Source organism: Achroia grisella, unplaced genomic scaffold (genome assembly GCF_030625045.1).
Source record: "Achroia grisella isolate CSIRO2021 unplaced genomic scaffold, CSIRO_AGI_Agris_v1 utg516, whole genome shotgun sequence".
Taxonomy (NCBI): domain Eukaryota; kingdom Metazoa; phylum Arthropoda; class Insecta; order Lepidoptera; family Pyralidae; genus Achroia; species Achroia grisella.
The window spans coordinates 2,190,503-2,767,218 of NW_026712909.1; the positions used below are offsets into that span (position 1 = coordinate 2,190,503).

General features: G+C 31.4%; 39 protein-coding genes and 1 long non-coding RNA gene across 54 annotated transcripts; 21 read left to right on the forward strand and 19 right to left on the reverse strand.

The window, feature by feature from the left end:
• Positions 1 to 3,326: 3,326 nt before the first annotated feature.
• Positions 3,327 to 4,379, forward strand: LOC131847116 (histone-lysine N-methyltransferase SETMAR-like). Its single transcript, XM_059196581.1, has one exon. It carries the CDS (start codon positions 3,327 to 3,329, stop codon positions 4,377 to 4,379), a length of 1,053 nt encoding a protein of 350 aa, XP_059052564.1.
• Positions 4,380 to 13,696: 9,317 nt separating this feature from the next.
• LOC131847117 (uncharacterized protein K02A2.6-like) lies at positions 13,697 to 14,612 on the reverse strand. Its single transcript, XM_059196583.1, has 2 exons — positions 14,106 to 14,612; positions 13,697 to 14,044 (listed from the first exon to the last, which is right to left on the reverse strand). Exons 1-2 carry the CDS (start codon positions 14,610 to 14,612, stop codon positions 13,697 to 13,699), a joined length of 855 nt encoding a protein of 284 aa, XP_059052566.1.
• A 4,020-nt stretch (positions 14,613 to 18,632) lies between these two features.
• LOC131847178 (cytochrome c) lies at positions 18,633 to 21,865 on the forward strand. The gene is made up of 4 exons (XM_059196659.1): positions 18,633 to 18,743; positions 19,454 to 19,531; positions 20,499 to 20,607; positions 21,453 to 21,865. Exons 2-4 carry the CDS (start codon positions 19,460 to 19,462, stop codon positions 21,596 to 21,598), a joined length of 327 nt encoding a protein of 108 aa, XP_059052642.1. The 5' UTR covers positions 18,633 to 18,743; positions 19,454 to 19,459; the 3' UTR covers positions 21,599 to 21,865.
• A 2,775-nt stretch (positions 21,866 to 24,640) lies between these two features.
• Positions 24,641 to 26,975, forward strand: LOC131847252 (sentrin-specific protease 8). The gene is made up of 3 exons (XM_059196775.1): positions 24,641 to 24,999; positions 25,110 to 25,584; positions 26,320 to 26,975. Exons 2-3 carry the CDS (start codon positions 25,155 to 25,157, stop codon positions 26,526 to 26,528), a joined length of 639 nt encoding a protein of 212 aa, XP_059052758.1. The 5' UTR covers positions 24,641 to 24,999; positions 25,110 to 25,154; the 3' UTR covers positions 26,529 to 26,975.
• Positions 26,976 to 27,376: 401 nt separating this feature from the next.
• LOC131847250 (fatty-acid amide hydrolase 2-like) lies at positions 27,377 to 34,840 on the reverse strand. Its single transcript, XM_059196774.1, has 6 exons — positions 34,502 to 34,840; positions 31,703 to 31,922; positions 30,377 to 30,509; positions 29,079 to 29,203; positions 28,345 to 28,479; positions 27,377 to 28,257 (listed from the first exon to the last, which is right to left on the reverse strand). The coding sequence occupies exons 1-6, from the start codon at positions 34,700 to 34,702 to the stop codon at positions 27,482 to 27,484; spliced, it is 1,590 nt and encodes a 529-aa protein (XP_059052757.1). The 5' UTR covers positions 34,703 to 34,840; the 3' UTR covers positions 27,377 to 27,481.
• A 102-nt stretch (positions 34,841 to 34,942) lies between these two features.
• On the forward strand, positions 34,943 to 91,374 carry LOC131847249 (cytochrome b5 reductase 4). Of its 4 annotated transcripts, none has more exons than XM_059196770.1 (10): positions 34,943 to 35,003; positions 37,825 to 38,176; positions 83,881 to 84,027; positions 85,179 to 85,247; positions 85,634 to 86,262; positions 86,686 to 86,902; positions 87,405 to 87,598; positions 88,161 to 88,261; positions 88,354 to 88,443; positions 89,155 to 91,374. In XM_059196770.1, the coding sequence occupies exons 1-10, from the start codon at positions 35,001 to 35,003 to the stop codon at positions 89,384 to 89,386; spliced, it is 2,034 nt and encodes a 677-aa protein (XP_059052753.1). In that variant the 5' UTR covers positions 34,943 to 35,000; the 3' UTR covers positions 89,387 to 91,374. The 4 variants fall into 4 exon arrangements, with proteins under 4 accessions (XP_059052753.1, XP_059052755.1, XP_059052754.1 ...); XM_059196771.1 differs by having other exon boundaries at positions 34,985 to 35,146; XM_059196772.1 differs by lacking the exon at positions 85,179 to 85,247.
• Positions 91,375 to 93,285: 1,911 nt separating this feature from the next.
• LOC131847155 (FAS-associated factor 2) lies at positions 93,286 to 99,770 on the reverse strand. The gene is made up of 7 exons (XM_059196630.1): positions 99,444 to 99,770; positions 99,059 to 99,308; positions 97,845 to 98,028; positions 97,262 to 97,531; positions 96,576 to 96,750; positions 95,503 to 95,640; positions 93,286 to 94,766 (listed from the first exon to the last, which is right to left on the reverse strand). The coding sequence occupies exons 1-7, from the start codon at positions 99,576 to 99,578 to the stop codon at positions 94,608 to 94,610; spliced, it is 1,311 nt and encodes a 436-aa protein (XP_059052613.1). The 5' UTR covers positions 99,579 to 99,770; the 3' UTR covers positions 93,286 to 94,607.
• An 855-nt stretch (positions 99,771 to 100,625) lies between these two features.
• LOC131847228 (calmodulin-like) lies at positions 100,626 to 102,047 on the reverse strand. Of its 6 annotated transcripts, none has more exons than XM_059196721.1 (4): positions 101,778 to 102,046; positions 101,527 to 101,695; positions 101,257 to 101,454; positions 100,626 to 100,851 (listed from the first exon to the last, which is right to left on the reverse strand). In XM_059196721.1, exons 1-4 carry the CDS (start codon positions 101,957 to 101,959, stop codon positions 100,708 to 100,710), a joined length of 693 nt encoding a protein of 230 aa, XP_059052704.1. In that variant the 5' UTR covers positions 101,960 to 102,046; the 3' UTR covers positions 100,626 to 100,707. The 6 variants fall into 6 exon arrangements, with proteins under 6 accessions (XP_059052704.1, XP_059052709.1, XP_059052710.1 ...); XM_059196726.1 differs by having other exon boundaries at positions 101,926 to 102,029; XM_059196727.1 differs by having other exon boundaries at positions 101,849 to 101,938.
• A 493-nt stretch (positions 102,048 to 102,540) lies between these two features.
• On the forward strand, positions 102,541 to 105,172 carry LOC131847218 (homologous recombination OB-fold protein-like). Of its 2 annotated transcripts, none has more exons than XM_059196709.1 (5): positions 102,541 to 102,690; positions 102,805 to 103,152; positions 103,442 to 103,679; positions 104,239 to 104,517; positions 105,015 to 105,172. In XM_059196709.1, the coding sequence occupies exons 1-5, from the start codon at positions 102,664 to 102,666 to the stop codon at positions 105,101 to 105,103; spliced, it is 981 nt and encodes a 326-aa protein (XP_059052692.1). In that variant the 5' UTR covers positions 102,541 to 102,663; the 3' UTR covers positions 105,104 to 105,172. The 2 variants fall into 2 exon arrangements, with proteins under 2 accessions (XP_059052692.1, XP_059052693.1); XM_059196710.1 differs by having other exon boundaries at positions 105,018 to 105,172.
• A 292-nt stretch (positions 105,173 to 105,464) lies between these two features.
• LOC131847191 (uncharacterized) lies at positions 105,465 to 111,963 on the reverse strand. The gene is made up of 15 exons (XM_059196675.1): positions 111,624 to 111,963; positions 111,345 to 111,491; positions 110,797 to 110,885; positions 110,254 to 110,355; positions 109,862 to 109,985; positions 109,721 to 109,778; positions 109,153 to 109,295; positions 108,672 to 108,884; positions 108,199 to 108,369; positions 107,744 to 107,922; positions 107,326 to 107,464; positions 106,977 to 107,114; positions 106,678 to 106,784; positions 106,172 to 106,291; positions 105,465 to 105,722 (listed from the first exon to the last, which is right to left on the reverse strand). Exons 1-15 carry the CDS (start codon positions 111,724 to 111,726, stop codon positions 105,519 to 105,521), a joined length of 2,037 nt encoding a protein of 678 aa, XP_059052658.1. The 5' UTR covers positions 111,727 to 111,963; the 3' UTR covers positions 105,465 to 105,518.
• Positions 111,964 to 111,984: 21 nt separating this feature from the next.
• Positions 111,985 to 113,247, reverse strand: LOC131847118 (enoyl-[acyl-carrier-protein] reductase, mitochondrial-like). The gene is made up of 2 exons (XM_059196584.1): positions 113,187 to 113,247; positions 111,985 to 112,832 (listed from the first exon to the last, which is right to left on the reverse strand). Exons 1-2 carry the CDS (start codon positions 113,245 to 113,247, stop codon positions 111,985 to 111,987), a joined length of 909 nt encoding a protein of 302 aa, XP_059052567.1.
• A 198-nt stretch (positions 113,248 to 113,445) lies between these two features.
• On the reverse strand, positions 113,446 to 114,862 carry LOC131847190 (enoyl-[acyl-carrier-protein] reductase, mitochondrial-like). Its single transcript, XM_059196674.1, has 2 exons — positions 114,516 to 114,862; positions 113,446 to 114,349 (listed from the first exon to the last, which is right to left on the reverse strand). The coding sequence occupies exons 1-2, from the start codon at positions 114,757 to 114,759 to the stop codon at positions 113,490 to 113,492; spliced, it is 1,104 nt and encodes a 367-aa protein (XP_059052657.1). The 5' UTR covers positions 114,760 to 114,862; the 3' UTR covers positions 113,446 to 113,489.
• A 60-nt stretch (positions 114,863 to 114,922) lies between these two features.
• LOC131847193 (uncharacterized) lies at positions 114,923 to 116,420 on the forward strand. The gene is made up of 3 exons (XR_009357700.1): positions 114,923 to 115,124; positions 115,542 to 115,659; positions 116,255 to 116,420. It is a non-coding gene; the product is annotated as an uncharacterized LOC131847193 (long non-coding RNA).
• On the reverse strand, positions 115,476 to 123,399 carry LOC131847192 (uncharacterized). Its single transcript, XM_059196676.1, has 8 exons — positions 123,166 to 123,399; positions 120,874 to 120,954; positions 118,457 to 118,654; positions 117,790 to 117,909; positions 117,004 to 117,175; positions 116,593 to 116,737; positions 116,440 to 116,518; positions 115,476 to 115,749 (listed from the first exon to the last, which is right to left on the reverse strand). Exons 1-8 carry the CDS (start codon positions 123,168 to 123,170, stop codon positions 115,524 to 115,526), a joined length of 1,026 nt encoding a protein of 341 aa, XP_059052659.1. The 5' UTR covers positions 123,171 to 123,399; the 3' UTR covers positions 115,476 to 115,523.
• A 4,465-nt stretch (positions 123,400 to 127,864) lies between these two features.
• On the forward strand, positions 127,865 to 257,716 carry LOC131847241 (uncharacterized). Of its 2 annotated transcripts, XM_059196757.1 has the most exons (12): positions 127,865 to 128,087; positions 128,177 to 128,592; positions 174,756 to 175,083; positions 176,481 to 177,742; positions 250,740 to 250,904; positions 251,448 to 251,806; positions 252,365 to 252,461; positions 253,045 to 253,275; positions 253,743 to 253,864; positions 254,103 to 254,307; positions 255,047 to 255,197; positions 255,316 to 257,716. In XM_059196757.1, exons 2-12 carry the CDS (start codon positions 128,314 to 128,316, stop codon positions 257,424 to 257,426), a joined length of 5,310 nt encoding a protein of 1,769 aa, XP_059052740.1. In that variant the 5' UTR covers positions 127,865 to 128,087; positions 128,177 to 128,313; the 3' UTR covers positions 257,427 to 257,716. The 2 variants fall into 2 exon arrangements, with proteins under 2 accessions (XP_059052740.1, XP_059052739.1); XM_059196756.1 differs by having other exon boundaries at positions 127,865 to 128,592.
• Positions 257,717 to 258,471: 755 nt separating this feature from the next.
• On the reverse strand, positions 258,472 to 277,720 carry LOC131847163 (sialin-like). The gene is made up of 9 exons (XM_059196639.1): positions 277,569 to 277,720; positions 267,650 to 267,776; positions 265,571 to 265,661; positions 264,723 to 264,965; positions 262,391 to 262,562; positions 261,183 to 261,328; positions 260,390 to 260,610; positions 259,912 to 260,212; positions 258,472 to 259,486 (listed from the first exon to the last, which is right to left on the reverse strand). The coding sequence occupies exons 1-9, from the start codon at positions 277,591 to 277,593 to the stop codon at positions 259,295 to 259,297; spliced, it is 1,518 nt and encodes a 505-aa protein (XP_059052622.1). The 5' UTR covers positions 277,594 to 277,720; the 3' UTR covers positions 258,472 to 259,294.
• A 6,917-nt stretch (positions 277,721 to 284,637) lies between these two features.
• LOC131847168 (arginyl-tRNA--protein transferase 1) lies at positions 284,638 to 294,476 on the reverse strand. The gene is made up of 8 exons (XM_059196647.1): positions 294,317 to 294,476; positions 293,145 to 293,271; positions 292,287 to 292,564; positions 290,479 to 290,547; positions 289,900 to 290,087; positions 289,106 to 289,267; positions 285,706 to 285,887; positions 284,638 to 285,150 (listed from the first exon to the last, which is right to left on the reverse strand). Exons 1-8 carry the CDS (start codon positions 294,399 to 294,401, stop codon positions 284,727 to 284,729), a joined length of 1,515 nt encoding a protein of 504 aa, XP_059052630.1. The 5' UTR covers positions 294,402 to 294,476; the 3' UTR covers positions 284,638 to 284,726.
• Positions 294,477 to 295,352: 876 nt separating this feature from the next.
• On the reverse strand, positions 295,353 to 302,004 carry LOC131847204 (sialin-like). Its single transcript, XM_059196691.1, has 13 exons — positions 301,925 to 302,004; positions 301,700 to 301,855; positions 301,228 to 301,337; positions 300,568 to 300,697; positions 299,874 to 299,958; positions 299,153 to 299,370; positions 298,755 to 298,910; positions 298,167 to 298,302; positions 296,981 to 297,108; positions 296,789 to 296,899; positions 296,297 to 296,418; positions 295,658 to 295,738; positions 295,353 to 295,551 (listed from the first exon to the last, which is right to left on the reverse strand). Exons 1-13 carry the CDS (start codon positions 301,949 to 301,951, stop codon positions 295,491 to 295,493), a joined length of 1,521 nt encoding a protein of 506 aa, XP_059052674.1. The 5' UTR covers positions 301,952 to 302,004; the 3' UTR covers positions 295,353 to 295,490.
• Positions 302,005 to 303,093: 1,089 nt separating this feature from the next.
• On the reverse strand, positions 303,094 to 327,299 carry LOC131847144 (sialin-like). Of its 2 annotated transcripts, none has more exons than XM_059196614.1 (7): positions 327,084 to 327,299; positions 309,032 to 309,158; positions 308,424 to 308,514; positions 306,320 to 306,562; positions 305,147 to 305,452; positions 304,303 to 304,824; positions 303,094 to 304,109 (listed from the first exon to the last, which is right to left on the reverse strand). In XM_059196614.1, exons 1-7 carry the CDS (start codon positions 327,109 to 327,111, stop codon positions 303,870 to 303,872), a joined length of 1,557 nt encoding a protein of 518 aa, XP_059052597.1. In that variant the 5' UTR covers positions 327,112 to 327,299; the 3' UTR covers positions 303,094 to 303,869. The 2 variants fall into 2 exon arrangements, with proteins under 2 accessions (XP_059052597.1, XP_059052596.1); XM_059196613.1 differs by lacking the exon at positions 327,084 to 327,299 and adding an exon at positions 310,727 to 310,974.
• Positions 327,300 to 329,621: 2,322 nt separating this feature from the next.
• LOC131847205 (2-hydroxyacyl-CoA lyase 1) lies at positions 329,622 to 342,695 on the forward strand. 2 transcript variants are annotated; one of them, XM_059196694.1, is made up of 12 exons: positions 329,622 to 329,713; positions 329,940 to 330,049; positions 332,192 to 332,333; positions 332,808 to 332,965; positions 337,700 to 337,846; positions 338,249 to 338,471; positions 338,889 to 339,049; positions 339,826 to 340,014; positions 340,641 to 340,826; positions 341,061 to 341,163; positions 341,529 to 341,661; positions 342,041 to 342,695. In XM_059196694.1, exons 2-12 carry the CDS (start codon positions 330,002 to 330,004, stop codon positions 342,258 to 342,260), a joined length of 1,710 nt encoding a protein of 569 aa, XP_059052677.1. In that variant the 5' UTR covers positions 329,622 to 329,713; positions 329,940 to 330,001; the 3' UTR covers positions 342,261 to 342,695. The 2 variants fall into 2 exon arrangements, with proteins under 2 accessions (XP_059052677.1, XP_059052675.1); XM_059196692.1 differs by lacking the exon at positions 329,622 to 329,713 and having other exon boundaries at positions 329,742 to 330,049.
• Positions 342,696 to 343,347: 652 nt separating this feature from the next.
• Positions 343,348 to 345,768, reverse strand: LOC131847206 (DNA-binding protein RFXANK-like). The gene is made up of 5 exons (XM_059196695.1): positions 345,471 to 345,768; positions 345,162 to 345,354; positions 344,330 to 344,459; positions 344,034 to 344,181; positions 343,348 to 343,880 (listed from the first exon to the last, which is right to left on the reverse strand). The coding sequence occupies exons 1-5, from the start codon at positions 345,700 to 345,702 to the stop codon at positions 343,831 to 343,833; spliced, it is 753 nt and encodes a 250-aa protein (XP_059052678.1). The 5' UTR covers positions 345,703 to 345,768; the 3' UTR covers positions 343,348 to 343,830.
• Positions 345,769 to 346,594: 826 nt separating this feature from the next.
• LOC131847158 (uncharacterized) lies at positions 346,595 to 348,845 on the forward strand. Its single transcript, XM_059196634.1, has 3 exons — positions 346,595 to 346,708; positions 347,454 to 347,523; positions 347,615 to 348,845. Exons 1-3 carry the CDS (start codon positions 346,623 to 346,625, stop codon positions 347,777 to 347,779), a joined length of 321 nt encoding a protein of 106 aa, XP_059052617.1. The 5' UTR covers positions 346,595 to 346,622; the 3' UTR covers positions 347,780 to 348,845.
• A 16-nt stretch (positions 348,846 to 348,861) lies between these two features.
• Positions 348,862 to 363,190, reverse strand: LOC131847159 (EF-hand domain-containing protein D2 homolog). The gene is made up of 3 exons (XM_059196635.1): positions 362,845 to 363,190; positions 349,712 to 349,876; positions 348,862 to 349,199 (listed from the first exon to the last, which is right to left on the reverse strand). Exons 1-3 carry the CDS (start codon positions 363,012 to 363,014, stop codon positions 348,950 to 348,952), a joined length of 585 nt encoding a protein of 194 aa, XP_059052618.1. The 5' UTR covers positions 363,015 to 363,190; the 3' UTR covers positions 348,862 to 348,949.
• An 8,246-nt stretch (positions 363,191 to 371,436) lies between these two features.
• Positions 371,437 to 377,554, forward strand: LOC131847215 (pickpocket protein 28-like; the record flags this gene model as incomplete). The annotated part of the gene is made up of 13 exons (XM_059196706.1): positions 371,437 to 371,609; positions 371,931 to 372,060; positions 372,475 to 372,596; positions 373,304 to 373,409; positions 373,690 to 373,844; positions 374,137 to 374,248; positions 374,484 to 374,576; positions 374,657 to 374,796; positions 375,442 to 375,572; positions 375,659 to 375,718; positions 376,483 to 376,693; positions 376,962 to 377,135; positions 377,326 to 377,554. Coding segments are annotated over 13 exons (1,716 nt in total), but the record flags the coding sequence as incomplete, so codon positions are not given.
• A 782-nt stretch (positions 377,555 to 378,336) lies between these two features.
• Positions 378,337 to 388,943, forward strand: LOC131847172 (pickpocket protein 28-like). The gene is made up of 14 exons (XM_059196652.1): positions 378,337 to 378,384; positions 378,467 to 378,658; positions 378,773 to 378,902; positions 381,504 to 381,625; positions 384,039 to 384,144; positions 384,527 to 384,681; positions 384,867 to 384,978; positions 385,109 to 385,201; positions 385,267 to 385,406; positions 385,761 to 385,891; positions 386,050 to 386,109; positions 387,066 to 387,279; positions 387,696 to 387,869; positions 388,380 to 388,943. Exons 1-14 carry the CDS (start codon positions 378,368 to 378,370, stop codon positions 388,498 to 388,500), a joined length of 1,767 nt encoding a protein of 588 aa, XP_059052635.1. The 5' UTR covers positions 378,337 to 378,367; the 3' UTR covers positions 388,501 to 388,943.
• Positions 388,944 to 391,522: 2,579 nt separating this feature from the next.
• Positions 391,523 to 396,723, forward strand: LOC131847150 (inhibitor of growth protein 3). Its single transcript, XM_059196624.1, has 11 exons — positions 391,523 to 391,752; positions 391,967 to 392,038; positions 392,423 to 392,620; positions 392,926 to 393,067; positions 393,519 to 393,621; positions 393,788 to 393,877; positions 394,411 to 394,528; positions 394,865 to 394,976; positions 395,321 to 395,410; positions 395,758 to 395,890; positions 396,392 to 396,723. The coding sequence occupies exons 1-11, from the start codon at positions 391,725 to 391,727 to the stop codon at positions 396,506 to 396,508; spliced, it is 1,203 nt and encodes a 400-aa protein (XP_059052607.1). The 5' UTR covers positions 391,523 to 391,724; the 3' UTR covers positions 396,509 to 396,723.
• A 4,612-nt stretch (positions 396,724 to 401,335) lies between these two features.
• Positions 401,336 to 405,668, forward strand: LOC131847177 (calcyclin-binding protein). The gene is made up of 5 exons (XM_059196657.1): positions 401,336 to 401,571; positions 401,657 to 401,870; positions 402,127 to 402,333; positions 404,596 to 404,758; positions 405,012 to 405,668. The coding sequence occupies exons 1-5, from the start codon at positions 401,548 to 401,550 to the stop codon at positions 405,103 to 405,105; spliced, it is 702 nt and encodes a 233-aa protein (XP_059052640.1). The 5' UTR covers positions 401,336 to 401,547; the 3' UTR covers positions 405,106 to 405,668.
• Positions 405,669 to 406,328: 660 nt separating this feature from the next.
• On the reverse strand, positions 406,329 to 409,068 carry LOC131847198 (uncharacterized). Its single transcript, XM_059196686.1, has 2 exons — positions 406,920 to 409,068; positions 406,329 to 406,535 (listed from the first exon to the last, which is right to left on the reverse strand). The coding sequence occupies exons 1-2, from the start codon at positions 408,968 to 408,970 to the stop codon at positions 406,490 to 406,492; spliced, it is 2,097 nt and encodes a 698-aa protein (XP_059052669.1). The 5' UTR covers positions 408,971 to 409,068; the 3' UTR covers positions 406,329 to 406,489.
• A 1,231-nt stretch (positions 409,069 to 410,299) lies between these two features.
• On the forward strand, positions 410,300 to 411,343 carry LOC131847119 (uncharacterized). The gene is made up of 2 exons (XM_059196585.1): positions 410,300 to 410,307; positions 410,411 to 411,343. The coding sequence occupies exons 1-2, from the start codon at positions 410,300 to 410,302 to the stop codon at positions 411,156 to 411,158; spliced, it is 756 nt and encodes a 251-aa protein (XP_059052568.1). The 3' UTR covers positions 411,159 to 411,343.
• Positions 411,344 to 418,628: 7,285 nt separating this feature from the next.
• On the reverse strand, positions 418,629 to 421,967 carry LOC131847148 (large ribosomal subunit protein uL13). The gene is made up of 6 exons (XM_059196622.1): positions 421,858 to 421,967; positions 421,371 to 421,501; positions 420,979 to 421,088; positions 420,356 to 420,501; positions 419,307 to 419,429; positions 418,629 to 418,755 (listed from the first exon to the last, which is right to left on the reverse strand). The coding sequence occupies exons 1-6, from the start codon at positions 421,876 to 421,878 to the stop codon at positions 418,672 to 418,674; spliced, it is 615 nt and encodes a 204-aa protein (XP_059052605.1). The 5' UTR covers positions 421,879 to 421,967; the 3' UTR covers positions 418,629 to 418,671.
• A 93-nt stretch (positions 421,968 to 422,060) lies between these two features.
• LOC131847147 (group XIIA secretory phospholipase A2) lies at positions 422,061 to 424,021 on the forward strand. Its single transcript, XM_059196621.1, has 3 exons — positions 422,061 to 422,509; positions 422,902 to 423,147; positions 423,327 to 424,021. Exons 1-3 carry the CDS (start codon positions 422,278 to 422,280, stop codon positions 423,467 to 423,469), a joined length of 621 nt encoding a protein of 206 aa, XP_059052604.1. The 5' UTR covers positions 422,061 to 422,277; the 3' UTR covers positions 423,470 to 424,021.
• A 155-nt stretch (positions 424,022 to 424,176) lies between these two features.
• Positions 424,177 to 425,808, reverse strand: LOC131847149 (myotrophin-like). Its single transcript, XM_059196623.1, has 4 exons — positions 425,632 to 425,808; positions 425,215 to 425,325; positions 424,738 to 424,821; positions 424,177 to 424,653 (listed from the first exon to the last, which is right to left on the reverse strand). Exons 1-4 carry the CDS (start codon positions 425,698 to 425,700, stop codon positions 424,567 to 424,569), a joined length of 351 nt encoding a protein of 116 aa, XP_059052606.1. The 5' UTR covers positions 425,701 to 425,808; the 3' UTR covers positions 424,177 to 424,566.
• A 422-nt stretch (positions 425,809 to 426,230) lies between these two features.
• On the forward strand, positions 426,231 to 427,682 carry LOC131847120 (uncharacterized). Its single transcript, XM_059196586.1, has one exon. The coding sequence runs from the start codon at positions 426,231 to 426,233 to the stop codon at positions 427,680 to 427,682; it is 1,452 nt and encodes a 483-aa protein (XP_059052569.1).
• Positions 427,683 to 432,632: 4,950 nt separating this feature from the next.
• On the forward strand, positions 432,633 to 442,362 carry LOC131847210 (serendipity locus protein alpha). The gene is made up of 9 exons (XM_059196699.1): positions 432,633 to 432,800; positions 433,025 to 433,222; positions 433,460 to 433,702; positions 434,079 to 434,198; positions 434,675 to 435,065; positions 439,450 to 439,631; positions 440,169 to 440,361; positions 440,584 to 441,258; positions 441,526 to 442,362. Exons 1-9 carry the CDS (start codon positions 432,729 to 432,731, stop codon positions 441,864 to 441,866), a joined length of 2,415 nt encoding a protein of 804 aa, XP_059052682.1. The 5' UTR covers positions 432,633 to 432,728; the 3' UTR covers positions 441,867 to 442,362.
• Positions 442,363 to 444,035: 1,673 nt separating this feature from the next.
• Positions 444,036 to 445,223, forward strand: LOC131847240 (uncharacterized). Of its 2 annotated transcripts, none has more exons than XM_059196755.1 (2): positions 444,036 to 444,256; positions 444,941 to 445,223. In XM_059196755.1, the coding sequence occupies exons 1-2, from the start codon at positions 444,173 to 444,175 to the stop codon at positions 445,169 to 445,171; spliced, it is 315 nt and encodes a 104-aa protein (XP_059052738.1). In that variant the 5' UTR covers positions 444,036 to 444,172; the 3' UTR covers positions 445,172 to 445,223. The 2 variants fall into 2 exon arrangements, 1 of the variants encoding a protein (XP_059052738.1); XR_009357703.1 differs by lacking the exon at positions 444,036 to 444,256 and adding an exon at positions 444,434 to 444,597.
• A 4,983-nt stretch (positions 445,224 to 450,206) lies between these two features.
• On the forward strand, positions 450,207 to 458,938 carry LOC131847183 (neuropeptide-like precursor 1). Of its 2 annotated transcripts, XM_059196666.1 has the most exons (6): positions 450,207 to 450,302; positions 454,824 to 454,919; positions 455,016 to 455,790; positions 455,867 to 456,017; positions 456,595 to 456,627; positions 457,673 to 458,938. In XM_059196666.1, exons 2-6 carry the CDS (start codon positions 454,824 to 454,826, stop codon positions 458,043 to 458,045), a joined length of 1,428 nt encoding a protein of 475 aa, XP_059052649.1. In that variant the 5' UTR covers positions 450,207 to 450,302; the 3' UTR covers positions 458,046 to 458,938. The 2 variants fall into 2 exon arrangements, with proteins under 2 accessions (XP_059052649.1, XP_059052648.1); XM_059196665.1 differs by lacking the exon at positions 455,867 to 456,017 and having other exon boundaries at positions 457,673 to 457,879.
• Positions 458,939 to 461,025: 2,087 nt separating this feature from the next.
• On the reverse strand, positions 461,026 to 461,893 carry LOC131847231 (uncharacterized). Its single transcript, XM_059196732.1, has 2 exons — positions 461,822 to 461,893; positions 461,026 to 461,495 (listed from the first exon to the last, which is right to left on the reverse strand). The coding sequence occupies exons 1-2, from the start codon at positions 461,855 to 461,857 to the stop codon at positions 461,163 to 461,165; spliced, it is 369 nt and encodes a 122-aa protein (XP_059052715.1). The 5' UTR covers positions 461,858 to 461,893; the 3' UTR covers positions 461,026 to 461,162.
• Positions 461,894 to 467,702: 5,809 nt separating this feature from the next.
• LOC131847121 (serine-rich adhesin for platelets-like) lies at positions 467,703 to 472,421 on the forward strand. The gene is made up of 2 exons (XM_059196587.1): positions 467,703 to 467,729; positions 468,909 to 472,421. The coding sequence occupies exons 1-2, from the start codon at positions 467,703 to 467,705 to the stop codon at positions 472,419 to 472,421; spliced, it is 3,540 nt and encodes a 1,179-aa protein (XP_059052570.1).
• A 321-nt stretch (positions 472,422 to 472,742) lies between these two features.
• LOC131847180 (protein gooseberry-neuro) lies at positions 472,743 to 494,192 on the reverse strand. The gene is made up of 6 exons (XM_059196661.1): positions 493,715 to 494,192; positions 492,653 to 492,825; positions 488,676 to 488,816; positions 487,165 to 487,273; positions 474,748 to 474,944; positions 472,743 to 473,652 (listed from the first exon to the last, which is right to left on the reverse strand). The coding sequence occupies exons 1-6, from the start codon at positions 493,749 to 493,751 to the stop codon at positions 472,930 to 472,932; spliced, it is 1,380 nt and encodes a 459-aa protein (XP_059052644.1). The 5' UTR covers positions 493,752 to 494,192; the 3' UTR covers positions 472,743 to 472,929.
• A 26,015-nt stretch (positions 494,193 to 520,207) lies between these two features.
• LOC131847154 (protein gooseberry) lies at positions 520,208 to 543,298 on the forward strand. Its single transcript, XM_059196629.1, has 6 exons — positions 520,208 to 520,446; positions 534,246 to 534,418; positions 534,521 to 534,779; positions 536,338 to 536,537; positions 537,279 to 537,892; positions 542,889 to 543,298. Exons 1-6 carry the CDS (start codon positions 520,392 to 520,394, stop codon positions 543,007 to 543,009), a joined length of 1,422 nt encoding a protein of 473 aa, XP_059052612.1. The 5' UTR covers positions 520,208 to 520,391; the 3' UTR covers positions 543,010 to 543,298.
• Positions 543,299 to 576,716: the final 33,418 nt, after the last annotated feature.

A 576,716-nucleotide genomic window follows, 5' to 3' on the forward strand; every position in this document is an offset into this window, starting at 1 on the left:
CAAAATATACTAAATGAAGTACATAAACAAGAATGGCTCCCTACTTATAAAACACAGATAATCAAACCTCTTTTGCTAAGCAACCAAAATAGTTTCACCGGTAAAAAGAATTTAATTTATCAATCATTAAAGGGTGAAGACTCAGCTAAAGATGATAATGATGTATTATTAGAAGGTAATTCCGAACGTGATACAGATACAAGAGATAATTTAAAGCAGCGGAATATGAAAATGAAATTTCCATTACCAACAGTCAATGAAGATTCTAACTTCCGCAGATCAAACAGTTATGATCAAAATGACCATAATAAGAATAAAAAAGATACATTTTCAGTTCATATAAATGTTCCCGATTCAATGGTACAAACTAATAAATCTAATGAAAATAATGTTGAACAAATAAAATGTGTCAATACAGATAGTGCAAAATCTCAAAACAACCCTAATGAAATCCCGCACATTATTGAAGAAAAAAGTATTTCCAGATTAAATTCGGGTATCAAATTTGATCAAAATTCACAATTTAATGATGACAATAAGAATATTACAGACTATTCGGAAAACAAAATAGTACGATACTTAGTAGATAAAAATAATATTTTTATTCCAAATAGAGGTAATGGTATTGAGTTGGACAGAGTCTTAATAGACAATAGATACAATTTAGGTGAACGAAATGGATTTATCAAAGAGAGCATTGATCAGAAGTTTCAATCGCAAACGAGAAAATTAAATAATGAACAAATTAGTACTAATGACGAGGTGAAAAGGTACAATGAAATAAATCCAGTAGAACAGAGTATTAGTCAGCCTGAAATCTCCCGAGAATATAAAAATGAGGAACAACCTGATGAATATATTGAACCGACGAAAGGCCGTGGCATTGCGCGTATATCCGAATCAAAAATTATGTTGTTAGAAAACAATAGAATTTGTTACGCTTGTAGCAGTGCCAATAACCCAACTTGTTTTGCTCCTGATAGAAGAACTACAGTGAAGTATTGTCATAAAGGTCATAATGCCTGTATCACTAAAACGTTTCAAAGTCAGAGTAAGTACTAATACATATACTAATACATATGGGTATGTAACATGTAACACAAGGGGAGATATAATATTCTTCTGTATTTTATTATCTCATACTAATCGGCTGGACTGATTTGAATGAATTTTATATGTATATATATCAATAGTTTCTGAGTGGTTCGAAAGTACAATAAGGTACCGTATAGGTTGACGCTTTGCCGGGCAGTGTTTATTTTTAATAATATCATCACATACTTATTATTGCATATTTATGTGTTATGTGCTATATTAACTTATACTTACTCATACTTATTGTATGACCGTAAAATATAAAAAAAACTGAACCTAAAAGCGTCAGGAGGATTGTCGGTGTAACGGAAGAAATTTTTAATAAAATGCCCTAGAGAACCTGCTCGGAATCCTGATTAGGTCTGGTCATATCCGTAGGTAATAACAAAATAATTATGACGATTCAATGAAGGTGACCTATTTTGTCATTTTTATAACTTACAACTTGTTAAAATTGACAGGACCATAAAGCATAGAATTAACGCAGGATGGATGAAGTGGCGGCAGGTTACGGTAACGACGTGTGACTCGCGTGTTCCCCTTAAGCTTAAGGGGAAAATTTACAAGACCATGATCCGGCCTGCTGTCTTGTATGGATCAGAGTGCTGGTCCGTAAAGGCGACGGATGAAAGACGACTGCATGCAACTGAAATGAGAATGTTGAGGTGGATGTGTGGTGTGACAAGAATGGATAAGATAAAGAATGAATACATTAGAGGAAGTATGAAAGTGGCACCGGTGTCAGAGAGGTTGAAGAGTCTATCATGGTATGGACATGTAATGCGTAGGAACGAGGATAATATTTAAAAAAGATGTTACAAATGAATGTGGATGGTTATAAGGGCAGAGGAAGGCCGAAAAAGAGATGGATGGACTGTGTGAAAGATGATATGGTAAGAAAGGAAGTAAATAACGCGATGACTGCGAACAGGGATGAATGGAAGAGAAAAACATATTACGCCGACCCCAAATAAATGGGATAAGGAAGAAGCAGATGATGACAACTTATTAAAATTGCTTACACATTAGGTACATGAATTCTTCACATTTAAAAAATTTCGAATATACTACAAGTTATATCCATTTATAAATATTATCACCACTACATACTTAATTAGTTTCATGGACCGAATATTTTTTATTTGACACTGCAGATTTCGATCTATCTCACTCCAAACTCATAAATGCAGATAGCAGACTCGTCCATTTGTTTCTACAGTTTGTGACATCATAGCTTCCATGAATATAGACTCATTTTAATGTCTTATTTATATATTTGAAATATAACGTGATAAAAACCATTACAAAGAATCATTATTATGATTTCCTGAATTTCTGCCTGTATAATTTATGAAAATAATATATTTAGGTGTCTGAAGACTATCAACACATTTTCAAGATGGTGAAAGAATTTTTCAATTTTTTGTATAGTTTTTTTCTTAATTGTACTTGTATACTGAGTAATTATATTTTCTTACAGATTCCACAATCTTAGTACGCGATTGTGCCAGTACCTGTGACGACTCTACCCTTTCTGGATTCGAACCAAAATATAAATCGTGCTCAATTTGCCAATCTGATCTCTGTAACGAAACGAATAGAGCTTTCACCATTTATAATCACAGCACGATTATAAGTCTATTAGTAATATTTTTTATAAAAAGTACAATATGAGGCCACTTCAAAAACCAATTCAGAAATTTATATTACATTATTGGCATTAAATAAAAATAAAATATATCTGTCTATCTATAATTTATAAGATGTTAAATTGGGTTCGGTTTGAGTTTTTTATTGACCCGACCTTACTCAGTGCAAACGACAAGGGAAACATAGCTTTTATACACATTTTTAGTTCCTATTTCCTGGGCACAATAGCTCCGAGCCGGAAACGAAGACACTTCTTTACTTTGTAGTTTGATTCGCTTCGTATTTTCAATAAAAAGTGATATCAAAGAAAGGTTTCCCACTAAATATTTACCTTATTTTCTCGAAGAAACTGAAATGATACTGTTGTAGTTTGACATGTAGATTGTAAGAAAGATTGGTTACCTAGGCTGCCTTTTAAGTCTTGTCGTTTGCCAACCTCCCGCGTTTATTAAAAAAAAAAAAAAAAGCATATGGCATTTACATCTTTTTGAATTTAGAATTCGAAAACAAAAGAATGTTTTCAGATTGGTCGAATAGTTTTATTGTATCGTCTATTCAAAGGTGACAAGTCAGTTGTAAAAATGGAAATCACTAAGGAAAATTTGCGTGCGATAATTTTTTACAACTATCAAAGGGGATTATCGCGACTTCAGTGCTTTGAGGAAATCACTTCTGTGTTTGCTGATGTAGCACCATGTCGTAGGACTATAGAACGATGGTATATAGAATTTCAACGTGGGCACTCTAGCCTCAGTGACAAGCCACGTGAAGGTCGTCCAAAAACCGCCATGACGCAAGAGAATATTGAAGCCGTGCGGCAACTAATCCTCGTAGATCGTCATGTGACATACCGTGAGATAGAGGCATCCGTGGACATTTCAGGGACCACTGTCCAAAAAATCCTGCATGGAGAACTTGGCGTAAGAAAGTTGATCTCTCGTTGGATACCACATTTGCTTAGCGACGACCAAAAAATAGCCCGTGTTAGTTGGTGTCGCAAAACTCTGCAGCGATTCAACCGAGGAGAGTCAAAGCATGTTTATGATATGGTTAGTGGTGACGAGTCTTGGATATATGCTTACGATCCAAATTCTAAGCAGCAGTCAACTGTTTGGGTCTTCCAGGATGAGCCAAAGCCGACCAAAATCATTCGCTCACGGAGCAATAAAAAAAAAATGGTTGCCTCGTTTGTGGCAAAGGGTGGTCATGTCGCCACTACTGTACTTGAAGATTGCAAGACGGTTACCGCTGACTGGTATACCACTGTTTGTTTGCCACAAGTTATCACCGAATTTCGAAAAAACAATTCAAGACGTCGTATGATACTGCACCATGACAATGCAAGTTCGCACACCGCCCGTCAAACAAAGATGTATTTGAGCACCCAAAATGTCGAAATTTTGGATCATCCGCTTTACAGCCCTGACTTAAGCCCTAACGATTTTTTTACGTTCCCCAAAATTAAGAAAAGTCTTCGTGGTCAACGTTTCAGCTCACCCGAAGAAGCTGTTGACGCGTACAAATCGGCCATTTTGACTACCCCAACTTCGGAGTGGAATAAATGTTTTAAAAACTGGTTTGAACGTATGCAAAAGTGTATTAAATGTCGCGGAGAATATTTTGAAAAACAATAAATGGTAGTAATCTATTAGATTCTCTATACTTCTTTCAAACGACACAATTTAAAAGGCAGCCTATTATAATATATAATGTGGTTGTATAAACCATTTGTGGTATGTGATAAGCGATATTATTTGATATTGTCTAATAAACTATTATACTATATATTAAAAGGGTTATAGTATAATAATAAACTATTATACTATAACCCTTTTAATATAAAGCAGGATTAATATTACATATTCATCGGCTTATATTCATTTATTATTAGTTCGAATTGAAAATTACACATAAAACACAGTATAATTACATTTTTTTTTTAATTATTATGGCACATTACGGTACTTACATATATCTATGAAGGTCTTTATGGGACAAGTTAGGGAACGGCACGGTTAAGTTAATATATAAACAAAATAAATTGGCTTAAGATTTAAGTGTGTATGAAAGTGTTTCTACAATCTGTTACGTGGACTTTAATCTATTGTTGCCATAACTCAACCCGAGCTCCGCCGCTATTCCTCTCTCGTTAAGGCTTTCGCATGTTTGGATTAGGACAGCAACAAGCGAGACAATATACGTACCTCGATAGATCGTCATAACGCATGCTAGGGTCTGAGGTAGACTTGTAAAAAATTTGCTACGTTCGAACGTCTGCCTTACCGGGGGGAAAGGAATTTTAGGTTATGTGAACTAATAGCTAATGATGCCCCGTGGTTGCCCTGGAAACCACTGTGATAAATTCACTGTGAATTTATCACAATGGGCTAAATGACCCGACCTCATCTTATCATCCTCTACTGGTCCCCCGAAAACGTGAACTGTTAGCGCAGGCGGATGCACCATTGCATTATCATCCATAAGAAAAACATCATAATCCTCCAAAACAGCAACGCACAAATGGACATGTGTATGGAAAAAACACATGGATGGAAAAAACACACTTACCATTAAGTGGAACGACAACTTGTTTGCCATTTTATTGACATACAAAATCGCCTCTCATTCTCTTTTTTTTTAATAAATTTAGACAACGATAAACTAAAAAGTAACATCACTAGTGTTTTGTATTTATGTGCTGAGAGATAAAAATCAGTTAGAAGTTTTTTTTTTCTCCAATAGCATTTAAAATTACATTCTGTCCCTCGTTACTATCTACAAAGCCTTATGAGAATATATTTTGAAGACAAATGTTGACTGAGGACACTGTACAATTTCGCGTAGTAACAAACATGTTTCTTATAATATTTGCAAAGATTCGATTACAAAAATAGTGATCTGTTCTACTGTATTTTTGTAAACTTCAGTAATAAATAAAAATTGAACTGAGAAGTTTCTTATTTTGGTAGTTAGTTTACAATAAGTTCACCCACTACTACATTTATTTAAAAGTAAATTTCAAACAGCGGAAACGGCGTTGCTTACGAGGCAACTCAGGGATTGATATTGTTTATTCATGAGCACGGAAAACATTGCCAAGCACTCCAATCGCTGGTTCATTGCAAAATCATGTCTCTAGAGCCGTCAATAGGTTTTTTTTATAATGACATGTTTGCATTAAGTGAAGAAAAGTACGTAACAGAATTTCATGTTCAAAGAAAAATACTAGGGGAAAAGTTTAGGAAGGTTATTATAAAGTTATAATGCACAGATATATTTTTTATTTAGATATACATATTCGTATATATTTATGACGGCGGCGGCTGTGAAGGCAGTAAATAAATTATTGAGACGATTTACCTACAGTTTTCTTAGGGATTAATTTGGTCAGCTGTCAAAGTATCTGTCACTAGAAAGGTAAGGTAAGGTAAATAAGAAACATAAAATGACACCCAAAATTTTATTGGTTTGGCCATATTTCAACTCACGATTTATGTCTAAGTTTGGTCCAAGTCTGAGTTTTAATGTAGCCTTGACTCTCTCTGTGAAAATAATTACTGTCGAGTTTTTTTAAATACATTAACAATTGTTAAGAAAAGACCAAACAGTGCCAATAATATTCAGTACAATAGTATTAGAATAAAAAAATCATTATTACAATAAACTTAAATCTAAGCAGTTTGAATAGTTCTCACTATTACACCTCAATTGAATATACCTATGTCTCGTCAAATTGTAAATAAAGTACAAGAAATAGGGACAAGAAACTTTGGTGTCTCTCTTTTAAATAATTGTTGTAACTTTACATTTTTGAGTTAAAATGTATGAATACAATTGTAGTATCCTGTCACTTTAAACGTTGTTACTGTACAATAAAGTATATAATAACTATACGATAGACCTCCACGCGGTCCACTATGGAAATCGTCGTGATTAATTTCTGCTGAAGTCGCCAGGATAGGCTAACTGACCTGAGTTCATGCTCATCTTATCATACTCTACTAGCAATAAGTCAGTATTTATACCGTTAATGTAGGCACCGCCTAGCATTTAAAATTCATCAATAAAAAAAGTATCGAATATAGGGACTTAGATGTAAGGTACTAGAATACAAACAGAAACATTAACAATAAGTAGATGACATATATATGAGGTTAGGTAACAGAAACGAAAACACAGAAAACCTACATTCTTCAATTTAGGTAAAACGAATATTCAGAATCAATGAAAGAAAGTAGAGGAATTGTCGAGATTAAACGGATAGCGAAAGTGAATTTACAGGCAACCATTATCAGGAGATCCAGATCGTAAACCCCAAGTTAAAACCTCTTAATAGCTGCGTCGGCAACAATTTATTCAAATTCTTTCTCCGTTGATAAAGTATTCCAGAGGAAAAATGCTAGCCGCTTAATTGTCTAATTAAAATTTGTTGTTTACTAAAATATTTTAGGGAGTACTAAGTCCAAATATTTTTTATATTCTTACAAATGATAGAGATATATTTAGTAAGAAATATTCTGAACAGACATAAAAAGAACATAATACGTTAATATTACATACTTTTTTTATGGTTAGGTAGGCATCAACCTTAATGCAGTAGAAGTAATAAGATTATTGCAAAATATTTAATAAGTTGTTACTTACACAGTACGGTAGCTCCCAATAAGTATTTATAGCCCATTATATTATTAGAGCTATTAAGGAAAACAATAAATTTTATTAATCCGGACCATAGCCATGTATATTTAATTTAATGGAGGAAACGACAAACAAATTAGAAATTATAGCGTAAAGAAATCCTTAATAAATAAATGAGGCTATATATTAATGTACCTTTTAAATCAACTAAACAGTTTAATAAAATGAAGATTAACAAATATTAGAAATCAATAAACACTGCTTGAACACACTACATTATCAAATTTTTTAACTACTATTTTTTTAAACTTTGTGTACTGTTAGGTACTAAAAATACTTTACCATTAGAAAGATACATTATTCTAGATAATTCTTACGTATATAAATATTATTATTATATATATATATATATATATATATATAGACTAACATACATAAGGACCACGTAATATATATATATTTAAAGAAAACAAAACGCTTTTTCTAAATTCAATGACCACATCTTAACAATAACAATTAGCAGCAATATAAATAAAATGGGAGTGTCTGTTTGTAATATTGAAATAACAGTTTTTTACTACATGCATATGAATATATACGGTCCATATACCAAAATAACATTTTTAATAATTTTTGTCTGTCTGTCTGTCGGTCTGTTTATTCCGGCTAAACTCTGAAATGACTGGACCGATTTTTTGGCAGGTAGCTGATGTAATAAGGAGTATTAGTTATTTTAGAAAAATAAAGTTAATTTCCACGCGGACGAAGTCGCGGGAACAGCTAGTATGTAATAAATATAAGTACTATCTGAAAAAAATATATTCATGCTTAGAATTATGTTCTATACGCTTAAATAAATAATAGTGGGTTTACTGGTTTAACGGAACTCATAAGAGAAATAGTATATTAGAGTTCAATTCTCTGCTGTTATCAATTACAGTCATTAGGATTTGTATCATCCTAAATCAGTTTTTATATAATTTAGTATTGAGTAATTATACACAGATCGTATATACTCTAATTTTAGTACAGTATATATATATGTAATTATTTGCTACCTATCTACTTATTTTAATAATTTTTGTGCATTTGTTATATGTATTTTGTCTCTCGGTTTTTATCGGCTACATCAAAACACCTGTTCGGTCAGAGGATCTAAAAATATCACTCGCGCGCTTCTCGGCTCGCAATTGTTTGGTCGCTACGGTGAGTTGTGTGTGTGTTAGTACGTATTTATTTAAAATCCATTACTATCTATATACTTTTTTTGCATTCATATATCGTACATAATTGGATAAACAAATGGTTGATACAAATAAACTAGGGACAGTAATTTAAATACATTAAACATTAACATGATTGATATATTAATTATTGGCGAACAGGTACATCAATCATTTAAACGTAATATTTAAATACTTAAAAAACCGAATGAAATGTTAATTATATTCTTTTACAGAAAAATGCCAAACAAAAAAATATATCTTTTTATGTCATTAGTGGAAACTAGTTGCAAACAGATTGATTATGGGAAGTGTAGTTAAAAGAAATAAAATTTGGAAATTATCACTTTGGATAGTGTCAGTTAAGTGATTTTTTTTTCTGAATTAGATTAAATAATTTAAAACAGAAACAGATTAGGTACGTAATTTGTTAAAATTTCAAAGAGTATTAAAGTAGACCAAGGTTTGTTCTCATTATTTAAAATCTAAACTAATTAATGTTATAAATACTTTATTATCTTTATACTATAGATACAATTTACAAATGAACCATTTTAAAACTACAGTCTTTGAACAACAACTGCTTAGGGAGTTCTCATTATTTAAAATCTAAACTAATTAATGTTATAAAACTTTATTAGTAATCTAAAGACTTTGACAACACAGAACTGGTATTATATATATCAAAAGTACATTATATATTATACTTTTGATATACCTAACTGGTATAACGGATAAACTGAGGACCCACCTGATGGTAAAGCGTATTATTACACGTAAGAATGTAAACACCCACAACTTTATTAAAACAACATATTGGTAGCATGTACATATATAGCATAGTTAGTATAAAATGGTATTCCCTATTTCATGCATCCATAACCGTGCGTCCAGGTGCTCGGTACATTCCATTACAGGAAAGCATGTTTCATCTGGTTTTATAGCCCAATACAATTTTGCAATGATCCGGGTGTCAGATTGAACTGTGTCTAGTCTAAATAAAAGTGCAATGTGTTTTTGTTGAATGTCCTCTAGCCGCAGATGGGCAAAAGTGTTTATCCTCAATAATGAGTAGGCAAGTACTTTTTATATCTTAACTACCTACCCGCCTCGGCTTATATGTGCACATATGTGCAAATATTATACCTATAAACCTTTCTCTTAAATGACTCTATCCATTGCTAAAAACTGGATTAAAATCTGTTGCTTAGTTTAAAAGATCAAAGTGAATAGACAGCGGAAGCGACTTCATTCTATGTAAAGATTTAAATATGGATTTTATAATAACAATAATTAATTTGGTCCAATGACTGCTTCTTTTGATGGATGATCATGGTAAATTGAAAATCTCATAATATTTTGTATCGAAGATCGCTAGTCATTTTAATCAACGGAATACCCATTATCATGGGTTTTATGGCATCTAAACAACTTTATCGAAAACATATATAAAGGCTTTTTGTGATAAGCCTGGAACTTTTGTTATGACAAAAAGTTTCATAATCCGATTTGAATCGAAAGTATAAACAAAGCTATCCCTTCATTAATGCTCAGATGGTTTCGAGATTACTTTTACCCTATAATTAATCAGTGGTTATGTATGTAGCTTGCTAAATGAAAATTATTTACTTTAATACTATTATAGGTGTATCGCAACTTATTTTATTGAATAGTTAAAAAAATCATTTTCGAAGCTAGGTTGAAGCTCATACTTATTTGTTTGTTTGCCAGGCTGATTTGTTCATTATTATAGGTAGGTATACCATCGCCACCACGCCATGTTTTACATCAGACATAAATGAATTAATGTGAATATATATTTTACTAAAACTAAACACAGAAAATAATATATTGTTCAGAAATATTTTACCCATATTATATAAATAGAATGAGGCAGCATAATTGCTGAAAATTATCTTTTCAAGATTTCATGACGAAGGCAAAACGTATTTCTCGAGTTACTTATTAATATGACTTATATACCTGAATTGTATGTATATTTTGAATACTGTAATCATAATGTTAAAATAAGGTCAATATCTGTAATAATGTATATCTACTTCAATTCGGAATCCTATAAACATCGTATTCACTAGCGCTATTAATAAATTACCTACGAATGTCAAAAAATCCATTGGTTTCGTCTGTATAGGACCTCAATTCATAGTAGATAAATCTGTGGTACTCCTTAGCTATACACATATAATACGATTTATATATTGTCACAAAATCACAGTAATAACTGCGATTTTATAAACTATAACGTATTATATTACCTGGCAACATAACACAATTGCGCTTCTTGATATATAACATGGCAGTAAACATATGTACGTCATAATAATAGAAAAAAAAATTAAATCAATTTCAGAACGATCGAATAATAAAATGAGAGAAAAAACAAACAAAATGAACTACTTATTCGTATTACAATTTAAAGGAAAGTGTCTTCCAATAAAATAAGTAGATATAAGCGAAAGAAATACTGCCTGGGGAAATCAAAATACCTATTTAAGAAGCTTGGGGGAACCACTTCTTACCAGACGCTTCTTAAATGTGACAGTGGAATCTGTTTTCTGTTCCTCCTTAACTAGTTTCTATTATATAATATTATCTTATCTGTGACTAGTACCAACTTCTTTTTTTCTAAACAGAAGGACAAAATTCTAATTCAAAGTAAGTAGATATGAGTTGGATCTCGATCGACTGTTCCTAACAAATGTATTGTAAACAGGGTATTTACTTATTTTTAGCTTAAAAGGAAACTTCGAAAGTAGTTATTAATTTTATGTGTGTAATTTAATAGTACATAAAATATAGGATAACTTTTATTGGCTAATTTTCACTATTAAGTCCCAGCACCTTGTAGCTGTATTTGATACTGACTATTATCTTCACTTTATTATTATTAATCAATATTATAAATGCGAAAGTTTGTGAGGATGGTTGAATGTTTGTTACTATTTCACGCAATAACTACTGAACGGATTCTGATGAAACTTTACAGTAATATAGCTTATACATCAGAATAACATAGGCTATTAATTTCATGCAGGTGAAACCGCCGGCACAGCTAGTATAATATAAAAATAAAGATAGATAGGACAGGTCTCCAGTCCGCTATCTCAGGACCATACAACACAATGCCTATATTAGTAATATTGAATTAATATAGAGATACCGAATACTTTACATAAAATGTAATAAGTAAACGTAAACTTCAAAATTGGCACCATTTCCAGAAACCATATCCCTGTTTCGCTTTCAGAAACTAAGTACTTCGAAACTATGTAACACGATCCGAGTTTTAGCAGTTGTACGTAAATTATAAGGGATTTGATCGTTAGTTGTAGTTTTGATTAGGCGTTTTAGGGAATCCTTACTAGTAACACAGATAATATAATATTACACAGTAATGAAACATGCTAGATATCTTTAGAAGTTAGGATGGCAAATATGTAATTAAATTCTTAGACTGTAAACTTCGAGAAATGCCCATTTTTTCAATAGAAAATAATTTTATAATTTACTAGCTGTGCCCGCGGTTTCATCTGATTAAATTTCAATAAAAAATATAGCCTAAGTGTTATTCGTCAAAATCCGTTCAGTACTTTTTGCGTGAAAAAGTAACTAACATTCAAACTTTCGCGATTATAATATTATTAAGATACATATGTATAAGGATCGGGAGGCCACGTGACATTGTATGACCAGGGGAAGGAAATGCTATAGATAAGTTTCGTGACGTCACTTTTAAAATGTGAAATTTATTTATTAATATATTAAATGAAAATTAAAATTGTTATTTGTTTGTTAATATAAATATTTACAATATGTGATGTCACACTAGGGATGGGAAAATGTTACGGAGAAGTGTGACTAACTGTGACAAGGACGAGGGGGATTATGAAATTCGCATGAAGTAATTTATGAGTGGGACCCTTACCATAGTAAAAAATTAAATTTAAAAAAATTTGTCTGTTTGCCTTTAGTAATCTGTGTAAAGGCTGGAATGATTTTAATAGGACTTTCACTCACAGGTAGCTAATATTATAAAGAGTAACTTAGGCTACTTTTATTTATTTTGATAAAAAAAGTTAAACTCCATGCGGATGAAGTCACGTGTAACAGCTAGTCTTCGACAAAATAGTGTATCTTCAATAGGGAAGCTCAATATACCTACATAAATAAAATGGCGCTGCTGGCGATAAGTGACAAATTTTACAAGATTTCCTTTTATAGCACGTATTGTATTGTATAACACTATCACGAAATAGTCATGTGTCAATGATAATCTTGTATATAATATAATTATTTTATCGTCAAACGATGTTGATTGGTTTGTTTAAGTCCCTTAGACGGTACAAATTTAATAAAACTAGCGATCCATCTCGGATTCGCACGGCTGACTTGGTTTTATTAATTAATAAATAATCTTCAGTCGTGTATTATAATAATGGCTAATACTAGTAGGTATAAATATAAACATTTTAGAGGATATTTTCAAAATGATAATGAAACCATTTCAAAACCTGTTGCTTATACCATGTGCGCTGTAACATGGTGCGGGTGATAGTTTTAATACCATATCGTTTCACGCTTGAAATTTGCCGCAATTTACAAATTATAACTAAGTATTTCAGCTTTACCACATTCGTAATATATTAAATCATTCGTAATATATTATTCTATATAATTATAGTTAATATATTATCGTAATTATTTACTTTAAAGTACAACTGAGTATAAGTTGAAATAGTAGACTATTTCAACATATACAAAACAGATACTTATATAAATGAAGATATCTTGTTTGCACAATCGAATCCCTAACGAACAGTTTTGTACAATTACGAGCTACTCGCCCCAGCTTCGCATAGGTGTACATGTATTATATCTACATATAAACTTATACTTATAATAAATTTATAAATTAAAATAAGGATTTATAGTTAGTAGTAACAGTTTATTGAATTCATAGATGACAATCTACGTCAAAAAAACACATCATATATTTTATTAATACTAAAGAGTTTATAACATTCCTCCATCTCTAAAAAAGACTCTCGTTACCATGCGAGTCCATCAAATTATGACAGTTCTGTAATAAGACGTCTTGGTGGCTTGACTTCACGCTTACTACGACGTAACCCCTCAACTGCTGGTGTTCGAATATGTCTACCCACGTCATTTGAATTGTGTGCTAATACACTTGAATGTTTCGGTGTTTCATTATTACACGCAGTACCCAATGTCTCGAATTGGTTTCTAAACTCCAAAGGAGCAGTCTCTAATGATATTTCCCTGTCTCTTTGAGGAGTCACTGGTGTATTGTGTTGCATTTTCTGGACATCTTGGGTATGGGCATTACAGGACTGACCTACCGGTACATCCTCTCTTTCAATTACACGTTTTCTTATTTGATCCGCATGGTATTTCTTCACCCCAATAGGTGTATTAATTACATAAATACGAATAACGATGTGTACGACGGACTACTGTGGCAGGCTTCCATGATTTATTATCTCGAGAGCGTACAAAAACAGTTTCTCCTGGATTGAAATATATTTCCTTGTCATGTTCAATGTTAGCTTGAAATTGTTTGAAGCGGAGGGACATTCTAGGATTTGGTTTAATATTGTCTAAGAGACAACGTAGTTGTCGTCCTAAAAGTATTTCTGCTGGTGATTTACCAGCATCGGTTCGAGGGGTAATACGGTAAGTAAACAGAAAGTTTTCCAAACGTTCTTTTAAACTTAATCCGTCACTTATACTAGCAGACATTCTGGTTTTGAAAGTACGAACTAGCCGTTCAGCCAACCTGTTCGTTCTTGGATGGTAAGGTGAAGACTTAACGTGTCTGATAGCATTGTATCTGCAGTATTCATGAAATTCTTGAGATGTGAATTGAGGACCATTGTCCGAAACTATAATTTGTGGAAGTCCAAGTGAAGTAAAAATAGTATCTAGTTCACTGCAGAGCCTGCTTGTTGTGATTGTAGACATTGGTTTAATTTCGATACATTTTTAAAGTGCGTCACATAGCACCAACCAATATTTGCCCTCAAAAGAACCCGCAAAATCCACGTGAACTCTCTCCCATGGCTCATCAGGCACAGACCACGAGGCCCTAATGTGGCGGAGCTGCCGGGGTAGGCAGCACCGCCACATTAGGGCGATTTTCTTAGCACTTAGAATATCTCTTTACCCACATGTCAAGGTCATCATCGATTGACGGCCACCACACATAAAAGCGGCCCAGTGCTTTCATGGCAGATATCCCCGGATATCCATTGTGAAGGAATTTCATTATGGATCTTCTTAGAGAATGTGGAACTACGATTCGACCTTGCCACATCGGGATTTTATCTTCTAATGATAATTCACAACGTTTTCGTGAATATGGCCGTAGGTCTTCCGACAAACTATCTAAACGCCATCCAGTCTTTAGGAATTCATTGACTTTTTTGAAAATAGGATCTTTTTTTACTTTGCCTCTGAGAGTTTCTTCGGATATACATAGGTAAATCATGCAATTTGTCTGATTGGTGGCGTGTCACTATTTTGCGAACTATTTCTTCAGCAGTCAATGGTTTTTCATATGGATTAGGCATTTGTGAGAGATAGTCAGCCATGGCATTCAGTTTGCCTTTTGTATATGTGATATTATAGTTGTAACTACCGATTAAAAGGGCCCAACGGACTAGTCGGTTGTTGCATAACTTAGGTAAGTTACGCCGAGTCCCTAGTAAATGTATTAAAGGTTTTTTAATTCCAAAGAAGATCGCAAGTACCTCTCGATCAATAACTGAATACTTAACTTCTGCCTGTTTAAGTTTTCGTGATGCAAAAGCAATTGGTTATACAGTATCGTTGGTTTTAAGATACAAAACAGCACCAACACCTTTCTCAACTGCATCACAAGCTAAAAACAGTGGCAAATTTTCATTAAAAGCAGCAAGAGGTTTAGTAAGCAAGTAGTAGAGTTCTTTTTCTGTCTACTGCCATTTGCGGTGATTTCCAGTTAGGGTATGTAGATCTGCGCATATGCTATGTAAATGTGGTATGAAACGTTCGTAAAAATTAACTAATCCTAAGAAAGATCTAAGTTCTTGTGGGTTATACGGAGGCGGTGTTTTCAAAATAGTTTCTAATTTTGATTTCGTAGGACGTATACCACATTTGTCTATAGTGTGTCCAAGGTATTCAATTTCTTTTTGAAAGAAAGTACATTTTTTAAATTTACTTTAAGACCAGCTTGTTCCAGCTTTCCAAGTACTACTGATAGTGTTCTAAGGTGATCCAAATAATTTTTACCGGTTAAGGCGATATCATCAAAATATACTGCAACATTTGGAATATTATCAAGTAGTTTGTCAAGGAAATGTTGAAAAATAGATGGAGCCGTCGAGATTCCAAACGGCATTCTATTATATTGGAAATATCCTTTATGAGTTGTAATGGTAAGGTATTTTTTTGAGTCAGGTGCAATTGGAAACTGTAAACTGTCTTTTAAATCTATTTTGGTAAATTTCTCACCATCTGCTAATTTTTGTCGTAATTGATCAAACAGTGGTATTGGATGTGCACGTGTTATAAGAAAATTAATAGTGCTTCTATAATCACCACATATTCGAACTTGTCCATTTGTCTTTACAACATTAACTGTGGGTGTTGTCCATTCGACGGGTGTTATATTAGGATCGACTTCAGTTACTATTCCAGTGTCTACCAGTCGTTTCCGTTCAGATTCGATATTTCTTTCATAGAGAATTTATTTTTAACCCCGTTGTTTATGTTGTCGTCTAATATTTCGAATTTTATTTCAAAGTAATCAAGGAAATTTTCAACCGTAGTCGTTGACGGGTTAAATTTTTCACATTTGAAATTATTCAATATTGATAATTTGTGAGTACCTGATGTGCTAGAAACAGGTGTGCAGGGCGTATCCTGGCTGTTCGAGGCCACCACAGGCGTCTCCGTGGGGCAATGTGCTTGTTGCGTAGTTGTTGTAGTTAGAAGTTTTATTACTTCAGTTCATTGATCATGTTGTGTGCGCTGTAATTGCAGGAACTATTCAAATTATCCTTTATCCGTTTTATGTCCTCGTCGCCAACATTTTATAAATTAAAATAAGGATTTATAGTTAGTAGCAATAAAATAACAGTTTATTGTACATACCTATATATTCATAGATGACAATCTACGTCAAAAAAACACATCATATATTTTATTAATACCAAAGAGTTTATAACAAAACCTTCAACTCCAGAATCATTCTATCTATTAAAAAAAACCGCTTCGAAGTCCGTTGCGTAATTTTAAAGATTTAAACTACATAGAGACAGACAATGATAGTCAGACTATGGATTAAACCCTCATCATGATCTGCGAGTATATATTGCATGGTATCAAACTTAATTTGGGATACAATTAAGGACCTATCTCTGTGATACATTAGTTGTATTTTACATACATACCTGATGTTTTGACAGTGGGGATTAATGAAAATGGGAAATGGATGGGACAAGTGACGCCTTATGCTATTTGCAATTTATCCTGTCAGGTTAATCAATTCAAAAATAATTTATTGCTGTAGGACATTACGAACATCAAATTTTTGGTATTCATATTTTTGCCTTGCTGTCCAGTTCAGTATACAGATTCAATTGAGAAGAACTGAAAAGAACTCAACTGAATTTCCTTTTTTTTACATGGTCGCCAAGCGCCGGTCTTGGAAAATATTCTGATTGATTCAGGTTGAATTCCATGGAATAAGTGACCTGAATTCAACGTCATCCATTCGAAGATAGTCGTACCACTCCAGGCTATACCGTTAGGGACGAGAAAGAGACCATTCTCACATCGCAATTAAAAATCACTTAGTTCAAGCTATACGTTATACTGAAAACAGAGGACGTAAGTACATTCATATACACATATAGGTACCTATATGATTGTTTAGGTATGTACCTATAATTTAAATATTTAAGCATTCATACTAATATATTATGTTATCTGTGCTAATATTATATATGTGTCTCTGTCCATATTTGATATATTTCATTTAAAGATATGGGAAATATTTTTTCTCAGACTGATAATACTAATTAAGAATGTAGGTATAGGTAATAAACTAGCCGATAATAAAACAAAACAGTTCTTATCTGTTTCAGTTCTCTTATTCAGATTGTTATTTTTAACAATTAGACGATTAAACAAATCTTAATGAAACTTGATATGAAGATAGATTGTATCACCAATACAACGAGGACGACGGAAATAGCCTATCATTAATCTAAAAAAATAAGGAGGTGAAATTTAATTAAATGTTGTACAATCGAAGTCGTAGGTAACAGCTGGTTTAATATAAACGGGCAATAACATTTTTTATGTAATTTATATGCCAAACAAGATGATGGCCCATAAGTGGTAACCGTCAGCTATATGAACAGAACCACGGTTATTATGTCATCATGTGACACCCGTGATCATGATCATTACCTTTCCGGAGGACTAATGTTACGCCTCTATATTCTGTAATTTCACTGTCATTTATATATACCAATCTGACTTTTCAACCAAAACCACAAACTTTCAAAGTAATCTGATCGATAGTGGAAACAGGTGAGGCGAAATATCCATGCATTTAACTTTTTCAAGTCCACGCATAGAGTAAAGTAAATATACCAGAGGAGTCTACCTATCCATCATATTTGCATCAGTAGCAGTCTATTATAATATTTATGTATTAAAATAATTAGTCCAATGAAGATTTTAAAATACCACTAGAGCCATCTAGACAGTTATTAGTGTACTAGTATCTACCAGTAATTTTATATATTGGTAACACCTAAACGATACAATTAAATATATTTTTAGTATATTTTACGGGATTTCAATAATGATTACTTATTAATAAGATATATATCAATAAATAAATTAAAATATTGTGAAAAACAAAAAAAATATGTATCAATAATTCATTCGTCTGACCTCGTGCTGCCCTCGTTTTCAGTCGTGTGATTAAAGCGCTTCGCTCTTCACTACACTACATAGTGTCATTAGTTGGCTGGGCAAAAATCGAATCGCTCCATATATTGGTCCTTAAAATTTTAATTTCTTCGAACTCAAAAAGTGAGTATATATTTAATTTGAACTATGAATATCTTAACATAATAATAAATTTTCTTGTAATATAAAAGCTGTTCTAATTTAATCTAATGATTTCATAGGAGTACATGTAACCTCTAAAAACGTAATAATCATTTTTTTCTGTAATATTGTAAACTTATAGTAGATCATGAAAGAGTTCTTTTGAACTGAAACACTTTTCTATAATAATATTTTGAAATTTCTTAATAATTTCCAATATTCTATATCACTTACGTAATGATCTCAACTCGTTACCTTGTGTCTCGGAATTCCAATGACATTGATCCTGATGTGTCAGTGAGATCTTGGAACAAATTCCATTGTGTAATCAACAGTTCCAAGTTCATTTCTATTAGATAACACGGTATGTCTGACATAGAAAGGCGTTAAATACCATGTAAGATGTCCATCAACTTTTTATAGAATAGAGTACTTCTGTGACATTGATCTTGACACTTCACTGTTGCTGCATTGTATAATCGGTAATACCATTTTCAATTTGAACATATGGCGGCAATAATTTAATTAAAATCCAGAAATTGTATTTAAAATTATGTAATTACTTTTAATCAATGTTATCTAATTTTAATGTAGTTGTCATAAGTCATTTTTCATAGCCCAGAGAATATAAAAGTTTTAATGTTATTTTATTTTTTTATTACAGTTACAATAAAAATAATATTATTTTCCAGAACAACATGGGTGTGCCAGCTGGAAACGCTGAAAATGGAAAGAAAATCTTCGTCCAGAGGTGTGCACAGTGCCACACCGTAAGTATTCATTTTGAATACTAAATCTAGATACTTATTAGAGATATTATCATCCTCAAGATTCTCATTAATTACACAGATAAAAATATTTTTAAATAGGATGTATGTATATATCATATACTTATATATTAAATTATGTAAGGAATAAGATTATGGTTATATTTCTTATACTTAGGTAAGTACATGGAAATATTTCTAATTTGTTGTTAATCTCCTATAAATCAATGTTTACAGTGACATTTTACAGCATTTTAATCTTTCCTGTAACATTAGGAATTGATACTGTTGCCCGTAAAAACTAAGAAAATAGAATTTTATTTGGATTTAATTAATTTATAAACGATTATCTTTTGATTTAATTAAAAAATAATAAAATCTGCAAGTAACAATATCTTAAATAATGTTAGGCATATTATGTAGTTTCATAATTTTAACAATTATGAAACTACATAATATGCCTAACATTATTATAACAATATAATGTTATACTGGCAATTTATTACATTTTGAAGTATAACATAAAATTATGTCATTGGTTCAATGAACATTTTATAATGTTTTGTTTTTTGCAATTTTAATACTTTGATCATTTCACCTATAATGACAGCTATAATAAATCAATAAAAAGGAAAATAGATTTAAAGGTTAGCAAATGAGGTATAACAAAATATGAAACATTTTAATATAAAATTTAAAATCTCAATTAAAACAATCCAGTGATTATGTATCAATTAGATTATTCATTTTATGATTGATTATGTGATGTTTTATGATTTAAATATTTGAAAAAGTTCATGTGATCTCTTCAATTCATTGCACACTATATTACCTCAGTATTTATTACATCATTGTAATATTATGTCATACATTGTAATTGAATTAGTAAATTCCATATTGTATTTTTAGTGAAACAAAAATCAAAGATGGTCCTTTAGAAAAGCATTAATAACAATTTTTATTATTACAGGTTGAATCTGGTGGCAAACACAAAGTAGGCCCCAACCTTAATGGTTTCTTTGGTCGTAAGACTGGTCAGGCAGCTGGATTCTCATATTCAGATGCCAACAAGGCTAAAGGTAAATTATTTACTTATACTGAATTATGATACTAATTTTATGATAAAGTTTACACAACTTCCTATTTATTGATCAAAGTCCAACAGAACAATAATCTACATTGTATGTATTATCAATTTATTTATTAATTACCATTCACTAATAAGATTCTGTCAGAGTTATAAGTGCTTTCAAACAGGAATTAAGGTACTATAGATTATGAATTTTTTGTGGCTTTGAGAATTTGGTAATCTATGTATAAATTTGACTTATAACTTGTACACATACAAATTTTGCCATGGTAGAAATGGACTCTTTCTCTACAAACCATTGAATATATCTCCCATAAAGTATATTTAAAAATAATAGGTACTCATAGCTTTACTACACAATTTGTCACTTTCCGACTATGACGGGACAACAGACATACATTATCATACATCAATCATTGATAAAATTTTGTGGGTTATCAAATTATATCTAGGTACTTATAGTTGATAAGCCATAATTAGTGCATGTAGAGGTTTGAGGAACAAGAGATATACTATATTGGTGGTTGGTTGAATTGTACATCCGGGAATTTGTGACGCATTTTCGCTCATATATACCTACAAATCCATGTTTTAAATTTGCGCGATGTAGTATTCACTTTCTAATACATAATTTATAAATGAATAATAGTTATTTATTTTCAATTTTAAAAATATTATTACGTAATTTAGTTTCTCTGTAAGAGATTGTGTATATATGATAAGACCACCTTTTGTTTTTACTTTTCTGCATATTATTTTTCTTGTTATATTTCTTCTGCACCATAAAGAGTTTTATTATTCTGATACTGCTAATACTATTCCTATTGATTATAGGTATCACCTGGAATGACGACACCCTGTTCGAATACCTTGAGAACCCCAAGAAGTACATCCCCGGTACCAAAATGGTGTTCGCGGGCTTAAAGAAAGCCAATGAACGTGCAGACCTTATTGCTTACTTAAAACAGGCCACCAAGTAAATAAAGTTCAATTTAGATAAAAATAAGGTAGGAGGTATTTTCCATTATATTTCTGGAAACTACTTTCTATTTTTAGCCCAATCAGTATCATCAAAAATGTATTTTGCAATGTTAAAATTGCATTACACATTTAGTAAATAATATTACCATGTCAAGTTTAATTAGACTATGTTCATTGAATACAAGACATTGTGTGGAGAATCGATTACTCATAGCTTAACAATGTTGTGAATGGTTATAATGTTATTAAATTATTAATAGATGTCATACTTAGTTTTTTTTAAATACTTGTATGAATTAAATTTCAGTTTCCTTCAAGGAAACATACAGTTACCAAGGAAATAGTTAAACTATTTAAATTATGATAATTTTAATAAAAGAAATCTTAAGTTTTTTATTTTGTACTCCTATTTCAATCCTGAATAAAACATTTTTATTTTTGTGATCGAACTAGACAAGGATATTAAGCTGTCATTAATTAAAAGTAAATTTACATTGCGTATGAATGAATAAACCTCATATTTATTTATAATGTTTATATATATTATTTTAACATTAATTTAAATTATAATATAAAAACAAAGTAGTTCTAGGGCCGTCTTAAATATATAAATTGTATCGCGATTTTAGATGTACCATTTGAAAGTTGTAGGCACACATGATCTGAACATTTTATCAAAATTGTAATATAATCTGTTTGAAATGAGAATAGTCATAGCGCTGCATAATTGAGCACTTCAAAACTTTATCATACGCCATACTAGTATGGCGTATACATAGTAGATAGGTGGTGATCAGGATCTAGATCCTGATCACCACCTATCTATGTTACAATTTCTTAGTACTGATGGCTGACTATGCGATCCCCTTGGAAACTATCGTGGTTAAATCCTGGTGAATTTATCCTCAAGTGCATCATCATCTTATACCGTTTTTTACTTTTATCTGTATGTAATAGAATGGTGCACCTGCTTGCGCTAACGGTATACGCTGGCAGAGCACCAGTAGAGGATTATAAGATGAGCATGAGGTCAGGTCCGTTAGCCCATCGTTGCAAAATTACTAGTAATTTATCAGGACGGTTTCCAGAGGGAACCGCGTGGAGGTCAATCTGACAGTACATTACCAGCAATAGGGTTATTAATCCACATTACTAACAATCCCATGCTCGCCCAACATATATTGTTAGCACAGGTGAATGTGGTGGCATGCCCTTTTCCCCACCGAGCACGAACCAGAGCCCCGCAACGGATTGGGGCTCCCTAGTCTAGTCTAGTCCGAATAAAAAACAATAACCGATAACTACTTTGAGGGGAAGGGGGTTGTTAGTAATGTGGATTGATAACCTCATTGCTAGCAATGTACCATGTCAGGTCGACCTCCACGCGGTTCGCCCTGGAAACCATCGTGTTAAATTCCAGACGAATTTGCACGATTGGCTAACTGACCTGACCCCATGCTCATCTTATCATCCTCCACTGGTGCCCCGCTAGCGTAAACCGTTAGCGCAGGCGGGTGCACCATTCCATTATCAACCCAAAAAAAAACAAACCGATAGCTACTCCACTCCCGCCTGACATCAGTCTTAACAAATGCTTACCGACTATTGTCAGTTTATTCGTTTTTGTTAATTTTTTATAAATGTCTAGCAAAAACTTAATCCCATCATCACATAATGACTTTTTAAAATTATTTTTGCCTGTTTTGTTTTGAAAGTAGGGCATCCCCATATACATCTCTAAAGAGTCAGAGTGAAAGACGGCTCTGTGCTGTGGTGACATCAGTCTTAACAAATGCTTACCGACTATTGTCAGTTTATTCGTATTTGTTAATTTTTTTATAAATGTCTAGCAAGAACTTAAACCCATCATCACATAAACTCTTGCCCATGAAACTTTACACACAAGAATTACATTTAAGGTAATAAATATCAATAATGATTTCAAGAATTTCTTTTTTTCAAGTGGCTCCACTGACAATCTGCGCTGCAGTGACAGGCTGTTGCACCAACAGAGTGAAAGCCCTTTGAGCTCATAGCGATATATTAGCTTTTTGGCTTTCTATATTTTTACTTAGTATAATCACAGATAATATAATGTATAATGAAGCTGTGCTAAAGAAATTATTGTTATTATTAATTAGTAGGTACTATTACTGATGTAAATTGTGGAGAACGGAATCGTTAATAATAGGGGTTAGGACCCCAGTGCCAGCAGTGTACGATATTAGGTCGCCAGCTCACAGTCCTGCTGGTGGAAACCATCATGACTAATTAAATTTGTCACAATAGGTATTCGTTTGCACACCATCATTTTCCAATGGTCCTCTATGTTCCAGTAGCGTTCGCTACTAGGATATTAAGTAGTGTTCTATGATAGAGACGTGTACCATTTACCATACCACTATCATCTATCTAAAAAAGAAATTTAGAGTTGACACCGTTTCTCAAAAGTACCACTGAGCAAGTAATCACTATGTTTGTGATGTATGTTCTTTGAGAATGATTGTAAGAATCATTCTACTAGTAGGAGCAGAGAAATACTCTAAATGGGGGGACTGTGTGAAAGATGATATGGCTAGAAAGGGAGTAAGTATAATGAGTTGACTACGAACGATGAACGAAATGAATGGAGGATTATATACATATTATCTCGACCGCAAATAAATAAGGTAAGGACTTCTATCTTTTCCCAATCATTTGCAAAGAATCTGGGTACCCACAGATTCTTTACCTGAGTCTCAACATTGACTTATTTTAACTCGGTAAACCGGTACATTTAAACTCGGTAAAACAGTTAAAAATATTAAATAACACTATTTAATATTTTTAACTGTTTTACCGAGAGAAACTATATAATGGTATGAAGGATACTATGCCTAATATAGTGCCAATAGTTATGCATACATTCGATGTCAAATATTTTATAAAAACCAGTTTTTATCGATTAATACCTATATGTAACCACATTTATGTGACTCATAGAGTCACAGAGTACTAGAAATGTTTCTGAATGAAGTGTAAACTGTATGTGACTGTGTTACTTTTACTTACTGGCACTGTAACAACTGCATCTCAAATATCAAAATATTAATCGAATTAATCCATTTTTTTATAAAAATAAAAATTTAGTTTTTGATCTCAATGACTGTGATTCTGTGATGTAATAGTTGATTTGATTTAGACGGCTAATACTATTTCTAGTACTTCTTAACCTTATTGTGCTATAAATTATAGCCATTCGTTATTTCAGTTTTAATACTTAGTTTACAAAATATCACAATTATTGTGTCTATAATTTTGTTGGAATATCGATGTAATAAATATATTATTCTGTTCAAATACAAGTGGACAATTTGTTACTTTGTGAAAAAGCACTGATATTATGGATTGAGACTAACAGGTAAGTTTAATTTTAAACATTGTTTCCCTACTATATAAAAAGGCATAAAATGTAAACATTTGATTCATTTTTTACTTGATTGCTACATTTTTTTTTATTATTCTTATCAGATCCTAAGGACGCAATATATAAAAGAACCAAGACGTTTTGTTATAATGGCAAAGGCAACAGTCGTGTTAAGTTTTCATGAAATACTCCTTCATCAATCGGATATTGACCTTCTTGATGGGCCATATTGGCTAAACGATACTATTATATCATTTTATTTTGAATATCTCGAACGAGCGTTATTTAGTACTGCAAGTGAATTTTTGTTTGTATCACCAGAAGTTACACAATGTATTAAAATGGTACAAACAGAGGACATAAAAATATTTTTAGATCCACTTCATATAAATGAAAAGAAGTTTGTATTTTTTGCACTCAATGATAATAACTCACCTGACAGAGCAGGTGGATCACATTGGAGTCTGCTAGTATATTCTAGGCCAGAATGTTGTTTCTTCCACCTTGACTCTTCGTCAGGGAGCAACCATAATGTGGCTTGGGAGTTTGCTAGTCACTTAATTACATATTTATCAAATGGTAAGTTTATTTTTATTCAAACATTTGTTGAATGATTTGAACATATTTTCAATATTCTCTCTCTCTACTGAAGTCTATAAATCATCCCAAATTATGTTTTAGTTATAAAATTGCAACATAATTACCTTTTACTTTATCTTAATAGATAATAAAGACTATTCTTCTTTGAGTCTAAAAGTCTTACTGTAATGTGATTAGTAAATTACTTTTCTTCAGATATATCTACAAATGCCAACAGTGTCCTAAATACTCTTTTAAAAAGTTGTATATATATATTTTTATACTTCCAACTCTTGATACACCCAAACAACTTTGTAAACAAATAAAATTACGAGATTAAAAGAACTTGTGGATTAGATGGACCACTAGTCATAAATGCAATTACAAAATTGATTCAATTAGTTTGGCATTTGTTAAATAGTAGCTTATAAAAGAAAAAATAGTGTAGTTTGTAGATTCTTCATTCAAGCAACCAATTAAAAAAGAAAGTGTAGATTCTTCCTAAGCCCTTTGCTTAGATAGGCAGTGAGAGCAGTCTTTATTAAATTGCCATTGTTACTACTATTTATTCTACTTCTACATAGTTTATTATGAATTTAATTCATTATTTTTTGTATATATATATATTAATTACTATAATATAATAAGTAATAATTTGTTTATGTCTGTATTTAATGTTTTTTGTGTTGTTTCTGTAAGTTTTTAAATAAAAATTTTGTTTAATTTGGGTTTCAGGATCCATCAACTTTGTTGACAAAGAATGTGTTCAACAAAGTAATGGGTATGATTGTGGAGTTCATGTAATCAGCAACACAGAGAGTCTTGCTGAGTATGCTCATAAACATGGACAAATACGCTCATGTGAAGTGCTAGTCAAAGTTAGTCCTATTGTAAAAAGAAGACATATACTGTCTGTGATAAAATCACTTGCAAATACTAAATGAAATCAGAATCATACTATAGCATAATGATTTACATTTGTTTGTTATACTACTAATTTAATTAATCCTTTTACAACAATGTATAGATACTAAACACTTGTTAATACATTTGCACTATTTACTATAAGACCCTTGCAAATTTAATGATTGCTTTATGTTCACCTATATCTATATACAGAATAAAAAGATAGCTTCACATACATACTTGATTATTGATCAGAAAGTTTTACTGTGCGGACTTGGATCATGGTCAGGCTGAAGTCATGTTACAGAACAAGCTTTTAAATTAGGTCATGTAGTAAAAGGTGTTTGTCACAAACAAACATTTCAGATTACAGTATCATAATTTGTAGATATTTTTATGGTTTATAGAAATTATGTTCTTTTTATTTGTATGTTAAGGGTATCTAACATATGTACATACCATTACATATTTACTCTAGTCAATATATTTTCTCACTTTAAAATATATATTATGTAATTATATAATATATTTTTATTAATTACATAAATCCACTTTACTTAATTTATTTTTTTTGACAGTTATTTTTCAAACTATATGTGAATATGTTTCAAATAGTGGTATGTGGTTTGAAACCAACAATCTTAACTCTACATCAATTTATGTGTAGTGTGAGGAATAAATGCACACACAGACACATTTTATTAAAATGTGTCCAAGATTTTCAACAAAAAATAAAGATGCATGAAACAATTAAACACCAACTATATATGTCCTACTACAATATACTACCTACTGTTTTACAGTCTATTAATATATTATAATTCAATTACTTAAGTTTTAGTCAAACAACTATTAAAAAGAATATTATGTTTATTCCATAAGTAAATGGTGCAGCCTATAAAAATAATTGCTTAAATAATAATTTGTGATTAAATGTAATTATATTATAAGTAAACACCCATTCAGACTCGTATTTTCTGTCCTAAGACATCTAAGATTTTTGTGGTTCTACCCATCCTCCAAATGCTTTGTCAAGCTCTTCAGCGATTGCAAGACATAACCTGTCATTATTATGATTAGCTACTACTTGAATACCAATTGGTAATCCATCTCGACTTAAACCTAAAGGTATGGCAGTTGCCGGTAATCCTAGACAGTTAATAATAGCAGTGTATCCAAAATTGAAAGGTTTTAGTAACGGCTCGTTATGGAATGGTGCAGGTGTAGGATGTACAGGGTATAAGAAAACGCCATCATCACCCAACATATCTGTGAAGATTTTCTCTAAATTTTCACGTAGTTTTATATAGTGGAGATGTCTCTCGCTTCCAACTTCTATACCAGAATGATCGCTCAAAGCGGTAAATAAACATATCAAGGTATTGCCAGAACACCCGATAAAATTTTTCCCGATTTCTTTTAGTATGGCACCTACACCTTCATTCTTCATTATAAGGGTCTCAAACTTTTGTTTAGTTTTCATTGTAGCCATCCATATAGGTAAAGATTTGCGGAGCAGATCAATTTTCTTTTCTTCAGCATCTAATTTGTGTTGTACACTTAGGAATTCAACGACTTTTTTCATTGCTATTATTATGTCTGGATCAACAGCATCAACCAAAGGAGCCCCACTACTAAATTGGTAGTACACTTTTATTTTATTGATATTAACGGGTTCGTTTAATTTTAGTTTGTTTTTATTATCTCCTGCCATAATATCTAAGAGTGGTTTCAAATCTGTAGCGTGTCTTGTCATAGGACCTACACCTAAAACAATAGAAATCATAATTTATAAAAGAATTTCAAGAATTGGGTAATAAACTATATAAAAAAGTCCTTAAAAGACAAATTTACCTAGAAAAGAATCAATAAGTGCTGACTCCGGTGTGGGAAATTGTCCAGTATTTGAAACTATACCACGGGATGGTTTGTGGCCAAAAATTCCGTTAAAGAATGCAGGCATTCGAATTGAACCTCCAATGTCAGAACCTGAAATTTAATTTCATTAAAAATCAAAATGGCTTTTTTATAATTGGAATGGCAAACAAGCTGACGGCCCATCTGATAGTAAACAGTAACTGTCGCATACATAAACATGTTACATCCGCGATAGCATTCAAACATTACTATTCTAGAGGACTAAGATGTCGTGCAAGAGGCATGTAATTTCACTGTCGAATTTGTATCCTATAACCAAAACACAACTTACAAAGCAAGCTTTATTTGGCTGTATAAGAAAATAGACACTCACAGGGTTGAGCAAACCCCGGGAAGGGATCGTATATTCGAAGTAAACTCAGTGAATAATGTCTGCTCTAATACCTTAAATATGTAGTAAAATGCGAATATATCGCAAGCCTAATAACAAACTGGATTAACAGAATAATTAAATATTGAAATCTATCAATAATTTATAATGATTAAGTTATCATTAATAATATTATATAATATTTGAGTTATTGTTATTATTAATTAATTTGTAATTAATGCGACACAAAAGAGAAAGATAATTTTAAATTTATGATAATCATGACAAAAAAATTAAATATAGGATAAGTTGTCATGACCAAAAATTACACATTACATACCGACTCCAAAAATACTGCCTCCTACAGCTTGTATGCAGCCTTCACCTCCAGATGACCCTCCAACTATCCTTGTGGTATTATATGGATTGTTGGTCCTTCCATATATGTGATTGTGAGTCTCCCACCTATTGAAACAGTGATACTTTATGTCGTATACTTCATTTTCGACGACATAAACAACTTTTACATTAATGTAATGTAATTGTAAATGACTCAAGTAATTCAGACTAGTTTAAACTTAATTCAGTAACGATAAATGGGAGCATTTAAAATTTACCACATTAGTATATAAAATTGAGAGAGTCTTGGCCAAAAAAAATAATATTTGGGGTTCAAGTAAACAACAATGTTTACTTGAACCCAAATATTTTTTTGTCTAGTTTTTAAATGTACTAAATAACAACTGATATGAACTTTAAAGTAGTAGTCGTACGTAAGGTCTATTATTATAAAAAAGGTTGCAACGGCAACTGATTTTCACTAGGCTTTAGAATACAGCTATCTTAACCATTTTGAAGTTTTCGGCTGAGAGGAAATGATTGACGAAATTAGGCCCTGGCTTGGGGACTATTAGTGTGGTAGTACTTGCTGCGTAGTACACCCCAAATGATATAATTGTATTGTTCAATTTCAACAAAGTTATTATTTAGGACAAGTATTTGTACCAATAAGTAACCTATCGGTTCGATCCTTAGATCAGTTTGGTATAAGAACAGTGAAAAGAAATGTTTTTTTCTTATGATTACTAGGTACTATTTGTACTTCATACAATTTCATTTCATTGTAGTTCGTACAAAGGACAAAATATATTTATAGAAATAATATAATAATAATATCCCTGGGCGTTGACATTGTCTGAAATGTCACACAACGTAACCTAGTCCCAAGGTAAGCAGAGTTCTTGTGCATTACACACTACTTGCATTAATTGTGCTACTAGAGAATTGATATAAATACTTGACATATTTTTTCCTAAGTACATATAATATCGAAAGCACCCAGACCGATATAAACAATCGTTCACGTATACAAATGTTTGTACCGTGCGCGAACCATCGGAAGTAAAGCGGTGTGCTAACCCGCTAGACCACCCACCGAGGTCGTCAAACTATAGTAGAAATAACTTAAATATTCAATTATGATATAATAAAATAGCAGCTATTTTTATGATATCATAAAGGTGACGCTGAATATTCTGTATCATAGAAAATAGAAGTATACCTGTCTCGAAATGGGCAAGTCATTCACATAACAACGTAAATAAATATACAATAGCACAATTATAACAGCTATGTTACCACATGCAAAGTTCTGGCACGTTCGTGATGCCTATAATTATAGCGCCTTTGTCTCGCAATTGCCGGATGGCACCAGCATCTTCATCTGAAATGAAGTCCTTACGCAATACAATTCCAGACGTAAAGCGTAAACCTGAAATAGATAAGAATATTTCTTATAGCCCAATGATTTAGTAACAGGTGACCTGATTTCATCCTCATTCTTTAATTTGTCACTAATCCCTAGTTTGCTTTTGAATACTGCCGACCCAGTTGAGGGTATCATTTCATTAGGATCCTTCAGATTCATTTCATTACAGGACAAAGGAGGCCAAAGAATAATCCGGAAATTAATCCGAACATTTTGAACGTGCTCAAAAAAAAGTAAAAAGTCTATACTGTATGGACTTTTTACTGTTTTTTCTATTGACTTCTACAGTTTACACATACATAATAATTATTATCAGTCTTAGTGAAGTTATCGCTCATATCTTTAAATAAAGTAGAATTCCACAAATATTCACTATCTTTCTTATTTTGTTTCAATAGATTTAATATGAATTATAATTGGGAATACCTACCTACTTACCCCCCTTAATTGATTGAATGATTATACCTACTTACAGAAATAGTATATACCTAAATCTCTTCAAATGAATTATTATTGATCGAAATTTAAAAATGTATTGTAATAATACATAAACAACTTCAAATCAAATTAGTCGTAGAACATACAAAATACAAAATTGAAAAACCTATTATGCATTAAGGCAAGAAAATAATTTATGTAAATTATTACATAAATATTTTACCATAAAAATATGTCTTTGAGTATGGAATGCATTCCATTTCAAAACATGTTGTCTAGTTGACAAACCCATATTATGGAAAGCGGTAACTTAACTACTTTAATCATCTTTCAGCAAAGTTTGTTGGTTCCTTCAAGAAGCGATTAAAATAATATACCTATCTGCCATTGAATGTCATCATTATTTATTAGTATATATATATTTATGTATAATATATTACTTACTTAGATTTTTGCATATTTTATATAGTACAAATTTTTATTTAGTAGTTATTGACTTTGTATATTGTTTTTGTACTAAATATTAACCACTACCCACCTAATACCCACTCATTACCACCTATGCCACTATTTTGGATTGAATGAAAGAGATGGGATAAGTCCATTTGCTCATATTGACTCTTAAATTATTTCAATTTCTCAGTGCAACATGGAATATATATTTAAAATTCCTGCACTGGCGACAAAATTTTGTACATAATAGTAAATCAAAAGTAAATGTTTAAAACCAGTCGATATAGTCAACCTTTTAAACGTACCTTTAACAGCAAAGCAATCTTTTGTAGTGAAGGGAACACCTAAGAGAGGTTTCTCTTTTTCTAACTGTTGTATGGATAACGTGCCGCTACGAATGAGTTCGTCCGCCTCGCGAGCTTCTTTTAGAGCAAGTTCGAAACGATCTTCTACAAAGAAATTGAGTGCTGAGTTCACATCTTTTATACGCCTGATGCATACTTCTGTCACTTCTACACTCGATATCTGTAAGACAAAATATGTAATTTTTAAAATTATACGTTCTGATAGTATTATTAAATAAAATATTATAGACCCTCTTATAAAAAAAAACAGAAAGTAACCCAAAGTAGTGATGAGTTTAAAGTAGTATGGCCTACGATAAAAAAATACTTAGTTCACAAGTGAGAAACATAATTCTGTGATGTACGTTAAAAATACATTGGAAAAAAGAGATTACACTAACAGATATTGCGTAACGTGTAATTGACTATCATTAATTTGCTAATAAATTAATTGCTAATTGTTTGCCACCATAGCAGTATAAAAAAAATAGAATCATTATTAAACACGCCTCTACATTACTACTAATGGAATAGAATAGAAAAGAAAAGATCTTTTACACTCTTAAGAGCTTTAGTTAGTATTTTTATGGTTAAAGTCGGATTGTTGCCTGCCGAGAGAGAAATATTAAATAATTGAATCATTCATTTATACCTTCATCAATATTTTGGTTTCATCTACTTAACAACATGCTTATAGTGTTATCTTTTATTAATTAAAAATAGATATCCATGACTATACCTTTCTTACTTATCTTACTCTACCACTCTATTAAGTACGAAATTTTAGAAAATATTCCACTACATGTTCAATAAATACTTCTTAACTACGCTCGCTCGTATTGTATGCAATCTGGTTAGTAATCATCACGCTTATTATAGCCTAGAATAGCATTGTTTCAGCGTTATTCAAGGCATATCATATCATAATTACTGTTTATATGAATCAATGTGCTATTAATTATATGTATGTGAGCATACAAAATGTCACCCACAGGGATGTAACTATTGTATATACTTTCCATTTTGAATATTAATTCGTTCGCTCTCGATTTGGGCGAAATTATACACTCAGTATAAAGTATATCAGTCTATAATGTGACGTTTAAATGAGATAAGAAAACAAACAGGACTAGGTGTAGTGTACGTGAGATTAGCCGGTACATAAACGGAAATTCAATTTTGCGTCTATAATATATGTATACTTATAATATGCAATTATGTATAATATAATATTTGACGATATATTCTGGATGTACCACACGCAGGAGATTAAACGGCTTAGAGCAACTAATAGATAAAACGTATACTTGACAGGTTAGGTATTACAACCTTTATTATCATTTTAGTTAATTCGTATTTTAGTCTAAGCCACAGCATTGTTAGTTTGGGACATCTGTAAAACGTTGCTATCAATCTAATCAGGAATTGCAAGTTATTATTATTATTTCTAAAGACAATATTTTTCATATTGCTCTGCGGTTTATTTGGTTTTTCATATTTTCTTACAATTTAGATCTACTTACATAATACCTATACAGTATTAGACTTGTACTTATTTTTATTGCCGGTAATTTCAATTAAAACTAAATAATCATCTATATAATTGATTCCTAATAATGTTAATCATTACATTACTCTGCGTTAGGACATTAATAAATGATAAAATATGCGGACATAGGGTTATACAATATACATGTAGGCAGCTACTCAGGTGCCTTATCTTTGAGTAAGTTGAATAATATTTATGGTAATATGTCTTATATTAACATAATATTACTTATAACAACAGTACATTCATAAGTACCGATTAGTTGAATTCTAATTATTCCCGTCCAATGATATTCTGTCAAGGCTCAGAAGATCAAGTGCACGTAATTAAAAGTGGCTACGTAATAACTACTTATATACTACGTAATAAGTATAGAATCTGAATAATGTAATAATTAGTATGTATGCTTTGTTGAATATTACATTAAGTGGCAAGCTAATATTAGTTATCGATCTCTGTTTCAGTGTATGTGTAAAAGTTGTACTTATTTGAAACCAGTTTGTAGTTATTCAGAATTAGTTTTAATAGCTTTAACGTTTATAACAACACAGAAAAAGCTTTGAATTTATCTGTTTATAAAATCTCATTTTAAAATTAATACCATTTTTTTGTGAATACCATATTTGACGTGTATCCTAAATCATTAAATATTTTTACTGTACATTAAAAATAATAATATGACAAAATATGATTAATATCTGGTGCATAGTTGTGAAAAATAACTTTCATCAAACAACTATGTATAACTTATCAGGTCTCTATATCACTTGTTGATCAATACCTATTGAATCGAATTATAATACGAAACACCTTTCAGTTGTTTAAATATGCAGTTTGTAAATTTATTTTTAAATAGCCTGAAGTTAAAATCCCGCTACAATCTGTGTATTGTTAGAACTGAAGTTTTTAAAAATATATAGTTACGTTACAGAAACAGGAGTGTGCTATGAATTGAATATGTAACGTGTTAATATATTTTGTGATGTCAGTGGTGCTGTTTACCATACGACTTCCCGCTTTGTAGTAAGTGGGCCGTAAGCTAAAAAATATGTAAAAACAATTCAATCCAGCAGTACTAAATTCGACATCTCTTGGGTACAATGATTCCGGTTACGCCATTGATGCTATAAGTTACGAATCCTTATTTGTTTTTTTTAATAAACGTAAATAAAAGTTTCTGAAATTACAATAGAATTATATTGTTGACTTACCTCCTTCTGTCTTATTTTCCTAGCGACTTCAATAGTTGACTCTTTCAAAATTTCGTCGGTAATAGTCGGAATCTTTTGACCTTCATTTCCGTAATACAAACTATAAAAAAGTCTTCCGATTGCAGCTATTACGATTCTCACAACATGTAACACTTTCAGCTTCAGATCTATGGGTGCCTTCAGTATTTCCGTTATACCCATGTTTATATCTTCCAATAAACTTACATATATTTTAAAACAGGCACATGGAGAAGTTCGATGTATATTATCAAATAACAACTAAATTAAAACAGCAGAGAACTTTGAAGCAGCGCCTGTGCTATCAAATATTGTACCGTATACTAAATGAATGAGAGGCCGATAGTGTAGACTGGGAGTGGTTGAATTATCGACGTCTCGCTCTTTCGCTGTAGTTGGTCGGCGGTCGGAGTGAAGTGAAGCAGGCAGGGGGCTCCAAACTGGACGTCTGTTTATGACGTGACGCAAGACTTTGCTCCCTATGGTGACTAAACTAGGCCTACATTATTATTACTAAGGAAGGACGCTATGTTGTTTTTCAATGTCAACGTTTAATCACAATATCATACCACAATATAATGATTCAAGGATATTATGGTCATTATTTCATAGGTCACGCATTCTTGGGTTAGTGAATTTTCCGGTTTTGCATACTTCTGTGTTATACCTATTTATTAGTTTTTATTTATACAATCTGCTCTATGGCCACGGCGCTGTTGCCTACTGTTGTTATGGTTTTAAGGTTTTGTTTGGTTTTAACATATGTGGTTTTTTTATTCTGTGAGATCATAATGTCTATTCTAGTGCATCATCTAATGGGATATGAAATTATCCTTAATAATTATTACTGCTAGGCTAAATCAAAATATTTTTGTATCTGCAACCTGCGATTCCTGTGTAGTAATAGAAACATGAATATAAAAATATAAATCATTAATAATAAAGCGATTCTCTTGTTTTTTAAGCTAAATTGTTTTTATGATTTCCTATGTTTAGTGTTTAATAGGAGAAGGAAAATCAACAAGCAGGTGTATGCAAGATGCATACATACATGTATATTCAACGCTATGTTATACCTATATATTTATTTTAAGTACCATTATCATGTTTTATATTCTTACTTTAAATATTTATTTTAAAGTAATAACTAAGTAGATAATGTATAGTGAATAAATATAATAAAAGGCAATTACCCTTATATTATAAATGAGCGGTTGGTCTTTCCCAACTTTGTTATAATTTTCTTATATTATATTGTACGCCACGCGACCGTCCATACCATAATCAGTAGGTTGATTATTGTTTGTTCTTTTTTTATAAAACTACCTATAAAGTTTTTGTGTTCTATAATTTTGTTTTATTTTCAAATACATGACTATACTAATATCTACTATATCAATATAATTTTAATTAAATTGTGCGACAGTGACTTGACATTTTTTTCAGACATTATTTACTCGGATTGTTATCTGTATAATTACAGGCCACAAAAATTATTTTTGTATAATACCTACCGAACAATAGATAGAGGAGACCAACCAGTTGAGATATTTTGCTGATAACCGTATATTCTAGCATGTTACAATGTAGTGTACTCTAAAAAGTAATTGTAATAATGTTTTACAAGTCTCTCAGCATTTTAGGTAAATCGTCGACTTTACAAAAAAAAACTCTCTTAGATAACTGAAAAAATTGTATTATTGTACTAAACAAATTAATTAACTCATTAATGTACTACTTATTATTAAGTATATCAGTATTATATGTGTATAAGAAAATAGAACGCTTGAACTTTTCAAATGTGTATCTTACTTCAGTAAAATCCTTAGGTTCCTTAATAGGTTCTCCGTATAGGAGAGAATAGGAAGTAATCTTCCTATTCTCTCCTATACGGTGTTTGTACACAAACATATTAAATAGTGTATTCCATTATGGTAACACATTTCAAGGTATTGGGCATCGATCTCTCTGGAAACATCGTCAGAGCTTTGAATTTGTGATCTAGGAATCATTCATAGACAATTTTCATTTATGGATTAATAAACAAAGTAGAAACACAAATACCCAATAATATTTAGAATGTTGACCTTAAATATGATCAATCGAGAAACGAAATACAGTCGTATCTATGGGTAGGTAACCTAATTTTATTACTAAATTAGATAACATCGGCTATCTAAATCTTAGGATTTAACTAACCTAAATACCTATTTCCAACAACAGCCAACATATCGATTGATTCATATCTGATATATAATATTTACGCGGACGCGGGCGCTTTTTTATATTAAATGATGATTCTGCTATCGACTTAAACGATGACTCCAAATATAAATAATCATCAAAATTTTACTGTGTAATTACAAAATTTTAATGATGTATTTACACTTTTATGATGTTATCGAAATCTTAATGTTTTAATAGTCTATGTATAGAAATGTATGTTTCATTCAATTAATATTAACTAATCAGCCCCTATTAAAAATAGGGGCTGATTAGTTGTAGGATTAAATTTAGCGTTATATGTATTTTTTAATGTCGCACCATAAAAACTATAAAATACAATAAATAAAGAATTTTTTTCTCTTAAGGTATAAAAATAAATAATAACCTGTTCTCAAACCTACAGAGTACACATATAAAATTAAGCATCAAAGTCGGTTCAGTAGTTTCCATTGCGATAAACAACGTGACACGAAATTTATATTTATTTAAATAACATAATCGTGACGACCCAAAAATTGTATATCTGTTTGTGTGTTTTATGAAAAAACTGCTGGAAAAATGAAACTGTCACATAATATGAACTTAATCATGGATCAACTATATACATAGGTACACACATAAAGAAAACTAGAAAAAAATATCCTGAAGAGATTAAATAATTATTTTGATAAGCCATCTACTATTTTAATAATATAAAATTTTCTATTTCGTAATAGTGGGTATAACTAGTTTTTATATGAGAATACAAATTCGTGATATTCATTTATTTCCTTATCTAATAAAGTACTTTAAATTATATATCCTTAAGTGTTCTGAATAAGCCAATTATTATTATCCTGCAATGTTAACTATGTACGTTCTTGTATATGTCTTAAAGTATACATACCTATATATATAATAGAATAAGTGACAGGAGCCTGCTCACGGCGCGCCTGGAAACTGTCTAGACACTTAATGCAATGTCTAGGCTGGTCAATACTTACACGACATTAGTAATCCCATATCGCTAACCCTCCTGTATTCTTGTGTTATATTCTGGTTACTATTGACTCGAAATAAGATCTCTTTCTTCTTTTCAGATTAATATGGATCCGCCAGAGAGTGAGCAGGCAGCGTCATCAAGAAATAGCTCACTTAAAATAACATTACCCACAGTACTTTGTACTCCTGAACCTGAGAATGATATTTCCTTAAAAACCAATTCCTTCGTGTCTTCTGAATCAAAATTATCTCTTCCATCAAATTTAGGTACCCCTACTTCACCATATAAGCTTTCTTCTCCATTATCTTTGCCTGCCTCGCCCACTCCTTTCAATAAAACTGCCCCACAGACAATTTCAAACAAGAATTCCATAAATTCAAAACAGACAAACAATACACTTATACAACACGATGTCACAAAGAAGCCTCTTGAAACTGGATCCGCTACAGGTAAGTACAGTTTATTTTTGTTTCGTTAGAACTCACACATTCGGTAGGTTGTAATATTGATTGTGATATCTGACATTCTTAGTTCTCGTTTTTTGTATATCTTAGCAGTCTGTTCTATACATTATAGTAGACAATATTATATACTTACATTCCCATTTGTTATTTTACAAAACTATTTAGGGGCTATTCCTAATATAAAAAATATATAAATATATAAATATACCCAGGGAATATTAACTTATTAAACATAGTTGTACTGAAGCAAGAGAGTTTTATTGGTACCTCTTAACAGAGTACCTTGAATTAACTATAAATCAATACATCTTATATCAGTTTTAATAAATTAACTTTTTAAAAGTAATTTCTGAAATGGAAATCGATTCGAAGCAATTACAGATAGTCTGGTTAATTCCTCGATTTCGTACCCGTATAACTTTATACCTACTAAGTATAACTTTTTTATTTGTTAATCAATTATAAAACAAACATTAAATTTTAAGTGAATCTATATATACCACAATTCATTTACATCAAAACCACGCTCAAGGTAAAATTATTGCGATAAACGCACAGACAAACAGGCAAATTTGCCAATAATTGTTAGAGTATATTCTAACAATTATTGTTTTGAGTTCTATTACGTTGATAAAGTCGTTCAATAATAGTTATTCTCATAATTTTCTATTCACACACATTTTAGGTTCTTGAGTGCTGAAGCAAACGCAGTGTAGGATGTCCACCGCTACATGAAGCGACTATCTCAAATCAATTTAAAATACAGAGTTACTGAATATCGTTGTTTTAGCGGTGCTAATGAGATCACTTTTATGAGAAACTACCAATGCACGTTCTGCACTAAACCTGAACTGAATGTTTCTTGCTCATTTTTCTTGTGAAGAGATAGCTTTCTGAATAATTAAAAAAAAACTACAGCTATTCAAAAGTTTTATTCTATTTTATTTCTATTAAATGACTAATAGCTTCTGTCATATTATGTCAGAATAAGAGTGATTTAGGACATTATTATCTTCGGTATTGTGTGTATAATATGAATGAGTGTACCTTCCTTTCCTTTGTCTATTCTGCAGATAGTATATCTGATTATGTTCTCATTACGGCAGTATTCTATATATCACAAGGACCCAACGTTATAGTATCTATTATTAATCAAGTCATACATATTAATTTAGCATTTGCGTATACTACGATGATAAATTATAAATACTCAAATAACGTAAGTATATATTTTCATTGTATTACATACGTTTATGTATTAGCTGTTTTTCTAACTGTGAATATAATGAATATTTACCACTTAATTAACATATTATCATTTGCAACTCATTTAAGAGACATATTTTGTGTTGTTAAATTTGTAACCGACAGAACAAAAATAAACTTATATACTTGCAAGACTTTACAATTTTTCTTTAGCAGTATTTTCTCTATGCAGATTTTTAATTTTAGTCCTTTTCAAGTCGTGCTGCTTGTGATATTTGTATAGTTTGTAATATTTGGAAATATTTTAACAATAAATATGTATGAGTAATATGTCTTTTGCTTAAACTTTACTATTAGAATATACGTCTTTTTTTCTATAGACCACCCCTTACATAATTTATATTGCTCGGCAAAATATAGGCATGTGTCCATCATTGCCAACCTTCAGAAGATCTTATGGCCTTATTATCTGTATTCATTCATGAATTCGCGTAACTAAAGATTGTATGGAATACCATACAACAGTCAATAGACTGTTACCATGTTTTCCCTTAAGTAGGTTCACTGCTTAAAGTTTAGTATTGTTATGTCTGCTATCTAATGTCGTTTCTATTAAAAAAGAAAAATATTTGATGGATTATCGCGGAAACTTGAAGTCTTTTATACCTATATTGAAAAATTATATATTTTCATATTATCATAATCTTAATTGTGACAGTATTTTCATAGACGTCTTTTATCTGTCAATTGTTTTTTAAAAACATATATACCTACATTATAATGTGACATATAAAACCACTTTTTACATACAAACGTGTAAAAATGTGAAAAGCGTGCCAAAAAGCTAAAATATGTAGACATAAAGAAATTGTCATGTCCTATGGGTATAAGTGGCATTACCTATATATGTGGCTATAGTCACGGGTATCTACTGTACCTATAAATTAAAAATTCCGCGATTTTACATGTTATCCGTCTAGCTGGAGTGCTAGTTAGTGAAGCTTCAAAAGATACCTACTTAGAAATGCGATGAAATAGATCCCATTGAAAGAAACGCTGATATCGTTGTTGCCTTAGTCACAATGCTTAATCTGCTTTGATTAATTTCTTGTCTTTTTTTCTCAACTTTTGTTTGATGTACTAGAAAGAATAAATGAAACCGAATAATTTTCTTCGTGTCGCCCCGGCTCGGCTGAATAGATCTTAATCAAATTTGACGTGAATATAGATTATATGACGTAGATTGAATATATCATATTTTTTATTGTAAAAATCATATGAAAGCATGAGATACAGTGAGTCTTGGAACAAAAACTATTATACTAAATACATATGTACATACATACATACATAGTACATAAGTTACATTATTTTATTAAAGAACTCCTATGGATACCTACCAGCACTATCAAAAACCTTAACATTGTCATATTTTCTTACGATTTAAGTGAAAATTTCTGCATGAGCGGAAGAGAAAATTTGCTTGCAAAATGGATTACAAATGAACTGGAAAAATGGCTGACGGATGGAAAAAGTAAAACACAGGCATAATGTATAAAGAAGTGACATAAAAGCTTGTAAAAATTATGTACAGTAAATAACCTGAAACTGGAAGAAATATTATTTACGATGTCGTAAAATGTATTCTTGATAAGTTTGACTGTCTGTAGCAGGACGTATTCTATTTTATTCGATGATATTTAATAGTTAGTACTTTTGGAAATTGTTAGAATCTGGTTATTACAATTGATTATCTAATATTGATAAAAAGACTGTTTCGGCTGAAGTTAAAACTTCAAATCTGTTTCTGTTGACTAAAATACATAATTGTTTAAAAAACGGAGCTGGCGAAGTTGTCGATTTTATCTAGCCTCAATTATAATAACTCAGCCTAGAGTCTGTATTATTAATTGAAGCTTAGCATAGTTCGTAGCGCCATATATTATTAAGAACTTAGTTTAAAATACCAATTTAGGTATTCATGATTTAATTTGTGTGAAACACAGTACCGGTGTTAACATTATTAATTCAGTTAGAAAAGAATTTCGACATTAAAAATACATACAAACAAACTACTATTATGTTTCGATTGTATAGCTTTTTGTTTAGTTTCAATATTCTAGGGTCTAGACTTGACAGTGCGACGCGGTAGCTGCCGTACCAGTAAGATCAATAGCTCTGTCTGAACCATAAGTAAGAAATCCTATGAAACTAAGACATATTTTAGTACATACTATGTTTGATTTCAGTACTTAATATTGGGCCCTGAAAACCGAAAACCACCATCGCCATTGTTCGTGCCTAACTAAAAAGCTTTTGCTCTAGCTCTACACAGTCGGGCGCTGAGTGCGACCGGGGGCGGTCGGGTCCCGGAAAGTCCGCGTCACGATGCCGGGAAAACGTTCCGCTTGCGTAAACTGAAGTGGCACTCTCATGAATTTTCTTACCACACGCGTTAGTACAGGGAAAAGTTCGTTGAACGTAATACCTTTCGAAAACAAAGTTCTACGTATTTTCGGCTCAAACCTATTGTTCAACTTTCCGAGGATTTTCTTTTATCTCATATGAAAGAACTTGAAATACTTGGAGACATCATTGGAGATATGACGATCGTATTTGTGATTACTTTGTTGTACTATGTTATATGTTATGATTAGAATGTCGGTGGGAATTAGTTTTGGAAATTGAAGAATCTTGCCGAGATGCCGTGCTGTGGTTGTTGGTGGAATGGTAGACAAAGACATCGACCGCCCGACCCCGACACCACTGGTAAATATTGTAGTTACCGTTTGCTAAGATCCTTACCACTGGTTATGTTCTTACTATTATTACTTTTTATAATTGATCTATCAACGTGCATCGTATATAACTGTCTTTGATACATGGAAAGAGGTTCCTTATGTCATTTAAGCAAGGCAAATTACCGTGCCTAGATAACAAGCGGATATTAATACATATATAGTTAAAAAGGCACGTAATAGTGTATTATTATGGTACACTAGCTGGAATTATACATTCTCATTGAAATACATAGAGTGGATATTGGGAGATTAATAAATAGAAGTATCTTATTATTATAAGTTATTGCAACTTGCATATAACATGATATCCCCAATGAGTATGTAATAGATGAAATACAATCAAATAAATTTTTAGGATTCTAAGTCTCAAAAGACCTGAATGTAAACTTTGTCATCGTATGATAGTTTCATAGGATGACGTATTCTTTGTTATCTTTGTTTATTATCTCTGTTTAGGTAAGTTAACTAGGTAAAAAAGAAATACTATAATCATTAAAGTCATGTCAAAGAGCTTTTCCAAATAAAGAGAAAACTTAAAATAGGTACACTATAAATTCCTTGTGCATTACCACTCTTGAAGTGCGATAAGTTATATTTTTTCTATTAATTTGAAGTTCTTTAGACGGACTGTCTTTATGATAAACTAACTCGCGCTTGTATATCTATGCATTTACGATAGATATCTTCTCTGAGCATTTACCTCGTGTAAGTTGGACAGTTTTTAAAAACAATATTTGTTATAGATAATTACTGAAAGATCTAACGTCGCACCGACAATCAAGCGTGTAGATAAGCAAATATCGTAACTTCCTACTGACGATACAAAACGAATTCTAGCTACTTTTTAAAGACCTCATACAATATGTTTTGCCGAAGCTTTCTTAGCTTTAGTTTTTTTTTATGGGTGATAATGGAATGGTGCTCCCGGTTTCCAGGGGGATCTGCGTGGAGTTCAACCTGATATGGTTATTGCTAGTAATGGGGTCATGAGTCCACATTACTAACAATCCCCTCCCCCTTCTTAGCTTTAGTTTGCGTTAGGTTCAAAATTCCTCCAAACAATAAGTCGGTTTAAGTACTAGCTGTATTTCTAACAGCTTTTCCGTGTAAATATTTTATACTACAACGTAATGAAAAAATTTGAAAATTCTTTAAAATTTACTAATCTACATGCATAAATGGAGATGCCACTATAACATTTTCTCCGAGAAGGTAATTCAATTTTTTAATATTCATGAAAATGTTGTAACTTAGATGACTTTGTCTGAATGTACGCCTCAGCTAACTTTCTGTTTCTCGGTTAGTAAAGTACGAATTTCTACGTTTAGAAAACACGAATAAAGTATAAGTACCTATGGTAGGTCGTAAAATTTTAGTACCCAAGCATAACGTTTTATTTTTCTGTTCCTGCTGACGCGAGGGTCGTATCACTTGGTACCTAGTCTTGTTTTATTGCAGAGAGTATATTCATTGCTAATTAATTATTTATACTAATATACAAATGTGTAAGTCTGCAAAATGACTTGATTATATTGTTAGTCACGCAGAGCTGTACAAATTTGAATGAACGTTGGTATTTAAACAAGATCATAAGTACCATAAATTAACACATAAGTTGATTATATATGGTATATATATTATGACAAAATGAAATAGTCATAATACCTAATAATAATTATAATATCCATGGACAATTCTCACAACGCTATATATCATAACACAAGCTCTGATTAGCTTGGTACTAGACCAAGCTAATCAGAGCTTGTGTTATGGGTACTAAACAGCTGATAATCAGACTAAGATATATTTTTTTAAATATGTACTTAATATACATAGTACACAAAATTCCCAAAACAATACACACAATCATACTCACAAAAAATACAAATGTTTGTACAGTATGTGTGTAGCAAGGAGTCGAACCCGCGATTGGGAGTATAGCTGTGTACTACACTGATAGTCCTCCGATACAATAATATGACGATATTTTATGTAATTATTTGTCATCAAAATATTAGTGTATTGTATCAAATCAAATCAAAATGTTTTATATTTATGTACGTCTACAGACTTTTATGATATGTTAAATCTAACGCCACATTGGAGTGCTTTTGAACTGACAAAAAATTCAGCTCTTATTCTATATAGCTTGTACAAGATTACAAAAATACAGATTCATTTTAAATTCTATTCCATTTTTGTTCATAACCATCACACGAGTTCACGATTATGACGGATAAGCCAGCTATCATTGCACGCAACTATATAAGAGGGAGCACATTGACTCGACCACCACGCCGCCACCAGTTTTCACGTTATAGCTATCATGTCTGTTTTAAGTTACTCCTCTACGTCATTTACAATTGTAGTATAGGGTGTGTCGATAACAGTATTCACCCATTACAAATATAATGTACAGTATTTAAACTACAATATATTATTAATCGATTTATAACTAGTAACTCTATCTATTATAACATAATATTATACATTAATAACTATTTTAATAGGAAAATTACATTTCCTATTTGACTGTGTTTTGATATATATGTATGGTGCGTGATTTCTGCAACCATTTTTGTGATTATTTTTCTAATCCATACTGGTCCCATATATCAATAGTAATCCAGTGTTTCATCACTAGTCAATAGCAGTCCCATGATTCTCCATTGGCACATTTATCTCAATTGCAATCTAGCTTATAGCTGAAACTTATAAAAATACAATCTTCCTAATAGACGAAAACTTTACACAAACAAACATTTAGGAAATGTTGTTTGTTGAAATTTAATTTCTTATTACATTATGACGAGTATTTTGGTCATGCGAAGTTTTAGAAGCTTTTACTTTGAAATATAATAAAATCCTATAACGTAACAAAACACAATATATTTACGTTCATAATACATTTACTTATAAGAAAAGATAACAATTAACCAAAATATTATATTTTACAACCCATTTAAATTACAATGCATATAAAAATAACAACATCTTTACATAGTATAAAATGTAGTCGCTGCCATTGTCTGTTCTCTTAGATCTTTTAAAATACGCTACGGATTTATATGTATAATACATGTACTCACGTGCGAATCAGAAGCGGGTAGCTAGTATGTAATAAAATCAAGGCCTATACTTTTAAACATTAGCTGTCTGTTTTTTTTTATATATATTATATTTAAAAAAAACCTTATATACCCTATATACTCGTGATAGCTGTTTAATCGTGGAATGGTAACCACTAGACCGATACTCTTTAGGATTTATCATATCGGTATGGATATAATATATTATTTTATTCGAAACTTGGTTATTATAAAATAGGAGCATAATCAGCCTAGACATTATTTTCTTAAATCGATCTCAAAGTTAACTTTAATGTTCTAAACTACAAACTCATTTGTAGTTGAAGATAACTGAGTAACTAAATAATTGGCTTTCGAAGAACACAGCCACATTTTGTCTACCACGAAGCTTTTCCAATAAACTGAGAGATTAGAGCTATTACATTTTGTTATATGCTTAAACATACTGTTTTGAGTCGGTTAAAATAGTGCAAATAATAACTTTAAGAAATGTCAAAAACTAACCATAAGTACCTAATTAAAAATTCCTCCTAGACAGAAGTAGATAAAACTTTTCATCAAATAAAACGTCACTATGCACCATGTTCATTTCTTTTTCGTGTAGAAAACAACCAAAACCCCGCCAGAGGGGCGAGGGAAGTGTGTGGGATTCTTACCCACTAAAAAACTACAGCATGTCCCTATGAGTTCCATGGCAGGATTTACGAGGTCACGTTTGCGTTCAGGCGACTTTGGGCCGCCCTGTGAATGGTGTAGGGCAGACCCCATCTCGTAGTTAGTGCGACCTATTTCGTCCTACGCTGTTGTAGAAGCGTGTGTGATGCCGTTTGATTAAGGCGCTGGTTATCTTAAGGCGAGCACCCCAGCGGTAGTGGGGGATAAAGATGAGGCGAAATTGGGCACGCCCATTCCTCTAGGCTGGATTTTTCTGCAGCGAATTAGTGGGGCGAAAGCAACTCCCGCTCCCGCTCCGCCGCATCTTTTCGTCAAATAACTTCTTCACAGAAGGAGCTTACCGCCAACTACCTTATTGCTGCTCACCATACTCCGTACTACATTCAGGCATTGAGAGATGGACCCCCACTGCACATTTGAGGTCACGGCGCTCACCCTCCAACGCCGGACAATCTTCCAGCACTTGTTCCGACGTATTCTCATCAGCTCCGCAATCGTGGCAGACTGTTGTCTGTTTTTTCTTTACCATACATATAAGCCTATCAATTATCACATTGGAAGTTAATAATGTTGTAAACTCTTCAAAGAAATTTAAATGTAGGGACTCATATTGGGTAAAATTGGTATAAATTGTAATACGAAATAGTTTTGAATTTTGAAGATGTAGTATTAGTATCACTTATTCATGACTATTTTAACAAGGAAATTATTTTACCTACTGTATTCCTTGGTAACTCACAGTATCATGAACAAACTCACAGTAGTTAAATGTTAACACGGCAATTGTTAAACTTCAACAAGAGTAGATATCTAATTTGCTAAAAGCTGTGCAAAAGTATAACTATTATATTATAAGGCTTTACTATAATTAGGTCGCCTTCGTCGGTGGTCTGCCGCGGTAGGTATTATGTATTCTTATTTCAATTTACCAATAAGCTATAGGAATACCTTATTGTATAGCACACTGATATAATTTAAATCCATGTTCATAAATGTCTGTATACTTATAGTTATTTTTAAACTTTCGTGTTTAATATATACTTATATTCGGCACTTTGACAAGTGAGATAGTAGATATTTTACATATTTTCCAGAACGTTTTATATATACTATTATTTTCATACATATCAAAATCAAACGTTCTACACATAACGAAAGGCTATAAATATAATCGAATTTTAAATAACATGCATTCGAACTAGCTGGTATGTATTTATTTCAAGAAATATTATTAGGACTAAACAATGTTATCTATTTAATTAATGCATTATAAGTTATCTCTGATGGAAAGATTATTTATATAAATATATTCCGTAAAACCATGAATGGAACATACATCCATTAATGCTAATAGAGTTTTGAAACAATTATAATTAAAATATATTTAACAGTTTCTACATTATATATAATGGTATCGCTTTAATTTATCAATAGCACAATTTTCATAAGAAACATTGATTACCTATATGGTACTGTACATACAAGTCTGTTGTCTGTATGTCTCGTCGTGCATTATAATGAATAGACTATTGTTGGACCAGATTTGGTCAGTTGCATGGTGGATATCGCCACAGTACCTAGAGTGATATAAAATTTAAACTATATATTCAGGGTACAATATGTTTTGTTGTGTATTTACAAGCAAAAAATCAAGCGATACCTGTAAGTATTAATTTTTGTTAAATTATTTTTCTGTAATCCATTTTTGTTCCATAAATAACAGCTTCCAATCGGCACAAATTTAATAGGTATGGAACCAATACATGAGTACTTATCGGAACCGCTTTGATTGCTGAAATAATTAATCAAAATTAGTTCAGGATTAATTTGAATTCAATGATTGATTACGAATACTCTAATATCATACCTACCTATATATGTATTGACTACGGAAAATAAAATATTGTAGAATTAGCCTTGTTATCAATTTTACTCCGTGTACGTAGTCTCTGTAATATTACTTTCACACTTATGCTCGTCCTATAATACATATATATATATTTGACGACCTCGGTGGTCTAGCGGTCTACCACACCGCTTTACGTCCGGTGGTCGCGGGTTCGATTCCTCGCACGGTACAAACATTTTGTATTCATGAGTATGATTGTTTGTATCGGTCTGGGTGTTTTCTATGTATAACATGTGCATATATATTTACGAAAAAATTATGTTGTAATCTTATATATAAAATTCTCGTGTCACAGTTTTCGTTCCCATTCTCCTCCGAAACAGCTTGACCGATTCTCATGAAATTTTGTGAGCGTATTGAGTAGGTCTGAGAATCGGCGAACATCTATTTTTCATCCCCCTAAATGTTAGGGCTAGTCCACCCCTAATTCTTTTTTTTTATTTTTTAGACAAAATTTGTAGTTTCTATTTTTTTATGATACAACATACAAAAATACATACAATCCTAAATTTTGCACCCTTCTATCATCAACCCCTATTTTTTTATAGCGTTATTAATTTATATGGCAAAACAACGTGTGCCGGGACAACTAGTATGCTATAAAAGTATGATGATATATATGATAATATTTTCTATATTGCGACTATTTACTTGAATAGAGGTAATAATACTATTACTATATATTTATCTATTAACGACAAATTCCGTTATATTGGGTAGGTATATATGTAGAGTCTTGGATGGATGATATTCGACTGTGAAAGCAGATACTTATGGGATATGTGACTTGATAAGTCGGTCGAGGGCGCCCTCATCATAAGTAGCTATATCGACCAAAATAGACATATTCTGAAAGCGAACAAATATAAATAAGGCAAATATAGAGAACAAAATATATATCAGAACACCAAAATGCATTTTGTAGCTACTCTTATGTCAATATGCTTAGACAGAGTTCGATATTTGAGATTCAATGACTAATAAATATAAGCATATCTTAATGTATTTTCATTCATAGTTTAAGATATAAGAATTCAAATAATACTTTTGTATTCTATTTATATTTGTTCATGGTAATATGCTTAGGCGAAGATAAAAATTAGAGCTTCATTGGATTACAGGCATGTCCTCAATAATTGTATTAATAATTTAGGATGTTGGCAATTATATATTACATAAAATTTTTATTACGTAATAGTCACATTTTAAATCTGTACCAAAGTTATAACTATGTGAAATATAACTATTTCATTGAATAGCAATGCCAAAAACATAACAAAACTATATTTAATCTTACATAATACAATATGTAGCGAAAAATCTACTCTAATTACACAATCAGATAATAAAGAAGGGCCCTGCGGCACAAGTGTAACCAAAGTGTAATAATATCCAGCTTACGACATCGAAGCGATATTGTTAGTGACTATACATAATACTTTTCCAATAAATGGTATCCCTATGTGTGATATTAGCTTTAGGCGTTTCCATGACAGCCCACACTTGATGTCATTGGTATTCGTAATATAAACGGATCGCGTATACCTACACTGATACCTTTTTTGGTTGAATATGGAATGGTGCAGGTATTCCGTTACCGCATGGGGTATGCGGCTATACCTGGCTGAGCAAAAGTGAAGATTAGCAACAATCATAGATAAAACATTTGATTAATTAAAAACAATCGTAATTTGTAATTAATATAATTATAATATAAATCAAATTATAATTACAATATATCGAAAGCAATCTTTATAATCTTTGACCAATTATATAAACTTCTTAATATATAGTAGTATAGTGTATCATAATCACTACAAATTATCAACGGATTTATAAAATAATTCAAATCATTTCATGTTTAATATAGAATAGAAAATTACATACTTGTTTATAAATAAATATAGAAGGAGTGTGCTATGATAGGGATGAAATCAGTCGGGAAACATTCACTACGATGTGGCGGTAAACCTGACATGTTAGCTGACAAGTCCACTGGTTTGGTTACTAACAATTCTTACCCCATACTGATGCTTTGAGCGTATATAAAAATCACGGGGCATGAAAGCATGGCCTTCATGAATGACAACGAATGAGTGTGCATCACAGACACTTAATCAGAAGCCTATATACATGAACAGCGCGACTTTTACAGTCGTTTATGGTAGATAAGCTACGGTTTTAGTCAGTTGGACCGTCTGTGTTTTTGTCATTCTACTTAAATTGAATTAAGTAATGAAAGTCCAGGGCTTCTTATAGCGCATTACCGAAATAACCTTAAATACCATGTAAGTGATTGAAAAATTATCTGGCAATTTCTAAGCTAAAGCTATAACATAATAGCTAATGGTATTGGCTACGCTATCACGAGGGTGCAAAACTCGTTTTCAATCACAGAAATTGTATTGTTACCTTTTTTTTTATTACGTAATATAAATTTCGATAAATGGATTGGGTAAGATATTTGATTAGTTTATGAGCATATTCTATAATATCCTCAGAGACAAAAACAACCACATTTTGCTCACGAGTGGAAAATATGAATTAATAGTTTGGTTTTCTAACTATTACCTAACAAGAATAAATTATAATAATTATTGAATAAATTCTAATTTTCTCAATTTTTTTATGTGTTCGAAATATCTTGTCACCGATACATGAATACATGAAAATGAGTTGAAGTGAAAAATACAGACCCCGGGGAGACATTGAATAATGTAATTTGATTAGATAGTGTACTAATCTCATGGAGAAGTTTAGAGTTCATTCGAAATTACATAAAGTTGTATGTAAATGATAATATAATAATAATTTTAAAATTGTTGGAAAGCTGCTACCTCAAGTTAAATTGTATTTATTGCAGCTTTGCTGCAGCTCAGTCGGAGAAATTGCTCGTTAGCACCCTATCCGGATTGGCTTAAAAACTTTGTGCGCAATTTTATTTGAATCTCTTATTTTTGTTTGTAAATACTATTAATGTCGTTTGCTAGTTATACTTAGTATAGTTTTGAAACGTATTATAAAATGTTTATATCTTAACTAACTAAATAAATAATACGAAACATATATGGATAAATTATTCGTTTGTGTTTGTGAAAGATATACTTTCTTCTATTCTTCCAGCATTGTTTGGAAAATTATTAATACCAAAAAAAGGTATCATATACAGTTCAAAGTGCTTATTTCATTGCTTTGTTATAACGGGCAATTTATGCTAGCGTCTAACAATAGTTGTTAGAAACTCAGAAATTTGTATCTCCTTTTCCCTTTCTATTTATACAGAAATCCTTTCAATGAACCTTGACAAACAACATTGTGCCTAAAAAGCTTGCTAAGTTAAATACCGCAGGGATAAAGGAATATAAGATTCGACGTAATTTTATTTAATTTCGTAGAGTATTTTTATAAATAAAATTAAAATGACAAGTAAGTACTGAAAGTGGGTCATTCTTAGTAAACAAATTTTCTTGATAAACAACCGGGCGCCAAGTTTCCCCGAGCCAAGATAAACATGTTGCAATAAGTATCTTTTTGGAGATCATCCTCGCTTACTAGGCCTGTCCAATTTATCCATATTTTGAGAAATTATATTAGCTCTTTTGGAATAATTATTATAAATCAGCCTTTATTTTTTTTGCAATGGGCAGAGACTATGTATAGTATTATATAATTCATCTTTAAGATTACATATTTGTTTTCTTTGGCTTATATGTCTTGCTCTAGAAGTAAATAAGATAATGTCTTCCGTACCATGTCACTAGTTTGATCTCGGCATCGAAATAGTTTTACTAATATTACATTTTTCTGTTATAATTTTTCATTAGGTGTCCTGCCATATTGTTTTTTATCTATGCTATTTTTCCATAGACTATGCGACACTGCATAAAAGAAAATGCTGTACACTGAAATTTATTTTAATGAAATTGAGTTATGACGGCAAGAGTCATTTAAATTATTTACATTTTTCCTAAAACTAGTGTTATCCAAACAAAGAAGTAAATAATTTTAACGTCACTGTCGGTATTAAAATGAGAAAAGCAAGTGCTTATAATTTGAACATCCAATTATTTTCGTACAATTCAATTACTTCATCAAACTTAGGCATTAATTACTAACAGACAAAATTGCATATACGTATATGTTGTGCTTCCACGTTAATTCAAAATATGATTACGTTTATTGTTATAAATAAGTACATTAAATAATGAAAATAGATCATCATTCACATAATTAAGTCAGTTAAGTACATAAAAAAGAATATCTTGCACCCGATGAAAATATTTTATTCATTTATTAACTTTTACATATTATAAATAAGTAGGTAGTGTATAAGTAATCAACCTCTTGTGTCTTCTTGTGTGCCGGTTCCTACTGTAGGTTGGCAATCATCGTGGCGATCTTAACTTTGTCCACCACTGTTCTGAACAGTGATGGTTGCTAATCCTGAACCACCGTCTTAAGTTCTTTAGCCATGACGTGCGGCGCCAGCTCAGTCTCGAATCAACCTCTATAAATTACAATATCCAGATTTATAAAATAATCTGGATATTGTAAATAAATTCACACATAAACCAGACATTTTCTTAGATACCTACCAATAAATTGAGGCAGCTAACGTAACTATCGGTACACAAGATGAAATTACGATAATATGAGTATCCTTTAATAAATCTGATCATCTCGAATTACCCCTAAATATTTACGATACGTAACTTCGTTATTACGCTGTGCCAACAGTTATAATACTAAATTCGATTTTCCTATAAAGTACATTTTATAGAACCCGCCTGTAAAATAGATTTGGGTCAATATGTACTCCTATAAATATGGGGCTTTTGACTTTATGGGCCGATCGCCAATAATGAACTCTTACTTGACTATTATGACGTTGTTATACCTTTTTTGCTACCTTTGTTTAATTAACAAAAAGTTTCGACTCAGCCATTGTTTTATTTATCCCGAATTCGGGATAAATAAAACAATCGGCGATATAAAATAAAACCTATAAACCGATTTTTTATGCCTTGTAATAACCGTGTAGATAATAACTAAACAAAAAAGTTTGTGATCAATTGCTATTAAATTATACAAAGTTATATAACAGTTAAGTATATTCGATAATCTCTTTATTAAGACCCAAAACTTATAAATTTTTTAACAACTTATACTCAAGTTGCTTATAAATTTAAATATTTTACATGACTACACATGTTTTTCACTAACTTTGAAGGTGCCAAAACTATTTAATATTTTATCGCCATACAAGCTTTCACCGCCCTTTTTACATATTTTGGAACAAACATAAAATAAAGCTTTCTTAGTGAATGTTGAACCATAAATTAAATTTATTTGCAAATGTTATAGTTTATAAGTTGCGTCGGAAGCGCTCGGTATGGTTTTGGCTCGACTACGTACGTTGAATGAGTCAGGATATTATTATGTTCTTTTAAATATAGAAGATTTATGTTTCTGCTGCATATACAAAAAACAAAAGCTTCTCGTCTATGGGTACAAATTGTTTGAAAATGTGATGAACATTGTATTTTTCTATTTATAAATAAAGATATTGATAGATGAGTATAAATTAAATTGATTTATTTGGCACTTCCTTATTTAAAATTGATAGGGTATATACTAAATATGACGGATGAATTGAATTAGAATTTACAAGTCTGTAACAATTAAATACTTATTCTTACTTTTTATTCTTCTCATAATTTTACGTTCATCAAATAAATCAAATATAGTTGGACATTATTATTTGAGACAATTTTACCCTATCTGTATGTACTTATTTTAGATATTTGTGGACTAGCACTGTTGTAATATTGTATTATATGAGTGCTATAAAATACCAAAAATATAGTATAATCTATTTACTTAAACACTACTGTTACATTACTGTGAGGTATATTACATATATAGGTATGTAAAAATACATGAGCTTTAAAATATCTCATACTAAAATAAAAATATTATTTCTTTACTTAACGTCAAGTTTTGATGGTAAGTAACAGTGAATAATAAATAAAATAAAATAGCAAAGATGCGAGTCAATCTGAAAATAGCGAATGAAAATTGCGATTCATTCAAAAGTGTTATATTATCTGTGATTTAGCGTGCAAACAAATCAAAGAAGGAATAGTTTATTGATAAAAAAATCACGTTGTATCAATGTACTTTGAAAATATATCTAGAAAATCCGCCCAGAATCTAACTACCTGATATTTACTGAATTGTCATTTCTTAATTCAGTTGGAGCTGTGTCCAAGAAAAACCTGTAAATCAGGTGCCACTTTTCAATAGACTCTGGGCCCACGGCCCCCAATCAATCTAATCCCTAGTTCCAATTCCTTCGGCCTTGTTAATAAAATAGTCTTTCATCTAAGATAGAGCTCCATGTCTTAAAATAGTCTGGATCTCTTATTTATTATTTTAAAAAATAACGAAAACTGAACGAACGTTGCATTCTAACTAATTAGTTAAATTCCAAGAGGATAATGATAAAATTTCAATAAAACATTAACTTAATCCAAGAGAAAAGTTTTAATACAAAATATCTAATTTAATAAACATTGCTTTGGATGCAATATGCAAAGGCGAATGCAACAGCAGTTTATAACATATAAAATTTATAATATGATAATAGCGTAAGGAATTATATGTAGTACTAGCTGTTCCCGCGACTTCGTCTGCGTGGAGTTTTTTTTTATTTTTCTAAAATAAAAGTAGCCTAAGTTACTCCTTATTACATCGTCTACCTGCCAAAAAAAAGTCCTACCCATCAAAATCGGTCCAGCCAGTTCAGAGATTAGACGGAACAAACAGATCGCCAGATATACAGACAAAAATGGTAAAACATGTTATTATGGTGTTTGTACCGTATTTATATTCATATGCTTGTAGTAAAAAACGGTTATTTCAATATTACAAACAAATACTCCAATTTTATTTATATGTATAGATGTATGGATAATACGTAGTAGAATTCAAATTGCTTACTTTGTGTATAGATGATACGGACTGAAGTACAGTAATAATAACCTTCCTGATAGAAAGTGATAACTATCTCCTAAAGACATCACCGTAAACATCACAAAACATATTATGTTGTTGTAAACAAAATCTTTGCCGATATATGTGTATATGCTGAAAAGATATTATAAAGATTCAAAGTTCTAAGCATTGTTGATGCTCAGAAATTACAAAATAAAACTCGGCTGTAGACGTAGGTACCTTAAGTGACTTGAAGATGAAATAACTGCTCCTAAATATAGTAAATACAAGACTATAGTTATTTCAAATTATCGATTCTGTGTTACAAAATAATTTAACGTGTCTACTAGATTGCAGAATCTTGTTAACTCATAATTTCATCACTTACGAAACTACCACCACTACTTCGTATAACAATGTCTCAGCTTAGGCTGTAAATTAAACCTTACTAAATTAAGTCTGCCTTTGAGTACTTTGAGAGTCATATCATTATATTTAATCTAATACTTAATAAATTTATCATTGGGGTCATGGCCTTGTCTTTAAATTTAAAGTTCTGTTTCCATTTTTAGAAAGAATTTTACGGCATCCGGGTTACAAGCCCATATACCGTATGGCTGACATATCCGTATATCTAGGACATCCCTTTACGTTTAGGCGTATTATCTTTTACACAGTACATTATTTTTTCTTTAACATACTCTCGGCCGTTATATAAACATGGCTTAATCAATGGCTTTAAAACAAGACTTTATTATTATATTACTTAGCAAATGGACTCCCGAACAAATAGTTCTTTTGTAACTACACATAGAGAAAATATCTTAGTTTTTCAGGTCATCGTGTATCAATTAAATAGCGTAGTATACTGTTTAATGACAAAGTTAAAAAAATCCTTTTAGTCTTTTCGAAAATATAGTCGCAAATAGGTTTAATAATTTAGGTATCTTTTCAGTCGGCACAATCCCGCCCCTGATTTTCATACTTTGACTTTATGTAACCAGTATTTACAGTAGCAAACACTGAAAATAATGAGCAGTGAATCCTATCATATTTCGTTGATGATTTTGCTCGTTTTGAATAAAAGCTATGTCTTTGAAGTAATTGTATTTAAAAAAATAATTTATTAGTTACTTAAATGAGAACTACTATAAAGGAGATGTACGTAACAGTTCTTTTCGCTTTATGTATATAATATTTTAATTAACAAGCTAGCAGCAACAAACAATATATAGTAAATGTAAAATATAAGATAATCAAGTATATATGATGTTTTACTAGGTAAGTAACAATTTTATTTAATATTTTACATTATACTTAAACGAACGTACCAAATATTGACTATAAAGGCTTAGTTCCCCTAAAAGTTCGGCCTCAAAAGAAAGTAATAAAAATTTAAATTTTGTCTACAAGCAATTTGCCAACGGCGCCGACATCAAAGCCGGCAACCACTTTGACAATTCACGTTTCATGAATAAAGCGACTTCTGTAGAGGGAAAATCAAGAAAATTGTTTGATGGTTTTTTGTTCCTTTTAGCTCAAAGTTATAGATAATATAGTGCTTTTGAAGCTATTTTAAATAGTTATACCTTTAAAGCTTTGGCTATTATTAATAAACAGTCTGTAATCTAAACTGGTCTGCTAAATCTACAAATGAAATTTTGATTGACATTAACAGGAATATAAAATATCCTGTGCTCTTCCACCTTAAATCGTATTATAATATGCTAATTTCTTGATTATTATTGAAATCATAAGAAACACATTTTCGCATTTATGAAATTAACGTAACAGCTTGTGTTCATTTGAAACGGGTCATTTTATCGCCGGTAATGCCACAAAAATAAATTAATAAAAACAAGTCACCAATACATTTTATATGTAAGATAATATCTGGAAATAAAATTGTTCATACCGTACTTTCAAAATATTGAATATGTTTTACATATACTGTAAATATTATATTAAGCAATTAAACAAAATAGATTAATTATATACCAGCTGAGTTCTCTGTCAAATTCTTCTCAAGTGAAGCAGTCTAAATCGGTATTCATAAGTGTCTATGAATGTTCTATGTGAATAAGCTTTTAACTTTGAATTATACAAAGATATCCATCTGTAAAATTCTAATAATCGATAATATTTGTGACTACATGATATACCTACATACATGATACACATACTGTTTATACAACCTTTCATGACATTGACATTTTCAGTAATTATGTAACATTTTAAGTCCAATATATTCTGAACTAACGAACCGAATAATAAATGTTCTGGTTTCATCGACACCTGTAATGAATTAACTTTCCGCTTTTAACGTTTAATCTATTTTATTATCCACTGTTAATTTTAGAAAAGATTAACATAGATTATGTTAGTCTTTTCTAATACCAACTTGAATAATAGAAATAAAAAGAGTAATAATTCGATTCGCATTTTACCAAAATCTACCTCGGGCAATTCGACAATTTTATTAAATTTTATTTTATTTAAATTTTATTTAATTTTATTTTTCTGTCTTTTCACATGAAGTCAACAAAGTCTGCCATTTCACAACAGAAATAGCAGTAGACGGAGATCACTAAACCAACAACATACACTCAGATACACCAAACTCGAGGTTCGTTGGCTCTTGTCTAGATTTAGATGTTTTGATTCGATTTATTAATATCGACTTCTCATATTTTGACTGTCACGTAATCTTTGATATAATTATCTCAATGTTACCTATTCGGTTGACTATATGGTAGATTTACCACTAATCTTTAAATTCTAACAATTTCATAAAACCATAGACTAAGAAATTTATTAAAACTCTTTAGTTGTAAACTAATGATCATCATCTTTAAATATAATAGCTTACAGTTTTACCGTATAACTCTAGATTACATTCATGTAGAAAATCTGTGAAATTAGGATCGAGAAAAATGCTTGTTTTACAGAAATATTATGGTTTGTTTTGACAGTCGTTTGATGTTTGATAAATAGTCTTGTAGAAAAGGTATACAAACAAATCCTTCGCTGAAAATAAAACGCCTACTTATCTTGTTTAGGTAAAATAAAGGGAGACGGAAATAAGATGAAGTTAATGCTATTTTTAATCATGGATGAATGTAATATAAATCTATAACGTAAATTTGATTAATTTATCTAATTATATAATTCGCCTAACCAGATTCGCGAACTGTTACCTGAGCCGTATCATCAAATTGTACCGTTCCCTTCCTGTCGACTTGTTTCCCCCTTCGTATAATCTCGAGGGTTTTAAGTGAAGCCATCAAAAGACGTAATATGCAAGCAGTCAAAATGCCATTCGCCAGTATTGTATTGAATGTCGCGATGGTTATTTTTATATTTGGATCACTGTTCGCTAACCATAAGGCAGAAAATGGTTACTTTGAAACGTACAAATAAGAATTCAGACTACATATTTATTATTACTGTTAATTATTTTATCTATACTTAATAGAATGTACATATACTATACTATACATATAGTACAACGTCTTATATATGTATATAGACCGTAAATAATAGGTCCTAAAGAAAATATAAGGTTTTTAGTCTTGTATAGTAGTGCCAGCTGGTACATTTGTTTCCATTTTCGGAAACTTACCGTTAATAATTATAGTAACTCTAGGTATGGCTTATTTTATATATATATACGAGCATGTACAGGTATATAATTGGTTAACGATTAGTGTAACATACTAATCGATAACCAATTATGTATATATACCTGTACATCTTCGTAAAGAAAATAACAATGTTAAATGTTGCCCAGTTATTGTTATTTTCTAAGATGTATATGGCTGGCATAAATAGTATTTTTAAAATAAAGCAAATATTTATTTTCCTATAAATACCTATTTTTGTTGAATGTGATTTCAGCTAATATAACAGAGTTGCTATTTCATAAAAATATTTCACATATGATCCACTATAATCAACAAATATAGAATACAAAAACTTTAACTGCGCCAAACATAATACACGCGTCTGTTTTTATTGATTTATTTCGATCTAAATACAAACCGCAATCGCAATTTTCATAAAGCACTCCAGCAGATATTTTTATTACATAGAACTGCTAAGTGTTTTACGGTACGTATTTACTATAGTTGATATGAAAATATGAACATTTTCACGATACGAAGCCTCCATAAAAACCCAAGATCGGCATCGCCTGCTGTATGAATCACCTACTTTATCGATTACCTGTTTGGTGTCTCGCAAAATGGGTCATCGCATCACTAGTTCTTTACAAATGAATAATAGATTACTGTATTTTCAGGTTGTAGATTTAGATATTGTTAAAATCAGATCAACATTAATCAATTTAATATTCATGTCAATCGATTTGATTGTTAAAGACAATAAGCGATTGACATTAATATTGATTACCAGATTGATATCTATTGTTATACATAATGGCTTTCATTGGAACCCACTGATTGGTTGACCCAAATTAAACATTCATTTAAATGAAACTGGAAACTACCGTGCCTTTACTATAATATTTAGGTACTTATTCATACGTCATAGAGACACACGTACGTACTAAACTAAAAAAATATACCATCTACCTAAATATTCAATTGTATTATTTTTATATTTTACGAAATACATAATATAAATATATAATACTTTTACGATTTTTATAATTGTATTTTAGGTATAATAAGATTGTTTTATGGAAAGATTTTATAATAATCATGACGTAGTAAATTAAATATTTCATACATACAATTCACTTACCTAATAATATACTCATTAAATGGACTTTGCAATGCTCTCACAAGATTAAAAAACATTTAATTTTCTAAGAGCATTCGACGTAACATTACCAAAATCGATGTTTCTTCCTTCCATGACATAGATATATGGGTTTGTTGCGGCCTAGTTGACCTTTGTCGTCCTCCTGAATATATTTCGTAAAAATATACGGCTAATCTTAAATTTCTGGGTTTTTGTTCCTACCACAAGATAAAAACGAAGCCGAGTTTTATTTTATATCGTATTGTTATAGAAATCTAAACGATACACTTAATGTGATTTATTGTTATTTGAGGATCAAATGTCACATGCGATTATAAAAGTTAACATATATAAATATGTTACATTATCTGATGACCATGACATTGTCTGGATAGAATTAATCATATTATCATAATATAGAATACTTTATATTATGATAACTTTTAAGTACCTTCCTTAAGAAAATATTCATTACAAACTATTATCTCCAGTTTCACCAAGTTTATGTTTTCGTGATTAAAAAAGGCAAAGTTATATTTTTACATCATAATTGGACACAGATAGACGGATTTACTTCATAGTTACGTTACGCGATTATAATATTAATACTATATATGTAGTATATAAGCTGTCAAGAGTTTGGATTACCATCATCGCGGAAGATTTAACGAATCGTTATTACTTCGTAATTCCTCAGGGCGCGCTTCAGCATTGTAAATCGTAGCCATAAAAAGGTTAAGTATCTGATAAATACACTAAACGTGGCAGCGAAGTATCTCTCAAATGTATCCTTGCAGAATAAAATATAATAGTGCACTGTTCACTCGTATCAAATCAACTAGAATACTACAACTGATTTTAGATCCTAATTCTAGTACAGTATTTCTTAGCGACAGCAATTTAGCATCCGTTATGTATTTATTCTTAAGAAATTTATTTCTTATGTATGTATAGAGAATGTTCTTCAGGTATCAATTCAATATTTTAATAGAAAACAGGTATTATCTATAGATACGTCCTTACAAACAACTAAAACTATAGATACAGTGAGGCATACTAATTTACAAAGTAATCGCCGTCTTGTAAAGGATCTAATGGACTGATTCGGATGAATGCCCAGCGTAATGATGTTTGAATTTACCCGACCATTTCTTAGTAGGAAATTGGATATCACCTGGCTCATACTTGAGTTCGAGATTCGTTTGAATAGAACCATTATAATACGATAAGTTTCAATTAATTCGTACAAATAGGTATACAAATATTTCATTCATTTGTACTGATAGTTATAGAGGGTTATAGAATAATTTATATAAAGATATTATAGTAAGTATCGGAGTTTAAGAACTCTTGTACCAATTTTCCAGTCTTTTGTAACTTAATTTCATACTTCTTTACACACTGTGTTATAATATAGTATAACAAACCTAGGGAATAGCAGGACTGTAAGCTGATTATACAGTCTCAGCGTTTCTCGAGTTTCGGGAAAGAAGGTCGCCTGAAACCCCAGTATCGTTACACCAGTTAAGTTCAATGATAGCATCACTCTACTTAAGTGGTATAATTCTGTATAATCAAATATTTGTCATTAATGTTAGATACATATAATAGATAGAGATAGACTGCATAACAATGAAGAGAAAAGACCGTCCTAAAAACTTTGAGGCGACACGGGCGTTTCAGTGTATTCTATGATATTCGTTTACTGGTCATAGCTACTCTGGTTTTCATTCTGCATATGAATGGTCCATAACATTTGGCATATACTAATATACTACTTTAAATACAACATTATTATAATTATCATCACATGTTGTACATCTATTATTAAATAATGTTCTATCAAACTTGAAATAATTACGAGTAATACCTGAATGTTTACAAATGTACAATGTGCACGTCCTTATCTATACAATTATTTACCTTTGGCATTATCTTGTGGTTGTGTATGTTTAAAGAACGTTGTATGTGTGCTAATTCCGTGCAAACTTCATTTTATGATTCAACGAGTTACCTATAATTTTATACATATATGCTTGGTACCATTGTTCTGTGTCACTATCTGCTATAATTGAGGTATATAATAATTTCGCAAATGGGGTATCTGTGTCCCTAATAGTAGTAGTAGATGTTGCATGTAAAAGTAACAATCATCCAATCTCATATCTTTATTTTTTATGATAATAGGATAACTATCTGTACTACGTCTATACCATATATTATATTTGTATTAATATTATATATACTTTAAATATTCGGTTACATATATGTATATATAAAGTCAAAATTTCTTTTTTTATTGATATATAAACAATGTGATTGATAAGTAATTATTTTATCGAAATTATTCTATCGAATATACCTAAGTATATTGCAGTTGCTTGAACATTATTATTTTACTGAGGGGTGCATATTTTTACATATTCCATGAAACCAACTTGATAATATTCGTACATGAAATCTATATAAATTTATGTTCAATGTCCTGAAACATCGTATTTTTAGTATCATGTAACATAATAGGATTTCATAATTATAAGGCTCTATCTGGAGTGCAACTACCTATTCCTCTCTTCATCTTGGAGATTAGAACATTAATTGGATCACGCGAGCACATTTCAGATTTAATAACGTACATTTTGTTTAACGTGTCTATATAATCTTACGAAGTTTCTAAATACGGGTAATATCTAGTATTACAATAAGGCATTCTCTCCGTAAACAAAATGTTATCAAGTATCTATCGTTGAGATAGGAAACCGGAACGTGCCGTCGGCGTCGCGTCGGCGCGGCGCGTCGGACGCTCAGCTGGCTCCGTCATAAGATATAACAGGAAATGAAGATATTATGTATTATGATATTTTGGACATGGATCATTAATTAAGGTCTTGTCACGTATTACAGAACAATTTAAAAAGCAACAGTGTTAAAAAGATAATTTAGTTCTAAATTCGACTCTTTTGTGTATCGAATATACAATTCTGTGTTAATTCTGAGCCGATTTTAATGATAATTTTTTATTTGAAGTTCAAGTTTCTATAAGTTAATATTTGTAAAATCTAACAGTAACGAAATCAGACAATATCCTAGATGGCGTAGTATCTCAATATTTACAATTATATTTATTGTTAAACATGGTAATAATTGTAACAATATTAATGTGGACACAATCGACAAAGCCATCACTGTCATAGAAATGGGAAGACAAATTGTTATGATGATAAATAAATTACGATGTGTATAAACCGTACCTCGTTACTAATGTCTTAAATATTAGTTATGTCTAGTATGTGTTATACAGTAAAATTTTATACATATACGAACCTTGCTTTCATATTTTCCGTAAGACCGTAGACCGAACAGTACATCGGTGAAAACTGCATTCATTTCTATGGAGAAGTTTTCACATGATGCATGTACAAACATATATAAAAAGAGAAAAAATCTTACAGCTATCAATTTTGCTTCTGATGCTCTAATAAGGATAAGATATCTCTAAGAATAAGATAAGATATCTGTGTATAGTATATATATTTTATGTCTATCTCTGTATATATATTTAATATCTATAAATAATGTACAGTCGTGTTTTATTATTTGGTATAGAAGATATAGTATCTGACCCGGCTTAACTTATTATGTATAACTTATATATCTAATATACTATAGTGTATTAGTGCTACTTACAGTGTTATAACTGCAGTATTTCGCATTGATGCGCACAGTAATATGGAAATATGAATAAAACAGAACAATAAAACAAAACTAGAACAAAGCTCGTTTATTGTTTAATAGAGAAATATTCCTAGACAAATATATAAGTATACTAATACTTTATCTTTTTTTCATAATATATCGGTACTCAGTTAACTTGTACTTATTCCTGACTTTGTCTGCACTTTTAAAGGTAAAAGATATAAAACTAATAATAAACTATATTCATTGTCTGTTCAGTTGTTTATGCGTAAAAAAGTAACAAACAGGCAGATAGAAATACTATAGTCATTATAATATAAAAAACGATATATTACATATATATTATAACTGAATTAAAAAAAATCACTAAGGTCACAAACCTTACCGTTTGTTGGAGGAATGGCATTGAGTAACGTTATATATTACGTTTCTTATATTAAAAAAAACTTAAATCAGGCAGCTTAATACTTGAGGAAGGAACGTTCTATTTTGGTATAATAAATTACTTCGGGCAAACAATTAGTAAGTAGGTTCAAATGTCTATTGAAGCCATCACCATCCTAAATGAAAAGACTCATCAAAATTTGATGAATCGTTCAAGTCATATGTTTTCTCTTTTCATTATACCTTGCGCCTACCAATTTGCATACAAATGGGAGGCTGTCATTGTTTTGTTTAATGAAGTAATTTACGATCCGAAGTCCTCGAGAGCCAATCAAACTTTTAGCTTTTGATTTACTCTTGCGGTCTTCATTGAATATTAATAGACGCGAAAATAGCCTAAGTTATTAACTTAGGCTATTTTCGCGTCTATTAATATTACTATCTAGTATTCTCCAACTACATGAAACTAATAATTTCTATTAAATATAAACAAAATAAAGCCATCAAATTGTCATTGTCGCTCATTAGTAGATTTTCTTTGTGTCGTCAATTGAAAAACCGGATCCGTTTTCCCCTCGTGGTCACAAAAAAGCAATTTGCTACGTCAATCAATCTTTTTGAACCTTTCGAGCGGTGTGAGAAATACTAATAGCATTTGCTTAATAATCCTAGTTTTATCTATTTCTCGTTTAAAATGGCAATCCTATAAGAGTAAATATTAATAGATGTTATAAGCTTAATGAGTTTACACTAATTATCGTCAAATTTCCCGCCGTACACATGATGTGTAGGTACTCGTATTATGCATGCATAGTCCTATTACAAAGACTTCAGTGTTTATTTTATTTAACCATTAGAAAGTATAAATATATAAAGTAGAAGCACATATACATATAAAGTATAATAATAAGTCACACTAATTTTTATAAACAATTTCTAGAGAATCAATTACTGTATAGTTGTGGAGCTCCTAACATAATCGTTTCTGCGAGATTCAAAATGTTTGTACACCTATTGAAGCAAGTGAAGTAGGATTCATCATGTTTACGCTTGTGTAAGCATATTAAAAATAACAATAGCTCCGTATACTCAATAGGGCGAGGAGTGTGATAACCACTCAACTAGCTTACCTAAGCTTTGCTCTTTTTACGTTTCCGAACAAAATAGTAAAAATGGAGCCCTTATGGTGCTTTGTTCATCAGCCTGTTCGTGATACCAGGCATGTTATATTTTAGAAACTATTAATACCTAACTGGGATACGTAACTATTGGTGTAATCTTATTGGAAAATATATTTTTACATCTCAAGACTACATAGAATATTTTTTATACTGCGTATTGAATAATAAAGTTGGGTTTGGGGTTTATTACCTGTTAGGTAATAAAACTAACTTCATCTAAGGTTATCACTTTCTAAATGTATAAAATCATTTATACTATATTTATAACTTAAGGACTAGAACTAATTAGAAAAGAACTTCATAAAATAGTATAATTTGTGCCCAAAATGTTGGCATTTCTTTCCAAAGCTTTTATTTAATTTACATTTTTACTTTGTCTTAGCTTTTAAAAGGAATCTTAAAAAACTTATTTAGAATTTTTGAGGATGTGAAGAGATCCATCAACATTTCTTATTAGTTTTCTAGACACAAAATAAATTGTTTATGCTCCAGCAGAATTTATGTAGGTACAGTGACGAGGGTTGCTAAATTATTTTGTTCAGCACGCTACTTATATTTAATTTAGTGTTTGCATTGAATTAATTTTGCTCCATAGGATGGGTTCCTATTACATAACTTCAGCCTTAATAATAGTATATTTTTTTTAGATAACGAAGAAGAATAAAACTCCTTTATGGATAATGCCATAATTGTGTAAATACAGAAATTTTGTTCACGTTTTTGGTTAGTAACTAGTACGTCCAGATTTTTGTCCGCGATCCTATACGACCCAACCTTCACGGTTGAATAAGCTCTCGGAACATCTGACGCTGCCTAATCCTACAGATTAATGTAAGTCACTCATGTTATATGCCCTAAATTGTAATGGTTATTATATTCTCTATAATATTTTAAATAAACTAACTCGGATACGTACTGTTGCGGCTTATTTGTTCTAATTTTGAGGTCAATAAAAACTAAGCTGTTTTGGTGGTGACCAAATTTGACACAATCAGCCAAATTTAATAAAAAAATACTCAGCTTTCACTCCTGACAGTTACTGTGATAATAAAAAAAATACTGTGATGCGAGATTTTTATATACATAAGACAGTATATAAGTATTTCTGTAAAACGATTTCATATATTATATCAGTATAAGCCACTTCGTTAGCCACACGGGTTTAATCTGATAATTATGCCTAAAAAGATTGTTTGATTATTTATTAATAAAAAGACAAAATATAAATTATGAAGATTAATTAAAGGCATCTATAGATATTTTACGAAAAATATACATATACTACATAAAATGTAGTCTTAGACATTTCGCTACGGAATATCTGAAAATCTGTGTCAAAGCCACGGGTACAGGGATGTTGTCTAGATATCCTTTATACAAAAGAAGAGTGAAGGATAAAAGACACACGAGGAAAGGTGATGATAACAATACAGTACATTACCTACGGTATATTGAAATTGTGCCATAATTGTCATTAGTAGACATAGACCTACTTCTACTAAACCAACATATAACAACAACGATTGTATATTGTTGTTCTATATAATAAATTTTATTAAATGTATTATAGAAGAACTTGGACTTGTAAAAACGTCTTCGATAATGACAAATTTTATTAGTCATCAGTAGTTGTTGAGAAAGTCTTTTAATATTTAAATTTTATATTCTATTCTCTAATCAAAAATATGAAACAATATAAATATATCACCTTACTGTCCATTATTACTGTGACTATTGAAATATTTATCTAAAAAATAAATTGTTTTACAACATAATTATATCTGCAACATAATTAAGTCTACAATTGCGCCCATTTTGCCCAAAATGGAATTTTATATTTAGATACCGACATATATTTATTTATTTATTAATAGTGTTTATTTATCCTTTAATTTATGTGAAAAATTAAGCAATTTAAGATAAATAAGAGACGAAACGAAAATTATTCGTAATTATAATATCAAATATTTACGCCCATATGTACATGTTATTGCATGTTCACCATTAATTTAAAATTGTACTGCATAATTACATCCATACATTAAATTACAATATATATTGTACACGAAGCTGGAAAACGAGGAAAAGTAAGGGTTTAGTATTGCTGCTGTATTGATCTAATACAAATGCACTGGAAAAAGCAACTCTATAAATAAATATTCTAGTGGAGCAAAGCTTTTACGCTATTTGGATTCAAGATATTTATATTTTATAAAAAAAAATATATAGGTAAATAAATTTATTGCTTTTTTGTTGTTCTATCGAAATGAAAAATTACAAATACCATCTACGAATAGGTACAAGAGAATAACCAGATAATTCGTTTTAAAATGGCTGCGCCAATCATCCCTCCCATATTGATTTTCTGTTATTCCTGTTAAATCAGCCGCCTTCATAACGGATAAATTGCGTTTGTGTGTGATTTGTTAGTATCAGAGTTTTAACTCTTTTTCTTATATGCATGTATATCAAATTAATAGATACTTGACTTGAAATTACAATTTAATTTCAAGTCAAGTATCTATTACGCCAATACGTAACTTGACTTGAGTTCTAAGGTATATTTTTAAATTCAAAGTTAGTATAACAATACAGTTGATATAATTTTGGAAAGATAAGGTATGAATACTACATTTAATAATTGAATAATTTATCGTCAATGTAACTGAACTCTGCTCTCCCTTAAATTAAAAACAAGAGAAAAGTATTTTAATGTCGGGCATTATACGAATTCCTGCATAATTGATATCACATTAAGACAATTAAAAAACGATTGATTAAGAAAATAATTTACCTAATTATTAGCGTTGTAAATTTTACTATTAGCTCATGTTACTAGCGACGTATTAATTTTATTGTTTATTTCTTATTTTTGCAACGGTATGCAAAAATGGTTTCTCCCTTCAAATCCGACCATGAATTACTTCGAGTTTTTCTTCTCTTATATTGGTGGAGTGTGGTGATATTCTTCCTATATCAGTACTCAAAGAAACACGTCTATAACCTAGTTTTTAAAATACGTCGTCCACAGTCGAAGTATAATCAACGTTAAATGAAACTTAATGGATTGGCTGATTGGCGTGAAAGCCATGTGGCAAAGTTTTAACGCTGCTTTCGAACCTCCATTACTCATAGCCATCAAAAAAGGACAAATACGAGCAATTCTTCTATATTGACTTTGCATTAGTTGAATGACTATATTGTGCTTGATCAATTTTGTGACAACTTCCATCCTTTTAACAAATTTATTGATACGAAAATACATAGATATGCTCAGTTAAGATCTATTATCTTCTAACAAAGGATTTCCCCTAAGCTTCATTCGAGGGTGACAAAAGATGTTACTATGTAATCGCTTAAGACATACAGTGTGAATACTGTAATATTTTACTGGAACTCAAAGTATATATTATTTTTTACATAATGAAAAATCGAAGTTTACCTTATGAAAAGGATTAACTGATATAGATTCGTTTATATTAGTACTTAAAGAAAATTCGCATACACGTAGTATAGTGGAATTAGGACTGAGAAGAAGGTAGGTTATTATCTATTCAGGTTCATATTGCATTTACCGATATGCGACATTTCATAATAATGTATATACATACTTTTAAATGAAAGTAGTAACTGGTTGAGGATGTGTTTTAAACACATCCTCACTTAATTAAGTACTTGCATAACACTCATATAATATTTATCCAAAAGAATTCGTAAATTGATTTATATAACCAGTTCAGCGCGGGATAAACCATTTTCGCAACGGCTGCCTTTTGATACTATTTGATTCAATTAAATTCCTGAATGAACTCCCACTTTCAATTCTTAGTCAGTTAAAATTATAGAAGAATTATGAATCAGCTCGTAGCTAGGTATTCTGGGTTATGCTCTCGGTTGTTTTGATGTCTATTTTCTCAAACATCGTAGTATATATATATATTCCAAACAATATCTATAAACATCGGGATATGATTATTAAATTAAAAATCATAAAATTTCACTGTGTGACATAACCTTAACTTCATATTTTCCATGTAAGTACGAGTTCAGTCCGATATATTTGCCGTTGTACCTAAATCAGATACCGAACGGTCGGCTTTCACATTTGCAACTTCATCTTTTATTCACTGCTGCACGGTCCGCTCGTCTGGGTCAGCCAGAATAATACAATTTATCATGTTACCAGCGCTAAATAAAGAAGACCCCGATATAATATAAAATCCTACGCATACATACCAACAATTAACTTCATAATCCTTGAAATTTAATATTGGTTTTGTACTGTTTTTAGTTGTATTGCTATTCTCTCTTCAAATTTGTTTTTACGAAACCATACAATGCAGACACAACTATTTAAACTAGTGTATTTAATAAGCAATACCAATAACTTATTTAGTTGGGGAATTCATTCTTTTAATGAATAGTAAAAAAATAGAAATAAGCCATTGTTTCAGGCAGCTTTAATTGATTATTATTATAATAATGGCATGATTTGCGGTTTATCAATTTGTATTTTACTATGCTATATGGCAATAAATAGGTAATGCCACCGAGTAATAAATGTCTAGACTCTGTCTAGACTTGTTTTTTGGCGTATTGCCTTGCGTATTAAATGCATTAAATATGTAAATATTTTTTTAAATAATAGTAAGTACTAAATTGAAGTGAAAATCCTAATATTATACGGTGAAAATCGGGTTACGTTATTTATAAATGGCTCCCATCAACCAATTATATTGTATACCAACTATAAAATAAAATACAACGAAATGTATTGTCATCATAAACGATTAGAATAAATTGTCTCCATTGAATTCGAGATTTTGGAATAAGGATCCATAGTGGCTGACTAAGCACATTTTTTCATGTGCGACAACCGCAAGTGATCCATAAGTCCTCACATAGTAAGAATTCATCTGAATATTCATAGATTCTTTATATAAAATTTACCCGTTAATTGCAATAGCAAAATACTGAAAAATTTTAATTGGATACGTTAGCAAAAATGTTACATTTTCATTACTCAAGATATTTTGTTCTTTGTATTTGGTAACCCGTGTTTAACTAATCCAATTGTAATATTAACACAGACAAAAAAATATAAATAAAAGTTATTCTGTTCTGAAAATATAAAAATATTATAAGAGTCCAATAAAATTTAATTAAGCGGCACCACTCGACCCACGAAAATATGACTTTTGTAATGTCTAAAAAATCTGTCATTTTAATTATTTCTTTATTCTAGTTGAGAAATCTTGTTTTAACAAGTCTTATCTGGGGATAAAGAAAATGTTTATAGAATTAAATAAGCATCTTTATAGATCCGGATTTTATATCTCCAAATTCTTCGTTTATGTTTATATTTTTCTTTAAAAAATGTAATGTTGTAAGCTTCGATAACTTTTTGGGTAATATGAAAATTAAATTATTTCTTAAAACGGTTTTCATTATTAAACAGCTCTTGAACAAAATATCATCGAACCCTAATAAAGAGACCCTTTGTATTCTGTATACATTTTCATTCCTCGATAAAAGGTTTCGTTTTATTAGCCAGGCTAGAGGACTCGTTCACACTTGACTGTTGTAAGCGAACAGGGCATTCTCTTCGTATACGTTGGATTTTCATTGTCCATTTTTTGTTATTTATGAACTTAATCCTGGAAAACCACCGGCAATATACATTAGTATTATTCACAAATATATAATATGTCTTGTACATTTTACAAACAGTATCTACTCTATTTTGTTTCTTCTTTCTTCGTAGTAAAAAAATTTTATGTATATTATATTATTTATTAGTAGTAACAACAATAATCTTTCGTGTTGATATTACAAATTTTATAGTATGTTTCGTTTCTCTGGCCATCTTAACGAATATCTTGGTATTTTGCACAGGGTTACATATTTGGCAATACGAGTAATTAAGATGGATAAGGGTAGATTACTTTCTATTCTTTCGTCAGTTAATATATTCTGATCACGCGAACGAAGTCTTAGACACGGTAAATAAATATTTAATTATAGCAACTATTCATTACTATAGGTATATGTATATATAATGAAATCGTGACGAGGCAAAAATATCTTTTTGTGTGTTATGCTTTCATGTAAATATGGCAGGAGGCACGATGAAATGTACACAGAATATTGTATAAAAAATACGTCAAAATATAAGCTAAAAGTTGAGATAATTTTATAATTATTTTTTTAAATCTATATGATATGCCAGCAACAATTTTATTATAATGAATGCTTTACTCAATTAATAATATGACCTAAAATTTTCATTTATTGCCATTGATCGATGGCGGTTTACAAAGGTACACGCGAAAGAAGGCGCAGGCTCGACTATTATTACCTATGATATTTGATTACATCGTAATCGAGACTAATAACAGTAGAAGCATATTCTATTTCAAACACGACGGATTAGTTCTCAAGCGTTGCGACTGGTATTATGACAAACAAGACAGATTAGGTTAAGTACAATTTCTATTGCTTCGCTGTTCTCACTTAGCACGTAGCACGTAAGCAGGTAAATATTAGTTTACTCCTGTATATATTTATATATATTACTTATGTATATATACACATACACGACACACTATTTACAGCCTTTGATAATAGAGTGATTGTTTCTTAAATGAACATATAGTAACTTGATGAATATGGAGATCACGATGATGATATTAAACTTTTGACCAGATTAAAATTAAGTATTCAGCCTATTTTATAAAGGAGAAACTTTTACGAAACCTCACTTATTTCTCTATGTCCTGCAGTAGATATTGTAATTCCTAGGAATAATAAACATTATTTTAAATATCTGTTACTCATAAAGAAACAAATATATCACGTGAAATAAAACTGACTTAATTGAATCGTGTGTTACCAACTGTGGTTCTAAAATAAGATTTCTCAAAATAGGTTAGCAAATATTGCGGCTAGGCGCCCACTAAGTCGCAAACCCTCGTCCCCGTACACAACCTCATTTCTGTATAACCACTATTAACGCGCAATTTCTTCTTTTATTTTCCAGCGAAATTCTACACAATTCACAGGGTTAACCTACTTTTGTTTTATGTAGAAATAAGATGTATGGAAAATTTACTTCCGCATTAATACACAATAAATATATTCAAGTATGAGATGGCATTTATTCTAGATTAAGATTACCATTTCACATAATAACGTACATCGAGGGAAAGGAAGTAAACATTTTCCAATAAACTTTAAAGAGTGTGTTTTATGGAATAAAGAATAAATATTCATAAAAGTAAAATTGGTGCTAATAAAAATTTAACAAAGGTACAGTACTAGGAACAGTCAAGTGTTGTTTTTCCGTGCACATTTTATTCATCAATTTTAATTAAAAATACATATTTCTCTTATAATAAATATTATTTAATAGTAATTCAAACTGAAGCAAAATTTGTTATCATCAATTTGAAGTCAACAATAACAATGAGCTCTTCGCTAACGAAATTTCCCCACCCGAGAATAGAGATAAATTATATTAATATCAAAATAAATTATAACATCGTTTATTAAATAAATCATTCGTAGAAGGGTAGAAATTAGTTTTCCACAGATTTGGACAGTATATTTCCAGTTAGACTGCATATTTATAAGCGATGTCTTTATTTACTATAAAATAACTTATATAGTAATAATAATATCTCAGCACAATTCACACACACCGTCTAGTCGAAGTTAATCAGAGTTTCTTTTATATGGGTTTTATAATAACTCATATAAATTCATAGATACATTTGTTTTCTTTTTATAAATATATGCTGAACGTACAATACCTTTTTGGTATTGTTTAAAGGGGAAAAATACCGGTCTATAGTGTCACGTCTATATTATTTTTTTAACGGCTGTAGTCTTATTGGTTTCTTTCTCTAAAACAAAATATTACAGTAATGCATAATAAATATTTGTTCAGAAACTCTTTTTATATTATTATATATATTTTAAGTTATTTTTTTATGTTTTCTGTAATTAAAAGTATGTAACAAATTATCTATATGTCAGTGAGGTCACTGTCTCTGCAACTACCAATAATACATTAGTCCCATTATAAATTGTTTTACAACATATTTCTACAACAATATTCCTTTATCAACTCCTCTGAAATTCTACGGGCTATAAACAAAATGCATAATTAGGTATGTGAAACTGTACTACCTTAGAAGTTTAAATACCAAAATGAATTGAAAGTAATTTATTCAGCATATAAAGTACCCAATTTTCTCAACATGCTTTTATGGTTCCCACGTGACAGATAGCGTGATTATCTTACCCTCCAGAGATATTTTATGTACTCACTCCTTTTATGTTGCAAAGAAGTTTTTCTCCAACAAAAATGATAAAACGACCATTAACAATATTAATATCCGTTAATGTTCGATACGAGGTTCTCGACCTAGTGATTTGTTGCCCCCGACATTAAAGATTATGGGTTCTAATCTTGCAGACACCAGAAAACTTTGTTGCAGTTTAAATATCTGACTTAGTCTTTGGTTATGAGTTACAAGCGTTGGGGATTATATAAATTACATAATTGATGTGTTATCTATATAATATATTTTCTCTGTGTGTATGTATTTTGTACAATTACTCATTTTATTCCATTTCAATTTATGTTTTAATTAACTGTAGATAAAATTAATATTAGAGGTGAGTTACTTCTCTTTGAAAAAAAGTTATAACACATAGATATCGGTAAATTATGCCAAATAATGTATACCTCTTATTAGATGGTAAAACATACTTTAATACATCAAACATGTTAGCGTATGGAAAGTTAATAGATGAGTTTATAATTATAGGCATGTTATTTTAGGAGCATTTGTTTTGTTTTGGGTATTGCTTGTTGGCTTGGGGCCTTCATTGCCACCTCTTTGCAAATATAAATTAATCAATTTTGACTAATCTCCATTACTTTAGCTCTCTCATGCTACATAACTGAATGTAAAATCGAAATTAACATATAGAAAGCACTTAATGACTTGTTTATAATATAAAGTCTATACTAATATTATAGAGCTAAAGAGTTTGTTGTTTGGTTGAACGCGCTAATCTCAATAACTACAAGTTGTAATTGAAAAAATATTTTAGTATCTAGCTCATTTTTAGGGGACGGCCAGAATATAGGGTAATGCAACATTCTCAAACCCCTCTGACTTTCCTTATGTGATGCAGACACAGTTCCGCGAGTCAGTTTGTAACATATTATTATTATATTTAATGAGAGGCATTCCAGTCTTGTGGTACCATAAAAGTATCTTACATACTGAATTATCAGAATTTAAATTTTCATACCTAAGACTTTTATCATTTACTGGTAAGTGTGCGTTTCGAACTATATTCCACATCATTCTATCTAGCTATCTATAAACACATTTATATACTAAACGCTAGATAGATAGATTACATAACTTTAATTAAATACTTTCTTACTCTAGGTAAACTGGCGATACATATAAGTGCTAAAAATTAAAACCAGTCTTATATGTTGTTCTTTAGAATTGAAGTTGCAATGAAAAAGTGAAGTCAAATAAAAGAGGTCAAGTGTCACCCACCTTTCAGTCTTGCTGTTTCACCTGATACTTACTTGGATTCAGCTTTAGAATTTCTAATGAAAGAGAATATCTTTGTGTATAAGTTAAGGCACTAGTTTTATCTACTAAGTTAACACTAATAACTTTAACATCTATAATATATTACATTGGAATAGTTCATTGTTATTTGTTTGTTTATAATAATAATAATCTAATTATTATATAAAAAAATTGAATATACTATTACTTATACTACTTTGTTCTACTAAGTCAATTGGACTAACCTGGTCGGCTATTTTACGTTACTGCCGAACACAATTTTATAACTAAATCCTTTAAAGATTATAATTTTGTTCTAAAGAAATTGTGAAATAAATATTACACAACTGTTCATAATTTTCTTTCATAAGAAATTATGTTAATTCTGTTAGTTATTGTAAAGTTACATAAATATCCTGAAGGATGCAACGACACACAGCTAGAACTTATAATTTTTAATATACAGTGTTCATATCCGTACCTTATAAATATGTTAACAACTAGCAACTAACAGGTTTTTTTTTAATCCCACGGGAATGGGGAAGAAAGAATTGTGTTAAAATTAGGGGTTTTACTCATATTACAAATATATATATATATATATATATATATATATATATGTTGCGCTATCGCATTGCACTATTTTCATATTCTAGTTACTAAATTTCTCCTATAATAATAAACTGAACTCAGGTAATGCACAATACATTACATTACTTTGTACCTTTTACAAAACAATGGTCTAGTATTATTCTACCTATCATACCAGATATGCTGTTAAATTAATAAAGGTCCTATGTAAATATATGATTTAATTTTCACTTTGAATATTTTGTTTAATACTTCGTATGCGTAGAAGTAATAATTCGAAACAATTATTTATATTTTTATATGCCTTTCTTACAAAAAGACAAATAAACAAAACTACAAATTTACATACCAATTTCATCCATTTTTTTAGTAGAAAAATAAACGTAGGCTACTATGATACGTCCTCATGATAAAATCTGTCTTCACATCAAAATGTATTAAGATCCTACTTTCTATTACATTCATAAGTAATATATTTATTTGTTTAAAAATTTTGTGACGTCATAAAACATAGTACAATAAGCAAACTTATTGGTAAGAGCTTGCACTGTCAGACAACAGTTGGAATAAGAATTTATTTATGAATCTGGTACTTAAAAAATAAAATTAATAGTAGTATGATAGTGATTACATTTTTCATTTCGTTAGAAATTCTTGTGGTAATGGAGGCCTTTCTTGAACAATATTCTATATTACCCATCACTGTCGTATTTAGTAACCCTTTAGGTAAGCAATACATACGTTCCGTCGGTCACCGCCTATACCCACAGACTCAATTTAATCATACCTATATCGATATTACCTTGCCTTTCAATTTCCAGCGCTAATGGACCGCTGGACTGGAATGTTTCTCCTATCAAATTTACCAATTAGCTCTTCTAAAGGGTATGTTATACTATGGAATATTCAGTATGTACAAACGTATCGATATCACTGCATTACCTACGTTATTAACAGAACTGATGTGTTGTATATATGCAAAAATTATGGCCACGAAAAGTTATTTTATATAAGAATGTCGAGATTTTTCACTTTTATGGCATATAGCGTCTCTATCAATGCATATTTACATATTTGAGGGTTTTCCCGTTAAATTTTCGTGAATTATAAGTTACGTATCGACTGTTTCATGTGAGTTGATCTCATGATTATCATGCTATGTACCCTACTAATATATCATAAAAGAATAGAGCGAAAGTTGTCAGTTATCCGCCTCAGTACTAATTATTGTGGCAGGTCACAATTGATATTCAATTGAACAATATATGTAGAGTTAAATGGAGAGTATCCAAGAAGGTAGTACACCAAAAACTAGTTGAATAAGAAAAGCGAAAAAGTGTCCTATCCTGAGTGATCGAAGTACAAAATTCGTATTACATACATTCGTTCAGACGATTGTTTTTAATAATCAAGTTGAAGCAGAATAATATAAAATCATTTCACTACAAGTTTATTAACAAAAAGCAACATTAGTAGCATTTTCGTAAAAATAAGATATGTAAACAAACAGCATTAAAAACTTCGTCATTGCAGATAGTTATTAGTAGGTGTTTAATGTGTACTAAAAAGCTACTCTTGATTTTTTTTGGAAATTGACTTTTAGTATATTTATTAGTGCATTTCACTATTAGTAGTGTAATATATCTCAGACTTGTTTATAAAAGTATTCATAGCTGATGTACATATCAGAATAGAATATTCAGTATAGTTGTAATCTGCGTGGTATCTACATAATGTATAAACAAACATCTCAAGAAGCAAAATATATTATATAATCGTAATCTTAATATATTATAGCAATAAGAAAATGATTATCTAAAGTTTTGTCCCATCTAAATTTCAAATTTTCTTTTACTACAAAGTTCTTTCCCTAAAATAAACCAAGAGTTATAAACGCTTAAAATAATACTGAACATTCTTATAGTCCGAGAGTCTGAGACTGTTAATCTCCCGTCATAAAAATAGTTTACTACTTTTGCTATTAAAATATATAGCCTCTAGCCTCTGTTATGATTCGAAGTATTGATTAATATATCCAACTCATTTATAAAGTTTATACAGTTTAATAAGAAACTGAATTAATTAATGCCGTGATGATCCAATCAAATTTCTCAAGAGTTTGTTGGAATTATTTAGCTCTAAACAGAACAAGTATTTAAAATATCTTGCGAAAATATATAGGCAGTATTATACAGTAATTTTCCGGAGCAGTGTCTGTTTTAATCTGTTTGAATATTTTGTGTCTAATTAAAAAATGCTAAATCATTCGTTACCTTAAACATATTTTTTGCATTGAATTAATCTGCATTTTTGTAATTATGCACAAGCTTATTTGAAAAGAATAAGAGTCAGTTCTTAGCTCGGCACTACGACCTGTCTGTAGATTTCATAAGGTGATGTAACATAGGTATAACAATAGTCTGTAATTGACCTTCATGAACAAAGATATTTTCTTGGGTTTAAATTTTTAACTCAATCTATATACGAACAATATTTATTCGAATCACAGTAATATTATGTCCTATCCCAAAATTCTTGCAGAATTGTTTTTATAATTATGTACTATTAAATTTTTATTATCGAAATATTTATATCCGAATTAAAGTTGTATAATTATGTAGTTATTTACCGGATTTATGTGAAATTTGTCGAAGATCGTCAAATAAGAAGTATCCAGATTATATTTCAAACTAGCTGTTCCCGCGACTTCGTCTGCGTGGAGTTTTATTTTATTTTTCTAAAATAAAAGTAGCCTAAGTTACTCCTTATTACATCAGCTACCTGCCAAAAAAAGTCTCATCAAAATCGGTCCAGTCATTTCAGAGATTAACCGGAACGTAGTAAAAAACGGTTATGTCAAATATTGACATAACCGTTTTTTACTACATGCATATGAATATAAATATGGTACATACACCAAAATAACATTTTTTACAATTTTTGTCTGTCTGTCTGTTTGTTCCGGCTAATCTCTGAAATGGCTGCAGGCATGCAGACACTCCAATTTTATTTATATGTAGGTATAGATGTATAGATTTAAAAATGTCTGTTACTAAATCTTATTTATACATAATTTAATATTAAATTCACGATTTTACAAGCATAATTTCATGTATAACGACTTGTACTGTTGTATATCGTTTCGTGTTTTTATAACATAAGCTTCATTACGCTAAAAGGGGATTAGATGTAGAAAATTAATTAACGCTGCTTCGATAGTCTGAGTGCCCATTGGCTTGACACTGATGTGGAAAACTTCCAAGGACTTGGTAAACTTCAGTGAGCTTTGATTTATTGATCTGTCCCTACGGGGATACTTTATTTTGCTTTTCTTTGTTTTACCTGTTTGTTGTTTGTACTGTATTGTTCGCTCGTGAGTTGACGCATTAAGTGCTATAGTATGTAGACAAACAATTACCTATGTGGATGTACGTCGTTAGTGGAATTAAAAAAATACACACATTTCTGCAAATAAAGCCTAGTTAATCCCAGAAAGTAGAGTTATTTTGTCAACTATTAAGATTATCATGGAAATACCTAGTTTATGATATTTTAGAGATATGTTGACCAATAATTAACAACATATTCTATGAAACTTTTATCTTTATTTCTTCTGCTATTTTTACGTGAAAATTTGACACACAAACAGACAGTTTTCCCTTATCACTATTTTATGATATTTAAGGAAGATTAAGATAATAAAGATAAAGATGAGCCAGTACAAAGGATTTTTACGTGACACTTATCTCTGTTGCGCTATTTGTATGTATACAAAGTTGTATATGTAGAAGCACTGACAGAAAATAAATTATATATAACATTTAATGTTACTTACTTGCTTGGTGTTATGTCTTGTTATAATAAGTAATATTTGCGTATAATTAACTTATTCATTAATGTATATTTGAATGGTGACTATAAAATTATGTGTTTAATTATAGAAGTCATTGGTAGACTTATAAATAAATAATACAAATCGTGTTATGCATAATCTTTCAAAGGTATCAATTCTGTAAGTTTTCTGTTTCGCTCTTTATGATCTATGTGTATTACCTATAGTATGTATAATATGCTATGAATATATTTGATAGACATATATGTACATACAAGTTTTAAAATAACAAGTTACATACGTTAAAAAACAGAAGTTTCTGTATGGATATATATGGTTATTTCATCCTGTATGTGTTCGGATAAGTAAGAGCTTTTGTTTCAATTTGATCTACGTAATCAGAATAAACGGAGTATTGTCTCGACTAAGTCTTGGAAGCTTTAGTGACTTTACATTTTGTTTCTTATAAACCTCTAGAGAAAAGCGATTAGAGAAGTCTCATAAAATATCTGGTTATGTTCATATCTTTTTGGATTAATATTGAAATTAAGGACTGCTTTCTATATAACATAGTAATTACATATATATAGGTAATTCACAGTTTTGGTTACTTCAATTTATAGATACATTTTACAATTCTATTACGAATAACTGTTGTTAAGATACAAATTGGTTTTATCGTAACATAAACTAGTAATTGTTACCAGTTTTAATGTAACTACTAAAGATTAATATGTTGTGGTTTTTGTGTCAAAAATTGTATTTGGTCTGTAATTTTTATAGATCCAACATGCGCTATTACTCTTTAGTGAAACCAGCATTTAATATAAATAGAATATCCAACTGTACGTAAGTAGATACCGACTTTGCGAGTCAATATTAGTCCTGAATTAGGACCGTAACGTCTAATTTACTCGATAAATTCGAATATATTAAATAAAATTTTCTTGTAAAAAAAATTAGAGAATTTCAAAGCTTTCGTATATTATAAATTGCTATAGCCATATATATATATATATATATATATATATATATATATATATATATATATCTATAGCTGTGGGTACTACCAGTATGCCAGGTTTATGTTTTCACTCCACTTTATATAAGAAAATATTCATAGGATTATGGAAATACACATATATTGAAGTCCTTTGTGGGTCAAAATATATTTGTACATTTCCATAATCTTATAAATATTTTGCCAATAATAGAGGGTTTACACTACCAATTCTAAAATAAAATGTTTATGAGTATTGAAGTAAACATTATCAATTGCAAACAGAATTACCGATGTGGTTTTCACGTGACATAAGTATCCATAAAAACATCATTATAAAAGAACCTCTTTCATTTGGAAGTGGCTTGAAAAGTTTAAATTATTTAACTACAAAGAAATTACCTACCTACGTTAAAAGCTTCAAGCTTAAAGCACGTACTTTAATTACATTATAAGACGTGAATAAATGTTTATTGCACTACATTATTTATACAAAAATGTGCCGACTTTAAAATTTATCTTATGTACAGAAACTGTGTATTTACGATTTAGTTCGTACAGCTATGTAATAAGTAAATATTTCTATAATTAATCATATTTACCAACATGTAATAGCAAGACCAGCTAGACAAGATTTTATAAACGGATTTATCCACTAAACAAAATGTGATACATAATATATAAAAAGGATTTTTTCGATGCTCAAACCTTACTTATATTTTAAATCTATATCTCCCTTGAGCGGGCATACATAAGCCAGTATAGGCGTTTACACAAAAAGACATTCTTCTGTGCTCACAAACGGAACGCGGAAAATGAAAAGCAAAGGACTTACAAAAACGATAGGTTTTGTACCTACAGCTGGTGTAGAAATGTATTTCTGACTATAACTAATTTATTTATACTACACACCAGAAGTAATGCATATAAATATTAATAATTATTTAATTCAATAAAAAATCAAACTGCAGCTCGTTAAATTGAAGTTTTAATTTAACTAAATATCTTGATATATATGGAGTATCTTTATAGTCTCTGTATGTCTGGTCGTATGTATGAGCACGAGTTAAGAATGTGGATCAAGCACGAGATAAACTTTGGCAGTCATGTCTCCTCCTCTAATTACTCCGTGCTACTCAACGTGAGATACACATAAATAGAAATTGTATGTTTTTTATTCTGTTGTGCCACTATAACAAATTATAAACCACATGTATATTCTAACATGAACATCTACCTGTGTCTATTGATGTTTATCCGTTTTTAGACTTCCTTTACTTATGTACAAAACGTTCTACTTATCCCATCCATTACGTTATACATACGTTAATATTCTATGTCTTTATGATCACTGAGTTATGAAATGCGATACCTAAATATACGGCGACAGATTTCTACACAACAAATTATTTGGGAGTTTTCCTATCTAAAAAGTACTTTTCACATACGGCATACGTGTTGAGAGTGGTGCTTAATTTACGAAGTTGGAAGGGTGGTAGGAGGATCACAGTATAATGCGTCAGCCGTAATCTACCCCTAAAGTTAAACATAAACATGTCGCAAAATAAAGTACCTAGCGATACAGTACACCGTGACTCCCAACCTTGTTTTTATTTGTCATATTCTAACTTTTGCGTGCGATACAGCCTACCGTGTTTTTAATTAATTCCACGTAGCGAAGCATATTCATGTATTAAATGAAAAACTAAAGTTTTTCCATCATTGCTTCTCTTTTTCTGTTTTTCAAGTATCATCTATACTGAAGAACATTATTATATTAAAATCCTGCAATTGCTGTGGCAGTGGGTACTTATTTTCACAAGTCAATCATTTTGCTACTTTTGATGCGTAGGTGTTTTAAGTGAACATTATAAACTTCCAAAAATGTTTTCTGAAGTAGATATTGTTTAATAAATCAATTAGACCAATCTTTTTGGAATAGATAAAATTATCTTTGATAATTGTTATATTATTTTAGTGTTAAATTATTAGAAGTTGTGGAATGTCTGGAAATGTGGAGCTGGAGATGATTGCTTCGGAAACCTATGCCTGAATAGTGATCAAACATCTACTATTACTATTAATCTCGTCTCTCGTCTGGTAATTTACTACTACGACTACATAGTCAGTTAATTGAAAGATAGCTAAAAAATTTGAATGTAATTTATATTTCCCACTAGTTCTCCCATCTTTGTAAAGACCTGTAACAAACTTAATTAAGATGTAGCGCTAAGGCGCTACATCTTAATACTTACCCCTGCCTGTGCTCCGTAAATGTATCTGTTAGCATAAGTTTGAACAGTAACAATTAATTTCTAACTTTAAATTGATGTTTCGTGAATATAACAATATATGAAACATTAGGTGATTGTGTACGGAATTAGACTAGTTACTAGGTAAATGTTGTTACAAGTTATAATTGAAAACCATACCTACCTTCTAAATTTGAATCAACGTTAAGTCTTTATTAAAGTTAGTGTGTTCCAATGTCATATATATTGAATTTCAAATCCTAACAACTTGATTGTTACCAAAACTGATACACTAAAGCTATAGTTTCAAAGAAATAATACCAAAACCAGTGCAGAATTGAGGAAGATGAAACTACTAAACACAATACGATACGTCGAGATACATACATTGGTAAAACACGATACAAGTGCAAATTTTTTTCTTCAAATCGATTGTAACTAACAGCACATTTAAAATAATACTTGAAGTACTAAAATGGAAACGTAAGGTAAAATGTAGACTTTTCAATATATCTTGCTTGAAAATTCGTCTCACAATGTAAAGTTACAAAATTAGATAGAACTTCGTTATCTACATTGTTTAGAAGTCCATACGAAATTGGATGTGTAGTACCAAATTAGATTTGAAAGAAACTTTTTGTATTTGTTTCACGAACAAATTGACAGTGTCTACGTGTACGTGCTTCATAGGATTGGTGGAGACTGTCCGTATCTTTCTTTTTCCTTATTGTACCTACCTATATTTAGAAGTTATGTAAGCAGAGTTGATACTTAATACCGAGCTATTAAGGAAAGCCTCGGCTCTGTGCGTTGTACGCACGGTCCAAATGGTAGCGTGCAAAATAGAGTCCAATATAAATTGTATTTTGTACACCGACTGTGACATGCTCAAACCTTTCTTTTCTACTGTGACGGATATGATATGATAACAAATTATTTTATCAAGTTGTGTTAATTTGTTATTTAAATACTGTTATCTATTTCTTTCATAAACCTCTATTTTACATAGGGTTATTTTATCTTGCGGAAGTATCGCAATGACTACATTTTCTATATATGAATTATATAGGTCTGAATTTTTAAAAACATGACGCAAAATTCTTTTTTATCAATGATTACTTAAAATGACCTTGTAATAAACATTAAATATAGAACTTTTTATGTATAAAATTTCCACTCGAAATCCTATTTTTCACAGTTTAATGATAATCTTATAACATTATTCTTGTTCCCATAATTTGAATAACTTTTCTAAAAGTGTGTTGTTTTGACAGATAACTCAAACCAAATTTTAATTAAACTAAATAAAAGAAAATTTGAAGTTCCGAACATATTCACATCAAAAGTTTTATGACTACTTATTATATTGAAAAGTTTCGATGCGGAATTTCGCATCCTGGTTTCCTCGCAATATAAATATATAATATTACAGTATGAGAAAAATGTTTTCATAAATATGAGTTTTTTATGTAACTGTATTAACAATTGTTGGGCAGTAGCAACCGTCGCCTATATACCTACATGAATAGGAAATCATGATATCGCTTAATATCCATGATACAAATGTAAAATGTCATATTTTAAATTATGTCTCGGTAGACTTAATAATTAATGTATGTAAGTAATTGCAACCTCTATCTTCATTTATATCTGTGAAATCCTCTACTGCAGTAAATACTTATTTGTTCTATCATTTCTTCCATTACAGGCAATCCCCGTAACAAATGTGCCCTCCAGCCCGGCCACAGTCTTATGGACTGGATCCGACTTGGCAACTCAGGCAAAGACCTCACTGGCGTCGGCGGACGTGTACGGCCCGTTTCACTGGCAGAACTCGCCACCCACAATACACAAAGTTAGTAGTTCATATTACAACTGAAACGTTTTTTTATATCAATTAAATTAGAACCAAGCTGTCACAAACATCACAACCGTAATACCACTCCAGAAGACTATGATGTCATGCAACTTAACCTAACTGGTTGTATCTATGTAGGTACCTGTATTACAACTAAATTTCACATTAAGAGCTTATATATGCTTTGATGATGATTCAGTAGCATCATAATATTTTTACTTTTGGCACTATATAAATAAATATATTTTGCTTTACGAGAAAACCTGCATTAAATGGAGATAAATTAATACATCGCATATAGAAATATAATCAAATATAGACAGAAAGCAGCAGAGCTAATCATGAAAATATATTCAGAATTGCTGATATTATCGCGTAACATAGTCACAAAAAAAACAATTAATAATAAATTTCTTCGAAGTTGGTTCAAATCAGAAGCCAACACTTTAATACGAGTATATTCATATATTCACTATGTACACTTGTATTGTATCTTGTTAGAATTTAATTATAATTGATTATAATATTAAATTTTATATCAAATACAGTTAACTATAGGTTCACTGTCTTGTTTGTTACATTTTACAAATGTATTGAACATTTAGGTATATAAGAAATCTGACATACATCGCCTATGATTGATGTTATATGTTATTGATATTATATTAGGCTGTGTTAATTGCATTAATATTATATAGGTACACATACTAAATTTATTTTTCACATACATCACGTTAGGTATATATTTTTTTTACTGAAACACACTTATGCTAAGTCATTTTTATAAAATATATGCTTCAAAAAAATACTGCAAACTAAAATGTTGCGAAATATTGTTTTACTATATCCCTATTATAGATAATCCCTAATATATAGGACAGTTTATATAATGGAAAAATTTACATTTTAATTTCTTAATAACTGTTCAATAATGTTTATCATATTTCAGTTTGTACAAACATTTCACGACGGTATTAAATACTGCGAATCAAACTATTACCCTACTAAGCTAATGTTGTTATTTCTAAAAAAAGGTAAATATGTTGTTTACTATGACAAAGTAAAGAACTTCAAATATAGTCGTTCTATATCTGGGTGCACGTCCTATCAATATTTTATGTCTAATATATTAATTATCTTATTTTCAGATGATGCATGGTTAGCTATACGAGGGCGCGTTTATAACATTACACATTACCTACCTTACCATCCTGGAGGTAATGACCATCAGTTTTTACTCCTATATAATTTAAATCTTCTTATTCCACTTTTAAATCTTGTTATTCCACTCCACATATGTACGGCACAATCTGTTAAACTTTAATAAAAGATTATTTTGTTTATTCATAAAATGTATGTTATATTCATGATGAATCAATGCAAGCAATGGCCAATCCAATCCAATAATCGGTTTTACACCTGAGCGACATGTGACCACAAGATATACAGCATACTGCTAACAAATGTCATAATATAACGACGAAAATGTATGAAATAATATACCTATCATAATATGTAGATGAAATTAAAGCACTAATTAAAAAATTGCAAAACACAGATTCTTTAGTAGATTTTTTCAATATACTGATTGTTTGACTTGCAGGACCAGAGGAACTGATGCGCGGTGCTGGAATAGATGCTACTCAACTCTTCGACAAAGTTCATCCATGGGTGAATTACGAGTCTTTGCTGGCGAAGTGCCTTGTAGGACCACTTAAGTTCGATCTTCCGAGTGCTGAAGAGCTATTCGAAAATTCTAGTTCTTCGCCAAAATCCGACCGTCTTCGAGAACCTTCTAAAGCACAAGAACTAGTGAGAAAATCAATGGAAAATCTAGCAAATTGTATTACACCGGTAAGAAAGAAAATAACATCTAAAAGCGAGGAAAATGTAAAGGGAAGTCCGCCGAGTAAAATTATGCAAAGCTTAATCCAGTCGAGTGATTTGCCTGTTTCGATAAGCCGGAGAGCTGCGTCCAGTCCGATTAAAACGACGGATAAGCCTGAAGTGCCGGTCCTTCGCTATGATTGGATTCAAACGTCGACTAAATTAACGATATCGGTGTACACCGGGCCATTAGCCAACCCCGGGGGATGTGCGAGCATAAATGAAGGGGTTTTATTAGTTGAAGTAGCTAATAATGGTTGGCTCAGGACACTGAAATTAATACCCGAAGCCAAACTACAAGAATCACTGCAGTTAAAAGTATACGCCGAAAGTGGAAAAATAGAGGTATATATATATATGTACTACAAATAACAACAAATTTATATTTATTAATTTACGTATTTTATGAAAAAGTATTTTAGTGATGTATCTACTATTTTTACGTTTGTTATTCTGCCTCTATTATTATCTATATATATATATATATATATATATATATATATTTCTATGCTATTCATGCGTCACCTACCATTTTTGTTGTTTTTCTCTCTACCTAAAGGTCGTCTGGAAGAGATTGCTTGCTTGCAATAAGACCGCTTTTTGTACATCTATATCTTTTGTCTGTATAATTTTTGTATAAAATGTTTGGTGCAATATAGAGTTTATAAATATAAATAAATAAATATTTCCACATTTACATTTACAATAAATCTGGAACTTGCTTATTAAATATCTTCGTATATACTAAATAACTATTTTTATTAATAGATTATTGTACAAAAAGTGGAGACATGCGTATGGAAAAGCTGCGGTGAAATAAGTGTCAGCTCGGCCACGCGAGTGTCGTCACCACGGACGTTGGAGTGTAGCGTTGTACACGTGGGACGAGTGTCCCACGATACCAAGCTGCTGGCGCTGCAACCACGCACCGGATCTGTGGTGGTGCCGCTGGGTCACCACATTCGAGTTCACAAACAAATATCTGGTGAGTTGTAATATATTCTGCTACACTAATCACATTTTGTAATAGAAATAATCTTTATTCAGATAAACTTAATTTTTGAATTTTTTTATTCTACCACTCATTTGAAACACATCACAAGAATGAGCATGAAACTTCCATGTTGCTCTTTTAGATAAATATTGTTAAATAAAAACACATTAACAAGGATTAGGCATGCGACAATCAACATAGAAACCGCTACGCACTCACTCTTTATGCAATCCTATAATATTGTATTGTATTGTATAGTGTAGAAGTAATAATTTTTAGGATTTATTTTTCCATTCTTCTTGATTACTCATGACTCTTATTCAATGGTTGTGACATCTAACACAGGTCATCCACTATGTCATAACTACAGCAAATTTTATATTCTGTTTAACTGATATTTATAAAACAACAATGGAGACTTTTCTATATTAATATTAGATGACCTCAGTTTACCACATTTTTGGTAAAACAATTGCTAATAAAAATATTCCAGGTACAGAGTGTGTACGTTCATACACACCCGTCGGCGAAGGTTGGGGTTCACAGAACTGTTGTGAGACAGTCGCGCCTCTCAAGCTTGCTGTCAAAAAGTATGAGGACGGCACTCTCTCTCCGTATCTAACGTCACTGAAAGTCGGTGATTCGGTCATACTGTCTGGACCTTATGGCAATTTCCAATTACAAAAAGTAAGTTTCATGACATATTTAAATTTTGTTTAAAATAGATTTTTATACGTTACTGTAACGTCCGCCAACTTCCTTCATTCTTCACTCATGGTACCCCTCGTGCCTTTTTTATGGATTGGAATGGCAATCAAGCAGAACCACCACTGGTAAGCGGTAACATGAACAGCACTATGACATCACGTCATTATCCGACACTCGTGGTACCTTTGCCATTTTAAATGGGTAATATATCATGCTTCTAATCCTGTAACTTCATTGCCTAATCTAGACCCTACGAACGGAAACACAACTAATTTTTAGTTTTCCTCTAGCAACCATTCTGCTACCTTTGGTTGCAATTTCTGCAAAGGTGCAATTCCTTTGTGCCTTGTAAATGTTCTTTTAATTTTCTTTAACTACTAAGAGTCGCGATTCGTAACTCGAATACTTACGTATACGTATAGCTAAATTCGGAAGGTATATTGTAATATATTCGGAAGGGATATTTATATATATATATATATATATATTACAATATACCTTCCGAATTTAGCTAACACCTTATGTGGTCATTTCATTTCAGGTGAAGTTCGTAAAAATTGTTTACCTAATAGCAGCCGGTACGGGAGTCACTCCTATGCTGGGATTACTCAAATTTATGCTTTCAAAATCGAATCCCAGATGGTAAGTGTTTTAATTACCATTCAATTAAATTTTTCATATTCATAATATCGTAAATACTTATATAACATCATATTCTACCATTACCTTTACAGCGACAGAGTCCACTTGTTATTCTTCAATAAAACTGAAAATGACGTCTTATTTAAAGAAAATTTTGATGGTATATCCAAAGAAGACAAAAGGTAAGATATGTGATATCTTAATATGTATTTAGTACTACATATATTATGCTGGTATACTTTATTTTTTTTGTCTAGAATAATATCTTATATTAATAAACCTATACATATGACATAACATGAACTACCAAAGGCATACTATGTGCGAAGTAGTCTACATGCGTATATTTGTCACGTCATCACGCATCAGTTAACCGCAAAGCAGCTTTACAAAGAAGTAAACGATTTCAATTGGACGACAATATATGGCAGTGGAAATATAAAGCTTGGAGCCATAATACCTTAGAACTTCAACTGGGAATGCATGCAGGGTACTTCATGTATATGGGTGATATACCACAAATGTGTAATTAGATTGTTTGCCATTGTATTTAGTTATTTATATTAAAAAATGTAGTCACAATCTAAGCAGAGCTTCTATTTATAAATAATGATATCTTTCGTGTGATAATATAAGTAGACAAAACTGATAAAATAATAGATTTATTAAGAGTGTGTAGTAAATAACTAATTAGAATATGGCCTCTGTGGCGCGGAAGTGATAAATTTAATTACATAGTATTCTTATACAATCCCACTACATATATACAATTAAGTAGTACTGATATTCAATAAATAGTGTAAATTTTAAGAAAGCTGTATAAAAGATTACAAATACACATCATTATCTTTTTTTTAAGCTCCATCTCTGAAATTTTCTTACTGTTATTTCAGATTAACTGTTGAACATATTCTATCTGAGAGCACTTCGTCGTGGGCTGGCCGCAAAGGTCGTATAAGCAGCCAACTACTTACAGAATTACTACCAAAAGATATACCAGTATGTGAGACACAGTGCTCTCATTTTGCTTGTATATGTGGACCCACAGAATTCACTCACGCCGGCCTACAAATATTGAAGAATCTAGGCATGAAAGAAGATTGTATACATGCTTTTATAGGATAGAATTTCTTAAAAAATTATATTCCATGTTTTTTAATACAATATTCCGTGTTTTTTAATACAAGAAAAATAATTCTCGATACAAGTGTAGTTACATAAGTATACCTTTTTTAATATACAACCAAGTAGTATAAATCAGTCAAAATGAATGCATAGTAATAAAATAATTTTATACTAATACTTACGGGTGTTTTTGAAATAATAATATAAGTAGTTAATGTGTCTATGATAATGTCCATAAAAATAATGACACCCGACATTTATGTCGCATAGCTTGGTTCTTTTGTAAAATGCTGCATTTACCTACAACATATCTCCTGTCCCATAACAATGGGGATAAAAATTACAGTGTACCGAGGTTGAACCCCTAGGGTGCCATCCGTCAGGCAGAAATTGTCCTTCATTCGCTCCATTAGTCCTTCCAAGGGTTTAAGAGTGCCTTATAACACTCTAGCCCCCATTTTCATCCCATGAACAGTGCCAATAGCATTGAAGTAGTAGAAGCTACAACTATAACTAACATAACCCAAATGTTCGAATTCGAACTTTTCGCTCGCTACCTTCTATTACAAATGTACTTAAATAAGGTCACTAGTTACGGCTACCCTATTATAATTGAATATTGAACCATGTTATAATTTCTTTTGCAAAAACCAGCCACTGAAACAGTCAACATACTGCAATAAATATTTCAATATTCAATAGAATACCAGGGGGTATAATACCCCCATATATAATTTGATATCACTAAGCTTACTCCTAACTGTGAACATGCTCTGGTAAGAGCAAGGTTTTCTTCAATATAATAGGTAGTATTCTCCTAGCTGTTAGTGAAATCATCATTGTACGTAATAATTAATGTTAATAGAATATCGTAACAACTCTTGACATAAAAATGTATATGTTGAGTTGAGTGTAGCTAATATGTCGATTCGAAAATTCCTGTTAAATTAGTTTATAGTATCTGTATTGATGTCCCAAGAGTGAGATAATTATTTACGCTGTATTAGGTGTATATTTACTAGTATTACTAAGATGTAGGTACCTATTAAAAATATTTCTTACATAGGTATTATAAGAATTTGGCCAAACATTATAAGCACCAATAAGACAAAGTAAGAAATTAAATTTCTATAATTATTGTATGTACTAATTTCAATTAGATTTAAATAAAAGTGTGATAAAATATTTTTTATGAATAGATTATTGTAAAATAATATTTTTATGATTGTGATTCGAAATCATAATAAAGACATAATTATTGATCAAATTACTTTTAATGTTCTGACGTTTTGAATACAAAAAGATAGGAAGTTAATTCCACCCATATGTGTAAATAAATGCATAACCATCTTGTATTAACTTTATTGAGCCCCATATACGAATTATTTTAAATATATAATTTTGTTTCAGATTAGTAATAATAATATAAAAACAATGGAAAATTTCCTACTTATTTTTTTTATAATTCTTTCATGTGTCTGTAAGTGAGGCTTTTTGTTAGTCATGTATTATTTAAAATGTAACGTGTTTGTTTTATTTGTTGTTTTCGATGTCAAACAAACACAGGTACGTTTGCTTATAAATAAATTTGATTAAGCCACGTACTATTATATTGATTGTTTTTTCAAGAGTCATTTTAAATAATACGGAATAATGATGTATTTTGGTACAATGCCATTTCTTTATATGTATGTATATTCAATTTCTGTATTAAATTACCGGACGGCACGGTTATATAACATATCAAATTAATTATTTTTCAATATGTTATTAAGATAATTTCTGATTTTAGTTTAATAGAAATTTAGTACAGATTTTTACAATTTAGTTTAAGGATATTGTAATTAAATATCCGTTAAAGTCCAACTAAATTAATTGATAATGAATATGACACCATACACTTAAATATAATTTTACATTTTGTTTATTGATTTTGTTAATATATTGTAAATGATATTTAATAAAAAGTGCCTACATTCCAGGTGAAGTTTTGTTATAGCTTTTTGGTGTTGTTGTTTTATGAATTTTAAATAAATTACTAAATATTATATTTTATTTTATTATAACTAGAGCCAATGCGTATTAACTATTTATTATTGACAGCCTAGGTGGTGTAGAAGTTCAGCACACCGCCTTACTTTCAATAGTCGCCGATTCAATTCCTTGCATGGTACAAGCATTTATGAATTATGAATACAATTGTATCGGTCTGGATGTTTTCTATACATAAGATACATTTTATTGTAAATATTTTATAATATAATAAAATATTTTCAAAAAAATCTATCTTATGTATCTTATGTATTTATATCAGTTGTCTAGTACTCATAACACAAGCTCTGCTTAGTTTAGTACTAGATGGAGCTGTGTGATTTGTCTAGAGATATTATTATTATTATTCATTATTATAATCGTCAAAAAATTGTTCAATTCTAATCATATCGTCCCTGAGGAGCGCTAGATGGCTTGGGAGCGCTATCGGGCTCCTAGGCACTCTTAACTGTTAATATCCAGTTAATGGGAATTCTACTGTCATAAAAACAAAGGTAAACAGAAAAAAAAAACAAAAAATAAAGAAGGAACGTTATTATTATACAACAAAACATAATATACATTTCAAACGACTCCGGAGTATAAATGCTTGATCTATCCACGCATGTACTCATTTATATCTAATGTATACAAAAATACGATTTGACCACATGAGGAAATATTTATACTTAATATGGTTTTTTAGTCAATAGTTTATAATTATGTTATAGATTAATTCTGCCAAAATATTTTACACGAACACTTCCGATAAATGATTAAAACGTATTTTTAAATATACATTCTTCCATTTTACATCTGTGAATTTACCAACTCCAATTATAAGCAAACAAACCTAAACTATATCAAATAATATTATGTCAACAATAGAGGTTGATTCCGATCTGTCTCCATTGCATAACAGTTCAGAATTCACCAAATATTTTGATTCATTTATACAATGCTTAAACTTATCGATCACAACTTACTAAGTAATAATAAGTATAGTATGGAAAATATAGCTAAACCATACTTGTCTTTCTTCTTGCAACAGTTTAGGCCGCTGATGTACAGTTTAGGCCAGTCATTAGATTAGATGATTTGGTGAGATTTTGATTTGGCCCTTCGGAGATGCGCCAACTGAGTTTATCGGAACGTTAAACGCATTGACGTAACCTAAGGACTGAACGACTGTGTATCAGCGGACTTTTCCTATATCACGGGTGTTACACCAATATTCATCGTGAAAAGAGGATGGGAATAAAGAAACTTCCATATCTTTTATATATATGCATCTATAGTACTCAGAACCCAATTGTAAGTGTAATTACATATATCTATATCAATACACAATTTTGTAATATCAAGAACTAAATTCTTAACAAAATTATTTACTGTAGTATGCAAACTTGTACATTCTTAATAAAATAATTTTAGTTATTAATACTCAACTACCGAAAGCAGATGAAATGGTGCTACTAAAAATTTTTGTCGGCCTTTTTGTAGAATACGTGTATTTTCTTTCTATTTTTGCCACTACCATAATAATACCATTCTCCTCTCCACTATACCAAGTCTATTTCACTTTTCTTGAACTTGAAAATGTAAGTTTAATAAAACCATCTGATTACAATTTGAGCAAATTCTAGACAACTGTGTATGACGTATCTGTATTCGCTTAATTATCGAGTAATTTAATTGTAGGTGGTTTTAAAAATCTATGTGTCAAAAATTATAAAAATGAAACTAAATCTCCTTGTACGTCAAAAACAACAAAGAGTAATCAATTATAAATTGTTATTTATGAAATAAAGGCCAATAGAAAAAACAATATATTGTTTATACAATATATAACAATATATATAACAATATATTGTCTTTTCTAAATCAATATAACAGAGGTTTTAAGGCAAAAAACATAAGGCAAGCCAGCAAAAACAGTTGAATATTTCTATTACATTTAGTTTGCACACATTATTTTTTGCCTTTATATTGAAAACTTTATTTTCATCAATTCAAAAAATATAGAAGATATACTCTAACGCGCCGTTCTGTTATTATGTCGCAGATTATATTTCTATTACAATTATTAATTACATAGTACAACCACACATACCTATTTGATTATTATATTGTCACCTGTTTTTCTGTGAAATATAAACTTGAGTTTTCCCTACTCTCAGTATTTATTATAATATTATTCAAAATGTGTATGTAATATATAGGACTATTTAGGACTGAGGACATGCAGCTCTAACTTAATTAACGCATTAATGGCGTCAATCACTTGAACGAAAATATGTCGTCTAGAAAATGGAGCAAACTTTCATTATATTATCATATATTTTCGAATTCTTTTAATTTTCAATGGAGGCCGACAGAGTGTCAGTGAAAAGTGAATAGATCTAATTCATTAATATCAATAAACTTGTTTGAAAAGAGCAAAGGATGAACTAAATTGCCATGTGCTTATACATGGTCTAAAATGACTGATTTAGATTAAATGTTGATTTTACACTACGTCATAATTGCGTAATTAATGAATAATAAAAAACAGCTTTTAAAGAGTGCTCATTATGCCCCGCGACAGATTTAGTGCTTTTCACTGTCATTCTATCAGTTTAACCCGACCCAAAACATTTATTATTGTTGTCACTTGTCAATCTTTAACGAAAATATATAGACCCAATTTAATTACAAAATTATATTATTAAACTTTCCGCCATATAATAGAAAACAGAACTGAGAAAGATTTGAGGAATATATGCATCTGTACAATTTCATATAACTCCAGTGCTGTATCATATAACTATATGACCAATCTTATATATCGTAAAGTAATATTAATTTTTAGAACAAAATATACTGCTGCTATACTGTATAAAATGCATAAATTTCTTGGGTTTAAAATAAAATAGCAATATCCTTAAGAGACATCCGCGGCCCAGATAATTTGTATTTGGTTACAGCAGTTCTTAAATTGAAAATTTAGAATGTATATTACAAAAAATATATGTAATTCATTTTAGTTAGTATATAGATATTTAATTCAACAGCACAATTGAGAGCCGTATATTTTCATTACTATCTCAGGGTTCACTTACACGTTCACTCAATCACGGTTTGTCAATCTCCACCCAATCATTTCACATAATATCTTGTCCACATTAAACTATCAATGTTAAGGGAAGATTTATGCGTTCACATCGTTGACGAAGAGAACATCGCGATCCTTGAGTCCAGCGTCAACTAGGTTAGCATCACCGCATTCCAGCACGCGTTTTGGAAAATTTGTCGTTATCTCAAACTCCTCGGGAGATTGTGGATGACTGAACACGAAGTCGTACAGATCCTAAAAAATATGTTTCATATGAATATTAAATTTATAGATACACAATTAAAACTACTACAGGGGTGTCTGTATGTGTGACGCTGTTTCTCATATTTCGAAAACTTGTGTTGGAAGTTTTGTTCTGGTTTGAAAATTGTGATATAATTAAAATAACCCAGGACAATTTACACAGCGTCATCTGCTCCCAATCTAAGCAGAACTTGTGCTATATACAAGTTACGACGAATTGATAAAAGTGCATTAATTTTTGTAAGTACATACATAATATATGTAGTAACAACACCCAAACTAGTACAAATAATCCTACACATAAATACAAACATTTGTACTGTGCGAGGTATCCAACCCGCGACCATCCGAAGTAAGGCGGTATGTGAACCGCTGACCACTGAAGTCGTCAAATATATTTTATATGGTGGAGAAATTAGACGTTAATGTGGACATTGGACATAAAAAGTATAGCAGCCTATATGTGTCACGTAGGAATGAAGAATGAAGATAATATTATACGGAAGTGTTACACATGAATGTGGATTGTTAAAAGGGCTGAGTGAGCCAAAAGAGACGTATGGCTGCGTGAAAGATGATATGGCAAAAAAAAGGAATAAATGACTGCGAACAGGAATTAATGGAAGAGAAAAATTATTACGTCCGTATTACCGTAAATGAATGTGAGAAGAGGATGAGTGTCACAGTTGTGTGATGGTGTAGTTTGAGGGCGGCGAGGGAGCGTTACCTGGGTGGTGTGTGCGAGCGTGAACCGCCTGGTGAGCCGCTCGCCGCCGGGCAGCCGGATGAGCAACACCACCGTCCCCGCGCCGGCGGCCGGCTCCGCGGGCAGCCGCGCCGCCATCGCAGCCCGCGCTTCGATCATCTATCCACGCCATTCATCATGTGCAAGAATAGAAATTAATGAAATAAACTAAGTATTTAACTTTTGAATAGATATAATTTTTTTTTATTCTACCCCTCATACGGAACGCAGGTCCTTAACAAGAATCAGCAAGTATTGCTCTTTTAAATAAATGTTGATCTAAGTAAATACACATTAACAAAGATTAGATATGCGACAATTAAATAGAAAACGCTACACACTCACTGTTTACATTTATACAATATTATTTGTCTATACTATTACTGAATGTCAAATTAATTATGGTTCAGGCACAAAAAGATCATTATTCCAGTATTTGTTTTCGGAATATTTACAGCTATTATCGTTATAAGCCGATTACAAATGGTCACTGATACAAAATATTTATTATTAAAAATAAAAATTATTTTTACAAGATACCTACGCTAGTTTCGTGATCATTAACATAAGTTCCTGATCTAACTTACAATGTCAAAGTCAATATAAAATGTATAAAGTCAATTAAAAATATATTTCTCAAGGTACGCGAATTTCTAGTTTTCCCAAAAAAACATGTCATAAAACATATAATTGCAAAATGACTACAACATATAGGGACATATTGCTGGAACATGCATTGTTTTAAACTTCTTTCAGGATTGTTTACTATTGTACACATGATGTATACGGGATAAATTGCTATAAGGAATCGATATTATAACTGGGACATAAGTTGAAATATAATTAAGATATTCAGTGGATATACAGTCAGAAGTAAGACATAACTGTTACATAACAACAACAATTTAAATGTCCTTTTTATTCCACAACCAATATGCCTAACAATATTACACGAGATCAATAATAATATAATTTCGGTGAAATAACACATACACGTAATTAGAACAAGTCATTTAAAACATTCAGCATACCAAAGAAACAAACAAAGCACATACCTCCTCCCTGCGGCGCTCCTCCCACAATCTGCGGCGCAGGTCCTCGTTCTCGCGCTCGACGCGCGCGGCACGGTCGGCGGCTCGGCGGCGCTCCTTCTCCTGGTCGGCCGCCAGCGACTCCGCGTAGGCCTCGTCCTGCGCCGCGCGCAGCTGCGCGGTCACTTCCCGCTCCACACTGGAAATTCATTACTCCGTAAGCACCAGTCATTTTGTTACTCGATCAAATATATCTGAACATATATTGTAAAGAAAAAATATTACAACTCTGTATTCTCATTTGCCTGATTATCATTGCCCTTTAATATTTTGCTATGGTGATGAGGATCACACTAAGCGGTAATATCACAAACTTGGAGATAAAAACAAATATTAAAGTCCTGAACTCCTTTAAAATGGAGTTAGGAGCACAGGACATATTTTAACATATAAAATGTACAGATGGAGCACACAAGTGAAGTGTGCTAAAGAACTCTATGGTAGGTAATATGACATCCACCTAACCCTAGAGACACTGTAATAGACCTGCAGAAGATAAAGCACAATGGTGGAGGATGCAATAGAATAAAAAAAATTTAATTTGCATAAAGTGATTTTTATAAATCTGTTCCTTATAATTAATGCAGCACATTAAAAGTAAATAAAGGCAGTCCTGAAAGTTTAAAGAACACTAGAAATTATATATTCACCGATCAGCTCTAGCAGCTGCAAGGTGTGGCTCATTGTCATTGACAACATGACGCAATCGCTGTAATAGCTGCGCTGAAGAACATGAACCTTCATTTCTCGCAACAACTGTCATTCGATGCTCACGAACACACACCACACACAGCAAAGGGTATCGGCGCCCGCCTACTGACTGTGCCACCCGCCAACCCTCTGCAGTGTCTACTGAACACCCCCAAAACAGGGCATGGGTGTTTATGTACTGAATGACTTCTGGATCTGCTAAAGTTGATCTGTAAATGTAAATTACATACATTTCATTATACAATCTTCTCATAATCATAGCAAGCTAGAAACCAATAAGACCCTTTGAAAATGTGACTAATTTCCTCCAAAAATAATGAGGTATTACCTTTTCAATATGATTATGAATTTTATAATCAAGAAGTTTTTACTTTAATTCACTTTTACCCCATACAAGATTTAGCTTAGTAAGTACCATCTTAACTTTACATTTTCATGAATAAGTCTACTTAAGTGTATGGATGGATATAAGTGATGTAAATTAATTGTATTCCCTGTAAGCTACTTCCAATCGGAACCAACCTGCAGAAATTTTGTGTTTCTGTGGCAGAGTCTGAATGAAGATATACAATGAGGAATCTCAACTCATTCTTGGCATCATTGAGAGCTTGTGCATATGTGCCCTGGTAGAACACTGGATGGGGGTTGTAGCGGGATGTGTAGCTACTGATAAAACCCATCACATCTCCTAATGGATCTGTCACTACTGTAAATTATAAAATACTTTGTTATAATGAAAATGGAAAGACATAAATTCCTTTGTATTGAACAATTGCACTATCAGTTCCTTTGTAAGATATTATGTTATAGGCAACTGTAAATTCAAATGTCTTAGACTTTTAGTTCTATCAGTTATACTTCTACATTGGTTATAAGTCAGTAAAGATTTCTAGGACAGAATTATTGTTAAATATATATAACAACAGTTTTACACTAAAAAGAAAATTCAGAGATCTGGGATATTCAAAATTTGTATAACAAGACAAATAATATTAGTTTGTTTGGAAAGTAATTTAGTTTTTTCCTGGCAGAGGATTTAATTGCATTTTTTGCACCCAGTTCACACTATCGCATCTTTATCAGATTCAACTGGGCTTCCCGAGCATGGTGAATCTTGAACATTGATATACTGTTAACACACTTTCACCATACACATCGGTCAATTTATTTCTGACTTGAACAGCATTTTTGCTCTTTCTGTAGTAAAACAGTAAGATATGTGGAAAATACTGCTTATCACTCTCCATATTTAAAAGGGCACCAACCAAAAACTACTGCATAGAATTAATTTGAATTTTTCTCACACAAGCCTTTCTATATGAGCTCTCAAACCATATAAAAATTATACGGCTTAAGTGTTAGGTAAGGTGCAAAAATACAATTAAATCCTCTGTCATGAAAAAATGGAATTACTTTCCGAACAACCTAATATATTGTACATTAATATTGCGCTCTTAGTACAACATATCCATTAAACTTCATGTTATATGAAGTATATCATATATATGTGGGTTAAGCCTCCATGCATATAACACATATAAATAACAAACTACTAATAGTCTCATGAGATGTTTTGTTTGTTCAATCTAGAGAAAAAATCATGATTTCAACATATAACTTTAAGGACAACATATGTGTTATGAGCAGAGAATGCAGTCAATTTATATTTTAAATTTTAAAGTAATAAATGTAATAATATTAAGTGGTCCTCCATAAATAATGAAACATAAACTTACATCTTCTATCATCATTTCTAACAAAACTTAAAAGCAGATTTAATACAGATGATATTGTATTGTAGCACATTGATACAACTAAATTGACAACATAACGCAATAGTCCACGCATGCCGCCAGGTCCCTCTGGGGGTTCATCTGTAAAAATCTGCTGGGCTATATGATCATGAACCACAGGAGGAGCCCTGGCTTCTGTAGCAAACACTGATGGCCGTCCCTCCCTAATATTTAATTGCTCCTGTATCGCAACCTATAAAGTAATGTTAACATTTAAGGACAATATAAATATTTTTGCTCAATCACTGCAATGTATGGAAAGGTATCATTATCAATGCCTTCAAGTGTACTTATGTATAGAGCATCTTATGAATATTAAAACACTTACTTCTAGATCCCACTGATGTCTTTGTAATACATCTCTACATATCGACATGTCTTCTATACCAGTTAAATCTTGAAATTGCAGAATTTTATCTGTTTGTTCTTGGGTTAAGCCCAATGCATTATCTTCAAGATCCATTATTCGATAGATTCTATTATACTACAAATAAACGAGAAAACCCGCTATGAAAAATTGCGTAATTTAAATAAACCTACATTAATAATAATATATCAACATATTAAACAAAACAGTAATGCTAAACAACAGCAAAAATTAAAATATTTTGCTCGGATATCTAATCACGAAAAGTATGACATGACATGTTGAAGCTCTATGCCATAGACTAAAAGAAAGTAATTATAGAGGAAAAGGACATGTCATCCGGTTCGGATTAGAGCGTTAGGTTACTAGATGGCGCAATTTCATTACTATGTATAGAAAACCAAACTAAAATTAACTATTACTGGCGTCTTCGTCGGTTTTTTAGGTAACAAACAAATTTCAAGACCATCAAGACAAATTTCGCTGTAATTGCGGCGAATTTACTAACTTCACGGCAATAACGTTGCTTCGTTACGACGCGACGCGAACATGAAAAACAGCAGCCTTGTTATACTTTTCACCTACATGTCTATAATATATATACATAGTGTATATAAATAGCTACAACAGATTTCATCTTTTCACCTCCCTTCACCTGCCGCTGCCAGTACGCTAAGGTCTATTATTTGAAGAAAAAAAAACAACTCGTTTTTCAACCCACCGTCAGAACCGAAGCTGCCATTTACTAGACTTTATAATAAATTCAACTTTCTTAATAATCTTAGAAATTTATGACTGGGAGTAATTCATTACGAAAGAAGCCTCTGCTTATATCTGTATTCTTGTACATAGTTTCTAGAGTTCAGATATTAGCAATTTTGTGTAAGGAGTGGAGTGTGTTAGGAGTATGAGTTGCAGATATACGACATAATCGTCCGTGTATCGATGACGATGTCGTTGCTTAGCATCTTGTTGATTGCAATATCTTTTTATTCTGCTTATTATACATATTCAATAATTAATATTGCTTTTTGTTCTCAACTTTATTAGTAATTAAGTCATCAAGGTAATTAGACATAATTATAATTAGATGTTTATGTTCATAATTTATAAATAAAACTTTTAAATTATACTTAGGTTTAGGAATATATATTTTTTTAATTATTACTATTATCGTAATATCACTAATCAAAACTACTTCTGTTTATTATTTTGTATATCTTTCTTATTCGATGATGTTGATATTGATGGAGCCGACGGGAGCCAAAGGTTGTGTAAATTGCTTTTCTTTAGGTGAAGTTTCTATTTCTATGACCGGGTCAGGTGGCACCGATGGGTCTTCATCAGGATTCTCGTATAAGAAGTCCACCTGTAAAAATACAAATATAATACTGTTTTACAAATTTATATATATATTAATTACTATAGAGTGCACATTTGGTACCACCAAAGTGCGGATTGTAATGTCCATGAAGACGGCGATGATGGTCATGTCTCATGGGAAAAGGTGAGCATTTCTATCACACGGGTTGTCCTCATTGCTTGCCCTTTCACAATTATTAAAAGTCTCTTTACATTATCCAAATAGTACATTGGACCTAAAAAACGAGTTGTACAGGGGAGTCCCAAACTTCATGTAAAATACTATCAAATCTAGGTACTCTAAGATCTAAGACGATCACGTAATTTCACATTTTAATTTTAATATTAAAACACGAAATTACAGCTATTAAAATGTGTAACTACATAGATAATATACAAGATACTTACTTACCGTTATATCATTGAGTTCGGGAGCCACGTTAAACAGACTTTCTACGAAATTTTCGTAAAAAATATTTCCATCACCTTGAACATTCGCATCACGAAGTAACTCTAAAGTTTCAGCTTTATTGAACATATCACCATAATTGGTAACAATAAAACTAAGTTCATCAATTTCGAGAAACTTTCGTTTCTCTGTGTCGAATATCTAGAAGAAAGTGTAAAATTTGAATATTTTATATTGTAACCTGCAAGTTCTTATATATATAAGGTTAAATACTTTAAAAGCAAGCAGTAATTCATGTTTTAAGTTGGCTTTTACGATCCATTTATCTAATATGTATATGAATTGTTCTTTTGTTAACATTCTTGTTACGCCAGCCTTTAGTTTCTCTGCTTCATTCATTATTTCAGCATAGCTTGGGTAATGGAACATTCGTCTATGAAATCTGCAAAATAAAGATTTATTTGCATAAGAAGTGAAAACTTTAAATATCTACTAAACTGAGTAATTATGAAATAATACCCTACTTTTTTAATTTTAAAAAATCTATTAATTTCTCAATAGTTATTACATGTAAAGGATCACCATCATTAATCACCAGCAAAGGTTTAGAATGGACATCAAACCATGCAATTATTTCATTAATTTTCTCCTCAGTAAATCTTGGTGTAATACCTTGAAATGGATTGAAAACATCAAATAATGCCATATATGTAATTAATAAAAAATTTACACTGTCACGAAATGCGTACTCAATCTACTAGAATTTATAAAAATGTGAACCTTTAGGTATTCTTTTTTTAAGTCTTAAAAGTTTTTTCTCTAAAAAGGTATAAAAGCAAATTCAATTCCACGAGTACCTACTTCTTCTTTTAAATATTACTATTATAAGTAAAAATTATACGAATGGATTTATATTATTTCGGTTAATTAGCGTGTGTGACATCAAAAATTCTCTGGCTACTCTAATATTTCTATTTATCTACCTCCTACGTAGACTGCCATAAATCAATGTATTTTTTTACAGTAATTAATTTAGATTTTATTTAGACTTCTTAGGGTTTGTGACGGATTTATTTTCAAAATAAAATAACATGAACTGTATGCTTTTGCTATTTGCTAAAGCCGAAACATCAAGTTTTTTATTATGTCAAATTATCGAAACACAGATCAGAGATCACAGAATTCCAAAGACTCCAAAGAGTAAACCGGAGATAGATAAACTGTCAAACGTGTTTATTTTTGTATATTTTGTAAAGTAAAATTTGTTCTATTAATGTGTGGATATTACAAAAAATATTTTAATAACCAAATGAAACCTTATTAATTGAATACAAATACGGTGTCGTTTATCTATTGAATAAAATGTTTTTATAGTTTTATAAAGAAATTAAGATTTTTGCAGCATAGAATATGTTTGAGTCTGATGACTTTGATCAGGTTTGTGTTTGAAAACTTTAGCTTTAATTGCTCCGATAAATATAATATCATTGAAATTAAATTATAAATTGAATGAGTACATTCTGTGTTATTAAAAAATATATTTTGTTACAGATATTATCTCAATTTGATTTTAACGAAGTCCAAAGTGACGGCTCTGTAATAAAGACGGAGTCAGTAAAAAATATATTATGTGGTGTGCAAGCTCATATTCCCAGTCATAGTCCCAAAAAAGTTGCAAAAAGTTGTTTAGAAAAACATAAAAACAAGATTGATTTCGTTTCAAATAAAAATATACTAGAAATTGATAAAGTGTCACCCAAACACTTAAAACGGAATATTATTAATTCTCATTTTGATTACAATACAAAAAGAAAATTCCCTGGTCCAGCTGGGTTGCTACTGGGTAGTCTTCAAGAAAACAAAGACGAATCTGTGTCTAATATAGAGCTTCTGTCACAGGTTGGTTTAAGCCATATAGTACAGATTGTATACATATACAATCTGTACACATGTATATGTATATATTATTGTAATTTTAAGTAGCTTTATTATAGGTATTTTATAAGTATCAATTTAATGTAAATATGCAATGTAAATATTTTATTCATCTATAGTTATGTATTTTTAACTAGTAATATACAGTGAAAAATAAAAGGTTTTTACTCTGTATATTGGGTAAAAACTTATATTTTCCTATGTACATCAGTTAATCTTGTCATATGTTAAAGGTATACTACTATTGTTATAGGATATAGATTTCTCACAGCACAATATAAAGAAACAGGCATTTGAATCACCACTCTGGCATAGATTAGAAGAGCATGTAAAAAAATGGAAGTTGGTTGATGTTGACTCAATAATAAGTATAAAACAGCAGGCAGTTACTGGTGATCTCAGACAGAGAAAAGCACAAACTGTCACTGCATTTGTGGAGTGTGTTGATAGATCTGTGATTGATCCACTTATAGTATTAAGAGATACAACAGGTAAGATAAATTATTAACTAATATAACATTAATAAATATCTGTTTAATCTAAAAGGTGACTGGTAAAAAGCATTGCATTTCATTGTGCTTTTGTACTCTATTTTCTGCTATTGTAATCTATTATCATTTCATTCATAAAGTCTGTTTAAACACAGTCCTGCTGATCCTGTGCTTGTGTACTATTTTTAGGTGTTTTTTTTACTTTTATGCCATTATTTAATTTATAATTAAAGCTCATAAAGTACTTACTTTTAATTAATTTACATAGACCACATTAGGAAATTTTGTACATGTATGGAACAGACTGAGATTCCTGTCTTTACCACATAATTGCAAAAATATGGATTCATTGCAGCTCATACATACACATTAAACTGTTACTGTTATATGTATATAAACCTACTGGTATTAGCTTTATTTTGTCTGTCAGTCATTAATAAAGGTTGATTGCATGAAAGTAGGGTGACACTGTAAATACATATTAATGCAAATAAACCAGTATTCTTCTAACCAAAATATATACATAGAATAGGCATTAAATATTTTTTTATATTTACAGGTAATATTAAATGCACTCTTCACAGAGATGCATGGTCCACCTTTTCTTCTTATATTGTCTCAGAATATTGTGCTCTAGTCTTATGGAAACCAACAGTGCTAACAACAGGAAGTGCTTTTAAAAAGCATTATCTCAATATCACATTGAATAATATTTTCGCCATATTTAGCTCAGCAATTTTACCAAATAATGATGAGAAGGCATTGCCTAATGGATTTATAAAAGTCTATGAAGAACTATTTACAATTATTAAAATTGATAAAGCTCCTCAATGTTTAGGTAAGTACTTAACTGTTATATTTAATTCATAATTATTTACTTCTTACCAAGGAGTTGTTGTACCATGAAGAAATGTGTATCATGGTTGGTAAATGTGTTCTGTGATATCTATGGTTCATCAAGATAATAGGCAATGATTGCCACTTATTTTAAATGAACCATATCATGAGTGGAAAACTATTAGAATAACTGTAGCAATATTTATTTTCGAAAGTCATTTTACTACATTGAAGTACAAGTTACAATTTTGATGGAGTGATGCCTAGAAGGAAGGAAAGAATCAGACTTTTCTGTATCTAAGGAGTACAGTAATGACTAATCAGATAGAGATGTAGTCTATGCTCAGTAGACAGTGAATAATTTAATCTAATAAGTAAATAATCTTATAATAAAAAACATTACAAAGTGATAATGAAATCATTATAACTTTAATTAATTGATAAGTACCCCTATTGTTAGTTACTAGACATTTTTCAAATGTGGTTTCTTTGTTTCAGAAGCAAATTTAAATTCTAATTCTAGTGCCGCCACTGATGATGATATATTTGATGGCTTAGATAATGTCTTTTTCGAAGAAATATTTTGAACTAAATTTTATATGATATTGTCATTGAACAGTAAGATGCTAATTGAAGAAATAAGTAAATTATATGATTTCAAGTATTATGTGATTTTATTTGTCTAACAGAGGAAATGAAAGAATATGTTAATTGCTGACAATATTATTATGTTGGGTTGTGTGAATTTTCCTTCAGAAAAAATTCACACAGCCCCATCTAGTTACTAAATTGTAGTACCAAGCTAAGCAGAGCTTGTGCTATTGGTACTATACAACTGATATAAATTCTATAATAGTGTACACAAACTCTGTAGACACAATGGAAATGGTATAAATTAATGATAAAATTAATTAAAGTTATAAACATTTAAAATTAAAAAGGCAAAGCTGAATTAAATACTTTATTGTATATTGTATAAAAGAAATAAAATATTAATTTCATTTATATAACTTGTATATGCCTTGTAACTATGTGTTTAGATAATGTAGATGAATGAAAATATGTGCATGGGCACATATTGCACTTGTAAATACCATTTTTTGTCTGATTTTCTGATCCATTTTCTTCATTGCTTTCACTTTGCATTGGATTCTTTGGGTGTGCCTTGATATGATTTTTGCAGAAACTCAGCCTCTTGAATCGAGCCTGTAGTTATAATGTTATCAAGAATATAATTCAACTATAAGTAGAAAATGTCATGGCTTAGTCATTACATGAATGAAGAATGGCAGATAAGAAAGGATGTGTAAATTTATATTTATGATACTCTGGCGAAGAAAACACTATCAGTGTTTCCTTCTAATACGGTTCAAAATATACAGAGCGAAACCTGAGAATGTCAAGTCAGCCTCAGAGGCAGCCTATTATCAGAGATCATAGACGTGACGTATGTTCGTTTTGTTTTTATAATATAATTTTAGGAGTGTGGGCCTGCATCTATTTATTTCCTCCAAGTTCTCTTTCAGTGGTCTGCATCAGTATTACATTTACAGTATACATTTGTTCTCAACTAGTAGTGATTAAATAGATTTTTAGTAGTGATTATGCTAACAATAATAATAACAATTATTATGCTACAATAAAAATATACTTACATTACACTGCATGCAACAGTAAATCTTTTCTTTGCCATTCTCTATGTAATAGGCTTCGTTTGACTTAGTGTTTCCTGGTTTTTTAGAATCAGGTTCTACACCAACATTGGTGCAATGAATCTAAAATTAAATGAATTATATTTGCCAATAAAATATACTAAGCAATACCTAAGTATATTTTAATATACTAATCAGTGATAAGAGCTAGCAATAATAATACCTATATACACACAACCTTAATATTTTTATTTCTGTGGACACATTCTTACTCCATATAAGTAACATTACATTTTATATTGTTTGATAGTACTTGGAAAAAGAGTTCATTTACATTTATAATCATGATATAGCGGACCAGATAGATCAAATCACTGTTAGACATTTTAAAGTTGGATATTTTTACATATATCAAATAATGGCCAGTGTACTACCTATATAGGTAAGACACTGGCCTTATGCATATGCTTATGTAAAATATAATGAAATATAGGATTCATAATACCAACCTTTTGGTGGTCCATCAGTTCTTCTTCAGTGTTGTATAAAGCTGCACATGCAGCACAAGCATAAACTTTCTTTGTTTTATAGTTTTTTTCATTCAAATATGGTAAGTCTGAAATGATCACCAGTGAAATAATATTAATTCTTATATAATTTTGAGTAACTCAATAAAACAATTTGAAATTTTGTAAAATATGTGCTAGCTTATTAGTTCCTAAATAGCACATGCATTACTATTATTGTGACTGACTTACTGAGAGTGAATGACCTAATTCATAATTCTCTAACCGTAATTTACACTTACTTCTTTTGATAACTGAAACGGCGGTCTTTACCACGTTGGATTCTCCGTGTTTCTGTTCAGTTTCTAGAACATGTATGTGTAGTACACTATGGCTACCTATTGCATTTCCAGTCTCTCTACTGACGAAACCATATTCTCCTAAAACATAAGAAAGCATTTTTGGTCTTTTAATTTTTATTATTTTTGGGTACACAGTTGACCTCGTTATACCGATGGAGAAAGAAATGTCTACTATTATACTAGTCTTATTTAAAAAAAATTAAAATACGGTCCTTAAGTGCTCATTAATTAACTTCTATTTCCATTTCAGACTCACTAGAAAATTAACAAAGTACAATAAATTATTTACCTCCGTGAGTAAGTTTGAGCACCATGTCAGGAATGTGAATAAACCTCCATTGGTTGTTAATTAATCTTACTTGACCAGTAACTAAAGTTGGTTTAGATCTGCTAATCACATTCCCATGTACATCTTCTGTTCGTTTTTCCTTTGTAAAAAAATAGGATTACAGAATGCATAATATGAAAAAATAATTACTATTAGCTATTTCAATTACATAAAAATCGAGGAGTATTTTAATTCAACAGAATTTTATTTTGTGTGTACATTACAGGATATTTCGATACTTATTTTGCATTCTATAATATTTTTTCTTGATTTGATATTAATGTTATAAATATTGTGAAGTTCAATAAAAAATTTTAATTTCACAAAATTAGTGAAATTAAATTTTTTTATTATCTTCAGTGTAAAATATAAAAGTTACCTTAGTGATACATAAATTGTAACATAAAATAGAAGTTTTAAATGAAGGTATTTTAATAAGCTGCATAATTAATATTTCTGTTGCTTCGAAGTCTTTAGCACTTATTTTTCTGCCATTACTTCCCTGTAGTGACTCCTCTAAAATTTCAGTGAATTCCGATATATCTAGGCCAATAGTATCTGCAACATTATAGTTAAATTTAGTCTGTCAATTATATACTTAATAAATATTTGTAGATACACACTTTTTTCCTCTATCTTTCAAACGTAATCTAAACCTTTTTTGAATCTAAAGTTTTTCATATAAAATATAAGGAACCCCTACTTATAAAATATAACTTTGAAACCCCTAACCACGTAGCACGGATCTATGTATTAATAAATATACAATACATAGGATATATTTTGTTTAATATATAAATAATTTGTCTATATATAAGAGAGTTACTATATTACCTGTATGTTTTGATACAACATTAGATGTGTCTTTTGAATGATTAGGTAAAACCTCTATATGATTTCCATTATGATAATTAAGATCATTAGAGCAAGTTTCTTTTTTCTTCACTTTTGCAACCAATTTTTTACCATTGATTGTCTTCCCCAAAACTATTTTATCAGGAAAATCTGAAATATGTAGTAATAAAATTTGTACATTTTTTACCTTTACCTTTCTTTCCGTTTTAATAGTTAAGCATGAATGTAATATATATTTATCATTACGACAGGATTCAGCATGATAATGATTAATGATAGTTTGGGTGTATATATACAAATTAAAATTAAATTATCATTAATCATATATATAATATCTATATATATATAATCATATCATATTATACAGCTGAGATGGTGTATTAACACTAAAATTAATAAAATTAAGTGCTAGTAATATAGGTAATCACAAACAAAATGGTTTTAGGAATCACCTTTGAAAGTTAATTTCGTTTTAATCCTTAACACATTGCTATCTTGTTTTCTTGAATCACTTGTTTCATTGTCAATTACAAATATTTTTACATCTACAGTGTCCTCTTCATTGTTTTCCACATCCCTCGTTTCTTTGTTTTCCAGTGTTATGAGATCTGAGGTTTTAGGTACTGTCTGGTGCTCATTAGGAATCTGTTCTGATGTGGTGCACTCTGTATGATGAATTTTGTGTATTATGTTACAATTATGTTAATATTATTAATAGATGTTTTGATAGTGTTGTGGTTCAACCATAAAAACCAAATTTAGTGTGTCAATTTAAATTTTAGACAGGCTCTCCTATGATGGCAACACTGATAATAAACCAAACTAATCCGATATACAGCGGTAGGACGTTCGACGATGGATGCACTTCATTCATGTTATAAAAGGAAAAATATGAAATGTCAAATAATCAATACCATATCTGAGTTTATTTACCTTCTCTATCAGTAATTACGAAAGATAAGTTCTGTACATTGTCATCAATCTGTACATTATCGTCACTTTTGATCACAAATTCTTGTTGGGTAGAAGTATGGGCAGTGTTGTCATATCTACTTGTATTATTGACGCTCATAGATCTGAAATCCAATTTTTATATTAGGAATAATAAGTATCTATTTTCTGTTAACACACTTGGGGCGTACCATTCTAACATGACCCATTACTACAAAGATAAAATATGAGGAATTAAAAAATAATTTATGTTAGCTATTTTAAAATTTAATTAGGGTTAGTGCAGTTGCTAGCATATTTTGAGCATTTTGGCTTACATTGCATTTGATACTATTGCTAAATATTGTCTTACTTGGAATATTAACGTCAATCATATTTTTAAGTACTACAGAATGGGTAATAATTAAATTATAGCTTGCCCTTTTTTAATTTAATTTCGCCACTACTTTATTTTCTCTCTATCCATCCATTACGAATTAGTAGAAGATAGATATTATTGACACAGATTAGAGTTAAGGTTGACTTATTTAATTTCGATTTCAATACATACCCTGATTTATTCCTTATATTATCATTTTGGTTAACAGCTTTCAATTTTTCAATTAATTCTGTAAAAATATTTAAGTTTAAGCATTTTTTTATGTAAATTATGCCATCAACAAGAAATATGCAGGATGAAAAAAATAAATACTTTCATCAGTTGTTATGTCACGAAGTCCACCCAATGTATCAAGTATAAATACTTTCTCATTAATTTCCAGCATAATCCAGCCCTTATCTTCTAACTGTGAATATTGTTCATCATGAAGTGTTATCTGCAGAATAGACATTTTAGATACTTTAGATTACAATAATTTATAGTCCATACTATTCTGTTGTGTGTCTAATACATGGTTTGTGTAATATTTTTTTATTGGTGTAATGTTATTTATTATGGAAATAAAAAAAATGGTGGTGTACTACTTTTCTATATTAACTATAAGTGTGCAAAATTGCATACACCTCCAGCTATGCAACTTTCATAAAAAGTGATACAACATTTGTTCTCCACATGTAATGATAATAATTAAATTAAAAAATTACCTCAGTGTAATTATTAGTATTCTTATTAATATTGGTATCTATATCTACATCCATTTGAGTATCATTTGGTTTGAACTCATCATTTGTGATATCTTGATCGATCTGCAAATAAAATTTGTTTATATAGGACCTAACTTCAACCTATTATTATACTTTCAATAGAGCCAGTTTATATTAGCTAAGTTCTACCATGCAGAGCCTATATTTTGCACTAATATAATGTTCACACATTCTAAAATGTCTAAAAACAAAACTATAATTACTAATTAGTAAAAATTATGAATAAAATAAAAGTATTGGTATACTATAGCCTATACCAGTCTCAGGGTTTGTTATAATAATAAATCTGAGTTTATACAGAAGTTTAAGGGTTGTAGTATTGAAGTTTTCATATACTAATGAAACTTCTGGTTCTTCTCTTCAAAGAGTTGTAGAAAACCCTTCTAAATTTTGCATAAGTTGGTAATATGGAAATAAATGCACAATGTTCTATTCCAAATATAGTTATAAGTTTAAGATAATATGTAAATGTTAAACTAATACCTCTTGATTAGTTGTATCAATAGAAGATCCTGGGAGTAGATAACTGTTAGCATACAAATTGTTTGTTCGCTGAGGTATTGAAAACTGATCTGAAATATTTTTTTACCACTAATGTTATTAATGAATTTAATTATTGTTCTCAATAATATATTAGGGAAGTCATATAATAATCAAAATATATTATTTATGAACAAAATAAATTATAATATATAATTATAAAATTGAAATGATAATTATTTTATGCAAATGTTACTGTAGTATCATTTTGTTATACAGTTGTAAAGTGTAAAGTATACAGTAGTAGTGTGTTCAAACAATTTCCAAGTAGAAAAGTGTTTTGAGTTTTCAGAAAAGCCAGCTCTTCTTGAGCTCATGACCTTAATAAACAGTGAGCACTGTTGTGGAGTGTAGGTACATGTTGACCTGCCTGGTTCACATCATGTGATATATAGTAGCCATATATACATATATAGTAGCCGTCAGTCAGTAGCAGGTAACATCCTAAGTTCTCAGAAGTCGAGAATTAATAAAACTTCATTTTAACTTACCAGACACAGATATAAGTTCAGAGGACACATTTTCAACATTGACATAAAACTGTTGTGGGGTGACATCATACACTATGGGGGTTTCCACATTGTCAAGCATTTCCTTTCCATCTGCCACTTCAGTTATGTATTGGATTGGTCTATTAACTATAAAAAAACTCACATATTATTCTATAATTATTACAGTACACAAATATATTACAATAAAGGGGGAGAGGATTGTAAGTAATAGGGAATGGTAGACCTTATTGATAATAATTTATGAATATGTGAACTTACGTAGATACGTCCCATCTTCGTGAACGACAAAAAATTGATTCGATTCTTCGTTGACATTGTCGGTAGATAAATATTCATAAGTACCATAAGTATTTTTTTCCATTTATATTAACATTAATAACACATTTATCAATTTGGTTAACAAAAGTTTTATATTTTTCTAATATATTTCTTTCCGATAATTCTTCGTTTCTTTTATCTTGAAATTGTAACTTTAGTAACAAAATATACAATGGAAACTTTGTTTACTAATGTCATTTGTCAAGATCAACTGTTGTTCTGTCAATTATGACAATCTAATGAACATGGCAGGTAGGAGACTTTTTCGCCTTAAAGTGCGTTCAATTTTAAATAATAGTATTTACGGTAAAGTGAAATCAAAAACGTAACTTACTGTAGCAAAAGCTTCACAGTGTACAGTATTTCTAAAAGCGAAAACATAGTTTTTCAATTCCACTGGTTCATATAGAGGTGCTTTAAACTCTCCAATGACCATCAACTGTACAATTTCATTAATCATAAGATCTTTTTCCACGCAAGTTGCTTTAGCATCCCAGTCATTTAAATGAAATCTGCCAAATGTTGCATCGTACCGTAAAAATTGTTTAACTAAGGGTAAATTAAATGCGCAACCATAGTAAACTATAGTTCCGTTACGCTCAAGTAGTTTCAGCATTACATTTTCATATCTGCTACCTAAACAATTTAACGCTAAAAGGGGTCTCGTCAAAGATGTGTTGAACTCTGTTAATTCTTCAGCTTCTTCGAGCGTGCATACGTAAGTCGCTCCTAAATTTAATAGATGCTCCTTAACTGATTCATATCCGCAGTGATTTGCAACTATGTTTATTGTATTTATACCCCATATTTTGCATAATTGTATTATGCATTGTCCACATGGGCTATTAGCAGCGTTTTGTATTACTGTGTCTCCTGGTTTTAATGTTTGGAAATCTTTTAACATTCTATAAGCTGTACAAGGAGCTATAGTCAGCATGGCAGCTTCAGGTACTGGTAGATTGGGCGAAACAATGTGAACATCTCTTTCATGGTAAATTCCGTAATAACGCCAGGTGCCAAGTAATCTCGAAGTTAATACTACTCTTTCGCCAGATTTTACTGTACATACATGATTACCAATCTCTACTATTTCTCCAACACCTTCGTCGCCCCCAATCGATGGTAGGCAAGGTAAGATTATATTATTTCCTGGAATAAAAAAGTATTTATATTACTTAAATAGTAATTTAAACTATCAAGTCGTGATTGATTAAGACGACCAAGCTTTACTGGCACAGTCTCTACTGGTCAGTTTGCACCTTCAGGAATCGAACCCGCGACAATCCGACGTGTTATAGACCACCGAGGCGGTCAAATTAATGTAGAGAATTTTGTAATATATCCGACGATTTTTGTAAAAAATTGGAGAATGACATGTACCATAACATGGTATATACGTTCCATAACATGAAGTAGAAGGTATTATAGTCAAAGTAGATATACAATCAATAAACGATTTCGATGTTGCTCTGAAAATATAAAAAAGGACCCTTCATATATTACGTGCGCACAGGGCGATTACATTATCATGTGCAGTCCGGATGCCCTGTGCCGACGACACCATTTGAAGAATGCATTTCCAAAGGTCATAGGCGACGTGATAGGCGTCGTCGGCACAGGTAGTTTGATAAGTATCTGAAATGTTTGGGGACACTAAATAGAATATATGTAAAATTAATTTTAAATCATATATGAGATTTTATTATCAAGGCAATATTTTTACATGCATGTAAAGAAAACACAGTTACATATTTCATATTATATTACTACAACATAAAGAAATACAATTGCAAAAAATATTGGGAATTATGTAGTAAAATCTAGAACATATTTACATCCTGTGAATCCTGTGGAAGTAAGAGCATTTTCTAAGGCCTCTTTATAATTATCAAACTTTACCATTTTATGGACAGGACCCTTTAACTTATTATCACACATTAATGACACAACATCAGTCATCATTTTTTCTTTATCTGTAGGATTTGCTTGTTCATTCCAGTGTGTCATCCAAAATCCATAAAAAGAAAGATCTTTAAATATAAATGCAGACGTAGGAATGCTAACCGGTTCTCGAGACATCCCACCATAGGTGACCATCTTTCCAGAATGTTGTAAATGTCTCATCATTTCTAAAGAACTTTTGCCACCTACACAGTTTAAAGCTAAGGATGGCTTATCAATTTTTTTTTCTTTAAATATATTTGTTGATCGTAACTCATCTTCAGTCAGTACATAAGTTGCTCCCAAGCATTCTAAATATTGTTTGAGATCTGCAATGTCAGGTCTATTACGCACAATGTTAATATTTTTTATACCCCATGCTTTACAGATTTGTATAACATTTTGACCGCAGGCACCATTTGCTCCATTTTGTATAACAACTTTGTTGTTATTTTTTACAGAAACAAAGTCTACTAACATTCTATAAGCTGTACAAGGATTAACAGTAAGGGTAGCAGCTTCCACAACTCCTAAATCATCTGGAACAACTCGTACAACATTTTTAGTAAAAGTAGCAATAGTTCTCCATGTGCCTTGAACGGGTTTTGTAACAATAACTTTGTTTCCGGGACTGATGCCTTCAATATCTTTACCAATGTCTTCAACAATACCTACACCCTCATTTCCAGCAACAGTCGGCAAATCCACTTTAACAGGATATTTACCTATAACAATTTAAAATACAGTTAATGCAGAAATGTAGTCTTATTATCAATAAAAATAAATAAAAATAAATACCTTTCTCATCTTGAGTCAGAATTTAATTGATTAGATAACCCAAGAGTTATAATATTTATCTGCAAGATAAATTTGGTAGAAGTTACTTTGTACCTTGTATGGTATTAATGTCAGCAGGGTTGACTGGTGCGGCTAGCATTCTCACGAGTACCTCCTGGCTGCCGAGGGGTGGTACCGAACATTCTCTAAATTTTACAACTTGCAGTGGATCTCCAAATTCGTTGTATACTAGTTGCTTTGACATCAGACTTCTCACACTGACTTTTAGGTTACAGTATTTGTTCATATAACATTTTGTTGTTGAATATAATATTTTTGTGCGGGAGAAAAGAGCCATGATTATTGTTAAGGTGCCTATGAATGCAAATGATTAAGAATATTAAATAAATAACTGCGTAATTTCTAATTCAATTTTTGGTGACCATTTGTTTGTTTTGACAGCCTGATTTGACATTGCAAATTTTGTGTTTGACATATTGGATTTGACACATTTTATTTTCTCAAGTACCTTACATACCCAGTTTAAAAACAATACGAAACAGCCACATGTTTGTATTAATTTTCTACTATTAAATCATACATAGTATAAATTACTAAGAACTATATACTTTTATACCATGTCCTTATAACTGTCGGTCATCAAGTCGATCAACATGGTCTACCCTAGAAATAGTCAACTTTTTAATGAAATTACTTTGATGGGTTTTCAGACTTCGTTTTCTATCAACTATCATGTTTTTACATTTTTATATTTCTTCCAGTTTTCGCTGGTTCGTCGTCAAAAATAAGGCGGGAGTAAATAATTAATGCATTAAAAAAACTATATTTATGTCATCGTCATTATAGTAACATTATATTATAGTTACACTTTTGTTTTTCCGCGGGCATAATAATCGTCAATCGACCATGGGACACCAGTGTGTCGTGACACACTTTGTAGAACATTGCCTTGCAGAGTCAACACAGAACTTTTGCCAAGTTAACTTCTACATATTTATTTTAATTAAAATTTATGTCGGCATTGGTAATAGTTTATTTTAATGGTTAATTAATAATAATGTTAGTTGTAGAGTAGTAAAAATAGAGTTTAATATGCAAGTTTCAAGTTTCATTTTTAAGGAACCGGACCACTCGGTTGTCTAAATCCTTTTGTGCCACTGGAGCTGCTGCCAGGGGCGGTGCAATGGCCTCTGGTGCCATGACTTGAAGTTTTGGAGGACGAAATCTGCGAGCACGCGTTAGTTGCCACGATGCATTTGTGTTTCGTAATCCACCAAGAATTCGACCTGCATCTTCATCTACGGCGGTCAAGGCAGGACGTGGAATACTAAAGTAATTAAATAAAAAGGTTAGGTATATTGAAAAGGATCTTCATACAAAACAAGTTTATATATTTAAAACACTACCCGTAACAGTTTTAATCATAAAATGTATACAGACGTGCGAAAACATGGTGTTTGAAAAATGCAGATACAGAAACAAACAGTTTATGAATTGAAATAATAAGTAACGAACTTTACTTTATTATAATATTGATGGTGGCAAACAAGCATAAGGCCCATCTGGTGGTAAATAGTTACCGTAGCCTATTGATGCCAGAAACACCAGGGGTTGTACGTGTGTGTTGCTGACCCATAAGAAACCCTAATATGCCATTCTTGAAAACCCCAATGCTGTTGCAGGTAGTTCATTCCACAATCTAAGCGTACGATGGAGGGAGCTCCTGATTCTATGTTATAATTATTTATATTGGCTTTACTGGGGAATTGAAAACAATAAATATCATGCTATTCATGTCTCACTATTCAGACTTACATTGTGGGTAATTTCAGGTACTGGGCATTGCAAGAAGTTTTCAGGTGAGCAATGTAACCATGACATCATAGTGTCCATATACAAGGCTCTATCAAGTTTCATACTATATGAATTGGATAGACTCCAAAAGATAGAGTTTGGACGACTAAATTCCAAGTTTAGTGAAGCCGATCTATAACTAAAATAAAGACATTTTTATTACTATTCCATAGTGATGGATGCTCGCAACCGTGCAGGCGCTATTACTGTTGGAAGTTCTGATGACGAATTTCTCTTCAGACCTGGTACACATAATTATTTTTATAGAGATATTTATACAACAAACTAAACTAGTATTTAGCATTAGTATACCCACCAGAATTCTTAACATTAATTATAGAGCTACGATCTTTCCACTTTTCTGAACAAACTGGACAGACCGACCGGCGAATAGACCACCGAGGTATTTCTTCCTTCTGCGGAGGATTCATTTTGCTAAAGGCAGGTATTTCGAGCTGCGCCTTTTAAAATTTAAAGAGTATTACAATTTATGCTTTCATATATAAATGCCATATAGGTACGTAAATTAATGATTAGTATATGAGTACAAAAATCTCTGATTATTAAAATTCAATAAACATAAGGGGTGTAGCAACATACATTCTACACGTGCCATGGGATACACGTGGAGGTCATCCTTACACGGTACATTGCTAGCAATGGGGTGACTAATTCCCATTACTAACAATCTCCTACCCCCACTGTATTGTCATTGCAGTGGAAAAACATAGTTGATACATAGGTATGTAATAGAGTTTACCGGAGGAGGTTCAGTGGTGGCAGTAAATGCTAGGATCGAGGGTATATCCATGTCCCGTCGAGTTGATATACGGGAGACACGGGAACGAGAGATGCTACGCTCCGTCATCCGCATACTAAGCCCATGTACACAGGCTGCACTTGATTGGTAAAAAAATGCAAATGTACTAAAAATGCAAATAAAATTAAAACCCTTCGCTACAACTCTCGTTGTCTTCAGACAATTTAAAAATAATATTTTATCGAGCCACTGTTGCAAACTATATATATATATTTAGTTGTGTTACGATTAAAATATTATACACTAGTCATCTGTCTATGCACTCTACCGCTACTGAAGAAAACTGTGAGAAAGTTGTAGGTAATAGACGTAATTGAATCGAGAGTGAAAGTTAAGTGGGAACATGAGTATTTTTTGCTAATGCCTCTTTGTCATCTTGATACTAACTTATTATCTAATACTGTAATTGGCATATTTAAGTAGGTACATATGTAATACTTAACGAAAATATATTGTTCTTACTTTTATAGCCAGGTATTATTTATTTGTAAAATTACTTTTAAGTTATGATCAAATAAAAAAAATGTTATTAAGTTATTACCTATACATCTACTCAACTAAAAGTCGTTTAAATATGTGGTGGTAGTAGGTATATATGTAGTTACTACCACTAACAGATAATTATGTACGAACCGCTAAGCTTTAGTTGTCCTAAATGTTTACTGTACCTATGTAAAATTTTACGTAACTTACTCATCAGAGATATCATCACGAGGCAATTCCAGGGTTTGGTCTTGAGCTTCTTGTAACTCCTGACTGCGTGCTCGTACCATATCCAGCAACACTGTTTCGTTACCCCCCAAAACATCTAGTCTATAAGATGTAAAGTAAATGGTTTATTCGTTAGTCTATATATATGCGCACATAGATACACAAATATAAAGTTGTAAGTCATTAGTGTAAACGAAATAGCAGTACATATAATACATATGCCTACCTACAGGGCTATCGGCCCCCGATTAATTATCTATTTATGTACAACGATTTATTATAAACAAATTACAAAACATTGAAACATATCGTTACCGGTTAATTTCTCAACAAGTAATTAATTCATATCACTTACATATATGTATGTACCCAAAATCTATTGCAAATAAATTTATTATTATTATTATTACTTTAAATGGTTTTGTGGGAAGGCATCCTCTATAACAACACACTTTTTCTACATATAATGCAGTTTCTATTTAAAGACAGTCTTGTTTAATACTTATGTAGCATTAATTCTCACACTAAGTTTCTTTAGGATTGAAAGAAACAGAACGTGGATAATAATTTGCTTCATTTATTGAACCCGCCTTTTGCGCGCTTGCGTGATATAAGAAGACATGTAAAGAAAAACAAATCTACTACTAACTGCATAGATTCTCTGTCGCTACAGCTGTTGTATGTCTCACTCCTTTGGGAAAGCAAAGAAGTAAGATATCTAGGGCTAGGTGCTTCAGAACTGCATGGAGATTCCTGTCGGTTTGCCCACATTCTTATTAGCTGGGATGTATGTGGTGAAGAATCGTTACTCAAAAACGATATGCGGCGTGGCTCTTCCTCATTGGACCTTGAAATAAGGAATAGAATGTAGATTTAGAAATGTTGTTATAACTTCAGTTTTTGTCTTTTTCAATTATAATATCTCCAACGAAAACGATAGCGTCTCTGACATTGTTGTAATGTGCAGCAGTAACTTTTTTCTGTTATAGGTACAAGTAATTACCTATACCTCTCGGTATCGCTATTTCATACGATTGACATGGATACTTGTGGAAGAATTTGTTAATATTATCGCTCAAATATCAATTAATAAAAAAGCTACTTATAGCTTTACTTTACTTACGAGCTTTTTTACCTTAGTTAGAGCTGCATAGCTCCAATCTCCAACGGGCTGCGGATTCGAGGCAGTCACTTATTCATGTCTGTTATTTTTATATCTAATAAAAGTCAAGGTAATAGTCTATGTACAAAATATTTCATATAAAATATAGTCCACAGTGGGTTTATAATAGTAACTAACTGGTTGCAACTCCGCATCGATTAATGGATCAATAATACTGGTGTTTAATAGGTTGTATCAAATCAATTAGTGGTTTCAAAAGATTTACAAAATATTAAATATTTTTTTTGGTATGAGACAATGATATGTTACTTTGATATATAGGTACTGTAATATTTTTTCTCGTGTAATCAACCTATGGAAAGTAGGGGTCGGATATTCATTCATATACAAACAAACAACCATACAAATGTAGGGTTCATAAAGGATATACAATATACATTAATTTAAAATGCAATTTTTATATACAATTTTATTATATTATCGGTTAAAAAATTTTAAAGCAAGCAATAACTTTTTCGTAGTTTCTCGAGGAACAACGAGAGTTTTCGTGAGTTGTGGTTACTGCTACACTGGATCGACTCTCGATTTTTTAGACCTTCTGTGACTCACGGTACAGATGACTCATTATACTTAATAAGCAACCTCGGTTTGAATTGCATTTTGTCGATATAAGTTCAGTAGAGTTGTTACATTGTAAAGACTATGGCACGGTTTATAATTTTTTAACTCATAGTCACAATACTTATACAAACGGTCATCGCTATTTGACTGACATTTTAATGGACGATAATGTAGTCTACCGTACCGTATATGTATATGCTGGCGGGGTACCAGTAGAAGATGACAGGAGCACAAAATTGAACATGAAACGAAACTAAACCAGCCCCTAGGAATCAACCGCTACGGTCCAGGAAGGTGAATCTGACAACTTTGCTGGCAATGGCGCCGTTAGTCTCCTAGAGAAATTCACCTAACTATTACTAATACTAACAAAAAGGGTCAATTGGAATTAATGGAAGAGCTACAAATGGATATTACTGTAAATGTATACATACCTACCTATACAAAGTTATATTTTTTGTACGTTATCCTATGTTGATGAATCTTTTTGTCATTAATTACATTAGGGTACATTAGGTAGGTTATCACAGGTTTGTCGTTTACAGTTATGATAAACACTGTATATAATACTGATAAGATTTTGCACACAAAAGAACCTCATTTGTATCTACAGGCCCTATGGAGTATGATTCATATCCGCTTACTTTCTTATTATCAGTGAAAAAATGTTGGTAATAGCCTGTAGTTACGAATAATTAACCCTTATCGACAGTTTAGCATATCATGTCAATGTTAATTGTACCAAATTGGCAATATCTACCCAAATGTACGAATTAACGAAGTTCTGAATTTTTAACTAATAACAACAAGCAATTCGTTACGTTATTTATATATATAACATTTATTTTTTTATGTATACACTTATATTAAAAATAATAATTTGTGATTCTGATTGCATCATTAGAGATTTGCTATGTTTGAGACGCAATGCCTTTGACATTTCGCGACAAAAATATTATATATAGAAACAATATAGACATATTTATCGAAAAATATTGGATATTATGATTTGCAAAAATCATCATCATAATATTCGTGGACACATACATTATATTTTTGTAATACTATACTTTTTGATTATTATTGGGGGGTTTGGACTATTGTCAGGTGCTAAGACCTGTAACACTGATATTCTTAGGAGCGATGGCTTTAATCTCCTCAGGATAATAGTGTACTTTCCAAAGGAGATATTATGTTTATGCATGAAGGGGCTAGAACCACATAGGATGTGTAGTAGAGTTTCCTTTTCTGCTTGGCAAAATCTGAAGATTGATGTTAAGCTAAAGATTAATTTCGCCGATCTTAATTAATACTATACTTACGTAGAAATACGCCGAGAGGAATATAATTTGGAATAACGGCCTTTCCAATCGCCATTTTTTCGCCAACTCGATTGAATATTCCTGAAACAAACGAATTTATATTTATTAACATTAGTTTTTTAATGTAGAGTAAAAACATGCAAAACTTAAAGACATGTAGGTAGATAGGTGCAATATACACAACTTACCAAATATATACATGTAGTTGTTATCAATGTGTGAAATAACGATATAAAATGTGATTGGTTAACAGGTTTGGCAATAAGTCACATGTAATAACTATGGTGAGAATTTGTTATCTCCAGCTGATTGCAAGGGTTTGTTAATTGATAAAACATACAAACATACATACAATCTAAATTTATGCCATTAGCTGTAGTTGTAGCTGTAGCTGTAGCTGCAAATAAATAATACAATATAAAACACCTTCATTATCCCTAGATTTTTTTGGTAGAAAGAGTACTAGGATATTAATTTTAACTAGATTACATTCCACAAAATAAGTTAGAATTTTTTTAATGCCTAATCAAACTACTGCCATACTACAGAGGTATAAATATGTATATTACCATTATTATTTTTAAAATTCTGTCTAACAAATCAATAATACATATTATAGAGTAAATGGTCTGGAAAAATATCTAGTTTCATAAAATAATTATGTACCTTTGTGTATTATGAGCTCAAAAAATTACTTAACAAATCAGTATCTAATAAAATGTAACACTAAGATTTTCACGAAAATAGCTAATATTATTTATCCTATTTTATACTACTGTTTTGGTATTTTACTTTGTATCTACGTCTGTAATTCTTCAGATATCAAAGAGTAGGTAAAATGAAATAAGTAGGTACACCTAAGTCAAAGATCCCGAGTTCTGTGCGAAGAGCTAACCATAAAATCATACGACTGTACGAACACGTCATGAATAAATCGTAACATAAATTTCAACCATTTTGTAAGCTATTATGAGCAAAGTTTAATAACCGAATAGTATATTGGAACATTCACATTCAAAAGTAGTTTATTCCTTATGGGATATATTTATGTACCTATAGTTCGATTTTGTTATAGACAGGCGTATGTTTAGGGTTCTAGTTTTATATTTTTTGTCGAGCTTGTATATTATTATGATAAATATAATTTATAAACTTCTCGTCACATTAATTACAGTAAGTTTTTATACTTTTATGCTATTCATAACTTCTTCTTCTTCTTATTCTTATTCTGCCATTGAATATACAATAAGAACAAGAATAATAACGAAATTTCGGTGCATGGATAGTTGAATTTTCTCTACAATTTCACGTAATAATTACTGACGAATTCGAATGAAAATTAGCACACAGATTGATATCTAATAGCCTAGATTACTTCTTATCCAAATTCAACGCGTTTAGCATTACAGGATATGGTTAATATTTACATTCTTAAATTTTCGTTGAAGTACTATCCAAATTGATGTAAATAAAACATTCACTTTTTGTCATCAAACGTTGAAGGCTACGGGGCTGCTGACTGTGGCATGGTTTTAGATGAATCACTTTCACTATAGTTTTTCGTATGCTATTGTTGACATTAGTCTCCGGTCATTTACATGGAGCATTGTAGAGATCAGAAGACGTTTTAACTCAAAGCGCTTTGTACCTGCGTCCATTTGGAGTTTACCTGATGTGGTACTTATACACATAAATACCTTTTTACACATTAATTATTTATATTTCTTAGTGAATGAAATTTGATAACTCAAGAAGTTCAAATTTGCGAATTTTATATTTTTTCTCTATGTCTACGACGATTTTTGGTTCTGGTATGGAGAATCTAAAATTTTACAGTTAAAATACTGAAAACCACTTGGTGCATTTCTCACGATGGGCAAAAAGACTTGACTTCATGAGCACCTTATCATCTTCCACTGGTTCCCTAACAGGATATATCTTTAACACAGGTGGGAACACAATTCTCTTTCATTAGATAATTAATAAATCTAGTTACAATAGGTAATTTGTTACTCTGAGTTTTAGCTAGGTATATCATGTTTTGACTGTAAGCAAATTCTTTAGGTACGTGTGGAATCATTAAAATACTGACAAAAAATGTTATTAGCTTTTGCTTTAATTTATTACTTTTATCATAGTAGAAAAAATGCTACTACTCTTTACTACTTACGTAACTATAATACTCAACAGCAAAACCAATTTCCTTAATAAGAACTATATGAGATTTATTCAATAATTTATTGGAAAAGGTTTACAAAATACAAGAAAATTGTTATTTTTGGAAACACTAACTGCATTTTAAACTTTGATAATTGTCAATTTATCAATGTATACAAGAGTTACAAAACGTATATAATTTTAATTTTCTTGAAATTACATTACTTATTACGATGTACCACTATTTTATGTAGTGTCAAATTTATTGGTTTTATGCTGAAAACCATAGTTTGTTGTTCTGAGGTTTTATTTATGTGAATGTAAAAGACTGTATTATTTAATTTTGTTGGAATGTGCCATATACGTGACATTTCGTTTTTCTTATGATAAAGTAAATAGTTATTGTTCATAGTTATTAGGCGTCTACTGAGTAGATAATCACTACGTTTTATAGTCTACCATAGATAAATGTATATCGGTGCCGTATTTATTTTAAATATTTGGTATTATTAAGCCTGAATTCATCTGATACGCCTCCTGCCAATTCACATGTAGTCAGCGAAATATGCGCATGTCAAGTGTTGCGTTTACTACGACGTTGATAATTGACGATGCCTCTGACTACCCCGTCTGGGATAACAGTAGTAATGTCATGTTTATGTAGTAATATTTTTATATAGTGGTAAAGTACGCTCTGTGGGCTGAGTTGTGCTTCACGATGAAGGTAATCATATCTAAATTCCTCATAGACTTACTGTGAGCTTATTATAAACCAATGACTAATAGGATATTTAGTAAATGTTCTTTTGGCATTATTAAACACCAAAAAGTACCATTTAAATTATAGTATATTGTGTTATTAATTTATTGTACATGGTAATGTTGTGGAATGGCAATGGGACTAATGGCTACGGTGCACAGTACTTTGTGTTAATTAATGCTGTCATTTCTCAGGACTAAAGTGATACGTCTCCATATCTATTATAGTATTCTCATGGTTTTATTATAATTTAGATTTAGATATCTGTTTGGTATCTACTAAACATACAATATCCATAAATTTAAATATATCTACGTATAATATTATCAATAGGCATTCACTATATGGGCAGTAGCGACATACTACTTCCTGTTCCACAAGTCAATTTGGTTTACTAATTCTATAAAATAATTTCTTAGCTTTCTTCGTTTAGTAGAACGATCTTTGGAGGTGTAACCTTGGTGGTAAGTCTACATTTTACATTTGATACATTATTATTATTATTAAATTATAAATTAGGATCGTGTATGTAACGAATGTGTTAATCGTAAAAGACATATGAAACCGAAAGCTAGAGACAGTATATAGAACTGTACTACTTAACAAAAAAAAAAAGCTAAAATGGAAAACTGTAAATATTTTTTTATTATGTTCGTGGTGGTGGGAAAAGTTCTAAATTTATTTTGCAATTTCCACTTTAATTCTTGGCACAGTATAGTAAGTATTTTATCTGCTTGGTTTAGCCTGTACTACTTACTGCCTAGCCCTAGTATGGTACTTACTCACCCCCGTATATTAGCCTGAATTTGATGAGTCTGTACTCTATGTTGAAAACCAAATTTCTAAAGTAAATTATATTTTTTATCTGTTTAGGAGAAGATCGACTCCAACGTTCACCTAACACAGCCTGGATTAAAAATAACCATTGATAATATCGTATTATATATTATAGATTTCCTTAATGATCCATTACACTAATGTATTATAATGATACACTATAATTCCTGAATTAAGAATTAGTATTTCACTTAGAAATACTATTAGAAATATTTTACATATCAATGAGTTGAAGCATTATTGATTGCTTATAAATAAACCCATAATTTATTTCTTCGCAGAACAAATAAACAAAATTATAATGTACCTATCGTTTGACTGTATCAATTTCTAATTAAAGCGTTTTCTAAAGTGATATCTTGTGAGATATTGAGAATGTTTCTTATTAACCCAGTAAAAGTTGACCTCACGCCATGTTGTGAAATTACTTTAGGAAACTATCTGTTTATCGTATGACATACATTTTATGTTAGTTAGTATAGTGCACTAATATGTATTTACAATATACACAATGAAGTAATCATAGAGATAAATCAGTAATTCCTTGTTCATTCAAGTTAAATCATCGACCTCTAGATTATTTGTCTCAATATGATAGACAAATAGAAAATAATATTGCCGAGATTTATCTTTGCCGAGAAGATTAATATTTAACTACTATATTAAACTGAATGAATTTAAAGGAAATAATCTCGATCAACACACGTTTTAATACAATAATTGCACAATATCAGGTGTCATCCGTACTATCTTACACACTACGTAGTATTCGTACTACATATAATATCTATATCAGGAATGTTTGGGAGCTCCGTAACCGTAACCGAAACTATCGGATATCCGATATAAAAAAATATTGCGGGCGGAGCCTAATTGAGACACGTTATGTAACCATTTTATTAGCTATTTGTATTTTACTTTTGAAATTCCTTAAACAATTAATATCCGTAACCGAAATTATCCGAAACTAACTGATGGTCCGAAATAATTTAATATGCGTATCCGTATCCGGTATAATAATCATTCCTGTATCCGAAACCTATCCGTATCCGAAATTTTATATCCACAACATCCCTGATCTACATATTTAATTAATAAACGTACGAATTTGTAAAATAACTATCACAAAAATACATTTTTGATATCGAAACCTTCTTTTTTTTCACAATTGTTTAAATGCAGACTGGAAACTTTAAAACAATTGTGATTGTGCATTAGGAACGTATTAAGTAGGTACCTACACTATATTGTTTTAGCAGTAATAAGTCAACGACGTGAGACTTATTTAGTAACGTGATCACCTTGGAATCTATTGACCTGTGACGAGACAGGTTTGTGTGTATTTTAATATTAGTACTTTAGTTATACTCCTTTGTATATTTAAATTTACTGGCTATCTCTAATTATTGTCTATAAATATTGCTCTTCTCTGCAAGATTAAAAATATAAGAGGTAGACTTCTTTTATATATTTTTTATAAATATACTAAATTGTTATAACAGTTTCCGAAAAATACATACGTATAAGTATTATTTTATTTCAAGTTTTACGTTAAACCAATGTTCCTTTTTTTATGACTCAGATTTTGTATCCTGGTTGGTGCCCATATATTATTATTGTATTGGTTTATTCCTCATTCGGTACCTACATTACTTTAAAATTATGTTTTTGTTAAACTGCTATCATAGACAAAATGTGATTTCTGATATTAATATGCCGAAATAGTTACACTAGTAGTCACTTACCATCAGGTCAACCGCATCCTCTGCCTCCTGGATATGGGATAAGAAACTTTGATCATATTTTTAAAGGCGATTGACCCTTTATTTTTCTCAATAAAAACCATAATTATCTCCATCCATTATCCGGTTGTGATTCAATGTCAATTTTTCGATGTGGCTAAGGCTTTCGATAAAGTCTGGCACAACGGCTTGATTTACAAGCTTCATCAGTTAGGTGTCCCCGACAGGCTAGTACTCATTGTACGAGATTTCCTGTCGAACTTATCGCTACCGTATTTATGCACCCCATACGAGCCGGCGTCCTCAGGGCGCCGTCCTCTCTCCGATGCTCTACTCGTTGTACACCAACGACATATTATTAAAAGTCGAAATATCGCTGTTTGCCGATGACACGGCTCTCTTTACATCCGCCAAGTCCCGTGCGACAATAGCCAGACGTCTTCAGAAAGCCGTAACGATACTGGGCGAATGGTTCCGTCGGTGGCGCATAGAAGTCAATCCCGATAAAAATGCAGCAGTGTAGTTTATCAGGAAATTCGACTCTATGAATCACCCGATCGAACTATTCGGCCAAAACATTGGGTTAATATCTCGGCGTCACCCTAGATCATAACGTTTCGTCCTCACATCAAATGTGACCGAGCCGCCTTTATTCTAGGGCGATATCCTTTTATTAACAAGCACAGTAAAATGTCGCTTCGCAACAAGCTGACATTATACAAGGCTTGCATCCGTCCCATCATGACCTACGCTAGTCCCGTATTCGCCCACATACCCTACTGCTTAATCAACAGACTGCAGGTCATTCAGAATAGGTTTCTGCGTCGAGCCACCGGTGCGCCGTGGTTCGTTCGCAGCGTAGATCTCCACCGCGATCTTAATCTGCCCTCCATCAAGCAGTTTATGAAGGAAGCGTCTCGACGCTACTTCGACTCTGCCCAATCCCACCCCAATCCGCTTATAGTCAGTGCGGTCGACTACGCACCGAGAAGTAATATCCGACATACGCGACAACGTACGTTCTCATTGACCCCGACGACCCCATAACGGCAGGTAACCTCCCCACGGGCCCACCCGTTCCACCCCGACCACACTTTTACCTTTTTCTCGATCGATCCCCCGTAAAAACAAACATGAATTATCTCTAAAGTCGTATCCGTCCATTATCTTCAGCCGCTTAAGTCCTTCCGCGGGTTTGGAGTGCCATCTGCACTCTCCCCATAACGTCCGGTGAATGCCAGCTACGGCCAACAGCATTTCGTCTCGTGGGAGTGCTTCTCTCTCAATTCAATAATTGCGTTCATTCATTGTCAAACATTTTATTTCATGTTGTAGGCTCGCTTGTGATTAGTTACTTAGGACAATACGATTCGATAAGTAATTTGATTTTGTTTTGTTGTTGTGCTGCCATGCGGCGGGGGCGGTAAGCCTGTCGCCGCCGGTTCTGCGGCCCGTCTCTCTGGCGTTCCTTGGTTCGAGACTAGTCGTTCCGAACGCGATCACTCGCGCGCACGTCGCGCAGTTCCATGCAGTACGCTAGACGATAACGCGCCCCATTTAAACGCAACACTCACTTTACTTACACAATCGGCTCATTCACACTTACGATACTACGGCACAGGCCATTATTGAATTAAGACGTCGATCGTCCCAAATTGCAGGATTGGCGGGAGTGATCCCCGAACCGGCTTTTGGACCATATGATCTGCATTGTAATCGTCCGTATTGCATGGCCCTGATCTCCGATATCGGTTCGCAGCCACGATGTGGATCAAAAGTTGAAAAGTGCATTTGTCTCTTTGTCTAGACATCCGTGTTAAGATGACTCAGTGACGATACTTTCTCGTAGTGTACAACCATATTTCTGTTTTGTGAAACGATTATGTTGGAGATGTGAATGTTGACGTTGGTGTATTCATTAGTGATAAATAATAGGGTAGTGAAATGGCTGGAGCTAGTGGAGAAGGCGGTGTTGTGGAGGAGGTATCATCAGGAAATGCAGTGGAAGGACGAAAGCGTGGTCTGAGCGGGTCTATGTCCCTCCGGACGCGGAAGTTGGGCCGGCGACTGTCACGGAGCATGTCTATAGTGGCTATGAAGTTGCCAGAAAAGGCACACAGCATTACAAAAACCTCGTCTAAATTGATGAGGACAGCCAGTCGTGATAAGAAGAATCGGTCCTTTGAGCTCTCGATAATACTTCCAGACAAAACTCAAAAACAGGTACGTATCGAAATTGACATTATTGAAAATTAATAATGTAATTACCAGCTCTTAATTGAAAACTGATAGATAAGTAGTGAAGTTAGGAAAAAGTTAAGTTTTTCAATTATAACACTGATATAGTACTTAAAACGTAATATTTAAAATAAATTATGGCAAATTAATTAAAACAAAAGCGTTAAAAAATCGCGTTGTGAATGTTTTGTATTGGATGTTAACTCATGTAAACGATCACCTAAATTATACAATCAGTGCGTTCGGCTCTATTATGGGCTCTAACCACTTATCATTATACGACTACCATTGTATTCCAAAGGGAGAACTACCTACTAAGTTGTGCTTACATTAAGTATCGGCACATGTCATTCGTATGGGTTATGCATTTAAATGTGTTTGGCTCATTGCAATTTTGTGGGTAGTTTGTTTCGCCACGCTACACGATGACGCGTGTCGCCTACACTCTGGATTTCTCCATTGATTTAATAATGAGTTGCAGACAGCGTTTGCCTACACATCACCAGCATTGCTTAGGTTGCCATTGAACTGCGAAATTCTTCAATATAATTTATTGAGTAGTCACTTTTTTCTGTTGAAAGACACCAGGGGATAAAACCAAGGGATTTAATATTTTAAATATTTGGGTTTAGTTTACCTAAAAAGTATCTTTTTATACTATATACATGTATAACTATGTACCTGCGGGTTTGCCCGTATGATATAGATATAGATATAGTATGGTGTAGGCCCCCAGCAAAGAATATTGGTGTCTGATTTTTCTTTACAGAAACAGGTACAGAAAATATTATGATTTAACTTGTAGTTGTTAGCAACGAAAGAACAGAATAATGATGTTAAAGATCAAGATCACGGATTTTAATTTATTTTTTGTTAACGCTGGAGTACTTCCGTGACAAAATAGATGTTAAATCTGTTCCGTTTTATTTAATTGCTAGGTAATTATTGTTAACATTGAAAACTACTGGTTTGGAGACATTATTTAGTTTTACCGTTCCTACGTCGAACGTAAACAAACAAAATTTTATTTCTTTTAAATATTTTCATAAGCGGCCGTTCTCATGTTCCTCTCATATTACATAGCAAATATAGTTTATGTGTAAGCAATAATCACTTAGAAAATTGTTCTTAGTATTCAACGTGTAATTATAGACAGCATATTTATATATTTACCTTCATCTATAATAAAACCCTCACGTCTTTGAATTTTTTATAGGCATTTGGATTAACTGTAAACACTTTTTAGAGAATTTGTAATGAGAACGACAGTTAACCGTGTTTATTTTAATAATGTCACAAAGGATGCTGAGCCTTTGTTAACATTATCCACATAACATTACCTAGATCATTATGGGAAACAATACGTCAATTGACATAACGGTATAACATGCTTATACTAATAACTTATAATAATAAGTTGGTTTTCTGGGAAGCTATAAAATATAAAATCAAATCCAAAGAAGCGGCTGTTACACGATATAAAAATAGACCAGCAAATTTGAGAAAATATTAAAAAAAACTTGTTATGCTAAGACAGTACGTTTGTTTTTTAGCTACATTTCCACAGTTAAATTATTAGACTGGTTTTAGATAATTTAGCAAAACTATAGCCAAATTAGGAACATAAGTAAGTAAATTTAGTAAAGCAAATAAACACGGTTCGTTAGCATTATTTTATATTCCCTATTTCTGTATAAAAAGATTATTCATTATTCCTAAAAGAAAACTTTTCTAAAGTTTAAGTACCTCCCGTGTATTTTGCAAATACAGAAATGTTAGTATCTTTGCAGAAAAAGGTAAAGCGCATTTATCTAATTGTATCAATAAAGTTAATATGGCGAATGGGGACATTCCGTTTAACGACAATGAGGAAGGCTTCCCACGTGTTGCATCGGTAGGATTGATGCACTAGGGCTGCTGGTTAATTTTATGTATCATGTAGAAATATGCATCTTGCATCCAATTCATGTTATTATATTTATATGTACATAGATTTGTTGAAATTTCTTTTTAATCTACTCCAGTGATCAGTTATCTAATCCTGTACGAATATTAATACGTTTTTTATTATATATATAACTAGTAGTGACAGCAACTTCGTACGCGTTTATATGTATTTGTAAATCGCAATCTATTGATGATAATCTAACAACAACAATAAATAAAGCATTTATACAGAGCCATACAATACTTTATTAATAAATAAATTAATACATTTGTAGGTGGCATTTTAAAAAATACACAACGTTATTTCTCCTTGTGTGCTATTTGACAAAAATATTTTGTGGATATTACATCTTAATTCCTCCCATATGGGCCAATATTATTAATTGACATTGTTAACCTTTGAAGTCAGAATAATAACCTACACTACCCAAATCACGATGTAAGGAAAGTTTTCATATTTATTAATAGGTATTTCGTATTTTTTTATATGATATTGTTACCACCTCTATTTACTAGTTTATTATGAAACTTTTAATACCTCAAAAATAGCGTTGGTGATTTAATTATTAAAATACATAACAAGAGATGTAGTTATTCGTAGTTCAATATGGTAACGAAGTAGGAGAAAGTTTTATCGCAATGAAATACACGTTAAGTAGCATGTGCATATGTTGAGCTATGATGACGCACAATAAATGAAACTACAGAAATGAGTCGATTAATTAGATGTCATAATGCTACTGTGCGTTCAGAGACATTGTTACACCACCTAATGACTGTTAATCTCAGTTATTTTATATTTTGTAATTAGTTATAATAATGGTTCCATTATAGCAAGCTGCACTAATGAAATCTCTGTTTCATAAAGTTACTATCGACCCGTTCTGGTTTCACATAGATGCATTACAAATTATTGATTTTATCAGCTTGTTCTATAACACGCATGTATTATACATATAAATCTTCCTCTTGAATCACTATATCTATTGCTAAAACTGCATTAGCATTCACTGCGACCACCTGAATTTTCTTTCCAACCTATATCTTTCTAATGTTATCATACGTATTGGGCATTCAATTTTATATAGCACGTAATCAGAATTTACAATATGGAATATTGAATGAAGGAATTAATCATCTATTATGTAAGGATTATAGTAACTGTGCTTCCGACATACATATCTCTAACACCCTGTCGTATTATTATGAAGTCTGCTGTTGTTTTAATATGTTAGTTACCTATTCACGTTTCTGTAATTATTATCTGAGTTAGAATTTCATTAATTTATATTTAATAACAAGAGTGCACTGGCAATGTGTTACAATTCAGTTGGTCACGTTTTGATCAGAGATCAATTCGTATCGTTATTACATATCGTTTATTGGCGCGAAGATGAAATACTAAAAATGTGTCACGAATATTCTATTTTACATTACGTTGTCACAATAAAAAAAATCATAAATCATATGCTATCGCTATTAATCGAATTGTATGTAGTTTTTTTTTATGACAGGTAGGGTAGGGTGAACTATACGTGTGTACAATTATGTTTAAAGGCATTGTTAATTATTTTATTGCACACAATTTTTAATCTGCAATTCTATCTACACGATACTAGGACTAGTAAAGTTTGAGTAAATTTTGGTGACTTCATATTATTTACGCCATTTGATTTCACCAAACAGATTCGGAAATTCCCAATTCCAGATTACAAATCAAAACTTACAAATATTGTGTATTTTAAAACGGCAAACAAAGAATAGTGAATTTTCAATGATTAAGTTTTTTTAATATTCATATTATGTACATAAGAAAGTTTGATTATTGCCATGACATTTTACCTACAAGTGCAAAATTATCATAAAGTTGAGGTTAATACAAAGTTTACTCGTTCCACTGTGCAGACAGTAAAATTACATACAAATGTATAGTTAACGACGTTTGTACAGAAAGTAACGAATATAATATTCAAGCAGAACTAACTATATTATATATACAAAAAGTTTTGATCAATGTTTAATTGTCTTCCATGTTATTTCATCCGTAAATTTAGTTATTACAAAAATTGCGGATGAAACAACACGGTACTTTGAATGTGTATCAAGTGTATATAAAATAACTTTTTTATTCGTTACAAGACATTGCCGATTTTTTTTATTCTGTTTGCTAAAGAATATGTTTTGCAATTATCTCCAGCCATCTTTATAGTATTAGGCGTTCATTGTCACTTTTTGCGATACACGAGCCTTAGGCGAGAGCGAACCTGTATCATGCCAGTAAATTGTGTCGGTTTATTTTTAATTTTATTTAATTTTTACTATATCATATAAATGAGACGGATATATCTTACATATTTCTCTATCTGTCAATTGCTATGCGTGTAGGTACGTGAACAAGTGAAGATAATATACATATTGTGTATATTATAGTTCATAGCATAATAAAGTTATATAGTCGAGGACATCAAAAGGGGGAATCCTACGAATGTAAAACTGATTATTAAGTAGATTTCCTAAAGCACAAGTCTTATATTTTATTCTTTTTGGTGATGATACAATCAAAGATTACAGAAGATGTATTTTTACATTTTGTTTTGAATATTTGTAAACAAAATTGTTGTTGGTGCTATTGTATGACAACAATTATAAATGTTATTATTATGTATGTGTATTATTGATAGGTACATCATCTGATATAATGGATTAGATCAGACTGTAGCATTACATATAAAGTATTTATGTCTATCAATACACATCATGTGTTAAGAATTATGTAACGAAGAGTTACTTAGTGAACGCGTTGAAGATTATATATATTTATTACTAATAAATATTGTAAGGTTCTACATCAGTGTCATCAATAGAATTCACAATTTTGAATATCTTTTGTGATTCTTATATTGCTTATATTTATATCCGAAGTAGAAGAAATAGTCAAGTACAGTCTGTATACTCAATTTATTTTATATGGTTAGTTTGATCCTTTTCTACAATTTGTTTTATTAAATATCCTTTTCTTAATATAAGTTATAATTATTTAAATAAAAAATATATTTAAATATTCTTTATTGCACTTACTTACATAATAAAATAAAATACAACATAATTATAAACAAATATTTAGTAGTTAAGTACTAGAATAAAGTTTATTATAAAAAATAAATAAAATCCTTTTCGCGCCTTTCTAAATTTTAACCTTATAGCGTAGTTAGTGCAGATAAGTTAAAACTTTTGAATCTGCACCGATGACCATTTTCTATATTCCTGTGGCAAACCGGTTGACGGTCCTGTCTGGGACTGGACGGTGTACTATAATGCTAAAACTTCCCGCAATGCCTATTGCATTCCCTGCGATCTCTTCGTAAAGATATAATCACGTGTCACGTCAACATCATGGATCTAGTTGTTTTCTTTTACAAATTCACACGAATTTTAGCATGTGTATTTCTGCTTACATTATACTGGTGTATTTTTATCTGTACGATTATAGTCGATACATATTAATATAATAACTATCATAATCTGATCCTTTGATGTAGTTATGCACTTACATGAATGGTAATATATATCTATGGTTTTTTGAAGACAGCTCCTATACAAATAAATGCAAGTATTAAAATTCATTATTAAATTATTTAATTATTAATAGTAGTAGTACTAATTTATTGAATAATGTGTGTTTATTTGGAATAATGCACCTACATTCAATGGTTAAAGAATTTGTTATATGCAATTCTGTTATATTCTGTAGTAACAATATAATTTAGGCAATAGCAGCTATCTAGATATTTCACTTACGATTGTCTAAATATTAAAGGGTTTTATTGTGTATTATTATAAAATAGGTTAAACGTTTATCTAATGCATTAACAAGGAAGCGATTTAAAAGCAAACTGATTTATAACGATAAAGATTAAAGTAGTTCATATTTCGATTATTTGAGTTTATTATTAGGTTTGTAACTTTGAATAATTTTTATTTAGTAATACATATTTTGTTAAGCATTAACTAATTTTAGTTAATGCTTATCAAGCTCAATTATGTACGAGTATTAAGAAGTCATTGGAAATAACTTTACAATTTATTAACACTTATCTGTTTTGTATGTAGGTACCACAACCTTAATTTAGATCAAAATATTTTCAATATCTAAATTACCAAAATATATATTTTTAGTGTATATTGCCATATTTTTTTATAATTTTCTTTGTGATGATTAAAGTTGAGTAGAAATTTTTAACCTTTGTAAATATTGAAATATTACAGAAACTGGGGTATAAACAGATGTTTTGTCCCAGTTAGGTTTTGTCTATTAATAATGCTTTCTGTTACATCGCAGATGAGCTGTTGGTTAACTTCTAATTTTAGAACATCCATACACTGATCTGTGGTATTATATCCATAACTCCGTACACCTTGCACTGCTACAAACGCTGTTAATGTTTTTTAAAAGTTGGCATTTTACCAAATGTTTTAGTACGTACTATAAAATTCAATAAGTCCTCGGACTATGTTATTAAATAACCAATAACAGTTATGAATTATACAACATTATAACAAATAGGACCAATAAAAAGCATATTACTAAAATGAGCATCTAAATTTGTTTACGTGTCGACTCGGCAAATACAAACGGAAAGACACAATTGTATATTGTGCCGAAAAAAAAACAGAAGTAAATGTCACAAAAATATATAACCTCAATGTAGAAATAAACGTTGTGCAAACTTTGCATGCTGATTGCACCTAGTCAAGAAACTAATAGACAATTTTTGATTATCTGAAAATGTCGCACTTGATTCAATAATCCAGGAAAGCATTTAAATTTTATTTATGCCTTTTGATACATGCCACTTTACATGCTATTTAAAAGCCACTTCAAGATTCGAGCCATCATTCTATGTTACAAAGAAATATTGAATATTCTAATTACGAAATTACATTTAATTACAATTAAATTAAATTAGGTGCTTACATTATGAAATTATAATTTTTCGGTTTTATTCAATAGAATAGAATAGAATAGAATAGAATAGAAAATCATTTATTCAAATAAACTTAATTTAAGCACTTTTGAATAGTCATAACAATTTGTTTTTATCTACCACTCGTTCGGAAAACTGTCTCATCACAAGAAGAACGAGCAAGAAACTTGTGTGTTGCTCTTTTAAATAATCCTTGTAAGTTTACATTTACAAGTCGAAACGTGTGAATACAAACTACCAACAAGCACTAATTTTTGGGTCAAATATAAATATGCAATAAGATTACATCAGTCGTAGTGATAAGAGCAGACCAGTCCCTACAAGCAGCACTCGTTCACGAGTATGACGGATGAGCCAGCCATCACTGCGCTCGACCATATTTTAGGGAGCCCATTAACCCGGCCCACCACGCCGCCACATGTCTGGACATTTTAGTGAGCATGACTACTCATTCCACACGACCACGTCACAGCTACAAAAATTACTATATGGTAGTTACAGTATTCGCACTTTACATAAGGATGCATGCGGCAATCAATACAAAAGCCGCTACGCTATCATATATCAAGAAAGCAGTATGAAAATTAAAATTGCTTACAGAACTCCAAAAAACAGAGAGTACGCACTCTACATGTGATATGTTGACAACATATTACATGTAGAGTACGTACTCTCTGTTTTATGACAGTCAGTCATGGGGGCAATTTATTTATTTCATTGCTTTTTACTTTCATTAACAGTGATGGACTGCAAACGAGTTCTAGGGAGGTTATGAATCTATGCGTAAGTTATTAATTACATTGAATTGCGTATTTTTTTTTAAATATAATATGTACGTATTACATATATATATACTTGAAAAATTATCGCATAAATACTTTATCATATCAGATTTATTTCTGTGCATTTTACCTTCTATAAAAGGAGAATTCTATAAAAGAATAATATACATTTTTTTTAAAGTTTACGTACGTGCGTTTTTTTAAACTTACTCGTATATATCTACTAGATTTTAATAAGTTTTTGTTTTGTGTAGAAGAACTATGTGAAGAATCGGACTATATGACAATTATTTGTCATATAGTCCGATTCTATTTCCTACTATATTTTTTACTTAAGATTATCTACTCTTATAACATTTTAATATACTAGTATACATATAATAAACTGTACCTATGTATATATAATTTGCCTATAACCAAGAAAACAAAAAGTACATTATCTTTATAATAATAGAACGGGGACAGCAAGTATGCGTGTTAAAATGCGAGATAAAATATGCCATAAAATTTGCAAACAAAATGACGTGGTGATTTGTTGAATTGTTTTGTGGACAATGATTTTGTACTTTGAATATGCCCAATTGTCATCGGAGTATGAAGCTTTGAACGTTAAACGGTAAGTCCCTTTGTGCGTGAGATGATGACACGATGTTGACTGCAAGATACAGATACAAGTACATATACATACTTACGTATAAACTGACTTTCTTGGTGGACATACTGCCAGGGTTGAAATTATCGCTTCAGAGAATATTTTTGACTGACTTCTCAAAGATTCAGTATTCAAATGAAGTGTATTTATAAATTTTACAATATATTATGTATTATGAAGTGTTTGACACAGCTTAAATTCAGATAATATCTACCTACCTTTTGATAGTTATTTTATATATTAAATAATACCTGATTATTTTACTTGAGAGGGTTTGATTCTTTCTTGGCTTCTTGATTTGAAAAACTTATGCCAGGTTACATTTATTCTGTATATTATACTATTTTCTTTTGTTATAATTTTTAGTCTTTTACTGTAATTTAGCCGTTAATTGTAGAAAACATTACATATCTTCCTTAATTATTTTTAGTAAATTACCAAAAATTTTAAATAAATATTTAAATAGTAAAAATAGCTATCTATGGTTCGTTCGTTTAATATCAAGACATGTAAAGCTCTACATTTATTTTTTAGTAATGAGACGACATACAAACTAACAGCGTTCCCATAATGTTATTGATGATCTGCGTACGTATATAATGTACTGTATGGATATATGTACATATAATTTGTGAATATAGTCTGAAATACCTATATAAGTACCTATCAGGTAGGCAGACTATGTTCATTTAGTCGTGTTTAATTGTGCCCAATCATCCATAATGAAAAGTGTAGGCGGACCTGAAATCTGTAGGTACAGAATACATGTATATGAAAATTTATGACGCAATATTATGTTTAAAATACCGCTTTGGATTTATCGTTCAGTAAAGTAATCGAGAGGAAACTCTTTGAAGTGTAATGAAGCATATAATTGTGCTTGTCAACGATTCGTTGGTTTTCAGGGGCGTTACCTACCTGCGCTTAATATCTACCATTGTATAGGCATCTGTTCTTATAAATTAAGTTTTGGTACTTGGGGTTATGAGAGCATTCTAGATTAGTGGTTCATCACTTTAACCCAGTTACAGGATCGATTATTGAATATTACAAATGTTTACATGGTTAATACTTTAGTGGTACAGTGTCTTTTTTTACCTGTATCCATATATTAATATTATAAAACGAAAATGTGTATCGGTCGGCGATTAAACAGTTAAACAGATTTTAATAAAATTTTAACGATGATAAATTGTATCGCGCGGACGAATAGAAGCTCCTTATTTGTCTCATAAAATAATCAAGAAATTGCGATACTTAGTAGTAGTTTAGGAAATAGAATGGTTTTTTTAATACTATATAGGCCATGTCTCTCCTAATCATATTACTAAACTATTTGCTACTAGAACTGATTAGTAGTGTAAACAATGCCGCATCAAATCGCGGCTGAAGTCGGCATTTAAATAATAAACAATGCAAGTGTGTATAAAAATAGCAGAAAAACCATTAAAATATATATTAGGTATCTAAAGCACCTAAGTATTTATCATATTTAATGGGATTTAAGAACATAAACAACTTGAAAAACGTAACTTGAATATTTTATTACATCGTTAACTATTTAGGTACCTACATTTTGTATTGTCAAAATAAACGAGAAGCAAAAATAACTTAAATTGCAGAATATATTCCCACGTAAAATTTTGAAAACTCTGTGACGTCATAGCGGCCATTAAAGATAGGAACAAACAATGGCGAATCCAGCCATGATCCACTGTACACCGGGGCGATTAAAAAATTATGTCGCCCGTAAATAGAACGGGAGAAAGTTGACACGTGCGTCGGTTACTCTCGTTTTGACATGATGAAAACACGCCGCGGCAGTTTTGGGTCAGTCTCGTAATAGTCCCGAATACCACACAATATATCACGATTTTAAATCATGAAATATGCACGTAAAATATTCTCTTGGACATGTCATAAAGATGCTACATATCATTATATTTATTATCATCCGAAAAGTTGACATGGTACTTGAATTTTGAATTTATTTTAACAAAAAGTATCGTGCCTACCTATTATTTAGAGATTTTAATCATTATAATTTACAAACACAAGTGTACAGCCATATCAAGAATCTCGTAAAGTAATCGTAAGGTTTACATTTTTTCAGGTTTTATTCTTAAAATAATAGTGTAATTTTTAACAACCTTTATTTAAAATTACACTGATATGTCGTGGGATATGAGTAATTTCTAGTCGACACCAAATTAAGAAATTCTGAGTTGATTTATATTTCTTACTGACTCTCCGGTGAAGAAAACACATAACAAACCAAAACTAATCCGAGAGACAGGTGAGGGGTTCATCATTTATTACGGTGAATCATTATATTTTGAGTAAAATGTGTATATCATGTCGAGTGTTTGGATAATAGTTCACAATATTATAATGCCACTGACTAATGCTTTTTGTTAAGATAACAATTGAGTTGGCGTACTGCTAGAATGCTGTTAGCCCTACCCAAATTTAATAATTTGAATCTAGGTATTAAATTATTGAAAACACTTTATTTTTATTAAATTTCACCATAAAAAACTGTTCAAACGTAAAACGACGTATACAAACACAATATACAAGTACAAAAAAATATCAAATTGAAATTTCATGATTTTCATAATTTTTGTGTATGTTTGAAATATTACGTGGTGTCAATGAGAACATACTCGTATACCGTAAAGATTGGTAGTACAGTTATGCAATTAGTAAAGAGAACGGCGTATATACAGTAGTGTCCTTCTCGGCCAATGGATCTGTGTGTTACTTACTCTAGAATTAGCATAAGCATTGAATTTAACGAATAAACGGAAGAAGGCTGCGAACACGAGGAATTCGGCCAGGGGTAACACATTAATATACAATTCTATATAGTAACACATCCTACCATAACATTTATCGAATTACGGTTTACGGATAAAACGGCAAACGGTACATATGATACATGGATAGATGTTCGGTTAAACAGTTACAAATGGTTGTGAGAACCCTTAAAATATGTACCTAATAGAAATTTATATTATTTTCTATTACATATTTTATGAGAAATATTGTTATTCGGTTGTGCTTAATGTAGTATTGAAATTAATATTATTGTAAAGAGAGTGTAAGGGAAATATTTTAGAATTATCGGAATTTTTTTTCCGATCATATAATAATAATGATAAATACATATACCTAATAATTATTGAATACACAGTGTTTATTGATGAACTAAATACCTACTTATATAAGATGTGATTTTAAAGAAGATTAATATATAACCATAGCTACTTCCGCAAGTGTATCTTACATTTCGACTTATTATATATACCGAGATTTATAGTAAAAAGAGACTGTAATCATTAGCCGTCAGAAAACGGTGGTCTATAATAGAAGGAAAGTGAAATGCGAAGCTGAGATCGTTCCCAGGGTTATTAGTACAACCGTAACTATAGACTGCACTGAAAACAATTAGTGCGGAAGGCAGTTCTGATATACCACGGTGTTTTTCTCTTGTAACCATATTGGTTTGTTTATTTTTAATTCTTTATTATACAGATGTTTTATATATATTTCTATAACTCAGAAAATAAATTGATATAATGGCAGACTTATTCCAAAACAGGGATTTCTTCCAGTTAAATGGCTCTTGTAATACAAAATAATTTCTTTTTTGTTATAATATATATTACGACGGGTAAAAGTGAGTTATGTAAGGGTTAAGTAATTCTAACATTAATATTGCAATTCAAATTTACGAAGCATTTTAAAATCTCAGGACAATTCACATAGCGCCATCTAGTCCCAAACTAAGCAGAGCTTGTGTTATGGGTACTAGACTACTAATATAAAATGCATTGTTAATATACATAGAAAACACCCAGACCAATACAAACAATCATACTCGTGAATACAAATGTTTGTACCGTGCGAGGAATCGAACCCACAACCATCGGATAGTAAAGCGGTGTGCTAAACCACTAGACCATCGAGGCATTCAAATTTACTAAAATATGTCATGAACTCATGATATATTTTAGACAAAAACAAAGTAATTAAGAATCTTTTCTTTTTGAAATTGGTCGATAAGTTGTATCATTGCCGGTTATATTTATATCGACAACATTTTAAGGTATACAATTGACTATTAGATAAGAGATAATAATTCCAAACTTAAAAAACTCCTTTTATTTTCCTAGATTTTAAATGACAACTATTGATATAAGTATTTATTAAAAACTTATATAATCTGTGTACCTATTATCCAATTCCATCAATATTTCATTCATGCCATGATATCCATTGTGAGTCGTAAGTAATGTTGGTAAAAGGCGCGTGCGCATTGTAAATAGGAGTTTATCTCTATATAACGGAAACGGGCGAGTCGTTCTGATAATGTTCTATTAAAGTCCTACAGTATCTATAATTATTTTAAACTATATCGAAGTGACCAGTGTATACATATATACAAAACAGATTACATAAAGCTTGTAAGTGGTCTACTATCGCACGTAGATTACGTGAGGTAAGGTTACATGTAATTGATTTGTACAATCTGTAAAAACGTGCTAGTTTATTCATTATCAGTGTGTTGATTTATACGTAGACACCGTATAGCAGATATTTAGTTAACAATTCATAATGTATGAGTATTGAATTGTATTGATTGAGACTGGACAATAAACACGCTATAATTAATATTACAAGTAGTAAATGTTTACACGACCTCAAGTATACGAAGAAACATACACCTGACATGTTTATCACTTTCCTTGAATTTATAAGAATTGCATATTTATTTGGTCATGCACAGATAAGATAACTGTATTTTAATACCTATACCGTATTACCCCTTATGAAAGCCATCGATGACGTCAGTTTTATATGTGGGTAAATTTATCAATGTATACAAAATGCATTTTGCCAGTGCAGTCATTAAATAAATTTTCTCGCCGAGTTGAATACGTAGTGTTAATGATTTATTGTAGGAACGAAAATATTTAATTGCGCCAATTTTGTTCAAGTTGACTTCATCTTAGCTAGTGTTCCTTCCAGCGAATTATGAAACAAGATTTCTGTATCATGACTTTCAAAATTCGTTTCCTAGTGTAACTATAGTCACGAACTATGTTATACATACGAGTCTATTGTTGGACAATATTTGAAGGTAAACGTTAAAATGTAGCCAATACAAGCGTGTTTCAAGTACTTTGGTAGAATTATCAATAGAGTCTATTTTTTTATCAGTACCTGTACATATATGTCCACAATAGTAGTTCTACATACTTCTGAGTAGAATGTAGGGTATGATTTAACGAGTTTTAACATTCAGGATACTAGCTGTTTTTGTGGCATAACCCACGTGGTATATAATATCCCATATTAGTTACGACATAAGTAGTTACACATGTATAGATTAGAAAATTATAAAAACTTTACCTCTGTATAATATTATAAGACTTTATATCCAATATAAGTTGATTAGGACCGACATTCATAGTAGGTAAAAAATGCAATAGTAAAATATAACCCTGGACAATTTACCCAGTATAATCGAGTCCCAAGCTAAACAGAGTTTGTGTTATATATATTAAATAACTGATAGAAGTATTTAAATACATTTATTTTTGTAAATACAAACATAATGTACACCCGGACCAATATAAATGAATCATGGTCATGAATACAAATGTTTGCATCTTGTGAGGAATCGAACCCAAGACTATCGGAAGTAAAGAGGTGTGCTAAATCATAGACCATCGTGGCAGACAATTTATTTAAACGTCTAACTAACGGTGTCAATCTAGTTTATGGCCCCATCTGATGGTAACCAGTTACCGTAGTCTATGGACAAATAGGTATTAGTACATTCTACATTTGATTCATGCTCAGTTGGGTGTAATATAATCTGGAGGTCATCACGTCATAATTTATTAGAATTATCGGTGCGCCACCACAGTTATTGTTACCTACGGTCACATGCGGTGACCGTCTCCCTGTAGGTATTTATTTCTGAGTCATACCGTTCACATTTCGCACTAATAAGTCACAATTATAAATATTGATCATAATTTATTAATTGACAAAGATTATTAACGCTATTAAATTATAACATTCAGGCATTGACGTCTGACTATTTCTAATGAGGTATATACATATTAATTATTGTTATGAATTAATAATAAAAAATATATCAAATCTTTTTTGTAATATTGATATATTAAAAGAAAGTATTGACAACATTTTTACGTCTATTATCAGAAAAATGTATGTGATCATACATATGTATATCATTGCTATTGCTAAAGAGCATTATTGGAGCCAATATGATTTGTATGATCTAAGAAGAGTTTGTGTTATATAAATTATTTAATATTACCCGGGGGGAAAGGGGATTGTTAGTAATGTGGATTGATAACCCCATTTTGATGTTATATACCATAGTGTTAAATTTTGAATTTTCGCCACGACCAACTGACCAGACTTCAAACATTGTAGTAATGTATAACTAAAAACAATTTCTAACTTTATATGAAAAAAACCTAATAGGACAGGTAATAATGATAAAGATATAATTGCAGTATTTGCTGGATTGGGTACCTACCTACATACTTTTGTTTTTTGCGGTAGTACGGGTTCCAGTCAATTAATGCCAAGTCATGCGTTATTCAAAATACTTGTACATACTCTAAATTTATACTATGCCAGAAATATTGCATTTTTAAGTGTAAATTTAAGTTCGCGTGTTAAAAAAACGTAACTGTTACATTGGTCTATTCTTTTATATAATATTAGCTGTGCTCGCGGTTTTACCCGGGTGAAATTTATAAATTTGTTATTCTGATGTATAAGCTATGTTACTGTAACGTTTTATTAACATCCTCACAAACTTTTGCATTTAATATTAATAAGATAGTTAAAAAGTATCTAACATATTAATTTACTATGGTGTATATCAAATTTACTTAAAATCTTTTGACATCAAAATACACAAACTAACACAATATAAATTAAACACAATTAATAAGAATACATTGGCATTAATACAATATAATAATTATGTTATGAAACCATATTATATGATGCATAATATGAGCTTATTACTAATTATTATATCCGGAACATAAGTGGTAATCATGGCAATCCCTTTACAAAGTTGGCTTTGGCATTACAAACAATGGTGTCTCGCACATAAACATTAATAGTTAAGAAATGTTATGCATCTTCTCTCACGGAAGAGAATAGATATTCCGTTTTTTTATGCCCAAAATTCTAGTTTCATTTACTTTGTGATATCATCAAGTGTAATTGCATGTTTTGCCAGATGTCCTGACCAAAAAAATGCGAATGATAGGTTAACAAAAAGCGGTATCCGGACACTGCCAGCACGTTGAACCGCGATATAAACAAAATTGAACTATTGTTGTTACTTTATATCACAGACTACCATTACATATTCGCATTAGTATATTTAGGTATGTAGCTGACGATAAACAGTATTTCAAATTACATATACATATTTAGTATCGATCTCATTATTAATGTAGGCATACATATATATATATATATATAAAAGACTGCAATTTAATAATTGTAACTTGCGACTTAGAGGGAAATGTTTTTTTTTTATTCAAATAAATATAAATTACCTTAAATAAAAGCCTGAGTAACACCTTATAACATTAGCAATCTACGAGTGAAAGTTTCGTAAAATCGGTACAGACGATACGGTTCCTCAGAGATTAGGAAGAACAACCAGACAGACCGACTAATAGTTTTTTTTTATGTGTTTTTATGTGAGTACTGTATATATACTGTATAAATGCATTTACTGAAAACTGTTCATTTGAAATTATAAATACACAATTAAATTTTATTTATTTGCATAGGCAAGATAGTCCTCTTTGTAGCATCGTAACTCCTAAACTAATTTTTGAGCGGTTTTTTTATTTGAAATATGATCCGATGGTTTTATGCCAAAATATGTAAAAATCTGAGCCGCTGTTTAATGATCTTTTTTCTTTCTTTTTATATATTTTTTGGGTTTATATTGAGTAATAGAATTAAAAATAATATGTATGTACGTATATGTATGTATGTACCTTTCATACAATTTTTAATGTTTAACTAAAGTTTTATTCCATACGATACGAGTATTTTTATAACTACAACTTCTGTTGTCATAATTGTTATGTTATATCGTATTGTTTAGTTCAAGAGTTAACATAATTAACATAGTATCATAACAAAGCCGTCAACATTTTACACAGTTCTCATACATTTACTTCCACTTTCGATTCTTTACCATGAGACCTGTCTGTATGAAGTACTTTAATTCAATATGTTGTTAAACTTGCTAGGATAGCATTAAAATGAGTACCTAATAACGTTATGGAACAAAAATGGTAAATGGAAATAATTATATTTTTCATGCATCTCAGTAAAATAGATTTAATTTCCATTAAAAATATTTCAGTATGCATTGAAAATAATGTATAACTATAAAATATGAATATTCCTGTTGATTGACAAATTTTGATATAAAAGTAACGATAACGTTTAATAGCTCAATACTTTTCTAAAAGTTTATTAAGCGATAAGATAATTATACATATATATACAATACATATATAGATATCTTATGATATCATAACAAATTTAAGTAACGCTAAAGATTATTCGTATTATCTATTCATTAATCTTATATAGTCCTTCATATCACACAGTGAATAAATATGTAAATGTGTGTTCGTATACATAATAAGCAGCATCTACAAGGATTGTGTTGGTGTGTATAACATGTACAATTGTACATATAATACAGTATAACGTAAAAATATACTATAACATTTCAAATACTACCTGTCATGAAACTGTACATATGTAGTAATAAACCGCGTTCAGAATAAAAACTCTTTCAGAAATTCACTGCTGTTGCCATTTTCCATCATCATTAAATTTAATGGAATTTTAATTATACTTTTTATACTCACCTCGTGCACAAATATTTTATATGGCATATATTTTAGCCACATCTGTTTATATCAATATTCTTGTGACGCAAAATTAACTATAGTAATAGGCTCTACCGATTGTGTCGTTCATAGACTACTGTAACATTGTCCTTGTAATATTTTTAATTAAACCAGATACTTGGTTCATGTTTGCCATAGTCAGATTATGCAAACTCTTAGATAAAAATAAGACAATCACGTACTGCCTTCTGTCGAAGTCATTGACTGTCTCAATCATGATCAATTAAATTAGTCATGACTTTATGCTGCATAGCTTTTTATATGAACTACTAGGTGACCTGATATTTTTTATTCAAATTATGTTGAATTTACCTTGATGCATGTGAGAATGTAGGTAACAGCTGCTGCTAAACCTTATATAAATAAATACAAGCATTGTGGTTTCTGTATTTAGTAGTTCATTGGTTTCTACAATGCGAAGTGTTTGCACATATGTTTGGATTACATTACTTAATCACATCCATAAGCTTTTGAATAGAATCTGGTAGAGACTGAACTAGATCAGAACTCCCAAACATATTTTACCTCGCAGCCGTTACCATGTTTTAGGTTTTTAGTATCAGAGCATATTTGAGGTTTGCCTTCACATGATGAGTTTCAAGGTCTGCTATTTATATCATGGATACGTTTTGTTATTCATTAACATGGACTCCGTAATAGTTCTCACAATATTGTTTTTAATATTTTTATCCTAATTTATACAGAAATGACAAGAGTCATAGGTACCAGATAAAGATAGATATAGTTAGGTATGTATATACCTTCTTCGTAGTTTGTGTTGATGCCTGTAACCTTATGGTATGGATAATCGGGAATAAATTGTATATATCGACAACTTAGTTACTACGAACGACTCTGAAGGTCTCATTTATACTTTATCTTTATATTAAAAATACTAAATTCTCAGCTGTTACTCGCCCTTACTACACGTTAGTAAAACAAATAAGTAATGCCGTCTTTGCTTAAAATTTTGAATGGTTCCGCACAACGCCAGTTTCCTAAGCACAATCTCTATTGTCCCTTATTTCTCACAAGCACGCGTCATCTTACAACAATATAGGAAAATTGCTACATTGTTTTCTTTTTTACAAAGTCGTGTGTCAGCCACAATGATATGGTACGTTACATGCTCGCCCAATGTGAACAATAGTGCCAGTGGTGGCAACCGCCAGTTGGATTGTGATAAAGTAACTTTCCACGACGCCCAGTGTACGAAATTTAGATAAACAATGTGTTCATGAACATAATAAAATATTTTTTTCATCAATATCAACAAACAGTAAATAAATAAATAAATTAAATAATCTCAGACAATTCACACAGCGCCATCTAGACCCAAGTTAAGCTAGCTAAAGCTTGTGTTATGGGTATTAGATAACTGATACATATACATAGATATTTTTTTTTTGTAAATACATACATATTATACATAGAAAATACCCAGACCGATACAAACAATCATACTTGTGAATACAAATGTTTGTGCCGTGCGAGGAATCGAACCCGCGACCATCGGTCGTAAAGCGGTGTACTAGACCGCTAGACCACCGAGGTCGTCAGTAAACCTGACAGTAAGTTTAGCACACAGTCTTTATTCCGATTATCACTAGTTCGATTCTCGCACAGACAGACAAACATTTATGCAGTATTGATAAATGATCTGCGTGTTAATTATGCATATATTTATAAAAAATGTACCTATTTAAGTATTTCTATCAGTTATAGTATAATATAGTACAAATTTGCATAGTTTCGGCCTAAATTATAGTTTTATTAGACTAAATTATATGTCCTGTGCATCCCTTAAAACATATTGTCATGATTAGTAATTTGGTTATTTATGGGAACAAAAATATACTCAATCTCAAATATAACATGCATTGTTGCTTCTAACTGAAGTAGAGATAGGAATGTAGTATCTCACCAAATAATCGTGGGGACTATTGTGTTATCTGTGGTAATACTGTATTAATAGTTTTATTTAACTTAGAATTCTCGATATTCGCCATGTAGGTATATATATGTATTTTACAAAAGAAATTAATTTTAATTGGGACAAAACTAATTATTTATTTTATGAATAATAGAATATGTCATAGCTATTCATATTTAACATTGATTTTTATATCATAATATCTTTCTAATATGGTTGTGCTCGAAGAAATATTTTACGGCGATATAAAGTAAACTTTATAGTACATCTAAAGTAATTTTTAGACCAATATTTCAAATGCAGTATGTATGACATAGAGATGGATAATAATATTACGAGTAGACTCTATGCATTTATCTAGTTTATCAAATGTTCCGGTCTTATAACTATATCCATTTTCAGCCTGAAAAACTAATTAAATATCTACTAAATTTCATTGGATTACTACGATGTATAGATTGTATTGATATATGTACTACAGGTGCAATATTAATATATGTATGTATATGAAAGGTTGATAGGTATTTGTGAGACTTATCTTTAGAGTTATCTTTAGGTATATAAAAGTAACCTACCTACCTATTACCCATTACCTACTTTGATCCTCTAATAATAAATTGGAGACGCTGTATAATATAATAAACAGATATTTGGCTTGTTTAAAAATAGTTGTTACGAGTACAAAGAAAATTAAATATTTATAGATGCATGTAATGGTAATTCGATAGAACGTAAGGAAACAGATGTCGGAAATTAGTGGTTTTGTGTTTTGTGTCTAAGGTTACTTTATTTTCATTTTAAGACTTTAGTAGATGAGAATAAATCTTGGAAATGCAAAATTCACAAGATATATTGCAATTTATTGATGTTTACAAATTATAATATTAAAATATTGTACCTACTTGTTTTTACTATAATTGTTTTATTACTTTAAATTAAAAGTGAAATAACTAATTGTATAACTAATATAACTAATTGCAATTTAATGTATTATTATTTTTAGCTATATTTACTTTTGTAGTTAGAGATTTCAATCTAAAATTAATAAGAGGTCTCTCCAGGTCTCTCATCTAATCACAAAAAAAAATATTTACTTTTATGCTGAAGATCAGCATTTTAAATTTACTGACTTTGTATACCTGTACTGTAGACGAACGTTATAGTAAGTCTTGTAGTTAGTTTATTTAGTCCCTAATTTATCAACTCTGAAAATATGGTATTATTACTTCTAAATAAAAACCGAATGGTTTCTGATAAATCAAATCGCGTGGATTCTGTGCTATGGACGTAATTTCCATCATTATCTTGCAAGGTCGAGCTCGGCGATGATTGTCTGTTGGTATGGTTAATATGAGCGTTATTGCTATCTAGTTGATGTTGGTGGACATTACATAAATTTGAAAAATAATGTTTTACTTTGATGATACTGGATATATTAAGCAATGAGACCATTAGGAAAAATATATAGCTAACCTGGAAATAAGGCAAGGTATTGAGATCATATGAATTTTAAATTATAATCAAACCGTCTAACATTCATAACAAGTAAAAAAACTTTTCTCGTCTAATCTGTCCAGAAGGTGTTTTAATTAATAAACAGAAACTAGAATATTCGCATAGTAAACGTGAATATATTTCATGGTGAAGGTCGTTTAACGTGTTTTTATACCCGCTGAATATTTTATTTATGAAATCAATATAGATTTCAATAAAACATTTACATATTTAAATGCATGCAGTATCAAAGAAGAGGATTTTTTAGTATCAGACTAATATTTTACTATAATTATTATTGTTTGAAATCAAAAACATTGTTCTAATCAAAAGGTTGATAAAAAAATTATCACAGCTGATTAGTGGTTTCTGGATATAGGTTAATGAATATTAAAAGGCATATATAAAAAGGCTAATTCGACATTGGAACTGATTAAGGATGAACTTTATGAATATAATTATTGTGGTATTTACAGATATTTTATAAATGTTATCAAAACTTTCTAAGGCACAATTATTTTACTTAAGTATTACAATACAATAAATATATATTTTTGCAATTGAGGACGCATGATTCTGCAAAACGTCTCTCCTCATTCCTTAGCCATAATTTAATATCAATGAGCGTAGAATTTGCAGATAGAATAATATAAAATAGAATAAAACACTCATTTTTATACATCAAATGTATGACTAGAGGAAAGTCATCATAAGTATTGATACAGTTACTAACACTGATATCTAACAACACTGACCTACTGCGTAGTATAGGAGTCAGTTAGTATGATAAATAAACGTCTATGTATCGACAAATTTAAATTACTGTTGTATACAATAAGATCCGTAATAGGTAACAATGAAGTAGATATTACTCGTTCCATCCACTTTTGTTTTGTATTACTCTTATTATAATTAGTAATCTGAACAAATGTGTTATCACTACGACAGCATTATAAAATTGTATTAATTGAAGAAAGTTGCTTTTTGCTTATGAATAACATGAAAACCTGCTCTAGGTTTTCTGTACAATTTTAATTTTTAGTGACTGACAATAGATATAATGGGCACAATATGAATATTTATTCATTATTCTAAGGGATTGAAAGAGTCATTGCAATTAAAGTATTTTTAAAAGTATCTTCGTTACTTAATATAAAGTTAATTAACTAATTTATTTTTTATCTCGCAAACTGGAGTATAGATATAAATTACATACATAGTCCGCAATTTTTTTGTAGGCAATAATTGGGTTATGGTCAAGGCAAGTTTGGTAATTATTTGTAGCCACCGAAATGGCTATTTGAATTTTTAACAGGAGTAACGTCACACTGATTTCTCTCTTCATATACTTTCACTTTATTTATTCATTAGGTCAATATTTCATTACTAATTCTTTCGTCACAGTTCGATACATTTGGTCTTACAAGCTTTATTTTTGTTCTCTATGTTGTATAATAAAAAATAATATTTTTTCTTATAAAATACTTTGAATTAACACTTTGTATTCACTATATTAGCGTCGTCTAGCGCGACACCTTGTTTCTAGGGGTGTAACATTCTGTGTAAACAAATGATTATCGATTAGATAGAAATCGAATTTTATTGAATAATAATAAACTTTCCAGAATCGATTATTCATTCATCAACCTAATTTTACAGAAGCTTGGTCTGTTGTTCTTGTAGTTTCTTTGGGTCAAGACTTGGTCTTCTTTATTTGATCACTTGCATGAAAATCAGATAAAAATTTGATTTTGAAAAGAAATCTTATTTATTAAATGAATTTTGGAATGATGATATCTATTATAAATATCTTCTATTTATTAACAATAATTATTTTTTTCCTATAATCTATAATTTTTCTCATCCTTACATGTCACCTACCTCTCGAACATGGTGCCGTCAACAACTTTCACGCAAGTGCAAATAGCAACTGTACATGCGTAATATACAAATTATATTTCAACAATGCGCCTTACGAACGTACAGAATACTAATAGAAATATATTGATTTTTATATGAATATCACCATTATATAAAAATCAACTATTCAGTTTTTACATTTTTTTGGCTTTTCACGTTTCATAATGTTCGAATTGGCTACTTGACAATTTACTGAAATATATTTTATAATTTTTGTAGACTTATTTAAAATAATACCTACAATAATATAATTTTCAAAATAAGCTTTATTTGATAGAGAAAACATGCATTTTATTTCTCTTGGTTTGAAATTCGCGCTAAAACACGATGTCACGTGACATTTCCGAGCTATGACGTCATATTCCAACAAACGAAATAAGGCTAATTCGGCGCCTTAACTGTTTGGTTTGGTGTGAATTTCTACAAAACGTAAGCGGTGCTTATGTGTCAAATGACAATTAAATGTTTTTCTCTATAATATCTTAAACGATGTCTGCGATATTCTGTGAAGATCACTTGGATGTAAGTATTTAGCAATATGTTTGATTTTTTGCATTAATCTAATGACACTTTGTTTTTCTCTATAATATCTTAAACGAATCTATTCTGGGCAGATTTGCATTATCTGTTTTAATATAGCCTAACTCAATTTCGTGAAACTTTAGACAACACAAATTGAAATGTATTTGAGCAATTTTTCTGAACAAACTATAGAAGAAATGAGAATTGAATAGAATGAGATTACTTAACAACGTTTTATTTATTGAATTATGACGTCATATGATGATCACTCATGGCCGCTCCATGTCAACCACAGATAAAAAAACTCAGATTTCTTTTCCAGAAATAAAATAATAATAATGTTTTTTAATGCAAAAAACATTTTGTATGATTACTATTTACTAAGAAGCTACCATAAAAAATAGTTTTCATATTTTATTTCTACAAGTGTCAAATAGCCAATTAATACAAACAATCTTAAACGGGATAGCACCCTTGTGAAATCGGGATATTATATTATATAACGCAATGTTTACAAGTATAGTGTATTTCACCTGGAATATTTCCTATTATAAATTTGTTGGATCTGTATTCATTCTCGTCATGCTCCAAATTGAACAATTGGGGTCAATACCGACTTTCGTTAATATGCACATAATTATTTGTAGTCTGTATCATCAGTAGGTTTAAATCCTGACCGAAAAACCATAGTAGATGAACAGTAAGGTAGTTCGCCAGAAGTAGACTATGAAACTCGACTGCATAGTTAGTTACATCAGTCTCACCCATTTCAGAGCAAAGCAAGTTGTACTTTGTATGCTGTGTTTCGGTTGTAGGGTTAGATTAGGACGTAAACTATAGAATATGAGACATGACATCTTAGTCTTCCAGTAATGTCTAACATGCGACTGTTAGTTCTTACCATCAGGAGCGCTATCAGATTATTTGCCAATAACATTGAATAAAAATAAGAATACCTAGATAATATGGGCTGTTGGTTGGGAAATAAAATATTGAGGTTTAGGTGCGAACGAACTTACGTACGTTACGAGCGGTTATCTCATACCGCTAACATGCCTGTATTGGTGAGTTTGTGATGACAGCGAAATTATCGTCACGTATCGATATAAAAATAAAATACTACTATAGCCTGAGGAGGCACTTCTTTCTTGTATGTATCGGATATTTCTAATACTGAAATAAAATATTAATCTTACAAGAGCTTCGTGGTTAACACACTAAATAATTGTGATACCTTTGTTGATATGCTAAGTTATATCTAATCAGAGAAGGAAGGGATTATTAGTAATGGGAACTATTAATGCCATTGCCAACAATTCACTTGCAATAGGTTGACTTGTAAACGGATCTCCTAAAAACTATCGTGGTAATTGTTACTAATTTGTCACGATCGGCTAACTGGCGTGATTTCATTCTCATTTTACTTATCAGAGTACAGTGTTAATAAAGGTAGTGATTTTACTATCAAACGGTAAACACATCTTAGCATGTCATTAAACTTTGTTGTTTGACTTTGTCACCTTTAAATAAATTCAAGAGTACCAACAGTTAGAACTATCTAGACTATAGGACAAGGTAGGTTTCGACTAAAAAACACACGTATAAAACAGTATGCAAATGTGAGCAAGAAAATAAATGCATTTATAGAAATCTCGTATCTAGTAGTAGTTGAAGAACTAGTATTTGGCATTATATTTACTTGTTAGGTACTGTACATGAACTTGTACAGCTACTTACACTAACATGTGAATATTAACACTTCGTAATATTGAAAGTATTGACTTTTCTCAAATTATTATACCTATTGGATAATACACTGACATTAGAATACTTAAGTATATTAGTAAGTACATAATAATAATGTATCTATTCGATTTAAAAATCATAAAGCATTATACAAAATGGCAATGGCCTACTTTTCAAGAAAGGAAAACTAAATTACAAAGCAGACCGTAACAAACTAAATAACAAAACATATTTTTTTTTACTGTTATAATTGTTTACAGCAGTAATGTTCACTCTGTCTTATATGAGTGTATACTTACAGACATTAAACTCTATGTTGAACAAAATAGATGAAAGTGAGGCTTTGTCTGATATTTTTATTTGCATTACCTAAAGCTCTATTTATGGAAGAAGAATATTGATAAGATAATGAATAAGAGAAGATAAATGTACCAATTTTAACAAGTCAAAACCAAGTAGTTTTTTACCAGTATTTACTTTTGAGTTTAGTTGATAACTTCAATGGCTTGTAAAGATTTTTTTGTTTCGTATACTAAATTAGTTAAGTCATCGATTAAATTAATTCTATTATTTTATTTTAATCTATTAAAATTAGTGTAAGTGGGACTTTTAATTACTCAATTAACAGCAAAGTAAATGAGTTTTCTATGATTTGTAGAATTCTTACAATTTTTTAGAGTACTGTTGGCCGCGGCAGGCCTTTACAGTTTCACCGAACGATATGGGGCGAGTGTAGATGTCACTCCAAATTCGTGGAAGGACTTATTGAACGGCTGAAGGCCAAGTTCTGTCTGGCAAATATTTCTTTAGTCCGCATGGCATTCGAATTTCGGTTCAAAGCGTCGTTAATTTCAATTAACGTTTGTAATGCAAGGGGTTTAATTGGAGAGGATTCTTACTATGTTGTAGGTATTCATATTGTAGATATAAAAGTAGGTAAGATTATTTCTATGTTCTCGGCGTCTTAATAAAAACATATTAAAACCCATTAATGCCCACCATATTTTAGCGAAACAGAAATGCATGTACCGGCGCCGACCTGCATTGAGCTCCTACGCAAGTCCTTTCATGTTGACCAAATGTTAGTGTCCTCTGCCATAAACGGCCAGTGAGGAAAGTGGAGCGATTTTTAATGTGTCGTGTAGGTGTGTATGCACGCGGTCTTGAATAAGGTAATTGGCATTTTAAACGACGTGGGCCACAGGCTTTAATTGGACACCAACACACAACTACCTAACAGTAATTAATTGTATTTGAAACAATAGTGTTTAGTCAATGACAATTATGAACACAGTAATTGTAGATATAGTATAATATCGTATTAATAATATCAATGATGATATTTACAACAGTTTAGTATCCAAAATATGCTATCTCTTTGGTATAAATAACACAACTGTCTTAGAAAAAGTAAAAATAAACACTATATGTATATATTTGTTTTAATTTGTTATTTTATTAAGTTTCAAAGATATATCCGTATTACTTATACTGTATTAATTTATGTATGTTTGTATATATTTGTGTTTATACCTATTATATTGTGTAGTGACAATACGCGTCACAATTATTAATGTCACTCAGAGGTTGGAAAAAAATCCTTCTTTTGGGACAAATCTGCAATTGTATGCATTTAATTATAAAATTTGTAATTTATTGTAAAATAAAATATTACAAACAAACAAACAAACACTTTTATACATAATACCAAATATTTGGTTATATTTTTCGGAATAATTTGTGCCGAGTACAGTTTACTTGTGAAGATTATTATCTAACCAGTTTTTTTAACGAATTAACTGAATCCACAAGATACATAAGTGTTTACATAACGATTACACATGATAGTAAATACTTATCTACATTTAATATAATATAGAAATACGAGTAATGCAAAATAAAATAAACATAGCAGACACAAATCAAAATGTACATGTACATTTTGATTTGTGTCTGCTATATTTATTTTAGCATTTATATATAAAAAGATAATTCCTATTTCTCTTGCTCGCTCCATAATTTGAGAACGACATAATCTATTTCATTCATTCATATATATATATATATTGCCTTCTAAAACTTTATAGAAAGAAATATTAAGAGAATTTCGAATTAATAAAATATTTCAGAAAACTACAATATAAACAGGTCAGCTGATATAAAAAAACATTTAAGTTTAGTTTAAAATTTCTTACCTTAAAATTTAGGTTATCTTATTACATGACTACCTATACAGTTTGCTATTAAATCAGTTTAGTTAGCTGTACTCTAATTTGGTTTATTTACCATATTTTGCATTGCTGGAATAGGTCAATTAAAAATATTTGCATTATTGCTGGTGAGATCATTGTCCGCGTATGACAGACGAATGTAAATCAATTACGCGAATCATCATTGTTAGTAGGTACCTACTTATTCGTTCTACCCACGTATCTCGCTTACCGTTGTTTTATACGGAACCGATGATTTTTCTATGATTTATTCGGCCTATCCGTAAGTTGAAATAAACTCTGTTGACTGAAATGCATGTGATCTGATGTCAAAGAGGTCATGCTATCTGGCCAAATCCTAAAAATAAATTTGAACTACATTTGTTTGTAAATTATACAAAGTAAAACGTAATATGCTTGGTAGATCACATAATATTTACTGGAATATATATCTAAGTATTGATTACTGTAGACTGTCTTTTTTTCAATATTGCTTTTTTATTTTATTTAGGGCAAACCAGTCTATATTCTATTAATTTTCCTGTAGGACCACACTGCCCAAACGTTGGGCAAGGGTAGGTATTCTCAACTGGGATATTTCTATTTTGCTTTTACACCAAACTAGATTTTAATACACACTACAAGAATTTTATTAGAAACTATTTAAATCCTTGGCTTAAATGAATAAACTCAATAGGTATCGACTTTCAATGTATATAGATACATTACACAGAAAGAATTTGTATCTAGCTAGACATTACCTTGAATTGTGTATTGCGCATTGGCGTGACGGACCGTACAATATAGAATTATACTAATAATAATAATACTAACTGTAGAGTATCTAATTAAATTTATGTCAGAGACACGAGTCCACCCTGAGTGGTACTTCCACCATATGTTAGAACAAAGAATTTATGAGAAGATTTAATTTATGTTACTTTTTATGCAAAAAATACTTACTACCAGTTATAAGATGAATAGAAGTTAAAAAAATATCGAATTTGTTGGGATAAATAATGATAAAAATATAAATATGAACTGTCTATGGTTAACTGAACCTCATGGAGTTAAGGTCGCCAAATGTAGATACTATTATTATTTGTACTGTTTGCATTAAAGTTAAATACTATAAATAAATAAATCAACAATCATATTGATTGTTTTAACATATATTCTAATATCTACTTAATCTATACATATAAAACGATATCATGTTCGCAAAAATCCACAAGTAGTCGATGTGCATTATATTATATAATTATCAACCTTTGAACAATTTTTGAACCTTTCATACTAAGGTGATCATGTAACCGTGCAGTTATTATGGATAAGTTTTTGTGCCTTCCTTGGAGAAAGTCGTTCAGATTTTTTAATATCAGGATCTCGAACGAGTATATTATACATACATTGTGCCTTATAAGAATTCAATCCAGTTTAGTTACAAAATACACTTTTACTGAAATAATTCTCGTTTCTTGTTATTTATTCACTAAAAAATGAGGAATAGTGCCCCATTGCTAATACGTAAGGCCGACTCCCCCTTGAAACCATCGTGTCACGATCCACTAACTGTCTATCAACGCTCAGCCAAAACGTCTAGGTTTAGAAAACAAAAATGTATATAAATTTTCAATCTTTCCAAGGAACCATTACTAAAGAAGTTTTGAAAAATCTGGTTAGGATAATAATTATTGTCACCCAGATAAAGAAGTAGAAAACAGCTAGTTATTAGGTACATTTTCCAAAGTTTTACTAATAAAATCCTTTTTTTTTCATTGCCTTTCTTGACTGTCGTTGTCATAGTATTTGTTAATATATTTTTATAATATACCTTTACGACTGGTATTTAATATGGGGTAGACAGAGACATTATTATTTGTCGACGTCATTGTGAACACAATATTTGATATGTCCGTATTTCGCTGAATATATTATATTGATTATACATATTATAAATCATAATCATCTAATATGGATAAGGAATATCCTTATACATTGCATATGGGGTGGTATATTACTATGTACTCATCTGCTACATTGTGCAACACGGAAATCAGTGTAAATGCGATTTTTATTTAACATTCACGTTATGTCTAGAAGTTTTGGTATTAATTTGAAGCACGCAATATGCATCAAATTACCGTAACACCTAACTGTTACAAGAGATATCGGATCGCATCACGCAACTTTTAATAAGAAACAACCTCATTAATACGCCTTATTTCACATAAGCAAATTCTATTAGACTATTGTAGTTAATTTAGAAAAAATACTATCCTTCCGTTTGTGAGTTTAGTTCTGGAATTGCAATAAACTGAAGTACTTGTTCGAATAGGAAAACCACAGTATAATTTAGTAATAGACAGTTTAACAACAATCACAACACCAGTAAATTGAACGGAAGTATATTTTTATAAACAATTAAAATTTCAGTTTACTGGTGTTGTGATTGTTGTTAAGCTGTCTGTTACTAAATTAAACTGTGATTTTCCTATTCGAATAAGTATTTATATATTTACATAAAATTTGTAAAATATATAATACGTCCAGAATGTAACTAGCAATATATATTATAGATATTCTGCCAGGCATATAATTATTATTATAATATTAAATAGTGATATTAATTTGTTATAGTGCATCTTATATATTAAAGCATTTCTTAAATAAGTAAATTGATTTATTATAAGTACCTAATACTATGTTTAAAATTAATTTATTATTATTTTTAATTCTTTATTTCTTTTGGCAAGGAAATATATAATTTTATAGAAAAAAAACTGCTTGGTCGATACTTACTACATATCTCGCAATCTGTTTATGTTACTGTATTTTTAATGTTGACCATGTAGAGGGGATCTGTGTTTGTTTATTACATAAGCTATTGTTGTGATATATGAGTATGTCATCACTGCATGATTTATTTGGTCCTTAAAACAATGGAAATCAATTTCACTTTTTATGCTTTGAAATCAGACAATGAATGCTTTAAATATAAAGTTCAAATTCGTTGTAAATAACCTTACTATTATGTATAACGATTGTATTTTTATTGTGCATTGATATCATTTTCTCAGAATAATATTAAGTTCTTACCTTCTTTTAATTTTATTAAATGTATTTGTCGAGTACACATCCAACCAATAAATATAAAGTTCAAATAATTATAAGGAATTAACATTCAATTAAAAACGCCACAAAATAATCTAAAATTGTGTATGTATTTCGTTGAAGGAAAAAAAACATTTCAAAAGCCTTTATACGATGATATTTTAAATGTTAAAATAACTGTATGAGTGGTATAAATATGTAAATGAATATATTTAACAAATTAATTTCATTCAATATGTATGGGTAAAATTAATAATGTAATTCGGCGTTACAGTCTCCGTAACTCAAAGCGTTATCAATCATCAATTGAATAAATTTAACTTTTTATAGGTCAACATTACAAAATGATAGCCATTATGATTACTATACATATAGACTCGTTTGAATTGGTTTCGATTGAGACCACATCTTGTTATAAGTAGATGATACATCTAACCGGTAGATATTTTGAAATCAGTAACTGAAATGATAGGTGTATTGCTATGGTATAAGTATAAATTTAATTATTTATGTATATATTATAAATATTAACTATATTAATAATATATACATATTATAAATTATTAAATTTACACACACATCAAATTTATTATTTTTAAATACTCTTACGGGGGTAATTAGGTACGTACAAAGTATAATTGTTGTGAAAAAGAGACTGTAATAAAGCAAATTAATATTTACATAGGTATATTACTATTATTATGTTTATGAGCTACTGAATATGATAGAGATAATACTAGATTTATTTTTTAATTTACTTCTTACGTCTTAGTACCTAGTCTATCTGCTTAATCAGGAGTCGAGTTTGACATAAACTATTTATATCCTAATCTATACATTTTGCTTGCATTTGATAAAGATGTATTGAATAATTATGTCTAATTTTAAAATATCTAATCCAAGATGAAACTTGATAGACGAATTAAATAAACGTAGGTGAAATTACATTTAATTTCTAAAAAGGTAATAATAACTAATTAAATACTGCATATCCTAGCATAGGAATATTATCGTTGTATTCGAGTTCAACGCGCAAGCAGTAGGTACTTTGAATATTAATAACTGCCTAGTAATTTTTCGAATGAATAAATATATAATCCACTCAGATTATATATATTTTTTTAAAATATGTAAGAATAACAACAATTTTGTCTAGATAAGTACGGAAATTATCTTGGATAAGGTTCTAATTGTTGGTTGTAGAAAGATATGGTAAAATATACACTAAACATAGAACTTCCTCCTTTGACAGACAGTAATGTGAACTTGTTTTTCTTTAAAATAATTTTATCAGGAAATATTTCCCAAAGTTTAAGTTAACAACTTCTAAAATTATATATTTTATGTTATGTTATGCGATGTATTTTTCAATCAACTAGGAATTTATATAGTTCTCGTAGGTACTAAATTGTTATCCAATACAAGCACGGGATTTTCTATAGTCTTTAAATAAGTGAAACAAAATAAGCGAATAATAAGATCATCCTGAATCCTTCATAAGAAATCTTTGAAGTAGAATAGTGAGTGAGGACAATGATGTACTTAGTTACGCATTGGAGACTAAATACAACAAGTCTGAATAAGGTAATTAGGTCGCCATTGTTGATTGCATTACGTATGGAATAGGCAACATAAAAGTATTATTACTTAATGTAAATTTTCTTTTTTATACAAATGCAATAATAATTGTATGTAGCACGTTTGTTTGTAAAATAAAAAGACATGTCTATTTATTCTAACGTCAAGCGTCGTTAACTACTCATGCCTCAATAGTACAGCGATCGTGACATTGCATAATGATACAATTTCATGAGATCACGGGTCTATTTTGGTTAGGACATTTACTGTTCTAAAATAGGTTATGTTGAGAAACTCTTCTGATAGCAATATATTTAAAGTTTACTTTTCTATTCTCTAATCAAAATATAAAACCAAAATACTTTATTGACTTGATATATAAAGTATTTTGGTTTTATATTTTGATTAGAGAATATAAAAGTACGTCTACGATTCTTTTCTACATTACCGTTAAAATATTTATCCAACAAATAAAGTTTCTCAACATATTTCTATAACATATTGTGGATGTTTTCTATTCAATATATAACCCCAAATTCTTATATTTAAAACTGCTACTTTAAATTGTTTTCAGTTTACGCCTAAAATAGATTTTTACGTCTTTCTTTCTAATAATAAAATAATAAATGTAGACAGAAAGAACATTGAGATGAAAAACAGTACGTAGTTAACTGTGCTAATATCACGCAATTCTGTATAAGAATTAGATGAGCACTATTTGCATAATAGAGAGTTCTTTCCTTTCGTTATTTTTCTTTACATGATAACACATGATTAATATTAAAAAATATATTGAAAATTAGTAGAAATTAGAAGTTAAAGTAGAAATAGTGCTTATTTAGATTAATCAATATTACTAAATTTTGGTCTATTTTATTCCTTGTTGGTAACATTAGTCTGAACTTATAGAATGAGTTATTTAAGAATAATAATAGCTATACCTTGAACGTAATGGAAACCCGTAAACAGGTTTACGAAATAATAACACATCACGCTTGAGATTAGGTCGCTGCTTGTAAAATATTATATCAGATATATCTATTAAAACTTTATCAATGGTCCTTGTTTTCGTGCCACAAACAATTATCCATGATGCAGAAAATTTGACTATTAACTATAAATAATACTTGTAGCACTGTGATGAAGGAGATAGACCTAAGGAAATTTCTTAAAAAAACTATATATTTAAAAAAAAAGTATGCAAATGATTTTATAGAATATTTTTACTTATGTTGATAACCTCAAACAACGTCTTTTAGACTTCAGTTTAATTTCTCTCGCTGTAACTCTAAGGAAGTGAAGATACACCGTAGAGTATTGAATTAAAAAAACTAACATAAACACATTCGTGTAAAAACGCTAAGTGCAATATTATATAAACACTTTATTACCTTGTCACAGTGACTACCTATTTAAAAGATTAATCTAAAGGAGTTTTTGTATACTCTTATATACATTCTTGTGATCGTGAATCATGACAAGATAGATACAAAAGACATTACCGAATACCCCTAATTATATTTAATACTGTATGTCGCCATTATGACATAAGTTTAATGTGCAGTAGTTATATTTTACATGGTCATAATTATATAATCAACACTCAGTTATACAAATTACATTTTATATAACTTTTTATCCATTAATATAATTAAACATGATTCTTCATATAAAAACGCCTGTTAATATTATTTTAATTAAAATACTAAAGTAATGAACACGCTTTTATTTATTTTGGCCGCGGTTTCACCCGCATGACATTTATACCTTCTGTCTTATTCTGATGTGTAAGCTATTCCACTGTAAAGTTTAAAATCCGTTCCGACGGAACGGATTAAAAAGGTAGGATTAAAGTAGGATTAAAAAGGTAAAGTTTCATTAAAATCCGTTTTTTGCTCGAAAGAGTAACAAACATCCATCTATCCATCCATACTCACAAATTTTCGCGTTTATAATAGAAACAGTTTATTAGTCATCGACCAGCTTCCTGCTCTATGATAATATAGAGATAGATAATATCAATCACATCATGATTTCAAGTATGGATTACACATAGTTATTTTTTTGGAATTTATGATTGTTACAATTTAGAACTTGCAGTTATAGTCTCTGGTAATTATAATGTCGCACTGGACTAAAATTATTTTTAAGTTTAGTCTTTATATGTAGGCATAAAAGTTTAATTAAAATTTAACTGTTCACTACATATATATGTATATAGATTTATATCTTTATAATTGTGCGGTACCACGGCGAAATTTGATAATGCCTCTATCTGAAGTAACTGTCGTTAATGTATATTATTATTTTATTCGCATCAGTGCACCGGTGCGGAGCCAGGGCTAGGAGCTAATTTTTCGATGGCTACATTAATTAAAGGCAGCCTCGGATAGCTAATATTCGAAAATTGGTCACATTTACAACTTCACAATAGAGATGGGGCAACCATGCACGCCTCGCTCCGGATGAGTGAGTCAGCGTTAACCGGCTTTGGCTTTGGTTTCCTAGTATTCATTGATGATATACCTGCCTATATGTACAACTAGTTAGTTTTGCAATAATTAATTATAATGTATTTCGTAAACATGATTTTTCATCATTTGATTTAGGTTGTTGGTTGGCCTTTGCTTTGATGATACAATATTATATTATCTGTGATGATACCTACATGACTTCTTAGATTTTTACATCTTTGAGAATATATGTAATTTTAAACAATAATTCTGTATAGTAGTTATAAATAAATGTACCTATATTACATTTATATAGTACATATATTACATTGGAGGCCAATTATCACCTTTGTTAAGAACAAAGGTGATAATTGGTCTTTGTCAGTTATAAATAAATCTGCTTAGTTATGTGCTGTTCTGTTTGCAAAACTTCTTTTGTCCATCTTTATGCCTAGTCAGAGATATACATAAACATACGATATACATGTTTTAGTCAGTTAGGACTTCACAAGATTCTTGATCGATGTAAGGTAGTAAACCACTGGCCCACCATTAAAACCACTTTTTTAATAGATATTTTAGGAAAATCCTGACAAATACAGTATAATAGGTAAAGTCTCTGGAAATCTACTATTGCACATGGAGCAGGTTAGAGATTTACGAACATGATTGACCAACTCTGTTCTTCTATATAATATCAAGTAGAAGTTGTTGACATGCATGCTGATGAAGAGATTATTACTTTTATTAGAAATGTGCCCCATAAGGTCATACTCCACGGGAACCATCTTGTTATTCTAATGAATTCGCGACGTGGTACTAAATGAAATAATTATCATCTTCCAATAGTTCTTTTTGAGTATATATAGGTTTAAATATATAGTATAATAGTTACTGTTGCTGACCCTTTCCCATCATTCTTTTTATTCTTGTTGTATAGTGTATTGTGAATCTTTTTGGAATTATTATAATAAGATGCATATATATTCCTGTTTTTTTGTATAATAGTATATACTATATATTCATCCCACTTCAGTTATACCTACAATAGAAAACGGATACACCATTTCATAATCGTTCATATAAACAACATATTGTGCACCCGTATAGAGATATTGATGCTAATGCCGCTTGGTTATATTATCTATACATCTATACATATAAATACAATTGTAGTGTCTGTTTGTAATATTGAAATAACCGTTTTTTTCTGCATGCATATGAATATAAATACGGTAAATACACGAAAAAACAACTTTTTAAAATTTTTGTCTGTCTGTCTGTTTGTTCCGGCTAATCTCTGAAATGGCTGGGCTGATTTTGACGGGATTTTTAGTGATAATATATATTCATACTGTGTCTAATGTTATTGCATATCTATAAAGAAAAACTGAAAGCGAATGTCTTTCCGTGCCATGCAGGCGACAGATTTGACTAGAAAGTGACCCATATTGACAAAGGTCGGAAGTAATTTCCCAGTGGTTACGTGTAACGACCCTTGACGGTGCATTCATCGAAACAAGACGAATTTGCAATGAACGATTTCTAATTCACTTTGTTTCCGACGTTTTCAAAACTTTTTAGGTACAGTAAATAGGTATTAGGTTGAGTGAAATTACTTACTATATTACTGTACATAGTGAATAATTAATCGTAGAGGTATAAGTAGGTTGAGTAATTAAAATAAATACTTAAAATAGTTACATAACTCCATATAACATTATTTATAATGAAATAGAATTGCCAAATGAAAGATAAATTGTAGGTGTCAAATTGTATGCATTTATTAAATATAAGAAAACTATTTATGCCAGATGTTGATTATTAATAAATAATAATTAAAAAAAAAAATGAGTATTTGTCGTGTAATTTAGATTTTTGAAAATTAATTACCTACTTATTTTTAGGGAGTTTGTTTAAAAATATTAATTATTGGTAACTGCACGTTACTGGTAATCTTAAAATCCTTTACATTATTATTATATCAACGGATACACTTCGACACAAATTCATTCTAACTTGTATGATTTTATGCCAATAATTAGATTAGCGATATTTCCAAACTGAAATACAACAACGTGTTATAATTCAAAACCGGAAACAGTGTGAATATATAGGTATTTTCCATAAAAACTATGTCACAACGGCTAAAAAGTGAAAACATATGTAAATATCGAATGTGTTTGAAAATCGGTTTTCATATAGGAGGCAACCGGCAACCATATGTTCTCGTATTGATAAAATTTAATTATAACAACACCGCACGCCTGAAAGTATGTCAGTCGGCAATTCGGCGACTGTCAACTATAAATGTGTCCACTTTCTTGAACGATACGTGAAATGCTCATCCGAATGTGTTAAACTGTTAATGTGTTATCGCAAATAAAATACAAACTCTTTACTATTATATGGTAAAGTAAAATGAGGGCAGGATTATTTACCGATCGTTATCTCTGTATCACTACAGAGCTTATACATTCACATGTATAAGCGTATTGTCCGTAGATTTTCAAAAATAGAGAATATTTAAATTAAGTGGTTGTAGCTGTGATAAATGTTATCTGTGATAATAGGTATTTCGTAATACCAATGTATTAAAAAGATTTTAACAATTCTTTTTTTAATCCATACATTTATTTACTCGGGTTTTAATTTTATAAAAAATAATGTTTTCTATGCTTTTTAGGTTAGTTGTGCTGTGTGAATTGTCCTGGGTTGTTATTATTTTATTCTATATATATTACGTTATTATTCTGGACTGATCATGTTACACTTTAGATGAAGCTATTAGTTATTCTTACAAAAAATAAAAAAGTCCATGCCCCTTCTAACTAAGGAGGTAACTTTATTCCTAATTCAGATATTTCGTAACTCCCTTATCTTATGATCGACTAATTGTTTGTTTACTTTTTGTTTTGCGTGAACGTATCGGTGCCTATCGGTATTGTGGTTTTGGCGAAAATAATGTGTTACGAGTTTGCAATTCTGTGAACACTGTTGTATTAGTGAGGGACATGAAAATCGGCCATTCACCCGCTTATTGCTCCAGTTTACGTGCCATGTAATGACTGAAGATTTTTTTTGTTGAAAATATATTTCTTGTATATTTCTTATATATCTTGTATCTTTTAAATTAGCGCGTTAGTTCGATATTACGTATACGTATTTACATGTAGTTTTTATAGTAGCTATACACTCATACAAGGCATATAGCTTCTTATCATGAAAGAATACAGAAGAATTTATAGTACTAATCTTCTTACTATAGTACTGTAGTACTAAACAGGTTTTCTCCCTGTTGAAGTTACTTGATAAAGATTAAGTATTTTATTGTCTTCAAAGAGCAACCTTTCAAGACATTTTGAATAGTTGAGCTGTAGAGTTACAAATGACTAAAAGGCAACTCTATTTAGCCATGTTCGTAAGTCATATAAGATAAATTACGTTTAATTTCGATTACTGCTCCAATTGGAATATAATATATTTTCAAACGACTAACGAGAAAGTTAACCGTCCTAAAAAGATAAAATGCATTTTTAAACATAGTATATATTGTAACTATTAGGAAATTAATAGATATACATTCTTATGAAATTATATTATTTATGGAAATTAATATATGTATTATCTGTAGTATAGTAGGAGGTTTTTACCCAATGTGGGCTTGTACATAAATAATGATTTGTATAAATTTTACTGCGTAAGGTAACAATATGTCTATATTATTTATGTAGAATTAGTGTAAGTATATAATAAAATTTCTATATATAGAAAATGAATGCTTTCTTATTTTTTTTATATTGCTTTTATCATTTGTAATTATATCATCACTTCATTTAAAAACGCAAATTAAATTAAATCGTTATATTTTCACATTTATTAATATACACATATGTTTAGATATTGTATAAAAGTTCAAGGTTATTGAGGTATATCACTAGGTATACATTTTACACAGTGTAGCAATATATCACTGTGGTCATTGAAGAGTGTCGAACCCAGCCATCGGATCGTGACAGACGGACATACACTGTATTATTGCAGGCAACAGCAACAATGGTAACAAACGGAAAGGAAAAGTACCGTGTTTTCACTGACACAATTCTTAGAGAAATTCGAGGTCCTGGGCTGCTTTTTGTTGCAAAATTGCTGTACCTATTTGTAGAAATATGTGTGTGGTAGGTACATATAAATACATAGAAGCATATTATTATAAATATGAATATTACATACACATCAGTTGGTTTAATTATTAGTACGTAATATTATATTATTTGCGATTATTAGATATACCTACATACTATCTTCCTTCATTACCTAACTATATTAATAGATACTCAAATATTATTTTTTTCGATGACTATCGATTATAATATCGATAAACATATTATGTAAATCTATGCACTTAAAGAAAATCCATTAAAATTTTGTGAAGTAGAAATGAGTATAGTACTAAAATATACCTACCTAATACGAATGTTTATAAAGCACCTGTAATAAAAGCCAATATTTTACGACATTTGTTTAATATACTTATTATTTCGCAATGTTAAAATACTAAACATATGAAATTAAAACAAATAAAAATCCTTTTTCAACTCTACTGTCGAGTTTGGGTGGCAGTTTCGTGGTTTTTTCAGTGTTTACTGCAAAAAGTGTACTAAAATATTTATATGAAATATATAAGGTATTTATATGTGTTTTATATTCGAAAATATTTTATATTCGAATACTTTTGACGAATAAAATAAACACGCCATAGCACAACTTTCGAAAAAAGTTTCGTCCTTCTAGCTTCAAAAATGACAAATTTCTATACAAACTTTAATCTCTTATTTTATTTTAGCCCTTAAGTAAAATTAATAGAAATTTTAAATGTCAATTTATAAGTCTATTATAATCAACAGTCTAAAAAATAAGTTTCATGCATATAGCTTTAAAAAGATGACACTTCAGAAAGGACATACTTTTTCAGGGTCTAGACTATCTGTGTACCAAATATCATTTAAATCGGTTCAATTTGCCGTGAAAGCGCGATACATATGGACAAATAGACTGAGTTACTTAAGCATTTATAATATTAGTAAGGAATAGGTAAAGATAATATTTTTAATCAAGTAGGTATATACTTGACATCTACGTATCCAATATACCTACTATATTTATTAAGAAATAAAAGTTGTTGATAATTTAATAGAAGGCCGTAGATCTATAATAATTTGTTTGTAGCCCACTCATGCCTGAACATTGCCATCACATATATATCATCTTCGAAAAAAAACCTATTCTAAATATTATAGGTAAATCATTTCGCTCCTATAAACATTACAGAACTTCTATCCCTGACAGGAATTAATAGCTAACGATAGACCTTCGCTATCACAATAGATTATTGAAGGTTGGAGCTATAATAACTCAATAAATATAGATTATACATCTTCTTTGCATCCATACTAAATATTCATAATCTTTATCTTTACATAGTGTAAAATTACGTCGCTTTCGCTGTCTGTTCTCTTAGATCTATTAAACTACGCTACGGATTTTAATGTAATTTTTAGGAATAGATAGAGTGATTTAACGCGTAGGTTTAGGTCATATACGTACATCCGTGCGAAGCAGATACAATTAACTAGTTATATATAAATATACAATTTTACTATACGTCTGTTTTCATCTTTTCACAACTAAACACTCAATCAAAAATAAGAGAAATGGCATAGGTTACTTATATTTTATCTAAAAAAACAGATATAATCGACGAAACAGCTATTTGTAAATATATTAAACGGATGAGTGTTAGTTTGAACATACGGATCTCTACAGCTACTAAACAATAAAAAAAAATTGAAATGTCAGTTCTTAAAGAATTTTATGAACATCGTGTTATGCGATTTGGAAGCAAGAAAAGTCATAATCTAGATGAACTAGAGGTATTAACAGCACTGTCTGATTAAGCGTTGCTATGCAGTTTGGGGATGATTCCCAATTTTTATAACTTAAATGATGAGTAAAAGCGTATGTTACAGCAGTAATTAGTAGTCACTATAACATTTAAAAAAACTTGGGATAATTTAGACTCTATGTTGTCCTTATGTAGAAATGACCAATCCAAACTAAATGTTAGCTCGATTAACTCGACATCAACAAATCCTGATCTGAAGGTCATCTACTTTCAAATGAAGCAGATTAAAATTTACAATTCAGTACAGATCGATACAGTATACAAATAATTAGACAGAGCAACGTTTCCTGTTTAGTTTTACATTATGTTATCTGTGGGATTACAAATATATCATGGGGTTTGTTATTATTATTCATTTGTTTGAAAACGTCTTATACCGATTCTAGATATAAATCTATACCTACATATAAATAAAATTTGAGTGTCTGTTTGTAATATTGAAATAACCGAAAAAAAAACGACGCATCCATAGAGTGACTTGCCATACAGGGTAGAGTTGATACTAGACCCCGTGGACGATCACCCATGCGATGGACCGAGCAAATCAAAGCACCAATAGGCGGTCCACTCCCTGAGTCGAGAGTCACTCCCCGAGTGTACCAGAATGGCAGACAGTAGAGACAAATGGCGAGATGTCGTGCGGCGGATGACATCAGCCTCACATCCCACGACCGTTCTGACAAGAACGAAGCAAATGAGAAGAAGAAGTCTGTTTGTTCCGGCTAATCTCTGAAATGGCTGGATCGATTTTGACGAGACTTTTTTTGGCCGGAAACTGATGCAATAAGGAGTAACTTAAGCTACTTTTATTTTAGAAAAATAAAGTCGAATTCCACGCGGACGAAGTCGCATGTACAGCTAATACTAAATAAAAACAAAACGTAGAAGCATTTTGTATTGTCCGGACAAGACGGAATAAAAGCATGGAAATATATTTAATATTAATTATAGTGGTTGATTATTGCTGATAATTGAATTTAAATAGTGAAAATAAAATAAATAACTTATTTTTACCTACGACAAATCGAACAGGACATATATTGTAGATTGACCGATATGACAAATAACATTCTTATCTGTAGTAGGTATATAAACTATATGTAATAAAGATAAATAGGTAAAAATGTAGCTACTTACCTAAAGAAAGTACCTATTATGTTGTACGAATATAGTTATTTTATATAATTTGGCCAGCAAGTTAATTAACGGCACAGAATGCAGTGATCACACTAATTGTTTGTTCCTAGAATTAATTTATGGTAAAGACTAATGCTATGAATAACTAGATACCTATAAATTGAAATCTGAGAATATTATTAGGTTATAATAATAATTGTAATATAAATTATTCATTATTTCGAGGGAATTGGGAGGGGGGGGCAGGTGTCTGTCACTAATAAGAATAATATTATGCCCATTGCTAGCAATTTCCATAAATATTAGGTAGACACTTCTAAGCGGTCTCCCTTGGAAACTATTGTGGTTAATTTCTGGTAAATTTCACACGACCGGCTAACAGATTGATTTCATTCAATTAGATGTTCTTCATTTTCAGCGTATACTATGAGCTCAGGCAGGTGATACCATACCGTTGTCAGTCAACAAATATTTATTGCGCACTGAGAAAAAACAATAGTTAGAAAGTGCAATAAAAAATTGGTATGCAGTCTCTTACAGATAATCTAGTGTATCAAGGTGTTACCTTAATAGTATAATGCAGACAGTTCAAATCCGGACCAATCTGAAAATTGGCATCAAAAATAAACTGCATTTAGAAAAAAAATCAAAGCAAAATGTTAAAGCTATATAAATTCTAACATCTTTCTTTAAATTAACAGTGTTTTAAGTAACAAACTTCAAAAGTATTGCATTTGGATACAATTGTTTAAAAAATGTCACACGTAGGTACAACGTACATTAATGATATATTATCTCAATATAATATTATTATGTTTATTCTTATATATTTTACATTGTACTAAACGCTCTAAATTAATTCAATTTAATTCCCTTTTATTATTATTATTTTCTTCAAATTATTTTCATTATAGAGTTCTGGAAAAGCGCCATCTAGTTTATGACACTTATATTACTATATTTACCGTGTCTGCTAACCACCGGTCACGGTGTTGTGCTTAAAAAAACTACTACTACTGCGAATAGATGGCGCTGTGAGTGTTTCCATCGATAAAAGATAGATGGCGTTAGCAATACATATTATGTATAGTTATTTCTCTCATTTGAATTTTTATTCCTAAAATAATTTACGAAATATAGATATTGCAAATTATTGTCAGGGAATTCGGTCTATCGCGCGTCGTAATTCGTATTCAATCGATATTGCACTTCGATATTTTTGTAATATTTATAGCACTACTAATAAGCCTTCCAATATTTTAATGATTAAGATCAATGTTTTCGAGTATCTAATATTACACATGGAAATGAGTGTAACTCATTTTTTAACCTAATTGATCTGTTGACCTGGCATAAAGACGGATAGAGGTTTCTATGGTAGGAACAGGTCCCACAGAATTGAGGGCAGTGGAGTGGTCAGTGGAGTACGCAGATCACTCCAACTGTCGTTGATCTAAGTGAGATAACTGTAGTGGAACATCGATACCACCAGTAACTCCTAAAGATATTTTTTACTGATGTATGCAAAGATTAAAACCATTAATTATAGAATATGTACATAATTCATTTAGGTAAGTAGGGATATTAAATTATAAGCTTTGAATATTAAGTGTGATAGTGTGTTATATAAGTTAGCTAGATTAATTTGAGTAGGTTGGTACTTTTTATTAAGACAATAATTTATTTAATACTATTATTTATAGCACGCACGCACGCATAGTTACAACTGTTGCCTCTGGTAGTTATTAGAAACATGTTTTAGTTTAGAATTTAGTGGGTGTTTTCAAAAGGTACATAAATAAGATAACATTACATAACGTGACTAAGAATCCACTATATACATATACAAAAAATTGAGTTAAATTACTTAATTAAATTTTTGCTATATTAGTAATAATCAAATCTATATAGCATTATAACGGTGAAAGGAAAGAGTTTTTGAAATCAGTCCCGAACTTTTTGAGTTTCTTCATTATAAATATACAAAAATAGTAATGTTTCTTATTGACTAAATATTAGTACATTTGCGCATGATACGAATGACGCGATTTTTTCACAGGTCTGGGCATAAACTGTAGCATTAGTATTTTTTTAACGCTCTACCCTATATAAAGTTCATCCAATTTATATACACCTTTATTTAATGTGCATTAACAGGCGATCCTTACTACGACCATTTATTTGAATACCTACTCGTGGTAAAAAAGCCGTTAATTAGGTAGGTATGCATAATTAATACATTATATATTATAATTTTGGATAATAATCTAGATTCGTAGATTAGTAATAGGTATATTTCTAGATGAGACCTATTTATTTATATTTTATTGACAATTTTTTGTAAAGACAAATTAGTGAATATAAAAGGTATTCGTATTTATCCTTAATTCATCCAAAGTCTAAAAAAAACCAGTCACCGAAATATACATTACACTAATAGACTAATAATAAATGATAACGCATATTTTCTGTTACCTCTTTTGTCTCAAATATACACAGATTATTAACACTAGATATGTTTTTATAATTGTTGGCACCGCTCTTATGAAAATTGAACTAAAATTGAATCTATGGATTATCTAGGATTAAGTATCCTGTTTTAAAAAGTGAAAATTTGCACAGTCACACAAATAATGTTTTATATTAATTAAGACAGGCTTGCATGTACAAAACCTTTAAAATGAATACACAACCAAAAATAAGAATACAAATATCAAAATAAACAAATTACAAATTCACGCAAAAAATATTTTGTGCTTAGTAACAAGCACAATCTTTAATAAGTAGAGATATGCGGGCACGTCTCTCTTTGTTTTTGTTTTAAACTGTTTGTGCAATAACCAACCCGATAATGTATATTTGCCTAAAATACAAACTAAACAAATGAGGTTTTCCTTCGTAGGTACTATGCCCTTACCTATCTGGCGACTTAATAAATATTTTGTAAATTTAACACTTTTATCTAGAAACGTAAATATCATTAATAAATAACTATTATTATTTATTTATATTATTACTTAATTATTAATTATACATTCCCCATTGTATGCTAGATCTGGTTTCTTTAATTTCTTTTTCCTCAATGTCTTCCCGCCAGTAAGCAGTACAGACAAAATAGGATCCTAGTTAAAATAATAATTAACGATCCGATGTCAAAACTGGTCGCGGTTTTAAATATCATCAAATAAGCATATTGACTTGTTAGCTATTTTATTGTCAAGGTTGTTATTTCTCCTGTTAGAAATAGAAAATGAGGTAATTCAAAACAGGTTTCATATTGCCTGTGACTGCTTTGTTAGCTCTATTTGATACTGTTCCATAGTGTTGGATATATAAAATAAGGATACATATAATGGCGAGAAAATCGCGCAAGAAATAATTTAAACATTGTTTATACATACCAATAACCAATTATTCTGGTTTTGTAAAATTCAAAAGCGTTGGCCGTGTAAAATCGACTGGCTTATTCTTGTCCGTTGCATCTTGTTTATTTTTTTCCTCGTTGAAGATGTATCAGACGCATTATCCTGGAGGAGGGTACGTTTTGGGCGCGGTTAGAGGCAAGCGGGGAGGGGCCGGACGATGTGCCCGCGCATAACTCGGGAGTGACGTCACGTGGACCCAGTAAAAAACGCCATGAACTCACGCAGTCAAGGTCTTTGAGACCCCTGCATTTACATCTTATTATATCTACATATTAGCGCACTGCTCACATTTGTTATACTGCTCGAAGCGCATAGTTATGTTGCAGGCTTTATGACATTCATTTTCATTCCTGGATCTATTTTAAATGTAAATAATAAGAATTCGCTCAGAGACTGGAAATAATTTAATATCCACACTACTATAATTTTATAACAGCAATTGAGTGTTGAGTTTTAAACAGAAGTCGTAAATCGTTCTACGTTGTCTTAGTTAATCATAGTACTAACCATAAGTAAATCATTTTACATAGTGTTAAATGATATAAAGACGACATAAATACATTTTAACGGTAATTTTGTAAGAAAGACAGCAGTCTCCGTTGGAATATCAAGAACCTTGTACCACAGTTAGAAGACCTATATAGATATGATCATTAAAATAATAGAATTCATAATTTTCGCTTCCTCTTTTTGCATTTTACCTGTTCCATATTTAAATTCGTTTCTGTAAAACCTTGGTTGCCTTGAAAAGATTGCTTTCAGCAATAAATCCATCTTAAAGTGTCTTTTCTTCATTGTATGCTACAAATAAAGTATTATACCAAAAATATATATATATATATAAATAAAATATTATATCCAGTTATCTAATTGAGTATATTATGATTCCTTCGCAATGAAAGCAATAGTAGCATGAACAGTAGCTGTAGTTACTGAACAATGATTGTGAATTCCCAAAATATCTACTTTTATATAATACAAATTAACACAAAATTGAGCAGGATCATAAAATGATACTATATTCTATATCAGACTCACGACATAAAATGTTAATAAAATGCATTGTTATGGTGATATGTCATATTTAATGTTATCTCAGTTTTATTTTTGTGGAATTGAATTGAAAATACTAGATAAATATTTATAGCGCTATAGTCCATGTATATAGGCGATAGATCTCAGTTTGATGGCTAAACTTGCTCTCTCATGTCATATAAAACTTAGTTTATTTAAATGTTCTTTGAGTTTAATGATCAAACTGTTATTTTCAGGTGACGGTGTGGGGCAACAACACAGTTGCTGAAATAGTTTGTGAACCGCTTCGAGAAGTTGGTATGGTAGTAGCTGGTCTTCCCACTGGCCCGCTGTGCGCACCTCAAGCAGTTCCCCTCGCGGGTCCCTTGCCACTACCTACAGCGTTCAGCGACACGCCGCCTGCTCCACCTGCAGCACTGTTATTTCTTGGTGGCTCCAAAGCTCCTGTGGAACCAAGAGCATCTGCGACTTCATTGGAAGGCGAAGTTCTAGTAGTCGAATATCAACCTCCGCACTGGGACGGCAAAGACTTGGAGATATTCATAGCTTGGGAGAAAATTTATGGTCAGTAAATATCATATGACAGTTTTATTATAATTATTGAATATTTTAGTAGATTTCTGTTATAGATTTAAAATTAATAATAATATTAATAACATACATCCACATCCACACACACTAGCTGAATATATTTACTTGGTTTTTATTTCAATAAAGGCAAACGAAATTAAGAGTAAAATTTTGTAAAGAATATAAATACATGTTTTATATATATAAGAAGAATATGACTGCACGACAGAAAAGTCGGTAATTTAATTTAAATTATGAAGTTAACTCCCTATCTATGTTATCTAAAGTGTTTTGTTCTACTAATAAAATATATTTTTACTTTCCAATTAGTTAGAATGTTCGTTAAACGTTCTTGTACCCAGTGTCGGTTCAAATGAGGAAATTTACTTCAACATAATTTTACTATGTGCAATTATTTACGTCGCAGCTCGCAACTGAGACTACCACACTTTGTTAATCGTGTAGTATGTTGCTCTACGTCATACGTCTAAGCCAGTATAGAACGTCATCACTAAGCTTAACTACCCAAATATCCAATAGACATATTGAATATTCCGCATGTAGACATAGCATGTTTGTAGAAAGCGGTTTGGCAATAAATGAGACGCGTGTATGCACGCCATTGTCCGATAATCTTTCGCAGAAGTATATTGTATGTATTAGGTTTGCATCAATCGTGACCATCATACTGATACTACAATTTCATACTCAAACTAGTTGTCTATATATTGTAACAATCAATCGACTTCCACAAGAATGTTCGTTCAACGAGAGATTTTTTACATTTGAAACCTACCATACAAAAAACATTAAATAGAAGTTGAGAACTTGAATATATGTAGGTATATATTAAATAGTTTAATTATATATATTAGTATTAATTAAGTTAATTATGAAATGAATAAATTGTAATAATTTTTAAACCTACTTATTGACAGCTATTTTAGAGAGTCAATCTTGATCAGTTCAAGGAGTTGCAAAGGTCTGGGTCACATACAATTGATGAACTTTAATGCAAGGTGAATAATTCAATTGATGTGTAATCTGACCTTTAGATCTCCTAAATAATTTATGAAATAGTACTAGATTATAAATATTTATTTATACTAAATGAGTAGCGTCTTCTACTGACGTAGACTTTCTAAAAGTCGTCTGCGTGTGTATCTCAGTCTCACCTGCTTCAGTCTCCAAGCAGCTTGCTTTGTACAGGATACATAACATGACATCTTACTCCTCAGGAATGGTAATCCTGCGTCACATGATCACTTGATGTCCGTAGCTCTGTTCATGTATATAGCTTGTTTGCCATTCCAATTTAGTAAAAAGGTATCATACATTGCGACAACATTGTACACAATACATGACTAATGAATACTTTATCTCTATTACAGCTGCAACTTTGTATTCAGCTGTGGAATTATTTGGAAAACCATTACTACGTGCAGCAGTTATCACTAAGGAAGAATATCACTTACTTTTCTATTATCTTGAATCTGTGTCTGAAGCCAGTGAAGCATTAACTGAGAGAATGAGAAAATACATAGATTCTGGTCTTTTGGTAAACGATGGTAATACAGAAGATGATGATGCACACTCTATAATTTCAAAGAAGTCTATTATAGTTGATGAGGAAGAAAAAAGTATACTTACGGAGCTAATTCAAGAAGGAATCCTCTCCCAACAGGATGTTGATGGTTCTTCAGTAATTACTAATTCTGAATATAATGAGTCAATAGATAACCATAGAATTGAAGATGACAATAGATCTAGTATTTCATCTATAACTGCTAGTCTTCGAAAAGTAATTGTTGATATACCAATAAATTGCGATGAATCTGTGGCCGATAGCTCTATTATAGAAAGCAGTGATAATGTAACGACTGTGACAATTAGAAGCGGCGGACAATGTTGCACCGACCATAGAATATCAGCTGATGCTAATGAAAATGTTTGGGCTAATGTGAGATGGGATTTCCTTAATCCGACTGACTTTGGGTATGATTTAGTGCGCAGTGTAAAACGAAGTCGTTCAGAGTCTGCTATTGTAACTCCTGTTGCCAGGCGTCGAAATGAAGAATTATATGAAGCGTTACGTGATGGTGAATCTTGTGGAAGTGTAACACCATATGAGTCTATTGAGGATTTGTATGACTGTATCAAGAATTCTAAATATACAAGCGCGGCTGCTGAAGAGTCTTCACCTTCAACAGAAAGCCAATCTGAGCCACAATTTCCGGATTATTATGAAAAAGCCAGCACTACTCGACAAAGTTCAGCGAGTAGTGATAAAAGCGGCACCTCCTCCGCTTTTCCCTTTTCGAAATGCGGTTCGAGTGATTCGACGGGTGCGTTCACGTCATGTGAATCGACTAGTGGCATAAGTACATTTGCTTCGAAAAGTATTCCAGAATCGCTTAAGTGTCGTGAGTTACCGCCTCCTCCGATTGAAGACGGAGAGGGCGAGAGTGCGATCTTGCTTAAGCAACTATTTATGGGAGAGTTGATGGACGCTTATGGAGAGTACCTTTCTGCATATCCGTTCGCTCGTGCTCTTCTTCGTCGAAAGGCACGTCGTGACGAGCACTTCACTGCACTTGCTGATATAAGAAGAGGGGCTGCCAAACACACCATAATAGAATACCTCGAGTTACCGGTAAGTACTAGTTCTCTTTAGTATACTCATCACTATGGAACTTAAATGCAATATGAAAATATAAAATTTTGTAAGCAGCTAAAGAATAACGGTATTCCGATGCTCTTGAACTTAACTCGAACAGTGAATCGACACAGTGCCATGTAATGAACGTGTCAAATGTGGTCATTACGTTTAATCACTATAGGGAAACGAGAACAATACAACTAAGAGCGTTGGTCGAGATTGATTTAGATCGAGTCGAGATTTGTAGCCGATTAAATCGCGACCGCGCGACAATGATCCGTGCGACATGCGCACGCGCCGCTATTCAATGCTAATGGGCCGGAAGAGTGCACGTGTAGCTCTCTCTGGTGTTGATTACAGACATTGTTCACGCCAACGCTGAAGTTTCGGGTTTGAATATAACGGCAAAGGAGTAGACGACAAATTAATAAAAAATTAAGTGCTGTGTTGTTAAATATTTAATAGGTTCAGAAATGCTTTGATTTAATTTCCTATCAGCAGCAATATAGAAATTGAATCCATTTGGAAATACACCTTCGCAAAATATAATAGAGTAATGCGTTATATATGTGTAAAAAAAATACTTGCGAATCTAACTATTGGATTTAAAAATAGACATACATAAAGATTTATCATGAAAAAGGAATATATTGACTGTTCTGTTAGTAAGGATTTTTTGCGACTAGTGTATTTTTCGTAGAGTATATTAACACTAGTGTTAGGTACATACCTTACCGTATATTCACCAAAATAAATAGCAGTAATAGGTAGATAAATTAATTATAATAGTTAGAGTTATTGCTTAAAGAAATTTAAGTATATTATATAATAATATGATTACTTTAATCGTCTCCTAATCGCTTACGCCTATTGGTTTATCATAAATTTTCACATTTAATTAATTATGGATAATCAAACTTAATCTATAAAGCTTCCTAAAATGTGAAACTTTGTATGTAACATACCTATTATGGCAACGTGCCTACCTAATTCGCAGAAATTAAATTTAAACCATCTCGTTCATATGCTAATTGGATGGCTGTAGCATATATATAGGTGGTTAATCAAAACAAGACAATAAATTTATAGAAAGATAATATATATTACAAAAACAAAAATAGAGTTGTCTATAAATGTAACGAATTTTTATATAACTTGCGTGGAAAATCTTTCGGTCTACCTTTTGAACAATCAAGTTGCCTACATGAACAGAAGACAAACGTTTCATCGTCTGATAATTCCGTCGCCATATTTCATTGTTTAAATCAATCAAAAAATGTTCCAGTTTTATGGACCATGCTGCTTGGTAGCAGAAAAAAGTGTGATTAAGGTACAGATGTATGCATCCAAGAATATGTATTTTGTGGAGTTTTTTATGCAACAGGAATGGCAAACTTGCTGAGCTTACCTATTGGTAAGATACTCTTAGCAATATACACGAAGAACACCACAGATATGACGACATCATTTGATGCCCATAGTACTCATGCGTTGCCGTGACTAAGAAAAGAACGGCCACCGCACGGTGTACTTGCATTTTTTGTAAATACACACATAATATACATACATACATACAATCATACTCATGAGGGTTTTACACAAGTGTTTGACCGTATGAGAAAATCGAACCCGCGACCATCAGACGTAAGGCGATATGTTAAACCACTAGACCACCGAGGCCGTCAACTTTGTCTAGATATAGTTAGTAAACATTATCTTTTCCTTTGATCATCAACTGTCGTCCTCGTTACTTCAGCAGTTTAGTGGACACCAGAAGTAACTGTATTTCCTTATTGTTGTTACGAAAGAACTCGCAGCAAACTTGTTTTGCTACATGATACTAGTTGAGTAGTCGCCATGTTGTGATTAGATCTTCTTTCCTATTTTTATTTATATGCTGGTAAACTATAATAGGTGTATTACTTTAAGCAGTACATATACTTTTTGCGTTAAAAAGATCACATGTTACGGCAATGCAAGTGATGATGATAAGTTTACCTCAAATAGACTACATAACATAGTCTACATACATTAGTAAAACTAGCGAGCTATTCCGACTTCACTTTGTTTGTACAATGTATATAAAAAAATACATAAATAAGCAGACAAAGCAGAGAAATAGAATAAAACACGGAGAAATGTATAATGAAACAGAAAAAATAAAAATTTTATATCGTTCATTACAGCAAGTCTTAACATCAAACATTTGTATTTTAATGGCACGTTTGCAAGTGCGAAAATATTGCACGCGCAGCCACGCAACTCCGACGGAATGCTAAATGATCTCATGTGAGTCCCTTAGATACGACTACTCAGAAGACGCCGACATTCCCCATGCTATACGCTCACATACCCACCATAAACACCATCTGAGATCGCGCTGATTACCACTAGAGTTACAAACTAGTCTTATTGGGGACATTAGGATAAGAACTCGCTAAGCTTTGCTATTATGGGCATCCTTTAGCGACATTGATGATATTGCAGCTGATATCTGGGTAATAACCGGATATATTTCTTAGTAGTGTAACTGCTTTTACTATGTTATATTCGTATCAATACACATGTACTATTTATAATTTCGATAGATTTTATATTTATCTTTTTTTTTGTAGCGGATAAATTAAAAAATAACTTGTTCTAATTTATTTCTTTTGCACCTTATCCAAATTATCAGCAAGTGACATACGCATATGTTTTAGACGCGTTAGCGTTGCGGAATATAATAAGTGAAATAGATTTAGATCCAGTTTTTTAGGTAGATTTTTTAATTAAAGTAAGTAAACGTTAAGTAAAGAAACTAATAAGATGACCTAATATTTCTAGTTTATGAAGATATTAGTTACGGCTCAGGAGATTTAATTGTTTTGTACACACATTGAAATACTGACTAATTCTTATTCTAATTTACACGACAAAAACAATTATAAGACAAGATCTAACTTCTTCATCAAATATTAGTGGAGGTACTTGACCTACGCATATGCCTATATGTAATTATCTGTGCATGAGTCTAAATTAAATGTTCTTAGTAAAACAAACAAAAAGAAAATGAAGATGACTTATACAAATTATTTGTCTAAATGCTAATTAAGCTATTTGTACCTACTTATACATATGTCAACGGATATCCGCTACTTAGTGAATTGTAACGATACCCGAATTTTCTCAGATTACATTATTAAGTGTATGATTTTAGTTGCATTATTTATTAAATGCATTATTGGGATTCTTTCTTCTTACAATCGGATGAATCGTAACACATTATTGTGGTACGCACAATAATGTGTTACGATTCATCCGATTGTAGACGATTACCATCAGTTAGTGTCTATGGACGCTTGATAAAGTAGGGATGTCACATGTGTGTTACCAATCTTTGAAAAACCTTAATATATCCTTTTTCAAAAACACCATCCTGTGAAAATTTAAAGTTTCTAGTGAAAATCTCTTACTTAAATAATAAGAATAATTCAATCTCTCCTAACATAAAGTTTATGTTGAAAGTAATCGTTGATTTCTATTTTTGAGAAGGGAATTAGAAAGAGATACATTTCAGTTGTGAGATCCGACAATCTCTTAAATTAGCAGCACTCGCAACCGGACGTTCCAAGCATACTGAAACATTGCAGTCTTTGTTTTACTCGTATCTAGTACTCAGGATTTATATCAACAGATTGAATACCTAACAAGTGATTGAATATCTGTATCGAAAGTAAAAGTAATTTTTACATATTATAAATATTATTCGTGTATATAATGTAAATATTAACGGATTTAATTCGTCTTATGTAATGTGTGAGCTATTTGTTATTTAATTTGTCATAAACCTAATATGGGTTACTACCCATTGCATAACGTCATGGGTTGTGCACACAAAACCCACATTATTAAGCTAGAGCGATCTCGGGGAGCTTTGTTAAAAGTTTTTTTAAATGACATGTATGTACAGTACATAATTAATTGTTAGTGGATTGGTTTTATAATTGTTCGAAAACATAACAACATTACTTAATTGTCATTGCGAGAAATAGCATTTAAGATACATTAAATGCTATTTCTAATGACAATTAAGTCACGGCAAATTTGAATGCTAGTGCCACTAAAATTCTGAAACTAATGTATTATATTATCTGTGGCTGAGGTTTTATCTATAAAAAAAAATTATAGCCTATATGGTATTCTGATGTATAACCTATATTACTGTAAAGTTTCATTAAAATCCGTTCAGTAGTATTTGCGTGAAATAGTATCAAACATCCATCCATACTCTTAAACTTTTATAATATTACTATTAATTATATATAGTTTATAATATTAATAAAAAAAAGTATTACGAAATGTTAATTACACTGCTCATCGAAAACTTAAACTTAAGCAAACACCGAATATAAATACAAGAAACAAACATTTTGGGCTTATTCAAACCTGATACCATCAAAAGGTGAAGAAGCATATTGAATTACTACACCAAACGGGTTATTAAGGTTTTCATTTTGTTCTGTATTCTGGGATGTTTTCATAGTTTTTTTTTAAACATTATTTATCAAAATGTAATTTATTTCGAACATGATTCCCCGTTTTTGGTAATGAACAGCTTTTGTAAATAATGAGCACACCCGAAATCTATCTTTAAAAAGGTCTGTTCGGATATAATCATGTTCATTTCTTTCAATTATAGCGGTGTTGTAATCAGTTTAATATTGAAAATTATATTATAACCAAAGCATCATGACGGTTACAGTGCTTAAACTTGATTTAAAAAATCATGCTTATAATTTATGCATATCACGATCGCGAACGTTATAAAAAAATGGAAATAACTCCTTTAAAGGCGACTGGTTCCATCATGCCCAGTATAATGTAGGCATCGATGAGTTTTTATTCACATTCTTTTTTCTGCTATGAACGTTCGCTTGTTGAGTGTCAGTGACATTTCCTTTTATGGCACGATTTGTGGATTGACGTGCCCTACCTAAAATATGCTAATCCACCCGATAACAGACCAATTTAAACTATTTGTCAAAGAGGTGACATAGAATTAAATGCATCTTTTAAAATGTTAAGTGCTATTAAAGTTGTGAAATCACTTGTTTCGATGACGCCCTAATTGCAAATGCAATTGCTTAGCGTTAAAACTACCTATATATACCTGTTCAAAAAGATGGCCATTAATATGCATACATTTTAACTGAAACTATGCAAACTTGTTCTTTAAACCTTTCGAAAATATTAATTATCCAATAAATATACTATAAATAATATACACAATAACTTCAGAATGTTTCGAAAACATGGGAAAAAGTATAAATAACTATAAGTTGATAAAGTATTCTTCGAATATATAACTAATGACAATGTCCCAAAAAAGAAACGAAAACACTAGATTGAACGTAAACAAATTAGTATAGGACCAATACGTTAAACTTGAAATTAGCAAATGAATAATCAAATTCGCCTCTAAACTGACGAACTTATGTTACGAATTTACGTTATATACCGAAAATATAGTGGAATTGAGAACTTTTTTATTTTTTTATTTCACAGGTAATTTGTTTACATGGCATGTTTAGAATAAAATAAAGAAAAATATTAAAGACAAACTTGTCATGAAACAAGTTTTAGTTAACAATTTCTATTCAGCGCTGCAGGTGTTTTTATTTTCTCAATGGCGCCAACACATGGTTTCTATTTCAAATCCTATAAAGTGTACTGTTTTATTTACGTAATTTGTAGTCAACCTAAATCGTAATTTTATTTTGTACTATCTATTCAAAGCTTTATTCCTCTGTTGTAAGGTTCACATTACAAATGATGCAGTGCTGTTTCTGTTCCTGCTAAAGTAAATTTAAAATTTTATGATGTCATGAAAAGACCGTAAAACATATTGAGTTAAATCTTTTAATAGATAAAGGCTTTTTGGGCTCACGACTATCTAGGTAGGACTAGGTTACACTCTTTAGTTACTAAGTGCAAAGTGCATCCGTCCTTACAAAATTTCACGTTTATAATAAATACTAATATTAAAGTGAATTATAACTATCTTTACTGCATTATACATATATGTATATCCCCGACAACTATTATTAGGTATATTTTTTATTTTTCGGTTTATCCAATTATTATTTTTATGATCGAATACAAATTGAGGCTAAATCCAAAACACTGTTAATTGGTGTTAAAAATCCGTGTATTTCTTCTTTGTATGGTTAAACTTTTTACGCTAGCCAAAAGTCATATGATTATGAGACCAGAGACATCAATCAGTCAGAAATTTATTTCAAGCCTAGCCGACCCGGAGGTCCATGTATGTTTTGAAGTGGCTTAAAGAGCTGTTAGTGAACGCAAAATTAAGATTCTGATAAAAAACTAAATCTTATATGGCAATTATTAGAAATATAATCCAAAAGGATGAATCGCGTCAGGAAACATGTAAAGAAAAAAACAACATTTGTCTTTATTCTATTTTTTAAACTGTCTTTCTGTTGTAGAATTGTCAGAAACATACCTACTTCTAGTATAATTATTATTATATAATGGTTGTAATAATTATACTATGAGTATGTAATCTATGTGTATACTTAAAATGTGATATATTTAGAAACTAGAATTGTATCGTACGATAGATACACCGTATTTTAATTGAATAGTTCGAGAACTACACCATAGTTTTCGAGCCAGAGTTTTTTTGGAAATTATTTCCTCCCGGTCCAAAACTTCTAAGATGAATAGAATAGAATAGAATAGAATAGAATAGAAAATCATTTATTCAAATAAACTTACATTGAAGCACTTTTGAATAGTCATTACATTTTTTTTTAATCTACCGCTCGTTCGGAAAGCTGTCTCATCACAAGAAGAACGAGCAAGAAACTTGCGTGTTGCTCTTTTAAATAATTTTATTATTACTTTACATTTTTAAGTTTAAGTGTGTGAATACAAACCACCAATTAGCACTAATTCAATTAAATACTCAAAAAGAAAAAAATATTGAATACATACTGGTTAAACAATTAATAAGAGGAAATCAGTCATAGTGATTAGAGCCCTACAAGCAGCACCCGTTCACGAGTATGACGGATGAGCCAGCCATCACTGCGCTCGACCATATTTTAGGGAGCCCAATGACCCGGCCCACCACGCCGCCACAAGTCTGGACATTTTAGTGAGCATGACTACTCAAAACACTAGACCACGTCAAAGCTGCTCACAATTGCCATCTGATAGTTATAGTATTCACATTTTACATAAGAATGCATGCGGCAATTAATACAAAAACCGCTACGCTTTCATATTTCTAAAATCAATCAATTAAATCAAGAAAGCAATGATCAAATAAAATCAAAATAAAATTATAACGTTGTATGCTAATAAACTAATTATTTACTTGATATGTTGTCATCTATGAAATAGGCTTTGTTACATAAAAATTGTTTAATATAAGATTTGAATTGCCTCTATGTCAGATTTAATGCAGATTCTGGCAGTTTATTATAATGGTTAAGGAAGTTGTGTTATGAAACTTATGCAAAATTTGTCAGATGTTATTTTAAATAAATAAAATCAGCTGTAATGTTATGGAATACAATTAATTTACTTAAACTAGTGACATTTTAGTCTTATAATTGAAGGTCTACATATAAGTTCTTTATTAGAAAATTTATTTAAACTCTTTATTGCACCAGATATAGAAAATAATTAATATTGAATAATTAAAACCGACACAGAAGGTGGATTTATTGCTGAGTTGATAAATAATTTATCGAAGTTTACAGTAACCGCGGACTACTGGGACCGCGGAATCTCAGCTGACTAAGTTTCTTAGTACCATTTTCTTAGCAACTTAAAAGTTTTCCAGGTGAAAATTGGTCACCTTGACCTGATAATAGCTTGTTGTTATTGGGGTCTGATGACTGGAACTCTTTATATACATCAAATATAATATTGATGGAAATTGAAATGCCTACAATTAACCTAAAATTATAATGCTGTCATGGATAAAATTAAACCAATTATATCTTTTACGGCGATTGTTACCTTATAAAGAATGGTCATTTTATCACAAGCTAATAGATAGTGTCTTAGAGAGTTTTAAGTGGACCCTTAAAAGCCAGAGAATTTTAGAATAACGGTAAAACATAATTAATGTTGGAGAAGAGCTCTGAAGGTTTATTACGCATGATGTTAGTGGGGCTTAATTTGTTAATGGAGCCAGTTTCTTATTCCTAGTTTTATATAGTACCTATCTAAACATATAACGCGGCATGTGGCACAAGTATTTTCTCAGAGAATATTCTGTCCACTTGTTAGAATATTTTTATTACTGATTTGTTTCTCAACAATGTTGCCAGGAATTTGTTTAATGATAAGAAAGTAAGTACGATTCGTTTATCCCTAGATTATGCCCGCGCGAACCTGTTGTTTCCACTTTACTTTTGGCAAATATTTTAATCTAAACTTTTTATTTTATGTGTCAAGTTTTTTAGATTATTCAGCGCAATAATAAAAACGTTTGTACTTATACCTGTTTCCTAACTCTGTATTATATACTATTTTATATAATGAAAGAGTCGATCTGTATTCTCTGATTTTGCAATTCTGGCAAGTATTGTATCAGAATAAGTACATAGTGGAATTACTACCAATCAGGATTATTACAAAAATTTCTTTGTAATTAATTCAGCTGCTATTTTCTTGCAATCATATGTAACTAGATAGACAAACATCAATTCGAGATTTTACCGATTAATATTGCATTGCTTATTTATCTTCCTTTTTACTTATAGTTTTTCGTATTGAATATTTGCAAAAACCGATTAAATATTTTTCGATTTCTATTATTACAAAGTGTTCACTTATTTTATTTATCTAAATTATCCTTATATTGAAGGGAATTTTACTATGATTTTTATAGTTTTTCGTATCGAATATTTGCAAAAACCAGTAGATTTGAATGAACCAACCAAAGATAATCATAATATAAAATTAATGTTGACCTATTTATGTACTTGAATTTATAATAATAAGACGACATTTGGTTGATATTGAATTGTGATTAAAATATTAATATTAATTATTAGCATTTTACGTTATATAAATGTAAATAAAACATTTAATAGTAACTCTGTGAATTATTAACATGAAATATTGTCCCTAAAAGGTATCATAGATCTCAATCTACAAGTATATCAAGTATATCTAGCAGAGTACCTAGTAAGTTTTTATGGTTGTCAATGGTTGATTGCACATTATGGAAAAAGGTCAGAAGGATTAGGTATGACGGTGAGGTATATCACCATACAGTTACCATATAGTTTGAATTGCATTAGAATTAGCTGCAAATATAATTAGTTCTCGGTAGTGCATTAGCCGTAGTGCGTGTGCGGCAACTAGTGGTTGCCCCTCCCAGTTCTGCTTTCTACACGCGCGATTTCACTGACGGCGCCCGAGCCGCTTTTTGTAACCATTGCACGCGATTTTTCTCAAATATTTATAATCTGTCTTTCGTTTATAAGTATCAAAACTGACATCATTGGTTTGTTTTGATCGAATTAAATAAAATTTTTTTCCGACGTTGTTCAATTTACATGTCTTGATTATTCAGTATTATTGCCTTTTTGTCTGTCTTTGTACTTAGTCCATTATTGAATAATATAATAAACCACATGGACTTACATTATGTAACCCCTGCGTAGTGCTCCCAATAAATCGTCTGACTACTTGTTTGCACTATCAAAGATCGAGCTTTTTGTCGATTGTCGAAGTTTTCTGTAGCTCGTACATGACTCATATTCTGACTCAGACCTTAGATGACGGTTAGGTATTTCCTATTGTTTTGTATCTTTGTTGTATTTCTTTTATAAACGGTACCTATCCGTTAATTTTTAATTTTTTAACTTTTGTGAGTTTTAGTAACTGTAATAACAGAAAACATTTTGTTTAACCTTGAAGAGATGTGATACTGATAATGATGCGAAGTATGAAGAAAAAAAAAACACTTCCCCCTCTCCTTCCTTAGAAGTACGAGCCTAGCTTGAAGGTCTCAAGAACAGGTTGCGAGCCAATGAGTCACGTCACGAGAATCATGAGCAAATTGCGCTGTCGCTGAATGTGGCAGGGCTTGGCAAATGCTAAACGTTCACAAAGATAGAATTTAAGAATTGTGGTTTATGAGTTTTATATAGTGAAATAATATCTAGATGAAGAAGACTTACATTATACAAATTAATTATTATATTAGCTGTTAACATTTTCTTATTGCATTGAATGCATGTCAAACATCCAATAAAATTATGTGAGTAATTAATTAATATTGAATATTGAACATTGAAACAACTAATAGTTGTATATGGGAAACATAGTTAAGCATAGTAATTTTATAAAAACATCTTTATTTGATAAACATTAATATTTTTAGAGGGCGGCTGAACTTTTAACTAATTTAAACATTTAGAATGTACACAAAATGAAGGACGACCGACACACGTGCCTACAAACAGTATTAAGCTATGTTTGTCTTAAACTGGAGACATAATTTTGTATTCTTTTTTATAAATGAACAGGCATGAGACTGTTATCAGACTGCGTTAATATTTTATTGGAGGGCATTTTTGGCCGCAAAGTAGCGTAGGCGGTCGGTACGTCAATGACCTGCAAAACTTGCGAATCCGCATTCAGCTACCTGCTGAATGCTTGAAGTCCTAACAATTTTACTTAAACAATTAAGATGATCTATTGTTTGGTAATTGTATAATAATTTAAAGTACACCTTCCTATACTTTCAACTACTCCCTGTTAATACTACAAAAAATTAAAACAATCTGGCCTTCTGCCTTTGCCAATGCACTCAGGAGTGGCCTAGAAAAAGTGCTCTTAATTTCTGGCTTTTTGTGTATCATATATAATATGAGCAGACTAGGGTTCCTCGTCAGAAATCTTGTCATTTACAACTAGTTCCGTGACCTCGCTCACGCATTCCCACGCCTGCACCTAACTGTACTTTCCCGTTGACTTAATGTCGACTTTGGACAGAACCTGATCCTAGGCAAGTGTACATTATAGAATGGAGATGGCGATCGGCAGTTGCAATTTAATTATATTTAGTGTATGTGAAGCAGGCGTTGCGTAGATCAGAACGAAGTAGCTGAAGCCATAGCCTCTGGGGGCTGCGTGCCGCACATTCCAAACGAGTGGTCCCGAGGTGAACCGAAGGTGGCCGAGCAATGCCCTGCCCGCGGCCGACTTCACACTGGTGCATGCGCGAGCGCGGCGAGAACGTCTCGTCTGTAAACGTATCTGTCAACAAACTTTTCCGTGTCGAAAATAGCGAACGGTTAAACTTTCCAGTGATCCTTTCCAATATTGACTGGTTTATTGTGTTGTGTGCTATCTTCGTAGAGAACTCGATTTATATGTTCGTATTGACTTCTTTCAAGAACCGTGTTATTTTTTTATTGTGGTTGCGTGCGAGGCTCGCTGTGAGTTGGAGCCGCGGATGTGTGTGAGTGACTGTTTCATCTACCTACATGGAAAGTAGCCCTTGATGAAGCTGCTTCGTCAATCTGGTTCACCAGTTTTGGCGATGTTCCGAAATTCAGGGTAAATAGATATTGTGAATTAAGTGTCATTTGTGGTTAGCTGCGGGTGGTGACTCTATGGCCTCAATAGTCTTAGTGAGCATATTCCGTTAACTTCTTATTTTTAAACTATGGGCAATTTAGTTTTCATTATCATCGCATGACCTTCTATTACAGTAGGTATATATATAACGTATAACTTAATTATAAGAAATTAGAAACGGTTGATAAAATGATGTATACGACGAACATTTGATCACAGTACGAATACAATAATTACTAAAGTAATGAATAGTTCACATACTTACCTAGTTTGTGTTTCTTGGTTTGCAATATATATAAAAAAAAATCCTACACTGATTTGAAGACAAGTACGGCAATGTAGATTGTGATGTTGTAGAAACATATTAAATATGATATATAATATGATAACAGTTGTTCAAATGCTTATAATTATAAATTGAGTATAATACTAATTTTGTGCAAATATAAGTTTTTATACAACAGGCAAAATGATGTCTCTTATGCAAAAAACTCTGAAAAATGCATTCCAAAATAGACATAAAAGTACACACATGCATGTATAAATTATACATACAAAATGGTTACTGTGTTTTAGAATTAGAAAAAGGCGTGATTTTTTTGTAAATACGATTAAAGAACCTTTGTGTATTTCTGAGGTAATTAAAAAGACTATAATGTTAGTTTTAAAATCAAGAGATGATCCTGGATTTGAACCTGGAGGGTCTACTAAGAAATGTCAAATAATATGTAAGAATAAAAATTTGAACGCTTTCTATTTGGTGTAAGAAATTAATTTTATTTAGGATCGGAATTTTATTCCGTCTGCTTTAACTATATTTAATCTTTGATTACTAAACCTTCAGTAGTTACAGATTAAATATATTAATGGGATAAATTTCACATCAAATGACAAAGCATATAAAGTTCGGTTCCATATCGTTTGGATTTAAAATTGGAATTCGTTATTTCTAAGTAGGCATCTCGTATCGCGGGCGTGTATGAAAATAAACATTTTCATCTTTTGGATCTATTTAATTTGGGTACCGATATATTGTATTTTATTCTCGAGTGTTGTACTGGGTTTACTTAAGATACCGATAGGTATCGGTATCACATTATAAATAGAAACAAAATATAGTCAAGATTTGCTATTAAATGAAAAGTATAATGAGAGTTTATTTCAGGTTATAAGATCAGCTGTATACTGTGTTTTATAATGTTTATGTAAATAACAAATAGATCGAGATTGACGTTAGATAACGACTCTATCACTGTCAGTTTTCATACAGTTTATCTAGTATCTGGAGAAGTCCCTTAAAAGGTCGGATAGCCTTATTATTAGTACTAATAGGTGGTCTAATAGACTACATCGTCTGTACAGATGATTAATGATTATATTCCATTAGCAAAGGCTCACGTTGGAATGAGAATAAATCGATTACCTTTAGGGATGATTCCAGAACCACTGCAATCCTTAGATGAAGAATCTACAGGTGTAATCTATAAGTACCACCGATACTTAGACCTGTGAAAAGAACAATTAATACATGGAATAAAAAGAACAACGTTGCGCAAAATACTTGGCAGTTAAAATTTAAGATAAAAGCATATTTTACAACATATAGTTTTGTATGGTAGTGCGAGTAGCGTGTGTTAGAAAGAGAATGAATGCAGAATAAATGCGACCAAAAGAACAAGTACAAGTACAAATTCTGAGGATTAATGCTAGAAGATCGCATGCACAATAAAAAAATATATAAGAGATAAAATTGAAATGAGTAAATTATTTTTATAATAAGTTTAAAGAAGTTACATTGATGCGACCTCGGCAGAAAAATATGCATCTAATCAATTAAGCCTAGTAATATCCTTTAGTGTTTTCATAATAATAGCGAAATGAAAACCTTATAATTAAATTGGCATATGTTATGTTAAATATGATTTATAAAGATAAAATAAAGAAATAGTTACTACATTAAAGTTAAAAGTTATGGATTTTCCTGATCACAATTTGTGTATAGTGTGCTTATATTATAACTTAAAGCATAACGTCATTAGGGTTTATTTAGTCAACCGACCCAGACAGGTTTAGCATTGTAAGTATCAAAGTATAAAAAGAGCATCAACGGAAATATTCGTATCTCTTCACACAAGTTCAGGCTTGAAACGAAACCGGTACTGATGTAAAGGTAAAAGGTTAGTTAGCAAATACCAATATTTCGACATTCTGCTGTAAATGGTATTCGTTAACTACATTATTTGAATTCATGATCAAGTTTGCTTTACTTAATTATAAATAGTATGTAGCGTTATTGTTGTCGTTTTTATCATTTTACTCTTGTTTATTATATACTCTTATTTATATTTGAATACTTGATACGTGCGTGACATTGTTTTTGATTAATATTTTCATGTAGCTAACGGTTTAAAAAAAAAATTATATCCTCGTATAAAGACCCCGCGCCGAGATTGTCTAATGGTCGCGGTAATATAAAAAAGCTACTGATATCATGCTATTTTCATTCAAGAATAGAATAATTTCTGAGAAAAGTTTAGATTAAGTGTATAATTCGTTAAGGTTTTAAATGAATTGAAGTAATGGTAAATCCAAGTTGGTAGTACCCATATTGTGTGCATGTATAGGTGTAAGTATATGTTTCAAGGAAATATCTATAAATATTAAATCATAAAATGTCACTATCGCATTCATTGCTCAATTTAACTTACAACTGGTTTATATCTAATATTATTACATGCAGTACAATATATTACCTAAAACGTTGTTAAAAACTTACAGTATAAGTATGAGATTTTTTATAAACAATCAAGTTATCTTTATGAATAATTTCATTAACTATTGTATGTGTATGGGTAGTGATATATGTGCATACATGTTGCGTAGAGTGGATCGAGTACTATAGTTGTAGCAAATAGGGTTAGTGAGGTAGGGCTTCATCTTTACACGTGTGTCTACGGATACCTTTGTTGCTCCCTTCATACCATCTCACGCATTTTCATTACCAGATGAAGCAGTGTTATTAGTAGTAAATTAAATATACTAACTATATTTTTAAATAAGCTAATTGATACATTTTGAATAGTCTTGATTCATGTCGAGGTGAATGTGGGAACATAGCTATAGTCAGGCATATGCTAAAGGTCTCTTAAAATAAAAAAATGCAGACCAAAGTATTATTTAATTCAAGGCAATTTTGTTATGTATTTACTAAAAATGGCGTAAGATACGTAACAGTAATTAATATTACATTACGTTTATTAAATTCTCATTACTTCACTGTCACATGTCTCATATTTATTTATATATTTGCAACTTTCTCTGTAATTTTCTGACTGTGCATAATTATTGTGTTTGAAGCTAGCATTGTGTGAAGGACATAGACCATGGACCGAGGTGAAATCTCATTATCCAACAAGACAATACATATAGCCTTAGTTATCACAAAATCTTGTTTACAAATTAATCAGATCGTCAATGTTTTTGTCTGCTAAACTTGAATGAGCCTCACTGAATCAGTCATAAGTTTTTGTCTAATTTTCGTCATTGACCTACTACGATTTCTCTAATTAACACCAGAGGTTATTTAAATTAATCGCTTATGAGTGAAGATTTACTGTGGACACCTGTTTTAATATTCACAATTCTCAAACACTCCGGTTCGCTTACTTATAAATTTATCAATATTCAAGCATATCGTGATTCGTTTAGTGATGCTTGTTTGTTGAACCATTTGAGTATAAAAACCATTACCTACAAAAGGCTGACATTGTATGTAGGTTGGTACCGCCACCGTTTTCCTAATTGAGAGACGCCTAAATTGATTTTAAATGGTTGCTTCGATTTAAAAAGCCAGCGAAGTAAGCAAACGTTAGCGTTGCCATTTAAAGTAATTGCTCAAATTGTCAAGTGTTTATCCTACTCACAGCATAACTTTAAAGTAATGGTGGAATAATGTGAACTATGTAGTTGCCATATAAAATGTGGACTTTTTAAAACTCCATACGATGTCTTATAATTGGCGAAGTTATTATTTGTAGTTTACTTGAGGAGTATTTGACTTTCTTCATATATATATTTCATATAATAAACTCTCTGTCTGTCTGTTTTCACCGTTTTCAAAACTAAATAACAGAATGAATGAAGATATCAAATTTGTAAAATATATTGCAAAGAAAGGACAAAGGTTTTTTTTATAAGAATATAAGCAGACAAAGTCGAGGGTAATCGCTTGTTTCTTATATAAAGTCCTTATGTAACTAATTATGCTATTCAGCGTTACAAAATTGCCCTAAATTTTCTATACTGACTTTAGTGGGCGGAGTAGTTTAATAGCGTGAGATAAGATAATTGGTGTAGTTAATCAGTTATCAAATTTCACGCCGCCCTTACTACTTATCATTTAACAAACGTCTTGTTAACCTGATTATCATCATTTGAGACAAACGTTTCATAACACTGTCTACTTAGTAAGCAAGTACGCTTGTTTTGTAAGAATAGGTACATAAGCTGTAACCCGCGTCTTTGCACAATTAGTGTTATCATGTTGATATTTTAAAAAATCCATTCTTAGCGGATACTAAAATCATAAACAAACTTGTTACAAATTTTAGATTTAATACTTTTAGCGGTATGTCGATAGGCAGTCAGGGCAAACAATTTTATACATTTACTGGATTGGTATACTTACGTATGAAAACCTAATATACAGTAAAAAATGTGTATAACATATAAAATGTGTAAATTATCAGTATCCTAAAAAGGAACTACACAGCATACTACTTGTAGTATTTGGGTGCCTTCAAAGAGATTAACATCTCTTGAAATTATTATAGAGTTAGCTCTACATTAGAATGCAGTTAAAAGCGGACAGAAAGAATTTTTATTGCTCTCGAAAAAGGAACATAAATTTTTATTGTTTAGGAGAAGTGATACAAGATAATTAACTGCCAATAGGGGGTATAAGTCTATTGGAAGTACCTAGGAAAATGCTGAAATAAACATACTAGAGAATGTCTTTGTGATTAATCACTTACCGTGCAATAGTTTTCACAGTTACGAGGAATGTGTCGTGTTGACACCTCCCTTTTTAGATCGTACACACTCCAACAAGTCAATGTAACAAGCACAACGATGTTTATTTGATTCTTAGAGAGTTAGGCCGTTATGTATACCTTTAAACTATTTTGAGAAGCGACAAAAGAAAAAGTTCAATAAAATTACTTATTGTTATGATAAATCCAGGTTAAATAAACTTAATGTTTAAATAGCATTTTAAATTTGTAAATAAATTGAATTTAACATTAGTTCTAACAGTATTTTACAATTTTAACTAGCTGTACCCGCGACTTAGTCATATTCTCGTTATATGTATTTAGTTAACATGTACAAATGTACATACCTATTTCTATAAATGAAATGATTTCGATAAAACTTCTTCAGTGGTCGAGACTCATGAGTGGTAGCGACCTTAGTGGTCGAGACTCATGAGTGGTAGCGACCGAGTTATTGCGATCCCAACGAGCGTGGCTTAAAGTTTGTAACTGTTACAAACATTTAAATAACTTCGACACGGTGTAACGAATGTAAATGTATAGGAGTACTCAATAAACTAACGGGCCTTCGCCCTTCCTAACTTTTGTAAGATGCACTGAAAATACTAGTTGACAGTTTCACTAAAAATGCTAAAAAAATCACTAAAAAAAAGCTGGATGTGCGTTTGGAAAATGGTTGTAATAAAAACATTACAGCAGCCATTTTCCATTTCCATATAATTAACCATTTATATGTAATCATTATGTATATATACATATGTAATTGATAGTTATATATACATATAACTATCAATAACATCTTAAAAGATAGTTTTTACTTACGTTTCAGATATCGATATATTATATATATATTTAAGTAGTTTTATTAAATCGAGAGGGCCTGCTTTCACTCACGTCTTATTATTATAGTAAACAATGTAGTGATTAGTTACTATTTAATTCTTCTGAGATAAGAGGAAAAATATGGCAAATAATAATCGCCATATGTTTCCTCTTATCCAAGAGTCAATATTTTTGAATCAGGGATTACCTTTTACACTTGAAGGAACTATGGAAATTTGCAATAAATACTAGAAACTTTATCCGATACCTAAAGCATAACGTCAGTTTATGTAATAATTAATTTAGTTATACATATGTCTACCATAGTAGATAATATTTCTTAAAATGTTTGTAAATTTTATTTTTTTTATACAACTAGAATGGCAAACGAGCTGACGGATTATTAGCCTGATGTAAAATGGCAATTGCCGCATACCAACATGAACACAATTTAGGACATCATAGCGTCATATGATGCCAGTGGTATCCTCATGCAATGTGTTGAGGACTTAAGTATCATGGTTCCAAATAGAGTAATTTAATTTCTAGCAAACCGGAACTCACCTTACAAAGCAAGTTTCTTAGTGGGAGCAAATGAGAGACGTATAGACGGAGACGACTTTGTACACAACGTATATCGAGGTAAAAATGAGTCGTATAAGTTTTCGATAGAACCGTTGATTATGGGCATCGTGACGGGTCACCGAGACGCAGCGGGACCGGGCGCATGCCTATGGGCTGGCTGGAGCGTGACGTCTGCCACCCGATAGCCCATCTCACGAGCGACCTACTTATAGCTCAAGGTCATCGTTTGACCTCCTAATCTTTGTAACATTTCCGTAACCTAGACTTGAATTGATGCAGTATTACGCAATTTGCATGAATGAACTAAAGGCACAATTATAGATCCTACACATACTTCTAAGAACTATGTAACATAACTTTTCCTGGTTATAAGAAAATAAGCAAGTATTTATTAGTATCATTATTAATATTCCATATTATATAATACCCGTCTATATATCATAATAGTGGAATACTAAACTAGTTTGCAATGTATATTACAGTAATATGTACGTAACCACAGTACTCATATATGTATTGTAACATAACTACTACTTACTACTCTTTTTGTCTATGTGATTCTATTACATGCCTAATTTTGCCGTCTAGAGATTTTTTCTTATTACTCGAACAACCGTAATATATCAATGGTAAACAAAAGTACTGAAGTTATAGACAAATATAACAAATACGTTCTTAGTTAGTCAATATGGTCACTAAGCGTATATGGTCTATGCATCTATCTATATATATTTCTCTATATATCGCATATAAATTGCAGCGTTAATTATTTGTACTGTATTCTTGTATTTTAATCAAATTCTAATGGCATCAGTTCTGTTATTCCTATGTACAAATCATATTCTCTTGTACTATTACATTCATAATAGCGGTAGAGTAATTTAATGGTTACAATGATACGGGCACGGTCGTGCGGCACAGGCGCGGTGCCTGTGGCTGCGCGACAGATTTGAAGATAGGGCGCCAATCAGAGCGTGTGCACGCTCCGTATTACGGCCTTTCTGATACCAAACAACATACACTTTCTAATCTATGCCTTTGTCACTGTATTCAGCTATTGGCTAACTTGCCTTTATACCAGACTTTCGCCAATTGTTTTCACGCTACATTAGATTTCTTCACGGTCCTCTTCACTACAAACATTCGATGCGCATTTTTGACGGTTACATCATAATAAGTCCCAGATTGTGACTTAATTATTAGTGTCTATTGATAAGCTATGCAATGTGAATAGAAAGAGTAAAGATTGTGGTTAGATAGACCGCTAGGGTACATTGCATTGCTAGTTTAGTATGAATTAGCTTCCATATAACTATGAATCCGTCTTATAAGCAAAAAGCGTAACCACAATGGCTCTCTTGATAAGGTGACGTGGATACGTGTATTTAGAAGTGCGCGGGGTTGCGGCATGTTGTACGAGGGGAGCAAGGGACCGGTCCGCGTACCGGTTTGCATCGACGTCGACGGCTTAGGACTAACAGTTTTATTAGCTGAGCCATGCTCCACAAACGATAGCTACCGGCCAGAGGTGGCAGCCCTCAAGCGCGCCGCGCCCACTAACAATATCTGCCTGAGAAGGCGCAATTATCTTCATAGAAGTTATCGTCAATTATAATGCATTTATCTGGCTATAATCCTGATTCTGTATAAATAATAGACACTATTATACTGAAAACAGAGATATCATTGCAAGTGTATAAAAGTGGAAATAAAAATGTATGCTCTCAAACTATAATAGTATATTCTTTCGTAAGTTACATATATTATAACAGAATGTAAACAATCGTTTACTTGACACAGGTGTAATAAAAGTGAAAATATTCACAACGCCACATTTCGTATTGATACTACCAATGGTAAACGTAAAATTGCTTAAGTTTTACTTTAGCTAATGTTTATTTATTTGGCGGGTACTCTCGAAAGCCTTTCATGAGAATAAAATATGTATCAATTTTATACGTTTGGTGGTAGTTAACCTAGATGACAATTTAATTATATTTTGTGCAAACAGAAATAATGGAATAAACTAAATAACCAAGAACTTATTCATAAACTCTGATATAGGTTTGTATTCAAATGTAGGTATACGTATTTTTTATTCCGATTCGAGTGTAGTAGGAATTCGTTGTAGGAATGACAGATAGTCCTACGATAACTATACCTTTTCGCAAGATAGTTAGTATTGATATTGATATTAATAATTTTCACAATCAATAATAAATTCAGTTAATTCAATTCACCTTAGATTCTGTTGAAAACATTACTTCATATTGTTTATAATAAAATACTATGTAGTAATAACATCAAATATTGCAAGATTTGATTTGATTTGATTATATTACTTTACTTTGATGTTAGACATATAGAAGTATGAAGTCATACATATATTTAGTCCAGGAAAATAAACGCTTACGTAAACAATTTGACACCCACAATTTTTGAACACACTGTAAGAATTTCCTTGGGGATTGTGTTTATTTCTGTCTATATTATTGGCCTTGTGAGTATTCTATTTTGATGTGGCGATGGCACGCTGCCACGACAATGTTTTGGACGTTCGACACCAAACTGCGGCACACTTTCGACCGCCCAACTCGATGTGAGATTAAGACGAAGCTTCACTCAATTACAATATTAAGGCGGTAACTAGGTTAACGAACCTGTATTTTCCATGAACGTGTGAAAAAGAATACTGAGCTTCTTTCAACATCTATTGTTTATATTTATTTAAGCAATGAATTTATTATTTGGACCTTTCGCTTTTGTACAACTATAGTTTCATGCTAATGTGGAGGTGTTTTGCTATTTCCGTCCGTCACGGTACGGCACACTGTGTGAATAAATCTCAAACAAAACAATTTCGGATGTACGTACTCTCTATCAGTGTAGTGACAATAGCGATGCTGATCGGTCAACGATCCAAATTATATGTGCACCGCGGAACTGTGATCGGATGTTGCGTTAATCAATGGATACAAGGCCTATAGAGCTACCACGCAGAGGTTGGGTTATCGTTACATAGAATTAATTTTGGTTATAGGCAATCATCCAGTTGGAATAAGTCAAGCTGCGCAATATGTATTCATGCGAGACTGGAATGAGCGTCGTACGAGATTGGTGCTCAAAGTACCACAGCGGATAGCAATAGATAGCGATGTTCGAATCGTTAGTATCACGGCTTACGTCGCCGCCGGTTTCACGGCGGCGGCATACGGTATACACATCTCGGGAGGTGTGTAGCGAGCCTGAGGAAGATGCTGCTCCAGTACCGCGTCGCTCGCGAACTGCTAAACATTTGCTCGACAAGCGACGGAAGGCACGGCTCTCATGCGCCGACCTTACTGCCGCTACTAACGCGGAACCTGAACGATCTTCACGCATGGATGCGCTGAAAGCGTTTTTGCCATTGCGACAGTCAAAGTCACTAGGGAGGCTCGACGGTCTTAAAGAGGTAAGTCATACGTTTCTATATTATCCTTAATACTCGAATAATTAGCAACAGTTTTCTATGCTATATTTATTTAAACAAATTTTCGGGATCATATTTATCTTTTGTACCAATAAAAATAGATTTTAATGATTGATTAACAGTGCAAAGGTTAAGAATTTTGTTCAATCTGTTATAAATTGTCTACAGTAGGGTTGGTATCGAACAAGTTACTTGCAACATCAGAGAATGCCACGCGCTTTGGTGGCCTTCGTGTCGGCGTCGGTCCCATGCGCGTGCGCCGGCCTCGCACACCTGTTAATGCCCTCCCCTCCTCATTCCTATTCATGCACAATCTACACCATCATTTAAAACATGATCATTTTAATTAGGCCCAAATTTTATTGACATGAATTTGCTCATATCTATTAGTTGCAAAACTCTAATTCAATTTTTATGAACCTATGACATCACATGACTTGGATGAGGCAACGAAAACAATACAAGAGTAACGACATTTGACATGATGACTCGCAGTATATTTAACATGAATCATAATGTAACGTGAGATTCAAGGTGCGTGTTCTTGGATATAATATACAAGAACAAATAAATATAACTTATTACTTACAATTAGTATCAATTTTGATGTTGAAATTTACTTATGCTATACTTATTATTTTAAATCTGGCAAAAAAACTTTTAAGAATGAATATTTAGATTATAAGTAGGAAAGTAAAAAAAAAATCAGCAATCTGATTTGCAATTATAATTTTTAGTTTGATCTGTATTTCCTTATGAAGGTTTCGAGGTTGTCTACGATCTGTAAGTTGCAGAAATTGAGAGCACTGACCACCTTAAGCAATTGAACATAGTATTTGTTTTTTTTATAGCAATGCTGCAGATGGCAAATGAGTGCTGGAAGGTTATGTAATGTTAATATGATCGCCACTATGAGCATTCTTATATCAGAGAATATACCAACTGTGGCTTCCAATATATCCAAACTCCATTGTTTAAGTCTTCTTGAATTCTATAACTATATTTTGCTTCTTGGTTTATACATATGTTACTTACCCCTTGGACTGCCATGCAGTTATCCTCATTAATTAACTAACATTTTGAGCACTTATTTAAACCAAATGCAAACTCGTTATAGTTTTATGAATAACTGTTACTTTATGCTACATTCTTAATTGTATTGTCAATCAACTACAAAGAGCTGTCAAAGATTAGGAACGATTAGTAGACGAGGACAAGTCAGCGTGCAAAGTTCAGATTGGGATGCAAAAACCGTTACGACACATACGCAGCGATGCCAACGATACCTTCCGATAGTTCGCAGATAGTGCAAGAATGTGCGATAGGCAGGTAGGGGCAGGTACTCGCTCAATGCCCGCACAGCCTCAGCAGGTACACGCACACACCAATGTCGCGCCGCCATTATCAATAAGGCTACCAGGAATGTGTGCGTGCTGTTTGCCCATCTGATTTACAGACAAATGCCACGTCGAGTTGTGCATCTGTTCGCTTTGTTGAGGCATCTCTATCACGTTAACGCCTTTTGTCTGTTTTCCGAATGGGAACATCTGTGAGCTTGAAAAACTCTTATTAAATTTGTATATTGTACATATAGTCCAACTCTCAAGACATTCTAGATGCTATTGTTTTGTGTTGTAATGAATGTTGTGTTGTGACTAAATTAATGACATATGAGTTTTTCTTACAATTAAAGCAATTGATTTAATTATTAATGTTTTTGTTATTTCAACGTTTCTTTATTAAAAATATATGAAGTCAGCTGAATATATACAATATTCAGCTAATTGACAAACTCCGATCACGTAGGTGTATATGCTAACACAACTAATTTGATTGCGTTATATTCTCAGGAATTTAATTTCGTCTTATAATCGGACGTTTCATGCATTTTCTGAAGAAATCATGATTGAATTATGTGGTTGTTTTTATTGCTGGAAGTTATTCTTCTTAAGTAGTGTAACGGAACTTTACAAACTACAAGTTTTCATCTCGAGCACGAGATTAATTAAGTGATTGTAAACTGATAGGTTTGGTTTGGTTAAGTGTTAAGCGAATGTTCACATCTAGGCTCCTATTTAAATTGAATTCTTGAACTTTTTCCTTGTAAATCGAATTCAACAAAGAGTAAATGTTAATAATTAACAGAATATTGGTAAATGATGTGATTAGTTATAACTACTAATGACAGTAAATTACATTAGTACTAATAATAATAATAAATACATTAGTGCTAATTTCGTTATCATCTCCAGGTTCACATCAGCGTTAATGTCTTCAGTGAAAAAGTTATTGTAATATTGGATGCTGGTCTATGCCTTAAAACTCGACCAATTGATTATTATTTTTTGCTCCCTAATAACTATCTATTGAATTGGTATTTTTTATTAATAAAGTAACGTTAGTCTATCATTTGTTTTCGTACGTTACAAAAACTAGTCGTCCATTCTATGTCGATAGTTGATTAATAACATATGACATCGCCCTACTTATTGCAATGTTTCAAGTTACTACTCGCAAGACCGGTGTGTTCGGAGTGCCGAGTATATTGTAAAATGATACTGTCTATTATTATGCTACGTATCTACTAGATACGCGACTATAATAACCATTTCTACTATAAATTACTTACTGTCTATTTATGTTGCTACACTACAATACACTTTTATATTGTAGTGTAGCACAATACACTTTTATAACTTGTCTCGATTCTGGAGATGCTTCAATTCTACGTCAGATAATTATACTGTCTATTTTTATTAATGTGATTAATTTAAGAGGTAGCGCATTTTATTCGTCAGCTCTGGCATCCTGCAGAGGAAAAGTAGTCTCCGGCGTGGTAAAAGACGAATATAGGATCTACTATATTTTTTTGAGGACAATGAGAATAATCCAAAAACTTGTGTTCATTTCAATCAATACCTACATACCATTTATTTGCAAAGAATTCCATCGTCAACATCATGTTAATTATTATTTTTTAAATTAAAATTGTTATTAATATCTGTAAATATAATATCTAAATATTTAATTATTTACCTAATCAAATGTTCTAATAATACTCTATTCTTAGTCCTCTCTGAAATTATATTTGGCACCCCCTTCGTAAACTGCATCCAAATCGTACGAAGCTAAGGTTATCCCACTCAGCACCCGTAATATATCACTGCATGCCCGGGTATTCTCGTTGGATAATATTTAACATCATATCAATACTTTTATTTAACTTGTCTCACATATATATCTACACATTGTCCGCCTGTGCGTGTTTCGAATTAATTTAAAACACTAAGTGCTGTAAGAATTGGGTAATAGTCACATAGATTTCTGTCTACAAGGTGGAATCGTAACTTAACGAATTACGTAGCTTATTGTGTACTTAACTCTATACGAACATGCTCTAGTAGAACATTGTCAGTAATAGTTTGCCTTGTAACTTGTCGTTAGTTCTAACTGTGTGTACAGTTCACGTAATGTTTGTTTCCATGTGTCATGGACATGTAATGCATTGTTGTTGGGATGTTCTACAAAGTTCCTTTTTGTAACTTAGATTTATGGGTATTTCGCATTGTAACGTATAAAATTAAAAATTTTCTTAGAATATTTAAGGTACATTAATTATATATATATAAACATATACTTATATTTAAAGTATTATTTATTACTTAGTATCGTGATTAAGTGGAGGTATGAATTATAATACATACGTAACTTATGTAATAGTATCTAGTTTAGTTAAAAATATACCTAATTATTATTATTTACATAATTTTTACTGCTTTATTGTAATTATATCTATATATGTCTTTTAATGTAATGTTTATTTATGTTTTTTTTTAACTGTACACATGAAGTAAATACTGTCTATCTAATAATTGTATTTTACCAAAAATAGTGTTTTCAACAAATAATAATTCTATATAAAACTAGCTTTTGCCCGCGGCTTCGCTCGCGTTAATATATCCCCTTAGGGGTGGAATTTATCAAAATCCTTTTTTAGGGGGTGCCTACGTCATAGTAGCTTTTTGCATGCAAAGTCTCAGCCCGATCGGTTTAATATTGACAAAGTTTCGTACAAACTTTCATCCCCTATTTTATCCCCTTGGGGTTAGAATTAATCAAAATCCTTTCTTAGCGGATGCCTACGTCATAACACATACCTGCATGCCAGCATGCCTTTCAGCCAGATCCGTCCTGTGGTTTGGGCTGTGCGTTGATAGATCACTATGTCAGTCACCTTTGAGATATATATATTTAGATTGACTAAATGCTAAAATCTGTTAGTCTTATAAATCTTCGTCATGTGCACTAAAAATGTTATATTGCACGGTCTCCATAATAAAACAATTATATGAATGTAACAATTACTTTTACAATCGAACAATTCTCTAATAGATTGTCGCTTGAATAACCGGAATAAGAAAGGAACAATCGCTCACATAATTATAATTAAATAATAAGAAAAAATTAAGTAAGAAATGGCACTCAAGTGAATGGGTGATGCAATAAATGCCCATCTTCGAGTATAAGCAATATTCACTTTGGTAACAGGTGTTACCAATCGCGCACAGTGGAAAATTATACATGATGTATTAAGATGAATCGGGCGTGTCGTTCTATTATTTTATTATGATTTTTAATGTGAGCACATTAGCTACAAATTGGTTATTATATATTAGAAGACTTTTGTAAAACGCACTTGTGTAATTATTAGCTATTTGCAATACAATACCACTGTCTTTCTAATATAACAATAAGAATATATTTCGAGTCCACTTCATAAAATATTATACAAATAAATAAAGGGGTGCTACAACAAGAAATCTTCTCTAGATCAATCAAATAAGAATAGAAATAATATCTTGTCAGTTTACACTTATGGATACAACATAAATCGTATGCATCAGAACCCTAATTCTTTTGTTTTTAAATCTAACTTCATTTAAATTCCAATAATGTTATGACAAAATTCGTATTCTGCTAAACCTTAGTCGTCCTGATGTAAATGCCAATAGAATTTTGATAAAGGTATACATATATAGATAGGTGAATACGGTATATTTTGTAAAATTAAATTATAATTAAGTTTTGTATATTGTAGAAACATTTCAAATGCATGTTGTCCTCAGTATAATTTAGTACACCTGTATTTTATATAGTTTGACTAGCTGTGCTCGCAGTTTCATGCGCGTAATTTTTTTTCTTGTTTCATGCGCCTGTGTTATTCTGATATACAAGCTATATTATTTTGAAGAGTAACAAACATCCATCCATCCATCTGCACTCGATCGAGAGTGCAGATGGATGGATGGATGGATGGATAGATTCCGAGTTCATAATATTTATATTTATAATATTAGTCAAATACAATCTGAGATGGCCATCAGTGTACCGATGAAGTGAGCTGACGACGCCTCGAGTCATTTGCATGTACTTATTACCGGCCCCATTTCTCTGGCAATCTTTGACTCATACTAAATATTATTTTTTTCCTCGCATAAATTTTATTGAAATGGCTTCGGCTTAATAAGTTAGCGTTCTGAGAATTGCGAAGCTTTCCTGCCGAAGTTCGTCAATTTTCTTAATTGCTTATGCCGTACTTACCTTGCGCAACTCAAAGGAAAAGCGATTTTCTCTTTCTACAATTGCATAAGTCATATTCTTGCAACAAGAATATGTTGTTTGTTCTACCAAATCAATACAAAGATGCTAGGGTTGTGTGTACAGCAAATAAATATAATATGATTGTTGAGATAGACTGAGAAGCTTGGCTTGCAAGAGTTAAAAAAGTATTCTGTAGGTGAGAATTTAATCATTTTGATTTGTTTACGCTATTGTCGCGATATATACGAATTTATATATTAAAAATTTAAAACAGAAATGACTTGTTCACGCTTGACTCCACATTATTGATATCATAGACAGAATATCTATATATAAGTTACAAATCTGCAAGTTCGTATGTTTGGATACTTAATTGGCTAGAATAGAAGCATTCGAATAATATTTAGAATAAAGATAGATCTTATCCTAGATTAACCCATAGTATAAAATTACCCGATGCCACACGGTCGACGCGACTTACAACTACATACTTCTGTACACAGTACAAATAAGTAATTGAAAGTAAGTAAGTAACATGTAACCCTAGTTTAGCGATGTAGGCGCTACATGTGCGCGTTTGAAGTTGCGACATGCTCGGAAGTGGACTGTGTAAACACAACTTTACACCCACTATCGAATGTTGTCTAAAGGCTACCCTGTACGGTTATATTACGTCACAATCTCCACCAAGACTCTAATCACTCCTAAGTAAATATTTACATTAAATTGAAAAGAAAATTGTAAATAGACCAATGTTATTTTAGCATTAAAATGCATATGGTCATGAAGGTATGCGTGAGAATGTAGTCTATGACAGTATTGTAAGTCTTTACGTTACTATTACTATAGTTAACGAGCTTTCACTGAACCCTTTGCCCAGTTTCTGTTATTGTATATTTCTCTTTATTGAGATAAATTATCTTATTCCCAGGCTACCGAGATAGCCAAATGAGAGCTGATTACAATCTATCTGGAAGTTTAAATTTGTGAATGCAGATTCATTGTCAGTATGCTGTTATTCACAATGAAAAAAAGAGGTTCATCTCCTTTTTTTAAATATAAAATGTAATACAATGTAATCTATCTTGTTAAATATCATTGAGATTCGTTCATCTGATTACTTTCGTTTATAATATATACTTTTTAACATTGATATAAGTAGGTTACTTCAAGCATCGTCATTAAATATGTTCTATACTTTTATAAATTAATCTCCAAAACAAACATAGTCAAACAAACATATTGTAGTGTAGTGTAGTCTGATTCTTACTTCTTCTGTTCCTACGCTGTATTTAGAAAAATGATAATTTTTAGAATGTACAATAAAGTTAGTTTTAAAGTCAGCACTAACTAAAATACATTTAATTTATTCCTTCCGTGATGGTACACGTTATTATCGTACAAACTATGTGCAAAATTAAAAGGTTCCGTATATTGTAACATCGCAGTAACTATAATTATTCTTCATTTAGCTAATTTGAATATGTTGTAGCATTGATATTTTTAAAGACATTCCGTGAGAAATGTTATTTTAATTACATACTCATTTTCCATACATCATGTAAATAATTAGCGTATAGTGTTAACTTTGTGAGACAGCGAACAATGCCATGTTATGCGCCCAGTTGTTTTAGTTCAATGCCTTGTGAAAAGCTATATTTTCCCATCGGTCATTAACGTTTGCCTCTTCCCTTAACTGTTCAGGTTTTTATCCCTCGTGCCTTACTTTCTAGGTAATAGTAGTTATCAAACCGTTACATATTTTATAGCATTATCTTTGTCTACATAGTTAACAACTATAGCCAATTATGTAAGTGAAAGTATTTTAATAGTTATATTCGCGTCCATTTTGAATGCAATGTTTTATCGTGACATCAGTAAATACATTATTATTATCTCTATGACTGTTGTTTTGTTACTGTAGACATTTTATTTTATGATACTAGGAATTATGTTCAAGTTTTGATGTATTTTATGTTGCTTAAGCATATATTTTTTATGAAATTACAATGACATACAAGTATCTGTTATAAATTACGAGCTGCTCGCCCCGGCTTAGCCCGGGTGTACATGCATTATATATATAAAACTTCCTCTAGAGCCACTATTTAATTTTTTTAATTATCTATTTAAAAAAACCGCTTCAAAATCCGTTGCGTAGTTTTAAAGATTTAAGCATATATAGGGACGGACAGCGACAGCGACTTTGTTTTATACTGTATAATGATGATGATGATATACAACTATACTGTAGATTGTAATTCCCGGATCAATTGATTATCATTAATTCAATTTGCTATAAAACATTATAGAATAGATACTTATACCCGCATACCGATGTTAAGACGGTAATAATCCCAGCATAACTGTACTATGAGGGTTAATTCGAATTACTTAGCCTCTAGCGCGGAGCACTCCCTCATAATCCCTATCATTATGCGGATGGCAAGTCTATTAGGAGATTGTAAAATAGGCGGAGCTTCCGCGACAACGATCTAGACATTTCGCAATCTTGTCTACAGATGGTATATACTATTTTTTACAATCATGAATTTCTCTTTTTATGTGTATATGTACTTACTAGGTAAGTCTTTTTAAACTTACATTTACAATACATAAATGTAATTATAAAATTATATGTGACTCCCGAAAAAAAAAAATTTTGGCTAGGGTCCATCTCTATCACGTCAACTGTTAAGATGGCTGTGGCATCGTTAGGATGTCACAGACAGACATAGAAATACACAGACATAAATATAATAAAATGATTTTGTGTTAATGGATTACTTATTTGTTTATTTTTATTTAATTGTCCATTATGTTTATAAATTATTTCATTGTAAAATCGTCTTTTAATCTAAATAATTAATAAATATAGTAGGTAACCGGTTGTTCACTAAACAATCTTAGTTTGAGATTAGATGACGTTGATTATATTTATATGTGGAGACGGTAGTGACATTCTATATACATATATAGACACCATAGATACATTATAATGAATAGTCAAAATTACTGTTTATGGTTACGAATTAATTAAATGCAGAATTTGAATCGAACTAACTCGTAAACCCTTTGTAATTTAGATATTGGCTCTACGTCATGTTACACGTATACTTTTACAAGTTGTGTATTTACATATTTACGAGTATTCCCTGTAGGTGGCCCCAGTGGTCCCGTGGTCTACAGTGATTTGTCCCGCGGAATAGTTACTTGTTAGCTACACAAAACCTGTTAAATATGGAAGACCTATTTGTTATAGGTAATTCAATTCATCTTTAAAATTTTGATTAAGTATGAAGTAACATTTCTTATTTACCTCGCAATTAGAACACATAAATTTATATCATAAATGTTCACTGTTTCGATTTGGTCTTCCATCTAAATAAGTGATAATAATTAATCACGGCATGACAAATCCGTACAATGGAATGTTAATAATTTGATCTTGAAACCATAACATCGTCAGTAACAATAGGAATAATAAGAGCGAGAGCTGTTGGCAAAAAATAGTAAAAAGTGTCTAGTAAATAATAGGTATGTTAGACTTGGACACCGTATTCAATAATTTGTACAGTGGCACGGTATAATTAGAAAATGACGTTTAACACCTGACCAACAATCAAAAATAGGTGAAATGGCTGACAGTATACTATTTAAGGTATACTATGCATCAATATGTATAAGACAAACCTGTCCATATTTGTGTAATACAACATATACAGTTTTTTAATGACATGCTGTCATGTATGTTATTGAAAGTCTTAAGTATATTCACCATAACATCCCGCACCATTATTTTTAAAACATTAACTGTGTTTTCTTCCAGGTAACGTATTAATATCAACATGACTAATATGGATAGACCAAGTTGCTAGTTTATTTCACCGCTATCAAACACAGTTTAACTGCCAGTTCCTTTAAATTAAAAATATTGCTTTGGTATAATATCTATAGGTGCCAAATGAGTTTGAAATATGTAATTATAGATATACATATATATAGAACTTATGTGAAGTGAGAAATAGAGTCGTAAAAATAAAATTAATGGAATCATCTACTCATACCTTCAGACACGAATAGGACTAATATCTGTATATTTTTATTGGAAAATATAAGTTTTTCTGTATGAATATTGTCAGTTATGATCTGATCTAATATTTTGTATTAGAGTCCATTACGTTTTTAATAATTTATATACCAATTGAATATCAAATGCATCTTCACGACGATAAATAAGCTTACAGCTCTTGAATTAACATTCCTCTATTTGTGCTATCTAAAACATAATGCTAGAGTATTTTATTGCTTGAAGAATATTAATATACTGGTTTAGCAATACCACGCTAAGCACTAAAGTTATATTCTTTGTACTTTATTATCTGTGCGGTTGTCTTGTTATTTTCCTTTTAATAGCACAATATGCAATGAATCTGTTATATAATAAAAACCCGGTCAAGTGCAAGTTGTATTGCGCAATCAGTGTTCTGTACAATAAATTATTACTGAACCGTAAATACATATAATTGTGTAAAATTCTTAAATTTTTTCAATAATAATTTAAATCAAGTAGATGTTAATTAGAATTTAATTGATTCGACATTATAAATAATCAGGTAATAATTTATCGTAGATGTGATTACGGATCCTACATTTCTAAAAATCTAGAATGCGTAGTCGTATTTTTAGATGATATTTATATTAAATTACAATTTTTTATTCTTACTATGTTAAATTGTTGCCGTGGTTATTATGTAATGTTTGCATAATGAGTGAATGGCCACCCTAAGGGCATTATCCGCCTACTTTTGACAACCACATTATAAAACTATGTGTTCGATGTATTGCGCAGTGTGGGCCATAGGTCGCAGTTACATCAAACTGCGCTTTCGATACAAGTGAAAGGCGCATCATTGCTGCAGGTGCATCTTGGTGCAATGTGCAACAACGAGCCATCAACTCTGACTGTTATAGAGTTGTGTCAGTGCAAGTATAGTACAACGTAAATGCCATAATTATGTCTTGAATTAAACAGTACAATATTTTAAATTTTAACATCCTTTATTGATTGCCTCGGTGGTCTAGCGATTTAGCATACCGCCGTACTTCTGGTGATCGTGGTTTCGATTCTTTGCACGGTATAAACTTTTGTTATTCTTGAGTATGATCGGCCTGGCTGTTTTCTATGTATATTATGAATATATTTAAAAAAAAGTGTTTATTTATGTATATCAGTTGTCTCGTACCCATAGGGCTAGATGGCGCAGTGTGATTAGTTCTGAGATAAATCAAGTATCCAGCCATGAACACTGAAGTAGCAGTCATTTGAGGCTTTCCTTGTGTTATATAGCGACATTAAATTATTTCGAAATTACTATGTACAAATCATCGCGCTCAGGAATGATAAAGCCTCCGGCTTTGCGGATTTTTGATTATATGAGTGCCACGATAGTGTAATGTCGTGGTGCTGTACATCTGATGTCCATCTGACATCTGTCCTGATGGAAAGTTGTAAGCTTCGCCTATCAAAGATTACAACTAATCTAATCAGGAACTGACTAGCATTATAGTTGAAAAATAAATTATTCCATATTAAAATCTCAATAAATAAAGAACTATATAAATTCACTAAATATAAATATATCTGTAATCAGGTATTTACGTTCTGTGAATTTATTATAAAATTATTTTACAGATACAGAGATACAAGTCAATAACTGTCATTATAACATATGTATTTTTTTATGCATTCTGATATAATTGTGTTTATAGGTAATATGATTATTGAACGATAACTTTATTTTCTATTGTATCCATCCCACCAATGTTAATGAATTCAATATGTTGCCTACAGTGAAAACTCCGAAATGACTGAAAACGATTACAAATGAATCAATAAAAGATGTACCAGTATGGTTTATCCCCGTTATATATTTTTAATTTTGTTATAACAGTGGCATAAATTGTTACTCTTTGGTTTTATTACAACTTAAAGATATACTTTTAGTAATGCCTCTGACTGTCCCATTTGAAGTTTATAATAAGGATTTAAATTCGTCCTTCTCTTTATGTAAAGCTGGTGGGACTTTTCAAGCATTAACAGTGGTGCGGCTCAACGCGAACCAATAATTTCCACTTCCCGTTACGTCCGCCGCAATCGTCCGTGACAATTTTCCATGTTGCACCTCAGAAACGCCTACTAATAATAGAAAGGCACTAATGAAAGAGGCATAGGTAATGATAAACTTCCTGTGTAATGAGGGACAACGGCACGAACTTTGAACACGGTTGCCGACGCAACACTGCCTCCTGGTAGGTAGAGTTGGCTTCAACCACAGTGTTGGGTAAGACAAAATGAGACCACTTATGAAGTATTTAGCAACAAATTTTGCTAGTTCCGACAATGACTTTACGATCAATTTCGATGATGATTTTGTCACAGAACTTAGCCTTGCTTACTGTAACCTACATATTCTTATAGTTGTCATTAGTTTTCCAATATACTTGTAATTATTACTGATATAGTATAAATTTGAAAAAAAAAACAAAATAAGCTGCTTAATTATACAAACATAGGTAGGTATATGTTTTTAATTTTATTACAACATTAATATTAAAATAATGTTGATCATCATCATCATCATTATGTTATGTAATTTAATGGATCTTTTTTGAAAGACCTGACTTATTTTCGTTTATGTAAATATACAGTTTTGTTTTATACTATACCACTAATCTCCCAGCTTCACACGGGTGTACATGTATTATATATATATATAAATCATCCTCTTGAAACTGTAATAAAATCTGTTGAGTAGTTTAAAAGATTTAAACAAAGAGACAGCGGAAGCGACTTTATTTTATACTATTTATTTAACTTGTTATTTATTATGTGAATACTACAATACTTGTTTACACATCCTTTAAATACATAACAATAAAAATAGATTATAACATTTTATGTCCAACTACTTATCTTTATAAAAAATAAATTTATTAACACCACATTAAAATACAAATAGACCTACCTATCAGTATGTACTACAAATAGTATTTAATCATGTAAATTCTCAATACAGTAGCGCCATATAGAACAAAGCAAATAATTATAAGTATTGAGAATTAATAAGCCAACCTTGACGGTGTGCAGATAAAACAGCAGAATTTTAATTAGACCATCAAGGTTTCTTTGTGGTATCTACCGAACTAACATTCATATGTCACATACCATATATTCAACTAATTAATAATATTATAGAATGCATTCAAAATATGTTATAAATTACCTTTATTAACCTGTATCTTAAAATGTTATAATAAATTGATAGAATGTAAAATACATGATTACAGGTGTATTTGCAACTCTTGATATGTTATGGTATTACAATATATCGCCAAAACTATTTTCATTCAATCTTTCTGTGACAGAGTTGAAACCATCTGGCATATCTTTTATTGATTTTAATTATTTGTGATTTTTTTCACATTACAGAAACGTCAAAATATTTTCAACCGTGCCGGAGTTACTATATAATTAAAATTCTACTCATGTATAATATATAGTCTTTTTTTTTGTGGATGATAATGGAATGGTGCACCCGCCAGCGCTAACGGTTTACGCTGGCGGGGCACCAGTGGAGGATGATAAGACGAACATGACGTCAGGTCAGTTATGACAAATAATTTATCACGATGGTTTGCAGTGAGAACCGCGTGGAGGTGAACCTGACATGGTACATTGCTAACAATGGGGTCATTAGTGCACATTACTAACAATCCCCTTCCTCATGTATAATATATAGTCATATATATTAAATATAAAGAGGATAAAGGACCTATATATTCACTTCATATAAAATGCGATCAACGTTTACATAAAGTATGGGTCAACATTATCGTTATATGTCATTCCTATTACGCTCATGTACATTTTATTGCCTTCTTCGTGACATGCTTAAGTCGCATGCGAGGTGGTGAAACTATAATGTGCTCATTTAGAATTGTTATATTCTACATTACTCTCACAATTTGCGCTTTATTCTAATATAATAAAATTTACCATGACTTGATGATATATCCGCAATCGCTATTGGCTTCTAGGGCACCGTATTTTTTTTCAACTTAAGGAACAAACTGTATAAAAATTCACATTTAAATTATCTAGGAACGGAGACCTTTGATGATATTTATCTCTAAAAATTATAATATTCATGAAGTAAAGGCTGCTATAATGATCCTTTTATTACCAGGAAGTATACTTTTAAAACTATTGAGTAAAATATATACATATACTTGTACATATACATAAATATCAGTCTACAAATTCGAAAACAAATAAAAGATTTTCACAATAAACAGCACTACTGTGTCAATATGTAATATTAGGTAATAATTGTTTAAGAAACCATAAATTTATACAAATTAAAGGTTTCTTAAACAATACGATACGGTACGATATCAATGAATTTAATTATAAAATATGCATTTTGAACCAATTTGATCCTCAAGCATACGTAATGCGTTAATCCGCATACGATTTTATTGATTCTTACTGCAATTTTTATTCCCATATTAATTTTCAATGTCGCAAACTATGTATGTATATTTTTTTTGTGAGAAAAATAATATATTTTAGATACGGAACTCTACCTAATTCGCACTAGACTTTGTCTTTTATACATTACATTACATTATCTCTATTGAAAAATATATGATTGCGACCGAAATACATATTACTTAGATGCGTAAACATTCCAAGAATGAAGCGTAACCGTAACGCTTTGAGTTGTGACTATTCAATTTTATTTTCACAGTTTTCATAATAATACAATATCGTTAAATTTTATATATTTACTACTCCATTAACGATAATATATTTTAGTACGCAATTTATAATATACGCAACTATTAAAAAAAAATACATAATGTAACTCGTATGTTACTAGTACTTTGCTAGTACATATTGTATATTCCAGTAAATATCAAGTCGCTATTATTTTAAGCAGTCACTATAATTATACATACTAAGCGAATGTGTGGTATCCTCTCCTATAAACAATATATTGAACAATCTTAACTATTTATAGCATAATCACAGCATTTAGGTAATACAAGTAATATCCATCGGCAAACTATTAGATTACTTATAACGTCCATGAATTCATGAATGACTTATTAATTGTATAATATGTATGTGTTAAGTCTAACTAACTGTAACTGCTACCAATTAAGAGAAGGAGAAAGTCTTTTATATCTTACAATATGTAGTGATTTATAAAAATAAATATCAAATAAAATATTATTGCTTTACAACGACAGCTTCAGAGAAAAGTTGTTACTACATAACTGGATATAGTTACAACTGTTACGAGCAATTTATAAAATTGATATTATGATGTTATTTGAAAGCGTATTACACAAAAACTTTCAATATACAAGAACATACGTATGCGTATGAAACTACATATTATTACTACCTGTGTAATGTTGTAGAAACCAGGGTAGTAAAACGATACGTCGAAATAAAAATCTTTACATATATGCCTGTCCATAATGATAATAGTAGGTTGGGTCAGTTTTTTTTTGAGACCGAGCCTAATAGTGATTCCATAATGGGTTGCTGTAATTATTACATTATTATTTTACCTTATAATATTACTATCTGAAAAACTGATCACAAACTTGTATTTTTAATAAATTGAATATATGTATATAAATTAACATCCAACAGTGTTTCTCCCATAAACACTAACAAGATCAAGGGTAGAAATAATCTAGTGAAATAGGATTAGGACTACATTTTCATTTATTAAAAAAAATATTAGAGAGGCATTGTGAATCGTAGACGACACTTGGTAAATGCTTCTTTTGACATGAACACATTTGTGCTTAAATCCCACGTGGAGGGGAGCGAGCCTTCTATCGAATGAAGTTTTTGTTTGTTATCGGTGTATCGTTCGTCGGAAAGTCAGTCAGAAACATAAATTGACACACATAAAGCTTTTTTTTTCAGGTCTGGTCACGACCTATTGGATGTATGTATTTTCTTTAGAAATCACTGGGTTACGACGTTGTAAAATAAAGATATTATGTACCTATATATATTATCTATACATCTATATATATAAATAAAATTGGAGTGTCTGTTTATAATACTGAGTAACCGTTTTTTTTTACTACATGCATATGAATATAATATCGTACGTACACCAAAATAACATTTTTTACAATTTTTCCCTGTCGGTTTGTTCCGGCTAATCTCTGAAATGGCTGGACCTATTTTGATGGGACTTTTATTGGTAGGTAGCTGAGGCTACCTTTATTTTAGAAAAATAGAGTTGAATTCCACGCGGACGAAATCGCGTGTACATGAATAAAATTCTTCAAAATCAGTTCTCATCATCTTTTTAATATAAACTAATAATAACTTAAGATATTATATTACCCGTATGGGTATTATGTTATTACATGTGTATTATGCGACAATTTTCTCTTAACTATAGGCCTTTTCGTTAACTTCCCTCACGTCAAGTTACTCCATTATCTCGCCTCAAGATTGTGTGAACGGGTTTTGTTCCAGTGGAAAGCTATTCATCAGATAAAATGTGTGTTCCAAGTTCAAACGATAATGCTACTGTGCTTGTCTATGGTAAAACAACGAGGGAAGATGACTGGAAATGTCCATCCTTATATGCGAATATCATATTAATAATGTTATATTCAATACTATCTTTTAATTCGGGTTCATTAATACTTATAATCAAAATGCAATAAAACATAGCCAATATTTTTTATTATATATCAATATTTATCTTAATTTACACAAAAGATATCAATAAAATAACAATTAATGTCGATTTCAGTTTAATAAAATTATTATTTCTTTGCCTTTTAATATTTTATTCCACATATATATAGGTTAAAACTGGTATGAGGAAAAATAGATTTTCACTGTTTATAATTCCATACAAATTTAAATAAATACAATATATTATAGGCTTTTACAAAGTCCACCAATTTGCTATAGTTAATATTAGTAGTATCTGCGACTTCATTCGTGTGTATAGCCTACCTATCCACGACAATAATAAATAAAACATTTATATTTAGCCATTTGTTTATTATTAATAAAGGCAAATAAAATAAATGTTTCTGATATATAAATATATTGTATATATACTCTATAGAGATACCTCACTAAGCCGAATTGTTAATGACAATGGGAGAAAATTAACACAATCTGATCCTAGAAGTTTTCTTCTAAGTAACGATGCTTAAAAAACTTCCAGCAAAGCAAGGACGTTTAGTATCGGTGGTATGGGAAGCCTAAGCTGTAGAACAGTTGAACATTGTTTAAATACCGTTTACACTAGCGGCTAATCGGTTTACTGAATGCGGTTTAATCATATCATGCATTACTTCCTGAGAGATAACAATCTAAAAAGTAAAGAATTGCTTGTTGAAGTTGATAAGCCACATAAATCTCGGATAGCTACTATGATCTAGCGGTTTAGTACACCGCCTTACTTCTGATGGTCGCGGTTTCGATTCCTGGAGCGGTACAAACATTTGTATTCTTTAGTATGATTGCTTTTATCGGTTTGGATGTTTTCTATGTCCATTGGGTATTTAGTTATTTACAAAAATAACTGTGTATTTATATCAGTTGTCTAGTACCCATGACACAAGCTCTGATTAGTTTGGGACTAGATGGCCCGAGATATTATTATTATCTACCGTCTACGAGGATATCTCTGTCTCACCTATTTCAGACGCCAAGCAGCTTGCTTTGTAAGATGTATTTTAGTTGTAGAGCCAAATAAGGAAGTGAAATTACAGGAAATGGAGGCATGGCATTGATACGGAATTTCAACGCATGAGTACTATCGACGTCATGTCAACATGATGTCCATGGTCTTCTAACCATTTACTATTATATTATAGTACATATAAAATATTAAAATATATTTAACGTATTCTTTAAAATATTCTATTCTATACATCTAAATAAAATTGGAGTGTCTGTTTGGTCCGGCTAAACTCTAAAATGGCTGGACCGATTTTGACGGGACTTTTTTCTAGGTAGCTGATGTATAAGGAGTAACTTAGGGTACTTTTATTTTAGAAAATGATATTAAAATCCACGCGGACGAACTTGCGACTATAGCTAGTTACAAAATAAATGCTATCTGTAATATCTGTAGATTATGAAATTATTTAATTTATATGACTTTTTTTATTTATATTACTTACGAATAATAATAACTGAAATGAATAAATTTGTAACGACATTGAATAAATGGATAATATTAGAAAAGAAATTGTAATTACATAAATAGCATGTGAATTAGTCAGAGTTGGTCACGTAGTATATAATATAGTATCAAGTATCAACCCACTTTCACGACACTAAGTTTACAGTACATTTCTGTAGCCTAGGAAAGCCGATGATTGTCGTTTGCTGTTGCCTGTTTCTAACAAACCCTGTAATTGGCATCACTTGACAACTCTCGTGCTGGCTTGTTAGGTACACAAATAGGTATTTATTATATATTTATTATTTATTATATATACCTAAATGCTATAGTAAATATTTATTTAATCTTAGAACACCTTAAGCCTATCTTTTTGAGAAATTTTCAAACTAGGCAAATAAAATTTAATTATATATATTACATATACGTAATATATATAATTATTAATATATTTATATATTTGCTTTTTTATAAAACAATAAGTTTAAATAAATTTATCGTAAATATCTAAAGAACACTAGGAAGGGCTTTAGAAACATTATACAAGTCTGTTTCGTATCTCATTACTAGTAACATATAATTATATGCCATAAGGATAAGACTTAGTAATGGAAGAAGAAATATTGATTGATGAGCGTTGGTGCCGTATAGAACAGAACGTTCAATCTTTTCTGGTTAGCCCTTAAGGAAGTGATGTGAAGGTGCGATAAACAACTATATGTATAGTAAAGCGGAATTCTACCTGGTTACTTTCATTATAAGTACTACTTCATCATATTATTTAAGTATATATTGATGTGTATTGAGGCAGAGAATTATAGGTAAAGAATTGCATAATATTAATTGATTATAGAGATACCAAGTACTCTCTAATTGATAAATGCCGTTGTAATGACGAAGTAAAAAGATTAGTGTTAAGAGTTTACTCGTTCAATATTTTAGTGGCAATCAGTGATAGGGTAGTATTTACTGGTAATCGATCACCACTTAACGCCTGTACGTATATGGTATAGACTGAGTGCGGCGGTCGCAGCCGACTCGGTGCATTCACTCTGAACAGGGCACAGCTAATTTCTCTATCTTTAGCCCATGGTGTAACTGACCGGCGGGCCTGCTACCGACCAAAGAGAAACTGCATTAGACGCGTCCGGTTTATGTGCACAAATCAAATAGCCGATACTTCCCTTTAGCTATCTCAACTAAACTTGCTTTCCGCAACTGAGTGCGAGTCGCAATTAAGATAGGTGTGGTAAAACTCTATACAATGTAATATATATTGTACAATTATGCAGTCTCTGCTATCATATATCTTTATTATTTACTTTTGGGAATAGGTAAACAAAATGTAAGTTCCCTAGAAATTCCTAGAAAAGTTTGAGATGTGTTTTTGTTTTAGTACACTTTGTACTTTAAAATGTTTCTTATATACTTTATTTTATTTATAAACATAGGACAAAGTCAAAGTTAGAAAAATATGAATACGACAGTGCAACAGAGAATATTGTTTGGACGATATTGTTTAGTCATACATAGTTTTGAAAATCTCGTGTCATTTTTTATACTATAGTTATACATGACAGTATGATTTTTGTTGTTGTTTTTTCTGAAATACTACCGAACTTTTATCTTTATACATATTTTGCTGAATTACAAAAATATATGACAATTTTTTATGTAGTCTCGTCTCGTTTTTATATTAGGTCTATAAACATTCTTTTTATGTTTATATATTTATGCTGTACCTAATTAGGTGATCTAGATATAAGTTAATACCAATCGTGCTTCACGTCAAGAAGTGCATTATCATCAAAATGTAATTGCACTTGCCAAATTGCTTTTTATTTGATGTAATATAGATGTTCGAGTAAGATCAAAAGTAGGTTCAATAATAATATATTGGTTATGATTATATTGCCAACAACTATAAAAAACAGTATCAATATTCTCTACAATTACATGTTGCAATTTTATTGCAGTTGCAACGGTTTCCAGAAATGATGTTTTTCTTTATTTCATGTTTATTCTACTATTTCTTGTTAATTATCGAAACATTGCTGGCGAGGTTGCATTCAGTATCACATAGCCAGTTAGCATAAAAATGAGAATAAAGCAAGCAATGAAATATGATCGTTGAATTGCAGAATTTATTTTTAAAGATTTTCACTGACCTGGGCTCTTACTTTATAAGTACACTACTTTTTCCATTGCTTGTCATAATTATAATAAGCGGTTTGCGCATTGTCACTCTTAATTTTATATTTTTAGCTCTACAGAAATTATAAATAAGTAACACTATTGTTGCTGGCAGCTTGTCTATCATTCTTTTTATAAACTTTATATTTTTATATCTATATTTTTATACGTCACTTTTGACTATTACATATTGTTTTGTTACTTCTTGCTGTGAGCCCTTTTGGGAAGAATACACATTTTTGCTAATATTTTGGTTTTTATTAAAATAGTAGTTGTGTTCCCGCTCCAGTAGGGTGGGATGTTGCTGGCAGCTTGTCTATCATTCTTTTATAAACTTTATATTTTTATATCTATATTTTTATACGTCACTTTTGACTATCTATATATTGTTTTGTTACTTCTTGCTGTGAGCCCTTTTGGGAAGAATACACATTTTTGCTAATATTTTGGTTTTTATTAAAATAGTAGTTGTGTTCCCGCTCCAGTAACATTGGCTCGAATTTAAAAGATTTAAATTCATTTTCTTGTACTATACAAAATACAATTTGCACAATTAAACACCTTAAACAAGAACATTATCTTTATTCAACAGAAATTTACAATGCTATTTTATTTAAATTAACACCATTCTTGCGTTACATTTGGCCAGGTTATGCAGCATCACATCAATTCCAGGGTACAAAGTTAGAAGTATTATCTAATTTTCTTTCCGAGGAAGCCAGTAATCATAGAAAATTCGGAATACTTCCTCAATATTCACTCTCAAAATCTACTGAACCATTTAAACATCCAAAACGTATTGAATCCTGCAATAACACAAATTTTCATTCGACTGATTCATGTATATTTTGTTCTTCAAAACACATCATAACAGACTGTACACAATTCAAAAACCTTTCTGTCACCGAGAGATTTGATTTTGTCACAAAGTCTCGACTTTGTTTTAAATGTTTCGGTGATAAAAAACATAATTGGCGCAATTGTAATATGAAGAAACGATGTAATATTGATGGTTGTAAGTCATATCATAATTATTTACTTCACGGTGCCATTATGACAGCAACGTCAAATAAATTTTCACCTACATGTGTCACAGTTGCAAACGAAATTGCCGAACCAAATAGTTCCGTACCTATACCAATTAATTCTTTAGAATCTCAACCAAAAAGTTTAAAATTAGAAAATAATTGTACATATACAAATCGTGATTTCAGTAGTACAACTGGGTACACAAATAGCGCCTTACTTAAAATGATTCCGGTAGTAGTCCAAGGGCCATTAGGCAGTATCGAAACTTTGGCTTTATTAGATGCTGGTTCGACTGCTACTCTTATAGATGCCTGTATTTCTAAACGGATAGGTCTCAGCGGTCCTAAAGGGCATATTCGTGTACAGGGTGTTGGCGGTATGGTTCGAGAGGACGAAGTTGAATATGTAGATTTTAAAATACGCGGAAAATTCGGATCGGATATTTTTACTATTGCAAATGCTAGGTCTATAGACAATTTAAATTTGACATCACAAACTGTTCGGTATTCTGATATCACTAAGTATGATTATTTGTCAGATATATCTCAGGAATTGGTATATGATGGCATACCAACTATATTAATTGGAGCTGAAAATTGGCACCTTAGTGTATCACGTGGTATTAGGTCGGGATCACGTTCACAACCAGTTGCGACCCTTACTAGTTTAGGTTGGGTATTGCATGGTGTCTTTGACAGTCAAACTAAACCCGTCGAAGTTATTAATCATGCTAGAGTTGTTGATAAAGAACCTACTCTTAGTTCGTCTCTGAACGTGCTGTTTAGGGGCCAGTTTAGATTAGAGGCACTTGGTGTATTGAAACACCCTCATTCATCTGGCTCTCTTCGTGATCGTACTATTCAACATTTAGATACAACTACTTGTAGGTTCCCAAACAGCAGGTTTCAGACTAGTGGTTTATTGTGGAATCGGGCCGATTGTTTATTGATTGCAACGGCTGATTGTTATTGGCAGACTTACAGACAATTAAAATATTTAAAGCATAAGCCTTTTAAAAGGTTTACCATGAAACTCATATAACTAATTTTTTTTATAGAGATAGAGATTTCGGGTAATTTTTTTTATTAGAGGTTCCATATGTTTCACTATTATCTCACGTCATGAGATTATATGATCCATAAGTATTCTCTCTTCAATAAAAATTCAAGGTAGAGTACTAATTTAAAAGATTTGGCATTCTAACATGAATTGAGACGATCTGCTAGATCATGATCAATCTAAAGTTTGGCAAATGTGATTCAACGGCTTAAACAGTTTTCTAAATTCTAAAGTACCTATTCCTTATTGATATCTTTTTGATCAGTTTAATAAAGAGCATGTTGAATTACACTAGTAAATTTGCCTACGTTTGTGTTTAAGATATGTGTAATGTAATGAATCGGGGTTCATAATGTATCTAGAGCTTCAGGCAGCATTATTAGCTACTCGTTTTTTCAGTCACTATTTTTTAAAAGAACACATAAACTGTTATAACGTTTCTTTTGCACAGACTTTAAAAATATTTTTGGGTGCTTGTGGACTGAAGCTCGAGAATTTTACACATCATTCACGTATTTTACGACGAAATTTGTCATCATCATCTCAGGTAGTATCGTCATCATCATCACCTCGTCTTTCATTGATACCATTATCTGCAGAAGAATTGGCCAAAGCTGAAGAAGACATATTACGTAAGAGTCAGATGGAATCCCTTCATGAAGAGCTAGAAGCACTGAAAGGCAAGTTCCCCTCAAGGCTCGTAGCCATTTAAGGAGATTATCCCCATTTTTAGATCCGCGGGGTGTCATCCGCTTATAAGGCAGAGTCGGAGCTTCTGATATTCCAGATTATACAAAGTGGCCTTACATTCTCGATGGCCATAACTGCACCGTACGTCTTCTGATTTCATTTAACCATTGTCAAGCTGTTCATGCCCAACCAAATCTCGTCATCAATGAATTACAACAAAGATACTGGACACATCTTTTAAGGAATTCTCTTCGTGCCGCTGTCTATCGATGTCAGAGATGTATTCTTCTGAAGTCTAAACCAGTTAATCGGCTTATGGGCGACCTACCAGAGGAAAAATTAGCCTATTATCGTCGTCCATTTATTCGTTGGTTTGGATTATATGGGACCGATATTGGTGACAGTCGGAAGGAGAAAGGAGAAGAGCTACGTTGCTTTGTTCGCCTGCTTAACGTCTAGATGTTTTAATGGACCTAGGACCATGCTTCTTTATCCACCTACAGTGCGCTCATATGCCTTAAGCGTTTTATAAGCAGAAGAGGATCCCAGACACGATCTATTCGGACAACAGGACGGCGTTCGTTGGCTCTATTCGCCCGCTCTCACACATTTCATTTTAGTTGAATCATTCCAATATCATCTGGTCTCGGTTGTTTTAGATGAGGGTGATTTTCTCAGAAGAAGTGATTACCGGAAGACTCATTGTTTAGTCGACGTGTTTTGGTCTCGCTTTGTTAAGGGGTTTTTACCAACACTAATTCTGAGGAGATCCCCTGACCACAACCAGGACCAAACAGTGACCGTAGGAGGTAACACCTCTGGCCGTATGGAGTATACTGAAAATGCTGGTCAAGTTGCCAGTAGACTTTCAGTAAGATGTGACTATGTCACAGGAGGGTGGGATGTTGCTGGCAGCTTGTCTATCATTCTTTTTATAAACTTTATATTTTTATATCTATATTTTTATACGTCACTTTTGACTATTACATATTGTTTTGTTACTTCTTGCTGTGAGCCCTTTTGGGAAGAATACACATTTTTGCTAATATTTTGGTTTTTATTAAAATAGTAGTTGTGTTCCCGCTCCAGTAACAACTATTATTATTTCACTATTTTTTATTATATAGTCTTTATTCTTTATAATTGCACGTTAAAAATGTATACAAATAGCGAGTCATGTGACATTGTTGTTCGAAACCAGGACGCCGATTAGTAACCACCGGGTATACTCTGTAAGTACTCATAATATATACATTGATAAATCTAATTACAGAAATTGTTTTGTACATATTTAATTTAGTTAAAGTTCTTTAAGTTAGTTAAAGCCGGTTTCAATATACTATAAAAATGGTTGTCGCCATCTAAGTCATTAAAATAAAATTAAAAAAAGAATTATTGATATAATTCCATATATAGCATTCTATATTCGACTATATTGCGAAGATAATGTTTATAAGTTATAACTTTGGACGGCCATTGAACTTCTGGACCATAATGTATCATTGACTCTTCGTGATACTACGATATACATATGTGAAGTTAACCGTGCCATGCCAACTTCGTCCTCTAAATAGAAATTACACTGTTGCAGTCTTGTGACGCATCGTCATTGCAATAAAAACATTACATGGGTGAATTTTCATAAATTATTTCACAGAATTACATAGTCTGTTGCACATGATTCATTAAATAACATATTCACACTAGTTCGTTTACTTTCGCTCGTGTGGTGAGAGTGAGCTTCTAGTATTAACTGCTTAAACAGGAAAGCGGCCGTTTACTTGTTAATGTAAAAAATAATGCTAGAGTCACTTCATTTAGTAGCATGCTATAAATTAGTTTCTTAATGAATACTTTTCTTCATCAAATGGATTTTATTAGCCATTTTTGGCGTTAAATCAGATAACATAATCTGGTAACTATGAAATAACACACTAGTATTTATACAATTTCTCTAACATTTAATGGTATGTGTAATTCGTAATAAAATAACCGTGTTTGCATTACAGGTTTAGTAAACACTACTTAATTTACTAATATAAAAAAGGAACAGGAAATTATTATATTAAAAATTTACGTTTTTCCGTAAATGGATTTATTTAATTCCTTAATATAGACTTAGATAACTGCAAACTATATTATTTATTACTAACTTTTATATGAAATACTTTTTGTTAATTTATTATTATTTTACCTTCTATGCGATTCGATGATGTAAATCGTCTTTATGTTTCTATCTATCATTACATAAGGTAATAAGTAAATATTTCTTTTTTAAATATTATTTACTTATCCTCCTAAAGTTTATAAGAATAAAGAATTGTATTAATTTGACATTGTATCTATTTTATACAAGAATGTTAAATGTACTAATAGTTTACAAATCCTGATGTTTGAAAACTGCCTTATTTTACTTATGCATATATATATGCATGCACTTATTACCTTATGTGATGATAGATAGAAACATAAAGAAGATTTACATCATCAAATTGCATACAAGGTAAGATAATAATAATGAAAATACATGTATGTATAATATATAGGTATGTAGGTACAAGTAATAGTGACGCACAGTAATCTGCATACTTAGCTGCTAGAATAATAGCACACGTGTGCCGTACCTGTATGTAGATCACGTGGGGTTATGTTTAAGCGATGTGTCGACACAGCATAATACCATCTTGCGAAATGTGCACTGATGAATGATTTCAAATAGGAAGTTGACATTTCAGAGCAAATAACATATATGATTATACTTTACTATACTACTAATGGCTTCAAATGTTTCCAAAATAAACACTCAAAACTCAAGGGTGTATCTTTGTCTGTTCGTCCTTCTGTCAAAGCGATTTCATAACTTGAGACATTTGTTTATATGATATCGATTGATATTAGATATGAATGAAAATAAATAAATTAAAAACAAATGCTTTTATTCACAAGAACATTCACAAAGACAGCTAGAAATGAATGAGTCAATTTAAATGGAGTATCACAATTATAATAGGCGTTCATTTATAAATTCCTTTATTCGTTGTTAATGTTTATTATTATTTTGTTTCAGGTAAGCCTACATTTTATTGTTATGAAACATGTGAAGGGATCGAGATACTGGTAACGTATTCTATGAAATAAATCTTTATGTAACTGTACCTACGTAGGAAAGGATGTAAATCAAAAGTCCTTATTTTTTATCGCAAACAATTATAAAGTTATATAACAGACATCTTACGTAAACAAACTAAATAAGCAAGTCAAGAATAATTCCGACAGGTTATTGAATAGATATAGCATATAAATAAAACGTGTTGTTGTTAAAAATAATATTTTCAGGAAATGCATATTTTTATAGCTGTAATAATTATGACTATAACAAATTTCCGTTTTACTTGAAAAATATGGTACTTTATGAACGTTTTTTAAAATCGTTTTTTTTTAATTTTACGGAAACTTATTGATTGACTGATTTTTAACAATATTTAAGTAAATTATATGTAACAATATTGTGTATCTACATATATGTAAAAGTCAGCCATTAGAATTTAAGTATATCATACTTACCTGTAAAATTAATTATTATTACACATTTCGTTCATTAGAAAATAAATATAATTTGTTTCAAACCTGGAATATTGCTCTATTAGTTTTACTATGAATTTATTATATTGTTCATGCGATGGATGTAACTATTGCTACATAGGCTATATATACCTATTATTGTACAACCTACAAACTACAAAATCTGTTAAATTCTGTTTTGTTCTATTCTATTGTAAATGTTATTATTTATTATAACACCAAAGGTTTCAAGCACATATCAACACGCTGTAGTTGCTAATGGCATTTCTTATTCGCGATATGAATGTAACAAATAGTGTAATAAATAGTACTATGCTTTCCAAAAACATCTATAGGGGCGATTTTAAGTCGATACATATCATGCTGCATAACATGATGTTCATAATAGAACAACGGCGTGTTTGTAAGCAAATGTGTAAGTTATCAATCATTACCGTTACCACAACTATAGGGAGACTGCAAAACAATAACATCCGTGTGAACGTTCATTAGACACACTATGCAGTTCAGTTACACGATTGTGTATTGCACTGCCACTATTGTAGTATTTTCTATCGTATTACTGGGTATAGTATCGATAGATATTTTTTTAGTAAAATTACTTTGCAATTAAAATTAAAAATAATAAACTTAATTTTTTAGACCTAATAATCGGATAATAGTTATTTACTGGTTCCAAAATCCTATATAAGACTTGTTAAATTGACCAGTACAGAAATATCAAGAAATTAATATTTTTTTACAAATTGTCTTAAATTGGAGACGTAGACTCCTTTTTTCATCTGAAAACGGACAGTAGTAAAAATGGCTTTCCGACCTGAACTAATCTTAGTTTTTATTTTATTAACTTACATATTATTATACTAATACTAATTAGGTACATGCTGATACTGTATTTGAAGACCTATTTATGTGTTTTCGAACTGCATTTTAATAGAGCACCCAACATTTGTTGTTTTCCAATTCTTGGTACATCGTGCATATAGTTTCACAAAAACTTCCATACAAATAAATAATATTCTTGAAACATTACACTATGTAAAAAAGATACAATGATTTCAATAAATTACAGACTACGATGAATAGTTAATTTAAGAAAATAAGTGGTGCATTTGCTGGTACACATCAAGTTTATGACATGTATCTCGTCTCTAAAGATAACGCCTACAGTGATTTTGTTCTATAATAGCGGTGACTGCACTCATCTATCTGAGATGGCCAGCGCCGTCTCATTACCACTCCTATTACATAGACGACGTGCCACGACGCTATTTATCTCTATGGTAGAAAGTCTAGGACGTAATTAATATGGAGAAAGGTTATTATAATGATACTAATATAGTGTGGGTCGAATATAAAGATACTAATGTTACTGTAACATAAAATTCCCGTGTGTTATCAGAGAAAGTATTTTAAAGGAATGCTTTATAGGATTGACAGTCTCGGGAATTTCGAATCCTCTTTTTGTTGAGATTATTATGTTTTGGGAAATAAAAATAAAACTTACAAAGTTTAGGCTAAGGTTGACTTGATGCTAATACAATACTATAAAAGTTTTTGAATACAAATAATTTAAATTAATTACGAAATTAAAATTATTCTGGATAAATGACAAAAAGAAACTGTACAATTTTAAGTAGTAATCTAGTGATAATAAATGGCTTCTTACGTAGTGTACATGAACATAAACTAGCTAAACTATTTAAAAAGACATTTAAAACCTGTCTTTATCGTAATCTAACTGGACAAAATAAAAATCATAAATAGGCCTAAAATAACATAATACATAACAAACAGTATCTTGTAAAAATCAATGTGTTGGATACACATTGATTTTTACAAGATACTGTTTTAGTCCATCAGATCAAAAACCATTATCGTACGAACAAATAAATATATGATATTGCTGGTAGATAGAAATCTGCCTGTAAACTGCGTGAACTAATATATTATTATTAATTATGTTAGATAGAGTATCTAATATGTTAAAACATATGTAAATAAAACATAGTAAGACAAATATAAATCTTAATATGCTCGTACGCAGTAGTTACGAAAGGGTTACGAAATTACTGGGAACGCTCTCGTAGTTTTTGCGATACCACGAGTGCGCACGCCAAACATGTCACCGGTTGACATGCGCGAGCGCAGTGGTTTAGTAACGCAAACATGCTGTTAATTACGCGAATAATCAGCCAACTGTCCTCGCAAGTGATGAAATGTGATTAAAAAACATTACATAAAACGACTCAAACACTACACTCCATTTTTTCCGAGACTTTAATTACCGTTCTTATAATATACTAGCTGTGCCCGCGGTTTGACTCGCGTTAAATTTCAATAACAAAATAGAGCCTATGTGTTACTCTGTTGCATAAACCATATTAATGTAACGTTTCAAAAAAATCCATTTAGTAATTTTTGCATGAAGTAACAAAGTTTCGCGTTTGTTATTAGTTTGCGTATTGATATTATTAAGATTGTTATTACTAGCTCAGCCGCGCAACTTCGTCTGCGTTACATTTTCTTCGTTTTTGTAACACTTTTCCTTAATCAACATCTATTATACCGTGATCGTAGCCTTCATCGATAAATCGGACCATTCCGTGTTTAAGCCGTTCAAGCAAACACAAACAGACAAACTTCTTCGCTTAATCTTATTAGTATATATTAATATTTACATAGATATTCGTTGCGTTTATTTACTGTCTTAACAAGACAGAATATTATATGAAAGATGTAGCTATTGATAAGTTTTATCTAATTTATTTCAATCAATCACGAATGAAGTCATGCAGAAACTGTTTACTGGCTCTCATTATAATACATCACATGTCATTCACTATTCTGTTCTGCATTATCTATTACCGGTATTACATAATGATAATGTGTAGGCAGAAGATACCCTTTAGCTATCATTTACAAAGTAAAATATAGCACAACGTGCACTTGCGATTTCATATAACAAGCATTTAATGCCTTATTTCAATAGCAGTACGATTTTGTTTAGATTATTTTTTTATCATAGCAGTTATTAAATAATAAATTTAGTTTATCATTATGAACTCAACTATTTCAATAAAATGCCTTCGAAATTTATGTGCGTTTATATAAAACTGTGTGTAAAGTGTACTATATTTGTACCTGAATAAATATTACAATGGAAAGTCGTCAGATATGTTAATCAGTTATTGACTTATACAGATATGAGTGACCGAGTTAAAAGCTATGAAAAGGGAAATTTATTACTAGAATATTCGATATATTTATATTCGTTCAGATGGACATCATAGTATGCTTCTGAAATCAGAGAATCTATATAGTTACTTTATATACACAAAGATGATACCGCAGTATGAATTCAACTACTTTCTGAATAAATACTAACTCACAATGAAAAAGTAGTTTTGACATTGCTAGCAAAAAAAACAATTTATCTAATTGTATTACCTATATAATATTATAACGTATCATTCATTAAGTTTATCGTAATGATATATATTTTTATAAGAATATTATTATAAAGTAATGAAATAGTCGTAATATATAATTTCCATTTTTAAGATAACAACCGTTCATTTATTTCCAAGTCTATTACGAAGTATTATGTCACTAACCTAAAATAAACAATGCCAGAAGTTGACCAGTATACAATTTAAAAAATTATTTCATCACAGTATTGTTTCGTATAAGTAGATTTCATTACATAACCTAACTGATACAGCGACATAAATCATTTCCGACAACTCTTTTAATTAAGGATTCCATGGATTCTGTAGATGTTATCGCATATGCAATTTCAATGTACTAACGAAATATGTTGCGTAAAAACAAAAGCCTTTATTAAGTCTCCTATAATTTCTTTAATCAAGCATGAGTGATTTATTAAAGTTCAACGAATTGGTAAAGGTCATTTTCAGGTGAGTCTGACGCTTCGTGAATCACCTACATGATATAATAAAAATGTAACTGTGTATGATTATTTAATAGATAATGTATAAGTTTCATTTCATTACAATATGCTCTATATTTATATTATGCCTATTTGATGATTTCGAAGTCGAATGGAATGCATTTTCTTAATCATATGCGACGCTGCTTACAAAGTGAAAGTGATCCCCAGGGAGATTTATACGTCTCGTTTACCGACACGAAATTATCATTCATTTTGAAAGATGGGTCGGAACGAATGACGTCAAATATTACCTGTGGTCGCCGACGCTCCGCCGCCGCCTACCTACCGAGACAGAAACTATTCCCGAAGTTTTATAATCGCTGTATAGTGACGCAATCGATGCCCATGGTTCAAAATATAAATTATACTATTAGTTATCTTACTGATGAATGAAATTTATTGTACTGTGATTTATATATACAATGAACTAAAAGCATCAAATGCGTATTATTGATAGTTCAAAAACTAACCTATAATGCTAATGATATCAATTTTCAATTGTCAAGATAGATGAGACCCTATAAAACAAGAAATAGAAAGTTAATAAAAACTTATATAAATTGAGAATGTAAAGAAGTTTAAAAGGAAGGAAGTAGCACTAATTAGGTTCCTGGATGTGAGGATGAATTACCTGTCAATGGCGAGACTCTAAATATTATAATGTATATAGAAAAAAATTACTTTCTTCTTGTTTATAAAAAAAAATCTCAGAAAATACTTAAGCGGACAATTGTATGTACAATAAATAGCTAATGAATACCATAGTTTGAGCTATTTCAAACTATGGTATCCATTAGTAAAAGTAGAAATATTTTTTTTGTATATTACATATAGTTTATAACATATTTTATAAAAAAAATGTTTCTACTTCATAATGTTGGAAAATGTTAATTCCATTATTTAATTCGTATAAAAATTTAAATTTTTCTAACTTTACATAATAATTATACTACTAAAACCGAATTAGGTGTATTATGTCCTTGCCATAGATGGAGTATAGTGCCTATATCCTTACATGGCATCCTTCCCACTCAAGTATAATCCTTGCCCATACCTAATTGAGGGCTGATTTAAGATTTGTTGTCTCATATTCGGAAATGAAAAACCAAATTAAAATTAATGTCACGAATGTGAAAACAAAGGAATAAACAGTTTACAAAATATCTTCTTTTCGTTTGTTTTCACGCCGTTTTTTTTTCTTGTTATCATCGTAGCTGCGACCATGACGAGTTATTTTCGACTAACTTTTTCTGACTTTCAGCTATTCTGTTCTGTCAGTTTCAAGTTTTGTAATAAAATGGACTTAATGTATTTTGAGTTTATAACACTATTTATTTTTTTGATTTCTTAGGTTTATCTAGTACTAGCGCGATTTATAAGCATAATTAAATAAAAACCTTGTATTATAGTAAATGTACACATGCGTAAACTTTCTATACAAAAAATGTGTTACGTTACGTGACTATTTAGTATAGTTGACTGAGTGACGCACATTAGCTAAATAAAAACATTGCCAATTAAGCGTCGAGATGATCAGGATAACAGCTTGTGGTATCTAGAAAGTTATCGCTTAATGGCCTTAAATAGCAGTAGTTCGTGACACATCATTATTTCATAGACGCATAATTGGTATTAAATATTACGTTAGTACCGTATGTTAAAGGGATTTCTTTGATTATTGTTACACAAAATCTAGCAATAGGTATAAGTTAACTTTAAAAAAAACATTCAGGCTAATAAATTATTATGAATACTGATACTTATAAATAACAGCAATAGTAAAGTTGTACAATAAATCGATGAATAACTTTTTAAATTAAACTATTAAAAAAGTATTATTTTATTGCTTTTTACAAGTCATTTATAATAAATAACGTAATGATTCATTTAAATAAATCTAATCGATTATATATTGTGACCAATAATTATATCAAACACGATGAAACATTGTATGAACAATGCGGTCCAATTGAAATCAGTTCATTTTAATCATATCGCCGTTCTACATACCGCATTAAAATACAATAAACTAAGTATGAGTATCATTCCACCGACGGACATAATAGAAAAACTATTATTATTTTCTTTTAGTATTCATATACTCTTATTCGCCTTGTATGCTCATGTATGAGATAATTACTCTATTCAAAGTTATTCTAACGTCATAACCATCGGTCAACGTCGATATCCCCTTCTAAAGTGGCATGCTGGAGTACGTATGATCGTGACTGAACTCCTGAAATGGCATATCGATGTCAGGCAGTGTGGCCGGCCGGCGTACCATCACAAACAATCTTAAGTAACCAACAATTTCTTTATCGCGATGGTAATAGAGCATGAATTGCGTTGTCAATTGACCTTGACAACTCAAATATATGCATGTTCGTCTGTAAACAATCGATAGTGCCGCCACGGACAAGGCAACCCATCACGCATGGCTAATGCGTGCGCGCCGCTACACTGAATGACGATGAGGGTGGATGGTAGAGCTTTAAGCTTCGTGTATCAAATTTTATTTGTCGCTGTATTTATCGCCTTATTTGTATTCAATAGTTACATTATAAAATACCACATAGGTCATTTGTACCACAAACGTAGTGTTTATAATCCGTAAAGCTTATTCAATAGTTATATTATTTAAATTACTGTGAGTTTCATGACATACAATTACTAAATTATCATTATTATAATTAGTTAATAAATAATATTAATTATATATTAATGAATAATATCCGACCAAATTTTCAGTTTCAGCGAATTCTACTCTAAGTATATTTTGATTCCAATATTGCAGAATAATTGATCAAGCCAACCGCCGTTCTAGATGTATTAAATAATCGTCTTTATCCGACAATCTATTGAAAATATAAACTTATTCTAGTTCAATTTCAAGGACACTAAATCATTGTTTACTATTTGAGTTGTAGTTGTGAATATTAAAGTTACGATGGCATTTATCTATACAGATATATGTTTAAAGGTTTTTAGAATAATTATGATTACAGTTACTGTTTTTTATTTTAAAAAAGATAGTGGCGACGTCTTGTATATAATAATTATCTTCTTATGACCTTTTCCATTCCTAAATCTTCAAGAAATGAATACAAGAAGAAAGAACTTCTAATACAATAGGTTTATTGTAATTACATGTTACAAATCTATTGAAAAGGGGATCTAAAACAAAGGCTTACTTGAGGATAGTGGGACAATGAAACGGAGCTTTTCTATAAAAAAACTAATACACTTTTAATAATGCTATAATATAATACAAAGTACGAGTATCTGCAAGGCACGCTTGTTCATTGTGAACCTGGTATGGAATATATTAATTCCAAAGAGAACTAGGTAACATTATATTAAAAATATCATAGACAATGTTCGTTAAGTTTTATAAAAGGAATACGGCAAATATTTAAGATGAGGTTACTAGAACAAGTTGTACAAACATTGAATGATATTAATGATGATCATTTTTAGATTAAAGAACGTGACTCATCATTATAATTTGTTTATTAGATAGGTAAGAAATAAAATAACCTCTATTAAATATCGATAGATGAGTGAAGTGTATACTTAGATTCTGCTATTCAGATTATTTCTGAATGAACAGAAACATATTTAGCTGACGATAATAGAAGATAGGCCTTCAATACTGCATCGCGTGATGCGATTGCGCCGTTGATCACGCATGCTGCAACGGCAGCTAATCGTATAAGTAATCAACTTAAAATGGAAAATTGGATAATCTTTTAAAAGTAACTACAAGAATTTCATTAGGGTAATCAACTATTTTCTAAATACTAATTTGTGAATGACAAAAATACATAGAGTTTTGTGGATATAAAACAATAAGCCTATCGCTGTATACTAAAAACTGTGCTACATCTGTTGGTGTAATGATTCCTGCCGTCATTTTTCGTGCTCCTTGTAATATTTCCCAACTATCGTGACAAGCGTGACAATTTATTACTATAACTTAACCACTGCAGAGCTATTTTTAAATTAATTTTGAAACTGAAATATTATAACTGTGCTAACTTTCCAGTGGCAAATTTATAGTTTATTATTAAAGTGGGAGTTACAATAATATATTTACTCCATATATACCAAACCCAAATTGATTTATACTTTTCCTTCTTATTTCAATTCTGCACTATAATAATGGAAACAATAATGTACATAAATATTACTGAATTTGTGAAAGGCCTGTAATTTGAAAATTTACATTAAGCCTAGCAAGCATTGTGATTAAGAATATATTGTAGGAAGCGATATCAAATTGTAATGCTTGGCATACATTTGCATTAATTAGTTATTTGCAAATCGATACATCCTATCGACAAATAATGGTTGAAGACAAATTTGGATATGACATATGTTTTAATACACGATTGGTCCTGTGAATATTATCGTGTACTGAATTGAAATTAAGGCGCTAACATATTGAACAGAAAAATGTCAACGCGACTATCCAATCTTCGAAAGTCATTTAAAGTGGGTAACAAGTTGGTGTAATTGATTGAAATTAATAACACTTGTCTGAATAACTAGGAGAATTGTAATAGTGCAATAAGACATTTATGTAATCAAATAAATTGAGCGATAACTTGAAAACGACTTTAGTTAAGTCTAGCACTAAGTAATCTACTAATTAATAATTTATAGTTCTAATTTATTTTGTGTAATGTAATGTATCTTTCTATAATATCGAGTTCGTATCGCTTCTAAGTTAATAAGGGTTTCTCAGTTTTCATACGAACAGTTGGTGCTACTTTAATAAAATATGATACTTGGACCCAGGACAACTTAAAAAGAATACGGCTGTCGTGATATTCATTACCAAAGCGTGGCGTGAGCTTGTTAATCGAATTACTGACGACAGACGGCCAATGATATAATTTAACTGGTTTAATGCAATTGGACACAGTCGGGGTCGATGAATTCAGCTTACAATCTCTAAGAAAGATCTTTATTTTCATTGTTTATAAAACAAAACACAACAAGTTAAAATGAGAAATCTGCATTTATTAACAAACTGACTATTGCACATAAATCATCACAACTAGTTTGTATTTCTATGGCGTTGTTGCAATAAAGTGGTTTGAGAATGTCAATATATGCATCTTATATATTATACACGTTATATATTCTTGGAAAGATAAAACTGTCAACTCATATGATATGAGTAGCTTTTGACTGTCTTTGTTATATAATAGTATTAGTCAACTACCGAACTAAACTAGAGACCTCTACCTATTGCACTTACTAATAGTCGGAAGTTTCGTCACCTCCCAATTTGTACTTTTCCACTTGAGTCGTGCTGAAAGGTTTTCTAATAAGTTTATTTTATAATGTCAGACTTCAAATATGAAAAGATAAAATCATTTATTTATCCCAGTTATTCTCTTTTAATAACACGAGAATAGAAGCAGTCTGAGAAAGTCCGATATTAAGTAATGATTATATTGGCGACAAATCTGATACTTATTAAACAAAAAGAAATAATAAGAGTTTCTGTATCAATATTGATTAAGTATGGTATGAATTTAAAATTGACTTATAACATTCATAACTATAATTGATAAGTTTGGTTGTGTGACATACTCCACTTCCCGTCGCCGCTGGCGCATATAATGCGAGTATGCACGCGCGCGTGCTGTTCGGTCCACTGCGATCACGAAACTCTTTTATTATCATACTGCTCTTACATTTATTACTCCATTGATATGTTACACAGATGATTTATATAGTTTTTGTCATTCGCTAAGCGCTGACCTACTGCATCGATACTATCTCGTACAGTCTTAACTGTAACATGTCAGGGTATTTTTGCAACAACTGGTTTATAGGACAGTCATTGTTTGATGCTTCTATGAGATATCAGAAGCATTTTTATTGGCATTATAAATTACACCATTGTTATAATAATATTGACTTTTACTCTTTATTGGTAGTTGTACGTAGTCAATAACCTGGATTTTGTCACCCAGGCCATAATTTATCTATTTACACTTTACCTACTATTACATTTGTACTATTCGCGGATGATAATAGAAATTGTTAGTTCCGATTGTACTATACAATCGAAAATCCAATAATATTGTCTTGAAACTGTATCACTTTTCCCAATGTACAACTTTCTGAAATAGACAAACGTTGCAAACGCAAACCACGCAGTCACGTAATCAATTTAAAGGTTAAAAATTTTTTTGTGTATTTGACTCATGTCCCTTGTAGAAAGTTGGTTAGTTTCATGAATAGTATCACCGTGTATCAAAATGCCATATTATTAAAATATACTAAAATGTTTAGAAGATTTCTTATAAAGATTAATACTTCTGTAAGTGTTTCCTGTTAAGCACAAAGCACTGCTAGGTGTTGATATAAAATCGCAGCACACTTTTCGAATTATAATAATTATACGAATTAAAAGTGTAAATAGGTAAGTACTTTAACTAAACTCTATTTTATATTTAAATGATCGCAGTTTATAGAAAAACTAGCTTTGGCCCTTTCGCTCGTGTTAATTTATCCCCTTAGGGATGGAATTTATCAAAATCCTTTCTTAGGGGATAGTTACGTCATAATAGCTTTATGCATGCAAAGTCTCAGCCCGATCGGTTGAAAATTGACAAAGTTTCATACAAACTTTCATCCCCTATTTTATCCCCTTGGGGGTAGAATTAATCAATCCTTTCTTAGCGGATGCCTACATCATAACATCTACCTGCATGCCAAATTTCAGCCCGATCCGTCCAGTGGTTTGGGCTGGGCGTTGATAGATCACTATGTTAGTCAGGCCTTTGACTTATATATATTTAGATGGCTCTTTCGTATATACAAAATATGCTTCGCACAGCACGGACCGGACAGAGTACCGTGCATGTTGTTCGGTATGTTAGGGGCGTGCAAGCTCGGAGCTGACCGTCGTCGCCGTCACCGCTCGACAGCGGGCAGCCGGTTGCATTGCGCGTCGTGTGCGCTGCTCCAAGTGTAGTCCTCGTCGTGCTGCGCTCGTAGACGCACGTATAGTATTACTCTTGTATCGAGCTCAACCGGCTTGTAAACACAAACAAGGGGTCGCACGTGACCCGCGGGTACTGTGATGTTCTCGTGTTAGTGACGACTACTGCTTACCTCCATACAAAGGACCTATGATGCATGTGAGTGCTTCCTTTCGCTACTATATATTAACATTTCTGTATTATATTAACATTTCTTACTAAATCAACATTGAAATAGACCTTCGCTTGATTGAAAATTTTTATTTAAATTTGCTATTGGACTCGTTCTGTCAACGTATTAGGTAAGAATATTATTAGTTTCAATTTATAAAACCATTATTCTGAAATGAGGTTGATTACAATTGACTTTGGCCTTTTGAAGTCATAATAGAATTTAATCGATTATACTTGTAACATCCTGTTATTGTAAAAAGACAATGTGGTACCTACCGGGGAAAAAAATCCACATCCCTTCTATGGGATTTTTCATGACAATTCACATACTAACAATGATTTCCTGCTGTATTTTTCCATAGTTTATGTGTTTGTGTGGTTACCTATTTGATATGCGCATGATTATGCAGCTTCTACCGTCTATATCCTTCAAATAAATATTCTTATAATAGAATCGTTTTATTGTTCAGTAAAATGCATATGTAATGGATTTAATTTAAAGAAAGCTTGTGAATCATCAGTGTATATTGTAAACCAGTCCTATGTAGAAAATGGTAATATAAGTAGCCTTTAACTTAATCTGTATAGTTTTAGCACAGGTTTTAGGATACCTACCCGTAATACACATTTTAAGGTATTTTATTAGATGGTTTATTTTATTAAATTTGTAGGTAGTTTCAGTTATTTGCTTATAGATATTACACATATTTTACATCGTGTCCACTTATATTATTAATAATTTATATACTAGAATATCCTACATAGAACTATTCTATTAGTAAGTAAACCATACAAATTTAATATTTTTAATAGATAGATATCAATTAAATATGTTCAGAATTCGCGTTAATATTGTAAATTAAAAATGGTAAAAATTGGAGGAAGCAATATAATCGAAAAAAAAATGTGGTGTAAGTAATCGTTAATCGTGAAACTTTTTCATGTAAAGCTAAGTTACCTACTGCTTTACATGAAAAAAAAGAGCTTACAAGTAAGAAGCGGTAAGAATAAGTCTGTCTATAATAGCCTATATTACATGTAATGGCAACTGCATTACCATACCTCTTTTTAGTATGAAAGTACCTCATCGTATGAAATTGAAATGGTTGAAAAGATTATACCATTTTTTAGATGTCATTAATATTAGAGTCATTAAATTTATAAAGATATATTGAATAATTCAATGGAGACAGTATTCTGTTTTAACAGTTAACTATATGTTAAGGCACGTAGGAAGTCCTTGAGCATAATGTTGTTACTTGATTTGTGTTTTAATAGCAGTAACATCATATTCATGAACATTATATGATACAGCCGAATTAGTCATACAGGTTATCACATGTCGTCCACACATATTCAGAGATTGTATGACTGTAACATTAGTACATACTAAGAATAGTTGTTCCCGTAGCTTAATTATGACACTTCTAATGTTTAGTCCGAACGTTATTTCAGATTAACATCACCTTCTTATTCGTCGTGGTAGGTAATAAGACTGTAAAATTGATTAATTACTATAAATTCGCCCATATAAAGAATAGAATGGTATTCTTCCTAGATTAATGAATGTACATTAGTAAATTACTATTAACTATAATAAATATTATAACGATATGTAAGGTATACATACTCCGTGCGTGATAGCCGGGTGCGAATAATACAGGATATTTTAATACTTTCTTCTATAAATAATATATATTAGTCGAAGCTTTTAGAGGCAGTATCAATTTAATTAGTTTTTTATATTGTACCTATGTGTTAATGTTAGTTTTGGTTCTTTGTCACTTTCGTGGTGATATCTGTCAGATTACAGTGTCAATTTTTCTATATTGACACTATTTTTTGTTTTCCTGCGTTTAAATTAAGATATTGATTACTTTATTTCCATTTTGATATTATATAAAATATATTAGTTTCAGCACAGACAGCTAAACGATCACTAAAAATTCAAACCATAGTTTAAGCCAAACATGGGTCTAAGCCTTGTACCGTTAATAAGTATTTCTTTACGTAGTATTCTACAAACTATTGATCACTAATCTTAAAAGAAGCTTTAAAAATACAATGACCATTGATGTTTTAAAAATCTTTTTACTACACGAGATGAAAACAACACCCATTCAAAAATTAAACAAAGAATCCTTTTTACCTGAGTATTGTAAAAATTCAGAGATAATTATATAACGACTAGGGACACCTTGCCAGGGGCAATTTGGTATAATTCTACGATATATATATCTAAGCTTATTTGAGCTTTACCGCACATTGCATAAGGTATCATAACTTTTGGACGTATGAAGATGCAATTGATCGAACGGTCTTTCGTAATTGTTCCGTAATTATCCAGTTTGAACTAGATTTATAGGTCTGTAACACTAATTGTAGGCCATCTTATTGAACAAGTTTCTGTACCGTGTAATTTATATACCTACTTATCAATTACATAATCACTACCTTATTATTGCTACTATATTCATAACTCATTCCAAGGATTTAGCACATGGGCCCATTTAAGCCGAATTCTTGTTTAAATAATAAAAAATAATATAAAATTAAATTGTTTACTGCGTCCATTTTGATAGTTTAAATAAAGATTTTAGTAACAAATAGCAATAGATAAAATAGCATAATAACCATTGTAATATTTATAAGGAGAAATTGACCTTAATCGTTGACAATTGAATAGCATCAATTGATAGGTATCACCTAGCCTACGATTTAGCAGAATTTAATCGTCAGTAGTAAGGGCTTCGCTTGTATCAGTCAAATGTACGAGCTTATGAATAATTCATTGTTATTGTGTTTCTCATTAAACTGGTTCTTAATTCTAAAACGAAAGCGTCTCTAATCACAGCAAAGCGAGAAGGATAAAATTTACGTATAACTAAGTATATGTAATAAATGTAAATAACTACTTGGAAGTTTTTAATTTCAACGAAATCATCTATAAACACATAATAATTGAATAGAAGTAGCTATTTGCAACAAAGACACTTCACCAATATTTTAAGGAAATGTTCATGATGATTTTTTTGTGTTTATGTATCATGTAAATCTACATCATCTAGAAATCCGTGCATACATCGACGACCAGTGTTCTTCATAGAGCCAGACGCCATTAGCGTTTATTATGGCTTGTTTCGGGCATTTTCATATTTTGTCCCGGGTTTTATTCAGTTTCGGGGTCTTTTTATTACTTCATTTTGGTAGATAAAAAAAATTGTTATGACTATTCAAAAGTGCTTAAATTAAGTTTTTTGAATAAATAAATTCTATTCTATTATTCCTCTTACTGTACTGTACACCTTTTTTATGGGAATCTGTATCGTTTCTTTAAAAACCGTACTGAAAAACATAATATGTTTTGGTATGTACACGTTTGATATGTGTTTTTGATAATGAATGATTTCTAGATCTTTATTTAGATTGAACAAAACATTTTTATCAGACACGAGCAACAATTTGTTGACATTAGAATCAGGTGAATCGTATGGTTTTGGTTTGAGAATTTTGATAGAAGCAACGTACCATTCGATAGTCATATAAATGACATCTTAAAACATAACTTATAAGACCACTCTGACCTTTATATACTAATTAATAACCGCTAAGGAATATAAGGGACATAAGAGCCCGTTACGTCATGAATGGTTAATAAGAGGACATTACAAAATTACCCACCATTGTTCTGCGTTCGTAGAACACCGCTGGTTGGTGCGCCTGCGCCGATCGACGACTTCTAATAGCTTTCGCATCATTGTACATCATCAAAGGTTCCCACAAACGTGCACGTAGTGTCTAATATAGGAAGTGCAAGCAAAGTTATTTCTCTGAAACTATTTCACTGCCCGCACATCGAATCTATTGCTAAATAAAGAACATAGTGTCACGTAATTAACATCAACTGTAATATTTTAGTTACGTGACAAATGGAATGCCAACCAAACAACCAATACTAACATGAAATAGAAAAAAGGTTTTATTGTTATTTCAGGCTCAAAGGGTGACAAAACATTTTTTTAGTAGCAAACTGTGAAACATCTGAACATAAAAATAGTTATTGAATGACCAGCACGTTTAAGCACGTGTAACAGCAGTTTAGTTAACAAGCATAGTGATAATGGACTCCCCGGGGTGATGTCTGGACTCTCACCACACACCGCACTTTATTGACGTTTTGTTTAAATTCTAGCCATCGCTTTAGTTGAGTACCTAAATATTCGGCATTAATATTTCTTCATCAGACTTAGCAAATATTTTTATAGTTTTAATATCTTACAAATATATTGATATAATATATTAGTGAAAAGTATACAAATGCACTTTTAACATAAATTAAATACATATAATATAATATAGTAAGGGGGAAATAAAATATTTTGTGTCACATTTTATGTCAGTCGTGACAAAAGTAGACCATTATGAGATTAATACTTCAATTGCACAAATAATTATTTAATATCAATTACATAACATATTTTATCTTACCTGTATAAAAAATAATCAAATTGAGAACCAGCGTGTTTGTCGGTTGATAAAATAAAAATTAAGAATATGTACGCAATGCAAAATAATCCACTATAAATTCTTAATCAAATTATAGTCTTGATCATCAGTTTAGTTGGATTCCCTTTTTTTTAAACATATATAAAAACGGTTCTTTATTAGACTATTTTGAATAGTTGGTCAGGTGGTGAACGTGACTGATTAAATTATAGAATGGTTAGGTCGGTGGATGGTCATGGTCAATGATCAACATCGATGCAGCACGTTCCCTACCCGCTTACTAGCATTCTCCGAAGATGTCGTGATCATACTAAAACTGTACTCTATTCATCACTTTCTTATCTTGTACTTCCTTTTCAACGAACTTCAAAAAGAAGTTTTTTTTTTGTGTAACATACATAAATAACATACAGTCAATGTACCTCAATTTGAAACTGGGCTATCGTCTCCAATTCTGAACCGTTTTTATGTTTCTTTTTTTTTAATATATATAGATGCAGTTAGGTCTTTCGGATCACTTTTCTTTCCGTATTTTAATTTTATAATCGGATTTTTGTGTAATATAATCAGAAATTTTAAATGCTACTACTCTGTTTAAGATAATTGAGTCTTTTAGTAATAAGTTTCAAAAATAAGTAACCATTGAAAAGGTTAAAATTGGAGATATATGTATTTAAATGTCAGTGTTACACAATGCTTTTATACAATATACAGTCATTCTGTATTATTATACCTACTAGCAGTTTTATATGCACGATCTACTACAAGCATCATATTAGTAGAAATAAAATCAATTACTCCCTTTTAATATTAACTTAAAAAATAAAGTTTTTATTCTGTGATATTAAGATATCTGCATGTATCTTTATTATACACCTACCGTTGGGCAGCTCGATAAGTTCAAGTTGTTAATAGTATTTTGAAAAAGTTGTAAAGACATCTTTATCACTCGTCACTCATAATGATATACGTACCTAATGTCAATTCTTCATATAAGCCTTTGTAGTCAATACTACAGCGGCCCATTTAAAAATACTCACTAGTTTGTCTTTTCTGTGTAGATTAGATATTTTTTACCCCTGTTTTTGTATGTGCAAGCTTTCAAATATTTATCGTTTAGGTTGTTATTTTTACCCTTGTATTCCCATAGCTTTAGTAATCTCTATATAAAGAGAGCTGTCCTAACTCAGGGATTGATTTATCAATGTTCAACTCAAAACCAATAGCACTAGATCTTGGAATGTTCAATATTGATTAGTATTATTAAGTAGACCTTTACTAAATAACGACGGTATTAGGAAATAATAGGCGGACCTATAGTTGCCGATTATTGTAGGCGAAGCCGAAAAACAAGGTAGTCTTTCTTCTTTTCTTTTAAAATAATGTCCTATATGGCAGTATTTCGAAGTATATTATTACTCTTATTGTATTTCTACAAGTTTTAATAACATAAACATAAAGTTTATCTTAGTTTCTCTCAGGTCAACGGATTGCAAAGAAATTTGTTATTCCGTTAATATTTGACATGCAAAAGGACTTAAGCTACTTTTTATTCCAGTCAATCAATATATCCTGATTACGCGACGAAAATTGTGAGTTAATATTAACATTAAAATGTAATTTTAATTTTCAATTTTTCCAAAATACAGAAAAATATTCTATGATATCAGTATTAATTTCAATTGTAATGTAAGCATCAAGTTTAGCTTACACATGCAGTCATTCTAAGGGGTCTTTATAAAGTTCCGGGAACCATGGCATTGTGCACGTGTTCCGCTTTGCTACATTCAGGGCAACACTACCTTTGAGAAGTAAATAATACATTTTTAGGAAGTTGAAAATACAGTCTTAAATTGATATTTCACACTAAGGGAATCTGCAAGATCATGTTATATTGTATTACAACTATAATAATTACAGTTATTTTGAAAACAAGGTAAAATACATGTCCTCCAAACATACCTACTGTAATTGAACTTAAGTGTCGGACAGCATATATAATCTGTAATTATTGTCGTAATACTTAATATCTAACGTTTTATTCAATACGTCGATACTGACAGTAGCCAATTTAAATAACAAGGCTTCAATGAAGATGTTGCGACGTCAAGTAGGTAGTGTTGCGAAACCATAGCCCAATATGACGTATCCGTTCATTGTATGGAGCACCTCGTTGACGTTTCCATTTATCAACTGACAAACTAATCTGAATTTGGTTTTGGCGTTTACGATATATTTACGTAATGAAACGAAAAGTGGGACATCATCGATGGATTGACGCGCCATACTGAGTATTGACTTCCTTGGCGAGGTTGTCACTTTCACACTTTTTATATAATTTTGCAATAAGTATTGTATGTTTAAGTTTAGATATTTCTTATTACATACTACCATATCTAGGGAAGATACAGTTCACAAATTCTGTTATATTCTTACAAATATAATTTTATATTTTAGAAGTAACAACATTGGTTAATATTTTATATCAGTAACACATTTTACAGCAGTAGCATCTTTTATTTTACCTATAATAGGTTAGACTTTTATACACAATGTAAAAACTGCGTCTTGATGGATAGGTTACTGTAATGATTTCTCTCACTCACAGATAATTCAATACTATCTGACACAGAATATTGAACTAAGGCAGACTTACAATACCTAAAGCTACATTACTCACTAATTAACTCATCTCTTATGATTGAAACCTTTTGCGAATCGATTTTATACATCGATGTATTGTATTCGGTTCGATGATGTAAATTGAAAACACTGCTGTGCATTACGCAAGGCGAAAGTGAGAAACTGGTGAGTTATCGATAGTTTACTACATTTTTACAGCCATTCAAGTCGATGCTTTTTTTGCAATATTACAATTGGAGATATTATATAACATTGAGAGAATATTGAAATTGATGTGTGATCTGATCACCTACATCAATATTTATAGTGCATTAGATGTCGTCGAAAAATCGTTCTAATTCTACCCCCAAGGGAATAATAGGGGATGAAAGTTTATATAAAACTTTGTCAATTTTTAACCGATCGGGCTGAGACTTGCATGCATAAAACTACTATGATGTAGGCATCCCCTAAGAAAGGATTTTGATAAATTCCACCCCTAAGGGGATAACTTAACGCGAGCGAAGCCGCGAGCAAAAGCTAGAATACTTATAAAATGCTAATGGATCAATGTTTATTTTATTTATTTGTTAAAATGTTATTTCTCGTATACCATTAAAAAAAAAGTAATTCTTATTTTTACCCATGACTAAAGTACCTAATGTCTAAATTATTTTTATTTTTTGTGTAATCTTGGTAATTGATTGTAAGGTGGACTATATCCACCTTTTAATAGCAGCTATTACATGACGTTAAGGTCTTAACTCCTTTACAGAATATCTTAATCATAAGAACATACCGATCGTAACTTTGTCGAAGTTAGACCGTACCAGGTAACAGTAATTAAAACCAATCTACCTGCAGGAGCGGTTTAACCATTCTATCCCATGCATCATAAAATGACACAAATCCGATCAAATATTTAACGGTATACGGATTTTATTCCCCATAACGCTTCATGGTATTTTTAGAGATCATTTATAAAGATACTCACCTAATGCGATTATTGTGTAACTCGACATATTTTCCTCGCTTTAAATGCGACTTCAACTCGTAAATGTCAAGTTGGGTGTTAAATTATGTACCAAAATCTTTACTCTATAATTTTCGTAGTTTAAGTAAAATAACAATAATTTATTAAAAGCCAAACCAGTCATCGTCATAGGTAGGCATCTCTATCTGCGACCACGTTTATTGCCAAGTAAGGTATATTCTGGCGCGATGGGTAAGTTTATTGTATTCCTACATAAATGCGCAATGTAATACTATGTATTACCAAATAAACTAGACATCTATAAGAGATTTGACAGTATATATATATACATATATCTGTGTCAGTCGAAACTAATCAAGCAATTGCTGCAGTCACTGAGTACTTATTATATTATCAAGGCGGCAAATAAACTGACCGCGGGGGCGCAGTCCCGAACTCGCCTCAATTAACTGGCCTACACATTACATGGGTCAGTACAAGGTAGGTTACATGCTGCCCGCATTACGTGCCCGCCTCAGGCTTCGTACTTTCTCCCTTGGACTTATTTAAAAACGTCTCCAACGCATGATTGACGTTCGGCCTATTGTTAATATAAAATCGTTATGTAACCCGATTTGATGTGCTGTCACTCAGACGAATATTTTCAAAAGATGCCTTTTTGTTAATGTGTAATGACGCGTATTCTTTGTACTTGCCATTTAATTGTTAAGCAATAGATATGTCCGATTAACCTATGTACCAATCGTCACTAAACGTGAAGAGCTGATTTATACACTTCGTTGATAGCCTTAAGTCAAATAAGTATTTCTAATATTGTGACTGTCAATCTTATAATTTTGTAGGCCAAGCAAGGTATTCAAATTTCTTCACCTCCTTTATCATGATATAGATAGAAGATTACTAATAGACGATAGGTTAGGTAAGATGTTCCTGTAACAGTAACACTTTAAAAGCAGAACATTATTTTATGTTAAGTTAGTTTAGGTTTCAATTGCTTGTTCTATTTGAAATACTCAAACTTAATTGCCTACTATTGTCGCTCCAACACCCACTTAAAATATGATTTGAATATTTTATAAGTAAATGCTACTCCCAAGAACTCTAAAGATGTTGACTCGCACAAAGACTGCAACATTTCTTTTATTGTCTTCATTAATTGTTCGCTTCTTATGAATAATATATTACAGTATGGCAGCTCATTTGAAACATTGTTAAGTGTCAAAAGTTTTTTTTTGTTGTTACTTTGTAATGAATGTTGGAGGGGTCGTGGGGGGTGCGCCACGAGGCTAATGACCTCGATCTCCCGCGCACCGAGATTCGGCCCAGAATGCATTCATTCCAATTTAAGACGGTTCACTGTTCCCAAACAATATTACTGGCATTTGAAGTCGTCTTCCATAATAGTACTTTTATTTTTGTTAAATAATGGAATACTAGTTACTAACCAGTATTCCATCTAAGTATCCGTAGATAAACTAAAATATAATATTTCTTAATACTTTTAAAACGCGGCCTCGTCCGCTTTACCAAAGTAAGGTATGTCCTCTAATTCCAAATACTACACATGTACTATAATTTTTTTTATTAATATTGATAAAACTATGCAGTATTAAAAGGTAATATATACATAATTTTATGGGGATTATGAAATATATTATTTTAGATATAGGCAACATTTGTATTTGTTTAGATTATTAAATGTTATTACTGTTTCAAAATGATATTTTTTTTCTAACGTTGTAATTTTGTAAATTGAAATAGGCAACATATGTATTTGTTTATTATAATAACTGTTTGAACATACATATAGATACATCCATCGACCACTAAGTATAACATGACCTGTTAATGAAGCAAACTCGCCTAATTAGTGTCTACCTGCAACTGAGCTTCTCCAACGGAAAGGAGATATTTGTATAATGTGTACTAGTTTCACTCAAAGTAGAGCACATATTGCGAAATAATAGTTCGTTTCATCAAAATTATGTATATTCCGTTGTTAGCGTTAAAACAAAATAAGTGTAATCAAATTGACTCATTAAACTGATTTTGTATGCTGTTTGACAATTAAATAATCCTATATTTAAGTTCATAGTAGGTATCGATACCTTCTATGAACTTAAATGGATCCATCTTTTTGTATTTATTAACGTTACAGGCTGCTAATATCAATTAGCGGTTATATGAAAAAAGTCACCGGAAAAATTAATGGTAATTATATTTTCACCGTGTATTTATTGGAAGTAATCGATATTACGGTTTTATTCTGATAAATAATCATGTTGAATATAATTACTTTTACTATTTTATTTATTCGAAAAGTGAAATGTTTATCTCGTATCAATTGGTTTTCACCAAGGATGAGTCGGCAGAGTGTCGGATTACAACAATGGTTGGTGGTAATATGTGTGTCGCGATGGTCTTCGGTGACACGCTGTGCCCCGACCTTTCTACGAGATGTCACTACGAGATACCATAATGTCGTTGCAATTGCAACTTTTAGATCCGTTTACCACTCGAAACGAATAACAGTATAAGTTGATTTTAGTGCTATTTTTATTTACTAGAATGAATCTGAAATTTTATCTGATCATTTGTCACTAAATTCATATCTTTAACTATTTCATCAACGTCGACCAGTTTGCGATTCATTGATAACATAACTTTGCATTTAGATGCAAGTATTCGAAAATCGTGCTTGGTGCCAAGAAATTTGTTTTGCTATTGTTTTCAGACATCATAATGTATTTTCATTTATAGTTGCATAAAAACAATGTAATTCTATACTTAATCTACTACTTTTGATTAGAGTTACATTAATAAGTAAATAAAGTAATCTATTCATCAATTTTCAATTGTAGAATATCTATATTGTTAAGTATAGGTACATTATTGTATTCGTTTCTCCATTGAATTACAATGGAGTTTGCATTCATGGTTTGCCATAGTCTGATATCCTCGTCCCGATCTTGCAAGCATTCTCCAAGCTCATGATGAATCATGCCATGATTACATTCCGCGACCATGTAAGTGTCCCGAATACCGCATTACGTACCGTTAATATCCTCCCAGACACTAAACTCGCCTTTAAACCAATGTCAAGCATTTATTTAAGCGATTATGGCGCCTCAATAACTTTATTGGAAGTGAAATGCCCCCATTTAGTAATTGCGTCTGCATTTTTTGCCACTAATGTTCATTTAATTCGATACGTCGAATTTGTTGTAATACTACATTAATTACTTCTTCTCGTTCTTTAGAAACCCATCAAATGTCTTTTTAATAAACAAAATTATTCTCAATGATGCACTTATTAAAAAGTAATTTAGGAATAGTATCTCACATAATTGCTAATTACACACAATTAATAGAAAGATTAAAGCTATAAAACGCATACTACAACTGTAATATAAATAACTAATGTAATTACGCTATTATCTACCGTTTATAATGTTCAAGTGTCTATATAGTCTATTGCGATAGCGCACTGTGAAAATAATCAATCAAATTTTCATTCAATTACGATGACAATGCTTATGATTGCATAATTGAAGTTAACTTGGTACCGAGTTACAGCCGTCGCCATGCTGTCAAACTTAGTTGTGTAATTCTAATGAATCGGTATTTAAATGTACTTATTAATATTCTAGTAACATATAGCAAATGCATATTTTTCTCTTTTTTTATGAGATTATATTCTTTTCTTTGTCGAATATTTAGGTGGAATTGAAAGGTAATTTATAAAGGTTATTACGTCCAAGTAACTGACATATTATTGATTATTCGAAATAAAATGTGGACTATGTCTTTCTACATCACATTAAGTACTTGTTAGAAATTAAGTTTTATATTTCAAGAAATTCAAGTAATATATAAACTCGAATTAAATATCTTTAATCTTTTCTGAATTCAATTGTTTTTCTACAACACAGGATGGGTTTTTTTATATTCATATATAAAAGAAACACGTAATTTTGTAAAAAGCGCCATAAAGCACAGATGACGGCGCACGCGCTTCTCCTTATCTAAGTTTTAGGACAGTTCATTCGTTATCTAAAAACTTACGCCGTACCCACTTACTCTAAAATAAACATTTGAGTTAGAAAGTGCAGTTCCGTGTAACACGTTCATAGATAACCTTTACGTGCCTATTTGTAATGCTCCGATTTCGTGGTACTTACTTGTCCAGCCCTGAGCTGTACTCAGGTGTTGATTGAGGAGTAAACAATGAAAATTTAAGATGCTTAGACGCCATATACTCTAAAGAATTATACTCATCTCTTTTTAAAAGTACATATAGTCTTTTTCATTAGTGTGAACTCAATACAAACCGTTTAGCTCATTATTCAACTACTGAAAGAATGTACAAACCAAGTCTAACGAAAAATATTCTGTTAAATATAGAATTATCGTAATATAATATATATTTTATATTATAATATATGAAATAATATTATATTATCTAAGAGTCAAGCAAACATATTACAGTAAGTATATATGAACATATAACCTAGTTAGTTTAAACTTCAATACTTTTAGTTGTGTTTTATGTCATCAATTATATAATCGTGTAAACGTTCCAGTATCAGAATGACCAATCCAACATATTTCATTCATAATATGTTAGATTTACGCATATGCATTCTTTTATAAACCGATTTGTTGGAGTTGTAACAATGAACATTCTGAATAACATAACTCTATGGACGGATTTTACTTTTGACACAGAATATTGAAGAACATTGCTTGAAATACAGAGCTCCGTATACAACACATTAGAGTAACTTAAACTTTTAAACCACGAATCAAACAATACATGATGTCTATGATCGAGTTGTATCCAACACAAAAAAAGGACATAGAGATCGGTGTAGCTGCTTGAACTTGAATTCTGAGAATATAATGCGGTCAGATAACACGAACTTTTCGAGTTTTGATACCCGTCGTGAGTCCAACGCATAATTTTACGTTTCACTGCACACGGCTGTGAAGTCAAATCGAAACCATTGGTGAAAGAAATTGAACCCTGTCATCGTGCAGTTTATAAATGTATTATGGAAATTTCCGATTACGGGTATCATTCACATCCCAGTTTATGCAGATGATCGTGAATGCCATTCGCATGCGTTCTGCATATTCGTCGTTGCAATCGTGCGTACGTGACTTCTTGGTCATTATTCATTATACCTGTGTACTTGCATAACATATAAGCATGTAAATAAATGGTTATTCAGCTTCTTAGTATATTCGCAAAATTACATTTGATGTTACAAGATAGTGATAAGCAAGTCGATATTTTAAGCATACACATCATAGATAGAGAAACATTCTCACGGTCCCTTGTCCTGTTGTAATAGGGTATCATTGTTATTAACACGCTTGAGGGACTCGTCGTGAAGTAGCCGGGAAGTCACCCTCAACAGTTGAATGCATACGTATGCAATAAGAATTTAGATTACAAGTCAACGACTTCAATTATAAACATTTGATGAGCCATTTCATTGTTTTCTACTGCCTTCAATATTTATTAGGATAATAATATTTTTAGTGGGTCATTTCTTGTACACATAGGTACGCATAATTATAGGTGAGTGACTTAAAATTACTGAGTAAAATTAATCAAAATTTTCATGTCACGAATGTCGTCGATAGCGGGCCAATAATGATAACTGATTATGAGATTAAGAGACATGACAACAAAAATTTAGTTTTTCGTAGTTCTCTATTTTTTTTAATTAAGTATTATTATTTATTTAAAGAATATTTATAATTATGTCAACAGATCGAGCGGCTAGCGCAATACGAGCGATTGGTTGGCGGTGGATGCGCTCGCCGGCGGGCTGCCAAGCTTTCGGATCTGGAGCGCGTACAGGATTTGTTCCCGCATGACTATCTCGCGCTGCACGATGCTGACGCGCCTGCCGCACTTGCCTCGCACCATGCACAGGTAAGTTAATTAGTATTTATGTTCAATTCATAAAACTAATCTAGGTATTAAAATCATTCGTCAATTTATCAAAAAGATTAACAAATGATTTAATGATTTTGTGCTCTAAAAACTTTATTGCAAAATTACCCTGAACCTAGTAAACGAAATATGTACAACAACTTTTCTAAGCAAAAATCTTAAACTGCATGCAGAGTTGATGTCTACTTATGTATAGGTTCATTGTATTACGTCAGTATCGCGTGATAATTTGTAATATGACACTGGACGAAAGTTACATTTTAATTCTGTAGATTTATATGTGTGTGTCGACGCATTGGTGTCATTAATATACAATGTTAACATTACCATTAGTAATAGTTACATTTGCAATTATTAATGCTTATTGAATTTTAAAGTACAGGCACCTACTCTTTGTAAGTTAGCTATTGTTATTGAACTACTTATTTATTGCCATACCTGCCCTTTCTATGTTTCATTCTTAGTTTTCCTTTAGATAAAACCATGCTTATTACTTACTTAATGTATCTTCACCTATTCCAGAAATCGAAGAGCCTCCGCAAGAGACCAAGCTTGGATATTGGTGGTACGGTCAGCACAAACAGCAACTCGTTATCGCCAAGGACCTTCATTATGGAGGCTCCAGTCCAACTGTGTCCTTTGGGCTCTACCTCCCCACCGCTAGATCGTAATTTATTTTTATTCAGTGATTTGCTACTTGTCGGAAAGTCTAGAGGCACTAATTGTTTTAAACTTAAAGAAAGTGTCAGATTAGCAGAATTGTGGCTGTCCTTACCTGACGGTGATGATACAGGCTTTCGTATTGGGTGGCCGACGGTTACTGGAGTCGCCAACTACCTCGCCACCTATCCCACTCAAGCAGCTCGTGATACTTGGTACAGGTAAGATCCTCGATTTATCGACTATCGACTGTACTTTTTGCTATAAAGATTTTAATAAATTCATCTGATCTTTATTTGACTACTATTTTATTTATTCTTATTTATTATCTTCACTATACTCTATCAACACCGCCAGTCTCTTTAGTTCGCTAAAATAAAAAAAATATCACCACGTTTTATTTTTTTACCTAGAAATGTGACAAGTACGTATATATTAAGCAAAGAATGTTGTTCAACTTCCGTGTCAGTTATGTAACATATTACTTCCTCGTAATAGGCCATGGTAAGGATCCCTTTGCCGTCAGTCTAATAAAGAAAAAATGCGAATGAGTCTGGTTCGAATATTCTAGGTTGAATAGTTGTTGTAGGTTTATTTATTTTTTCTTCTTATTTACTGGAATAGCAAATTGAAAAGCAAGCTATTTTGCAGATAAAATAGGAGATACAGATTTACCCACGCAGACGAATATTTATTACCTTCTCATAATTATATAGCCTGTATTTTTTTTAATAATTAGTACACACTACTGTTATATAATGTTGTAATTTTATTTTTAGGAAAATACAAAATGCTTTAAATGCTCAACTGACCACAGAACCAAAATCAACAAACATTCAAATCTTCTATAAGGATGTTACGAGTTCTATAGAAATTGTAAGTACTTGCGACTAAGATAATTGTTTGTAATATATATACATAATTATAGATAATAATTTTAATGTTGAAACTACGCAAAATACTTATAATAGACACACAAGGTTATTTCAAAATACCACCATACTTAACCTTGAGTTTTTATCAGTAAACTTACCTACCTGACGTTTGTTTAAAAACTTGTTGTCTCATTGGTTTTAACATTTTCCTCGCAAAGATTATTTTTTATTCAACTTGAAGTTATTAGCCAATTAATACTTCTCCTCAACGTAATAAACATTTGCCTGTTTTTTATGTAACACTTATTAACCGTATAACACTTAATAATATTAATAAGTGCATCTTTATAAATTTATTATATAAAAATAAGTACCTCCGAATTTAAAAACAAGTGATTAATTGTTGCAAAGAACCATCTCGACACGTCAGTTATCACACACAGACACGTAAAACTTTTTTTTTTATACTACTATGGTGGCAAACAAGCACACGGCCCATCTGAAGGTAAATGGTTACCGTCTTATAATATCTTTGCGTCGGTATTTAAAATAATAAAGATCTAACATTACATCTCCCTTTACAGTGTAAAACCGTATCAGTGGGTCCTGATATGAGTGCCAAATGCGTTGTTCGGCAAGCTTTACACGTTCTTCAAAACGGAGGCCCTGAAGGGGAACATGAGGGAGATGGTGATGGAGACGCTGAAGCCGAAGGTCGATGGGGGCCAGCTGCCGACTTCACGCTGTATGTCCAGACGACAAGGGATGCACCACCGACGCCGTTGCATGGCATTGAAAGACCTCATGCTATTCAAGTTAGTATATTGATTCATAATAATACATACATATATAGTTACAATATGCGAACAGATGCTCAATAGAATTGAATATCTTAATCTTAATAATATAATCCTATTATTATTATTAATAATATTTTAAATGCGACAGTTTATAAGTATGGATGTTTGTTACTCTTTCACGCTAAAACTACTGAACTGATTTTCATGAAGAATTTCTTTACAGAGTATAGCTTATGCATCAGAATAACACATAGGCTTTAAATATTATGAAAATTGGACGAAATATAATGATAAATGTCAAGTAAGTGAGATGCAGACAAAGTTGCGCGGGGTAGCTAGTTTAAGATATTTATTACTTATCCATCTTCCTTATAATATTTTTTTCAAATAATACTATTTTAGTACTTTTTAAATACGATATAACATATTGAAACTAGGTACACCTACTGAAAATAATCGGAATTAACTTTTTTATATTTCAGATGTCAAGGATAAGGCAAACATTATCGAATGAGGATGGTTTTGATTTGGAGCATGTGAACGCCAAAAACAATCCCTGTGGTCTGGTGTTCGAATTAAGAAAGAAGAATCAAGGTTTAAAAAGGTATGATTTTTTCGTTTATAATATTATTACTTACTTTTAATATTTATTACAACGATATTTCTAATCATAAATTGTACTGTTCTCTCATAATCTGTTTTTCTGTAACCAAGATATAAATGTGCTATGAAATTGTTTTTTATTTTAAGAGTATCTTATAAAATTATAAACCAATACTACAATAACACTACAAAATATGATCAAGTGAAACTGACGCTAATTGTGGATAATAATTTTTCAGTGGAAACAATACCCCCGCTCGAGGTTTGAGGCTACTTCGACGCAGTGGACGACTATTTGGTATCGCCCTCACGCGACTCTGCAACGGGACACCGCCACCCGCGCTGCTGCAAGCACTGCGTCGCTTGCGGTCTATAGCGCCAATAACACACGGCGTTTTCCGACGTAGTGCTAATGCCAAAGCATTGAGATTACTAAGAGATAAGGTTTGTAATGTTATCTAATATTTTTAATTCACATATTGTTTGTAAATTAGTAGATGTAATAAATAACAGTTCTAAAAATGCGTTTGTAAAATGTTGCACTACAGCATGTCTCTAATGAATTTTTAAGTGCAATGAAGAATACAATAATATTCATAAGAATTTGTGCTCCTAAAAATGTCCTCTATTTAAAGGCTCTTAAATTTGGGGCCTCTTTATTATAATATATTTATTTTATTTATTTATTTATTTAATTCAGGCTACATGGCCCATATTATAAATACCTTATAGACTAACATACATAAGAAATAATAATCAAATATGTAAAATAAAATTGTCTCTATGGTCACGGCACTGACGACGGCAATCTGCCACGGTAGCGCCGATAGACCACCCCCTTCGGCCAGTAGTCCTCCTTCATGAAGGTGGGCAGCATATTGGTGGGGACCAGGGCCACGAACGCTTTGAAGCTCGCGTTGTGGCTCGATTCCAACTGCGTCACCCTCAATGTCAGGTTGCTTTTAGTCCGGATGTAGTCAACAATGTCCTGTTCCTTGGTAGCGTAGTGTAGGCGGGATAGGTACATTGCCGTGGTCGGTGTTGCGGCACGTAACAACACGTATATACAACACTATTCAGATATTTTCTAAACTTTCTTGTAATCACTGAGTTCATATAATCATAATCCATGTTTATATATTCTTATTAAATACTAAAATATATTTACATAAATTACTTTTAGTTGGATGCGCTTGGTCCATGGGCAGAAGGCTGCGCGGAACTGGACCGCGCGCCCGTCTTACTATTGGCTGCTCTTGTAAAAGAGTTCTTCCGTGCGCTTCCACAGCCATTACTAGTTGCAGAACTTTATTCATCGTGGCTACAAGTTCTTAGTAAGTATTTTACAATAAGATACGTCGTATATTTAACTCAATGTTCACTGTCTCGTATTTGAAGGTATAATGAGGTACATATTTTATAACCAATACTAATTCTCTCTTTTTCTTACAGGTTTATCTCAAGTAGAAAAAGTAGCAGCCGTGCGCTCACTGTTGTTGAAACTACCAAAATCGCACTATACGATGCTAACATACTTTGTTTGTTTGCTGCAAGCTATCGCTAAAAAATCCAATATTAACCTCATGTGCCCCATGAATCTTGGTGTTTGCGTAGGTCCCAGCCTCCTGTGGCCCAACACTCCCTGTGACAAAGCTCCCAAAGCAGTGCCAATGGTTGTAGAACTACTTATTGTTAAAGCTGACGATTTATTCGGACCTCAAATTTCCAATCTCTTAGGAAATGGAAGTCCAGAACCTTCGAATGCATTACTAGATTCAGGTGCAGAAGAAAGTGACAGCTTGCATTCTGTCGGTATATCATTGGATTCTATGGAATTGACTACACCACGAAAAGAAAAACTATCGCTTAGTAGGGATTCGGGTTTAACTCTCTCTGAAGATGATTCAAATAGCAATGGTGGAAACAGTCCAGCGCCTAGAAATATTCTTCATAGCCTATCTGCACCGACGTGTAATATTCAACCAGAATCTAAACTAGTATCAAGATACCACACAGATAATCACAACGTAAATGGTCTCCCCCGAATGACACAAAGGCAAAATAATTACTCAAATAAGGCAGAAATGTATAGTACAGTGAATGAAGAGTTATATACGATACCATATACAGGAGAGAGATATGTTCATAATTCTATAAACATAGGAATCTCAAACGGAATCGACGAAAGAAATTATGTTTCTAAAACTGCACTGCAACGATCTACAGTAGATATTTATGGACAAAGTCCAGCAAAATATATAACAGGTTTAGAACCACAGAAACCACCAAGAAGTTTGTCAAAGGCAGCTCGAACATCGAAGGTTTACAGTATGTTCGCTGAAACACAAGAAATGGAAAAGAATCCATCAAATAAAAATTTTAACAGAGCAAAGAGCTCTGATAATCTATTAGAACCAAAACAAGAATCGATAGATAATAAACGCGACCTAGTTTCTAGTCAAGAAAATATAGTATACAGTAACATACATGACCTGGCCATGTTCACGGAAAATATTCAAAGGCAGAATCAATACCAAACACATGCAGAAATTATGAAAAATATGTCAAATACAAATTACTCCCGAGTTTATTCTGGCTGGGAGCATAAAAGCACGAATTATAATAGTAGCACTGGTAATACAGTTGATATTTATGGACAAATGACTAAGAAACAAGGAGAAACTTCACAGAATAAATCCAGTGGAAACGCAACACCGGCAGCCACCATTTTTACAAGAAATGACTGGTCTCGTCAAGCAGCTAGAACAAAGAGTTTAGAAGTTAATGAAGAAGGGCAAAGTAATAGTACAGAAAAAGTTCGTAATGGAAATTACGATGTGAATATTTCGAACTTTTGTCGAAAGAGGCGTTTTGACCCCGCGCATATGTGTACTAAGACTTGTGGGACATCACAGTCGACAAATAGTAGAGAATATGAGAAACATACAATGAATCCATTACAAAATTCCTATTCGTACGTTGACGGTATACATAGTAGCAACTCGGAAGAAAATAAAAAGATAAGACATCGCAATTACACAAATCACAAATTAAATCAGTCGAAATCATTAGCGAATATCGTACTGCATAGCGATTCTAGCAGCTGCGATACCTTATATCAACCTCAAAACTCATTCAACAGCCGATCAACAGAATCACCTGCCAGCGAGAATTCCTTTGAAAATAATTACACTAGCCAATATATTGAACCTTTGTACACGTCTGTATATAATCGTAGAAGGGATATATTCCATGAGGATAAATCATCTAACATGTTTACTTCAGACATCTACAAGGCTACTCCCACAGCTGTTCAGCCTGAGTATCATTCATCAGAGAAGGAGCAAAACAACAACAAGAAGCCACCTCACATGCCACCACCGGTGCCACCGAGAAAAATGATACAGAGAGTCCTGAAAAATTTTCAGCCGGTACATGTGAATAAGGATGAAAAGACGCTTAGATCTAAGTCAGTACCCCGTCTATACAATGGTACTGATAAAAACGACCACATCGCTTTGGATTGTTCCGAGTCTGACACGGAATCTGAATCTTACGTCTAACGTTACTAAAGCACAAGAATCGTCATAAATGGCTAGAGTGATTAATGCAATATAATATGCCAGTAGGTAAAACCTAGATTGAGTAAATTATTAAAATCAAATGCATGTTTTAGAAATATTTTTAGAGTTTTACATGCTCATCACTTGTAGTAATTCAATTCATTGATTATATTTGTCTATTTTACAACTTGTATGTGACGTCCTGTGTGAGCATTATATGTATTGTTAGATGAATCCCGCCTGAAATTTTATGTATGTGACCATAACCTGAGTTGTTTTGGTGATGTAATTCCAAAGAGGTAAGAATAGTTTCAACTTTAATTATAATGTACGTTTCTAACAGAAATGTTAATATTTTTTCTTAAGTGGTTTGTTTATTATAATGTTTGATGAATATCTTTACATTTTAATTATGAATTAGTAACTGTTTGATAATTTGTGTATTCAAAAATTAGAATTTCTTGTGTCATTTATTGTAAGATTATATTGTTTAAAATATTAAATGAGAGTGTAATCGTGTATATAATGTATGATAATATACTTATCTAAATGTAATAAAATTTAAATATATTAAATAACTTGTAATGACATAGCTGTAGTTTTTTTATATATTATTGTGTTACCAATGATATAGAAACCATCAATCTGGGCAGAGTGGAATCAATCACACAAAAATTCAGAACCGAAAAATTCTTAACATAAAATTAATCTTAAACTAAACTGGTAAAATATCTCAAATTAACTCTGTGAAAACTATAATAATTGTATTGAACCTGCATAACAAGCAACTACTTACTTTACTACTTTACTTTTTTTATTATATATTTATTCGCATGCTAAATTTGAATCATCGATTTGTTTATACGATTCGATTCTATTTTGTCAAAATACAATTTGTAGAAATATTTTTTCTACAAATTGTTTTTATGTTTAATTTACAAACGTAGGTTTGGGCAAAATAAAAGAAGATATAGGAAGGCATACTCCTTTAAAAAATTGTTACAAACTACAATAAATAACTTTATTTAAATTAATATATGTGCACAATTATAATTCATCACAGTCTTCAAAACATTAATCATAAATATATTTTTTTAATTAATTGACATCACATTGTGTCTATGCTAAGAAATATGATTTTAGTCTATATAAAGTTGTAAAGTATTTACAAGTAAGAACCTATATAAATAGAACTCAATATGCAAATAATATGGCATCTAACTCAAATGACCAATTTTTTTTAATTGGAACGGAATTATTCAGAACCTGTTCCCAAAACGCTTTTTTTTCCACTGCATAAGTGATAATCCGCAAGAAATACATTATTACTCCATAACAATTTATTGTAGATTCATTAATATACCTATACGATATTATCAATCATAACAATCATTTATATTCACAGTTTATATTTATTGTACCTACTCATTGTCTGTGCATAGAACATATATAGGTTCAAACTGGTATACTACAAGTACAATGACAACTACAAGTATGTATATTAAAATTTAAATCTACTAATAACGTTAGGCTGAATTGTCCTTCTAAGTTACGAATATAAGTACAAAACTTATAACTACTACTTTTGCTTAATCTATATGTAAGTATACCTATGGAACGCGGTAAAACACCCAATATTTTGTCAAATCTGTCTAATTTAAGAACAAAAACAATGAAAAGAATTCTTACCAATTCTACAAATGAATAATGATATAACCGAAATAACATTATTGAAAATTAGCAATCTATTTAAACAGCACACTATGATGTTCTTTCATAGTATTTTTATAATAATCATTTGTCTACATTACAAACCATTTGATACAATCACATGATTTTTTAAAATAAATATAGAGGCACAAAATACACTACGTCTTAACAGGTATGGTGACAGTCGTGTCATTGGAGTTATTGCTTGGTCTTTTTTCTTCCTCTTCTACGGGTGCTATGTAATTCCAAGACTGCGTTTCTGCAGTACCGAAAAGAATAAAGTATACAGCTGCACCAATATAGAGGGAGGCCCCTGTCATGAACACGGGTCTCCATTCCGCAAAACCGTTCTGCAAAGAAAATTTAGTAGGCGCTTAGAATATTAATATATTTTTTTATAATAAATAATAAACTTTTCGAAAATAATTATTATAATTCTTTTCCGAGAGCTTCTCATCTATAGGTAAAAAGGAATCATCTTTAAAGAATCAGATTGATATAAAAAGTATGAAGGAATACTGGGAAAACCATGTAATTATGGTTTCTTATCAATAAATAAGTGTGCGGAAAATCTGCAAATGCGGAAAAGATATACGACAATAAAATTAGCAATAGATACGTATTTTATTATCGTGTTCTTATAAATAGGTATTTACTTAATTGAATTTATATTACAAAAATTTAGCTCGCGGTAGTTCTTATTAATCAAAACCATAAAAATATCATCAGTCAACTAAGGCAAGCCATTATATCTTAATGAAATCAACGAACTTACCCCATTCTTTGTGAAGTGCGCCGTAACCAAAGGCGTAACAAAACCAGCAGTGTTGCCAATGCCATTAGCAATACCGTACAATGTGCCAGCAAAATTTGGCGCTAAGTCTTGGTGATTCACTAAGTTAGTTAACGTAGCTGCACCATTTGATCCCATGGAGAAAGTTATGAGAGCCACTGAGAGAATCGGAGCACAGCCAGTGTATCCGAGCCCAATCAGAAGCAAACCGGGTACGATGTGGGAGAACAAGCAGAAGAATTTTCTCATGAATGTTGTTGATACCCTGTTCTGTTTCATAAGTCTGCAAATACAACAAAAGTCATGTGAATTGGAACTGCAAACGTGTCGGTATATTTTGTGATGTTTCAAGATCAGCATAGGCCGGTAATTCTATAAAAGTAGAAAAAACCGAGAATCAACAGTAATTTTATTCTAAATAATTTAAATTGTATTCATTCAATTAATATTGAAACCTTACCGGTCACCAATAGCTCCAAATATTAATGAGAATATCATTCTAGCCAGATAAGGTAGCGACGATAAAGTTCCAGTAGCGGTTAGGTTGAATCCTAAAGCACTGGACACGAACTTCGGAGCCGCAGTCATCACGAAGTAGAGACCCCAGTTGCTACCATAGTGTAGTATCACCATAGCCAAAAATGGAAAAGAAGTGAAGATTTTCCAGAATGGGGGAACAATCTGTAAAGAATTGTCAATGACAATTAAAATTTATTTCTTATATAGACATACTTTTTGATGATTACTTTTACAATCACTAAGATTTATTTTAATACTGGTCCCATTCTGTTTTATTACGATGATGAATAAACACTAAAAACTATATTGTAAAATACAGTAGGAGTAAAAATATGGTATAGATAAGGTGTACAACCTAAATAATTATTGTAAGAATTACAAATTACGAAAAATCTTCTATTATAGAACGGTTTATCATATTATTATAAGTATTTACTCTTTGTGGGTTCATAATTCAGTCAAGTGCGGACAACCAAAATTTATTTGTAGGTAACTCTTATTTCTCTACACCGTTTTCGTCCGCAGGGAGTATATTAACTATGTAAATTAGGACAAACTTGACAAATCTCTCAAGAAAAAAGTAAGAAAATATTTTTTTTACACAGTGTTGCGATAATGTAATGTTTGTACGAAATTGAAACACTGCCTGCGCTGACAATTCATACATCATTCCATACTAAATCCTAAAATATAGACAGATTCGAACCATTCGATGAATTCAATGATTTACCAACCTTTTTATCTTTTGAAATGTGACTAACTTTATCGCCAATAGAGTCCAAAATGTACTTCTTCTCACTATCTGATATACGAGGATGTTGTATCGGTGAGTCATATACCAAAAACCACCATATAAAACACCAAAATGTCGCAATCGCTCCTGTAAAAATAGTACATAATATGAATATCATATAGTCAATATGTAAACAAACTCTTTAGTACCTCGTCACAGTAGCAGAATAATCAACCGTTATTGTTATAACAACAAAATTCAAAATTGCTTACATATTGTTTCCGATTCTGCCATCGAGTCTGTGACGATTCAAAATTGACGTTTACTTCCCATTTAGATTAAGTTTTGACAATACCGTAACATATTACGTATAAAGTGATCTAATCTTATATGTTTAGATACAATTTGATGATTTGTGATTTCAGATACAATCTTAAATTTGTATTTTACCTATTTAGTTATCTGTCTGTTTGTAATACAAAAAATGTCAACAATTGTTATCCGCCAAATCAATGGAATTCTTATAGATAATGTCTCTCATCTCAAACTTATTGATATTATGCTGATATTGACAATGATATTCGTAATACACCGTTCACTGTAGATAGAGTTACATGCTCAGACCGCATGTAACCAACCCTCGACTAGATGTCTAGCCATATCGTCTAATTCATATGGTCTTCGATCACCCTAGACGGGCAATGAAGATAGGTTTTCCCATGATTCGTTCAGATTTATAATGTACTTCTGCTACTCGCATTTTCTTACACAGCCTTATTTTAGAATAGGTATATTTTCTTTGCCTTAAAGGTAACCTGGAGTTAGAACTGGATTATTTTGATAAATGACGTAATATAGCCTATGACATCCGCGATAATATTAGGAAAGTGATGTTTATGATATGATGAATGTTTGTGATAATATAATGCTAAGATAGATTATACATTAAACTCATCAATCAATTTGACTGTGTATGACTAAAGTATTTAAGATACATGTACCTACTGTCATGCTTTACTTAGGTAGGTACTTAATATATAAGTCAGCAAACTAATAGTTGCGTAAAAATCATACGATAGCTTTTATTTCTGTTCCCGGTAATAGGTACTTTCTTACAAATTAAACGGTACGTAAGTTAAATAACCCACATATAATTAAACTAAAACTTAAACTACTATTTTTGTTTTTATCATTGAGTATATAGATTACCTGGTACATAGAATGCATATTCCCATCCTAGATTCTCTATAAGAGGCCCAGTTAAAGACCACGTGACCACGGTCCCGATAGCACCTCCAAGGAGGGCGCTAACGAATTTTCCCTTTTCAACTGGCGTGGCCCAATGTGCTACCAAAGCATGTAACGCTGGAAACAATATACCCTAAAACAAAGCATAATATATGAGTTGTTTGTATTGCTTTTAAAACTATGTCAATATTGACTATATTATTTTTATAATTATTTCGACTTCGTCTTAAACTTCTTCAGGGTCGTCGAGAAAGACATAAATAGTAAGTATATTAAATTTCAGTTTTAAAATATATTAGAATATGTTAACTGTGACATACTAATGTAAATTTTCAGTGTAACGAGTTTTATGCGCCATACATAAGTATATTAGTATTTTTTTATATAACTAATATTCAAATATTACTAGTATCATAAACATACATTACACATACCATAATAGTACCTTTATTGTGTTAAAAATATTCCACTTATTACAGACTTTAAACAATTTTAAATACGGGTTTTGCAAAACTGTAATTAGCGTTTCGAGTGCTTTGCATCTCGATTCGTGCAATACCTTTACCCGCATCAAAGAACTGCATTTTTTTATAAAAAGTCGCCCGCAGATAAAACCTGTTTCCATTGTTATACCACTTTTTAAAAACGCTTATAGTTAACGATGTACGTACCTACGTATTATTTATACTTATACCACAGATAACATAATATTACATACTTATACTAAAAGAAATTTAATCAGATTGTAGCTATCTTAACCGTTTATTATTATTTACCATCCGATGTGACGTACGCCTAAATGATTGGTAAAAGCCTGGTAATCGATGCTAGTAATAAAATGCTTGTCTGCCACAATTTAGGTATATATGTGACAATATATAATAATAATAAATTCACACAGTGCCATCAGTTTCTTTATACTTAAACACATTTTTTTGTTTACTTTAAGGACTAACATATACAATAAATATAAAATAATACAATTGGTAGCTCATTCAATAACATTTGAATTTTATGATAAGTGATGACGCAGTGTAAATAATATGTAAAAAATGTAGTGTTTTACATACCACGATTATATAAGTAAACTTCTGAAGATACAGTCAGTATTGTTGAGGTGTGCTCTATCTATGTATATACACTACAAATATTTCAGAGAATCATTCTTAAACTAGAAGTAAAAACAACACTCTAGTCGTAGCCTTCTGTATATATACAGTTTTTTCTTTGTCATACATATTCGATTGTTTTCTTCTGTAGCGACATGTAAGGACATACGGGTATGCAATTACGTCCTCTCGAGTTGCTACGGTTTCTAGCATCAATGTCTAAAACCTGTAACTGCGGTATCCCTCCCCCGCTCCCTCACAATTCTCCCTATAAACTTGCAAGTTATTTGTTTCTTCCCGAATTCTATCCTCATCCTCTATTCCTACCCATTTTATAGATGGCAATATTACCATTCAATGCATTTCCTAGAAGTTGACTTCTAGGACGGTCGATATTATAATTACAGCTAAAATAATTATTTTAGTTAATATAAATTTGAGACTTTTCGTCCATTCCAAATGATATGGCATAAGGAAAAGGAAAAGACGAGATCTTAAGTAGAAATAAAAGAAAAGCATTGGCGCCAATGGCCTATAGCTATTAGAGTTATAACTCTACATAACAAAAATATATATAACATTGACGAAGTACTTGTATGTATGTAAACTTAAAATAAACTTCATTATAAAATATTCAAAATGCACACCTACTAGATCTTTTTATGTTAAATTAAAAAACTTAAAGCTATAAAACAATACTAGTAAGGTCGGCGAGATAAGATCACTACGTCATTTGTCATTGCAATAATCATAAAAGTTTTAAAATTAAAAAATCGTTTAGCTTCTATGACGACCTCGCTGGTGTTCGGTTTTTAGAACACTACCTAACTTTCCGATGGTCGCGATCTAGCACAATCCAAACATTTGTATTTATATATATATATATATATATGTATATAGGTATTGTTTGAATTTGTGTCAGTGGTCAATATACCTATATTATTATATAATGTATTTTGCAAATAAAAGCCTCAAGTATATGAGTATACGAGCATCGTGATAAATGTGTCTAGGATTATTTCTATTAATGTTATGGCAAAATGGAAACCACCAACTATACATATAATATGAATGACGTAGTGGTATGAAGAGTGATATTATATCAATATTCACACACAGATCAATTACCACAGTTAAAAATAGTTAAACCAATAGCAAAGTACCTACTACATTTTAATACTTACAGATGCAAGACCAATGATTAATCGGACTCCAACTAAAACCATATAATGAAGCTTAGCGGCCTGAGGTGAGAATATGGTTAGGATCCCGCTGATTAGCATAGTGATGAACACAATTTTTCTAGGTCCCCATAATTCTGCAGCCGTTCCACCTATTAAGCATGTGACAGCATAGCCCCAGAAATACCCAGATATGACATAAGCTTGTTGTTGCGCCGTCCAGTCAAAGGTCACTACACCGTCAGGCTGGAAGTAAATTCAAAATATCATTTATACATGTAGGACATTTTAGCCGCTTATGAACACGTCAAATTTTTATACAATTAGACAATAGCTTGCTTGTTTGCTTGTTGGTGATATAAAAAAAATACATTAACAAATTGAAATAAAATATCCACAAACATTAGTAAATTACAAGTGAAATCTACCGTGAGTTCGAAATGTGACCAAGAAAAACTTGACTGTCTTTTCAAATCAGATTGTTATACCTAGTATTACAGTTAAGATAATAATCTTACATTTATAATTAAACAAAATAATTTAACATATCCTGAATACTTACCATATCCTCCCGTTCAGGAGTATGAATGATTTTAAAAGAAAACCAATTTGGTACTCGCATCATTGTTCAACTAGTTCGGACTAAGCTTATCCTATATTATTATTATAATATACCCATTGCAACATTTAGGAATGCATGTCGTACATTCATGAATACAAAAGTATATACCTATATCTACATAAAATACTCTTTATCCACTAGGTAGATACACAAGCAGATTGTTCTAGTGCTAAGTACAAAAAAACATGTCAAAGGTAGGAAGTTTAGCATTGTAAAACAAAATGATTACCTGCCGCAGTACACGCTTCGTCACCATAGTCACTGTTGAGTTATACAATGAATTGTCATCAGTCGCAATGGCCTCGCATTCTGTTTTCACCCTGCGAATTGATGAACGGTACATATGAACATATAGCAATGCAGCAATTGTATATAATATCTGTTAAAGTTGCACGCTTTTTTGCTTAATTTCAAAAATTGATTTTTTTTTTGTTTAATTAAAAAATTGATTTGTTTGTAGTTTTATAGAACCTACCTGAAGCAATCTGTACAGACGTATAATAAAAGTCGAAATGATCTCTATCTGTACATTAAAGATATATGACAAAAACTATTGATGGTAAACATTATCAACGTAGAAGAAACCAAAACAATGATTGTTAGAATTTTTGTCCGTTAACAAAAAAAGATATAAAGTATTGTAGTTCCGAATACCATGGATAACAAGTTACAGGCTGAACTGGTATCTCATAAAATCGTATTGATTGCCCACAGGGGCAATCAGTCAGTCACCTAGTAGGTAGTTTATTGTTACTAAAATAAATAATAGCTAATGTAACATGTAATTTTTAAATGTAAATTCATTAATTCTATTATTAATTAGTATATTACTGATATTACTAAAATGTTGGATGCCAAAACAATGGCGACATATGTGGACAATTTTATTAATACTGACATTCTCTTAATATTTATACCATATTTCATGCAAATAAATACATTTCATTTCATAATGTTGAAGCATATTCTATAAATACCGATTTATAGTTGTTGATACACTTACATGTAGAATGTTCATACAAATGCATGTTTTTTGATGATGTCTTAATATCCCGATAATTCTTTAATAATAGTAAGCGAAAACAAAAATAGATAAGAATATTTTAAATACGTTTTACTTGAATTTTAAGTTATCAAATACCATAGGAATACATTTCAGTTGCATAAATGAATTTATTAAATGCATATTATGTAGTTCTCCACGCGTAATATATTTATGTTATGTAGTTAATTCTCTCTGACAAATATCAATCCAAAGTTAATTAAAAAATATTGCTTGAGTCTTTAGACCGAAGACAGCATGTTTTTTTGTATGGCACAATAAGAAATTATTAAATGCATACATATATATTATTCAAATGAAATAAAAGTTCTTTTATAAAGACGGTCTAGTAGTAAGTGAACTTCATCAGCATAATCCAAAATATTCTCATCTGCAAACCTGTTTTGTACTCCGGACTCCAAGGACAAAAGCAGCAAAAACCGTATACATAATACTTCATGAATGCAAGATAAGAAATTCTAGAAAATTCACGTTTAGTTGTCAGGTTGTACGTAAAATCTAACTTTGTATGAGGTACCTGATGATAGGTGCATATAAAAATAGAATGTAACATCTTTGTTATATTCTATTTTTATATACTTGTAATAAACATCCTTCTTGGGAAACAATATTATTAGATACTAGTGATATTTGATGGACCAAAATAAACGTAAAAAGAAAATATTTTAAATAATAACTTCATATCTGTGAAATAAACCTTCAATTCTACTATTTTATAGTATAAACAAGAGCCAATATAGTGATATATTCCGTTATGATCTCGAGTGCTGCATGCAAAGTTACTTCGTAGATTTAATTTTTACTTGAGATAAAATCTAAATACCCGCTCTATGATATTCTTCGAAAGAATTATATTGATTGTATTGTAGATACTCCTCAGTATGTTGTAGGTACTAGGAAAGCACAAAGCAAAATCGCCGATATCGCAATTCGATAGTGAACATTAGACACAGTTTGCAGATCAATAGGCTTAACGAATGATGTGATTCGAATGAATGAATTCCTGTCCGATCACGTGTGTACTTCATATATAAATTTGAAATGTGCATAGTAATATTATTTTATACGTGATAGTAGAGACCCATTGGTAGTATAAATTAATAATTCGAAATTAGTTAAAATGATTCGAAAATAGTATAACAAAAAAGTATAATTTAAAAGATCTAAGCGAAGAAACAGCGGAAGCAACTTCATTTTACGCCATATAAAGATATCTATCTAATGTTGTAATGAATGTATACTAACGATGTAGTATTGGACTCATCTGGCACCATAGCAATTATATTGACACTCATGTTTACTCTCATCATATAGTTCACCCATGTCGCAAAAAACATCATGATCGCGACATTGAAACGCGCCGGCACCATATCTGTAACAATAAAATATATATTTATTAACAAATTTAATAAAAAGGGATATCTCGGGATAAAATATTTGTATGAATTAGAATTATAAATATCAAATTTTACAAATCGAAGCGCAATCAATGTTTTAACTCTGAGATACAAAGGATATGTGCACCCGAATTAAATATTAAATTTCTAAATAACGTAAATAATGAAGGAGGAAATGAGTGTCAATAATATGGGCTAACGGCCCAATCAATATCACCTATCAGGTTGACGCACCCCGGCTCCCTGTCGAAATCATAATGATTAATTTGTAGTGAATTGTGAATCAAAATAATTAACCTGAATTCATGACTCATAATCATCCCCTTTCATTGCCAGCATATTTTATTGTCATTAATTAGAAATTGGAATTGGAATAGCAAATAAGCAGATAGATAAGCTGTAACTGTCACCTATACAGAGAACTACCACCACCATTCTAAAGAACTAAGATGTCATACTTCTTATGTAATATAACTACGTAATCACATCCTACAATCGACACATAGCTTACAAAGCAAACTGAAATAGGTAAGACTGAGTACTTCCACACAGACGACTTATTACGGTCTACCTCTGGTAAATACTGTATACCGATAAATCGTTAGTTCAAGCGGGTGCATCATTACACCGTCATCCAAAAAAAACCAATATTTTTTAATTCTTTAAGTTATTTAAACGTACTGCTAGATTCACACTCCTTCATTCAGATACTAAACATTTTATATTTATAAGATACAGTGATTCTTGACGACTCTACATTTAATGAGCTTATGTTTCCTATGATCTAATAATATGCAAATTTTTTTATAACCTTGCTAAAAAAATTATGACTAATAACAGTAATTCACTAGCTCTTTCAAGAGCAAATAAGAATCTTATAGTTACAACTTTATTGGTTGTCTATCTGCCCGCACATCATGTTAGAAGGAAGTCATTTGTCTGAAACTATTATTAATGTTTTCTATCCATGAAAAAGGTATATTTGTAAAAATGTTTATTCCGTGAATGATTTGGTACCTATTAATTATAGTTCAAAATCTCTTTCTAAATCAAATTGCTCATTCTTTGTTACACATTCTAAGCAAAAAATATATACGAGATTTCTCTAATATGGCGACTACATGTATTTAGCAATTAGAATTATACTTATAAACATAACCTCAAAGGAACTAGTACCTTTGTTTGTCTGTTCGCAAAAGATAACTTTCGAATACAATGTCAATATCACGCACACGATAGAGACTGGTAGAGACATTGACAAACAGTTCCGACGTGTTTTGTAGTCTCAACAGTTCATGGTACCTACTGACATTAAACGAAATATAATTTAAAAATAAAAAAAGTATATTGAAGTCAAGCAAAAGCGAAAGTATGAACTAGTTTATAGTAGAGACTGTCGCGACGGGATTCGTATGAAATTAATCAATGCTTATGATCTTAATGACGTCCGCCATGATCAGAAATGAGCGCCAAGAATTTTAATTACAAAATCATGCAACGATTCGAGTTAAATCGAAGAATTTATTTACAAATTAGAATATACATATAACTTAGACGTAACATTGATTTGCGTCACTTGCTGAATACCACATCGTATCTCTATGCCCCTGACCTAAAACATCGAGTAAATACTTGGATGATGCACTTCCACTCGGTGACCATCAGATAGGTGTGAAATCACTGTCGAACTTTAAATCGTTTCCAAGAAGATTAAACAACTGACCTCAATACTATTCTGTATAAAAAAATAGGAACATAACGATTTCACATTGATTGTCTTAGCTACTTTACAAACGAATCTAGTGAACGTAAGCCAATATACTTAGTTTTGTCACTAAATAAAATATTTACCCTTACAAACAAGTATTTACCCACAATTCGCCTACAACTCTGGCGGCCTCGGTAATCGAGCGGTTTAGCATGCCGCTTATTTCCGATGATCATGGTTCGATTCCTCGCACGGTACAAATATTTGTATTTTTCTGGTGTGTATTGGGCTGCGTGTTATCTATGTATTTACAAAAAAATATAATTAAGTATTTATATCAGTTGACCAGTACTGTTACAATACTACTTTGGAACTTAGATTGGAACTAGATGGCGCTGAGTGTATTATTATTACAACCTACAAAATGTCAAATAGTAAGTAACATATCAACTACTAAAATTATAACAACATTCACTCTCAGGGGCTTAATTTAAAGACTTCAGAAGAATAAAGACTGGTTCAGACCTTTAACCTTTTTTAGAAAACATGGTTTTCTAGTCATAACTATAGGTCTGAATCTTTATATAGATATATAATAACTTTCAGTCATACTTGCTCAACAATCAATTATTCCGCAACTTCATTCAAATTTATAGGGTAATTAAACAATACATTACATTTGTGTCATTGGCAAAAGAATATTAAAAAAAATATGTTTTATTTATGTAGGTAAGAACTTAAATAAATACGTTCTGAGTAGATACTTCATAGCAAGGTGCATTTCAATTATTATCATGGTATCGCACTTCCTAATTTCCTAACATAGATATCGTGTCACATACTATCATATTATAGTCATTCATTCATTCAGAGCCGCGCTCTTCTGCTTGTCGGTGGACTATGTTCTTATTTTTATCTATTTTCCACGATTTTCCAATAATTTCTTTACTCAATAATGCAACACAACTTCAATTGTTTCATTGATCAGCTTAATATATGTAGCTGTATCTTGGTCTTCCCCTTCGCTTGTGTTCAACAACAACGTATAATATATAATTCGAGGACAGAAAATATTTAAAAATTATAAATTTTCATTTTATGTAATAAAAGTAGGCCTTACGGTAACAAAACTAAAGTCATAATTCATAGTTGCAGACCTATTGAAAAGATACTCAGAAATTTATTATATTCCTTTCAAATCAGCATGAATAGTACACAACATGGAAGCAACCCGTTTGATTGCGGAGATACAGATCCAATGGTAATGTCATACTGTACTCATGGAACCGACATTCTCCAAGGTAATGTTTTTGATAATACTATTTCTCAAAGAACGGATACCACTTTATTTACGCCGTTTCAATAAATATTATTTATTACGAAATAAACTGGTCCATTACTAATATCGTAAATCAACTAAAGTACATTCGAAATAAGATTTCGTCATGAATCATGTAATAAGTAGGCTACACCGTTAGTTACAGACTCCATACGCATAAAGTATATGATTATTATATCCTTTGAAAGTTCTGTGCCCGATATCCGTTACGATTTTTTTGTATTAAAAAGTAACTATATTTTACATTTTAAAAAATCTCTTCTGTTCCCTTGCTAGTTTATTTATGGCCTATGATTTTTATTTAAGATCCTTAGAAATTGCATCAGTTTTTTATGTAAAATATAAAGTATTTAACTAAATCCCTAGAAACAGTAAAAACTGTAGGACATTTTCGTAATTAATCACTAATTACGTTAATACTTAATTCCATAATAATATGTATCTAATTGTTTTGTCTACTAAACCATGATAGGATAAAAATTGTGCCTACGCACCTAATTGACTAGGTATAAATTGAAAGTTTCTTATAAAACCTCAATTTCAATTTAATATTACAAATTACAAAAAAAAAATTCCAAACTAGTAACAACTACTGGCTTCTGTAGGTCTAATTTGAACAGATTTTTTTTTTCCGCAGAAGTCAGTAGTTGTTACTATTATAGCTTCTGCGAGGACAGTGCCTTTAAAAATGTAGAGTCCGTGTCTTATTCACCTCTGTGATAAATACGAAAAGATTTATTTGATCATTAAACAACACTTCACGTTAAATATAAAAAACTTAATAATAGTTAATTACTGTTTTTGCTCCGGAATAGGATGGGCAGTTACATATTTACGCCTGGCGCCGCGAGACGGCGCATTGGCGCGTCTAGGTGGCGCGGTAGCATGTACAACTTCAGACCCTACATTTTTACACTTTCACCACAACACGCATAGTTAATAAATACTTAGTTGGAATCTTCCAGAGTATATGTTCACATCACTGTTATACAAATACTTATTGTTGGCATTCCTTAATATACACATTAATATCAGTTAGGGACTAGTTTATTTGCAACAGAAATCCCGGCTAAATATTTGTCAAATTTTGGGTCCTACAAAATAGTTTGATGACATTGCCATCTTTAGTTCATTTTATGATGATGACTCTACTAAATTGCATTGATTATAACATTATGGGTCTTCTGTAAAAAAGGGTAACTCACGCGGTTTGGTATAGTTTCCTCCATCTACACTCTGCTGTGCTATGCCGTGCTTTGCTCCTCTAGTCGGCCCTTACACTATGTTAGGATACTTAAGTAAATAATGAAATCAGTAATATTTTGTTATCTTGGTAAAATAATAAAAATTATCTGTGCCTATATTTGTTGAACTCTCTCACGTGTCTTAAACCAACTACTACAACAACACTTAATAATTTCTTAAAGTGCAATGATTATCGTCAATTTCAAACACACTCAGTTATTAATAGAAGGATTTTTTATTAGACGGTTATTACTGGACTGTAGCATTGCGGCGTACATAAATCTATTGTGCTCGCCATTTTTGTTAGAGTTCGCTGCCTAGGTCCGTCAAGGATAAGAAGAAAGAAGATAAGGTTTTTATCTCCTCAGTATAAAGTGATTAAAAAGGAATTTTCGTTTATACATGAGTGAGTTATAACCACATAGGATGTATAGTAGCGTTTCCTCTTGTATTTGTCAAAATCTTTATTAAGCACAGACATAAGTCTGCCATGTGTTTATTTAATTTGCAGTGAACAGTGAGGGCCTTAGTCGTGATGCATGTATCGTTTTTACTCAATAACATTAGTCTATTAGATTATTGTCTATTATTTGTGTAGCCAGTTATTAGGCCTTTTGAATGTACCAGACATGGCATTTTCTGACAGTGATTTAGTTACTTACTATTTTGAGATGTCTCATCTTTAGGCATCAAGGCACGCCACAAAACAGTTCAAGGAAATTAAACGACTTTGCTTACCCGAAATTCAGTTTCATCACGTACCTACATGTAAATTTGCATTCAAGCTCATTTCATCCTTATCGTCATTTATTCTTAAGACCACACTACATAATATTTCATCAATCCAGTACCAATCCGTACTTATGGTTTCAAAATATCTTAAGATCGATAATTTAACATTAATTCAACAACATAACATTGTATTCTTTACATATCTTAAAATAAAATTGGGGACAAATGTTCGCCCCATAATCAGGAGGTATTATTTCTGTTACTTTTATTAAATAGTTTAGTTTCACCATTTACATGGGTATAATCTGAATGTATATCTGAGTTAATTATGTGAGTCTATGTCTATAATTATGTGAGTTCACCACGGTAAATAATATTTTAGTTTTGGGTTTCAGATAAATAATTTAACTTGAAATCACGATGCATTCTGTTAACATAATTAAAAATAAGTATGTAGTGTAAATACATAAAAGTTTAAAATTAACTATTCTTTGTGTTTCATATTTCTCTTTACATAAAAACTACTTTACGTGTTATACAACAAAAAGTAATAATATCTCCCCTTACTTCATTACTATATTTACATGTAGGCAACAATAAACACGCAGGTACATAATCCATTTGATTATACTTAAGCAAGTAGACTTCAATTTTGTAATTATTGTACAACAAGCCTTAGTTAGGTAAGTACCAAGTGGTAAATTAGTATGTTTAGCTTACTACAATACAACACCATAAATACGTAGATGCACATAATAATACATCTAATTATTTTATTCAGCATACCTAGACTAACAGACCATTATTATGGGAATACTTTATTCTGATAGTCGTACCTCAACAGGACTGTAAAGATGCGACAAAGGCAAATTTATGTATGTTAAAAACTGTGCCTAGAAGTATATGGTAAAATATCGAACCAATATTGTAGTGTCTACAAACTCTACACACAATTGCATGGTTGACACCCAAGGACCATATAATAGGTTATTTATTTAGTTTAACATTTTAAGACCTAAAATTCATCATTTTATGCTATATTAGAGTAATGAAGATCACCACAAGTATATTCACAGCCCATTATTACAACAATAATAGTCCGTGGTTAAATACTAACGACCATCTCTGTCACAGTGTTGAACTTCGAGTTCTGATCGGCACCGTGCAATTTACACATAGAGCAAGGACAAACACGTACCTCAATGGTCAAATACAAAACGCTTTATTACAGTGCTTCCCAAGCCATGTATCGCAACCTATCAGTGGGTTGAGAGCGAATATTGTACAGGCCCTAAAAATACTCAGATTCTCAGTTCAGGTTTAGGGCCTGTACAATATTCGCTCTCATAATATACTTAATAATAAATTTTGTCCCTAATTTCATTACAACAGGTTTAGAATCGTGTTCTCAGTTTGGAAGTTTTGTTACGTGATCATAACGTGTGCATTATGATCACTTGCATTCTTATATCATGTCCCGTAAACGAATAAAAAATGTCGTGTGCAAATAAATAGTAGCAAGCCTTTATATTATTATCCGGGGCTTTATCACAATAAAAAAACACAAAAAATCTTGTTGAACCTATAACTACAAATATTTCCACTACAATTATTGATTGAACAACACTTTTATTTAATCTTATATACAAATAAAGAGATTCATTGACTTCAGGTATATGAGTACATATTTACCAATTTGTACTATATTTACAAAGTGCCAAGTGTGTATTGCCTATATTTCTTCAGTAAATAAAAAAAAACAGTATTTTATATCAATTTCCACAATTTACTTTTTTCTTTAAGTTTAACAAGGAGGTACAGCGTGTAACCTAGGTACTTTATGTGGTCAATTAATCAATTTTATCAATTCAGAGGAAAAATGGCATTCCCTCCGACATAAATTAGAAACTGTAAGTAGCTGAAATGTAGATAATCAAATGCAATATAAATACCTACACACGTATCTACCGCGAAGTATGGTACGGACTTATCTCAATAAACCTTCATATAAATTGAATTCCAATACTGTCGCAGTACTTCCTATTTGGATATACCTACCTTTCTAACTGTTCGCTTTTGAAGGCTTTGTAGATCTACCTGTGTAAGTACTTATGTTTATATATATATATGGTTATGTTTTAAATCATACGATTAATTTACTATTTCATTAATATATCATGATATTTACAGATAATTTAATTTTATATATACGAGTTACTATGAATACGTTATTTATTGTCAATATTTCAAATTGACAATAAATAATTAAATAAAGTACTCACATACTTTATTATTATTTAAAGACCCCACAGAAAAAGTACTTTACCGGTAGATAATAAAATGAGATAACTATTTAAAAATGAAATTGTTTGATGATTTACTACAATAAGATAACATTAGCTAGGCATTGTATCCGTATTTGAGACTTTGTGGCATAAATGCACGAAGAATAAGACGATGTTTATTTGCTTACATTACTTGAATAGTTTCTTCAGTATCTATCATGTTGTATATCACTAAGATAACTGATCTTTTTATCAAATTTGTATACAAATATATGTATGAGTATTAGCTTTTCCTACTATGACCCGGTAAAGAGAGACAAAATGAAGTGTGTTTTATTTTTTCTTTATATTTTAATTAAGAAACAGTGAAAATATGTGTGGTATATTAAAAGAGTAACAGTACTGCCGTGAACTGGAAATTTTAATATTTTTCAAAACTAAATGTAAAAATAGATATGTCTTTCTCTATATAAGTAGGTACCTATAATGTTAGTTTGTATATCTACATATATTTCCCATTGGATCCTTAAGTTTAATTTCCTATAGAATCCCATATTTAATTTATTACGTTGTAAATTGATGTAAAAACTTCAGACAATACTCAAGGTTACACGGTTAATTACTCATAATAACTAAACGCGGCTGTATAAATTTCCGCACGAGCATTAATTTTATCATAATTATGTATGCCTTAATAGAAAATATACCTAATATTCGTTTTGATTATTATTGTTGATCCAAAACTTAATATTTCAATTACAACTATCGTATTAATTAAAAGTTTAAAACTTCAGTAGGTTTCCTTCTACTATTGTTACAACTTCTTACCTTCGTTACAAGGTGCAAGGAGGAAAATATGCGCACAAAAAATTCTACGTATATTTGACCTACATACTCCATGTAGGTCAAATATACGTAGAATTTTTTGGATAATAGGAAATAAGGAAAGAAAATAAATTACATATTCTGAAATGTATTTTTACATGGGGAACAACACTAAGTTTTGGGTTGTACAGCTAAGATATACTTAACTGATTAATAAATGGGCAGTTGTATTACCTAGTCCCAAATAAAGATTCCTTGTCTCTATATTTTAACTCACAAAAAAGACAAAATCAACAAAAAGGTAGTAGATACTGACGATGTCAGCAAAGCAGGACGTATCTATGCATCTACTAAATTCGTAGAAGAAAATTAATATACAGAGTATGATAAAATTTGATAGCGAAATAAATATATAATAAAACATAACCATTTAAGACACTTGAATCGGGGAAATACTTTATTCTCGCAGAAAAATACAAAAACTGGTTCAGATCAAAATTACGCAGTGGTTATAAGTAGTTTTAAAGATTTACGTCTTACGCTTGTGCTAATCAAGATTGCACTAGCACTGTGTCCGGATTCTGAGTGATTTCAGAGTCTCATCAGATGTAAATATCGAGAGATTACATTTTTAAACGTATTCATATATTTTTATATACATAAAATATTACCTTACTTTTATATAACTATAATAATATAACATTGAGGCACAAGATCAATGTAAAGTTAAACTAACTAAACATTAGTTTAACTTTTTAGATATGAAATATTCTACCTAACTAATTTGTCACGCTACAAACGCACATAAATAGGTATTTACTTATAACGACATCTAACACCAAATAACTAAATACAAATAGTTTATTATATATAATATGTTAATCTTAAATCAGAACTAATTTCAGATAAACATAGGTGGAAAGGGTATTGTTAGTAATGGGAATCCTAGAACCCTCTGCTGGTGCTCCGCCAGCGTAAACCGTTAGTTTAGGCAGGTGCAACATTCCATTATCATCCGTTACATATGTACATAGGTATAGATACTAAAAATATTTATGTCAGTAATTCTGTCTAGATAAATAAGTGCTGTATTTTGTTTACCAACGCGTTATACTAATCATAATTACAAGCATTTGGATTCCCTACAGGCCTATAAAGTCACTAACTGTTAGAGCCGAACTTCGTCATTTATTGTTACCGAGTCGGGACAATACAGTACTAAATGTTATTTAATGGATATGTACATTATTAATGATTACATTTGTAATATGGTAGAATTGTACTTAATACAGCATCTATCAACAAAAGAAAAATATAGGTAATTTATTTACGAATACTAATTTACGTTGGCACCAAAAGAATATTTTGCTTGATATTTGAGTATGTATGTAAATAGGTAATTACCTTAAATGGGTGGGAGTACCCATCAAATAGGTACTTCTCTAAAATAAACGTCTTTTCACATTTCAATGTACACAGACATAATCAAGGTCGGAATAGATATTATCTCATTGATTACAATCAAAGCAGTAAGATGTTTTTTTAAATAACTTTTAAGTAGTTGTATATTCAAACTGACATAACGTACTTCTATAACACTGAAAATAAAGATAATTTAAAAATAATTACTCACCAAATGCCTTTATATGAAATTTCATTTTGATTCGCGCACGTAACACGTTTGTAAACACAAATTATCCGCGTGGATGCTGTATTCACTGTTACCACTCACCGTTGACGCGTGCGGGTTGCGCGCGCGCACGTCTTTCTGCGACTGCCTTCGCTAACGTTGCCGTTGGCCAGATCCGCAAAGTGCACTCTGCGAAGGCCTTATTTCGCGTGCCGTTCCAAACATCCGATTGTCAATAAGCATTAAAGTGGCTGTCGCTGGGTACGTATTACCCACTTGAAAATTCGCCAAATCACCTTTCCCTGTACAAATAAAGCGCCAATATAGGCCTTATTAAGCACTTAAAAATATACCTACATTACCTGTATTACATGCCTTATACTAATGATGCACAGCAACTCGCCTCGCACTCTTCGGTTACAGTTACAAAAATATTAGTATGAATAATGAACACAGCTTTTAAAAATAAAATACTTAGTATTACTAATTCGTTTTAAATATGGTCTTTGCAACAATCTCTGACACCAAATGATCTCAAAACAGTAGGTAATGTACAAGAGAAGAAGTGTAGTAGTGAGAGTTCTGGTTCATCATATCTAAAATCAATAGGTTCCACATTCCACAGTATTTGCAAATTTAAATGTTATAGATCACATTATTATATTTGACGGCCTCGGTGGTTTAGCGTTTTAGCACATCGTTTTATTTGCGATAGTCGTGGGTTCGATTCCAGGCACGGTAAAAATGTTTGTATTTATGAGTATAATTGTTTATATCGGTCTGGGTGTTTTCTATGTACCTATATTATGTATGATCTGTATGTTTTTAAATCTTTGTTAAGTACGATGGACATCATTATTTTGTTCCGTGACGAGTGACGAGTGACGACTGTAGTAGTTACCACCCGTGCATTGGAACTCATGAGGACTATGGTGCCCGATAGTTATAATAACTACCAAGATCCAAAGGCCAGGGAAAGCATATTACGCAGAATGTTAATACGTGTCAGGCTTCTGCCACGCGCGCCTTCCTCCCATGACAGCCTCGGTGCTCCATGCAGCCAATTAATAATACTAATATTTAACAATCAGGTAGTCAGTATATACAATATACATATATATAGCTGTCTCCGACGAGAATCTTACTTCTTAAATATATCTATTATAAACGCGAAAGTTTGTGAGTGTGTATGGATGTTTCTTACACTTTCACGCAAAAACTACTGAACGGATATTGATAAAATTTTACAGTATAGCTTATACATCAGAATAACACATAGGCTATAATTTTAAAAGATATGTAATTAGATATGTAAATTGGGCGAAATATATTATAAATGTGAAGTAGTTATGATGCAGACGAAGTTGCGTGGATATATTTATATAAAATTACCTATCAAATGTACATATCACATATTTGCTATGTCTATAAACGAAATGCTAATGAATGCTATAACAGAACTACCTAGAAATGTATTTGACAATTCCATATTGGGCAATCCTGAGTTAAAAACAAATGCTGCGATGTAGGTATAGCTGTCGAGGTGCAAGAACAATATGTAGATAATAGCTACAGCAGATAATAAAACTGGTACTAAAAATACTTCTCCCCTGTAAACTTATATTATGCCCTTTATTTCTGTCGATTTAAAATAAGAACTATATACTTTGAATTTTATCTGTAAACAACTGACTAAAATAATATAATACACGTAGGTACAATGTTTCCTTTGCGCCGGTCGTAGGCGGTGGATAAAAAGATTATTATTTATATTCATAAACTATATAAATATGTACTATGTTACATAATAAATAAATGGTTATTACATTTAATTATTTATCTCTCATATGATTGATAAATTACTCAAATTCATTTATGACCCTGTAAAAAAGTTGCATTTCATGTATTCTATGACAGTAATTTTTTTTAAATGCATAATACTTACCTGTTGGTACATCGATTCTTGGTCAGTATCACCACCAATAAGATAATATTACATATCATAAGAACATACATGACAATTGTATTGGCAACCATATAGCGACATGTTAATTTGAGCACGACTGTGGTTCATAGCAAATGATGAGACCGGTGTCAATGGTCTTACTAGATAATACTGTAGTTGTCAAGGCATGCTTAGTAACTTAATTCATGAATAACGGTTGAATTAATTCGTCACTCGATGAGTAAATAAGGTACTTAAACGTTATCCTTTCAACTTCGTTTGCATTCCCCATCTAGATTCATTGTGAAACGCGAACTATTTACCAATTCAGAACAAATTATTAGCGAAAGAACGAGTTATAAGTATAATAAATCTTCTCGAATCCTGTTTTAGCTATAATTCTCTTACAATTAGTTTTATCAAATAACGATATTGAAAATATTTGGGTAGAGTCGTCGTGCTTCGGCACTTGCATCGAAACAACGACATACCTACATCATGTCATTATTACTTTATTAAAGCTTAAAAAATTATTATTGCATCCTACTTGTTGAATATAATTGAAATGCATTACTTTTAAATTAATATGTGCCTACATGTACTTATTATCTTTCTGACAACACTCGGCACCCTTCCATTTCTTTATATCTCCATATAACAGATCTTTTTTGGATATAAGACACCCACGTTACGTGTCCGCGTTAAGTACATTCACCGCGGACACGTAACGTGGGTGTCTTATAAACCATGTAGAACACTATCTAATAAACCTCCTAATAATATCTAATAAATATCCTAATGTACAACACTTGTATTATAAAGGTGTTGTACAAATGAAATGAAATGAAATGAAATTTATTTGCGTATTATACGGGCAAGTTGTACAAGATACGGGCAAGTTGTACAAGTTGTATAGGCTGTATACTCACTACCTACGTACGACAAGAAAAAATTAAGTATCGGCATCTAATCATAAAGCCATAGTTGAGGTGATAACATCACACGACAAACACAAATAAAAGACAAATAACATTAATACCAATTTATTAATGAAATCACCCGGTTTTTTTTACACAAAACATGATGTACTTCATGAAGAGAGATTAATAGATGATGGCAGTCGAACACTATAAATTTGACGTAGTAAGAAATTACACTAAGAAAAAAATAAAAAATATGAATAATGCAGAGTTTTGAAAACAGTTATTCTCTGCACTTCACAAGTATGATTGATTAATGACAACGCGTACTTAAAATTTAAAAAAAAAACAATGTTATAGAAATAATATTAGATGAATTAATAAGTACATGGATTCTTATCAAAATAAACGCGATTATTACATCATCAAATATATAGGATCATGGCTAGATTTTATCAGTATATAAATTTGTTAAATGTCCTTTTAATATCATACATAACACAGTGAGATAAACTGACATTTATATATTGTTTTTGTAATCTTTTAATTCATTTAAATCCTAATATATATTTGACAATTTTATATAATATTTAATAATGAAATGTACGCCTGAGAACGAGAAAATGAATATTTAAAATTAATATATTTTACACATTTCAAATATTCAAGGGAATCAGGTAATTTTAATAGATCTGCTATTCTAGTACACTTACACCTGAAATAGGTAGTTACTTACACTGTTAGATACTCACAACAATATATTGTCCTGAGTAAATTTCGCAAATAGTGAATATTTAGCATATACTACTATAAAAAATGAAACTATGGACAAAATTATTTTTATCGGGTACACATTTCAAAACTACCTATTTACAAAATGCATTTCCAAATGAACCATAATAATATAGAAAAAGTGTAGGAAGAGAGAAGGTAGAGTTGATAATTTAATTAAGAAGGGGTTCGTGGCAAAAATTTCTAATATCAGACAGTAAATACATAATCGTTTTATTGTATTAACAATAAAAAGATTATGTATTTACCAGTATATACATAATCCTGCTGTGTATACCTAAACAAACTAAACACTGTTCACCTGTTTATTAATGCAAAGGAACTGTATATATTACATTGTATAAAACTATAGTTTTTAAGAATAAATTTGAAGTATTATAGTCTCCTGGACGCAAACCGGTGCACGTATTACTGTATGGCAACAGATAGGACAATTCTACATACTATGCTTAATTATTGTTCCACGCCATTATAATGTATTCTTATAATTTATATGATTATGCATTTCTCTCAATATTCGCACTAATTTTTAACAACGTTCAAAGCTAAGCTTTTTAAGAATATTAACAATCAAATGAGACGATATGCACGTGACTAGTGATTACAAATTATCTAAAATTAAAGGAAAATTTGATAATATATGATTTAAAAATAGCCTTCAGCAGCTTATTAAACAGCTATAATTGTAAGGTGGCAAGACAGTTTAGTCCTGCCGGGTATCAACGCAAGCCACCACACTAACCTAACATCAGGTGGGCCATAAAATTGTTTGGCATTCCAATTATATAATTCACTAAAAACAAAAAGTATGGTATACCGGGGCACATTTAAACACCAGAGGCATCAGTTGAACGTTTTCACAGTTATATGATCAAATCAGATGACTACCTAGTAATTTCACTATCACATATAATATTTATTACATTAAGTACCTATTTACCCATATCAATTCTTCTCTGTACTCTGAAATTTGACGCTACTTACTATTTGTATGTCAAATAACATTGTCAATTAAAAGCGTTAATCACTATACTGTATAAGTATACAATAATGTAACTTCATTAAATTGTTTGAATAATTTTAATTTCATTTTCGGATAGGTACGTAACAGGATTTTAGGTAAATATGTACTACCTGCATACGTACATAAAGAATATTTGGGATCTCGTTAAAAAAAAATTAAATTAACTAATCTGTTTTTTAATATAATGATTTCTTAAACTGTCTTATTTAATATACATTATTTATGTTATTAGCTGGGTCTTTACACGAATAATTTTATAGTAAATAAAGGTTACGCTGCACTAGCCGTGGTCACGAGCTGACTGGAGTAACAGCGATGTCAATGTAGATAGCTGTCAGCAGTTTTACCTACCTACTACCGTCACTAGACTGTCGATCGAAAGAAAAAACCTTCATGTCTCTACTCCACCACACGCTACATCTACAATCAGTTGTTATTACACTCATAATCAAAGCGCAAGATCTCTGTGCCTCTGAATGTATGGATGAAGAACGTTCATGAAGTGCTTAAGAGAGACGGGTACATAATGAGTAGACGGCAACGTAAGCACGTAATAGAAGCTAAGAAACCGAAAGTGAACAGACAACCAGCGTACATGACACACATAAGAGGAATAGCGGATAAAACTGGAACTGCACTGAATAAATACTCCATTAAGACTATATAGTATCTGCCTTCAAAGTAACGAACAATTTACGTTCTCCAAAGGAAAAGCTAAGCGTCTAAATTTTGTAGACGCTTAGCTTTTCCTTACTGCAGTTAAAATTGCAGAGCATATCGCAGCAGTAAAAATCGACAACCATCCAAAATTTGCCATCATCTGCTGAACGCTGGAACAAATCACTGGATTGAATTGCATGCATCTAAAGTCGTATTTTTAATTAGACGAAGCTAACTGACAGTAGCTAATGTCACTATGTAAAATAATGTTGCCATATTGAAAGTAATAGTGATGCGTTCAGTTCTCGGTCAGATGAATGAACAATGAGTGTGAATAGTTTAATCATTTCAAACTACAGAAGAATATTATTTCTATTTTACAATAAAATTGTATAAATGTGCTCTGATATAAGTTACTAGTGGTATGTAACTACAATCAGTTTTTTGACGGCTTATTACAAAGCGCGCGGCTACTAGTGCCAACACCGATCAACGTCGCGAGCGATTTTGTTCGTAATTCGGCTTCTAACCTCTGGTCTAAGAGCACGTTTTTTTGCGCTCACGCTGTTTTGTTAAGTTTTTCTTTATGTTGTGTTTGAGGTAATTGTTGTTTATTGTATATTTGCTATGTTGTTTCGTACAAACAGTATGGATCCTCAACCAAACACGTCAAGCCAACGCTTGTCTCTAAGAAAGAAGAGACTATGGATTGCTTTAAGCGTTACCGAAAAACTTATGAGACAATACGTCTACAAACACGTCTTTGAGGCGAAAGCTGCTTTACTATTACCTATTGAGGCTCCTGAAAAAAAAGAATGTATTTCGAAAACAGCTGACATTTTGGGAATTGGTGTGACCTCAATCTACAATGTATTAAAAGAACACAAAGAAAATGAACAATTTAAGTCTCCGGAGAAACGTGGACCGAAACACTGTTTCAAAGATAAATTATTGACAAATTTTCAGACAGATTTATAATTAATGTCGCTGAAAGTGACAATGATTTTTTTATCTGATGATGAATAAAAACAAATTTTGTAATAAGCGAAGTTTTTTATTTTTATTACCTAACTATATTATGTTATATATTGTTATATTTTATACATCTATAGTTTCAACTACATGATGTATTGTAATTAGGACAGTCTTAAAAGTTTCCTCGCAATTTTTTTCTTTATGTTTAAAATACTCGGTATTCAGTACAGGTATATACTATAGGTAGTCGTCGAAAACTCGTACCCGATATCGGCAGTTCGGCGGACTAACTATTCACTAAACTAGACAATCGAGGCAATTGCATTAATTCAGGAGTTTTTTCAATTATTCACTTTGTCACAACACTATTTTTATTTCATCAAATACTGACAACACAGTAAACGTCAGTTGACTTCGTCTAATTAAAAATACGACTATAAGGTCCTCTCTACTCCACTATTACACACGAATGGTACGGGAGACGATTGAAATAAAAAAATATCCCATTTTCAACAGAAAAGATGACTTCAACTTAACTGGATTCAGTCATAAATAAAGTCAATAAGTGTGATGATGACACGTAATAAGTGTACGGATACCGTGAGTGCTGTGTGTCGCGATCTTTCATTGGACAATCTGTCGGTAGTAAACAAAATTGTTGACACCTATCTATATTGACATCGCTGACTACAGTCAGGTCGTGACCACGGCTATTGCAACCTAGTCGAAACGTCAAGAGAGGTTATTGTTGTTATACGTGTTAAGACCCGGTTGACAACATAAGTAATAATGAATTCTACATTAAATAATACATTTCCAATTTCTCTATCTCTGAATATAAAACGCTATATATTTTCTCTAACTAAAATCAACTTTCTCGCCATTTTGGCGCCAACTAATTGAGCATATTCTGTGACTCCTTCCTTGTCATCATCATTTTTCTGACCAATTTTACAGATTCTTCTATATGTTTTATACAGACAAACATTTCCTCTGACAGAAACAGGTATATAATTTATATCTTTATCGGTAGGATAATTTCCGTCAATATTGTCTATATCAGTATCTAGCCTAGAATATGGCCTCGACTCAAACTTAGGTATACAGTCTTTTAGATTAAACCATTGGTAGGTCTCAGGACACAGAAGATCCGAAGGAAAAAAGTTGCCTTTGTACCTCATCTTTATGCAGCTGTGGATGTAAAACCCCATGTAATAATATTTCAACTCAGGAGCCATTGAATTTAATCGTCTTGTGAATTCGATCTCTCTAAAAACATAAAAAATATCTCTTAAAACATCACATTACAGTGAGGACCAAAAAAAAGTAAATGTCAGCCAAATATTTACTGACTTTACATGTACACTCTTTCACACACAAATACTATACAGCAATAATAAAAATTCAAAAGAAAACTTATTTTTAAACTTTTTCGTTTAACATGAATAATTTGATGGCAAATAAAGGTTTACCTCTCTCGACACTCGACTAGGTTGCACTAGCCGTGGTCACGAGATAAAAACCAGTTTAACTATATTAACAAGATGAAGTGTGAACCTTTTATACAAAGCACAGGTCGCAGTAAATTATATTAAATATTACTTTGATTGATGATCTGAAGATTCTAAGCAGAATAGTTTTGTTTCAAATTTTTGTGCTTTAATCCACTAAAATGTATTCCAACTAGCTTTATATAAGATTCATTAACAGAGCAGGAAATAAAATAAGTTTATAGTATGACTTCAATTATATGTCGGTAAAATATCGTGAATAGATCTAAAAATAAAAAAATCAGGTTAAATATAATTTTAAAGCAGTAAATACCTGAGTGCTCCATAAGTGCCCAATGTTAGATTCATATACTCTGGGTCATAGAAGAAATAAACTGAAGAAACACACTTTGGCAATATGTCGATAACTCCTACAGCAATCAACTTGCCGTCCAACCGGTACTGCTGATGAAAAGACCCATAGCCACAAGGTGGTCCTGTCTCTGTTTTTTCTTCCTAAAAAAAAGTATTATATTAATATGATCATATCACATGTCAATCTCAAAATGTTAGATTATAAAAAGTTGACTACTTTGGTACCTCATTCTGAGTAGGTACCTCTAGAAGACTTTAAAGTACAAAGTAAGCTGCTTGGCGGCTAAAATAGGTGTATATTGTATATTAGTACAGCCACCGATTGCTGGCTGCAGTAGAAGTACGTTGTGAGATATACAGTAAGGTGTAAAACTGAGTCAGTACTTAACATTTCCATAAAAAGTAGCGTAAAAAATTTAGAATTAATTGTTAAATAATAAACGAATTACGGTATTAAAAACTACATTTATTTATTACTTTAGTTACGACTATCTGATAAGCTTAAACATACTTTTGGTTTATGATTATCGCAAATACAATTGGTTCACTTTTGCACCAGTGAAACAAAAATATTGATTTCAGAATTTCAATATTTGGTAAAGACCAAAGACAAAGACCTTTTGCTTTTTTAACGGCATACAATCTGTTTTCTACACTTTTCACAAGTCTTTCACAGTACTCTGGTGTGTGCTGTGTGTGGTGTGTATACACAGCAGTGATAAGACCAATGCTCGTGTACGGGGCCTTGGTTTGGAGGACAAGGTCGAAACTCACGACCACAGTCAACAAACTAAGGTCCTTTCAACGACTTGCATGCTCTTCAATCACGGGATGTATGAAAACTACCCCAACAACAGCAATTGAAATAGCCCTCAATATAACACCCCTCGATTTGTACATACAACAGGAGGCAGCCATAGCTGCCATAAGACTATACCATCTTGGTCTATGGGGCAAAAACCATAATAGTTCTCACACTCACATCCTGAAACAACCAATCGAATACGAACCTTTGATTGCAGCTCCGTGTGATACAACTCAAACTTCACTCATTTAACAGGAAATACCAGATACAATTGAATCAGGAGGAACAAGATCAATCTGCTGTAAATGAACTACGCATATACACAGATGGTTCCAAAACACATAACGGTTCAGGAGCAGGAGCACACTCCCTTGACCTCAACATGAACTTATACATACCACTCGGCCCACACAGTTCGAATTTCCAATGTGAATGCGTTGCCCTGACTGAGGCAGCACGAACAGTGCAAAAGTTAGGTGTCAATAATTTCAACATAAAATTTATATCGGACAGTGCTGCCGTGCTAAAAGCACTACAGAACAGGAAATCAAACAACACATTAATAATCGAATGTCACAATATCATGGACAAAGTGGCAGAGCACAACGGTGTAACCATCCAGTGGATAAAAGGGCATAGTGGATCATATGGAAATAATGCCGCGGACGAATTGGCAAGAAGAGGATCAGGCATGACGGTAGCAGCCCCCCCCCCCCGTTTTTGCCAATACCATTCTCACAATTTCGATCCTGGATTCGCCAAAGATCCACTGAGATACAAAACAAAAGATGGAAACAAACCACCGATTGCAAACAATCAAAAGTGGCAATTCCTAGAACAAATCAAAGAATGACAAAACGCCTAATAAATCTGGACAGGCATAACATAAAAACAATGATAATTTGTAAACATTTGTACACAATAGGTGCTACAGACAGTCCCCTATGCCGGGGCTGCTTTGTAGCCGAGGAAACGGCCGCTCATGTAATCCTGGAGTGCGAAGCAGTGACCACGCAACGAAATCAAATCCTCGGAACGGTGAGGTCGCTCCGAGAAGCCTGCGAAGACACCAGGAGACTTCTGCGCTTCTGGGAGGAGCTTGGCTGGCTACATTAGTAGCCTGGCTCTACACGCACAACGGCCCGAATGAGAGGCCAATTGCGGAAATGGAGTCCAACCTACATCTACATCTACATCAGTACTCTGGTGGAATTTGGTACCACTGTTCTTGTACACGTTCCCATAAAATGTTTAAGTTTGATGGTGGTGCTACATATTGATTTAAAAGCATGCTTTTCAAGTACATATGCCCATAATCGATTTTCGATTGGATTAATATCCGGACTCTGAGATGATCAGGATGCTTATTTAGCCAATTTTTTACTATTTTCGATGTGTGTTTCGGGTCATTATCATGTTGGAATATTATTTCACTTAGTGGGTAGGCCATATTTTTAATGGCTTCTAACATATGTGTCTTAAGAATATTGTGGTACATTTTTGCATTCATATTCCATTCGATTTTGTAAATAGGTCCGACGCCATAAGCTGTCATACAACCCCACAATTTAATATTACCACCATGTTTCACCGTTTGTATAAAGACTTTTGCCTGTAGTGGTTCACCTTCTTTTTTCCAGTTCCATTTTCTACCATCTGTGCAATAATTTTCGTCTCATCCGACCAAATAACCCACATCCAATCATCCCCAGTCCAGTTAATATATTGTTTCGCGAATTTTTCTCTAGCTTTAATATATTTTTAGTAAGAATAGGGTTTTTTTCTTCTCGACAGCTCGCATATTAGCTTTATGTAATGCCCGACGAACAGTCCACTTATTCACCGACGTGCCAGTGTCTTGTTTTAAAAGCGCCACCGCTACAGAAGCTGAAGCCGCTTCACCAGATCTTAAATAGTGAATAACTTTTCTTACGTCTCTATCAGATAATTTTTTAGTACGACTTCCACATTAATTGGTATATAAAATTTACACTTGGCTCTAATTCTTTGTATCGTTGATTGACGAACATTTAACTCTTGAGCGATATATCTTGCCGATTTTCCATTTTTAAGTAGTTACTTATGTATGTTAAAGAGTTCTTTAACATATTCTACAATATTCTTTGTAATCGGTTTCATGACTGTATCGAAAATATATGTATGAAGTAAAAGCGTTCACTGTGATGTATCAATTTAAACTGAATAACAAACAAAGCGAAATTGGATCTCTACACTATTCCCGATAAGTTTAAACATATTCATACTCGAACCCAAATATGTTTTTAAACACGGTGCAAAAATGTGTCAATCAATATTAATTATGTAAAAGTTTTAAAGCACAGATAGTGGACAACAATTATACGGATTAAGTAATTAATGAGTTATAGATTTAAATAATAAGACATATAATTTAAAAAGCTTTTAATAAATGTTACTATAATTCATATAATAAAAAATGACAGAACACTGACTCAGTTTTGCACCTTACTTATATTATCAGTATAAATACATATATATTTATGAAGGGAAAATAAAATAATATTATTATACATACTAGTAAAGGACTTTTCACTAAAAAATCTTGAAACTTCTCTTCCTGACACTTTTGTGGCTTATCATTGTGTATAACAGTCTGATACTTGACATATACTTGATGTGTCTCTTTAGCGGTTGCCAACCATTCTGAACTGGGCGGCGTGGTACGTACCAACCTTATCTGAAATAATGAATACTACTAAATAAATATTGACCAGGGCCCTCACAGGACACTGCAAAATAAACAAACATATGGCAAACCTAGGCCTATATAACAAAAATCTGCTGATTTTGCCAAACTGAAAAGGAAACGCCACTACACATCCTATGTGGTACAACTACACTCATGCATAAACGAAATATCTCCTTTGGAAAGTTTACACTCTTTCCTGAGGAGATAAAAACCATCGCTAATAAAAGTATCCTTAAATTCTTGTCCCTGACGGGTCTAGGTTGCGAGCTTTAAAAAGGGCCAGCACAATAGATCTATATAGATCGCAGTGCTACAGATCCATGCACCTGACAATAGCCCAATGAACTCAATAAAAAAAAATATACATATACACATAACAATAAAAGTTAATATAATAATAATATACTCAGGTCAGTCCCAAGTTAAGCTAGCTAAAGCTTGTGTTATGGGTACTAGTTAACTGATACAAATACATAGATATATATTTTTTTCATACATATTATACATAGAAAAAAAACTTCTACTACCACTAATGCAAGCTTTACCTGTTTACCTACAAAGTAAATGTTTTTATTTCAAATTAAATTAATCCATACAAAAAACATAAAACAATAACATACCTCTAACTTCTGTATAATGTCATCCGGCAGATCATTTATGAAGTCCTCTATTTGTTTTTCCTTATTTTTGTTGGTATTTTTCACAGTTGTTATATCAATACCTTTTTCTTTGAGTTTTTCTAACTTCCTCTCGCGCCTTATTTGCTTTGCTTTTTTACACGGTGCTCTTGTTGGATCAGGCCCAGAACCTAGACAAAAAATTAAATACTTTTTATAAATATAAATAATTTACATAGAAAACAACCAGAGACTATAGAAACAATCATATTAATGTATCGCTCTAGTGTTAACCATTATTTCGCCAAAATCATCACATATGTTGGGAGGAGTATAAATAGTCCTTGCAGCTTATTTCATTTAGGAAAACAAAATAATTGTCATCACCTTTATTAAGCGGTAACAGTCGCCTATATATACACAACAGACATCACATTCAAAGGGATGAAAATATCATGCCTCTTATCCTGTAAATCCTAAATATTAATTAGATGTTTTTTATACACCAAGTTGAAGAGATAATGAATTCTGTCTAATTCAAGTAGTTGAAATGAAATAGAAGAAATATGCAATTATACATACAAGTTATTTTTAAATCTTTCTGGTTAATGTCTTCCGGTAACTCTAAACTTGATTCTGCGGAAGCATCCCCTGAAAAAAAAATTAGATCAAATTCAAATTCAAATTCAAAAATCATTTATTCATGTAAGGCATTTTAGCCGCTTATGAACGTCAAATTTTTACATTCTAATTTTATTTTTTTTACCTACCGTCCAGTTCGGTATATAGATCCAATTGAGAAGAACTGGCAAGAAACTCAATTGAATTACCTTTTTTTTTAAAGCCAGTTTATTTAAAATGTATATTTATATAGGTGTCCATGTCTAACATTAAATGAAAATTCAGTGCATGAACAACTATTGCCATGCATACTCGTCATTCAAGTAATCGTTTAGTGAGTAATAGGCTTTGCTCAGTAAATATGATTTAACAGATGTTTTGAATTTATTTAAGGGTAATTCCAACATATCCTTTGGTATTTTATTGTAAATTTTTATACCTATTCCCATAAAAGACCTATTAACTTTTTCTAAACGATACTTGGGGACAGCAAGTTTGTCTTTAAATCTAGTATTAATATTATGAATATTGCTGTTTTTTGGAAATAAGTCAAGATTTTTATGAACATATAGGATATTTGAATATATAAATTGAGAAGCAACGGTGAGAATATTTGCCTCTTTGAATTTCTCTCTTAATGAGTCACGACTCTTCAAACAGTAGATCGCTCGAACGGCACGTTTTTGTAATATGAATATATTTTTAATATCTGCCGCTTTTCCCCATAGTAATATTCCATAAGAAAGTAAACTATGAAAATAACTAAAATAGACCAATCTAGCAGTATCAGTATCAGTGTACTGTCTAACTTTACGCACGGCAAAAGCTGCTGAACTTAGTTTCGCTGCAAGGCTTTGAATTTGTGCACCCCATTGTGTTTTATTATCTAGTGTGATTCCTAGAAAAACAGTAGATTCTATAAATTCCAGAGATTCGTCATTTAATTTTATGTTGCAATTAGTATTAAAACTTTTAGACAGAGAAACATTAACACATTTTGTTTTTTTAGCGTTTAACATAAGATTGTTAGTTGTAAACCAGTGCAGGATCATCATATTAATAGAAGATATAGTCATTATATGCCTACTGTTTCTTTTAGTTAGGGGAGAGTAGAGTAATAAACATTAGTCCTCATTACTAGCTATATTGGCCTTCATATAGTTTCCACTGGAAACCATCGTGGTTATAGTATGCCAAAATAATTGCTTAATAAATCATTCTATCATCCACTGTTGCTCCATCAGTCTAGTTAGCGTAAGCAGGTGCACCATTCCAAAATTAATAATTCAGTTAGCACATTTATCAGTATGTCATATTAATGTTGTGTTATAATTTAGAAAGTTCCTCTGTCTATCTTTCTCATCAGGATTTATTATTTATCTGCAGGTCCATTTTATTGAAATTTGATTAATACCAAATCTCTAAATGGTAACCATACTATATACATCAATAGCACTATCATATCACATTATCATGTGATGTCCATCCATGATGGTATCATGTTGCTGCCTCACATATTGCCATTCTGAGGGGCTAAAATGTCACACCTCTCATGCTCTCTCTTATATCAACCTTCAACACAGCTTTCAAAGCAAGTTGCTTGGCAGATGAAATAAATAGACAGAGATACTCACACAGACAACTACTTACAAAGTGTATTATCGAAAAAAAAAATATTTATATATAAATAAAGCAGCATTCAATACATTTATACACTAAAGCCTTGCCCAAAGTTAGTCATATTACATATTAAAATTATATTTACTCACCTTTATATACATGATCAACATTCAGTTCATCAGACTCTTCAGTACCAATCACTATATTGGTAACATCAATGTTCTGATGTTTACGAGTAGGTTCTACAAAACATTCTCTTGTTTCTTGCAAATGTTCCATATTATCCTCTAAGCTACTACATGTAGACATCTTTCTATCTGCATTACTTAAAGGTTTTTCAGTATTATCTGGTCCCAACAAATATTTATTAAATCTCTTTAAAACTTTTTTCTGTGATTTTGTGGCCTTGAACTCTAAGGCTTTACACCTGTAAACATTAAAAAAGATTGATAAGGAAAACTTATGCCGAAAATATTTAAAGCATGGCTAATGTTAGGGAAAATACTGAAGCCTTCTTTAATGTTTAAATACACATATTAAAAATATTCTTATCAGCAAGCAATGTTTGCAATTATTATAGATGACTATTATATTTATTATTATTATATTATAGAGGACTACATTAATTTTAGTTATATTCAACTTTATAGTCATCAGGAGATGCCTTTTAAATTTATTATAACTTGCCAGAAAATATAGCATAATATGAAGCTCTTCTCAGTTTACTTCTATCTATTAGAATTCTTAAACTGATGTTTATTTGATGATTAGATGGTGGGATAATTAAATTATATCTACTTATTTTATAAGGCTGTAGTAGAAATAGTTAGATTCAGATTGACAGGTAATTGTAAGAAAAAAATCCCTCAAAATATAGATCATTTACATTAATCATGTGTGACTTCCCAGTCCCAGTCAGGCTACTCAGAGCTTTTTAATAACATGAAGTTATTAAAATGTTAATATAATAATTAGAAATAATAACTTATGTATATTAAATCATATACCTAATAGTATACATTGGACAACAAGTAACATCCATAGTAGGTTTATAACAATATTTTCCTGAGCGTCTCCAACCTCGGTCAATTAAGTCCTGATAATCACTTACAGTTAGCGCATGTGCCCACATACCTAGAACAACATCAGAAATTAAAAAAAAAATTACATATTGTCTGTTAAATAGAAAAATGCCAGTATTCAAAATGTACCTTTTTTTTTGTCTTGTAGACAAGCACTTAAAGTTTTTAAATTTATTTTTTCCTTTAATTTTAAATTTACACAGAAGTATAATATATCATTTTAAAAGTATCTAGTTAATGATTAAGACGGCATGGTTAATTTAATTGACTTATATAAAAGGAAGTAATACTAGCTCCTAATTTTGAAAAATTACAACTTCATATTTAATCAACAATATAATGTTATAAAATATTTTTAAGGTGTATTAACTTCATTAAAGATATTAAAGATAAATTATTTCTAAGTACTACTACTGTACTATGTATTCAATTCAATAGATTAGATGGAAATATATATAAGTAGATATTTAAACATTTGTAACTCAAGTCATAGCAACTTCATGCTGGCATTATTAAGTGAATGCAAAACTCTTATTGATAGAAAATAAATTTCTCTCTTAATATCAGAAAACTAAAGTTTATTATTAACAATAACTCTTATTTCATATCAAAGTAATTGACAAGTGCTACTTATTTATAAGTACACTGATTTTTTTTCTCTATAGAAACAAAAGAAATAGACATAAAAATCAATAAAACTATGATACTCCGAAAACAAGTACCCAATTCTACTGATTTTTAAATTAACTGAGTTGTATTTAACTTTGAAACTGGTTATCAAATATTATTTTCTAATCACACCACTTGAACACTTTATTTTTTTAGTTGTTTATGTTGTTTACTTATTAAATGCAATTTATTTAAAAAAATGCAACAGCATTGTGGGCTGATTTTCTTTAAATTATAAAAGAAATATGATCATAAATAATTATAATCTATAGAATTAAAAATAATGCCATACTATGGCATGCAAAACGATATAGGTTAAATATATATTATACCTAATCAGTAAACTAAAAATATCAATAACATTATAAATGATATTAGAAAGAATATAAGAAAGACAACACCGTTTAAAATAAAAATATACGACTTACCATGGCTAAAATTAGTATTTGGACTCTTGCAGTAACCACATTTGTTACCTTCCTGTCCAGAAAAGTACTCGACAATGCTATGCATTTTAGTTAAAAAACATATACTAGATTTAAACAAAAATAAGCAGCAGATTATGAAGTCAATCTGAAATTATAAAACAATGGTTTTAAAATACTTTAAATAAACAATAAAAAAAATTCTAAGTCTTTATTAACAGCCGTATTTTATGTCATATAAAATCAAATATTAATAATATTCTAACCACATTAACAAGAAATTATGCAATTTCAGTTTTTTATTAAAAGCGATATATTAAATATATAAATAAAATGAAAAGATCGAAGTCGAATCAAAATTGTACAAATACATCCATTTATTTACGTCGACTATAAAAGTCAACCTGTCATTTAATCTGTCAGTTAGTATCAGTTTTTTTGTTCTTTTTAATATATTCACCCTTGTACTGTCACAAAGAAGAAAATAATGTTTTTTTACCTTTCACCCCAGACCTTAAGTTGTTACGCCAATAAAAAAATGAACATTTTTTAATTAAATTAATTATTGCTTTATTAATCTTTTATTTACTTCTTTCCTCTTAAAAGAATTGTCTAATTTCTTACTAAGATTTGCGTAGTGATTACTTGCTTAAAACAGGAAAGTATGTAATCACTTTATTAATTTGTGGTAGAAATCTATACTGTGTGCGCCGTGGCATGGTGCGGTTGACAGTTATTAATTTTAAGTTATTTAATTATTTTAAGGAGTGAAACGTAACGTTAATTAAACTGTTACCCACACCGTGCTACAGCGTACATGGTATAAAAGGTTTTTATTTTATTTTTACATCTGTGGAAGAGAAATTGGAGTTGAGGTTATGTCATGAGGGTAGTCTAAAAATAGTTTTACCCAAGCCAAGCTATATAGGTTCACAGAAAGTGTTAGTTACTCGAGCTTTATGGCTACAAAGTGATAAAACAACATAAATTGCCTCATGACTTTCAAGTATTGTCATTATTTTCTGCCACTTACCAAATCTATGGGACTTTATTTGTAGTAACTCTAAATGTTTATGTAGTATGAATATACAAAGGCATACAAAAATACATTTAGTAATAACTATTATAACACAAAATGTAGGTACAAAATAAGTCGATCGATTAACACAATAAATTTTTATTTTAAAACGTTATTAAAAAATGCATTTTGATTTCTAGTTTGATTCGCCGTTCGATTCCTGAAACAAATATTTTCCAAACAGTTTAACATTGGTGTATGCACAGAATAACGTTATACCTCATAATACTGTGCAAGTCTCATTTATGTACTTAAGTGCAACTTACAACGAATCATCTTCCTCCACTTCCATAATATTAGACATAATAGAAGATTTTGGAACAGCTCTTGCACAAGTACGTTTTGTTCTATAAGCAACAAAATAATTAATGTACCTACTTACCTACAACAAATAAATATTTGTAAACCTAGACATTGCAAAAGTTTAGACTGTGTGAAGACACAACTTTCCTGCATATTATACCTATTTCATCAATTGGAATCATTGTGATTATTTCCTAATGAATTTGTTTCATGGGCTAACAGACCTAACTCCATACTCACATTATCACCTTCAAACATTCTACTAGAGCCCTGCCAGCATATACCGTTAGCGCAGGTGAGTGCACCATTAGACAATAAATAATTAAAAGATGTACATTAAATTATATACTTATTATAGTTTTTGACTTTGTATTCTTTTTTGCACCAATTATACCCATTCAATACCACCTATGCCACTTTTTTGAGTAGACTGAAAGAGATCTCTTCTAAGCATAAGTCCATCTTTGCCCGCATAGTCTCTAAATTATTTTATGACTGTAATTTTTATCTATGCAATAATACATACATCCTTATTAGTTACGTAGATACCTATAAGAAAAAATATTATAACAGTACTTACTAGAATTAACAATATTAGTTACCTATTTCTTTGAAAATTCCATGGTTGAGTATGGGTTTCCCCCCATATAAGAAAAATAAATCCACTCAAGAGTAAGACCAAAGCGTGAAAACACCAGATATGTTTCCACGTAAGAGGTATATTCTGAAATTTCAATTCGTGATCTTTAATGATAAAGACTGAATTTATCTACCGACCATTGTATTGACTAAAATATAACTAAGTAAAAAATAGAGTATGTGACCTGTAAATTTGAACATATTATTTAGACATAAACTTTAATACGAGTATTAAGAAATAATTATGACTTAATTTCCAAATTTACCTGAATTGCCTATGTCCTAATTAACATACAGGTTTGTTCTTTATTGCCCACTTAAAATTTTATTTTTACCTAAGCTATAAATAGCAAACAACTATGGCAACTAAGTATTATCCAATTATATTAATATAAATGTCTATAAAGTGATAAAAAAATTACTTTATATTTATGTTTATGTGTAATGTAACTTACTTTATATATATGTGTAACGTGACCAACACAGAAAGATAAAATAATTCCAGACATATTTCCAACTATTTTTATGACTGTATTCACTGAATTGACAAATGTTGGCGTTAACTCCTGCAAATTGTATAGTAAATATAATATATCCATTTATTTCGCGTAATATTAGAATATATGGTAGCCATAAGAATATCTTACATAACAGAGATCCAGAGTCAGATCCATACCAGCCGCAGTTAATGCAACAGATATGGTTATCAAAATAGGCCCAGGAACTATGCTAAGTAACCAGCAGATACATATTAGAAATCCTGGGATCACGTGGGCTGACAATGAAAGTTTTATTTAGTATATTATAGTATTTATATAATTAACCACATTTTTAATAAATGGGATCTTAAATTCTTTAGTGTTTTTCCGCAAACTGTGGAATGGAGAAAGCGCGGGATCGGTCCTGCTGCAGACTCGCCATTGAACCATGTACTAACAGTACCTACATTGCGAATTTATTTCGGAATTTGATTTCAAAGAGAAAGTAAACAAGGGCATCATTTTTATGTAGGTTTAAATTGCAGTAAGTATTATGCCGTTATTTTATTGCTCTGTGACACTGCAATCTACACTTTTACATATTTTTTTATGTATCGAAAGTTTATATTAAGAACTCTTCTTTATTTATACGTATAATTAGTAAAAATCACGGGATCTTACCACGTTTTATATTTATTTTGTTTACCCGTGATCATGGTGGTTGAAACACTACCGAAATATCGGGAACTCAGCAAATAAATATAAAACGTGGTAAGATCCCGTGATTTTTACTAATTATACGTATAAATAATGACCGCGTCAAGTTTAAAACTCTTCTTTATTAATTTAATTTATTAGATTTACATTAATTTCGGTTTTTAATTATTCATAATATAACTGCTATCTTCATAATAATATGTCTGTACATTTAATTGAGTATATACAAAGATTATAAAAATGGGAGTAGGTATAATATGACCTAGGTTTAACCTTATTCTAAGGCAAAGATCGAACCATGGAACGTAACGTTGTTGCTTGATGGTTGTCCACATAGATGTAATAGTTATCTGTATACGGCTAGACCGAATGAAGGAGGTAAACATCTATTTACTTATATGATGCTTAACCTACTTGGAGTGGCTACAAAATAATATTGAAATAATATCTAATGAATATTTTACATCCCAGAAAAGTACTTACGGTCAAAAATCCCATATACGTTAATTATTAACATCTATTATATGCTTATGAGATACTGTGCTCTAATAATAATATTATCTTCAGTTCTAGACCTCCGTAATTATTATTTTAATAAGGTTTATTAACCTATTGACAGTTATTACCTTTTACTTACATATAACAATAAAATATTTCCTTATATGTTTAATTCTTTTCATCTTAGCGTTGTGTTTATACCAGTGAAATGTTTGTATCACTACAGTACCTAACACCAACCGGCAGAAAAATGGTAAAGCTGTTAACGCTGAAGCCTGCGTAATAGGTACAATTATACTATTATTAATTATATTTAAATTAATAATAATGGAATACGTCATAAATAAAATAAATAAATAACCTGGGACAATTAACATAACGGCATCTAGTCCCACAAGCAAGGTAAGCAGAGCTTGTGTTATTGGAACTGGACAACGGATATAATTTTTTTTTTAAATATATACATAATGTACATAGAAAACGTCCAGACCGATACAAACAGTCGTACTCAAAAATACAAATTTTGCACCGTGCTAGAAATCGAACCCGCGACCATCGGAAGTAAAGTAAGTACTTAAGCCGTTATACACCGAGACCATCAATGGGTCAAATCATAATGCCTACCCATTATGATTTGACCCATTGATGGTATGTATTTTTAATATTTTCGTCTAAAAGAAAGAAAAGCATCTAATTATACAAGTATAGAAAATTAGGCAATACTTACGCTGTAAATGCTATACTTGACTATCTTTGAATAATAAAATGGTCCATAAATACACAAAGATATAATCATCCAAGCGTACCCGAAGTTTAAGATACATAGGGCCCAAAATGGAACAGACTTTAATATCAATTTCCATGGCGCTTGAGAATTTGTCAACTGAAATGTTTAAATATTACTTAGTAATATTCATTTTCATATTTTTTACAACAGGTATCCGCGACTTTGTTTTTTTTTAGATAAAATACATATATATTCATGTATATTTTAATAGGAGCATTTCGATTGTTTTGTCTTAATAAGGAACAAACAGACTCACTATCGGATTTATAATATTGGAATGAATAGTATTTTTACTATAATATTGTAATTGACTGCTGAAGGGAAAATATTCAACTTGCCTGAATTGTGAACACTGTTCCAATTGTATTACTTAAATAAGTTAATTCTTCATTAGAAATATATGTATGTGTATCGGGACGGTCTGTAACTACAAAGAGCCATAAAGCTGACCATATTACTTGCATTCCGCCGGATATATAGAAACCCACAGGCCATTGAGAATAGTAGTGCACCGCAGCGCAAATAAGGAAAGTGGAAAATGTTCCTGTTGTGATTCCTGGAAAACACTATGTATAATCATACAGTTATAATGAATAATGAATCTGTCGTTGTAAGACCTAGGTCTAAATTGAGTATATACCTAATCCAAAAATAAATGTCAATATTTTAGCTGATAACAATACAGAATGAGACCTTGGGAAAGCTAATTTTTACACCATTCCGGTATACACTGACATAAGGTTTAACCTTTTATTTCAGAAAAAAGAAGCGCTCATATAAATGACATCAGTTTTTACTTAATTACTGTTGGTGACACTGAAGGATGGTCTTCATATTGTTTACAGGCAACGATTACAAACTAACTTATATTTCTATTTGTATTCTAACTCTATTAGCATTAGTACAAAATTATATTCATAGGTCTACAATTTATTTAATATTTATAACTAAATATATAATTTATTATAGTAGTAAATTGTTATAACCTATAGATATATATATCTACTAAACTGTGAATTGATGTTTTGTAGCTTATTCATTAATAAATTGTATTCTTACCACAATAAGCCCACATAAAATGATTTCTCTCTATAGGTGGTACCCAATGTCTTAATACTTGTACCATGCTGGGTTGCATGGCTCCCTGCAAGTGTATACAAGAGTTTACTAATTTTAAATACAGCCTAACAAATTTCTCCAACAAAACAAAGTTGGTAGTGTCTGTTAATATTGATTATTATTGAATAAAATCTATGCTGTCCATTGAGGAAAATATTTAATGAATTACTATGGCCAGTAAACTGACTTTTGCAATGTAATATATTCGCATAAAAATAATTTAGATGGCTCTATTAGGTGATACCTCTCTACCCATATAAGGATACCTTTTAATGCCATTGAAGGTTAGGAAGGTATATTACAAACATTTCTCTTTGAAGAGATTCAATAACATCATATTGATATGATTTCGATTCTAATATCAATTTTCTTATTTTGACAAATAATCATGGACTAAACTTTGATCAAGGAAAACTATCAAGTTCATGAATGCTAACGGTTTAGGCTATGTACCCATTACAACTAACTGTACATGTCAAAGTAAATACTTTGCCACAATATCAGAAATAAAATCATTTGCTTTTTTGCGGAACATGTGTTAGCACTTAAGCTGCATTTTTAAATATCTACTACAAACAAAATTGAAACAAAATGGTATAAGGAAAACGAAGAGAATACGCCAATATACACTTACAGCGCAAAATCCTTTTATAATGCGTACAAAGAATAAAGCCCAAAAGCTATAGTACGCTGATGCTGGCGAGAGGCAGCTTAGTACACCTGATGTCATCCCGGCGATCCCCACCACCCATGTAGGGCCGAGCCTGTGACGTGAACTGGTTTAGGCGCCATTGTGGTACACAGTGCTAATTTTAACGTGCAAAGATGATTCAACCTGTACCGGTGTCAGGCTATGCCACGGACGACTCGGTCAAAGATCTCACATTCCTATAACTGGATTTCTTCTGGATGTTTCTATTGCGTTGAATGTAATATGTGTTGAAATACAAAAGGGACAATGGTTTAATCGCATTGTCACAAATATGTTACATAACAATTAAAAAGGTCGTTGTACTACTTAGCAAGGAAAACCCAACGGACATTTTCTTGAGAGAAAGTGCAAGTAGGTATGTATTATACCTACGCGTTTGTTTATGTAGGTATGCTACTTAAATCTGTTATATAATATATTTAGATAGGTATTTTATACACATAGTGTATATCTTTACACAATTCAGAACAACTTGTGTTAAATGAAATTTAAGTAGCACTTTGTAGATACTTAAAAAATATATTCGTAATTATAATGAAATCTTCATCCACCCAATTTCGATTTTTAGTCTGAACTGTTTACCTGTCTCCAATAGTGTGAAAAATAGGGAAACAGATGCAATAGCCTATGTGGTATGCTGAAAATAACTTTGCCACTTTCATGTCATCCCAGTTCATTAAGTCTAACACACTCTGTAAAAAATATTACGATGATTTACATCATTGTTAATTTCTTACATTTTTAAAGTATAGAATATTATTGTGTACTAAAGTGTTTACTTTTTAGTGAAGGCGTCTCCACCTACCTAGAGGTAGACTTTATAAAATGTCGTCTGCGTAACTCAGGCTCACCTATTTCAGTTGCCAAGCAAACTTCTGTGTTACTGTGTTTCGGTTGCAAAAATTTCATATAACTCAGTCAAGCCTTTTCGGAGTATGGTAACTAATATTGTGACACGACAATTTTGTATATAAGATTAACTTACTCGTGCTAAAGGAAGAGCTTAGTGAAAGTGTAATTAACACAAAAATGTCATTAAATGAAATTAACTGACCCCAGATATGATATTCGAGATCCTTTTAATATTGGTACCGTTATATACGTCGTTGTCCTCTCTTTTTGTTATCTGAGCCATAGCAACTATATGCACACTTAGGTTATAACGAACTAAATAAATCAAGAAGTATCCTAGAAAAATCATAACTCCAATCTAAAAAAAATGAATATTTAAATATTTTTCTATATAATAACATAATGTTATTGATGTCTTCTCACTTACTAATGCACGAACCCTAATTTTAATCATCACTTCCAAAGAACTTGCCGTTATTATTTGTTTAGAGCTAATATTTACATTGAGCCAACCCATAACCACATAGATTAACCGTAGGTATATAGAGTGATACTGCGAAGTAAAAACTTATAGGGAGGAGAAAAATAAAATAAAATTTTATTGAAATGGTTATGTAAGGTTTATTAAATACATTTTCAAAACTATCTAAACAGAGTAATTATAACTGCCACATACATGTCACTGTTTAAAATTTTGTAGCAATATTATTCTATAACATCACAGAATAAATAAAAAATTTCATTGACCACGGGCTATCAATAAATTCATTAGTAAGTCTATATATAAAATTAATCAATACTAGATACGTACCATTCTTAAATTTGTTTGTTTTACAATAATAATACAATCTACACAATAATAATAATTCTACTCTAGGTACCTACGTCGAATAATGTACGATGCATATTCGAAAACGTACTGACAAGTAGGTACCTAACAAAAATTTGCAATATTCATATAATTCGAAACAAAGATACTTAAGTCATAATATATAATAATTAATTTATTATTACAAAAAAAGACCCGGATAGAGCTGTAAGTAAAACGTTTTTTGATATGTTTTCCTCAATACTCAAGTTTATTCACCCTGACATATGGTATTAGAAGTAATATAAGTAAAATCCAATAAATACTTCATAGAATTTCATTATTGTATTGACCTACTTTGTTTACATTAAATTTGAATTATTGAATAATAAATGATAATAATCTTGGTACTATTCTTATTAACCATAACAAGAGAGTATATAATAATAATATTTTTTAAGTGTAGATATTACCTACCCTACAGGAGAGAAAATGTTTTTATCAAGATAGTGAATTTCAAATATCATTGTGCAATCATTCAGTAGCATCATTCAATAGCATGTGAAATTATCAAATATTATGTCAAATTATCCAAATAAGGAAAAATCGGCAAAATTTTGAATATTGGCGTTTTATTTGTCAAATGAATTGTCAATATTATAATTTATTCCATTAAAAAGGTAGGTATGGAATGGAATGGTAGTTATGAAAATATATTATTTATACAAAATAATATGAATTAATTATAAAAAGTTGCATCACGAACTTATCGAAATCTGAAAACTGCCTACATTGATATAATTTTTCCAGATTATCAACACAATTGATTGAGAAAGCAATCTTTTATTATATTAGGAATCTATATCATTTGTAATATTCTATAACATTGATATTTCTTTTGCAATGGTGAAATGCGATACGTAAATGAGGAAACCACGACTGTTAATACCCGCTATTCTCTCTGCAAACTATCTCAAATTAAACAAATCAATTAAATAAATAAATATTTTAGCAGGCATATTAAATAGTGCAAGCTAAATAAAATACTAAACTTAAAATAGGTAAAATTAGATTTGGTAATAAACATCACAGAAAATAAGAATGTTTTATAACAATAATTAATAACATTTATTGTGATTGAAATTTTATTATATCAATTTATATGCTAATAAATGTTTAAATTAGATACAAATTAATGAGCTAAATGTAATTGCTAAGCTATTAGCAATTACATACTAATTAAGGTTTAGAATTTAGTTGCAGAATGTCTTTCGAATTATATAAATAATCACATGAACAAACATTTTTATTAATCATTTTTATAAATTTGTGATAATTATATCATCATCCACACGCCAATAATACTTATAACCTACTATATCAAAATTAAGTCCTGGATAGAATAGTTGTATTAGGTACTATTACTATTACTGTTATTATATTGGTCACTAACTAAAATTCTTACACATAATTAATTTAGTAGTTTCAGTCAACATAATTTCTATACATATACAATCTTGTCATTTCTTCAGATTTTGATAGTTGGAAACACATAATTATTTACCTAACTATTTACATTTAGTGAAGTTTCCTTATCATCCTTACCATCACCATTTTTTGTAGCAGAGGTCTTCATATGTTTGAGGTCCCCATTTTTTTCTTTATCCTCTTTACTGTCAGCGATTTCATTTGGAAAATTCCATTGTTGTATATTTCCTGTTCCAAAAAGTATAAAAAATATGGCCGATACCACATATACGGATGCACCTATGAAAAATACCGGCCTCCATTGCTCAAAAGAGTTCTGAAAAATAAGTCATAATTAATATCGACAAATGTATTATCGGTGCAACACTTTATTAAAACAATAATGTTCGTCTTTTATATCATATTATAAGTAACATAGTGATATCTCAGTAGTTAAACTTTAATGTGAGCTTACATGTAACTAAAGTGTAATATATATCTATAAATTAGAAATTTTAATGCTGACTTACCCCATTTCTGGTAAAGTAAGCTGTAATCATAGGTGTAAAGAATCCAGCTGTACTGCCTACAAAATTAGCTATCCCATATAATGTTCCTGCATAATTTGGAGCGAGATCTTGATGGTTCTGTAAGTTTGTTAGCGTCGCTGCTCCATTGAAGCCCATTGACATTGTTATCAGAGATACAGAGAGTGCTGTAGAACATCCAGCGTATACTAGCAGGACCAATAATATCCCGGGTATAATATGAGAGAATAGACAAAAGAATTTCCTGATGGTAGTAGTAGTCATCATATTTCGTGATAGTATACAGTCACCAATAACTCCAAAAATAGCTGCTAAGAACATTCTAGCCAGATAAGGTAGAGCTGATATTACACCGGCAGCAGATAATTCGAAACCTAATACACTGGAGACAAATTTTGGTCCCACCGTCATAATAAAATATAGTCCCCAAAGGTTTCCATAATGTATAAACACCATTGCTAAGAATGGAACTGACGTTAAAATACTCTTGAATGGCGGTAGACCCTGAAAACAGAATATCAAGTTTTACACTACCTCGCTATCGGTAATCAGTACGTAATAATAAGGAACAATAAATATGAGAATTTACTTTCACTAGGTAAAAAAAAAAATATTGTGATTCCTTAGTGATTAATACTAACGTAATAAATACACTTTTAAGAGGAACCGTAATTTTAAAGATCGCACATAAAAATAGATGATCTGATGATAATGATTTTGAAAGAAACATAATATTATTATTGGTATTGTCGATGGTATGGTAAGCTTATTATAATATATTATACCCTTAGCCGCACATAATACAGATTTGGTAAATTTAACTTACCTTCGATTTTTGAATTTTATCTCCAAGGGCGTCTAATATATATTTCCTTTCTGTATCCGAAATCCTGGGATGTTCTATAGGAGCGTCCGCAACGAGATACCACCACAGGAAACACCACGCAAATGTAATTACTGCTGGCACATAGAAAGCTGATGCCCATCCAAATTTCTCGATAAGTGGTCCAGCTAACGACCAAGTTACCACTGTTCCTAGGGTTCCACCCATCATGGCGCTTACGAATTTCCCCTTTTCTGCTGGTGGAGCCCATCGTGCTACAAGTACATGTAATGCTGGATACACAAAACCCTGCAACGATATTCAGATATTATCATATTAGTCAAATTGTTTAAATTAACAATGTGTGTATGGGGACGGAGTACTTATATCAATACCAGTTTATTTATACTTGAAATATTTAATAAACAATTTTGACCCCTATATTTATCGAAATAACAGTCCATTAAATAAACAAAGAAATACGTTATAAAAATCTTTCTATTTATTACTTTTATGTATTATTATTTTGTATTTTGTATATTTAATATAATAATATGTAATTTATATATTTTTTGTGTCTAATTTTTTACTGAATATCTTATTAATTATCTGAACTTCGATTTGTTAGATAGACTTGTTGATATATATAATGTTTACTTTATTTCACACTCAAATTCAAAATATCAATTACTGTCGAGAAGACACAAAATGTCAACAGTAGAATCAAATCTAACTTAAACTGCTAGGGTTCCGTTGTTAATTAATATATTCATGTATTGATAAATTAGATCAATTTATCCATTCACGAAGCTGTGATACAGTTTTAATATTATTAAGAAGTTTCAACTAATGCTAATAATATAATTAAAAGAGATAAGAGGTAGACTTTCGAGATAGAGGAAGCAATAGGTTCCTACCTGTCTAGTTAAGTTCAAATATTGTTTGAAATATATATAAACTACTCGTACACAGTAACTCTAACTATCCTCATAGTATAATCAATTTTTGGTTATAACTACAAACCTGAGTTATAACATTGTAAAGTATCACTAGAGAATCCTAAAATTAAACACATAACAAACTCCAATGTTCGTGTTAAGAGGATGTAACATTTGGCGAATCTATATGAAGTAACATGATGTAATATGGTCAAATATTAAAACAAATCTAACTTACCCCAGCGAGGCCAAGAAAGAATCTCACTACTACGAGGGCCACGTCATTTATTGTGGCGGCAATAGGACTGAGTGCTGTGAGTACACCACTGGCTGCTGTGCTTAGAAGCACTACATATCGAGGGCCCCACCTTTCGGCAGCCATTCCACCAATTAGCGACGTCACAGGGTATGACCAAAAATACGATCCGAGAATCAAAGCTTGCTGATTAGTGGACCAATCAAAGGTCGTTCCATCAGGGACCTAAAATGTTAATAGGATATAGTACAACAATATTCTCTTATATGTGGGGATGGAATTGAGATATCTAAAGCAAACCAAAAAGATCCCTTAGAATGGGTGTACCTACTGCTAGTGGAATTAACGTGTTCGTACAAAAACATCGTTAATAATAGAGATATTCTTTTGTAAATAGGCTTTGAAAACAGCAGTAGCTGCTTCAGTCACAATATTCTTTGATATTGATATTGATATTTGATACACTAGTATTATGTGATTATGTGCAGATATGTAGTTTTTGTATGAAATTATTTATTTTTGATAATTAAATGCTAGCAGAACATGAAACATCTTAGATGCAGATAAGTTGATACCAGTTTATATTAAGATGCATGTTTATATTTAATTGGTGTAAATTAACTATAAGATTATCAAAATAATATTTTTCGCAGATTCTTAATACTTTATAAATGAATAAAATATTATACTATACACTCATATGTATTATATTTTCCTTTCAGTTCAGTTAACAAAACATAGTAATCTATTTATTATATTTAAGATACCTACCTATGATTCTAGTTATACTACAAAACTATTTTCGAATTGACAATAGTATGTTTAATTAATCTAGATCAATAACAAAAAATAGAGAAACCGGTAACAGCTGGCTCTCAAAATATGCTCGTATAATTATTATATGTGATGCGGTAAGTAGTAAGGTTACCAACTGTCCTGATTTTGAACATATATATGTATATATTTTAATTCACGTTTCCACCATGTTCATCTCTGGTCGCGCCCACATTGCGACACGTGTCATTTGGCCAGTCGAAAGTAGGTACTGAGTATGCAGAACCTAACTCATGAATAGTAATAAAATAGTGAGAATACCAGTTCAGCTTAAAATGAAATGTTAAAGCCAATTTCTCTGAATTCTCGATTTGTTTCCTGATTATTTTGTCTAAGAAATCCCGAATAATTTATTATAAGAGTTGGTCAACCCAGCCAGTAAGTTCCTCAGTAATGAAAACATGCCTACAAAGATGTTTTATTAAAAAATAATCAATATATAAATACTGAACTATTTCAACATAGTTATGATATATATCCATTACACTATTTCTATTCCACGCCATAACACTTTTCTATTAACTGGATACCTAGCCTGGCTATGTTCACGACTTCACTTGTGGTATTTAGAATATCAATAGGCAAGACAACATACCTTTTTTGTTTATGAACAGATTGAAATTGAACAATTAATTAAAATATTAATAAACAAATCAAGTTACTGGTGTTTTCTTACAATACATCAGTGTAAATTACATTTAAACCAGATAGGCACTTTAAACGCCACAGTGAGTTTTTGATGCCTCGGTGGTCTAGTGGTTTAGTACAGCGCTTTACTTCCGATGGTCGCGGGTGCAAACATTTGTATTCAGTATATATGACAGTTTATATCGATCATGACTATTTTCTATTTATATTATTTATGTATGTATTTAAAAGATATGTCTAGTACCCATAACACAAACGCTTAGCTTGGGACTAGAAGGTCCTACAAGTATAAGAATGGTCCAGGACAAACGCACAGACAGGATATTATAATTATTTATTTACTAAGAAATCTTACTAACATAAATAAAAATATACCGTATACACATTAATGGCGTATATTTCTACTAATTACAAATATTCATTGGTAATCTACCTACTAAACAAAGTTGGTTGAAAAATAATGATATATGTCGAACAGTTTAATTAACTTAGACGATATTATACTTATATCTTTGTATTTTATATGTTATTTATATGTATATATCATGTTTAGCAATGGGATCGTGGATGGTACGTAAAAATCTAAATGCAATACTTTTCGTACCTGCCTGGGTGCTTCCCTAATATCAGTAATATCCACATGGTGTAGTGTCTCGTTTGTGACATCGTCTCTCGGCTCACACTGAGATTGTATCCTGATAAAACACGTAAACATATTAGATACGCCAGTCAATTGCGTGACTAATTTTAATCATGATATATAATAAAATACTATACGACCATTATTATCAAAATACCAACAGCTAAACTATCCATGTACTTATACACTTTTTTTTACTCGAACGTTTTTATCCAATGATAAATTATCTAATATTGCCTCTTAGAAACAATCATATTTCACTCCCATAATCATCATTGCGGAAAACGTCGTTTTTGTTTGGTAACAAACAAAAAGTGACTAGATGAAATACATTTAGTATATCTTGCGACCGTGGTACGACTATTTTTACAGTAGGTACATAAGTATATATCCACATTAAAATCATAGTTTGGTATTATAAAACTATTTCAGCTTATATACTGTGTTATTTTAAGTCATCATCATCAATATTCCATTATCATTATACACAATATGTTGTCCATTTCCACTAATACATATCAAGATTCTCTCAGGTTATATAATTTGCTGATAACTCTAAAGATAATATTTACGTGTGATTTTTGGGAGGACGCGGAACCATGGCAATAAGATTTAGACTCATGTTGACTCGAAGCATGTAAATTATCCAACAACTCGTGAATAACATTATCCACAGGTTGAACCTGACGGGGATCGCATCTGGAAAACAAAACACGCATTAATTAGATGTACCTACTAGTTAGAGAATTTTCTACATATGTACATGGAATTTATATCTACCTACTTCCGTGCCTTAAGGCGTGGCGCAGTGTAAGGAGAAGGAATCGATATAGCTCACATAAGTTAATATTACATACCTATAAGCATGTATAAAAATATAACTGAAATCTATAATAGATTGATTATTGAAAAATTTGTAAATTATATCGTATTCTACTATTATAATAAATTTCATTCTGTATAATACTTTTAGTGCCAAATGCAATATCTCAATATATGTACAGTTTGTTATCCTAAGTAAATTCACACAATCAAATAAATGCATATAATATAGGTATATAATATTCATGACAAAAGTTTGGTATAGTCAAAAATAGAAAAAAAAACAGTCGAAAATGTCACGTTTGCTCATGAATAGGTACTAGTATAAGTAGAGATCCAACCCGGATATACCTACGGAAAGTGAAATAGTATCTCGAACTATAGTACAAAGTTATAATAAGAAGAAAAGTAATACAACGATAATGAGCAAAACGCTAGCCTTCGCTTGTATCAATCAATTTTATATTAATAAATTGTATTCATTAACCGTAATCTCCAACTACATGCAAAATAAACACCGTGCCGAATTATTTGGATTAGGTTACTGGTACAGCTGTCTTTTAACTGTACAATAAGTTTTTAATATCTGTAATAAGTATCAATTAACATACTGCTTTATTGATTATTAACTAAAAATATCATATATTGCATTAAATCACGTCAGTGTAAATATTAATATTAGATAAGGATAGAGTGAATGGTCATAAAATAATAACCAATAATATTAAAAAGTCAGAATAAATCGCACAACGCCATCTATTTATGTAATATATATATATATATTTGTAGTGATCACGGAAAATTAGTATCATCTACGTCTTAGATAATACTAATTTAAAATATCTGTATACTAGATATTCATATGTCTAGTATACTGATAATTTAATTCATTCAGATAGACGGTATTTGTAGTTTATAAAGCAGGAAAGAGAGTGTTTATTAAGAAACAGGTGGGTATTTCCTAAAAGTATACCTATCGTATAATTTTTAGTACCTACCTGCTTAGTAGGTATATGTAACGTAGACGACCTGTACCGAAACATGAAAATCAGGTTATGATGCATATTTATGTGTAAATTAGTCATAATTTGTTTAAGTGGATTGTGCCCAGGTAAAATAAAATATTCACTTTTCTTTATTCTATAATGTAAATAAACACTACTCCAGACTCAATGTACAAAACATGCTCTGTACGCGAGGTTCGCTATGTAGACAAAGAAAATTGTTTGGAAAATAAAAAGCATATTATACTAAATATCAATCTTTCATACGTTTATTGTTAACATCTCGCCCAATCTTTATAATGATTTGTATCACCCTATCAAAAAAATAGAGGATATGAATATGGAATATAAACATAAATACAAACTCAAGTAAAATAATGTAGTAATAAATTACGAACGAAGTAACTACAAAAGTACATTATATACGAAATAAAAACTAACCAACTACAAAACGTTTCGTATGTAATTCAAAATGCATTATCATCAATTAACATCCACCATTTCAAAAGTAATGTATTATTTTTTTGTTAAATATATTAGTATGGATATTTTGTAAATATATTGTCAACCCAGTACATTTCTTTGTATGTTTACGTTATCCAAAATAAACGGAAGTGTGGGAGTAAAAAGCAACCTATTTGACCACCATTTTATATTACATATAAGTATAATACCTTTATTGATTTAAAATATTGACAATTCATTTGTAACTTATAAATAGCATAGACTATTTAGTTTATTCCATAAACGAAATAGTCTATGTATGTCCCGTAGGTATACGTAGATTCAAAATAGGTTGGTACTCGTATCTACATTTTTATTTTTTGTGATGTAGGTATTATGTATATAACAGACTTAGTACTATCACAGACTATAGAGAGAAAACATAAATGTGCTTCATCAGACGAAATATAAAGTTCTGAGAATATTACTCTGAGCCAATAAGTATACAGGCATATATTTTAGCTGTACATATAGGGCGATATTGTTTACACCATGCGGCATTGTTTACATTGTTCCCTACTTGTGGTCGGTTTCTAGAATAATTGCCTGCCATTCGGGTCGAATCCCTGTTATGTATATAGGGGGTCCCATCGGTAAATATCTCTACTTAATATGCATAATGTAAATCACTTGGATTAATCATTACGAAGACAAATATAATTAATAGTGGCTCCATCATAACCGCTAAACACGCTTAAAGAAAAGAAAGCACTGTCCTGGAAATTAAGAAGGTTCTCTCTATGTGTTTCTACTATCCTACATAATATATTTATACGATATTCAAGTCAGATGTCCTACCAGAACAGTAACTAAAGGTTCTTATAAATTACTAGAATATTAATCGCGTTGTGTTAACAGTACAATACAACTTCTTGATATGATACAATGTACAATTGTACGTATGCTTCGATTATTTACATATGATTATGATTTGAGTGCTGTCACTCAGACAGACTAGACTTCTCTCAGCAAGTGCGGGGAATCGGATGATTTTCGTTCCCGTGATCACGCCGTGAGCTAAGAGGTAAAACAAATCAAATAAATAGTATACCTCCATATATAGATATATAAGGCTAGATTACTAATCTATCTCAATCTAACTCATCTTGCGTTATGTACCATGAGTTACGAATTCTTAATAATTGTATTTAAATTATTAGCCTTTGTAAATTTTCAGAAAGCAACTTGTTAGACGACTTAGTCAAATGACCTTTGAAAAAGCGTTTTACGCTAGTTTAATGCATCGGACGCCGACGGCGACGTCTCGAAAAGTATATTGTGACGAGTTATTTAACATTATGTGAATCACCGAAGCGCATATAAGCACGAACCTCGTTAATTAATTATGACTCCGCACAATAGGACACATTTTAAGTATGTTATGTGACGGTTTTATTGCATAGAGTTATTTGAAATAGAGACTTATTTGCAGTGCTATATAAATAAGATAGTTGACAGAGACAAGATTAATATTTATACGATATTAATACATTAACTAGTTTCTATTTTGTGTTGATATTAACATAGGCAACACTAAAACATTATGTACTAGCACAAAATTATTATATAAAATTCTTATAATTTCATCATGTTTCAAGCTGTACGTAATTAAAGTTGCAATCTCTTGGTTTATCTTTAAATAAAAATTATTTTATTACTGAGATGTTACAACTGTCGGAATCCTTGCGCATCAAAAGTGCTATGTGTGTCAGTTATTTAATCATAATTCAAAATATTAATGTATTTGTATTTATTGTTACTAGTTGTATTCGTGTATAATAGCAAAAGTGTAAGTATAGCAAACCAACTGGCGATCCACCTGTACAAGTGCTAAAGTTAGCAGTGGGTCTACATACTTGAATGTAACGCTTTTTTTTATTATTAAGACTGATAATTACGTTGTGCGTGTGGTGTCGCCCACCTGTTAGCACCACCCCCTCTCTTCCCGTGGGTGTCGTAAAAGGCGACTAAGGGATTCATCGACCAGTGGACGGGCAGCAGCGTTTACTGAGTAACTACCATCACACTGCGATCGCCAACTCGCATGCCAAGCGTGGCGATTATGGCAATATCCCCCCAAATGGATATACACCCAAGGCCCCGGCCCCCAGTCCCCGGCGGCCCCGCTAGTCTTGACCATGGTAGCGGTCATGGAAACGACGGGGCAGGGGGTGCGAAGAATCTCCGGGTAAGACCAGGCTACCACAAACGACGACCACTGGCCCTGGCAATATACAACGTTCAAACACTGCGGACCGACGAAAAGTTAACTGAACTGGAGGAAAAGTTGAGCAGATTGCACTGGCATGTCGTGGGATTATCTGAAGTCCGAAGAAAGGGGGAGGACTCGATAGTCCTGAAATCCGGCAATCTGCTTTACTTCCGGGAGGGCGATTAACTGTCCCAAGGCGGTGTCGGGTTCCTCGTCCACATAGTACAAAGACTCATTTTAACGTTATCATGGGGGAATTTAACGCAAAATTGGGCAAACGAAGCGGTGATGAGCTGAGAGTGGGGCAATTTGGTATCGGTGATCGGAACTTCCGTGGTCAAATGCTGACCGACTTCATGAAGAAGGAGAGCCTCTTTATGATGAACTCCTTCTTCAGGAAGCCGGAACACCGGAAATGGACGTAGATTAGCCTCGATGGTGTCACAAAAAACGAGATAGATTTCATCTTGTCAACGAGAAGACAGATTTTCAATGATGTCTCTGTGATCAATGCCGTCAAAATTGGAAGCGATCACTGGATGGTAAGAGGCACATTGAATCTGAATCTGATACTCGAACGATCCCGACTGATGAAATCTACGCTCCGCCCTACACCTATACAGATCCAAAACCCCGAAAGCTTTCAGCTAGAATTGCAAAACCGTTTCGAATGCCTTGGTGACTGCATTGACGTTGACGATTGTTATAATCGTCCACGTTCGTGGTACAGGTTCGTGGAAACTGTCCGTGCGGCTGGGTCTAAGCACTTCAAAACCCGCCGCGCAGAAAGAACCGGAAAAATATCTATCTCTACCCTCAAACTGATGGATGAAAGGCGAAGTATGGTCCTGCAGTCTCCGACTGACGCTTCCCAGTATCGGCAACTTAGCAGGCAGATCTCTAAGTCCTTGACTCGTGACTTGCGCCACTTTAACACAAATTGTGTAAAGGAGGCTATTGAGAAAAACAAGGGCTCAAAAGTCTTTAACAGGGATCTGGCTGCCGGAGAGAGCCAGCTGACGCGACTTAAGACGAATGACGGCAGGATCGTATCGTCTAAACCCGAAATTTTGAGGGAAATTGAGAAGTTCTATGGACAGTTATACACGACTACACGGGCACCTGTTAAGAACACGGCGAAAGACCCTAGAGCCAAATTAACCCGACACTATACCGAAGATATCCCGGACGTCAGCCTGTACGAGATTGGTATGGTTCTTAAACAACTTAAAAACAACTAGAGTTACTGCTGAGCTTCTGAAGACTGGAGGTAGACCTGTTTTACGAATCCTCCAGAAGCTATTCAACTCCATTATCCTCGAGGGCAGAACGCCTCAAGCATGGCAAAGGGGTGTGGTGGTTCTGTTCTTCAAGAAGGGAGACAAATCGCTTCTGAAGAATTTCAGACCGATGCAGTGTTACACTGAGCCATGTTAGTTTGAGCTAAGTTGTTTTCGAGAGTCATCACGAAAAGTCTCGCGCGCAGGTTTGACGACTTCCAGCCTCCCGAACAAGCCGGGTTCCGAAAAGGCTTCGAAATACCGTACCATAGACCACATTCATACGCTGCGGCAGGTAATTCATAAGACCGAAGAATACAACCTACCACTTTGCTTGGCGTTTGTGGACTATGAAAAAGCCTTTGATTCGATCGAGACGTGGGCTGTGCTGCAGTCTCTCCAGCGGTGCCAAATTGATTATCGATATATCGAAGCGTTGAAATTTTTTTTGAGTTTGTATAAAAACGCCACTATGTCAGTTCGCCTCCACGACCAGAATTTGAAGCCTATCCAACTGCAGCGAGGTGTCAGGCAAGGCGATGTCATATCGCCAAAGCTGTTTACCGCTGCGTTGGAAGATGTCTTCAAGTTTCTGGAATGGAGCGGGCAGGGCATCAACATTAACGGCGAGTACATCAATGACCTTCGATTTGCCGACGATATCGTGGTCATGGCTGAGACCCTGGAAGTCCTTAGCAAAATGCTTGAAGACCTCAGTAGAATCTCACAAGGAGTAGGTCTTAAGATGAACATGGACAAGACGAAAATTATGTCAAACGCCCATGTCGCCTCCTGCTCCCGTAAAAATCGGGGATTCTACACTCGAACTTGTCGATCACTACGTATACTTAGGGCAAACTATCCAGTTGGGCAGGGCACAAAGCTCGTAGGACAGATGACCGTTGGGCCAGTAAAGTCCTCGAGTGGCGACCACGGACTGAAAGACGCAGCGTGGGAAGGCCTCCAGCAAGGTGGACCGACGATCTGGTCAAGATCGCTAGAAGGCATTGGATGCGATCAGCGCAGGACCGATCGTCGTGGAGATCTTTGGGGGAGGCCTATGTCCAGCAGTGGACGTCTTCCGGGCTGAGATGATGATGATGATGATGAATTACATTAGTATGTCCAATAGGTCAAATACAATTCCAAATTTATACTTCAAACAGAAATAAGTGAAATGTTAGTACTTTTATGGGAATACACATTATACCTATGTTTAACTCTACCACCAGTAATAAGTAAATATTATACCTGACCTCGTTAGGTAAATACCAATTTATGTAAGATCCGTTTAGCATTTTAATAGGCATAGTTACCCGGTTTGCAACTCACGCCATCAAGTAGTACATCTGTCATCGCGAAACTGTCAATCTGTTTTGAAGAATTGCTAACAATTGCAATCTAATTAAACCTCTGAAGAAATATCTGAGATTTACCTAATCACCATTTTAAAAGATCAGTCTTTTACACTCCTTAGAAATTTACTTATACAGTAATATAAATCAATTTGTAATGTCAGCCAATGTTGCGTTTGTTTTTTGTAATCCAGATAATTAGTAATCTATGTGTATTGTAATGGTCTTTTACATTAACTATATACTGTGTAATTTCTTGTCATGATTAGATACTCGTGCTACTTTCATACATACACAAATAGGTAATTATGTTACTTACGTGTTCATTTAAACAAAAGTAATGTAATATCTAATTAAGACCAATTTCTCAATTAACATTGCTAAAATAGCTCCTCGATAGCTAAGTACTAAAACACCATCATATTTTAATAAAAAAAGACAAGTTTATAGTTCAAATACATTAATTTTATAAAAACATTATACATAATTTATATACATATATCAAGGTACACCTAAAATTAGTATAATATGCGGTACACTATATAAATGGTATATAACTTACAGTAGATATAGTGTAGCTAAACAATAAAAAGTTTTAAAATAAAGGAGTAGATATTATGTACTAGAATATTATTCTGAGATTAAATATATTCTATTTAACCTTCGAGAAAACCTCTTGACGAAATCTCTTTAACATCATGATCTTAGCTGATCTTCGAGTATTACGAAGTCTTCTATTCAAGATATAAAAATCTATATGTATCTACTATATGCTGAGTGGAATGTTGACTGCTAGAGAATGCCATTAGGCATTAAGTCCATGTACAGTTTTGTGTACAGAAGAATAAATAAATAAATCTAATTGGACCACTATGTAGGACTGTAGTACAACGTTAACAACCAAGAAGGAGCAGGTAGTTCAAATGCCGTCAAAGCCTTCACAGACAGATTCCGGACTGTCTATCTATATAAAACCAAATGTATTTTTGTTAAGGTATAGGTAAATCTGTTCCTCGTTATGCTGAATTGTATTGTCAAATATACTCGTATCTAAGTGCATTACTTCAGAACGGCTTCGGCTATTTGCCTTTTTCTTTTGTTGTTGTAATTGTAAACGTTTTTTATAAACAAGGAAACTATAAAAAATGTGGTGTAAAAAAATCACGGTATAAAAATATATTGAATAATACAGGTACAATTGACAGATTGATGTATAGTTGTTTGTGTTTAAAGATAGTGTCATATTTTTCATTAAAACACACGTACGAAGTTGATGGTTCAACTACAACAACAACACACACCACATTTAGAACGCATCAATACGGCTACTAAATAACTTCTTAATGGTCTCTATTTTATAGATGGATGCCTTATATATTCAGAACATTAGTGAATTTATTTTCTTTATAGTCATATGTTATAGTTACAGTCACATTATTATTTTATTCATTAAGGTACATATATAAATGGTATTGAGTTAGTGCATGGCTTATTCCTCAGAGAAAACTAATTGTGTATTCATTTTCCTGCAAGGAAATTCCCATTTCATAACTGGGTTCTCAAACAGGAATTTTATTTCCTTGTAGAAAACCAGTTAAACACAGATATTTATTTAACTGTTTTCTTTTTATCCTTACTAATATTATAAATGCGAAAGTAACTCTGTCTGTCTGTCTGTCTGTCTGTCTCGCTTTCACGCCAAAACTACTGAACTGATTTAAATGAAATTTGGTACCCATATAGTCTAGACGCCGAGGAAGGACATAGGCTACTTTTTAATGCGAAAAAAGGGTTGTAAGGGGTTGAAAATGGTAATGCAAGGTTATCTTTATGCGGTTGAATACACACTTATTATAATAATGGCTTAATTAAAAAAATTGATATTTTGGAAAGTCTACTTTATAATTGTGTTATTAAGTCTATTTTCAAAAATTTTTAATTTCTGAATTACACCAGTATTGTACTAGATTTTAAGAAAGATGTTACAAATGAATGTGGATGGTTATAAGGGCAGAGGAAGGCCAAAAAAGAGATGGATGGACTGTGTGAAAGATGATATGGTAAGAAAGGAAGTAAATAACGCGATGACTGCGAACAGGGATGAATGGAAACGAAAAACATATTACGCCGACCCCAAATAAATGGGATAAGGATGAAGCAGATGATGATGATGATGATGATGATGATGACCAGTATTGTACTAGATATGCGACTTATTAACGCTCATATGTCATAAATAAACATATATGTCATTTGTATAAGCGCGCGCACATATATGTTGCGCGCGCAACTGATTATTGTCAATCCGTTGTCTCCTTATGAATTTAAATGAATAAACGTTTGCTCTGCAATTTTATTTTATAAATACATAAATATAATCCTGGTATAGCCTATAACTGATGACCCTGCTCTTGGACAAGAGCGTAAGAACATATTATTAATATTTTTGAAGAATAAAACAACATATAATATTAAAAATGTTGTCAATACATATGAACAACATTTCCTTGGAAGAAACAACATCTACCGTTCCATCCGAGCTATTCAGGTTCGGAATACGCGTTTCTCCATTCTGGCCAGTAGAGTCAGAGATATGGTTCGCGCAAGTAGAGGGATAGTTTGCAATTTAGAATATCACATCTATTATTTTGATTTAACAAAATTTTATTATGTTATTGGCCAACTGGACCACCAATTTTCAAAAGAATTTAAAGAAATGTTTAAGCTGCTTATTAAATATAAATAAATATGACATTTAAATTTGTAAATATCACATTATCACCATTCAAGGGGTAAAATAAAATAGCAGATAAAAGTTTTTATGGAAATTCGTCATATTTGAAGCTAGAACGATGAAGCTTTTTTCTTACGCTTTTTTGGGTCAGTTTATTTAATAAATACCTTACTAATATTATGAAAGTGAAAGTGACTCTGTCTGTCTGTCTTAAAAGCCAAAACTTCTGAACTGATTTAAATGAAATTTAAAGTCTAGATCTTGAGATAGGACATAGGTTACTTTTTAATGCTAAAAAGGGTTATAAGAGACTGAAAGAGGAATATTTTAAAAGTTTAAGCTTCAATCTTATTTTTTTGCGTATTGATTAAATATAATTAACGAAAATGGGTTGTAAGGGTCAAAAGGGGAGTTAAAATGCTGTATGTATGTATTGTCATTTTTTAAAGCTAGAAACTTGAAACCCATATTTTAGGCTGTTGAGAAAATATCAGTACCTACCGCCACAGGACTCAGCCATAAATGGTTACAGTATAGCGACATCTTATCATTGGTACATGATGACACTAATATAAGTAGCATTAAAAAAAACAAGAAAAAGGGTTATAAGGGGTTGAAAGGGGAGATGTAATGTATGTATGGTATGTATGGAAGTATCTTCATTTTAAAGATAGTAGTTTAAAACTTAGTTTTTGGCTGTTGATTGAATTGTATGGAATTATGTATGGAAATTTCATTTTTGAAGCTAGAACGATGAAACTTTTTTATTGGGTTAGATTATTAATATATATTTTTTATTATTTGCTCAAGGTCACTATTTTACGCGGACGAAGTCGTGGGTACAGCTAGTTTTCTATATATAGAAGGAGTAAACAAAATTAACAGGTAGGTATAAACGACTTGACATACTTATATTATTAATTTTAATTTGATATATACATATATATCATACATATCGATATTTATTTAAGCTTCATTCTGAATTTTCTTTTGTGATAAAGTCCAAAAGGGCAGGGCCGTCAATAATGCAACCAAACTCAACAATATGTACAGCTATAAATGCGATCTTTTTGGTGGACTACAAAGGCAACAACAAATAATAAATGACGTAACAGATACACCTACATTATCCTACATCAGCACTGTAGTTATATATATTTACACAGTAGTTTTTAAAATTTCCTAATTTTATAATTAGAAAATAGTCGAGCAAAATCACACCATGCTGTTTCTTTTAAACCTTTCTAGTTTTGAAACTTTAGTCAATTTCACTCATGAACCCTCTAGATTACAAATAGAATTGTTAAACTGTTATTGCGAAGATTACAATCAAGTTACAATAATTCCTGAAGCTGGTTTAGAATAAGTATTGTCTCACAAGCCTGTAACCAAACTACAAAAACACTCATTGCTGTTTGTTGTCTTTTAATTTATTAATGCAGGATCATCAACAATTATTACGTTACTACATATTTATGTTCCTATATGTATAAGACATTTAGGACATATATGTACATATATGCTACGTAATGAATTTATGAAAGTTTCAAAGTGTCGATTGCAATTGTTGTAGAATCACACTCCACGCTCTCGCTGTCCGAGAATCGGATTGCCGGTGGGCGGCCACTTTACAGAATATATTATTTGAATAAATATAATGTTCTATATTAATGATGCTCGATCACTCTGGAGAATATATTTTAGGAAGACTGTACTAGTACACTAATACATATTAGGCAAGTGAGTAGTTTCTGAGTAGTTGATGATTTTAAATTACCTTAGTGCTGTGTTATTAACTAAGTACAAAAATGCCAACTGTATGAAGATAGGTAAATCATCGTACAGCTGAGAAATGATAAGTAAAGAGGGCTAACCAATATATTCCGTTAACATCAGCTGAATCATCGTATTACAAGGTAAATAAAATTAAATAAAGTTAATATCGTCTGCTTCTTAAATTTTATCAATAATATCAATAACAAATACTCGTTTTACGATAGTAGGTAATTATAAATATTGTTATTTTCTCATTATATAAATAACGGTGTTAGGATTTCTGAAATATTTTATTAAACCACAATCACCACGTTAGGATTCACCACGAACTGTAATAATAAGAACCAATTACTCTGTCAATTCAATGTTATGGTCATAATGTGACCTCGGTGGTACAACTTAATGTTTGTTCCATTATCCACATAAACGGTTGATCGCTCACATGAAAGAGCAATAGTTTATGCTATATTTTACATTAAAAATAGATACCTGAATATTTCCTTATTTTATTAAAGTGAGAAACAACTTTTTTTTAAATAATTTTTAATATGTTTATTTTTTATGCGCGGCGCAGCGCGGGACCGATCGTCGTGGAGATCTTTGGGGGAGGCCTATGTCCAGCAGTGGACGTCTTCCGGGCTGCGATGATGATGATGATGATGATGTTTATTTTACACACTCGTACTCATATTTTAGTACTGAATTATTATCAGATTTAATTGATAATTTATTTTATTTATATTATATTAATTTATATAGTCAAAATATTTACCTGCTCTATCTAAACAATATTTATCAACGATCCCACCGAAACATATAGTCTTGACGTTAAAAATGTAAATAATACTCCTTCTGCTTATCAACAAATTACTGCGTATATAGCTAAGTAGTGGACTAGATAATATTATTAGAGACAACATATAACCGGTATATAATTTAATTTTAATACCACAAAGGAACGACGTACGTTTTTTTGCGCTTGTATAATTAATTTTAAAAGTTAAAAAAAATAACCTATTATCCTTCCTCTACACGTATTCAATGTATTCTCATACTAAATGGCATTAAAACGAAGCTAAAATGCAAGTTCTAATAGGTAATAATAGCAGAGTTGAAATAATATTACGAATTAGTTGTTCTAACAATATTTTCTTTTTTTATAAAAAAGAAAAACATTGTTAGATGAGTTACTATTTTCAATAGTATGTATTTTTTACTATGCGCCAATACCTACAAAGCCACTAATCTTTACATTCGCTTTAAATAGTATAAATTTTGTTCAGTGGTGGCAATGTCAATTCTTTTATACTGTGCCGAACCATCGGCCTTCTCTTTCTTATTGTAGAAGGAAATAACACTATATTGAATGAAAGAAATGATAATAAGATTGAGTGAAGAAGGATATTATTGCCAATAGCCCAGACATGAATTCCTTTTTGAAACTATAATAATACCTACATTATTTTGGACCTTGCTCATTAAGTAGGTATCTACTGCAACTTTTCATGTATGCAACTAAGTACATTGTACCTAATTATTTTATAAAACCTTCCTTCATTTTTATAAACACCATATATAAAAAAATCCGCCTATATGAGCGCACTTACATTCGCAATTATGTTATATCGCTTGTTAATTATACGGTTACCTACAAATAACCACGACATCACGTTGCGATAATTCTGAACCTATTTTTATAAAATACATATTATTTGCAACAGTAGAGGTAATAGATCTAGTTTTCTTCCAGATTACTTCATAAATAATTTTGTTACAATAAGATTTTTAACATTTGTATTAAATATTAATACGGCTTTATTCACTAGGTATAAATTAATACAATGTTTTTTAGGTTTTTATATAAGTACCTACCTACAATACGGGTTTGTATTCACGTCATCGATTCCAATGAGATTTACATAATATACCTATCTGTTTTTGTGACATCGATAAAACTATTTAATAACATAAATATTTAACATGTGAACATAAAAGAATGGTACCAGGCAAATTAATGTACATGAATAACCACCTACTTGTTACCTACATATTTACGTACTCTCAGATATAAAATAATATTATAATAACAAATTAAATTGATATTGAGATGATTTCAGATTTTTGATTTGTAATACCTATTTCCTCATTATTTTAAATCATTGTAATTCACAGAACGGAAACTCGAAACTAAAAAAAAATTTACTGCGCACCAAGTGTGAGATAAATAATAACATTATTTATATTTTAGTACATAAAAATCTGTAATTTGTATCTATTTAGTGTCGGGAAATTACCGTGAGGACATTTAGGTAGCAGCACATTTTTTTGAATATGAAATATAGGCTTATCCGGCGGATTTCATCCTGCAAGGAAAAGCATATCTACCGAACTGAATTATCAACCGGTTTAAAATATGTAAACAAAAATTCATCATATCGGTGCAACTATTAGAATATAGGTTACGTCACTCACAAATTTATACTTGTATTAAAAATAATACAGCCATTCAGCTTCTCTATATTAGAGGATAAACTCATGCACTTTATTTTCATAACTACTTAGTTTGTAAATGAAAATGTTAGGCTAATTTTATAATGATAATAAATAATCAATACCTATCTTTTACTTTATGACCTAAGTTGATATCAAAGATTTGTAATTATAATGCAGGTAGAGTCCTAAGTATTACCCATCTAAATTCGTTGTACCCATTTCCGATGGCAATTTCTTCAGGAAAATATTTCATAGGTAGGTATATATATTTTTAAACCTACCATAGGACCGTTGGGGAAAGGGGATTTTTTAGTAATGTGGACTGTAGAACCCATTGCTAGTAATACACCATGTCAGGTTAGCCTCCACGGAAACCATCTTGATAAATTCCTTGTGAATTTGTCATTTTCATCGTCATTTCATTTTCATGTTCATCTCATCATGCTATGAGCCCTGCCAGGGTAATCCATTCGCGCAGGCGAGACACCATTCCATTATGAATTATTAAAAATAATAACCCCGAACTAATCACACTGCGCCATCTGGTCAAAGCCTAGCAGACCTTATATTATGAGTAGATTACTGATAGAAACATTTAATTTTGTTTCTGTAAATACATCTATATATACATAAACCAATACAAACACTTATATTCATGAATACAAATGCAACTATACAAGGAATCAAACCCGCGACCACCGGAAGTAAATTGGTAAAATGAATTTGGCACGATGGACAGATCTCATTACATCTTTTCCTGGTGCTCCGCGTAGAGTTAATCGCATATAGGTGCACCTTTCCAAATGTACTATAGCGAGGATAAGGCATATAACTAGCAAAGGGATCACTAGTCTTCATTAGCAACTATCTTCTCCACCCGTGATCGACTTAAGCATCATCAAAAACCTTAATAAATTCCATCAGAGAAAGTCTAAAAAGATAAATATAAAGTTTATTTCATTAAAATGTATATTTCAATTCTGCAAACATAGAGCCTTTAGCAATTGGAACGAGATAAGAATCCAATAAAATCACGTCTACAATTGCACGGCTACTACAATTTTTTTTTTATCGACCGTGTTCCGTTCATTCGAGAATAAACAACGAGACGTATTTGATAACATCGACTGCGGCCGCGGCCAACAAATCTTGACGTTGGAGTCAATGTTGACATAATTTCTATGTCTGTGCCAATTAATCGATTGATTTACTCAAACATTGGTCATTTACACCGAATGCCATTTCCACTTTCTGCAAAACTATCACTAGTGACTCGATTATTTAATGACTGCAATTATTTACGAATTTCTAGTTATTCATGAAAATAATATTTACACAGATGTGGTAAATAAATACATAATATAACTGACAGCTCTTTTTTATATATATGAAACCTAGACCTTTGATATTCGAAACCCGAATTAAACTAACTGACTAATTCTATATTTTATTTTAATATCTGTCTTTTAAATTTAACCATAGAATAGTATACTGTTGTACTTACAGCAAATAATATTAAATTTAACACGACTCATCATTACGATAATAATATAATATTTTTTTGCCAAAAATATTCACGTATTTTGACCGGAGACTACCAGCTTGTATGTAACAACGTCACGGCTTGTTGAACAAACTCACATACAGTAGTTGTAAAATATCAACCTTCACTATATACTTAAATATTTATTTTTACCGGTTCCTGAATATTTTGTTACGTACAAGAATATCAAACTGCTGGTAGAGTCGTAGACATTTGGTCATTTAAAATGGCTTTTCTTTGTTATATCGTCAAACTCATATTCAAGATTACTCAAGGACCCGGCAAATATATCACGAAAGGGCCGGCCAACCAAATATATAGTTAGCGAAGACTTCTTTCATATAACCTTATTATAAAATACACCTACCTATCATAAAGAAGAGAGGAAGAAAAATGAGGCAAATTAAAACATAGGTTTCTAAAATATATCTTTTTATTATCTAACCGGTAGGTACTATAAAGAGAGAATTGTACGAGGAAAATAGACTGCGGGACCACTGAACCAATTTGAGAAATTAATTTATTGCTTGTAAGGTATTTTAACATGATATAGGTCAAATATAATGTATATATTACGTGTTTAAAAATGTATTAAAAATATATATATAGAAAGCTCACAAAGTTATATTCACCTGGTCGAACCCGGGACAGGCCATTAATAGATACTGTGATATTCTCAATGTTTTTAATGGGTTTTATGTTTATGAAGTTTCATTAAGTTTCAGTTACGCAGTTTACTTGTTTTAAAACATCGATTTGAGAATCGCTCCAACATAATGGAAAGTTATATTGTGGTCTAATACAGATTTGATGAGACCCGATAGACTAGTTAAACAAATTAAATACGATAAGAACCTTCTTAGGTCTGTGTAGAAAATATATAAAAAGGAGAGTATATAAGCTCACATAAAACGAACGATATCCATTAGTGAAAGAAGATGACATACTCCGCCGACTTGAAAGAATGGAGTAATGGTAAATGGTGATAATGTATACAACTATATAGTTCTATAATAACATTTTAAAAATATAATGTGACTTATAAAATATGTATATTTAAAATGGAATTTTGATCAGGCTATATTTTTCAAATATTTATAATTTTAGAGAAAACATTTATTTGTTATAAGTACCTTCATTATTATTATAATTAAATATGTTTTTCTAAATATACCTGTGTACTCTACATATATAGCAAATAAAGAGGTAAATATTTATTCCATTGTATCTAAAGATGTAGCAATAATGTTACATTTCCATTATTAACTACCATAGCAATAGTTGTAATAGCGTGCAAACAAGTGGAGATACATGTATCGCTATGTAACAACCACGTAGATGAAATACAATTTTGCACAAGATAATGTTCTAATATTCTGTTTTACATTAACTAAAATTGAGAAAACTCAATTTTCTTTATCTCTGCCTCCAAAATTTGTACATCAAATATACCATGCAAACGCAATGTAGCCTTCTATACCGATTCTGATGATTTTGTTTGTAATCAATAAGTTTTAGATAGGTCTAGTACTACTATAATCGATATTATTATTACCGTATATATCTCATTATTTATAATACAACGTTGGTCCATTTTTATTCGGATTAAGTCAGATTTTGTTGTGAATCAATAGACTTTTAAATTTTTTAAACCATAATTATGTAGGTCCCACTGAACAAAAGAGTAAACACAGCTATTTTAATTAAAGTGGTTTTATATCTGTAAAGCACAATTCTGAAATAACTATTAAGAATGGCGACCAAGCCCGGTCTACGTGAGTTTACATACTTAAAGTATAACTTACTTTAAGTAAGTAAGTTTAACAAAGATTAATAGAAAAATATTTTTGTGCTATTTTTTCATTCTTGAAGAAACCTTCGTAAAGCTAAGTTTCAATAAAATTTAAAATCTTTTTCTGGCTATTAATTCGATTTTATATCTCTCCCAACTACTAAATCAATTTTCCTGATTTTTTTACTGACCTTGATCAGTCAAGTTCTTTGCGTTTAAAGTCGTTTTCATTGAAGACATTTTTATAAATTTTAGAGGTTTATGAATAAGAAATCATATATTCTTAAAACTAGTTAGGATATTTTTAGCTACCCAATGTATGTCAATTTTTTATATAATTTTCCCCTACCTTAAGAATTCCTTCTCCATTAGGCTGTAGTTAGTCAAAATAAATAAATAGATGGATATTTAATAATTACTAAAAATCCATAGCACCAAAATAGAAAAAAATACTTAGATAGAACACACCTACCGTTCATACTAAGAAATAATATTCAGAAAAATAAACAAACCAAATAAAGATTAAAAACCTAACTGTTATAAATGATATCTACACACACGCAATAATATTTTCCATGTCCTAAAGGAAAGAAATGCAATTAGATGTAGGTACCTAAACCTAAAACCTCTCGTATGATGTACAAGAAACTTAGAAAATAAAAATTAAATTAATTGTAATTCTAAAATTTATTCATTATAAGTCTGTTAATAATTACGAATAGCTTATTACTCAATATATGTTATATTTATATTATACCCGCACTATGTTATGTAAATACAATACAACTGAACGTAACCCTCAATATCAATTTTGCAGTACAATTTTTGATACACTAATAAAAAAAATATAAAGAATCAAATTAAATTGACTGACATCTTTAAAAATAGATTTTTTATTAGATAATATGTCGCTTCTGTTCATAATAATTATTAAAACATTAAATTTGGCAATTTAGATGCGATATATATAATAATTGATTAATTAGTTAATATACAAACAGAACAGTTCCAAAAAATCCAGTTTATTAATATTTTAAAAAGTTTAGTCTACTACTACCCACTTATACTGAACTTGTATCTTTGTACAGAACAATTGATAAAATACTCACCAAAAACCTTAACAAACAACACTGCCATTTTTAGATAATATTTAAAAAATGTTTGTTATTATTCTCGTCACGATTATATTAATTTTCACTGCGAAGTGATCATTTTGTTTCAAACGATTGCGTACGAGCAGATCGTCCGCGATGTACGTGCGCGCCGGTGCCGGTACCTAGGGCCGATATGCCTACAGCCCAGGTAAAAGCGATTCAACAAAGTATTTCACATCGAATGCGAATCATACAGACGGCGATCAAACCAAGTCTGGTGGGTGAGTGGCCGTACTGTCATACCGTGTGAACACCTTGTGACGGGATGTTTGACGGGGTGTTATCATTGCATTTCCGTTCAGAAAAGAGGAAAACACTGTACTCCTAATAGCTCTGTAAAACTATTTCATAAATTACCGAGTGATTTAAAAGATGTACTTTTTAAATGTAATTTCAAAACATAGCTTAAAAAATATTTATTGAAAACATTATATATTATCTGTCACTTTCTTTCGTCGTCCTACGCCTTATATGTACCTAATATTATGTTATCTTGTCTGTGTTATTATTAAATTATTATCCTGTGTGTGTATTACTATTTTTTTTTTATTTACTTGTTCTTATTAAACACATATTATAGGTATATTTCCTATAATTATACATTAATATTTACCTACACTACTTAATCTTATTACTTATTTTTTTTAGGTCTCCTGTTACATACTCAAAAATATTTGAGACTTAAAAGGTACTTACGATTACCATTAACAATATTTTTATTATTATTATTACCGGGGATTATTATTACTATTTATATATTATCTATACTGTATGAATATTTGGACATTGTTTAGATTTTAGATAATAATTTTGTGATATATCTTAGACCAAAACCTTTTATTAAGAATTAGAAAATAAAATACGCGACACAGAGGTTTGTATCTAGTCTTCTATACATAACTAATGACCCGCCCCAGCGTACACGAATACGTATTTTTATTGTGGGCATGACCTATTTTTTTAATAAAAACATGCCACATTGCTTCTTAATATAAATGTTAATACATTTTTCTATACACGAAAAAAATTGAATAGATTATTCATTTTGTCTACACTTTAGAATTTTAGACCGATTTTAGCCAATTCAACGTCAAACCTAATTTATAATACTTTTTACAACCTATCTTGGAGTTATCGAAATGTAAATATGTCTTGGACCTCGTTTCTATTGCAAATCAAGTAAGAAAATATTACAGGTAGGTACTTAAGAACGAGTATAACATGAGAATTTTAAAATTTTTTAATTACAATTAACCTGAAAAACGTAACTGAAACTACATTAAATATGTTTGCAAAGCATTTGTATAAAAATTAATATTGAATATGAGGTATACCTAAGTATATAAATTTCGTAGTTATTGCTTCAACAAATAACTAATAGTTATGTAAATCCTGTTATTATTGTAGCAAGCTGATGTACATTCATAGAATGTGAAAATAGTTAAATAAAGGCATCATTACTTACCTACATTTATTTGTAAAATGAATGTACCTTTAATATGTTCATAACTAAATTGCAGATAGTCACTAATCTTTTGATTTCACAATGCTTTAGGCGCTATCCCCACGGCAGGTTATTTCTGATGAAATAAAAGTAATTATTTAAATGACCATAATTAATTATGCATACTTATTTAATTGTATATACCGAATTATTATTAACAATGTTATTATTGATTATTATGATACGATGTTATACTGAAGTAGCTATCTTATTCTAATGTAAAAATTAGACACAGCTTACTAGATAATTTTAGACTATATCACATTCGCCTCATCACACTTTAATTATAGTAGTAAGTATGTACCTAATAGAAATTACCGTCGCACTTAATCAAAGTGATAATAGAAATGAAAGGAACTAAACACTGTATATTTTAATCTACGAGTATTTTCTTACTATAATATTTAAAATTAAGGTTTTATGGCCTAAAAAAATAGTAGTTACTATAATATCCAGAACCTAACGTGAGTAAAAACATTTTATATAACGATAGTCGAACCAATGACTTGAAAGTGCTTGTGAGTCATTTGTTACTGGCCAAGACAAACTAAAGAAATATTTCACGATATTATGCAGTATAATACAATAGCGTCCTCTATCAAGATAAGTTGTAAGTTATATTTACTATAGTCACCGAATACATTACACTACGAAAAATCAAACAATGTTATAACAGAATGGGATATATATTTTAATACAAATATTACAACCTAAAACCAAACAATGCTATTCTACACAGTCAAAATGCTTTGAAGAAATTACAAAAAAGGTAAATACTTATACTTCTACTCGACAACAAAAATATTATTCGTCAGTAGCTTAATAGTTATATAGAATCATAATATCTATATGAAAGCGTAACAAAAAATATTGCTTATCATTAAAAATGACAATGATAAAGGTTATCATGTTAATTAGTTTTTTATGTCAAGACAAAAATAAGTTGTACAAGCACTTTGCAAGCCAGTACATTATAGATTATCAAATCTATCACATCTCCCAGATTGACACTGACAAACAGTCAGATTGTGACAGAGTGTGAGGCTGTGACAGATAACATCAAAATAATCTCACAGGAGGGGTAAGTTTTATTGTAATTTTATTGCAATCTGAAGTTTGGACTTTGTTTTACGTTATCATTAATTTATTTTACTTCAGTCTAGTGCACTCACTCCAGAAAATAGAAATCTAAGCTCCCCTTCTTTAAGTTATTCTACTACGTCTAAAAATAAAGTATTGAGATCTAGATGCCGGTGAATTAATACTTTAAATAATATATTTTATATAATAATTTATCATGTTGATAGGACGGCTAGCTCAGTTTACATTTCGGAGAACAATACACGTTTCGTCTAAATTAACACAAAGCATGAGCATCGACGGCAACAATATATTGGCAGAGAGCTTGAAGAGACAGGTGAGTTCTTGTTATGTTTTTATTTTTCTGTCACCAGTTAAAATTTTTATTAAATAACATATAGTCCAACATTAATAAGTGTTGTTGCCTTTCACATTATTTATTAGACACTAAATGTTCTGTATACAAAAATATATAATGAAATCCTTAATAGAAAATAGAATTAAATATGAACTATACAAGTATATAGCTAGTATGTCAGCAACTAGTATACTTCTATTAAATACTTGAATAAATACTTCTAAATATTATATACTTCATACTATCATACCATTTATATTAAAAAAAAGATAAGTAATATTTAAATAGTTGATTTTATAATATTTTGTGTTTATTATGTATTTGATAGGAGTTTAATTTATTTGGGAAGGAAAAAATATGATTACGAGGATTTTTAATCATACCTTTTAAATTGTATAATAATGGCTTTAATTGACTTCAACAGCATTTACTTTTTACCTAAAATAGACTGTTGTTAGGTAAAAATCTTAAAAAATCATACATGCATATACAATATGCCCAAGTTAATGAATATGAATTTTACAATGTACATACATAGATATTCATATCTATCTGAAAATAAAAAGAGCCAACATTCACACATACACACTGTGCTAAATCGAACAGTCAATATATCTGTTACAGATCAACAACAGCGGCACATGATATTTCTTTATAGTGAATGTTTAATCTATTTTTCTAACCAATACATTTAATTAATGTATTAGGTATGGTTTTTTTTTATTCTATTCAAAAGTAATAAACAAACCAAAAACACACTTATCCATTCCTTTTAGTCTGACTAATTCTGCTAAGTGTGACATAATAACACTATTATTTAGATATTTTGCTGCTTTTTATTTGGAAATTAGTTAATGTTAAACTAACCATTGTGTTATTGAAATTCTTTAAAAGAATTTCTAAAGGAAGGTCACTTATATTTTGTAATAATTTACCTAGTATATTTGAAAGAGATAGGAATATTACATAGTTTTAGTAACAAAAAATAACTTAGAGATGGCACAAGTCTCATTAGGTTGGATTATAATAAAATATGCAAATAGATACCTAACTATTCAAGTAGCACAAAAATTCTATAACCTACTGGGTATACCTAATTACTGTACGTAATAAAAGTAACTTCAAACTATTTTTTGTAATTTAAACATAAGATGCAATGCTTAATGATAAATCTATATATTAATATAGATGTAAACACCTAAGTTATAACAATTATATATAATTAAATGCAAAGTGAAAATCTTATTCTTTCTGTAATAGGTCTGTGGATGCTTGATAGATTAGTCAGTATCCATAGTAATATTTTTTTATAATAAAAATACCCATTATGTTATTAATTTATGTGACTATTATAAGTATGTACCTCTGTGGGACTATGTAGAGGTGGTGGATTTGGTTCAGTTAACAATAGACATAATAATAATAGTAAGATGTAACTAAGAAGATACATCTTGGCTCTGCACATTGATCAAACATATGTATATACAAAAATAAATATAGTTTTGTTGACTCCATTTAATTTATATTGCTACCTAATCCATATGATTGAAGAGGGCAAATATTATCTTATTAGACCATTAATTGCTCTTAATTATAGTATAATTTATTATAATAAGGGTTAATTAATATTACTACTATTACGGGACTCATTAATAACAATTAACTATTTATTGGAACTATTTCATTATATTTTTATTATTATTAAAAACTTTATATTGATTTTACAAGTTTCTTATAAATCGATCGAATAAAACAAATACTGAACTCTAAGTTTTCACTAAATGTATTGAACGTACCACAATATAGTGAAAATCGCGCCGAAATCGATTATACCGATTCTGAGATTAACGCAGACAAACACATAGACATACACAAAAATAAGATAGATATACATTTAGGATATTACGTTGATAAATATACACTATAATAGTTATTCATATAATATATCTTCCATGTACTGATATGACATATTATAAGTACACATTTGTGTTTTCTTTTAGTAACACAAATGTGTACAAACATGTAGTAGTTAATGGACATACTATACTTACATACAAATCCTACATTCCGTATACATACATAGGAAACACTCATTATATAAATATTATTTTTATGTTTTAGGGTGTGGAATATGTATTCGGCATTGTGGGCATTCCGGTTATTGAAACAGCCATTGCATTCCAAAGTGTTGGCCTAAAATTTATTGGAATGCGCAATGAGCAAGCAGCATGTTATGCTGCACAAGCTATTGGATATCTAACCGGTAAAATTTTTTTAGTTGGTACTACCCAGTTATAATACCCTTCTGTTTTAATTCACAAATTGTCTGGAATGCTCTCATCTGGAGAAGAGAGATTGTTAGTAATGGAGATTTGTGACCCCATTGCTAACAATGGCCTTAGAAACCATCGTGGTTACTTTGCCGCGATTGCCTGGTTGACTTGACTTCATCGTCATCTTGTCATCCTGTACTGGTGTACCGTCATACCTTTAGGGTAGTCCAGTGCGCAGTACCATATTTATCGCTTGCGCCGTTGATCCAGCGATTTAGTACATCACTTTGCTTCCGATGATCGGGGGATCGATTTCTCGCAAGACATATGTGTTTATGGAATACGATAGTTTGTATCGAGCTCTACATATGGTTTTTTTTAATATTACAATATAGCTTGAAACAATCATTAAAACAGTTGCTGTAACAGTTAGAAGCAATAAAAAAAATATTATCTTTGTTTAGGTAAGCCTGGAGTATGTCTCGCGGTGTCAGGCCCAGGTCTTTTGCATTGCATTGGAGGCATGGCAAATGCACAAGTCAACTGCTGGCCCCTCCTAGTCATCGCAGGCTCCTGTCCTGAAGATCATGAGGGTATTGGAGGCTTCCAAGAGTGGCCACAGGTCAGATGTCATTCGTTAATTACAAACAGCATACCGCCAGCTAGTAAACAAATGTAAATTTTAAACCCTATCTATCTTGACAATATTGTTCTATTCAGCAATGTTTCTTTAAGACAAATCCTTTTTAATGTGTTAAACACAAGCAAGGTATTCTCTTATGTATCTTGTGCATTAAGTTCGTAAAAAAATTCTCATGTCAGAAGAATTGTCAGTGAATAAAGATAGCTGTTCCTTTTAATCAGTCTACACTATGTATTTATTGACATGCAACGATATACATAAATTCCGTACTATAAAATGTGTTTTGAAATCGATGATTTGGACCGAGGCGCAAAGAAAACATACAAACAATATTTAAAAAAAAAATGCATCACCTCCGACATATCGTCGATTAAATAGAAAATGTCATTTTTCAAAATTAGAAGCTAAATTTCCCTTCTTTTATATAATTCAGTTAAATTAACCACGCCGTCTTAATCATTATCTAAGTACTTTTAAAAAGATATATAATACTTCTGTGTAAAGTTTTGTTAAAACTTTAAAGAAAAAAATAATTTACTTAAATAAATTTAAAAACTTTGAATGTTGGTATTGTAAAAAATGTGCATTTTGAATAGTGCCATTTTTTCTATTTAACCGACGATATGTAGTGTTACAGGTGATTATGGATATTGTTTAATAATTTACCATCAGCTCTACTGTTTATGGTATTATAAACAAAAAATATGCAATATCAATATGATACTCATTTAACTATGTCCCTAATTATAGTAGGATATTATAATCTGTAGATAAAATGATTACTGGGTACATGTCACAGTTGATAAATTTATTGACGTATACCTACCATGTATTGTATCAGATAATTACGTAAAACAAACATACAGATTAGATATTGTGATATTATTTAATAGCAAATATATTCATATTTACTAGCACCAAGTATCTCTAAACTCACAAAGACAAACTATTGGAGGTGACAAAAACTATTTTAATTACATGACGAAACAACAAAAAATATCCTTGATTATATTCATTGTAAATTAGTATATAACGTGTTTAAATATTTCATTAGACTTTGTAAAGTAAATATATTAAAAAATATATGGTCTAATGTATTGACGATTAGCCGTAGTTAGTATGCCTAGGAACTTATCGCCTGTGCTGAATTTAATTGTAAACGTATTTGAATAATAATTAGTTAAGATAAAATGAAAATTCTGTCCAATTCTTTATAGAATAATTTAGAGAAATTACTAGCCCAAGTCTTACCAGCGTGATATGACAGAGGGAATTAGCAAAAGGGAATAGAGGGCCCGATCCTTCAGGTCAATCCTCATAAGATTCCTCCTGCGGATTCTGGTTACTTCCTGATAAATTCGTCACTATGATGTAAATCTAAATTGTAACTGAATTGACCATCAGCCTTATCCTATCGTCCTCCTGCTATCCCGTCAGTAGTGTAGGCAAGTATTGCTGCCATATTCATCCATTCAAAATATCCAACGTGATAATAGTGTTTACCTACCAATTCAATCTCTATTTATTTGCACTCGTAATGTACCTAACATTACGTAACGTGTTAAACTCTGATATGTTGTTAATGTGTTGATAACAATGCTGTTACTTAGCGCATTTTTAAAATCTAGGTTATGCATTCTGTAGTTCTCGTAATAGTGACGAATTAAAAATTATCTAATTTAATCTGTGTTTCGCATTGATAATATATTTTTCTTGTCGCTCATGAATGGAGATTATTGCTTTTTATTTTTTTTATCTTTTGGCGTTCCCCTTTTTTTCTTGATTATAATTTCTATAAAACGTCTCAACGAGATTACCTTATGAATGTTTTTTAGGTAATTAGTAGTCGTTTTATAATTTCTATAAAACGACTCAACCAGATTTTTTTAGGTAATTGAAAACAAATTCACAAACCAGCTGAGACCTGAAACCTGATAGTACAGACAACTTGTCATTTTACGATCGGTGTACCCTAAGCAGGACCAAAGGTTAACACGCCCCTTTGCTTAGTAATTTCATTAAACCCAAAACTCATTTTATATCGATATACTCTAAAACTATATTATTAGTCATAAAAAAAATTAATAAACTATATTTTTTATTACACATACATAATAAATGTTAGTCAGGAACATAATTACATTATCATAGGTCGATGGATGATACTTACATCAATTGTACTTACCGAATTATTATATTATTTGCCCTGCGTTTGGACTTTGGGTTTATCACACTTTTTTACGGAATGCTGTACATGTAGTCATACAGCGATAATGGCACAAATAGTAATATAGATATGTTGAATACGAACCGGACAAAATTGACATACCATTGATTCAAATGATCAAGAATTATAACTTACAGAAAATAAGGTAGACTAAAAAGTCGTCTGCGTGGGCACCTCAATCCCACCATATTTGAACTGCCAAAAGCAGCTTGCTTTGTAAACTGCGTTTTGATTGCAGGGTCAGATTAGGTAGTGAAATTATAGGATAAGAACCAAGACATCTAAATCCTGGAACGGCAACGGATGAGTTTACGGGTATTCATATTAGTCACATGATAATGTGATGTTCATAGTGTTCAGCGACGCTTACCGCTTGCCATCAGGTGGGCAGTCAACTTCTGCCATTCCAATTACATAAAAATATTTTTGTCATAGACTAAAGTACCTATATTTACTATAAAAATATTTTACCAATATTAAGTATATAAGTAAAATTTTATAATAACAATTTAATAATATTCTAAAATAATTTTATTGCTTTTCAAACTAATCTAATATAATCGACTCAATATTACATTAGTCTTTTGATAAACTTATTATTTATGTTTAAACAATAACAATCGTAATAAAGTATTTCGTATTTGTAGGTATTTATTATGTAACCCAAGAAGAATAACAAAGTAATATAGTATTATAAAAATAAACTTTAACCGTGTTACCGCGCTGTAAAATTACGATGTAGGTATTCTTCAGTATTTTTTCTATCTCTATTCACAGAACACTCTCCTCGCCCAACCGCGTGAGGGGAGAGTTTAGTGAAAATCAAGTTTTCAGTTACATATTATTGTCTATGACATATGTGTCACAAAAAGTAATTCCAAAGTAAACTTTTTTAAAGAAAATGCGACTAGTGTAAAACGTTGATACTAGTTGCATTTAGATTTAATTAATTAGTGTAGAAATTTTAAGGAGGGAGGAGTAAGAGACATACAGCCTTATTTATACAAATATATAGCACAATTAACTCGGTTTGTCTACCTTTTGAAATCTAAACCATCGATACCATTGTGATTAAAAGTTTGGCATAAAGACAGATAACCACAAAAATCAGTATACTTCACTCCTTGGCTAATAAAAGTAGTATATTTCCTTAACAAAATTAAACCTCGTAATAGGGGAAAGTGTGAATGAAGAATCAATCCTTTCTTAATAGTACTAAATCGATATTCCTCGTGCAATGTCCACATAATTTCATTAATTATTTCTTCGATCAAAGCTGAAATTCGGTCATGGTATATTATTTGTAACATAATTCACAGTACTGACATCTTATTAAATGCATGTCAATGTCATATAATCAAGTAGTTGTATTTGCAATTTAATAATTACAAGGTACAGCACATATTAATGCTGTACTATTAAAAAAACTTTACTATATTTAAGTTGAATGTGGCATTTTCTTTGATTGTATACGTAGTTATTTACAGTATAATTAGTATATGATGATTACTAATTAAGAAGTACGGAAATCATGTTTACAACTAATTTGTCGGTCTATATAGCGATTTAATGTCTAGCCTAAAAAGAGATGGATGGACTGTGTGAAAGATGATATGGTAACAAAGTGAGTAAATAACGAGATTACTGCGAAAAGGGATGAATGGAAGATAGAAACATATTACGCCGAACCCAAATGAATGGGATAAGGAAGAAGCAGATGTTGAGGAGAGATTTAATGCCTACCCTTTTAATGGTCTGGAGACTACTTCAAGTAACTATTTATTTACTTATACCATTTATTACACGTGTATGTACTGGCTGAATACCAGTTAGGACGATAAAATGCGCACATTTTAATAATTAATAAAAATTCTTTATTTTTCCTAAGTTTTATACAGCGAAATATTTATGAAGTCCCTGGCTGTTATCATATCTGTTTCAAGAGTCAATGTACCTACTATGTGTATTATTGTACTCTAGTGTATTATGTCGAAGTAGAAACATTCATATTCTATGCCGTGTTATTTTGGGCGTTTTGTAAGTGACAATCGATTTTAAATATTATATTTATATTTATGTCTGGTACTAATAACAAAATCACTAAGTAGTTAATATATATCAATCCTACTAATATTACAAACATAAAAGTATGTAAGTATGGATGGATGGATTTTTATTACTCTTTCAACGTAAAAAATATTAGACGCTTTCGAAACAAATTTATTTTTTTAATATATAGACTATTACCGAAAATAATGCGGGCAGTGCCGCGGGGTACACTTAGCCTAACTAATATATTTATTTTTTCTGTAAAAATCCTTGAAATTTTTTGAACTCGTTTCCCAGGTTTTTCCAGAGTCCATCTGATAGGCAGCGTGCTTGATTGCCACCCAAATAGTTTAAAAAAAATGTATCATGAGATCGGACACAGGCTATCTTGTATCTAAAAAGGTAGGCTAAGTTGGTTATTGTTAATTTGATTGCAGGTGGACTCGAGCCGCTTGTATTGCAAGTACGCGGCGCGGCCACCGTCAGCGCGGCTGATTCCATTACACGTGGAGCGCGCCGTGCGGCTCGCCGCGGCCGGCAGGCCCGGGGTCTCCTACCTCGACATGCCTGGCACTCTGCTCATGGTATTACATATTTTATTTATATTCCTCCCTCTATTTTATCTTTACATTATTGCAGTATCTGATTTATATTTTCGTGAGGTATGTAGCCATATTTTATGTATGAATATAAAGTTGAAATATTAGTCGTGAACCACGTAAGACTTCAGCTTTATTGTGAGATTTCATTGAAGCATGAATTAAAGATTATCAAATTATAATGTAGATAGCACACCCTCCGACTCCCATGATATATTTGTTTTGATTCGTTTATATTACATTAATATTCTTAAAAAATAAACTAGATAGAATAGAGAGAAGTGGGATATTATAATACTTTTATTTACCAAAATGTGTTTCCTAATTTTGTCACATTTAAAATCTTAAAATGACTACTCTAAAATTACTATTGTTGAATATTAACAGAGTCAAGTAGATGATGACAAGGTGCCATTAGACTTCTACAACGCTGAGCCAGTGAAATTGGGACACCCTGACCCCGAACTGGTCTCGCAGGCGGCTGAACTATTATCCCGCGCTGAACGCCCCCTAGTCATAGTGGGGAAAGGAGCAGCGCATGCACGGGCTGAGAACGAAATTACCAAACTTATTGAGAACACCAAACTGCCGTTCCTGCCAACTCCTATGGGTAAAAAATTGTTATTGAAATTTGTAGAAAGTTCTCTTAACTCTAAAAAAGATGTGTTGTGCTGATTATTATATTTAAATTGACTTTATAGAACACACAGTTGGTAAATAAGTAGCCAAAGTTGCACTCATAGCCTATATTCATGAAGAACTCCACATATTATATTGTATGTTTATAAGTTCTAAGAGCACTATCTTATACGCTTTTAGTGCTCATTCTTGTTCTAATTGTACTGCAACGAAGACTTCATTAATATCGTCTCTATCAAAATTTATTGTAAAAAAAATTGTGCCCTTTGTGTTGCAAGTTAAGATCTTGACTTTGGCACAAAGTTGATTCAGGGCAAGATTTGGCCAGAATAATGGAGACTACACCAATAAAATTTATACCTACATTAAAAAAAAAACATTTCTTCAGGTAAGGGCGTTGTCCCCGATGAGTCCCAATACTGCGTGTCTTCAGCTCGAACGCAAGTTCTGCTCAAAGCTGACGTCATTTTACTGTTAGGCGCCCGATTAAATTGGATGCTACACTTTGGACAGCCGCCACGGTATGCACCTGACGTAAAAGTCATACAGGTTGGTCAATAATGATCATTATTATATTCATTAGGGCATATTTACATTTACATACGAGATCCCTATCTTTTGCTTCACCTGATATTGGTATGCAATGAGTTTACTACATTTATAAATATTATTTATTGTATGCTTTCTTTATTTTTTTGTTTATAGTATTTACATCTCCGTTAATGTAAATATATTTGTTATTTATGTACATATTTTTGGAAGCCTGAAATAGTTAAACAACTGATTGGCCTCTAAGCTGACCTTGGGCTTATTTTATACATAACTGAGCATACTTTTAGAGATTCACATTATTATAGTTCAAGTCCTTACAGGATTGAACATGATTATTATGTTCTATAATTAAATTTCTGACAACATCATTCTGTGTTAATTTTATCTTCCCGGCATTATATATTGACGGTTTCACAGAGACTAGTCTAACGCTTTACATATCGTATTCGCTTCCGTACTAAGGTTAGTCGCCGGATCGATCATCGCATAGTACAAACATATGATTATATTGGTTTGGTTATTTTACTGTATGGTATATGTATTTACACGTAAGAATATTTAATATCAGTACTCTTACCACAAACTCTGCTTAGATGGCGCTTTGTGACTTTAAAAGGATTATTTATTTAAGTGTTCTTGTTTGAATCTTAACTACCGTTAATTACAGATGTGGGTTAGTGAGAATTCCTAATAAAAGTATACTAGACAGTGCCTTCTCATTATACCAATAATTTAAAAAAATATGTAATATAGGACAATTTTTTACTTCTTAGGTGGATATATCACCAGAAGAGTTTCACAATAGTATCAAATCCGAGGTAGCAGTACATTCGGACATTAAACCATTTGCTGCGGCACTGGTAAAGAAATTAGAAGAGAAGAAATTCTCACTACAGACAACAAGCAATAATTGGTGGCAAACATTGCAACAGAAACAAAAAGTTAATGCTGAATTTTTTGAGGTAAGCCCCACTGTTTTTATAATTTTCTGTCCAAAGCTACAATATCAACCAATTTTCGCAATATGAAGGCAAAATGATAATGGTATTGCCTGAAGACTAAAAATTTCCATATACAACAAACATGCTTGTAAGCTGTACAGAATGATTGGTTATAAGTATCCATTATAAAAGCATGCAAATATGTACTATTCGCAATTTTATAGATTAATAGCTACCCACGCTGACATTCCAAGAGTGTATATGTATTATACATATAAACCTCCCTCTTCAAACACTCTTTCTAAAACTAAAGACTCCTTTAGATCCGTAGCATAGTTTAAAAGATCTATAGCTTAGATGCACACAGCAAAAGCAATTTTATTTTACTATTTCCTGTACTATGTAAAGATGATTAATAAACTTTGAGAATTAAAGCAGTATAGGACTTCTCATTGGTAAATTGGCACTACTTTTTTTTTCCACATTCACAAATCCAAATTAAAACACCATTTGGTAAATAAATATGGATATCACAAACCTTTCTCGATGTTAAAAATAGTTGGATGCTAGGGAAATATCTTTTAAGCCAAGTCTTCATTGTATTTATATACGTACAAAACCAGGACATAATAAAGTAAAACTTTCAGGCTCAAGCAAACAACACATCCGTACCATTGAATTACTACGCAGTATTTAAGACTGTACAAGCAAACATTCCAAAGGATTCAATTATCGTGAGCGAAGGCGCCAACACAATGGATATTGGACGCGGAATTCTCCTCAACAACAAACCTAGGCACAGACTCGACGCCGGCACATTTGGCACTATGGGAGTTAGTATACTCAAAATAATACCTATAACGTCATTAACTTTGGAATACTAAAAATATATTTAGTTAAAATTATGTGCTAAAAATGTTTATTCTATTATATATACTTTAAACTTCAAACATGAGTTCGAACATAAACAATTATTTTTAACAAATTAACTTCCATGCTATATTTTTCTTCGTCTATATTTTTGGAATATAACGTAACGATAATAACAAATATATAATAATTCACAGGTTGGACCAGGTTTTGCGATAGCAGCAGCCTTGTGGTGTCGGGACTACGAACCCAACAAACGAGTCATATGCGTTGAGGGAGACTCCGCTTTTGGTTTTTCTGGTCTGTAATTTGCAAAACACAATCGATGTTTTATATCTATTGGTTCTATCTATAGAAGACCAATGACTTTAAATTTTTTAATATAAATTACTTCATAAATAGTTTTTATTTAAAAAATTGACAATTGTCACCTTATTTAAGTTTATTTATCTGATAGACCAACATATGTAATGAAAGTAAAGAGGGAAAGGTGTTCTTATTTAAATTTTTTTCATCAGTATTAAATTTATAAAAATTAGACAAATTTCTATTCTTTTTATTGCAGTTGACTTGATAGACATCAAATTTTGTCATGAATGCTAAAACATGAAACAACTATTTTTTAACATTCCTTAATATGTTTGATATACATTTGATTGTTACAGGTATGGAAATTGAAACCATGTACCGTTATAAATTGCCTGTGGTCATAATAATTGTGAACAATAACGGTATCTATGGCGGGTTCGACAAAGAAACCATGCAAGAACTTCAATCTGGTGGCGATTTAACTCAGTGGTAAGTCTACGATTTAAAATATTGATACAGTATTCTCTATTTTAGCTTTTTGCATTAATTAAACATTTATACAACTAATAATAGTAAGTCAAAAGTGAGTATAGACAAACTAAATTGCTTTGAGTTAATTAATGCATTAGCATTAAATAACAGAGTTATTAAATTACAAACACAACAAAAAAGAATTCGTATTTTGCTATTTCATTAGCAAAATACAAACTATCCAAAGTGATGTGCTTACATATATATTTTCCATTTTTTTCGTCTATCCATATATATTTAATTCTACTGCGATACTTTTTTATGTATAAATGTAATATATTTTAATCCAGCAATTGTTATTTCGTAAATCGTAAAAATGTTTTAAATCTTTTTACAGTATACCGCCAACTTCACTTGGCACCGAAGTACGATATGAGAAGATGATGGAAATATTTGGTGAGAATGGCCATTTCTGTCGTACGGTCGAAGAAATTGCCGTCGCTGTGAAGAAAGCTCTTGCAGTCACGGATAAACCAAGTATAATAAATATTGCAATAAGCCCTCAGTCTAATAGGAAACCGCAGGCCTTTAACTGGCTTACAGAATCAAAATTGTAAATATTGTAATGTAGAAAAAATATTTTATAGAGAGGGGTTTAATGTAGTTGCTAAATGTCACTGTCGCTTTTAATAATTAACCTACAAATGAGGGTTTCAATTATGGGTGCTAAAACTTCTGAATCATAAATATATATTGTACATAAAAATAACTATTTCTTTTTAATTTCACTTGTACATAATTATTTTATATGTTATGTTATAAATAATTGAAATTAAAGCTTTAAAGTATTTTTTACATAATATTTACACAATAAATATACTATTTATTGACTTGATATGTTATATCAAAGCATTCTCTGTAGAAACTGGTATTTATCAGAATATATGGTAAGGTAATTGTAGTGTATGTAATCAAGAAAAATTAAATCCAATAAATATTGCCAATAAATACTGTACTACACACATACCCACAAATTTATATACACAATTTATTTTTATATTGTTTTTATGAAACGTTTATATCTTGTAAAGTATGTAATATCCAGATTTTACTATACTAGTGTTTTACTGTTATAACTGAATATTTGTGTTGTAAGAAAAAGAATACGTGAATAAATATCACCAAAGAAACAAGGTGTAACAAAAGTTTAATGTTTTATTACTATTGCATTGAATACATCACCCCTCAGCCTGAGTGTACATTAATATAAATATACACTCAGGCTGTTGGTTATAAGATCTGTAAAATGAAGCCATTAAATTATAATTGCTTGATTGCATTTGTAATATGAATGAATGGTATTAAAAGCGTTTGTCTGCTTTAAAAATATTTCATTCAGAACTTCTATTCCATATATTCTCAGATTAACAGGCACTTTCAACTTGTATCTGTATATATAATATATACCGAACCCAATTTAACCTATATATATATATAACATCTGAAACACCAGTAGGCATTAAATCTCCGGTTGTTTGGTTCAATTTAGAAAATGACTAAATTGGTGCCATATGAGCGTTATTCATAAGGGGAGGATAAGACCTTCAACATTGATTGCTAGGTTTCATATAGTGCTACTATATGTATATACTAATTTCATAGTGTTACTGTGACCCATATTGGCTTGAAGTCATGTGAGTTGCATTTTGTACAAAATTTCTACAACATAATCCAAATATAAGACTGTTTATGGAAAAGTATATACACGATATCCGCGATATGATTGTATTATATAATATAATACGCAATGTTTGTTTTTAAGTTTTTTCAAAAACTATGGTTAGATCATAATTCTATACATGGGGATAAGATAAGACTGGGTAGGTAATTTGCTAAATGAACCCTAAGGGGTAAGACTACTTTAAATTAAAAAATATTACTATTTTTTAATATTTTATACAATTAATTAAATAATAGGCAAAGTATACATTGATATTGTCTGTAATTGAGTTACATTTATGTTTCACATCACATTGTTTGTATAATGAACTTAAATATATATAATATATATTTTAATAAATTTACATTAAAAACTAAATCCCTGTATTTTCTTTTAACACTATGGATGCAAATGAATCTCTTGTGTTGGTTGTCCAAAGCAACAGAACATTAACAGTTGGGTTTACTTCACATCTTACTGAGACAGCCAATCAAGAAGTTCTCTATCACAGTTTGTGCTGAAACAAAGATACAAATATTACATACATATGAAATGCTGACAAAATAGCATATCATTTGATTTGCTTTCACCAAAACCACTTTATATATTTAAATTAATAAGATAGCTGGATTACAGGCAAAAGTTGTTTTCATATAAAATGATTTCTTACCCAATTTACAATTATTAGTTGTAGTCAGAGTGTAAGCGTCTTGGTCATAGTCATTGGTTAGAGTAAGATCAGCTCCTCGGACAAGTAGTTCATTACAGGTATAAGGGAAATCTGCTGCAGCTGCATACATTAGTGCAGTACTGCCGGACTAAAACAAAAATAACTACTTTATTACCTACGCAATTGAATATAATGAATACAATCTATAATAAAAAATATTCCTAAAATTTAAGCTAGCAATCTAAAACTAGCTGCTCAATAAAGAACATTTTAGAAATTATCTAACACATTCTTACATCATCTTGTATATCAGCATCAGCTCCTACATTTAACAAAAACTTGACAACTTCATGGTGCCCCCCTGCTGCCGCCAGATGAAGAGCTGTCTCCCCCTCAGGCCCCCGCATGTTGACATTAGCACCATTCCTGTGAATTAATTTTTGTGTAATTTATCTTAATTAATTAATATCAATTACTGTCTTTGTATAGACTAAGAATTTATTTTTTATTATTCTAGTCTAGTTTATAAAGAATGTCTTAACAGTAAGTAGTAATTTGTCAGGGTAATAAAGTAGATAATTATAATATATACTATCTATTTTTAAATAAATAAAAAAAATTGCATAAATATACAATATCTATAACAATGAGACCTGACTCAACTTTCTTTGTTAGTATAAAAACATTTTTACACAATACCAGTAAATTATGAATTGACATGGGTAGGTATAAAAAAAATATATGTGCTCTTGAAACAACAATAATTTTCATACTTTCAGTTCATAAAGTAATAATAATCTAATTTTTATACAAATGTAGGAATTTTTTTTATTGTATCAAACCACCCAAGGTACAAACATTTAGCCTCATGTTAATTAAGCTCATTGTCTTTTAACAGAGGTTCAAACCTTTATCTTACTAATTATAACATACATGTAGGTATTTTCAATAATTATATATATAACTACCTCTAATTACCTATCTTTGTATTTTCATTGCTTTTTAACTATGATGAATATTATATGTATGAAGTGTATATGTAGTTCAGTATTAAGTCTATTATAGACATATACTTCTTAACACATGATATATCTTAGGTACTTAGAACAAAGGAATATGCACACTTACCACACAAGATCTTGACAACTGTTCAACTGGCCGTAGCTAGACGCCCAGTGCAGCGCCGTGAGGCCGTGCTCATCAGTGATGTCAACATACTGCTCCAGTTTCAATTCGTCAGGGGTTGTTTCTCCGCGACCAGCTTTCGCGTGTAAGCTACAGTCCGGCTGGGGCAGCTCGGGGACCCGCGCCTGCGTATTACCTATAAACGGTGACCTTGAATGATCTACTTATCCCACACCGACCAGAGACGTCCTAAATAATCAATATCCGAACAAAGAAGATGAACAAGTTAGAATTTTAAAATTATGTACTCACCTCGCTGTAAATTGGTTAATGCAGTGCACTGAACAGATTTGTAGGGCGTAAAAGCGCTTTTCCGCACACCATTCAAATTAGGCGCCCATCGTTGATAACCACCGCTACCACTTTTACTACTATCCTGACTGCCTGAATCGAACTCATATTTGTAACTGTCCAAATTTTCTTGCCTTTCCTGTTTAATATCAATACTTTTTCCTTCTTGTTTGTCAGAAACAGATTCTTCCATTTTTATTATTGTTAGAATTCCGATTCGATTTCGATTCGATTTGACTTACCACAGATTAAATAGACAGTGAAATGTACAGATTAAATGGAATAAGTGGAAGAATTGTGCTCTATGGTTCGCCGTATTACCAAACTTAAAAAAATGGCAAATATTGACGTAACAAAATTAATATGACTCTACAACTTAAACTTAGATATGAACGAAGATGGTCTAATGATGTCGAGTGGCATTTGTATTCAACCCCTATCATTCTTTGAAGCTGTAAAAGTTAGCTGCGGCTAACATAGTCATAGCATTAAAATAGTCCGAAAGTAAAAAAATAAAATGCAGTCTACAAGTATGCTGGCAACAAAAAATAAACATATATCACAGATAATCTCTTGGTAGTTTAAATTAATAACTGTGCTTTAATTACATGGGCTAAATTTTAATTAATTTTTATTTTGTCTATCAGGGTAAAAACTTTTTTTTTAAATATGGAGGATTTTTGTCGAACCTGAATTACAGTGATTTTGGTCAAAATTAACAAAACAGAAAAATTGTTATCTGGCAACACTACTAGTTACTGCTAGTCTTTCAGATCTGTGCTGCTTTACTCGTAGACAGAGTAGTGTATTGGTGTTCTGTGGTATTAATTTTCTAAGGCAAGGAACATATCTAAAGAGGTCTAAGGTTTTACCACTTGACAACTTTGATAACTTTGACAGTTTTATTTAACTAATCAAATACAGTTGTATTTATTTAAATTTTATTTTTTGTACAATTTTTTAGTGGTTCCATTTTCTCTTGTTTTAATCTGTAGTCTTTTAATTGGCTTGCTTACATTAGGTATTATTTCTGCTGAAAACCAAAGTGTAACCATGAAATAATAAAACCATAATAATTGTACATTTAGTCCAATAATTTCTATACACAAAATTATGTCGACTGCAGCTCACCTATCGCAACAATTGCAACAAGACTTGCAAAATGAACTGACAACAGCTAACCAACTATTACATTTAATGTGAGTGTTTAGAATCAAATATGTTATATCTATTATTTTATAATAAGTTAATTTCCCAGTACAAAAGTAACCTAGTGCTTCTTTATTTCAAATGTATTGGCTATTGGTTGATCCTTTAAGAAGAGGTAATAAAGAAACTCACTCTCATGTATAATTAATTATCTATATTATATACTCAACGACCTATGATATAAATTAATTGGGTATACTTTGTAAATTAAAAATAAAAATAATCTCAGGACAATCACACAGCGCCATCTAGTTAAGCTACCTAAAGCTTGTAAATTTTTTTGTAAGTACATACTTTGTATATAGATAACCCCTCCGAACTGATACAAACAATCATACTCATGAATACAAATGTTTGGGTCCTGCGAGGAATCAAATCCATAACCATTGGAAGTAAAGCGGTGTGCTAAACAGCTAAATCACTGAGGCAGTTAAAAATGTTTGTAAAACCAGATAAATAGAATAGAAAATGAATAATGTTTAAAAGGAAATTGTTTTTAATAAATTACAGTTTATGATATTAAATTGTTTATCTTATTATCAGGTATTTATGTTCAAAATAGCTGACATTCTAAAATTATGGAATACCCAAGAGAAATAGGGATTCATTTCATATATATTTTAAAAGACTAGCATTTGTATGAATATGTGTAATATTGTTGCAGAATGACTTTATTTTCAGACTTCATATTTAATTGCAAACTGTTGAGTCTAACAACATATTTTTTATTTTCAGTTCTATTGAATTACAACAAATCAAACATTTCACAAGAATAAATGGTGAATTTGAAGAAAACATAAAGCAGGTATTTTATTAGTTTGTCAATTTCATATTGTTATACAAATATAATATATTACTTACCCATTATTGACCCACCTAATATTTTTATGTTTTAGAATTCATCTTTAGTGATGACTTTAGCAAATTTGCAGCAAGTGGATGTAGAGAATCTGCCACCAGTGACACATAAACAAATTGATATGAGCAGAAATACAAATAATGTTACATATGAACAACATGAAACTTTCAGAAATAGCTCTGGAATGGATGACAGTCAGTAACAAATAGTAGTGTAGTATAATAAAAAAAATGCTCGCAAATCTTATATTCCCACTATCTGGCACAATTCTATATTTTATGTATAATTTTTATGTGTGACTATCTACCTCATAAGGTATTAGAAGTTAAGACAAGTAGATATGATGCTTCAATACTACTAAATATTAAATTTACTACTCTAATTTCATAATACCTATTATTTGGCAACATGTTTATATTGTGAAATAATAATAAAAGATAATTTTTATGTAAAATTTTATTCAATATCCTTAACTAATATTAACATCACATAACTTTACTAAACATACTACATAACTAAAGTACTTTATTAAACATAATATATATTTAAGGCAATTAATTTACTAAAATATATATCTTTATAATAATTTTCTAGAATAGTCCATATTTATATAATAGTGAGATATTTCATTTTTAAAGGAACTTTCCTCATTTTCAATAATCAAAGTAGCTTAATGTAGTTTCGGCATATATTATACATGATTATATTATTTTTTAAAATTAGATACATTACATTTACTATAATTTGTCATGTTATAAAACCTAGACTGGATTGTCCATTAAAAAATATGGGCTTTTCAATGTTCTTCCCTTACAATACCTTTTATTACTATATGATCAGTAGTGTAGAAAGCAAAATTAATTTATTTCAATAATTAATAACAGTAAGACATTCTATATAACATTTAGTGTAAATTTACTGTTGACTGTTGTGTCCTGACACAAAATATTGCAGATTTTTTTCAAATTCTTTATTTGTAAGTAACGCCTTTGCTACATATGTACTACATATGTAGCAAAGGCCTTAAAATAAATAACATGGTTCTCCGATTTAATCACATATCTATAAAAGTCCATGCTCGTGAAATGGTGTCATTTCATGTAGCATTGTTTTTAAACATATCATGAAGAGTAAACTATACTCCATAATGACACCATGAAATAAACTATTACTCTGCGCGTATGTATGGTCAAATGACCACCGCAATTTCATAACTCGACCATAATTTGTCTATGATGCTAAAATTCCTTATTCAGCATATTTATCGTCCGTTTAATATTCTACACGAAATTGGCTCTTCTCTCTTTTAAGCCATGGTAACAGCTTACAGACTAGAATACTATGTTCAATATACAATAATACGCACTAAAATTTATTGAAATAGTGCAGCTTTTTCTTTGAACATTTGCCTCCGCATTGCCTTCTCCTCGGCTTCCCTTCGCTTCTCTTCTTGTTCTTGGATGATTTCGTCGTGGAACTTATTTGCTTTGGAGAGTTCTTCAATTTTTGCTTCGAAGAAATTTTTCGCTCCATTTACGCCCACTTCGTCCACGTTTATCTCTGTTAGTCGCGCAAGTGCCTCAAGACCTGAATGTGTCTCAAGTTCACCAGCTCGTGCTTTCCTGCAAACACAATTATTATACATGTTTATGTCACACTTAATCGCACTTAATTTGTTGAATTTTGTTGAAACCTATTCAATGAACAACTCCCGAAATACTACATATTTGCTACAATACGAATTATAATGATTATTCCATCTTTTGTTATTGTAATATACCTATATAATTAACAAATAAAAATGTGATAAAAATTTAAAATAATTATAGAACCATATTTGTCTATGTTAAACGTATATATACCTACGGTATAGCGTAAAACAACTAAGCTTAGTGGACAATAAGCTCATAGACACAAAAAGTAGCTTATGTAAATATTATATGGATTAATAAACTATGATAATATGAATTAAAATTATTAACAAATAATGACGAGTATTGTTTTACCTAATGAAAAATATTTCCTTAGCGTGTATTAATGTACGTATACCTACTTAATTTTTTACCTGTGTACTCGAAAGTATCTGTTTGTTTGTATTACTTTAAAAAACTAAATTAATAGAAATGTGTAATACCTGTATATAAGTAAAAATTCTCTAAAACTGATTTTGTTATCTCTATCTTCGTCTACTTCTGCAATCATAGCTTTGAGCCCAAGATGCGTCTGCGGTGCACCAAGTCGTTCCATCATGCGTTTTACTTCTGTCAAGTCCAAGAAACCATCACGGCCCTCGTCGAATCTGTAAATAAGATTGATAAAATTAAACATTGTACGATCAGTAATATTAGAGACAATAACGCTTAGATAGTATAATCCTAATGCTAATACAAGACGTACAACGATCTTATAGTACTATCTTTAATATTATAAATGCGAAAGTTTGTGTATAGACGAATGTTTGTTCTCTTTCACGCAAAAACTACTAAACGGATTTTGATGATCAGAATAACATATACCTAGGCTATAAATTTCATGCAGGTGAAACCGCGAGCACAGCTGGTAAATATATATATAATCGAAATTAGACACCGATTTATTTTATAAATAAAAGTATAGAAGAGTAATTACGAAAACAATGGACAATCGTTCTCCGTATATATAGGTGTAGCTATTTAATAGTAATGATATGCCGTTGCAATTCGTAATAATGGAAAGAAGGACCGTTACGCATTACGACTGTTCCTTTGTAGTTTTGTACAGTGAATGTTAATTTTCAATATGTCACACTTTCACCAAATTAGTATTTGTACTGTTATTGTTTATTAATACTCTCATAAATTATAGTAACATAGCATTACCATACATACCTACATATTTATACAAGAAGGTTAATTCTTATACGCACTTACATATATACTAACAATTCGGTTGGTAAAAAAACCTATAAAATATATATCCACACAAGTGAAAACCTAGATGGGGTCAGAATAGTTAAACGTCGATGTGCTGAATACACTTTATATTTCTACAATTCTAGAACTACATATATGCCACATTAAGTGAGTGCCACTGACGTCATAAAAAGCATGCTCCTGATAATCTTTTAGAGCAATAACATAGTTAAAGCCATTTTAAGTCGTACCACCAAATTGTAATATTTTCTATTAACGTACCCTGGAAGTCAATTTAGGTGGTTGCGAAAATAGAAGGGGGTCTTGATTTACAACGTACAAATAGCGAAATGTAGCTTCATATTAGTATAAGTAATATAGTTGAGTAAATACGTAGGTAATATAATGTTTCTTTAAATCCTAAGTACCGTAACGTACTAACAATAACATGCCTACCTGCCTCAAACTAGAGCGCGTGGAAGCTCATTTAAAATGCGACATGCGTACATGTCTATATATCTATTTAGTCTCTTATTTCGACATACTATATGTGTGACTAAGTATTAGTGGTAAAATTTTAAATATTTCATTTTGAACTCATTTCAAAAGAGTTCTGAATGACGTCATCAAAAAGATACAATACCCAGTAGGTATTTCAACGTGATAGGTATCTTCACAATGCTAAACGTACTTTTATGAAATAAGTATATGAGGTTTCTTTGAGGTAGACAATTTCTTTTATTGATACTGGAAATACAAAATCGCAAAATATGGATAATATAATCAGAAGCTCTATATATATTTCAATCTGACAACTTTCCTGTTCCCTCATAAAATTCATATAAATTATTGGTAATAAAATTCTATGTCTACATCAATTAAAACAATAAATACACCTGCTTAAAATGTTCGAGAAAGGAGAATCGGGAGTTGCGCCTAAGGTCCTTAGGTGAATTTTATAATTTTGATGACAATACAAATAATTTAACGCAAAATGCAACATTAAAAACAAATACGAAAACTATATTTGAATAACATTTACTACTAGATAATTAAAATAAGAAAATTCATATTGACGGGAATTAAATTGTCACTTGTGGATGTCAACCTGACATAGTTATTGCTATCAATGGGCTTCCATGATCCCCATTTCTAACAATCCCTTTTCACCTTAATACGCAGCAGGGCGCGTTAGCAAAAAGCAATTCACCGAATGTGACTTGATTATGAATGCCTTTGCCTCTAGTGAGAGTCGACAGGGTTAGGCAAGCAAGACAAACCTAGCAAACAATGAAAGTAAACCTGTACAATATACAGAAACCAGCTTTCACATAAGACCATACCTGCGTTTAAAAAAAACAATTAGATTGTTAAATTGAGGCAAAATAGCGTAAGTAAACATGTATGGTGGAAGGAATTGTTACTAATGGCTTTATTACTATTGAGCGTTAGATCGACCTCCAGGAAACAATTCTGAAATGACTCCAAAATATTTGTATAAATCGTATATTTGGTCTTCGTAAATACCACATATTTCAATATCGCAAACATCTCTGAAGTGACTTCCCATTCGTCTTCGTAGGAACTGGTATCTATATATTTACTATCCCTTTTTACACTAGGTATTATTTTCCACCCTTATACCGCTAAATACTTGCAAGAGAACTATCAGTTCCAAATTGAAACTCCGGTATATTTAATATAATTAAAAACGTATTTTAATTATGATGAATATTAACATCCTATTAAATATACAGAATATTGTAATATGATTAGAGTAATGCCATAATCGTGGTATAACATTTCAAATTCCTCTATGTTTACCTATTGCTGATATAAAACTTGCTCACACGACCCAGATTAACTCAGTCACTTTTCATCCAACTGTTATATCATATGACCTGAGTGATTTGATATGATCATCTAAGTGAACGGATTAACCACAGAACACGTAATATTATTAGAAATTTTAAGATACATTTCTATCTCCAGCAACAAATTTAAAAGTACTAAATAAATTAAACGCTATGACTAAATATAGTTTGAAACTGGTATGAACTAATATAAACAAAAAGAGATAATTAACTGGCATATATAAAACTTATTAAAATAGATACTTATACTTGATATATAATATTGTTCGTTTCAAATAACATAAATATACCTTCACGCTTATACTGTTATCCCAGAGCAGGTAAACAGAGGCACTGGACCACGTTGTAAACACAGTATTCAAATGCCCCCATTTTGCTCGGTTTATTTTAAACAAAGCTGGCATGGTCCGACCGATGCACCGCCTCTCCAAATAATTTGATTTGTTATTGGTGTTTTCATCAAAGCAAAGTCATTCAGAAATATAAATTTTGATACAGTTTTTTATACCTACTGAACAAATTCAAAGTCATAGCCTTTGTGTCTAAGCCATGGTAGTACACAACGGCACCCTCAATAGTTAGGTGTAGTGTAAAAATGAGAAAGGGCATGTCACGTGGTTCGATTAGATACGTGGAATGAAAGATGTAATCGGATATACAATACGGAAGTGGCTCTACGTATATATTACCTACCATGGAAAGTTGATAACTAAACTTGTTGCAGGTAAGAAAACAATTTGCTTGTATCATATTTTAATAGTTACCTAATTCATTTTGAATATGTATGTACCTACTTCAGTAAATAATATTTAATAATAGCTGCACTCGTGACTTCGTCCGCGTGGAATATAACTTTATTTTTCTAAAATCGGTCACTAAAAGTCCCGTCAAAATCGGTCCAGCCATTTCAGAGATTAGCCGGAACAGACAGACAGATATACAAAAATGGTAAAACGTTATTTAGTGTATGTATCGTATTTCAAACAGACACTGTTTATTTATATGTATAGAAAGTAATGAAACAACCGTTCTGTTCAAAAATCCACATTAGTATTATAGTTACTTTCAACAACTGACCTACTATGAGTAAAAATTGATTGGTATATTAAAGAATAGAATAAAAAATCCTTTATTCAAATAAACTTCATTTAAGCATTCGGTAACCTGTCTCATCACAAGAAGAACTAGCAAGAAACTTGTGTGTTGCTCTTTCAAATAATCCTTATAAATCCTATACCATATATACATATATTTAGTACTACCACATATATATAGTTTTCTAGTATTAGTAGTAGAAATAAATTTTTTTTAGACTATTACAAATATTTGTGTTATCCACCAATATACAATCATAGGAAAAATTATTGAAATACCTAAAAAATAACTGGACATATTTCTTATGTATTGTATTTATGTTCAAACACAATTGTGATATTGTATTATAAATAAATGACTATAACTAAGATTACTTTTTTATTTAATATATACACAATACACAAAATAAGAAGGCGGTTTCTTCGTGGCCTCTACATGGATTCAGATACCTCTTAGTAGGTAAGTACCTACTTCACAAAATAATAAAATATGAGAAATATGATTATATTTTATACCGTCATATTGATAAAGTTATATAAACGCTATTCTAACACAACTATTCAATATTAGAATATTTAGAACCTACAGCTATTTGACGCACGTAACTATTACAAATTTATTGACCCACAAACTCATTAGGTAGGTATGTACCTACATATAAAAATCAATCGTTGAATTCATTTACGTATATATAAATATTAGAAAGATTATGGGTTACGTAATGGTTATACTTGTGCAATTTATAATTTTACGAGATACTGCATCATTCACTATTAATTATCGATATTAAATAGAATAATGAATAAATTAATATCATTATCTTTACATAAAATAAAATTGTGGCGAGGCCAATACTGTCTACGACTTTTTGTTCAGCTTTCATGTAAAAATGGCTGGCGGAACTAGGATATAATATTCACAGGATAAGATGAGCAATAATTAATTGTGTAAAAATTTAAATGTCCCATCTGGAATTATATTAATTAATACATTGATCAAATAATACATGGCGCCGTATAAATTCTTTATTTATTATTGTCGTTTGATCACCATCAAAAAACAAGATGACACGCAACCGAATTCACAACCTATCTACAAATGTACACGCAACCGAAGTCCCAGTTACCAGTAGCAATAAATAAATTTATGTTATTACTTACTTTTTTAAAACAAGTAATCTTAATGGATATAAACAAAATGAAAGATCTTGAATTTCGGAAATTAAATGCTTTGAATTTCTTCTAATTATTCACTGTTTGTTGTAGTACATTATTTCTTAGAATTGTTTTAAGGTTATTTGTTAGGTTTTATAAATTTATTTATTACAGTATATCAACGCTCTTTAGAGCCATAATTACATTGCATGCCTAGAATAAGGCAGTTTCTTGGTCTCTAATAAACGCTAACAAGCATTACGGCAGAGAACAAGCAATTAGATTCTAAATTATAGATGTACTATTATTAACCATTTAATTTCTAAGTTAATTAGGCAGTTATCTCTATATATACGCATTATGAAAGGTTACTTGAAAAATGTAATAGGTATATGTGAAAAAGACAATTCGACAAAATACAAAGTAGGTAAATCTATACAAATACGATAGCAGATATATTTGTTACCTTTTCATAAATAAAGGACTGAATAGATCTGAATGAAATATGACTTGAACATATGTTGTAACATAAGGACGAATTAGGCAGTAGCCACTTATTATTGTAAAATTCATATATATCCACTCAGATTTTGGATCCAAGTCAGAATAATATCACACATAGGAAAATATTACAAAACAAAACCGAAGCGGGTATTGTGGTGACTTCAATTAGCATTAGTAAATGTTGTAAATTGTAAAGTATTTGTGCATCACGCATATATTTCTACCTCAAGTAATAACTGATTCATTGTTTACGGTAAAACCAGTAATACATTGTATAATTCCTATTGATATATATGTATAAACTACAACCATAATATGACTTCATACTAATAATATATTCACAATAGTATAATGTTTTTTTAGTCAAAATAAAACGTAGGTATGTACTCTTATAATTAGTAGGTACAATTCGAAGATACTGGAGCAAATCTCTGTTTAGAGACAAGTATACATTTGTTTGTTTTAGTTGGGTATATATTTTCTTTTTAATATTGTTTTCTGTGTGCAATTACACTAGTTCAGAATTGAAAACAAATTTCAGCAAGTAGTTTCTTTTTTTAAGTTAATTGAAAAACAATATTAGGTATTCTCTGATGGGAATTGAAACTGTAATTCAAAATAGATAAATTATGTAGCTCCTACTCTAATCACGTTTCCTGCCAATCTCTTGGGTATTCTCAAATATTATTTCTTAGTATCTACTAGTTATTACTTCCTTCCTTCCTTTACTTTGTGTAAGTTCCTCATGTGATGGAGGCGGATGGTTAACATTTCAAGGAAACATGTGTTAAGTTGTAAATTTATAGGCTGTATTGTTTCGCGATTAAAAACTGAACGGCAGTGGGTTGTTACGATAAACAGAAACCTGATATTTAGATTAGATGTATCTGACGGCAATGGCCATATGAATTTCGGTAAAAAAGCAAGATGAGAACAGATATAGGTAGGATATCCGTCCTCGAGACATAAGTTATCTTCAATTATGATTTGTTCAATCATAAAAAGGTAATATACACACAGCCAGACACACTTTCGCATTTAGGTATATAATAATAATCTTTATTTGTCTCAAACAAAAACTAATATAGGTAATTGTTGCCCATACAATAATAAAATTTAAAACTAATGAAGGAGACAAAACGGTCTATAACTCAGTGGGGGCAGTGAGTCCACCCTCTGTGCAGATTTGCAGTTTAAATGGCAGTATGTACCTATCTTCGTACACTGTTGAAAGTACAATAGGTACTTATCTACCTTATATCAATGATATTTATAACAATTGAAGATCAACTCAAGATATACTAGTACAAATATTAGATAACTACAAATTGATTTCCTTGTTTATGAAAATTAGGATAACCGCGTTAAATTGTACACTATGAATCATATAGAAATTGAGAAAAGTGCAAGCACCATCTTTTTACTAAGTATAATTATTAATGACATAAATGTGTGAGGTGGACAAATACCGAAGGTTCTGAACAATACACGTAAACCAGTTTTTATTTTTTTAAATACTAGCTATCTGTTACCGATGCTGTAATCACACACCTTCTACTACGAGGACAGACATAATGACTTATGTCTGTCCTCGTAGTAGAAGGTGTATATGTATTATATATATAAACCTTCCTCTTGAATCAGTATATCTATAGCTAAAAGTGCATTTACATCTATTGCGTAGTTTAAAAGATCCAAGGGAACAAACAGTAGAAGCGACTTCATTTTATACTATGTAAAGAAGCATGAAATTAGAAAGGATTATCTATAATATACATATAATACATAGATGCAATAAACAGTAACGATGATTCAGATTTCTATGATTCAGATCAAAGCGTGTTATAAAAAAGGACTACCTACCAAATATGTACAAAAGTATTTAACATTGTTAATAATTTCTCAAAAACTGGTTCGTACATTGTTCTAAATACTCTTCCTGTTAGGTATTTTGCTTTGTTTCTTATGTCTAAACTTATTGCTTGCCTGATCTAGAAACGCAATCAAAACCTGTAAGATAACAATTTTTAAGATTGTTGTATATTCGGATCGGAAACCTAAATTCAATTAATATTAAAGAATAGGTATTTTACGTAGAGTGCGAGTTAATTATGTTATATTTGGGCGAGCCATATCAATTCCTTGTGGATTCGTACAACCACGCATGTCTCAATGGAGAATATTAAACACGAATAATGCAAAACATAATTTCGGACGAATTCCACAAGAGGTTTATTTCCAGTTAAAAATTAGTAACAATAAGTACTAACGTAATTGTTAATTCAAAATTATATGCATATACAATCTCACGTAGAAAAAATATATTTAAAAAAAAAGCAGATAAAGACCAATATCTTATCTGCGCCTTGACTTCAATGAAAGCAGATGTAAAGATTTTTATAATAATATTTTGATGTACTGGTTGAGTCACAGTATTAAAATATTCAGTTGCGTGTATATTTTCAACATGTACACACTTTTTTATAAGTAAGTAGAGTCCACAAGTACTGAGTTTATATTGTTTAAAGTAGCTTAAATGAGAACAGAAGTCAGGGTGTTTACAATAATATTTTGATGTACGGGTTGAGTCAGAGTTTTACAATATCCACTTGCATTTATGAGTCAATGGTGTGTGGAGTGTACGGTCGGCAAATTGTTTTCACTTTTCAGTACTAACAATGTACTATCATTGTTTCCGTTCGTCTATTTTCCGCTTAGTTCTAATGTTTATGTGGTTAATAGAAAAAAGACAGAAGGAAAAAAAATATTTTTCATACATTCATATATGTAGTTATATATGTGAATGTATAATTAATATTCAATAGTCATGTGAACCAAATACACCGAGTTTATATTATTTAATCTTAAAGTGGTTGTAACCCTACTTGGGATATTTATATATGAGGTATGTATGAATGAGGGTGAACGTATAATAACATTTAGCAGTCTGGAAGTTTACGCTTCCGTTCGTACGTTTTTAAATACATCCTGATTATAGAAAGAATTACCTTTGTCCGTATTTCGTCAGTAGCACAGTATCGCGTTATTACTATTAGGAAATCATCGTTATTATGTATTTAATTATTTCTTTAAGTGCTCTACTCTACTTACTTAAGTATGAATTACATCTATCTAATATTAATTTATCTGTAGAATTATTGTCTGAAAAATAAAACATAGTAATATAAAATACAATACTATCTACTACTTTCACACGTGATCTATACGTATACATATAGGTATACCCAAAAATATTTTTTTTATATATTTTATTTTAGTGTGATGCTACAATATTTAATAATACTTTTTTTATCAGAAAGGTTGTTGGTTATACAACTATCAACTATTTAGTATAAATAATAATAGAATCTAATACACTAATAACAAACTAAAATAAATATGAGTATTTTAAATAATTTCGTTACGATTGTATGCTAAAATTTCCATGATTTATACCTAGTATAAATTCCTGCTGCATGATTTTGAATATTTGTGAATAATTTTTGTGTATTTATCATCAAAACTCAATTTAACATCAAAACTCATGACGATACTAAATTTTGAGGTAATGAAGATATTGCACCTAGTCATTTATATGGAGGATTTAAAACAGATTACAGGCAGGTATAAATAAAACTTATAATATGTGGTTTATTTATGTGAACTGCGGTAAAGTTGCCTCATAAGTGCATTGGACGTGTTCCAAGTATTACACCTATTTCTGCCGCTGAGCAGTTTTTTTTTTTTGTAAACTGTGTTCCGGTTTGAAGAAGTGTCAGTTTGAGTAGTAAAATCACAGAATACGCAGTCACGTTAGTCCTCAGGAATAGCAAAGTATAAGTTGTAATACGATCTACATGAACTACTGAATATATTTTTTTTATTTTCCTATACTAATTTTATTTTAGTATGATACACATTATTTCTATTGATATCTAAGATAAAGGCATCACGAGTGAATCATTTCATGTCGTATATCATTTGCCCTTTCCGGATGAATAGCATACCTACACCATTACAAACTGTTTTCCAATAAATTGTCTCTTAAATAACTTGTAATAGGTGTACAATTATTTATTGCACTGTACTTTCATATTTTAAGGTATCATAACATTATTATCCTAGTAAAAATATTCTTCTCGCCTACTTGTTGTTATTATATATTTTACTAGAATTTAATCTAAGTAATTGAAATTTTATAAACCTAACAACACAATTCCTTCATTGTTTAACGTATCTATTCATAGTTTAATAAGAATAGATAAACCAGTTAGCCATGCACAGATGCATTACGTTGAGCATTGATTTTATCGTTTCCAACTTCAGTCTGCAGTGTACTACTGCATATACTCCGCAGTGTTATCTAGTAATACTTACATACCTACTTATGTGTAAATAACTATAACATATAATTAAATAAGAATGCTGTCCCAATACTCCATAAATTTAGAAAATTATTTATCAAAACAAATAAAGTATGTTTTTTTAATCTCGAAGATACGGGAAATGGATTATAATTACAGATTGCATCGGTACATTAGCATCATAATTCTTATACACTATACATTAGATTGATACTATCTTTATTACAAATAAAAATAAATCAACAGTTTTAAAGAAAGGACGATTTCCTAAAAACAAACATGTTTTAAATTCTCTCACAAGGGTTCAAATGTATGTACTCGCAGGACTACGTCGAATTTGTCTCGCATTTGATGCGGACTTCCTTTCATAAGGACCTTTGCCCGATTAATGTTTTGTAGGAAGGAAGTTATCACATGTTCATTGTCATATCAGCAGGATGCTGAGTAATATACTATTTGGGTTTATTGCTGTTTTATATAAATTTCAATATTTATTTTATCAGCAATTATTACAAATGCTGTTGTTACTTTATTATTGTCAGACATATGTATATTTACTGTTTATACATTTATTTATTTGTCTGGAAAAATAAATCTCAATAATATTATATTTTTTATCAATATGTTTGATTGAACTTTTGTTTTTGTATTCAATGTTAACAATTTATTATGTTGTTTGTCTTATTTAGTTTTTTAATGTTATTTACCGACTACTTTATACGAATGTCATTAGGTACGTGATTACGTATTTACTCAGCCACGCTTAAAGAACAGATATGAATGTTTAAATAACAGTATTTGAATTGCTCAGACAAAATTAGATAAAGATAATACAAAAATAAAAACTCAAATATAGTTATCATCCATACACCTAAATATTTATGGAGAAGACCAGTCGCAAACTTCACAGTGTAGGATTATCACATAAAGATAAATGATTACCATTATCGGTGTTGTACATTTATAAAACCGGACTCCTTAGCGTTTGATATTTAAACAGACAATTAATATCGAAACAAAAAAACAAATTAATTAGACAGCATTACAGGCGCTTTGTTTATTTTACGTATCTATATAGGTATTTTACTTAGATAAACTGTTCTAGTTCAAAATAATTTTTCAATTCGAATTTTTAGATTATTTTTTAAATTACACTTCTGTTACTTCTATGATATGATCGTAATGCTATGTAAAAATTTTTATTATACAGTTAATAGCTACAATTATTTTATATTACTTGAATTAAAATAAATAAAATATTACTATCTCGTTCAGTAGGTACGTCCAGTCAATTCATAGCCAATGTCACTAAAAGGTTCATATTATGTTGTTTGCCCACATACGCCTACCACTAACTGAATACAAATTAACACCTGGTTGGTAAATTGGTCACAAGGGTTAACTATGACTCACTATTGAATTGACACATAAACTCATAAAACTACATATATACCTACTTGTTTATAGTATGGATGATTCATATTGTAGTAAGTATTAATGTATGAGAAATTAATTGAGTTCTAAGTTATCTATGATTAATTTCCGTTTTATTAGTTCCTATTAACGTCATTTCATGACTCCATGGTTCTTTTATATATATATGGTACTGAGTTCAAATGATAGTAGTATGGTATCAGTTTTCTATGAAAACTGCGTAATTTTTTTGATTATATTCTAATAAAAGGACTTGAGAAAGTATACTTGCTTACGCATGATAAAATAGACGATGTAATTAAATGAGAATCATAGGTTCCATAGATAACTAAATGTACCCATACAATGTAATTATAATAATAAAGATAATATAAATATTATATAGAGATAACAAATAATAAATATTGAGACAACAGCTCTACATATTACTTTTCTGTTGTATAACTTACTGGTATCAATTGTAGGAATTATACGGCGTTTGCAAGAAAAAATTAATGTCCTCAACAAACATATTCCATTGTTCAGTCGATATATTAGTAATTTATTCATTCAGTCAGCACCCAAACAATGCTATTATTTACATTGATTGTAGAAAATAAGATACGTATACCACTACTAATAAGATCATTAGAATGAGAACAATAATAACACAAAATATAAACGTGTATATAAATTACATTATTTGGCTCTTTGTTGTATATGTTGTTGTCAATCTAATCTTATGTTAACGAAGTGTTACAGACAAAATGTCGAGAAATAACAACTAAATTCATGAGTTTTCGTTTACATTAAATGATCTACATTGCTTCATGAAGTACCACTAAAAGATATACATATAGTAAAAGGAGAATTCTTTCTTATTTATGATTAAGTATTTCATGTGTTGATAGCATCAGAATATTTTAAATACATATTTTAGTCTAATAAGGTAGTTATTAGAATTTATAGATCAGAGATCGTTGAACGGAATAACGAATATCAATTAGAAAATGTTCAAACTATACAAGTATCGTGTGAATTATAAATTAACGTCATATTATGTAAATGAAAGTAGCGTTCAAGTAAATTATTCTCGTAACTTCGTAAGCATATCGTGTCTCCTATTCATTTTTGTCTCCCACGACGATCCGCAGCGATTCAGCGATGTCATTTCACCTAATAAATTCTGTTTAGTTATGTTATAACTAAATATTACGTTACATTGCGTTTAAGCTGTGGAGTGAATTCACTAATTTGTTAAACTTTCACTAATGTACTGGGTACAACTACCCGCGTTTAACGAATTATGCTAATCATAAATTGTTTGTGGCATACAGCATAATATTATAAATATACATTAATTAAAATATTTGTTAACACATTTATTATTTATTCACATTTAAATGTTTTCCTTCTATTTAAAATACGTAGGTTTTTAATTAACATATACACCATACAGCTAAATATTTCCATCTTCAATTTTCTTGAATAATGTATAACTGTCCCAAATCACATTCAATAAATTAACTTGTAAATTGTTTTATTCGTAAAACTGCGAAATGAAGACTTCTTTTTACTTTGTATAAACTATGAAAACCAATAGGTTACTGTAGGTCCCAAAAACACAAGAATTAAGTATTAAAATCCTAGATATAAACATTTTGGGTTCAACTTGAGATATAACAAGAGTTATGAACCAGAACTTAATTTTAAAATAGTTATATATACCTAAAAAAAAACATAATCGTAAGTAGCTAGTCCTGTGCAAACTAATACAACGGCTATGTTAATTCTGTTATAACTTACATGTTATTAAATTAATGGACAACTAAAATGACAATTATTAATATTATTATTTAAACACCCCTAAAAAACGTTACTCGTTAATAATATAAATAAATTGAAGTATTAAAACTTTGCGAAGGTAGTGACGTAGTACCTAGTAGGTACCTGCATGATACAATTCACTTACTTGTTAAAGGTCACCTCGTATTGTTTTATTTCCTTTCTGGAGAACTCATGAAACTCTGTGTAGACATTAACGAATTTATATTGCGGTTTAATCTCCAGCCCTTCTTCGAGTTTCTCATTGATTTCTTGCCTCCTTGATAGGATACCGCTAAGTTCATCTGTAGCCGCCATCGTGAAGATTTGCGCGGGAATTTAATATATTTCTTCGAATGAAATCCGTGACCGATAGTGCGAGAGGCAGTCCGCGCTACGACCTTTGCGATACTGGTAGTCTGGCCGGTCCGCAGCCACTCAGTGCCTTCGCACTCCGCGCGCGCTCCCTCGCGGCCGCGCTGTAATCATGTCGCGGGGGACGCCGCCGCGCCGCGAATGAATCGACGTAAATAATACATACTTACATACTATGCACGTAATCTTACCGCAATGTCACGGAGAAGTCCGTTCACCCAACATAAAGAAGGAAAGAATTTTGTTTCAGAGGAATGTATTATGGATATAGGCATTGTACCAGTAACTGTAAATATATACTTCGTTAGTTTTATAAAATGTATATTTCTTTATTTCTTCCAAAAAGTATACAACCCCAAAAATCTACATGTATCATTAAAATATATAAATCATATTAGAATCTCTAGCTGAGAATGCTAGAAATTAATCAGTAAAGAAAAAAACAAATCTTGTGGCAACAACTCAACAAGATACTATTTCATATTAAGCGCTAATGGATATATGTAGTTCCAAACTTATCTTAGTTTGCAACGCAAATATACCTACTAATAACACAAAGCTACTATATAAAATGGGTGAAAATCAATGAGCGCAATATTTACCTAATTTCAGTATTTTTAAGATTTTTTTTATAATTAGGTATAGGTACTTACTTATTCACAATGTTTTGAATTTGTTTAAATTGCACATGCTCTCATAAAGGGTAGTGTAGTAGTACTCCAACCACACTCAATCCTTCATTATCATTATCATCATTACCATCATCATTATTATTATTATTACACAGTATAAAACAAAAGTCGCCGTCGCTGTCTACCCTACATATGCTTAAATCTTTAAAACAACGGATTTTGAAGCGGTTTTTTTTAATAAATAGAGTTATTCAAGAGGAAGGTTTATATATATATTTATATATAATATAATATATGTACACCCGTGCGAAGCCGAGGCGAGTAGCTAGTAATGTTATAAATGTAATTGATGAATTAAAGTAGGGATGCTGTTACGCTTTCACGCAAAAACTAATAAACCGACCATCATGAAATTTTGTACACATATTTTTGGAGGTATTTGAATAAACATAGGATACTTTTTATTAAAAAAAAACAAATACCACCACTACGTACCACCGAAATTGTAGAATTTCGTGCAATCAAAATAATTTGGGAAGTGTTCGTTGTGCCGAAAATTCTTGGCGTACATCATATTACACACAACTATTGATTGCGATCTCTAGTGTCTGGTTAATGCCTATAGTTCAGAAACAATTCCTGTATGAGCTGTTAATATAGAATTGTACAAATATATACAGGCTGTCCCGACGATAAATCGGAATGCAGTTGAATCAGTAGATAGTACAAGTCATCACAGCTATCATAAAAATAAATCTTGACCCGGGCCACAGGGTCAATATTTATTTTATTTAGAATTTACACATTTATTTTTGCCGACGACAATTTTAGACGTTCAGTTAAACTATGTAATATTATTTGATGATAATAATAATATTAATCTAAGGATATAATATTAACCTACGATATCATACATTCTGCTAAACCATAAAAACTAACAGGTTTGTTGATACACCAAAGTTTGAAAACACACAAATTGAGTTTTAGTTATCAGTGTAAAATATTCATTAAAAAATACATAATGATGTCTCCATGAAGTGAATAACTTATACTTCAAATAAATTGATGTTCAGTAGAATTTTTACTGGAGTCGAGTTGTCGTAAAAACATATGAATGTGGTAATCACCCACACACGAATACATATATACTCGCAGTATTAGCATTGTGTTGCGCAAATCAACAGACCAAATTTAAACGCGAACGATTCAGATGAATTAGAAAGAATGTCAAGTGGTGTTCTTGAATACTTAATGCATGAAACTCAAATGTTACTGAATTGTAAAAGACTACGTATATCATAGAATTCTGTAGATACTACCGAAAACTAAATATATCTTCCTGCGACACAATTTAAATTACATCCTGATTATATCTTTTTAGAAGTTATGTTACCTGAGACACATTCAAAAATAGATTTAAACTAGAAAAACTCTATTGTATAAAAGAACCATTTACAGTATTTAACATGTCGAGTCAGTGACGACAACTTTAGCAGGCCATAGTTCATGAGATTCAATTTGCTAAATATATTGAAGAGATTGAATATGTTAAAAATATGTACTTTTTACAAGGCGCAGTCAGTAACGACAACTTTAGCACTTCCTACTTCATCTAGAATATGTTAAAAATATGTATATATCTACTATACTAACAAGGCGCAATATATTTATTAAATTAATATATACCTTAATCTACAATTTATAGGCTTCCAAGACAGAAAAATATTCTGCATATTAAATTTGTATGACTGTTTTCTATAGGCTAATCTAATAGATTAAACCGTATTATTATAATAATACGTTTATGTAAATAAGTATATACAATTTTGAACGCAACTATACCCAGCATAGAAATTATATGCATTAGATATGTAATATATTTTTTCTATATATTTCGTTTAAGGACAAATTGAACTGCAATGCGCCTGTTCATTTTATTGCCAAGTAGTAGAGACCTTTCGTGAGAGAAGCACTTCGCGTATGGAGTACAGTCAAAGGAGCATGGTTTTTATAGCCCTTTAGGATGACTCTTCTGCTTGCGTTAATAATATAAACTGGCTACCAACGAAGCATTCTTTGCACCAAATGCATTCTTTTGGATGATGCCAGAGTTGATCTGGAATTAAATTATTTTTTCTTTTACGGTACTGCACCTCTACCAACGCTATACTGCATGGGCAACTCATGTCATCGGCACTGGGGCCACGTTGAGAAAAAAGTAGACTCAGAATGAAGTGATCAGACAGACCTGAGGTTAGTTAGCCTATTCTGCCTTTTTAAATCGAACCCCAGGCTACAAAACTATCCAGCAAATGTTTTATTGTTAGAGAATCCTTGTTATGTGTTATTTTAAGATAACATACTAAAAACACCGGCTATCATATGTACTACATTCATAATTTCTGTGACAATTGGAGTAAATACTTATGCAAGTAAATATCAGCTCTCGAGTAAAACATAATGTTTCAGCATAATTTCAAATAATTGTGAAACTAAAACCAGTTACGAGACAAAATATTTTCCCATGAATTTGTATAATCGTTTTTAATTAGGTATACACAGCACACTAAGTATATATTTAGATGGATGTATTCATTTATGGTCACATAACAAATTATTTTAAACTACTCGTTTTGTTCAGCAGTACAGACGCTCCATTTGAAAATAAAATGACAGATCCTCTCCTCTTGGATGGAATTCATCAAAGGTATTTTTTTTCTTACAATTTTTTTTACAGTTTATATTATGTTCTTCCGTCTGTCTATTTAATTTTATTTATTTTGTGGAATTAAAGACATAGTTTTAAATTATATTAATCGTTCTGTTTGTATTTTGTTGCCATTATGTATCATTATTTTATTATCTGCAGTACCTATGACTGACTGGTAGAAAATGCGGCCAAATGTATAGTACACTAGCTGACCCGCGCAACTTCGTCTGCGTTTCATTTCCCCACCTTTTGCAATATTTTTCAATGCAGCTCAGCTCCTATTGGTCTTAACGTAATGTTATATAGCTTAAAGCCTTCCTCAACAAATGGACTATCGAACACAAAAAAATTCAATTCAAACCAGTAGTTCCTGAGATTAGCGTGTTCAAACAAACAAACATACATTGAGTTTTATAATATTATATTAGTACAGATATGACGTGATATATACAGATGACGCTTACAACTTACCATCCGTTTATTTACCATATATTTAGCTATCCGCCCGCGGCTTCGCCCGCGTGGACATAGAATATGTAGGTTATCGGTCGTTTAAAGATCCGTGTTCAGTAGTGGGACATTATATATCTTAAACCTTCATCTTGAGTCACTCTATCTATTTTGTCTTTTAAACAAAAACGCATCTAAATCCGCTTTTTAAGATCAAAACATACATAGGTCTATTACATAGAAGATATTTTAACCGGAAATTGAAGCCATTTAAATGGTATTTGCAGATCAGTTGGGGTCATATATATTCTTGGTAAATGAGCTAGTTGCCCGGCTGCCGTTTTACTTTATGGGTTTACATTTCACAAAATCATGATTGACTCATGCTTTTGAGAAATTCAGATTTTTGACGTCAAATCGTATGGTAGCAGTCCAAAAGGTTTTAGTAAAAATTCCTTTGGATAATGAACTGCGTTTTCGATATTAGTCACGTTGTAATTTTTTATTTGTCCGGGGACTTTTTGAATAACAGATTATTTTGTAGATCATATTTCGAATCATATTTCGTAGATTTCGCCCTAGATCACATACACTCATAAAATCCAATACGCCAATAAAAGCCTTTTTCTAGCATCTATCAAAATTTCTAAATTTTGGATGATTTGACCTAGGATCCAGAAAGATATCTCAATTTCTGTTTAAATTAAGAGTGGGAAAAATTCCTTCCCCAAGTTTGAGCAGTTGTTGTGGGAAATCACTGTCTGTGATTCCATGATGAGCTCTCGAGACTCATATTCTTAAACTTTCAATTAAAGTTCATAAGGGAGACGATGTTAATGACAGGGAGAGTCTGTCACAAATCTCCAATAAATACAAAAGTAATCCCGCCCATGAGAGCAGTGCCGTTTCTAAGATATTTTAAGGTTATATCCAAAGCCTCTTTGGCTCATGGTGCATTTATCCCACGTAATCAATGAGGCATCTTATAATAATTTATCAAGAGAGTCTATTTTCTGGATATAACATGAAGATTGTTGCTCAAATTTACGGATAGCGGAAGCTTAAAAATAGAATGAGCAGTTTTCCATCCTTTAAGAGAACTGCAGCAATTCCTGACGATGCAACTGCTATCGCTACCACCCCGATTGTATTATCTTAATAAGTATCCCCTTACTTGTGTACCCGTACCCCAGTGACGCCCCTACATCGCATTTGGTTTATAGCTAACAGAGGAGTAGATTTTTTCTAATACTTGCATTGTTAACTACGTGATATCTTTCGAATGGAATGTCCGAATGGAAAAATTCAAAAAGTTATATACAGGTATTGAAGCAGTCGTTAATATGAGGTAATTTATGATTAATACCAAGATAGAAAATAAAGATAATTTCCAGCGGAGGCGTTTCAATTAAATTTATAAACAAAAAAATACTTATGTCAGTATACATACGTCAGTAAAAGTGATAGATAGACACATGCCGTCGCGACACTTTTTATGGATAATGATATGCTCTACAAAAAAAAAATTAGGGATCCTTACCAAATCTCCAATAATGTAACCCAAGGTGTAAAAAAAATACAAAATGATGTACTACAAGTACATCATTTTCTTCTATCATCAATAGTTTTCGCAGCGCATGCGGTGTTAGGTATTTTTTGTGCAATTTTATTACACCTTGGGTTACATTATTGGAGATTTCGTAAGGATCCCTAATTTTTTTGGAAATATAATATAGCCTATGACATTCACGGATAGTGTAGCTTCCTAATAGTGAAAGAATTTTTCAAATCGGTCCAGTAGTTTCGGAGCCTATTCAATACAAACAAACAAACAAACTTTTCCTCTTTATAATATTAGTATGATTTGGCCGCATTTTCTACTTTTTTTACTTTTGTATTATATTAAAGTTAAACAAATTAATTTATCTATTCCGGTTTGTTTGGAGATATTACATTTTTTATGTTCCTAAAATATATCATCCGTAAAAACATATGATGTATATTTCACAATATTATTTGATTCTTATATGACCTTATGTATAAAGTCATATAATACTGCTATATTCTTATGTAATATATACGTATGTCAGTAAGCTAATTTGATGATGATGACAGAAAATTATGAATTTTGACAACTTTTTGAAAAACTGTTCACTTCGATAACCTAATTAAGATGTAAAATATGTTTGTTTGAAATATTTTTTTATTATACAGCAATTTGTGGTATATACATACATACATATTATATAAAGCTTTAGACTTAAAGAGGAATCTCTTTCAATCGTTAACCGTTGAGTTATGGATGTTTAAAGTTGTGGAGCGGTTTTATTTAAAATACTGAACTGTCTTATTTTTTTTTATATTGAAAAAAATAAATAAAGATAATTCAAACCTATACCTATTGACGTAATTATAAGCACTGTGTATTGTGTATCTATAAGATCACCCATAGTTAATTTAAAAGCCGGTTAAATTTTACATAAATAGGTAGATATACTTTTCTATTATTAATATTTATTTCATGACACATCCATATCAAACACTGAGCTATATATACATTAAATATTTAGCTGTATACGTGAGTAAGATATCACATGTGAGCTGTAAAAGATGACAACAAATAATAATAATTATGATAAGCTGTTCTGATTTTCACACAACCCCATTTAATCTACACATATAAATAAAATTGTCTGTTTGTAATATTGATATAACCGTTTTTTACTACATGCATATGCATATAAATAAGGTACTAAAATATCATTTTTTACAATTTTTGTCTGTCTGTTTGTTCCGGCTAATCTCTAAAATGGCTGGACCGATTTTGACGGGACTTTTTTTTAGCAGGTAGCTGATGTAAAAAGTAGCAACTTAGGCTACTTTTATTTTAGAAAAATAAAGTTAAATTCCGCGCCGACGAAGTCGCGGGAATAACAAGTCCTAAAATAAGCAGAGTTTGTATTGCGGCACTCACTTGTGGTAACTAGGTACTTACTAAATATTAAAATATATCATTTTTGCAAATATACACAGAAAATAACCACAGTAATAGTATTAATCATACCTACTCATCATGTTTGTACTGTCCAAATATCGAACCTGCGACTATTGGAAGTAAGGTGGTGCCGGTGTGGTAATCACCACCAAGGTTATATAGTACAAATAAAAAATCCAACCCTTTTTGTCAATATGACGAAAATAGAAATTCAATGCCTACAATATAATAATATTATTGTTGTAGGTAATTTTAGTCACTTTAATAATGACCTACGTTCACAATAAAATAAACTACACATATACCTACGATCTAGTATCTATGTATTTGTATAGCCAACCTATGTTATAATGGTTATATGGTACATAAACACAATGAAAACATAGGTAGTTATACTTTCATTTATTTTTAATGTCTATGCTTCAAGATAATACAACAATATCGGATCAATGTCGTATTTGTTTTTAGGTAATTTTAACGGCAATTTGATTTTATTTGTATTAATTGCTATGCTTTATTTTATTAATAACCAAATTAATTTTCTTTTATTATTCATAGCATATTCGTTTTATAATATAATTAGATACAGACAACGGTAGAACAAAATAAGTAACAAATACACGCATTATATCTAATTAAATTAATAATTCCTTTAACACACCTACTACCTATATTTTTGTGGATTGCGTAGACAATAACATAATACAATACGACTATGTGTATGCAATTTGTGTGAATTTTAATTTCGTAATTGACACATGTAGTCCTCTGGGTGTCATAGTAGTCCAGGAGTCGATAGTAAATCATTTATATTGCTATAAAACCAGAAAAATAATATGTATGTACTGTCTGTATAATTAAGATTAACTACTAAAATATAATTAAGATTAAGTAATAAATACAACCTAGGTAACGGATATGACTTAAACTGGAATTAAATACTCACCAGAAAATCGTTAGTTATTTCATGTAAGACTGTTTAATTTATGTGTTTAATTTATGTGCGACTGTATAATTTATTTTTGTTTTTTATTTATGTTTTTTTTTTAAATATTTACTTAATTTTAAAATTAAATGTAAAAATTAATAATAGGGTCTACTTGTCTGTTACTGAACTGTGTTATAGTGAAACACAGACAGATCCTGCAAAATATACATATGTAGTTAAAATAGTGTAAGTGTCTTTTTAATACTGTGAAAATATTTTTAGGTAGGTACATATATACAGGTACGTATACAATTGTTATAAATTTGTAAATATTGTTTGTTACATTATTTAGTATGGTTGAGTCTGGATCTTTTAAAAAAGAACATATACCTGAACATACCACAATATAGCGAATTCAGAATCTTCAGTTCTTGGATAGATTTGTGGTTTACAACAATTTACGTTATGCGTACGGCTCTCTAACTATAATGGCGATTTACTCTTTTTTAACCAAGCCTAAATTACCAACAAAGCTTTTTGGGCCGTCACCCAGTCCAGTCACTTGAAACATGAGACGTCACTCTAGGTAAGTGTCGTAAAAAATGCTTTAAAAAAAACTTCATTCAAGATAACTAAATACTTTATTACATTGTAGAGCTGAAAGCATTGAGAAACCGCCAGAAAGTGATTGGAATAGTCGGCATGAGGTAAAAGTTAAAAGGAAACCCAATTTTCTTAAAGATTATCTGATTGATTACACATCAAATTCAAATCTTCATGGTCTCAAATATATTGGAGAGAAGCAGAGAACTTCACTTGAAAGGTGGGACAAAGATTGATATAAGAACTAACTTTTAACAAGTTCATTTATGTATTATGTCATAGGTATATCAATTATTATTTTTTAAATATTTGAAAAACACAAAAACAAAATGAAGATTTAGAATTTCGCAAACCTTCACAAGCTTCTAAAATAATAAGCAGTAATAAACAACATAATAATCTATCCTACTTTGTTTCCTATTTCGCACAACAACTATTGTAAATTGAAACACCTCTAATGAGTACACAAGTAGGTATCATTAAATAGATAGTAACGTAGCAAGATATATTTTTTTATTACCAATAAGCAACAATTTTGTAGGGTTTTCTGGCTGTTCATATTTACTTGCTGCGTGGTACTTTGTGCTGGTTTAATAAGAAAAGTGTGGATAAAATGGAATGTGAGTCCAGTCATAGTCAGCTTTGCAGAATCATCCACCCCAGTGTGGCAGGTACGTTGCTGATAACATTATGGCTACTAATTAAATTATGTTATTAAGTAACAGTAATTTAATAGCATATACTGGTGGTTACAGTATTCACCCCTTTAAAGTGTAGGTAATCAGTTTTATTTTTAAAGAGATTATGTATATTTTAAATTATACCTTAAAAAATTATTATCAATGGATAGACTCCATTTCACGGTATTGCCGAGCTATTTAGGATAAGATACATTGTGAGGTAAGTTTTGTCTACTAAATTGTTCAGTCGTTGAACATTGCAGAATCACGTTTGACTCAATCCAAAATCATTATAATTTTTGACACAAGAGCCAAAATATTATAATAATCAGGAGTGGCAATACAAATAATAATATTAAACAATGTAACAAAAGAATATGATCATTGAGATTATTATTCTTCCAGATACCATATCCAGCTGTGACAGTCTGCTTGGAAACAAAAGCTAAACAGTCCGTGTTCAATTTTACAGAATATTATCACCTTTATAATGATTCCGGTACACGTGAAAACCTAACTACTTACGAGTAAGTCTCAAAAATTGTCTTATTATAGAAATTAAATTCTAATTTTAAAAATACAGATGACCTTATACAGTAAAGTTAATAAAAATTACGTGCAATGCTTTTTTTTAAGATCTTGGGGGTCTAACAGTTTAGCTCACCTTATTACATTCGATGGTCGCGGGTCCGAATCCTTGAACATTTTAAACATTTGTATGAGTATGTGTATATTGATCTGGATGTTTTCTATGTATAAAAAAATCGAAGTTTCTATATTAGTTGTCTAGTGCTCATAACAGAAGCTCTGCTTAGCTTGATATTAGCGTTGTGTGTATTGTCCTGAGAAATTATTATATTTTTTATATAATTGGAATGGTAAATTCATTTCAATTTGAGATTTTTGATTATTATTTACCTATATTATTTAGTCCATACTAATATTATAAATGAAAAATAGACTGACAAACATCCATGTATCAAAGCATAATATATATTATGATACTTTGTTTATTGCTCAGAGCCGCAGTTCGAACACAATCCTCAAAACTCTAGGAAGTACATACCTATGTACTGAAATTCTCTTGACGTATTAATTATTGTAAAATTACGTTAACTGTCATTTCAAAATCAGCAGTCTGTAGTTTAAGATTCTTGCGGAAGTGGTTCGTTCTTTAAATAATTGCTACAAGAATAATAAGATAATGTATATCTACTTGTTTCAATTATTCTAGACGAAATATGTATGAAGACTTGACGCTTGTTTGTGATGATCATCTCGCTCCTGTTGGAGGAAGAAAATTTGGTTACGGCAATGACACTGTTGTAAACATAAAAGAGGTAAGTGTATACAAAAATGACAAAACTATAAACATCTTAGATCTGTAAATATATATACATATTAGTTGGGAAGTCATAATTACTTTTGAATAGTGCTTTTAATGCGACATCCGTGATGTTATTCATGTGATCCGTGATGTCCGTGATTCAGCTAAGACGATTTGACAGGAAACTACTTCTACTCTTTTAAATGCTACTACTCTTTTAAACCAAAGGTATTATTCGTTTATATTTCAAATAATGGTATTTTAGCTATAAAGAAATAATAATTCTTTTCTAGGTGTCACCGAACATAACAGATACATTTTTTGGATGTAAGTGGAAAGATATCCCCAAAGAAACATGTTCGGATCTTTTCTCGCCTATACTCACAGAGGAAGGACTATGTTATACATTTAATAATTTAGGTGCTAATGAACTTTTCAGAATGGAAAAGTATGTAATTCAAATTAATTTTCACTACATGAGCGTTTTTTATTTTATTAGTACATTCCCTAATCTATTTCGTCTACAATATTTTTAATATATACAATATATAATAAGGTTACAAATTTGCTTCCACTTATGTTTATTTGTTTTTCTTTTAGTTGTTCAGTTTAAATAAAGTATTGTCCATGTTTATTTATAGTCATATTAGATTAATAAAATGTAAAATACATAAACAATAGAATATAATGTATTAGATCAAATTAAACATCTCAATATTGACATATAATAACTGTTACAGCATACATAAAGATTATCAATATCTTGAACATAAAAACCTAGCAAAATCTTGGTCTTTAGAAGATGGCTACGCACCGATGACTCCTATAGAAACATATCCCCATAGAGGATCTGTAAGTGTTACTTGTATTAGAATATTATTTTCTTCCTTGCTTATTAATCACTAAATACAATAAATAATTCATATATTTCTATCTAAAACTTGATGTTTTCGAATGTTGGTAAAATGAATAGTGTACACAGCCTCCAGACCTTATAGATACTTCGATTAGTAAACAATACAATTCAACGAAGTATACATTAATTTTGATTTAGTAGCTCTGAGACGATATTCTTGTTGCTTTTTAGGGATATGGTGCAAAAGCCGGATTGACATTCTTGATGAAATCAAAACAAATCGATTTGGATTTTCTTTGTAGAGGACCTGTACAAGGATTTAAGGTATGTAATATAAAATTAACTGACTGTCCTGTATGTTCAGCGTGGGGTTACCTGAAACTTTACATTTTTTGTATTCTTAGATTTTGCTGCATAACCCAGCGGAATTGCCTCGACTTTCACAACAGTATTTTCGGTCTCCATTATCGCAAGAAGTTGTCGTTGCTGTTAAACCGAAAATGATGACCACCTCTGAGGGTCTGAGGGCGTATGATCCCAGCAGGCAAGCACTTTTACCACACACCCAAAACACTAATATCTATACACTTTTCTACTATTCAACTCTACTCTACTATTCTCTACTATACTCTAACTATACTCTACTACTCTACTATTCAATCAATACCTAACTAGTATTATTTCTAATTAGTAGCTATTGGTTTTGATATCTATTCCTGCCCCTTGGTAGCTTCTCTACTACAAGTAGTTCCCAGCTTAAAATATAAACCATGACAGAAAAAGGGAGCGGAGAACTGCATGACGAAGCATTATGGGTGTCACAGTGTATTTGGTATATGTCAGATGTTATTGTGTATGTGTGTGTAATGATGTTGATATTGATATCTATAAGCAGTTATCGCTACTCATAGAGTAACCCACAAGGATTGCAAACGTTGTAATTCCGATATTATTATGTAATGTATCTTATTAATATTATGACAACGTGGGAATTTATGAGTGTGGCTGGATGGACGGATTTCACGCAAAAAGTACTTAATAAATTTTAATGAAACTTTAAAGTAATAGGTACCTATAGCTTGTGCATCAGAAGAACACATAGGCTATAGTGGGCGAAGCTTCGGGCACAGCAAGTATTTACATGTGAAAACTGTTAAGTATATGTAATTAACTAATTATTTATCCTCAGACGCCAGTGCTATTTTCCTAGCGAGAGATATCTCAATTATTTTAAAATCTATACTCAATCTAACTGTGAAATGGAGTGTTTAACAAACTTTACATATGCACGATGTGGCTGTGTTCATTTCGGAATGCCACGTAAGTATAATACATGTGCAACTTGTGAAATAAAGCGTGCCGTGCGAGAGTAGGCATTGTCTGAAATAAACAAATATTATTTTTAGACGGCCCGGAGATGAAGGTATGCAATGCTGGCAGCATGGCTTGCATCAAAAAAGTACAAAGTGAGTACAAATGGTTTCTTTAATATATATTTAATATTACAATATACAGACTTTTGAAGGTAAAAAGAACTATTGATTGCTTAATACGAATCATAATACGTTTATTTTCAAACTTTATACAATTTTTATATTAAAAAGTAGATGTTCCCGCGACATTGTCCGCGTGGAATTTAACTTCACTTTTCTAATTTTAGAAGTAGCCTAAGCTTTATTACATTAGCTACCGGCCAAAAAAAGGTCCAGCCATTTCAGAGATTAGCCGGAATAAGCAGACAGACACACAAAAATTGCAAAAAATGTTATTTTGGTGCATGTACCATATTTATATTAATATGCATGTAGTAAAAAACCGTTATTTCATATTACAAACATACACTCTAATTTTATTTATATGTATATGTATAGATAGTGTTGCCCCTGAAACGAAATAAAGTAATTTTTGAACAATAAAATCCTACAGTAATGGCTAATTTTTTTAAATATTAATGGGACTTGGACTTGGTCTTGAAATATTAATGCCCCTATTACTATCAACAAGACCCCACGCTCTGCATGGCATGCAGGGGTGCCATACATGGTAACCCTTGGCAACCATTACGGTTAATTTCTCTTATATTTGCCACTATAACCTGAATTCGTCCTATATATTTTAGAATTTAGGACTGTTTTTAAAGTATTTAAAGCTTCAATACGTATTGAATCAGTACAAATAGAAACGTCTGCTAATAAATGTGACAATGTAGAAATCGCTTCATACATTTTAGTGGAGCTCGTAGTGGCAGAAGTGGAAGCTGGTTTAGAGAAGACGTATGAACAGAACGATACAATTGGTGAGGCGAGAGAGATAGCCTCCCGCTGTAGATGTCTGCCAGCCTGCACCTCTATCGAGTACGAAGCGGAGACCTCCCAGGCAGACTATGATTGGAAAGCTATATTTAGAGCCTACAGATTAGATATACCAGCTGAAATGAATGAGTGAGTACTACGTTTCATGGAAAGTTTGTTCTATATTCATTTAATAGGAGAACTATATTCATGCAATAGAAATATATAATGGTTACAGTATGTAAAAATAAATGTAAAAATATTACCTACGCAAATTAAATAGGTATTTATAATATTTAATCTCCGCAACGTTTCAGTTTCAATATAAAGCTATCTAACAATAATAATTTAATTTCACTATTTTCGGTGTTATTGGTATTTAATTAGTCTAATATATATATAATTATTCTAATTTCAGCATGATGTATTCACGTGTAATGATTTTCTTCAAAGAGCCACAGTTCATAACATCGCGACGATCTGAACTCTACGGCCAGACGGACTTCCTTGCCAATTGTGGCGGTCTTCTTGGGCTTTTCATGGGTTTCTCTATTCTGAGCGTGATCGAAATTCTATACTTTTTTACATTGAGGTAAGTTTCGAGGCTAATTAAAATCATTGTGGTGAATTAAAATTTACATAGGGAATTATAGTCATGGTTCTTAATAAATAGGTAATTATAGTCCGAATGACACAAAAAACTAAAATTTCTTTCGTAATCTACTTTTTTATAAAAATTATAATGTATGCCGTACTAATACAACAAAAATTCATTATTTCAGACTATGGTGTGTTATTTGGAATCGTCGCCGTAATAAGAAAAATTGTTCCGATCTCCTCAAAGCTGCTGATGTGGCCGCAAAACCTGATAAGCAAAATTACTGCGATTAAACAAGTATCAACTTTTAATGTTAATACCTATTCCTCATTTGTTACTTTATGAAGTTATCCTAATATTCAATTACAATTATTGTTAGAAATAACGCATCATAAATTTTTAAAATTTCTTAAACATAGTATGTAAGATAAATTAGTCATATAAGTTTTCAATTATGCATGATCAATTTTAATCTCAATAAATTATCACCTAGTTTTATTCGATTTTTCTATTGATATTGTCCTTTAATTACGGTATTTCAACAAACTATTGATTGGTTCACTTACAATGATAGCCAAGGTCTGAGTATCACTGCAAGTAAAAATCATAAAAATAAAATAGGTATTTTAGTATCTTACCTTGCATTGTCTTGGCATGTACATGAATATTAGATAAACTGAGATAGAACACCGTCTATAAACAAAAAAGTTTTGAGACACCTGCTATAATTCCTTCTATTGTTGCCGAAGAAGCCTATATATAAAACTATCTATGGTATGAGGTGTAACTTAATATCATAGATATGGCCTAAGTCTGTAATATGGAAAAATGGATTTCTGAAACAAAACCACTCTGATGACTTGCTATAGGTACTCGTTTAGAATACCTAAATACGTGTACATATGTAGTACAATTCACAAACACATTGGTATTTATTCAATTGCCGTATAATTAATTAATATTTTTCTTTTAAAGTCATTATGAAAATTAGTTTCATTATTTCACATGTACGAAACGTACCTAATTCAATTGGCAAATTATTTGCGAAACTGCACGCTGTTTGTTCATTTTCGTGTGCGTTTTAATTCCATAAGTAAGTCCTTAGGGAAAGTTTGATAGTTTGCTATAATATGTTAGATATACATATAGCAAACACCAAGTTGAAATGGACAGAGGGTTGCGAAACGTCGCGCATTGCACTGTGTAATAGATAATTCTATTACGTTATGAGACGACACTCTAAGTAAGTTAAAGTGTGAAATAATTTGTTCATTAAATAATATATCTAATAGAAAAACTTTACCTGTAACTATTTGATCTGATAGGTCGGAAAGCATTGGAAAATGTACTTCAAAACTAGATTTAGATGCTGATCCAAAGAAAAATAAATCAAATGAAAATGAATGGTTAAAAAAGAAACCATTTTTTTTAAAAGATTATATTATTGATTACACCGCCAATTCTAATCTTCATGGCTTAAAATATATTGGAGAGAAACAGAGAACAGCGGTAGAAAAGTGAGTACCTACATTATGATAGCTGTAGTGGATACTACTCGATTTATGTGGTCAATTAACTTCGATATTAAGCAAATTCATTTAAAATGTTTAATAAAACCAATAACCTTCTAGAATATTTTGGCTCTTTATGTTCATATGCTGTGTGATACTCTGCGCTGGGCTAATAAGAAAAGTTTGGATAAAATGGAACATAAGCCCCGTTATCGTAAGTTTTGCTGAAACGTCAACTCCTGTTTGGCAGGTGGGTACCCTGATTCAAATTCAGTTTATTTTTATACGAGTATCCATATGCAATATTTTCAATACAAGCACAGTCACGATGAATATTAAGTACTGACTACATCGTTATAAATACATATTCAAGTATTACCAGTAAATTGTTACAGTGATAAGGTGCTGCTCGTAACTTTACATATGTACCTACTTTCTTATTTTTATAGTGGACGACTACTTTGTATAAATAAGTGTTTATATAATAACATTTATATTCGAACTTCATTTTTAGTAATTGGTGAATCACAAAACCTTTGAATACTTAGGTGTTCTATGTGTAATCTTTACTATTTCTTCATTTACATGCTGCTGCATACTAAAGGTGTTAATTATTATAGCATAAAAAATTCAATACTTAAATTTTTTATATAAGTATAATTTTTTTTTATGCTATAATAAACTGTTCTTCACTCGAATTTAATATTATCTACCGTATAATCGAAATTGTTAAATCTCATATTTTTTATTTACTTATAAACACAAAATCTCGATATTAAATATCTGACGTATTTATATTCCCATCTAGTCTAGTTACGTGTCAGATGATAGTGACTGCGGCTGCTTTAATGATACTACTTAGTGAGTTGTTGTGCATTATATGTATAATTATACTTAATTGCAAACATGCAATTAAGTATTTATTTAAGTACTTTAAACATAAAGTTATATAATCACAGTAATAATATTTTTAGGTAGCTACTTTGTTAGTATTTTTCTGCCATTGTATATTATTTTATAAAACTACTACCTACCTGCAAACATAAGCTTAACCTTATGTTTGCAGGTAGGTATAGCTTTTGTTGACAGGGCATGAATTTGCTATATTATTATACTCGTATTATCGCCAATTCATGTTCCAACCATTTTTTTCCACACTTAATATTTAATACTTTTTAATTTAGACATGGAATCATTGTTTATAACAACTAAACGCAACCATAGGCTGTAATCGCCTCTGTGCATTTATACCTACGAATTAATCTCAGAAACGATTTAACTGATTTGGGTTTGGTTTTCACGACATATTTATCTTTTGTGCACGTCATTAAAAATAGTGTTTATTATTCCTGTTGGTTTAGAAACAAAAAGTTATATTGAACTCCAACAAAACTAAGTGCATTAAATTCACGCTGCCTAATGTAAAACAAGTAAATACGCAGCTATTGCTTAATGATGAAATAGTAAATTTTGTTAATGATACAGTTTTTTTAGAAATAACAGTGGACTCGAAGTTACAATGGGGGCCCCATATTTCAAAATTAGCCAGTAGACTTAGTTCTGCTGCTTATGCAATTAGAAGGATAAGGCAATTAACAGACGTGGCGACGGCAAAACTTGTATATTTTAGTTATTTCCATAGCATTATGTCATATGGCATACTGCTATGGGGTAAAGCTGCCGATATAAATACTATATTTATTATGCAAAAGAGAGCCATACGTTCTATTTATGGTATGGGTTCTAGAGAGTCATTACGTCAATGCTTTAAACAATCAAATATCCTCACCGTTGCCTCACAGTACATTTATGAAAATATTATTTATACAAGGAAAAACTTAGATAGTTTCAAGAAACTTAAAGACTGTACAAGTAGAAACTTACGCAATAAAAATAAGCTAATTTTACCTAAATGCCGTCTACACAAAGTTAGTAATTTATTTTATGGTAATTGCGTAAGATTCTATAATAAACTGCCAGAGTCTACGCTAAATCTTACAGAGAGGCAATACAAATCTTATATTAAACAAATGTTATGTAAAAAAGCCTATTATAAGATAGATGAATTTATAGATGATAGCAATATATAGCAAGAATAAGTTTATTTGCGGACAACGTTATAATTTTAATTTTCATACTGCTTTCTTGATATATGATAGCGTAGCGGCTTTTGTATTGATTGCCGCATGCATCCTTATGTAAAGTGCGAATACTGTAACTACCATATAGTAATTTTTGTAGCTGTGACGTGGTCGTGTGGAATGAGTAGTCATGCTCACTAAAATGTCCAGACATGTGGCGGCGTGGTGGGCCGGGTCAATGGGCTCCCTAAAATATGGTCGAGCGCAGTGATGGCTGGCTCATCCGTCATACTCGTGAACGAGTGCTGCTTGTAGGGACTGGTCTGCTCTTATCACTACGACTGATTTAATCTTATTGCATGATTATATTTGACCCAAAAAATTAGTGCTTGTTGGTAGTTTGTATTCACACGTTTCGACTTGTAAATGTAAACTTACAAGGATTATTTAAAAGAGCAACACACAAGTTTCTTGCTCGTTCTTCTTGTGATGAGACAGCTTTCCGAACGAGTGGTAGATAAAAAACAAATTGTTATGACTATTCAAAAGTGCTTAAATTAAGTTTATTTGAATAAATGATTTTCTATTCTATTCTATACTAAGTTGCGGACTCGGCTAGTTTATGAGTTATGCCTATCTCCATTCTCATATTGTAATATAGCGAACCTGGTATGTGATCGCAACACTGTCCCTATCTAATTATATTAGATATTATCAGTTTTAAAACATGTTCCTTCTGGACAACATGTTCTATTAATTTCTTATTACAGATACCCTATCCAGCTGTGACCGTTTGTTTAGAAACAAAGGCAAAGCAATCACAGTTCAATTTTACAGCATATTACCATCTCTACAATGACACCGAGAAACGTGCAAATCTAACCGATGAAGAGTAAGTATTACAACATTCAGAAGGTCAAACAACAAATATTGTTTGTATAATTTTAACTTATTTTTTATATAGCTGAAATGACCAAGAAATTGAAGGAATCGTCGTCACTATGCTATATAGCTTATCTATCAGGTTAGCAGATAAAAACTTATTCTAAAGAATATCCTTCAAGTCTTGTCCCTGATGGGTCTAGGAAGACCTTTGAAAAAGGCGAGCACAATAGATCTCTGTAGGTCGCAGAGCTACAAAACTGAAGCAAGTAGCCATAGTCTCCTATCTATATAAATCAGTATATAAAAATACTGATTGCTACTTATCTTATAATTTTACTGTCTGCTCTCATCCTTTACCCGAAACGCTTACAATACAAACAGCTTGGCGCCTGAAATTGTTGAGATCTACAGAATTGGTTACGTATCTAATTAGTACTAATAGCTGTTAAATGAAAACATAGTGACTACTAACTACCTCAATAGGTACAGTTTCTACGAACACTTTACCAACGAAAGTCTGGCGGTGTACTAAACCTCTAGACCAGTGTGGTTATCATTATCAATAGAAAACTTTGTGATTACATCTAAAGGAATTTCAAATTCATCGCAATTTTAATTTCTCAATTCTCGTCTGATACCAATATATTAATTAATAGTATATTCTGGTTTAAAATGTGTCTTTGTATACCTTCTAATAAATATATAATATATACTAATAAAGACTGAGGTACACATTTTAAACTAAAAACATTTAATAAAAGTTTATTCGCTCATCCACTGTTCGGACAAGTTCTTGGCTATATCACAGATACATAATACATATTACATAGCTATATCAACTGCGTTCCTAATAAGGTAAACATACATTTATTTGCTTTCATACGAAACATCTAATCGATATTAGATACAATAATACTAAGCATTATATTTGGATTTATTATTAACTAGCTGTAAGTACCCGCGACTTCGTCCGCGTGGAATTTAACAAAAAAGTTAATGACAGAATTTTTCTAACATAAAAGTAGCCTAAGTTACTCCTTATTACATCAGCTATCTGCCAATAAAAGTCCCGTCAAAATCAGTCCAGCCATTTTAGAGATTAGCCGGAACAAACAAACAGACAGACAGACAGAAAAAATTGTAAAAAAATGTTATTTTGGTTAGTGTACCGTATTTATATTCATATGCATGTAGTAAAAAACTGTTATTTCAATATTATAAACAGACACTCCAATTTTATTTATATGTATAGATAACAAAATAAAATCGTACCTAACTAAGTGAAAACTCTGTTTTTATAAGTTATGGTTACAACAGAACAAGGGCTGGAGATATTAGTATCAAAAATATAGGTCAGATGCAAAAAAACTTAAAAAAATAGCTGCTGCGCTAAGTTGTGATATTCAACATTCTAATGAATTGTTTTTTATTGTTGTTTGATTATCAACAACTAGATGACGTCTATAAATTTACTCGTATATACCTACGCGGACATGCGCACAAAGTATCTACTATAGTCGTATATTTAACTCCTATACTCGTATGCTCTAATATCCCACCATGATATATTCAAACATTATCAATAAGCTGTTATATACTTTCCTGTTAGGTATAATTTAATCCACATACGTCATTATACAGTTGCACCCTTTGTTTGATGACATTAGTCAGCTCTTGATATTCGTCATCATTCTCATAAACAAAATTATTATAATTCACACAAATATACATATAATCTACGTCATCCTTACTTCTTACAAATATTATAAATGCGAAAGTAACTCTGTCTGTCTCACTTTCACGTAAAAACTACTGAACCGATTTAAATTAGATTTAGTACACATATAGTCTAGACCTCGAGAAAGGACATAGGCTACTTTTTAATTCGAAAAAGGGTTGCAAGGGGCTGAAAGGGTAGATGAAAAGTTGAAAGGGTAGATGCAAGGTTGTATGGAAATATTTTTAAATCTTGAAGCTTAGAACGTATTTTGTAGGCTGTTGGTTAAATATGACATTTAAAGTTTGTAAAATTTTTACTCTTACTGATATTATAAATCTGCTTCACTCACTTACACGCCAAAACTACTAAACCGATTTAAATTTAAATTTGGGATACAGATAGACTAGACTCTTAGAAAGGACATAGGATACTTTTTAATATGAAAAAGGGTTGTAAGGGTGTTGAAAAGGTAGGTACAAGGTACTGTCGAAGTATAGTCATTTTTAAAGTTAGATGCTAGAAATTTTATTTTTTAAGCTGTTGATTGAATTGTAAGGGACTTTGTATCGTCATTTTTGAAGCTAAGACAATTAAACTTTTTTATTTAGCTTTTATTGAATTAGCTCATTAAATATTTTTTCAATATTTACGCGGACGAAGTCGAGGGTACAGCTACAGGTTAATCGTAAATTTATTTCAGGCGGAACAAGTATGAAGATGTTACACTTGTTTGCGATGACCATCTTGCCCCTGTTACTGGAAGAAAATTTTGTGATGGCAATAGTACTGTTAAAAATATCAGAGAGGTAGATATTCAAAAGATAACTCCCCGTCCTTTAATTAAACATTATTATGTCTCATAACAATTAAACATTCTCTATTTCCGAGGACATCATTACTAAATTAAGAATTCTTAAAAGACAATCAGTAGCGCCTAAAATATTATTTAAGAATCTATTCGGTACTTAGGTACGTATCTCATTTTTAATAATGCTAAAGTTTATAATTTCATTTTGAGGTACCGTGGCTATTTATCTACTATGTACCCTGAAGTACACCCAAGTACAATAAAAATAATATAATATAATAAAACGATATAATATCATACAAGATAATTTTTCACTGTTCGTGTACGAAATAATAGATTTTATTTCATTGTAGAATTTACAATTAAATACATACTTTTAGCTGTCTCCCAACATAACGGAAGCTTTTTTTGGGTGTAAATGGAAAGATATTCCCAAGGAAACATGTTCGGATCTATTCTCGCCTATATTAACAGAAGAAGGAAATTGTTACACCTTCAACATATTGCGCGCTGAAGAATTGTTCAGAATGGAGAAGTATCTAATTTTCATAATTTTTGTAAATGTACTAGATTTGTATATATAAAAGGAGCAAAACTAAATGAGCTACCGCAGTTTCTACTAAGCAATGTACTAATGGATTTCAGTTCACATCAAATTTATCACTATCAACATCATCAACGACTATATATTTTTTTACCTAATATTTTTAATAATTTCAGTCTGCATAAAGATTATCAGTATCTAGATCACAAAAGAATGTCACAATCTTGGTCCTTGGAAGATGGATATGATCCTATGACTCCAATAGAAACGTATCCACATCGGGGTTCAGTAAGTTCGTTACGTTTACTTTTTATTATTTATATTATAAAGCTAACAGTCAACAGATACTTATAGATAGACAACAGACACTTTCGAATTTATAATATCTGACTGGATTTTTATCTAATTCATCTTTCAGGGGTACGGTGCAAAAGCTGGATTAACATTTTTGATGAGGTCTAAAGAAATTGATTTAGATTATATCTGTAAGGGACCAGTCCAAGGATTTAAGGTATAAAACATAATTATAAATAAATATTATTTTTAAGAAGTGAGAATATTTTTTTAATATTACAGATTTTATTACACAATCCTGCGGAAATGCCGAGACTAACGCAGCAATATTTTCGATCCCCTTTATCACAAGAGGTCGTTGTTGCCATTAAACCAAATATGATGACCACCTCCTCGGGACTTAGGGCATACGAGCCTGCCAGGTGAGCGCACAAATTTACAAGATTCCGTACAATATGGACCCGCCCAATCTCCTCTCCAATCAGAGGGGGGTGAAGATTGTTAATAATTATTTCTCGAATTTAATTGGTTTGTATTGTAGTAATTATGGATTTTTCTATGACCAGACAATTAGTCAAGAATAAAATTGTCATGTAAAGTAATATTGTATAGGCTAAATTAGAATTTAAGCATTTAGAGTCGAATTTGATTACTAAACCACTAGCCACGATCCTCTCATTTCAGAAGATTATAGTATTAAAATTAAAAATTATAAATGTTAACATATTCAAGTACTTTATATAATTTATAATACGTACTATGTCTATTTATTTTAGACGACAATGCTACTTTCCAAGTGAGAGGTATCTCAGATATTTTAAGGTTTACACTCAATCTAATTGCGAGATGGAGTGTATGTCTAATTATACATACTCCAGATGCGGTTGTGTGCATTTTGGCATGCCACGTGAGTATTTATCATAAACTTCATTATGTAAATATTTCATTATATTATTTGCTATGCAACAATAATAGAACAGAGAAGTAATACCTCTGTTATACCTCTGTTCTGAGGGAACTATCAACAATATCTATATACCTAAGCATAAATTCGCTTTGTTTTAGATGGCCCAGAAATAAGAGTTTGTAATGCTGGAAGTATGGCCTGTATGAAACGAGTGCAAAGTAAGTTACTATATATAAAGTCATAATGTTATGTATGCTAGTAAAATAGTCCACGACTTAAATAATTTATTCGGCACATATCCTGGTAGGTATAGGTATATCACTGAAAACCATTTCTAATTTTTGATTCCAACATTTGTATTTTTAAGTATGATGATTTGAATTGTTCTGGATATTTACCATGTATATTATATGTATAATTAATTATTTCCATCACTTAGTACCCATAATACAATCTCTCTTAAATTGTGACTAAATAACACTGTATGAATTGTCCTAAGTCATTATTATTATACAATTAAGCTTATTTAAGTTATTTTATTTATAAAAAAAATACAATTCATTATTATTGAATAACAACCGCCTGAATGTCACGAACACAGGACTGAGTGAGTATTAAATATAAATATGACAAGTCATGTCACTGCAAAAAAATATAATTATAAATGTATTTATACTGTTATCATATTCTGGTTTTGAGTTTTATATTTTCGTGTATGAGTACCTACCTGTACGATGAAGTAAAGCTGTTTAGTATTTTTATCTGTTTGTTTAATTGTGGTTGGAAGCATTAGGATAATATTTATTTGTATAAATTGATGCGTCGTCTTAAATATAGGTTAACATATAGGCTAATGAAATTAACTCAAAGAAATAAATTAGTCATTTTGTTTTATTAATTTTAAATAGCTAGGACTAAATAAATTCGAAGATGCTTCTATCTATCTATGTTTCCTTTTCAAAAATATACGGCAAACAGATCTTAATGAAAATCGACAGTAATATTGATTGTTTCACAAAGATAGATATAGACTACCTTTAGTCTGGGACGGGATGAAATAGGGGTTGTGAGTCGAAGGTAACAACTAGTTTGTAATAATTCCATTTTACGATATAATATCATGTCGTGAGCAAATTTCAATAATAACAGAATTTATTTGTATGTTACTTTCCAGTGGAGCTTGTTGTCGTGGAAGTGCAGTCCGTTTTAGAGAAGGTAAACCAAAAGAACGATACAATCGATGAGGACGCGCGAAAGATAGCCTCCCGCTGTAAATGTCTGCCAGCTTGTACTTCCATCGAATACGAAGCGGAGACCTCCCAGGCAGACTATGATTGGAAAGCTATATATAGAGCCTACAGATTAGAAATACCACCTCACATGAATGAGTGAGTATATACGTTTTATTCGTCATATTACCTTATAATTTGAAACATGAAACAGTACTGAGTAGGTACGTACATAATTTTGACATTTACAAGATTTAATTATGTTAGTACTTAGGTAATTATATGGTATAAATTCTGAATATACAAGTATAACTGACGATACAAGTATAATAATTAACTCCATGTTAGCTCGCTGGTTCTAAACTGGCTCGAAGGACCAGAAACATGCAGTAGTTAATTCCTTGCACACCTCCACCATTTTCTATATAATAAAAATTTATATATTGAAGTAAATGTTCATATTCTTATTGTATTAACAAAAACAGTTGTCTTTCCTGACAAAACATAACGAAGTCACGTGCCTTAAATTATCGCTAATCCATTTCTAATGTCTATTATTTTTATATAATTTTCAGTATGATGTACTCGCGAGTAATGATATTCTTCAAGGAGCCACAGTTCATAACGTCACGGCGTTCTGAACTATACGGCCAGACAGACTTCCTGGCTAACTGTGGAGGTTTACTCGGACTCTTTATGGGTTTCTCTATACTGAGTTTGGCCGAAATAATATACTTCCTCACAATAAGGTATACCCAATAACATTATTACAAGTACAGTCACAGAATTAATAATCTTGTAGTACCTGCTAATGAATTTACGTTTAACAAAAACGCCAACCTATCACTGTCGTTGTAATAGATTATCATAACTTACTACATTTGCAGGTGCATTATCTAATACAGTTGCTAACAATATTAACATTAAAGGTTTAGTATATTGGTATATTTTGTACTTATATATGAAACATTCGACAGATTAAAAAAATATATACAGTATGTAGTCCACCTTAAAATCTGGATTATACCATATTTTATTAGACTCTGTGAAGCAAATCATCTAAGAAAGAACATCTTGATTATTCTTCATATACCTCCAGTGTATAGATCACAGCCATAGCAGTAGTCAGTGATCATACCTATATTACAATACTTATGCTTACTTCACGTATTATGTACTACTAAAAACCTTATACATAATTCTTGAAGTCGAGCGAACAAATATATATTTGGTTTTGTAAATATGTGGTTTTGTTACAGACTATTTTGTGTTATCTGGAATCGTCGTCGTAGTACGAAGCATGAATCAGATCTGCCTAAGATTGAACATATACCAGACGGTGATAAAATTGGGAAAACAAAGCAACAGTTTATCGATTAATATAATATCAATTTAATTATTTTATTCGCCTACCTATAGCTAAACCGCTTTCAACATTTATGTGTGTTTACATTCTATAGATATATATACTGTTCCTTCCATTAGTAGTATATGTAATATTATATTATCTGTGGTAGTACCGATTTAATCCCAGTTCAGGTTAGAATTAGTTTCCATTAGCTAACAACGAGCTTCAAGTAAAACTTAAATTTCTGTGGCAATCAGCCAACGTGGATTTTTAGAATTTAACATTCTATACTTGTTTTTTTTTTGGTTCACATGTCTAATATCCATAACTTGGGACTAGATGGCTTTGTGTGAATTGTCCAGGTGTATTATTATTATTATAAATATAACTTATTGTCTATAAAATATATCCTACGGATACAGATCTAAAAAAAGCAGAACTCGTGCTAATCTACATAAGGAACATGACTAAAAAGTGCACGAAAGCCAGTAAGAAGCCAGCCACGAAAGACACCTGTTATTTAACATTAAAATAGTATTGTATTACTTAAATAAATAAATACCTAAGTAAATTCATTTGATGTAGGTACGCAGGTATAATCTAAGTACAACAGTCATGTTTTTATTCAATTTAATCCGGTTATTTTCATGGTGTCTAGCATAAGTTATTCGTAATCGTGGGTATTTCTATTGTTCTCAATACCCTCAGCCGCATGAGTCGCATCAACCGCAGGGCACAGAAGGCTGTCTCAAATAAAATAATTAAATGTGTTCAAATATCACTTTTATTTATTTTAATCAAATGAACCTACCTTACTTGCCCTACCAATGTACCAAACATAATTAGTAAGTAATTAATGACTTAAAATATTAACTAAGAAATTTTCACATTTCGTAAATATAGTTATATACTGAAACTTTGAAATCCAAATATTAAGAAATTATTAATACATCATAGAAATATAAGGAATGCGTAGACTTTGTTTGGAGTGTTCCCTTCAGCCAGGTTTCTTTCGACTTGATTTAATAATATGCCTCAGTCTTAGTCCCTGCAATTAAAACAGAGTATAAAATTAAAAAGATTAACACTCTAGCCATAGTGGATACCTGTCTTTCAAATTCCATAATGTCAAATACATAAAGTTACGTTATTATTACCTATGTAGGTATAAGTACGTACAGGAAATCAAATCAATAAGATGGCTTTTTTAAACAAAAATCGTATTTAAATGAAATCAAAGAGATGTGAAAAGTAGTAGTAAGTATCAAAGTGAAAAGTAAAATAACTTTTAAGGATCTCAGTAGCTATACATTCCTGAAATAAAAGTACATGATAATTATTATGTGCATGATTAAAATATAGCCAGTCGGGCTGTAAATATGTTTACAACAACAAAAAAAATATGATTGAGGATAACATACTTTTAAACAGTATTTGGTCCACTTGGCTTCTTCTTGGGAGCATAACCAATTCTATTATGAATTTCTTCAGTAGTTTTCGCCCCGGTGCCATGAGACTTAGACGTGTCATCTTGCATGTCTGTTACTAAAGACGACGACAAATTACGTTCCTGAATACTTCGTGAATTTTCATATTCTTGTACATCATCCAGCTTTAATGTTACCTCCGTTAATGGCCTTCGTATCATTTTGTATGCTAACAATAAAATAAATTAGTTGTAATATATTATTTTTTTAGGTGAGTAGGTCTGCAACAGTCCATCGTGGCCCTGCTGGAGTCACCATGAACTATTGACGATGTTTACTGGGGGGACCGCATGGAAATCGATATTATAAATAATAAATTAACTATTAAAATTAAATTTATATCTGGGTACATAATCACTAAAATAGTACCCGATAAAGGTACTTAAGTAATCGAGACGAGTCCAAGCTAAAATATCGGTTTGGATAGTTGATATTACGCTACGTGACTATCAAAACATGTTATTTTAATAACTTTCATCTAAAACAATTAAAATAAAATTTTAATACATCGAACGCTACTTAAAAATTAAATGAGGACAATATTTTAGTTGAGAACGCTACTTATTTTGCTGAACTATTGGTACGGCTGTGCATAGTCGATATTAATGATGTACCGACCATCGCAAGTAGCGAATATCGATAAGATAATAAAAACAAAATAATTATGATTATTATAGCAGTCTTTATCTTAGAACATACGTGACCTTTTTTAGGGAGAAAATAAGAATAATAAATTGGCATTGTAATAAATTTCGTAATTAGAGAAGTTTTTAGGGCATTGTGACCATTACGATTATATTCGTACCAAGAGTAACCTGACATTGAGGGTAACACAGCTGAAGTCGAGTCACAACGCGAGTTTCAAAGCGTTTGTGGCCCTGGTCCCCACCGACTTGCTGCCCACCTTCATGAAAGAGGACTACTGGCCGAAAGGTGTGGTATATCGGCGCTACCGTGGCAGATTGCCGTGATCACACAGACAATATCAATGTATTAGTTTTTAAATATTATATTATATGTATGTTGGTCTATAAGGTATTTATAATATGGGCCTAGTTGGCTGAAATAAATCAATAAATAAATAAATAAAATTACATCCTAATCAGTGCAAGGAAAATATTGACTTTAATAAAAAAAACGTATGACAAAATAATTTGTGTTTTTATGTGTATTTTAATACTTAGGTTAGGTAATGTTATTGACCTTACCTGTCCTGAACCTGTCCAATTTAAAAGAAAAAGAAATTAGAATAAATAATCAAATACCTGTAATAGCAACTTTGCACGATAAACAATATAAAATTGCTCTTATAGATTAAAAAAAAGTGTAAAGATAGTTTAATTATTATTAAAGATAGTTACCATTAACTCATATCATTATAAACAGCAAATGCCACTATTCCATTATCATCCGCTATATAGTAACAAGAGCATTTTCATAACTGGTAATATAAACTATATTACTAGACTTCAAAAATATTTGATAAATAATTGATGAAATAAAAGAAATTTATATACCCATTTATATACTTAAAGTATATATCGATATTATAAACACAAAATCTATAAGAAAAACTATCGTCACAATACAAGAATTAGGAACAGCCCTACTCATTCATTTTTAACGTCAAATGTGCATAAAATTACGTGACACGTAGAAGCAAAGAGATTATTCAATCTAATTATTCTTAAGTTAAAAACAGTTTTCTTTAAGTTTGGTATTTCCAAAGTGTATAAAAAAGACACGGTACAGAAAAAAGACTCACCAAAATGTTATATCTTGAGGATTATTTAGAAAGTAAGTTGATTTTCATTCCAAGGCATTACGTAATGCAGATCTGTTGGTAGTACCGTGGCGTGTCAAATCATATTTGTTTATGTCGTTCGACTGGCGCGCTTATTCAAATTTTTTTCAACTGTTATACAAGACTGATTTCTGACATTTATTATTTAGGTATTAATGCATCTTTTGGGACTATCCTTTGCTTTTACATTATTATTTTTGTTTTCAGTGATCGAACATCTGCCACAGGAACTTAGGGATAGATTTACTGAAATGCGAGAGATGGACTTATCTGTTCAAAGTATGTAATTTAAAATTGACCCTTGAATGTGAAAATACTGTTGTTGCTTAAATTCATCAGTGCTACTAGTATTCTAGTAACAAGAAGGCAATTGCTTGAAAAATGGAATGCCTATATGTTATAATGTCTAATATCTATATATTGTCTAAGGAGACATATATATTCCTTATACTGTTCCACAACGTGCTAGACATTGAGGGGTTATCCCGACCCTCATTATATTTGTTCCATTACTAACTAAAGTAATTGTTAATATTCTAATTTAGTAATTTAAATAGTTATAATATTAGAATTAAAAACATACCTATGTTTAAACATTTAAACATTAAACATATAATGACTACAAAAATGTAAATGGAATTTACTATTCAATTCTGTATACAGATAGTATGGACACATTGGAAAAAAGAGTCCGCACATTATTTGGTGGTTGTCGGCGTGGCGAAATGAACACAGATCAAGCTAACACAGAATTTGCAGATATAAAGCATGGGTATAACAAAACATTAGAAGAGGCAGATGAAAAAGTAGCTTTGGCTAACCAAATGCGTGATTTAGTTGATCGATATTTACGAAGGCTGGGTATGTGCTCACAATAATATAAAACATAATTTATATAACAATAATAACATATTGGGGGATAAGATTGCTAGAAATGGGGACCCCACCAATACTAATGTACCATGACAGGTTGACCCTCTTGAAAACAATAGCCATTAAATTCCTGTAAATTTGCCATATTGGACTAAGTGACCAAACTTCATTCTCATCCTATCTTAAGTACTAGTATACAACCATCCCCTGCTGTTAGCGCAGGCGGGTTTAGGCGTTATGCGGGTGCGGTATTATTATAATCAACTATGAAAATATTATTATTTTTATTACAGATACTGAATTGCATAAATTCAAATGTGAATTAGAGGCAGATAATAAGGGCATAACAGAGTTGCTTGAGAAAAGATCCCTTGATTTAGACAGCAACACAAATCACACTGCTACATCTAATAACAACCATTACAAAGAAAACAGGTAATAAGTAATAATTTTACTAAGACTTTCTAATTTCTCTTCTAGTTACATGCTATGCAAATATTTCCCATATTAGTTCTAATGTTTTAAATGACATATAGACATTATCAACTGTTAACGATGTCGTGATGTCTCTTACTAATTTCGCTCAGTTTATCTATCCACCATAGCTGGGGGAGAGCCTACTGCCGTGTCTCTCATTGATTTGGTGTATTATCGATGTTTTCATCACAAATATGAATTGATGCTATTTTTTGGTATCAACCAAACCTTTTGGTATAAGTCAGATTAGCAAACCACTAGGCCACGATATTCTGAAGGTAGATTTAGGTATTACACCTACTTACTTATGTAGAGACTGATTCTTTAGTAACTTTTGTGATTGCTTTGTAGGATTAATATCATCAACAATTGTAAACAATTGTAAAATAATTATAAAATAATTTTGCAGATACCGTATCAGAGCAGAAAAACGCAGAGATAGCTGGGGTACCAGGGAATCACGAGCTCATGCCACCACGGGCAACCTTTCCAGAACCGACTCTGCTATACAGGTGCTCATTCACATAGTTATTACATGAATATAATATACATTAATATTAATGTTGATAATAAATTATATAAATATGGAAACAATGTAATTTAGTTAAACCTAAAGTTGGAGGGAAAAATATAGTGTGTACGATGATAAATTTGTTAATAAAATTTAATTTATTTAAGGCTGCCCTGGGACGTGATTCATATTCTTTGGGTCATGCCGGCAGTGCCATAGCCGCAGCAGCTAGCCAGGCTATAGCCGCCACACAACAGGTATGTTGCTTTCCCGGTGTTCGCATGAATGTTGATCATAAATTTTCTCTTTAGAACACTGAATCAACTACTCACTATTAAAACCCATCTAAGTCTGTAAAACTTCTTCCATGTACATTTCTTCAAACCCTTGTACTATTTGCCTTGTAATTAATTATTTTTCCACAATAAATAATAGTATCATATTTACAGCTATAAAAAAATTTATTAAAAATAATATGTAAAAAGTAATAAAAATAATGAAGAAAAGGGAAATTTTAATGGTCGAAGACAAGGCAAAGTTTTCTAAAACTATTTGTTCCTTTGTTTCTTTTACATCATAACAGTATTTTTTTTATAATTATGTCCAATATTCCGCATCAGACATCCTCTTTTAATTCTACTCATAGTCATGGTCAATTACTAGATTGATCCAGGTATTCTGTTATCACCATAACTTTACTTTAAACACTTAGCACTCATAAATATGAACATGATAGTGCCATGTGTAATGACTAAACTACAAACTATACTTTATCTATACACGGTTTCAGATGCAGCAGGGACGACGAACAGCTTCGTTAAAGGCGTCCTACGAGGCGGTGGCCGGTGGTGAACTGCAACACGCTCACCATCTACATCACGCAGCCGCCGTTGCCCACCATGACCACGGTACGATCACTACAATAAAAACAATGTTTACAGCGAAGTTATTTGATCCGAAAAGAACTAACAAGAAAGTAGATTGTTACTTTTTTCAAACAAATCAGTAAAAAGCAATAATATCACAACTAAACACTAATCACACTAAATCGAAGAATTAAGCGTTAGGGTCTTCTTTCATATGACAAGCTAATATTAATCGAAATGGGTGACTAATACAAGTTTTTTACAAATCCACATCTGTGGGATAAATATAACATATTTAACCCATAGATGTGGATATTTTGGCTACATACTATATTACTTTATAATTAATTAAAACATATTGTGCTATATATACTACAGGACATGGTGTCAGTGCTGGTCACAGTCAAGCCACGAGTGTTCATGGGCATCATACAACATCACACGGTCACAGCAACTCATCATCATCATCTAATAAAAGACAAAAGCAAAAGTAAGTATAATGTTTGAATATTAAATCTTTTGCAAGAAAGTAACTAAGATGGTTTTATAATGCTGGTTAGAATACGCTTGTCTCATAGACTACTATCTTTTATCAACTTCCTACTTTTTAAATAGTAATATTATATTGTATATTCAGAATTAGGCTCGTTTCTATTTAGTTACATTTGTGTCAATGTGTACTAAATATTAGTATTGTCAGTAACATCCTTGGATCAGTATCATCTAACTATGTATATGAATTTAATGAACATGAAATGTGATATGTGATAATAATGAATGTAATATTCCGCACCGCAATACTTTGTAAAATTATTATACAAATAATCTTCTCAGAAAAACAAACTACAGTTCATCGTCGAATATATCGGCCCACGCACAGCAATCTGTCGCGGCTGCTAGTCGCTCTTCGTCGCCCACTGTTGTGTAAGTATATATTTTAATGTTCAACCGTTTCATAAAAACGGAAATTAAAAAACTTGTGAATCCGAATATTCGAGATCCGAAATTTAAGATCTGCAAGAAATATTTTCAGTTATATATGTACATATATATATATATATATATATATATTTAATCTATGTGGTATAGTATATAAAGGATTTTTATATTCGATTTCGATGATATACCTCGTTAAATGTATGTATATACTTTATTTTATACAAAAACTAGCTGTGTATTGATACTTTACCCATGCCAATCTTCCATCTTATATTTGCGTGTATCAGTGAGGACAAGCCAAGTAGAGTCAGACTTTTTGAAATCTATTTCAGGGGCAACATTGTGAATAATGTGACTATTGAGGAACCCATGGAAGAGGAATGGACATACGACCCCAACGAGCCACGCTACTGTATTTGCAACCAAGTGTCCTATGGGGACATGGTCGCCTGTGATAATCAAGACGTATGTATTGTAGTCGAAAACAGTCATTACTACCTCTCTATTGGTCGCAGTTCCTCCCGCCATTTCATTCCTGTGGAATAGAAATGATTAAAAAAAATCCTTGTCACATGTTTTTAATTGCCGCTCGTTTTCATTCTGAAATAAAAGATAGCCTGTAACCGTCTTCGTAATACAATCAATCATCTTTACGTCAAATTTTATAATTTTATCTACTCCAGTGTTATTTCGTGAAAAGGTCCAGGTGTTTACTATGTACATTATGCATGTATTTACAAACAACAATATATTTGTATTGTGTGTGTGTGTGTGTATATCAGTTGTGTAGTACTCATAACACAAGCTTTGCTTAGCAAGGGACGAGTTGGTAGATTTCTTAAATTTCAGTAATAAGATAAAATCAGACTTGACTATACTGTAATAGTTCAACTATTACAGCACAAACTCTAAGAAATGCGAGATTTATATTTTCAATTATGGATTTAAATATGTTGTCTGTTGCAGTGTCCATATGAGTGGTTCCATTACCCCTGTGTTGGTATCACCGCTCCACCAAAGGGCAAATGGTATTGCCCTCAGTGTCAAAATCTCCGGCGCAACCGCACCCATCGAAAGAACTGAACTACCTAATGCAATTAGCTACTTCCTAAAAATATATTAAAAATATATGCATTTGAATCATAACAATAATATTTAGTGCATTTGTAATGTTGAATTGTGTTCGGTTCTTAAATATTTAAGGCAAATTTGACTCATTAAGTAAGTGAGTATTAGCAAAAATATCTTTAGTATGCACTTTAGGGGCTTAATAAAACCGTTTAACAATATAGACTTCTTTTTTTTTCATTCATTATGTATAAGTCTGTGTGCTTTCTTTAGTCTGTATTTTAATCTCGCCGACTAAATTGACAAATGTGAATATCAAATTTTAAATACTGTTACCAGCTGTACAGGTGTAGTGCTGTATTTAAGGTAGCAATTTGTTGAAATATAATTGTTTTAAGTTTTCTACATTGAATTTTTAAAATTTACGCACTTACAGAAGAATTTCCATACTTATATTTTTTTTATTTAAGAACACAAGATATATTTTTGTGGTTTTCGTGCATATAGTAATCTTTATGGTATTATAGTAAAAACAAGCTATTTTTTTTTTCTTTCTAACAAGTAAATATTTTAAATAAGTGTAATGACACTTACAACAACACACTTACTTTGTAAAAGAGGCAGTTAAGTCTTTGTTTTAATTAAATATATATATGTCAATTAAAAATATTGATGTTTATACAATAACCCTATATACGTGAATACCTATACTTTATTTTACATTTTAAATAAACACCCACAGCAAAAGACAGCAACATATGTAATGTCAAATTTGTTTCCGAAATAAAAAAAACTTGTAGGTTAGTATTTAAAAAATAATATATGTTTTTTTTATGTCTTCCAGTATCGATAACATAACCTCTGCTCCGCTTGGGTGTTGTGTAAAATTATTATTATCTTATACTCTCTACACTACAGGGAGAAAGGGATTGTGGACAGTAATGTGGACTCATGACCCTGTTACTAGCAATGTACCATGTCAGGTTGACCTCCACGCGGTTTCCCCTGGAAACCATCGTGATAAATTTCTGCTAAATATGTCACGATGGGCTAACTAACCTGACCTCATGTTCATCTTATCATCGTCCACTGGTGCCCCGCCAGCGTAAACCGTTAGCGCAGGCGGATGCACCATACTAAAAAAAAAACCACAGATAACATAATATTACATACAGATACCCCATCCCATACAAGAAAATGGTTCCTTCCTAACTCGGGCTATTCTTCGGGCTATTTTATTTCGCCACCGTAGCCGCTAGATGTCTCTAGATCTGAAGCAGTTCGGATTACTAGTGGGTGCTTAGTAACAAAGCATGAAAATAGATGGCAGTGAATTCAGTCTACATGACATCTGTTTTGCAAAGATATGTATATAATAGATATGTAGGTAACTGTATCGTGTACCTCATTAGGGACGATTCAAGATTCAATGTAAATGTGTAGGTATAATATCGTTAGCCGACACTCTGCAGATATGGCTTATGTGCCAATGTATATACCTATTATGTTATGGTTTATTTTACATTCCATGCCTATTTTTTTGATATGTTGTAACGCGTCTGCGCTATACGTATAGCCCGATTTTGATACTTTTATACTCGTACGTATCAAAATCGGGCTATATGATTTTTTATTTCAATCGTTATGTGTAAGAGACTGGTTTTAGCTACAATTAATTTACTGGTATATACCTCATGTATTCTACGATGTACCCCTCTTTTCCCTAATGAGAATTCCGCTATATCTTATATATAAATTTTGTATCACAGTGTTAGTTGCCATATTTTTCCCACATTTTGATGAAATTTGATATGTATACTTGCCAGGTCTGAGGTAGGGTTGTTATCTATTTTTTATACCCCTAAGTCATAGGGGTGGCCTACCCCGAAAAAATATTTTTTTGTATTATGGACAATTTTTTATTTATTTATAATGTTACATTGAAAATACATACACGCCTAAATTTTCACCCGTCTTTCACCAACCCCTATTTATAATATTATAAATGCTAAAGTAACTTAGTCTACTACGCCAAAACTACTGAACTGATTTAATTGAAATTTGGTAGACAGATAATGTAGACCCTGAGAAAGGCTACTTTTTAATGCGAAAAAGTATTGAAAGGGGAAATGAAAGGCTATATGAGGATATCGTAATTTTTAAAGTCAGATCTTGTAAGATTAAGTGAACTAGGTTTTTCATTATTAGAAATGTGTAACGGGGTAACACGTTATTTAGTGCGAAATTGTGTATATTACAATAAAATTTAACGAGAAAATATTATAATGATGTCACTGGGACACTCATTGCCTTACTACTATATCGTCCGTTAGTCGCGAACTTTCTGGAAACACGAGAGGCGCGCTCCTATTGGTTAGTAGATGAGGTAGACGAGTCTCACGGCGCCGCAGCGTAAGTACTTACTATACATACGTAGTATACATATGGGTGTTACAAATGTTTTTATTACGAGTAATATTACTCTGTTATCTAAAGCAAGTAATGTGTGCTTATTTTGAACTTGATAACATTCTGAATTACTCGTATATCTTTCAATATCTTTAGCGGTATAAACCAGGTTATGTTACTAGTATTGTTAGTGAGGGATAAAGTTGATGAACAAAAATAAAACAATATTCGTATTAAAAATATATTCATCTAATATTTTTGGCATTATTTTTAAGTTTCTTCCAAATACAAGGGGTCTGACATGGGGTGTTATGTACCTACATTAAAAGATACTTTTTGAAATGTATGAAATGTATGTACCTACATTAAAAGATAATTTTTGACATGTATGAAATGTATGTACCTACATTAAAATATAATTTTTGAAATGTATGAGATGTATGAAAGAAATGTATGTACCTACATAAAAAGTTCATTTTTGAAATGTATGAAATGTATGAAATAAATGTATGTATGTACCTACATTAGAAGATAATTTTTGACATGTATGAAATGTATGTACCTACATTAAAATATAATTTTTTAAATGTATGAGATGTATGAAAGAAATGTATGTACCTACATAAAAAGTTCATTTTTGAAATGTATGAAATGTATGAAAGAAATGTATGTATGTACCTACATTAGAAGATAATTTTTGACATGTATGAAATGTATGTACCTACATTAAAATATAATTTTTGAAATGTATGAGATGTATGAAAGAAATGTATGTACCTACATAAAAAGTTCATTTTTGAAATGTATGAAATGTACGAAAGAAATGTATGTATGTACCTACATTAGAAGATAATTTTTGACATGTATGAAATGTATGTACCTACATTAAAATATAATTTTTTAAATGTATGAGATGTATGAAAGAAATGTATGTACCTACATAAAAAGTTCATTTTTGAAATGTATGAAATGTATGAAAGAAATGTATGTACCTACATTAAAAGATAATTTTTGAAATGTATGAAATGTATGAAAGAAATGTATTAAAAGATAATTTTTGACATGTATGAAATGTATGTACCTACATTAAAATATAATTTTTGAAATGTATGCACCGTACAATAACAATACACGTTAAACATCATACCACAGAGTCATACGCAAGTTAAAAACAAACTGCTATGATATATTAATGAGAAAGGAAAATCAACTTTATGGTATTCGAGTTAGGGTCGATTTCTCTCTTTTTTTTAAATACTATTTTAATCTTACCAGTTGCCAGTATTCGAAGACAGCTACGATTCGTACTCGATATTTTAAATTATTATGTAATCGATTATTCAGTACAAATGTAAATAACCAACGACACTAATAATGTACTACTATATTCCGTTCTTTGAAACGGAACACTGCTATAATACAAAATAATGAAAATTTACTGTTCACAACGACTCATTAAAAGCATCATCGAATAATGCGCTGTAATAAAATCCTGTTATCGATTATTCAAAAAAATCGATAATACATGTATTTATTTTTAATATGACAACACTTCATACATAAGTATTATTGGAAATAGTATTACTTGCTTGTTCGGCTATTTTTAATTTACTTAAAAATTTTTTATATGTTTAATTTACAATAATAATATATTAAGTGCTTATTATTGGAAAATATAAAAAAGACATTTAATTAGGCCGATACAAATGACGACAATGCCATCTATGAAAGCATTTTGAAAACATTGAGCCCCATATTAGCACTGATTAAAGTGTAATTAAGTACTGGAAAATAACAAAATGAGTAAATATATGAAAATTACTTTTCTAAACGCATTATTTCATTTTAACATGTATATATAACTTTTTAAAAATTGATTAAACATTTTTGAAAACACAGTTTTGTTTTTTATAACGTTTGCAAAACTATGAAGAATTCCATAGATACCAATCACGCCATCTATATGCAACTTTTAGCAATAATAATGGCTACTTCCTCATTGAGTGCCACTGACCATACTATTATCATCTATAAAAAAAAACTGTACACTACCTAACTAAAAATAAAAATAAAACAGTTTTGACTAGCTAATCGACAGACCTTTACAAATATTGATAGCATAGTTATTAAAAAGTACAAGAGCTTTCCTCTGAATTAATTTCATTAATTAGAAAAATTCAAGTTAGTAAATTCCACACCTATACTTCATAAGGTAAATATTTGTTTCGGTAAATATCTACATTTATTTAATAACTCACATTTAGAAAATATTTTCAAAGTTTGAAATCAAAATGTTAATATTTGACTAACCACTCAGCAACTAATCACTACGCCAATGCAGTTTTAGTGTTCATTGTTCTGTATCAATTAATGTCAGGTTGACGTTGTCAACGCTATCCAAAATACACTCTGTGGTTTCCTCCTTATTTCATTGAAATCCATTGACGTTTTTCTAGTAATTTCTAGCAATTTCTTTTAAATATACGTTTTAATTGTGATTTCATTCGAGAATTTACTGATTATAATTTTCCGTTCGATGTTTAACAGTACACTAGTATTGTTATATAATTGTATCTAATTAGTATAAAGTATTTGATTTACTTGTAATACACATTTTTTGTTTTATTGAATTGAAGATAACCAGTATGTCTGAAGTGAAAATAAAGGAGGTAACGTAACCTAAAAATTTCTATTGGTTACAGTAGTAACTAAATATTTTGGTTATATCCTAAATTAATAGTCTTCTTCTTTTAGCTTCGCAGTGATATAGACGAGTTAAATGAGTTACTAAAACAAGCCAATAGGAAAAAAGTTAAAGATCTCTTGTCACTGGAAATTCGTAAATTGGAGACCGAATGGATTAACTTGAAAGAAACCGAAAACGCTTCTATTACTGATGTCACATCGTCGCCTGCTACAGCATCGGCTTCAGCACAAAAAAGATATCAAATCAAACTAAATGGTTATGGTTAGTCAATTTTATTGTAAAGATTTTTAATTTCAACTGTACGAACCTCCCAAACAACTAATTTAAACTTATAATTAGTTATGTTATTTTTATAGCAGCACAGTATTAAATAAAAAGTATTATATATTCTGCCAAGTTTGGTAATCCAGCCAGGTTTGGTATCCCATTTTCATTCAACACTAATATTATCAATCTTTATAACGGTTTTTTTATAATTACACTTGAACATTTTATTATTTTATTCCTTTTTTTATAGGTTGGGATCAGTCAGATAAATATATACAAGTGTTTGTTACACTTAAGGATGTTCACACTGTGCCAAAAGAACAAGTTTACTGTAAACTGACAGATAGATCAATGGAGTTACATATTGACAATTTGGATAACAAAGACTACTTGCTTGTTATTAATAAACTTCTTGAACCTATTGTTGTTGCAGACTGTCACTGGAAACAAAAGACAGGTATATTTTAATACTAGCTGTACCCGCGACTTCGTCCACGTGGTGTTGTGCTTTATTTTTCTAAAATAAAATAATATTTCTAAAATAAAAGTAGCCTAAGTTACTACTTATTACCTGCCAAAAATATCCCGTCAAAATCGGCCCAGCCATTTCAGAGATTAGCCGGAACAAACAGACAGACAGACAACAATTTTATAAAAAGGTTATTATATATGCATGTAGTAAAAAATGGTTATTTCAATATTACAAATTTTCAATATTCAATTCTATTTATATGTATAGATAACGATACATCCATACAACCTTGCACCTACCTTTTCAACCCCCTTCAACCCTTTTTCACATTAAAAAGTTCCTAACCTATGTCCTTTCACAGGGTCTTGTCTATCTGTGTCCCAAATTTAATTTGAATTGGTATTATAGTGTTAGCGTGTAAGTGTGATAGTCAGACATTGACATTTGTAATATTAGAAAGCTATTTAATAAACTAACCTAAAATACCCAAAGAAAAGAGTTCCATCAGTCTAACTTCAAAAATTATGATTTGCCATAAAAAGTTTTATCTCCTAGTTTATTTTACCATCCTAAATGAAAATGTCATATTTTATCAACAACTTAAGAAATACATTCTAAGCTTCTAGCCTTAAAAATTACTTCCATACAACCTTGCATCTACTTTTTGAATTTTCATCTTCCCTTTCAACCACCTTATAATCCTTTTTCACATTATAAAATAATTTATGTCCTTTCTCAAGGTCTAGACGCCAAGACGACTAAACAGATTTAAATGAAATTTGGTATGTAGATAACATACCAAATTTCATTTAAATCGGTTTAGTCGTTTTGGCGTGTAAGCGAAACAAACACAGACAGAGTTACTTTCACTTTTGTAATATTAGTAAGATATTTAATAAACCAAAGAAGATAAAGAAAAAAGTGTAATCGTTCTAGCTTCAAAAATGACGAATTTCTATAAAAACATTTATCACCTATTTTATTTTATCTCCTTAATGGTAATTTTTTACAAACTTTGAATATCATATTTATTTATAGGTAATTAACAGCCCCAAAAATAAATTTCAAGTGTTTAGTTTCAAAAATGACGATTCTTCCATACAATCTTTCATTCCCCCTTTCAAGACCTTGCTACTCTTTTTTCGCGTTAAAAAGTAGCCATGTCCTTTCTAGAGGTCTAAACTATCTGTGTACTAAATTTCATTTAATCTGTTCAGTAGTTTTTCCGTGAAAGCGAGACAGACAGACAGAGTTACTTTCGCATTTTTAATATTAGTAAGGATTACAAACAGACACTCCGATTTTATTTATGTGTATGTGTGTATGTATAGTGTGCATTTAAAAAACGAAAATGTAACTTAAAAATATTTATTTTAGGAAAAAACAACTATCTACGTTACTAACTAAATAAAATAACCTATAAATAATTTATAAATTTCAATGTAAATCTGAATATTGAACACAAATGTACCTGATTTATAATATCTAATTACTTGAAGGTACAAAAGGAAAGCATTTTACTGCTTTCCTTTTTTACGTTCAAGTAATTAGGTTAAATAAAGTCGTCGAGACAACCATCAACTACAGCCCGCGCGACAGGTAGCCTGTGATATTGATTCGTTGGTGTGAGACGTAGCGAGAGGCCCCCGAGGTATCGGCCCAGCGCGGTGCTTGCGCCTGAGCGCGCGGTATTACTTACAATATTACTGTATTTTTCTATAAAATAAAAGAGTTTTTCTAAAATAAAAGTAGCTTAAGATACTTCCAATTACATCAGCTACTTGTCAAAAAAAGTCCCGTTAAAATCGGTTCAGCCATTTCAGAGATTAGCCTGAACAAACAGAACGACAGACAGACAGACAAAAATTTTAAAAAGTGGTTTTTTGGGGTATGTAGCGTATTTATATTCATATGCATGCAGTAAAAAAGGGTTATTTCAATATTACAAACAGACACTCCAATTTTATTTATATGTATATATGTATAGATGATGAACATTATATATCCACATACATAAATATTATAAACTGAAAAATGTGGTTATGAAAATGAAATTTACAAAAATACTTAGGATTACAGATCCTAAGTATTTTTGTAAATTATATTACAAGTGCTGTATTTAATTTAGTACTATACTATATAATATTATAGCCCTACAACTATCATATTTAATTTAGGGCATTGCTTGACTAAAATTATTGTGTTTATATTGTTATTTTGACATAACTTACCAATCTCGCATTACAGATAGAGTTGTAATATTCCTGGCAAAATCACGTCCAAATATCAAGTGGTCTCATATGACTGAATTGGAAAAAAAATTTGAAGACCAACGCAGCAACAGATTCAAAACAGAAGATGCTGAAAAGAAAGACCCACAGGAATCCATCATGAGTCTTATGAAGAATATGTAAGTTAATCTATCAGCACTAAATATAGGTATAAAAATCATTATCCAATATTTTATGTTACTAAATGTTAATATCTGGCTGAAAGTCATATTATAGGTTGATATAAGAATATGTACTATTAAATTCCATATAATTATATTTCTGACTACACATTTCAAAATTCAATACATATAACAACTTATTAATGATTCAACACACACACACAAGAATTTTCTTATTCTGTTTTGAATAAATTTTATTTCTTATTTTCAGGTATGAAACTGGTGATGATGATATGAAGAGAATGATATCCAAGGCTTGGTATGAAGGCCAACATAAGAAAAAAACTGACACCTTAGACCTGTAAACTGTGCTTATAATGTATTCTTATTTGAAAGTAATTTCATAGAAAACAATTTTGATTCTATGTGCTGTGGAAGTGTAACCTATTTTGTGTTATCACTCACTGATCTGTCTCCAGCCTTTAAAGTTTTTGATTACCAAGATTTGTAAAAAATTGTCTATCTGGATACGCCATCTCACCTATTTCAGCTGTCAAATAGCTTGTTTTGTGAGCTGTACTGTGAGATAAGGCAGTGAAATTAGAATAAATGAAATAATTAAGGCACATTATATCTTAGTTCTTTGGAATGGCAATGATAAGTAGAATTATGATGATGTGATGTCCATGGAGGACCACTTACAATCAGGTGGCTCATTAGCTTGTCTCATTTCAGTTAGTTCAACATTACTGGCTGCCTTGCATGTATGGATTATGTAGGACTATTTGTGCTGCTCATTCTTAATTACAGCTATTCAATTAAGAATAAAGAGCCTAAATGAATTACATAAATGAACCAGAGCCATGTTTTGCGTCATACATGTGAAGTAACCACTAACAGAATTTTTTCATAAACAGAATTTGAATTTTTTAATAAGTTTTAAGTGTAATAAATCTGTCAATGTCATTTAACAAAACAGTGTTTTATTAATATGTTGTAAAGATATTTTTTGACTGGGGGAAACCGGGAAGTTTTCTTTTTATAGTAGTAAGTACATTTAGTTATGTTAATTAATGAATGTTTTATGCTAGTGTTGATATACCATACACTACTATTCTACTTACGGTGATGCTCGTCATTGCTTGTGTCAGTCATTGACCAAGGTTATTTAATACTGAACTTATTTCATACAGCATAATTTACCGTATTTTCCGAACTATGAAGGCAACTTTTTAATTAGAAAAAGATAGTTACTACGTAATATTTATTATACGACAAAAAGGGAAATCACCCACTTTTGTTCGACTCCGTACTTTTAATCGACAATAATTTGTAATAAGTAGTAAGTAATATTGACATATATCTTTCTAAAATAATTTTTAGAAAAATATATTTTAAGTTTTAACCTGTCTTTTGCCCGAAAAATACAATATGAGCTAATAAATAAGTACTATTTACTACAGCCATACTGTCTAGAATTGATTTCTATAACATTTTTTTTTTCAAAGCAAATTTATGCAATACGTAGGCAATGTTAAACACCTACTTGATTAATGGATTCATTTATTTGTGATTTAGAAAAACAAATTTGATATTTTAACATCAATTTATTATTATCTAATAATATTTAACACGAGATCAGAACATCAATGCTTAAAAGATCTTACATGGTAAAAGTGGTAGAACTTACAACATCAAATCTAGATAGATCATAATAAGTATAGGTAGTTCGACTGCAATCGTGATGCCTTAATCCACTTTCACTGGAATTTTGAAAGAACCAGGATTCCACCAACTGAAAAACAACAATTTATCTAATTAAATATTTGTTGACTATATTTTAATAACACCTACTAAAAGTTACATAAATGAATCAATTATTTTTTGTACCTACCGAGCACATGTAACTCAAATAGAGGTGAAAACATGGCTTAATATTCTCACATTTTGTGCTAGATATATTTAAATTCACCAAAGGCGAGCTCACCCACCGATTTAAATGAATTTGGTTCGATATTGGTATTTCCATCGGCGGAGAATTAAATAGTCAGTCTTTAATTGCAGGTATTTTTTATAAATAGTCCTACACCTATGGTCTATGTGCCGGTAGTAAACTACTAGGCAACACTACTAAGCATTTAATCAAATATACATGATTTGGAAATTTGTTTTTTATTACCTGACTTTTTTAGCCCTAGATTTACTCTCAGATAGCATTTGCATGATTATTGTGCAGACATAAACGCCTTGCATTGTATAAAAGAGATGTTGCCAACTCAATACAAATGTTTGATATTTAGGATCTGTTTTGTTTCGAATCAAGGATCCAAAATCTCGGTGTCTTGCAGATTCAATCAAACGAGAATCGAGTTCACGGTCATTGCTAATATCCTTTGTTCTATAATTCATGTCACGTCGGTTGACGTTGATGTCACGATTACGATCACTGTCTCCGACCATTGATTCTCGTTTTAATGTGTTCCTATGCATTCTACCAGAATCATCTCTAGCCAGCCGCATCGATCTTACAACAGGGTCATAGGTTAGTCTAAGTCCCTCTCTAAATGATCGCTCTTCCCTTTGGTAACGTTCGTCGTATTGATTCGTATAGCGTATGCGATTCACACTTTTACGCTCGTGTCTTACATCGTTTCGAGAATTGATCTGACGTCCAGTAATTGGCATTGCGTTTTCGTAGCTTTCACGGAACTGGGATCTAAATACAAATCGGTCTCTATTATTTTCTATACGGTTGTTTGCATCAGCAGCTCTCCTTTGGTCTTCGCGAGTAACTCTGGCGACTCTTCTCTCAGAATAGCGCCGATCATTGTTTTCATTTAGTGGTGTCCTACTTTTGAATATTTTTGTTTCTGTATTGCTTATTATGTTGGAAACTGCATCCTCGTTTTCCCGTATATCTCGATATTCTTCACTTATTTTTAGTCTATTTAGTTCGGTATCTCTTACTAAGCGATTACTTTCCCGTTGGCCGTTATTTTGCCTAATCTGTCGGTCAAAAGACCTTGTTACAAGCCGTAGACCACTCCTTGCCTCTGAATCTCGCTGATTGCTGCGCATGGAGTTCCTATTATCATTTCTTAGATCTATAGTACGTCTGTTTTGAATTTCCCTTAGAATATTGCGACGTTGGTTATACTCATCTAACTCCATAATATTTTCCCCAAAATGCCTTACATGTTGATTGGGATGTTGACGTTCACGTATTAATCTCCGTTCTATTTGGGTGCCTTCTCTTTGTTCCCGGGATTCCTTTCGATTATAAAAACGATTACCTCTGCCTGTTACCAAGTTGTCCTGGGCGTCGACATCAATTTCATTCTGATCCCAGATTCTATGGTTTCCATTATTTAAAAGTCGCGAATTCAATCTAGTCGTAATTGTTTGACGCTCATTTCCTACGTTACGTACATCAGTTCGAATGGTATCTCGGTTAAGCGATTCTGTATAGTATTTACGGGTGATATCTCGGTTGTGATCGCGATTATCTGTTGTTTGTCGTTCTAGAGGTCGACGGCTCATTCTAGGGTCATTATCACTTCTTTCAAGACGTGATTCAAAACGAGAAACAGAGTTGCGTTCCATTCCTTTTCTTGACTCCTGTGGCCTATTTCGAGCATTTAATGAGCTGATGTATACTACCTGAGATCTTGTTTGCTCGAGTAAATTACGCCTTTCTGCACTTTCTTTAATTCTTCGAGATGTATCAGAAATGGCAATTCTTGATCGGGTGTTATCATAAACAGTTCGATCTGTTTCGCTGATGATACGTGATGACCTAAAATATTTATCTTCACGGTTGTTGCGACCATTTTCTCTAGAGTTTCTAGCGAAATGTTTGCGTTCTTCTCGAATAGAGGATTCCCTAGTACGACGCTGTTCAATTTGTATATCGTTTGAATATAAATTGGTGCGTCTAGAATCTCTTTCCCGAGAAAAGGGTTGTCTTATAACCGCACTGTTCTTTTCAAAATCGGCATTAGTTTTAACGGATTTGGAAAATTCGTGGAGGTAGTTTGCACGACGCTCTTCAAAACCAAGTTTCTTATGGTGTACACTTGCATAGACCGATAGCCGTGTATCTCTTTGCAAGGTATGCGGTTGGCGTTCGCTACACTCTTGCCTTCCATCAACGAGGCTCCGCTCGGCGAAGGATTCAATAGGCTGGAATATTGCGAGGGACGCAAGTAGTAGTAAACGCCACTTATACATAGTAACAATCTGGCTTTTTTGTAAGGATTTCTTTTGTCGCGATTTCAGTGTTAGAAGTGAAACTGAGAAGTCTACTTCTGAACTGTGGAGCTTAGCTGCGAAACCTCCTTTTATACGCCATCGAGGTCTGAGGCCACTGAATTTCTATTAAGCGCTAGAACGCATCCAATTTTAAACAAGTTACGCACAACATTTTATGAGAATGATCGACAAATCTTAATCCTGGAATTAAATCCCTCCTTTCCCCTTATGAGAAACGTGTTAACGTTTCTCATAAGGGGAAAGGAGAAGAAGTAGTGTATATTACCTATACCTTATTACAAGGACTAAAAATCTTCATGTGTACCTACCTATATAGAGGTCTGTCGTGACTGCATAATCAGAATTGTTAGAAAATCGAAATTTGGCATATCATATAACTTTCCAGGAACAAGACCGTCGTAAACAGTTGTCTGCTAAAAATATTATATTAAATATTGTACCGATATTAATTGTAATGTTTTAGACTGACTTTCTGGTACTGTGCATAGTCGTGGGAAGCTTTGTCTCTTTTATTTTTGTTGCGAGCCACCTTGTTTGCTTTGTAAACTGTGTTTTGCATGAAGCCTACCAAGAAAAAGCTACACGATATCCTTCAGTCCCTGATGTAGTTCATGTTATAGACGGACAGTTACCACGTACCATCAAGTTTGTTAGCCATTTTAGTTCAATGAAAATAAAGGTGTACCCATATATATACCTACGTAAAATAATAGTTTACTCCTATTTCAGTCTTATAAACACTTATAAGTCCACCTTTGCTCACATTGTCTCTAAGTTATATTATCATTGTATTATTTGTGCAATAAAGAGTATTTATATATTTATAAGACTGAAATTGGAGTAACATCGGCAACTAAAATATTAATTAGGTCCGAAATGAATCATCAAGTTTAATTAAAATTATCCAAAACATCATATTACCTCCAAAGATTTTCGAAAATATTGACATTTTCACTTAAACATAATTATAGTGTAGGTACCATATCTAAACACTATGTATATCTATACCTACCTAGGTATACGTACTTACTTACCTAAGGAAGTACGTATACTGAACAAAAATCTATGGAATTATATATAATACAAAAGTATCAACTACTGCAACATTCTTGTATACAGAGTAACGTTATCGGTGGTCACAGCTGCACAGGAAGATTTGTCCTTACTCGTAAAATAATTATCTGATCGCACCCGCTGAAGCAAGAAATGGGAACCCATAAATTGAATTCCTATGACGTCAATACGCTTAAAATTCTATACAAGTATAATAATATGTTATAGGACGACATGACCACGTACTAATACACAGTGTATTATACATTGTTCCTTGTGCTGTTCCTGTCTATATATGTAGGTATATGAGTGTAACTACTTTCTATCAAGTTGTAATTATCACAGGATTAGATTAGAATTCAACTTCTGTCAACTTATAGCTACCTACTACAAATCAATTTCCTTGATAGTATCGATAATTTATGGAAATACAAACAATAATATAAGTATAGACTGTTATTACCCAGAGTTTTTGGTGACTGGAGAGTCTGGTATCAATGTATTGAAGGCCACTATATCATCTCTAGAGAAACAAATTAACAGCCAGGCACAGTCGGCCTTACGTAATGAATTAGAAATTATTGGCGTCACCGAAACCCCTAATGAAAACCTACAGCACATTATTTTACAAACAGCTAGTAAAATTGGTGTAAGCTTAACGTGTGAAGACCACGATTGGGTTATGAGACCCGGAAACAGCTACGCTCAAGGCACCCAAACATCAAACAAAATTATTCCTCGTCCGTTGATTGTAAAATTCATGCGCAGAGCAAAAAGGGAAGATTTCCTTAAAGCTGCTAAAACCAGACGTAACATCACCTCTGCGGACATCGAGATTCAGGGGCCAGCAAGGAAATTATACTTTAACGAACATCTTACAAAACATAATAGACTGTTTTTTCGAGACACAAGATCAAGGGCTAAAGAATCTGGCTATAAATACTGCTGGATTAAGAACGGAATTGTACACATACGCAAACATGAAGGGAGACCCGCCATCAAGATACGCAATCTTTCTGACATGCACCATCACCTTGGCCTGCATGATGAAAATGTTTCCGTTTGCTCAATAATTAAAGATCGTAATAAATAATGTTTCAATTATTTACCGGTACTTTGCTTAGTAATTTAATACTTATGAGAACCTTTAATTATAATATCTTTCTAAATAGTTTGACAATATTTATTTACAAAATGTATAAAATGAGTTCCAGTTGGGTGATCTCTATTATAAACAAATCACGTATCTATTGTAAACAGTTTCATATTTATTTATACTTCTACACACTTAAATCAAATTTTAATCTAAATATAGCATTAATATATTTTTAATATTTCCTTTACACATAACACTGCTAAACCTGTTCAACATAAAAAATTGTCTTGTAAAAGCCAATATTCAGTATTATTGTTGGTGTATTTGCCGGCATAACGAACTACAATCAGTATGTTATTCTCGTGGTACGAGTGGTGACTCATATCGTAGATACAAAACATCTTCCTCTTACCAAGTACTACGACTACATAAACCACCATAGATATTGAGAAGGATATAGATGATTCTTTTGCTATAGAATGTCACTGAATCTCAGATCCCGAGTTATGCATGGACGTACTACAGCCATATTCCAATTTTACTTTGTTAAGCAGTAACATAAGAAGTCTGCAACGAAACATCAACGATTTTCTGGTGATACTAAAACGACTTGAGGTAGAATATGACGTCATTATTTTATCTGAATGTTGGTTACATAAAGAATCTATATTACCACAGATACCAGGTTATAGTGCTTTTCGTACAAACAAATTTATTAATAAGAGTGGAGGTGTTGTGGCGTATGTGAAAGAAGCATGGAGTGCTATCGTTTTGGAACCAGTTATTTATGATGCAAATTGTCTACAAATCACAATTAAAAATAAACTTACAATTCTGGGTATCTATCGTTCTCCATCTTTTCCTAGACCAGACCGTTTTTTGGGCTCCTTAGATTCAGTTATTAATAAAATTGGATATTCCTATCCACTGATAATTGCTGGTGATATAAATATAAATATTGCTACTAGTGACGTTGAATGCGGCCAATCCGATTACCTATGTTTAAAGGCTAGTCATGGATTGATTTCAGCTGTAACGAAGCCCACCCGTAACTCTGCCTGTTTGGATCATATTTTTACTACCTATGCCGATTCTGCCATAGGTATTGTTTGTGATAGTGCGTTGACCGACCATAAACTAACCATGATAGGTCTTGGATGGCTGAATAAAAAAGTAAAACACAATAAACACAGACTTGTAATAGATTACAATATGGTGGCTACTGAATTACGTAGTGCAGATTGGGCACGGGTACCAGAAACAAATGATGTTAATGAGTCTGTGAACATATTTCATAATATTATTGAACACTATTAATTTGCATACACTTCTGTGTATTAAGATAAGTCGTACTAAATATAATCTTAAGCCATGGATCACCCCTGGACTTATAACATGCATGCGACACCGAGATCAGCTACACAATCGTCTAAAAAGGAACCCTAATGACTCTGTTTTGAATTTAACTTATAAACGCTATAGAAATTTTTGCAACAACTTACTATATAGAGTCACGTGGGGCAAGTGTGCGCAGCGGGTAAGTGTACGCACTCGAAGTATTTCAAAAACGGTTTATAGGTACGAACTGATAACACCCCTCCTCATTAGCGCACAAAAGGCTATACTTAGTGCAACTTTTTCACTGTCCGCCGGTGAACCATTTTGTTTCCGTAAGTGAGTATTGTTTTTTGCTTGAAATATTGCGATTTTTGTCTTAAATGAGAGACTCATTCCTTTGTAATATATTTATATTTTGAAATCATGCTTTATACCATCGAACAGTACATTTTATGTAATATAAGCCGTGTTTAATCTTTTGGTGATGACGATTACGTAATATTGCTCAGTTCTGGTTAAATTTTATTTTGATGGTTTGGGGTAAGTGTGCGCATACGAATGTCGGGTAAGTGTGCGCATGCGAATACTTACCCCGCTCCGCTTTGGCTTTGTATTTATGATGCAATTTGTTATTTCAGAGTTTAATTATACATAAAAAATACCTCGATTATAAAAGAAATGCCGGATAGAAGTGTTGTCACAGAGGAACAGCTAGAAGCTGTTAAAAGATTAATTTCGGAAATTGGTAGCAAACGACAGTGTGGCACCCGCAATAATGAGTGTCTATAGTCATATTTTTAATTAGACGAAGTCAACTGACGTTTACTGTGTTGTCAGTATTTGATGAAATAAAAATAGTGTTGTGACAAAGTGAATCATTGACAAAACTCCTGAATTAATGGAATTGCCTCGATTGTCTAGTGAATAGTTAGTGTGCCGAACTGCCGATATCGGGTACGGGGTTTGAATTTTAGCCGTGCTTTATACATACCAACGAGTTTACGACGATTATGTTCCTATTGTATCTACCTATACTGAATACCGAGTATTTTAAACGTAAAGAAAAAATTGCGTGGAAACTTTTAAGACTGTCCTAATTACAATTCATAATGTAATTGAAACTATAGATGTACAAAATATAACAATATATAACATAATATAGTTAGGTAATAAAAATAAAAAACTGCGCTTATTACAAAATTTGTTTTTATTCATCATCAGATAAAAAAATCATTGTCGCTTTCAGTGACATTAATTATAAATCTGTCTAAAAATTGATAATAATTTATCTTTGAAACAGTGTTTCGCTCCACGTTTCTGCGGAGACTTAAATTGTTCACTTTGTATTATTTTAATACATTGTAGACTGAGGTCACACCAATTCCCAAAATGTCAGCTGTTTTCGAAATACATTTGTTTTTTTGGGAGCCTCAATAGGCAATAGTGAAGCAGCTTTCTCAAATACGTATTTGTAGACGTTTTGTATCATAAGTTTTTCGGTAACGTCTTTCTTGGAGACAAGCTTTGGCTTGACGTGCTTGGTTGAGGATCCATATTGTTTGTATGAAACAATATAGTAAATATACAATATACCCAACAATTACCACAAACACAACATGAGGAAAAACTTAACAAAACAGCGTGAGCGCAAAAATAAACATTGGTGCTCTCAGACCAGAGGTTAGAAGCCGAATTACGAACAAAATGGCGACAGACGCTCGCGACGTTGATTTGTGTTGGCACTAGTAGCCGCGCGCTTTGTAATAAGCCGTTAAAAAACTGATTGTAGTTACTAGTAACTTATATCAGAGCACTTTTATACAATTTTCTTTTGTAGTTTGTAATGATTAACTATTCACGCTCATTGTTCATTCATCTAACTGAGAACTGAACGCATCACTATTACTTTAAATATGGCAACATTATTTTACAATGTGACATTAGCTACTGTCAGCTAGCTTCGTCTAATTAAAAATACGACTATAGGAATGAATATGTACGACTGTCATCCATCCAAGAAATACCGAAGTTGGCCTTAGGCATTTCTTGGATGAATGACTGTGATTCAAAATTGGCGAAAGAAAGGCAAAAAGTCAATCATTGATACTGTAAGTCCTTATAAAGTAGAATTGGAAAAACAAAAAACAAGAGGAAGAATAAATTGCCAAAAAAGAAGATACGACTTGATCTGAAAATAAATAAAATGATGAGCAGGAATTATTTTGCCCACTGTGTGGAGAAAAATACATATTTCCACCGAATGAAGACTGGATCCAATACAGCATCTGTAAGAGCTGGTGGCATGAACAATGCAATAACTTTGAAAAGGAATTATTTGAACTGATGTATTATTATTATATTAGGTTGAGGATGTCTATTTTCTGGTTTATCATATGAGTCTGACTCTATTTACTGTATGTTACATGTTGCGTACACTTACCCGCACTACTGCGCACACTTACCCCTATACTTGGGTAAGTGTGCGCATTTAAACAGTTTTGATTTTGTTGATTTCCAAAGAATTTGTGTAAATGATAATTATTTATTTTGCGTTTAAGTTGTTGATTATTAAATATTTTATGTAATAAACCTTGTTTTGTTCTAGTTAACTTCAAATATTTTATTATATGATACTTCAAACCTTAAGTGCGCACACTTGCCCCACGTGACTCTAATGTTAAAACTGAGTATGAAAATAAAGTCCTTTGCAAACACAACAAAATCCCAAAAAAATTATGGCAGTGTATAAAAACCATTTGCGAGATTCCAAATAAAAAAATGGATGGTTCGGAACTGGCAGGAATCACGAATAATACTCGCGACTCATTGAATCTGTGCAATCAATACTTTACTACAATAGGAAAGGCATTGACTGACAATGTACTAAAGAAGATGAATATTATTATTACTGAGGACGAAATAGTCTCTAAATTTGATAAACCACTATCACACCAAGGTGCTATGTTTCTGTTTCCACCTGATGTTTATGAGGTTTCCAAATATATCCAAGAATTAAAGGATTATAGTGCCCCGGGTTTTGATAATTGCAAGCCTCTATTTGCAAAACATATCAGAGATATTATTTTGGAACCATTAACACACATTATAAATCTAAGTTTATCGGTGGGTATTTACCCAGAGAAATGGAAAACAGCTGTTGTCACTCCTATTCATAAGAATGGTCCTAAAAATAGCCCCGATAACTACCGACCAATATCACTTCTCAGTATTTTCTCGAAATTGCTAGAAAAAGTAATGAAGAAACGTCTCATAAATTATCTCGATAAATGTAATTTTGTCTCTCAAAGATAATATGGGTTTAGGAAAGACAAGTCTACAGAGGATGCTCTACTTTCGCTGACGGATAAGGTCGCTGATTTTTTAGATAAGGGCAAAAAATGTATCGGTGTCTTTCTGGATCTTGCCAAAGCTTTCGACACTGTGGCCATTCCGATTTTACTGAAAAAGCTGGAAAGCGCTGGAATAAGAGGAATAGCATGGAACTGGTTTCGCAGCTACCTTTTCGATAGGAAACAATGTGTCCAAGTAGGACATTTAAAAAGCGATTATATTACAGTACGTCAAGGAGTTCCACAGGGAAGTATCTTAGGCCCATGTCTATTCACTATCTACATGAATGATATCTTGAATCTACAGATACCTAACGCTGATATAGCTTGCTATGCGGATGATACAGTCGTATTATTTAATGGCTCAAACTGGAGAAGTGTTATGCAGCTAGCTGAAAGCGGACTCGTAGAAGTGTCTCGTTGGCTGGACTCGCATTTATTGTCCTTAAATACCAGTAAGTCTAAATATGTTGCCTTTTACAAAACTAGGGCATCAAGACCTACCACACTCGACATTATTAAAGTTCACACCACGCTATGTCCAGGCTCAAACGCAACTTCAATAGGTATTCCAATTAATTGTAATTGTAAAGTCAAGGAATCAGCTGAAACAATTAAATATCTAGGTGTGCTGATAGATCCGAGCTTGTCGTTCAAACCTCACATTACTAAACTGGCAGCAAGGGTCCGGAAGCTAATATACGTTTTCAAACTGATACGTAACAGTGCCAATAAAGAAGTTCTCAAAATGATATACTTCGCGATGTGCCAATCTGCATTGCAGTACTGTATCAAGGTGTGGGGTGGTGCTGCAAAGTCACACATGCTTCTCCTGGAAAGAGCCCAAAGAGCTGTGCTTAAGGTAATGTATGGGAAACCAGCTCGTCATCCCACAAATGAACTGTATAAACGATCCTCAGTTTTAACTGTACGACAGCTGTATATTTTCCAAGTATTCAAGATATGTCACAGAAAGTACACATGTCAACCTGAACATCGAGAACTACTAAGTAAGAGACTATATAAGGTTCATGTTCCTTGCATAAAAACCACATTCGCAAGTCGCCTACCAAGCTTTCTTCATCCTTTCATTTACAACAAAATTTTAAAATTTTGCCAAATTCAGAATCACACAATCTCTCAGGCTAATAGACATGTCAAGGCCTGGTTACAAAGTCTAAACTATGACGATACAGAAAACATTGTTAAGAGTTAAAAAGGGTGAAAGGATTTGCGGGTATTTACGGTAATGAACTTTATTTTATATATATATTTTATTCTTATTATCATTATTTTCCCTTCTTTTTTTTTCTCCTGTAAGTAATATACTCACGCACATACACACAACACACACATTAATTAGATATTGGGAAACACGTTCTGGTATTTATTGCATGTATATATAATTGTAAAATAATTCACCACAAAATAATTAACCTAATTGTAAAATAGTCAATTAAAGTGTACATATACTGCATATTTTTTGGTATCCGCGCTCCCAGCCCCCAAGATACAGGCCTGACCTAGTTTGGGGACTACAGATAATAGAAATATATAAAAATTGTATTATATTGTAAACATGTAAATGTAAATCTATAATATATTATTATTCTCGATGTATAAATAAATATAAATAAATTTAAAATTTAGTTACAAGAAGTGCCTGCCAGAGAATGAAATTGATATCGTTGATTATTTACACGAATAGTTGAGGAAGATGATTGTTAGTACCATTATTAAAAATCATCTTTATTTAGGACCCATTTTTAGCAGTGCTCTTTGTTAGGGTCACCTCCATGCAATGGTCATTTGAAACCATCATGGTTAATTTCTGATGAATGCGCCTTGCTGCCGCCGCGCCGCTGCGCTTTTCTATCCTCCAATAACCAAATCATGTATCCTTACCTTCTTCAGTCGTATGTAACGTAGAAAAAGAAATGTGTCATACAAAGTAGGGCTGACAGTACGAGACTTCGTTGAAGATAGCCCATTCGGTGGACTTACCAAGTTAAACTAGCGGTTCGCTCCACGAGTGTGCTCGAATGGCAGCTAGAATAGCTATTGTAAGGCCGATGACACCGACTCTCCTACATAATGACCATGAAAAGCGGCGTGCTGACCTGACTTCATACTACCTAGAAGATGATTTCACTGGTTGTCCATCAGTGTATACTGTTAGTCCTAGCAGGTATATAGTTCTATATTCATCTATTATAAAATAAATACTTATATGAGGATCGGTCCAGCGTTCCGTGAGACAATGTATCAAAATTAAGAAACTAAATGACGAATAATAAAAAATAGTAGCGACCCGCCGCGGTATAGCACGGGTGCATTTAAAATCTTTGAATATGCATATATTATATATATAAACCATCCTTTTGATGCACCGTTTCTGAAAATCACTTACAAATATGTTGCATAACCTAAGCGGTACAGGCATCACCGGCGAATTTGTCTTATACTAATTAAAGATGAGGCCCGAGGCAGTTGAGTATTGTGCAGTGTTGTCGTGGCGAACATAACACCTGACGATTGTATTCTCTACGATTTATTAGTTGCCCACAAATGTCACTTGTCTATTGGATTAATTTGGTTTGTTGTCGATGTTTTCATAATCTGAGAGTACTTAAGTTAAGTGATACATTGGTACCGGCCAGAAACAAAATTATGATCTTAGTGGTCTATAAGCATAGCACTAGGCCACGAATCTTATGATAATTATTTATTTGGCATTATGTAAAGCGCTAAAGGTAAAGGTTGGTAAAAAATACAGGTGTTTTGGGCAACCAAAGGTTTATTTTTATATAATTCTCTTAATTTTAGTTGTAACCATAGGATTGGATGAGTGTTGTGAATGGCGCTGTAGCCTTTGCAACCTTCTCGCCTGCCTCCCTGGTGATTTTCTGTAACAAAAATCTAGAATGCAATACTGAACGAACTTTAATGCTCATTACACGAGAACATATTTTTTGCATCAGGATAATATTTTTTTCATAAGCATCAAATAATGTAGGTAATTAATCATCATATAAAATTTATAACGGCCTAAAACATATGAAACTTAATAATATATGAAATCTTGAATATTTTAAACTAAACTTATTGTTTATTGTTTCAAAGTGAACCGGAATTAACAAATTTTTTAATGGAAATAGAAAAAGAGGACTAATTTTAGTTATTTTGAAGCAAAATTACAACAATAATTTCTAATAGTTGCAATTTTTCTTTGAAAGTATGTGAGTATTTAATAGTTCATACAGAAATTTTCAACTATTTGACAAATTAACAAATACCTATGGGCAAAAAATGAAGATAAAAGGGCAATTTATCATTTGGAAAAATGCTTTCCTAGATGGTGTTAACTCTGCTATACTGTACATTAAACATATCATACTCATGTTTTCAAAAACAATTCACAGATTCTTTCAAGTAATTTATAAAAATAATATAAAACCTTAAGTTTCTTTTCATATGCAACCCTGTGGACAGCATTGAACTTCCTCTTATCTTCAAGTTTGCGTACGACGTCGCGGTACTTCCAGCCAACCTCATGGGACAGACGGCCAACGTGACAGTACTGTGGACAATGGTTTCTAATTTAAATATCAACAATTAATTTTATATAAATATTTATTCTTATACAAAACAGCTCAGTACAAAAATAATGTCACAACATTGATTCACTTCAGTCGCAAATTACCCGTAAACATCATTGGTAATGTATTTTACATCCATAAATAAAATTTACAAAAGGAGTAAAAAATTTGGGTTTAAAAAAATTGACAATAAGTATATACTATAGAAAACTATTAATTAGGATAGGAAAAATAAAAAAAGAGTACAATTGCCTTTTACCATATCTCTTCTCAGGAAGAATATTTTTGTTATCCTTGTCTATTTTAAAATTAACTTTTGTAGATATTGAATAAAATTTCAGGATGTAATATCAAGATTGCCTAAAAACATAACATTTCTTTAAAAAATAATTCAAATTATTGAAAACAACATTCATAATACATGCTTAAAGATTTAACTTAAAAATCTTTTGTTCATAGAAAATAGTTGCAGTTTCTATATCTCTTTATAAGTAGTATGTCACCCTCTAAACCTGTCTCTGCTGCTCTTATTTCAGAAATAAATTTGAAGAGTAACATTTACTTCACAGATGTAATAATAATGACACTACACACAGTTAACTGTCAGTTTGCAATACTTTATTTTTAATTGTATGCAACATGATATACTTGCTTTCTTAAACCAAACTCACAAAAAAATATCCTGGTACTATTTATACAAAACCTAACACTGTTATTATATATCTGACATTGACAATATAGATTATTTTCTGATAATAATGGAATGGTGCACATACCTGTGCTAACGGTTTACACTGGTCACCGTCGGAGGATAAGATGAACATGAGGTCGGGTCAGTTAGCCCATAGTGACAAAATATACATAAATTGTCAATGTAAGAGGAAATCTGTTAAAAAGAATATTGTACCTTGCGACCAGGCTTCAAGCAGAAGACACGGAGTGCTGCAGGTACAACCACTCGCCTGCGGTTGTCATAAGGAGGAGGGCACCCATCATATGTACGAAGCCTTCTGAGTGCATCCTTCCCACGCTCAGTCTTGTGTGGGATCATACCTATTAAAGTAACATGATCATCATTAGTACTTACTAGAATTAGCATATATGTAAAATGCTCATAAAAATGTTACTTCATATAAAGTGTTTGATCATAAACATCATCTAATGTAGGTATAAAATAAAATAATCACCAGTAAAACCAGAAACAGAATAAAATAACAATATTATTATTAGCTTTATGACTATTCATACAAAAGTAAAATAATTATTAAAATTTTTAATATCTAGAAACAAATAACAGTCAATAAAACTAGAGAGAGCAGGATGAACAATAATTTATCTTTTATAAATAATGGTGCAATTCAAAAGATTCCCATACAAATCTCCTAAAGGCTTGGTGAGCCGACTGCAAAATACGGATATTAAGGAAATATATATATATATCTACCTATATAGAAAATCTTCATAGTCTACCTTCTTTGTTACTTTTAATTAAAATTTTTTAATGTATATGTATAATTTTATCCAACATACCCCTGACAGTTTTCCAAAGAATCTTGGACGGGGCTCTGAAGTGGAATGGGCCACGAGCTGGATTAACATTGCATCGCTTGCGCAGAAATGACATAAACTTCAATTTGTTCCTGAAATATTAAATATTATATTTATTAAGATTGAATCATTAGCAGAATTATTCTCAACAATCTTGTTGAATGGATCAGAGTATTTATGTAGCAACATGAAAAAATTCAGTCGCAAATTACCCTTAGAATAACATCATTTTATTATAAGAATAGTACTTTTAAAAAGAATTATGACCAAGGCAAATAAGTTACCTTTATAGAAATTAAGTACAGAAAACTCGTTCATCTTGAAAGTGCCTTCAGTCACAACCACGCCGTACGAAAAGAATTGACATAACCAACCTGAAGAAGTTCCCAGAGATGTTAAGTTGTTCGCAACGCACAACAACTACTTTGTTTCCTTCCAAGAGAACCTTGGCGATTACTGCGGACAGTCGCCCGAGTAGATGGCCACGGCCATCGATAACTATGGCCTGAAAACAGTAAATTCTATCAGTGAATCGGTTGACGTATTAAATAATTACGTACCGCATAACCTAAAATATAAGTGCTTCACAAATCACAAATAAAAAAAATAAATGAATTAGACTTACTTCGCCTTCAACAAAATTTAGAAACTACGATAACAAATTTATTTTGATTTTATTTTCATTATTTCTATTGTTAACATAAAATTAAGCACGTGTTGTGGCTGTGTTACAGTAACTCGCATTGAAATTTTTATGTCAACTATGATACAACAATAAAGTAACAAGAGATTGTTTTATTGAATAAATTTATTATGGTAGATTTTACTAAATTATATTATAATTTTGATTTTTCTCCTCACCTTATTACTAAAGCCCGTCATATTCACGACAACAAAACGGAAAAGAATTTTTTTTTAACAAAATGGCTACCGCCGGATGTAGAAAAGACTAGTGTTGCCTTCTATAAAGTATTTATTTTTGGAAGAATAGTCATTTTATCCTCGTGTTAAAATTTTGAGTTCTCTAAGGAAACAGTAATAGTCAGTCAGTACTCTGTAGTCTAACCTGCTCTAATAGTCTGTGTTCTTTAACACAATTATGTTGGTAGTTGTTTGAAATCTCAATTTAGAAATTTAATTGAAAACTAAAAATACATTCTATTAAACTTTAGACTGAGTAATGTAGTTTAAACAAATAGTTACGTGTTCTCAATTTATTGGTCATTTGAAGAAATAAATGTATCAATTTGTGTAAATTTTTATTATTTGTCCTAGTGTATTATGGAGATTCCGTACAGAAAAATATTTATATACGTTTTAACGTTTGTTGCTTATGCTTATACTGGAGTAGGCTCAAATATGTTACGAAATTTAAAAGATGCAGTATTATCTGCGGAATCTGTATTTGGTAATATGCTCGAAAATGTAATAACTGTGGCAGAAAAGTTCCGGTCATTACATGAGGTATTTGACGCGGCTGTGGAAGAAGATTGCATATATTCTTGTGCTGAAGGTTTGTAATTTTTTTAATTCGTTCTCAGCTAAACTAATCCATTATACTATTCGTTTTAAAATGAAATATATACCTCCCTTCTTTATACTGTTAGTTTGTATTACATTATCAACACAACAAATTGTATCCAAGATACAGCACAATACAATTATGCTAAGCTACTAAAATTTCTTAATTAATTAGCCGTTTTATAGCTGCCTGCATGGAAAACAGTCTATGTTGCTGCTAAAATGGGGCTACTATCTGTGCATGAAGAAATTGTTAAACAAAATTAATAAATAAAATATTTAGATATATTTTGTAGTACATATTATCTGCGGTTAAAATAATTTTTGCCGATATTTTAAAAATGTCCAAAAAATATGTTGTAACAATATATTATTACATTTTAGGTGGGAAACCAGTGCGTAACAAGAACCATTTACCTAAATCTGATGGATGTGGTTCCTTAGGCTTTGAAATATCAACAGAATATTTACCACTAGAACTGATGACCAAATGTTGTGATGCCCATGATATTTGTTATGACACTTGTAATAGTGGCAAAGAAGTATGTGACTTAGAGTTCAAGAGGTGTCTATATAATTATTGTGACACATATAAATCTGTTAATATAGCAGGCGATACATTATCAAAAGGTAATTAATTTACAGCATTACATATAATTATTTTAGAGTACTACTGATATTCAACTTCATTGTTAGCCCTCTGCTAAGGTTGCTTGCTTAGAGAATAATGTAAATATCATATATAATAATCAGTAATGGGTAAACAATTATCATGTATTATTTCATTGTTGCATACATTTGTTTTATAGGTTGTAAAGGAGCTGCTAAACTATTATTTACGGGAACATTAACACTTGGCTGCAAGTCATATTTGGATGCACAAAAGAATGCTTGCTACTGTCCACCATCAGGAAAAAAGTATAGAAAATACCCAGGAAATGGTGAATTATAGAAATTACTATTTTTTTAGAAATTGTACCAACTACTAATACTAAATATAATTACTATTAGTAGTTGGTACAAATTACCTTTGCAGAAGAAAGTGAGGCACCATGAAAATTTTATAAAGGTTTCTTAGCTTTAATCATTTTCAATTTCATTTTGTTTGGTGTTGCAGATGATCACTGATTAATTACATGTTATTTTTTCAACAAGTCCTTTTATGCTATGAAATTGGTGATGATTTTCTTTATAGAGTTAAGAATTGTGATATTAATAACATAGTCATTATATAAGTATAAACCAATATATTTTAAATTATTTTGTCTTTCTATTGTGATGAAAAACTAATTGTAATTTGAAAAATGAATTTATTATCCTGTTAATGTTTCTATAGTTATATTATTTGTATGAGTTGTGTTTACATTTTGCACTTTTATTTTTTTTATTGTTAAGTATGTTATTATGCAAGAGAATGGGTATTTATTACTAAATATGTTGGATCAAAGCTATTATATTAAAAATATGTCAGTGTCAAAAATACATTATAAACAATCAATTTTAGCAGCCATATGAGTAATATACTGAGATAAATTTTTCTTACCAATATAGTCAAATATTGATATATTGCAATATATTTAACAATATCTCCCATATCTGACAGTTTTAAAATAAAAATGAAATTAGAAGCCAAATTCTTACATCAGTTTTGTTTTATTTTAGCAAAAATTACATCTTATCTCTTTGAAGATACATCTTAACATAAATTATTAATTAGCTTAATTTAGAGTATAAGGCCCTTTGGAAACCTCACAACTGTTATATGCCATTGTCATGTAAAATATTTATGATGACAATAGAACCACGCAAGTTTCCCTAAACTGATATAAATAGGCCTTGAATATAGAAACTAATCCTAACTGGACGCATAATCAAAACACATATGTATCTACAACTCCATATGTTGAGCATATAAAAATAATCCAATAAAATGTAAATAAATGCATTTAAAAATATTTTATGCTTAATATCTTGCTCAGCTTTCACAATATATTAATGTGAATAATTAAATTAGATATTGTAGTAAATTTTATAGTTCGAAAATGTATTCTATGTTAATAGTTCCTTGATTTCATCTTTTTCAGCCGCTTCAATGTATGGGGTACCATCTGGAGTTTTTCCACTTTTAGATGCACCCTGTAAGTTATATAAACAAATTTAAAATGATTCAGTTGAGCAATAGGCACAAGTTTTGAAAGTTATGCAAATATATGTACATACATTTTTAAGTAATGTTTTCACACAGTCAGTATGGCCCTCCCAAATTGCAGCTAAAAGCACAGATATGCCATGTTTATCTATCATCTGAAATATAACAAAAAAAATTATGAAAACATTTCCACTGAAGTGAATTTATTTGTATATGTACAATTAGACTTGATAATATGGGTGATTTTAGTAGTTATTTTACTATACACAACATTTACATAATGTTTTTTTTATATAAATATTTTTTTACACAAAACTTTATCTGATATCACAAAGTAGTTCATCAAACTTAAATACTTTTCTTCTACTTCTCTTTCTTCTACTTAAATATTTAATTATATCTATCATTACTAAATTACTTTTCAGATATAATACAATTTCATGTTTTATAATAATTAGAGGGAGTGACAAAAAAATATTTACATGTGTATTTTATGTTATTCTTCTTATATATTTTATATTCATGATAAAACTCTATTATATACTCACATTTGGGTCAGCACCTTTGTCCAATAAATAATTCAGAACAGTTGTTTGTCCATAATCAGCAGCATAATGAAGTGGTACTCTACCATCTATGAGGGCATTTACATCTATTTTCTATAACAGGAATTTCATAATTTGATTAAATAATTATAACGTGGAATAAAGGTCAAGATAATTCTAGAAATTATTTATATACATTAAAACTACTAATTATTTTAAGCCGGGTCTCAGGATGATTCACATCATTGTTAGTTGATCCATATGAAATTAATGGAAAAGCCACTAATAAATTAGAATGAAGTGTGAAATATTGATTGTAAAAAGTCGACACATAGCTTTCTCTTACCGACAATACTGTAATTTCCCTCAAATAGCAAGTAACGTGTTTACAAGAAATATAATTGACAGCGAGTGGTTTACCTTATTTTCGATAATATCCTTTACTTGATCTATATCACCATTTTTGATACCCCACACTAATTCGCTCATTGTTAGGTATTTATTAATTTTTAATCATTCAATTCTTTATTTCGAAATGCAAAAAGCAATCGCAAAAAAAGTACAGAGAAATAATGGCGATGACAGTGTGACCATATCAAAATTACGTTATTTCTGCCGAGATTATTCTATTTTACAAAATTCCAAAATGCGGACAACGTAATAAAAAATGTCTATTTGAATTTCAAGTTCATTACTAATAATAATTCACACAATAGTATATGAATAGTCTCCATGAACTCGAAAAGTTATATTAATCGTTGCATCGCAAGTTAAATACGCGTAGGTACTTTCATATTTATAACATACTTCAATTACACTTTCATTATCTTGACCTAACTTATTGCAAGGAAAGTCATCCGGTTCGGTGTTGGATTGACACGTGGTTTCCGTATTTACATATTTTAAACTTAAGATCACTTTGACATTTTGTGTTTTTTTTCCTGTTTTGTGTTGTGTTTGTTACTGGTGTTGGCGTAAGTATTTATTTTTCCTACATGTGACCCATCTCCATCACAAAAATGATGGAGATGGGTGCAGACGAAGATCCCCCTGATGGTGGGGGAACTACTGCTAATCTATCTGATCAGATGAGTCTGGATACTTCCTTAGTCTCAAGAAAAAGACAAGCAACGAATGACCTAAATGCTGACGAAAGTAAGAAAGTTAACTCACCATCAGATTCCATCCAATCCGTATACACAAAACCTGGCTTTGAAAATGATAACTCATTTAAATATAAAATCACAGACTCTGCACCTTATTCTGTACATATTACCAGAGTGGAACCAGACACAGCTGCTGGTTTCTCAATACGTCTCCTTAAATTCGCACAGTTTATCCATAAAAATAATATTGTGGGTATTAAAGAGGGAGGTATAAAAGCATTGGGGAGAAATAAAATCTCAGTAGAATTTAAAACATACTCTGATGCCAATAACTTTGTTGACAATCCAATCTTGTCAAATAACAAATATTCTGCAATGATACCTAAGTTCCAGATTTCTCGCATGGGTGTTATACGCAACATTCCCACAGACTGGTCTTTAGAAGAATTAGTATTTAATTTAATATCCCCTGACTATGCTGGACAGATAATTAGAGCCAGAAGGCTCAACACTAAATCACGCAAGCCTGACAATACCGTCTCTTGGATCCCATCCACAACAGTAGTCATAACATTTGAAGGACAAGTACTCCCTGAAAAAGTATATTGTTTTAATACTTCCCTCCCTGTCTTTCCTTACAATCTCCCAACTATTCAATGCCGTAATTGCTGCCGCTTTGGCCATATTCGCACACAGTGCAGATCTCAACCCAGGTGTTATCAATGTGGATCTCAACATTCTGGAGACAACTGTGACCAAAAAGATGAATCGCCATTCTGTATCCTTTGTGATAGTACAAATCATCAAGCCACAAACTCAACTTGCCCCGAACATGTCAGACAAAAGAATATTAAGATCATTATGGTAGAAGAAAATATTAGTCATATGGAAGCATCAGCCAGGTTCCCTACTCCCAAACGGTCTTATGCAGATATGGCATCAGCTCCAGCCTATAACCTCTCACAGTCAACCATAACACAAACATATCAACAGTCTCTCCACTCCTCTCCTTCTAAAACTCCCCAGAAAAATGTATCTTACCGCAAGACGATATACAAGTCCCCAAGACCCAGACCCAACCCGGGCAAATCCTATGACCGCGAAGCCCACTATAATATCATACAGACCCCTAGATCTACCCAAGCTAATGGCTCTGCCCTTAGACATCACCAAGAACGTAATACTGATACCACCCCCCTTGCTACCCCAAATGACAATTTAATAGAACTACTTACATGTTCCCTAATTAACATAATTTCTAAATTCTCCGATGCATTACCGTCCAATGTCGTTTTCTTGATTCAGCAACTCCTATCCACTTTAGCCTCTAATAACGGACCAGCTGGTCCTACAGTGGAATACTAGGAGTATCAGACATAAAAAACAAGACCTTACCCATCTCCTCAACAAACATAAACCCACTGTTGCTGCTATCTCTGAGACATGGCTTAAGCCTGGCATTCCATTCAGGATACCGGGCTTTGCAGTCTTACGGGATGACAGAGATGATGGGTGGGCGGGCTCCGCCCTCCTTATATCTAGAAACGTGTCTTACTCAAAAATCTCTCTCCCTTCCCACAGCTTAGGCTTTCAGATTGTATCTGTAAGAACCCTTGGTATATCTTTCGTATCTGTATATATCCCCCATCCTAACCATTCACTTATTCTGGAATTACAACACATCCTTTCCAATATCCCTCCCCCCCTCATGGTTCTAGGTGACTTTAATTGCCGGCACACAATGTGGGGATCACATTGCACTGATCCTTCATCTTCATTCCTACTAGATCTAGTGGATGATATTAACCTTTGCGTTCTAAATGATGGTACTCCTACCCGCCTTGCAGGTCCTTCCCAGAACCCCAGTTCCATTGATCTAACCCTATCTTCCCCATCTTTAGTAAACAAACTCCTATGGCATGTACTACCAAACTCATTTGGAAGTGACCATACTCCTATTATTATAACAATAATTAACTCCTCCAGCTCCCAAATTGCAAATCCCAAAATTCCACAACCTCTTCTAAAGTATAGAATAACAAAAGCCAACTGGCAAAAATTCTCCTCTCTCCTTGACGAAAAAGTAAACAACATCCCTCCAGATTGTAGCCATATTCAGCAATATAATGATTTCGTTTCTGCATTACTCTCGGCTGCCGATGATTCAATCCCCGTTAAAAACAGTTCCCTTAAAAAAATACCTTCCCCTCCTTGGTGGGACTCAGAATGCACTGCCAGCGTTAAACAACGCAACGAGGCTGAGAACAAATATAAACTAAACCTAACTATGGATAATTATGTCAACTTCCGTAGGACCAGCGCCCATACTAAAAGACTATTAGCAAAGAAAAAAAAATGGGATGGTACACTTTTTGTGGATCATTATCACCAAGAACATCCCCTTCGCTGGTATGGAAAAAAGTCAACTCCTGTCGTAAATCACGTAATTGCCCCAATGAGGACTCCAATGACTCAGCATCTTGGTTGGAAGACCTACTCAACAAATTAGCTCCATCATATGTTCCTTCTCAGGACGATTTCCCATCCTTTCTTCCCTCTTCTACTTCCAATAATAGATTGGATGAGCCGTTTTCGTATGATGAACTTTGTTGTGCACTAGACCATCTTAATGACTCTTCCCCAGGCATAGATGGCATACCCTATTCTTTCATCACAAAATCTTCAGTTCTCGCCCAAAAGAAACTGCTTGATATCATTAATGCTGTTTTCACTACAGGAATCATTCCTGAATCCTGGAAGACTCAAATTATAGTCCCTATTTTAAAACCTGGGAAAAACCCGTCACATTCTGATTCATATAGACCAATAGCGTTATCCTCCACTCTCGCTAAAATCACGGAACATTTAATTAAAAATAGGCTTGAATGGATCATAGAGACCAAGGGGCTATTAGCAAACAGTCAATTTGGTTTTAGACGGGGAATGGGAACTATTGACAATTTAAGCATTTTGACCACTGAGGTCCGCCTTGCATTCTCAAAAAATGAACACCTTATTGGTACCTTTCTTGACATCTCATCTGCATATGATAATGTCCAACTCCCAGTACTCAGGCAGAAAATGCAACAGCTGAGTATCCCTGCGAGATTAATACATATCATTTGTAACCTCTTTATGTGTAGATCAATTTCTCTACGCGTTAATGGTATTTTGCTTCCCCCGAGGCTAGTTTGGAAAGGCTTACCCCAAGGATCGGTCCTAAGTCCAATTCTTTTCAATATATACACCTCCGACCTAGAGACATCTGTCACATGTTTTTGTAAAATATTACAGTATGCAGATGATATTGTACTGTTTGCAGTATCAGATTCCCCACATGACTCTACATCCCGTTTGAACAGTGCATTGTGGTACCTAAACCAATGGTTAGAAGATCATGGTTTGTCTTTATCGATTCCAAAATGCTCTGCGGTTGTTTTTACTCGCAAGAGGTAAATTCCTACTATCCAACTTGCACTCAATGGTGAAAATATCAGGATTGAGGACAAAGTAAAATTCCTTGGCATGATCCTAGATTCTAGGCTCACAGGTCTTCAACACATTGCCTACATATCCAACAAGTGTGAAAGCAGCATTAATATTATAAAAGCTCTCTCTGGAGTTCGATGGGGTTCTCACCCCTATAGTCAAAAACTTCTATATAATGCTTTAATTAGAAGCCACTTTGATTATGGTTGCTTTCTTTTAGAACCATGCAACAAAATTGCCATTGCCAAGTTTGATAGGCTCCAAGCTAAATGTCTGCGCATAATTTTGGGTGCAATGAAGTCGTCTCCGACTAATGCTCTCCAAGTAGAATGTGTTGACCCCCCTCTCCACCTCCGTCGCCAATTACTTTCTGACCGATTCTTCTTTAATGTAGCCCAATATAATACTCATCCTTTGTTTCGTGCCCTTGATTCCCTTTCTGATCTAGTCTCTACATCTACTTACTGGTCACACAAAGATCTGCCCCCAATAGTCAATAGTTACCGTAAACTTAAAAACCTACCAACCCAAATTATTAAAGTCCATCGAAATCCAATTTTTGAATTCGACTACGACTCCTTAATATTCCAACCTAGAGTCCTATTTAATCTTGGTATTCAGAAAAACTCTCCGACAGCCAATCAGGACCTAAATAAAATAATATCAGAAAACTTTAATGAATGGACCTTATTCTTTACGGACGCATCTAAAATAGGGGATGATTATGATGTTGGTTTTTCTGTCTGGATCCCTAAATATAAAATAGCCTTGAACTTTAAATCCCCACCTATGACATCTACATTTACTGGAGAAACACTAGCCATTTTAGAAGCCGCCTCGTATATTAAGTCTCACAATATTAACAAGTCCTTGATATTATCAGATTCACTGAGTTGCTTGCAGGATATCACTAGACTACCATTCCACTCTAAAAACATATTTCTTGCCTCCATGCAAATTCGTGAAATTCTACACAAATGCCAGCGTTCTGGACTAGAAGTGGTACTGGCATGGATACCGAGTCATTCTGGTATACTAGGCAATGAAGTTGTAGACTCATGGGCCCGGAAAGCGACATTAATTGGTTGCAACACCCACAATCGTTACCACTCTCGTGATTTGCGAAGTCATATGAAACCCCAAATGTTCAAGGCTTGGAATGACATCTGGCAAAAGTCACGGCTACTAAAAGCGAAATATTACGGAGAAATCCAACCGCTCATTCCCAATAAACCCTGGTTCTTCAAACATCGTAAACTGGAAAAATGGGTCACGTCTGTAATATGTCGCCTCCGCTTAGGACATGTCTGCACTCCTACATTTCTATGCAAGATTAGAGTCCGCGATCATTCACTGTGCGAATGTGGCTTGGATGAAGGAACTCTGGAACATCTTTTCTTCAAGTGCCCAAATTTATCAGTCCAACTGTATGATATCCTTCCCCACGACCTTCCCCGTCCTATCAATATATCATTTCTCTTAACTTTGTCCCATCCCTCCATAGTCAGAATACTAGCTAAATTTATAACTAACAATAATCTGAAATTGTAACTCCCAACCGGCTCCCCTTAATAAATTAAGTTAAAATATTAAGTGTCTGTTTGTATTGTCCTACTAACTAGTATTGTCCACCTAATAATGTTTAAATAATAATAAACCCTACTAATAATTGTTTGTTGTCCCTCAGGTGTTGTGCTGTCCTTAACTATAATATACCGAACCCGAACGAAACTGTCAAAGTTTACCGAGTAAACTAAAATAAGCCACAGCTACAAATTACACTGTGTCTCTCAAACCATGACATTGGCAAAATCACCGATCAAAATTGGTGGCGGCCATTTAAAATAAAGAAGAAGAAGAACTTATTGCAATCACATTTTATGCGAGGATTAAGTGAACATAGTCGGTATACGCGTAGCATATTGTGTAGTCTGTGCAGAGGACATTTATATGCTTGAATAGACAAATATAGTAAACGAACCATAGCACTCGAAGAAATGGCTAAGTTAAATATACGGTGTGTTTGGAAACTACAAGAGGTTTGGTAATTACATGAGCTACTCGAAACATTGGCTTACTGAGTACAAAGTGTCACCACCGGGGGTTGAGAATGAAAAATTTTATGTTTGTATTATTTCGGATCTGATTACAAAAAAGTTAACATATTGTTTAAAATATTACACTTACGAAGTCGCCTGCGCTACTATTAACAACAATTACAACAACAATATAAATAAACGGCTTTTATGTAAAAAACATTCATTAATCAATATTTGTGCTATTTTAGTTGTTATTATGGTCATTGTGTAAATACTATAAATAATAAAAGAGACATTCAAAATGTTATGTCGAATGTTCTAAAGGTAAAATCAATGCCAATCTTTAATATTGATACCTTTGTTCAATTTGTGCCATAAAAGCACGAAATTGCCTCATATGGTCATATCTGTCTCAATTCAAATAACAAATTTGTGACATTGTGACGTGACAATCTCAATGAAATTGACAATGACAAATAATTTTTTTATAGGCTCCTGTCAGGGTTGACAACAAACTGTGCAGATGCAATCACACTTTCTAGTGTCAAAAAGTAAAAAAATAAGTCGGAGATAAGTGAATAATTCTACTGTTTCTATATAATTTCTAACTTTTCCTTTTTAAGATGGAACCGAGCGACAGTGGGTTTTTAATTGTTATTATAATTTATACCACATTTTCTCTATAATTTCAATCAGAAATTTGTATTCTACTCTGTATTCCTTGACAAATTTGACATATCAAAATATAATATTTTTCTGATTTTTTTTAAAATAACGGTCAAACGCATCGAATTAAATTTTGAGACTTCCTTGCACCGCGAATTTCATAAATTTAAAAGTCTATATTGTTAAACAAACTTTCTCTTATATTATAACATACAAAATGGATAATTCTAGCTTGGAATTTTCAAATAACAAATCACTGACTGCTTGCGCTGCAGTAAAACATGTTATGGTAGGTTTGTTTGAACTAATTTACTTATCCACACAATACAATAAATAATAATGATTATTTATTCTTTGCTGGAAAGCGATTCTTGGATATCTATTTGATTCATTATGTATTTTACTGCTATTAGTTATTAGTTGTAATAGTTGACTGTTTTAAGCATACCAAGAATTTAATTAAATTAAAATTTATCGTAATGATTCTTAACTTAATTTTTTGTAACATTGCAGGATATTCTATTATCTAAATTTCGTCCATTAAGTATACGAATTCACAAGAAAATGTTGTCATTAGACAGTGGTATGGAGGATGAAGATATTAACAAGATTCAAGATATGCTTGCCTTGTGTACTAGCCAAATAAAAAAGAATGTTTTGAATTTGATAGATATTTTTAAGGCAGAACAATGTCAACAACTATGTCTTCAGGTTGGTTAAACAAAACGTATGTAGGTATTACTTTAGATTAAGCTCTTTTATCAAGGGCTAAGAGGCTATGTAAGATAGTGTTGTAAATAATAGGAGTAATATTAAAAAATGTTATAAAACTGAGAATAATTTATCTCTTTTCAGAGCTTTTCTCTGCATAGAAGTAATATAATGCAGTTTTCTAATATAACTCTGTAATAATTTGTAATAATGTAATCTTCATGTTGTATGTTGCAGGAAAGTCGTCAATTTACTATTGAACGCTTATCATGGTGTATGAACAGATTACAAGTTATTGAACAACACTTGTCATCTAATTTTGCAAGTTATGATGAGGATAAACAGTCCATCTTTATTACTCCAATGCATTTTGTCAATTGGATTGACTACACATTTGAAATTCTTGCCAAACTATCTGAAACTATTTATAGGACTGACTATAAGACAACTGAAAGCATGTATCAGCAGTGGAAAGATGATGTAAAGAACATGCACTATCATAATTATATATTTTTAATTATACTATAACTCACTATTATTATATTTAGACATTCTAGAATTATGTTTAGTTGCTATCCCTGAAAATTCAGGTAATAACACAATCAAGGAGAGACTAGAGGTAGATTAACTACCTGTGTACCAAATTTTATTTGTTTGTCTAGTAGTTTTTGGGTAAATAAGTAACAAGTATTTATCCCTCTTTACAAACTTTTGTATTTATAACATTGTATGAACTTATCTGGCAAACTATCCAATGATATGTAATAATAACGACTAAAAACTAAGAAAAAACACACAGTTTTTTGTTATATGAGGAGTTGGGAGTTATATGAGCAGTAATTCTATTCTTTTTCAGATAGTTGACTGTGTTACTGTTTTGCATAAATGCATAGATGAGCTGTTACTTTCTGCAATGACCTTGTGCCGTCATTGTATTCCTTCTGACCAATATATAGTCAAAGCAAGATGTCAAGTGGTAGGTTTATTTTTATGTTTAATATAATCTTATTTAGGATATTATTTTTTTGTAGCATATGATACTTGAAGTAATATTTTCAAAGTTCATCCTCATTATCTTTGTTCATTAAGAAATAGTCAGACTGGATATGTCCATAGATTTTTAAGAATCTCATTGACAAAGGGATTCTTAATAAATCTATTGGGTTGATTATCACATTTCCTATTAATAGTTCAACTAACAATAAGAATAGTCTCTTTAACAGTCTTAACATAATAGTAATTAGCTTTGCAGCTCAATAATAGTCACATCTGATGATCATGAATATTTAAGTCTGTGCTTGGACCATCAATTACAATTTTCATGCTTCTAATGTTCTAATTTAAGCCTAGAATAACTCTTCATGAATGAATTTTAATTGATTCAAATCTTAGATATTGAGAAAAATTATTAAGTTATATACAACTATATATATATATAATTTGTTGTTTCAGGTGTTGAGAGAAACGAAAGCATTATTTAGTGAGCTTGTAGAAGAGTCACAGGGTGAAACATTCAAAGTTACTCCAGATACTTTAAAGTTACAAATTAAACCTTCCAATGTTAATGTTCTTATTGATGTATTGAAAGATGTTTTATATGTATTAGAAACAAATACAAATACTGCATTATTGGCATTGTTAGTGTATTGCTTCAGTAATAGCAAAACCCCTGTTGATGTATTAAAGGAACACTTCAGTGAAAGTGCAAAGGAACAGTGTGGTTGTGCACATAGTGTTGAAAATGTTTCAGAGGAATGTTCTATTATAAAGGATTTTGATTTGTATAATGAGAGGCTGATGCAGATTGGATCATTTGCTATCTCCTGTTCATCTGATCAGAATAGTATGTTTTTAAGTAATACTTTAAAATTTCACTTGGACTGTGTTTACTTGCTTAAAGTTTATAAAAAACAAACAAAAAATAATTATACTGATACAAATTGAAGAAATAAAATAACATTATATTTTAAAATGCTTTTAAACCGCTTTAGTGTCCTCACAGTAGACTTGACAGAAGAGAAACCTGAAAAGGCTAAAAAGCTTAGTAAGCCACCACCAATCATCCTATATGGAGTGGAAGATGTCAGTAAACTCACAGAACTCTTAAGAACTGTTGCGAATTCAAATCAATTTACTTATAAAATAGTTAATAAAAATCAACTCAGAATAAGTAGCTATGATATAGAAATCTACAAGAAACTGATACAACTGATACGTGAGCAAGGACTGATTGGTCACACGTTTAATAGAAAAGACACCAGAAGTATGCGAATTGTTATCCGTAATTTACATCATACAACACCAATTGATATAATCAAAGAAGAAATAGAGGCAACAGGAAACAAAGTAGTGGGAGAAATTATTAATGCCAAATATGGGCCCGAAAAGAAACCCACCTCTACATTCTTTGTAAATATCCTTCCTGGAATTAATAATAAAACTGTCAAAAGCATTAAATACATATACCATCAAGCTGTTGCAATACAAGACCCCAAAAAAAGGAATACCATTGTCCAGTGCCAACGCTGCCAACAGTATGGGCACTCAAAGAACTACTGCATGAGACCCTACCGTTGCGTCAAATGCGGCCAGTCTCACAAAACATCAGACTGTCAGAAAACTGATAGAAACTCACCAGCTCAATGTGCTCTCTGTCTTGGTCCTCACCCTGAAAACTACAAAGGATGTGAAGTTTATAAGGAGATATTGGCAAAAAATCAGCAAGAAACCAACCTCATGTAAATGATTTTCAGCAGAAACCAAACACTTTGATAGAACAAAAACAAAAAGTTAGACAAAAACCTAAAATCATAACCAACACAGACACAGATTATCAATCCTATGCTGATAAACTGAAAACAAATCTGGAACCACAGTATAATCACACTAATACCATCTATGACAACCAACAATCATATAATTTAGAAAAAATTCTCACAACACAAGCCGAAAAATTCGACTTAATATTACAACAAATGAGCACTTTAATAAGTCTCATATCCACGCTGGTTTCTAAACTAAACAAAAAAAAAAAACTAGCAAATAAGTTCTAAGGGAAAGAAAAAACATGTTTGCTCTGAAAAGCTACGTAGAATGTGGACGGGCTGGCACCTAACAAAGACGAAGTGGAGACTCTGTTGCATCTACATGATATTGATATCCTACTGATATCGGAGACTCACTTCACTAATAGAAGTCGAGTGACTTTCAAAAACTATCATCTGTATAATACCAATCACCCCGATGGTACTGCACATGCTGGAGCTGCCATCATCGTAAATTCTTCAATAAAGCATCATGAACTCCCGCAGTTCAGAAGTAACCACATTCAGGCCGCAACTGTTGCTGTTGAAAACAAGGATGGAGAATTCTGTGTCTCATCTGTGTACTGTCCTCCAAAACACAAAATATCAGAAAGAGATTTCTCAGAATATTTCTCTACACTCGGACCTCGCTTTGTGTCTGGAGGAGATTGGAATTCCAAACACGTTCACTGGGGATCTAGATTGATAACCACAAGAAGGAGAGAACTTATGAAAAGTATAGACAAACATAAACTGGTAACCTTAGCAACATCCGAACCAACTCATTGGCCTTCCGATCCTAATAAACTGCCGGATGTTTTAGACTTTTACATAACGAGGGGTTTGTCACGCTTGTTCTATCTGGTGGAACCCTGTCTAGATGCTTCCTCGAACCATATCCCGATTATTCTGACTGCACAACTGTAATAAACAAGGAATCCCACATTACACTGTGCAATAGGCTAACTGACTGGGACTGCTTTCGGGAGACACTGGACAGTACTCTGGACTTAAAAATAGCTCTCAAAACTGAGAACGACATCGAGTGTGCTGCTAAAAACTTTACTCTTGCGGTTCAAAGAGCATGTTGGAAATCGACGCCTGAGACAAGCAATCTTAACAGGAGACATAATATCGTTCCTCGGGTTATAAAGCAGAAGATACTTGAAAAAGACGACTTTGTAGGAAATGGCATATAAGTCGGCACCCTGAAGATAAAGCGGCCATCAACAAAAGCATAAAAGAGTTAAAGCAAATCATCACTTCAGCTAAGAATGAAACTATGGAGAGGCACATTCAATCACTTTCTCCCACTGGTGTTACAGACTACTCCTTATGGAGAACATGTAAATTACAAAATCAACTAATAGAACAAAAATCTCCTCCGTTTGCCCAACCATAAGTGGGTAAGATCAGGCCAAAAAAAGCAGAAGCATTTGCTCTACATCTATCTCAGGTTTTCAGACCAAACAGCGAAGTGACTGGGATGGATGAATCTGATATTAACCAAATTATCCAGAGTGACTTCCAGATGGATCTTCCTATAACACCAACTTCAAGAGAGGTAGCTAGAAATATAAAAAACCTACAGGACAAAAAAGCCCCAGGATATGACCTAATCAATAGAAGCGTACTTAAATAACTATCTCGAAAAGCATTATTGTATCTCACTATTCTCTTTAACGCTATAATACGGGTGGGAACTTTCCCTGCAGTATGGAAGGTGTCACAAATAGTCATGATCCACAAACCGGGTAAGCCTCCCCAAGAGGTCGGCTCCTACCGACCGATAAGCCTTCTGCCTCTAGTATCAAAATTGTTTGAGAGGATCCTCTTGGGAAGAATGTCAGCTGTGCTCATGGATCGGTCTATCATACCTGACCATCAGTTCGGGTTTAGACAGAGACATGGAACATTGGAGCAGGTACACAGGATATGTGATACAATAAGAAGGTCATTTGAACGGAAAGAGTATATTTCATCAGTTTTTCTTGATATCCAACAAGCATTTGACCGAGTCTGGCACAAGGGTCTCCTCTGCAAGATTAAATCACTTTTGCCTCATACATACTATAACATCTTGGAGTCTTACCTATCGGATAGACTATTCCAGGTCAAGGAGGGAGTTCACACATCAAAATTCCACCAAATATTAGCAGGGGTGCCTCAGGGATCTGTCTTGGGGCCAGTATTGTATACTATTTACACATCAGACTTACCACAATGCGAGGGTCTAACCATGGCCACATAGGCTGATGACACTGCAGTTCTAGCTTGCAATACGTGCCCCAACCAAGCCTCACGAACCTTACAAAATGGCCTTAATCACATCAACCAGTGGCTCAAAAAATGGAAGATGGTTGCCAGCACATCCAAGTCGCTTCATGTGACATTCAGTTTGCGACCAGGAAATTGTCCAACGGTAACACTGAATAGTAAAACACTACCCCAAAGTGATACAGTGAAGTATCTTGGAATACACCTGAACCGCCGGAGGACCTGGAGAAAGCACATACAAGTAAAAAGAGACCAAATAAACATAAAATACAAAGGGGATGTATTGGTTGCTAGGCAGAAATTCAAAATTATCCCTTGACAACAAGCTTCTCCTCTATAATTCTGTATTGAAACCCATTTGGACCTATGGCATCCAATTGTGGGGTTCTGCTGCAAATTCAAATATAAGCATAATACAAAGGGCACAAAATAACATCCTGAAACAGCTTATAAATGCGCCATGGTTTGCAAAAATATATGAGTATGTCAACACAAACACAGTAGCCGAAGAGAAAAAACACCACTACTCCAAGTACAAGACACGGCTAGTACACCATCCTAATGTGCTGGCCAACCAACTGATAGTCCCTGACAACATACGTCGGCTTAAAAGGCGTAGGCTACTGGAACCAGATGACTAATCAGGACCACCAAAAGAGACGATGATTCTGCTGGGAATCACTCTCTACCCGCGATGTAATACCTACACCACATTTGTTCATACGACTTTTATCGTATGAACAGATGTGCTGTGGTGCGACGTTCATCCGACTGATTGCAGGATAGACTCATAAAAAAAAAAAATTTAAAATGTACAATAAATAATTAGGTATAATGATACAAATTTAAAAAAATGAAATAACGTTATATTGATTGAGGAATTTATATATGCTTCATGTTTAAATAGAATTTTGAATTTAGTTTTTAATTATGTAATGTGATTAACTGAAAAATGTCAAATTTTAGCCAAATTTAGTTGATGCTATGGCAGTCAATGTGTTTAGAGATTTTCATTATGGATAGTTCTAAAATTTGGGATAGTTGAGTAAATAGACAAATGTTTAACTATAACCAGTGTATAACATAAGTATATGTCATTTAGATATAATATATCAGCTGTGTGAGTACAGAATATTGATTTTTCAGGGATTTTATCTCTTCGTAGTGGATTAGCAAGCCTGGAAGCTTTAGATCCACACTTAATTCCAGCTGTAATACTTTCGGCCGCATCTAATCATACCATTTTATTAATGAGTATTTGGAAACAAGAAGTACAGGAGATAAGAGATAATGTTTTCCTAATTGTGGACCCTATTGCTTTTACTGAGGTAATAATGGTTTGTCCTGATGTTATTTTATTTTATTTTAATGTAATAGGAATGGCAAACAATCTGTCGACGCACCTGATGGTAAGTGTTAAGCGGCGCCAAAAGCTACTTCGGTAAAAAGTGTAATTGGTTTAATCAGTATGTTGTTGTGTTTGTGAATATGTACTTGACATTTATTATACAATAATAACATAAATAAATATTCCTCTCAAATACAAGAGGAAAGGTGATTTAGACTCACAATCACTCTCAAGCAGGGAAATAGGCTTGATAGACAACAATATATCAGACTTTCTGCTTTATCTGAAAATGTCTGCTCTGAAGTCAAAGTCCAAACATCAAGTGACCTCCAAGCTGGTCAGATAAAATGACTCGAATTATTTTATAAACCACATTTTATAGACAATAATTTTAATGAGCACCTTTTATATTTCAATAAGTACATGTAATAATTACGGAATACGTATAATAATAATTACGGAATACTAGATTCCATATTTATTATTATTTTTATCTAATTATATGCCTTGATTACAGAAATCAAAACAAATTATGCATCAAGTACTCTTGGAATTAATAATGGAAAAAAAATACAGCAATGGTAAAGTGTGCTCTGTTATTAATATAGGTTGCATATTACATGAATTCTTTTGTGTTTACTATAAAAATGAGCCAGATGCTCTGATACATTGTGAAGAGCTACTGCCCTTGTTGGCAGATTTGGAAAAAGGTAAATTATAATTATTATAACTTTTTATATAATTCTCTGTACGTAAATAAGAATTAGAATGTCTGTGTAAAAAAGTTGTAGTATAAGAAGGATGAAATACGAGTCCTCCCGAAAGTTAGTTATATTATTTATTATTATTATATATATTTTTACAAACCTGAGAGAAGTATGTTTTAGTATTCAATAAATATCAAAGTAATTTACATGCTTATTAATTTTTAGTACAAATTGAATGTAAAATCGTAAGCAATATTCTTATATCAGGCGACGATTTTAAATATGAAGTTAAAAAACGCGACTATAACAGAGAAACGTCATTCGAACAGCTATTGAAGCGACTAAAACTACTGTACACTATCGTCAGTAGGATTAATATACTACTACACCCAAAGGAGAATGAAGACCAGTTGTTTGCCGAAGATTTTTGTGATAACGATCCACCTGGCAATAAAAATGTTACTCACACAATACTGCCAATCAATCCTAATACATACGTAAATTCTCCAAGAAAACTAAATAATTTAACTAGAAGTGTTTTTGCTAGAAGTACGAATGTACGGTCATCGTCAAATAATTTTCTATTATCAAAGTTGACGAAACATTTGAAAGATAAAACGGAATGTCAGGCTAATGTGCTAAGTTATTCCGCAAGATTAGATGAACTATTAAATAACACAGATAATTGTAATGTAAATAATACTGAACGTAAATTATTGAGTATTCGTGAACCCTCAGTATTATTTATGACACCAATGAAGAGTAGATCATCGCTACGAAGAGCAGTTTTAAATAGCCATTACAAGTTACAGCTTACAAAACCGGAAAACAGAGCTTGTATGGATAAATCAGTTACAGAAAAAGAAAGTGTATTTGATGAAACAAGTCTACAGATTACTGGTAAGGACCGTGACAGTTTTTTAATATCCAATTAAATCTGTGGTGGGTGGGTTAAAACGGCAGGTGAGCGCTGCTTAAAGGCAGATTTTTTTTTATATGCGCATTATTAGGTATAGAAAAAGTCACAAAATGCCCAGTATTCGCATTCTTATTTTTCTTGGTATTCTAACGTGGAATGATAGACGTGCTACTAATGTTATAAAAAATAAAGTATTTTTTCTTATCTATAGTACCATAACTTTTATTTATTTGGTTTGTCTTTTACAGATGTTCTCAATGAAATAAATGATTTAACTAACATATTGTCATCAACTAAAGATTTATGTAATTCAACACACAAAACAAGAGGTTCTAAATATAACAACAAGAAAAATGTCTTAACTTTGAATGTAAATGAACAAGACACTACTATTTCTAAACATATATGGAATATTCCAGTAAATGCTGATATTGTGGATATGCCACTTGATGAGAGTGCAATGACTTCAAATATATCAAATATAACACAGCCATCTGATGTGACCACCCCAGAAAGAATAAGCGACTTGGATCTTGTTGAGAGTAAACTGAATAGCTTAAAATTTCTACAGTTTGAAACTAGTTTGTAAATTAATAATATTTAAGGGTTGTTGCCGTTCCTTAAATAATTACTATAACAAAATAAATATGTATTAATTTTTTTTTATTAGATCATAACAGAAAAAATAACATGCAATTGTTTGAGAATGTTTAATAATTTCCCTTGGTGACGACGCAAGTCGTAGATTAATAATTTGTATCAAATTTAATATTTATATAAATTGATCTAGGTAAAAATAATTTTCAAATATTGTTATTCCACAGCAATTTTCATTCTAGCACTTTCTAAAAAAACAATTCTAGGCGAGTACTTACATTAATTCAGAAATTACGTGCTCATTCATAATTCAAAACGTAGTAGAAAGTGATTCTATTCTTCTTATTATTATTCAAATATTCGAATGGAACATTTATCAATATGTCCGACGTTCGTCTCAACGTTTTTGTTTTGCGAATTTTGTTTACACATTTGACCATTTTTTTTTAATTTAATTGTATATCTGTATCTAAATGAAATTATTTGGCTGTTAGTATGATTAAAAATATAAATGATATTAAAAAATTAAAATTATTAAATAATTATAGTGTTACAATTTTAGTTTTTTTTTTCTGTCCGTCGAAATTTTGAGATTGTCTTGTATCAGCAAAATATGTAACATACAACAGATAATCTTTACCTACATATACATATGTAAGCATTAACACTCCCTAAGTTCTGACCACATGCACAGCAGAGGAGGATCAAACGTTAAAAAAAGTAAACACGGTTGTTATCCTAGACGGGGTAGTCAGAAGCATTGCCAATTACCCACACCTTGGGGAAATTTCGCTTGCTATATTTGACTATTTTTTATGGATGCTAATAAAATGGCGCACCTGTCTGCGTATGAGAATAAGATAAGCGCAGGATGATAAGGTTGTGAGGTCAGGTCAGTTAGCCAGTCCTGACAAATTCACCAGGAATTTATCACGATGGTTGCCAGGGGAACGGCGTGGAGGTCACCCTGACATGGTACATTGCTAGCAATGGGGTCATTCTCATTCACAATTCTCTTCCTCCCGGTATATTCGAGTTTTTTTTTCATGGATGATAATGGAATGATGCCCCGCCAGCGTATACCGTTCGCTCAGGCGGGTCCTACGCTAACAGTATACGCTGGCGGGGCACCAGTGGAGGGTAAGATGAATATTAGGTCAGGTCAGTTGGCCCATCGTGACGAATTCTCTAGAGGGAGCACCGCGTGGAGGTCGACCTAACATGGCACGTTGCTAGCAATGGGGTTTATTAGTTCCCATTACTAACAATCTCCTCCCCTACGGTATATTTGAGTTCAATGTAGGCAAGAATTGAGCCTACCGCTGTCTCTTGGATATGTTTTGTTATCGGCGTTTTCGTCACCTAAGACTGGGTCAGAAATATAAAGTAATGCACAATTTTGGTGTTGGCCAGATTTGTTCTCACGATAGTTGGGGTCGAAATCGGGGTAGTACAGTTAAAAAGGGAATAACGCATGAACTATTTTTAGTAGGTACCCCAGCGCTATGTGACCAGGCAGAGAAGACGTCTAGATGTATTTAATATAGGTACTGCAGTGTATTGAACAAACGTGCACGTACCTAGGTCACAATCCAGTCAAGTTATCACTCCCAAATACGCAGGGTAGATCACAGTTACAAAAATCTAGTATTGTCACTTCCCGCCAAAATCATGGATATATTTTTATTTAACCGTGCTCCAAGTTAATTAGTTTTTTATAGTGACCTGAATCTCAAAGGAATCCGAGCCTGAAATTAATATGTTACCTGGATATTACGCATAGATAAACATGCAGTGATTACTTATTTATTATTGCGGATGTCAAGTGCGTGCCAATAAACATACATTAATTGCCGATCGTAAAAACGTAGTGTCTCACTGAACGTTTCATTAGCACATTTTCTATTCAAGTTCCTACCTATATATATACTGAATAAATGCATTGTTATAAATAACTTACTCGGTTTGTGTCACAGACTATGCTTGGTTTGCAGAATTGATTCGAAATGAATTTTAACATAAACATTTATGTGTTGGCGGGTTTGGTGAGAGAAATAGTTTTTTATTATTTTATATTATTCAGATACATACCTCTGCAGTGAATAGTTTTTTTATCTTATGTTATTCAGATAAATACCTCTGCAGTGAAAATTTACATTTTCTTAATATTTTTTTCAGATCGTTTCGGATTTCGTATTATCAGAAAATATCAATGATAATATTACCTTTAATCGAACATTCGAAATAGACAATGAGAAACGAGTTCCGGTTGGTTTAGTAAAATTAATTGTGACGGCAATGGAGAAATCTTCAAACAAAACAGCGGACGGTGAAGGGCGAGCTATTTATTGGTATCCCACCCCTTGCAGTTTTCGAGCTGAGGTATTACGATATGGTTGGATTTAAATTAGATTAGCTGTAAATCCTTTTGCTTCACAAAATAACCAATTTATAAATTTTGTTTATTGGCATGAACGTAGGTACCAATTAATGTAACCTATACTGATATAAATGCGAAAGTCTCAAATCTCTTTGTTTCAAACTTAACGACTGAACGTTATTAATGAAATGTCATATGAAGGCAGATTAGTTATACCTACATATGAAGAATGTGTCAGAAACTTAAATCGAAATTATATAACTGAATCGTGCTGAATTTACATCTCAATTAAAAAACATACATAAATGTTTACAAAAATTCTTTAGGCGATAGAACATTTTATGTATGTTTAATGAACAGTACACAGCTGTCGTAAAATGGTGTTATTTCTTTAGTACAGTTGTTTTTCAATCATTCAATTTACTGTGGCAACGGTGGTCATAAATATGGAATAACTACTACAATACCTAAAATAGGTTTAGTACCAAATTCAGTGGTCACACTGAATTGGGTACTAAACCTATTTCAGATTAGATTTTTGTACAATTCCTATCAGATTTAGTAGAGATAGTAGTCATACTATCTCTACTAAATCTAATAGGAATTGTACAAAAAAAAGAGTCCTATTGTAAAAATATGAGTTATTTGATACAACCTTATATCTATATATTATATCTTTTTTTCAGGGAGGGTACACCTGTTACAGTTGTAGAGAATCACTACACTGCCTGCCCGGTAATGTGGGGCTCTTGGCGTTTTGCTATGGACGTCGACCATACTGCAGTAATGGAGTCTGTTCTGATGTAAATGAAGAAAAGTGTTATGATACCCATATCGCGAATACTACCAATGTTGACGCCCACGAAAACATGGTCGAGCAGTCAGCAAAGTTAGAAAGTAGCGTAAATCCTGATTGATTTGTATGTTTTATTTTGTATGTATTTAATTTAAATATGAAGTAAAAGCAAAGAAACGGCTTTTAGATAAAAATATTTTTTTTTCATTTTGAACACAAATATGTTTTATGTTTTATGTGAACACACGAAATTAATTGATTAATCCAATCATAACGTAGGTAGGGGCTGATCTACCTAAGGGCTTACCTTTGGGCTGCAGCCCAGAGACCCGAGGATACAAAGGACCCCCTGTCTCCACTGAAACGATATTTAGAATATATGAAAATATCTTGAATATTAAAAAAAATCTATCGTAAGGTTGGCAACTCTGAGATCAATCAACCCATGCAAGTGCGCGTCTATCGAAAGGAACGGGAAATTTCTGGTCGATGTACTTTTTATAATCAGAAAAAAAAGTGTTCTGGTGCGATGAATGTTATATGTAGGTATATATATCAAGTTTCCTAAAGAAACTTTAAATTTTTAAGAAGAGATTTTAATATTTGTTATACTATGTTTGATAAGTATTACTTAATATTTTTCTATATTGTATTTAAAGGCATAAATATATATGTATGTATACCTATGTATATAAACTGTTATTATGATAAAAACAAATCGTTTGACAACGGTCGTAAGATATTGATCCGAACATCACAAATACAATCCACAAAGAAGGAATTTTCAGTAGATAAAAATATTCGCTATATTTGCACAGTGTCAAATCGTTAATTGGATTTTCTTGATTGAATTTATATAATATTACAGTACTTATTGTACGTATATAGATAAATAGAGAGAAAATAAAACAAGTAGCCTCAAGTCGGTCTATATCTTTATAATTAACTGACGTTATAATTTCTCAAAAACTAATAACATCTTTAATTTTTGGTAAGGTACTTAAATTATACTTTTACTTAATGTTACTTAATTATAGCTTTTTTATGTAATCGAAATGGGTAACAAGCTGAAGGTAGACCCACGTGTAAGTGGGTAGTAAGTGGTAACCGGTAACCGCCGCCTTTATACATGAACAGCTTCATCGGGTATCACTTTCACATGTGACACCCGCGATACCACTCCAGTTACCATTTCAGAGGACTAATATGTTTCTTTTACTGTAATTTCACTGCAAAATTTAATGTAAATAAAAATAAGCTACTATGCGATAGATTTTGGTTGCACTGTGGTACCCAAGTAGACATCTTTTTACAGAGCACTTACCTTACCTAGTACCGTACCGTATCTACCCTAAATATATAGATTAATTCTGTATAGTTTTATTAAATCAAGGATTTTTAAGGAACATGTAGTATAAAAATGGTAATGCATGCAATAATGCACCCGGTACTCTGCCGGGTGACCTTCAAACGTTTGCTCCTTTTAGTAATAGTGGTTAATTTCTTGTTAAAAAATCTTAATTCTTTACTCGCGATTGACTGCAGGCGAATATTTTTAATGCAGATGGATTGATCCATGATCATTAAAATTGTCCATCTGTTTTGGCTAATCATATCTTTATCTATCTTAACTATGATGAACACTATGAAAGACTCTTGATAGTAGGTATCCATGTAAAAAATACGATAAGAAACCGTTTTTTAGGTTCATCTTTAGGAACTTTATCTTTTAGATATACCGTATATCTATTTAATGTTCAGTGAATTGTATTGCATTTATATGTTGCGGTTATCATATTGTTTACGATAACAAATAGTTCATATTAATTGTATAGGGTTTTCCAACTACAGAAAGTCAATATCACTATTTATTGTTTTCAAATGGAAAACTACGCGCTCGCGAGAACGCTATGTTTATGACTTCTGTTTGTGTTAGGTATATATATTTCTTTGCAACCTTACATTACGTTCAACCGACTGAACAAAAATGGTTATTTTACTATGTACTGTGTTTGTAACTATGTTTAATTAATTCACTTTGAGCGACTATTTTTGTGTTTCATGTGGCAATGGACAAGCATACTTGGTACATCTTTTAGTTTTTTTATGATGGTTGAATATGAATTACCTGGAGGCAACTGTGTAGGTAGGTACTCCGAGGCATTAGTAGCAAATCACAGAATGTATATAAAGACAGTTCAGTTAACCCAACATGGCGAATTCACAAGGAAGTAACTACGACGGTTTTCAGGGGCACCGCGTGGAGGTCGACCTGACATACTTATACATTGTTAGCAATGTGACCACTAGTCTCCATTAATAAAAATGCGCTTCTCTCTTGTCAACTAACACAGTTTAAAATTGAACTAAGTACAAATTGATACAAGCATTGATATAATCTGTCTTTTTTAGTCCACCCCTTTTCTTGCCTGTATCTAACATTTCTAAATAGCTTTCTAAAACTTAAGCGATAAAGTTAAATTTAAACTGTCACAGACACAGTATTTCGTAGGAATATGTAGCAGGTAAATTGATATACATATATATTTTTTTCGTAATGTAGTTACCTAAATGAAAAATGTATGTCTAACATTGTTTTATACATTGAGTAACATCTATCAGTAGTAGTATTGATAAGACCTATAGGTCTTCATCATCAATATTATTATCACAGATAACATATTACATGCATATTATAATATAATTACTTCTAAGTAAAACATCGAATAAACTAATATATATTTTATTTTTATTGTTTCAATATTAATTCAGATGATAAGCTCGCTCTTTCTTTATGCATGCATATTTTGTTCAAGTTTGGTGAAGTGGATAGTTGAGTAAACTGAAAAAGATATTTACTTTAATGATTAAGGGACTGGGACAGTAACTTGAGAGGTCTCGCAGCGACCAATCAGTAAGAACTCGATGTTCCCAAGTGCATCGTTACATTTTGATATTCTTTGACCTTTGCTTTGATCACGTACACCTATATTCGTCTCGTGATTTATGACTATGTTTGTACTGAAAAGTAACATTTATATACTTACTAATGGAAAATAATAAAACATATTATCAGCAATATTCAATAATTTTCTTCTGAATATATGTATACCGCGGCTTTGTTTGTGAATTTAAGGTGACATGCTTTAAGTCTATTACCGCTGCAATTTCTGAAGTCTTTTTTTAGTGGATGGCTATCATGACGAAAGAGCTCTATATTTATTAAATATTCATATTTTAATTGGTTTAGATTGTCTTTTGAAAGATAAGTTAGTCGGGATAAGTCTCTTTATATCGATAACAATACTCAAGTATAAATTTTAATATTTTTTTAAACTAACTTCAGTCAGGAGCATTATAAAACTTTTAAAAGGCCTGCACAAGAATAAATCATTCCCTTAAAAAAGAATGATCAAACTCAGATCACATAGGTCGATGATAATGGGAATCTCACCCTTTTTTGAAGACGGTTAACCGGAAATAAAATGATTTTCAGTATCAAAGACTAAAATAAATATAAATTAAAATGTTTATTTTTGAAATGATTGACTGACATCATAATATACTTTTCATACATGTATAATATAAATAGAGAGACCGTAATGGTGTTATAATCGAATAAATTATTATACATATATTATGCGATACGACCTATTACTTATGCGAAGCGTGTATACTTATTTCTTTGTTTGAATGACGTGTTCCACATAATGCGTTGCCTGAGATTTTGGGAATTGATTTACATTGTAGGAGGTGCGTAAATTATTGTGATACTTATATATCTTTCTAATGGAATCTGTTTATATAATAATATTTGCTATATAATATTTACTTTTTACAGCTTAAGTTTGCTTCCTGAAATGGTATTTTATCTCTTATAGCAAATTATTTGATAGTCTAATTCAAATATTAGGACTGACTGTTATACAGTAATTGAAATTTATATTCTCCAATCATCAATATTATTTATTTATTTATTTATTTATATACTCTTCATTGCACCAGGAAAAATTACATTAATAGAGTAATTAAAATAAAAGGGTACAAAAGGCGGCCTTATCGCTTATGCAATCTCTTCCAGGCAACCTTTGGGTAGAGGAGAAAAAAACAAAAGGTGGGAGGTGGCATTAGAATAGGAGAGAAAAAAAAAACAATAATAATAATGACAAATGAATAATAATGAATAACATAACATATTACATATATAAACAGTATACACCAATATTAATATTATATATATATATATATATATACATACATATATATAGAGTACAATAATTCAAAGTTATCTCAAGGCTCCTGTCTGAAGCCCTTTTTTATGGATAATACTTTCTAGCACAAACGGCACATGCTGACGAATCATCATTAGGATGAAGTCAGGTTAACTACCACATCGGGGAAATTCATGTTCACGTTGTAGGTGGCGAATCAACCACAGTCTTTCGGATTAATTTGATTTGTTATAAGCGTTTTACATATTTTTAGAAGAAGTTTTCTATTTTCTTAAGATGATATGATCAATAAGGTTGGTCAGGTTTTCCTTTATCATAACGGATTTAGTAATATAAAAATTGGTAAAATTAGCTATATCTCGTAATTAAATATTTATATAAAAATGTCAACCTTTTCATCTCTTACAGTTCTTTTCAAATTAAGAAAATAACTAGGAAGAAATATAATACCGCACAGTTCACTAATTAAAATAGCTTTATTACAGATTTATTGTTTTTATGTATTAGGGGATTTGTATATTGTTTAACTCGGGTGATGTATAGAGTACCTAGTAGGCACAATTAATTTAAAACAAGTAGGTTAATGCCTACTTTTGGTTCTACTATTTAATTTTGGAATGCTACCGGGGTAACCCCTTAGAATCTAAATTACCTTATTTAGAGGTAATCGTGAAAAGTAATTTGTCAATGGAAATCGTTATGTGCCAATGCCAGTCCGTTATTGCTCATTAGACCCCGGGAATCGTGGGGCTTAACTGTATTTAATTTAAAAACTGACCTGTGACCTTAAGGCCTCGTCAATTAAAGTGCATACGTTTTGTAGCTAGCTAGATCTCCCGTGGGTAACTACGCATGCGTGTAATTGTAACTCTACTATATAAGAATTATCTCGCCCTTCCTACCACCATTCCCGCCAAGCTTCCAAACAAGTCTAACAAAAAGGGGAAGTCAGATCGCAAAGTTATAAGTTACTTTTTTAACTTTTGAAAGTGCGCTGTGGCTGGGAAATTGCGGTTCAAAGTAAGTAAAATTGTTGTAAATTACTCGGAAAGATCAGCTTTGATGTACTTTCTATACTTTAATATTCTGCTTACTATAATGAAAATAATATCTGAATATAATTTGTCGAACAATAACTTTATTATCAACATAATGGCAACAGTTCAAAGATTAATATAATTAAAATTAAAAAAGTATAAAGTTTTCTCTCATAACTTTTTAGCGTAGTATTTATTTTTTTATCTGGTTTACTTATAATAGTTGATTGTCTTTTTGTCAAATTTCTACCTATACTTAGTTTCGTATACTTAAATTTAAATAATTCTATCCCGTGTGTAAGTAAATAATAAAAAGTACCTATAATAATATGCTGTTCCTAAAATTTCGTATGGGGATGCCTCACCTTATACGTAATTTCATTAGAAATAGTCCAGTTTTGTAAGACTTCATGATCATTTTGATCCTTGATATTTGTGTAACAATTTTAAATAAATAAACTATGGCGATAAAATATCTTTATGCTAACATCTCTTGTTGGATTGAACTTTTCGAACTGCAGAGTTTTTGTTACAAAAACAAAATGGACGATATATCTCTTTTTCATACAATCAAAAAGTAATATATAAAAAAACTGACTTTCTTTTTATCTTTCTTTAATCAAAATTAAATTTCATCACGTAAACAATAGAACCAGACAGTCTGTATTGAAGGTATTGAGAATTTTGTGCTATTTATAGAATTAACACCGAATAAGAAGACACAGAAGAATTAAGTCAAGAATAATAGAATTAAGTCATAGAATAATAAACAAACTAACGAGACCCGAAGACAGGAGATAGTTGCTTGTCAATGGATTCTTCCATAAAATTATAAACGGTGTCCATGATTGCCCTGCATTGCTAGAACAAGTAACTATAAACGCATCCTATAAATTACCTCGAAGTAAAAAGTATTCGTTATTTAAAAAAAAGTAATTCAGAAGCAATTTGGGACACTTCTCTACCATTAATAGACTAGAAAATAACTATTATATTGTAGCGAAGAGTTCGGATATTGACGTGTTTTCTAGTTTCTCCAAATTCAAGTCAACCATTCAAGAACACGTATTGAAACAATAGTCAAACCCGTTTCATTAACACAGTAAAATTTTTTTTTTTCATTACTTATATGTGTATACATGTATATTTATACACATTAAAATAATAAAAAGATATATGTATATATATATATATATATAAAGTAAAATAAAATAAAAAGATAAATATGTATACATATATAAACTTCTGTAAACATTTACGCATACCGTGGCAAGCAGTAATTAAGTTAACACTATATACTTGCACTTTTTGCAAGTGATAATAATTGTAACCTCATAGAGTATGTCTTGTTGGTCGCTCAAATAAATAAATAAAAAATTAAATTCGTGATTCCGCCTCAATTGCACTATGAACAAAAAATACTTATACAACAATTAAAAAAATAATATATTTTAAAAAACCTTGATCATAATAACGTGAATTTGAATTAGGGTGACACTTAATATTTTCAATATCGATTACAAACCTAATTAGGTATAAGTTTATAAGTACTACTGATGCAGATAGATTCGTGAGATTTCATTATAAAATATGAGTACTAATCTAATGTCACGATGTCCTATAGAATATGTAGAGTAGATTGAGAGTCATAAACTATTTACATACAACTTTTGCTTTATTACTAGATATTAATACGTGGCGTCAGTGGGGAGTCTAATACGAGTTATAAAAGATCTAGATCTATTCCAGTACCAGCTTTCTAATTTGGATTTGTATTTTATGTTTGATAAGTTCGTTAATACTCGATTTTATAATAACTACAAGAATATTTTTCAAGTCTGAAATATCATAAATTTTGTGTACTAGAAAATTACTGTAACTAACTGACATACATATGGAATAAGATATGATGTAGTATCTAGAAATATATGTTTTTCAAAGAATACATTTCGTTGCATACGTTTTGTAAATCCTGTGTAAATCCGCAGTCCATATTCCTATGAAAAGAAAATACATATGGCATTAAAGATATAAAGGGCCATTAAATGGGATAAGAAGAAGGAAAATCAGTGAGAAACTCGGATATTTGATCGGAAATAATGACGCAAAATAGCTAAAAATAACATTACATATCTGCGTAGAAAATTCATGTCTTTGTAGCGTCCATATACAAATTTGTAGTTTCGAAATGAACGTATATGTAAACTTTACGTATATCTATATATGTATATATATTGCTGGTAAATGAAAGAGAGACAATGCATAAGTAATACCAGTCTGATCAGTACCAGTCAGTCAATTGATATTCGTTAGTGTCGAAAAAAGTGAAAAACTGCTAGGCTGATTTCATGTACTCTTTTTTCTTTTTTATTCGTTATGAAAAAGGAATAAATTATAAAAAGTAAAAAGTCCGATGAAAATTTAATAGGTAATAGATAATTTTGCATGAAAATTCCTTATTTTTTATTACATTAAAAACGAAAATTTTGTCTTAAATGATGAACTGTGAAAGTTGTAATAAATTAATTTATAATATAAAATTATTAGGAATTTAAAGATGCTAATTAAAAAGATTTAAGGTAATGAATGAAATTGCAGTATTTTAATTCTAAGGTCTATATAAGTAAACAAAAATGATGATGGACTTCCTTATCAACAATTTCTCTTTTGTTGTCAAAACAAAGAACACTTCTATTTACCACACTGTCACTTCGTCTGACATGGCTGAAACATTTGGCGCTCTCATTTCTCTTTGCGCTGAGTTATACACTTTTAGTAGGTTTTATTTCTAAAAATGAAAGTTTTAAGTTTTACTAATTAACAATTATGAAACTACCTCTTAAGGTAGAATTTCATTATTGTTAATTAGTGTATCTAACAAATACGCTATGATGTACTCTGGTTATGAAAACACCGACAACAAACCAAATTAAAATAAGAGAAGTCGGCGGTAGATGCGATAGCCGTAGGCATGAGCTTTAACTAAAGTATTCTCTGTTGATAATGCGTCTAATCTAACTATCCCATCTGGAACGACGAACATAGATTTGGTTTTATGAGATTTTTTTATTGATGATTATAGTATATGAATACATTTTTGTTATGAAGTCATCATACATTAAGTATTTGAATAGAATAGTAATATAAAATAAACGAAACCTGAAAGTTGGTGCTGTACAAAGAACAATAACCGTTCAACTTCAGATGCGCCGTATGCTTCATCATTAAAAAAAAAATGTATTGAAATACCTTTAATATTCAGTTATATTCCAATTAAACTACATAATATTATGAAATAGCAGATTACAATGTAACGTAGGCAGCTTAAGGGCGTACCATTTATATAGTATAATGGCTTTGTAATATCCTCTTCTAATATTGGATCCTTCAGTTTCTCATAAATTCATTGTTATTAATCGACCAGGCTTGCCTATACAATGTTTATTAATATAAAATTCTTCCCACTCTAAATGTTATAAAACGTCTTGCAGTTTTGTTGTTTCTTATATCTGCACGTCAAGTTAAATCAAGAGAATTGTAATAACTATAACAATAATTTCAATGACGAGATTTTGTTCAGTTTTAGATACAAGTTTGTTCTTATGAAGTCCCGGAAACTACTAGTATAATTATAATTACCAAAAACTGCCATAGTCATTATATTCTATAATGGATCAAACTACTGTATACATTAATTATGTCTATATATATATATATATATATATATATATATATATATATATATATATATATATATATATATATATATATATATATATATATATATATATATACATAATTAATGTATTTAAAAATGATTTTTAGAAATATGTTTATTATTATTGTTAATGTAAATTAAGACATGTATTTTATAACGCATGATTGTAGTTCAGATGTTGTTGATGTAACTTATTATATCTCGTAATTCGGGTTCTTTGTAACATCCTAATGCTATTTAGATTGCCTGTACTTGCACTTAATATTTAGCAGATACACGGTTAACGTTCCATTGACTTTGATTGTTCACTACACAGAAGGGAACTCTCAGACATTTTGCAGAGCAAGATATAGCACTTTTATGGTTTCATCACGAGCCGTATCTTGCCTATTACTGTTTCTGTGTAAATGGTGTACCTTTTGTTGGTATACCTTTTCTTTTGTAAAATATAGTAGCAATACATTAATTTCTTGTATCTCTTTAAAAGTGAAAATTTAATATAAACCGTTAATTTGCGGTGATGATTCCAAATAAATAATGTGCAATGTGCCTATAACTACATGACATTTAAGACCTTAAATGTAATTGATAATTGTTTTGTTTATAATAAATATAGGTACTCATCGATATTCATAAGAAATGGTAAAGAGGTAATTTGAATATGGCGCGAATTGTGTGGATTGTGCTAACCGTTATTCAAATTTGTTAAAATATTTATTTATTCCCGGATACTTTGATTTAAAAAAAAAATAGCTTATTCAAAATTATTTGTTTTTTATTTTCAAGATGACAGACATTAGCGGATATAGTGTAGGAAGACACCGAGGATGTTTTTTACTGGTGGCGACGTTGGCTCTAGCATTTTCAACTTACGTAGAACAGGTAACTTTATACGATTGGAATCTTTGTATTTTTAATTACAAACTTATTTTTGAACACAGTTATTGTAGCTGAAATATATAATTATGCGTTTGTTAGGTGGTGAGCTTGCCAGCGGATCCCGATCAGTGGCCAACATTTCCTAGACGGAATATTGCAGCTTTGGCAAGAGATGGATATCTGAAAAATTCCGTTCTCGGAAGTTATAAGAGAAGTATTTCTACTCTTGCTAAAAATGGACAATTGCCTACATTTAGATCACCATTTGATGAAACTGATAAACAAGATGAACAGGACGAAGAGGAATCTCATGCTAAAAGGAATATTGCCTCCATAGCTCGCCTTCGAAGTTATTCTGCTATGAAGAGGAATATACAGGCATTAGCTAGAGATGGATTTCGTGCCGGCAGAGGACAATATAATCAGCAAAATGATAAACGGAATCTGGCCGCATTGGCCCGTAACGGCATGATACATAAGAAAGATGAAATTAACGGTGATGAATACTATTATCCGTTTTATCAAAATCCAATTCCACCTCTATCAGAAGTAGATGGCCCTTATGATTTCAATGAAATGTACGATTATCAACAATCTGTTAATCCTGATATGTTTCCACCGCTATCACAAGTGTTCAAGCGTAGTGGTCCTTCATCACAGCAGTCGATGGATTCGAATCAACTGGATATAGACAGCAACTGGTATTATAAGAGAGGAATAATGGGTATGCCTGTTCACGGTCTGTATAGACCAGTATATACAGAACCAAATGTTAGGAACAAAAGATATATACTCTCTATTCCAGATGTCATAGAACATAACGATTTAGATGTACCGGAAAACGACAGTGGAAGTGATGATAAGCGTTCTGTTGGTAAGCTAAATATATTTTTTTGTAATATGTTAACAGTTTCAGTGTAATAAACAGTAAATTCTAACAATTTTTACAGATGAAGATAACGATATACGTGAAAATTTTGAAAAACGTCATATCGGTTCGTTGGCTCGTTTAGGTTTGTTACCATCGTTTAGGTTCTCAGGAGGGCGCTATAGTAGATCTGGGAGAGCTAGACTGCTGTTGCCCAGTCAAGAATTGTACAGGTCTTGTAAAAACAACTGTACCATGAATGTACATTGTATTAAAATAATGTAGATCGTACACTGCGCTTTAGTGCTTCTGGATAAGGAGAACGCATATATTTCAGTGTAAACGTTAGAGGCATGATATGTGTTATAGTGCATATGTACTAAATGTTTGAGAATTGATGTTAATGTAATGTGTATTACACGATATGATATAATAGGTACCTCAGTAGTATATCTATTAATTTAGACTACGGTTTAACGGTTAGTTTTGTGTACTCTAGGTGTATTATGTCATTCTTATTATAAAATTTACCGTCAAATATTGGTACCGCATGTGAATGGTGTATCTCAATATGATTCAGTAATTGTATAATAGTTTTTTTGATAAAGAAATTGAGTACTTATTTGTAATTATCACCTTATAAAGTAACTACATAAGCATGAGTATTGAAATAACAACAAAAATATTGGAAAAAGTATATGAAGTATTTGTTATATGTTAAAGAAGCTATTAGACATTTCATATATGTACGTAAGTATAGGCAGTACCTATTCATTCTCATAAATATTTCAAATCCTAATATTTTTTCAGGAAGCATTCCGCTGACGAGAATTTCGGAATTAGGTAAGTAACTATTTTCAGAACCATTTATACTTAAATTTATTATAGATAATTTTATAGTGCTTTGATAAATTCTAGTATGTGTCCTAGTCTAGGTCATATAAAGACATATGTGTATCTTTAAGCAATCTTTATTGATATAAATAAATATAATATAAATACTAAAGATTTTCTCGGTTGACCGGATGATATATGTATGTATATATTCTGTGATATACCAACAAGATAGGTTGTACATGTTGTATTTGCGAGGCGGCTAGCGGATGGTGCTGTCAGTTCCGGTACTATTAACTTTATTATTTCATATATTTGTATACACATAGTTATTTCCTATTATCGTATTTTATATTCTAGAAAAATATGTATACGTACTACGTAAAGGAAGACGAAATAATATTTATTATTGTAGGACTTTATTTAGAGTCAAAAGTAGACAAGTGAAATATATAAATATGTAACTTACTGTTTATATCTTATTACTAAATATTTTAACATATTACATAAATAAATAAGACTGCGCAGTCTATACATATGCATGTCAATCTCATGTTTGTTATTTTACGCAATAGAAAGCTATTTACTTCTATTTCCAAGGCAACTATAATTTAGTATACAGATATGACTGATAAGACAATTTGAATATAATATTATTTAAACCATAGCTTAGAAGATAAACATTCGCATGAATTTTAATATATATTTTAAAATATATGCATACGTTTATATACGTTTGTAAACATAAGATTTTAGTCTGCACAAATAAAAAAAACCTTATAATATATCGAGTTGCATTGTCTTCCCAAGACACTTCTATTAGAAAAGATCTCTTTTATTATACATATTTACTTCATACACAGATAGGTAAATATACTTACCTAGTAATGTGTAGCTTCTGGAATTAGGGTAGGTACTGTTATTTTGGGACTTCTCCAAAATATCAACGATCTTTCTTGATCGTAACCTCTTTTGACTGGCAAACTAAACTGTGAACTTTGTACATTGAATCAGTTAATTAAAATTTTGTGATTTTCATTTTGTTTGTTGACAGGCAATATATCCCTAGTGCCGAAGTTGACACAGCAATCGATTCAGACGACTCCGACATATCGCCGGCGACAGTACCTGCTCACTCGCACCCGACCGGCCGGATCTTCAACAGACCATTAAATAATGACTTGCCCATAGTCTCAGCTCCTCTCCCTTCTCCACCACTCCCACCTCCCAATTATCTAGACATTTTCTCGAAAAACCGCTGGCAATCAAACACTAAAGAGATTCCCAAATTTTACCACTTCAGGTCTCTGAAAATTCCTTACCATACATCCGGAAAAAGGTACCTATTGCTGCCAGCCGTAGACAATATTCTTTTAAGGAAAACCTACCGTAACAGTAGTCTGCCGAGCCGGCGTAAGAATCAGTAGCTGTGCCAGTGCCCGCTAGGCGACGCCACGTTGTTTAGCTCCTGGCCCAGATACCCTAACGAACTATGAACGAATTGTCTCCATTTAATCAAGCATGTAATTTTATTTTGTACTTAAACCTTTGCAATTGTAACGGGGATCACGGATTCTGGAATATACTAGACAATAATGATATTCGAATTATTAAATCTTTTTAATGTTACATGATGTGATGGCAATTATAATGATTATTATAAAAAAATAGAATAAATAGTAATAATATAAGGGATCTCATTTTTGTAAAACGACTCGGCCAGCTTATGACAGATATCGTATAAAATAAATATAATATACGTAGGTAAAATTTTAAGATGTCAATCGCAAATATTAGTTGAAGGGATGCGATGTATTTTTTAGTAGTTTAAATAGCTATAAGAATAATTCGATAATGTTCCTGTTCCTCAAATCTTATATATTATCTTATTCAATTTGGATATTACTTTAAAGTTTCATTCTTACACTTTGCTATTAAATAGTGGGTAAAAGTTAGGCTTCCATTTAAAAGGGGTACCGCAGTAATGGTACCGGAGCGATGTGATATGTGAAGGAATATGTTTTCGATCTACTCAAATTCTTGAGTGTTTACTTAGATTTACATTTAGCTGTGTTTGACAAATAAATATTTTGAAATATTTGTAATTTTTGAAATATTATAGAGCTTTCAATCAATTTATTCATAATGTCTTTTAAGACGAGAACTATATGTAGTATATATTTGCCTGTATCTATTTTTTGAGGCATGGACAATAAATAGATAAAATAAGCGACCACGGTATGAGATAATAATTTACATTCTTATTATACTGTAGTGTGTTTCTCTTATGTCAAGTACTTGTAACCTACATACTGCTAACTTAGAGTTGTATTTGTTGTAAATAAATGAAACTGGGCCATTAACATGTTTTAATTTACCTTAAAAATAAACTAATATCTATAATTTATAAGAAAATGAATTTTTAATCATGAATTTAAGTCAGATGCAATGGTTGGAAAGCAATCCATTTTTCTTATGACACATCTGTCCAATATATTTATTTACGTAGATGAAGTAAAATTTATGGTTAACTAATTAAAAAAGTAAGTATAGTAGTTTGCACAGCTGATCGTATAAAGTATAATAGACCTGTATTTACAAAACAAATTACGATATAAGACACTAGTTACTATGTCGTTATTTCAGATTATTATCACAATTTTTGTGCTTTTAAGTAGCTGGCAAATTCTTTGGCATCCGAGTACTGAATTGGAATATTTTTTTTAATAATTTCAAATCCCTTTAATTGAGCACTCTGACCACCACAATATGAAGTCTATATAATGCTTTAAATATTATTACTACATGACAGTCATTTCCCAAACGTCTCTCTGAGACATACATCGCTAATATGTGAAGCGGGTACTAAAACATAATAACGCACTGAAATAACATGCAAAACGACGAGTTGTTTGTTATTTATCTATTATTACTTCATACATGGACTGTATATTGTAGAATACTGAGGTATACTGCAAAATGCTATCAACGTATCAACGAATAGTATACGCACTAATCTAAGGCGGAGGTGTCTTTTTTCGAACTATTCTCTTGCCACAGATGGACTTTACAGCTTCATTGAACGATAGGACGGGAGTGCAGATGGCATTCCAAAGCGGAGCGGAGAATGGAACGGCTGATATTCCTGCCTGACGGACAATACTTCAGTCTGAGGGCACCGCTAGGGGTTCGGGTCAGATTTCGAGTCAGATCGTCGTAATTACTATTTCCTTTTGAATTGGACAGGTGATTGATCTGTGCCCTTATTATTTATTTTTTAGGTAGGTACTAGGTATATTAATTATGTATGTCACTAATGAATATAGTAATGTGAAATTATATTAAAATATATATATAACTAGCTGTCCCGACAAACGTTGTTATACCTTAAAATAAAAAAAAATTGGACTAACGTGGACTACCCCTAACATTTAGGGGGATGAAAAATAGATGTTGGCCGATTCTCAGACCTACTCAATACGTTCACAAAATTTCATGAGAATCAGGTCATTTTCATGAGGTCAAGCCGTTTCGGAGGAGTATGGGGACGAAAACTGAATTTCTAAAAAATATTTTATATTTTTTAGAAATTCGGGAAATTATTAATCCACAATTAATAAACCAAGGAGTAAAAATGAATAGAAATAGAATTAGAAATAATCTTTATTCAAATAAACTCATTACAAGCACTTTTGAATAGTCATATTTTGATTCTACCACTCATTCGGAATGCATATTCACCACAAGAAGAATGAGCAAGAAACTTGAAACAAGAAAATATAAAATATGTTACTATTGAAGATAGAATAAAAAAATAATATCAATATGTTTTCAACAAAAATGCCCACCTAGACAGACTAGTATCTAATAAAGTAAATAAGGTAAAACTATTTTCATTGTGGAGTTCAGTTTTTTTTTCTTAGAGTTAAGTACAGATCCGAGCAGTTTATTCGTGAAGTTATCCTCCGGGAACTAATTGCCAACGTTCTTGAACCGACATTCCATGAGCATTCATTTGTTCTTATTGCATAAGGTTTCATTTACGTGTTGCCATTCTTTTGTGCAAATTGTTTAAAGCTTTTCTAACGAAAATCCGACGTCGTTTTAATACAATGCTAATATTATTCAATATAACTTTGTATTTTTGAGAAAATAATTAGTTTTATAAGGATATTTATCGATTCGACTTTGCTGAAAGTTGAGTAGGTACAAATCGCAAATGGAGTGGCGATTTCTAAAAAATAAATATCTTTATTTCTATAGGTTACGATATAAGTTACTGAATGAAATACACATGACATACTGATGAAAATTAGTTAGAACCTTTAAGTGTAAATTAAATAAGGAGAAGAATAAAAAAAAAATGGCTATTGATAAGGTAAAAATATTTATTATGCTATTAATAATCGGCACAAGATCTTTGCAAGTTGTTATATACCGAATATGATTATTACCAAGTTTTCATCCTACGATATTCCACTGGAACTCATTTGGAATATCAATATGAATTGGCATGCAGATAATGTCTATTCAGTTACATATATTTAAAGAGGAACAATGGCTTCAGTGGTTGCTGGAGCACATTCGGCAGTAGGAGTGGCGGAACATTGGCCCAGGTTGCAGTAAGGCAGAGCAGGGTCAGTGCAAGCGCGCTGGAGTCCTCCAATCTTTGTGCAGACCAATTTCGTGGTACAGTCTAAGCAGGACGCACCGACACCGGAGCATATCGTCCATTGGGGTATCCAGGGTGCGCCCGCTAGCCAAGGTGGTAGCCAAGGGTTTACACCACCAGCTGGTCCGGCACCGGGAGCTCCCCAGCCGCCCCATCCACCCCAAGCACCTCCAGGCTGAGCTGGAACTGCTGTAGCCACTGCCACCTGAAAAACGTTATTATAATATGTTTTTTTGCTAGATAGGTAGTGTTATTATATAATATGACATATATACGTAGAGATGAGATAATATAAAAAGAGAAACTTGTCAAGGATCAGAATGATAAGATTCTTCTCATGTAATTTCAACAGTATTAAATACCCATGCGCTGAATAGGTGTTATTTGCCTGTTACCAAATATCTCATTTTTTATTTCTGTTCGTTATTTCTATAATACTTTAGTACAATGATTTGTCTTTACAAATAAGTTGGTTACACTAAAAAATCAAAACTTGTAATACACAGTGTCCTACTGGATTACTATACTTACCAAGACGCAAAGTGCAATAAGAACTTTGGAGTACATTGTTGAGATCTCGTAAGTCGTTCGTATCGTTTTACAAAATACTGTTCAATACGTTTAGATGTGTAGTTCCTCGCGTATAAATACGAGTTAATGTTTAATTTAAGGATTAAATTGAAGAAAACAAGTAGAATAATAAGGTTTTTCCAGTGGTATATAATAACCGTTGATTACTAGATACCACGTCAAGTATAGATAGCAGCAAAAATGTACTGAACAAAAATATTTGATATTTCTACATAGTTTATTAATAAAAGGATGAAAAGACGGAATTGTCGTTGATATTGGATGTTTTTAATAATAGGATATAAGAGTATTTTCTAATAAATTCATGTCTGACTCTATACAATTCGTTATTAAATCATCATCTATGGCATCTTATAATGGAATGGACATAATATTTACATTCGGCGTAGACATCAATGAAATTTTAATGAAATAAAATGTTATTAAGCTGTAGGTATCAATTCAAGAAAAACTACTTTTGTTCGAGGTAAATATTAATATTTCAGAAGTACAACAAATGACATGACTATTATGATTCTAACTCTACGGAATAATATTTGCTGTTGTAGATAATATTTTAAGATGTTGGTTCACGATTAGGAAATTTTAATTTACCTAATTACCTTCCTAGATTACTTTAGAGTTTTGTTTCATAATGGAAATTTCACGGGGGGTATTTTCAGTCATAAGATGCTATACGTATATTTATACAAAGACTTATCAGTTTGTTTAATAGAATGATTCCACTTTAGGTATACAAGATAAGAATAACTATACGTATTCACAACAATCGGAATGAATAAAATTAAACCAAATCAACTAAATTGATATCCCATATTATTTGAATATCTCCAATATTCTTCTGTTAGTAGGTACCAAATCTTACGGCTAAAAGAAAATGTCAAATTTGTAAGCTCTATGTGGTGAATGGATTCCTATATTAAGAGATGGAAAAACAGAATTTTTAGATATAAAATACAATTTTATGACTACTGCAAACTTATCGAGTTTTTCTAGAAAAACACTTAAATAAATAAGACTAAATAAATACAAATCGCGTTGTGACAAGGTGCGGTATTAAAGTCAGATAGAATCTAATATGACAAAAGCTTAGGACAGTCACAAATTTCTTATTCCTATTTTAGTAAAAGTAATTAGCGAGGTTTCTTCCATTATAGCGATGTTACAAGATGTAAAAGACATAGATATATAGTTAAAGAACATAGATATACAGAGAAGTTATTTCCTTTGGACTTCGCATATATACGGTTAACTCCTATTAAAATCAAAATAGCAAATGTTTTTGCTATATATATTTCACAAGAGTCTTATAGTTGCCTATTTTAGATGTAAGGTTTTATTTACTTTTTTCCATATAGATAGTTTCTTATTTTACTTAAAGTTACGTATCGGGTACGGGCACAACTGAGTGCTTTTATCCTTATATATAAATTTTGCCTCATCCACATAATTCGCATAAACTTCTCCAATGTCTTCTCCAAAGTAAGTCTCTATTTGATGGTGTTTTTGTCTGTACATATATGTCACGAAATATTCATACCATGATATAGTGTTGTAATGATGATGATAATGAGGTTTTATGTCTCTATTGATTCCGTACCAATTTTGCTACGATTTTAGAAGAATTTCAAAAAAATATACCAGATATTTTTTTCTGCCTCTAGGTTCTTTTTATGTAGTTACGTGAATACTTTTAATAAGAATATCAAGTCTCTCTAACTGTAGACTCAATTGAAATTTCTAAATTAGATACTAAATAAATTTAAGCGAGTGCGATTTTGTTGGTTGTGCTCGCTTTATAAGCTATTTTTCAATTCAAGGGTGTGAAATTACAGTATGAGTAGCATTATATCTTACTTCTCCGAAATGGCAACGCGTGACACGATAATGTGATGTGCACAGTGTCCACTGTTCATGTACATACGCAACTGTTACCACTTAAAATTAAATGGCCTGTAAGCCAGTCATATCCCTATTAGTAGGTATATGAGAATTAAATAATAATCTAGGAAATAAACATTTAAATTTAAATCAGTGTTTTCATTAATTACTTAAATCTCAAGTAGTTCAAATCATATGTTCTGATTTAAAATACATCACTCTGTGTTTTAGTTTCTTGTACCTTTATTATAGAGTTTAAGAGTTATGAGTACCATTCGATGAAACTGTAAGTTTAATTATTCGAAATAATGTAATAATATTTGTAGTACTAAAATAAATTTATTAAAATGACAGTCATATGACATATTTACATAAGCAAAGATAATAAAAAACCGAAAGATAAGTATTTGTTATTGTATAATAACATAATAGTAATAAGTAAACTGTACCTCTTTGTTACATGTTTTAGGAATAAAATGTAAATAAATTTTGTTTGTATTACACCATTCCTGATTGATTAATGTTATGAAAGAATTTACATATATGTAATGTTTCTTAAATATTTTAATTAAAATTAAATCTCAAAATGATACGTTAAGTATGTTTGTACCGTAAATAACAGTTATGCTTGGTCTTTACTATAAGCTATTACCAACTACAATTTGGACGACACTAAAACCCATTCAGTAAACGTTTAAAAGTATTTGCAGGAATATTGCAAAATATATATCTTTTAATGATAATACTCAGCTTTTGAATTACACTCTCTGTCTCTACTTAGTTATGTGTCTCAAATACTGGCAAGTTCATATTCCTTTGTTTTTTACGCCAATTGACACTGTCCTGGAAATCTGGAGACTTTCAGATGTCTTTGACATGTCTTTTGCATATATAGCCACCCCATCCTTCAGACTGGACTTACTAATAATGTAATTCTAAAAGTTAATTTTTCTGGTTGTTATCTGCTCAAACTATCATCTTGAAATTAGTATATATGTACATATGTGTAGTATAAATGCCATGTATTTATTATCGGAAGCACTTTACTCTCAGAATAACTATTTTGTCGTAGCAATTGTATAGTATTGGGTGAATGTAATATATTGTATTGTATTGTACTCCTTTTTTAATTTTTCACAGAAATTACGCAGATGTATCTACAATATAATACAACAAGAATGACGATGAGGATGTATGATATGTATGTACGTAAATATCTAATGTATGAAATGCGTAAGTAATACAATAAATTAAATGTATGACGAATGGATGAATCTTAAATTTATTGTTTATTTATATTTTGTTTACATTCAGATAATAATATTTTTCTTCGTAACATTTCCATTAGCGTAAACGTACAAAGGCAACTACGGGTTTCCTTATCGGAGACATTGTCTATCAAAACCTTAAGAACTGTATAATGTACATATGTAGGCAGTTTGACATACGTGATATACCCAAAATCAGTAACCATACTTGAATAAATGAACTACATGTCATTTTTTCACAATAAAGACTAATAATATTCTTTTAAAGTTGATTTAATATCTTCAATTGAGAAATTATAATTAAACTCGTATCGTAAAGTATGTTATTAGTAAGTTGTCTCCTTGAGTTAAGATGTAAATTCTAAAAGCTCGTAACATATACAAATACAGAATGAGCTGTTATAATTTGTATTTATGCGTAAGATACTTACTTCTCTATCTTTACATAAGTACATGTGCAATTAGTACCTTATTATATTCAATTTTATTAGTTCTATAAATTTATCACCGCTAGCTATCTGCTTTAATTTACTATGAATTATGGAATACTATGCAACGATGGGAAATTTGATGTAGGTTAGATAAAAATATAAATTGGCATCTACTTCAAAATCTGCATATCTGTTTGCCATGCCTTGCTAAGTTTATTTGTAGCTCAGCAAATGATTATTTTTTTCGTTATCTTGTACTAAAATATACTTTTTAGAAGATCCGTGTGGGTACCCCTGTCTCACTTATTACAGCTGCAAGCAGTAAAAATAAATTCTTTTTTGCCAGTTCTTATCATTTGTATCTATACGCTGGAATTGGGCGGTCGGGAAAAATATTAATATGAAAAAAATACATTCATAAGAACCTGAAATGTCCTACATGAATAAATGATTTGTACGTTTAGATGCGATGGTTACCACATACTACCAAGTTGGGCGTTGGCATTTTTGTTTGTCATTTCCATTGCAGTACTAAGTGATAAAACATACTTAATTGCAGTTTCAAGACTATTTTATTCGTTCCTGACTCGAATTAGATGAATTTGAACAAGCTTCAATTTAAACTATGTATGTATATAATATATGATACTATATACTCATATATATAATGACGATATATATGTGAGTATATAGTATATAATATACCAGAAGCATGGTTTGAAAATAATACAGAAATATTTCATTTAGAATCACGAGTGAGTTTATTGGTGTTTTCACATATAGAGCCTAATATAGAAGATATTAATGTATTAGTTATCCTGAGAGGTTGGTATTTTAATATTCTGTTTCCGTAAACCATTCATAAATGAGTTGTAAACAAAGAATGTAAACACCGCAATCTTTAAGATAAGATGATACTTAGTTCTTGGGCCCAATATTTCACGTGGCTACTGTTATGACGTACATAGTAACATAATAACTGAACTAAGTAGAGCCAGTACTATGAGTATTATTGACAACTGACTGTTTTATTTTTAGTACATATGGGTAGAACAGATATAGAAGAACAATAACATCAATACAAACATATATGACTGAAAACAAATGTTTGTATTATGCGGAGATCAAATTCGCGACCTTGATTCGCTAATCCTCAAAAATTTCGCTAGCTAGTTCTTTTATGGAATAAATTAAAGGTTTACCCCTGGCTAGCCAATAAAACTAGTGGACTGTGATTAATATGTATAATATGAAAGATGACAATAGATGTACATTAAATTAGAATGGTGTGATTATTAAGTAACCGGTAAGTATTTGTACCGGTCGGACAAGAAGAGGCCGGTGTCCGCCGCTGGCCGTGGTCGCCGATACGCAGCACCGCACCCGCAGCCGGCTGGAGCTGCCTTGGGTCCGTAGACAAAATAATATAATAATATATACATTTGTTCACATTAAAAAAATGAGATTGAAAAAGATGAATTGGAAAAGATATTTCTGTACTGGTACTTGCTACTCGTGTGTTATTGTTTATGATTAATAAGATGCTACTCCTCCGTACCCCGTAATTTCATATACTTACATATACAGGTATTCGCATTACCAAAAGCATAATGGCGTTATTATATGCTGTTTTCGATTCATGTTCAAATAAATGCTCACATTAGTGCTAATATTGAATACTTCTCGTCTTCTCTGTCACTTACTTAATTATTTAGTTATTACATACGTATATAGGTAAATTATTTCATCAAAATAAAGTACTAAAACTACGAATATCATATTTTTTACTTTATTAACTAAAATTTATTGTCGATTTTGAAATATATATATATGTTCTGTTTACAATAGCGTAAACAGAACATATATACATTTCAAAATCGACAATAATCTTATATGTTATACATCTAATATGTTAATCTATACATCCGTTGCAATTAATTTATAGACCGGATACAAATATTTAGTTGTTTATATGGTATTCAGAATACTGCGGCATTATATTATGTTAATATAGTTTTAATCAATGTCAACATTGAGTCAGATTCGCAAAACATTGTTGAACTAAGACTTAACTTTTACCTGTTATCGCGTCAGGAGCTGTTATCTAACGTTATCTCAGCTAATTTGTGTTGTAAGTATAAAAGGATGCTTGTACAGCATTCGACACAATATGTGACGAACGAGCTCGTATGAGACACTATTGTATTTAAGTCTTTTAAAAATCGAACGAAATTCGCCAAAATGAGAGTGATTTTTTTACTTCTTATTGTAAGTATTACTTACATTCTTCTATACATAAAACGTTATTAATAGTAGTGTGAAAGTGCTATAGTAATGTTAATAAAGTGTTTACGAAATCAGTTTTCTAAAGATGTTACAACTTATCATTTTGATGTAATGATCTATATATATACATTAAATTTTAAAACCAAACAGTTGCGTGTGATTACAATAATAGATTATACTTTTATTTATCTTTTTTTTTTAAATAATCATATATAAATAAGCGTATCGGATATTAAATTTATTATGTATATTTTTGTGTTGTCCAAGAAATGGTGACATTAGATTAATTTTATCTTAATAATTTCATATACATTTACAATGTGTCAAAACAGTTATAATTTTTCTCATTTGGGGTTGTTTGGGAATAATAAATAATTTACAATATGAAATAACATTGACATCTGGTTTCAAATTTGGTAAGGCTTTGCAATATACATTATAAACATACATATACTTGATGTTCATAAGCTTTAAAATATTCTTTAACAATAAGCAATTTTACAGTTTAGAATTTTAAAGCATATAGATGGATACGCTGCAGTCATTTCATTTGAAAAAAAACACTTTAAATTATCCTTAAACAATTGTGAAACGTTTAGATTCTATTACGGTTTCGATTTTATTATGTTAATAGAATCGAAACATTTCACAATTGTTTAAGGATAATTTAAAGGCTTTTTTTCTAACTATAAATATCTAAGTATTCAAATTAAATGTAGACCTTCTACAATAAACAACTATATGAAATATGTTAAATACTTTATTTATAATTAATTATAAAGACATTAGGTAAAAATAACGCGGTCAAATGTGGCGGGTTTTATTCCTCGCATGTTGAAACATTCGTATTCATGAATGTGATTGGTTTGGTTGTTTTCTATGTATATTATGTATAAATTTATAGAAAAAAAATATGTCTGTGCTTGTATCAGTTGTTTAGTACCTATATCATAAACTCTGCTTAGCTTGGAACTACATGGGGCTGTATGAGGGGCTATATGTTCTGAGGCTGTAGCAAGTATAATTATTATTAGATTTAAATGAAATTAGCATAGTAGTTGAGCAAAATAACGCTTAAGTAAGGTAGATTTAAAACAATATGTAGAATATAACATGTTTAAATTCATATTTAAGGATTACGCAATTACATTTTTGTTACAGATTGGTTTATGCCTGGCAAATGCAAAGAATTTGCCAAATGAATCGCGTCAGTCACGATCATTATTGCGATCTGATGATTCTGAATCCAGTGAATCTGTGTCTTCAATAGATCGTGATAATGATAGTAGTGATGATGATAATGACGATAACGAATCTAGAAATAATAGTAACATAGAAGCAATCCGAAGAAAAATTGAAGAAAAGCAAAGGAAAGAGATAAAAAAACTAGAAGAAAAAAGACGCGAAGAAACAAGGAAATTGGAAGAAAAACGGAAAAAAATTCAGGAAAAGCTAGCAAAAGAGGAACTGAAATTACAACAGAAAAGACAAGAAGAAGAACGTAAGCTTCAAGAACGAATTGAGAAAGAAAAACGTAAGCAAGAGGAAGAGAACAGGAAAAGACAAGAAAAAATACTGAAAGCAGAACAAAAACGTCAAGAAAAAGAGCGTAAGAAACTTGCAGAACTACAAAAAGAAGCTCTGGAGGATAATAATGCCCCTGACCTAAATAGTGCAGAGTCTAATGAAGTAAATGACTCATTAGACTTTGAAGATTTATTAAAGAGTTACGTCTATGAACAATATGGCGTAACAACGGTAAGTCCAAGTATTGAGAAGAAATCAGCCTTATATAGATTTAGACTCGAAGTGCTTAGACTTAATGCATATAGCACTAAAAGTGAAAAAAGACGAGCATTAATAAACTGGTTAGAAAATGAAGGACGAAAAGATAACACTGTACAAAATAGTTTTAGAAATTATTTGTCAAATCGCATTAATATCACAGAAATAGAACAGTTAAGAATAAGATTGATTAGACAGATTGAAAAGTTAAACAATGAATCAAGGTTGATAAATAACGCTGTATCAGTATCACCATTAGCTTCTATTGCACAAAATAATGTAGAAGAAAAGAAAACTTTGGTCCAAGCTATATCACAATTGCTATCTACTTTACTTCCGAATTTGATTAACGGTGACCAAAATAGTAACTCTAATACTTTGTCTCCTACTACCAATGGACCTTCAAATATTATACCAAATACAGATCCCAGTAACACTATTATATCTGGTGTTGATAATATAAATCCTACTGTAACTGATGCATCTGCTTCCGGTGTTCCTGCTGTTAATCCCACGGAAACTGTCTTACCTGGTACACAAACTGTTGTTAATTCTTCTGATGGTGTAGTATCGAATGCTGATACAACTTCTACAGCAAATAGTAACATCATTTCTTCTGGTACTAGTGTATCTGTATCACCTGGTTCAGCAGTTGATGGGGCTGAAGCTACTTCTACTGGAAACAATGGCGCTGCTTCTGATAGTTCCTTATCTGATCCAGCATCCAATACTGATGCAATTCCTTCAACAATTAGTAGCGTTTCTTCTAATATTGATTCTGAAATTTCTATCTCTGATACTACGTCTACTATTTTATCCACAGCTGGCGGCTCAATTGAAAATGCAATATCTGCTGCTGACACACCTTCCGTTGCTAGTAGTAATACTGTTTCTTCTAATGGAGTTACCTCAGGAGTTACTGCTGTTGATTCTACAGACAGTTCTGTTGTTATATCTACAGTTAGCAGTTCAACTTCAGCTTCAGCGTCTAGTACAGATACAAACTCTGCAGGAAATAATAGTACTGTTTCAGCTAACGAATCTAGTTCAAGTGTTCTTACTATTGATTCTTCTAACTCTGCCACACCGAGTGCCGTACCTGCACCTGGTAGTTCAATTGAAGGTGAGGCATCCTCTGCTGTTGCAAATCCTGCAGCAAGTAGCCCTTCTGATGCTAATATTGGAACTAGTTCTGGCATTTCCACTATTGACTCCACTGATGTTGCATTGTCTGGTGGGGAACAGACAGTTGTTATTTCGTCTGAAGGTACAGCTTCGAGTTCCAATACAGTTGCTGCAGCAAATAATGATGCTACTACACCTGATGCGTCTTTATCTGGTTCCAATATTTCTGTTATTGATTCTACTAGTTCTGTTACATCTAATGTCGTCATATCTGCGGTCAGTGATTCATCCCAAAATGGATTGCCAAGTTCTGATACCACTTCTTCTTCTTCATCTGGAGTTGAAAGTGCAACTGTCAACTCTGCTGCAAATAACGGTGCCATATCTACTGATACCTCTTTACCTGGGTCAGATCTTTCCACCACTTCCACAAGCATTGCTGATGTACAAACTAGTATTGTATCCACAGCTGGTAGCCCAACTGAAAGTACAGTATCTAGTTCTGACGCAATTTCTGCAACGAGTAGCATTTCTGGCGATGGATCTAGTTCTAGTATACTCACTGCAGATTCATCTATATCTGTCTCATCTGGTGTGGAAATTACAAATATTGTTTCCTCTGGAGATGCTGTATCGAGTGCTGATACAATTCCAGTATCTAATAGCGAAGCCATTTCTACTGACACTCCAATATCTGGTTCGTCATCAACTAGCAACAATGAAATTTCTGTTACTGAATCTGTACCAGGATCTAATATCGCTGGTTCAATTAACTCTGATATATCTGGCGTCGGAACTGCAGTACCAGAAGTTGACATTAATTCTATTGGAAATGATAACACTGCTTCCACTGATTTACCTGTTTCTGATTCCGAACTTTCTACTGGGTCAATTAACGAAATACCTTCGGTTAGTAGCTCAACAGAAAATACAATTCCCGTATCAAGTAGTAATACTCCTTCTGATTCTGCCATTACTGCTACTGAGGTTGCAATTGCTGATTCTACTGATAGTACATTATCTGATGCTGACGGTTTGGCAGGAAATATTGATATTTCTTCCACTATTATATCTGTATCAAACTCCAGTCTTATTAATTCATCAGCACCTGAAGTTAATACAGCAGTTAACTCTGTTGATGAAACCGTATCAAGTACTGACTCAAGTTCAGCATCAGCATCAACAAGTATTGATATTGCTACGTCGGAAGTATCTACATCTGCTTCTGAAATTCTGACAGATGCTACCACCAATACTCCTGTAGTTGAAATTGACAATTCAGGTGGAGCCTCTACTCAAGATCCATCATTAGCTCTAGAAAATATTAATAGCGCTACAACTGATGGCACTCCTATTACTCTAGATATCAATGCTTCAGAAGCAACAATTTTAGAAAGTGATGGTATAGCAACTACGATCTCAGAGGTTAACAGCATCACTTCTGAAAATAGCAATGCTATAATATCTGATGAAGTTACTACTACTGCTGGAGATCTTACTGCAATAGGTGAAATTAGTCTTGAAGCATCCACCACGGTTGCTGGTCCTTCAAGCTTGAATGAAGTTGATAGTATTGTTACGTCTGGCAATATAAATGAAATTGTAAACGAATCACAAACAGAATCAGGCATTATTGCAACCGTACCGGAAATCAATATTCCTGCAGTTCCTTTGCCAGCAATCAATCAATTTCTAGAATTATTACCAGAACTAAATCGTCCTAGTGAACCAGGTGCAATTGTAATAGAAGTAAATCGGCAATAATACGTTAACTGACTATGTAATAAATAACATGTTGTATCTAAATAATGTATATAGATAAATATAGAAATTGAACAAATGATTTTGTAGATATGTGAATTTAAATTAAATATAAATACAGGGCAAATTTTGTGTTCATTTAATTCCATAAATTAATAATATCCTATATAATAATCGTGAGATCCATAATATGACAGAGTTTTACAAGAGGTAATTTCCACTAGAAAATAAAGAAAATTTACCCTAATATCTATGTAGTACTTGAAAAGATTCTCAATAAAAGACTCTATAAGTTTTGATATTTTATATTTTACTAGTGACTTTTCTAACTACTTTTTACAAATGTTTGGTTTACAAGCAGCATATTTAATTTAATTCTATATTGTGGAATGCAGAACAGAGGTATTCTTTTATGTATAATTTTTGATATATCTATTACTAAAATTAATTTATATAGTGTTAACAACTTATATTTATATAAACAATTAGAAATTATTTTTATAGAAATTTGTCAAATCCAATATTTGTTAGTGGGATTATTAGGTGGATTTGGATAATTGTGTTGAGAAAGGGGATCGGGAATATTCGGAAATGTATACGGATCATTCATATATTTATATTCACTGGAGAGACCAGCTAAACTCATATTTAGGGAGTTTTGAGAAGGACTCCAATTCGCAGATGAAGATGGGTCCACCGAAACTTTGGAATAATCAGTAGGAACTTTTGGATAATCATTATTTGGTAATGTCTTATATTCATCTGCAGCTGATTTTACAAATGCGTCCTCTCTGGTATCAATAACTTCTTCACTAGTTACTTTATCTTCAGCTTCTGTTTCTTTTGGAAGGTAATTAATAGGTTTGCTATATACATCATTAGGATATCTTGCGTAGTCATTTCTGGGGATTCCTGTGTCTAATATTTGGCTGTGAGTGGCTCCATTTGCACCACTAACTAGGTGACTGAAACTAGAACCAGATGTGCTTGGGAAAGCCGCACTCTGGAAGGCTTGGTTTAAATGTTGCGACTGTGCCATGAGTTGGTTATAGTTGGTATATTTTTGATGATGCCAAGCCTCAGGATTCTGTGTGTGATGATGAGATGGAATTTCGCCAGCTGGGTATGGACATGGTATTTGTGGTATTGGTAAACTAGAGTAACCAGAGAGACTTGGAGTTGAATTTGAACCGGTGTGTTTTCGTAAGCGAGCCCGTCGGTTTGAGAACCAGACCTGAAACATAAAATATTCATACTAGTATAATAGATGAGAAAGAGTATGCTTCTTTATTCTAAACGTAACTACGTAAACGTAAATACTTGTTGACACCTTTGAAATATTAGGCGCTTTAAAAACATAATTATTTACATAATCGGAATGGCAAAAAATAGCTTACGCCCTAACAGATGGTAACCGTAACCTACATATACAGGGGGAAGGGGATTGTTAGTAATGTGGATTGACAACATTGCTAGCAATGTACTTTGTCAGCTCGACCTCCACGCGGTTCCCCCTGGAAACCATCGTGTTAAATTCCTGGTGAATTTGTCACGATGGGCTAACTGACCTGACCTCATGCTCATCTTATCATCCTCCACTGGTGCCCCGCCAGCGTAAACCGTTAGCGCAGGAGGGTGTACCATTCCATTATCATCCACAAAAAAAAACCTACATATACATGACGATAATCAGGTACATGACGTTATCATGTATCGCCCATATTACCATTTATGTGTTGTTATTTTGGAGTTGTAATGTATAGAATAGGATATAAAATTCTTTATTAAAATAAACGTAAATTTTATCACTTTTGAATTGACATACTTAATTTTACAATCTACTACTCAATCGGAATACTATATCATTATAACAATAATGAACAAAATATTTGCATGTTGCTCCTTTAAATAATTGTTGTAACTTTACATTTCGAAGTTAAAATATGTAAATACAAATTACCAAATAGCACTAATTCATTACAGTTAAAATATTAAATATAAAAACTGGTTGAGTAACTAAATCAGTCGTAGTAATTAGAGCAGATCAGTCCCTAATGTACATTGTAATTTCATTGCTTTATATTTCACCCTTCACACCTACAAGACATCTTACAATGCAAGCTTGCAGGCAGAAATAGGTGAGACAGACGACTTTGTATAAAGTCTAGGTTAGAGTGGAGCATTATGGTCTTATAGTTGTCCATACACTTTTGATACTGACGATGATTTGATATAAATGGTTGGTATCAAGCGTAGACATAAATATAAAGTAAACGCGTCTAACTTAGAATATCCCAATTATTGCGTAAAAAATAAATAACTAATATACCTGTATTCTGGCTTCTGTAAGTCCAGTTTGGAGAGCCAGCTCCTCTCTAGTGTACACATCAGGATACTGAGTACGGTGAAACGCTCGCTCCAATGCATCCAACTGTTCCCCAGTGAAAGTTGTTCGGGATCGGCGCTGTTTCCGTTTCAGCGTTAAACCTGGTTCTGATTCTATATCCGAAGAATCTGACCCTCGACCTGTTTGAAACAAATGTAGCAACTAAATTATTTTGATGAAGTATAAATAACTTTTGTGCTATGCTAATATATTATGAAAATTTTGATGTGGTGTCGGCATTTAATAAAAGACATTTACATAGTACTCCAGACCGTCAATTTATGATTGGCACCATGGGCGTCACATAATGACGTAAGTTACGTACTGGAGTTATACACTTACCATTAGGTGTTTACCATTCCAATTACACAAAATAAGAAATGAACTGAAGATTTAATCTAGATCCAAATACCTAAAATATATTGCAGGATGTCTTTTCGTAAGGTTGACTTACGTTCTTAAACAATTTATTTGACACCACAGTAATTTGTCTTCATCTCTTTTTTGAGACACGCGTTATTTATTAGCGGAATGGTTTTTTTTTGCAAAAACCCACATCATATTTTAATACGCCTAAATCAAGAGCCGTCAGACTCGCGGGTCGGTCGATCTCATTTATAAATCGGTAGCGGAATCCTACGGGAAACATATTAAAAAACGGCCTTAACAATAGCCAGCTTTGCCCTTAAAACTGATTTTAAAAAATGCGGCTTATATTAATAGCCTTTTGAAAGAAGTCAAAATTGAATGAGATGAAAAAATAGGGGCTCAGTGCGGCGCGGAGTAAGGAACACCCAGTGTGGCGGTTTCTTTGTCGGCTTCTTTGCTGTTCGGGTGACATTTTGGCACCATTCAATATTTTGGTGTCGCGTTATGGATTTATGATATGTAAACGAATATGTGATTTAATTCCGAAAGTTACAGCTACATCCGATTTGTATCAGCCACTACATAAAATATGTTTCAGCCAATTTGTAGGTATGTCGTGATACATAATTATTTTTTATACGTCTACCGACGTACGTACGTAATGTTAATACAAAATTTTACAATTTGACATCGAGTTTTGAGATAGCAACAATAATATTTAAGTTCAAGTCAAAGTTCAATTTTCATGTGTACGTATTATTTGGTTTTATAAAAATATGCTTGTAGTATGTCTTTCTTAAGTTCTTATAAAATTATATATTTTTATTGTAAAAAAGTAAATATATTATTTTCATTTAAGCAGCGGAAGTCTGTGATTACTCACACTAGATGTAGGAAGAGCTTGGCGGGCATAAAGCAAAGGGCATCATATCTAACCACAAAAGCCGCGACACCAAATAAAAAACAACGTATTGTAATAAAATGATTTACATTGCTCAAATTCTCTGGCTCGCTCGCGACTGTGACAGATTTATTTAGTCTTTTTTGTTCCCAGTCCTGATCATAAGTATGAGAATAAACGAGTCGCATTTCGAAAATAAGTCGATTAACGATACACGACTTTAAAGCAGAACATCAAAGTTCATTTCGCCGGTGTGGCCACTGGAGTGCACAAAGGCAATACTGTAAAGATTTTATATCTGTTGAAAGAAGAGAGTTTTATGTAGCTGACCCTAGTGGGAGAGAGTCGGGTGACTTTTAGCGATTGCCGAAATGTGACCCCGTGAAGACCGCCGATTCCGACCGCCTCATAATTTGGAAGTTGAAAGAGCTCCGGCATTTTAACACCTTCATAATCTCCGTTCATTAAACCACCCGACCAGCCTTTGTTTCAGCGGGTTGTTGGGATGTTAACAGATGGTCGTATTAGTACTCCGAGCAGTGGGCGTATGTAGCTCATTTCTTTCACTGTCAAATACTCGCATATACAATAAACCGAATGGTATTTTTGGTCGATATTTTTGCAACTAACATACGACTTTATATCCTACAAATATATTCTACTGTTTTTGTCATAATTTAGAGTATTAAAAGTTAGTACTACGTTGTATTATATAAGACAGGTATAAAGTAATATTAAGACAAACAAAATAATAGTTCATATTGATATATTACACATTGATTATGAATAGGTACGATATGATACGAATACATTTAATGAATGTTCCACTTTTCAGTAATGGAGGTGTCAATTTAATCTATTTTACGAAATAGATTTTATATTATTACATAGATTTTTATCATATATTTTATATACAAAATAGTTTTTGCTAAAATTACTTTGAAATCTGTTGGGGATTAGTTCTTTTTTCTCGGTCCTTCTACTGAATGGGAACTATTTTTAGACCTCTATGTTAAATGTTTTTTGTGTGTCAGGTATAAAATATTATATATTACTCTGAAAGAAGTATTTTTATCTCCTATATTAATGTGTACCAGGCCTTCTGATTACACGTTGAATAAAAATAACACGCCTTTTTAATGATTTTTATTGATTACTGTTTTAACACAACAATAGGACATTCGCAGAAACGCCATCTTATTCATTTCTATATAATGCTAATATCACTCTATTTTGACAACTGACAATTACAGATTAATGTGTCAAACTTGACATTGACACGCGGATGTAAATACATCACAAATACTCCCCCTATAAATTGAGTTTTACAATAGGTTTTCTTTCTCTTTGTGAGCGCCTTAAACCAATAATTTCAGAATTACAATTAGACCCTATTATAGAATTATCATCTTTTGAAACATTGCTACCAATATTATTTCCCTCAGAATCACCTACTTGAGAAGTTACAATAGTTTCTAAAGATCTATTTAAATTATTATTATTACTACAATCTCTATTACAAATGTTTTCATCAACTATACTCTTAGGAACTACAACTTCAGAACATACTTCTTTCAAAGTTATATCTTCTGAATTTACTTTTTCAATACTAAAATCCTGATTAGTTTGGGATGGAGAGCTTATTATTTGATCTAAATGTCTTTTCCATATTAAATTCTCATTTACTACTTTACATAAATAAGTTCTCTGTCCCAAGACCTCATCAATAATACATTTTACAAAAACCTTTTTATTTGGGTTTCTATAATCCCTACAATATACCCAATCTCCTTCCTTAAATGTATCCTGTCTACTCCCTCTTTTAATCCTCTCCCCTTGTTCTTCCTTTATGGATAATAAATCTAGTCTAGTTCTAAGTTTCCTTTGAAACATCAATTGAGAAGGACAAACTCCTGTAACACTATGAATAGAATTTCTATAATGAAATAAGTACCTGTACATTAATGTTTGAAAAGAATTATTACAATTTAAATCATCTTTTAATGCTTTTAACATTCCATATTTAAAACTTTTTACCGAATTCTCAGCAAAACCGTTGGTTGCTGGATGGAATGGTGGTGACGTTTCATGTTTAATACCATTCTTGTATAAAAATTCAGAAAAATCTCTTGATACAAATACACTTGCATTATCAGTAACTAAAATTTTTGGTAAACCGTACCGTGCAAAACATTCTCTAAACTTCTCTATTGTATATTTAGAATCAGTATTTTCCATAATAAATGCCTCTGGCCACTTTGAATATGTATCAACAATTAGTAAAATGTTTCTACCTTTAAATGGACCTAAAAAGTCTGCATGTACTCTCTCATATGGACTATTTGTTTTTGGCCATGAAATAATATTAGATTTTGGTGGTTCTGGACGCATCGACATACATATGTTACAATTTTTTACATAACTTTCAATCATCTGGTCCACTTTTGGCCACCAAAAATATGACCTAGCATTAGATTTCATCCTTACAATACCTTCATGTGTCGAATGTAACTCTTTTAATAACAAATTCTGTATTTTTTTTTGAATTATAACTCTATAACCCCACATGATTACTCCTTTATCAATATATAACTCGTCTTTCCTCTGTAAAAATGGCTTGAAAACATCACTTACATTATTTGAAAAACCATATCTTATCATATTAAATACCGAACTAAGAATAGGATCCCTTCGCGTTTCAGATCTTATTCTATTAACATCAATTACATTTTGATCTTCTACAAAATTAATATAATCATATTCTTTATAATACATGTTATCAGTGACAGGTAATGGTAATCTAGACATACAGTCTGCATTTACATTTTCTGTACCTTTAATATGATTTAATGTATAATCAAACCCAGACAAAAATAATGACCACCTTTGTAATCTACCTGCTGCCATTTGTGGCAAACTTTTATGCTCACCAAATAAAGCTTTTAAAGGCTTATGGTCTGACAATAACTCAAACTTAGTTCCTATCAAATACTGATACAACTTACTGACTGCCCAATATAAAGCTAATGCTTCTTTATGTATCATTGAGTATCCTCTCTCTGCTTTTGTATACACTCTAGATATAAAAGTAATAGGTCTCTCTGAACCATCTGACATAATGTGACTTAATACAGCACCTATACCATTATTTGATGCGTCACATGCTAATCTTAAGGGCTTATTCCTATCATAATGAATTAGTATTTTATCAGAAATGATCTCCTTTTTTATTAATTTAAAACTTGCTTGGCACTCTCTTGACCAATTAAATGTTGAACTCTTTTGCAATAGTTCATAAATAGGTTTTAATTTTGTAGATAACATTGGTATAAATTTAGCATAATAATTAACCATGCCTATCCAAGATCTTACTTCTGAAATATTTTGGGGTGGGGGTGCTTTAATTATACTATCTAAATGTGAAATATCTTTTTTTAACCCTTCTCCTGAAATAATATGGCCTAAATACCTTATCTCCTTTTGAAAAAATATACATTTGTTTTTGTTAAGTCTTATGCCTGCATCCTTAAAACGTTTTAAAACCTCTCTTAAATTCTGAAGATGCTCAAGGTCATTGGCACCCGTAACCACTACATCATCAATAAAATTGACTACCCCTTTAGCTCCTAGCAAAGTTTTCTCAAGTTTTGATTGAAATATAGCACTAGCTGGCTTAGTACCATACGGTAATCTATTTAATTTATAAATACCTTTTGATGTAGACCAAGCTAACAGTTTTCCTGTAGCTTCATCTAATATTAAATAATTAAAAGCATTTCGAAGATCTAATCTACTATAATTCTGACCTCCCTGCAGAGCTGTAAATATTTCTTCAATTCTAGGTATTGGGTGATTTACATCTTTTAAATATTTGTTAACAGTCACTTTATAATTAGCACATAATCTTAATTGACCATTCTCCTTAATAACCGGTACTAAAGATGTTCCCCAATCTGAATTATCCACCTTGGTAATAACTCCTTCGTTCTCTAACTTTGTTAACTCATGCTCTACTTTATCTTTAAAAGAAAAAGGAATGGGTCTAGGCTTCATAAAAATAGGTTCTGTATTCTCTTTTAATTCTAAATGAATCTTTTCACCTTTAATAACACCCAGCTCATTTTTAAAAACATCTGAATATTCCTGCAAAATATTTTCTAAATTTAGTGAATCTATTGAATTCAAATCTGTTAACTCTTTCAAATTTATGTTTAATATATTCATTAAATCCCGACCAAAAAGATTTCTACACCCATTTTCTACCACTAACAAAGAACAATTACATTTTCTTTCATTGACTTGCAATGCAACTGAAATTTTACCAACAGGCTTTACTATCTCACCACTATAAGTTTTCAATACTAATGGAGTTCCTTCTAATTTAACATTACTAAATTTCTCACTATAAATTCTTTTTGGTATACAGGAAACGGCTGCACCTGTATCCAATTCCATGTTTAAAGGGATTGAATTTACATAACACTTTACCATAAATGGAGAAATATGATTAACATCTGTTATTGGTACCATCATAAACATATCTACTTGTTCTTCCCTAATGTCTATACTATTTGTGGGCTTATTTTTACATACTATAGCTAGATGCCCAATTTTATTACAAATTTTACATTTATAGGTTTTGTACTTACATTTAGCAAATGAATGGTTAGGTTTTCCACAATGTATACATTTTAAAATATCCTGAGCTTTCCTGTCGCTCTTTTGTTTATTATATATTTTGACCTGTGAACAATCTTGTTTCTTATTGGATTTACTAGAAATTTTATTAACAATTACCAACTCCTTATTTTCTTGATAAGCTGACTCTTTGTTTAAGGCTATATCCAATAATTCCTTGATATTTCTTGTTATTGTCTCCTCACATAACCTGTCTTGTATGGGTCCTGGTCTCAGCCCCGTAACGAATTTATCCTTTACATTTTCTTCAATATTCTTTTCAAAGTTGCATTCCGTTGCAGCTTCCTTTACTCTTGTAAACCATTTTGATGCTGATTCTCCTTCCGCTTGCCGTAAGCTGTAGAATCTTATTCTTTTTCGAAAATGTGACACTCTTGGTTGGAATCTTAACTTTAACGCTTCCTCGATTTCTTTATAACTTTTTTCCTTTGGCAAAGATGGATGCACCATGCTTTTCAAAATTTTATACACATCTTGATGTAATGATATAAGTAATGTAGGTAATTGTTTTACCTTGTCAATGTCGTTTGCCGTGAAGTGTTGCTCCATTCTTTCCAAGAAGCAGTTAATATCATCTCCTTCTTGAAATGATTTGAATAAAATGTTCGACGCCATGCCGATTACTTTTTATCTTATTTAAAATGCGAATTCCTTTAAATATTTTTGATCCTCGTCGCCATTTAATGTGTACCAGGCCTTCTGATTACACGTTGAATAAAAATAACACGCCTTTTTAATGATTTTTATTGATTACTGTTTTAACACAACAATAGGACATTCGCAGAAACGCCATCTTATTCATTTCTATATAATGCTAATATCACTCTATTTTGACAACTGACAATTACAGATTAATGTGTCAAACTTGACATTGACACGCGGATGTAAATACATCACATATATATATAAAATTATAATTTTATTCTATAGCAAACCTAACCTAGCAGAAAAGTAATAAATACGATGCGCCTAATAGTTAAGGACAGGCAAATATTGAAGTCATGTCAATCTTTATCATTATTGCACCTACCACTTGTGTCTACCTATTAATAATAGGTCTAATTATAAGTTGTGATTTTCGAGGAAGAGAAAATATGCATTCTTATTTGATTTCAATAACATCTAAATATAAATATTTTGTCCATGAAAAGCATATGATAAACAAAATTTAATAACTAAACATTTTCAGGATGGACGTGGTTATAAATTATAAATAAATTAGTTATAGAATTAGTCAGGACTTTGATGCTAGCTTGTATAGCTTATTTTTTTTAAATGTAAACCTGCTTGATATCACAGTAGTCTGGACCGGCATCTACATATTTAATGTATTAGATACTAAAGTATCTAATACATTAAATATGGACAGGATAACGGGATCCTAATGGTGAATTGATTCAATAAGGTAGAAATTCTACCATAACACGAGACTCATGTTAACAGCCATAAGTAGTATCAGCTAGGTGGCCTATTCATCCTTCTAGGTAGATACCAAAGTGCACCAGTGGAAGTTGCTGAGATGAGGAGGAGGTCAAGTTGCCAGTTCAGCCGAGGAGAATTTAATCGCAATGTGTTGCAGGGGGGAATCGCATGGAAACCAATTTAATATGATACATTTCTAGCAAGTATTCCTTCGCTTTCGTCAGTGGAGGTGAGTCTACTAATCGCACTAAATTATTATGGGCTAAGTCTTTCTTTTTTCAATTTGGAGAAAATGGATGAATTGGCTATTGCGCCTATCAAAGTAATAACAAATACCATACGGCCAAAGACGCAGGCTTCAGCTAGTAATTTAATAAAATTTAACTACTGACCTGTGTTGTCTTTTTTTAATAGGCTACTTTCTGAAGAAAGTAAGTGACAAAACATTATTATAGTCAAAATGTGTCTGTAAAAGGTTTTAGTTTCTATGACTATGTAATAATACTAATGATATGTAATAATGATAAAATGATAATATAATACTAATGATATGTAATATGTAATAATACTTATAAAGCATTTAATTTACAAATAGATTTATATTTTTACTACGAAGTTATAGGTATTGGATTGGTCATAGGGGTACAGAATATCCTTTATTCTTCTGTAGCTATGTCTTTGTCGGTAAGTCGTGCACTTCTGCTTGCATGGAGGTCGGGAAGTTATGGGAGGCCTTCAGTTGAATAATGTGATGAGACAAAATTGTCTTGAATACAATGCGAGTTAACAAATGAACGCGTAATAAATAGTTGACATGTTTCAAGTCCAATACCGGTTACATTTGGATTAAGGGCATAGTGCATGTGTGTTTTATTTAATTATTTACCGACGACCTCGGTGGTCTAGCGGTCAAGCACACTGCTTTACGACCGATGGTCGCGGGTTCGATTCCTCGCACGGCACAAACATTTGTATCCATGAGTATGATTGTTTGTATCGGTCTGGGTGTTTTCTATGTATAATATGTATGTATTTACAAAAAAAAATATCTATGTATATGTATCAGTTATCTAGTACCCATAACACAAGCTCTAGTTAGCTTAACTTGGGTCTAGATGGCGCTGTGTGAATTGTCCTGAGATTATTATATTATATTATATATATTATATATTTTTATTTAATTCCTCAGGTAGAATTTGTAGTACGTCGGCTATCCGGGTACCTATGTCAGTCTTACCTATATTAGCTGAATTAAAAGGATTTGCACTCTGTGAAACTGTATTCGGTTGTAGGATGACATTAGGCATTACATTATGATTGTGAAATTACAGGGTAAGGCAAGTATGAATCTATACATCGTGTGTTGCTTGTATATTAAAAAAAAACTAAAAAGACTGGATGTTTATAGTTCAATAGGCGAAGGAAAGGCCGTCATGTCGTATGTCATTCGACTAATCTAATGAAAAATATGAAGACGATGTTACACGATCGAGCTAATATTATTGAAAGGAATTTATTTGGTATGAGGTACACATACATACACAGTCTAGATTACAGATACTTTTTACATTTACAATTCTCGTGGTATAGCTCGTAATAAGTGTGGGTTAGCTCCTCATTCATATCCTGGAACTTTTATATCCATACAACAGTCTCGAATGCAAATCGAATGCGTGTGCGCCGCAGCGTATCTTCGAGAAGGTTTCTATAATAGTAATCATCAGTGTCGACCATCACTACATCACTTTATTCTAACGACAGTTATTAAACAAATGCGAGATTTTATCGCGCACCTTTGTTTCATTGTGCTCCTGTGAAAGTAATGCTTTATTGCGAGACTTTCAGTGACAGTTTGAAATATTACGTTGAGTGCAAGATGCTTTATTAACTACAAATGTAATAATATAAAAGAACAAGACGTGAATGTTTCTTAATGCTCTCCCTAAAATGAGAAAGTAGCATCCAATTTGTTATTTTTACACTATAGTTAATAGTCTGTACGAAAATATGTTTAACGGATTTTATCCATTCATACCTATTATATCTAAAAATAATAAATATATTATAACTCTTGGGTAGGAGTAGATTTACTACATAATACTGGAGAATATGAAATAACCATTTTCTTGGAATAACTATATTGCTTGGTTGTTTAGACAGAACTAAAAATAATCCGGAGCATTGAAATAAGCATTATTTTACATATTCCTCTTCAACAATTCTGTACTTAATACATTATATAATGCATAAAAAAAGTGGAAACGATACGGCGGCCGCTTTGCTCTCAACGAAAACCCCGCTCAACAGGTACAGCATAAATTTAAAATACAATTAATTTGCGACAAAACGTACAAACACAATAATGCAACAATGATGTACTGGAAAATATGTTACCTATGTGCATTGTTCGTGTTTCAGCACTATCGAAAGCGCAACGGGCGGCTAGCTATGTCCCGCTTTGTCGGCCCCTTGTATCGACGCCCGCCAAACGTAGCCGCCCTTTGACGTTTGAGAGAACGAACTCCAATATTTCAAACAGCAACAATGACCAAGTGATATTTTGTGTGCGGAAATTGATTTTTTTAACACACCTCGTGAGTAAGCTTTGACAGGTTGTGGCTATTAACTTGCAAATAAACTATTCAAACGGACGGGAAGTTATTGGACAATGTTTGGGTGTTTGAGGCTACGATAACACCTGATACTAATTCATACATACGGAAGTGTATATTAATATAGATGGGAAATTTGATTTTATTATGATGTATTTTATTTTAGCATTGACTTAGGGCGATATTGACAATAATTTTTGTTTATAATTATATAATTTGAAAAAATAAAGTTGGCTTTAGTATATATTAATAGTACGTAGTGTATATATTAGTAATATATAGTATGTATATATATTATTAATATGTAGAAAAAATATTTTTCTGTCTTTAATGTTTAATGTTTGTAATCTATCAATTATACATGATCTTGTATCGAAGATTTAATAATTCAGTGTGACATTTTCATGAACATTTTTTCATAACGGAGTTTATTACAGGTCACTGAGTCGGTTAAAACGTGTGGAAACAGATAGCTCGAAATTTATTCAGTAGCACTTTGTGAATACCGTGCAACATCCTTTTTGAGAGCATCGAATGTACAGTTTTTTTTTAATATTTTATCATTGGTTTATTTTAATTAAAATAATATTAGTTTTACACGAACAGACATGAGATAAATATTTTATTACTTACTACTTTTATTACTCTTTTACATATTATATACCTAGATAAATTGTACTATCATAATATATCTTTAAGAAATCATTTCGGTTGCAACGTTTATGCACAATTCACATACCCATTCTTCGAGGCTCGTTCTGCTGTGGTGTATTCAAGTATCTAATATCGACAGTCCACAAATACTTCGAATACCCCAACATGTGATTATGGTCGAAAAGATGAATTGTGTGTACAAAACTTAGACAATTCTCTTTAATTTATCATATCATATATCAATCACAACAAAATTAAAATTAACTAATACAGGATTACGTAAATCCCGCCTAATACGACTATAAAGACTAATACGAAATACACAAAAAATATCTAAAACTGAGAATCCGTACATTGGAGAATCTATTAATAAAAATTGAATTTGTGATGTTACCGTTCTAGTAATAATCTTGAAATGAATCTAGATAATAGAATAACATATCTGGGGAATACTGTTGAATTTAAGTTAGCGCAAACCGTAAAGCCTACACCAGAAGCCAGTGAAATATGGCAACTCTATAAGAAATAATATGGAGTTAAGGTGTATTTGTATCAGTATATTATAGTATCTAACGAATGTAAACTGCTAAAACAGTTTGGAGGTAACGGAGGGGAAGTATTAACCAATACTACAAACTACACAAAAGTCTATGCTTTGATCTATGTTAATATTGGTTGGTAACTTTTTTATACCTAGAAGGCAAACAAGTTGAGGGCCTACTTAAGGGTATATAGACTAAGAATGAAAGTTTTTCTCAAGAAAAAAAGGTTATCTTTTGATAACTCTAATTTAGTGCTCTATTTAAATTGCCATGAACGATAATATAGCTATTTTTTATGTGAGTGTAATAGCAAAGTAGCTGACAGCTCACCTTACTGTAAGTGGTAACCACTAAAATCGTAACGACCATTAGATCAAAAATGTATATATAATATACTTAGTATCCATATTTTATAGGATGACTGTAAAAAAGAAATGGTTTATTTTATAGAATTTCATTATCAACTGAAATATAAAGAAATTTCTTCTTTGTAATAAATTATTAGGAGAAAGCATATAATGCCTTTTGAGTTACGAAATATTTTGGTGAACATACCATAAAACTGACATCGTTTCGTTTATTTATTTTTAATTTTCAGAGTCTATTTTGTTCATTTTAGTATCGTATAAATTTTGTCTGGATTAGTAATCAGTTTTTATGGAGCAATTTGTATTTATTCAGTTAAATGTACATTTCAAACTCAAAATTTGCTGTTTTTATATGTATTGTAACTTTAAGTTGTTACAACGTAATATGCTGAATTAATATATGTATTTTTTAGCTTATTTATTTAGGCCAGGTTAAATTTAAACAATGACTAAGTAAAGGATAAATAAGTAATCTCACCACCATGTGTGTATCTGAAGTGTCTCTCTTTCTTTCTCTCTCTTCCTAGCTATATGTCCAGCTAGGAAGAGAGAGAAAGAAAGAGAGACACTTCAGATACACGTTACTTTTTAAATCGATTTCTCTGGTGTAGGCTTTATGGTTTGCAAACTTGAATTCAGTAGTATTCCTCAGATATGTTTTTTCTTTTATTCAGATGCATTTCAAGGTTACTACTAGAGCAGTAACATCACCAATTCAATTTTTAACAATAGTTTCTCCAGTGCAAGTTAATTAGACCTTTGATAATATTAAAAAAATAACAATAAATACTTACCACCAAGAATGCCATCAATGCTATAATCTTTCTTTCCGTCTGGGTCTCTCGCGCCTCCGCGCAGCAACCGAGAAATGGACGAAATGCTGGGTGGATCTGTCACGCCCTCCTGTAACACGTGATTGTGTAAGTTAACAAAAAAGTAAAAAAAGTCGCTAGACTTTTTGTCGCGCCATCGATTGTTTCTCAACTAAGACAAAGACCGCCCACTGTGTCGTTTTTAGATAGTTTAGGTAAAAACTTCCGTTCTAATACTTACCAGCATTGTTTCGCAAACTTGATAGCGTTTTGGAGATTTTCAATTCATCTATACATATAAATAATATTGTTGTGTCTGTTTGTAAATAACCGTTTTTTACTACATGGATATGAATATAAATACGGTACATATACGAAATTTTATTTTTTTACAATTTTTGTCTGTCTGTCTGTTTATTCCGACTAATCTCTGAAATGGCTGGACCGATTTTGATGGTACGGCTGATTTAATAAGGAGTAACTTAAGCTACTTTTATTTTGGATTTTTTTTTTAAATTAATTAATTGGTATTTACCAAAAAAGTAAAACTGATTAACTTTTTTGGTAAATTCCAAGCAGACGAAGTCGCGGGTACAGCTTGTTTATAATATAATAAAAGCTCTACCATATACATGTACACACCACTGTACCAGATACATATAACTGAGAATTTAACCCATGATTTATCTTATAAAAATAAATTTCGCAAAATCCAAGCAGTGACAATTCAGTTGATGAAATTGTAACTTAGATATTTGGGTTAATAATTCAATAAAAATTATTGACTCTCTCTGTTTAACCCATGTAAACGACGATGTTATCTAGTGTAAAACTTTCTTATATTAAACACCTTTCATCGCCATATTTATTATACTCATTCAGAGTATAATAAAAGCCTTCTACTAAAAATCTGAGAAAACGAAGACCAATCCTTGGTGTATAGTTTTATATAAACGAACTGTAATATACAACATATCCTCATATCCACGAAGTTAACAAGTCCCGAGAGGCCACAATAGAAAATTTTGCCGTCGTCAAACAAAACTTCTACGTCTGCTCAAACCCTTATCTTTATCTTGTTTCTATGAATGTGTTACTGGTAAAGTGTAGCATTGTATATAGTAACTAGATGATGTATAGAATACTTGTATTACGTATAGACGGTTTTTTAACTTGTGGAAGATCTACCAAAGTCCCGGCGAAAAACAGCAGGTGGGATGTGTAGGGTTTTTATCTACTACAAACAACAATGTTTCAAACAGCCATCGCCTAAGTCACAGGGTCGCATTAGAATTCTACTACGACGCCGGTTTTTGGGAAACTTTACTGTTTATAACTATCCGCTCTTGCGGTATCAGGACACTGTATATCTCTTAACCTTACCTATTTTGCCATATGCGGTTGGAATTTTAATTAATCAAGCACATTATGTGCAGTTTTAAAAAACTTTTACATCATGTCATAAAAATATGGATGAATAAAACACATATTACCTTAAGTAGCTTTTCTCGTATTTCCCACGAAAATATCCCGGGGTTTTGTCGTTTGAGCTCCTCAATTCTTGCCTCCACCTCCGGGGTTGCTACTCTTGGTTTTGAACCACCAATCACTCCTGGTCTTATTGATCCAGTCTCCTAGACGAAAGGATTTGTAATTAATATTTCATATTTAAAATTCAATGCAATATATGACGGGTTTTCGGATAGGATTTATTATTATATTTTTTATTTACCCTACCCGGGTGTAGGTGAAGTATCGGGAACTACTCGAAGCTTTCCTCTCTGCCACACGATAAACCCAACACCCGCACGGTGAATACATGGAGTGCTAAGAAGTTCGTACTCATCTTAAGTATACTCTGTTAAGGTTTAATTTTAATTATATACATAATATGTAATTTTGATTTTAATAGAAAATATATATATTATACAATTCTATATAAAAACTAAATTGTATTTGGTAGCTTATAAATAGTGCGTTGCCATTCCCGTAAAACATAATAAAAAAGAAAGTTGGAAAAAGAATAAATTAAAATTAACAGAGATTATTGAAAAATTCCATTTTTAATTTATTTTATAAAAATCATTTTAAATATAATAACTAAACTCAAAATTTGAGCATGACAGCAGTAACATTAATAACTGCACTACAAGTAAGTGTTTGACAGTAAAATATGCATTTTCCCTTGGATAATATCCCTTAGATGTAGAAGATAATGCCTTATCTTCTACATCTTCCTTAATTTTAAGGTCATCATATTTTTTTTAGTAGGTATAATATAAAAAGTATTTACTTTGATTAGTATTATTTTTACTCCATTACCGAAAATAGGAGTATAAATAAATAAATATGGAAGGTTTCAAACGCTAATATATGTATATGTTTTGAATTACATAAATGTTATTTTTAAATTTCCATCGTAATATGCTGGAAATATCGAAAAATATTCTAGACCACATCCTCCAGAGACGACGTAATTGGAGTATAAAAACGACCAAAAATTCTCAGGATAAGGTCAAGTTACAAAAGCAATAAGTTTTATATTTGAGGATAATATCATTAAATCTATAAGGTTAACCCGTCGGGGAAAACCTTTCATGTAAAATATACTACGCAAGGGCGAGGATGGTATGCAACACTGATAAATTTAATGATTGAAGAATTCTTCTCGAGAAATTCAGTATGCCAGCTTCTTAAAAGAAATGCATGTCAGAATAGTGCAATGGTATACCCTGTATTAGTGCTAAACATTTTATAATAGGGAATATTAGGCGACGTTCACTTCAGTTATTGTGTGACACTAGTCATTATTTACCAATTCTATTGATTAAAAATGAGTAGCTAAATAGTTGTAGTAGTTAATGCTTCCTTTATATCGCCAGAACACTACAGTACCCTGGTTCAATACTTGATTTGCAACAGAAATGGTCACAATTCAATAATTATGCGACCCATTAAGATGAAATTAGGTATATAACATTGTCAAGAATAGGTACTGGTTAGTTACAAAGCTTTTAATATGTGAAAATGATTAAATTTTACTATTTTAATAAAGTTGTTACAACGTCAAGAATGTCTACGTCCTTATTTTTGCTCATTAGTATTCTAAATAGGTATTCCTCTTGAAACAGGATCAGCGAGACTAGAATATTCAAAGGCTGTGTATTATAGCGGTCATATTCTCATCTATTTACATTGAAATCTTCGTAGATGCATGTCATTTTATACAAGGGTGGAATTTCTGAGGAGGACGAGATAGCGAATTGTTTTATAATTGAAGATTCTGTTCGTTATTATTTATCGATAAAAGAAATAGTTCAGTGAAACTTCAAGTTATATTACTTTAGTCTATATGTAGATTTTACTACTGTATATATTTTCTGAATATTAGGTACAAGAAAAACGGTTTTAATAATGTAATGAATTTTTGTATACCTAAGTGTAAGTTGAGAAAAAAAAATATTTTAATCTACATTTTGCTTCGCCCTGAGCATTCTTGGATATATTGCAGATATTAGATACATTTTTGCCTGTTTATTTAGCGTATGTAAATATAATACTTTTTTAAGTTCATCGCTCCGTATCCGGTAATGCGTATTAATATGGATAGGTCATTCCCATAGTGAAATCTGCAGACATCTGAAGAAACAACAGCGATGTTTTCGGGATTCTTTATCCTATGTAATTCTGTTAAATAAATATTTTGTTAATTATTCTGTTAAAATATTACTAATTTACTTTGTTTTGGTGGTAGGGTGAGAAATGGCATGGAAATCATGACATCTTAGACGGTAAGAATCTAAGAATGTTGACAACGAATGCCAATGTATACTACCACGGGACCCACATGGCGAACTGATATCCATGGAGCTGTTCAAGTATATTAATATAGGCGATGGTTATTATCAGGCCAGCTTATTTGCCATTCCAATTATTTAAAAAGAAATATAAATAAATTTCTGTTATATTTGACAGTTCAAACCTGCTTCTGGCGTCTATACTTCTGATATTCATGCGATCAGTTATATCTTCCCGTCTTTTACGATGCATGCATAAGAGAAAATGGATCTAAAGGTCTATACACACAAATCTTGCTTAATTCAGACGCTATCGAAATTTGGTTCGGTACACATATTAGACTGAACTCTCTTGAGTCCTCCCTTAGCATATTTTCTATCTAATCACGATAATCACCTCCTCCGGTAACTATATCCTTCCATTTTTGTATTGTATATCTGTTATTGTACTACAGAACAGAACGTTTGTGAACCATTGGCGAAACTATTAGGTGCCACTTTTGGAACTACTACAATAGATTTTCTTAACCGAGCTTCACAATGGGTTACAATCAGGTAGTATAAAGGTCGTACCCTCATGGAGCGTAGAGAAACGCTTCCTGGGCGAAACAATCACCATTATTATGGCGCCCATAGGAGTGAAAACAGACCTTCAGGCTTGGTTGCGCAGGGATCTATGGCGATTGTTTAGAGTGACCAGCTACGCGTGGGTTGAGTCTATCAATACATTATATATCGGAATAAAGTATCGTTAGTAATAATGGCACGTGACGGTATTTATTTATTTGAATGTTACGTGGGCGTGAGATAGAAAATGTTTTGTATTGTAGTAATTGCTATTGCTAGAAGAAATTAATGTTATATGCACCATAATTTCTTGCCATAAAATAAATTTATATAGTGTGAATATTTATTATACATATCTATAAAACAGAATACAAATTTTCATGTTTATAATCCCAGATAGGATAGATAGTTACGGAGGATTATTTAGTTTCTATGGTGCGGTAAACACAATATTGTTACCTTTCTATATATATAGAATAATATATAGTTTTGAAATGTACAATTTTGCAAAAATTTACAGAATATTCACCAAAGTCAATTTTCTTGGCTAATTAATTTTATCTATTAATTAGCCGAGTAAATGCTCTCATAGTTTTTAATTTTATTTGTTTGACTATTTGACACCTTTTATTTCTAACCTTGAGAAAAAAGTTTATAACAGAAGATATATGAAATATTTAATTGTACTATATTTTGAGATCTAGAGATTGTAGTTATTATTAGCTGGTAAGTACGTACGTATTTGTACAGAAATTCATGTTATAAGTGATAATAGTATATGTACTTAATAATAATAATTATAGGGCTCAGAGCAATTAACACATCGCCATTTAGACCGCAGTTAAGCTAGCTAAAGCTTGTGTTATGGGTACTATTTAACTGATATAAATACATAGATATTTTGTTTTTCGTAAATACATAAATATTATACATAGAAAATACCCCGATCGACATAAACAATGATACTTATGAATACAAATGTTTGTGTCATGCGAGGAATCAAACCCGCGACAATTGCGTAAGGCGGTATGCTAAACCGCTAGATCACCGAGGCCGTCAAAACTTAATTTATGATAGTAAAGAAGGATTTAAGATTATATTTTTACCTGGTATCTATTGAGGATTTTGGAAACGCAGCCGTGCGAGACGCGAAGTTGGCGTGAGATGACGCAAGGGCGCACTCCCGCCGCAGCCATCTCCACAATCTTTAGTCTAATGTGATTCGGTAGCGGTCGCCCGTTGATGAACAATCCCCCGAGCTGATTGACCCTTCCTTGACCTGATATGAATAGTACAAAAATTTTCATAAATAATGTTCATATTAGAATTTATTTTAAAAACTTTAATATTAAAAAATACATTATAAGGTTAGACTATTTATTAATAAGAATTATTTTAAAAAAGTTTACAGACATAAAATTATATATTAAGTTAAATACTTAGAAATATTTTAAATCTGCAATGTTGACTTGTTTAATATGTGTCAAACACATAAATTATATAAGGTATTCAGATGTATAAATGTAGTTTGTTACCTCTTTGCAGTTTATAAGATTAAGCAATCTTCATTATATTTTGTATTATGGTATTGTACGAGTATATTGGTAATATGAAGATTTATTATAATGCACTAATGTGGGTGGAGTTAAAAATATATCTAGTTACTAATTAGTATTAAGAAGAAGTTAGATAATTTAATTTTATCAGCTATCTAATCAAGACTACATTGTCGACGACACAAGAAATCATAAATAAATTGAAATATTTATTTAGAAATATCTTCATAACATAATTCCGTCGGCTTTACAATGGTAAAGGATAGAAATGTTATAACTATTTACGTTTTGTGTTTGGCTATTGTAATTATTAACTAAAAAAGAGTAAATTACACATTATATAATTAATAATTGCGTCTATAAATTTGGCTACCAGCAAATTTTTGTTATCGATTTATTTATATGTGTGATAGTTATGTATAAAAAGGATATTAGATTAGAGCCAGTGTTATGACATAGTAAAATATTATATTATATTAATGTCAACTATAGTCATTTAATTTATAGATATTAAATAAATTGTCTGTCGGGTTAAGGAATCGTTTTTAGTATGTAAAATATATAAACTAGAAACTATGAAGTATAATAAAAATTGTACTTATATACCCTTACCTACCCACACATCCATACCATTTTGGTGTCTTTCCATAATGGTATGATAAGTCGGTATCAGAGGTCCATTAAAATCGATCCGTCACGAACTCTATCAAGTTCCACTGAGGCAGAATATCAACCATTTTACTGCAGCACAACCGACAAGTATTCAATAAAAACCATTACATATATAAAGCTTTTATTTTAACACCGTAAAAACGCCACAAACTACTGATAAATATCTGTTTACATTAAATTAAGCGAACGAGATCGGAACACATAATTTAAATTGATTATCACCCATACTTATTTACATAATTAAAATGACATGTTCAATTAATAACGCCGTCGTAAATATTGTGAACGAAATAAATGAGTGGATTCGGTCGACGCGTTCGTTTGTAAACGTCAGTTTTATCCGACTATAGCCATGAAGCCTATAAGACGGCGGTATTTTTTTGATTGTAAAAAAGATCGATAGATCGCGTTATCTTTTTTTCTGCGCGTGAGTGCAGTAGAGGAGGTTGTGTAGTGAACTGAGAGTGCCACTGTGTTCGTGCGGACAGGGTGATGTAAGGCTGTGTGCGTGAGCTCTACCAAAGAGGTTCTGTGTTGAGAGTACCGAAAGCTGTGTGAGTGAGTGCATAGAACACACCCACTGTATAAGTGTGAAAATGTAGAGGAGCCATGCGACAGACTGTAATGATACTTTTCATCAAAGAGTTTCATAAGGAGACCGCAAACACGAAAATATAAAAATCTACTCAACTAGTACTGTCATAGTAAATACTATTGTGCATCTAAAAACTACTATATGTAAATAGAGATGTTTCATAAAAATATCCGACATCTTTCAAAGTTAAATTGTATTGAAAGAGTTGGACGATTATGTGTGTCTGTCTTACGTAAATTGTTTCTTTCATTATTCATTAAATCTCATATCATCTTAATATCCTTATCTATTGCTATCAAATATTACATAAATATAGTTTTTAAGATGGACAAGAACTTAGAATATGGGTAATTATTCCGGTGAAATGTGTGCCGAATACGAAAAAGAAGAAATTAATAGATTTTAGATCCTTCAAACAGTAATAAATACTTTCATTATATTTACTCTGAAACTAGAGAAATTATTGTCACCTGAGTATTGTACCAAAACAGCCGCAGGCGCAGAAGGTGGGGGCCGAGATCTGCCCACTCATTTTGGTCCATCCTCATAGAAGTATATGCATCCCTTTCCAATAAAGCATGTCCGGAATTTAAGATGTTTTGATTCCTTTTTATTAAAATTATATTGAATATCAATTAGGTAAGTTAACAGTCTATTATTCAATTTTGATGTAAGTGTATGTCTAAACTATATATTTATTAACAGCTAATATTATTTAATGACTCTCATAATGTATTTATTAAATTTATAAGTAGTTTAAATTAGAATATATAGGTATATTTTTAATGGATTAATAGGAAAGAGTGTGTTAATAGTAAACGCTGGTAGAGCGTCTATGGATGTTAACTTACTCCATCTTATGATGATGATGAAATCAGATTAGTTAGCCCATCATGACGAAGTGACTAGGAATTGACAAGTCATTAGTCCCTATAAGTAAGAATTTACTCCTCTACAATAAATAATGTAGCTTAGATTGTAGTCTTTACAACTACTCAGATTCAGGTATTTTCATAGCTGATATATAATAATTTATTTAGTATATAAGGTATAAAAAAGTAGTTGTTAATTGAAATTATAGTTTAAGATAGTCCTAATGAATAGATATCGCTACGAGATGTATTGTGCAATTTACCTACTTAACAATATTTTTTACCCAAAAGTATATGTAACATATGCCAGGCGGGAAGTATGTATTTGAATAGGTTTGCAGTTAATTATCATATAGCAAATTATATTTAAATATTATGACCACGCAGCACACATATCTTGGATAATAGTAGGTATTAAATGATATAAATGTGTAGTGAATTGATCAATATATTTTTAATAATTTTATTTTTAATCATTCATGTTAATTCATTTAATTCGCGTATCTATATAGTTATAAAAATACTAATGAATTTGATGTAACGATTACAAATATTAGTATACTGATTGCTGAATAAATAATATATAAATATAGACTCTAAGAAAGATTATTTGTTTCTTCTTTACGTTTTAGTAATAAATATGGTTTGCGTTGAAAAAGACAAATATACTGATAAAGGCTTTGGGGTCAGTAACTTGAAGAACCAATAAGTGCAGACGTGGTAGTAGTACCATTGTTATTATATAAAAAAACCTTTATTTAAGGTCTTTTACAACTTTTCATTTCTATTGATGGTATATTTTTTTGAAGTTTTTTTTAATATTGTATTTAATAATAATGATACCTCAGGACAATTCACTCAAAACTATCTAGTCCCAAGCTAAGCAGAGCTTGTGTTATGAGTACTAGACAACTAATATAAATACATGACTGCATTTTGTTTTGTAAATAAATACATATTATCTATATATAGAAAATACCCAGAACGATACAAACAATCATACTCATGAATACAAAATGTTTGTACCGTGCGAGGAATTGAACCCGCGACCATCGGATAGTAAAGCGGTATGCTAAACCACTAGACCGTCGAAGCTGTTAATAAAATACATAGCACCTACCTATGTTTTGATTTTCTTATGTTTATACTTTTGTGTTACTTATGTATAAACATATCTCATTGCTCTACTAATGACAAATATGTTTTAATACATCTATATAAATAGCAATTAGTCAGGTCTAGTCCAATTAGCTATATACCACGTCATTCTAATTTAAATTCAATTTTCCATTACGTTGCGAAAATTTTATGAAATCCAATCCATTTGAATATAATGATATCTACTGAGGAGAAGAAATTGGAACTTGAAACGGAGAAACAAATCCATCATGTTACAAAAGAGAAACTAAGAAATTACTGATTATGTTGTAAATAAAGTTTACAATTAACATCTAAGACGTATCTACTGACATATTTATGTAGATATAAATTTAACATCATAGTCATATTTCACACAAATATTTCTTAGAATTTTTAGATGTACTTTGCACATAAATATTGGAAAAATCATAAAATACTCAGAATGTTTACAAAACGTAATGAGCACTGACCTCATGAAGGAATCAGAGAGTGGAAGATATGCGATGGACTGGCGCTGATTAATTGTTTTAATTTATATCGTGTTTATTTTTCTGATTTTTGTTTGTTTATTTGTTATTTTGTTTTACTTATTATTATATTATTTTAAGCGGTATTATTTAACTTTTTTATACTAGTAGATACTACTGAAAACCAGTGGCATGTTCTATTTAATAATATAAAGTAAAATCTATAGTAAAAATATGGCACTAGGTCTTAAGTTAGGTTAATTGTTAATATTACTGGTACCCTCCAAAGGGCCTAGACCCATTGACCTTGTGTCTATTTAGGGTTCTAAATAGACACAAGGTATATAAAAGGTAAAACTGAGACAAATTTAACATATAGGTACAGAGAGGAGAGTATGGGGAGTTATGGAAATGGAAGCTTTATTTTATGTTACGTACTATATTATTCGATACGTATTTCAAAAAATTAGAAAAGTATTTATAAAAAAAAATTGCAACATAATAAAATTATTTTTAGTTAGACATAAATAATACAATAATAGTATTGAAAGGCATGATTGAGGAGATATTCATCGAAATATTAGCTGCTATCAGAGCTAGACAATAACTGGTGGAATACAAAATCGTAATTTAAACGGTGTCGGCTGCGAGTGACGATGGAAAATCGTCTTAAATCGCTTTAATTAATTTATTCCAAACAAAATCGGCCCCACAAAGTGCCTTCAAAGCATTCAATTTTGCATTGAATTGGTAATTTCCACGGCACAATAATTTGTAACTGTATCATTTTCGTTTACTGTTTTTTGCCCCTAGCACTCCATTAAATTCTACAACTAGTTTGGAAGAGATAATTTTCTCACGGTTTTGGAAAGCAAATAGTTATTTAGCTTTCTTTTTTAGTATTTGAAAATTTTTCTTATCCGCGTTACATAAGATAAATGAGAAGGTTATTTCTTCTTTTTATTTCCGCATCGATGAGTTCTTCTTAATAATATTAGTTTTCTTTCTGCTCTGTTTAATAAGTAATCTGACTATACATTAGATATATTTGCAATAGTTTTTTTAATATCTTAGCCCTCGGCTCATTTAATTGTACATATTTGAGTTTTCTTTTATAATCAAGGTGTTATAAAAAGAAGAAAATATTAATTATGAAGTTATGTTAACCACGAATGTGATTTCGATTGTAGGCCATAGTTTAGTTCTACAGCAAAGCAAAACAAAAGCGATTTGATGGTCGCGAGTTTAATTCTATTTGTATTATATAATATTAATGTATGTATGTAGGTACATCAGTTACTTAGTATCGATAGTACAAACTTTGCATTGTTTGTGGCTAGATGGCATGATGAATATTTGTTACTCTTTCACGCTAAAACTTTTACGAGGAATAGAAATTTTGAAGGTTCTGGATCCCATTAAATGAAGAAAGGCTAAAATATACTATACAATAATTGACCCAATTTGTTCTCACTCTGTAGACTTTCAGTTTTGTTCCAGCCCCATGGCTTGGGTATTCGGAAGTAATTGAGTTTCTCAACGCTCGTGAGATCGGCTTCTTGTAACACTGGTAGCATCCGACTTATCAATGGATTCCACGGAATGAAACGCTATTGTAACCGATCTTTCATTCCAAAATGAACCAGTGAATTTGATATTTGACGAATGCAGTAACTCTTATTGCGTTTGCGTACGAACTATATTCGTATGATACATAGTCGATGGGGTTTTTATGAGCTTGCGCCTACGTCAATGAAGTCCACTATAGTGTTTGTGTTAAGTCATCGTATTTTAATGAACCGTCGATGACATGCTGTACAAGTAATAGAGTCACGGTGTTATTCTTTTTAGCGCTGAATTTTTTATTCCCCGCTTTGGGTTGTGCCGGTATTAAAAATAAAGCGTCCGGTTCTTAGATTTAATTTTTTTTGGAACGCATTCCTGGATATCCTTTTCATATTATTTTCTTTAATTTATTTATAAGTATATGAAGCTTATAGGTAAAGAAGCTAGTCTCAAATTATTTTTCTTGTTTTACTCTTGAAGTAAAAAAGACATTAACACGTAATGTCTTTTTTACTTTTAGAAAAAAGGGCTACTGTGAAATTATTTCTTTATTCAGTATTTATAAACTATAATTTTATAAATGATTTAGATAAAAGTTAAACATATTATTAACCTTTTAAAATCAGAAAATATATTAACACAAGATTACAGATTACAAAATTTTTTGAAATTGCATTAATTTTGTTATGTCCTTTATTATCCAATATCCCTATACCTTATTAATTTGTTATGAACTTCATGAGTTTCATATTATAAATAGCAAATATTTAGTATAAATTATAGATTATAATATATTCTTACTAATTTTGGTATTTAGAACTTTATTTGTGATTGTTCCTAAAATATTAATAGTAGAAAGTCTCAAATATGTAATTTCTAGAATTTTTTATAGAACTGGAAGGGCAATAATATTACTTGCTACCTGATGGTATTTGATAACTGTCTATATATGTAAATAAACAGCAGTATGTATTATCATATGATGATCGTGATTGCAGGAATATGACGCAATACCTCTAATTCTGTAATTTCACTTCGGTTTAATGGGTAAGGTAAGGTACCTTACCCATTAAACCGAAATCCTCCTTACAAAGCAAACTACTTGTCGGCTAAAATAGGTAGAGTCCCTATGCAGATGACTTTTGTAAAAACATCTACGTCGGTAAAGATTTAAAAGTACCTATTACTGAAAGTAGTCACAGCAGGTGTGTCCTGGCATCGCGGTGTTTCCACGGCTGTCACCGGAAGGCAACTATGACCAGTGGACCGACGCGGGCTCGTTAACGTACCCCATTTGATCACTCCTGACTCATTTCCTCAGTTTTTTCTGTTTTTTCTAGGAATTGTAATTCCCATTAAAACATTCTCACACTTTTAAAAGAATAAGAATGTGTTGTGCACTATTAGTATAGATTTTTAATACGTATGTAATAATAATTATTTACAGGATAAAGCATAATACCAATGATTATAAAATTAAAAATGTAAAAAAGAACCCTAATAAATTGTAAACTAAAAGCCAACTCAAACAAGATAGCTTTGAAAAAAAATCTACATCGTAATCAGTTAATTCGTTTAAGAGCTACGACACCAGCCGCCAGAAGTCTGTCTGACATAAACATGTAAAATTGTTTAAAATATATTGTTTTGTAGCGTTGTTTAAAAATATATTTCTTTTAACATAAATTTTAAACAATGCAATCATATACCAAAACCATATATAATACTTTAATATTCCATCAAGTATTGTAACAATCATACAAGACGTATAATAGTTCTTGTTTTAAAGATTATGCTATTTCACAAAGTACATTATTTAATAACTTTGATAATATTAAGAATTTGTGTCCAGGTTAATGTATTTCCAGATAATCCACTCGTTATTGTGAGGTCCAAAATGTAGCGCTATGTATTATTTTGTATTTACTATCTCTGTATATATCTAAAGTTTGTTTGTATTTAAGATTCAATTTCACGCTTGCACTGTTCAAACGACTGCCATGAAATTAGACGTAGATATTATTTAGTCTTATATAAATTTGAAGTGGAAATTTTTATTTAAAAGTAGCTGTTACAGCTTGTTACCCGCAACTTTGTCTGCTTTTTTAAATTTAATTTAAGACTTGGCCCGTCCTCGTGATAACATTCTATATTCAGGTCGATTTTCAATAAGATCTATTTATACACAGTTTCGCATTTATAATATTAGAACGGTTTCAATTTGTTTCGTTCAAGAATAAATTTATTTAAGCACTGATAAAATAAAATGTTACGAATAAAAACTGCCTACGATATGACGTATGTTGAGAGGATCCGATATTTTCGATTGCAAATAGAATAAATATTCTCGTTTAATGGGATCTGGTGTATATTTAAACTTAAGTGTATATACACTTAAGGTGTATAGTTTAACTCTCCAGGCAAATCTTAAAAATTAAGTTTAAAATTGTTTTTTATTATTATTGTAGTTTATTTGAATCTTCTGTAAATTACAATTTGTTTACTGTATTGCGATACAATTTCCCGTTTTTTCTCAATAACTGAGTTAGCATAAGGAATTTTTATTTTCCGGTCCTTTTTAATTGTGTTTCTCGGAAATTTGTCAAGTCCAAAATGTTTTATGTAAGCAGAATGAGTAATTTATATCAGTTGGAATGACATGCTGTCATAATACTATCCACAAGCTATTGAGAACAAAATATGTAATTATCTACGACCGTATATATCTATAGAAGTATGTATAAAAAGTGCTCTATCGGTCGGTCCGTCCTTTGTTAAATAAATTAGTTTCGGTGTCTACCAAATTACGCCTCAAACCTATCTATATGTACAGCACAGTCGATCTTGGCGGGAAAATATGCTCTACCTATTATTTTACTCTGAATAAATTAACATATATGAGGATCTTTAACAAAACGGGAGTTGAAACAATAGCAGATCATACATCACTTCAAAAAAAGCTTTTGGGAATACTAGTAGCCGTATAGTATTTGTTTTCATTGATTTATTCATGGTCACACTAAAGACTGAAGGCGCCGACAAAGACGAGCCTTTGGAAACTCCATATTCGAATTGGTAATGAGAGTGTGTGAAAAGTTACAAAATAACAACTCACGTACAACTACATGAAGTGAAACTGTGCGATTGTTTAAAGGGATAAGAATTTGGAAAACAAATTGTTTGAGGTATTGGAGCGTTTTTATGATTTAATGTTGTATCTGAAATCGTTGATCCCTAACATAATAGCTATTGTTTATTAAGTTTGTTCTCATATAAAATTTATCAGTGCATTCTGTGATAAGGCTACATGTGATAAATTGCCTGTTTCATAAGGCGTTCATTAGAAGCGTGCAGAATGCGCTCCGTTGCGCAGCGATAACTTCAACGATAACAGTTTTATTGCTTCAAATATTACCTACTTGCATATCTTTACTTATTTATATTTTTAAATCCTCTATTGAAATTGGCTAAAACTAGGAATTTTTTTGTTATTTTTAATCGAATTATATTTCAATAATGGATTTAATACTTTTCATATTTGCAATATTCTTTATAAAAAACAAATGTTTAAATAATCTATTGTCCTGTCTTGAACGAAAGTATTTTTATGAAGATATAACCATATACATATATATTATGTACATCTATATTCTAAGTACTCGTAATACGAGACGGAACAATTAATCCTTATTGAGTATACTTGTGGACTGTAAATAGAGCATAATTCCCTGTAAATATGAAGTTACATAGATTCGTTTTGATAGAGTCGACCTACACCTCCATCGTTGTCTTGTGCAAAGAGTTGATAACAGACCGGAGTAGTTATAACCCCCCCGTTATTAACTGACGTTTATTGACTGTCGTAAAATGCAATAGATTATTAATATTGGGTTTTACGAGGTATCGTCACAGTTCGTATATGATTGAAAGTTATGTACTATTTAAATAAAACAAACGTAGCTTTATAGTACTCATAACAGAAAGTTTAGATTAGACATGCATAATAATTTAAACAAAGTATACATGTAATAGAACTGAGCTCTCATATATTACATAAAATATATGTATTTTAATTTTTATACTATAGATGTTACGCGTGGCTTCGTCTTTTTTTTTTCAAATAAATTATAATGCTATATATTATATATATTGCAGATCAAGTGATACAATTTATCTTACGTTAAATTTAGTTTAGATTCGTTCTGCTAATTAATTGTATTTGAATTGTATAATTATAACTAAAATTATTCCCGTTTCTAGAGATCTAGAAACGAGAATACTATTCATTAACTGGTATTGCCCACGGCTTCATTCGCGTGTACACTTATAGACGCCATCAATTGACGAAAAGAAAACGACAAAGTAATTTTAATTATCAATAGTACATAGCGTTTTTTAAATTTATAAAAAATACTAGATTTGCTCTTTGGAGGAGTTTTTTAAAAGATTTCTTTAGTTAGTACGTTGACCTACATTAAACAACTTTTTTTTCTGAAAATATTATAATAATTCCTTAAGCAGCGCTTACTTTGGACAAACAGACAGTTTGTGCATCGTCAATTATGTCTTAGTTAAGGTTTAAGAATAGATGGAGTACTGCACTAGGTAAAATAGATGTAGTTGTGGATCTAATGTGAACCAAAACTAAATCAGCGTTATTGGTAAGAAGACACTGCCTAGAGGGCAGCTCGAGTTTACGATCAATAATTTTCATTTAATTTAAAGATAGCGCTCTAGGTCTTTAGGCCCATAAAAAATAGGATAATATAGCCATAAAAAATCACCAGTTATTTTATTTTTTATGGCTTGTTAACGAGTATAATTTTCCATCCGCGTTGAAATGAACTGGTGACACATTGTATTTTTTATTCCATTACTAATCAAACATTATAAATATAATAGATAATGACTTGTGACTACATATGTAATTAAATGAATTATTGTTTAATAAACGTAAAGAATTTTACATTGTAATTTGTAAGTAAAATATAAATTGTAAATACAAAAAAATATTAGAACACTAAATTTTAGTTATTTTAGTTTTAGTTTCAAATCTGTAACTATTTATTTGTTGCAAACAAATAGCTTTACCATTCATTATTAGTACCGTATTGGTATTATCCGCTCTGAGAATTTCTTATACAATGTCGAAGATTGCAGCTGACTTGCAATGCCGCATGTTATTCACTTCTTTAATTAACTATCAAACCGGAGGCACTCTCGATTATAAGACGCGGCTACCCGGTTTTCTACCCTACCTGGCTGGATTTTGGTATATTCAAAACAACGAAAAAGCAATTTTACGAGCTTGTATTAAGGTTAATTACAATACTTATAGTCACTTAATTTCGTGTGATGATCCTGCATCACTGGCGACTCGATGTCTGGACTTAGATACTGTTTTTTGTGTTCGGAGATTAGCTTTGTATAATGTTTGTTTGTTCCCGTTATTTATATGTATGCAAAAACCACACGTATTCAAGATTCAGCATTAAATTTGATCAATGGTTACCTTAAATGCAAGCGTTGTTACTGTGTGTGAATTTGAAAATAATATTATATCCGGAATTATTCTAAAAACTCTCGGGACATTAACAACATTGTTTTACCATATATATTATTATGATTATGCAATTCATACATCATAGATGACAAATTATATAAATAAACTATTATGATAGAAACTCGATAAAGAAGTTGTAATGAAAGACTGAGTTGCACTAATGTGTATTAAATATGAGGGTATTCAAGTAAAGAACAGTGCAAAAACAGAATAGGATTGTCATTATAGGCTATAACTCAATCTGTAGTGTTCCATGGGCATTGGATCGACGAGAATGTTATACTTTTTCAATCTTTATCTGCATTCCAACAAGACAAACACGTCAGAGATCGGAAGGCTTACTGCGATGGAAGCTTGAATGGTTGACATTGTAAAGAGAAATAAAATGTAATGAGAAATTCCAGACATTCCTACATTTCAAGCTGACTCTGATATATTTGGAAAATATGGCAAACAATTGTTGCAAGCTTAGCCAATATAAAAAGTTTGTAAAAATTGTAATATTTCTGTTTTTTAGCTATTACCACTGTTCATCGACAATATCACAATTTTACTGTATATGTTTATACCACTAATACGGCAACACCAGGAAATGAATAGTGATTTATGAATCGATTTAGGATGTCAACGCAATACAAAGAAGTTTGACAAATGTTTATATGTACATAGTGTTTAAAGATATATGATAATTATACGTTTCAAATATGCTTTTAATAGACGAAAATATTTATTTTATTTAGAATTTTAAACTTAAAAGAATCAAAAGAAGTTTATATGCATATATATACAACGGGTGTATATTATGTTAAATAGCATTAAAATTATTAGATGTTGTAGAGATCTTGTCTCTTAAAATAATACCTATCTATTTATATGTAGGTAATTGTAATAATAATATGACTGTGTAACAAAATTCTACATTCCAATATAAAGAACAATTGTCACTTGAAAATTGAGAAGTCAGAAGACATCAGATACTTTCTTGTTACAAAATTAATTAATTTCATACTCAAACTTCGCTATGTATAAATGTTGATTATCTTGACAAGAATAGCAGTTTCAAATACTCCAAGAATATTATAATTAACTTATACTAACTTGAAATTTTAAGAGATTTATTCATATGAAAATTTTATACATTCCTTTCCTGTGCTTATGTTATTAATTAAACATATGTTTACCAATTATTCATCTTTCTAGATTTAGTAGCTTCGGATGTGCGTTGATAGTCAGGATAATGATTTTATACATTACATATATTTTATAGATTACATAGATTTTATCTGAATTAAAGCCTCAAAACACTTATTTTATTCAAATCTTAACTAAGTACCAATACTAGTTTTAAATTTAACGTAAAATTTGTAGTAGATGATTATTATTAGATCAATTCTCTTTTTAAATTTAATTAATTTGTATTAAAAGCATTAAATTTAATTTTTAGTAAGAGAACTTCAAGAATCTAAACATTCATTGTGTATTTTTTGCTACAACATTGGTACACATACGAAACACGTTGGGACGTAAGTATAATTAATCATCAGCTTCTGCGTTTCTTCCCTTTGATTACTATTGTGTTTCTCTCAATGGACATCGCGATGATGACTCCAGCTCCCGATTTAATTTCGAAGCACAATGACGGTAGCTTCATTACTTTATTTTCTTACTCTTATTATGGAAGATTTAATGACTACTTTATTTAATGGAAACATCCTTACAAGTGTTATAAGTGTGAACGTGAGTTTCTTTGCTACCTCAACATGTTTTAATGGTGATTCACGATGAAATTTGACATAATATACTGGTACGTAGTGATTGCCTATATGCGAGCTAATCTAATTCTGCTAATCAGCAAAATCAGCTCAACATATATAAATGGGGTTTTATTAATGTAAGCATTACTTTATATGCATAATAAGCTTTACTTAAAATTAAGTATTTTTTGTACCAATCGCATATAAACAAAAAAAGGTATCGTTTAGTTATTATATAAGTACGATGATCAAGGTAACTTGTAAGTCATTTACAAAAAGTAACGTATTATACATATATATTATAGATACAATTGAATATTTATTTCCTAAACAGACTCTAATAAGAAAATCATCCCGGAATCTTATTGACGCGAATCAACTTAATCACTTCGCTGAGGTGGTCTTCGTATACTACGGATATTAATTGAAATAATCTTGATGTTACCAATAATTGCTACAAAGATGAACAGAAAAAACATAGCCATAACAAACCATTGGCATTACCCTGAACAGAAGAGAAGGAGGAGATAGTTTAGGAGGTGCCATTCCAACGATACAAATCTTTGTATTCATGAGTATGGTTGTTTGTATTTGTCTGGGAGTTTGGGACTAAATGACGATATGTGAATAGTCTTGTGTTGTTATTATTGTACTATTTATATTGGTATACTTGGGAACTGTAACCTATCTTCGTTAGTGAGGTAAAAATATTATGCGGTATTAGCGGACTATGCAAAAGTCATGCTGCACGGAAAACCGTCATCCAGTGTCCAGGTGTCTTTTCAAACCATCAAGGAACCCATGAAATATTTAAATAAAATTTCATCCAAATCGGCCAGCCATTTAGGAAAAGTTCAAACATATTAGAATAGGTAGGTCGGTACTCTTACTTGCGTTGAGACAGTTTCGAAGTCTCCGTGAAGTGATGGATGGATATTACGATGCCATTGACATCATTTGTTTTACTGTTTCGCTTTGTGGTAGGTACTACGTAACCACAACGTCACTGTTGCGGTTAGCTACTGCTATCTTAGAACATTATTCCTTAGATAAATAAATATCAAAGTAAATTTTGAATATTTGTTTAAATTAATTATATTAAAAACTTTTATGAATACTGTTGGTTTTGTATATTTTTGTATATCAAATTGAGATCACTCTGTTATATTGTAGTTTTTATAAAAGGAACTGTATTTTTAACCATTTTGAATTATTTATTTTAAAGAATAGGATTTATTTATGACATTCTGTATTGAACTTACATCACGTTTAGTTATTATGTATGAATAAAAATGTAATTTTATTCTTAAATAAAATAATAAGCTAAGGCATGAAAGAGGATGATGATAATGGTTTAGTAGTTTCGACACTAAAATGTATAAAACAATACAAACAAAAACAAATTGATTTGCTGACAATCTATTTTAAATTTTTAATATCTATAATCATTTGAAATTACATGTGAAACTATGTGTCCGTTCAATTTCGGATCAGTTACTGTTTGCTGCATCATTGGTGATCTAATCATGTATCAGTCGAGATTAAAACAGGTCGGCCGGATCTCATCAAAGGCGGTATCACACTGTTATTTTGACTGATTGATCTCCATCAACAAAAAAAGGTTGCATCGCTACCGAGATCGACAGTAGCCGAGAAAAAACAAATTAGTTGGCTAAACCTTTTCATAAAGTATTGTTATTATCGCCACCTATCCGTCTTATATATATTGACAAATCTGATTACGACACAAGAAAACTATAATTTATCCTTCCTCCTTCGAAGTAAGGTTTAAAATGAGAGCAAATAAATTTCTGTACCTGAACTTTTTTCGCGTGTTTGGACTGTAATCGCGGTTGTCGAAAGGCGAAAATCATGCTGCGCCTGCGACCTTGCGTTCTCCATAAAAAACGCGATTTATTTTTTGGAGAAGAAATGTTTTTCGGTGTCAGATGTAGCGGCTCGAGCTTTGATTGTCGAAATTCTCATATTTAGTTTTAATTGGTGGCTTTATCGAGTTTACATTTTACGGTCGGACTCGATGAGAGGCTAATAAGCGGCACTTTGAAAGGTACCTTTGCTTTTTAGAGTTCCGCGGCAATAATAGGAATATCGCTATCTAGGGTTAGTTGCGGTATTGTGAGCGCTGCTCTGTCTTTAGATTTCGTTCACATAGAGTTAAAATAGATAAAAGTGACACGGAAGAATCAAGAAATGCATTGTATTTAATTATCGTTAGTATATATTTATGGTGTTATATAATCTATGTTACATGTATATACGGAAACGTAACTTTTTGTAAAATAGTATTTATTTAACACGCTGATTTAGTTGTTTGTGGGCATTATTATAGGTATTATATGGCGCAATTGTATAATTTTTAAAGAAGCAGCAGCATTTTATACTATATTAGTTGTATTACTACTCGTATCTTATTATCTTCATCTTTTTAATGTAACTAATTATATCATATATATATTTATTCTAGAGTGTATTTATAAGCACTCTTTTGTTTTAGATTTTATTTAGATTTGTGGTAGGTAACAATACATTTAAAATCTTAGACCGGTTTACGTTAGAATAGTTATAACTATTTTTACGGAACCTTTTATGGTGAATAAAATGTAATGCGCTGTGCCCAATTTTTTATTGTTTAGGCAATAGTCGATATTGATTTCGGGTCTTTGATTCCGATGTATTATTGCTTGTTTTATTGGTACCTGGGAACATTGTAATTAACCATATCAAGTCTTTTTTCTCATCTCTCTTGATCCTTTCGTGTCTATCGTCAATAATAATTTAAGAATCACCTTGAAAGGCGTACGCGCCGAAAATTGGTCTCATATTGTTCATCGAAGACGTAGTTCCTGTGGTGTAATCCATTTTGATGTTTTTAATTGAGATCTTTCACTATTTATTCACTTCAATATTTATTACACTATACACTACACTGTAGTTGTTTTTTTTTTGTTATTATAACATCGTTTAAGACAGTTCACTGAACACAACTGAGTTTTTCGAGTTTGTCGGATACAAATGCTTCATGTGTGTGACATAACTGAATCAATTACAAAGTCGCATCGCCGCATTATTTTTCGGACCCTACTCACGATCATTACAATAGCGTTTCGCTCCACCTCTTTGCTCCCCTACCACTTTTTATTTACTGGTAATAATAGTAAATCACTAGGAACAGACGCTTATGTGTTTCAAACTACTATCGTGCGATCCCTTATAAAGGGCGTAAATTTATGTATTTATATGATCGCCTACATTTATAGATGCATTGATATGTTGCATAAGATGTTATCGTGTTGTGTGTCTAAGATTTCATTTCGTTGATAAAACTCAATTTTTTTACTGTTCCATTGTTGGTTTTAATAAGTAATACGTGAGTCATGTAACTATTATAATATTGTAACTGTAATGGTGTTACTAAAATGTAATAATTTCTAAATCTTTATGGTGAGACTATTTCTTACTGTTTTCCTAGAGGAAATGAATAGAAATTTCCCTTTATTTCTTAGTAAGCGGTAAACTATAGACTCTTCTCCATTTTGTTATATATACTCTAACATCAGACAGTCACCAATTATATTGCTCTTTTTATTTTATATTATTTTCACGTACCCTCGAATGGGTTGAAGCTGAAAATCTGTGTTTTGTTCTCTGAACAATGTTCCACACTGAGCTTCGACCTTGTGCTGCGGATCACACATAATGAAACAAAGTTGTAAACCTTATGTCCTACTATGTATTGTCTATATTTATGAACATGTAATTGTGTGTGATGTAACAATCAAATAAACGATATATCTATATATTTATCATCAGACTTCTGTAAATAGCTCTGTTGTATTGTTGGAAATAACAATAGAGCTGATTATGAAATGGATACAAATGAACAGTTAGAAGTAATAGGAACAATATCAAAAATAATTATTTTTTTTGTATGCTGTAGTGTATATATTTTCTGTATATTAAATATTTTTATTAGTTAACTAAGTTCTATAACATATTTTCTAATTACCTATATAAAAGTTTTAAATGATAGATGTAATACTTTTTATCGAAGGGTTCCATATAACAAAATGTCTGTCATAGATCGTGACGTCAGTATAGGTTTAAAACTCATCATTGGTATCATCAAAACTACAGTTCCCTGTCCAATACGCAGCTGCTTTTGCTGTCTCGACAATGGTATCGATAAAAAGTCGTCATGCAAATTATCTACTATTGTATCGATGCATTGTATCGTGCCTTCCGAACGCGAGTGTCCTGCACGTATGCACTATACGATTCGATTCGCGTATCGTTTTTTGGGGTGTTCTAGCAAAATTCAAAAAGCCAGCTGTTTATGACGTCTTTCATTAAATGTAGGCAACGAAAGGCAGTATACGGGCAGTGAGAAATTTTCCGTGAATGCGTTTATTTTTCTTAGTTTCGTGTAAACACAGATAGACATATATCTTAAAAATAAATGTCCGAAGACACGATAGGTTTGAATCGCCACACAAAAAAATATTTAATCGAATAGGACCAAATTAGGACAAAGAATAAAGAAAAGGACAAAGAAAAATAACAATATTATATAAAGGCATAAGAGATTAATATAACGATAAGACATTTATAAATTAAAAGAAAATTTTGAAATTTCAAATATAATTGCTCAAAATATAATCAGTAAAAATCTAACTTTTATCTGTAGATAATAATATATTTGAACAACGAATAATAACTAAAATATCACATACATTTTATTACCTTTATTTATTCTTTCTAATATAATTTCCTATTTGTAATTATTTAAAAATTCCTCAAGTGCAATTTGCTGAGTCATTTACTTATTGTAACTACTCATTCACAAACGTATATAAAAAGGGGTTGAATGGGAGTCGATTTGGTTTTTGTAAGGAATGTTCTATTCCTCGTGTTCAGTGGCAGTATCAATTCGTCTTGACATGTTCTCGTATGTCAAAACAAAATCGAGTGGTACCTTGGGATTAGTCGATTGTAGTGGTGAAGAACTCTCTCCGATATAACAATGAACACAAGTGCCCACTTGAACGTCACCTAAGCGTATTCCAGTAGGAATACGTTTGCTGGTATTAAACAAATACTAGAAAGGGAATTGTATCTGTCAATCGGCCAAGAGATTGATTTGAATTTTGTAATGAAAATATTGCAACCTGTTTTTACGAATTGCTGTGTAAGTATGTGACATACGAACAATTCGTAAAAATTTTGTTAAGTTATGATTTAGTCAATACATATAAATAGCTTTATTTTACATAATTATCTGTTAGCTTGATGATTCCTTCGTTTTGGAAATTTTAACATAAATTTTCATCCCTTTTAAATAAGCGATTCAAAATAGTACTCACACGTATATAATGTGAGAACGTAGAAATTAGAAATTAGTGGGTCTATTTTATGCATTTAAATTACGCTGTAACAAATATTTTTTTTTAAATACAATTCTTGTCAGTGGTATAGATACAGGACTGTATATCTAACAAATACTCGTGTTTAGAAGGTTGTCATATATTTTATAGTGGCGGTCACTATTAAGAACACGACGAGAGTGATGTCAATTGTAAAGCCTCTTATAAAGAACAATGGTTCGTGTAAATAGAACCAGTTCTATTGTTCTGCAGTATGGTGTTTGCTAAACGTTCTCGAAAGCTGGGCACACTTTCACTCGCTCGTATGCAAATAAAAATGACCCTATAGTTTGGATTTAGACTAAAAATATTTAAGTACATATAATTTGAAGGCTTAGGTGTGAAAATATTGGACATAGCTCTTAGACAATTGAAGACTACTTTTAGCTGTCCGTTAGAGTTGTGGTTAGAATTAAACACTTTTCAGGCATACTAGTGGTGTACAAGGATTTTCTCACTTGGTCTAAACCCTCAGATTTCTTTATTTGTTATGTATTGCAATAAGCATTATTAATTTTATACTTCCAAATCAGCTGTATTCAGTTTCATTTAAACTTAGAATTTTTATACTCTTACCGTAGTAAAGTTTATGTTATAGTATATAAAGATATTTTTTTATTTGCGTTTTGTTCACACACGTCGCATCCATTTAACATATACCTACCTACTTACAATTTAAATTGACTCGTGCGATGCTATTAATAATTTCTCTCAATAAAAAAAGAACATCAATTAAATCATTTAGTAATAATTTGAAAGGATTATCGATACTTAATGAACTTTAAACCGCGACCTAGCCCAACTAATGCCAGATTTTAAGGAAATTAATAAAATATGTGGATGTTAATTTAAGTCATTAGCTAAGAGTAGAGTTGAGAAGATGCCGACAGAAAAAATGGAGAAAAAAATGTGTGATCGCGCCGCCACACGCCTTCGTCGCGCCTGTGGTTGCGCCTGCGCCGCACCGCGCCGCCCGCAACATGTTTGTGGAAACAAGTCAAATGTGTTAAATAAAGAATGCCGTTTATTTGAATATATTTGTCTACTCTACTTCTGGAAGAGACATTATAATACAGTGATTTTCTCGTATCTTATTTCGATATTTGTTAAATTATACTGGAATATAGTTACTATCATTTGCATTTTATGGGTTGAGTGCATTATTATAGAATACCTAATATTATATCTTACTCAGCCCACTCATTTATTTGTTAAGATAAAAGTTATTTTATTCAATAAATTGTAAAAATGTGACTCTAGTAATATTATCTATGCATAATAAAATCTGTATTAATTTGACAAAATATATACAATAATTTTAGACACTGAGTTCAAAGATCAAGTTAAGTTACAAGAACCTTAGATAGGAGAATTTTATTTATACAACTATATTGGTACATTAATATAAGCAGGTTAATTGTGTTCATTGATTATGAAAAAATAATTACAATAATTTCACGTATTTAATTAGGTATTTTGAAATATACTTAATTAACTAATTAATGAATTAATTTGTAATTAGATACGAATAATAATAATAAGGTTATGTATTTAATTATGATTGTTGGCACCAGTTACATAGCCTATTTTTTATGTTATGTCTTTACAAATTTTAAGTAATTTTTAAGGCGTAATAAATATTATAGGCATATTTTAATAGTATGCACAACTAAAGACTTATTAAGTAACAAACCTATGTTTCTTAAAGATTTTATAAAAAAGAGTGAGTAGTTGCTATTTGCCACCAGCTTGTGTGTTATTACAATTATAAGAAAAAAAAATATCTAGTTTTCATAAGCTGGCTGCGTAAATGGAAGTGCTAAAGAGTCACTTCCACTACGCTTATATCCTTGAGCGTTGCCCATTAACTTATTCAATTCACACTGAGTGAATTGGATTTTCTTTACTATAATGACCGGTAATCCGTCGCCACACATGTCTTCAAGGGCGGTCTAATGCCGCTCTCGCATGAGCCACATAACAATTTTCGTAACGGGCCATTACAATATCTCATCGTGACATAGAAAAATTTTACATGTCATTTGGACATATTTTTACGAGTGTTTGTTTTTCATACAGGGCGGGCCCCTTTTCACACGGTGCGTTAAATTGCCATTTAGTGAATGTTTCACCACATTAACTATTTTGCTTGATTTCGATCTAAGTTATACACTTTATATTTTAGAGGCACAATGTTCTAATTATTTTAGTATATATTAACAATTTTATTACGATGTTGAACGTTTCACTAAGATCTATCTAAAGCATTTCTTTGATAATAAAATATATACCTAATTTTATGTATAGATTTTGGTCGACACTGTTTGATATTAATTGTCGTCACGTTGCATAATCTGGAGTATATTACTCCAGATTCAGATCGAAGCAATTTGTGTTTACAATTATATATTAATAAACAGATCTCCTATAGCAGGTATTGATATTAAACTTACTTTTGCATTATAGGCCTTCTGTAACTAATGCTTCGTCATCAGAATTGGACTCACTTATCTTAAATACTCCCACCAATTTAATTATTATTAAAATAAAAAACATATTTGATAATTATGAAACTATAATATTTTTTAATAAAAATTTAAACAAAAAATGCATAAATTGTAACCCTACATCATTATTAAGTAAAAGAGTCTGTTATCCATTAAATGCGTTTACATTCTAGTCACACATTCAGATTAAAGTTATAAAGACAAAATATTAACAAATGTTTTGATTATTATCGTCATATGTTACAAATATAACCGGAACCGAGGGTGTGTCGAATTAGGCTAATTACAAGTGCCGGAGGAATTTGGAGACATGTGGCCCATATTATAATCTTTGACTAACAATTATGTTTTTTATGTAAAACTTGTAACTAAGTACAACAGATCAAAATATACTATTACCAGATAAATTAGATTTAGTTTTCATAAAATGCTAATGATAGAATCATATGTGAATGATAATTAGATACATAATAATAATAGTAGGTAAAGTATGGGGTTAACTACTTATAAAAAGCAATTTAAAAGTAGTCTTAATACTTATGAAAAGGAGGGGCAGGGTTGTTAATAAATATTAGTGAGGTTGGTAGGTAATAACCCGTTCCTAGCAACGCACTACCATGTCAAGTCGATCTCGAGCTTCGTCTTGGAAATCATCACGACAAATTTAGCAAAGGTATATTATTCCTTTATGATCCATACAAAAAATACTTATGGTGTTTTAATTACCTATGATGCAAAATCTCAAATGATAATGATATCGAAATTTCTTAAAACATAATCATTGAAAATATACAACAATTGTACATTGTTAGACATTAATTTTAACACGTCTTATCCTTATAATTCTCTCTCATTCGCAAATCAACAATTAGCAGATAGTCGCGTGTCTGCGTCGACGCATTCTCTTAATTTATCGCATCTTTGCCGATGCCGCAGTCACTGCCGTTTGAAAAAAACCTGTCGTGTTCTCGCAGCGAACTCCATTTTTGACATATGACTCACAGCATTTTATAGTAAGATCCACAAATTACAATATAAAATTTGCACGTGCTATTTGTGGTTTTGATTGGACGTTTATGTAGGTACATTTATGATATCGATCTCGAGATGATTCCCACGAATTTTAATTACAAAACTGCAAAGATTTTATAGTTGTAGGAACATAAGATGTGCATGTATATATTTGGAATTTGTTGTTTAGTTTTTTGTGTCTTTTTGATGCTATGAATAGAACATCTCGCTTTATTAAATTTATATTATATTGACTAAAGAAATTATTAAGTAGAAATCGTACATATTTTAGATGTTGGTCTCGATTAAACCGATGTCCTTTGTTCTATGATTTAGATTATATAGACAGCATATTACCGTAATTATGATTTAAAAATAAACAATTTACAAATTAAATAATTTTCATTATAGTCCCTCTTTCCTTTATCTCTAGCACAGCTAAGATAATAGTAGTGTACGTAGGAGTTTCGCAAATCAGGATATTAGTTTATGCTACAAAGCATAAACTAATATCCTGATATAAATACATAATACAAACATAAAGGGAATGTATTTTCAAATATAAAATTTCCAAGCTTTGTGGTTAAAGAAATGCGTTGGTAAGTCAATCAACCAGACGGTATAAGTCTATTTAATAAAATTGATATAAAACGACACAAGCAATAACATAAATATCTTTGTATATGAAATTGTTAATGCTAAATTATAAGTTAAGTTAAGAATAGTTTAAGGATCAAAATGTTATAGGTAACTGTAGGGATATAAAGAGTAGACTAAAATAGGTAATAAAGATTAATATGTACAGTAGGTTTCTTTAGTAAGTAGTAAGTTTAATAAATATGTTTTTATGGACATATGGTAGTTTATTAAAAAATAAGTTTTATATTCTTATTCTACATAGACATCAAATTTTTATACAAATCAGTGTACTTGTATCGAATTGGTACTTCATTACTTGGGCATATGTAGGTATATTTATGTTTCTTCAGTGCGTCGTGTGAGGCCCATCAACGCATAGTTTCAGCGACGCGGTCGTCTTTGCAGTGTAATGATGCCTGAAGCGTGTGCACGCCGATTTCAGTGCGTTTCACGCCTTTTTTTATATAGCTACAGACGCATTATGTGTATTTTTAATTGTTCGTGAAGTGTCAACATTATGTTTAATTAGCTTTATTATTTAAGGTTTAAGTTTTTTATTAAGGATTTTTATTTTACAAGACACTAATTATTTATGGATGTGTTTGAAAAATAAAAAAACTGCTGGTGGTTTTTTAAAAGAAAATTTTTATAATCAATAAGAAATAAAAATAGAAATCATCAGCTCTATTGATATGAATATTTTAATTATTTTAGAATTATCTATTTCTGAAAAGGAATCAAGAAACACATTGATAATATTAAGATAGGTAATATTACTGTCAAAGTTATGTATACATGATAGTAGTAGTATGATAATAAGAACCAGTCAAAGAGGAGAATAACTTATTGTGTAACTATTTTAATAAATACTGTTACCCCAAGAAACACTTTGTTAATTTAAATACTGAGTAAACCAAAGTTTCCTCTCCAATGAAGATTATGTACCTTAAACGGGTCAACAAATTAAGGGTTTTGTAAGCCACAAGACCAGTGAGCCGTTGGTTGGTTTTTAATTAAAACGTTTGAAACTTAACTCAAGGTTATATTGTTAATGAATCGACGATTTCTGTTTGTTTCGATACAGCATTGTATCGTACCCAAATTGTAAGGGCTGTGTACATACAACTTCATTAACGAACTTTCAGAAATGTTCTTAAATATGTTTACTTTACACCAGAACGTTTAAAGTTATACATAGGAAAGTAATCAACAATTTATTGTGATAATTATTTTTAGCAATACAAATAATAGCACCAAGAAAATGAAGAAAGATTCCTATTAGGTATATATATAATTATTTGTATACTTCGGTTGCTTTGATTTTCATAGTTTTAAACACCATATCATCAAATATATTAATTGTAGGTACTTGTTACGTGTTAATACCAGTAGTATTGAAATAAAAAGTAGGGTTATATATTTTTCTACCGTATAGCACACGTCTACTAATTATATTTTACAATTATTGCTTTAGACGTTATGGTGACTAGACTGTTAAACAATAATTTACTGTTACATTAATTACTAGTGAAGATTAGTAAGAATTATTACTATTATGTCTATCGATATGATATTAATTTGGTACAGGAAAGTGTTCTGAATGATTAAGTATCACGGATATTACAAAAACTACTCTTAAATTCTAGAAGCCTTTAGTCTTTTGGAGTTCGGGAAGGGAAGGGAAGGTAGAAAAAGGAAGGCTAGTATTGAATTGAAGCTCACGTCTCATATATGCAAACTATAGAAAAAAGTATAATAGTCAATGCATTTTATTAAATGAAACATCAATCATAAAAGTAATCGTGTTCTAATACAAAACTAATTCATGTTAGAATTTAAAATAGGGATTTGTGCTAAGCATCGCAACGTGTGTGAGCACGTATCACCCCTTTTAATATATCTGTAGGTATACTTTGTCCAAATCTATTCGTTTGCTACTTGCTTATGCCTCAGCATGTTTTTAAATAAAATGATCACATCATTTTAATTACATATTTAATTACAAATTTTAACATTTAAATTATAATAGTGAATTTTAGATTAAGTCTATATATTTCAAAACAAAACTTAATTTTATACAGTTTTATTGTTATTTTACATATTCATGTTAATAATTGGTAATTAATAATATTTTTTTTCTTTATTTATTTTAAATTTAAACCTAAAATTAATTGACATTGTAATTTGTGTAAGAAATTATGTTAAATTTACAATTTTATTTCAAAATACATAATATTACATTAATGTAAAATATTAAATTTAGTAGATTAATTTGAATGTTTATTAGTTCATTTTACTCAAATATGGCGATTAGGACGTCTGAGTTTTAACAGAATGGTTTTATTGAAAAATGATATAAGACAATAAATGAATAATCTGTCACAAGCAATATAATGGACATACGGTAGTAATAATATAGGCTAGTGCAGTGCTAGTATATACCAATACAAAAAATATTGCTTTATGTATTCTATAGTATAACTCCAACTTGATGAACCTGTAGAACATTGCATATATGCACATTGCATATATAAAAACGTTGACTGTTTACAGTCATTATATCTATACCTATAATGGCGGTTCTATATAGCGTGAGCCTTAAGAAATACGGCCTTGGCAAACATCTAAATACGTAGTGTTGACACGTTCACTAATTAATGACAAACTCAGCTAAAACAAGCGATTTAATTGTCCACTCTCACTTTTTACTGCGACTGTACTGCAAAAGGTAGTGTTTCACAATTGCATTTGAAACTATTGCAACATTTGTGAGAAGCAGAAAAAATGTAATTTATGTGCTCCCTAAGTAGAACTGTGTAAATGAAACGAGTAATTCATTAAATTCCGTTAAAACAAATCAGACCGATAGTGTTATAGTAAACAAAAATATCCTGTTCATGTCTTTTATATAAGTTATAGTAATTAATGAATAACTTATTTTATAGTAAGTACTAACTTAGTTCGTTAGTACTACTACTTAGGAAAACAGGATGAAGTATCTACAAAAAATATTTAAAAAAGGACATGATATTACGTTTTTGTACGTGCATGTTACTTTAACTATAATTACGTATAGGTACTACTTTCATTGTAATGAAATAGTATGCTAAAAATAAATTAAGGTAGTATTTTACAGTTAAACAGTTGATGAAATTTATTTGTAATCTATGTCAGAAAATTATTTAAATATTTTATTTGTATACTTTATTGCATTGTGTTTGTATACAGAAACAATACAACATATTTAAATGGACTTCTACAATATACCGCTTATCGCTAAGTAATTTCATCTAGACAACCTTTAGGTGGAAGAAAAAGTATGAGAGGAAGAGTTGCTGGTGCACATAACAACACTGATAACATATGGAATGAAAATAATAATATATACATACCAACGTAAATATAATATCCTACATAAATTTAATAGTACCTACACATATTCCATGGAGATATTTAAGGAAAGAAAGGAGCAATGATAAAAGGAAAGCTAGAGCTTAAAGGGACAGGAAATGGGATTTGACTGACACTATAAAGCTATCAAGTGATTGAAGGCACCGAATAGGAGTGGGAAGTCAGTTCCATAATCTAGTTGCGTGAACAGTAAAGGATTTTGAGTGATAAGGAAATCTAAGACAGACATAGTTTACGCTACGCAAGGAATGGCTACTGACTGCCATCACTGAGAAATATGAAGCATTTATTTAGTTAATCAAGGGTATTTCAGCTGTGAGAATGAATATTTAGGCTAGACAGGTGAATAGATACCTATTAAACGGAAAAGGTTGCATAGCTATTTTATGATATTCGGCAGTATTCAATTTGTGTTCTATAGTTTTGTACTTTACAGGTAGAGTATTAACAGTAGTATTGTCTTGATCTCTTTATTTTATATTTAGTTTAGTTTATATTTAACAGTCTTATTTTATACAAAAGAAAGTAAATAAAAACACCCATACTGTTTGATTTAACTTTATTTTATATCTCGACATTTATAGAGCTCTCATTTTTTTAAACATTATGTAAGAAGATGCTAAAAGAATAACTTTTGTATTATTTTGTGAACAATGATTGTTGAATCCTTTTCGGTACGTATAAAAATATAATATAGTAAATATGGCATGCCTAACTACTTGTTTCTCTATATGCTAATTATGCAAATTAGATAAAATAGAGTATCTAACAAGTAGGAAAATAGAAAAAAAAATAATTTACATAAAAACTAAGTATAGTTATATTCAAAATTAAATATTATGGTGACGAATATTGGAAATAAAATTTGTATTGTACAAGAATGGAGAGCGACATTGCAATTAACTCATACAAGCACGCTATTTCGTTTTCCGTAGTGTGCTGTCACAAACTCCGCCCCAAAACAAATTTGTCCAATCACTGCCTGCTGCTCCATAGATCGTGGTGGCAACACGCCTCATGTTTTTCGTCACGGCACAGCGACTCAGGCGCGACTCACACATTGTTAATGCAAACGTTCTCCACTTTGAAAAGATACCGGATTCGAACCTTCGTGCTATCTCTTTTTCACACCGGTCGAACTGGATCCTCTATCGATTGAGAAAAATACAATACAAACTGTTAAAAAATAAATATTATGTAGTAAAAATCATTATTGATCTGAGTAAACCTGAAAAGTAGAGAATTTTGAGAAGAAGTTATAAATTTCTATGCTTTTCTGAAATATTTTGGTACCGGTGACCCAGTATCCGCAGTCAACAGTAGGGTGTGTGAAGGAGACAAAGAATCAGGTGGTATGGTCTCGAAGGCTGCGGAGGCGGCCAGTTTGACCATTTTTTGTTGGACCGCTGATTGTGAAAGATTACACTTGAGAGTCGAAATACATCTTTACATCACACGTCAGTGGCCACTGAGCTGTCTTCAAAGTAACACGGATTAGACACACGCAGTTTCTTTTAACGTAATTATGCCTGCGTGTAACCTGTGATAGTGAAAGACTGAAACAGTGATCTCTGTAAACTCTATATGTGTATGAACTAATTTCGTGTTTGGAGCTGCGTGTATTGCACAATTAGTTGTTACTGTAATTTCAATGGCGGTTTCAACATTGAATATGACACCATACTTCACAGGATATTCCTTTCAAGGTATGTTTTCAGTAATTCTTATTTGTTTTCTTTCTATATAACTTATGTAAATAAACTTTTTAGGTTTATTTTTAAATCAATTATTGAATGCGCATACACAATTTGTAACATGTAATCAATTACTTTCTTTATATTTGCTTGCAATTCTATAAAGTCCAATTCAACATACTGTCATTGAGGCATCATATAATATTACTTTATTAAAGCTCTATATTTATATAAGTTTGACTGATTTGACCTATATTTATTTTTATGTTTGTACACATTTAGTTTCTTTAGTTCATTAAGTATCTGCCTATTATTATCTATAGGTACCTATATTACCTTAGTGTACATAGTAGTTTTATTCGATCTTAAAAATATGGGTCACTGGGTATCCTAGGTTCATAGTTTGATTAACGTTTGTATTAATATGTTATTATAACTGTAGGTGTCCTGGTTATTAGTAAGTTAATAATCCATATTAAAATGAATAAAGTTATCTGTTTAAACTCAATTTTTGAAATTTGTATTCGTGAATTTCTTTTATCACCTATTACGAAAAGTACTACCTATACATAGTTAGTGTCATCAAGAAGATAGGGTAAGAAACTCGATTGTTGTACTTCTATAAGTATAAAACAATGTCGTTGCCGCTGTCTGTTCGCTTATTCAAATTCAAATTCAAAATATCTTTATTCATGTAGGTCTATTACAGACTCTTATGATATGTCAAATCTACCATCAGTTCGGAATGATATCGAGATGAGAAGAACTGACAAGAAACTCAGCTCGTATTTTTTTCAAATAATAGTGGAATATAAACATATTTAGTAAATGTACTCAAGTGTAGTTATAAACATAACAATACACAGTCATTAAAATTCAAATTTGGGAGAATAGAGTGACCACCAGCATATGCTATCGCAAAGAACAAAAAATTTAATCAGTGTTCACAACCTAAATAGACCAGTCCCCACAAGCAGCACCCATTCACGAGTATGACGTATGATCCATCATTGCACTCAACCATATTTGAGAGAGCACGTCTTATATCTTTTAAATTACGCAATGCATTTTAATGCAGTTTTCAGCAATAGATAGACTGATTCAAGAGAAAGGTCTGTACTACAATAAACACGTATATGGAACAAGCAGAGAAATTTAAAATTTGTAATGCATCTGCGCGAAGCCGGGGCGAGTCGCTAGTTATATTATAAACTAGAATTTCTCTAGTAACTATGGACTTTGCATAAATGTTGGTAAATAGGATTTTTATGTCTATAATCCCGTTTGATATATATATGGACTATTAACACAGCGCCAACTAGTCCCACGGTAAGCAGAGCTTGTATTATGGGTACTAGACAACTGATATTAATATGTACTTAAATATTTTTTTTATAAATACATATATAATATACATAGAAAATACCCAGACCAATAGGTACAAACAATCATACTCATGAATACAAATGTTTGCATTGGAACCCGCGATTATCGGAAGTAAGGTTAAACCGCTAGACCACCGAGACTGTCATATAAACATACAAAATGAGATTCATTAAGAAAATATATATCGAAGTAACTAGAGCAGACTTAATTTCTACAAGTAGCACCCGACTGTAACGGATGATCAAGCCGTCATTGCGTCAAGCTATATTTTACAGAATCCGACAACCTGACACATTACGCCACCACCTGTCTGGACATTTTAGTTCATAGCTGAAGAAACTTTAACGTGTACAGTATACTTGTATTATATACGTGCTTAATATAGTAACTTCATCTTAGTAAGAGGTATACGTAGTTTTTATGTATATATATACTTCACAAGAATAAAGATAGGAAGACAAGGACTAGAAATATATTTATAATTTTTCAACATTTAATTGCTTAACGTGGAAAGCAGAAATACACCTAAAAACAAACTATAAATTAGATCAACAAAAAAACTATCATGTATAACTTTTCTCGGATCACTCAATCTTTAGGTAACAAACGATTAGTAACTAAATCAGGGAAAGATATTTTTAAATGACGTACTAATAAACTTAAATGGGCATTTTTTTAACCCAAAAGTCCCGAAACGATCATAAAACTATAAAATCACGATGAAATTATAATGCAAAAGGAGCCTTTTATAGCTACCAATATAACAATATATCATCCTCACGCTACGGGACTCAAACATATAAAAAAATGTGTACATTTTGTTCATAACAGATCCTTGTGTATCCCGAGCATTGTGAAATGGTCAAGGATCTAACAGAAAGTGATTTGTCCTTGTTTCAATAAGGAATTTCTGTCACGACTCGCCTATTGTACTATTAAAGTTGCTCTTCAAATGATCTTGATCTTAATTTTTGTAGAATACTGTTATTAATGGTAATTATTTGACAAGACTGTATTGTTTAGGTTTTTGTCGATTTGTATAGTAATGTTATATTTTTATTTAGCATTAAAGAATTTATTTTTCTATAAATGGATAATATTACGATAATATTCGTACCAGTATATTTACCCACGGCAAGTAAGCACTTACAAACAAAAATACAGAATAAAATACCTTTTTTAAAATAAGATTAAACTACAAATGGAATTTATATTACCTACAGTAGGTAATATAAATTCTTTCCTCATGCATGATCTAAAAAAGGTATTGTGTAAGATATTAAAGAATTATTTACTGTTTAAAAAAATTAAACATTGGGCAATATTAGTTAAAAAAGGCCTAAACAATAAACATACAAAAATACGTTGTACGTTTACATTTGTTGATCATACATGTGATTTCTAGTTTAAGGAATGTATTAGACATAATAGAAGTACCTATACTTTATTGGGTGATGACAAATAGAAACAAAGCCGCAGTCGGAGAGTGTCGTGGCCTAGTAGTTTAATATTCAGACTTAAATTATGGTATGATCGTAATTAAATATTTCACAGACAGTAAAAAATATTTTGCGCTATTGACTGACTCACTGGTGATAGAAACATGCAAACCAAATTTAATCGAGAGACGGCGGTATACTGTACCGATGTTTGTCTTTAGAATGTCTTTAACTACCTCACCAGTAATAACAGTCGTGAAGGTATATTTCAATATATGTATAGCCGAGCTTCTTGGCCGTTCTCTTCAGATGAAACTTCTATAAAACAACTAACAGAATAGATAACTAATAAAAAATAATACAAGTACAATAAAAGTGTATTACAACAGGCGGTTTTGTCCCCTATAACAATCCCTTATTAACAACTAACAAATCTATATAAAAATGACGTAGAAATTTAATTAATAATATTTTATATTACTGGTAAACTTTGTTTTCTTATGAATCTACGTCTAGTCTAAATACGACTAAAATAAATCACATACTATTGTCAAGACTGTGTTGTCTTGCTAGATTTCTTTGTGTACCTTAATTTTCTAAAGAAATTATGACCCATAATAAAAATATAGAATAACTTTTGTTTTCAAACTATCGCCTCTCTGTCTTCGCACTCTATTACGGACGACATTTTTTTGTGTTGTAATAGTCCCACGATACGTCTTAACTGTTAGGCATTACTTCTGTTCATGTTGAGTTAACATATAATATTTAGTAACAAAGAACCATGTAGATAATTATAATAATAACATAAAAAACAATATGTTAATAATAAAATGCAATACGGTCATAGCGCTATAAATAATAATAAATATTACATAACGATAAAAACGAAATATAACGATGGAGGACCTACATTTGTAAGCCGATCAATGTACTGTTAATTTGAAAATCCATTGTTTTCCCAGCGGCTGAACTTTGAGTATTTATTTCAAAGGTTTGCCGTGAATAAATAAAACCGAATGCAGCACCAAAAACCTTACGTACTGACGGTTTTACACATAAATCATTACCATACGAAAACATTTCGAATGCATTGTTGAAAATGTCATTTCAACTTATGGCCTGTTTCTTAGCCAAATTAAAAAGAAAGAGATGGACTATTATGAAAGGGTTACTTAAGTTAAAAAGAGAGAAATGCCATTAAAGAATGCCGACGATATTCTTATAGGTCGGTAACTTACTGTGTACCATATGTTATGATTTTTAAATTTACACCGAACCTGTGTTGTATTAGGGTTTGGTTAAAATTTACTAGGTATCATAAGAATTTATATAAAACATACATACAGCAACAAATCGTTAAACGTTATTTCTATTTTTCTTTCATACCGGATGTATGTGTGTTTTCTCCTCCAACAAGGCATGCATGATATCTGAATATATTATTATTGTATTGTTTATATTCTTAAATTAAAAATTAAAGTAGATGCCTTATTGCGAGTATAGGTTTTTATCGGTTCATTAGTTTTTATATGTAATTAACTTAGAAAAAAATGTTGCCTGTGAATGAGTCATAAAGGCAGCAAAACGTGGCTGTATAATACACCGCGATCTGATCGGTTCTTTTTAAATACTCTTAAACCTTTAATTCGTCTCCAAAATATATACGACTTTCCGATGTGTAAGTCTGGCTTAGTGTCATAAACGATTTTTCGATATGCACAGTACATTGCAAAATATTTGTTGGATGTGAAACGATGATATTTTAACATAATCTCTTAGGTTATTTTTTGGAAATACGTTATTTTATTGTATATAACATTATGAGAAACAACGATAGCGTCGTAGCCTCGTGGTTTACAACTCTACGACGTTTCAAACCTCGCGGACTTTTCGAATACTGTGTGCTAATTTGTAGTTGTGACTAGCTCTCCGGTAATAGAAACATCAACATCATATAAATATTTTTAGAAAAATTACATGCCCGCTACGTTGGATTTAAATATACCTAGTAAAATATAGAAACTACAGTACATCAAGTGTTGGGTAGTCGACAATAGCTGACAATGCCTCTAATTACCCCATCAGGGCTAAATAGTCGCAATATTACATTATTAATAATTCATATGAAACAGTACCTAGCCCGTATTTTAATTAACCTATGTTATTCTACTAAATAAGAAACTTCATGCTGAAATAGTTAGTTAATTCGACGATTAACAAAAGTATGCTAAGCCTTGTCACTATTTCATGGTAAAGAATTGTGAAATTTCATGTAGAGCAATTCTAGCACTCTATTTATCCTTGATTATTCAGTAATATCAGTTCTTATATTAATATAGAGACTCGATAGTGTTAACATTAAATTGTATTCATAGATTTTATTTTATTTGTATATTATGTTTACTTTCTTTAGAACGTAATTTTTATTACTAAGTAGACCCGTAATGTGATAGCCTATTTGAAAAGCAATAGATGACATGGATTAATGAAATATAAATGTCTAACAGGCGGATGGACAAAGTCGTATCATAATAGTGTTTAGGGATACCTACTGAATTTGGGCGTACTTTTATGCATGTTTCTTCTTTATTGAAATGTTTGTTTCATTGAAGTTTAGGGATACAAACTGTCTTCGTTCTTTATTTTCAAGATGTTTCCATTCAAATTTTTATATAATGAATATAAGTCTCTGACCGAATTTGGGTCTTTGAAGAGATTAAAAAGTTTTATGTTATTTTAATAATAAAAATATTATTGATTGGTTTGAAATTTAGTGCAGACAAGTCACGTATGATTATTATTAGTTTATTATAGTACCTTCTAGATATTTCGCCTTGTATATTAAATAACGATAGATCAGGTACGTAAAATAGGACGTTGGACGGCAAATGGGAACATTCTGTACACTATTTAGAATTGAGTAAGTAAGATAATATCGATATTAGTTCGCATAATGTACTCGATCCTCGATGACGGTCAGCGCTGAGCTCGTGATCAGATCCGCTCGGGGCTAGGTGACGCCGATCGCACGATACCACCGCATTGTAATTTCCTCATGAACGAGACTGCACTTTTGAGATTCCGTAATGCGCTAAGTTTATTGCACATTTAAAATGTTAACACAGCTTCAAGTTATGCAGATACCTGTCATTATTGTTTAATAATGTAACAATAGTCTAATGTGTTAGTATTATGAAAAATAATTATACAATGAATCGAAAGGGAAAATGTATGATTAAATAAAAAATTACAAAATTGGATAATAAGTATTACGATGTATCATATACAAAAATACTCTCAAATTGATTTCAGTTTGAAATTCGTTCATATGGAAAATATACAATTGCACATGAACAAGTTTATAATAACAATTGTTATTTTTTATTTTGAATTACAAAGCTCTGGTTCAATCCAATTATAGCTTATACTAAAAACATCACAAAACATTGGATTTTTGACCTCTATAAAGAGTTCAGTACCATAATCAAGGTTTAGTCACATTCATATCACGGGCCGACAAGCGGTGCACATCTCTGCGCACACGCACACAGTTGAGCGGCGCAGGCGCAGATCAAAGGCACCGACAGGCTCTTTTAGCCGCATAATATGACGCGCCCCGCCGCCCCCGCCCGCGGCCCGCGAAATCTCGCCCGGACACCTCCAGGCTTACTTGCCATAATTCCCATCTATTAATAAACAAATTGACACAACGGATGTTGCATTCAATTTTAATCGTAAGTGATGTTAATTATGAGCTCGTTATGCTTTTGTTTTTTCAATAAGCCATAACCTGTGCATCCCTTGTATTTTAGCTAAGAATAACAATATAGCGTGTGAAACTGAATAAGAATATTAATTACTATGCAATATTACATATGCAATAATAAATATATATATTTGACATATGCAAGTAAGTTTTATGAAATTTGTAGTGGGTGTTCAGGTAGTCTTACAATAGTAAGTAGAATGCAAACCTACATTTACTACAAAAAGTTGGTTCTTATGAGCATGAAAATTACTTGTTAATTTGTAAGTAGTATAAGTACATTATTGTGTCTATTGGAGATTTAGCCCTAATCTACGAATATTTAAGATATAACAAATATCCTTACAATAACGTTATTATCGATGTTTCTGTCTACTGACAGTTAGTCAGAAAGACACAACTTTTTAGGAATTGACAAATACGATCTTCACCTTAGAAGTGCGATGCAGAAAACTACGAAGCACGACTTATGTAATTGCAGTTTTCTAATGCGTAGGTACCTATTGTACAGATACTTACCTAGCCTACATATGGGAGTTTAAGAATAAATGTTCATTGAAATTTCATTTTGTCTTTATAAATTGGTGTTCAAGAGTATTTAATATTGAATAGTAATCCTCTCACAAAGCGATGAAATGATTATCAGACATATCGATTCACGATAGATTAAAATCTTGATCGCTCGAGGTAAAATAGCGCGCGCGCCTTTCGCGACGTAGTCATTATAGAATTTCTCTTACTCGTGTATTGCACACGCATTTTGCATCGAATTTATTTCGTTATAATATTTATTCGGAAATCCATTGCTTGATGCAATTATTTATTATCTAAATGTGTAATATTTATTAACAAACAGGGGGTATGGTAACAGTAATGGTACCCGATTTGTAAGTTTTATTTATTTATTTGAAACATGTATACATTATTTAAATTATTAACCGGGTCTTAACACGAATAATTTTATGGCAAATAAAGGTATTTACCTCTTAAGACCCGATTAATAATTTAAATAATGTATATTAAACACGAAAGTTTAAAATTAACTGAAACAAGTATGTTTTTTAAATAATATAGATAAAATGAAGAATTTTAGTCACTATTTAATCTGTATTTGCATATTCGTACCAATAATGAGGACAGAGAATAGCATTTTTTTAAATTTAAATTGACATATCAGTCGCTTTCTTTGCGGCGATATCCTTTTGCCCCATGTGTATCATGATTACATATTTGGTAGAGCCAAAAAACTGTTCTTTACGTCCTAAATTTTTAAATTTTTGTAATATCCGAGTAATAATTTATTCTCACTTTTCTGGCACTTATAGTCTGTCGGTTGTGGTAGAAAAATGCTAGGCCTAGCTAGCAAATAATAATATTGAATAATAATTTTTAATAATTTTGTGTAGTAATTAATTTTTGTATTATAATAGACATTCTATTATAATACAAAATGTTTGTATCTATAGTCTACTTTATTACTAGACTTATGTAATTATGACTCGAGTGCTCTATTGCCGAATTAGCTCAAGTGTAGGTACGCCCAGTCATCGATCATAATATCATTGTTATATTAAGATAATAAAATCGAACAAAGTCGTCGTACAAAATGTAGGATATATGCGATTACATGATTTAGAGTTTTACAGCTGTAGTCATTAAAGTATATATACAATACATATGTAATATGTATATATGTAATATTATGTGTATATATATATACACATATAAGTCCTATAAAGTTAGGTACAAGCTATAAGTATAAAGCTGCAAGTAACTAATTCATATTATTATTTGTATGTGGGACAATACAAACACTTAGTACAGGCAATAAATTAGTGTACTTGTATTATATAACATAAACTATTGTTTATGATATTTCCATGCTGTCTATTTTGTACCTACATAATATAAACGAAATAAACAAAAAATTTGCGTTGAGCCATGAAATACCAGAGTTGAGCATATCGAACACCTTTAAAAGAATATATGTAGGAAATTTTGAGCTCATTACTAAAGCAATATAGACCAGCGGCAAACCACGTCAAAGAGTCCATTCCGTGTAAGAAAAGAAAAGAATCCGTCAAATTAGTACATAACGCGGTATGAATACTGAATGAGGTCAAACGGGGCATTCTCAAACATACTATTATATCGAAATAAAATATTCAGTTCCATTCATTATTTATGTAGGTACATTATATTCGGTGGAGTGCTGACACGCCGAAAGCGTTGCTTTAGTTTGTACAGATGGTTGCCAGTTCAATGGGGAGATGCATGTACCTACTCGTGTTTTAAACAAATTACTGGAATAGGTTTTGTATTTTTCAAGCGAGCCGCTCTTGGGAATGTTGTATGTGTCCACAGTTTTATGCTCTAATGACTAATATTTAATTAGTACTTTACACCGCTTTCTACATTGTGTTTGATGAAATTTGTTTTTTTTATTATTCAGTTAGCAGCTCTACGTTCACTATATTGATATTAGAATTCTTAGGTTTCAATATTCATTATATATATTTAAAGTTAAAGCTTTCGCAAATAATTTAAACCTTCATATTGATAAAACATTAATGGAATGTGGAAGTACCAATTGATATTTACCCAAACGGTTATAAACCGCTATGAGAGATGCTAAGCAATGCATGAAAGTATAATAGAATTGATTTGATATTCGATTGCGCTACATTTAGTCGCGGGCCACGCGACCAGGCCACACAGAATACTTCGAAGGCTTGAAGAAGGCTTAATGGAATGACACAGCCTTTGTGAACGCCGCCCAATTCTAATGCCTATTCAGATGGCATTTCACCTCTTTGTTGGTTGATTTTCGATAGTAATAGGTTATTTTATTAGTGTATAGATGAATTTTAACAGGTTACGAGAAGAAATCTCTTGTCAATCGAATTCCAATACCACTTTTGTCACTTCGGTCACGAATGAATCAGATTTTCTTAATAATAACGATCATGTAGTTGGTAATATCGATTTGTTGATCGAATTCGATTCACTATGCTATGCTAAATGCTATATTGATAACATTGGGAAATATACGTATGATAATTAATTCGCTATTTTGATGACATTATAACAGTTGATTTTTATTTATAGTTATTTATTTGTTAATTGTACAGAAATAGTTAAATCGTTAATCGTTGAATATTAATATTTACAATATTCACTGTCATTTCATTAAATATTTTGTTATACTGGTAATAAAAGCTAGCATATTTTTTATCTTATAATAATCGGCCTAAACAAAAAGGAACAAACAATCAATAGTTAGATTAAACTGTAATAGGTAAAAATGTACAACTTTATAGAAAGTACAATAAATTTCTTATCGTCTGGACTTTATATTACATAATAAATTAATTGAATTCCTTGAACTATGACCAGGGTTTTGTAGAAATTATAATACATATGATTACCGTCTGAGCAGTTCAGGTGGTAGGAAAGCGGTGTGGCGAGTGACGTAAAGCCTCATATAAATTTTACTATAGGCACATTAATGTCGCTACGTGAAATTGATTTGCAGGCAGAAACATATTATGATTGTGAAAACGGGGTTTACGATTTATTTACACATTACGATATCGACTTCGTACATTATAAACTGTCATTGTTAATAAGTGATGGTGAAAATACGCCAGAAAGTGATATTACTTTTTCCGACATCATCTATTCTATTTATCATTTAGTTAGAACATTTTAAGGCAAGGATTATATAATATATTAATTAGTAATATAATAATTCGTAAGTATATACCAATATAAAGGATAATTTATGATAGCGAATGGCTAGTCTACAATAAATTTTATTACTAGATACTATTTTATTAATGGATATAGTACGCTTACTGGCGTACATAATTTTATTAGCCGCTTTTCCTCTGTCACAATTACATAATTAATGTACATAATTAATAATAAGTAAGCTTTACTACAATTAGACACATAATGTCCTGTGAACTTTGTTACAAATCAGTCAGCACATTAATAATTATGATTGTTTATTGACTTGAATAGAATATAAAAATTCGACAGTCTAGACTACGCAATATAAGCAGTGGAAGTGCGTGCGTACTTACTTTTACTAATCAAACCACAAAGGTAGAGTTTGAGAAATCCAATTTTCCACTAACAATAAATGATAACCCGAAAGTATCAAGAAGGTTGATGAAAATGTGATTGTTAATTAACGTTGACACAGAAATGCGAATAGTGAATTCGAAATCTTCATTTAACCCGTCACGGTTTGCCTCTCGCGTTTAGCATTAAATGATTGACTCTGTTTCAATTTCGTCTAACACGAATGCAGCAGTTGAACGAATGGGAACACGATTATGTGATTGTGAGAAAATTTATACGTTAGGTACTTATTATGTCTGTGTCTACTTCTTAGTATGTGATTATATTCCAAAGCAAAGGGTTCTGCTGTTATGCATAAAACACGTGAGTAAGAAGTCCAGAAAATGTATTACAGTTTCCAAATATTTTTTTATTCGTGTTATTATTAATGCTCCGTATATTTATACCACCCTGGTAGTCACTTTTGTTAAAATCCATTCGTGCATGATCGAAAAGCGCTTCCGGACGATTAGTTACCAACGAATATTTGAATTTGTTGTTAACTTTGCCTCCTTTTGCGTTAATAGTGTTACAATGTTTGTGAATTCTATTACGCATTGTACACTCGACGTATGCATTGTGATTTTGTAGTCGGCCTTTTATCAATTGTAATACTGAACTGATCCTGTTTCACTGTATAATATTAGAATTTAGTGTTTTTTCATCTATTAATAAATACTATTATTGCATATGTTTTATTTATAAATAGATAACTTTTATTATAATGGCGAAAATAGATGTCGAATATTTGGTTTGGGATATAAAGAAATGGCAAAATACATAATTTGGTTATCCTGCCAAAGGAAACTTGTAGAATGTAAAGAAGTCTTATGATAACTTTTATAAATGATACTGATATTGGGCGTCGCCGCACACTTACTTGCCAATAATACAACAGATATTATAATGAAGTGATACATTATTACAAAGCCACCCACATTTGTGTAGCGGGGTTATTATGGACGCGTTATGCGTCATAAATATTTCGGGAACATAAAATTAACACTCTAAAACATGGGCTTTCGAGGCACCGCAGCGTCTACCGACGCCAAAAAAACAGGGATCGCTTGCAGAACCACACCAAAGGTCCGGCTTTGATACAAAAGATGATTTTTCTGCAAAGTTAAATGAATCTTTATCGTTACAGTCATAAGGTCCAGAGTATGTTGGTGCAATGAAAGGGCTATAGGAAACATATCTTTGTTTTCGTTTGTTAAAATTTGTAACCATATTTTGTTTGGATTATGGTTTATATTAGATTGTTTTATTATTATGCTCATCGGTGCCTCTCCTTATCTAAAGACATACTTGTTGACATGTTGTCTAATTGATTGGTGTTTCTCAGTAGGGGTCTAGGGTCTTACATATGGCGGTGCCTTTGAGGAATTATTTGAAATTGATAAACTATAAATGCCTTCTCAAGTGGAAGATGCCACTGTTATTTTTTTTATTCGTGAAGCGTGGCCAGCTAATTCATATGAGGTCAAAAAAGGGATTATTTAATAAGTTTCCAATTTGAACAAATACGTAATTATAAAATAAAAATATATTGTAATTTTACTATTAGTATAATTACAATACAATAATATAAAATAAAATTGAAGACAGGATTTTTAATGTGAAATGGTTATATTCAAAATTTAGATAGGTGTCCTCATAGAAACGCTAAGTAAATTTATACAAATTAATACATTAAATGTAACTTTGTAGTTTGAACTTATATAAGTAAATGAGAAATTGTTCATGCACATTATGTATATATGCATATTAATATTTTTTTATAATAGTGATAAAAATAATACGTCTACGTAAATTCTTAGATAATGTTTAATTTCCTTTTTCGTTCCTTTGATTCGTATAATATATTGTTATTTTTCTTATTTGTAATACATTCAATATAGCATTTAATAATTCATATTATTACAATTATACAAAATTTTAGTATTATTTATAGAAAGGAAATCAACTATATATTTTATTTAGAGCGACTCTTGTACGATTGCATACTTAATTTAATAATAGAAATTGCATTTTTATTTCTTTTAAACGTCATGTCATCTCTATACAAGTTAACATGCGTACACAAAGGCACAGCAAAAATCGAGGATCGGCGGTCTCCTTTGACGATAGGTGGTCCACAATTCCTCCAGCCACTGCTCTGTACGAATGATGTGATTATAATAGCGACACCTTTCTCATATAAATATATCGATCAATATATGTCAGTATATTTTATATCTTTTAGCATAATTATTTAATAGATATTAACTAATAAACTTAATTACATCTTTATAGTGATCATTGCGAAACACTAATTAAAATCTTGATGACTTTCTTTTATGGTTCAGAAAATCGAAAATGAGTCATTGATTTGTATATACAGATTACAGACTCAAACGATTGATGTTAATCTAAAAGTTACGTCAGATATTTTTAATTCGATTTTTCTTTATTTCACGAGTGGTTTTTTCGATACTTAAGTCATAAAACATAAGAACGCGAAATGAATGAAGATCGAAAATAGTTTAAGTGTTATCGTTTTTGCTTGACCGCATTCACATTAAAAGAAATTGGATACTCTTGCTTGAGAAGACTTGCAATGAAACGTAAAATTACGAGGTGATCAAGGACTACCATACAGCTTCTATAGTGTATCGAACAAGAACCGATGTACGCCTGCTTTGTGTTATTAATGTATTGTTGCTATTGATGCTTCACGCGTTATTTGATTTCAATGGAGCTACTGGTTTTTAGATTTGTAGATATATTATAAACTCATTCGTTTTTTGTCGTACTTCAGTTAACGAAATGACCATTCATGAAAACGACTACAGTTGTGTAGTGCTCAATAATTCTACAAAAGAGAATTATTGTTACTGTTATGTATTTTAATCTGATTTTCATCTGTCTAAGCACGAGATTGTGTAGCTTAATGACAAGCAAAATTATAATTCAAGTAGACATATTAACAGTTATGATTATAGTAATTACCTATGACATTGAAAATTGCGTGGTCTATATAGCGTCTATATTAGCGTATATCTTAGAAGTGTTAGAATGTCCGTGGTACAAAGAACTTTATTTTGCAGGTCAGGGTCGTATGAATCAATTGGGTGGGGTGTTCATAAATGGTCGTCCCCTACCCAACCACATCAGGCTGAAGATCGTGGAGATGGCTGCAGCAGGAGTACGTCCTTGCGTCATTTCACGGCAACTGCGCGTCTCACATGGCTGCGTATCCAAGATCCTCAATAGATATCAGGTAAAATGATCTAAAACATCAATATAGGTACTTAAATATCCAGAGATATAATAGTCAGATACTATCCTAAGAAGAAATATTAATTTCATTTTTATTAATCAGGAAACTGGTTCTATCCGGCCTGGTGTTATCGGAGGATCGAAACCGAGAGTAGCGACGCCTGAAGTAGAGAACAGGATAGAAGAGTTGAAGAGACAAAACCCAGGTATATTCTCCTGGGAGATTAGAGATAAACTAATAAAAGAAGGCATCTGTGATAAAAACACAGCTCCGTCAGTCAGCTCGATTTCGAGACTAATAAGAGGAGGCAAAAGGGACGAATCAGATCCTAGAAGAAATCACAGCATTGATGGTATTCTAGGTAAGTCACGCTTACCTTGATAATTTCCTTTTTTTGATGGAAAACAATCGTTTTCATCTTGTGATTTGTCTATGATTTGACTTCCCATACATTAATATATATCAATTTTGCTTATAACAATAAAGCCTCATATCATAAATTTATCCCAGATGCATGCTTTTCTATTTGTATTCAGCTATATGAAGTAGTTTTTGCGTTGTATGCATTAAACTTTATATTGCTTTAGTTTAACCCTGTACGTTTCATGATAAGGAAATACTAGCAGATCTACGTTATTAAATTGTTAACTTGAAGACGAATAATAATTGTATGTACTTTAAACACTTGGAATACCAATACCACATATAACTCCAATAAATAATATAAAATTATTTTTTATTTAAAAAGGTAAGAAAACCTTCAAGTTAATGATGCGTAAATAACTTGCCGTGTCATCGTAGTCTTTAACGCCAATCCAAGACCATAATCACTTAATTTAGTTCAAAGCACACTATTATTATAAATTTATTCTTATAATGAGACTGTCGGAACGTTTGCAAACTTCAGAAAATAGCGTATAAAGTTAATAATCCACGTAAAAGTGAAGCGGACGCGCGAGCGCACGCCACGGCAGCGCCCCTTGTGTCGGCTTCGAAATTGTAGGTTATAAAAATGAAATTAGTATCCAAAGGTGTTATTATCCCATCGCGTTTGGCCGCAGGGCTTGCATTACGACAATCTGTCCGTACTGCACGTCTTGTGCCGTATAGCTATCCAATATAAAATGGCGCTCCTAATATCCCGGTTCAACGATGGAGTGCGCTTTTGCCTGCAAGATTCTGCACAGCGATAAGATTATGCATATTAAGTTGTGCGCGGCTAAAGTAATATCTACACTGGAAAAGCGGCCTCTATACCACTCGGTCTCGAGTATTGGAAATGCGCGGTTCGTGCTTGGCCTGTGACGACGGTTAACGGTGCATTTTGGCCCAGCTTTTCGTGGAAATATTTGCATACATGCTTTCATGATATGCATTGGTAATTATAGATGATGGTAACAAAAAGCGGGTTTTTCTTTCGCAAGATTTACACTTTATTATCAATAGGTACCCACACTACTACGTACGAAATAGTTGCACAAATTGTGGTTACAGTAAAATTAAATGGCAACGGCCACATCAACCTCATAGTAATTTAAATCTGTTTTATCATTAACTAGCTTACAATAATATTTGTTGACGCTCCAAAAGAACTAATTCGATGATTCTACAAACGTAATATAATGTGGTTACGTTTAATTTAATCGGACCGCGTGTGGTCTGGTCGGTAGTATGAAGGTAATCAACATGAAACAAAACAACAAAGGCTGTAGATAGAAAGTCACCATTTATTGTAACAAAACTTTATGTAATAAAATTCCAGTGTGTAGCTTCATGCCTACATGGTAATTTATAAAGTTAGACACGCAGTTACTATTATCGTAAAGAATACGCTAAAGGTATTAAAAATCGCCACTTTAAATTAAAGCATAATTTAGCGTAATGTATTTTTAACCAACAAATTCTATTATTTCCAAAAGGTCCTTCGTCTTGTGAAGACTCCGACACTGAATCAGAGCCTGGCATTACATTGAAGAGAAAACAGCGGAGATCTAGAACAACCTTCTCTGGAGATCAGCTCGAGGCTTTGGAAAGAGCCTTCACCAGAACTCAATATCCAGATGTTTATACGAGGGAAGAACTAGCACAGAAAACTAAACTTACTGAGGCAAGGGTTCAGGTAAGTTATAAAATTTGACATTTGTAATTGACTACCTATATCAATGATAGATGAGTGCATTAAATAATTCATTGTTATAGTCCGTTTACTTCCCGCCCCCCGAGGGCGTGATGGAAAAAATACCATAATTACTTTTATTATTAATTATGGATAGCATTTGTAATCGAGCTACCATATGTTGTATATGCTACCGTTTCATTGCAAGTTTTTTATAGATTAATAATGTAGTAATCAGTAATCATGATTTTATACAAAATTAAATTTATTTAAAATCATAGTGATATTTTATTTCATATAAGAAGTTAATTAAGAAAAGTGTTTTAGTCTCCGTATTGAACTCAATGTCGAAGCAAATTAATTGTTTTGATTTCTCTTGAGCGGTAGCTACTCTCAGGATTACGTTGCGAGTTTCACCAAGACAATTAGTTGAGTGGATTTATTTTGAGATTGTCTTCAGTTTCATTACTCTAGACCCATTTTAGATTTTGATTATTGAATCGTTATTGGTACTGTAGATAAAACCATTACAATATTTTTAAATTATAATTCAATTAGTGATTGATATTTTTATGAAGGTACATGTAAAGAAATATATATAATTGATTGAAATTAATCCTATAATATTTTCATATTAATGGAAATAGTAAGTTCAATTAGATAATAGATTTATTTAACTAATTTGATTCTCAATGAAAGAATAATAAAATCATTGCAAAATTAAAATTTATTATATTTGTTTAGGTATGGTTTTCTAACCGAAGAGCCCGACTCCGTAAACAACTCAATTCACAACAACTTAGCGCTTTCAATACAATGTCATTACAGTCAGCATTTCCTTCCGTTCATCAGCAATACGAACCCCCTTCCACTTTTAATGCACAATGTGCAACATGGCAGCAATCCTATTCATCAGCGTTGGGTACAAGCTCAGTTCTGAATTCGGCACTCGCCCCTTCACTCCACCAATCAGCCTTGACGGCTCCTTCTGTTTGTCAATCAGCACTAGCAGCATCATCATTACATCCACCTACATCTAGTTCTTTCTCAACGGGGAATCTAACTCCTTTGTCACATTCTTCTGAACTTGCTACACCACTGCAACCAGCAGCAGATGCCACACCCCCCAGTTCGAGTCCAGCAACAACGACTCCATCTGCAAATCAAAGTAGTGGCATTACTTACCAACATTCAAGCTATCCTAACCCGAGTGAAGCAGTACCTCACTCCTACGGTTACGGAGATTATTCGAAACAAGAACATGCGATGTCAGCTCATAATCATTGGACTTCAAGACAACTTAGTGCTCATCCACAGAACAAGCTAGCAGAAGTTGGTGCTTGGCCAGAAAACTATAGGTAAGTCTTCTAATCTAAGTTATAATCTACTAACAAATAATTAATATTAGAATACCGATACAAATTATACGTCTCAATAATCCCTGGCGGCGATCAAGTAGCTTTATGAATTATTGATGTTCGGCTACTCATGTTCCGTCTTGAATTGTTCGGATGAATATGCAATTATAATGAACTGACCTTTGTTACTGACGATTTAAATAACAATATATTAAGACCGATATTACTGTAATAATAATAGGTTTGGACCGTTTAGGGCACGCTTTAAAATGACATCATTTCGGATGACTGGTACTTATACAGTTTAGTTTGATGATTTAGTGTTTATAGACCCTGAATCATTCTAATCCCATACTAAGCGGCGTCCGGTGGCTATCAGCAGGCGTGGGGATCGATTGCAAATCGGGGTGCATTCGTTTTATTACTTTTCACCTTCCTTTATCATTAGCCGAAGCAGCCGCTAATCAATTAAGAGTGTAAGAAGTCGGCCATTATACGCCGCGCGGGTGGTTATTACAGGCCCAGCTTCGTAATACGCCGATTCGATCGTGAGTGCAATAGGGCTGCGAATTTTATAGTGATTTTCAATCAATTTTTAATTATTTTTTAATCTTGTTCTTTTTAATACATGCAATGTTGAAAAGCGATAGCAATTGTTAAAGTATAATAGAAGATCGAAAGGAGATATGTCTCGTGATTTCTTAGATGGTAGGTATCTGTTACTCCTAAAGTGAATTTGTCGAAAGAGAATGTGACAAACACATTGTCGCATTGTACTCTATACGGCAACGACATTTATCTGTGTTATCGAAACAAAGCATGTCTATAAACCTCACATTGGACCACACACAATATCTCGTCTTACACAATGATGAACACACTAATAATATATGGGGTTAGCCGCGTTTATATGGTGGTATGTCTTATCTAGTCATTTGATTGACGTAACATATGTAACTGACTAAACCCCATTTGTTATTTTTCTTCTGCTAAAAATCTGTTGTGTGTACGAAATATGGACAACGTTTAATATTTCTTGTCCATATGGCGACTACTATGTGAAGTATTTTAATTTTAAATAATACATTTGACAATACCTTGCTTTGCCGATATATTGACTATAGTTAAGCAATGTTGCTATGTTAGTAAAATATTTTTATACTGTTAGTGAAAGGCAAATGTTCAAAGGAATAAATATGGAATTTTAAAATCATACCCGTCGTGCGATGTCACAACGTGTATCTTAGAATTTTGAAAAATTTTAAGCGAATTATGTATTTTTTAATATATGTGCCTAGTGATATAAAATGTGGTTTAGTTTGGAATTAAATGAAACCACTAAATAAGGAAAATACTGATTTTCAGCTTTGTCTGTGACAGTAAATGTAATATTAAAAGAAATCTGAATAATAACAATAGAAATTAAATAATTCAAAAACTCAACTAAACAAAATAAAAGATAATATTTGCACAATCATAGGTTGACACTGCAACGATTTGAAAGTGTGTATGTGTTAGTATTAAAAAGAACATTCTGAGATATCACATAATATTGTCCCTTCATTAATTGCTACTTCTATAACGTTACAACTAAGGCGATACTGAGAGAGTTAGGTCAACATGTTAAGGAAATAAAATACCAAAGATTAACAGCATATGAGAATAATATGAGCAGTAGTACAATACATTACGGGAAGAGATAAACACACCTTGCTTTGTACTGTACAGCAATTAATGAGAGGCGAACGTGACATTAGAGTGGTGAACCCGAGCATTAAAGTGAGGTAACCTGGTATTAAAACTTATCTGCAGCTATTTGCATTCGACTTCCTAAACAGCGAGGTTGCGTGTGCTGCAAACCGTTCACTCGCAATTTGAAATTCATAGCAGCTGTGTCTTATAGAAATTTCACGAGTCTTTTGCTTAATTTGGCCGCTACAATGCTTATTAAATTTAATAGTATTTTTGTACCCGGGAACAGAAGACATGGCTTTGCAAATACACGGTTTTGGTAAATCGTTCAGCGATGTATTTTGTCCGGCGGTGAAATGCTTACCTTAAATGAAAACTATATTTATTTTTCTTTATGTTGCGGCATAGATACTATACGAATATTGTATTTTGTCAACTATAATAAATATCAAATAAATTATGTATCTATATATTATACGAAATAAATATTTTTTTAGCGTAATTTAATTATTTGTAATACATAGATTTGATCTTTGAATGAAATCAAAAGAGAAAACATTATACAGTTTTAGTAAGAAAGGTTCTATTTTACAAATATATAAAAATAAATGTTATATAATGAAGGTGTAATTAAAATATGAATCAACACGTAAAATGTTTCATAGCACAATACAACATTATTAGCACAATATCTACTTAAACACAAAGTAATTTGTAAGTATGTTGCTAAATAATACTTGACCTTGTTGTACGCAATAATACTAGTACGGCAGTGAACTTTAATCGTACAGCAACTGAATTAAACTGAAATTAAATTTTATTACTCGTTCTAGTCACGATTTGAACAAAAATTAAGGTTTACGGTCAAGAGAATTAGATTATACGTACAGCCAAAAATGTTTTACGAACATTATATTAAACTTAAATCTATTTGCTATTTATGGAGTAAAAATTAAGGTTAAGTATTTAGTAATACTAAATAATTTATTAAAATCTGTAGTAATCAAAATATATTTCTATTTTGGATTTATTAATGATCGCTAATATTTAGTTCTCGTTTTGTTTACTGACGTTACCCTAATTACATATACGGTAGTCCGAAAATAAGTAACAATTACAAAGGGGCATTAGAACGGCTACTCTGTGATTACAATTATTACCGCCTATGGGTTCTCAACATCTATGTATCGGTGAATCGGATTTGTCCCAATTAAATTGTTCATTTACGAATTTAATTGTGCATACTTCCCACGCTTGTCATTTGTGCTCTTGTTTTGTCTATTGGATATTAACAAAATAGTTATAATATATAAAAAGTGCCACTTTATTTTATTGGTATTAATTTGAGGATTAGTGAAATTAAGGTCTTTTATATAAATTATATACCTGGCAATGGGTGAATTATAAATATATGTTGACTTCATTGCAAATAGTAGGTTCAATAAATGACGTAAAAGGGGAAAAGCCGGATAGATGCCCCACTTTTCGAAAAAGCTTTATATTTTAAAAATATGAACTTTCTGGAAAATATTTAGTATGTATCTCAAAACATATGTCTTTTATCTTCTATAAAAGCCTCTTTTTGTATTCATATTTAGCACTGGTTTTGAATAAATACTGTTTTATTTTACCTCTAAGAAAAGGGATAGTTGCCAACTATGGCGGATAGTAGCCTAGCGTGGAAAATGCTTCGGAGGATACTTGCCTCGAGCGGGGATAGTAACCGGTATGATTTTTATTTTGGATAGAAAGAAATTTATATCAATTAGAGTAATCTTTATAATTTATTTAACAGTATTTATAATTTACTGAGATTGAAGAGAGGAAAACTGGCGTCTCCAAACTTCAATATACGAGCTACCAGTCTTTTCTAATTCTCAAAGCCAACAACAGGATATTTTCCTAGAAAAGACAAAAAATACAATAAGTTCAGATAAGAAAGTAGGTATGTAGATAGAATTTTGTACTTCTATTGCTAGATACATATCCTTTAAATAAAAAAAATGTTGATTACTCTTTTCATAGCGTCTTCTTAAGGTCCTAGAGGATATTCCGTATATTTGAGAAATTTCATCGAGATCTTTTGTTTTTGTCTCAATTCTTCGAAGGCAGGTGCTAAGCTATTCTCTGTCCAGTTGATGTTGCGTAGCACCACGCCTGGTTTTTGCTTATATTTGCGAGGGATTATGCTTATCTAGAATAAATATATATATAAAACAGTGAAGTACATATTTATTTGATTTATAACAAGTTAGAGTTAAAATAATTTCGAAAAAACAGAAAAAAAATTAAATCCGTCTTTGTTTGTTAAAAAAATTTCAATAATTCTAGGGGCAACTGTCCGCGAGAGTAAGGAGGGCGACTATCCTTTTTGATGCGTATATTTGCCCTTTTTATTTGCAAAATAAATAAAAAATATTTTGCAATAAAACATAATAAACAATGTAATTTAAACTCTAATGCATCCAAAGAAACAATAAGTTGTCTGAAACCACGATCAGTTATAAAAATATTCAATAGCAATTATTTACCAATATAATTATAACGCCCGTCAAAGTTTCGCCGCGGTACATTTTGGCTCATTCTGACAAAACACATACGGCTATTCCGATGGCTTATGTGGCATTGAGGCCTACGGGGCGGTCACTACTTATTATAGTAAAGCACGAACACAACTTCAGAACATAGTTTTTTAAAAACCGGGGCATGTATCCCACCGAGGCAAGTATCCGGATTTTACCCTAGATATCGTCATAAGATACATAGTTTGGTGTGACTACTATGAAGTGTGTAATGCTAATATCATGTAATTAGGTATATGACATAAACTTTAAATGTTTATATAATTACAGGCACCAGAAAATATTTAAGGCTCATGTTAAATGCTTACTTACGCGTATTCTATCCCTTAGGCTATCACTTCGTCCACATGCTCATAACTTTGTGAATTTTATATGGGTATATAAAAATAATACATAGTGTAGTCCATAACACTCGGAAATACTATATTTTCAAATAGTGGAAGAATTTTAAAGTTATTACAAACACAAATGTGTACACAATAAAATCTCTAGACGCTATAAACTTTCCTGTTTATAATGTTAGTAGGTATAGATGGGTGCATAATATTAACGTCCTAAGACTATTTTGTTTCTTACTAAGATATATTTATAAAATACGTCATTCTTTCATAACTTGAATTTAGAATTAGGAGAGCGATATATGTGTATATTGTAATTATATAATAAGTTTATGAGTAAATAACATGTTTCTATGTACTTATATGCTTTTTTTATTGTTACAGTTCCTTTTTCGGCACGAATCCATCCCACTACGCTTCACATGCCCATTCTCCGACGGAGGCCAAGTCTGGATATCCTTACTTAGGGCAACTAGGAGGAATGGATATGGGACGAGTTCACTAGAAATAACATATATAACATATATATGTATACAAGGCAATAAATATTGTATAGTAGTGAAATATATAACTGAATACATGTTCACAAATCTGAAAATTGTAGAAAAATAATGTCATATTATTGATAGTGCCTTAACAGATTTTAGACGCTATAAACATTACTGAGATGCTATAAACATTATTAAGAAGATTAATTTGAAAAGTCAGTTAATTCGGTTATTTTTTGAGACATCAAAAGTTACAGTAAGTTAATAGCGACAGCGCTTGAAGATAGATGGAAGTTATAAAACAATATGCTGTTAATTACTTACTCTTTTTATAAGCAGTTATTGCAATAAATGTTAAGACTACAGAGGCCATATTACTTTCTTTACCAACATGCAACAAGTATACTTTGTTCCTCAAGAAACCAACTAACAATTTATAAATTTTGTTTACGAGGGTAAAACCTATTTCGATGGGATTTAACTCTATTATTCCTATACGATTACCGTCATTAAAAGCTTCCGTTTTTTGATAGTTGGTTGTATAATATTTTACTAAGTACTTCACGGCTAATTTAGTTAGTTTCACTATTTGTATTGTACAGCTTTATTTAGAATTATTTCGTAATTATAGTGATAAATTAACATTTGTTGTATTATTTTCGGTTCCTGATAGTATTGCACTATTGTATATCACGTAAGTTATTAATAATTATTAAATAAATTAGTTATATTTAGATATTAAAAGTTGTTATTAGTTCGTAAGTTGTTGAATATTGAATATATAAGAAACTAAAAATATTGTATGCAATTTATGTAAGTATATAAGATTTGAAATGCCTTACTTTTATTAATGCCTTGTTAGTAGTAAAAATGAAATGTAATTACCTCCACTAATTTATACGCAACAATTAATATGTACCTAATTGATTAAATACTTAAATTTTATTACCTTGTAATATGATAACAAAAAAAATTTGGCCCAAAGTGTAATTTTGTTCATAATATCTACTTATGGATAAAATATAGCAAAAATTATATGCCTTGTACGAATTGTGATTTTATATAAAAATAGGTATTTATTTTATACATACTTTACTGTATTTTAGATATACTAAATAATTTGGTAATAAGCACCTTTGTATAATAACGGTTACAATTGCATAATATTTTCAAAATAAATGGACGATATTGATGTGTTCGTTTTATTTTACTATTATATAACAATATATATTGTAAAACGTCTACACCTTCTTTAACATCAGCGGCAATATAGGAACAGAGTAGTCAAGGAGATTCATTATAAACGTTTTTAAACCTGATACATGAAGCGTTCACCATCAGTGCTCTGATTATTTCCAGACCATGTGGTAATATTTAGGCTACTTGATATACAGTTTTATATTTGCGCTTTTCCTCTTATGTTAATGGTGTCTATTTTCAAGAACTTGGGAGTGTTTATGACAATAAGTAGTTAGGTAAATAGGTGTAACGACTAAGTCCTCAGGATAGATAGTAACTCTTGATTGGTATATACGAGGTGAGCTGCATTATATGTGATGATATCTGTAATGATGTCTGCTCATGTTTTCAAGCGATGGTTAAAATATTTTCCTCAGATTTTGCGTCACGTTTTTTTACTATTTCTCGGGCTTAAGTTTATATCACCCCGTGCTCGCTATTAATACGGAGGACGGGGCGCCTGTTAATTAAGTGATGTATATTTATATTTTAGACTCGTTATTTCAGTTTAATAGGAGTTGCGAGAAACATTTTGGTACTGAATAATAGATAGAAACTATTTATTTAGAATTTACACTATGTGGAGTAAAGAACTCATAAAATTATTTGTAAAACAATATTAAAGGTACAATGTTTATACTTATATAGGCATCATTATCTCGACGAACTTCCATGATAACATATATTTTTTATAACGTTTTGCCTTACAAGTCTATGTCTGTTAGTGTCATCTCTGCGAGTTTAAAAAAAAATATATACGAGCGAAGCTCGGTCTACTCACTCAGTTACGACGTAAATAAAACAATAACTGATTAGACGAGAATAAATTTTATTGGTATACCTGTGGGTTTATTTTTCAGAATCAACTTCAATTATGTTTTATTCAATTACTTTCCTCTTGTATATGAGAACATTACCAATAATGTTATTGAATAAACAACAAAAGGACCGTAAAAGCATGTTGAACAATGAAAATGGCTTCTTGAAATCAATTAATATCTATTAGTACTAATTACCAGCGTATATAACATTACTGGTTATACCTATAGAAGGCAAGCTTTGTCTCAGAGTAGGTGTCTCACAGAATAAAACAAACTTCACAGATAACATCTTCATAGAAAATATCTACCGCAACTTTATAAAAGTTTATTTCTAAATAATTTTAATGACTTTATCTTAGGACTAAGTGCCAGCCATTTCCATTTGATTAATTTGAACGAATTGTAATTTATTTTTATTTTTATTCGGATTACATCCATATTGTGTTAGTAAAAAAACTTATAAAACTATGTTAGTAACTTATAATATACAGATACGTAGATATATTTAAGCAATGATTCACTGCAATTTATTGTGATCAATTGCAGTGAATCATTGCAATGATTATATTATGGTATCAACGCATAAGAATGTGTTGATCCCATAATGTAGTTGCGTTTTTTTAAAATATATCTATCCATTTTAATTTAAAATAATCTCATTAAATTGAATGCTATTTTATGGAAAAAAAAGTATTTTATTTAATATAAATAAATTATGGAACAATAGTTAGATGTCTGATAGAAATTTAATTTTGTATTATTTTAGACAACATACTCTTTTAGTATCATTAGAAAATACACTCTTGAAGTGTTATTATCTACTATATAACATTAGATATAAATCCGCAAATTATGCCAGTAGCACCGCATAATTGTTGTAGTCTTTGTTACGTACTCTATATAGGAACGCTCTATATCATAGGAGACTGACTAACAAGGTTCTACCTAGTCTATTAATGTCATGTACAGCCTCAGGTGCAATTCAAATGATACAACTTTGAGGCTGACAAGGTTTCGTCCGGTAACGTCTGTACCCATCTAAGGCAGACTGTACTAACAATGCTTAAATGTCTATATTCCTGTTGATGTTCGTGCATTGGAATGCATTATGTATTTTAGTGTTGTAAAATAATTAAATTCTCATGTTATATAATATCATGTAATTTCAGTACTTTATCGACAGCCCTCTAACGGAAAAAAGTTTGCAAACAGCTTAGCGGCTGAAATAGGTATGACTAAAGTATCCAGCTGACGACTTTTTACAAAAATAAACTTTCACTTATAAAGTTCGCTATATAAAATATTTGTATGAAATAGTATTACCTGCGACCTGCGGCTTCGGGTGTAGGATGGAAGCCGTTATTCATGTTTGGCTAGATGACTTTCATGTTACAGTTAGAAAGGGGCGACTTTTACCTAAATCTCACTTCATATTATGAAGGTAACGTAATATTTGACAGGGAAGATATTAAAAATATCGATAAAGCAGACATGCTCATAATAAGCGCCCTAAATTTGAAGAGTAATATGAAGATTAATAATAAAGAAAAATGTATGTAAAAAGTACTTGTAAATGTAAGCTTTTATGACTTGATAGACCAAAATCTTTTTGATTATTATAGACAGTATGGTAGATATGTTAGTATGTTACTAGTAGAGTTGTTATTTTGTTAAGCGCGGTTGTTTTATGCCGAGTTAGTAAATGGGTTAAAATAGTATATTGTATATAGGCTAACCACTGGCGTGCAGAGCTGCAGAACCGGGGCGAAGGCCTTAAACTCACGGACCTGATGAAGGTGTAGAAGAAAAGATGACCGCCGACATCTCTGCTCTGAAAGGCACATGCTTGTACTCTCGCTGCTTCTATTGAAGAAGAGTAGTGCCCTATCTACTGAGATTGGTTCCCGCTGTTGGAAGTGCGTAAGAACCGTGCTCTCATACACCCGTGGCTCCGATAACAAGTGGTATCTACATTTTTGAGGTTTTAACCGGTGGGAGTACGAATGGGTACTGTGAAACTCCTACTCATAAAAAAACCTATGATATTCGGAGGAATATCCGCGTGGAGACGCGGCCACAGTGACGGGGTCGCAATCAAGGGCGACTACAGCGGCAGTTGCCCGCTAAGCAGGCCCTCATCACGCGTAGGGGGAATTGTTCCCAGTTCTCCGCCTCTGCCCACCGTGGGAAAGACGCACCGGAATACGAGATGCGCCTCTGCCCCATATTTGCTCCTGTTATGTGGACGGCAGACTTGAAAGCCGGTAGGAGTCCTGCAGTAACCCTTTGTTACTCCTGAAGCGGGGCAGCTCTCCACGGATTTTTCCAAGTAATAACTTCATAATTACTTTAAGTTAAATTTAAATTTCAGTAGAAATGCGGTTCTATTCGTTGTTAGAAATTAGAATACAACATGGATTGTTCCTGTATTAAGTTACGCACAAGCTTGTCTTTCAACTCAGTATGCGGTGGAAACGATTGGATTTTAGGCAGTCGCATGCACGTTTCAAGCAATATTCTAGCAATTAGTCCATTCTATTTTTGGAAAATCATATTGTAAAACATACTTACAGTTTGTGGTCTTGGTATTTGGATAATGATAAATTTATTCAAAACAATTTTGTTTTAGCTAAAGATCTCTCCATATATATCTCCATCTCTGTAATTAGAAATTGCAAAGAAATTAAAAATTTTATAGGTTATGTTACTCAAACACATATTAAAGGATTTGATGTAATTTTGATATAGACTATTAAGAAAGTAGAAAGTTTATGGAAGTCTGTAGGGTTAGGGGTAAGTCAAGTACTTTGTTTTTTCTTCAATCGAAACAGTTTATAAAGGAATTTGGTAATGCCTGAAATAAGTGATACAGATATGACCACGCGGACGACTATATAGCTAGTATTTCTATATTAGTTGAGTTCTAGGTATAAAATAATAAATTGTTACTTGATTTTATTACGTCTAGTCACATAATCGTGACCAGTGGCTTGGATGCCGTCATAGCTCAGCGTCCAACCGCCGAAGTAGGCGTACATAGCTACTATGGTTTTGAATAGAAAACGTGATTGGATTCAGGTTTTTTCCTAAAAACGGCCTGTTGAGCGCAAAAAGTTATCGGTAAGGCACACGCGTGGGAACCGACAGGGCGATGTCTTGAGACTAACTTCTGTCTGGAACTTAGATAAAATGATCGCTGGATGAGACATTGGCATTACCAAATTAGTATCGTTGCTTTTCAAAAGTGTCATAATCTATATTTACAATTAAAAATGAAGTATAGCCAAACCGTAGGCGTGAGCCTACCGCCTTAGTTACGATGGTCACTGATTCGATTTCTTGCACGGTACAAACATTCGTATTCATAACTATGATTGCTTGTATTGGACTAGGTATTTTCTATGTATATTAAGTATGTATTTACCAAAAATATATCTATGTATTTATATCAGTTGTCTAGTATGGCGCCTTGTAATATGCCTCCATATATGTAATTTGACTGTTCTATCTCCATTTTTCATCCGAAACAGTTTACAAAGCTACAAAGCAAGTAGCTTGGCGGCTGAAACATGTAAGACTGAGGTAAGTGCCCGTTGACTTTATATCTCCCTTTATTTAGTTTATATAAGAAAAGGAGCATAGTAGTATTATGGACTGGTACGCTTGCCAATACATATACACTATACATACACACAACATAATGTAAATTCATATATACGTATTTCGAATTAATAATAATTTCATTAATGCATTTTTTAAAAGCTTTATATTTTTACGATAATTTATTTTGTAATTTAGGGTACTACATAAAATAAAATCTATTCAAAACAACTGTAATAAACTAATGAAAATATGACCACATTTCGAGCTAGTAAATCATGGTCTTTAAGCTTGTGTCCTCTCTTAATGGTACTAAGATAAACCTGGCTATAATTTCAGGTAGGGCCATGTAATAAATTTAGGAGGTACAGTAGGTAATTTAACTTTTTTAATAAACAAAGTAATTGGATATAAACAGAAATAAACAATATAGAAAGTTAAAATGACCACTCCAATACACAGAATTAGCCATTTCACATGTTTGAAAGAATTTTTATTGCTTACAAAGTTAGATATTATGCTCTATATTAGAGATAAAGTAAAATGTATTCAAAATAAATTTGTTTTACTTAAAATAAATTTATTCAATTACTATCCCATATCCAAGGTACTAGGCTAATTATGTTCTTAAGCTTATTCTATTATTTATACATACTCCTAGATGACAATTATTATATTACATACAATAAGTTTAAGAAGAACATTATCAATCGTATTACGTAATGATATTAAAACTTTCAATGTTTTTCCTAAATAAATTGCCTACATGAAGTAGAAAAATATTCACTATTAGAGAGAAGTATAAACATTGCATAAACTTTAATTAACATAACAGAGAAATTGTTTAGTAAGTGAAATTGTTTATCGAATTAAAATAATTATTTTATTTTTAAAGATGTGCCACAGCCAATATTTCCCATGGCTATCTAACTGCTAAGGTAGTGTTATTTGAATTATAACATTTGCGTAACGAACAATAGTGTACCTAACGCTAAGTGGTAACCACTTAAAATAGAAAATCGTACGATTGTTCTCACAGTGAGATGCGTGAGAACAAAAATTCGAAAATTATGTTTCTGAGTAACTGTCTGGCAATTAAACATTTAAAATGGCAGGGACAGTTATATCGGATCAAGTGTGATCGCAGGTGAATCGTGGTTCTCGGATTCTGTTCCATCGAAAATCGAATATAATCGGTCGTCGGCTTGAGTTTTTCGGAAAAATCGTATTTATGATCGATTTCCACAGCGGATAGAGCACGCACGTGTCGCGATCCAACTCGATTGGACACACTGTCGCTCGGTTCCGATTAAGCTGTGACTACTTTACGGTTGCTTATGACAGGTTTGTTTGCTAAAAACTTGTCTACTACTTCTGATTACTTCTGATTAAATATAATTAATTTTTTACTTTTAAATTTTATGTTAAAAAGTTTTGAACAACTGATTCTTTCATCATACTTAGAAAGACAATATACATAGATACCTTCCAAATAATCATTCTAGATGCGGCAGTTATAGGGAGTGTCAGCTATCATTCGAACTATTCTAATACGTTGGCTAACTGGCTTTTGCAGCATCACTTCTCTTTGACGTTTGTATTATTGTCATTCACAGATACATAATATTACATAGTCGTTGTGAACGCAACACTGCTACATATGCATATACACTCGGAGTAATTTTGATTTGTTATTGATGTTTTTATTATAGGAGAGTCGTTCACTTGTTATACAAAATTTATATATTATATATAAATTTATAATCTATAAAATTTATATACAAAATAATTAAGTATTGCAAATAAGTTTTCTAAATTAATTGTAGGGAAAAAATCATTTGAAAAGAAAATATAAAGATAACAAATAAAGAATTATTTAAAAGTTGTAACATTTTAGGAGCATCAGAAAAACATAAATATCTACTAGCTACTAAAAACCACATGAAACAATACCATATGACGAAGATAAGCCATAGTATTACAACTAGACTGAAGGGAAATTTGACACGCTATACATACATCTAAATAATTATTATGGACTGTTACAATTAAATTTGCCTGAAATATTTAACTAACTATAAGAAGCTAATATGTATAAGAAATAAAAAAATAGTTATATGACCTTTGGCCTAAACTATAAAAACATACAATAGTGTAGAAAAAAATATTTACCTTTTTCCTAATTTTTGTGTGTTCATTAAAATAGATCACATCTAATTTCTAACTAAATAACTACGCGCTTGCAGACAAACCCCGACAGGACTTTTGCAGGACTAAGAATGTAAAAAAAAACAGTAAATTGGGAGAAGTAAAGTTTTTTCTCCATATATCTATTTACAATTTTACGATTCTGTATTATGATAAAAATTGAACCTTAAAATCAATTATGAGTACAATTTATAAAGTCCACTATAATAACCAGCCTTTGCTGATTATAAATTCTTCCAAATGTTATTTTCGGTTTATTAAACGGAAACAAATGTTGACACAATTCTCAGGACCAGAGTTCAAGAGGAAGTTTCTATTACGAACTCTATCGGACGTTCGACTGAGTAAAATTGCTTCTCAAGAAAGCCATTTAGTGGCGTGTCGAAAGAATTAACTTAGCGAAAATCTACAATCACCCAAGAATATTCGGCGGCACTTGATGCCGTCGCCGGACCTCCATTATCGGTTCTCACGAGAAATGATCCAATGGCATCCCTCGATGAATGTCTACTAAATTCTCGACTAAATGCGAAAGTCGTGCATGTCCACTGATCATTCGACCAAAAAAAACACTAAATTCAACACCGATGACGATCGACGACTATTTTTTTACTCACTTATTGACTAGAATAAACTTTTAACTACAATTACGTGGTAAATAGAATGTCAGTACGTGCACTATATTAAGAGAACTGATTATAGATGTCCTGTTCAATAATACGGAGCTGACAAATTATGTATTTGTAGGTACTTGCCGTATAGACAACTTATGATTATTAAATAAATTAAATTGGGAACTATTCCTAATTAAATTTATTTAAAAATCATAAGTTATAATTAGTCTACTAGTGTCCTGCTACTTTGTACGACAGGTAATTTTTTACTAAAATTCGTGATTTTTCTTAACCCAGATAAGCCTGAAACTAAAATTTTCTGAAAATTTTGAAAAAAGTTACATTATTTAGTTTATTAGATCTTATGCAACATAAAAAAAATTATGAAAAAAAAATTAAGTGTAAGGCTTTCAGGGAAACAGCCGTCCTATATGTAGGACAGTAGGATAATAAGAGGAAATAAAAGACCATTTATGACAAAACAGAATGTAATCAAAAAGTGTAGTTTATTAGATAACTATTGATTATATTACCCATTGTTATATGTAATTTACTAGATTAACACTATTTATGAATGATATGTTTCAAAACACTTGACACACACTCCAACATCACATTTCTTGCAACGTGTCAAACATTTTTTGTGACATTGACGACAGCGTGTTTGCTTCGATTGAGGAATAACCAGATGATTCATTTGGTCTTTACGACTATCAGCATGTTCATGATCGGAGGGTCGGCTAGGCCCTCTTTTGGCATTTTTTCTGTTTGATTCAATCAAAGCAATTGCTACCCTTCTGCGAAAGCCAAGATGATCCAGTTTTCCATGATTTATTTTATATAACTGCCATGCATTATGTTCGGCAAGATCAATCATGTGTGTGAGCAACGGCATGTACCATTTCTTACCTCGTATACCAATTCGGTAATGTGAAATATTTTCATCAGACCGATCCACTCCTCCCATATATTTGTTATAGATGGACACCATATGTGGTTCTTCTATGAGAATGTTTCTCTTTTCACTTTGTGAGAAGCGTTTGGCAGATTGTTTAGGATTTATTCCTACAGCATTTGAAGCAATACTGAATATATTATTGTCATGCCATTTAGCAATAATGAACGTGTTGTCATGTGTCGTTCTGTAATCGACTCCCAATACATTCTTCTACGGGGGAGCCATGAATAACCACTAACCAACAATATGCCGATGAAACATTTCATATCTTCAGTGGTTATGTCTCCATTCAAATTCTTTTTGACAGCATATTTATTGCTCTCTGACACCAACAACGAAATAACATCTTCATCTAAGAAGTTTTCAAACCACTCAATTGGGCGCTTATCTTGGCAAGCGCCTTGAACATCTGGCCAATTCACGGGATTTTTTGCCAAGTCCCGTTTTCTCCATGAATCAGAAGGTTCTTCTTCTGTATCACTCACCATAATCTGCCCTTGAATCATTACTTCAGCCGGTTGAAGCAGAATGTTTCGTGGCAAATTATTCAAAGTTACATTATCTTCTTCACCCGAATCTTCGTCAGTGAGACATTCAGGATCAACAGGAGGAGGTCGAATACATATCAGTCGTTCTCTATAATCTTCTTCATTATCAAAAACATTTTCTAAAGCATCTAAAATTTCATGCGCAGCTAACGGTCTGTAAAGAAAAAGTTGTATTATTGTACTAAAATCATGTATATTATCCTACTGTCCTATATATAGTACGCTAGTATTTGTAACAAGTTATACGTAATTTATTTATATTATTTTGCTAGAATATTTATTTAGTACAAAAGTTAAGGTTATCAACTAGACATTAACACAGAAAAAAACAACTCACGAATAAAATATAACTTTTTATACATACCTGTCATTTGCCATGTCTGCAACGCACTTTTATTACACACTTATAAGGTAAAATATAAGGTAAAAACTGTTAAAATAACTGTCTTTTTATTTTTTCTAATAAAGCTGACACGTTTCTTACTGCAAATCATAAGACTAAATAATCTTAGATAAAGAGGGTATTCTGATATTTTTTTTTATTTCTACTGTCCTAAATATAGGACAGTAGGCTTATCTGGGTTAAATTAGGAAATAGTAATGATTACAAAACTAACGGTTTATACATCGCCAAATGGTATATATTTTATACACTTTCGTCTTTTGGCCTAACGCGAACGACGATTGACGATTCGTCGACTATATATATATTACATAAATAGCATTAGGTACTAAGTTATTGAGTTACATTACAAAATAATTAATATTTAATATATTGTAAAACAATGAAGACATTTTAATAGCTACTTTATTTTCATTATATTATAGATTTCGAAGTTAAACGGAACTTATTACAAACCTTTGAATATAATAAATGGGAGACCTATAATTTAAAAATAACAGCATCTATCAGTGATCTTTACAATACAACGGAGGGATATACAAACTTTTTGTTCCAGATCCAACGTTCTGCTAGGAATTCTTATTTACCAAATAAAAGAAACGAGGGTGTCGACACGCTGTTTTGTTTTCTAATCAACAAAGAAAAATGGAAACTTTCGTGGACCTCATACTGTGACCCCTCGAAAGCGTGGCACGTCTTGTTTTGAACAAATTATTACTCTGGTTTAGCATAGAAGAGAGGACAATTGCTCGTGATTCCTGTAAGCAAAGTTTGTCTGATGGTAACAATGATTTATTTATAGCATATGAGTCATCGGAAGCCATTAGGAGCCTTTGTCTTTGGCGCTATAGTCTTTCGCTCCTCTCAGCTGGATGGCTTTCGTGTTTACAAACACTTTATTGAGGTGTTATATTTAATAGCTCCTTTAGAAGGTGAACTTATTGTTCAGCTGACAATGATTGACTATGGAAATGTATGCTGGAACTAAATGATTCGATGTAATACTTGATTTCAAACGTATTTTAACATAATTTTGCATTTATATGATGATAAAATTGTTAAATGCTTTTGAACCTATTTGTTGAATTGTGAATTAAATAAATCAAAATATTATCATGTACTTCTCTGTGACTGAATAATATTCGAAGGAATAAGGTCTGCATATTTCATCATCATTTGTACAAAATTACATCTTCGCTATAAATTACGATTGAGAGTTTTATTTCAAACAATAATTTGATTAATTTTTTAACAAACCTACAAGAAATAGAATGTATAATTGGTCAAAGTAATGATGATATGGATAAATAAAGTTATTCAGTTAGTATTTGTTTTCTAAAACGTCGTCTCTAATTACATGCTCACATAAAAAAATCTATATCGCATTTATGTTCAAAATGGATATGAAACTTGACCGTCATGTTCGGTTCTATTCCGGTATTTGGCTTGACGCATTAATAATGTACATGTAAAGTAAAGGAAAATATTAAATTTGATCCTAGATTTACATAGGATAAGGCGCAGTGCTTTATTGTGTTGGCAAAAATGATACATGTGTAGGTGTACAGGATAATTTTAGAAAAGTTGAGTAATATTCAGCCAGTGGGCGTTTAGATATGTAGCACTTTTCAATACAGTATACATGTAAGTACCTAGTTAAAATGACTATGTAATGTATAACGTATATACTTATAGTATACACCAGCAAAAACTTAATAACACGTTTTTAACAGATGTTTACATTTGTACACCAATAAGTAACAATAAGTTCTCAATATTTCATGTTACAGTTGTACTTCATATACCCCGTCGATTCGGATATATGAAGCTCATAAATAATAATCTAGGTATATATTTTTTCGTACATACATCATATGCTGGTACATCAGCCAGGTAGCTGATCTTTACAGCTTCAGCTTACGAAAAATGCAGAGCCGAGTGCAGGCGCTCCAAATCTGCGGAGTTATGGAGCAGCTGAAGGCCAACTCTTGCTTGACGGATATGACTTTTGAAATTTGATTTCTATCCCTATTTGAATGGGTTTGGGAACGATTGGAGGGTTTATATACTAAGCACACTTGTAATATGTTGATTTAATAATATTTAAAAATTTTAGCTTATCTTATGAAAATGACAAGTATATTTAATATAGGAGTATATACACAAGATAAAAGTTTATTTAACGGCAAATTGCTACTTTTGCCCTTCATGCATACTTGTAATATAAATTAAATGTTCCAATACGTCATAAGTACAATTTAAATTACAAGAATCAAGTTGTTAACAGTCTATTCCAATTCCTCATTGTTCAACATCTTCATTTGTCATTTTCAAAACAAAAGAGGGCAGTTATGGCCAATGTCACCGATTGTCAGTTCACACAAAGGGAGTAACAGTACAACAGCACATTTTATTGTTTTATGACCGGGCTCCCGAAGCCGCAGGAGGCAGCGGCCCTATAATATTGAGTAAAAATGTTCACATAAAAATGCAAGCAATTAAATAGATTTACAACCGTTTACTATTTTCCCGGAATATTCACAAAGTGTTTGTGCTTATATTGAATTATTTTATTATACTCAGATGCTTAATGATAGCTACTTATGCCTCTGCTTTATTTAGATTATAATTGCGATAGCAATTATATACAATGATAAATTAATCAACATTCTCTTATAATAGGATAATATAAATAAAAAAAATAACAATTTTAATTAGAATATATTACCTAGTAACAAGTAATTTTACTACATCATATAAAACTACAGTAATAATGTAGGCATGTCAAGTATTATGTCCAACATGAAGTTGACATTTAAGAATTCTTCTGACTATCCCATTTGGAATTAAATTCGTAGTAATGTATAATTTATTCTATTACAGTGAAAAATTATTTATCGTATTCGATAACTTACAGCGAAACTAATATTTGCCATAATGTCTTAATACCAGCAATATTCTATTATATCTTTATACCAACATTTATTCTGTAGTGTGATTGAATTGAGTGATATTAGAAGGCTGAAAGAACTCGATTGTTTTCCATAAGGTTTAATAAAGTTGAGTGTTGATATCGTTAAAAAAACAATAAATGTCTGTTTCTCGCGTTTGAGTGGGAGACGAGTTTCATTAATAGTATTACAGTAGGAATCCCTTCAAATAAAGTAGGTCTGAAGGCACACCGTTTTCTTTTATTGCTAAATTCTTTTTATTTGTATTTTGATGAAGACTCAGTTATCAATCGCATTGATTTTTAAGTGTGTGTATGTTTCAGGAATTGCTTATTCCTGAAATATATATTTAAATCATATACTTTTAAAAGTCATTAAGAGTATTCCTATATTATAATGGTATTTTATTTTAGAATTTAGTCTTAATAATATAATTTAAGTGATAGTAATGTCATATTCCAATATATCAGTCATATGGAAGTATGACCCACGTTGCCTACAGTTGATAGGTATATATATAATTCTAGAATATTTTTTCTCTTTTGTACAAAATTGATGACCGAGTTTAAAATCAAGGTTGAAATAAATCGAAGTTTATACATATTTTAATAATATATATATATGGAATTATTCAATAATAAATATAATTGCACATCATATTTAAACACCACTTAATAAATACGACATCAGAATTTATTCAAATTATGGTTATATTTAAAAAGTAGATAATTATCATATATGAATTCAGATACTATAATTATGTACTTTTTAAATATAACCATAATCTGAATAAATACTGATTTCGAGTGTATGTTCTGACACGTACAGTAGAAGATATATTGTTATATAAAAAAATATTTTTTTCTAAGAATTTAAAAACTATTTCAGGATTCCAATTTGCATTGTCTTTGAATTGCCATACTAGGCAATTTACTACATTTCAATAGAATCATTTTAACTTGCATATAATACTACACTAATGTTTGTAACCACATAATTTGGACCTCATGTAGATATAAGAACAAAAGTTAAGACCTTGTTCGGTAGCGGAGACCCCGGAGCGTTTACCATCTTGTATCAAAACCACAATAACTATTGAGATATACCTTTCGACTTACATTGTTTTGTCTTCAAACAATTTGTAGAGTATTGTTGCAAACCAAACTATGATACTACCGGTGGGTGGCTATCCTTTCTTTACTAGTTCTGATGACAGATTTGCTACTTGTTATTGATCGTTTCCTGGGTGATGTATGGTTGCGACAAGTTGTATTGTTCCATTTTGCTCCTGTACCTATATGTATTTAAATCCTGTTAAATAAACATAGCTGAATCTGTTATTATTTATTGATTGTTTTCTCTTGTCTGGCATTCCATGTAGTCATATTAGTCATTGTAGACAAAAATTAGAGATATTATAAATAAAAATAGAGTAGAATAGAAGTTTAGGTGGTTTCCAGACCGCATACAGGTTCATCTCATAGGGTAATTATTTGTAATCGGAGCAATGCTATCTTCCTTTTCTACATTACTACATTTTAGAAATGACTGAATACCATGACGTAGACAAAAGTTAGCTCATCAACCTCATTTATTATTATATATTTATATTATTAAACTTAAGATAATAAAGACTTTTAATATTTTTCTCCCTATATTATATTTTCTAAAAGAATATGGAGGATCCATATTCTTTTAGAAAATCATAAAAATATTAGTAGTATAGTACGGAGTCAATGTAATGAACAGACATTCAGAAATTCCATCTCTGTCTGCCACCCAAGTTCTGCCACACGCAAGTAATGGGCGTAGCTACTTTGTCACTTTATGAATGTGCCATAGATAAAGTAAAAAGATTTTATATATATCACAAATAAAAGAACTGACCGACTAATTCGTCGCTAATACATCAAATACTGGCAGCAAAGAATGAAGACCGTTCGATTTTAGAAAAAGCCGCCAAAGATATTGACGTTTATGTTGGTGTCATTGTGTGTGGCGTCACAGGCATGAATGGAAGCTGGGTGTAATGTAATAGGTGTGAAGTGTTCTCCTATTGTTGTCTGTTTTTCTAGACAGGTAATGGAGTCGAGGTCTGGCAGTGGATATGGGACATGTGACATTTTATATGGATTGTAGTATGATGTGAAGATACTCAACGGGAGTGTCTCATTATAGATAAGTTAAATATAGTTCTAAATATAAAATATGTTCATATATTTTTACATTTGCTAAATTAATCACTGAAATGTTTACAATACTTTAATACTAAACCTAAATGTAACGTACACAGTGTTAGTTAAAATACAGTCTGTAGGTACAGATAGATTGCTCAGAAAATTAAAAATAAGGTTTTATTTATTATGATGGAAATCACTGACAGGAAAAGGAATTTATAACAAAGAAAGACGACAAAGCAATGCCAGTTGTTAAATTTTCAGCTTATTGAAATGATAATTGGAAAATGTAGCATTGCTATTATGAACGCTCAAGATTACATTCATTTCTTCAATTGTAAATATTTTTTCTGAAATAATATTTCTTAGGGCCTACTTTTAATTTAATACAAATAAAGTGGAACAGTGGAATATTTGCCTTGAAAACGAACATAGTAGGCACATCTATATGTAATGGAATTCTGTGTAATTGTATGGGAACCCATTTCAAATACGTAGCGCCTTTCGTAACAAGCAAGGAGTTCTTAACATAGCTGAATATCCAATTTCTTTTGCTAGTGCTGGATATTACACAATTTTTACATTTATCGATATTTATTCATTAATTTATTGAAAATGCATTAATAGCGTTTAATATGATAGATATGAAAGAGAAATATACTACAAAAAGTGTCTCTCAGACACTTTCGGCTTTCGTCAGGGTCGCTCAGCTGGTGATCTTCTAGTGTATTTGACACATCGATGGGCAGAGGCTATTGAGAGTAAGGGGTCTGTTAGTCTGGATATTGCGAAGGCTTTTGATCGGGTTTAGCACAAAGCTCTTCTTTCAAAGCTAGCATCCTCCGGGTCGCCAGCTTTCTCGCTGATCGGAGCATCAAGATCGTTGTCGATGGTGCTTTTTCCGATCCACATACTGTGAAAGCTGGTATTCCACAAGGATGTGTGCTATCTCCGACTCTGTTTCTGCTGCATATCAATGACATGTTACAAATCAACAACATTCATTGCTATGCGGATGACGGTAGCAATGAATGTTGCCTTGCCGGAAATGCCTTGTAGGCCATGCTAACATGTCGCAGGCAATAGTCATAGAGTACCGGAACAAACTTGTGTCTGAAATCAAAACTTGACTCCATCAAGTTTCGGTTTCAGGGGTCAGGAAAATCTTGTTCAGTTCAACCCCAAGAAGACAAAAGTTTGCGCGTTTACCGCTAAAAACAATCCATTTATCGTATCACCTTAGTTTCAAGTTACTCTCCTTGATGTGAAGCCAAATCTCGAGGTCCTTGGCGTTGATATATCCAGTGACGTTCAGTTTTGCGGTCATTTGGAGGACAAGGCTAAAATAGCCTCAAAAAAGCTTGGTGTGCTCAGTAGAGTGAGACGGTATTTCACGGCGGCCCATCGCCTGCAATTATACAAGGCGCAAATCCGGCCGCATATGGAATACTGTTCTCATCTCTGGGCGGGAGCACCACAATACCAGCTACTTCCATTTGACCGCATTCAGAACCGAGCAGCCAGAATCATTGGTAATCAACGTCTATGTGACAGACTCGACCCATTAGCTTTGCGGCGAGATATTGCATCTCTGTGCATTTTCTACCGCATATATCACGGGGAATGTTCTGAGGAATTGTTCGGATTAATACCAGCTGCTGAATTTCACGACCGTACCATCCGCCAGAAATTAAAATACCATCCTGATCATCTAGATGAATGGCGGTCCTCCACAGTGCGGTTTTCTAGAAACTTTTTGCCACGCACAACCACATTGTGGAATCACCTTTCAGCAATGGTATTTCCGAACCGATACGATATTGAAACCTTCAAGAAAAGAGCTTATTCGTTCCTCCGACAACGTACTTGCAAATTGCAAGTTACCATACCAGGGGAATTTCCCCTGGTACTGCGGGTGCTCATGGGCGGCGGTAATCACTTACCATCAGGTGAGCCGCATGCTCGTTTGTCGCCTGTGTTATAAAAAAAACACGACTTTCCCGATTTGGCTGCGGTTTTGGTATTGTGCTAAGCCTTACAAAAAGATTAGTATTTGTTTTATTCTATTCAGTTTAAACACAAAATGTTATTCTCTGTTGTTATTCCAAATACCACGGAATACATTTATGATGTTGTTCTAATAAAGAAATCTGTGAATTGTTGTGTATTATTTTTATTTAATGTGAATGGCTAATGTGGACCAGTATTGCTTTTTTATGCAATTGGTATGACTAACAAGCTGAGGGCCCATCTGATGCTAAGCAGTAACCGTCATCTATAGACATGAATAGTATGGTTATCATGTTATCATGTGATATACCAGCATACGTGGCAGCGTGCGTTACAACTAACATACGTTGCCTAAACGCATTACGATGCGTTTAGGCAACGTATGTTAGTTATAACGCACGTATAACCGAGATAGATTACAAATCAAACTGCTTGGTGTCAAACGACTTTTTACAGTCTCCCACGGTGAAATAAATATAATGAAATATAATAGCCATCGAATGTGACTCTGTGAAAACAATTTTCATTGTGAATAAAATAATAGCATATACGATCCACAGCGGAAATGAGTTGGCTCGGAACGTCCTTGCGTTTTACTGGGACATGCTTTTTATCATTATTTTCTTGTTTGTTACACCAATCTTTATTTCTATCACAGTAAGAACAAAATTCAATCGTATCGTAGCGTGATCAATATGAGAGTGGGATTTCGATGTAGGTATACTCGGTGTCTGGATTAGACGACATACAATACATACATGATCCTTTGATCCCCATATATTTTGTTATCGGAAATGGAGCAAATATAAAAAATATACTAGGTATGAGTATAATACTAGCTGTTACCCATGATTTTGTCTGCATAAACTTTAGAACACTATTTCGTTATTTTTTTATATAAAATATAGTCTATATCCGTCGTCGTAATATAATCTATCTTTATGTCACTTTTTATTAATATCTGTTGTGTTTTAGCCATAAAAAGGTAACAGACTGACAGACCGTCGCAATTAAAATATTCGAATATGGATTTATCAATTTAAATCAAGAAGACTCCTAGAGTTCCTGTCATAGGTTTCAAGAAAGTATAATTGACTTATAGGCGATGCACTTTTTTCCATCCATGCCACAGAGGAAAAAATAATTTAAAACTTTAAGCTGAAGATTTCCTATTTTTCCGTTAGAAATTATAATAGTTTTTTAATAAAAGTTACTCGTAAAATTGTTGTTATGCAAATGTTAAAGTTGCTCAATTGAACTCGGTATATATAATGCAATGGTAATTGATTAAAAACGAATAAAACTTGGCAATTGAAATTGGCTTTAGTACATTTTTTGTATATTATATGTACGTTGCTTGCAATAAATGTCAGTCAGGGTAGCTAAGTAGCACAAACAAGTTACAATGAAACCAACTAACTTCATTTACAAATAGTGCATTGTGCCACAAAACGGGGCATGCTTTAGCAAACTTTTGATTTCTTTACAAGGCTACGAACGAACAAACGGTAGTTTATATAATGCGGATTATATATGTTATTCATATGAATATTATACGTACGTAATGCGATATAGATCCATACATATAAAATAGTAAATACTTTGATCATGCCATAAAAAAACGACTTAAATCGTTGTTAATGAACAATTAATGACTGCCGGACAGATTTGGATAATTTTTATATGCCGCCACATCAGAAGCACCAACTGTCATATAAAAAATATCAATTTAGTGAATTATCGAGTTACTTTACTAAAAAAATCTGGGGTAACACACATAAAAAATAATGTAATTTATTTACCTCCCTTTTGTTTAAATCGGTTAAAAAAACTGCTGAACTACAATAAATAACAAAAAGTAGTAGAATTACGTATAATACATGTAGAAAACTAATCGAGATTATATTCAGAATAAATTACTACATTATGGATACTGTAAGTACGCATTGAATATTTCAAAATACTAGGTGTTACCCGTGACTTTGTCTGTTTTTTATATTGAAGTTAGTCATATATGTTCTCTTCATATAATTTGTTTTCATGTCTTAATAAAATTGGTGCAGTCGTTTATTCGTGAAATTGTAACAGGCAGGCAGTCACTTGTGTCTTTACAATACTAGTAGATATGAACAGTAAATTGTGTTACCTCTGTACTCACTTATCCGACCTACATATATTATGGAAGCTGAACAATTTTCAGAAATTCTTTCAACATTTGAAAAGTACAATATATTATTCGAGAGTAACATCGGCTTATATATTATGTTTATATCTACAAAATTCATAAAATTATGAACACAAGAGCGACTCGTGGCGTATCACTAATGCTTTACTAGTATTCTACTACCATTTTAACTCTTAAAATCAAACAGCATTGTTACGATATATTATAAATCACATTTATTTCGTGAGTTATATTTCCCCTATAACCTTTTAGCTAACGCTATAATTCTTTGGCTTTATGTTTGAAAAAAAATACTAAAATTCAAAATGGCGGCGACAGTTTAGGGTGAACAAAATAATCAGGGCAGTAATGGCAGCCGTTTATTTACTTTTTGCGATTTATTTAACTCGGCACCCCTATTTGGGGTGAGATGAAATTTATTTTGTGGGGTTTTGTAATGGTAACTCCATTCAGTTATGCCTCGTTGGGAAGGGTCGTGTTGTGGAGGGTCAGTGAATGGTATCAAAGGATAGTGAATTTCATTAAAATTTTCATTCAAATTGTTATGAAATATTGATAACAAAATATATCAGCTGCTACAGTATTTTATTAAACTATACGTATATTTATTATTAGGGAACTAGTTACCTGTCCTAAGATTATACGTTGGCGGGGCATCAGTGAAAGGTTGAGTTCATCTTAGTGAGTTCACTAAAAATAAACTACGGTGGTTTCCAGCATTATCGGATATGTAAAATTAGTAGCAATGGGCCCAATATATCTTATAGCTGAAAAACTGATAATAAGTATTTTACTTATTCCAGCAAGTAATTAACTTAAGCCTACATATATTAACATATATACATCTGTGTAAAATACAATTAAATCAGAACCTATGCATATAATATCCGGCGTCCTTTTTCTTATTGGATAGCTGCTTGTGGGAGCAGCTGTCAATAGATCCAACGGGATGTCCTGACTCTTGATTAATGAAAATGGAAACTTACCAATATCAAACACTGCAAAATAATCAAATTTATAAAACCAATAAAAATATATAATAAAAGTAAAGTATATTATGCCGTTTGCAGTAGAACACTAATCGATTTTACATCCAATGTGCGCCAAATTTTTGTTTTTCATTAAAAATATGTTATGTACGTAACTATATCATCATACTTAATAAAGAGACTGCAATAATATTTTTTAGTATGTAATGTAATATGTAAATAATTTAAAAAAATTAAATATAGTTAGAGATTCACCTTTGTATGAGACAAAAAATACAATGACAAAAAAAATGACCCTGACCATTATAAGCAATTACGCTCAAGAAAACAAATATTTCCCTTTTACGGGAATAGAACCCTCATCCATCGGAAAGTAAGGCAACTTGCTAATCCGCTAATCCATTGAGGTTCTTGGTAACCTGTTCATAATGTCAAAATAAAGCAACGAATGTATTTATATACTGCGGTTACAAGTAGACGAACAATCATATAAAGTCTAGACTCGTTCATTATTAGAAAATGGAATAGAAAAATAATTATGAGATCTCGTAAAAAATAACACATTCAATAAACCGGAATATAGGTACATACAGATTGTTGGGACATTGTTTCCCACAATCTCACCACGCTATTAGCCACGGTTTAGCAACAGATAATAAAAATTGACATTAACGATGAACCCACCATTTGAAGAGATTCTCTATACTCATATGTTATGGCTAAACGATGCATGAAATTATTGAAAACCTGAACATAAGTACTAAGGAAGTTGAAATTAAGCGATTGTTAGAATATACATAGCACGCAATTTGGAAATAACTATATCTTAAATGATTTACTGTTTTTTTTGCATGAATTGATATAAACAAAATGACGACTAACCTCATAGAATTGACGACCGTTACTCGTCGCCTATGGTATAATATAATATACACTTTGATGCCCATGTAATTTATGTCTCTACTAAGAGGCTATGTACTATTATTTGAACTTAACAATTCTTTTGTATAATTTCCAAACAGAGCATATATACACACAAATAAAATAGATATACGTAGAACAATAATAATAATAATATAGTGCAATAGTTTATATCATCCATGGAACCTGGAACCACTTTACATTTCATAATACTCCCTCTTCGCGATTGCGAGATTTCGCCTGAAAAACAATATATCGGCCGACTACCACGCTGACCAAGTGGCTTGGTAAAGGATTTAGTTATACTTTTCCTTGTGCTGATATGATATGTTTTGTTGCTCTCATAATAATGATATTGAATAATGAATAGGCTAATGAATTTATAATATTCACATCACATTTACAATGATAAAAAAGAGTATATTTTAAGCATTAATACAATAATTTAACGATTACAACCTCAAATCTAATGCATTAAACACACGTAATGCATTAACAATATCACTTGAACTAAAGATAGAATTATAAGTAGTCAACCGCATGAAATCAAATGTATAATGCTAAGATACGTGTAAAATTAAGTGTTAAAAATAAGTGTAGAAATGCTGATTAGATCCAGGTATTTAGTGGTGGTGCGATTGAGCGGTCACATCTCACCATACAACACGCTCGACACGCATTTGATCCACCGTCATATCAGAATTCTATGCTTCGTTTGTTCCATTGTGATACCCGTTGAATTCATGTCATATGCCTAATTATAACACCAATTTAAAGTGTGCTCAATCAATAGTCTCGCTTCTAACCGGAATAGTACTTTTATATTTATACGGGTGACATTTTTTTCTAGTCATTTTGTCGAACACGTATTGTTTCGTTCGGATCCGAATACGAATACTTTATATCGACAATGATGGATAGCAAGTGCTAATTTTTGTTCTTTAGAAGACATTTACGAATGCTCTTTGTTAGCAGACTACTAGTATTACACATGGGAATCACCAATCAAAGTTTGACGTTTCTGAGATGTTTAAGTGCCTGTAATCAGTCTTTCTGCATCCGACGTGCAATGTATTGTGGCTCGTCAATCAAGTCAGCCTCTTAAGTCTCAGTACTTATTTTTTGCTTCACAAAATTGGAATTTAATTAAAATTCTTTACGACTTAGTTTTGTACAGTTTATGGGTCATATTTATTTTTACACATCCTTTATTCCATATTGCAAATATTTTTTTTTGTATCTGCATGCATAATAAACTTGTTCTAGTATACTGTATATTTAGTTAATAATATACAATATATAACTTAAAATTGTTAAAGTAATTAAATATCGTAATTACAATGAGTACGTACTTATGAATTAATGAAACTTGTAATATATCTAATTTGTTTGTTATTAATATAAATAATATTTTAATATAAATAATAGAAAATTTGTAAATCTAACCTAACACATAACATGTTAGGTTAATTTTAATAATATATTTCCCATAGTAATATATTTTAAAATTATCTAATAGATATTCTGTTTCTATGGCGTTTTATAGATTAGATTGGTGTAAAAAATATAAAAAATACAAAATAATTGTTTATTATAAAATTCACTTAATTTATTTTAACCTTTAAAGACAGTCTTATGGGTCTACGAATATTTATAAATAGATTTTAAAGATTTATAGATATTTGTCAAATGTTACATTAGGTACATTTTATATTTTAAAATTATGTAATAGATATTCTGTTTCTATGGCGTTTTATAGATTAGATTGGTGTAAAAAATATAAAAAATACAAAATAATTGTTTATTATAAAATTCACTTAATTTATTTTAACCTTTAAAGACAGTCTTATGGGTCTACGAATATTTATAAATAGATTTTAAAGTTTTATAGATATTTGTCAAATGTTACATTAGGTACATTTCTATAAATACCATATTATAACTTAATATTAATCATACTAAATATACAGTTTAGAAATTTGTGATCATCAATTTGGTAGCATAACAATAAAATATAAGAATTAATTATTTGGCAGCGGCACGCTATTCTAATAATCATAAATAATGACTCCAATCGGATCAAACGCGGTGGGTCTACACCACTGTCGAACAATGTGCGAAACATTAAAAATATCAACAAAGGAACTTTTGACTTTCAAAGTATACACCGAAAGAGATTTTAACAGTTCCTATACTAGTATCTGATGTATTATGTACTTTAAAGGTCTATAAATAAGAGATTGAATGTGTTATACGGTGGCACAGTCATCGTCGTTTGTAGTTGTCGCTCGCGCCAGCTGGCGTAGCGTGGAAAATCGATTTTCACGTGGGACCGACGACGGATGTCGCATCTGCGGCCGACTGTACAGTACGCCCGCTGAATGTCGGCACCCAAAATACGCGGCAACCTGCGAAATTAAGTCGTGCGAATTTATTAGCGATATCAATATTAAATAAATATACATAGAGATGCCTTTATTTTGTAAGTTACAGTACGGTTGCATTCCAATTGCAATTGGTTTCAAAATATTATAAATATGAAATTTGTGAAAATATTTGACTGTTTCTATTTTATTTAACTATGTTTACGGATTTTAATGAAAATTACATGGATATATAGTGACCTGGGTCAAACAAATTATATTCGCACTCGTACATATTTTATTCCTTATATTTAAGTTAAGTGAAAATTTCATTTATCAATATATTATTATTATTATATAATTATATTGATAAAGCAAAAGTAAAAAACCTGTCTTTTAATTATACTGTTGGATATCATTAAATTGGAATACCCGTTTATATAAGTGAAATAGAAATAATTTTGTTTATTTTAATGTTTTATATTAGTGTTGGTTGATAATCTAAAGGATATTAATTCATTGATATTAGTTTACTTTATTTTTATGTTATAATCATTCAATCATTGTTGGATAAGTTTAAATTTAGATTTTAATAACAAATAAAATATATAGACAGTTACCGATAATTTTAATCAATGAACCCCGTGCACAGAGCTGTTCAGATTTGTTTGTCAGAAAATAAAGAAGCTTGTTCCGTTCCATTAGTCAGATGTCACATTATTATAGAAAACAAACTGTCAGAAAAGGCGTGTTATAATTTTCGATAATGTAAAAACCGGACCACACAGGGGCGAAATTTCCAAAAGCTATCACCGTCGCGAATCGGTTTAACGCAAAAGTGTAATCGGTAGTGAGCCGTCCTATTTGTTTTAAGTTGGTCGTAACCGGGACTCTTGTATAAAAACATCAAAGGGGGGTGTGTATGAACAAACTCGAAGGAGTAATTATGATTTGTTTCGGTTAAGCGGAAATAGTTTGTGTCGCTATTAATTGCGGTTGTATTCCGGGAACGAGAGTGAACCGGTGGCGGCGTCGCGCGACGGAGGTCTTGTCCATGCAGACGAACCGACTATACCATGACGGGGACGGTGTGGCTAGTACTAATTGACATGGTAATACGGTAATTTAGTATCTACTACTCATTGAATGTTGTTACATGTTGTTTTATCAACTAATTTATTTAATTTAGTATAATGTTGTAATCCCTAAAATTATAAATATAACCATAGCAATGTAAACTTTGTCGTGAATTTGGTATTCAATATTCTTCGTCATTTGTTAACGACATCTCTATTCAGCTAATTAAACTCAACATCAGTAATATACCTTATATTACTGATGTTGAGTTTAATTGAACTTGCATAGTAATTTATTCTTTGGATCTTTTTTTCTTATTATAATTTTTATTTAACTGGTATTGAAAAACAACTGATGGCCCATACATGACAGTAGCACGGATACCTCTACTGTCATGTACGGATCTGGTCATTATGTAACGCCTATAAGATACAAATTATATTTTTTCGTTCCTGAACATTAAGGTATCTTCATACTGTGTAATTTTACTTCCATACATAGTTAACCAGTATATGATATCAAACTGTATTGTAAATGTAAATGTAATCGGTGTAATAAAAAATTCAAATACACTCTATAATTACAAAAAAACTTATGTTACTCTTTATTGCATAAAATCGTTTGTGAATTTGAAAAAAAAATGTAATAATTAGTAGTCATGCAGGTGCATTACATTCATGACATTCATTTAATGGTAATGATGTCATTTCAAATATGACTACTACAGTTGACGTGGTAATGACTTGAGACTTGCGTGGGTTAAAATTAATTAATGTTATTAGATTACTTTGTCTTAATGCAGAATTATAATAATATTAATATTTATTGCAATTATATTTCTATATTTAAAAAATAACAGGAGTGTCAAGGGTATGATCATCAGGAAGACTTGCACTTGTAAATATAGTCAAGATGTAATTTCCTTAGAGGTTATTCAGAAGCTGTATAAATGTTGCTATGAATAAATTCCTATTATTCGATTTGATTATAAATCTCTTTGTCGTTGTTCCGTATCTTTAATTAATTTGGTTTATTAAGGACATTTCTGAGTATCAACGTTTCTGTTATGGTAAACGTAAATGACGTTGTTAGCATCTCCGATTTTAATAGAGGCTTCTAAATTAGTTAGTTACTTATTAACATAATAATATTAAATGCTGAAAAAGTACGTGGCAGTGAAAATACTGGGTATGTAAGTCAGCTCTTAGCCATTTCGGTGATACATAAAAGTAAGACTTAAGTGTTAGATTATGTAATATTTTTATTTATAAGGGTAAAGTTATGCTGCTATTTATTTAACATTTTTGACATTTACCATATACAAGAGAAAAACAAACTTTTAATTTTAATTAGAGAGATTATATAAAATCCTAACTGTTTTCTACTAGACAGCATCACATTTCGAATTATAACTGGTTAGAAACCGCATTCGTAGTTACACGCTGCCGACTAGTAAGGTCTCGTCCCACACACCCAGCACCCGAGTGCGTGGATCACCGTGACGCATTGCGATTTCCACGCACCCATCCCCGCCGCGACGGGCTCTTTGTCACAAAGGAAATTAACTAGTTATGTGTATGTGTGTAGTGGAAATGTGTGCGTCAGTACAGTCAACAAATTAAGCGGCTGGTAATTAAAAATATAATTATTCTTTTATGTCCAACTCGAGTCAGTTGAATTACAATGTACTATATGTCGATTGATAGAACAATGTGTAGGAGGGTGGTTTTATTACAATTGATATTCTTTCCAGGGTCTGGTTTTTATGTGATTTTTATCAATCAAAATGACCAACTACGGGGTCTACACTGAGCTTCTATTGATGAGTTACAAGAGGGAAAAATTCAGAAATACAAATGATTAGATAGATTAAATTTATGTAGGTTAAGGTAGTTTAAATTTATTACATATTTATTTTACTACAAACCAAGACTTTTAGTTTTTAGATAATTTTTAATTACTTTGAGAAACTTCAAGTACTATGTATAGAAAGGAACTTTTCATAATATTTCTTCTCTCTTACTTAGCCAATGTTGCTGCGTATAATGTAGAAATTTAAATTAAATTTAGGTGTATTATTAAATTATTGTATTGCACTTACGACATTATTATTTATACGTTGACTAATATGTAATTGTAAACAGAAGATAGATATAATTAAAAGAATACACGATACGTCTGCGCCTAAACTTAGTATGTAGAGGCTGTATGACTCTAAGTTCTTTTTGCTTGCTCTGTAAGAGATTTGCGTGATGATAGGTATATATATATGAATAGAATTAATATAATAAGTTAAAAAAATATATGCAATTACTACACGCGGTATTGTTAGGGACATTGCCGCGTGACTTAATTCAGATAAAGTGTTGTATTGTATATATTCATTTATTTTTGAGATTTCTTTGCTGTCTGTATTTAAGCCGTAATCAGCCGTCAGTGTGCCAATGAAGGCAGCACTATTGTTGTTATGTTGAATGAAAAGTCCTATTTAGATGGGCATTTTTTATGTATTTTTTAAATAATTTTCAGCAGCTGCTCCTGCTTGATCGATCAGGTTTATTATCAAAAATATGTTATATTTTTGGGGACCATGAAATTACATTTTTAATGGCGTACTTTGTCGTATCATGGCGTTGTTAATTTTGACGAAAAATAAATGAGATTATTAAAGTCTACATTCTACATTTTTATGATAATTACCCTATAAGTTATAATTATACAAGCATGAAATGTATATATAGTAGTAATATTTAGTACTACGATAACTAAAGTAGCAATAATAATAGTGTTTATTTTAAAAATTAAGAAACTTTTTTTCATATGTACCTTTAATTATTACATTTAAGTCATGAAAGTCTTTAATATATAGTTACTCATCATAGTGAGAGTCTGAGTTAGTTAATTAGATTTCAGATGTATACATCTGAATGAAATGATATATCATGCATAATAATATCTATATAGTCTTGAATATTTTAACAAATAGTACCTAAGCGTCCAAGCAAGTTATCTATTTAGATTACTCTTTCTACAACGAATATTTCACTGAAGTATGGTAAGAATAATATGAATATAAAGTGACAGAATATTACCTTTCGTCGCATGTAAAATTACGTGATTGGTGCCTTTAAAGCTATTACTTTCCAATTCTTCTATTAGAAAGCTTATCCGAGGATATTACAAGTTCTGTTATATACTAACATTGAGTAAATTTATAAATTAAAAAAGGAGTTATATTGACTTTCTGTAATGCCAAATAAATTTGTATTATTTTATATCTCGACAATAACAATAATAGTAACAAGTTCATATGTTTATTTTTGGTGTAAAGGATTGTTTTAACAGATTAATTAATTGATTTTACCATTTAAGTTTCTAAAAATAAAAGTAAAAAATAAAAACAAGTAGCGACATCGAATTTCGTATAGAAGTTAGTAGTGCATATCATTTGGCAAATCGTTTTATATGCAAAGATGAAACAGCCAATTCACAAATGATCCATAGCGTTTTGCAACATTTATTTTACGGTCGTTGAAAGATAAAGCAAACGAAGCAATGACCGTTACTGTGACTATATACTATGATATAAAGAAAGATTATATTTTAACAACTACTAATACCCACAACTCTGTATAATACAGAACATTTTTGTACTTTTAGATTTCTTATAGCTACAGTACACATTGTCATATTATATACTAAATACCAATACTTCTAATATTTATAATAGTCACAATGAAGATTCTGTTGGTATAGAGGTTGACTTATTGTAAATTTACGATTTATGTATGTAGAAAAAGACGAAGAAAGAGAGTTGTCTGCTTGTAATAATTGTTTACATCTCGATCATCACGTCATCATCATCGTATTGGTAATATAAGCTAATTTGTTATTATGGAACTAGATAACGGTGTATATGTTGTCCAGGGATATTATTTTTATTTATCAGCTATTAATATGTCTTCATATTAACAACATCTTTTCGTGATATATATTCAGTAACATACAATCTTTACATTTTTATTATAAAAATCACATTAATTTATATTAGATACATCAATCTTCTATAACTTATATAAAGTTGGGATAGATATTAGATGAAAATAATAAATTCTATCACCACTACTACTGCAAATACAATCTGTCCCTATGAGACTTCATATCTAACACACTTCAAAGGATAGCAATACTAGATTTTTCTAAGTCTTCACTAAGTTATTGTGTTTATTGTCAGCGTGAAACTTTCTATGATTGGATGAGGAATTGCTTTTATCAGAGTTAGACTTTGAGTACAAAGTTATCTGCGTAGGTATCTACCACTCTTCAACTATTTCAGTCGCTAGTAGTTTTCGTTGAAGGTTGAGATATGGCAGTGAAATTGCAAAGTAAATATTACTTCTTTTGTAAGACAACACATATCGTATAAGGTCACAGGTCACAGGTCAGATTTAATGTCGTTTTTACAGTTTAGTAAATAAAGAACCATTTTATATTATATTGTTACTAGAAACCAATACCCAGCAGTAGAAAAAAAAGGTATGATATGGAGACGTTACAATATACCATATACTATTCTGTACTTCATAACAAAAATATTGTAATTACATCGATTAACAGACTTGTCAGGCTTCATAGCATATAACTACCTGTAGGCACATGTGCATATCATGTATATACATAATATGCACATGTAATGGTTTAATATACATTAAACCTTTGTCTACGTCCATAGTCGTTTTTCTAATTAGTATTAAATTAGGATACGTAGGTATAAACCTATTCTAATTTATATGGGTTACAGCCATTGTTAAATATTTTGTAAAGCACAATTCGCAACCCTAACTTTAGTTACCTACTAATCATATGCAAAATATGGACAAGCCTCGTTCTAAATTGGCGTTCGCTAATATAATGACGAGTTTATGTTTGAGCTTGGTGGTCTGACAGTGTTGATGTGCCCTTTGAAATCCGCCCAAAGTACGGAGCGAGGAATAGGTGAAACAAATTTCAAAGGAGACGCCCGCAGTTATTGGGCACTGTTCCAGAGAAGGGCTCCCCAACAATTGGCAACAATACGACGATAAAACTTATCGTTTGTACTGCGTTGAGGTGTATGAATGGTTAAACCTAAAAACTGCAAGTATTTTATTTTTATAAGATTTCTTATTATTGTTTATTTACTTCTTTGTCTTCTTCTGTCAAGTTTATACTTGGTTATATGCATGATAGTTATATGTATAGAATAGATAGAATTATTTTTTATTTTTACAAGTAGTTAGTATGTCAAGCGGCCTCATTTACGTAATTAAATTAATAGTGGTGTAAAGATACAACATGCATATTAATGCCATGCTGATGCTAAGAGCCATGTGACATCAGAACATTATAGTGTGATCATACCGACTACACGGATGGGCAAAGACGCTCCACAAAAGTTTAATCTTTCGCTGGATCTCAATAATTATACTACATAAAAAATATGTGTAATATTAAAATATATAATTATATATTTTTTTGGGAATTTTATTTTTCTAATTATAATTAGAGGTATAAAATATCCAAATATCACATAATTAATGTCCTATACATACATAACTCATAAATCTGTAGAAGGAGTCAAAAGTCCTTCATGCATTACATGAGATGAACAATGAAAGTGAACTTTTGTCTTTTACATTTTGCAGTAAATGAATTTGCCTGCATCATATATACATCATAACAAACTGCGTCAATGTTAAATATATGTAGTGTACTGAGAGTCTAGTATCCTATTTCCATTAAATTCCATGAGCTGAATGCTCACATAGCCGTAAAATCGCGTCATCAACTTCGTGACAAAGCTAAAGTGAATATAATAATATAATTTGACGTAATAAGCCGTTATTTACCCCTGCATTGCAACACCAACTACGTGCCACCCATATGTATGTCATCCTTTAACGGTATAAGATCTTAGCAGTTACCTAATTTCCACTATATCCATATTCATGTACTAGTTCTCTGTTTTATATAATAATACATATATATAGGATAGTGTTACTTCCTATAACTTCCGGCTTTGTTTTCGTAATGTAGAATTATATATATTCTATACATTCCGAATATGCTTAATTTACATACACGCATAATTAGAGAAAATACTCATCTGATATTAGATTATTAAATTCAGAAGGAAAAGTTATAGACGAATATATCACTGTCTTGTTAAATTGAGTGAGTGAAAGAAAATGTCAAAGTTACGAGTTAATTCAAAATTCAAAATTTAACATTAAAGTAACATTAGGGTTTTATCATTTTTTCTTCATTGATCATTACCTTCCCTTGGTTATTTATAAAGCATATTATATATAATAACAAAACATCTGATTAAAAGTTCATATAATATAGTTATATCCTATTAAAAGTAATAAATAATGATATTATTTAATATATCTATTAAAACAACTACATGCGCGAGAAAATCGACCGACAAATCTATTCGGTTCTAAAATAAAATGTAAAAAATCTGTTGATTTCACAAACAATAAGGTATCTGTTGAATACATCACAAGTGCCGACGTTGTATCTTGTAATCGGGATGTTGAATCATAAGGCGTGTCTACACCGGGCCACGCAATGCGGCTGGCAAGAAATATAGAAATTTTCTGCACCATATACAAATATATAATAGAATATGGATGTTGGATCACGTTACATTCTAGTATATACTAGATATCGCAAGATTAACAATATTAAAAAAATTTGGGAAAACCGAATCAATTAGATACTTTATATTAATAAAATTATTTATTAATATAAAGTATCTAATTGATTCGATGATTCTATTGAATTATAATTTATGTATAATAAATCAATATAAGCTATTGAACTGTATTGTGATATTTCGAGTCGCTTTTTTAATTTGAAAAAATTATACTATTATCACAGGAGAGTTAATTTTTTTGTTACTATATTGTTACTCAGATGTGTGTGATTATTTACGTGCGAAGCAGAGATGCTTATAAAAATATGATTTTGTTTAATTTGTACTTGGCAATCAAAGATTATAAATATGGCAGTTGGTGATTGTAATTATGTACTAAAATCTTTACGTTCAGAATTTTTGGAGAATTGCATCAAGTTATAAAAGAATAATAATTTTCTACGGTTGATTTCAAAAACTCATTAAATCATTAAACATTTAATTCACACAATAAATATTGGGTCTATATGCAATATTTATTGTGTGAATTAAATGTAAACCTATCAAAGTCATAAGAGGCTGTTTCGTCATAAAATATGTTGTTAAGTATAAGGTATGTATGTCTTCAGCTTTATGCAGGACTATTGTCCTGGAAGTACAGCCCGCGAGTGACTTGCTGTTTTGCAGTTGGAATTACGAACATCAGGGTTAATACAGTTAATGACAGTCCTCTATTACATGTTGTTAGTGAACGACACATAACGAACCGTTCATGAAACGTATTGGATACGCTGCGTTTACGAGGCTTACACTATGACGTCACGTTTATAAAGCTTGTTGTAAAACGATAAAGCGATCTATTAATTGATCGGTTTTTGTGGTTTATTTTTAAAAAGAATATTTATAATTGTTTCCAATTTTGTTATGACGGTTGGACGAAGGATCTTTATACGATGCTGGTTTATAGTTTTTTTTTAATTGATAACCCTGCATGTGTTGCTATGAGTATTTAATCGGTTTTAAAATGAAGGATATATTCAATTCATCTATATGTTTCTTTTTCTTTTGTATTAACGTCCAAATATTAATAAGGTTTTATATAAAACAAATATATTAAATTAGGATTCAGGCTAGCACACAGAGTGTTCCAAACAGCTCATGAAAACAGATTGTTATTTTAACTTTTTGAAATCTTTTTTCTATATGAGGTAATTTATTTAGATAACCAGTGTGCACTTTTTCCTTAATAGGCATAATAAAAAAATTGCGGTTTTAAAACGGACATCAATACCACATTTGGTTGTGAAGTGCTTTGATGATTTATACATTATTGCAGTCATAAGGCCTCAATTCAATTAAGTTATTATAATTAATTGATTTTCAGAAACTTCGAAAAACAGTTTTGAGTAAAGTAATCTGCATATTCTGTTATATAAGTAAGTTAGACATATAGATATGAGGTAAGATTAAAAATTAACTTAGAAATGAGTCCCATTTTTAGCACACTTAAGCTTATTTACTAAAGGAATAAAGCCCATATAAAAATACAAAAAAAATCATATAGGCGTTTATTTACCAATTGCTTGTGGATCGTATTTTACCAAAGCGTCTACACCTAACTCTAAAATCGGTAGCGAGCTTTGGCGAGGAGCTTGTAGTACATGAAGTATTCTAGCAAGCCTCACTATTATAAGGCCGTGTGTAGACCGCATTAGATGTTTGAATATTTTATCAGAATGTGGACAATTCTTTTTCATTTTTGGGTTCTAGAAAGATAGTTTCAAATATTTACTATTAATTACTCATTATTATTGAAATAATAGATAACGAGTAACTACAACATTCCAAACCTCACTATTACCATTCTTAGATAGCTTTTTAATTTTCAAAACTCATTAACCGAATAACCCGTCGTTAACATACTTAATATTCATACTAATTAATTAACGGAGCCTTGGCTTCACTCAGGACGTGGCTA

What these genes read in the sequence shown, in the direction of transcription:
- LOC131847178 (XM_059196659.1), top strand. Translation starts at nt 19,460, where the DNA reads ATGGGTGTGCCAGCTGGAAACGCTGAAAATGGAAAGAAAATCTTCGTC. An exon ending in GGTGTGCACAGTGCCACACC is followed by an intron (nt 19,532 to 20,498) that starts GTAAGTATTCAT and finishes TTATTATTACAG; the next exon opens with GTTGAATCTGGTGGCAAACA. An exon ending in AGATGCCAACAAGGCTAAAG is followed by an intron (nt 20,608 to 21,452) that starts GTAAATTATTTA and finishes TATTGATTATAG; the next exon opens with GTATCACCTGGAATGACGAC.
- LOC131847190 (XM_059196674.1), bottom strand. Translation starts at nt 114,759, where the DNA reads ATGGCTCTTTTCTCCCGCACAAAAATATTATATTCAACAACAAAATGT. An exon ending in TGACATTAATACCATACAAG is followed by an intron (nt 114,350 to 114,515) that starts GTACAAAGTAAC and finishes AAATTGTTATAG; the next exon opens with GTAAATATCCTGTTAAAGTG.
- LOC131847231 (XM_059196732.1), bottom strand. Translation starts at nt 461,857, where the DNA reads ATGTACTCCAAAGTTCTTATTGCACTTTGCGTCTTG. An exon ending in TTATTGCACTTTGCGTCTTG is followed by an intron (nt 461,496 to 461,821) that starts GTAAGTATAGTA and finishes AACGTTTTTCAG; the next exon opens with GTGGCAGTGGCTACAGCAGT.
- LOC131847168 (XM_059196647.1), bottom strand. Translation starts at nt 294,401, where the DNA reads ATGCATAGCATTGTCGAGTACTTTTCTGGACAGGAAGGTAACAAATGT. An exon ending in AAATACTAATTTTAGCCATG is followed by an intron (nt 293,272 to 294,316) that starts GTAAGTCGTATA and finishes ATGTTGTTCTAG; the next exon opens with GTATGTGGGCACATGCGCTA. An exon ending in GGCACTTATGGAGCACTCAG is followed by an intron (nt 285,151 to 285,705) that starts GTATTTACTGCT and finishes TTATGTTTTTAG; the next exon opens with AGAGATCGAATTCACAAGAC.
- LOC131847150 (XM_059196624.1), top strand. Translation starts at nt 391,725, where the DNA reads ATGTTATATCTTGAGGATTATTTAGAAA. An exon ending in CTATAGCCGCCACACAACAG is followed by an intron (nt 393,878 to 394,410) that starts GTATGTTGCTTT and finishes ACACGGTTTCAG; the next exon opens with ATGCAGCAGGGACGACGAAC. An exon ending in TCGCCTGTGATAATCAAGAC is followed by an intron (nt 395,891 to 396,391) that starts GTATGTATTGTA and finishes TGTCTGTTGCAG; the next exon opens with TGTCCATATGAGTGGTTCCA.
- LOC131847117 (XM_059196583.1), bottom strand. Translation starts at nt 14,612, where the DNA reads ATGTCTACAATCACAACAAGCAGGCTCTGCAGTGAACTAGATACTATT. An exon ending in AATCATGGAAGCCTGCCACA is followed by an intron (nt 14,045 to 14,105) that starts GTAGTCCGTCGT and finishes ATTGGGGTGAAG; the next exon opens with AAATACCATGCGGATCAAAT.
- LOC131847210 (XM_059196699.1), top strand. Translation starts at nt 432,729, where the DNA reads ATGGATAATTCTAGCTTGGAATTTTCAAATAACAAATCACTGACTGCT. An exon ending in CTGCAGTAAAACATGTTATG is followed by an intron (nt 432,801 to 433,024) that starts GTAGGTTTGTTT and finishes GTAACATTGCAG; the next exon opens with GATATTCTATTATCTAAATT. An exon ending in CTGTTCATCTGATCAGAATA is followed by an intron (nt 435,066 to 439,449) that starts GTATGTTTTTAA and finishes TTGATTTTTCAG; the next exon opens with GGATTTTATCTCTTCGTAGT.
- LOC131847121 (XM_059196587.1), top strand. Translation starts at nt 467,703, where the DNA reads ATGAGAGTGATTTTTTTACTTCTTATT. An exon ending in TGATTTTTTTACTTCTTATT is followed by an intron (nt 467,730 to 468,908) that starts GTAAGTATTACT and finishes TTTTTGTTACAG; the next exon opens with ATTGGTTTATGCCTGGCAAA.
- LOC131847205 (XM_059196692.1), top strand. Translation starts at nt 329,930, where the DNA reads ATGTTGATAGGACGGCTAGCTCAGTTTACATTTCGGAGAACAATACAC. An exon ending in AGCTATTGGATATCTAACCG is followed by an intron (nt 332,334 to 332,807) that starts GTAAAATTTTTT and finishes ATCTTTGTTTAG; the next exon opens with GTAAGCCTGGAGTATGTCTC. An exon ending in GCTTCCAAGAGTGGCCACAG is followed by an intron (nt 332,966 to 337,699) that starts GTCAGATGTCAT and finishes ATTTGATTGCAG; the next exon opens with GTGGACTCGAGCCGCTTGTA.
- LOC131847192 (XM_059196676.1), bottom strand. An exon ending in CATACCTATGTATCAACTAT is followed by an intron (nt 116,738 to 117,003) that starts GTTTTTCCACTG and finishes AAATTTTAAAAG; the next exon opens with GCGCAGCTCGAAATACCTGC. An exon ending in GCATCCATCACTATGGAATA is followed by an intron (nt 115,750 to 116,439) that starts GTAATAAAAATG and finishes TAATTACTTTAG; the next exon opens with TATTCCACGTCCTGCCTTGA.
- LOC131847183 (XM_059196666.1), top strand. Translation starts at nt 454,824, where the DNA reads ATGACAGACATTAGCGGATATAGTGTAGGAAGACACCGAGGATGTTTT. An exon ending in TTTCAACTTACGTAGAACAG is followed by an intron (nt 454,920 to 455,015) that starts GTAACTTTATAC and finishes TGCGTTTGTTAG; the next exon opens with GTGGTGAGCTTGCCAGCGGA. An exon ending in GACGAGAATTTCGGAATTAG is followed by an intron (nt 456,628 to 457,672) that starts GTAAGTAACTAT and finishes GTTTGTTGACAG; the next exon opens with GCAATATATCCCTAGTGCCG.
- LOC131847163 (XM_059196639.1), bottom strand. Translation starts at nt 277,593, where the DNA reads ATGAAATTTCATATAAAGGCATTTG. An exon ending in TAATCATTGGTCTTGCATCT is followed by an intron (nt 262,563 to 264,722) that starts GTAAGTATTAAA and finishes GCTTTGTTTTAG; the next exon opens with GGTATATTGTTTCCAGCGTT. An exon ending in TTTGGAGCTATTGGTGACCG is followed by an intron (nt 260,213 to 260,389) that starts GTAAGGTTTCAA and finishes TTGTATTTGCAG; the next exon opens with ACTTATGAAACAGAACAGGG.
- LOC131847228 (XM_059196721.1), bottom strand. Translation starts at nt 101,959, where the DNA reads ATGGCATTATTTGATGTTTTCAATCCATTTCAAGGTATTACACCAAGA. An exon ending in AATTACTGCTTGCTTTTAAA is followed by an intron (nt 101,455 to 101,526) that starts GTATTTAACCTT and finishes ACTTTCTTCTAG; the next exon opens with ATATTCGACACAGAGAAACG. An exon ending in CCGAACTCAATGATATAACG is followed by an intron (nt 100,852 to 101,256) that starts GTAAGTAAGTAT and finishes GTATTTTTACAG; the next exon opens with GTGGACTTCTTATACGAGAA.
- LOC131847241 (XM_059196756.1), top strand. Translation starts at nt 128,314, where the DNA reads ATGGCTGGAGCTAGTGGAGAAGGCGGTGTTGTGGAGGAGGTATCATCA. An exon ending in TTGCCTCGCACCATGCACAG is followed by an intron (nt 250,905 to 251,447) that starts GTAAGTTAATTA and finishes CACCTATTCCAG; the next exon opens with AAATCGAAGAGCCTCCGCAA. An exon ending in TGAGATTACTAAGAGATAAG is followed by an intron (nt 254,308 to 255,046) that starts GTTTGTAATGTT and finishes AATTACTTTTAG; the next exon opens with TTGGATGCGCTTGGTCCATG.
- LOC131847149 (XM_059196623.1), bottom strand. Translation starts at nt 425,700, where the DNA reads ATGAGCGAATTAGTGTGGGGTATCAAAAATGGTGATATAGATCAAGTA. An exon ending in AGGATATTATCGAAAATAAG is followed by an intron (nt 425,326 to 425,631) that starts GTAAACCACTCG and finishes TTCCTGTTATAG; the next exon opens with AAAATAGATGTAAATGCCCT. An exon ending in TGAAAACATTACTTAAAAAT is followed by an intron (nt 424,654 to 424,737) that starts GTATGTACATAT and finishes TATAACTTACAG; the next exon opens with GGTGCATCTAAAAGTGGAAA.
- LOC131847144 (XM_059196613.1), bottom strand. Translation starts at nt 310,769, where the DNA reads ATGATAATGCATTTTGAATTACATACGAAACGTTTTGTAGTTG. An exon ending in CGTCCTCCCAAAAATCACAC is followed by an intron (nt 308,515 to 309,031) that starts GTAAATATTATC and finishes GTGTTTTATCAG; the next exon opens with GATACAATCTCAGTGTGAGC. An exon ending in CTTACTTTACCAGAAATGGG is followed by an intron (nt 304,110 to 304,302) that starts GTAAGTCAGCAT and finishes CTTATTTTTCAG; the next exon opens with AACTCTTTTGAGCAATGGAG.
- LOC131847249 (XM_059196770.1), top strand. An exon ending in TCAAAATCGAATCCCAGATG is followed by an intron (nt 88,262 to 88,353) that starts GTAAGTGTTTTA and finishes TTACCTTTACAG; the next exon opens with CGACAGAGTCCACTTGTTAT. An exon ending in ATATCCAAAGAAGACAAAAG is followed by an intron (nt 88,444 to 89,154) that starts GTAAGATATGTG and finishes CTGTTATTTCAG; the next exon opens with ATTAACTGTTGAACATATTC.
- LOC131847120 (XM_059196586.1), top strand. Translation starts at nt 426,231, where the DNA reads ATGATGGAGATGGGTGCAGACGAAGATCCCCCTGATGGTGGGGGAACT.
- LOC131847159 (XM_059196635.1), bottom strand. Translation starts at nt 363,014, where the DNA reads ATGGCGGCTACAGATGAACTTAGCGGTATCCTATCAAGGAGGCAAGAA. An exon ending in TACGAGGTGACCTTTAACAA is followed by an intron (nt 349,877 to 362,844) that starts GTAAGTGAATTG and finishes TCTTATTTACAG; the next exon opens with ATTCGACGAGGGCCGTGATG. An exon ending in GAATTTTTACTTATATACAG is followed by an intron (nt 349,200 to 349,711) that starts GTATTACACATT and finishes TTGTGTTTGCAG; the next exon opens with GAAAGCACGAGCTGGTGAAC.
- LOC131847118 (XM_059196584.1), bottom strand. Translation starts at nt 113,247, where the DNA reads ATGGTGTCGTCGGCACAGGGCATCCGGACTGCACATGATAATGTAATC. An exon ending in TGTAATCGCCCTGTGCGCAC is followed by an intron (nt 112,833 to 113,186) that starts GTAATATATGAA and finishes TTTTTATTCCAG; the next exon opens with GAAATAATATAATCTTACCT.
- LOC131847158 (XM_059196634.1), top strand. Translation starts at nt 346,623, where the DNA reads ATGTCGACTGCAGCTCACCTATCGCAACAATTGCAACAAGACTTGCAA. An exon ending in AACCAACTATTACATTTAAT is followed by an intron (nt 346,709 to 347,453) that starts GTGAGTGTTTAG and finishes TTTTATTTTCAG; the next exon opens with TTCTATTGAATTACAACAAA. An exon ending in TTGAAGAAAACATAAAGCAG is followed by an intron (nt 347,524 to 347,614) that starts GTATTTTATTAG and finishes TTTATGTTTTAG; the next exon opens with AATTCATCTTTAGTGATGAC.
- LOC131847204 (XM_059196691.1), bottom strand. Translation starts at nt 301,951, where the DNA reads ATGATTAAAATTAGGGTTCGTGCATTA. An exon ending in TCAAGTATAGCATTTACAGC is followed by an intron (nt 298,303 to 298,754) that starts GTAAGTATTGCC and finishes CCTATTACGCAG; the next exon opens with GCTTCAGCGTTAACAGCTTT. An exon ending in GTGGAGGAAGATGATTCGTT is followed by an intron (nt 295,552 to 295,657) that starts GTAAGTTGCACT and finishes TATTTGTTTCAG; the next exon opens with GAATCGAACGGCGAATCAAA.
- LOC131847172 (XM_059196652.1), top strand. An exon ending in CGTATCCACATCGGGGTTCA is followed by an intron (nt 384,979 to 385,108) that starts GTAAGTTCGTTA and finishes TTCATCTTTCAG; the next exon opens with GGGTACGGTGCAAAAGCTGG. An exon ending in GACCAGTCCAAGGATTTAAG is followed by an intron (nt 385,202 to 385,266) that starts GTATAAAACATA and finishes TTAATATTACAG; the next exon opens with ATTTTATTACACAATCCTGC.
- LOC131847250 (XM_059196774.1), bottom strand. Translation starts at nt 34,702, where the DNA reads ATGGGTATAACGGAAATACTGAAGGCACCCATAGATCTGAAGCTGAAA. An exon ending in GTGCCAGAACTTTGCATGTG is followed by an intron (nt 29,204 to 30,376) that starts GTAACATAGCTG and finishes CTGTTTCAATAG; the next exon opens with GTGGGAGACTCACAATCACA. An exon ending in ACTTATTGATTCTTTTCTAG is followed by an intron (nt 28,258 to 28,344) that starts GTAAATTTGTCT and finishes CTATTGTTTTAG; the next exon opens with GTGTAGGTCCTATGACAAGA.
- LOC131847154 (XM_059196629.1), top strand. Translation starts at nt 520,392, where the DNA reads ATGGCGGTTTCAACATTGAATATGACACCATACTTCACAGGATATTCC. An exon ending in CACAGGATATTCCTTTCAAG is followed by an intron (nt 520,447 to 534,245) that starts GTATGTTTTCAG and finishes TTTATTTTGCAG; the next exon opens with GTCAGGGTCGTATGAATCAA. An exon ending in AGATCCTCAATAGATATCAG is followed by an intron (nt 534,419 to 534,520) that starts GTAAAATGATCT and finishes TTTATTAATCAG; the next exon opens with GAAACTGGTTCTATCCGGCC.
- LOC131847191 (XM_059196675.1), bottom strand. Translation starts at nt 111,726, where the DNA reads ATGGAAAAAAATACTTATGGTACTTATGAATATTTATCTACCGACAAT. An exon ending in CGAAGATGGGACGTATCTAC is followed by an intron (nt 111,492 to 111,623) that starts GTAAGTTCACAT and finishes GTTTTTTTATAG; the next exon opens with TTAATAGACCAATCCAATAC. An exon ending in AACGAAATTAACTTTCAAAG is followed by an intron (nt 108,370 to 108,671) that starts GTGATTCCTAAA and finishes TACATATTTCAG; the next exon opens with ATTTTCCTGATAAAATAGTT.
- LOC131847252 (XM_059196775.1), top strand. Translation starts at nt 25,155, where the DNA reads ATGGCAAAGGCAACAGTCGTGTTAAGTTTTCATGAAATACTCCTTCAT. An exon ending in AATTACATATTTATCAAATG is followed by an intron (nt 25,585 to 26,319) that starts GTAAGTTTATTT and finishes TTTGGGTTTCAG; the next exon opens with GATCCATCAACTTTGTTGAC.
- LOC131847155 (XM_059196630.1), bottom strand. Translation starts at nt 99,578, where the DNA reads ATGGATCTTGAAGATAATGCATTGGGCTTAACCCAAGAACAAACAGAT. An exon ending in TAGAAATGATGATAGAAGAT is followed by an intron (nt 98,029 to 99,058) that starts GTAAGTTTATGT and finishes TATAATTTACAG; the next exon opens with TAGTGACAGATCCATTAGGA. An exon ending in AGGAGCGCCGCAGGGAGGAG is followed by an intron (nt 95,641 to 96,575) that starts GTATGTGCTTTG and finishes TGGCGTGGATAG; the next exon opens with ATGATCGAAGCGCGGGCTGC.
- LOC131847240 (XM_059196755.1), top strand. Translation starts at nt 444,173, where the DNA reads ATGGAGAAATCTTCAAACAAAACAGCGGACGGTGAAGGGCGAGCTATT. An exon ending in CTTGCAGTTTTCGAGCTGAG is followed by an intron (nt 444,257 to 444,940) that starts GTATTACGATAT and finishes TCTTTTTTTCAG; the next exon opens with GGAGGGTACACCTGTTACAG.
- LOC131847148 (XM_059196622.1), bottom strand. Translation starts at nt 421,878, where the DNA reads ATGACGGGCTTTAGTAATAAG. An exon ending in TGACGGGCTTTAGTAATAAG is followed by an intron (nt 421,502 to 421,857) that starts GTGAGGAGAAAA and finishes TACTGTTTTCAG; the next exon opens with GCCATAGTTATCGATGGCCG. An exon ending in GCTTGAAGCCTGGTCGCAAG is followed by an intron (nt 419,430 to 420,355) that starts GTACAATATTCT and finishes CATTGTCCACAG; the next exon opens with TACTGTCACGTTGGCCGTCT.
- LOC131847116 (XM_059196581.1), top strand. Translation starts at nt 3,327, where the DNA reads ATGGAAATCACTAAGGAAAATTTGCGTGCGATAATTTTTTACAACTAT.
- LOC131847218 (XM_059196709.1), top strand. Translation starts at nt 102,664, where the DNA reads ATGTTTGAGTCTGATGACTTTGATCAG. An exon ending in AGTCTGATGACTTTGATCAG is followed by an intron (nt 102,691 to 102,804) that starts GTTTGTGTTTGA and finishes ATTTTGTTACAG; the next exon opens with ATATTATCTCAATTTGATTT. An exon ending in TAAAGCTCCTCAATGTTTAG is followed by an intron (nt 104,518 to 105,014) that starts GTAAGTACTTAA and finishes TCTTTGTTTCAG; the next exon opens with AAGCAAATTTAAATTCTAAT.
- LOC131847180 (XM_059196661.1), bottom strand. Translation starts at nt 493,751, where the DNA reads ATGGAAAGACACCAAAATGGTATGGATGTGTGGGTAG. An exon ending in TGGTATGGATGTGTGGGTAG is followed by an intron (nt 492,826 to 493,714) that starts GTAAGGGTATAT and finishes TATTCATATCAG; the next exon opens with GTCAAGGAAGGGTCAATCAG. An exon ending in CATTGATGGCATTCTTGGTG is followed by an intron (nt 474,945 to 487,164) that starts GTAAGTATTTAT and finishes TGTTTCAAACAG; the next exon opens with GTCGAGGGTCAGATTCTTCG.
- LOC131847206 (XM_059196695.1), bottom strand. Translation starts at nt 345,702, where the DNA reads ATGGAAGAATCTGTTTCTGACAAACAAGAAGGAAAAAGTATTGATATT. An exon ending in ATTAACCAATTTACAGCGAG is followed by an intron (nt 345,355 to 345,470) that starts GTGAGTACATAA and finishes CACCGTTTATAG; the next exon opens with GTAATACGCAGGCGCGGGTC. An exon ending in AACTAATAATTGTAAATTGG is followed by an intron (nt 343,881 to 344,033) that starts GTAAGAAATCAT and finishes TCTTTGTTTCAG; the next exon opens with CACAAACTGTGATAGAGAAC.
- LOC131847177 (XM_059196657.1), top strand. Translation starts at nt 401,548, where the DNA reads ATGTCTGAAGTGAAAATAAAGGAG. An exon ending in TCACTGGAAACAAAAGACAG is followed by an intron (nt 402,334 to 404,595) that starts GTATATTTTAAT and finishes CTCGCATTACAG; the next exon opens with ATAGAGTTGTAATATTCCTG. An exon ending in ATGAGTCTTATGAAGAATAT is followed by an intron (nt 404,759 to 405,011) that starts GTAAGTTAATCT and finishes TCTTATTTTCAG; the next exon opens with GTATGAAACTGGTGATGATG.
- LOC131847147 (XM_059196621.1), top strand. Translation starts at nt 422,278, where the DNA reads ATGGAGATTCCGTACAGAAAAATATTTATATACGTTTTAACGTTTGTT. An exon ending in CATATATTCTTGTGCTGAAG is followed by an intron (nt 422,510 to 422,901) that starts GTTTGTAATTTT and finishes ATTACATTTTAG; the next exon opens with GTGGGAAACCAGTGCGTAAC. An exon ending in AGGCGATACATTATCAAAAG is followed by an intron (nt 423,148 to 423,326) that starts GTAATTAATTTA and finishes TTTGTTTTATAG; the next exon opens with GTTGTAAAGGAGCTGCTAAA.
- LOC131847198 (XM_059196686.1), bottom strand. Translation starts at nt 408,970, where the DNA reads ATGTATAAGTGGCGTTTACTACTACTTGCGTCCCTCGCAATATTCCAG. An exon ending in TCTAGGGCTAAAAAAGTCAG is followed by an intron (nt 406,536 to 406,919) that starts GTAATAAAAAAC and finishes GTTGTTTTTCAG; the next exon opens with TTGGTGGAATCCTGGTTCTT.